This window comes from Strix uralensis, chromosome Z (assembly GCF_047716275.1).
Source record: "Strix uralensis isolate ZFMK-TIS-50842 chromosome Z, bStrUra1, whole genome shotgun sequence".
NCBI lineage: Eukaryota > Metazoa > Chordata > Aves > Strigiformes > Strigidae > Strix > Strix uralensis.
This window is the reverse complement of record NC_134012.1, coordinates 75,558,541-76,098,663: the sequence shown is the minus strand read 5'-3', so window position 1 is coordinate 76,098,663 and position 540,123 is coordinate 75,558,541. Positions and strand designations below refer to the sequence as shown.

The 540,123-nt window shown below is 39.8% G+C and overlaps 6 protein-coding genes and 1 long non-coding RNA gene across 24 annotated transcripts; 2 read left to right on the top strand and 5 right to left on the bottom strand.

The window, feature by feature from the left end:
- Window positions 1-12,262: 12,262 nt before the first annotated feature.
- On the bottom strand, window positions 12,263-26,477 carry LOC141938134 (uncharacterized). Its single transcript, XR_012627177.1, has 4 exons — window positions 26,273-26,477; window positions 19,397-19,526; window positions 16,075-16,313; window positions 12,263-12,428 (listed from the first exon to the last, which is right to left on the bottom strand). It is a non-coding gene; the product is annotated as an uncharacterized LOC141938134 (long non-coding RNA).
- Window positions 26,478-26,863: 386 nt separating this feature from the next.
- Window positions 26,864-32,136, top strand: CTSL (cathepsin L). Its single transcript, XM_074856337.1, has 8 exons — window positions 26,864-26,895; window positions 27,379-27,514; window positions 27,847-27,969; window positions 28,049-28,204; window positions 28,559-28,783; window positions 30,318-30,486; window positions 30,824-30,941; window positions 31,727-32,136. The coding sequence occupies exons 2-8, from the start codon at window positions 27,389-27,391 to the stop codon at window positions 31,824-31,826; spliced, it is 1,017 nt and encodes a 338-aa protein (XP_074712438.1). The 5' UTR covers window positions 26,864-26,895; window positions 27,379-27,388; the 3' UTR covers window positions 31,827-32,136.
- A 10,941-nt stretch (window positions 32,137-43,077) lies between these two features.
- LOC141938087 (fructose-1,6-bisphosphatase isozyme 2) lies at window positions 43,078-65,863 on the bottom strand. The gene is made up of 7 exons (XM_074856586.1): window positions 65,303-65,863; window positions 62,497-62,659; window positions 61,470-61,562; window positions 55,394-55,534; window positions 54,072-54,209; window positions 47,126-47,245; window positions 43,078-43,909 (listed from the first exon to the last, which is right to left on the bottom strand). Exons 1-7 carry the CDS (start codon window positions 65,473-65,475, stop codon window positions 43,715-43,717), a joined length of 1,023 nt encoding a protein of 340 aa, XP_074712687.1. The 5' UTR covers window positions 65,476-65,863; the 3' UTR covers window positions 43,078-43,714.
- Window positions 65,864-71,233: 5,370 nt separating this feature from the next.
- On the bottom strand, window positions 71,234-81,208 carry LOC141937986 (fructose-1,6-bisphosphatase 1). The gene is made up of 7 exons (XM_074856395.1): window positions 81,000-81,208; window positions 78,274-78,436; window positions 76,505-76,597; window positions 75,351-75,494; window positions 73,982-74,119; window positions 72,656-72,775; window positions 71,234-71,653 (listed from the first exon to the last, which is right to left on the bottom strand). Exons 1-7 carry the CDS (start codon window positions 81,167-81,169, stop codon window positions 71,462-71,464), a joined length of 1,020 nt encoding a protein of 339 aa, XP_074712496.1. The 5' UTR covers window positions 81,170-81,208; the 3' UTR covers window positions 71,234-71,461.
- Window positions 81,209-116,761: 35,553 nt separating this feature from the next.
- Window positions 116,762-351,852, top strand: AOPEP (aminopeptidase O (putative)). Of its 13 annotated transcripts, XR_012627089.1 has the most exons (20): window positions 116,762-116,813; window positions 118,307-118,377; window positions 120,208-120,271; window positions 132,508-133,471; window positions 142,232-142,398; window positions 150,698-150,854; window positions 155,732-155,980; window positions 202,360-202,549; window positions 204,248-204,357; window positions 209,464-209,566; window positions 209,685-209,792; window positions 218,604-218,647; window positions 226,292-226,352; window positions 244,681-244,743; window positions 245,383-245,466; window positions 304,792-304,908; window positions 322,583-322,669; window positions 325,315-325,459; window positions 334,783-334,839; window positions 347,751-351,852. XR_012627089.1 is itself a non-coding variant. In XM_074856095.1 (19 exons), exons 4-18 carry the CDS (start codon window positions 132,666-132,668, stop codon window positions 325,453-325,455), a joined length of 2,487 nt encoding a protein of 828 aa, XP_074712196.1. In that variant the 5' UTR covers window positions 116,762-116,813; window positions 118,307-118,377; window positions 120,208-120,271; window positions 132,508-132,665; the 3' UTR covers window positions 325,456-325,459; window positions 347,751-351,852. The 13 variants fall into 13 exon arrangements, 11 of the variants coding, with proteins under 11 accessions (XP_074712196.1, XP_074712197.1, XP_074712191.1 ...); XM_074856095.1 differs by lacking the exon at window positions 334,783-334,839; XM_074856096.1 differs by lacking the exons at window positions 334,783-334,839; window positions 347,751-351,852 and adding an exon at window positions 328,366-329,187 and having other exon boundaries at window positions 204,251-204,357.
- On the bottom strand, window positions 342,064-431,067 carry FANCC (FA complementation group C). Of its 3 annotated transcripts, XM_074856103.1 has the most exons (17): window positions 429,049-429,176; window positions 425,800-425,895; window positions 422,387-422,491; window positions 420,163-420,336; window positions 418,501-418,585; window positions 412,796-412,890; window positions 376,804-376,923; window positions 375,940-376,004; window positions 371,931-372,095; window positions 368,920-369,076; window positions 362,992-363,044; window positions 359,972-360,071; window positions 351,960-352,035; window positions 351,063-351,144; window positions 347,162-347,333; window positions 344,253-344,453; window positions 342,064-342,475 (listed from the first exon to the last, which is right to left on the bottom strand). In XM_074856103.1, the coding sequence occupies exons 4-17, from the start codon at window positions 420,325-420,327 to the stop codon at window positions 342,332-342,334; spliced, it is 1,680 nt and encodes a 559-aa protein (XP_074712204.1). In that variant the 5' UTR covers window positions 420,328-420,336; window positions 422,387-422,491; window positions 425,800-425,895; window positions 429,049-429,176; the 3' UTR covers window positions 342,064-342,331. The 3 variants fall into 3 exon arrangements, with proteins under 3 accessions (XP_074712204.1, XP_074712206.1, XP_074712205.1); XM_074856105.1 differs by lacking the exons at window positions 425,800-425,895; window positions 429,049-429,176 and adding an exon at window positions 431,021-431,067; XM_074856104.1 differs by lacking the exons at window positions 342,064-342,475; window positions 344,253-344,453 and having other exon boundaries at window positions 346,497-347,333.
- A 31,151-nt stretch (window positions 431,068-462,218) lies between these two features.
- On the bottom strand, window positions 462,219-536,457 carry PTCH1 (patched 1). 4 transcript variants are annotated; one of them, XM_074855043.1, is made up of 24 exons: window positions 536,038-536,457; window positions 527,816-528,008; window positions 506,870-507,059; window positions 505,535-505,604; window positions 505,333-505,424; window positions 503,686-503,884; window positions 502,924-503,045; window positions 501,493-501,640; window positions 500,573-500,704; window positions 500,096-500,251; window positions 499,381-499,479; window positions 497,943-498,068; window positions 490,953-491,071; window positions 488,601-489,000; window positions 487,798-488,107; window positions 482,211-482,353; window positions 479,975-480,158; window positions 478,059-478,339; window positions 476,384-476,521; window positions 473,293-473,435; window positions 470,231-470,330; window positions 468,617-468,871; window positions 467,026-467,554; window positions 462,219-465,422 (listed from the first exon to the last, which is right to left on the bottom strand). In XM_074855043.1, the coding sequence occupies exons 1-23, from the start codon at window positions 536,038-536,040 to the stop codon at window positions 467,027-467,029; spliced, it is 4,131 nt and encodes a 1,376-aa protein (XP_074711144.1). In that variant the 5' UTR covers window positions 536,041-536,457; the 3' UTR covers window positions 462,219-465,422; window position 467,026. The 4 variants fall into 4 exon arrangements, 3 of the variants coding, with proteins under 3 accessions (XP_074711144.1, XP_074711143.1, XP_074711145.1); XM_074855042.1 differs by lacking the exon at window positions 536,038-536,457 and adding an exon at window positions 529,595-530,471; XM_074855044.1 differs by lacking the exons at window positions 527,816-528,008; window positions 536,038-536,457 and adding an exon at window positions 527,273-527,348.
- Between the last annotated feature and the right edge of the window lie 3,666 nt (window positions 536,458-540,123).

Sequence of the window (540,123 nt, the reverse complement as noted above, 5' to 3'; positions counted from 1 at the left end):
CTATCACACGAGGGTCTGCGCTGCTGCTGTTTATTTAAACTCTCAGCATCACTCACTAATAGCTGCACAGTCTCTGAATGGCACTCTGTGCAGGCAGCTCTGCACAATACCTCCTCCCTGTGTATGCTGCAAAGGAATTAAACGGGCTCTTCTTAAAATGCTAGTTGCCATTTCCCACTGCCTTTGTTTGTATATTTTACCCTTGCTTTATTAAATCCTTCCCCAGACATCCCTGGGCTCCTCTGTTAAATGTTTTTTAAAAGTCTAGTCCTCAGTGAGAAGTATGGTTCATGAGCAGTCCTACCTTGCGATGTCTGTGCTCTGATAATCTGACAAACTGAGTTCAGCACCTCCCACTACTGTTCAAAGTTGCTCAGTGAAGAGCCCAGCTTTCTGCAGCCCGTATTTGCCTATGTTATTACTTCATGGCCACCACCATTGCTTCATCTTCCAGCTGTGGACATTTTCAGCACCTTCTGTCAGATTCTGGTACGTGGAGGGGTCTTTCTCATCTCAAAAGACACTCTGGTTTTCTAACTGGTGTCTTTAGGCCTGTTCCTCAGGCATCAAACTTGGAGTTACCTTCACTGAGTCTGTCACTGCAGAGGAGTGGGACTTGGTATCACAAGTCCTGTGAGAGCAGAGACTACTGTGAGATGCTTTTCCAATGCAGAGCTGTCAGTGGTGTCTCTTAGTTTATGATTTAATTCACCACTGTACTGCTTGGTGGTGGTGGATTGGCAAGATTTTGAGCTCCTCCCCTGCCTGCCTCCCCAGATGCTTTATGCTTGCTCAAAATGCATGGCCAACTTAACCAATGTTGATGCAGTAGGCCTTTTTTATTTTTTCCCCTCCCAATAGCACGATCCTGACAATTCTCTGCTTCCACTTACTGTAAAATGCAACCCTGGGAGTATAAATTACTTAGCAGATGCTATGATGGATCTTTGGTGATCACAGCCTATTGCATAATTTACAGTTTTCATGTAATAGGTTCAGGAAAGTGAATCACAGTCACAGGATAGCTTTGGATGCTTTCCTATAAATCATGTGCCACTGACAAAAAAAAAAGTCCTAAATGACAATTTTGATCCTTTCGGTTGCTTCACTTCTATTGATTTCCTGGTTTGTATTGTGAATGCAGCTAGGAGCAGAGCTTCATTCCACAATTTTTAGAACTGTGTTTAAAATGTGCTGATCCTGCCTGACTCACTCCAGAAACGGAGGAAATGCAAGTCTTTGCAAGATCAAAAAAGTTTAGCCATAAATGTGAATTATGTATAGGTTGTGCAAGGAACATGCTAAGCTCAGCTGCTGCTGTGAAAGAAGTGAAGCTGCATGCTAACCATTAGAGCCTCTGTTCCTTGCACTTCTTTGTAGCTTCAGAGCAGAGCTTCTGAAACAATTCTGAGGATAAAGCAGATTAACCCAAATGTTCACTTTGTCTTCAAAATCCATCATATAGACAAACTCTCAACCTTGCAACACAGTTGCTTAAGGCCAAGATGCATTACAGATGATCTTGCAGGTCAGAAATGTATGTTGCTGACATCTGGACTTAAATTCTGAAGAAATTTTCTGAAGAAGATGGAGAGGATGCAAGTGTTTTGGTGCAAATTATTTTTCCAAGTTGAGGCATTTTTCCCTGGCATGTAGCAGCATGCACAGGATAGGAAAGTGCTTTGTATTGCTGCTTGTATTAGGTTTTACTGGTTTTACTCTCAGGGAGTTATGCTGCTGACCTGACTGGTGAGTTCGGAAAGCCACAGGAGATCAGTGGCTACATGCAAATGATTTTGAGGGTGGGACAAGAAGGGCATCCAGAGGTGACCCTGGGTGGAGATGGGTATATATGATTCTTCTTGCCTAAAGAGGATGTAAACTGGAGACAGCCACAGGTTTTAGGGTCCTTGTGATTCAAAGGATTGAGAAAGAGTTGTGAAACCAGGAGTTAGCAACTCCCAAGTGTCAAGAGATTGACAGAGCCAGGAGGCTTAGAAAGGAGCCAGAGCAGAGTTTCCTAAATGGTCAGGTCTCTAGAGAGTGCAACGGTGAAACTGTTAGAGCTGGCTGTGCTGGAGCCAGTTCCATGTCCTAAACTTGGGCTGGCTCTGTTGCCCACTCCAAGGAGAAGTTACCTGTTAGTTCATTGCAACTGTTGTATTGCAGAGATGCTGTGTTGCAGCATTGTCGTTTAAAACAGCTGCCTCAATTTGCATCACGATTTCAGCTTTGCCAGTGAAGTGAAGGAGTAATGCCCAGGTTGTAACTCCAAACAAAGTAAATAAAACATGCATTGCCTGAAACCTCTGTTTAGGTCAGAAGAGATGGAGCAGTGCAGTATCTTCTTTGAAGGTGGCCTGAAAGCACTATGTATAATATTAAAATTTATTTCTGTTTGAATTTTTGTTTGTTAAACTCAGTCCAGCAGGTCACAAAAAACATTAAACAGGACCACATATACCCTCCTGCATCTTTTCAGCCTTTGTCTCTCTTGGAAGGTGAGGTAGTGGGTAGAAAAGGAAAAAAATCAGTTTTTAACAATGCCTGAAGTACTTAGTTTCCAAAAGGCTTACAGCAAAGCCACTCAGACTTTGCAGGTAGAAGTGTTTGGCTCTCCAAGAGTCAGATGAGCTGTATATAGAAGAGGACTGATGGTATTCCTCTGTGTGGCTACACTGTTTATTATAACAAGCTTTACAGGAACAGTGGGGCCAGCAGCTAATGCTGCCTCAAAGCCAGATGAGGATCTTGGTGGACCTGGTTCAGGTTTGCATGAAACAAATTGACCTAGTGTTTGTGCACCAGCCAGACTACCCTGGGTGAGGCGCAAATCCAAAATATACATATTTAAAGATCATCCTTCAGAATGCAACCACATTGCTCAGTCAGTATGTACCTTAAAAATACCAGTCCTGCCCTGAAACGGGGCGAACCTGGACTGTCTTGCCCAAACTCTGGGTCCTGCTGTCACTAAGCCTAGAATACCTACTCAACTAATATGCACTCATATCTTCTAGGCAGAGAAGAAGACGAGGAAGAATCCTGTGCAGGGTGACAAGGGGTCTTGAACAGGAGTAAGTGCTTAGGCATGCTGCATCTTACTCACATGGGTTTGCTGGCAAAGAGATGTTGTCAGCCTGGGCCCATACTTCCTCCTGCTGAAACGTCATTGTAGCACTTCCCTGCAATCGTTCAGGCATTTCTAGTGGCTCTGTGTCCAGATTCAGGAATATTCAGTCTCATACTGGCACAGGATCCAAAGAGCGCAGCTCAGTGAGGCATCTTCCCTGTGGACTTGGACATTGTCACAGCAGAGTGTAACTGACCTTGAGAAGCTTTGGGCCATATGAGTTGGAAGCACAGTCAGGATGCTTCTGCTGTATCTCAGCAGTTGAGGCTGAGGTGGGGGGGGGGCTACCTGGCAAAAGGGGTGGAATTTGCATAGGTGAGTAAGGGCTGGCTGAGACACCAGCATGTGGTGCATGGGGAGGGGAGAATGAAGTTGTGCTTTTCAAAACTGTTGTCAGGGAAATGGGAGAGAATGGAGTACTCTTGCTTTAGGGGGGTGTTACACTGCTGATGCTGTTAAAGGATTGTATATGTATGCATCTTTGAGTCACTGTGCACTTCACTTTTTGAACTGCTTACTGCATTACAAAATCTGCTGGTTTAGCGTGGCCACAAAGTATAATTTGATCATTGTAGTCTGTTTCCCTCTAGAGATGAATCAGTCTCACTTGCATACCCCCTACACAGGACTGCTTACAAGCCAAAACTTATGTCACAGGGTGAATCAACTAAGCAGAGGGAGTGCAGAGAGAAAGATCATCTGCTGGGACCATTGGAATAACATCAGCAAATCCTGTTATCACTGAATTTACCTACAAAGCACTACAACTTCATAGTATTGGCATCTTTTTTAGTTCTCTCTATTGGTTGCAAATGGGGAAAAAAAAATATTCTGCTGAGTGCAAACAACTATGGCTAAGCCAAAGCTTTTATTACTGTGGAAAACAAGAGTGTGCAGATCTTGGAAGTTTGTGCTGAAGGCAGTGTGTCTGCACATGAAAGTCTGTGCCAAAGCCAGGTGAGTTGCAGGACGGAAGCAGATCCCTACTTTCCTAAACCTATAGTGTGGATTATTTCATCATTCCTAAAGTACATAACTGCAGAAGAAGCAGGAAGGAGATTATTTTGGGGGCATTTCCACCCGTTAAAGGCTTTGATAGCTAGGACTAGATTCTTTGATTTGATTATACATAAGGCATTAAACACCATCCTCTACAACTAGAAGGCTTTGAATCAAAATTTTCTACAGACTCCTGGGGACTGTGTTGGCAGCTGGAGAATGTTGTACTAATTAGCTGGGAAACTGTGGAAGGGGGTGAGTCACTGTAACCAAATTAGCATCAGATAGGATGGGCTAAATTTCCTTGGTCAGAAGGAAATATTGCTTGCAGCTGTTAGACCTGGCACTCAAGTGCTGGTAAGGGTTTCAAAGGAAGCTTGAGGCAGTGATCTGCTGTATCAGCCTGCTTATAGAGGTTCAGAAAGGAGCTGTGGGAATGTTTAAACTGATGGATTAACTCAGTTTCCATGTGTGCTTCAGGAACTGAATCAAGGCCCAGAGCTTGGAAATGCTATTGGGAAGTGAAGGATTTCCAGAGCTTTCTATCCCAGGTAATACTACCTGGCAGAGAAGTGCTTTAAAAAGTGGTTGTTGCTGCCTTCTCAGGAAAATATGGAAAGGAACCTAATCTGCTGGTGTCAGTTTGGGTGTACAAGACAGGTGTAAAGAATGAACACAAAAGCCACCACATGACCTTCCCATTTGGCATTCATTTTCTAAGGCCCAGTGTTTGTACTTAACAAAACAGGGAGAGTATCTTTCAGCAGAAGGTTGAGTGTTACAGGAAGAACCACTTCCTTAGCTGTGACTTAGCACCATGGAGTTATCCTATTTCTTACTGTCCTGGCTAGGAAAGCTCTGTAAGAACTCCCACAGCCACTGAAGAAAAGCGTGTGAGTGAGGAAGAAATTCTGGCTTGCTCTATGCATTATTCTTCAGTAAAGATACTCAGTTATTTAAATGTTCCAGTCTTCCATGCTAGTGCAGTAGTTTCACAATTCCCCTACCGGACCTGCCTTCCTGATGTAAATTACTCACCATGGGAAAGAGTGCTGTGTCACTCATGAGAAATGCCGTCTGCAGCACCAGGTGAGTCAGGTGTTGCACAGAGGAAGAGCAAAGGTCAGAGTGAATGGATGTGGTAGCTGCTGTCGCTGGTCAGATTAATCCAATGGTCCCAGGGCCTCTCTCTACTGTCAGTTCAACTACACCCCTGACTCCAGCACAATTCAGCTGTGCAGTATGGATGTGATCTCTATGAATTTCCCATGGCTTTAGCTGCAAATCCATTGAGGAGAACAGAGGGGTGACTGTCTTATGCTTTTCTTTGTGGTGTGATTGACTTGAAGCATCTTTCACATTCTACCAGTGAGCTCAGGAACAGACTTTGTAAGCACAAAAAGATACTGCAAGTTTTCCCTAACAGAGAAACAACCATTAGCAGCAATTCTCTACTCGTATGAGCTACTAATAGAGACTGCCACTGACTGTCACTTTGACTGGTAAGTGAAGTAATATGCAAATTGTTTCTGTCATTAGAAGAATTAGTTTCAAAAGCTGATAGAAGAACCTCCTTTAATCCACTATCAGTGTGGAGCCACAAATCCTCATTATACATAGTAACTACTACAGGAGAGTCATAATTTCTGTATGCCTCTACATCATAGATAGAAATGAATGAAGACTACCTTCCCTAACAGGTATTGTAGATCCATGCATACACAATAGGCATGAAGCTCGTGGTTCCTTCTACAGGTGGTTAGACCTACAAGGATCACTTGTGCCACTACGTAATTCTTGATGTCCACCAGGCCCAGAGCCATATTTTGCATAAGCTGAAGCCAAGACTTCCATTTGCAGCTTGGAAGAACTGACCTGCAGACCTGGTCTCAGTCCTACTCAAGGGCTTACATTTCTCTGCCTGTCCTTTTACTCCTGTTATCTGCCCACAGCAGCACACATTTATCCAGCTGAGGTGAGCCTCAAAAGTAAAGTGAGCAAATAGTGCTAATGATGATTTTGAGAAGCTGTGAGATCAGATGCAAGTAAGGTCATTTCAGTTGCAACAACAAGCTGGTTCTATTCTTTCTGCAACTTCCAGTTTTAAAAAAATAATCTGCCAAGTAAACAAGTAACCTCATTTGTCTTTTCCAAATCTAGGAAATGAAACAAAGTCTGGAAAGCTTGTAGTATAAGTGATTTGGGCTATATTCTGAAATACAACTATTAAGAAATTGGGCTGGAATTGCTCATTGGAAACATTGTCCAAGAGTACTGTCTCTCAGGCCAAGCAAGTGTCTGACTTCTCTCTCCTCTGCTTGGTAGAAATGCTTCCTGCCATTGCCCAGTGGAAGACATTCTACTGTGGACTATAGGGTGCTTCCCAACGCTTACAAATCCCAACTGATGTACTGCGTAGGTATGTATTTCAGTAATTCAGACAAGGCCTCCATTAGCACTGCAAACAACAGAGACTTCTTGATGTGCTCTGTTGCCATCAGGCAGGGTGTGGTGCTAGGTTATTAAAGTGCCTCTGTCGCTTAGTTTTCATCTGACACATACTTAATTGTGAGGATGTCCTTCCTCTTGTTAATGTTTGAATTGGTCCAACTGTTGATGAGAGATGTTGTCCAAATGATGTTGCAGTAAAAATTATTTACAGCCATAGATGTAGCATTATGGTACAGCCAAGTTCAGACTCTTGACACGTCTCCTCACATTTCCCAGCATTAGCCAGGAATGGCACCATATTATTTCTGACAGGCAGAGATGCGGTAGTTGATGTGGCCAAGGGACTGTCTTGGACTTCCCTGTGGAGAGACGAGGACTGCAGTGTAAGCCATAAGTGAGAGAGAGAGACTTTATTGAATGTTCTCTGTCATCTCTGCCTATTTCTATTAGTTATATGAAAGGAGGCTGGTGATGAAAGTGGAATGGGAATGTGAAAAATAAGAAAATGTGTGAAATCAGTGACTTCTCAACCTCGTCAAATGGTTGGGGATGTTATGTACTAATAGCTGTTGGTCAAAGGTGCAGTGTTCAGATGCCAGAGACTGAAATTAGAGTCTAGGCTTCAAAAAAGGTTGGTGTTCATGCACAAGTAACAGATTTCACAAGCTTTCTGGTTTTACTATATCACAAATACCTATAGTCCTTCCTTCCAACTTTTAGTCAATTGGGGCACCAAATTTCAGAGACAGTTTCAAATCTGGGAAGCCAGATGTGCTCCTCCTAACCTGAAGCCTATCTATGATCACCAGCTCCAAGGAGCTGAGTAAATAAAACATTTTGGGGAGTGGGAATGGAATAATTAAGTGTTAAAATAGCCAGACTAGAAAACTTATTGATGGCATTCACCTTTGCAAAACATCTCTGCTTCTTTCCAGAGACAGTTTTAAATGGCAGCAGGAAGCAGTGACAAATCCTCTGCGTTACTCCCTGTGATGCAGCCAGGGTCTTGGGAGGGGGAACACCCTGGTTCATCCATAGTCCTGGTAACCAAGATACCTGAGAAAAAAGATTAACCACTCTTTCTAAAGCCTACCCGTGTTCTGGTATGGTTCCTGGAGAGCCCCATACATCCAGTTGTGGAATAGCCCTTTTACATTGATTGCAACAGGGAGTCCAATTCTGCCAACTTTGTAAATGCAATGTTCAGCTTCCTCTAAACTCTCTTGGAAAAGCACAGTAGAGGTTAGTGGGAAGCCGTAAACAAAATTAAGCATGTAGCAGCTAACGTAACTACATGTTTGGGGCAGAGAGAAAGGAGCAGGTGCTCTTCTGGCCAATAGCCACAGTTAAAAGCTTTTGTCCATATATTTTGGTCAGGAGACTGCTGGCAACTAGTCAGCAGATCTATCCGAGGCTCTTATTTGCAGGATAGTGTGTGTGTGTGGGTGCATGTGTGTTTGTAACTACACTCAGGACAGCTGACAGGGGTTACATACCCTGTTGCAGCAACTTCTGTGTTTCTGACATTTTGCTTTTTCTTCTTTTTAATCCAGAATATTTCCACAACAATGGAGAGAGATAAACAGAGAGTTTGTATATGTAAGGGTAGGTGAATTTGATGCTGGCTGGCCTGAATCCGACACAGAAGTGACTTTAACCAATTTCTGCCATATCTTAGGTCAGCACTCTGGTCTCAGGTCTCAGCGCTTATTTGATGGTCCATTTTCCTGAGTATTTTAAACTAATCTAAAGGTGTGTTGCACTGAAAGGGGATGTCCTGTCCTCTCCACCCTTGCTTTGCAGTCTTTTGGGCTCACACTAGTACCTGGCATGCTCAGCCATTCCAGCTCACTGATCCAGCAGGAAGCTATCATGTTGTTTTGAAGGCTCTGTCTGCAGCCTGATCAGCTTGCTGCTACAGCTTAGAGCAGGAATGAGAAGTCACAGGAGAAGGAAGGGCCAGAATGCCTTTTTTCAGCAGTACTGCTGGTTCAAATCAGCCTAAGCAGCTTGGTAAACCACACCCATAAATAGTTTCAAGCCCTGTAAAGGTTTGACTTCAATATTTATTTTGGCTAAAAGCATTTCCACAAGCTCTGGTAAAACTCTGTCTAGAAGTCAGTGGCCCTTAGCAGAAAAGACACTTAAAAGAGATCACAGTAACCTAAAAAAGTCCTCTACCCCCTCCTAGGGAACAAGGAACTATCTCAAATCCAGAAGGAGTAGCAAATGTGAGATGGTAGAGCCTGTACCCTGGGGGATGTTTAACCAGGAAAGCCAGCCCTGAGTACCAATTACATCTGCTCTGCTGTGGAGGGGAGGGCAGCATGGCAAATACACCGCTGTGCGATTGAACTCTCCTGACTCAAAGCCATCCCTGAAGTACTAGGCATTGCAATTTGTTTTACTCCTGTTAACAAATGAAGAGTGGCATCCATAACCCTTTCCTGCTCTCCTTAAGCTCTCTCTGGGTACAGCTAATTCTAGTCCATCTGGTGATGAAGGCAAGGTTAGTACTGAAGCAAGGAAAAAGGAGTTTGCTGTGCTCCTGCCTGCACCACAGGATTCCTGTGGCATTGCCGAAGTCACAGAGTCCATCCTTGACTCAGCCCTCTGTGGTGTGCAAGCAGATAATGGTACTGCCCTGCCTGCAAGGGCTGGGCTGAGGCTCAGCACTGGAAATGTTTCTAGAACTGGTTCAAGTCTCAGTGCTGCAGGAGTTCTATGCCTTCAGATGACTATTGCTTTTGCTAAACTCCTTAGAGCTGTACAGGGCATGCTGTGGTCCTACTGCACTGCCACAAAGATGCAGACATGGGCCATACCACCTAGCTCAATAGGACCCGGGCTTTACATGCTGCAAGAAAAAAAAACACTAGGAGGAGAGAGACTAGGTGGAGATGTGGACGGAAAGACACAACATGAAGAAGAAATACGGTACTACTTACCATTAAACATTTCTGAGTAAAACTCATCTGTGTGTCATCTGGCCCCTTTCATTTCTTTCATTATACCTGGCAGATATTTTTAGTCTATTGGTATTTGTTGCTCTCCTTTCAGTCAGAAAAGAAGGGGAAAAAAACCCTGATTTTACAGATATGCAGCAGTTGCTGTAAATTCTGCTTCTTAAACCAACATAATAAGCAAATTGAACTAAAAATCAAAGTACTGTTACAAAGCAAGGCTCAATCTTCCATTTCTTGCCCACCAAATGTTATTGGTGGTTTCAAGACCTGAGTCTAGATCACTCTGCCTGGGAAAGCATTAAAAAAACAAGACAACAAACCACGCTGATTCTGTAAGTGAATCGGAAAGCACTTTCCCTAGTATTTTAGCAAACCCTGATGAATTTAAAGGGTGCTTTGTGACCCTGCTTATGAAGAATCTTGTTCATTCAGTCTGTCCATTCTTCATCCTCAGAGCAGCAGGGACTGCCACACTGTGGCTGACACAGGTCCTGATCATCTGCAGGGGCCACGTTCCAGGATCAGCCTTCCCAGGAAGGCACCACCTCGAGAGCTAGAGCAGACAACTCAGTCCCCGATGCCAGGTCAACTGTGACCAAGGATCAGGGTACTGCTTTTGGATGGTGGGTTTCCCAGGTATTGCAGCTGGATACCAGACTCTGGACAGTATCACAGCTAAACCGTAACCATAGATCAGGGTGAACTTTTTGATGGGTGGTCCATGTTTTCTCACTAAAGATGTTACAGCACCTCTCTTCTTACCCCTCGACCCTGCTTGCAGGGAAGAGGGTGTTTCTTGTGTAACAGCATCAGCTGCAGACATACCAATGATGTAGCCTCCTCACACTTCTTCCTGTCCTGTGATGCTTTCTGCATTGGGTCTAGCTGATAGCTGATGGGGAAGATTTGCAGATTGGGAAGATCACGCTGCATCTGAATAGTGAGGCTGTCTCTTTGTGCAACTTCCAGAGTCTCTGTGTCTCTGTATATGTAATAAAAGGGAGTACAGAAAGGTATTTTTAGTTATGTTTACCTGTAGGTTTTGTCTTCTATTTACTATGTATGGAAAACCCCATTAATTTAGCAGGGTTTTGATAATCTGTATTTGTGATTATTTCCCTCTTCACATATAAAGCAAATGTAAGGACCCATCAAAATAAATGACTAGGAAAGACTGGGTTGTGCTGTGGGGAAAAGCTGTCAAGTTTAGGGTATGTTTTTGCTTCAGGTGTGGATAACACTGGCTTTCACACACCTGCTTCCAAAGTGCAGAGGTACAACTTTTACCTTTCCAGGAGTAAAAACAAAATGCACTGGCTAGGATCTGAGATACATTTGTAGTGACTTAGAAGATAGAAAGTCATCTTCCTTGTCTGAAATGGAAATTAAAAGAAACAAAAATTCCTTCAAGTGAAGAATTAAAGACTGGTGAGAATGACAAGCTATCAGCAAGGACAGTTTTTCCCCCGGGAAGCAGTTCTGTCAGGCTTTTGGGTAGGCATTTGTCTATTTGAATAAACTGCTTTCTTCCTTTTCTTTTTTTCCCTTAAGTGTTTAAGGGTGTTTTGTTTAAACTGTTCAAAACTAGCTCCAGTGGTTGAGTACAGGGAAAAAACAACAAAAGAACATGTGTAGTGCGAAGCAGAGGAGTCATCCAACCAGCTTGTGTGAAGATTTTTCACTGCACTTTCAAGTATTTTAAGCAAAAAAAATACTGAATATCCTTGAGGACTGAACTGAGAAGTCCATATGCTGGAAGCAAATATCTTCTTGGAGGAAATAATCTGCAGACACTTCCTTTCCTGATCTCATTTTACCCTGGTAAGGTAGGCAGTAAGCCAGGCATTTTCACTAAGTGGATATAGGGCAGGAGTGGGAGTGCAATCCTGTATTCTGAAGCTTCTGTGCTGCATTTCTGTAAAGAAACAGGAGGCTGACACTTTGATTCCCCCTGAAGAGCTGTCTTTCCAGTGTTACCGTGTGTGGCTCCCACAGGTGCCCACTGGAATTTGGTGAGTTTCTAAAAGATACCCAAGCTGCCTTCTGACAGCATCAACAACCAGGCATACAAAGCAGTGACTATCTCTCACCTCTTCCTGGCTGTAGCAGTTTGCTTATCAGTAGCGCTGAGAGAATAACATGCATGTCTCTCTCTAAGGAAGCTGCCAGTAGGTGCCTGGAGCCTACAGACACAGAGGCAGAGGCAGACGCTGTCGCCGACAGTCTAGCATAGACACAGATAAGAAAGTTCAGCCTTGTCATCAAGGAGGAGCCCGAGATGGCGTAAGGGACTTTCTGAGGGCATCCTCGAAGAGCCCTATTGTGGTATGATACATGCCAGCTAAGGGTTCCCTGTCATAGCAGTTACCGCATAAAAGAGAAGAGAACTGCAAGTGAATACAGAGAGATATGCAACTGTGTGAACACCTGTTTGTTGTGAGTCAATTACAAGCAAGCTGCACCTTGCAGTGGAAAGATGCTCCAGCCACTTCTGACACAAGCCCTGCTCTAAGTTAATGTAGTCCTAGAGCCAAGAGCAGCCTTGATGTTTGCTTTCTCATTCTCAAATATTGGAACAGTGTTTGCTGCTGCTTCTATCCTAAAAGTAATCCAGACTAAAACTGCAGGTGCTGCACTTGTATGAATCATAGCGTAAACATCACCACAGTCACTGCTTGTCACAAACAGGTTTATTTCAAAATGACCATTGCAACATTCCTCCTGTTTGGCTGTTTTACAATCCTTCCTTGATTTCTGTCAGCACACTTGACGTTGGGAGGTGAGAGAGATGGTCTCATTTTGCCCCCCCGTCACCTTTGGAGGCACCATCTGTTCAATTCACCTGTGAAAGGAGGTGAGGGGTCTCTCATCTGACCATTCTGTAAGATAAACAAATGTGGTGATTTCACACAGTCAGGGTTTTTTCCAACATAACCACATATCTATTACATCCGATTTCCTGAACAACCTGTATGCGATGCATTCTGTAAAATTCAGGGGAGGTGTCTGGTGCAAGGAGACACTCTAATGCATTGCTGCACTGGCTTAAGTTTCTGCCTGGGGACACTGTATTGCACAATCACCAAACCGCAGAGCACAACATGCCCTGACCCCGTCTCCTCCCTTCACTCACCTCCTGTCCATCTGTGGGATGCCGGTGGAGGTACAGAGGACACTGAAGGGGTAGCTCTCTGCCTGAACAGGAGAGCCACATCTTCCATCACCTATAGCCATCCCACTGCCCCTTTGCAACATCGTACCTTCAGGCTGTCTGTCAGCCAGGGTAAGAATTAGGTAAACAAGAGCACAAATCAAAAAACAATGTTGTGACCTATTTAATGGGAAAAAGACTGTGGCGACCCAAGCTACTGGCAAAACTTGTTTAATTGCTATAGCTGCTAGCCAAGTAAGTCATGTGTGGACATACGTGTTTGAAGTCACCGTGCTAGCAGGGCCCCTGCTCAACACACTTAAACATCTCTGTAAATGCTTGGCTGGATGGGAATGTATCTAGCCTCATGCTGCTTCTACAGCAGCAGAAAGAGTCTGGGAGCTGTCTTGTCTTGTCTTTCAAAGGGAAAGCATAATGCCTTTCTTTGTCCAGTGCTCTGGGTGCCGCATCCATCCATGTTAGTGGGCGTGAATCTACCCTGTTCTGTTCAGGCTTCATACTGAAGGTGGCCCCATAGAGGAGGCTGTCCACCACACCATTTTCTGCCTCATGCTGTCCTGTCAGTTACTCTCTCCATGTAATACATAGTTGGGCTTTTCTGTCAGGGGAAACAACTTGAGAAGAAGGAAAGCAAGAGTTTGCAGGGATGTTTACCACACAGGGGATGGCTTTTTTAGTCAAAGAGGGGGAAAAATACCAAACATATACATCTATTCCAGCCTGAGGAATCTCAGAATAAATCAAGTTTTTCAAGTGACTAAAGAAAACTACAGAAGCTGTAGGACAAGAAAGTATATAAAGCAAGGCTCAAAGACAAATGAAAAAAAAAAAAGGCTGTAACAAGGTCAATGTAAAACAGGAGCTCTGATCTTCTGCTCTCACCCTGCCAGTTTCCATGTACATGTAATGTGAGTGACTGCTAATCTCATCTGTGAGTGGCGTTGCTTCATTAACTCTACCTAAAGAAAATGCTCAGTTCATGTTGCTCAGAGCCTTCTCCCCACATAAGTGCAAATAATCTCTAAGGGAAGAAAACCAGGAGGGTTTGGAAAAGAGTGAGAGACATCCCTCTAGCATGAAACGCATTGTGCACAAACAGCAACACCACCACCATCAATTCACCATATTCAAGCACTCAGTTTGGACTCTTTGAACGCTGGATGTATATAACTTGTACAGGTTGGAGCAAAACACTAATGATCTGCATTGCAGAGAGCTAAGACCTGCAAAAAGTGCTGCACGAGCTTCACAGCAGCTTTGGGGCGGGGGAGAAAATGTCTTCTCACCAGTTCCACTTGGCCTCCATAGCATACAATTTGCTTACACAACTCTTAGAAAGTTGCTAGTTTCTCAAGTCAGGTGTTTGCACAACAAAAATGTCAGGTTACTCTCCATTTAGTCCTCTGAGAAATACCATCTTAATTATACACTCTTCAAAACACACTTTCTTCAGTAAGACTACCTATGTGTGCTGTATAATTATTTTTTATTTTACAGTCTTCATGAAAGTTAGTGCTACAGTGCTAAAAAACACCTGAGGCAGTGCATTACAAGTGGATAAAAAAGTGTTATCAGTTATTCCCTGACCAAAAATAATTAATTCTGCCATCCCACTGAAGTAGACAGCTTAGGTGCTTAGGGCTTGGCCCTGCAAACACTCAAAAGAGTGTGTGTAGTTTATTCATGTGAGTGAATTCACAGAATTATATGAAATCATGTCTGTGGATAATATTACAGGGCATAGTTTTTCACTGTCTTCAGAACTGGGCTGGCTGGAGGTTCCTGCCAAGTGTTTCAGAATTGGCATCTATAGAAATGGGAAAGTGTTCTATTTTTTAAATTCATATTAAATAATGGATTCCTCATGCAAAATGTTGAGCTTTAGTGCTCATGCATTCAGTCTCACTGCTTTTTTAAGATGTTTGGTTAGAAAAATTATTGATGTTTATTATCATTGTTGGTCTCTGCTACTGATGAGGTACATTGTCACATCATACTTGGCAGTCGCAGAGTGTTCAATCTTTACAGTGATTTCTCTTACACAAGAAGACTTCACATAATCAAAAACAGTCAAATGGAAAAGCAAAACTCATCCTGCCTTTGTTTCCTCCTTTGTCTGCAGTCTGCCTGCTTGCAGTGCAAAGGCTTGATCTTCCTAGACAAGGATACTGCACTGCCCTTTTGCTTCAACACACTTCAGTTTCTTTACAAAAGAAGCACATGGCTACAATTCATTGTTTCAAGAATCTGTCTGTCTTCAGTAGTGACACAGAGGTAGCTATAGGATCTTCTGCAAGTAAATGAGAGAACCAGTTGTGGAGACAGCTGGGCAACATGGATGACAGAAGAAAGCGGTGGGAGGGCAGAACTGGTGAATTCTCAGCCTTGTTGGATCTCTATTTTGTCTCCTGTTGTTCCTTTCCTCTCTGTATCTCTTTCCATCCCCACTGAGCAAGAGAGAGTTGTGCCACAGATAGTCTGGAGCCATACATGCTCAAACAGGGGAGCACCACCAGCTGCAGAGCACTATTTTGTGGCAGCTGTGGTCTGCCTGGATTTCCCCCAGCAGAGGCTCTGCTTTTCTTCTCTCCTGCCTTCCAGGCAAGTTGGAGACTTCTTCTCCCTTTCACACCTGATTTATGATGCCCAATGTGCTCAAAAGATACAGGAGGAGGGAAATAGACACATGGACGATGTGATGCCCTAGGTCTCAGATTCTTAGGGAAAAAAAAAATGGAAGGTATTGATGGTCTGACCAAGGGAGCAGGAGCAGGGCAAGCATGAATCTCACCATTTATTCTGCATTGCCTACCTACCAAAACTCTTACTGCCGCTTTTGACCTCTGCCTACATAAGGATGCAGGATAAGGCACTGTGTGCTCGGCTGTGATGCACATGAAACTTGAGTATTTTCTTGTCTTTACAAAACAGGAAAATGGAAAAAATTAGTTGTGCTGAATTTCAGCTTGCACTCACTATTTATAAGAAGCTCCTGTTCCGTGGCACACTCAGCAATTTAGTGAGAAAAAACACTGTGGTTAGTAACTTCAAAAAGCTGTTTGAGGAATGTGAAGTAACCCTGGCTGTTCCCAGAACCAGTAGAGGGCAAGGAACAGAACGGAAACACAGAGGAAAACAACAGGCAGCATGCAGGTGAATTACGCAGGTACACAATTGCAAGTACATAACCGAAGGTGAGGAGAAGGTTGTCCAGGGACTCGAGGATAAAGCTGTTCTCTTATGAGGTATCTCACCTACTTAGCATTCATAAAGAGCCACCCACAGCCCCACTATCTGCAGTCTTATCAGAAAAAACAACACTGCACACTGCAGCTGGGTTTCTGTGAATTTACCTTTGCTGTAGTATGTAAGAACAAGTAATCAGCATCCTCCTCAATTCCTCTGCTTGAAGAGGACAGCGGCAACAACTCAGCCAAGACCTCACTAGACTGTGATGTTTCCAGTCTGTTTCTCCTCCAGGCCTGTAGTGGATGCAGGATGCAGAATTACATCTGAGCTGATGAGTTACAAAGCCAGCTGATGAATTCTTGTGGTATTTCCAGTGTTTTGCATGAAGCAAATGGTTCTGGGCCTTATTCAAAGAAAAGAAAAAAATAGAAAAATCATCTTCTACCCCTAAAGTTTAGGCAACTCTACAGTGACATGTATGCTAATTTGTCAGCTCGAGGAATTTGTCTCTGCAGCCAGGCTTTAGCTAGGAAAATATATAGGAAATAGTCCTGACAGCTGTATGGAGATTTTATAAATACACCAGTCGCAAATTATTTTCTGGATTGATACCCCACTCCTCACAGGACTCAATTAACAAGCATCCTTAAGTAATGTTCAAGGAAGAGGAAGGCATTCAGTCAATGCAAAGCATTACATTTAGTACTGATACAATTACAGTGAGGTATTTTATTATCTCCTTTTTATTTTGTTCTGCTTATCTTCAATCAAGATTTAGCCGAAAACATACAATGAGCATTAACACAGCATCAAGGGTGGCTGCTGCCCTCTGCTTCTCTCAAAAGGATAGTGATATGGTAAGGCTGACACTTAATGAAACTGAATTGTACAGAATGAATGGTCTTGCTGATAAAGGTTGGGGGCAGGAGGGAGGAAGAGCTTTTTTTTGCTCTTTTTTGCTTTGAAGAAGTTGAGGCATAAAAGAGCACTATAAAGGACTATGAACTGACCTGATGGGTGGAAGAGAAAAAGACAGGGAAAATGTTAAGAAATCCCATGTATTCTACTTAAGCCAACTATCAGTTGCTTCTGGCCACTCTGTCCTTTGTTTGTCTTTATTTTCACTCTGCATGTGGAGCCATCAGCATGCAACCTTTGTCACATGAGGAAAGGTTAAGAGACAGATCACTGGTGGCAGAGGGGCCCACAGCTGAGGAAGTGGACTTCTACCTCGCTGAGGTTACCACAGGAGGAGCAAACAACCTCAGTGTACGGGATCACCTGCAAGGCACAAGATTCTCCCCAAGTCTGGGTGAAAAGGGCACATTATGGCCAGAGATGAAACATACAGACATATCAGTGCTAGCCATTCTGGTATCGTTTAAAAACATGCGCATATCCATTCCTGTTTAAAAGCAAACATGGAAAGCCAGCCAGTTATCTGAGTCTGAATTTTCTAAACTATTTTTTAAAGAAAATCTGTACCTACCAGCCTTTGATAGTTCTTTAGAAGTTGATTTAATGTTTTCAGTCCCCTTCAGACAAACCAGCCAACTGCAAATTTGAATACTGGGAAATGGGCAATGTTTTATATGTAGTTTTCAAATGTAGCCAAATACAGAAAGAAGTAAAGACTAGTCTCAGCTGGATTTTACCACTTGTGCTTGGCTTGTCTTTCAGTGAGAAGTAAAGAAGATGGGAAAGCAGTTTTCTATGTGGAATTAGAAATCTTTCTAGTCATCTCAACCAAGTCTAATCCAGTATTTGATCAGAGAATTCTGTAGTTTTAGTTTCAACTACTGTTTCAAGGGGAGAAATTTTTAATACTATTATGAAGGAGCATTTTCATTTATATGACCATAGTATACTAAATGCAGAACATCACTAAAGCATTTTTTTCCACTAATAGTGCACCCCTCTTTCTAGGCATTTTCATGTACATTCCGTGAACGATTTAGGACAGTAGCAATTCAGCCCATGGAACAATACATGAAGCAATGTGTGTGATGTCATATTTGAGTTACAGATATGTTATTTCATAAAACAATTATTGGTATTGCAAAAAAAAACCCCAAACCCAAAACAAAACCAATTCCAAAAATATTCTTCTTGCTAGAAAAAAAAAGAATAATTAGGAAAGTATTTAACATTTACATTTATATTTATCACTGTATGTATACTCAAAATAAGTCACAAAACAAGATACTATAGGTAAACTCTAGACTGCCAATGTGTTGAATCTTTTGTATGTTTCTTCCTTTCTTTCTCCCTTCCTTCCTTTCTGTCTGTCTCCATTGAAGTATTTGGGGATTAACCTTTTGTAGCCAGACTGTGAGTGTACCTAATTTTAGATCTGAGTGTCAGGACTGATGGCCTGTGTAAATTTGCATTGAAACCTGCAGCAAGGAAAGCCTCTGTCAGCAGAGATGAGAGCTGGAGCAGCCTGCATTCACCCAGACAAACTAATTCCCATGGCACAGAGGGACACATCAGTGGCTCCTGTGGCCCCCCAGCTTGGCTGCCCCAGCCTTTGCCAACTAAGGAAAGCTGAAAGGAGCCCAAACTGTTCTCCCTTAAACACAGCCTGTGTTTTGAACAATTATTTGTCTAGCAAACACAAAATCCTTAAAAAAAAAGTTAACTGAGAGGAAACAGCCAGTGCTGTGTTTGGATTGCAGTGTGTGCTCAGCTGTCTGCCCTTCATGCTAATGGAAGGCATTTAGGACCGCTACCAGGGAGCAGGGGAGCAGAACGCAACCCAGCATCAGGACAGCCCCTGGGCAAAGGGTTTTCATCACCACCCTTCCAGCAATGGACAAAGGTCAATTTTTTGCATGAAATCATCGGTATTGTAGGTAATGAATTGGTTGCAAGCCAGTGTGTAAAATAGCTCACTTGGCTGATAACCCAAGTTTCTGACTTCCAGCAATACTGCTCAGGGAGGGAGGAATCTGCAAGTAAAGGACGCTGACATGTTAATGGTGAGGCTTGCACTTGAGCAGGCCCACATTTTAGGCAGCTGGGCCACACTCCAGCACAGATGTATGCTACCATAGGCACCACAGCGATCACCCCATGCCAGACCACTTTTCTAGCACTGCATGATCAGACACCAAAAGATCACCTACCTTAGAGCATAGGAAGACTCTGGTGACGGGGATGAGAAGTGATCATATGAATGTTGTGTCAGTCACTCACTGTGCTCTTCTGCAAGCCTAAGGGTAAGGAGGTCTAGCAAAATCCCTGTGGATGTTCCCATATGGAACAAGAGGAAATTGCATAAGCTTACAGCCACTCATGCGACGAGTCAGAGAAATATTGCTCAGCTCTCAGCTCTGCGGCTGCTGCACTATGTATGGCCTTGTCATGGAGTCATCAAGACACTGCAATGTGAAACAATTTCCCAAAACGTCTTGTTTCATGCTGGCTACTAGCTAAACCAGCTTCATCACGCATACAGATGAATGCCCCCTTGTGCACACTTACTTTCAGTGCCCCATGAGGAACCAGTGTCCTTTTCCTTCTGCTGTGCTGTCCTGTAGCTTCCGGGTGTACATTTAGAATGCCCCACAGGTTGAGGGTGATCAAAGAGGGAGAGATCACAAGAAACTCTGGTCTATGGATAGTGAGAAGATTCCAATCAGGCAGGTCCTTTGTGGCCAGAAAGGTCCTATAAAAGACCTTGTGTAGTGTGTGTCTGCCACAGTGATTAAAGAGTTATTAAAATATTTGAAATTATTATGTAAATCCGAAAACAGTTACCAGCATCCTGGTGTTCAGTGGGCTGAGTGTGCTTCAACTGGCTTTCAGACACAGGCAAGGCAATGTGTATTGCACTGATTTATATCACATCTGTTTGCATTCCCAAAACAAGCTAACACTTGCATTTATTTTGATTAGCAGAAGAGAGAAAAAAGATACATTATGATTTACCATGACTAAACTCTGTATTGAAGAGCATAGAGTGATCCATCCACAGGTCATTCATTTGATTTCAGTGGCCGCAACAGCACGGTACTGTTTCTTTTTGCCTCAGTCTTCCCATTTGTAAAGCGGGAATAACAGCAGTTGAGTCACCACTGCTCTCACCCAAAAAGCACATGCACTGGTCTCTTTCTCCTCTTACCTGATTTTCAGGAAAACAAATTTTAAACCAGTATCTGACTATTTCAATTGCCTCTCTCCTCTTCTGCAAGCAGCTTTTGTTTAACCTTCCCTCACATGATCTGTTAATGAAGCCCAGCCTGTAACTTTTAAGTTTAAAAATAATTCCTCACATCACTCACAGTCTCTAACCTTATCATGGGAAATGCTTTCCAGCATGTCAGCTTGCACTTTAGACACCACTGCTCCAAGAGCAACAGGAGACAGACAAACAGATTTTTCTTTCATGCTGTTTACAACAGTTTACAGTGGCACAAACATTGCACTCAAGCACTTAAAGATTTATACTTCTCTGAACTTTATTACTGCTTCCATTTCAAAACAGAAATATTGGATCATTTGTTTAAATCAAAATGTGATTTCAAATATTAAATAGTATATTAAATACTCCCCAAAGCCTTCTTTGAATTCTGTTAAAATGCCGTCACTGAGATCTCCAGAGTAGATATGGGGAGTGAAAAACTGGTCTTGGGCAGAGGAACTTTACAATACAGACTGGATTTGCAATTTCCAACTTGTTAACAATAAACTTTTAAATTAAGAGAGTCAGGAAATAGTAACTAGTTTTGTGTAAAAATTGAAAAATATTTAGTATGAGGGAAAAAAACACCAATGTCCTTTAAATTTTGGAGAAACATCAATACAATGTGGAAATTATTCTATCTTTGTGAACTTCTACATCAGCAATTTAATATGATACATCCCCACATCCTCCCACTATTTCCCCAGGTTAGCTTTTAAAAACACAAATCTCCCAAAACTCAGAAATTACTATCCATCAGAAATCTGGAGGAGACACTGAGTAAAGAATGAGGAATCAATCAAATTGAGGTTTGAAATTTTAAGTACGTGTTTAAGTTACACCATGTTCAAAGCTGACTTCAAGTATGACTCAGTATTTAGCCTCTCTAAAAAGTCACAAGGTAAGGTAAAATAAAAAAGAAACCAAAACAACTAATTTTTTTCCACAGATACAAAATAACTTCATCAGAAAACCTCACAGGAAAATAATATTGCTTTTGGGAAATGCTAACCCTGAAGTAGTGGCGATACTAGGACCCCCACCCGGTTTTTCTTGCAAGGCAAGCAATCCCTTGCATCATTCCCCGACTCCTGTGACCAGGTAAGACATTGAGATGTAAACGAAGTCGCCTTTGCCTTGTGGGCCAGCAGAGAAGCTGGAATGCAGTTTCTTATCTGGCACTTGGGTGAGGAAATAATGGTTCTCGGAGATCACAAGACTGCTGAAAACAAAGAGGTGTTTCAGAAGGGTTGTGTCACTGGTCCCCAGCCATCTCCCAAGTCTTCAGAAAACTCCCAGAACCCTATATATATATTCCCTTGAAGCAGATGCTGCTTCCTTTTCTAACGTAGTAACGATGCAACTGACTTCATTATGGGTCCTCCAGCTGAAGCACAGTTTGAATCTGATTTTTTACTAGGGAGAATCCAAAACAAAGATTCTTAAGTCGGTCCTTATGAACACTGTTAATGCCAGAGGGACATTATAAACTCCAGAGTCACCTCAGATCTTGGTGAGGAATGTCCCGGTCAGAGAGGAAGGCTGGTTACTTTTCATAGATCTGCAAGGAAGAAGAGAAACTGCTCATGCTTTTTTGGTAGCCTTTTTACCAGCCATGTTTAAGTTAGGTAAAAAGTATCTGCAGTTCCTAAAACTTTTCTGAAACTGGCACTATAAATAAAAATAAGTATTAAAGTGAGTAGAATTTCTTAAGTTGGCATAAGGGTATCCATTCTATAATTGTCTTCTCATATCCTCCTAGCTTTCTGAAACAGTCACTCTGGTGTTGGAAATTTACTGTTCTTTTTTTCTGTAAGAAGAATCTTTACCGTAAAATAGAATAAAAACATTATTCTTCTGAAGAGAAAGTTAATTGTTTTTTTAAAGTTTCGTTTTCCTAAACACAAATATGACTCTGGCATTTCTTATGCATAAACCAGACTTTGGCATGTAAAACCAACGCAGTGCTCTCTGCAATAGACATGTACTTTTCTAAACCGGATCAATGTTTGGCTGAACAGAAGTACATATCTGACTGGAAAACTTCGGGGGTTTTTTTGGGTAGCATTTAAGAAAAGTTGGTCAGTGAAAGATTGCTATGAAATACAGTAATTTGCATCTGAGGTTAGATAACACTTTAAGAAACACCTTGACTAAGATAGAAGTCCATTCTCAAGTCATGGTGTAGTAAGGTAAAATGATAGAAACCAGATTTAAGCCCGAGGACTTTAACCTGGTATAAATAAACATGTTCACAGTCACAGCTTTTTAAGGAAGCCAGTTCAGGTTTTTTTTGTTCCAGGAATAAAGATCCTGAATTTTGTCTTCATAGTAATGCAAAAATCAGTGTTTGCCTAAATAAAATGCACTTCCTTTGCTGTTTGGATAAATGGCACCCAAACAAACTACTTGTTTTAACTTCAGTAAGGATCGTGGCAGAGTTACCTTGAGATACCTGGTCTTTGGGAGCTGCTTGTGCACACACTCTTGTTACAGTTAAGTGTGACATAGCTTACTCTGTTTACATTGCACAGATGTTTTTGATACATTGCCAGCCTGCTGTAGCTTTGCAGGTCAACTACGATTACAAGGGAGCTTTGCTTTTCTGATTTCTGGGTCTTTTTCTGGCAGATACAGGTTGACTGTTTCCTCTGCACATATGTACCAGCGGAACAAATAAGAAAAAGGATTTAAAAGTACAAAACAAGTTTCATAAATCCTGGATAGAAATAAGTAGAGTGGTTCCAGAGGGGGAGGATTGTGCTGCACACCTGGGATGTGCAGTGGCAGCTGAGTTTCACGTTGATGAGATGTTTCCCTGGAGATCAATGCTGAGTTCACCTCTCCAATCGCAGAGGCAACACACCGCTACACAAATTCCTGGTACTGCTGAGAAATGGCATGGCCTCTGTCGTCCAATAGATTGTAGGGCCAGATAGCTACAGGGTGGTTGGCAACTTTTTGGCTGCCACAATGAAAACATGACTAGTTATTAAAACGTGCTGTTCCTGAGTCTTAGAAGAGTGATATGCCTTTGGCATAATAGTTGGAGTTTTGCATGTATAGAGTTCCTCAAAAGCTGGTTTTTTTCAAAGCAAATTGGAAAGTTACCTTCCAAAAAGGAGAGATTCAAATTAATAGACAAAGATCTTTTTCCTTCAAAATTTTGATCTTTAGGTTATTGCAGAAAGGACTGTGGCTGCTGTGGTTAGCATGGCTACCCAGGTCTCTGGACTGGATGGCATGGCTTCAGTTGAGCTTTTAAGCAGAGGAACTAAAGGAGCTCTTGATTTCACGCCTCTCTCAACTAACCTAGAAGGAGTGCTTTGCAGACATGACCTGCAGGTGGTTGCTAGTCCCCACAGAGATGTTTGTAACAGAGCAAAGACTGGTGTGGCTGGTGTGTCTGCAGCAAGGTGTCACAAGGTTGCACAGCTTGATGGATAATTATTTCTAGCAGTATCTGCCCACTTACTACCTCTAACTGGTGCCACTGACCTGTTCACTTCAGCCATGCTGGGCTTGGAGTTTGGCATGTGAACACATCAGAAGCAGTAGGAGCAGTGCTAGGACAGAGGGTTTAGTAGCTGTGCTGTGTGGCATTTTTCCTTTAGATGAAGTTGTGAACAGTCTCTGCAGCATGGACGGCAGTCTTCACACTGATGACAATATAATACAACTCTCGGAAAAGAAATGTTTGTCTACAAGTTGGAGGTAGTCCTAGGCCAGCTTCCTATCACAGATTTCTAAACGATAGTCTTGTGATGACCAGGTTCTGACCTTAGCTGTTGCTGTGCCGATTTCCCTTGCCTGTGCTTATGTTTCTGCACCTGGCTTCCCAGGCTGCCTTCCCAAAATACCCGGGGAACTGATATGTCCACACAACAGTTATGACTCAATGCAAGCTGAAGTCAATGTGCTGAAGGTGAAAGTATTCCTGTCTCCTTCAAGAATTTCTGCAAATTCTCAGTTTAGTTTTCCCAATGTATGGTAATTAAATAAACTTGTAGATTGAACTTCTCTTCACAGTAAAAATGGTATCTGGCATTTGTGTGTGTGTGTGTGTGTATGTGCACTAAGAGTATTCACAAGGAGAGGTAGCACAGTGGTATCACATGCTAGCTGACTATATGTAACTTCCCCAAAGAGACAGGACCTCATACCATCTGGAAAAGCACCAGTTTGTCTTGGTGCATCTCAGGGTGCATTACAGAGCAGTGGACATGTGATTTATGGTGCAAGACCGTTTGTAATTTTGACCTTATCTCCTGTCATGCCAGCTAAACCCCTTGCTCTTTGAGAAAAGTCCTTGTCCATAGTTCATTGAGAACTTCATTGTGGCCTGTCAATGCTCAGTTGGTATCAGATACCATTGCAGAAACAAAGCTAACCTAAATAGGACTGCGAAGTCCCAGTGCATAGAAAATATCAGCAAAAAGCTGTTAAGTAAAAACTTTTCAAATCCTGCACAACTCAGTAAAAAAAAACCACAAAAAACCTAACTATGAGTTAGTCAAACTCTATGAAGTTCATCTAAGTCTCCTGAGGTATTTACACGTGAATTGGTTAGGTAGTAAAAAGTTTCATGCTGGAAAGATACAAACGCATAGTCTTAGTGCGTGCATTTTCATTTTCCTTTACAAATAAGGAAATGGGTCATTTTCCTTTAAAGAGGCTCGTCTTGAAACTGTTGTTTGACAACTGGAAATACATATGGTTGAACAGAAAGCACAAGGATATCTAGCTTAATTTTTCAAAGCTACACACACTACTAATTATTCAAATTTGTGCAAGCAAACAATGGTGTTTGTTGCAGCATATGTCACACACTTTTTCTTCCTTTCAGAAGATGTTTCCGTGATGTCTGTATAGTCAGTCAGCCACTAGCTGTCTAACAAGGCAAAACAAGAACTTTCAGAAATTTCAGCCACAAAGACCGCTAGAAATTTGGTAACACAGCTTTGTAAAGCAAGTAAATATTAAAATGATGGGCACGTAATTCCTAAAACTTGTAATGCATCCAGTGTGCTTTTGCTGTTGTCCTACTTTGAAGAAGTCCATTCCATGTTTTATATTCCTGCTCAAAGTGACATGGCTGCATATGTATAAATGATAGATCAGTCCTGAGTGTTCATATGCAAGCTTTCACTTTATTTAGTAGTTTAGCTTTAAAATACCTTTTCTCAGAGGTTTTACAAAGCTTGCTTATGATTACTTACTAATCAAGGAGCACCGTTGTTGGGTGTACCTACACATTTTTTGTGGAATCAGTACACTAGTTCAGTGGCAAGAGACTTGCATGGGTACTTTGAAAACACAAGGCAACCCCTCCAACTTCTATGTATTTGACTCTCTGGTGCTTCCTTGGGTCAAAGATTTCTCCTGGCATAATCTGCATAAGGAAACATGTGTTGCTTAACACACAGTGTGTCGTTAAAACATCAAAAAAGGGAGAAGCATGTATCATGTGATTTCTTCCTTTTTGCTGTTGTGCAAGTCTACAAACCCTGATTTTTACTCTAAATACATGCTTTCAAGTTTGCAAGCTAAAGCCAGCAGCAATGCCAGCTTTACAAGAACTTAAAGGGGAATCTCGAATAGCTCTTGCAGTTAATTCTACTTCTGGAGACGAGTTCCCTGTTAAAAATGAAAGCCTGCCTACTCCTGTTTAGATGCAGACCAAGTCCATGTGCTAACCTTTTAACATCTCACCTGTGCTGCAACTCACGGTGTCACAGTGTTTTCCAGCAGATGTTACTGGATGCTACACATATAAACCCTAGTCACACTGGTGGCAAAACACCTGACTCGAGGCTTGGGTCCAGAGTCAGGAAAAAGCAGTTTTCAGATATTAAATTATGGGGGAATAAAAAGGACCTTCCTGGAAATGCTTCTCGTATCAGTGTGACTGCCATGCCACTAGGACCCTGTCCAGTGGGAGATGCTCCCTCGCACCTGCCCGCTGCCGGTGTCGGGGGAGTAGCCTGGCCCATGGTCTTTCTCAAACCCTGTATAGCGCAGCTTTGGTGGCAGCAGCTCTCCCGGGCAGGAGCGGGCTGCAGCATGGCCTGCCGCCCCCCGAGCGGGCATGGGGTGCCGAGGCCTGCAAGCCTGCCCGGCCTCGCCACAGCCGGCGACCACGGGCACAGCATTGGGAGCCGCCTCGCCGACCTCACCTGAGCAAGAGCCATCAGTGGGAACACGGGGACGGCGCAGGGTCTGCCACTGCAAACGCCTCACCATTTTTGTTTTTCTCCAGATTTTGTTTTTCTATCGTCTGCCAGCTGCCAGCTTTAAAGTCTCCCTAGGTTAAATTCCAGCTGCCTTCGCGTGCTGCCACTATCTCCAGCCTGCCGGCACTCGTAATAAATATTTAGACAAACACTGCCCAACGTAACGGCGTCCGCGGTGCGGGATGCCCCCAGAGCGGCCCCACATCGTCATCAGGAGCTCCGGCCACCGGGGCTGCCCCGGTTTGATCGCCTGGCGGCGGGGCCGACACCCCTCGGGTGACGGCGGGCAGCCCCGGGGGGGGCCACCCCGGAGCGGGGGGGGGCGACGACGACGGGTGGGGGGTAGGCAGCCCCGGTAAGGCCTCTCGCCCCGGCGCAGCCCCTCGGCCGCGGCCCCTGCCCTGGCCCCGGCGGCAGGCGCGGCGCTGCCCGGCGGGGCGAGGCCCGGCGCGGCCGCCAATCGGCGCGGCGGGGCGGGCATGGCCGCGGCGGGTATAAGAAGGGCCGCGGCGGCCGGACGCCGCCGGGCGCGGGAGCTGGGAGCATCGCGACGGGGAACGATTGAGGTGGGCGGGGCGGGGGCTCTGCGGCCCGGGCCGGCTGGCCGCGGCTCTGCCCTTGTTCTGCGGCGGGGCGGCTGCCGCCGGGAAGGAGCCGCCATTCTGGGCGCTTCCCTGGGAGGCTGGCGGCCACCCGCCCCGCGACCTGGCCCCGCCGCCCGAGCTTGTTTACAGTGGCGGCAGAGGCCTCCGCTCCCTGGAGGGGGACGGGCAGAGGCCGAATCAGTTCATGAGGCCTCCGGGAAAGGCTCGGTGGGGGTGGGGGCGGCCAGTCTCCCTGCGCGTCTGTCCCGGACGGCTTCGTTTGGAGTGTGCGGTTTGCTTTTCTCCCCTGTGATCGGCTTACGAAGGGAGTGGGGGGACACGTTGTGTGTCGGCCAACAGGCTGGTTTCAGACCGGGCATCCCCCTCCGTTCTGCGGGCTGTGAAGCAAAGGGCGACTGGCCTGCCTACAGCTGCCTCTGACCGCTGTCCCTCCGTTCCCGGCAGATCTGCCAGCATGAATCTGTGCCTAACCGCGCTCAGCCTCTGCTTGGGACTGGCCTTCGGTGCTCCCAGAGCAGACCCCGATCTGGACGGTCACTGGCAGCTGTGGAAGTCGTGGCATAACAAGGACTACCATGAGGTGAGCGCCCGGGGATACGCGCTCAGCTGGGCCCTGCCAGCTGAGTCATGTCTGCTTTGTTTTAACGCTGGCTGTGGTCTGCGCTTGGGAAGGATAATCCCCCTCTTCCTAGGTCTCTTTCTTGTGTTTGTGCATCGACTCAACTGTACTGTACTCATTTTTTTTTGTTGTTACAAGGGTGGCAAAAAGACTATCTCTCAAACAGTGTTCAGACTTTCCATTGAAGTAGTCTACATTTGCCTGAGTATACAAGCCATAACGAAGCACATTATCGTTCGAGTGAACTTTGTCTGAACTGCCTCCTTGAAGTATGTTGTTTTCTGGCCCCTCAGAGAGAGGAAAACTGGAGAAGAGTGGTGTGGGAGAAGAATCTGAAAATGATTGAACTCCATAATCTGGATCACTCATTAGGAAGACACAGCTACAAGTTGGGAATGAATCAGTTTGGTGACATGGTATGTATAAAAGTATGAAACACAGTGCTAAACAGCAGTGTGTAATAGATGGTGACTGCATGTCTTGAATTTTCTTCAGACAGCTGAGGAGTTCAGACAGCTGATGAATGGCTATGCCCACAAGAAGTCAGAAAGGAAGTACAGAGGATCCCAGTTTCTTGAGCCCAGCTTCCTGCAAGTACCACGATCAGTAGACTGGAGAGAGAAGGGATATGTAACTCCAGTTAAAGACCAGGTATTCTCCGATGGTGGATTTTTAACCAGTTACAGATTCAGCTTCCTGAATGCTACCTCTGCTTCCACAGAAGAAAAGCCACTGTGGATTTGTTTAATGAAGGCCAGTGCAAGCTTACTAAATTAAGTGCCATTTTGATAAAACTGCTGTACCCCTTTAGTATTTTTCAGGAGTTCTGTACTAAATGTCTAGGAACTGAAAAGTCTGTCACATCTTCACTTGCACATGCTAGGAGTGTGAAACTGAAGTTTGTCTTGTGGCTTTTGTGTTTTTCATGTTTAGATCAGTGGTAAGGGAACTGTAATTGCCTAATCTGTCTGGATTTGTAACTTGTGATTTCATTTCTTGCTTCAGGGTCAGTGTGGCTCTTGCTGGGCTTTCAGCACAACAGGAGCTCTTGAAGGACAGCACTTCAGAAAAACTGGCAAACTTGTTTCTCTGAGTGAACAAAATCTGGTGGACTGCTCTCGCCCTGAAGGGAATCAAGGCTGCAATGGTGGTCTCATGGACCAGGCTTTCCAGTATGTGCAGGATAATGGGGGAATTGATTCAGAGGAATCTTACCCGTACACTGCAAAGGTAAGTGTAATAGCTGAACTTGTATTGTAGGTGTCACATCCTTTGTGTGGACAAACTATGTTGGGAAACTTGTACCTAGAAAGGAAAATGTCTTAAGTAGTAATCGGTACATCTGTTCTTCCTGTTGCATCTTTCCCAGGAAAACTAGAATGACTGCTAGCCCCAGTAGGAATCACATGCTTCACTGGTCTTTGAGTTCAAAATCTTACCAGACCAGTTGGAAGGACTAGAGCGAATATTTTTATTCCTCCCCCTCGTTGTTGTTGTCCTATCAGATGTTGTGCCTTATCTTGGTTGACACACCAGACCTGGACCCAGCCCTTGTCAACAGTGCTACTTAGTTGTGGAGGTGCAATTCAGCTTCCCATGACTGAGCTATTGTGGAGTTGCTACCCATAGACCAGCTAATTCTTGCAGCTAGTATGATTTGTTTTTTAACAATGGCTGTTGGCAGTGCTGGACTAAATGTGCATAATGTAGACAATGGGCAGACTCTTAAAATACCCCTAATGATCTACCAAAAGTTAAACAGACATGAAAGGAAAAAAGAGCAGTAGAATTGTGGTATCACTCGAGAGCCCATGGTTTGGGCTTTTTACCACTTGGAGTTCCACTTGCTATAGAGTATCTTTCCTTGCGGCTTATGCTGTATTGATGGAATATGCAATAGCAATGCTGCTTGTTGTGAGCAACACAAAGCCTTAGGATTTGGGTTCCTGTTCACCTGCATCCCTGTAATCTCAATTTTTTCCTAATCTTGGCTCTTGCAGAGATCCCAGTTGGTTATAGGAACTGCCTAACTTGCTGAGTACAAAAAGAAAGCAATTGAGGTGTACTCCGTGTTCCTTTGGTTGCCGGGAGGCAATTTAAGTACTAATTTTACCACACAACTAAGGGAGGGATGTGCTTGCTTTAGTTTCTTTGTTTCGCATGGCCTAACTTGCAAACTAGGCCTCTCCTGATGTAAATACCTGTGGCACCAACAATCCAGGCTTCATTGTAAGAAAGATAATGTGAAGAAACAGCATAAAATACATGAATGCTGTATCTAAGGTCATATAATGCAAATGACTAACTTCTAAATCATTCTGTACAGTTTTTCCAACCATGACAGTCTAAAATGGTGGATTTTAAGTGCTTGCTCAACGAGCAGTTTCTGGATTGCTTTGTAATTAATGAATACTTGGCTTTCTTCCATTGCCCATTAATGCATTCTGGGCTTCTTTCCTCCCTGAAAAGACATTTGTCCTGCCCACCAAAGAAGGGAGGGTTCCAGGATGTAATGGTACTTTGCATCCCAGTAAAGCTTTCCTTTTGAGCCCTGCTGTCCTTCGGTTTTTCTGTACCTTTGAGAAGCTCAGAAGCAGCTTCTGTGCTTTTCCTGTGCAATTCTTTCAAAGCACTGGTGAAGCAATTGGATCCTCTTCAGTCCCTTGTTTGCAAGGCAGCAAGGTCACAGAATGTCTGGTAGTTCCTGTGCTCACCTGTGTGTTATGTGCAGAACTATGTAATAACTAGGGCTTTCTTTATTTAGGATGATGAAGACTGTCGCTACAAGGCAGAGTACAATGCTGCTAATGACACTGGCTTTGTTGACATCCCTCAAGGACACGAAAGAGCTCTCATGAAAGCAGTAGCAGCTGTGGGTCCAGTGTCTGTTGCTATTGATGCAGGCCACTCTTCATTCCAGTTCTATCAGTCAGGTGGGGTTTTGTTAACAACTTGCATGCAAAGAACTCTCTTTTTTTTTTTGAGTATTTGGTATTAATTGCCTTTCAGTTTAATAGCTAAAAAAACAACTATGATCTTGACATAGGACATAATCAGGAGTCCTTTTAATTCTAGTCCAGGTTCTCCACACTCTGTAGTTCCCTTGCATATGTGTGTACTTGTTCCTCAGTTTCTGCTGTGATATACTTATGACTTCTTTCTCTCTCAAGAGACTGTGCACCATGTAATTTGAAATACAGCAAGCTTCTACTGAGGGAGAAGGATTTCCTGCAGATGGGCGTGTTCACATGTGAATTTATGCCTCTGCAGGTATCTACTATGAACCAGACTGCAGCAGTGAAGATCTGGACCATGGTGTTTTGGTTGTAGGTTATGGCTTTGAGGGGGAAGACGTAGATGGGAAAAAATACTGGATTGTTAAGAACAGGTAAGATCTCTCTCTGTGCCTTTGTACCCTTTGGAGGTAGGGGAGAAGGGAAGGTAGTTCGTCACCTGTAGTGGGGCGTGGGGAGACACCAGTAGTTAAAATCTGCATGTGGAAAATCTGGAGACCGTTCTCGTATTGTATGACAGAAGTTAAACCTGACTCATGCTGCTGGCAGCCTAATAAAGTAGGCCCAAAGCAGCAAGCTCATTCTTCTACTACTTCAGTTAACTCAAGGGTCCTCAGTACTGGAACAGCCCGTGGAGCTAGTAGATCTTAAAGTGGTAGAGCAGAGCAGGAGGAAACCAGGTTGTGGGAGTGTAATGGTGTTTTTTGGAAGCAGACTGCTGCTCACTTGGGTGAAGTAGTGTCACACTTGAACTTTAAAGGTGGAGTTGTCTCCTATGTTGGAGGGAAAACAATAAAGTAATGCTAGAGGGCACATCACATGAGCTTGTCTCATGCTCTCAGCATTACTGGGGCCTCAGATGCTGCTTGCAGTCTTGGCCTTCCCTTAAAGTTGGCTGGGAGCAGTGTCTGAGCAATCCAGGATTGCACATCAAGATCTTCATCTAGTGAGAGGATGGCTGCAGCCTTTATTTCTGTGAGCTTGGGGTGCCTTTCCTGTAACATGCATTTTAATTGCTGGAAAATGCTTTAGTTTGGTTGCAGCTATTTTGATTTTTCTCCACAAATGTGGAAGGCAGCAGTTTTCAATTCAGACATTTATGGGGGAATAGTTAAGTCTCTTCTGAATATGAAAACAAACCCTTTACTTCTGTTTTCAGCTGGGGTGAGAAGTGGGGTGACAAAGGATATATCTACATGGCCAAGGACAGGAAGAACCACTGTGGAATAGCAACAGCTGCTAGCTATCCACTTGTATAATTTGAAGACTGAACATTTCAGTGCAAGAGGGGTTTTAAACTGAATGACCAAACCCGTGTTCACACATGTGGTAGACTTGTATCCTTCAAAAGTCAACTTGATTTTTTTTTCAACTTTTGAATTATGTTTTACATGTTGGTGACATGCCACTTGTTTTAAATTAATGTAAATGTTGGTATGTAAACAGCTTGTAATATTGCTGGCTTTTGACTGCTTAATCTTCTTTGTATTGTTTCCTTTTTTTAAAATTGCAATGTGCCCAAAAGTTTACTTTTTGAATAAACACTTAAATTCCAGTGTGTACAGATGACTTAGCTTTTTGGTCTGTGTTTTTTCTACTTGGGACTCATCAAACAGGTACCCTAAATTGTGTTACTAACTGAAGCCTATATGCATGCCTCTTTTCATCAGTTACTAAAATGCAACCCTATCTGGGAATGGCTAACAGCAGTGTACTATTTGTGACACAACTTATTTAAAATGGGAAGTGGAAAAATCTTTTTATCAACTAAAGTGCCTGAAAATCTGACTCATTCTTTGAAACTGCTTGCTCCCCAGAATGTGTCTGTAAGTGAATTTTGGCTTAGTCCTGTGACCCAGAGGTGATACTATCTATGGTTCTTTGTACTTCATAACAATGATCTTCAGTCTTTTCATGTTCCACATGCAGCATCTGATCTTCACTTAGCTTTAATACCACCAGTGTTTTCTTCTGCCACCTCAAAGTACCACACTTTGCGGTCAGACCAGTTGCCTCTTTTTGAGCATTATAAGATATAGCAGGAACACCCAAAGCACCTGGGCTGTTTAAAGCAAAAGATTGTTTCTTGAGATATGTAGGACCCTTAATACTGTCTTCCCCCTATATGAGCTTTGGCTGGGCAAAGAAGCAGGGAGGGGAAGGAATGCTGTTCCTATGGAAAGTGAAGTTGGGCCACTTTGTTAATCCCTGGATCCTTGATGGCTGACTGCACTCTGGTGACTTGTACTGTGTCCTGTACCTCTTCTTTTGGGAGGACTTTTCTACTCTGCAGGGATCTGTGCTGATGAAACATGATTAGTGATTGTTATATACTGTTGTTTAGATATGTTTTGCGTACCAGTAGTTTCTGCAGAGGAGGGTGAATTGGTAATACCAAAAACAGCTTGGGGGGGATACTTGCCTTGTTTTTTGGGTGCTGACTCACCCCCTTCTGCATTTGGGCTGGAGGGGAAATAGTCTAGTTCTGCAGCTCAACCGGCACCAGTTCAGAGTTTATGGACCCATAGGTTTTTATGCACAGTATCTTTTCTGAGTGATAGACATGCACTGAAGGGAACGCTTGGACTACAAGTTATGGAAGGTGAATTTCCTTACTGTAGATAAAGTAAGTCTTAAGCTTGCATTTCATAAACACTTCTTAAAAAAGATAAACAAAGTGAGGTATCTAGAAAAATCAAAACTTAACTACTTTTCCGTTGTGAATCTGTCCATGTGCTGCTTTTAGATGAATTCTTCCAACCTGAATCTCCCTACAAGCCTTTTTTTTTTTTTTAAAGAGCCTCCCTCAGCCCAGTGGCTATTTAACATGCCACAGAGCAGAAATACCAGTTAGAATATAGCTATGATACTTGCTAAGCCGGTTATGGAGAGCATCTACATTGCTTGGTGGAAGCTATGGAGGAAACAAATACAGAGCCAACGGGTGGTCCTCTAAAGCCTTATGTTCAGAAGGAAAGGGCAATGGTCTGTACATTCAAAATGGGAGGCAAGAGCTAAATGCTGCCAGGGAAGTGACTCTGTAAGCTCCTTTTGCAGTAGCTGCTCCAGAATTGGGGGTGGATGGAGACCTGTCTCTGAACAATTTTTTGATCCTGGAAGCTGACATTACTATGAGCTTAGCACTGAAGGTGCTGCTGGTTTTCTATACTGATTAAAACAAGACAGAATATCCAGTGCAGGGTGAAACCAGTATGAACTGCTTGACTTGAACTGCTGCAAAAAATGGGTAGCAGGTAAAGGTGTTCTGTTATAAAGGCCAAGGTTAATAAAAGTTGCTGGGAAAAGAAGGTATTTTTTTATGAACAGATGGGAAATTAAAAGGAAGTAACTTTCCAAAGCGTATGCACATGAATGGGAAAGTAGCTCACAAAACAGGCATCAGTCTCTGACTTTTTTTAAAAATAAAATGTGATAATACAGCTATTTCTATGCATTAAAACTTGCTGACTGTTTTGGCTGAACATCCTTTCTTCTGAGTGGAATAATCAAGAAGGGGACAGGGTAAGTCAGGTCATTCAGATAACTCAATATTTACACAGTCTTCTTAAGTAACAGCTTCACCCAGAATTACCTTACATGCATCTTGTGTAAGTTGCAGTTAAGCACACTGGTAGAAATTTTAAACCTGTTACATTTCAACAATTACATTAAATCTGGTTTTCTGATTCCGCTACAGTGGCCCTATCTTCTGTAAAGCTATTTCATTTACTTTAGAAATACTATTGTAAAGTAGCAAATGATTCCATAATGGTGTATATCCTGCTGGGGAAAATGTAATCTCTTCAAAGTTGTTCCCTGTTGAAGAATGCATGTTACTCATTCACACAGAAAGTTGTTCACAGAAGAGCTATGGGTATTTAAAGCTGCTGATGGCTGTGTTTCAATATGCTTTTTTTTCAGGCTTTCTTTGGTTTTATATTCCTGCTGATAGCTGAAGTTGCATTTATTACAGGATGTATTATTTTTAAAGATACTGGTGTACATGTATTATCAGTAAAGCATCCTATCTAGACTGCTCTGTTTAGGCCCTGTCTAAATTACCGCTATTGCTGTTAGTGTGGTCTTATGTGTATCTAAATATGTGATTTGGGCAATATGTTACATGCATGGTGGGTGGCAGTTCTGCACAGTGATAAAGCTCTGCGGTCATTGCTTGCTTCCATCTTCATTGTGAAAATGAACTGTTTTATTTAAATTTGGGAAGAAAAAAGGCTTTGCATTTGATTTCTGTTTGCTGGTGCTTCTTAGACTGTGCTTACCCTAAAGGTCTCATAAGAATAACAGTTTCTCTGATCTGCCTGCTGAATGACTGTATTTATTAGTAGTTGGTCATGAGTTTCCAAAGACAAGTACTCTTGAGGCAAGGAAATCCATGAAAAGAAATTATTCTACTTACACATGAAGTGCTTATTCTTTAAACTCCAGTAAGAAATTAATTTAATTGTCATGTAGAAACTTTATTTTCCCTTTAAAAACAGTAATTTTCACATCCTATCTGTCATTGCTAAGTAGAATGGAATTTTGTGAGGTTTTTTTAATACGCGTTGTTTTTCATCTTTGCTAATGTTAAATCAATTTCTGAACATTAACAGTGGAATAAATAAGCTTATTATCCCCCTAGCGAATCCATGCAGGAAAGTAATTTTCAAAATATTTTGAAGGACTACAGTGCATCTCACTGTGTTGAAACCTTGCAGGGAAGCTAAACATCATGAGTTGTATCGGTGAAGTTTTACTATAGTGAATAATAAGTCTGGTGATCTGCATAAGGGCACTCAGCAAACACATCATTCTGAGACAGAGGTATAGGAAAATGGGAATATCCACTTCAAAAAACAAGAAGACGAAAAATCTAGCTTCTGAACATCAGTTACGCAGTATTTGCTCTTTAATTAATCTTCGTGTAATAAAAAGTCCTGCCATGTGTCCATATCCTGGCTGCCTCAAGAGAAGCATGACCAGCAGGTCCAGGGAGGTGATTCTCCCCCTCTACTCCGCTCTCTCAGGACCCCACCTCGAGTACTGTGTCCAGCTCTGGGGCCCCCAGTATAAGAAGGACAAAGACCTGCTCAAACAGATCCAGAGGAGGGTCACGAAGATGATCATGGGGCTGGAGCACCTCCACTATGAGGACAGACTGAGAGAGTTGGGGTTGTTCACCCAAGAGAAGAGAAGGCTCTGGGGAGGCCTTATAGCGGTGTTCCAGTACTTAAAGGGGGTCCACAGGAAAGATGGGGAGGAATCCTTTATCAGGGATTGTAGGGATAGAATGAGGGGTAACAGTTTTAAACTGAAAGAGGGGTGATTTAGGTTAGATAAAAGGAAGAAATCCTTTCCTGTGAGGGTGGTGAGACACTGGCACAGGTTGCCCAGAGAAGCTGTGGCTGCCCCCTCCCTGGCAGTGTTCAAGGCCAGGTTGGACGGGGCTTTGAGCAACCTGGTCTAGTGGAAGGTGTCCCTGCCCATGGCAGAGGGGATGGAGCTAGATGATCTTTAAGGTCCCTTCCAATCCAAACCATCCTATGATTCTATGACCTCTTAAGCTTAATACCAATTAATCAGTTTTTACATATTAGAGATTAACTGCAGTTTTGGGCTATTAACCAAGCAATAGAGCATACCCTGATGGCTGTGATAATGTAGGCTGATGCTTCTGCTTTCTGGCTCTCTTTCCACTTTATTAAGTATACGACAGATTAAGAGTCCATTTTTAATTGCAGTCTATCCCAATACCCTTCACTCTTGTTGGGAAGTCATAGCAGGAAATGCTAAGGCTTAACTAATACAGTATTTTGAAGAAAGAATTAAGATGAAATCACTGATGGGGGTGTTTTCTGTCATTCTGTAATCAGAGCTTTATCAAATCATCAATGAAATTTCATGTAAGTGTAGGGCCAGCTAAAGCAGTTGGAAAAAGGCTATCATCAGACACAAAATTCATCAGTAAAGATTCAACCTGAAACTTCACTTTGGGGAGAAGGAGGGTTGGCCACATGGTGGACACCTGATCCATAGATTGATTAGCTTAGATACATTATGGGCTTTGGAAGAAGCCACCTTTGCTTGTGTTCACAGAGAACATGGCTGCTTTATTTCTTTTTTTCACGCTAAGTTGCATGAGGATTTATTTTCCAGTGGTCTTAAGATCTGATTTTTGCAGCAGTTTTTGTTTCCATCATGCTAGTGTCTGTTGAAGAGCTACTGCCAAACTTTGTGAGTAAAGGGGCAAAGAAACCATTAAGACAGGCATTTATAAAATACATACTGGGTTCTTTTAAAATGCTTCTACCTTGTTTTGTTCACTTAAGTTCTCACCACCTCCAGGAGATCCAAACCCTACTTCTGAGTGAAATCTAACAGCCTTTCCCAATAAAGTGATGCTGGGAAACATGTTTTAGAAATACCGATGTATGTTGTGAGGTGTGGTGCTGCAGCTCTGATATGTGCTACCTTACCTTTTGCAGTCCTGGTTTGGGAAGAAGTGATCAATGATGGAGCAAAGTCAGAGAGTGAGCTATTCACCTCCCCAGGCACCTTCATAAGACAGTTCTGGGTAAGGCTGGCTTTGTGAAGGCCTCCAGGGAAAGATTGTGGTTGGGCTGTGATCTGAGCAAGGAAAAGATGATTTTCCAGCCTGGTAAGGCTTGTCCATGTGCTTAGTGGCATCTGATCCACTTTGGACATTCATCTGGAATTAACTTAGTGTTCAAAGTTCTTTGTCTATGTTAATGTGTGTTCCACCAGGGTGAGAGTGGTTTAGGTGTGCTCTCCTGGGGTGCCACTGAGGGCCCTCTGAAACTATTACAGCTGTTATTTTATGCTTCTACTATGGAAAATCACAGTCTCAAGAACAGCTGTGGAAATATTGTAAGTTCTGGTTTTAATTATTAAGTTGATTTTTTGTAATTACTAGTGAAAGCTTCCTGCACAGCATGCATGCAGTGGCATAAAACTGTAATTTTTAAAATAAGTGCAGGGCTGTTTGATACTCAAACCAGCTTAGGGTTTCTGGGAAGTTGATGCTGAAACGGAATGTTGAGAACTCCTTCAGGCTGTAGCACGCATCTTGGAACATGCTTACTTTTGTTTAAAGTACAGAAGTCAATGAAATAAAGGTAATTTCAGAGCTGCCAAATCACAGGTGGGTTTTCCCACTTGCAAAGCAAGTGTATCTCTAAATGTATCTCTGTAATGTATTAGTTTATGAGGCTAGTAACAAGTCAGGAAAAAACCTAGATAGGGCTGCCCACAGACCTCTCAAAACTGTGTCTGCAGATGCCCAGTTTTGCTAGATATGGGTCTGGCCAAGTGCATACCACAATCTTTTACCATAATAGCACAACAATGCAAGAATTGTGAATGCAAGTTTTTCGCAGTAGCCCTCTTAACATTCCTTCTGCTCAGCCATGTTTACTAATATTGCAGTTTGCTTTCCTCATTCAAGCATGAAGCACTGGCTGACAGCAGGGTTTTTTTGGAATAAGAAATATATATTGAAAACATCAGCTGTGATGTGAAATTGCACTGGCTTTTGGAGATTTATGATAATATTCTCCTGCAAGAAAGAAACTTCTCTCTGTGTTTATACAGAAATTACAATGCCTTGTGCAAATGTTAAGAATTAATACTGCTGCCATTTTGCTATTAGTTGCTTGCTAGTCACAGGAAGAATTGGAGGGGACTTGTGTTTTCTGATTCAGTGCTATTACGAGGTTTGATCACATTTCTCTCACAATATAATAGAGCATTTCAGAAGCAAACCTGTAGTCATATGAAGCCCATCAGGAATTGTTATGAAGTGTTATTTCAGTTGCAGTATCTCCAGACATTTCAACAAACTTCATAGGCCCATTTTGTTAGGCACTCTCTAAACCAAAAAGCAAGAGAATCTCCCTCCCCACCAAGTTTTTAATCTAAACTGACACACAGCTGAGGACTGTGAAAGGAAAACTGCCAAAAGCAGTGAGGCTGCCTGCCAGGGGCCCTGCAGCTGATTAGCAGCTGTGTGTGTACATTTGAGAGAAGGCTAGCCTTCTCCTTTGGCTTTGTTTTCTCCCAGTCTTCTTTCTCCCAGCTCTTCAATAGAGCTAAAAGGTAAACACCCCTGTTCTTTTACTGAGTTTAAATTTCAGATCTACATTTGCCTGTGTGACTCTTTCCCTTCCATTTATCCTCCCTGCTTTCAGTTGTGCAGTCTTCTTTTTTGCTTCCTGTGCTGGAACAATAAATCACGCTGAGTTGTTAAAAAAGGGAGAAAGTTGTCCATGCAGGAACAAAACAGGAAACCAGGGAATCAAAAGGGCAAAACACAGATAGCCCGTCACCTGGTAAGTAAGTGGCAGGCACGCCAGTGTCTCAGAGTTAGGCTTTTCTCAGCACATGATCATGAGGCCAGTGCTGCAGCCTCTGGGCGTGGGGGAAGCTGACTTCTTTCTTTCCCGGGCATCTGCTGACAGTGCATCTGAACATAACGCTGAATTGATGAGACATCGGGAAGGGTTCTGCCCCGGGCTGGGATTAGGCCGGCATGAGCACAGCTGACTGGGTAATTGAGCCGGTGTATTATCTCCTCCATGGAGGTGTCTCTTCAAAAGTGATAAAACATTCATCAGGTGATCTGCTCAAGCAGCTGACAAGAATGCTTAGGATGAGCTATATTTATCGATGTGTGAGTACATAGCTGTCCTGGCCAACACCCTCTGCAAGCTGGCTTACCAAACTCCCTTCATTGATCGTAGTGGCTAGAACTGCAAAAGCTGCTACCAGGAATCTGCTCAGCTCCTGCTGAGTAGGATCCTGCAAAACCATGATGCAAATCATTGCATCAGGTGAGAGCAACCCCCAGGGCGGATCTCAGTGGGAAAACTGATCTGTCACCTATCTCCATGAAGTATTAAAATCAGTTCAGTAGTATCAGATCGCATGCTTGGTTTGAGGTTTTTACTCTGTTTTCTGAAACCACATCTGTATTTGCAGAAAGTGACAAACAAAACCTGGAAGTGTTTTCAGTAGCAAAGCATGGGGTTTGTGAGTATTACCCCTGATGACATGAAGCCTGAATGGTAGCAACTCTCTCCTCAAAACTTCTGGGATTCTGTACCTCTGGGTAACTGTGTGCAGATCCTCTATCTCTGTGTTGATTTTGTTCCCTTGTCCCTACTTCACCCACACTTGGGCCTTGGACGTGTCTGGAAAATAGATACTTTTATCTTTGCAGTCTTGCGGGAGTTAATGATTTTATCATCTTTCCTCTTATTAGTGCCTTTCTTCTCTTCCATAGGTACCAACCACCCTTTTCTCACAGTGAGCCTAAATGGGTAGTATAATTTATGTAAACTAAGAGGTCTTTCTTGTCCTGTCTGTAATTAGCCAAAGTATACTGCTTCCATTTTATAAATGAAGAAAAGTCTTGCCTGATTTTTCCAGAAATATCAGTTGGCTTTATTAAAAAACCCACAAAACTCCCTGTGTGTATGTTTTGTAGAAAACAGAATAAAGTACCAACTTTTGATACAAATGCTCAAAGACACGTGTGGTGCAACATTTCAAACAGCATCTCCATTTCAGCTGCCTTGCTTCCTCAGGGAAGGGTGAGCTCCTGCTGCAGAGGGTCCAGGATCAGCTGCCTGCAGTGCTAGGCAGGCAGGGCAGCAGCACAGGTAGGCTGGGTGCTGCGAGGCTGGTGGGAAGCCTGCCAGCCCCCACCTGTTCTCTGATGCCCCATCTTGTGATTGCAGTCACAAGACCAGCTCTCTGCAGCTGACTGTTCAGACTAACTTAATTTCCAGTCAAAGTAATTTGCGAAAACTGCTCGTTTGTTAGAGATGGGTGGGGTTTCTGTGTTTTCTTGTGTTGTTGGATACTACCAGGTTTAGGCAGTTTGCTTTTATTTTACTTCTGAAGGTGCAAAGATGCCCTGAAATTGGAAATAAGAATTAAGTTTGGCAACAAGTCGGAAGCCAGAAACCAGTGCTTTAAGCACCGTCATGTTTGTTATATACCTGGTACAATACAATCCTTTCCCCATCTTCCTCCAAAAGTCATACGAAATCAAGCTGATGTTGGTTTATATATAATCTTATATCAAGAAACCATTAAATGCTGATACAAAGGCACACATGTGAACTAATACTTAAATGCATGTCAGTTCGTTCATGTACTTGACGTTTCCATGTATTTTCAACTTTGTATCATGCTGATGAGTATCTAAGGAATAATATCAGGCATCACCTTTTTCTGTAAGCATAGGCAGAGTCAGAGAACCTTCGTTGTGAGCACTGGTCCATGTCAACTTCCCTGCTTCTCCTGGTGGTGTTGATGACAGGTCGTGGTCTGTCCCGTTTCTCACTGATCCAACCACTAAATATGGTCTCTGGATTCTTTAAAAAAACCCAAAACCAAATGCTATGTCTTGTTTTCTCAGCTGTCTGAATGCCCTCAGACACCGTGGCAGCTGACCATGAAGGGAAGTCGTGGCCCAATATCGCAAGGGCTTCCTAGGTGGTAACCTCCCACCACAGACATCCCGCATTTGTGTCAGAGCTCTGACAAAATGGTCTGAACTGGTATCACATTGGGAAGGGAAACTTTAAACTCCTTCCTGAGGGTTTAAGAAGGACTCTGTAGAGTGGTCTGGTTGCAGGGTTGTGCTAGATGTAGCAGAGAACATAAAAGTACTTAGGAAAACAGTGTAGGTGTGGTAGGTCGAAGTGGGACTCTGACAAAGAAAATCCACAGCTCACACTGAAGAAAGTCACTGCTTTCTTAATCTGCATTTGTGGTTTGCATGTGTTGTTTATACAGGGAAGATACTGATCTCTTTGCAGATACCAGCCCGCCAGCAGCCCACAATGAGTGTTATAATGTAAGCATCAGCCAACCAAACTGCAGTTGTTTCTCAGATCAGTGACCCTGCGCTAGCTCCTTCACTAACAGATGCTTCTGGTGCAAATTTAGGGGGAAAAAAATCATGGGAAGGCTAGCAGCTGAGATTATATGCAGGTTTTGCTGTGAAATCGTACTTAAATGAAGGCAACTCAGGGACTGTTACACTGGCACTAGGGCACTAAATGACTATGTTGCAGTACGCAAATAGATAAACTGCCAGCCCAGGAACGGAGATCTTAGTCACTAGAGCGTGTATAGCCACTGCAATACAACTTTCTTTCAGGATTTCCCTAAAAAGTGGTTGCTTTTAGAGGCCCTGTGGTCACGCTGGGGACTACCAAGTCCCAGTTCCTGCTCTGTCCTTAATCATGTCTCTTGGCCCCTTGGAAACAGGACCAGGAGCTTTCTTCTGATGCAGTACTGGTATTGTTATCTTACTACACGAGCCTCAAATTCTACTTGGTTTTAGGTTTCTGATTTAAAAAATGCAATAGAGTTTTTCAACAAATTGGCAACATCAATAACTATTTGTATTCTTATATGGAGTCAGGGGGAGAGAGAGAGAGGGTGACTATATGTATAAAATATATGTATAAACATATATATATATATGTTGTGCATGTTTTGTTTGCAGGAAAACTGATTTACTATCTTTCAGAGTCAGAGTGCACAGTTGCATTCTCCAGTAATGTTGGCTATTACCTAAACCCTCACAGATTTTTCTGCTTCCTCCTCATTCTCCAGGATTTAAGTGTTGCTTGTGTTTTGCTGTTGGTAGCAGAGATTTAGGAAGCACATGACGGGGAACAGAATAAACAAGTACGTGTTGTACTTGCTGATCCTGGGCAGTTGTCACTGTTAAAGCTTTAAAGAGTGACAGATAAAGACCTGCAGAAAGAGTGCTTTGATACCTGAAGCAGTACTGAAACCACATCCTCACCCCTGGGATAACAATACCTAAGTGTAAATACCTGTTCTGTATAATTTTTTGTCTGCCTTTATTCGCCTGCCTCTTCTTTATGAATAATAGAACATAGTTGTAAGTTTAAAAATAACCATTAGAGTTTATTGGAAGGAGTATTTTTAACTCCTATCTATGTCCTAATGTAATTCACAGAATTTTTAAAATAAAGTCTTGTAGGGGCATGGAGCAGGGGTGAAAATGAGCAGATGAGGCAGAAGTTGCTTACGGCAGGATGGTGACCAAAAGAAATGTCCATATAATGAGACAGAAGGATTATAAAGGTATCAGGATGTCTAATACTCAAAGTGACATGAAGCCCAGTTTTCACAGTCTTATCACTTAACAGAAGCACACATTTCTTTTAATTAATAATTTTCTCTCATTGGTCAATGAATGCCTGCTAGTTTCAGACCTGATTCCTTAGGTGGTGTCAGGTCTGAGATATGGCACTAGGGCACCAACAGGACAAGTGTGCTGGACGTGGCTAGGAACACCAGTATAACGTGTATAACAGGTCAAGCTTCAATCTGAAATGAGAACCTTTCAAAGTAAAAGAAAAGGGAAGTGTAACAGTTGCTTTGTGGAAATAGCTCATCTTCTGTTACAGAGAACAATGGATAAACAGGGAATAGTCATGATTTGAGCGTCACATCTGTAGCAATGGTTTATTGTAATTTGTGCTGTTGAAGGTTGCCTGTCTGTAAATAACACAAAGCATTTTCCTGTTCTTATGAGAACTGAAATACGCTGGCAACATTGCAGCCTTTTCATCTTTATTAATTACCCAAGACATACATAATTTGGAGCTTAAAAACACTGTTTCAGACATCACGAGGCTTTTGGTCTTCTCAGGGCTGTCAAGATAAAAAGCACTTGTGACAAAACCTCTAACAGAAAATCTAGATAATGGCATTGTGAACGTTGATGTGAAAATTCTGTCTGAAACAACGCCAACCAGGTAATGTCAGATGTAAAGCTTCAGATCAAATTGGGGTACTAACACAATTGTTAATATTATATAAATTAAGTCACTTCTGTTTAATAATCAGACTTGTCTCTACATTTGTACTACATAAATCAGAGTTAAAGGATTTTTACACATGTCTGCAAGGAGAAATGAAATTTTTGTTTTTCTCATCAGCCATTCTCACTATTTTTCTTGTTCTCATAATGTGGGATTTTCACTGAGAGATGAATGCTAATTGCTAGAATCCACCATCTTGGCTTTTTCTGTAAACTGAAGATGGATGAGCAAGGTCTGATGTGAAAAAGCCTTTAGCTGCTCTTCTGGTGTTTCTGTACACAAGCAAGATATTCTTGCACATCATCTGGAGAACCGAGGATAAGAGGGACTCTCTGGTGAATACTCTCAGGTTTCACATCCAACACTGCCCCAGTCCCTGTAGTCGCCATCCCACCTGCCTGCTCGATGATGAAAGCCATAGGGTTGCACTCATAGAGCAGTCGGAGCTAGAAAGAAAGAGGAAACACATGATTGCCTTTGGGGGAAATTACACCAAAGGACTTACCAGAATCTAACCTTCCTTTTGTGATTTTGCAAAATTTTATACCAAACATCAACTGACCTAAGTAGCAATGTCTGTCAATCAGCCCTAGCTCCTTCCCTCTCCTCCTCTCACCTCCCTTAATACCTTTTGTTTTGAGGAAGAGTGTACTGACCCGGCATGCAAGAATCACCACCATCGTTTCTAAGCTGATATACTGATGTGCAGCACCGGTGAAGCTATATTTTGTCAAAAATGTCAAAAGAGGCTGTTGAGCCCACAGACATCAGCAAAACAGTTAAGCCAACTAAGTTAACAATACCAGGAAAGAAAAGCCAAAATCTCTTCTCATGTACAGGCTTTATGTGTTACCTCAAAGCTTGGGGTAATAGCGTTGTGTTTGGTCAGGATATTTTGGAGTTTGAAACTTGATGCTCCCAGTTTCAAATTTCAGGATTTGATTGCCACTCTTCAGAAATATGAATAGATATTAGTGGCCTGAACTCATCCAGATAGTGAGTCTGTTTTCAGAAGTAACTGCTATAATTATTAAAAGCAAGTTGTCCTTTTTGGTATGGAGGCACTTTTGGTTTGGACCCTGATACCTGTTCACATCTTCAAAAATGTTACCTCAGGTATGCCCGTGTTCTGGTGGAATGCAAAGTTATCTGGGACATATGCCAAAAGTTTCTGTGTTTAAAATATGTGATAGCTGGTTACCTTTTAACAGACATTATTTCTGTAGGTTTAATTGAATCTTTGACGATCTATGAAACACCCATGCATGACAATGTTAGCGCATATTATGTTTAAAGGACTTTTCATATGTGCAAAAGAGAGAATGTTTTCTGGGGAGAAGGAAGCATAACAGGATGCAACCACATATAGAGACGAAGAAATGGGTTGGACACAGGACTTTACGACCCATCATTCCTTTATCACACATGTTTGTAATAAAACCATGTAACAACCTTAAATAGTGCATATTACCTTCATTCTTATCTTTAACACTGAAGTGCTACTTCTGGTACAAGGGCTCCATCTGACAGGCAACATAGGACTGATAACCTTCATTGTTCTCCTTAGTGCATGGCCAACTTTTGGAAGATCATGAGCCAGTAAACAGCAGTGGCGCCAATGTGGAACCATGTGTTGAGTTTCTTGTTGCTTAACTGTGACTACATGGCTTAAGGAAAGCACTTTTCCTTCAGGTAGTAGTGCAGTTGCTCTTAGGAGTCTTCAGATGGTCTCTGTCTTCAGATAGGTTTAACATCTTTCAACTAATAGAGAACTATATGCCTTACGTTCATAAAAAATATTATTTAACATATCTGATTTGAAAAGAGGATTTATTTGTTGGCTAGTTCTTAACTGGTTGTTGTGCATTTTGTTCTCACTCTTTATTTAACTTAAAGAAGGAGCTCTGTATGCAAGGGCCTACATGCATGTAATTTACATTTGCTCTAAAGCCTTTGTATAAATTTCAGTGACATTTGGTTCCTCTCAGCTCTCTATCCAAGTGCATAGACTATCTTTCAGGGGGATGATGATCAGGGCACCTGCCACAAAGACATTATCTCTTCAACAAGGAGAGATTTTTTTGAAAAGAACTGTATACACCTGCAGTCTGAGAAGGGAACAAGAAAACTTTTATTTGTAACGATAGTACAGTTTTTGCCTCTTTCATTACTCTCTCTACTATGGCAGTACAAGCCAGATCAATGCAGTAGTCAATATACTCTAACTCATGCAGAAATCTTGATTTCTATAAAATTATGTAAGTACTTTGTACATTTGTTCTTTTGTCCTGTTTGTCATCTTTTCTCTTCAACAATGGTTTAACACAGATTTCAAAACAAAAGTTTAATTTGAAGAAGCTAGTCAGCAAAGCCACTTCTCTCACACACAGGAAATTGCTTTTTTGTCTCTTGCTCTGATACACAAATAGATCCACACTGTTTAATGTGTTGGGGTTTTTTTTGTTTGGTTTGGTTTTTTGTTTGGGTGTTGTTTGTTTTTTTTTTTTTTCTGGAATGCTGTATCAAATATTTAAATCAAATTTGCCTGGACAAACATGCAGACATTTTCTGTTGTATATTCTGAAGAGTTCTTTTTCTATTCTTCTCGTTTCGCAGGCCACTTGGATCTGCTGTTATTATGATAAATATGTGTTCTCTGTCCCTAAAGAACTGTGGACATCAGAATGTTCTGATACCAGTGTGGGAAATGGGGCAAGTAGCTTCATGAGGGCAAATTTCTGCACATACCAGCCAAGGATCCAAAAACATTTGAATGGAAGGTTTTAAGTATGGTATTGATCAGGAAAGAAGAAGGTCTTGGAGTCAGAACACCATGACCAATCTATTATGCGTTGAGCCAATCATTGCCTAAGGATGACCTGCAGGTTACTGGTGGTTCACAGATCAGCTGTATAACCAGATCTCTTTTAAAGCATATTTGTTTAGAAGTTTAGTAATAAGGGTATCTGGTGCTGCAGGACAAAACTTGAGGTTGGCTATGGTCTATGGCCCAGTAGATTCAGGGAGTCACTGCATTGCATTGCACTGCATTAAGTCATGGTGTGTTTTGTACAGGTATCCAAATGGGAAATCATCTTTTCCCAGAATACTGATTTCAGCATGCATGAAACTCACCTTCCACTGACAGAGTTTTTCAGGTAAGTTAGTAGAAGCTTGAGTTTGCAGGGCTGGTGAGAGTAAGATCAGTACCCTTTGGAAACATTAGGTAGCCAAACTGTGTTGTCTAACATTGGACTATCTGGAGTTCAGCATATCCCACCCGGACTGTCATTGCCAGTATAAAGTGCAGAGGTCTTCCTTAGGACCGTGTTGTATCTGCTAGCTGTGCATAGGTATCTCAGTGGGGTTATATGGTACTGAAATATTTCTCTTTAGAAAAGTGAATAAAGCCCTTAGTTGTAGTGAAAACCATTTCAGTAGTTTGTAATAGAAAAACACACAGGAAGATTTCTGGCCCACATTGGGAATTGCCTGTATTTCTTTCCTAAATTCAACTGCTGGCTATCATATCCATGAATAATTTTCTCCAGGAGTGGAAAATTATTATCTGTTTATATATCTGAACTATTTCTTTACATCTCCAGGAAAACCAAAGGTATTAGGTTGACTAAGTTCACCAAAGAGTAAGTCAAACTATTTACCTTTCCTTTAGGACTCTTCTGATTAGCAGGATACATGAAGATCCCACCATACATCAATGTACGGTGAACATCAGCTACCATGGAGCCCACATACCTGGCACCATATGGGGAACTGCCATCCTGAAAAACATAAGAGTAAAACATTATATCTACCAGGCTAGACAGTTAGTAGCACTGCAAAATGTAATTTTGTTATAAAACAGGAATCAAAGCTACTTAAATAAATGGCTGCTTATGAACACTGCAAATACGTAAACCAGCCTGAACCTTAGCCTTTTGTAAGACGTAGTGATCATCTATGGGGTTCTAAAATAAGCACTTTAAAGAGATGCATTCACAGTATGGAAACCAGAGTGCCTGTAATGTGAGTGCACAATTTGGTATCACCCCCAGCCTGTGAAAAAGCGAGGGCTGCAAACAGTGAGTGAAAACTTCTCCACATTATAATAACAAGGTACCCATTTGATTGCCAGTTCTTCACTGGTTCCCAAGCTAGGCCATGAGGAGGGACATCATTTTTCACTACACATCTATATGGTTCCTAGAGGGCTCCAGCTTTTTCCTTCTAGCTTATTTATCAGGTTGTGAAATTGATGATAGCATTCATTCTGCAGCTTAGTTTGGGACATAGCAATTTATTTATGAATGTCATTTTCCTTGCTCTCACCTTAGAAATGAATGTTGAAGGAGAGGTCATTTTAGTAAGATCAGTCAGGGAAGTATTCATATCAGTCTCAGGTTTGCTGATCATAAAATTGATAAGGTAGGAAATGCAGAAGAGAAGCACAGTGTCTTGCACAAATAGAAGTTATATACACCAAATAAGGTCCACCCGAGAAAAGCACCAGGTCACCGTACTTTTATGAAGGGGAAATATACAATACAAATGTAAACCAAAGGAAAGCTTTTTGAAAGCTACTATGTCAAGAAGTCTGTTGGTCTTTTGATGTCTCCCACTCTGTCTTGAATGAAGCATAGGAGGAATTTGCGCCTCTCCAGAAAATTACTAGAGACTAAGACTTCATGCACATTTGATATATTTATATATGTGTGTATTGCAATGCTAAAAGTTTGAAAAAACCTTTGCATGTTTTTTTTTCTGTCTCAGTCAGTTGTCTAATAAAAAATCTTAGTGCTTTCTACAAAGCTTGCCTTGTGCTGATACTAGATCCAGAAAAATACATAGAGAATTTGTTCAGTGCCAGTTCCAAGATCTTCAGACATCACAGGTTAGTCACCCTTCCCAGCAAAATCATGAGGTTAGCTGGGAGAAAAAGAAACACAAGTAGGAGGAAAAAACACAGATAGAGAAGAACTAATAATTCTATTTTGAAATCACTTCTTCAAACTGTTCTGTGCAACTGCAAAGTTTTGATATCTACTCTCTTTTAAAATGGGAAATGATTCTCATGAAATTACACAATATAATGCCACACAGCACTAGGAAGTTGAGTCCTAATCCACTAAATATAAGACTTGGATATTTGATACAGCTGGTACTAAAAGTGGAACAGAGAACTGTTCCAGCCTAGGTAATAACCCTGTTCAATAACCCAGTACTTGTGCTGTTTTCTACAATTCTTCCTTCTTGTACACGTTAGGAAAACTACTAAAAATTCAGACAAAAACAATACAAAGTATGAAAGACATGATGGATAAGACACAGCCTGGACCTTTTATATTTAGTTTTATTTAAACCTTTCCTTATCACTTCCAGGCACAACTGAACAATACATTTAAGTAGTTGATCCCTTATTTTTCATGGCTTACTCTCAAATAATATATTTAGACTTCAAATGGTAGTTTCTCCATCTCACAGATGTTTTCACTTGTGACTGCAACTGTAAAAATCTGAGGTCAGAAAAAACACCTTAAGAGGTCTTAAAGAGAGACCAAAGCAAATCTGCAGTTTAAGAAGGGACAATTTTCAGGGGAAAATGTCATTACAGTCTAAAGTTACCTTTAAAAATACAGTCAAAGGAAGACCTCTCTTTTCTGGTTTCAGAAGGTGATGAAGCAAGCCTTAGGAAAGGTTTGTTAAACATTAAGAAAAGTCACAACGTATCAAACATAAGCAGGCCCAGAAACAGACTACTAAGGACTGCTTCTATGACATTATCCAATAAGGAATCTGCAACCCACATGTGTAAAATTTACTGACCATGAACTGCACAGCTGAGCCACCTGTGTTCAAATTATGAGATATGTTTGGGATGTGCTGGATTTCTTATATGCATGCAGGTCATTTACACAATTTATGTGTACGTGGGCAGTGTTATGTGAAGCTGATGAGATGCCACTGACAATTTTAATTGCTTCTTACCCTAATAGAAATTCATCTGCTAGAAACACAATGCTGAGAATAATACAGAAGAGAAATTCCTTCATTCTGGTATGGTTATCATCTGAACCACAGACTGAAATAAAATTTTCACTTCCCTTAACATCCAGCTACCTGCATGGTATAAATGGCCCTTTGGTTACTAGAAGTGTTACTTCTTGTTTCTCCAGTTAGGTCACTCGTGCATTTTTCTTACAGATGGGAAAGTTAATAGGTGTTGCATGCATGTTGGTGTATTGCCCAAGCTATCTTCTCAACCAAAATAACAGCACATGAATTCTAGGGAGATTCATCCTGAGTTCTGGGTAATGCCAAGCTGTGTGTTTGCCCAGTGAGCACTTCGCACTGGTTCAGCTGATGCTAATGAAAGACTTGGAGAACGTTGATGTTCCCTTGGTCAGCATCCATGGCATTTGAGTAAACTTGTTATTACTCTTAGTTTCATCCTTTCCACTGCTTTTCTTTGCTTAACCCAGAGTAACAAAGATGGCTCCTAACAGATAGGTCCTGTGATTTTTTTCTTCACAGTGTGATGGAAGTAACTTTTTCACTTCTTTATTCTACTCATTTCTGACAGTTATGTTCCTCCACAGCAGAACAAGACCAAGTTTTTCTTGCATAACTGTGATGACTAGGAGAGCGGGGTGAAAAAAGTATTTTCTACAGGCTACAGCAGCAACACCCTGCATCCCTCACTCCACATACAGATATGGTGACAAAAGCAGTGTTTTTATTATTTTTTTATGTCACTTGGGCACAGCTGGGCTGGCTGGCAGAAGAATGCTTCATGCTGAAATGTGGTGTTGATGATTTGTTTTTGATGGCATTACTAAGAGAAATCCTTAATCAGGGAGTCTCCATTGCATGTCTCTGAATCAGCAAGCCATGATGAGACTCAACTTCTCTTGTGACTGTAGGAAGCGAAGATAAAAATGTGTGGAATAGCAAAGTACAATAATGCCCACAGCATGTCTCTGAGTTCTACCATCAGTGAACCAATGCCAGCTAGAGGCTAGGGCCCTGCAAGCATTACTGGAAGAAGAACCCACTTTGGGAAGGAGTTAGAGTGAAAATTGTGCAGAAACAGTTTCTGGACCAGCAGTGTCCATTTGATACAAGGAAATGATCACCTGCTTTGCAACTTATTTACTTATAGCAACTTCTAATGATTCCTGAATATTGCTTAATAATCCTGCTTGCCCTGACTGTTCTGTGGAAGCTTACCAAGGGCTACTGCTACTGCATTCATCAAAACAAAGCAGTTTGCTGTGGAAATTTACCAAGAATTACTATGGTCGGCAAAAATGTTTCTTGTCCTTGGAAAGCAGATGTGCTCTAACTAGTTTAGTCTCGATAATGAGTAAAGATAGCCATATATGGAGGGTAGAAGTTCCACTGGTACTTTTAGATAAGATAGAATGAGTAAACCGGCTGAAAATACTCTTGTTATTCAAGAAACTGGCCAAGAGAATCTGCGCATGCTCCGGGGAAAAGTACAAGGTGAGAAAGACTACGAGCCTTCCTCCCAAAGACCCCTGAAGACGCCCCCCAGGAGGCAGCGTGCAGGTGCAAAGAGAACATAAACTGCTGACACCAGCCTTTCGAACTAACCCAGCCTTACTTATGCGTATGTATGTTTGTGGTATGTAATCCAATGGATATGTATATCCACCCTCTATAAGTTTTTGGTAAAATGTGCTGTGGGTGTGCAAGCTTTGTGGAGAAATCCCCTTGCACCCCAGTGCCGGAGTAAACATACCTGCTTTATAACTCTCTCTGAGCTGTGGAGTCTGTTTTCCGCAAATCACATTATACAGTGCAGACTGGAGTAAACATGTTGCATTACAGACAGCCTTGCAAATAGCAGCTTGCTTTTCAAGCTGGTTAAGCAGCAGGAGATTTTGTGATGCTTGACAAAAAATTAGCTTTACTCTGGAGTCTTGTTCCAGAAGAGATGTGTCTAGATAAATATTTCCTACTAAGATCTGCATGACAATGGTAGGAGGTTTACAGGTGACCTGCAGAACAACAGCACTTTTCCAGTGCTTTAATTCAGAATATATGCCTTAGGTGAATGGTGACAAGAAACTTTGAGGGTCAACATGGCTTTGTAGTGCAAACTGTCTGATCTAGGACACTGTTGTTAGTAAGGGAAAATCTCTTCTCTCCACATAAACAGTTGATTTGTAATGTTTGGTTGCCAATGACAGTGATACAGAACACAACACACGTTGTGGACAACATCTGACTTTTTTGGCCTGTTTTATTTTTAACATTTTTGTTTTCTGTGGCAATGTTAGAAAGTCATCTGAACAGTATATTGACCAAGAACCAAGGTAGGATAAAAGGGAAAAAAGGGATAAGAAAGTGACAAGTAGCTGAAATTAATGCATATTCTCTTGGCTTCTAGTGGCCAGAAGGCCATAGGGTGAGTGGTCTGCCTGAGTAAGAAGAGGTCCCCCATGCCCCACATGTCAGTTCCTCCTCAAATCAGAGGCAGGGGGTATCTAGCAGATACCCCCCACTGCCCTTCTGCATGCTGAAGAGAGGAAGACAAAGACCAAAGCTGTGCAATGCTCCAGCCAGGTGCTGCAAGGAAGGTAGGAGCATCATCAATGTAGCTGTAGCTGGTAAGGTTTACAGATGGTGCCAGGAAGCAGGCTTTATGCTATGGAAGAGTGGCAACACCTTCTCTCTCTTGTCCACCCACAATGCAAATATAATATTCTTTTTAAATCATGGAACTGAGTTATGCTGTTTCCAAAATTTAGGTTCATAACAAGCTCTCAGATGGGCATGGCACTTCCTTGTGCTTTGTGGCCATAACATTGGTGCCTTGGCCCTTCTCACACAGACAACCCTACGTCTCAGAGCAGCAAAGAAATGTGCTTGCTCAGCACCCTTGAAAAGGCTTCCCCTGCCCCAAATAACCCATGCACTACTGTGCTGCTTGTTTTAAAGTAACAAAAACACTTTCTGCCAACTTCTGTTGCATTAGAGCAATGACACTTTCAACAGGTTTTTGTCAAATGAAGCACAGATTTGAGATAAAATAGTGTTTGCAAATGAGGTTTTTCCTGTATGTCCTAACCTAAGGATTTAGTGAATCACATGATAGAGCCATCCTTACTGAGCCTGTGGTGATATATCTCTGTCTGGTCTTTCTACTGAGTTTGAAATCTCTTCAGTCTTTTTATAGTTGGCTGTGGTTGACTATTTGTTTAAGAGTTTTTGTAAAGAACACTTGGGTGATTTGCAAAAACACAAATTAATAAATCTAGTGTTAGTGCATTATACTGAATACATAGCTCAGCATAACTTGAGCAGAATGAGAAGCACAGAGCCCCTTCTCTTTCCCAGCTGGATTAGTTTTCAGGAAGTATGAAAGTTGTGCTGTAAGCTTCTGCTTCTTTCACAGCTGGACTGAAAGCAGATTTTGAAGTTTCAAAATAACCTCAAATATTCAAAACGAACATGTTTAAAATGCTGTCATGTGACACCCTCTGTAGCTACAATCTGGGTAATATGGAAAAGAGGTTTTGATAAGAGGTCAACATTGAAGCTGTATCCAATGCAGTAAATTCAGATTTTCAGCTCAGAAGGAGCTTTTCACAGGACTATGGTTTAAATTCCTATTCAGTACATTTCCCTTGTACAGCACCCTGAAGTTTTCTACTGGATACATTGATTTTTACATGAACCCTGTGTAAGTATTCTCAACAACTAATATCTTAAAAAAATAATCCTATGGTTTGTTTGGGGTTTTTGTTTGTTTGTTTATTTTTAACAGCAAGAGCACTAGAACCAGTTTCCAGGCCAAATTCAGTGTTCCACATCACAATATTTTGTTATGACTTAGTGGTCACATAGCCACACTTTCTAGAGGGCTTCCAGCTTTCCACATTGAGAGCTTGTGTTTTGTCCTCCTAGCATGAATTAGAGGCCATATAGAGCTGTTCATCAGGCATGGAACACGAGGAAGTTCATCAGACATGGGATGTCCTCAGCTTTACGTCTCTGAGGGGTAACATATAATCCTCTTAACAACAGAATGTAGTGAAATTGTGCCTCACACAATTTTTTTTTTCAACCTATGGGTTTTTTGCTCCATATGATGAAAGTAGACAGTGCAAGAGTGATACTGCATTTCTCAGATTCAAGTGAATACGAGAAGGAGACAGTGATGTCACCCAGATCCCTGCAAACACCTTTTGGGCAGTAGGTTTAATCTGCCCAAATGCTCAGCTGCACATATGACTGAGCTGCATAGTCAGATAAGCTAGAAAACAAGGGTACCCCCACATTTTGCTGGCACATTTTCAGAGCTTTGTTGAAAAACGTGGTCCTTCATGTACAGCACATTTTGCTCCACACAGTGATGAACAAGCTATGAATTTACTTACTGAAGTCTAAGCTATAGAAGATGTTAGGGCACCAGAAAAAAACACATGAGATACATACCCAAAATGGACCTGATGGCCTGAAAGGGTTACATGGGACTAAACTCATGGAGGCCTTCAAATCCTTTCCCATCCACCAGGACTTCATGGAATGCAGTGCTTGCCAGCACACAGTACATTGGGTACAGTGCTAATACTTTCTTACCTCAGGGAATTTCTTCTTTTGTAAATATTCTGTCATTGCAGGATCAAAATACTTCGCGTACCCTTCATTGAGACTGTATATCTTTCCTTTCTTCTTGATTTTAACATCTCTGTCCACCAAAATAAATTCACCAAGACCCTACAGAAGAACAGGACAGACCAGCTATTAGCAAGCAGCAGAAAATTTTGTTGACTTTCTGTAGCAGTTGTCACACTAGAGATGGGAGAAATGCTAATACAGCTTGGTCTTTTCAACACCAGTCTTGTGTATAACTTCACAGTATTAAAAACAGAGCAGAAAGTACAGACTCTGTGTTATGTTCATGAAAATTTGTCACATTGGTACTGTAAACAAAAAGCAATTCTACTGTAATAGTTAATATAGCAGAAGAACACCCGTCATACCTGGAAGCAGATGGATCGTGAATCTCTGTCCACAAATAATAAGGTTACAAATTAAGCAATTACACTGCTTTCTGATTTTTGAACTCTTCTTGCCTGTCTTGTCTAAATATCTTAAAGTGGATGTGGTCAGCTACCTCAGGTGTTGCTGTCTGAAGTTTGAGTACAACTTCCACCTTCTCTTCGTCTAACCAGAGCAGTTCAGGTCCCAGTTCTTTCCACTTGGAATGAGCCTATTTATAAAGCTTAAAGGAGTTTTGATAATAATGCATCCTTTTACTAAAAAACCCTCCTATGTTATTGCCCTCATCTAATGCTGGTTTCTCAAATGATCAGTGTCCTTCCTCCAGGAACACTTGTTGGGCTCCTGGGCTCAACACTGAGGGGTAACACATGTCCAACTGTATGGGTATGATTCTGCTTTTACAAATAGTTGGATATGTAGCTTAGAGGACTTAGAGATAAAACTAAATTGCACTCAAGGAATCAGATATCACTTTGTATGAACTGTATCAAAAAACAGTCCTTGCCCCAGGCTAAACACTGAACATGCTGAGGGTCTACAGACAGAAAAAGCAAGAACAAGAAAGAAGTTGGAGTCCTTCAAGTGGAGGCAAAGACACTGTTCAGAGTATATTTTCTTAAGTGTTTGTGCTAACTAGCAGTCTGGATTAAACGAACAGGGATTCAAACACTTAAACTCTCTTTCACTGAGCAGAAAAAATAGAGGTATTGGTACCAATATACTCATGTATTATTGAATACTTGTAAGGCAGACGTGGGGTGCTCCAGGATGTGGGTGAAAAAAAAGAATCGTGTAGATTGCCTAGATTACAGAGACAAGGAGTAGCAAAAATGAGCAAACCCAAGCATGGAAAGGTCTAAAAGGTAGTGACAATGTGATTAACACGATGACTGTACCGGATCGAGCATGAAGCAGTCCACTCCTTGCCCGGTGGAGAGAGCAACCAGTGTAGCACTGCCGTACAAGGCATAGCCTGCGGCAACAATATTGCGTCCAGGCTGCAAAGCATCTTTTTCAGAAGGCTCATCATCTGTTTCCTGAGGAAGAATAACCATTGGACTGAAGGTTAAATTTTTATGTGAAACAATAAAAACAACACTTACATAATAATGCGAGGCAGATTTCCTTTTTGTGTCTACACAGGCCTTTGAAACAACCAGAAGAGAGATTGTTCCCACTAGTTAAGGGCAAGTTTGGTACAAGTACATGTGCATGCTGGGACAGGATGTTGAGACTTTGTTATTTTATACATGTCATGCAATCAGTACAATACCTGCAACAAAGCTGATACCTTAGCATTACAGCCCAGCCTATTAATTCAAGATCATCAGAAATCTGAGAACAGAGGTACTAATTTTCTGTAAATGTAAACATAAACTATCATACTGACAACCCTCAGAGGGAGTAACTGTGAGGTGAATGCAGTAATTAACATTACAGACAAGCTGCTTCCAGTAATGCAGAATAAAAGAGTAGATAGTGCAACATGATGGAACGGAGATTGTGCATTGGTCTCTGCTGGTGAAGAGATGGGTAACTGAAGTGCTATAAATGTTCATATTATATATAAAATAACAAATGCATTTGCTTCGCATATGTAATGTGTGCTTGTGCACAGGTATGCATCTATAACTCCACATAGAACATTCACATGGCATTTTACTTCAGGCTTTTAATCAATTTCCAATACTTGTATTTTGATTTGGCACTTTGGTTATCACTGAAAAACAATAGCCCAAGCAGACCTGGTGCAAATATTTCCAGCCAGCTCTGGGGGTGCGCCTCAGCCACGGCTTACAAAAGTTTGACTGGTGGAATAAGAAAGGAGAACAGCCAAGCGTACTTGGGAAGGCTGACTCCAGCCTTTACCTCCTGGGACTACAAAATGGGTAGGGAATGATTGATATTAACGTTTCTTTAAAAGCTTGTCAGTTGTTGTGGGTCTTCAGTGGATGTTTTGCTGGTGGTTCACAAGGAATTGAAATGAGAACCCCCTCAGATCCTTTCTTCAGGCCCTGGTTTAGCATTTTATTTTTCCAAACTCAGACAGTTTCTCAGTGATTGCATGGGCCTAATTAGATTGAGTAGTGTCCTGGTTTAGCCAGGATAGGGTTAAGTTTCCCCAGCAGTGGGGGAAGCTCTAGCTGGGTTATTCATATGCCATGCTGACGTCACATCCTGGCGCGAGCGCGGGAAGGATCGGTGATCACGTGGGTTGGCGCAGCCGGTTCTCTCACTGCTGTATCGGTATATACTTTGCTCTGTTCATTGTTATCACTGTTATTCTTATTGTTATTGTTTGTTGTGTTGCTGTTGCTCTGTTGTATTAAACCTCTCCTTATCTCAGTCTCGGGGCTTTGTATTTCACTCCCTTTGGGGAGGGGCAGTGGCCGCGTGGTCTCAGACCCCGTCAGGGGCTAAACCAACACAAGTAGCAGATAAATAGAAATAGCAGCTCTAGCCCAAAATATCTAGTTAAAAAAATAAAACCCATTGGAGACTGGTTTGTGTAGAAAATAAAATATTTGATGAATATTGAGTAAATTCTTTAAAAAATCAAGAATGCCTTCCACAGATATTTTCCAAAGGAAAACACCTCTCCTCCAACAGAGAAATTCTCTGCTGTGCCCCATGGCAAGGAGCTCTCAGGTTAAACATCAGGGTCCTAGTAAAGTGGAAATCTAAGCATAATCTGGGGATCCCATTCATGGTTGTATGCCAATATCTAGAGGAAAACAGATGCAGGACACCAAAACGACATCTTTCTTGGCATATGGAGACAGTAATTCCACATCAAAATGTTTTCATGTTCAGATGAAAGATTCTGTTACTTTTGTTACTTTCGTTTACAGTTTTTAGCTGTATTTTGCTCAAAACTTTTAATTATTATTATTTTTCCAAGCTCTTCTGTGGCAAAAAAAATCCAGTTGGCAACCAGCTCTTTATGGGAGCTGAAATATAACATGTGCAAATATATCTGGTACACAGTCCCTTGGAATACTCTATGTCAAGCTCCTTATTCAGAGAGGTTATAATGCACATAATGAAGGAAGACTAGTTAAAACCCCTGTTTGTGTATTCCAGAGCTTTGAATACTGACTATTAGTGCCTAATCCTTTGCTAAAACAATCTTTTACAGAACCAACTATTATACCCTACATAGCATCTTCTCTTTCAAAAATTAATCCCCATGGCACGTACATCTCATCATCAAAAGCAATGGTTGTCAATAGTAGACTTATTATCAGCAACATTAAATGCAGAATTAAACATACATTTACACAACTAGTTGCAAACATATTATGATTCTACTAGCTCTTTATATGTTTTCCTCATTAAATAAAAAGTAATTTAGTATAAATACAGTAAAGAGGTTTGTTTTGTAGAACATGGTATATACAGTATACGTAGCTGCTGGTTACGCATGGTATTGATTTAAAATATATTTTTCAGAGATGAGCTTTTCAGTCCTATCTCTTAAATGCATTTTCCATGTTTATATGGTTGAGAAACCACTTATTTGTTGACTATGCTGAAAAAACAGAGGAAAACCTTCCTCGGGAGGTGGACAGTTGGGTAGAATTCACTTGTTTTTCCATCTTTATTCAGAACTGTGTTTCCGAGAGCCAGCTTCCAAAAGGAAGGAAAAAAGACCAGTCTCAAACAAATATTTTGCAGAGCTCGTCAGAATGTAAAAAAGCTAGAGATCAGCTGATATTTCATTGTTAGGACTGCAGGAGTTTCATCCTGCCAAGTACCATGTACTGTGAAACAAACCAGGGAATTAAGCTAGCTGGTAGGCTCTGATAGCTGCTGAATATTTTCACTTCTTTCTGGTGCACAGATGGATTTCCTTTCTATTCTATTTTGACTATGAGATGGCGGTAGTGAAATCTCTTTAGAGGTCTTCATGCAAAGCGCTGAAATAGACAGAGGGACTGCAGAGAAGCTCTGACAAGTGTTCATTGACAGAGTCACTTTTGCTTGTTGTTGATGTGAAGCAGGTGAAACAAGGTATACCGAGTCTGGCTACAGGGGTACCCTTGGGTGATATCCAGGGTTGAAAATTTTTGCATGTATGATTTGCCCATATCACATAAGAGAGTTCTCATCAGCAGTGGGAGCAGCTCTGGAAGGACGTAGTTTCCAGATCTTTGTTGGTATTACATGTCTCATGAGTATCCTTTGCATTTGCCCTGAATTCTTACACCTTCTCTGTGAAGGACCACATGGAGGGGAGGAGATTGTCCTCATGACAATGAAGGGGAGGAAATAAAATACATCTAAGGCATTGGGCAAAGTTACAAATTAAAACCAAAATGAAACAAAGCAGCAGAATTTCATAGCGTATACGTGCAGTATGAATTGAGAGTTGTAGATTCAGCTCAGTGAAAAATTGGGAAGACTCCAAGCAAAAAATACTTATTGTCACAACATCCTGACACTCCAGCAGCTGAGAGACCCTCAGAAGCAGTGACTGTCAAGGTCGTATCCCCTGCTCTGGCTTTTGCTGATTCAACAAGGGTCCTCCCTCAGCCCCACTTTTCTGACATTTCTGGTCTTTTTAACAAATGCTACCCATGCTTCAGAAAGTAGAAGCTAGGTGGCAAATTAAATAAAAGTAAGATGTCATTTATTTCTCAGTGGTTTTCTCTAAGAAACTGATGCAGCGCATTTCTGGCAGGAGGCAATGGTATCTGCCACCATGGTGGTGGCTCTGGATTGGGAGCAGCCAGAGGAACCATTTTCAGGTTTGAATTGTATTGGCCAAGTCTGGCCTTTATAGAAAAGTGTTGATTATATTTTTTTCCTAAAATGAGGCAAACATTTCATTTCTGGAGGGTGTGGCTTTGGAAATGAAGTTAAGGTGCTGACATGGTGAGAAAATCAGTAACGCAATCATTTGAGAATTGGAAGGTACTAAATATCAGACAGGTGTTAAGAATCATCCTTCAGAATTACAATTGTTCTAGCTTTTCCAGAATGATGTTAATGAACCTTAAATGGCTTGAAAATGTGTTTTGTTTCTTAAGTGATTCTCACCCACTGGGTAAACATATCACTTTTATTTCCTTCATGATGCCCTTCAGTAACAATCAATAAAGCACTTATTATTATTTCATTATTTCAAGGGGTTTGAAGTTAATAGTGTTTTAAAGTTAATAGTGTTGCTACAAAATTGTCTTGTCTGAGAGGAAAGCACATTATTTAACATGTACTTTGGAATTAGCATTTTAATGGCAAGAATTATGCAAGAAAAAGTCTGTAAATGCAACATTTTTTCTAACTTTCCAGGGAAAATTGTTAAGTTGTTCTTGTAATTGACAAACTGTGCTTCATCCTAGCAGAAGGGTTTTCGTATGGATATCTGTACAAAGCAGTGTAATCTTTTTATGAAGCGCTGGAGGTACTCACCCACATGAAAACCAGTAACTTAGAAACAGTATTTACAACAAAAAAGTTAATATATATTAGAAAACCACAACTATGGGAGGATCATAAAATGAATTGAAAACTTGAGCATTTGGGAATGACATGAGTTCTTTGGGAAATGTTTCTATTCCGAGGAAGAATCCTAGGGAAAACTGATAAGTCCGTAGTCTTTACAGACATTAGCTGGTGAGTTAAAGATGGTAGAGAAATATAGTCTGTATTTCAACCTGAGCACTTGCCTTTATACAGAGTAACTGAGCACAGCATTTCTGAAGAGAAAGCTAACCACCTGTAAATGTTGGGAGGTGCTGTATAGTTTTAGGCTACCTTTAGAGAGATAAATAGAAAGGGTGGGGTTCCCTTTGCATACCACAGGGGCATGTGACATAGATTGCATCCATACAGTTAAGCTCTCTTCCCCGAAAAAGCAAGGTGGTAAGGTAATACTGGAGGTAGTCCCTGGGCTGCTCTTTCCACAAGCCGTACCCAGGCATCATCTCTGTGTTGTTTGGCCTGGGCTGCATCTATGATGGGGGTTTGCACTAACCATTAACAGTGTGGACAGCCATGTGCCAGTACTTGGCTTGTGCCATGACCTTGTTGAGACTGTGCCATAACTATTTGATTTACTAGTAGATGCATATTCTCAACAGTGATTAGCATATTGCCTACCAGAAGTGTGAAAAATGAGGACCAACCCGTTGAAAACTATGAGTTAAAAGGCAAGGGCAGACTTTAAAAATGTACGCTCATATGAAGTGTTCGAAGTATAGCATATGAGTCTGCAAAGACTTCTTTGCAGTCACAAGTACTGTAGATGTTACTTCACAATAGTAATGGCTGAAGGTCTCCCATAGTCATATGACTGTGAGTTCAGGCTTTAGGAAAAACACCAACTGCTGGGAGATTAGCAATCAAATCACAAGACTTGGCATGACTCTAACTATTAATGTTTGTTAATTGGCTGCACAGTTGCTGTGCAGCCCCATGGCAGCAAACATGCTGGCAGGGCCCCAGTGGCTGTAGGTGACTGCTTCCTTCAGCCTCAGGTGGCCGCCATCGTTAGCATGCTTATAAACTCCCATCCATAACAGGCACAGCAACTCCCACTGAGAGGCCACCACACTGCTAACTGTGATATGATCCAGACAGTGACTGTCCGCCCTTCCCAGTCTATCCAGGAAGACAAATGCTGAGTTGTGAGCACCACCACACCCCTTAGCTTCCCTGCAGGGAGTAAAGCATCACTGAAGGAACTAACCAGCTGCCTGATGGTGAGAGGGTTTTAAGCTCCTTTGTGTCCGGAGAGGGGAAGTGCTGCCACCTAACAATTTCATGGGGCTGATTGTCCCCTTCCTGGGAATTCAGGCAGCATTTTAGCACATGTGAATCTCAAGTGTTACTTCTTATACTCTAAGACTCTGTTGATCCCAAAGACACCTAAAGGACCTAGGAAAGAATCTAAGCAAGTTGATATACCCATGACATTTTGCTTTTACCAAGTGAATCATGCCATGTGTGCTTCATTCATCCTCTTACCTTTTTGTAGATAGCAAATATTGTTCCTATTGGTGCCAAGCAGTCTATATTGGATGAGCCATCGAGAGGATCAAAGCACACCACGTATTTACCCTAAAACAGAAGTGGCAAGGGAAGCATTAAATGATATGTAGTCTTGCACTATTATTTCCTTTTACTTGACAAAACCCATGGTTTTTAGACTGCATTTAGCCCTTCAAGTGTGCCTGACATGACTTGTCAGAGAAAGCTGCACTGTTGACCCAGCTGGCCCTGCAGCACAACACCCACTCCCTGCAGGGCCTGCCAGAGAAATAGGAGAGGGCATGTTTCTGCTCAGACAGCCCAAAATCTCATGATAAAAAGGAGCAGTCCTCTGCTGCCAAGCAATGCAAGAAATCACTTGAAAGCAAAAAGACTGACTCATTCTGGGAGTGAGCATCTTCCTCAAGTAAACATGTTTTGTTTTGTTACGTTTTGTTCTGAACAAAAGGACTTGCCTGTGATGTGAGGTTTGAGGGTAAGAAGGCAGAAAGAAAACATCTTGGGGAAAGGGTGGATTACATCAGCGTGAGCAGTATCTTGCTGCAATAGGATCCCCTCCTGGGGGAAGCCTGATGAACAAGTCAGGTGTTTCCTCTGGACATGTAACATAAAACCCAGTTCTGCCAGCCTCTCATCTCATTTTATCTTGCCTAAATATTAACGTAGTCCAAAACTGTTACACCAGCGGTCAGGGAATTTAATAATATACTTACACCTGGGATCTGGGGTGTGTTAACAAGCTCCAAAATAATGTTTCTCCCTCCTTCACAAAACTTTAATAATAATTTTACCCTCCACAGCTCCTTTAGCTGTTGAAACCATGCCATCCACCACAGTTATTAATCAAAACAATGCAGTAATGGTGCAAAATTTCTGAATTCCCCCGGGAAGGTGGGGGGGGGGGGCGACGGTGTGTGTCAGGCCCAAGTTTCATACTTGAAACAAGAGTGCCACCTGCTGCTTCCTGAGCCAATAAACCCCTGAAGGCAGGAGCTGCACAGACCCGCTTGTCTTTCGGGGTGAGGATGGCTTCCTTGTTCTCCTCCGTTACCAGGACGCAGGTGCTGTAGGAGGACTGCAGCATATTAATCACCAGAGAGTTGGATAATACATCCAGCTTCTTCACTTCATCACCGGTCACGTTCACGGTGCCAGCTATACCAAACCTACAGAAAAGTAAATCAGGAAATCTGAGGGAGGACAACGTTACAGGTTTTTAGAAAAAAAACCAAGTCAGGGTGACTCCTTCCTCTCATCTTCCCACATCTCTAACCTTTGGATTAAACTGATGAGGTGCATTAGGAGATGGTTGCTGCTGCTGGAAAATAAAAGGGTGCATGAGAAAGATGAAGGGCGATGGTTTGGGAGCTTTACCTGTGTCTTTTTGCTTCTGCTTGGATGTTCTCCAGGCCAGAGGCAGAGCCCGCTGCCCGGCTGGAGCATGCCAGGCTTCCCTAAGAGCCCCACGAAGCAGCTGGCAGCAGCGTTGAGGACTGAGAGGGCAGTTAGCACCTGCATTATTTTCTGCTGCTGGCTGCTCAGAGCTCTATGACGGTCCTTTAACCCACATCCACTCAGTCCCCAGCCACCCCAAAATCAGAAGCTTTAAATGCACCCCCAGATAATTCCCTAGGGATCAAGGCTGGTTTTATACGGTGATCCTCAGCTGAGTTAGGAATGATGCTTCCGTTCCCTATCCTGATTTTAACACTATACTTATGATGTAGCATACATATTTATGAGATTACCAGTTGAGAAAGCGCTGTTTAGACCTAATGTGCATGGTCTGGGTATCTTAGAAGTATAAGGACTCAGATAGGGAATAGATACAGCATTTTTATTCATTATGAAAAAAAAAAAAAAAAAAAAGGAAGGGGAAAGGGACAACTAATTAGTCCCTAGGATGTTGGTCAGCAGCAGACCTTAGTTGCAGGCAGGGTAGGTCTTTTGTGTTACTCAAAGCTCAAAGTTGCCTGAGCTTTTCAGAAGTATTGAGCATTTTGGGCACTCTGTTTTGGAGTGCCAAGTTTGAGATACTGTAAAGGACCATGATTTTTCAGGCAGTGCTAAGCATCCATTCTCCTGTTAGTGTGTTTTCAGGCACATTCCCAGCTGCAGTCTATGGCTTGGAAAAAGTCCTCCTTTACTCTTGAATGGCAAATTTGTTAAAAATTCATGCTGAACTCTTTAACATTAAAGGAGTCACTTCACAGTCTCATGTTTGGAGAGGCTAGAAACATCAGACCTCTCTAACTTCACAAATGCAGATGGATGCAAGCCAGTCACTGTGATTGAAAGTTTGCCATGGGAATTTCTGAAATGTCATGGTTAGTTGCAGTAATTTGAATGGTTACTCATTTGTGTGTTTGGATACTTTAGATATTTCTGGTACATCACCTGAAGCTTTTGTTTAAAGAAAGAGACATTTGCTCCTTAACATAATAGCTGTTTTATTTCTGAAGGGAAGATTCATCTAGCACAGTGTCCCCTGAAAGCTAGGTGTCTGTTCCACCTGTAATGGAGGTTCTCCCCACTTTTAAATACTTCAGAGGTTGCATATTGAAAGTTAAAAATGAGACAAAAGCAACTGTTCCTTTAAGTCAGGTAGGCAAAACAACTTAGCTTCACCTACTAAGTACAGAAACAAAGTATGGTTTAACAGTTAGGGCATAAGAACCTGACACTGCTGAGTATGTCCCATGTCCGCTCTACATATTATGGTCTATGCCTGTAAAGTGAGGGTGATAGTGCTGAGACCTTGAATTCATGATTTGGAAATATTATTGAGGACTTTGACCAAATAATCAACAGAAGTACAAAAAAACCCAGAGTGTCATACATTTTGGTGTTTCCACGGGGTGGGGGGGTGGGGGGGGGGGGCGTGGGGGGGGGGGGAGAAAAAAAAAAAGGAAAAAAAAAAGAAAGAACAAGTCACAAATGTTGTCTTTCTTACACAAATATATTCCCTGTCTTTTTTATGCATGCATGCATATGTACATACACAGGCATGTACAGAAATGTATCTTTCAATACATAATAAAATCTGTATATTTTAAATGCATAATTTTATTAGGATGTTGCAGCTCTCTGAACCACTTCATATAGATCACCATTAAAACAATGACCTGATGTCTATTTCACCTGTCTGTGTGAGGAAGAGCTTGGTTCATTCCAGGCTTTGCTGAAGCAATTCTTTATTCCATTTGCTAAACCAGTAGATGTCAAATTGTTATGTTTGTTTTTCATATAGAGCCTTTTAAGACTCCTCACCTGTAACCCTGATACTGCTTGAAGAAGGAAGGGGAAATGCAGTCATGCATGGGAGCTTATGGCATTTCTCAAAGGGCAGTTGCTTTAGACCATTACTTATACTGCAGTCAGGCAGAGCATCAGCTTCCCAAGATAAACCAAGCCCTTATTTACACAGCTCAGCACCAGACTTGGATGTTAGCAGAAAAAATCACAGTGTGATATTCTACAAATCCACAGTAGTTTTAGAAATAGATCAATATCAACATTTACAAGGGATATTGAGGTGAGCAGTGCACTGAAGTTCTGACTTACATTTTTAGAGTAAAATATTACAGAACAGCGGTTAGCTTAAATGTCTATCTTGCGCCCAATATTAAAATGCTCCAGAAAGAGAGATCTCCCACTTCCCACTCTTGGTAATCCAGGCTTAGAGTCACTCATCTTAAAAAAAGACACTTCCAACGTATTTATGAATCCCTGCCCATTCCCCAGCCTTGCTGTGCAAGTAGCTGTCTTTCTACCTCCTCTTCCTCCCCATATTGCTAGGTAGGACTCACATGTGGGCAAGGCCTGCCTTTCTGACTGCAGAGGAAATGGCCTTTATGGCAGTCAGCATGGAGTTGAGCAGCTGTGTCAGCTCCCCTGTTGCTCCTTTAACGCGGCGTCCCTTCTCCATAACGAATCGTGTGAGTGTCAGCATATCCGTTTCGAAGGGGGTTTTGTCGGACATTTTTGCTGGGTACCAGAGTTCTTATCTTCTCAGCAGGATGAGACACTTTCTTGCCGCGTTGAGATCCTGGGTAGCTGTTTTATTTTGAGGCGAAGCTGTCAGCTGCGTTGCTGGTCAGAGTTTATTAAAATGTTTCTGAGACCATGTGATTAAGTGCTCAGAATAACTGCATGCCAGGCTGGCTCCATGGCACCTCCAGGGTGCAGAGAAGAAGCCTAAGACAGGACTAAAGCTGAGCAACCACTGTTAATATTCGGCTTCCCTTCCCACGCACTGAAATTAGCAATGTGCAGATCTAATAACATATTCTAATTGTGCGTTAGACTGCTTATAATGTAAAACTCTCACTGGTTGCTTAGGTGGAAACTGCTTGCCTGTAGCTTCTGCTCAGCCATGAGCTCAGCATAGCCAAGACAAAGCACACAATTTGCAAGGCACCAGAAATGAAGGCATAGGGCACCAGTGACATGCGTGCCATAGTGCCCCACAGCAGAGCACCCACCACGCTGTGACTCTGGACAGTGAAGTTCCCTTCCCATATCACCTTGACACCTGCTTGTTCACCCCCTTTTGGCCTCCTCCATAGAGGAGGGTTTCAAAGGTGTATGGCACATCCCACGGGAATCAACAGGAGATGCAGGGTGCATCTAGACATGCATTTATTAAAGATGTTTTCTGTTGCTTGTTGGTCTGCTGCAATCCCATTTTAAGGACTTCATTCCTAGTCTGGGCAACTTGTAATATTACAAGGCTTGCACGAATGATAAGTGCTGGTGAGCTGTAGCTTGATTGGTTACAGAGTAATTATGTCTTCAATAATTTACAAATGAAGTTTATCAGATTTAAGCATGTCTGTGTCATAATCCACAAAATGAAATTTTACATCAGTTTTGGTATTGTAGTGCACCATGTAAATATAGGCATGTCCAAGTTTGCAATTACACGGCCGATAACTCCTTACAAGCAATAGACTTGGGTGACATGATGCTAATGTAAAGGTAGACAGGAATATCAGTGAGTGAGGTACATGCTATCTGGAACATTGGAATTACGGATTTTAATTACAGCACTATCTTCCCACTCAGATGAGGCAGTAAGAACAATTATATGTCATAGCCTTCATTTTACTTATTAGCAGCACTCTTATTTTTAAGATCTGGAAAGCCTACAAGCAAACCAAGAAAATCTGGAGTTAAAGACATAAAGTTTCATGGAGTTTCATTGTTATCATTCATTCAGCCCAAATTACTGCACTAAAATCATGAGAAGAAGACAGAAACAAAATTCAGTAACAAAGTATATACCTAGCTTTGTTTTTGTTAATAGGAACTGTAGCTGTAGGCAATGAGTTTTTATTTCTCTTTGCATGTCTTTTTTAATCTTTAGCATTTCTTTGGATTTTCCTAAAAGCATCTCTTCACCTATGAACAATACATTACTTGGAGAGTTGTAAAGGGATTTGAATGATAAAGTTTTCTACTTTGACACCTGTCTCAAGGAAAGGCCTTAGAAACTGACAGCACTGAACACTAGCTACCAGTAGAAAGACACAGTTCAGTGCTACTTGCATCCTGTGTGCTTAGCTTTGGGGATGTTCTTCAAGTCTCATTCTAAGGAGGAGGAAGGACTGGTGAGCAGAGCTCCTCTGGTGGAGCAATAGGCAGATTTTGCACTACATCCTCTAAGGCAATGATGGAAGAAAAAAGTTATCTTGAACATGTCTTTTTCTCTTTTCTACCTCTATAATCTAGTTAAAAGTATATGATAGCATTTACATCACAGGACAAATACTCCAGAGCTCTTTTTTCCAGGCTAGGAGACTTTCTTTTTTCAATCAGACTTTGTACAAAACTGAAAAATAACATCTTAAGGAGCTCTGGGATAGCACAGGGTGCTATTAATAAAAGAAGGGGACAGGTTTCACATTATACATGCAACATATCTGCTAGCTTAAAGTACAGTCATTACATTCTGCACATTATCTGGTCATCATGGCAGTTGACAGCCTGACCAGTACTAAAATGCTTTTAATGTAGAATCTCTCTGCTGTGTAGCTAGAGTACCATCAGGATACCCAATCAATTTAGTAAATAAGAAATGGGGTGGGAGTTGGCCTACGGCTTCTAACATTTATCAAAACATCACATGCAGATGTGATTCTTTACTGTTGATTCCAAGTGATCTTTTTACACTGATCAAAAAGACGAAGTTCAGATCATCTTCTAACAGAAAGTTTGTTTTGGAGTTAGTAGTTCAAAGGGTATTCTCAGAGTTAATAAGCCCATTATTTGCATCTCTCTTTTTTTTTTTTTTCTAACTGAAAAAGCTCCAAATGCTTTTTACAGGTACTGGATACTTTTTAGTATGTATAAAGCATAATGCTTTGAGCTACTGCTCAGATAACACTCCTTCAACAAGAACTTAATTTACACTAATATGTAAAGAACACAGACTCTACACCCAAGCTTTCCAGAGGTATTGCAGCCAACAGTGGAGCAAGAAGAGAAATAAAATAATAAAACTTGGATAACGGCACAAGTCTGGGTTGCATAAAAACTTTACCCTATTTTGGTAAATAATCTCATCCCACTGAATGATAAAAACCTGAATGATTAAACTGATTGATTAATTACCATTTAATGGGGGGGAGAAATCAGATTGTTTCAAAAGTGCGTGATGATTCTTTATAAGCCTGAGAACTGCTCAGTGAGATGGGTTCGAAAAGCATAGAAAGGTTAAAAAAATAAACAAACATCTCAATTTGACAGATCCATGGAAGGTTTGCCCTCTAATATACAGATTACACAAGAGCTCTCAGGGATGATTCACAATTCCACTGGCATATAGTCTAGCCCTGTGCCTTAAAGGTGACACCTTTTCTAACTGATTTGAAATGTTAGTCACTTGGATGGTGCCGGCTAAAATTGGAGCCAGCGACCTTTCGCCAAATGCCACAGTTCAGCCTCTGAGTGGGGCAGTGGGTAGTGCTGCAGCGAGGCTGAAGGCAGACGCTGTGACACACCAACCCTCCTGCCCCACGTTGACGTGCAGGGTGAGTTCTGGAAAGGGGGCTTTGGAAGGAGATTACTGAAGAGTTCTCCCCACTGGTGGCTACATGGAGGTGCTGTTCAAAAGTAATACAGGCTTATTAATACAGATAGAAATAAAACCCCTATCTCACAATATGAAAATGCTAACTAAAAAAACCAGGCAAAACCAGAACACTGGAAACTGAGCTAGCAAACAAGGGCAGTATTGCCTTTCCTTCTATAACCTTTACCTACTGCCAGGATGATGTCTTAAAAATAGATATCTGCAACCCAGGGATTCCCGAAGAGGTTGAGGGCAGAATGCAACTGAGGAATTACTACAACTAGACAAAAATGACTGCTGTGGATGCTGTCTGTCAAGTTGTGCCAACAGACTAGTGAGGCACTGTAGTCCAAACTCATATAGAAAAAGTCAGAAAAAAGCTGTAAGGACTTCCAACTATCCTCTGCTTAGTGTATTTAAATGAAAAATTGCAACCAACTATGGCTCTGGGGATAGGTCAAATTGAGAACTTAAGGATCCAAAAAAGTTGTGCGTGACAACAGTCAGGCACTTTCATCCAGAACCTCAGAGAGGCTTAGAGTCCATCTCAGCATGCTGCCTGCTGTAGCTGATTTAGTGAGCTTGGAGTCTTTTAAAGTGCTATGGGGCATGTGCCAGAGCCAGCAAGTAAGGAAATGCTCGAGATGACAGGAACATGCAACTCCTTTGGGAAGTGTTTCAACATGCAAGGTAGGAATGTCCAGCCACTCTAACACCTTCACTCCTCATCAAAACTGAGAGACACTTGCTGTTTCTTTTGAAATCACAATGAAAAGACAAACAGCTGCAAGTATTGCATTTTTTTTTTCTTTTACAAAAGCGAGAGCACAGCCATATCTCAGTTGTAGGCTGCTCACTTGAACAGGCAGAGGAAGCAGCATTGGTCCTAGCACAAGGAAGAGCAGCCTGTGAAGAAAAACCCGGGCCACAGGAGCTCCCCAGCACACGGCTGTCCCGCTCGCTGCCTGGTCACATGAAGTCCTCTCCCACATCATGGCACAGGGCTCATAGGTCAGGGTAGTAAACTTCCTCCTTCCAGGCTGGTCCCCTAACTGGCAACAAGGGCACCTCACTGGGAGATATGTGTTTGAGCCTTCTCCCAGAGGAGAAATAATCAGAAATTAGACAACATAACGCATGGTCATTGTTTGTGGGGTGCCTGATTTTGCAGGTGCATGTCAGGCTAAGTATGTAAGCCATGATCTGCTCATTCTCCAGAGCAGAGTTTGGCCTACAGAGGAGTCAGATCCTGTGCAGGGGCAGACTTGGGCCTTCACAGTGTAAAAAGCAAGAGCACAGGCAGAGCGAAAGCTCGGTGGAGATTTCCAGGACTGTTCCAATCCTTTAAAGGCTCAGGTACCTGAAAGCCCTGTCTTCACTAACAAAGCCTTATCAGAAACGGCAGTTTCAGCAGAAACTAGGCAATTCAGTTCCTTCCAGGAATGTCTTGTCTTCTACCACTTTGGAGAACAGATGCATGTATGCACCCATCCAAGGTTTACCAATATACCTCCAAATGCCCCAAATGCAACCTGCATCAGAACAAGGGTCCCTCAGACCTTTTTGTGTGAGCCCTCATAGCGCATGCCTTCGCGCCATGGCCTTAGGTCCCCCCCCACACTCTTGTCTTCTTGTTTTACCAGAAGAACCAAGCTCATACAGGCTATTTGCACTGATGTATGCATAATCCTTAGACAGGCAGGTTTATAGCTCATTGCACCCATAGACATGGGCTCCTAGACTGTGGCTTGAGTGAATGTTCAGTGGCAGTCTACCCAACAGCAACATCCACATGTCCCTTAGTTTGAGTTTGGCAGTGTGAAATGTAAAAGATTTGCAGATTTAGACTGATTAAAAAACCTTGTGGGCCATAAACTGTGCCCAGACAGGTGGGCAGCCCATCTAGCTCCCCAGCACTAACATCGTGTTCCCAGCAGCATGCTCTGAATCAGCATATTAAATGTCAGTATACTTTGTGGGGATCTTCGCAACTTACTTCTGCTTGCGCAGCAGAATCCTTTTCCATAGTAATGCACACTCCCAAAATAACACAAAGAACACCTGGTGGGGGTTGCTAGCAACACACAGGTTCATTTTTTTTATCAAGCAAACAGGTTAATTTCTGGCATATCTTTGCCAGAATTAATAATAATAATAATAATCTTAGCCATCTTATCACAACAGATTGGTACCAAGCTGTCTATACATGCTCCTTATCCAATTCAAAATCCACCTCCAAAATATAATTTTCTTTCCTTGTGTAACTGGATCTGACAGAGTGCCAGCTGGCAATATTAACACAATGTGTCAGAATTAACATACACTAATGTATGTGTTTCACAAATGTTAATTCTCTGTCAGAATAAGCCCAGACTGAAGTACAGTGAGTAACTTTTGGGGCCCAGAAACAATGTGTGAAGGCATACACATTAGCGTTTGTATTTATTGCCAAAGAAGTAAAGACTGGTCTAGGAAAGTTCACTCACTATAAGAGGCTGTGGAATCTTCCCTGCAAGATTTTTAGAAGAGGACAGAGTCAGATATTCTGGTGATAGTTTGTAGTTTGTCTGAGAAAGTTGAGCCTTCCCCTAGTTATTGAACACAGTATGTCCTTATAAAACAGTGGCTTTTGTGTAATCACAAATGATAAATGAAAAAGCAAATGTATTTTTCCCTTGCTTTTACTTTTAATGCTTCCTTTAATGCAATCTTCTAATGCTTTTCGTTGTACAATGCAATTGCACAAGATTTCACTTTTAAAAAAAATCTTATGAAAATATGGCTATCTTGCTACAGAGGTCAGACCATTCAGTCTTGCAGCACTGCAGTGTGTTCTTTGGTTCAGCTGTAAGGCATTTCTTCCCACCAGCACAGTGACTCCAGCAAATTTTCTTTACTTAGCTGAATGCTTCTTGACTATTTCAAGGTACTCCTTCACATCATCAGGAGATCCCAAGACAACAGGCACTCTTTGGTGGATATCCTCAGGCACTATATCTAGTATTGCTTGATGCCCAGTTGTTGCTATTCCCCCAGCCTTCTCAATAACAAAAGCCATAGGATTGCATTCATAGAGCAGTCTCAGCTAGAAGAGAAAAATCAAAATAGCAAAGGTCAACCCAGGCAATGCTGAGAATCATGAAATGTAAATATATTTAGTGTTTGATTTAAAACCAATCAACACTCAAAGTACTCCATATTTTATATAAACTTTGACTCAAGAATGAAATTTGGTGGACTTTTCTTTCAAACAAAACACAGTGACTGCTGGATTTGCCCAAATTGAGTGCTTTCTCCATAGCTCATGTTTGCATTGTGCTCTTTACACAGAGATAAAGCTTGTATGTAAGACACAACCTTTAACAAGGCAGCAGACCACGTAGGCCTGTGTGAAAAGAAAGAAAAACACTGGCCCTGAGTGTGTCATTAGGTTTCTCTAATGAATAACTGCATCTTATCTGCAACCTGAAGCAATAATTTACAGACAATTACAAAACAGATGAAAGGTCTTTGCTGAATAAACAGTCCCCTTGTCAGCCTGTAACTGTGTTATCTTCCCTGACTGGCCATCGTCCTGGCAGAGGCAGCCAGGCATCGTTCCTCCAGATGAGGCAGTGTTAACAAGTACAAGATGCAGATGTTTTTACTTTGGCACAGCTTCTTGTAAGGGACGCACTAAATTTAGGCTTCTTACATACTAGCTTGTAATAGGAGTGTCAGGGTAATGTGGGTGGTTTATTTTGCTTTGTAATGTTTTTCTTGGTTGGGACCAGCATGGTTTGGGCTAAGATGGTACAGAGAAGCCTGTCTGAACAGCACACCTCTTGGTATGCTCCATAATCTGAATGGACCTGGGGTTAAAGAGAAGTCAATGCAGCTGAAACAGTTTAGAAGCAGCCCTAAAACAGACGTCTGACAACAGGTTGCTGTCACTCATGACAGGGTGCAAGGAGTGGCCATACCCACATACCAGAGGTGCAAGGTACCAAGTTATAAAACTCATGTTCTGCAGCCAAAATACTGATCTATGGTAGTGAAATATCTAGATAATGTAACATTTTCTGTAATTGGGCTTATTCAGATTTACCTTTCCTTTGGGACTTTTGGAGTTTGCAGGATACAGAAAGATTCCTCCATACACCAGTGTGCGATGTACATCAGCCACCATAGATCCTATGTACCTCCCACCATATGGTGAAGTGCCATCCTACAGAAAGACATTTAAATAAATGTAACTTTCAATTACATCAGGTTAATATTTTTTTTTCTTCTTCCCTTCTCTAACTCCTCCATATTGTGATTCATTGATAATATTCAAAACAGTTTTGGAGAAAATTTCAATTTCCTCCTCATTTTCTAAAATCCAAGGAAGAGGACTGACAGAAGATTTCAGGATAGATGAATAGCAGTGCCAACAACAGAAAACGCACATATGCTCTCCATCAGTGCTCTAACCCTTTGGAATATACTGCATTTCTAGTAGTAAAAAGATCCAGTGCTAGGAATTGATGTTGGGTTTTTTTGTTTTGTAGCAGTAAAAAATATCAAGGACTAGAAGTAGTGATCTTTCCTACTTCTTCTACCCATTTTTGCCAGCTTTTTTGGTAAGAAAAAGTTAATAGTTGACTACTGATATTACTTCCTTATTATACTCCAGAGAGTATGTTTTAACATCTAAATAAACAACACCTTAAGCCTGGCAAGATGCCAGGTGAAAGCACCGGTCTTTGTTCAGAGCAAGATCAGGAAGTCAAGAAGGGACACAAAGACTTAACAATAGCAAATGCTTACACTTCATTGTGAATGTAATAACTTCAGTGATGACAGATGTAAGGTGTGAGAACAGGCATGACTTTTATGGGCACTCCTTAGAGCTTCAGGCCTCCTGACACCAGCACCACAAAGTGAACCCTGAAACTACACTAGCTTTTCAAGTGAGAGGCCTCTTCAGGATCTAGCTTGTGTGAGCACTGAGCAATGACCCACTGCCATCCCCCCTTGGCTCTCCATCTACTCAGACACTACAGTGAGGAAGCAGCAATCTAACACACATGCCAATCAAATTTCTTCATCACCAGATGAGACCTCCTCTCTAGTTGACTACCAAATTCCCAGTTTTGCCTCCAGCACCATTACTCAGGTGCCCAGACAGGAAGGAAGATTAAAAAGAAAAAAGAAAGAAAGGGGAACAAAAAAAAGAAAAAAAAAGAGGTGCAATGCCGTACTGAAGGATGGTGAAATATCTGGTCACATCGACCGTTGCTCTAACTATCAGTCCTACATGAAGATACATTTTAAATACACAAGAAAGGAAAACAAACTCTGAACAGTGCATGAGACAGTGATTGATCATAGAGTTGGAAATTGAGTGTTTCTTGTCATCTGAAAGTTTCTCTGAAACAGGTTCTTTTACCTCAGGGAACTTCTTCTTTTTAAGATACTCTGTGACTGCAGAATCGAAGTATTTAGCATAGCCTTCATTAAGACTGTAGATATTTCCCTTCTTTTTGATTTTCACATCCCTATCCACCAAAATGAATTCTCCAATTGCCTAACAGTAAGAAAGAAAAACAATTTGTGAACGTTAATTGCTCATTTATTTACAAACCAGGGCAAAAACCAATCATACACACAATTTATGAGAAATTTACTACTGCTGCCACTTTCTTTAATAACTCAGTAGCTACAAAAAAAGTGGAATTTGCAATTTAGATGCGAAGTGTTTTGCTTATCCATAAAACACAGACAGAGCATGAATCCTGGGGTCATGCAAGCTTCTTCATACTACCATTGCCAGCTCTCTATCACTTTTTCATGCAAAAAAATGCTGTTGCCTGTAGATTTATTTAGCTCTCCACTCTTTTGCTAGACTTACAATGAAAGTACAGCTCTGACGAGTTTGGAACTGAGAGTGCTGGTTGAAGCAATGCATAATCATGTTCAAGTAGCTGTAGATATTCCAGTTCATCTTAGCTTGGGCTAACTGGATGCCTGAAGTCAAGAGAGTCAATCTCTATAAGGAAGGGCTGGTCTGTTTAGTTTTCACTAAAGTAAATTTCCAAGTTAGTGCTAAAAATAAACAAAATATCATGTGTGCTCAAAGTTAAATCTGCTATCTAAATATAGACAAAAATACATGCAGCTACTTAAGCTGTTACTTATAGGGAGCACACAGTTATATTACCTGCTGCTTGATGACTGCAGCTTCTAAAAATTTAACACTGGCAAGTGACACAGCCTGACTAACTGATAACAAAAAAAGGATCACTAAAGCAAACTACTTTCTGCTATGGTCAATATGACTTCTATTTTAAAACTCATATGGCCAACGCATGCTAAAACGTCAAATGCACCCAAACATGTCACTTACTCTTTTACACATCATGGTGGGATCTGAAAACACAGAAGAAGGTTAAATATTTCTGCTTCTCTGGTTTACTAAGGTCCTATCATTAAGGAAAAGAAAAGTCTTAAAGGGCATTCTGCATTGCAGAAAACAGCACATTTTAAATATCAGATGACTTGGCAATTTGGCACATTCTGTATATTTGCTTCACTGACTCGGCTGTCTTCCCATTGTTGAATCACACATAGCACTGCTGCAGTGGGCAGACAGAATGTAAGAATCTCTTGACCTTATTTCCAATGGGTTATAAAGTGTATTTCTTTTATCCACGTTAGCTTGAAAATCACTCCTTTGTTTGATTTTTCTGCGGACAAACAGTACTTAGAGACAGTATCTTGTTATCCTTAACGAACAAAGAAACAGAACACATTCTCACCGGATCCAGCATGAAACAGTTGACACCTCCAGCGGAAGTAGCCAGTACCAACATTGTGGCACTCCCATAGAGAGCATAACCCGCTGCCACAAGATTACGCCCAGGTTGTAAAGCATCTTTACCAGAAGGTTCGTCAGGGGACATCTAGAATAAGAAGGAACATAGTCAGCTTTGCTTATTTCTGTAGCTGATACATAACTGGGGTCTCTGTGAAAGCAACAGTCTTCTACTCCATATCCATGCATGAGGTGGCACAAATGCTTCCATGATCCACAACTGAGATTCTTACTGGATGCACTAATACAAATTATATGGAGGAGACAAACACACTGATCTAGAAATGGTCTTGTATAAACCTAGTTGGAATGCAGGAAACAGGAAAGGATTAAGGAGATAATAGAGAGCTGTGTACCTCCTTGTACACAGGTGATGATGAACACAGCTCGGAGGAAAACTCCAAGGCACAGTTGAAAAGCAAACAATGAAAATGACTCACGGCATTCACAGCTGATCAAAAGTACTTCGGATTATTTTTTCTTTTGCTTCATACAAAAATGAAGTTGAAAATAGTTATTTTGGCATGTATGACAACATACAAAAGATTATTAAAATGGACAGCTGGGTGTGTTTTATCTGACTTACTTTTTCCTACATCTTGTGACATGTAAGTCTGGTATTTCAAGCTCCTTCAGACAAGGTTTCTGCCTTTCACAGTGAATTAAACACTTCAAATGCACATGCCATGTTTCAGCTCAGGTTTGTGTTTGAAGCCTGTCCTCAGGCTAACAGGACTATTAGTACAGAGAACAACAAAACTAAAAGCAATTCCCCAGGTTGTTGACAGCCACGTGGTATTTGTCTCAACACAAATATTCATGAAATCTAAGACATGATTTGTTTGTAAGGGGTAGTTCCTTTAGCTGGCTAAATATCAGTCAGGCGTGCACATATAGGTATCTCATTTTCTATGAGACTAGTGCAAATCCCTCACAAATGTTTTATACGGGTGTCTGTAAAATAGTAGATTTAACTTAAAGCTGGTTCTGAAAGACTCTTTCAGTTTAGTTACATTTTATTAAGTCTTCACATGCAATTATAATTCATCAAATTGTGCACAACGATAGCTTTTCCTGTCCTACATGAAGGCATTTTACCTTTCTATAGATGGCAAAGATGGTCCCAATGGAAACAAGACAGTCAATGTTTGATGAGCCATCTAGAGGGTCTATGCAGACTATGTATTTACCCTAGAAAATATAAAAGAGGGAGCAACTAGATTAGTGACCCACTTCCCCCAAATAAAAGTACCTCAGTAGGTAAATTTTCTTACAGACTTTCAAAGCAATATAAACTTTTATAGCTTATGAAGGAAGTGAATTCAAATGTTAGAAATGCTTTCGCCCAGATTTCATTCTTGATTACAACTGTGTGATCTGTGCCACAGTAGAAGTTGGGAAAGTAAGTAACAGATGATGACATGGGAAAGGTGAAGTTTTCCTACACAATTTTTAATTAAATATATATATATACACATTTTAATTATTAGTTTAACTTCATCTACTGAATTAAGGCTGATCCTGTAATATCTACCATTTAGGTTACACTTTCTCGTCTCTAACAAAATGGCTTTCTGAATTATAAGGAAAAAAACAAATTAAGAAGATCAACCCTTTTCATGCAGAGGTAAAATTAGAGACACTAAAAAGGCCTTTAACACCTGACATTCATAAACTACACATTTCACTTTATCTGTGCTCTGAATGAACAGATGGTCAGAAATTACCTTAGCAAGTCTGTGGTCTTATCCTGGTTTTTGGGATTTTCCCCACCCAGAAAAAGTATGGTCCCTGCCTATTGTCATATTAAGGATTCCTGTAGGTACAGGAAATTGCCAGTACTGGGGAAACAGCTGAATCAACTGTACCTTCTAAATAGCTAGGCTTCCCCTTATGTTATCCACAGTCATTTTAACACATAACAACAGTAAGTGTTTATTCACTTTTTGTTTGATTTCACCCTGCATGCCAGAAACTTATTTAAGTCGAACAGTGCTCTACTCTGCAGGTAGGAATTCTGGGTAGGAATTCTGATAAAAACACCATATTAGCTCACATTTACTTTAGAAAAGCATCCCATCACTGAGCCTCCCTCAGTGATCTTTGAGGATCTAAAACTATAATTATATTTGTTCAGGTCTAAAGCAATCTTTGTTCACCCAATGCCTGTAAAATCAGTTTTCAAGATTTCTCATCAGGGAGAGAAAGAGAGAACTGCTTTGACAAAGCAAACATTATTATACTTTCTGAATTATGTTTTAGTTGTTTGTTTTTGCTAAATTTTTACTCAGATTTTTATATGATCACACCAAAATATTACCTAGGAAAAAGGAATGATCACTCAACAAGTGCATGCAGACTTCTGAATATAAATAATAATAAGTAATAAATGAGTAAATTTTTTTTTATTATTGTTGCTAAAGCCTCTCATGGGCTTCAAGGACAATTTACATGAACGAAAGAATTTGAGATTTGGTCTGCACAGAAGAGCTCCTCAGTGTCCTCCTGAGAAAGATACTTTATGAAAGGGCTTGACTGACTCAGAGCATAGTTCCAGAGATCAGATAGGATAAACAAGAAATTAGTTTCCTTCACAATTAGGAAAAGCTGGGAAAAACAGAATGTGGGGAGGAACAATAGAGGAAAAAAACACAAAAAACAAGCGTCAGTCTCAAGAGCAGAAATAACAGAAAGGACAAATGTTGACTGACACTCTCTTCACCTGAGCCTTACCCCTTCATTCACCAGTATAGAAAAGTACATGTTTTCTGAAATTTTTAGCTCAGTTTCAGTTTCTCAAATCTGAAGCAATACACCTGTAAAGGCTGATTTGAAACCAAGCGGGGAGAACCTTTAAAGCTACTAACCTGTTTTTCAGCTTCCACTATCACAGCATCTTTGTTTTCTTCCGACACGATAACACATGTGCTGAAGGATGACTTGAGCATGTTAATCACCAGGTCATTGGACAGGATGTCCAACTTCTTTACTTGATCTCCTGTCACATTGGTAGACCCAGCAATTCCATAGCTAGAGCAATGGCAAGAGAGAGCATTTCATGAGAACGGGGCACTACATCTTCTGAAGTGCCCTGTTTCTGGCAACCTTGTGCTTGTAAAGCATGTTGTAAGACAAACAGCACTTTCTGATGATATCTCAGCTCTCTTAAGCCTGGGTTTTATTTACTGTCCAGTGGATTCTTGGTGAGACCTGCTAACATTAGATGTGGTGGCAAATCTAGAAGACACTGAACATGAGGAACACAAACCAAGGAATCGCCTTTCAATGGTCCTTAAACTATAGCAAACATAGACAGAGCAGGCTGTGAAGGCTGAATTACAATAATTTGGTTATTTAATCAGCTCTTAACTTTAAGACCTGAATACTGACCTGAATCCTAGGTTCCAATATTATAGCTGCATACCCTAAAAGCTGAGACTTCAATAGAAACTCATACCTAAAAAGTAACAACAAACTAATGACACTAGTTACACTATAACTTCTGTATGTAATTTGCTACTGGTTAGCAACATGATATACAAATTGCACTAGAAACACTTTGCTCACAGGTAAATCAACATTTTTATGGTTCAATGTTTTCAGTTTTGACTTTAGGTAGTAAACATCTCCTTGGGAATAAAACTCAGAAATATAAATACAGAATACAAATAATACCCTGTGAGCTAATCAGAATCAAACCATCTGGCATCAGGAAGTACCAGGAGACTTTGCGATAGGTGATTTCGAAAACATTCAAAACAGAGAGGGGAAGTTTAGCTCTTAGAAGAGAAAAACAATAGCCAGCTCTGCACATATTCAGATGACTCTTGCATACTTCAACTACGATTCATTGATTAGGCTGAATACTGGTGTTTCAATTTTTTTGTAACAACACTGAACACACTACTTTAGGAATGTACTGCATTTCTTCAGTTTAATGCATGAGACAAAGAAAAACATCTGGCATAATTCTCTGTCTTTCTCTTTCTCCCTGTTACAGTGGCCTGAATATTTTTCTGGAAGTGTGGAAGTGCTTTTAGAAAACAATGTACTTTGAACAGTGCACTTCCAAGCAGAGGCACAAGTCCTCATCCTCAGAGCAATAACTCCATATGGCCAGCAGCTACAGCTCTCACACCTCGTCTGTTGGGGACTTCTCGGAGGGGACGGCAGAGTGCCCTGCGCAGAGCCCGCAGCTGGGAAGGGAGTGGCCTCCCCAACTGTTCTGCACCTTCACTGCTGGGAAGCACTGAGCATACAGCTGAGCCTGAGGATGACCCTCAGAAATGGGCCCCAGCGATCCCTACTTGTTCACATTCCCTGATAGCCCAGCAAAATCCCACCACTGGTTACAAAATGCAGTCCCACAATGGGAGATGCACTGCTCAAGGAGGCTCACAAGTCTGAAGCTGGCTACCCCAGCACTGGTGGAGAGTCAAACCATTGTAGGGGAGCATAAGGTAAGGCTATCAGCACAGGTATTGAACCTGTGGGCAGCTGTCAATAGACATACATGCCTACATAAGGAATGGGGCCTTAGGCTGTTGCAAATCAGGTCACTGATGGGAAACCCTGATTTTTACTGATAGACATAGGAGGCACATGAAAGGCCTAGCACATAGTGATTAAAAAACTACCACAGTTATATAAAGTCTGAAGTCAAAACAGAGAAGAGTATTTCAAACATACAGGAAGTGGAGGATTTTTATTCTCTATTGCAGTTGCCTCTGCTTATTAACTACAGTCACCACATTTTTCAGCTCTCTGATACATTTTGTAATAAATGTTACCCTGTATTGCCAAATGTCTTTTGCTTTTTTCTGTTTTCTGCTACATGGTTTGTAGAGGCACATTTTCTGCTACATTTTCCATTAAGTAATGAAGCAGCCCATGTCTAAAGCCCTGATCAGAACTCAATTTGGCTCATCCACAATACGTAAAATACTTTAGGGGATTAGTTACCTACAACCGGTTTCAGTTATTTAACATTTCAAGAGCTCTAATTTCCTTCTGGTGCATCTCCAGAGCAACTCCCCACTGACTACAGACACCACTGTTCCTAACCAGTGCCCTTTCTAAAAGTCTTAACCATCCAAAGCTTCACAGAGAAACTCAAGTTGCTATGATGCAATATGAAGAAAACCACACTGAATTTGATTAAAAGCCTCATAACGTAAAACGGTGCTTTGATATTAAGATACTGACTACAATGAGCAATAATTCAGCCATCGCTTGACAGGCTTTGTCTTTCAGTCTGTTTGTTTGGACTTCTAGTCCATGGCACACAAACCTGCTGAAGGTTTGCATGAAGGTCTATCAGCTGCAGACATCTGTCAAAGACTGCATGCCTTATATTATTAAAAAGTCATAGGACCCATTTCACCTGAGAAAATCAAGAGTCCAAGGTGCTAAAGGAGTGAGTTACAGCTCTGTGCAAGGGGAGGGGGTGTGGATGCAATCCACCCGCAGGCCTTTGGGGTGACACCCCCCACCCCCACCACCGCGGAGGCGGCAGGGTCCCCTGGACGCGCAGGGATGCGTGGAGGCGCGGATGGTACCGGCGCTCCCCCCGCCCCGCCACCCCGGGACTCACAGGTTGGCGATGCCCGCCTTCCGGACGGCGGTGGAGATGGCTTTGATGGCCGTGCAGAGGGAGTTGAGGAGCTGCGTGAACTCCCCGGTGCCTTTCGCCCGCCTGCCTTCCTCCATCACGAAGCGGGTCATGGTGATGACATTGGTGTCGAAGGCGGAGCGGTCCGTCATGTTGGCGGCGACGGGAGAGTGGAGCGCCCGCCGCCGCCGCCGCCGTCACTAGTCCGGGATGAAGGGGTGGGGGGGTGGGGGGGGGCGGGGGGCGTGTCCGGGGGCGTGTCCGAGGGCGGTGAGAGTCCGGAGCGGAGGGTACCCCGCTCTCGCCCCCTCCCCCCGCCGGGCTGGGGGAAGGCGGGGATGGGGATGGGGATGAGGGTGAGGGTGAGGGTGAGGGTGAGGATGAGGATGAGGATGAGGATGAGGATGAGGATGAGGGTGAGGGTGAGGGTAAGGGTGAGGGTGAGGGTAAGGGTGAGGGTGAGGGTGAGGGTGAGGGTGAGGATGAAGGTAAGGGTGAGGGTGAGTGTGAGGATGAAGGTGAGGATGAAGATGAGAATGAAGATGAGGATGAGAGGAGCCCCGCCCCCCCTTCCCCCTGCCCCCCCTAAAATAACTGCAGCGTGGAAACCCCAGAAGCATCCTTTTTTTGACCAAAGAGAGTCTCATTCCTACACACTGCAGGGGACAGATGCTTGAGGCATCTGGTATGTGAATGGCACAGAAAGAGAATCAACACACGGGTCCTGCAGCTCGTAGGGTTGGCAACACTCACACTTCAATGGTCATGGCCCTGAAAGCACGACCAAAAATGCAGAAGTCTGCTTCGTTTCACTGCTTGATTGCAAAACTCCGAGTGTGATATGTGGGTTATGGTGAACTGCACACAATCTACAGAGCAAGGTTAGTATCTTCTGCCTCACAGGAATGCTGTTATCCTGACCCAGCAGTACAGGAAAAACACACATTTAGTAATCGATTCCATCAAGTATTAACTTCTGTTTAAAGAGATCATGCTAAACCCATGTGCACCAATGTATTCAACACCATAAAAAAGCTTCAAGGAAACAGCCACTGGCAGCTGGGCCCAACAATGAGATTTTTGTAATAAACTCTCCAACCTGTTCAATAGAAAGATATAGGTCAAGTCCCACTCCAAAAGCTAGAAACTAATGCACCTCATAGAAATACTGCTAGAAACATAGACCATCCTGAACCTCACTGCTTTTGACACCAGCCTTTCTGGTTGTGCAGCAAAATCAAGCAATATGTTTTGCTGCTAATGTTTGATTAGAAAAATGCAGGCACTAGTAAGTGAAACCAGGTTCACCCAACACCTGACCCTAGATACACACTTTCACACAATAATCTGACAAGTACAAATCTGGATATGGATGATCTACTCTATACGGTGTACATTTGTTGTACTACCTATCAATTTATCTTTGTATTATCTAAGGAGATAAATCCCAGAAATTCTGACTACTTTTCAATAGAATACATCTGTGAGTTGGATAAGTACAGTCTCAAATCCTAAAATTGAAACCACAAACTGAAATAATTCCTGGTGGTGTGAAATGCAGGGCACAAATCTTTTAATATGTGCAACTCTTTGCACAGATATGTTCTTTCTTCATGCAAAGCACATGGCATATAGACGTTACATACTTCAAAGGTATGCATAAATGTCTTCTCCTGCAAGTGCATACAACTTTGGCCTAATTTAGCCATGCCCAGGATTACAGACAGTCCTGAAGATATAAGTAGCTGTAATGCTCTTCTGAATGGATATTTCAGTCTTTGGCAAGTGGTTACCAGCCCAGCATCACAAAAATGTTCTTGGAGTGGCAGGTAGATTTTTAAAAATTTACAAAACATTGAAACTGGCTCTTTCTTTAAGGGTAAACAATGTTTTATCAACCACCTATAGCAACTACTCCAGTCTTCATAGTTGACAACAATTAATAGCAAAGATCACATAAAATTTTGGATGAGTGCACTTAAACTGAATAGAAACAAGTATGCTAGAACAACCTGGGAATATGGGTGTGGGAGTTATGGTAATAAACCCCAGAGTTGCTGATTTGGGACAATTTACCTTATTTGTGAAGACCCTGACAAATACATCAGTAACCTGCAGGAAGAGCTGTACTTCAGTGTAAAGATGAGTTCAAAATGGTCACAACCTGAGGTTTTGGTATCCAGGTCTGAGGGTAACTCACCTCTTCCACTTTAGTCACAGGTCTACACATATTCTACTCAAGTTCTGAGCTGAAACCCATGCCCTTTTGGAGTTGGTGGGGTGAGTGGGACAAGAGTTTTACTTCACCATTCCTACCATGGAAGCCAGGTAGAAACAAGCAAGCTGTGAACAGAAGTAGCAATCATTTGAAAGGATGCTGGTTTCACACTGGTCCATCCTGATATGCAAGTAGTGTAATTATTCTTAGCAGATATAGCGTGTTCATAATCTTCTGCAGTCAGGACAACTCAATATACTATAGATTAACCCATTTCCACACCCCTGGCCTTAGAATATGTGCATACATTTGTCTTTTCTGGGATTCCACTATAGTGTAGAAAGTTGACTTGACATTAAATAATTAAGATCTAATGGTAGAGGGTGGACAAGTTGTGAGAACATAAAGCTTAGTGCCATAAATTGCCTGATACCTACCCAACTTTTCAGCCAGAATCTCAACCTGCAGTGAGTTTCCTGATGTGACAGTTGGCTATTTAGCAGGCTATCTAGCTAAGCTTATCTATACTAGCCAGAGACTGCAGTGTAGGTATACCCTGAGATTATTCCGATCAATTCTCAAGCATGCATTTGTTAAGAGAAAAGATAACCAGCTTAGCCAGTGTTATAATATGGGCTTATTTTTTTCCTCTTTGTCAGTATTTTCACATCTCTTAGGACAATACAGGAAGATGTCAGAAGCAAAATGAAAAAGGAGATATCACCAGTGTCAAAAGATATTTGAAATACAGATGAAAAATTTCAACATACTAAAACACATATGCAGTCCTACAGCCACCATGTTGTGTGGTAACTATAAAATCACTGTAAGATTAAAAGTAGGTTCTACATGCTGTGAACCTTTCCCTTTAGAAATCAGTAGTTAAACATTTATTGAAAATGAATTTGTGGCATTTGAGAAGAAAGGTCAGTGCCGGTTGACTAAACATTGCTGAAACAGCTCACTTCCATATAGAAGAAAACAGTCTTGTTTGTGAACAAATGACGTTCAACATGGTTCACAGCTATTTTAGAACTGTAAGTATCCAAAACCACATAACTTCTTTGAAACAAACTTTTCTCCCAGCACATAAAATCCCAAATGTGTAATTATTTTGAAAATAAGACACATGCTGATGAGAAAACCCCAGGTATTTTGTCATTAAGCTTGCCTCCTGTAGGTTCAAATGACAGCCAAAAAGACAATGGGAGTGAAATCCCTTCAAAAAGACCTTCTTCTACTGGAGTAAGAGTGCCCATGTGGGAAAGACAGCTCTAGGTCCCACTTTTGCTGAGTAAAAATTTTCTTTGTGCAAAAGTGTCACAGCTGCAGAAGTTTTGTGCTAGGTGGGTGGATGGAGAGTACAATCCAGCAAGTCAAACTAAGATCACTCGCAAGGCAGTGTCACGCCACCAGTGCTGATGACCTCTACCTTGCTATGGCATGATGTTTAGGGCTGGGGCAGTGTGAAGAGGATTACTGAGGCTGGTCCTTGCTGCTGCAGGAGATGGATCAGAAAGAGCTGCAGTAGCTTGTGCAGAGCTTCAGTCAGGGAAGAGTAGCATGTGGGAAATTGCCAGGCTGATTTCTACCTCGACAAACAATCTTCCGACTTTGATTCAGAAAGGGCTTCATTTTGCCTACATGCATTTCCTATGCTGGGACAGCATCCCAGAATATTCATTTATGACTGTGATAGCAGAGTGCTTCACATCTCAGGACACGGGTGAATGATACCAGAAAGCATACACTTACGTAAAAATTTATGTAATTATGAGTACAAATTGGCTAAAAGTTTCTTAGTATAGTAGCTGTAAAATGGGATTCATTTAACATTATGCATTAAATTACTCTGACAATTTGTACAGATTTCCCTATGATTAATAAGCAGAATTAAACTATAAGGTTAATATTAATTAAAATCTAGTGTGAAGGGATTTTCGTGTACCGTGCCCGCCTACTGCCCTCTCGTGGGAGTATGAACATTGTCAGCATTTTAGTGTGAGACTGGCTCTTGTGAGAGTACTTTTGCAGTTTTCTGTAGGGTGACACAGCACCTAACGTGCAGACAGTAGATCCTGGAAAGAAAGTCTACACGCCTCTGAAATACAAATATTGAACTGTAATTTTTAAATCTCTGTATTTGTTACTTATCCACAAGATTCTACCAGGCAAGCAGACCAAATAATATGTTACCTGAATTTTACATTTGCTATAATTTCTTATCTTGTAAAGTGTATAAACTAAAAGACTGTTAAGTAATCATTCCAAGTCTACATCAACAAAACTAAAAAAAAAAAAAAAAGGTGCTAAAAACGTGTAGAGATTTTAGTACACTCAATACTAGGCTAAGGTAATCAAAGTATAATTATAATTTTTAACAGTTCACTTTGCAGAAATAAATAATTTTTGTCAATATAGAGTGCTGTAATGTCATGATTACATGATACAAATTGTCAGTGTAACAACCAAATGGAAATAAGATTGCTTTTGTACATTTGAAGTGGGAGTCTACAAAATTCAAGACTCCCAGAGAAAGAACACGTGGTATAAAAGGTCAAACTCTGTTCTCAAACCCTGATCCTAGGTTAGATTGCTGGGACAGGTCTCCCATTAACGCCCTTGCGGATTTAGTTGCTGGCTCAAATACTTAGTAATATTGTTGTATTTCAAAGTACAATCTGTTCAGGTTTTTCAGATCCTGTTGTTTGGGATGAGTTACATGGACAGTGTTGCAGAGGTTCAGCTGTGAAGGTCTAACTTAAGCATTTTTTCAGCTCTGGTAATTTCAATTTTACATAATCCAATTCAGAATTTCTAGATAATCTCAAATGTTTATCAGCACGATCAAAAGTATTTTTTTCCATAAAGGTACAGAAGAAAGAGTGGTTGGCTTTTCCAGCTTTATTGGCAGTGTGAGGAAGGTCTGACCTGGAATTCTTCTGTTAGTGAGATACATACTACAGGTCATGATGCAGAAATGCAGCATAGTATCCACAAAAGACTACTTTTGTGTAAGCGTCTAAAAAATATGTCCAACAAAGGAGTGTGAATGATATATGGTTATTTCCTGTTGTTCTTTACCATATGTATTCTGTTTGATGCCAGAAGCATGGGAAATAAAAAACTCTGAATTGACTGATAACTATTACATTTAAAAATTAATTTAATCCATAGTTTGCAGAGTTTGCCACAGCTTCTAAATTCTGAATTAGCATCAGCTAATCAATATTATGGCCTTGTGATGCAGGTAGGCAAGTAAAGAAAATCAAAGAAAAAACTTTATCCTGGGTCATAGAGAAAATTTGTGCCAGAATGAAAAGCTGGCTGATTACTTTGGGAATTCATGCAGTTTGAGATAGAGTGAAAGAAAATGGGAAAAGGAAGCACTTAACAATACAAAATTACATTTCTGTGTCTTTCCTTTTGCTCAACTAACTTGATATTTCTTTGGTAATAAAATTGCAGACAGTACAGAAGAAAGTAGAGAATGGACATGTCAAGCACATACTGAGTCAGCTCTGGAGAAAGAGCAAGAAAGTTCAGCCCATAGAGTTAGGACACCACTGCAAGATGGTATGACTTTAAAAACAGGAGTGAGAGGTGGGTAGAAACAAACCTATACTTGAGATTGCTATAAAGTCGATTTGATTGTAATAGGATTATTAAGCAGTAGCTCAAAACCCTTTTCCACTAAGTAGTTATTAGCTATAAAATCCTGTTCTAAAGTCAGATTTTATCTTACAACTTCCCATCATTGCTGCAAGTAGGCTTACTTTACTGATGGCAGTAGTAGCAAAACATTTCCTTTGATAATAACAGTATCACACGTGTATAGCCATTTAGTGCTTTCTTTGTACAGCCTGTAGCATGCAAGGGATCTAGTCTGCATCAGGATCTTGCAGGTGGTAGTGCAATACAGAAAAGGCACTGTCATCAGTCTTGCTTGAGATGCATACTGAGCAACTTTGTCTTAACATTGTATGATTTTCATAGAATTGTAGAATCATTCAGGTTGGAAAAGACCCTTGGGATCATCAAGTCCAACCATCGGCCCTACTCTACAAAGTTCTCCCCTACACCATATCCCCCAGCATCTCATCCAAACGACCCTTAAACACATCCAGGGATGGTGACTCCACCACCTCCCTGGGCAGCCTATTCCACTGTCTGACCACTCTGTCTGTGAAAACTTGTTTCCTAATGTCCAGTCTGAACCTCCCCTGTTGCAGTTTAAAGCCATTCCCTCTTGTTCTGTTGCTAATTGCCTGTGAGAAGAGACCAGCACCAACCTCTCTACAATGTCCTTTCAGGTAGGTGTAGAGAGTGATGAAGTCTCCCCTCAGCCTTCTCCTCCTCAAACTAAACAGTCCCAGCTCCTTTCAATTGCTCCTCATAGGATTTGTTCTCCAGGCCCTTCACCAGCTTTGTCGCCCTCCTCTGCACTCGCTCCAGCACCTTGATATCTCTCTCATATTGAGGTGCCCAAAACTGGACACAATACTCCAGGTGTGGCCTCACCAGTGCAGAGTACAGGGGGACTATCACCTCCCTACTTCTGCTGGTCACACTATTTCTAATACAAGCCAGGGTGCCGGTGGCTTTCTTGTCCACCTGGGCACACTGCCGGCTCATGTTCAGCTGCTTGTCAATTAGAACCCCCAGATCCTTCTCTTCCAGACAGCTCTCCAGCCACACCTCCCCAAGCCTGTAGCGATGCATGGGGTTGTTGTGGCCCAAGTGCAGGACCTGGCACTTGGCCTTGTTGAAGCTCATCCCGTTAACATTGGCCCACCGATCCAATCTATCCAAGTCTCTCTGTAGAGCCTCCCTATCCTCATGCAGATCGACACTCCCACTTAACTTGGTGTCATCTGCAAATTTACTGATAATGCACTCTATGTCCTTATCAAGATCATCAATAAAGATGTTAAACAGAAATGGTCCCAACAACCGAGCCCTGAGGAACACCACTTGTGACTGGCCACCAGCTGGATTTAACTCCATTGACCACCACTCTCTGGGACCGTTCATCCAGCCAGTGCTTGACCCAGCAGGCCGTACACTCATCCAGGCCATGAGCAGCCAGTTTTTCTGTGAGAATTCTATGGGGAACTGCACCAAATGTTTTTCGAAAATCCAGGTAGATAATATCCACAGCTTTTCCCTTGTCCAACAGTCAGGTCATCTTGTTATAGAAGGAGATCAGGTTTGTCAGGCAGGACCTGCCTTTCATAACCCCATGCTGACTCGGCCTGATCCCCTGGTTGTCCATTATATGACTTGTAATGGCACTCACGATGACCTGCTCCATGACCTTCCCTGGCACCGAGGTCAGACTGACAGGTCTATAGTTTCCTGGATCCTCCTTCCTGCCTCTCTTGTAGATGGGTGTCACACTTGCCACACTCCAGTCCAATGGGACCTCCCCAGTTAGCCATGACTTCCGGTAAATCATGGAAAGCGGCTTGGTGAGCACATCTGCCAACTCCCTCAGCACCCTTGGGTGTAACCCATCCGGTCCCACAGACTTGTGTGCATCCAAGCGGTGTAGCAGGTCTCTGACCACTTCCTCTTCAACTGTGCTGACATCAATTTGCTTCCCCTCCCAATCTCCCAGTTCATGAGGCTGGGTGTCCAGGGAACAGCCAGTTCTACTGCTAAAGACTGAGGCAAAGTAGGCGTTGAGCACCTCAGCCTTTTCCTCATCCTTAGTTACCATGTTTCCCTCTGCATCCAATAAAGGAGGGAGATTTTCCCTAATCCTCCTTTTGCTGTTAACAAATTTACAGAAACATTTTTTATTATCCTTAACAGCTGTAGCCAGGTTGAGCTCTAGCTGTGCTTTGGCTCTCCTGATGTTCTCCCTGCATAGCTTCACTACATCTTTATAGTCTTCATGAGAGACCTGCCCCCTCTTCCAAAGGTCATAGATTCTCTTTTTGTTCTTGAGATCCAGCCAAAGGTCCCTGTTTAGCCAGGCCGGTCTCCTTCCCCTCCTGCTTGTTTTTCAGCACACAGGAACAGCCTGCTCCTGTGCTTTTAAGACTTCTCTCTTGAAGTATGTCCAGCCTTCCTGGACTCCCATATCCTTCAGGGCAGCCTCCCAAGGGATTTTGTCAATCAGTCTTTTGAACAGGTCAAAGTTTGCCCTCCGGAAGTCCAAGGTGGCAGTTTTACTAACCCCTCTCTTTGTTTCTCCAAGGATGGAAAACTCAATCATCTCATGATCACTGCACCCTAGACGACTTCCAACCTTTACTTCCCCCACAAGCTCTTCCCTGTTCACAAGAAGCAGGTCCAGGAGGGCACCTCCCCTGGTCGGCTCAGTCACCAGCTGTGTGAGGAAGTTATCCTCCACACATTCCAGGAATGCCCTGGATTGTTCCCTCTCTGCTGTGTTGTGTTCCCAGCAGATACCCGGGAGGTTAAAGTTCCCCACAAGAACAACAGCAAGTGACCGCGAGATTTCTCCCAACTGTTTATAGAAAGCTTCATCCACCTCACTGCTTTGGTTGGGAGGTCTATAGCAGACTCCCACAGCAAGATCTGATTTACTGGTCCTTAACCTAATCCAAACACTCTCAATTTGTTCTGATCAAACAATCTATTGTAAAAGTAAATTCACCTGTGCATGAGTACACATGTAGGGTTAAAATGAAAAGGATAATTTTAAGACTGCTTGAGAATTTAGTTTCATGACTCATATAGGTATGAATGGGTTAAACTCCAGCCCTTGCTTTGCAAATGTGCTAGTACAGTTCCGGATGCCTGTTTATCACACAACACAACGCTGATATCCAAAACACTCTATGTATCAAAACAGGGAGAAAACAGTGTAGATGACAATGTCAGAATCAGACTTTTGATCACTGGGAAATATATTTCAATTTGTTCAACTACCAGTATCGAGGCATACTGGTTCCCAGCTGATTTCAGAACATAGGTAAGAGAGCCCAGGGATGTATCTAGACCAGGGTCCAGGTCCCACAGTAGGAGACAGAGGTGCTGTTTAGGAGATCATGTAAGCCTGGCCATTCCTGCACTCCTTTCCCCTCCTACTCTCTCCATATGTAACTGGACCAGGGATGCTAGAAGGTGCACCCCTGTCTGTTGCTTTAGTGTTCCTGTCCAGGTATTTTTGTCATAGATAATATAATAGAAAACCACAACCCAAACCCTAGTGCATTGCAACATATGGCCCTGCCACCCCAGGAGCCTGATAACAAAGGCAGATGTTTCTTGTTGAACTCATTTCTGTGAGTCTGAGGAAAGTATCATGAACACATGGAAAAAGCAACAGCTGCCAAAGCACTTTTTTAGTGTGACTCTGAGGAAATAGTAAGATGTATTTTTATATGTGTGCTGGCTGAGAGAGATCTGAACAACAAGCAAAGAAACTGTTTCACAGTCTCTTTCCTGTTCTTGAAGGATTCAGAATGCTACTGCATGCTTTTTATAAGGAAACAGGTAGTAATCAGTGCTGGAAGAAGAGGAAAAAACATGGATGCAGCTCAAGCTCTGCAGGAGCTGTAAGCCCCTGCTTCTCTGAGTCTATCAGAGGTGTCTTGACTGGCTCCTGGCTCCTGTTGCACCCAGCAAGAGACATAGAGAGAGCTAAGATCTAGATTCCACATGAGGTGTTGTCTCCAGCTGAGCTGGGAACTCAGCACTGGTGCTTAGAGAGGATCTGTTCCTTTTTATGGAGGTGGTACCTTTCCACTGTGAGTACCAGTGTTTCCCTGCTTCTTTTAAGCTCAAGATTTAGTGAGAGGTGTAAGTTAGGTGTCCTTATTCCCTGAGACAAGATGCTGATGATCAGGGGAGAAGCAGTGGCTCCCAAGACAAAGGCCTCATGGTACAGCAGGAACTTGGTACTGCATGTGGTGGCCATTGTCAGTGTGACACACTTATTTTCTAGATGAAATGTGTGGGTACAAATATAACACCATGACCTTGTAGGTATCACAGAAACACTTGGTTCCCCCCAGTTCTTCTGTCCCTAGAAACAACTTACAAAAATTAACCAACTGTCCAAGCTAGCATCTAAAGAAATGATGGGGTGATACTTGTAGAGTCCATAGCACTAGATAGAAATTTTGTGATGGAAGAGGTATTTGAGACTGCTCAGTGTTGCCCATGGGGGATTCAGCATTGACTGGAGAGAATGAAAAGGGATGCCAGGCCATTAACTTGGAATGTAGACACATCATAATTTTTCCAGTGCACACTAACTCCACAAGGGATATTTGGCTGTCACATCATCCACCTCAGTAAAATATATCACTTTCGATAACATGTTTGCAGTGGTTCCTCCAAACCCTTTCTTAAAAGAGCAAGTACAAATGATTAGAAGGAGAGACTACAAATGATCAGAACTGCTGTGGCACTGAAAGAAGTCTTCCACTAGGGCCAGATGCTGCCACTCTGTGAGTGGGGCCAGGGCAGTGCAGCTGCAGAGCTGACACTGAAGCATGTGTGCATGCGTACACGCATGAGCACGTGTGCACATACTCACACAAACACACGCTCTTCTAGCAGGGCTGGTATGACTGGTAGCCTATTAATTTTTTGTGTTGATGAAAACCAGACTTGTTGAGGCAGCGATATGTGATGTCTGCCCAGTCACAGAGCATCTGGAAGCTCATGAAAAGTGTATTATATTGCAAGAAACATAAAGGAAGCCTGATCTCTGATCACAGATGAGAGACAGAAGGTGAAGGAGCAGAAATTGGCTCAGAAGGCCGAAGTCTGAGAACGTGCTGCCAGATGATGGCAGCTGTCAGCTGGTTCAGTGGGAAATCTGCAAAGGAGTGTAGGTGGAAACAGTTAGCGTGATAACTACCCTCATGAACACTGGAAGAGAGAAAAGAAATCCCTTCCGGGTAAAGACACCTTGACAGAGTAACACACAGATGACAATATCTGTGTTCACTATTGAGGCAAAAGGTTGCTAACTTCATGCATCTGCCAGGAAGAATATCCTTTTAATATGTGGGAAGAATTAAGACTTCAACACAGAACACTCTTTGGTCTGTTCATGCCCACAATGATCAGGATAGGGATCTAGGACAGCACCATGTCTGCAGATACAAATCAGCATAGAGATCTGGAACTGCTTTTGGCATGGCAAGATCACTTTAAGAATAACCTTTCATGTTAATCCCATCTGCTCTCCATTACCATGAAGAACACAAAGCTGCTTAAGCCATCTGTGTAGACCAGAAGTTAACTTTTTCCCTGACGAAAGTGGTATTTCATGTCTTTATTTCATCCTGTTCAGCAACTGATTATCTCACACTTATGAAATACCTGCAGCTAGTGCTGGCCTAAGGTCTAGGGCACATCAAGGTGTCCCAATTCTTAAACCATTGTTCACTCCTTTTTCGAATAGCACTAGCTGAGAAAACTCATTGCAAACTGCAGTTAGGTGACCGTTTCCTGGGCATGTTAGAGATGACACTGTTCTGTATTTTCACACAGGCTGAGACTAAGATAAAAAATCAGGGTGGGGAGAGAAAAGATCACACTCACAGCTTCCAACAAATGGGATAATGATGTTGGTATGGGTAATGACTCTGCAAGCAAGTAACCCATACACATCTGTATCATTCGAGACTGTGCTTTACCCACAGACATTTTACTAGTGACAGAAAGAGTAACAGCAATTAAATCATTCTGTATGGTGGAAAAGATATATTCTCTATTTTTTCCTTTCTTCTGTAATACTGCTTGAGGTTTATGAACTAGGAGGTGTAGTTTCCTTGCTTGAAACCTCTTTTGAAAGGTTACATAATAATAAATGAATATTAACTGTATTCTCGACAGGCAGTCTTTTCTGTGATGTTGTTAGGAGAGGATAACTACAGATCAGTAGGGCTAAAAACTTGAAGCTCAAGTTCCTAGTGTTTAAGGAGACAAAAAAGCATGTGGAAGTTCAAACCAATAAATGGGTCTGAAATTTCATTAATTTTAATGGCAGAGTTCTTTGTTATTAATTAAGGCTAAGATTTTATTAGTGAGATTGCTCATAAATTCAGATGACTGATTCCCTGGTTTGTTCCCATCTTCATGTGACATGCTGGTAAGAGGAAGGTTCAGTTTGTAGCATGCTGCAACAGGTATGTTCCAGAGTAATGGTGGTGGAAAACTTTGGTGTTTTGAGTACAGCTTATAATGAAGATACATTTTTTTTTTGTATGCAAGGCTGGATTGGATGTATTCAAACACAGTATTCAAAGTTCTGTCTTGCCAGTAGGTGCTCAGTCTGTTTCTCCTGTTTTGTATTATTTCAGTTGCACTGCTCATTGACTATGATAACAATTGCAGACTGGTCTCTGTGAAACAGAAGCACCTCAGAAAACCTGGGGAAGAAGTCATGCATTTCACTAATGAAATGAGATAAATAGTGGGGAACAACTTACAAAACCAAGCAAGATAGCAGCCAAGATCTAGTAGAGCTGTTGTGCTCTAGAGGAAATACTCAGATACAGTACTTAGGGGCAGACTGGAGTAGTCTGAGGAAAAAAGTTTGTTGAACATATCTGGATCCTATCTCCACTTAAGTCATACGTTTGTGTGTATGAGTAAGAACAGAAATCCTACACCTCCGTTTTCACTCTCTGGAAAGCCATTAGTAAAGAATATGGTACAGCATGAGTTAGACATGAGCAGATATCCAGCACTTACAGATAGCACTGTTCCCATCTAAATGTAATATCTTTTTACAAAGGTGAGACAGTACTTTCCAGGTGACAAATTCAGTGAGAGCTCTTATAACAGTAAATCCATGCATGACAAAAGGATAGTAAACCCAAGGATCATATTTTTAAAGGGTCAAGTGACTGAGGTATGTTCCAATTTTCAAAGGACTGTGGGTTTTGTGTATGTGCATCTGCACTACCATACAGAAATATATATGCATTCTTTTTAGACTTGCTATGTTAAACCTTGCTAGCAGCACGGAGCTCTGCATGAGCTAATTAACAGTGTTTTCCAGGCTTCTGGAAAAATAATCTCAATACCTCATTTCTTCCCAGGAGGAAATAGGTAAGGTACAAAGTTGTGAGAACCATCTTCCAAATCAAGGAAGTGAAAAGATACATGCCAGAAAAGTTGAATTATTTGCCTGGTTTTTGCTGTTGCTTTAAGAGAAAAGCAACACATGAGAGTTGCCTCACTTATAGGATAGGTTGTGAAGATAATCAGTTAGTAAAGCACTTTGATATGCTAGCACAGAATATGATATAGAATTGCAAGCTACTTATTTTTCTCTTCCTAAACTAAATTAGTAGTAATCAATCTTTTTCCTTTTTCCAGGTCCTAAATCCACCGTTATTTTGATCTGGCTCCATTTAACAGTAGCACCAAGACCATCCGTATGTCTTTTTTGATGATAATTGACCTGTAAGTGGGAGCAGAATTCTGAATGGAAGGGCAGGCTTCCTGTGCCAAGCAGTAAGCCTGGCAGCATTCGAAAATCAACTTTACAGTGGTGAGGCTAAGACACAGTTATACAGACCACTGTCAGAAGCGCATGGCAGAAAATGAAACCACCACTCTTGACAGCTGAAATACACTACTAAGGTCTTTATAAGCAGCATCTGTCCAAGCACAAGACACACTGCCACCTGAAACAATAGCATTGCACTTGGTAAATGCCAAACATCGAAAATTACAGCACATGTGCTCAGAGAGGTATCACTGCCTACCACCCTGTGCTTGTCTGAATGGCTGTGAGCGACACCACAGAAGGCCCAGAGAAGGAAAAAGCAAAAGCAGAGCAAAAGTTTCCAGCATCTTGTCTCTAAGGAAAAGCTAGAAACACAGTGGTCATTGATGAAAAGGGTTTTGAACTTTGTAAACATTAAAGCGATCCCTTTCCTGCTGTTTAAACCCTGCTTAGTTCAGGAAAACAGGATTTTCATCATGAGAAACCATAAAATGGTGTCAGAAAAAATGAAATCTGGTGTTTAGCCATAGACACTTCCTTAGAGAAAAAGCCACTTGCTTTAACGTCAACTTTCCACTGTCAGGGAACTGCTGTGCAGTTCCACGGCTCCGACATCAGATGGCAATGCTTATTTATGCCAAACTACTGCAAAACTAGAGCTGCTCCCCGGAGGCGGAGGCTGGTCTGGGCAGCCTCATGTGTCTCTCCCTTCAAAAGAGGTTGTGAAGCTCTTAGCACCGATGGTGACTAAGTAAACAGGGGGGAACAGAAGGCTGGCTCTCTTCTATACCTATAGAGAAGAGATTGACACTGTATTTCGAACCTACTGCTAATACAAAATTATAATTTAAATCCTACCGGAAATGGTGTAATGACTGCCCCGAGGTCTCTGCTCCTGCTCACTGAATACTTCTCAGGCTCTCACAGCTGTGTCAGTCCTCCCAGCCTGGTTCCTTCCAGGCAGTTTCCAGTGGTGAGGGATATACTGTTTTAGCAGTACAGGATTAGACCTTGTGCATTTGACATCCCGAAGTACTGCTGTTGTGATGGCTGTGCTAATTATTTTTAGTCCAGTTGTTTATAGGCATAATTTTGTTTCAATAAAAGGCATAATTTTGTATCAATAACAGTAATTATTGCTACCATACAGACAGAACACAAAAACACAGTCCTTGCCCTACACAGTCCACAGTCAGAAATCAGACAAAAACAGACATATGAGGATATGCCTGGTTTTACAGATGAGCTGCTGCTATGTTTGTGTGGACAAAATTGCCACTTCCATTCAAAACTTCACTGTCAGCTGTTCACCTTTCCCTCTTTTCATTCTGCAGTCTACGTGTCATTCTGCAAATGGCATTTTGCTAGTGTGTGCTGAATATATTACCTTCATAAGAAAAAAAAGAGAAAAAAATCCATGGGAATTGAAAAGAAAAAGTAACCTGTAAGAATAACATATATTGAGTTGGAAAAGATAATTTTCAATGCTCAAATTGGGTGAGCTTGCAAAGTAACACATCCCTAACTCTTCCAGTTTACGTAAAGAAAAGATGACAAACTGTCCTTGCACATTCAGTGCTTCCTTCTGATTTTAAGACCAGATCACAGGTTCAGCCATTTATAGGCTGAATATCAAAAACAACTAAATAGGTCCCATGTATGTTCTGTGATATGAAATCCTTATGAGACAGCAGAAGACAAAACGTCCTGCCCTCAACTTCCACTGTGTCTTAATTGCAAAGGATGAGCAAGCACTGCACAACCAGGCACAACTGGAAGTTGATATAGTCTGTTTTTATAGGGGAAAGAAGATACTTCTTTTTATAATGGCTGATAGGATTTATCTTTCATTCCACAGATACAGGCCTAAGTAGAGGAATATATGTATATTTTATTCATTGCAGATGTAATAGCTACATAGTGTTCAAGGTGAACTAGATGCTCTAGAGCAGCAGTCTCTAAACTTTCTTTCATCTCACACTGTTATGAGTAAAAAATGGACTCCAATATATGTATATTTATTTATAAATTATGTGCATGTACTACTGTACTAATGTTATGTACACAATAAAATATACACAAAACAGACATTTAAAAAGGATTACATAAACACTATTTTAAAATTTTATTTTTTAATGGTAAAAAAAATACTTTCTTCATGTACCTCAGTGGATTGTCTTGTGTACAGCCCAGAGTGCTGGAACCCCAGTTTGGAGACCACTGCTCTATATAAAAAATCTGTGAGCTGTGACATCCGTTGTTCCCTAGCTGACCAAAAGGATGTGTCTGTTCTAATTTACACAGGATATGAGGTATCTCCTCAGTATCCATTTAACCTGCTGTATGTATGTGGATGGCTGGAAGCAAAAGGTGTTCATAGCTGAACAGGACTTAAAGAGCTATTGCAAGACTGGCATCTAAAGATTAATAAACTCCTGGGATCTCACACAGCAAACAGTACAGGTTTTGAGGGACAAAAAGATGCAAAGTGTGTAGCTTCTTTTTTATGAGGTATCGATGCATTACAACTGTTTCATGCATATGTTTTTTAATTGCATTTTCAGGAATGTTTCAAATTGAAATTTAATGGGGAAGTGCTTTTAAAAACAAAACAATGAGATGAAATAAAAATAGATATTGAGAAAGGGAAAAGAGAAAAGGGAAGGGATGAAGACAGGCTAACAGGAGACAAGACAGGAAGAAAAATGTTACATTAGCTCTTTAGAGAAGGAACCAGAGCTGCTTTATGAAAGCAAATGTTCACAATAACTGTGAAAATCTCAAGGCAGAAATATATAGATAATTTCTCCAATGCTAACACTGTCTTTTAAAATATTTTTTGCAACCCTGTATGAGAACTGTACTTTTCCTGATTTTTAAACAGCACTTTTATGTAATACAATCTTCAGCTCCTAAACTTGAAAACATTAATATTTAACCATAATTTATCTAACTATAGTATATTATTACCTTAGTAATACCAGGGCAATATCAAGGTAATAATATAGTATAATTAGAATGAAAAAATACTCTTTCTGATAAACTGCTGAGACATTCTTACTGTTTGACTTTCTGAAAAATCAGAAACGATTGATTAAGTTCATTTAAGAAGTCCCTGCCGCTCTTCCCATTTTTTGTCACGCAGAAAGAACTTTCCATAGAAAATGTCTCCCTGGGGTCAAATTCTAATTGACTCACAAAAATCGTACGTGGATTTTTCAGTCAGGGCTTTGAGCATTCAAGGTGAAAGACTATGAGTTCCCAGGCCCACTTCAACTTAGTCTAACTCTCATGTTAACATTTATGCACTGATACCTGTAAGCCCCACATTTAAAACTAGCTGTGACACACTTGCTAGCATCTGCCGTGGCATCACATGTGAACCATTTTGGTCCAGCCACATAAGCCTAGCTGAACAGTTAGAACAGGTATGAGACATAACACCGCTCTCATTTCAGGTTTTAACAGTCTTAAGGCTTTTCAACTACAAACCTAAGGCTACTCAAGCAGCCCTTAACTGTCTAGGAGTAACTCCAGTTTATCAGCACTTGTCTGAAGCTTTTTGGATCACAGTTCTGAAAGTAACTTGAAGGCTTCAGTGAGCACCAAATCTTAACCCAAATCTTAGCCCAGCCAATAGCCTCTGCATTGCTTAGATCATAGCATAGTTGTTTGGCTCGTAACCCAAATCTGACATTTATGCAGTGTTAAGTGATTCCTTTATACAGAAGCATAAAGGATTGCCATCTGGGCCCTATTATCACCAGTCTTACATTAGACTCAGGACCCCCTTCCAGATGCAGCACTATTCATAGTTAATCGTTCCCCTTGGGCTCCAAATTTAGATTAAAAGTTAAATTTAGCCAGCTCTTTATTTACCTAGAAGCCACTTCTGCCCTACCTAGTTTGTCAGCCTTCTTTATGACAAACCTTAGTCTCAAACCTAAACTCAATTTTAGTCATAGCCCTAGACCCACTAACCATGTGGAAGGTCTTATCACAGAGTAGTGTACATTCAGCCTTAAACTCAGCTTCTTGCCAGGCCAAATCCTAAACCGTATATTAACCATAGTCTCAGGCATCCTGGCTGCTGCTAGGTGAAAATTCAAATGTAGTTACCCCTAAACCAGGATCAAGTGGTCCTTTGTTTACTAAACTGTAATTGAGGCTTGCAGGTCACCTATTCGTCCTACTCCAAATCCCAGACTTTGCCTAGTGATCACTGACATCCCCCAAACTATTCTAAGCACTACATCCCCTGCAAAGCCCAGAGCTAATCTTAGCTGACTGGATCATTCCTGTCCAGTCCTAAATATAACCCACTTTCTAGCACTCTCCTAAAACTTGGACCTGTGGTGCTTCCACACCATACTGCAGTCTAGCTCAGCAGTCCCTGCCGCTGTCAGAAAGAATTACAGCCCTTTGGCCAACGATAGACCATTCATACCCTAATCCCAACTGCAGTTGTAACTTCAGAGGTTGAGCGTACCCATTTCTCAGCCTCTCCCTCACAGAGGAAGGCAGCTGCAATGTTCATACATTTAGGTGTGAATTTGGGCTGCCATTACACTGTCTGTGGCACAAGAACTTACGTCTGTTGACCTAAAATGCTAATGAAGTTGTCATTGTTTGTGTAACAAGCACTCAGGTCTGTTGACCTAACATGATGTTCCTCCCTAGTGCTGCGCACACACTGTGTGGGTGTGTGGTACATTCTCAGCAGCTTGTCTCATTCTTTGACCAGAATCAGAAGGGCCCTTTTGCATGGCCCATACATGTTCTTAAAACATGTGGCCATCTTATTCTAGATACTTTCTGAATTTGCAGAAGCTGTGTGTTGCTGCAGAAATTCAGACTTTCAAAGGGATAAAAAAAATGGTTATTGCAAAAAAAGTTTGAAAATATTATCTGAACATAGGGAGCCACTTTCCTGAAATGTGCACAAAGCTTAAAACAATGATAGTATGAGGCTTGGAACAGGCTTAAGAAGTATTTTTGAATATTGCACTAATCAACATGTGGTAACTGAAGGACTGTAAACACCATTAGGGAATGTGATAGATGGACTCCGGCAAATCTTGCTGTGGCAGTTTACAGGATCACTGGCCCTTGCTGTTTCCTTTCCCCTTCTGCCTGAGGTTAGTCCCCCAAGCAGCCTGAGCACCTGGCTGCACCAGCTCACTTTGTCATCTTTCAAAGGCCTGAATTCAACTCTTTCAGAGGTCAGCAGGTCACATCAAACCCCATGTTTTATCAAGGAAAGCAAGGCATAAACCCGAACAAAGAACCGTCCGCTACAGGAACTTCATAGGCGACTGTTACATGCATTTATATAGTAGATTATTAGGAGTCTAGCCAAATTATTTAAGATCATAAGGACTAATCCAGAGCAATTTTTTGGGTGTATGATTGGATGAATCACAGTTGATGCTAAAAAGGAAAAGAGTGTTAAGTGACAGATAAACTCTTCTTACGGACAAAAGCTGCAAATATAGACTGCAGTGACAATGGAAAACTCCACTGAGTGCTTTTTTGGCAAGTTGCCATTCTATGAATGCTTAATGATATATTTAAAGTAAAAAAACCACCTGTTCCCACATTTAGCCCAATTTTTCATTCACTAATTTAGCCTTTTCTTGTCTACAATCCAAAGCAAGTAGTTTTGGACTCGGAAAAGGCCTGTGCTGTTCCACATTGTTTTTCACCAATAGTCTCTTCATTTTCAACTAATGACATGCATTTAAATTAATTTTAAATATTAACATTAGTGCCAGAAAGTTCAAGTTCAGTACACAAAGACCTGTCTGAATAAGTACAAAATTTCTAAGTGGGTATGAGCTATGGTTATTTTGCTTCAAATAAATGAATCTTGCTGCAGGTATACCTTATTGGTAGAGATTATATCCTCTACTGGAAGATAAATCAGCTTGTCAGCAAATTTGGGTGTCCTGATTTTACATTAATCACACAAATATATATTTAGCAAGTGTATTCTTGCTTCCCACTGAACTCATTTTGTTTGAATGCTTTTTATAAAAGCTTTGCTACCTAAAATGGCTTGGGAAATGTATGGCATTACAGAACTCTTTTTAATGAAAAGATAGATTGGGAAATCTAAAGGGAGAACTTAAACTGGTGTTTCAAATTCTAATGCCACCTTTGATGCTGGACTCATGGAGACAGAACAAAAACAGTCTTACAAAGTTGACTAGTGCTTGATGGACAAAACTGTGGCAGGAGAATGCAGGGTGTCTGCACACCACCATGCACACTTCTTTAGCCCGTGTTGCCCGAGCTACTGATCTTCAGACCCTGGTCACAATTGCCCTGTCTTTCTTGAAACCATGCTGGGAATGGTTCATAGAGGCAGACAGAACTTGAAAAACAAAGTACTGACATGCCGGCACAGCATCACAACAGGGAAAAGGCAAAGGGTTCAGTTGCCTGATGGTCTGAAGGAAAAGATGATCTGAAGAGATGTGAAGTAAAAAAGAAGGATCTATGAAGACAAGAAAAAAATAACATGTTTCTCTAAAATAAGGACAGTGTTTGAATCCAGAACATAATTCAGTGGAACATCAGGAATCTCACTCTCACTGAGTGTCAGGCCACCTCTGTACTAGAATGAATTTAAAAATCTGATTTTGGACACTTGTTTTGGAAATGTAACTCTGTTTTCTAGATATGAGTTTGGACAGCAGGAAAACATGCACTGCAACCATTAGGATGATTCTTACTAATTTTTTGAATGTGTTTCAGTGTGTTGCCAGCAGAATAGCACTTGTGTAATACATACTCTCTGCTCTTTCTGCTCTGACAAGACAGTCTGGTAGGCTAATGTCTTTGCCTTTGACACGCTGTAATTTTGTATGGTCAGTGAAGAGCTTGCTGTTAAATTTGCCGCAGATGACAACTGTCTTGGAAATTGTCACTGCTGCTCAGTTTTTACTTTGGGTTCTGTTTCAGATTATTTTTGGTTTTTTGCTTACACTGCCAGCCCTGTAAACTCAGTCTGCTGCCTAAGCCATGTTCTTACTGGGTCTGCATCACAACTAAAAAGGAAGACTCCATATCTCAGATTTTGTTAACACCTCTGTAAACTGGGAAAACAAGATAGGATGCTTGGTCTTCCCCTTAGGTCTCAACCTCCTCTGTAGGTCTAAGAGTAAAAAGCTGGGAAAGATAATTTTACCTACAAAAGTAAGCAGGTGGGCTCTTATAGAAAAAAGGAAAGTAAAACCTTGGACAAATGAGTAGTTACTGCTTTCTCATTTTCCTTTTTTTGAAACTTGTAATTCTGTTTTCAGTCTATTAATTTCAGTCTGTGCAACAAAATAAAAGCAGAAGACTGCTGGAAACACTTTGCTGGCTTTGAAGAAACAGTAGAGTTACAGTCAAGATAAATGTGCTTTACTGAACAAGTGGAGTAAGTGCTATCTGGTGGCTACAATCAACCCATGAACTGAAGTAAATAGTGGCACATTTTAAGTTCTACCACCCTGTAGGAATTTCAGGACTTTTTATGTATGAACATGAAAAAAAAAATAATGTTTTTATGTAAAGCCACAGGCCTTGAAGAGAGGTATTATAATGCTTCATAAATCAGGGACTCATGGTTACCATGAATAGTAGTGGTGTAAGAACCAGGATATTGGAATGAATTAGTGGCCAGGTATCTACAAATGTTATATTGTTTCTGTGTATTCAGTGAAAGTCAAAAGAGTAAATTATCAGCAGAAAGCTCTACACTCTACAGTAACTGAAAAGCCAAAGGCCACTGCATGATTGACTGCTAGGAATATCCCCTGAGCAGTTAGTTTCACATTTAATCTTCCAGTGGAATTAAAAATGAAGAATAATGGAAGTAACACTTAAGTAAAACATGCCAATCTGCTATGTTATTACAATTTTTCTTTATTCTTACACAGTTATAACAGTCAAAAGGTCAGGCTACGAAATGCCAAGAACATCCCCATGGCTGATCTGTTAATCCTGGAAATGCATAACAAGGACTGCATGGGCAGTCATAAAATTTTAAAGAGCTACAGTAAATCTCTTTCCAAATACTGCCTTCATTTTTACAGTAAAGCAGTTAAGTGAAATAGAAAGAGGTCACTCATCTCCAGTGAGGAACCCATTTAGGCCATAACAGTACACCTAATTTTAATCCTTCTCTCCCAATGCCTTTTGTCTTCCCAGTGGTATTTCTGAAAGAAAAAAACATAAGGGTTAAGAATTGATATTGTCAACCATTAACTAAGTTTTGTTCACATCAGCTTTGTACATTGCAAGAGTAATTTAATTGTTTTCTTGTTGAAATGTTTATCTGCAGTTTTCTGGCACAGCTGCTTAACATGACAGTTTGACATTGTTCAGAGGCCTCTTCCTAAAACTTAGCTCCGTCTCTTCTGCAGTTGATCAAAACCAATATTTATATGCTAAGCAAGAAGGATAGTTCCTATATGGCATGAAATAGCGAAATGAAAACTAAGAGAAATAATTTAATTATTTTATTAGAAAGAATTTAATTATTTTTCCCTGAATTATAACCAACAGATCTCACATGCAAACTAACAATTACATTTACAAGAATAGGCAAAGGATGTTTGTCTACTGAAAAAGTCCTTTTAAGCTCCATTCTCTTCTTGGTTAAACTTTCAAGAATAAATCTATATGAATTACATTCCACAAAATTGCCATCTGCTTTTACTTTTTCCTTCCTATTAGAAAAATACAAATGCATAACATAAAGGTTTCTTCTTGAGCTTTCATTGATTTCTCAGGTTATTTTGGAGTTCCAGTTCTCTCCCCAGCATTAGTGATATTTATTTACATAGGTACACGACAGAACTGAGACAAGGTGGTTCCCTTTTCCTTAACATTTACAGTCTGTGTCACTTGTCCTGCAGTCAGATCCATAGCAACTGATTTTTATACAGAAGTGTAATTCAAATTCTGTCAGCATGGCTGTGCACTAATCTAAAAAACCAACCGTTTTTGTATCAGATTATAGGCCCTGGGTGTGAGTGAAAACCCAAGGTAAAGTAGTTCACCACCTAGAATTTAATACTGGAAAGGACTCTGCCTGAGTGATCAAATTCAGTTTCCTCATAGCTACACACCACAGACAGTAGTTATCAAATGCAGAACCATCTATAACTACCTGCTCTGACATCAACCTACATGCTCATTTCCAGCTTTCAGTGTTCAACACAAAGGTGATGTTGGCAATTGGCACAGACAATGTGCTAGCTGCACACAGCAGCAGAGGTCTGGGTAGGCAAAAACACTCACCTGGCCTCACAATGCAGACCATACCTCGTGCTGTGGAGGGGTACAAGGCAGCGCATCTGACTCCCACTGAGAGATGTGGACAGCAGAGAAAGGAGTGGATGAGAGAAAGATAAAAAACTCTAAACTTAATGTCACATGATTGAACAAGGAAAATTCATGAGCATAAATGCAACAGAGATGCAGTCTCACTAATTGCCTCCTGTATCAAAGAATGTATCTTATGAAGTACACTAAGCAGTGGAAAAACATGGGCAGGAAGTGGCGTGAGGTACTGATGTTGTGTATGAACCCAATGCATTAACTTCAGCGTTCGTAACACTGAAACGGCCACTCAGTGGGTTGCAGGAGATGGAATGGCCTGTCAGAGTTCAGAGAAGAGGAACTGTATGGGCTTTAAATACATGACGCCCTGTGAATGCATCTATCATCCAACAGCAGGGAGAGGCTAGCAGAGGGCAGACCCGTAACAACCTCCCTTTCACAGCATTGCTTCTCTCTGGAAAGGAGACAGTGATGTGCAGACCCGGTGTGGGGATGTGACAGAGGTATAGCAAGAGTCTTTAAAAAGGAAACTGTTCACTACCTGTGGAAACATCATAGTGACCCCCATTTTGAAGCAGGCATACAATTCCCTTGGCTTAGTAAAAACCAGACTTCAGCTCATGAATCACAATAGGAATTTTACTGACTGAAGAGTATGAACATGAAAGCCCAGTAACTCCAAATAATTATCCTATTCAGACTTAGCTCCTTCTGTTGGATAGCTAGCTAGTCCCCAGGAGACAAGGAGTACAGAGTATCCTTCTTCGCAGTCCAAGTCTAAAATCCACAGCCTCTACCTGCTCTTTTATCCAATTAGAGCAGAAGAAGATGTTTAGCAAGGCTAACCTTGGTAATATCTTCTTCCATCCCTTGGATTAGCTTCCCAGTCGATAAATTCTGTCACCCACTCTGTTCCTGTCCTGCTTGAAAATGTCATCTCCATTCTTTATCTTCCTTCAGGTTCCCATCCCATTAAAACCAAGAGAAAGCTATGAGAGGAAACATCAGTGAAACTCTTTATAGCTTTTCCAGTGACTTTTTCTTTCCAAATGAAAGAAAAGACCAGGCCCCCAGAAGCCCGCTTCTGAATTCAAGGCGTTGCCCAATTCTAGAGAAGACAGATCCTTTTTTGTGCTAGAGAAACATGGGGGTGCTCATCAGAGAGATGTGAACTCTAACACAGAAGGAAATCCATGCAATGCTATGGGACACTTCGTAAAACTTTTGTATTTTGTCTGTAGGCACCAAGTTTTGAATTTTTTTTTCAAAATCCTTTATTCAATTCACATCCATTAATGAAAGAATTGTCCCACACACATCAGTGGTGCTTATTTTATAAAAAAATTCAATGCACAGAAAAGATAAAGGGAAGGAGGAAATGAAGACATTATTGAAGTGTCATTATTTATGGAAAGTGAATATACATTATGGCAATAAAGCACTGAAAAAACTGAAGCAAACACTTCAGTTTTGAATTATTATGACACACATTTATTTTGTGGATATTTCTGTGTTATGGCAGATGTGGGATTCCATGCTGAACTAATGGTACAATGGTAAGTTCCCAGGATGTGACAGTTGTTATTTGCTAAGGTAACATATAAGCAACAGAACAAATTCATCACAGATGTAAACAGACATTTAGAGCTGTAAAACTCAGTTTTCTAGAGCTGTGACTTACTATATCAGTACTTAATTTTGACACAACCAAGTGATTATAACTCCTGCTGGAATAAATATGTAGAAACTTTGCATAAGCTAAACCTGATTTTGAAGCTTTGCTCTCTTATCTTTTCACAATACCTGCAGTACAGTAATACTGTTTTAGTGCAAAATATATTTTATTTTAACCTATTTGTTTATATCTTTACTCTTGAAACAATTTAAAATCAGTTCAACACTGGCATTATATTCATGCAGCATTTGTGTGCCCTCTGTCCCCCTGGAAGGTAAACATCTAGACACATCTGGAAAGGCAGTGTCTTTCCATTGTCGTAGTCACTGTATGCCCCTGCAATATAAACATTTAATAATAAATTAGAAGTTACAGAGTTGCCATGACATCCATTGCCTATTTCCAGCAGCTAGCATGGGATCTGTAGCTATTAATATGTACCCAGGACATAGTACTGCTTGTAGCTTTGTGAAGATTGTTATTTGAAGTAAAGCATTACAGTATAAGGCAATTTCCTCTCTCAGTGGTAATGGAGTATATTAGTTAGCTCATGGTTAGTTAGCATGACCTTTGCTGTACAGTTCTAATAGTTTAAGAGAATGTTGTAAACTAGCTTGAGTTATTTTAGGATTTGTAAGTTTTAAGTTTTACTTCATTATATATACTATAAATATACATGCTTTATATTTAAAAGAGCAATGAATTGTGTGTGTAATATAAACAAGGTTTCTATAGATAGGGGATTAACTTGAAAATAGAGAAGGATGGGAAACTAATTTAGCAGATATTATGATATAATAATGAGGCAATGCCACTGGATTTATGATTAGTATGTGAAAATTAAACCATGAGTGACCTACACAGTGGTCCTCAGTAAATTAAATTATCAGCACTGTTTTGCTTCATTGTGTATTTTATTTATATCAAATAAAATCTTACATTCTGGTGCCTTTTGCCTTTTTACTAGATTTTTTTTCTAGATCCTGGGGCAGCTCAGTTTAATATAATAAAAACTGCTTGATTACTCTGACAGATTCAAGTCAAAATGACAGTTCTTTTATATCAGGGTAGATTTGAATCGTGTAAACATTTGTTATAGTTAACTACAGAAGGAATAAGTGCTATAAACTCTGAGGTCATGCAGCTGCACAAACCATTACACCAGTGTAAACTTTTACTTGGAAGGTTGTGCACTTTTGTCTTTAATCCCGTATTTTATCTGGCGACTGTTTAATGTAAAACATAGAAAGAGACTTGAAGGGAGTAGGAGAGGGAACTAAGGACTCCCTCTTACAAAGCAAATATCCTGCTTGTGAGCAGGCATGCAGCTTGGGAGCTTTCAAGTAAGCCTGCAAGGGGCCTTTGGGATTTAAGCAGCACCTGGGCAAGATTCTTCAGGTTCATTGTTTTGAATTTGCATACCGGAACTCTGCCTGACTTCCCTTTTCAGTGTGTTGACTCCGCACAATACTGTGCAAAGATCCTCAAGCTAGTGACACGTGACCTGATGTCTTTATCTTTCTATACAATCTCAAGGATATGGCAAGCTCAGCATCTCTAACCCTATGCAGTGTATTGGGCTGTAAACACATAGCCTAAAATCTTTATTGAATTTTGCTTGCGTTAGCTGAACAGCAAAAACTCAAGGACTTACCAAGATTCATTTTCTCAAAGATTTAACATCCCCACAGATAATATATATGCAAAAATAGTCCCCTTCTTTCCCACTGAGGGTTTTTCAAAAGTTGCTATTGATCGTGGCTGCAAACCTGAACATATTCAACTGCCTATTTGCCTGTGATCTAGAAATATTGTCTGTGATGTCATTTCCTAGTGCCAAATTTTAAAATCAACCCATCAATGCCACATAGTGAGCTAAGTCACCTTTTCCCTTGAAAATCCTGATTCCAGCAGGATCCAACAGCACAAACTGGCAGCAACAAACCACTGCTCAGAGAAGATGAGTCTGTTTCCCCAACACCTCCTCACTCACACCATTCCCATAAGCAGCAGTTTCTCTGTGAGCTCTGACAAATGAAACATGTCTGTTAAGTGCCTATGAAAAATATGAAATTCTCAAGGATCATTTTCGCATGTATTCAGATCATAAAAAAGCTAAAAAAAACCTCTTACATGCAGCTGCATCTACTGCATTACATTCAAATATGACTGCACCAATTTGCTTAAGGCAAGCTGTGTTGGGTTTGTGTGTGGTGGGATTTTTGGTAGCAGTAGAAGGGGTTGCAAAGGTGGCCCCTGTGAGAAGCTTCTCAAAGCTCCCCTGGCTCCAAGTCAGACCTGCCTCTAGCCAAGACTGAGCCAATTAGTGATGGTGTCTGCACCTCTACAATAACATATTTAAGAAGGGGAATCTGGGAGTAGGTGTGGAACTTGTGAGGAGGAGTTGTGAGGGAGACACCTCTGCAAACACCAAGGTCAGTGGAAGAAAGGAGGATAAGAGGAAGGAGGTGTGCTGCAGCAGACACCCACCTGTAACCCCTGGTGACAAGGCAAGGCTGCCTCCCTGAAGCCCATGGAGGTCACCTGTGGAGTAGATGCCCACCTGCAGCCCATGGAGGACCCACACCAGAGCAGGTGGCTGTATCCGAAGAAGGCCATGGGAAGAAGCCCCCACTATTGTAGTTCGGCACTGGGAAGACTGCAACACATGGGAGGGACCCATGATGGAGCAGTTCGGGAAGAGCTGCAGCCCATGGGAAGGACTCATGTTGGAGAAAGTTTGTAGAGGACTGTCTCCTGTGAGAGGGAAACCACACTGCAGCAGGAGAAGAGTGTGACGAGTCCTCCCCCTGAGGAGGAAGAAGCAGCGGGACCACAACCTCCATTCCCTGACCTCTGCACTGCTGGGGGGAAGGAGGTAGAGAAATCGGGAGCAAAGCTGAGCCCTGGAGGAAGGGAGGGGTGGTGGAAGGTGTTTTTAAGATGTGGTAATGCTTCTTACTGTCCTACTCTGTCTGTTGTTGTTGATGTTTGAATTAAATCGATGTTCTTTTTCTTCCCCTAATGAGTCTGTCTTTTGCATGTGACCATAATGGGTGAGTCCTCCCTCTCTGTCCTTATCTGGATTCTTGAATCTTTTGGTTTATTTTTTCCTTCCCATTCCAGAAGCAGTGAGCGAGCAGCTGTGTGGTGCTCAGTTGACCTCTGGGCTCAAACCACGACACAAGCAGATGCGTTGCAGGGATTTCTCAAAGCATCCCGGATTCCCTATAAAATATGCTTGTATAGCCTACTTCGTTGACTGAGTCCTTAAAATGGAGCTTGTGGGAATAACAGAAGACTTGCCACAAGCTAGAATTATATCACTGGGACTGCTCACCTATTCAAATACCTTGGGGCACTGGGTTTTATCTACCACCTATAAAGATGGTCCCCACCCTACACGAGCAGTGAAGTCCAAGGGGGAATATCTACTGTTCTTGAGAAGAGAGTTAACCATGTCCTCTACCAAAAAGCCAAATTGTCAAATATTGTTGAAGAATATCACAGACTGAAAGAAGCCTGTGTGTCAAGCAGATTTACCGAATGACACCCACTTTGCAGTTTTCTTTCTTTTGGTAAGATTGCTGAAAGCTCGAACTCTTGCAGTATCACCATAATCAGAGAATTTTTTCATCGTTAATGTATGGGTTTCAGAGAGTCATTATGGTCACTTTTTCCCTCCCAAAATTTTCGTCTTCCAAGTTACCACCATCCTACACTTACATATGATTGACAGTCTCTTCTCAACTGTGAACACCAGAGAGGTTGTGAATTGCAAACTAGTTTTGGGACAGAGATCCAGGTCTTTTGTCTGCCTCACCAAACTTAGCCACAGAAACTCATATCAAAGAAGCACAAGGCCTGTAACATGAGCCAGGCAGTGATAATTCCAATTACGCTTATTGCTCTCAAAGGTAAAACAAAGAGTCGTAAAGAATCTGATAAATCACACAACAATTAATTAAATTTTATTAGCAAGGGCTGAATGGTTGCAGTTAGTCTTAATGCTATTCCCAAAGCATATTTATTAAGGATAGTATAATTTTCCTTCTTTCTTTCAAATATGCGACACTTCAAAATGCCAATGTAGGTGGTGAATCAGGTTTAGAATTCAAACAGTTCCTCTTAATTGATGTTCTTCTTATAATTTTAGTGTAATTCTGGAAAATCTCTCCAAACTTGCAACATATAAAATTTAAATGTTTTATATATATAAAAAATATATATAAAACTGTATGTTTTACATATGTTATATGTGTTATACATATATATATACACATATACACATACACATATAACAAATGCATTTGTTTTGTGTATATTATTTCTTTGTAGATTATGAATACATTATAAGAGTCTAACTCATGAGAATAAACCCTATAATTCATTGATGAGTTGAGGAAAATTATTGTTCAATATTTACAGCTGTTAGTAGTAAGAGAATCAGTTAGGTCATTTAAGGCATGTAATGCATATATTATGGAATAATGTGTTGAGCAGCATGTCCTCTTCTGGAAGCTGCAATGTACATTTTTTGGAAAAAGTATCATTTTATTGCTCTTGTGAATACAGTGATTAGTACATAAACTGAAGAGCTTTTCAAGACATTGTTTTCCACATGATATACTTCCAAACAGTATAATTTTTTTGTTTTTAAATTCCTTGGCCTATGTGATGCAGAAGATTCAGGTTAAATGTTAATTAACCCTCCTTGCATTCAAGACTATAGTTTACTAGAGACATACTAAATTAGGACAAAACTTGCTCTCGAGTCCTGTAAAAGCAATGCTGAATTTTCCTCTTTAATCTAGGTACTTTGGAGTTCCCCCCATCTTGCACACTGGTGCTGACGTGATGAACTGATTGCCCAGAGCAGGCAGAGAGTGTAATGGAGATCCAGCGCGTGCTCCGTCAACCTCCCCAAAGACAGTCCTCCAAGTGCTTATGAAAGGATTTTCACAAACAGTTGATCCAAAATGCCACTTTGAGTTCAAAAAGGCAACAACTTTATCTTGGTTAAAAATACACATATATTTCCATCATTAAGGCTGGCACAGTGGTTCTTATATTTCACAGAAATATATATGTCACCCATCACCCCGGTATCTCAACATCTCTAAAATGTTTTGAAATAGAAATTCTATCTCCACTATATCTATTCTATTCCCTTACAAAACATGGAGTAAGTAGCTTGACTAGTGAGAATAAAGAGCTTGACTAGTTCACAGCTCAGTTCCTAAGTGTGAAAAATGTGGTGAACGTGCTGAAGAAAGCTGAGACAAAGAATTAAGCTTGTTTCTTAAAATTAATTCTCAGTGCAATCACCTTGATTTTGAAATTAAATTACCTTTTATGATATTCTCAGCCCAGTTCTGAGTTCTTGGTTCCCAGATTCAGTAACTGAAGGGCAGTTAAGAACGGGGGAGACAACTGTGTCACACTTTCATGTTAAGTTACTTTACATTCAGTTTCAATCTGTGCCTTCTCAAACAGGTGTGTATGTCACCTAAATACTGAGATAGTGCTTACTGACCTAAAACAGAGAGAGAGTTTTACATAAATTTTTCTGGTAGGCTCTCCTGTTTATGTCCTCACCATCCCTGCATAAGGTTTCTTTTGAATTTTGAATCAAATTATGTAGGGAGCTGAACTTCATGCAACTGCAGATGTGAGCTCTCTGTCATATTTATTTTTGGTGTTGTCTGGAAAAATTGCACAGGCTGCAGCAAAAGATTTCAGTGTATTCCTGTGGCTTCTTTTGGATGTGACAGATGCAGCTGGTGACATGCAGGGGCGCAGCTGGCAGGAGGTTGAAGGCTGCCAACAGAGCTGAAGGACCAGCAGCCACCCAGGTGGCCCCAGAGGCTGACAGCTGGCAGCTGGCTTTGAAAACAGGACTCTGTCAGCTTTCTTCCTCTTCTTGCTTAGAAAAAGGAGGATGCATACTGCATGCTCAAGAGGTCTCCAGGTAATGACTGAAACTCGTTTTGGCACTGAGCAACCCATATACTTCAGGATGGCAATTGTATTTCTTTCTGACACACATGGATCTGGGGAAGTTACAGCACCACAGGTCATTCCCTGCAGCTGTTCTCCAGTTCTGTGTCAGAAATTTTTCAGCCCATCTTTCATATCACAAAATATTCTCTAGACCCTCATTTGCTTATATTTAGTCCTACCCTGCAGCATTTCCTGTGTTCCTGAACTCTTTCAGTTTGCTAGTGGCAAGCCACTTCATGTTATTAACAGTCATAGGCCTGGAGGAAAATATTAAATTATGCATATGTTTACTTACATTCTTCATTTACATTACATTTGGAGACCAGAGAGTAAACAGGAGGTTTTTATGATGACTCATTCCATTCAAATTCCCTTTGGTGTCCTAGCTGGAACGGTTCACAATGAGCTGACCTCTCCACTGAGCATAATGAAACCCACGCTCTCAGGGGCAACAAATACTTTTCTTGTGTCGATTGAGAAAGGTTTCCTGAAAGCAAGACTTTTCAGTCTCTTTATCCCATATTTGAATGACTGTATTAGGATTTTACCAAGCCAAATTGGTATGAAAGCATGAGGTCAAATTACAACCATTGGTGTTCATGTGGAGGGGTATTTTTCTGCACTGGATGATAAGAATCACTGCAGCTGAAATAAAAGACTGGATAAAAGACATAATCCTTTTAGGTTAAATTACATCACGACACTCCTGATGCGAGAGTAAAGCCATAGAAGAACATTCACAGTTAGCAATTATATCAATGACTAATTCTTACAAGTGATGAGCTGGTAGCAATAGCCACTGAAGACACATAAAATTTGATCCTAAGATCAGGTGTCCATTTTTATCTTTATATTTGCTTCCAAAGGTAACTTCATGTGAGAGATACCTTTGGAAACCCAAAAGTGGAAATGCTATATGTGCCTAGCTAAGATAAAACACAGCTTCTGAAGTTCATTTTTACCTTCTTCGGTGTCTTTTAATATTCCTTTGTAGTATTGTGTAACCAATGAAAGATTACCAGGCAAGGTATAATTTCTTTCCTACCTCTCCTGGAGCTTCAGGGATGTCTCCACATCCAATTTGCTTCACAGGCTTCCTCATATAGTATACTTAACACATTGATTTTGAAAATTTCAGAAACCACTTGCAGATGAGTCTTCCCTTATATTAATCAAAATAATGACAAAGTAGGACAGTAGCTGTTAGGTGCAGAAGCAACTAAAGCAGAAGGGACTTCCCTGGAAGAGGATAAAGCTAGGCAGCAGCAGGGTCGCCCCATCACTCTGAACTCTGTGGGAAAAATCTCCAGTTTTAGCATCAAGCAGTGTACCAGGTGATACTTCTGTCAGCTTTTTCCCAAACAATGTGTGGTACTGGGAAAAAAACCAGAAAGCCAAGAATTTGCTGGTAAGAGCACCTAGGAAAGCCGTCAAAATAAATAAAAAAAGACTGAGGTATGACAGCTTCCCAAGCTTTTAAATTTAGTTTCATGCATACCTGCATTTATACCACCTCCTGCACAATACTTCTTTACTCATCCTCAGTTTTATTTCCTTTTATAACATATATAAATGTTTATAACATTTATTACTTACATACTACTGCTACCAGAGTGGAGGTGTGTGGGAGATCCTTCCTGCCATCACACCATTCATGCTGCCTCTCTGCTAAACCCTTTTCCCTTATTCTGTGTTTGTTTCTTTAGACGATAACTCTCTGGAATACAGGATGCCTCTTCCTCTGCGTTGGTACAGCTTTTAGCTCAAGAGGTTTTAAGCACTATTGTCACAAACATAATAATTAACAGTGCAAGGCAAGCCATATGTTCAAAGGAGTTTCAAAGGAGCCAACATCAAGTTTCAAAATATGCCCAAAATTGTGTACACCCTCAATCAAATCCATCTTCAACTAACATTTAACAGCTTAATTTGCTGTGACATGAAGTTCCATACTCACATGTTGTGTTGCTTTTTGTGGATCTAAAGAAGAGGTAATTTTTTAACATTGGCTCATACTGTTCTTGAACAGGGCAACCTCATAGTGTAATTGAAAAAGAGAATCTATGCACAAGCTTTAATCTGCTTAGACTCCGCAGGATAGAGAAAATACTAGTTACCAGATAATGCTAGTTACTAGATAATTGGCACAGTAATTGGTGTATTAACTATGTTAGTTAATGGCAGTACTACTCATTCCAGAATGCAACCATCATGTCTTTTATTTCTGTGTGGTCAGCATATTGTGATCAATTTAAAGGTGATTTGTAATTACAGTTTGAATTGTAAGCAGTCTAGACTCAACATGTTTGCCCTCTTCTTCATGTTTCAAGTACTCCTTCTATAGACCAATTGCTCCAAATAATTGCCAATGCTGTCATGTTTGGCACCAAAATAAAGTTGATGTGGTACTAGTGACAAAATTTTAAAAAAAGTATTAAGCAGTTACTTTCAGTACTTTTGAATTTTGGAACTTGTGTTAAGCCTGATTGTTAAAGGTGTAAAATATTAAAACTACTGAAATATTCCCAAATAAGCTGTTACAAAAACACCCCTTTATGCAATCTTTAGATTTTTTGGTGAAAGTTACAGTAATATTTTTACACTAAGCTTTTCTTTTTAATGGCAAATAAACTTCACTACTGGAATCACAACCAGGTAACTACTTTGCTCATGTTTAAGGCCAAATAAAGCAAGCCTCCAATATTCATATACATCAGGCTATCCACTGTTCACTTGACAATAGCAATCCAGAGTGTTTTATTGTAAATGGAAAGGATGATGATTCTGTGCCATGCTATATGCACTTGGACAGGAATAGGAAATGCTATTTGTCAGAGAATACCTCTTCTTTCAAGAAATAAATAGACTTGAGGTAAATATGGAGCAAGAAAGAGATTGATTTACAGTCATGATGAGGTTCTGGTTTGTTTTTTTTTTAAGCTAGACCAATGCATTCTCTCAGTCATTGGAAAAGGCTGCCACATGTTCAAGTAAAAGCAAGACAACAGTGCTGACGATTCACTGGTCTTTAACAAAGCACAATTGATTTCAAGAGCTCTGTATTTCGTTACTGCATCAGCAGGAAACTTGACCCATGTTGTGCACTGAAAAAATAAGCCATTGATTACAGTGTGGTCCTCAGAAACAGGACCCTGTACTGGATCTGCCTGGGTCAGAGATATTTTCTATTATCTTCCTACCAGGGCTAGTATGTTCCAATTATTTTAGAAAGACTGAGATTTCTAGTAGTTTCTGTCACTTTAAAAACCATCTCAGTCAGACCTGCTCTGAAAAAGTTTGCATTTCACAATGGCAAGTAAGTATCCCAATATCATATAGGCTCCCAAGTCCAATGTTTTTAAGCCTCCAAAACCTTAAAGTTTCTGGTCAATTGTGATCTGTGCTCCCAGCTACCTAAATTGCTACAAGGTAGACTTTAAGACATCTTTTGAGTAGGTTTACCCTGCAACTGATGCAGAGGTCCTTAACCATGAAACACATGGGTTAGGTTTGGAACCACGCCTTTACAGCTGACTGCAAGGTGAAGACTAAGCTACTTCATCCTGGCACTGAAGTAATTTAAGGCAGATATATCGCTTTAATGGTCCAAAATTCATTGCCGCACTGCTTTGTGTAGATATGCCTACATTTTCTGCTAGCAGGCATTCACAAAACTAAATCAAATCCTTCTCCTCAGAAGGATTCTCAAACTATATTCCCAAATTCCCTGCTTAGCATACCCTGTCCAAGGCAGACTAGAGGCCTGCACAATAGGTGATCTCTGTGTTTCTTTCCCTATAATCCAAGGATAAGGGCATCTGTTTGGGGGGAGGGAGCTTTGTTTGCAAATTTCACTGGTTATCAAGGATCTGAATCCAAATTTCCCACCTCCTTTGAAAGTGCCCTAGAAAATGCAATTGGGAGTTCTAGGACTCTCCCAATTTTCCCTCTCAGTGTTTTTTCATTTTGCATAAATAATTAAATGTTCATGGGGTTAAGGAGAAGGAGAAAGTGACTTTGCCAAGCTGTGGTTAAGCTACTTGCATTGGAAAGCCAGGTTTGAATCCCTATTCTAATGAATATTTAATTATCCTTCTCATACGAGCCAAGCTGTGGAGGCATTTCCATTCCATCCTCCCCCACTCCTTATGCTAGTCTCGTCAAGAAGCCTGGGCACCTCTGGACAGAGAATTTAGTTAAGTGGCAAGACTCAACTGCAAAACTAAACTAGGTGTTTCAAAGACCTTTCTCCTGGTCCCCATTTTAACAGCCAGTGGCCTGCCTACCACTCCTAGACGGCTGCAGGGTTGACTCAATGCTAGCAACCGTTGGGTATTTTTAGTGGCTATTCCGTTTGTTGAGAGAAGTAACGGAACAATTTGCCAGTGAGAAGCATCCTTGGCTTGCCTGGGAGCCAGCAGGTATCTCCAGCACCCAGCCAGCTCTGAGACAGAGAAGCAGTGGGGCTGTGCCAGCAGCTGATGAGCGACGAATCGCCCCAAGAGCTTGACCATTCACTGCCAATCTAAACGACAGAATGATGTATCTAATTAAGTCTGTGATGTAAAAAGAAATGCTTTTATTTATATCCTAAGCTGAGGTCAGTGAGATTTTGTCTGCCTTGCATACCAATGGCAGGGCTCCACCTTACTGAGCAAAAACCAGTCCGTTTCTCCATCCCGTGATCTTAACCTGCCTGCAAAGGCTGGTACAAGCAGCCAAGCGATTCTGACGCAGGAAACTACCACCCGTTATCAGAGGGCCGGTTTCTGCCCTTGTCCCCCATCCCTCGCTCCCTGGGAGTGGGAAGCTCAACCGCAAGACGAGGCCAGGTCCGTCGGTAAGAGGTGTGTTGGCCTCACTCAGCCCCACCGCGCCTCGCGGGAGGGTGCCCCGGGCGGCCGCAGTGACCAGCGCCGCCAGCCCCCGCGACGAACCGCCGGCCAGGGCAGCCCGATACCAGCCGCCTGCCCGCCGCTGAGGAGCCTGCGCGCGTCCCACCGCGGTGGGCGGGGCGGGGCGAGTAGGGGCGGTGCCGGGTGTCTGAGGTCATCAAAAGGCGCCGCGGCGGGGCTGGAAGGTGGAGGCGGCTTGGCGTGAGCCTCCCGGCAGGTAATGGCCGTGGCTTTTGGGCGCTCGGAAGGGAGGGGGTCGGTAGCAGCTGTTCGTCCCACTCGTCCCGTTTGCCCTCACGCGCCTCCGCATGCACCGTGTGGCCCCAGGAGCTGGCACGCTGGAGGTGAAGCAGCCACCGCCGATGTTGGCTGCCGTGGTACGCGCTCCATCTCCTGCCTTCCCCCCAGCCCCGTCCTTCTGGCCTGGCGTGGCGCAGGGGGCGTGAGGTGCAGCCGGGTGCCCCGTAAGGGCTGAGCCGTGGGCAGCTGAGCGTGCCGGCTTCTCTTGTCCCGCAGCGTTTCCCACCTCCCGTGTTGGGCCGATCCGCCAAGCCTCCTGCGAGACCCTTCTGGAAGTTACAAAGTTACCGCCCCTGCCTTCTTTTATAAACTGAGCTGCTGCAGCTGGAGGGGAGTAAGCAGTAGAGTGATCAGAATGCAAAATAGTAGGGGTCGTGCCGCCAGCAATACCTGTCGTCTTTTTTCACACTACACAGCTTGAATCAGTGCCCTGCTTGTAGGACTCTAGTTTTAAGTATAATTTCCTGAAAGAACGATAAATGTAGTTCTGTGCAAGCTTCTCAAAGCTGATTGGCAAGCTTTTCCACTTGCTGGCCTCTGGCACTTGGAAACCTATATGTGAAAGTCAGCTTAATGAATGGCATTTTGTAATTCATCTGCGGATTTCAGTTTTGTTGTGTGTTAGGTGCTTTACTTGTCCCTCACAACTCAGGACAGTGCTTAGTTTTACAAAGGTCAATTTGAGTGACTGAGGTGGCTTCCCAATGTCAACATTGTAAAGAGAAGACTTTTTCTGATTCCAGCCTTAAGGAAATAGTTCTTTCACATTGTAGGTAGTATTTATAAATGACAGCTGCATTGAGGTGAAAACAATCATTCAGTTTCAGCACAGATTTGATTTGGACACTTCCTAAGTGTGAATATTTTCACTTTCATGTTCCATCTCCTTAAAAGAAGACACACACATCCTTTCCTTGTGTATTTTGAGTGGAAATAAAATCCAAGGTAATTTTGCCCCTCTAATGCTGTTCAGCTCTCCCCAGAATCACTGAGGTTGAAGGGGACTGCTAAAGATCATCTAGTCCAATGTCCTCACTCAAGCAGGGTTAGATATAGCTGGCTGCCCAGGACCGTGTCCACCTTGGAATCATTTTGCAAAATAAAAAAATTGAAAATTCCATCCTTACACAAATGGGTAAGGACAACTGTGGGTAGAGACTTGTAAAATGTTTAGGTGCATGTATTTGGGCTCTGTTTAATGATTTTAGCTACTTGGTCACTACTGTAATACAAAGAACTGCCAATGGACTAAAGAGAGTTTATTTGGAATATCAGGATGCTCTTCTAGCTCATTTACTGATAGTAAGTTATGTTTCTGTCTCAACTTTTGGTTAATTATGTGTTTTTCTTCAGGAATGGGTATTTGGAGTTGAGAGGGGACTTTGAATTTTGGTCTTTCCCTTATTTCAGCTGAAAGAAAGGAGTTTCCTACCTTGACTTGTAACACACGGGAAGCAACTTCCACTGCTGCTAACTTCTTGGTAAAGAAGGTCTTCCATTATACTCATTATTTCTGTAGTTTTGAGACTTAAAAGGAGGCTTCTGGGAAGGTACCAATTGCTTTGGCAAGGGATATTACTAATTGAATTAACTTTCACATCAAAGCCTCATTACAATCTGTGTTGGTTTTCTTGTGATGCAGAATGAGGTCTACAAACTCTTTTGTATGGATTGGTTTACAGTAGTTTAACAGCAGCAAATGTTTCTGTTCGTTTGTTTAAGCCTTACTTTCATCTATAGAAGAACTCATTCCTGTCTTAAAAAGGCTTAAGATGGTTTAGCTATTTGTGTTAGCTATGTGGAATAAAAATAAGTTTGTAATTACCAAAAATTATGTATGCATGTTACTTGATATTTAAAAAGTTACTGTTGATGCTGATGCTCAAAACTGACTTCTTGGTAAGATCTGTGTCTTATATTGTGTGAAAAAATTTATAAAACTTGATTTGGAAGAAGCTTCCTTGAAAGCAGTTTAAAGGAAATTAGTTATAAACCTCTTATAATTATTAAAGAGAGTGTTTATCCAGAAATCTCCTTTTCTTTTTCATTTTTTAATTTCTTTAAATGCTAAGTGGAGAGCATTGTAGGTTATAATTCTAACACCTGCATGTTGAAAGCAACTGAGTTAGCTTTTATGTATGGACAAAGGAAATTATGCTTAACTGAAGGTGAAGAGAAACCAAATGGCTTTATTTTGCGCTGTCTTTAACATGGGGTTAAAAAGCTGGTGGTGTGTAAATGTGTAGCATCTGGATATTGGCCAGTGACATGTTGGGAAAGTGTGTGGTGCTGAAATACTTCTACACCTTTTGAAGAATATAATGAGTGCATAATAAAACAAGTTGGTGTCTGTGCTTCAGACATCCTTGTTTGCAGCCCAGAATATTAGCTTAAATTACCAGTTTGGCAGCATGTACCAGGCTATGGGCTAGAGTGACTGTGCGTCTCTGTTGACTGTTGTTCAAAGAGGGGTGATTCTGGCAGAACCAGCAGCTGGGAGAAATGTGTTCAAACAGACCTAGCATAACTTCGTACGGTTTGTCTGACTGTCCTTAGTTTTCTAGGAAACTGTATTTGCGTAAATATCTATTTAATTGCTTTAATTAGCTATTATTTCAGAGAATGAGTTTGTGTACTGTCTGAAAAACAGAAAAGCTGAGATAGAAATGGCCTCTGTCTTGGGGATTGATTCCTGCTACTTTGTCAGTATTTGTGCATGAATAAGTTTGTGCAACTCTGATTTTGCACAATAAAAAATATTGGTAGAGTTTTAAAGGCATTAACCAGTTAATGTATTCAAATTTTTGGAACAGCTTTTAAGTTGGGAGTTTTCTGGGGCTTGGCAGATGTCAAATACAGAGCTGTAACTGCCTGGTCTGGTTGGAGATCAGTTTTCTTGATCTTCTCTCATACAGTCCTCTCTTTCATTCATTTTTGTTTTCTGAGATTTTGGAAACGCATGAAAAGAAACAGCTACAGTGTGCTCTGAAATAAGAGGTATTTTGTGTACGCTTACAAAAGAACATGTTTGGCATAGTCCTACATTTTACCATGAAGACCTATCTTAGACGATTGCATTTTGCACCTACCTTTCATTGTTGTGTATTAACAATGTAAGACAGTTTGTCACTGGCTGATCTGTCAGGAGTGCAATGAAATAAAGCATGTGCTTGGAAAGGAAATGGGTGAGTCAGGGCATTCTGGATAGTACATTTCTAGCTTGTGACACTATATTATGGAGTCATCTATAATGACCATGTATCTTCTCTGTTTTTCAAGTTTTGGTTTTTTTTTTTTTTTTTTTTTTTTAGGTTTGTAAGCCTTTCATTTGCTTCCACCTAGCAGTGCCTGTGCTGGACCTCCCAACAAGTTCAGGTGGTTTTCTGATTTTCTCATGTGGATTATTAGTGTTAGAAAAGAATTAGACTGGAATAGTTAGTTGTTAGCAATTGAAAATAACAGCTTCCTGGAGTAATGGAACATAAGTATCAAGCAGCAAAATTGATCATTCTATTTTTAATAGGCTATTTATAGGTTTAACTAGACTGCTTTGCATAACAGTTGTTGTTCTCGCTTTCTTAATTTACTGTTTGTAATGGGTATTTTCCCAGAGTAGTTCAGTTCTTTTCCACTTTCACTGTAGGATGGGATTATGTTTTCAAATTCTTCCCTTCTCCTGTCTCTTTAATTCACTTTCCTTTTAACTGTAACAACCAAAACTGCATTACTGTGTATTTTTTACCACAGAGAAACATTTTTTGCTATAGATATTTTAGGAAGTTTATTCTCTAATCTTATCTACTTTGCAGCAGTGTTTTATTTTGCCTGGAAGGTCTTTTCTCGGGTTTGCTTTCAGAGACATATGATTCTAATTCAGGCTGATGCTTTCTGGATTAAGTGGAGAAGCAATGTTATACAAATATCATTCCATGAAGGATCGCTTCTCCCCTGTTTCCCATTCTTTGTGCCTTTTATGCAACCCTGTTATGCACAGATGATCAAGAGTGACTCTATTCATGTTGGCCACCATCTGCTATTATTGTTTTTTCTTTTGCAAACATCTATCTTCTAAAATATTAAAACATATAACCAATTAGCTTTCCTTATATTTTTATGAGTTATGAAGGTGCATTGAATGTGACATCTGTTTTTAAAATGTACTAGTAATTTGCTACATCTTTGTGTATAGAAGAGCGACAGGAAACAGTGTTTGTAAAATGATCATCAAGAGTAACCACAGGTAGTGTTACAGTACCTAATTTGTTTTCATGCTTAGAATTCAGCTAGTGAACTCCTTTTCTAAAGGTGATATGCATTACTTTCAAAAAAATGAAAGCCAGATAATCATATTATGGACACAATATAGCAAAAAATATTACAAAAGACAATGTTATGTAAGAGAAGTATCTCAAAAATATGTCAAATAATGTCTCTAGTGTCTTCTCTATGATGACAGTATCTTGATATGTGCATAAGGTAGTGAGGAACTTGTCATATCAAATCCAAGGAATACTGACTCAGAACAGTGTATTCAGGAAAGACTAGTAAAAGATGTACTGTTTGCATATATGAAGCTTGGATATGTATGGAGAATTCCAAGGTGTACAGCAAGGATATTGCTTCAGCAGTTGAGGTAGTATGTTTCTTGTATTATATGAACACCACAAGGACAATTTATTCTTTTAACCTGTTAAGGGAGAATGAAAGGAAATGCAGAATGAATAGAAGTTTAGTTATAAGAGTGTATTAGATAGCTGGATCACAAAATAAAGCAAATGATACCTGTGTGCTTTGACATTTGTATGGCAAAATGCATACCAATGGCTTTTGATTGTCTGGAAAACACTTCAGAGGTATTTAAACCACTTTAGTAACAACCCAACATACATTACATCAGTGTTCAAGAAATACATGAGGTATGAATATATAGGCAAGACTATATCTTTCATATTCCACCTCCTTCCCCTGTGAAAATGAGGAAAATGTTGAATGACAAATGCTAGTCTGAATTAGTTCCATGATCATACATGGTTTGGGAGTCAAGTTAGTTATACTTGATCTGAATCTGTATTCAATTAGTCAGAAAAAAGTAGGGGAGAATCCTGCCTTTGTGTACCTAGGCTTGACTTGCAGATGCGCATAATGTTGCAGGTCCTATTGATTTCCTTAGGATTTTGATAAGCTGTATTTTAGTACTTGCGGTAGAAAAGATGTTGGTGGGATAATTATGATTTTTGTACATTTTTGGGAATACTTGATTGAAGAAAAGATAAAAGTTGCATTTAATCAAGTTCAGTTAGAATCAAGTGGTAAATTAAATTATTATATACAGCCTGTTCTATTAAACTCCCCATATTATCACATATTTATGAAAAGACATCACAGTTCAAATAAAGAGAACATGGAGATTACAAAGCATGTTTGATTGTTGCACAGCTACACTTTTTCCCCCTCTTTTTCCTTCTCACCTGTCTCTTGCACCTGTCAGTACAACTTTTGACTTCTGTGAGTGCTCACATTCTCTCTGTCTCATCTTGCTGACATAGGCATGTTGGACCAATGAGGGACAGTCTATGTGTAGATGTTAAACTAGAAACAAAGTATCATCATGTTTTTTACAATATTGTTGAAATAGCAGTACTGATTGAAAGCAAAGGTAGAGATGCCTAGCATTTAAATATATGCAACTATATATATATGTATATCTTTTTGTCCTGTTCAGTTATGGGTTTTCACAATGGTCCCTTTAAGCAATTTTTAAAATAATTACCTTTTTGCTCTGATATTGCATTCTGCAGTAATTTTTGAAGTAAATCCTTCCTTTATCAATTTTTGTCTTTTTTTTCACTCAGTTTGATTTCTGGTTTGATGTGATACCTGTGTCATCTGTTTCATTGCTACAGAGTTTGGGTGTATAGTCACTAATTGCCTTGACCTTTTACTTTTTTTCTTGGTACTAAAAAGGCGCTCTGTTTAAGTGGCCAAATAAACATTTCATTCTTGTCTTTTCTTCTTGGATTAAAACTGAGACATTAAACTGAGACGTTCTTCCAGGGTGGTTGGGATCCAATATTTGATAAGCCAAGCACAGCCTGAAGGAGGAGCAGATATCCATCTTGTCTGGAATGCAACCATTTATCCATGTATTTTAACGTCATAAAATTAACAGTGCTGTTGATGACAATGCATCTGTTCATCTCATGTCAAGTTAATTCTTATGTAACATGGCTTTGGGCCCAAATGAAACATTTAAATTATCTTTCTATCTTTTAATCAGGTGACTATCATATATATGCCTTAAAATATTTCTATGAGATTGTTCTAAATTCTGAGTAGCCTTATACTGTTTTTCTGTATTGCAAATGGTGTGCGCTTTCCAAAAATGCATCATTTTACCATTAAATTTCTTGTTAATAAAACAGGTATAAATAAAATAGGATTAAAATGTATAACTGTTTTGCAGCTCTATTAATACTTGTTTTTTAAAAAAATCTGGAAAATACATTGTGTTAGCACTGATTATATTTATTTTCTATAAATTTTGGTCTGATGTGAGTCTGAAGTTGTAAGAAGAATAGTTTAAAGACAGTGTGTGTTGTTTGTATTTTATAATCACTTATAATTTTACAGAGGGAATTTTATTGCATATGTACCCAGTTGATTTAATGTGTAGTGGTGTAACATTACCCCTACATAAGAGGGCACACTAAGTCCTCTGGAATAGAATTACAGAAAACCTTTTCAGTTAGGGTAAATTAATATCTGCAAAGAAAATAATAAAAGCACACATTGATTATGGTACTATATATAATTTAAAAAAATGTTTTGTATGAATATTTTATATATGTTCCAGAAAACGTTAACTAATCTTACCTTAAAGTCCTTTTGATTTAGTTCAGTGAATATTGTGAAGTACTGTAACTGAAGATTGCATTGTTGTTGAAGCTGGTTTAAAGAAAAGTAGAAAGTAATCTAACACTCATGTCATCATTTCTTTCTTACCATAGTGTGTTATAGTGGAAAGATTATAAATGCAGGAGTTCCCATAGTGAAGTGAAGTTCCAGGACTCTTATACAAACATGTAATGATCTGAAAAGCTTTTAAAAATTCTTATTAACTTTTGATAAAGTTCTTTCCTGTTCACATTGCAGGTTTTATTTTGTGTTCTCTCTTTGAAACAAGCACAATGCTTCTCTGCTTCCATCCCTAAAATTTATGTATGGGAAGAAATTTTTTAAAGATATATTAGTGTCACTTGAATATTTTTTTTGTCCTTGAGCTTCATCTTAATTTATTACTGAAGTAACAATTGATTTAAGTTTTAAGGACCATTTTCCCCATGGTCTTTTCTGTATTACTGTTAGCTTTGTAATTCTGTTTCAGAGCTTTTTAGTATTGTTAGAGGAAGTAAATAATTAGACTTCACTATGCATTTGGGCTTCTGTTCATCTCCCAATTCCCATCCCCCTCTTCCTAAGAAGACATCTAATGGCCCAGTCTCTTAAAATTAAAAGTATGAAGTACTATCTCTGTAGATCTGTATCTCTGGAAATCTGTCATATATTTTGCAGAAGATGTCTTAAGATGCCTTTAAAAAGATTCTTAAGGAATTTTCTTTCTAAAACCAATCAATGCAGCCAGTGTTGTCTAGGCATCTTCATTTTTACAAACAATTAATGTTTTTAAGTAGCCACTCTGTATACTGTGTGGAAGATCACCCTAATACTATAGCAGTGAAATACACACTAAAGCTAAATTCTATGTGGAAAATAAACTGCTGACTTTAGAAACAGAGATGTAGTCTGGCTACTTCACATATAATCTGTTTTGCGGATTTCTGGTTAACTTGACCCTGGAGCAGAAGAGTAATACTTTGTTTGTCCTCTTGTTATTTCAGCTACATTCTAGACTTCTACTGAAATCCTGGGAGTGTATTTTGGTATACTCATTCTTTAAATGATGTATTTCTATTCTTATTCTTTATTTGCTCCTTAGCTTTTCATTTACTGTTTCAGTTCAGCAACAACAACTAAGCAGCTCTGAAGAATATAAAAATTACCATTTTTTGTATTTTTAAAAAAGTTAGCTCTATGTAAAGTAGTATGATATGGAATGTACTTGTATTTGCAAGGCAGCCTATTATCTTTTTGCTTGTCTTTTCTCTTTGCCTCTCTAAGAAGTGTCTGGCTTCATTTTCTGTACACACCCCTTTAGGTACTGGGATATAGCAGGTAATCTAACTGCCTCATCTCAAGGCTGACGAGACCCAGTGCCATCAGCCTCTCCTCCTACATTTGTGTGCTTCAGTCCTTTAGTCATGTTAGGGGCTCTGCTAGGCCTATTTGGTCAATGAAATTGCAGTTTTTCAGTATGCTTATTATAAACTTAGTTTCTTTCCAGAGGATTAAGTGAATTGTTAGGCAATCAGTTTATGAATATTTAGTGGAAAAAAACATGCGGTAGAGGCTTGTCAGAAGTTAAAGTTGTTTAAAAATAATCTGATTGGTTTCTCTTACTAAACAACTGAGCTATTAGATAATGAAGAAATAGTCTTGCTTTGCCTTTGAAAGGACTGGTTTGTCCTATATAAACTTTCTTTAATTTGCTTTTGAATTTAATTTTTAATTTTTTTTTGCTTGTAATTTCAAAACCCAGCAAATAAAACTCTCAAGACCATTTTCAGCATTCACCAGTGATTTCATTTTTAACTCTGAGGGCATTTTAAATTTATTTCAACATACTTAAATGTAGTTGAGTCTGTGCTGGCTTTTGATAAATTTGGATATGGCCTCATGCTGGGTTTAAGTCTGACCCAGTCTGAACTTCTTCCCAAAGGGTGATCATATTGTGTCCACAGCTGTGTGTTCCTGCCTCTTCCCTTGAGTTGTCCTCTGCATTTGTAGCTTCATAGGAAGGAAGGCTGTGCAGAGATCTGAGGAATAAAGACACATTTCCTATCGTGGCATCTCAGGCTAGGATTGATTTAGTTTTGTTGTGAACACACATGCTTGTGTTTTATGCTTGCATTAGTCAAGTGACTGGATGGGGTCAATCTGAAGAGGTCACAAGCACTTTGGAATTCACAATATAAGTAATTTTTAAAAATGAATTGAAAACATTAAGTTGAAATTCAATAGCTGTAAGTACAAATTATTGCAGAAAGAGAAGTTCAGTGTGCAAATAAAAAAATAGGGATAAGCTCAGGGAATTGTTTTGTGGTTATTAGCAATATCAGTTCAAGTTTAATAGCGCAAACACTGAGATTTAGAGGCTGAGGTTGCAAAGAAACACCACTTCAAGCTTAGCAATACAAGTATTTATTGTCTTTCTTGTTGGGGCTCTGCTGCCTCTGTGGATCTGTCGCGTGACCATGCTATGTAAATGGTCTTAATTTATCATGGGCAAAATGAGCTATTTTGACTTGGAGCACAATTTAAACTTTCTTTTAATAATCTGCCTTTTCTGAGCTGGTGTGTTGAGTGATTGGAGAGATGGAAGAGTGACCTCCAAGTGGAGGTGGGGGTCAGAAGGGGTGAGGAGCAAATAAGTGCTTCCACGGTATAACTAGGTTCTCTTTATACAAAACTTCAGGGAACATGAATTTACTGAAGCTTAGGAAAAAAAAAATGTTTACAGGAAAGAATGTTTAATTAAATATTATAAAAAAATGGATCATGGTAACTAGTGAAACTGAGCAATTCCCTTCTGCAGAGGTATTTAAAGACAATAGAGGAGTGTTTCACATACTTCTGTCTCATCTCAAGGGAAAGAACAAGATTCTTCCAGTGAGGACTCTTCCAGACAATATAATTAATCTGTCAGATATGAGGTATGTATACAGTAGTAGAGGCGCAAAATAAATAGACCAAACAAATAAACTGGATATACCTTGAGAATATTTAAAATAAATCTAGAGTTTGGATGACATGGGTGAGAAAGGCCAGATGTGGTAGAAACAACACAGTTGGCTGATGAAAATACATTTGGATATGAATGAAAGGTAACCTGACAAAATTCTTTTTTCACACATACAGGGCACATTTTAAATAGCTCCCTGCGTGTATTTGAAAATTATGGCTTTTAATGAGTATTGGGTATGTATTTCAAGCAGTGCAGATATTTAGAGTCAGGTTATGAACTTTCTAAATATTTTAAAGGAAGCAAAGTAGACTAGGGTGCACAGTTAATTGGGGCAAATATGAATAGGAGCGGGCAAGAGCTCAGTGTCCCATGCCTTATCAATACTGTGGAACCTCAGAGAGTGATGTAGCAGGAGTGTTCTACTAATAGCTAGCATTATTTTGTACGACTAAATATTTCCATATACAGAGCTCTGTACATTTTTTAATGTCTCATTGCTTGCCCATAAAGCAGAGAATGCTGTGGTAGTGTGCTAACCACATACTCTTTGCAAATTCATCATAATAGCTTCTAATGAAATTATCAAACCATTCTTCAAAACCACCTGATTTTCAACTTTTACAACCTGACATGCATATTTATATTCTCTGAAATTTCTAATCTGATACTTTTATTGAAGTTTTAACACTTAAGAAGTGTCAGCAGTTGAAAAATCTAATAGGGATGAAGGAAGCACCTAATTACCATTATAAAGCTAGCATTATTTGTGGCAGTTTCTTTACAGGGCTATAGTGCTAGACAGAGTTGTGACTAAGCATTTTTTTAGGACTTTTTTCTTCTAAAATCTGAACCTAGATACAGTGTTAAGAAATGTTTTTATCAGTTTTCTTATTTTATACAATTTTATATTGCAGAGAGTTAGGCTTCTGCTTTTCAGCAGGTAGAAGAAAATCTCTGTTTCTGCTAACAAGCCTTGCTAATGAATAATTATATACTTCTCAGCAAAGGGCTTTATCTCTGCAGTTGCACACGCATATTCCCAGTGGGTTTTTGAATTTCTAGAAGAGTTTTTCATTATCACATTGATAAGGAAATCATGGCAATAATGAATGTAGAGTCCCTGCCTCCAGAGAATGGTAGTATATAGTGGAGACACAAAATGAAGGAGAGAGCTTATGTAATAAATGATCAAAGCAATGACACTCATAGCAGCTTCTTTCCAATTTGTCTTAAGTGTGGTGGTTTTCTATATGCTATGTGTGCACTATTGCTACTGGGAGAAGGGTGTTGAATTGTGCTGTAGCAGAACTTTTGTGAATGAGTTCTTCACTAAGTTAAGAACTGTCCAGTGCAAGAATGTTAGTGGACAATTTCTTTACAGCAGAATTAACAGACAAGTAACAGCATGTGAAGCATCTCTGATGCTTATTTAGAGTTCCAAGGTTGACTTTTAAGATTCTTTTACTGCTTTTTAGCATTTACTTTAGGCCACTTATTTATATTACAGAAATAGATATGTCTAAATTACTGTAATTGAAATTATACAGCTATGACCAAAAATAGTTTTAAACTTAACTCTAAAATTGAATTATTTTAATTTTTTTTGTTTTATAGTATGTTTCTGATATTTCTTAATCTGTACAACTGCACAGTAGTATAAACTGCCTAAAACAAACATTGCTGCTGTGCATGATCATGAAACACTAGAGAAGAGGGAAAGAAAGTAATTTAATTTATAATTTCTATTCTGTTAACTGGATTTTTGGCATGTTATTTAGTGAGCAGTAATTCTTTGGAGGCTCCAGGCGTAGACCAGATAGTATAGAAGTGACATTTTAAAAAAAAAAGTCAGGTTTTTTGCTTTTATACATTTTTTTTCCTCCTCTGAATTCAGTGTATGTATGTTTGCAGCTGGATATTGAAAAACCAGTGCTGAAGCTCTTATCAAATATGTTTGGTTTAGCTAGAAGCAGGTACACTATGAACTATCAGAACTTCAATTAACATCATATAGACAGAAATTCATACTGGGGATGTGTATCCCAAGATTGACAAGTGAGTTCATGGTCATATATTTCCTTGGTTTTCTTCAGTGTTCTTTTTAATATAATTTTCCACCTGTTGTTGCACATTATACCATCTGAAGTCTTTATACTCCACAGTTGAGTAGTGGAGTTTGCTGTGCCTTCATAATGTAACTCCTACTTTTAAAAAGCTAAAATTGGTGAAATTATTACAAAACATTTAAATGAAAAGGATGCGCGATTACCCTGTCTTAAAACTGTGGTGTGTAAATTCAGTTTCTTTCGTGCTTAGGAAAGCTCTAAATAGGACTAACTCAAATTGCTTGAGACACCACCTCACTTCATAGGATGCAACTTCCAGTGTGAGGCTTTAGTGGAGAAGTAAAATTATCATTTGTAACAGAAGTATGCTTTGAACAGAAGACAGAGCTTTTTGCTAATTCAATATCAATATGATATTATCAAAATACAGTACAAAAATACAAAGATAATTGAATAAGTTCCCAACACTGTCAGAATAGAATAGTGTACTGACGACTTTGTTGCACAGTTCTGTTCTGTAGACTCCTTAAAAATATTTCATTAAAAAATTCTTCGGAGTTTCAGGAGCCGAGACACCTGAAAACAGCCATTTAAATTCACTTATTAGTGCTTGGAGATAGAGAGGCTACCTACAGTTTTTGAAAGCTGAGATATCTAAAGTTAAGGTGATTTTGAAACAGAATTAAACAGACACAGTGTTATATCTGAATTAACATTCAGTGTCAGAGGGTATGCAGTAATAGTTGTTACTTGTCTACAAGTGTGTTCCTCTTGTCTGTTGCTCTGTTTGTAAACATGATCTGTTGTGTCATCTCTGCTAAACAGAAGTGTTGATCTGAAACTTTCAACTGTAGAAAATTAATGTCTGTTCTGTGTAGTTTTTAGCTTCATTGGCTTTTGTTTTCAATTGTCTCTCAAATATCACAGGTTTCATGTTTTGTTATTAATAGTTTTAAGAGGATTTATATTTATATAATTTAATTTTTTGGTAATGCTTCAACTGATTGTGGTTTTTTTTTTTTTAATTTGGAGGGAGTTTACTTGTCTGGCACTATTTGTCACCTCTTAATCTGCCCTGTTAAGTAATGTTAAATAAATCTAAATACAAACTAAATGCAGCTTTGTAGGCATTGAACTGCAGCTTTACTGTTTATTTTAAGGTGTTCAGAGATGCTTCTTAACATGGTAGCTGAGAATGTAATGTAAATTAGTGTAATTATCTTAATACTTTTGAGGTGAGAAATTGATCACATCTTCAAATTGGAAAACAGAAAACCAGATATAAACACTTATAAGCAGTATAACACAAATATTTACTGTTAGTATAGTACTCACATTTTATAAAATATATCAGTATTATATTATACTTGGTTTTCAAATGAGAAAATCTAAGTATTTGTGCAAATCAGGGATTCTTGAATGCTAGTTCAGTGTTGGGTTTTTTCTCCATCAAGTCACTTTATTTCTTTTTTCTACCACCAATATTAGCTAACTTGTCAGAAGTCATGAGGTTTTGGTGGTCAGAAAAAAATCCAGATAATATCAAGTTGACATCACAGATGTATTGCTCATGTTGCAGCATCTAGAACCTCTGGTTGCTTTGCTGATATTCCCCGTTAGGTGTCAAAATGACACGACTGTAATGGCCATATGCTATTTATAGACAGTGCTGATTCACCAAGCTGAGATTTCTTGAATCTTCCCTCAGCCTTTCTTACAGGTCTTCCTAAATGCTTTAGTTCCACTTCTCTACTATTTTCCGGACTTCCTTAAATTAAGTAGAAAGCAATCACTATGATGATATTAGGTATCAATATCCATTTCAGGGTACTTAATTCGTCACCTTCCTCTGTTGTTTTTTTTTTTTTTAAGTCAAACTGGCAAAACACAGATCAGTGTTGCACATATATCTGCAAAGATAAGTAATCTTTGGAAAGTCACACTGAAATCACTGGGACTCTGCAGAAGCTCATGAATCTATTTTTGGATCCTGATACAAGGTTGAATTCTGAAAGTAAACAAATGTACACATCAGTTACAGCAGTGCAAGATGCAAAGTGTTTTCTTGCAAATATGTGAAGTTTGAAAGCACTCAAAATAGTAATCTGTTACAATGAACAAGAAGATGATTAAATTCGGAGAAGTTTGGGAAAACTCAGAGAATAAAGTATCTACTGGAAGCAGTTCGAAAGATGCAATGAGTGTCTCTTGCAGGCAATCTTCAAATTATTCTGAATTTACTGGGATATTTCAGTGAAAGAGGGCCTTCTGAAGTGAGCTTCGTGCTCTGTACATTTGCAAAAGTGCAGGAGGATTAATACAAATGTGAAAGAAGGATTCTTCTCAGCTTGTCTTCAAAGCCATCCCTGTAAGAGCTGTTTCTGACTGGTAGAAAGCCATCAAAGAAGGGAAATGTTTTGCTATGTTTTGTGTGCTTTGTGTGAAGCTAGTTCAGGGAACAGTATAGATAATTTCTTGGCCTGAGTCTTTCACTTACTGATGCTAGCTTGATAGCATGCCCTGGATTCCAACAAAAGAAATAGCAAGTCTTGGGGGAGTCTGGGTTCTCCTTGTGCTGACTTTGAGAACACAAAAACTGACTTTGGACACTGAAGTCTATGATGAGGCTGTGAAACTGAAACAATGTCACAAGGGAGTATTTGTTCACTCAAGGCACTTAAAAACAGGCTTGGCTGCCTATCATGAAAGTGTCACTGAACTGGCTGGGAGAGAACTGCACATTTAACAGTTGCTTCTTCCTCTGATTTCTGTTTCTAGTCTAGAAAGTAGACAAAAAGGACTTAAGTGAGCTAAAAGTGCATAACTTTAGCTCAATGGTCATAACAAAGCAGAGAATGCATGACAGTTAAACTTCTGTGATGAACTTCTGCCTCTTGTTGCAACAAATGTTGATACATTTTAATATTTTCTTGCTTTTATAGGTATTTGCATATTTTCCATTGAGAAGACCTTTTGTTTTCTGTAAGATGCTATTATCCTGAGTTTCCAGCTATTAAGATGTAATCATATACCTTAAGTATTTTAACTATAAATTTGAAAATTCTTCATAAGCAATCTCAAAGGAATACTTGAAATGCACTCACAGTAAATTGTCTCATTTTCTTGTAATTTACTAGAAGTGCTGATATGAGAGCAGTTGTAATGTGGAAAGTATATTAATTCACGGAGATGCATTTTATATATGAAACTATTACTTTAAAACTTTAAGACATATGAGGTGATTTAGGCTTACTCTTGTTAACTTAGAATCACAGTAGTAAAATGATCCCTATGATTTGAGGTAATTCATTTGAAATAAATACAGCAACCTTTAAAACAGACAGTGCAGTAATTAAATTAGGTGTTCATAATCATGTATATTTTCTAAAGGATTATTGTGAGTGAAGAGGGTCAACAGGAGGCCTATAGTGAAGTTTGTTTCTTTCAGTTTATAAAAGGTGTCTAGAAATACTTTCACTTGAGATCTTCTCTGAAGTATAAAGTCAGTGGTTCTTGACAGCAAATCCTGCAGCAACTAGCTTGATGCCATTCTGTAGAGACACAGTCACCCTTTGGCTATACCATTTTTAATACAGGCAACTGGACTTTAAATAACTTCTAGATTTCAGAAGCGGTTGTGAAACGATTATCTGATTTCTTTTTGTTTTGTTTTGTTTTAATAGAATGTGAGAAGTGGAGGAACTGCAGTTAATTTCAATACTGTAATATTAATCAGAATTATTTTTGGCACTGGAAGGCTGAATATCCTTGCTGTTTATGGAGACATCATATGTAAGAAATGTCTAAGGCTTTGTAAAACTGTTGCCCAATAGACTGGAACATGGAGGCACAGTTAGACCCGATGAAGGATGACTTGCCCTTAATGGCCAACACTAGCTACATGCTTGTAAAGCACTATATATTGGACTTGGATGTGGATTTTCAAAGTAAAGTTATTGAAGGCATCATAGTTTTATTCTTTGAAACTGGGAGCCGGTACAGGAAAACCAGCAGTACTGGCAAAGAAGTCTGCCAGTCACAGTTCGATGAAACCTGTAAAATAAGGGCATCTGAACCCTGCCATGTTCCTGTGACAAAAGTGAGTGCCTGTTCATCTAAAACAGAATATAATGATTTTGCTATCTGTGGTAAAGGTGAAGAAGATACTTCTGATAAAAATGGTAACCACAGCAACAAGGAACAGGCTTCTGGGATTTCTAGTTCAAAGGACTGCTGTGACATAGTGAATCATGGGAAAAAGGATTTTCTGCTGGTATTGGACTGCTGTGATTTATCCGTGCTAAAGGTTGAGGAGGTAGATGTTGCTGCTGTGTCAGGCATTGAAAAATTCACAAGGTCTGCCAAGCTAACTGATGTTTCAAAGGAGCTGGAAAATCTCAGGAATCAGATCGTACATGAACTTGTGACTTTACCTGCAGATCGCTGGAAGGAACAGCTATACTATTTTACTTGCTGCAGCCAGGCGCCTAGCTGTGGAGAGCTTCTGTTTACTACTGGCACCTGGAGCTTGGAGATAAGGAAACCAGGAATTAAGACTCCAACAGACTTTCCTCATGCAATAAGAATATGGTACAAAACCAAACCAGAGGGAAGGTCTGTTACATGGACTACAGACCAGAGTGGCAGGTATGTAACTATTATCTGAAAGCTTTGCACACATTAATTTTAAACATAGGTGCAAGAATGTAGACTCATGTAATGCCGAGCAACTGTGAAGATGATGAGCATTCTCTTTCATTGTTTTCATCCTTGGTTTGAATCCTGTTGCTGTCCTGTAGGAGGACAGACAAACTGTCTGCTCAAGAAATCCCAATGGGCTTGCAGACCTCAGGCCTGTCTAAATGGTCTAAAATGATTGCGTTTGCTCATTCTGAATGGGAGTAAATAATGGGAGTTGAAAAAAAATGGAGTAAATGTGTGCAGGGAATAGGGGATTGTCACTTAGGGGGAGAGAAGGTATGCATGACAGGTTATTTTCACTTTAATACTTTGTGTTCTTTTTCCTTCCTGGCTTACACAACTGATCATACAGCATACAGATCAGTATACATAATATTTAATAGAATTGCTTCACAACTAGTCTTTTATCAATACTGTAGTAAGTTTAGAGATGCAGTATTTTCCTATTTGGTCTCTCATAATCCGCTTTTAAAATCTCCTTCATTTATTATGTAAAGTGTGTTGATGATAGCAAATGAACTGCAAACTGAAACTGCAAGAAGAATTGGCATTTTATCTAGTGTTTGTGAAAGTACACAGTGCTGTACAGAAATCTTCCAGATAAGCTCTTCATAGGAGGGAAACTACAATCCACGCTTGACTTCTACAGCTGTTGTTGTTTTACTGTAATGTTCAAAGCTGGTTTTTAATGGCTGTTAGTTCTTTATACCTAAAAAACAGGAACAAAGTTGAAACATGAGGAAGAAATTGGTCTGACTGAATACTTGCTTTTCATTCCCAATCTAGAGATACATGGTTACCTTTCATTTCAGTTATGCTAATAGAAATTAAGAGTCTTCTCCCTGGCATCCAGATTAGGGAGGAAAATGAGGCCTTTTAATGGTACATCTGGTAGTTAGGTAATTCTACAGCTAAACTATAAGCAGCATCGAGCCCAGGAATGTCTCAGTCATGTTCATTACCTCTTCTCCTTCCCCCTCCCTTCCTCACTTCCCAAGGAGTTATTTTTGGTATGAGTTTAGGAAATTCAACTCTATACAGTATTTTTAGTTATGAAAAGTCTTAGTTTTGACTGCATGCAAAGGTAGGGCAATTGCCTGTGATCACACAACATGTCCATGTCTACTTGCCCCTTACTAAAGTCTTTGAGACTAATGTTAGCAACACTCAACTGGTATGGAACTCCTCTATGTGTTGTCTTTGTGTGTTGTTTTTGAGCATTGGAAGATTTCTTTTAAGCATCTAACATCTTTTAGTTTTGACTTTTTCCCTTTCACTGCAAAGCATCGTTCTTACTTTAGAGACATTTAATGGTAGTTGTACACAAACACATGGAATTCTATGAATCAGTAATGAAGCAGGAAAAGATGGCTTGATGTGGGTCAGGCAATCTGATGGTAGCAAATAGTCTCAAACTGATTTATTTTCAGTCTTTTGTAGGGTATTCCAGAAACTAATGCCTGTCAGAAAGTAAGTTTTCATATCACAGTCATCAGATTCTTCCTTGCTACATTTTAAAAATTGAATTCTGTATGTGATGAACCCATAAATGTAGTGGTAAAGCTCATTGTTCAAAATGCTGAAATACCTTTCCTTCCATTTCTAAAGATAAAGCCCATTTATAATGTATCAGGGAAGTACTATTACATTATATTCTCATAGGGGAATTCTTTAAATTGTTCCAAGTTATGCATATGGTGCTTTTTTAGGCAAGTGTCAAATCCTTTCCCAGAGGAGTCTATAATCTATGGTTCTAACCCCAAAGAAAAGTGAAGCAAATAACAAAGTACAGGCATTGTGTGGCCACTTCCAATATGTTTCCTTTAATTTAACACTAGTACAATGTTTTGGAATTTAACCTATGCACTATTTTATAAAGACTTCCATTTTATTTGTTTTAAACAATGATGTATTATAGTACCAAAAAACCCCCTGTTAAAACAAAGCTTTGTGGGTTGAGTTTAGGCAAGTTAAGATATGTGTATGCAAACCTGATGTTAGCACAGCAGGGCACAATTCAGTTTCAGTAGAGGAACTGAACACATGGAATTTCAGCATATCCCTGTTTGGGCTGTTGATACTAGAAAATACATTAATGATCAAGAAGGAATGTTTTCTTTAGCCTTAGAACCTGTTTTTTTGTAATAACATGGTTTTTGGGGTCTTTATGCAGAAGTACTAGAAAGGAGGCAAAATAGAGCAATAGAGTAGGTGTGTGAGAATATGTTGGTATGCACATACATATATGTATAAATATACACACTTTTTTGTCTATACAAAAGTTATACTTATGAGGACTGTACCAGTTCTTAAAATTGGCAGGTAACTTTTAACAGTGATCAATAACATAATTATTAAAATAGAAAAAAAAGTGTTGATTATAAAGTTTGTAATATATTTATCATGAACAAAGAACAGTTCTGTTTCAAAGTTTTTCAATTGTTTACTAGCACAATATACTACCGGGGTTTCAAACTAAGAAGGTAATGTTGCAATTTTAACAAAATTATACATTTGTTTGAAGTATTTTACTAAGTATTATAAGATTATTTAAAATAACTTGTTTTAGACACTATAATAACCACGTTGTGGAGGGAATAATGTGTATAAAACATCTTTCATTACTGGAAAGGAGAAACTTTTTGTCAGCTCATCATGGTGTTTAAGCAGTTTTGCCTAACTCTTAGGAGTATGTAGTAGTGTTGAGTCAGCATGGCTACCAGCATATTTGAATTAAATGCTTTCTCATGATCATTGTTAAGAATCCTTATTTGTTAAAATATCCTGGGGTCCCATCTCTTTACTGTTTAAGAAAAGGATTAAACAGATTGGGGTTAAAATTAAAGAGGTAGTTTTCCTAGCAGACAGCCTTGTGAATTCACCTCTAATGGGAGATTCCTCCCACCTTTTTTCTACCCCTCTTATTGCCACTTCTAGTTTGGTCATAAATTAGTTAATGGTTTTGTTGATATTAATGAGTGACTGGAATGGAACTAATTTCCTCATTGTGGTATTAGGAATGAAAGAGTATCTTTCATATGAATGACATCAATGAAAGACATTCCATGACACTGAAACCTTTCAGTACTGGCTCCTAATCCTGTAAACTACCTGTGCATTATTTGCCTTGGCGTACATGAATAGGTACATGAATTGGTCAAGCACACACATTTATTTTTTCAGGTTTAGCCCTAGATATCAGATATACAGAAAAAAAGAAATTCTGGGAAGTAAAGGGGATGGGTTGAATTACTCCAAGTGTATTATTTCCATGAGAATGCTATCGAAAAAGTGTGGTTTTAGAAGCTATTAAAGAATGATTGGCAGTTTTGGGGAAACACTCTAGAAAGAGTTAACCTTGTGCTAAGTTTCCAAAGGGGGAAATACTGTAACACATGAAATGATCTCTTTAAAAAAATTATTATCATATCTTGATATTTATTTGGCCAGTTTAAGTGTCTTACCTTTTAAAAATATTTTGTACCTGTCTAGTTGATCATCTCTATGATATCTTAGATTAAAATATCGATGTATTTTTAAAGAATTCAGGAAATATTTTTACCTTTATGAAAGCTATAAAGGTGAATACAGCAAGCATAAATGTACAATTTGGTAGAAGTGCTAATGCTAGCATATGTAATTAAATGCTTCTTTTCAGATGCAGTGTTCAATTGTATCACAGACATCACTGAAGTGCATGGTTCCTCGTTTGATATAAATAATCTTGCGTTTCTGTAATGTGCAGTTGAAGCACCTAAGGTAGATAGTGATCTCCTGTTTTCTCGCCCAATAGTCAATTATTTCCAATCTGTACTACCATTTAAACAGGAGCTATGGCTATGAAATTAAATTTTGTTTAAACACAGTCTGGCGGTACTTCCTAAGGTGTTAAAGAAGCAGTATTAAAAGATGTACAAGGAATGAAATACCTAAGGGAGTGGTCAGATGTGTGACTTCAAATTTAGGTAACTTTCTCATAACATTGAAGAAACTGTTAAGGGTATTGCATTTGCCAAAAATACAGGTCAAAACAAGTGAAAAAATCTTTATTGTTAGAGGAAGAGTGGAACTTCAGTTGAGCAGTATTAAATTGATTTACTTTGGATGAAAAAGGTATGTCCTGTCTTAACCTTATTATCCTTGGTTCCCAGTGTTGGCTGTACCAAAAGATAAAACTTTTGAAGAGGAGAATGTGCATGTACTATGTCTAGAAGAAGCAGGATTGATATACCTGATGTGGACCACAAATTAGCGGTCAAAAGTAAAAAACAATTACAGTGAAGTATCAGTTTAGAAATGTAGCTATATAGGTGTTCGAAAACCAGCGTAAGAGTAACAGAGATTACTGGAAGAGTCAGTGGAATCGCTTTTTTATTTATATAAATTTTATTTATATAAATAAATCATATTTAATACTTTTAAATTGGAGCGTGTTTGAAAAAGGCATGGGTAGTTATTGACTGGTGTTTTATACAAACAAGAATACCTGCTCTTTTGCAGTCTGATGACAATCACTGACACCTTGCAGATATATAAATTGATAAGGCAGAACAAAAAAGTTGGTGTGATTTTTAGGTGCCAGGAAATCCTGCTGTTTTGTGGAAATGACACTGTAATTTAGAGTAAAAAACAGCTGCAAACAGCAGTGATTTTACAGGGAGTGGCTTTGTAGTTGCAGGAGGTTGCCACCTTACATCCTTACATGGAGACAGCCCTTGAAGAAATAGGGAACTTATTTTTTTCAAATAGAGGAAAGGACTAGAGTTGCTGAGCTGGGCATTTTCCTCAAGCAGACACTAAAGAAAACAGGTTGACATGGCTGAGCCTTAGGACACAATTCAGGTGTTTGATGGCAGGTATATCAAAGAAGACCTGCAAGTTCCTGTTTGGAGAACAGAGTATCAACTGAGCATTTATTATTAGCTTTAAGGTAGTAGCTTAATTTGTTATTGTAGTTGATATGCTTACATGGGAGAGGGAAATCTGCCAAGAGCTGGTTTGAACTGGTTTTCTTGTTATGAAAATATATGGAATACTGGTGAGTTAGGATTGCATGAATCAAATTTTCCTCAGAATCCTTGACTCTGGGAGACTACTGAACAACAGACATCCTCAAGTCTCCCCCTGGAGCAAAACCAAACAGTACCACAACTAGTGCTTGATTTCTCCAGTAGCTTGGATTGTTGGTCACTGGGAATTACTAGCCATAAAGTTGGCCAGATGAGTGACTGGAGACATATTTTGTGTTTTGTGGGTGCTTGTTTTTCCAGTGTAGCAAGTAATTAGGCAAATAGTCTGAGTTCTCTGCTTATCTTACTTTTGCTGTATTCAATTTCTTTATGTCTTCCAACCTATGGTGACAAAGATGATGGCTGGCATAAACAATGTGTTACCTTAATAGATGATTTGAACGTTACAAGGCCATTAAATGCGAAAGAAGAGAGATGGAAAGGGTAGATAGTAGGAAAAAGGAAAAGAAATGTGAAGTTTCTTGCTAGCCATGGTAGGGATAAATCAGAAAAAAGGCAAATTTTGTATCAATTAACAAAAGCAGTCCAAAAGTAATTATTTGTCATTGCTATTCTCTGATGTACCTTGGTTAGCTAGCAATTTTTCTTTTTCTCAATCAGGTGAAAAATCTCATCCATATCAGAATAAGGATTATGCTTCTGGTCCTCTGGAATTGTGCTGCCTGACCCAGAACAAATAAAACTGTCGGCTGCAATGGGTGTCCTAAAGTAACACTGCACTATTACCAATGTTGTAAAAAGAAATTACAACTGTAAATGAGTATAAAAAATTAGAAAAGTAAAACATGATTTGTCACGGGAAGCAAAAGAAATCTGTGGAGGTATATTTTAGGATGAGAAGGAAATAGATTAAAAATTCCAGTGAAAGAAGAAAAGATGAAAAAATCATTATTTCACCTTATAAACACTCCTCTCTAAAGCAGAACAGGAGACTCTTCAATGTTAGCTGACATCTCAGTTGATGGTGTGGTGTCAGTGAAGCCTACAGGTGACCTTGTATTGAATGTATGAATATCTAATTAAAAGCTGATGTAATTGTTGTTCTGATAGTTTCCTCTCAAAATTTAGAACCTGTATGTTTCATTACTATTTTCTTAGTGACTTTGACATATTTTAATACATTTTGGTTTGAAATAATGGAGTTAATAAGTATACCTGGACAAAAATGGTATTAAAACAGGTGAGGAGTGGAAAGGAGGTTTAGTTTTAAAGAAAAGATTATGTACTTGACCAGTCTTTCTCCACTTTTCTAAATCTCTTTCTACTTGGGCCTTAATTGTAAAGACATGTGACCTGCCTGTATATGTATTTTAGCATTGAAATGTTTTGGGAAAAAAAGTTACTTATGTAATGAGAGGTTTCCTAGTGCAATGTGAAAGCTATTGGACTGCTTGAAACTAAGCTTATAGACATAGTTTGAACACTAGCACTAAGCAAATCTGTTCATTGTGTTTCATTTTCCCCATCTGCAAATTGTATTGATATTATTTGTAAAACACTTTATGGTCTGCAGGTAAAAAGTGCTCTCTGAGAGTGAAATAACATTAATGGTCGCCATTGCATCTGTTCTGTGTTATGTTTGTAGTGTGTTTGACACAGTGTTGAAACATTCTGCTTAGTGCTTGTTCTACCATCCCTTTTTCTCAGTCACTGTGGCATTTTCCTCCAAAATTTCTTCAGGATGCGAAAATCTCTTATATTGCTCTTAAGACTGAGTGGTACCAATGGCATCCAGCAAAACAGTTTTCACGAATGAGGAACTGTCCTTTCCTCCCCATCCCCTCCGAGCACACATATGTTTCAGGGTAAATAATATGTCCAGTATCTCTTGGCTAGCATTATAAGGAGAAAGCAGAGCCTCCTAGGAGATGAAAAAGCAAGCTCTTCCTTTTTGTTGTGAACTCACTGCCATGCACTGTTTCTTTTTCTGGGAGCAAATCCAATAATTTTTATGTCGATCAGAGTTGTTTACAGATTCAGTTTTAGGAGATTAATTCCAAAGAAATTAAAGCTAATTAAAGATTTATACAGATTAATGGTGTTTTGCATTTAGCTGTACATTGTGTTTTATGGGGTAAAACATAACCAGTAGACTTCCTTGCCACTGTCGTTACCTATTGAGCTTTACTGGATATTTATGTCGTACTCTATTCACTCTGATACATGGCAGAGGGAGCCAGATTATTTTCTTTTTCTGTTTGTGTACATTAACAATAGGCCTGCTTAAACTGCAGTTTACCTCCCTGTTTTAGTGAAAAATCAGCAGGCCTGCATTAGTTAGGCCACAGTAACTGGATTGTGCCGTGGATAGCTCTCAATCCGATAGCACAGATAGCACTTTTGACAAGAGGACAAAAATAACTTCAGAATATTTTTCGTCCATGTCTGTTAGTGTCTCCGAGTTCTTCCTCTCTATGTAGTTTAGAGTTGGCTTTAGGGAAGAAGTAATTTGAATGGATGAGTTGTTCGGAGGGGAGTAAACAAAATGCTCATATCTTAGCCACTGCAAAATAAGTTTTGCCCTAACAACTTGTCTCCTATTTTCCAAAGTGTTTTGATGATGTTTAAACTCAAGTTATGAAAGATACAGATCAGAATATTTTTAGCCTCAAATATTCACAAAATAATATGTTGTGCTCCTAGAATATTGGCTTTAAATACCATAAGTTTTTAAAAACTCACTGCAGTGAAGTGATGCTTTCAAGATTTTCTTTCTTTAGCTGGAGAAATCTATTGACTGTATTTGTTTTATATAACATATTTGAAAACTTAGCCTTTTTAAGCTAAAGGGTGGTGTTATGTACGTACTGGGAATTAAGATAAAACTACAAAATGCAACAAAAAAAGGAAAACAAGAATTATTACATCTGTGTACCAGCAATAGCAAGCTAGGAGTTAATGAAAGGCCTTGTTACCTTCCCATCTGTGGCTAAGCTGGTCATAAGAAACTGTCATGAAATATTGCAGTTGAAATTGGAAAGGGGCAGTACATGAAGAGGCTGCCTAGGAGGGGGTTAGAGAAACTGCAAAAAGAGCAATACTGCAAGGAAGATTACTATGTGAAAAGCAAGAAGGAGGCTGATAGGGAAGAAATACTTCTCATTATATGCCCTGTGGTTGAAATTCTGAAAGGCAGGTAAACTATCGTGCATTACCTTACTGCAAGAAGAAATGTAAAAATGTCAAGATTTATTGAGGCTTGGACTAAGAAGGACTCAAAGCTAGATCTACTGCTCTGAGTTTGGATGAGCCTCCAGGTTGTACAGAGAGATGGGATTAATGTTAATGAAAGCACAACAGGCTGTGCTGAAAACACGAAGTGTCACAGGTGTTGGGGAAGCCCTGCAATGGCATCTTCAGAAGACATTCAGAAGCTTTCTTTGGCTTATGTGTTCAGCTAAGAGCTATTGTATGAGGCTGGAAGGAAATCTCATGAAGAAGCAGGAGAGGGAACTCTTTTCTAGTTTATGTAAAAATTATTGTGGTAATGTTGCTTTTCTTTATCCTGACTTAAATGATTTAGATCATGCTTTGATTGGTTCATACTGGTTTGAAACCTACATAGCTGAGGTTAAAAAAACCCCTCAGTACAACAGTAGGTTTGACTTTTGTCAGAAAACTTAATTCAGTCTTTCTTATTGTAACTCCAACTTCAATCTCTTTTCCTTCCATCTAGACCATGTGTTTATACGATGGGATCACCAATAAACAACAGAGCCCTTTTCCCATGCCAAGAACCACCTGTTGCCTTGTCAACATGGCAAGCCTCAGTCCGAACAGCTGCAGGCTTTGTTGTGTTAATGAGTGGTGAAAACTCAGCAGAACCAGTCCAGCTTCGAGAAGGTGAAACATATTTTCTATAACAAATTTTCAGTAATGTTACATTAGAAATATAGCTTAATAGATAAATGATTTTTGAAAGAATAAAGTTCCTAATCTTAAAAGCACTTACATGTCTTTGTGTATTCTCCATGTCATTCTGTGGAAAAGTTACCTGCTAAAGGCCTTAGGATAACTTTGTAAGAATTCAAGGCATTTACATTTCACTGTGTTACTTCTACTTTTCTATGTGTTTTTATTTGTTTTACTTTTTCCAAACCTAGTCTTCACTTGTCATAAATTGGCCTTGTTTAATCACTCAGCAGTTGAATGTTTCTTAGGTGAAGTACCATATCAGCGTCTTGACAGCTTCAGGCCTTGATAGATAATTAACTTTCAGTTTTAGTTCTTCAGTCCAAGTGTAGCTCAGCATGCCAATGATTAGAAGTGGTCACTGTGTCATATCTGTTTGCTGAAATATATGGAATAGATGAAGAATATCAGGTCAGTGCCCTGAAAATCTGGTCTTTGTGGTTTTTTTGGCATTGGTAGATCATACCTTGTGCAACAGTAAGCAAGCAAGTATTTTTCTTCTGTGATGGTTATACTTTATTCTCTAAACCTCTGTTAACACAGAGGAGGAAGTTTTTAAGGCAGTTCTACACATAATAATTCAAAGTATGTCATGCTTCCCTTAGTTTGGAGATAATCTGTCAAACGGGGTCAGTATTTTTTAGTGCAAGTAGTTCTAATGAGAAGTAGCATATAGGAAAAGGTTAGAATTAGGTATTTCTGGGAAAGAAAAAAAATCTTCTGTTCCCCTTTAAAAAGGGAAGTTTATTCTTGAGGTGAAAAGAAGAATGAAAAGTCTCCTTGATTTGAGAACCATCAGTTAATCCATTTGCATGGCATTGTCTGGTTATTTTTGGACATCTGTGAAGCCTGTTTCAAGCCTTATCTCTACTATTGAAATATGGAATACTGCCATGATGAGCTGCTCAGCTCACTTGGACAATAATACTTTTCTGTCTCAGCATCAAGAAAGCAAGAGTGCTCTTGACTTCAGACTAGAAGAACAGCTCTGCCATCATTGTTTAATTAATTTAATCCACACTTATGCCTTGCTAATGAGTTGTTGCCTGTCTGTCCCTCAGTGGTGGCTATGTGGTCTGAAATACTAAGAGGAAGAATAATGCTTGTGTGAATTTCTAGAAATAGAAACCTTGGAAAAAATTTCAGGCAGTATGTCATAAGTCAGTTAAAACTGATACTCTCTTAGACCAAATAGCTACTTAAAAAGGCTGTATTGTGATAGAATTATTTCCTCATTAACATTGTTTTGTCATTTAGTTTAAAAAACCCGTTAAAATTTATACTTGAATAAAGAAAAAAACTAGTTTTGAGGAAAACCATTTTTAAAATGCTGTTGATGGAGTGTTGAGAATGATATCAGTGTACTGTATTTTAATGATAGCACTGGGGCTTAGTCACCCAAAGACAGCTTTGTCAACCTGTGGAAGACAGAAGGAGCTTTTGTGTAGATCCTTGTAGTTGTTGCAGTGGGTCAGTTTATGTTGGTAATTCATGTGTCAGCTTAAAGATTTTTTTGTTTTGGGTTTGTTGGTTTGGGTTTTTTTTTTTTTTTTTTTTAAATTGTCCAGAGACTAACTCAGTATATTTCCTTTCCCAAAAACTCTGTGAAAGCAAGAAATATTGTAAGAAGTCTTTAATGGAAAGGCCAGTAGAGAAGAAATTACTCATTTTAGCTTCACTGTGCTAATGAAATGCTGAGTGAAAAGTCTGAACCGAAAAGAACCAAATGTAACAGTAAATCTGGCTCCTTTAGGAGCCATGTGACAATGGCAAACTTTTGTTTACTGAAGAGAAGCAGCAGGAGCACCTACTGCATTTCTGTCCTTACAGTTTTCCTTCCGCCTCTCCTCAAGATGGAATTCCCAAGAGTGTGGAAGGTTTTGCTTACAGATCTATGTGACACACACAACTATTTATGCTAACTTTGATGTCATGATGCAAGGGTTGCTGGCTTTCTTTAGAGGTAGAAAGCATTGTGCTCCAGTAGCTCTCAAAGTCTCAATCATGAATGAGACCCTTATTATCTTTGTGCTTATATACAGTTGGAAATGACAAATCAGTGTTAGAGAGCTGTTTGGAATTGTAAAATTTACAGAACAGATACAGAGGAAAGAAGTGAAAGGAGATATTGTGAGGAATGTTTTAAAAAACAAACCAATCCAAGGCTCAAGTGCTAATCTGAAGCCTTGAATAAATTCTTAATGAATTTAGGAATAAAAATTCATTAGTTTAATTAGTAGGACTTCTAAGAGTTAAAAAGTTCAGAATGGTCTGTAGTGTTAAATAACCTGTCCCACATAGATCTTGTTGTTAGGCAATTATGCAGAGCATAAAAAAATCTATCCAACTTCAAATTTTGTCTTTACATTTATAAAACACACCTAAAAGCCTTTCAGAGTGGCTTCAATTAAAATAACTTTTCTCTGCCAAATCATTTACATACAGTATGATATTTCTGTGCTGCATATCTATAAAAATCATACATAACTGGCAGAACACAAAAATACATTTTAAAAAATGCTATTTCTTGGAAAGAATAAGCATTCTGGCAAGCAGTTGTGAATGAATTTATTCTGAATAGAATTATGAGTTAGCTGAATATTTTTCCTTTAAAAGTCATATTTATAACAAGTGTGCAAGCAGACAATAAGAGAACAGCAAGCAAGGATGATACCTTCATGCTTTTAAACAGATATCTGCATTCTGCTTCACAGACCTGCATCTCTAGATGCACAGATGCTGTGATCCAGTGCATAGCTAGACTAGGTGTACTGTCATGCACAGATTCCTCATTTGCCACTTGTATTTACAGGTTTTGGTAATAGTGTACAATAAGTACAAATGGTAACTATTCAAGTATGACTTAAAAGTGCTTGAAAATACCGTGCATTCTTTATGGAGTACTTAGAGAAGAAAAATTTGTCAGAAAAATGCAATTGACAGTGCCTTTGGGAGAAAGCTTTACAGGGAGCACTGTGTGTGTGTGTAATGTGAGCCATTTAACCATTGGATTTATTTTTCAACACTTCACAGTTTTCCTTTCCTTCAGCATATTACTGTAACACATAGAAGGTGCAAATATATTTAGTCACAAACACCTTTACTTTAGTTTTGATTCATGTTCAAGAAGTAGTCAATTGGAGTATGAAATGGACTAGCTTGCTTTTTGTATCGTTACTCTCCCATTATCACAGAATCACACAGAATCACAGAATCATTCAGGTTGGAAAAGACCCTTGGGATCATTGAGTCCAACCATCAGCCCTACTCTACAAAGTTCTCCTCTACACCATATCCCCCAGCATCTCATCCAAATGACCCTTAAACACATCCAGGGATGGTGACTCCACCACCTCCCTGGGCAGCCTATTCCACTGTCTGACCACTCTCTCTGTGAAAATTTTTTTCTTAATGTCCAGTCTGAACCTCCCCTGTTGCAGTTTAAAGCCATTCCCTCTTGTTCTGTCACTAATTACCTGTGAGAAGAGACCAGCACCAACCTCTCTACAATGTCCTTTCAGGTAGTTGTAGAGAGTGATGAGGTCTCCCCTCAGCCTTCTCCTCCTCAAACTAAACAGTCCCAGCTCCTTCAATCGCTCCTCATGGGATTTGTTCTCCAGGCCCTTCACCAGCTTTGTCGCCCTCCTCTGCACTCGCTCCAGCACCTCGATATCTCTCTTGTATTGAGGTGCCCAAAACTGGACACAATACTCCAGGTGTGGCCTCACCAGTGCAGAGTACAGGGGGACTATCACCTCCCTACTTCTGCTGGTCACACTATTTCTAATACAAGCCAGGCTGCCGTTGGCTTTCTTGGCCACCTGGGCCAAGAATGTAGTAGTTTATATATACACATAATATACATATATACATAATGTAATAGCCATTATATTATAAACAATATATATAATACACAGATACTATATATAATATTGTATACAAAATATACAATATACATAATGTAATAGCCATTATCACAGAATCGTCTAGGTTGGAAAAGACCTTGAAGATCATCCAGTCCAACCATTGACCTAGCACTGACAGTTCCCAACTACAGCATATCTCTAAGCGCTGGGTCAACCTTACCCTTAAACACCTCCAGGGATGGGGACTCCACCACCTCCCTGGGCAGACCATTCCAACACCTAACAACCTGTTCTGTAAAGAAATGCTTCCTAATATCCAGTCTAAACCTTCCCTGCCACAACTTGAGGCCATTACCTCTTGTCCTATCACTTGTTACTTGGTTAAAGAGACTCATCCCCAGCTCTCTGCAGCCTCCTTTCAGGTAGTTGTAGAGGGTGATGAGGTCTCCCCTCAGCCTCCTCTTCTCCAGACTAAACAACCCCAGTTCCCTCAGCCGCTCCTCGTAAGACCTGTGCTCCAGACCCTTCACCAGCTTCGTTGCCCTTCTTTGGACACGCTCGAGTAATTCAATGTCCTTTTTGTAGTGAGGGGCCCAAAACTGAACACAGTCATCGAGGTGCGGCCTCACCAGTGCCGAGTACAGGGGTAAGATCACTTCCCTGTCCCTGCTGGCCACGCTATTTCTGATGCAAGCCAGGATGCCATTGGCCTTCTTGGCCACCTGGGCACACTGCTGGCTCCTGTTCAGCCAGCTGTCAGTCAACACCCCCAGGTCCCTCTCTGACTGGCAGCTCTCCAGCCACTCCTCCCCAAGCCTGTAGCGCTGCTGGGGGTTGTTGTGGCCCAAGTGCAGCACCCGGCATTTGGCCATATTGAAACTCCTACAGTTGGCCTTAGCCCATCGCTCCAGCCTGTCCACATCTCTCTGCAGAGCCTCCCTACCCTCGAGCAGATCAACACTCCCACCCAACTTGGTGTCATCTGCAAACTTACTGAGGGTGCACTCGATCCCCTCATCTAGATCATCAATAAAGATGTTAAACAGGAGTGGCCCCAAAACCGACCCCTGGGGGACACCACTCGTGACCGGCCGCCAACTGGACTTAACTCCATTAACCACAACTCTTTGGGCCCGGCCATCCAGCCAGTTTTTTACCCAGCGAAGTGTGTGCCCATCCAAGCCGCGATTTTTATGTAGTCCTTGATCTTGTTTTGACATATCTGATTCCAGTGAGAAGGTATACTCTGTTACTGAGAGGAAATACAGTGCTAGAGAAGCCGCTGCTACTGCTCTGGAGCTAGCAGCAACAACAGTTGTTTGTGCTCCTCTCACTTTTCACAAGGCAAAACAAAAGAGTCCAGTAGTTGTGTTGATTGATCTCCAACATTTATCAGGAACTACAGCATGGGAGTTGACAGCTCATCACATGCTACTCATCCCTCTGAGACAGTGTTGAACTAATGCTCTGGCATGAATGTGAGGGTGTTCTGTGGGAAATTCTGGGTTTCAGATGAGATCAAAGATCTCTACAATTTACAAAGTTTCAGAAAGCTAGAGGGTTCTTAAACCTGGTGCTCCAGCCAAATAGTAGTTTTGACAAGTAGTTTGTTTAGTGGTAGTTTTATGTATTAGTGCTAGCTTTTACTTTGTATATCAGGGGCCTAGAGGTAGCTGAGTTTTGTGGGTTTTAGTAAATCATGGACATCATCTGTATTTTCTGGTGTTTGTGTTAGTGCAAACTATCTGAGGGAAAATATACTAAGTAAAAATACTCTTAATGTTCTGGCATCTGGCATTAACAGATACTGACTCTCATCTCTTTCTTCAGTTATAATGGACTTCATAGGACTCAAATAATTTTAATGGTTTCAAAGATAGCTAAATGCATTAAAAATTCAAGGAAGTAATTACATAATACATTATTATTATTATTTCAAGTAGAAGAAATAAACAGCCTTTAAATTCTTCTTTTGCACAATTATAAATAGCTTATAATTTCTTACCCTTGATAAACATAGTCCTAAATTTTGCATGGGATGTTTTCAGTTATACCTCATAGAATCATAGAATTGTTTGGGTTGGAAGGGACCTTAAAGATCATCTACTTCCACCTCCCCTGCCATGGTCAGGGACACCTTCCACTAGACCAGGTTGCTCAAAGCCCCGTCCAACCTGGCCTTGAACACTGCCAGGGAGGGGGCAGCCACAGCTTCTCTGGGAAACCTGTTCCAGTGCCTCACCACCCTCCCAGGAAAGAATTTCTTCCTTATATCTAACATAAATCGACCCTCTTTCAGTTTAAAACTGTTACCCCTCGTCCTATCCCTACACTCCTTCATAAAGAGTCCCTCCTTACCTTTCCTGTAGGGCCATGTAAATACTGGAAGGCCGCTGTAAGGTCTCCCCGCAGCCTTCTCCTCTCTAGGCTGAACAACCCCAACTCTCTCAGCCTCTCCTCATAAGGGAGGTGCTCCAGCCCCATGATCATCTCTGTGGCCCTCCTCTGCACCTGCTTGAGCAGGTCTTTGTCCTTCTAATACTGGGGGCCCCAGAGCCGGACACAGTACTCCAGGTACTCCATGTAACTACATGGAGCATTTTGTAATGCTTTGTATATAACAGATGCTACATAAAGTGAAGTATTGTAGACTACCTCTGGACCTTCTCTTATGCACATTTAAGTCAATGGTAAAGCTGCTTTAACTTCAGTGTGTGCAGGCTTATGCCTCTAGCACAGTTTATATCAATGAAACTTTCTACATCAGGAGTTTAGTATTTCAGAATACTAAGTGGTTGCTGCCCTGGCTGACCTCTTTCTCTCAAGGTGGCATTTGCTTGCCTTGGCTCATTTGTAGCTTTGGTAAGTTAATTAAAGAAAAAAGCAAGAGGGAATTTGGCAAAACAGTTATCCTCTTTGTTCCTAATGTATTTGGAGCAAGTAAGTTCCTTCTGCTCACATACTGATAGGAGCTTAGGAAAATTACAGGGGTAGTGTATGTTCACCTGACAATACAGGCAAAATGTTTTTGATGGTAGTGGTGAATATTGCCAAAAGTGGAATGGAGTGAGGGGCTGTAAGTGATTGCTAGTACATATAAGAGGCAGAGGCTTTGTATGCCTCTTACAGGACTTCACAAACAGTATTGTTTTGTCATACTAAATAGTAGGTGGAAAATTTGTTGATTTTTTTGCTAGTCCTTCCTTTGGGTAGCTGACCTTCTGTGGCCATTAAGGTAGGAAACCCAGAGATGCTTTGCTACAGTTGTTTATTTGCTTTCCTTTATGTCTTGTGGCCTCCACTGGATTGGTTTTTTTAATTTTGATAGCGTTCCATAGCCCTGGTCAGAATACTATTGCTAAAGAACTATTGATGTTTTCTTAAAATAACTGAAGTTTATATGTTTCCACAGTTGCTACAGCTACAGTTATTTGCACATGATTCAGCAGGTTGTAACTCATGGTAGGCTCTTTCCAAGAGTAATTAACCTAAAGTATTGTGTAGTAAGTCTATTTGTGACCATAAATGAGTACTTGAATGTGACCCTTAAACTATACCCTTTGTAAAGGGACAAACAGAAAACCCAAGCAACATTTAGATTAATGAAAAGTATGCTGCCGTAAAACATCCTCCAGTTTATCCATGTTCATAGATATAGTCATCCTATACTGTACTCCTTGTCTTCCAGCACTGTGTTCCCATAATGGTAAGACTTACCATCTTTTTACCTTCTAATAGACTCTCTAATCTTGTTTTAGCAGCTCCTGGATGATCATGACCAAATCACTGATTTAGGCAATATCCCATATGGTTCTAAGCTTTGATTTCTCACTGCCTGGTTGGCACATCATGTATCTCAGATTGCCAGGTCCAGTTCACAAGCACTAGTGTTGTTTGTTAGAATTTACCTATCAGTTTGGCACTGTCTGGTGAGATAATACAGTTAAGATAAAACCATAGGGTGGTTGATACAAGTTGATCTTGAAAGAGTTAAATTTTAATATTTTTGTGTCTATATATCAAAAGGTGCTATTAGATTTCATGTCTGATGCAGTTGTTGGTCAGTAACAGTACAGTCATGTTAAATTGCATTAATAGCATCCCATTTATGCATGATTTAGGTAGACAGATAAAGACATCAGCAGATAGAGGAACATTGCAGGTGTAAGTAAACAGTACCGAATCCAGAGTGATTACATGTGACTGCTCTTACATGTCTCAGTGAAATTATTTTTCTTTCCTCAACAAAAATACCAGGATGTAAGGTGAGAGGTTTGGCCCAAAATCTCAAGTGCATAAAAATGTCGAGTACTGAATCTGTGCTGTGACTGATGAGTCTGTACAAATGTTCTTTTCACTTACAGGTATCTTGAGTTGGTACTACTATGTGACTATGCCAATGCCAGCATCCACCTTCACTATTGCTGTGGGGTGCTGGCAAGAAGTTAAACAGCAGTCCTTCACAGCTGCTATGCAGACAAACATTGAGTTTTCCTTGCCATCTTCACAAGCTGATTTCAGGTTTGTGTTTAGAATACTGTTGAAAAATGAGATATATGGGTATCATTTTCATTTACTCTGTGGAATGTGAACATGAGTCATATTAATACAGGAATAAAAATGGAACTTGTTTAGTTTGAACAGAAAAATCTTGACAGGAAAATAATTCCAAAGGCATTATTTCATGGGTAAGGGTGTGGTTCTTTTTATGTGAAAACAAGCTGCTTAGTGAGCAATAGGGTTAATAAATCCCAGTGTGCTCTGGATTTGCATCCTACATCCTGTGTCTCTTAAATGCCCTGCCCAGCAATACCAGGTCCTCCCTTGTTTCTTACATGCCTGGCTGTAAGACCTTTCATGTTGCTAGACTCGGTCCATTCTGGGTACCTAATGCCCCCTACTATGGTATTGCCTACTCGCTTTTTCCTTCCTGTCCAGTCCCATCCCAGAGTTAGAGCTGACCTTGCAGTGATTTGCCTGGGGTGATTGTGTGCTGACTGAGTACATGAAAGACCTGTTGCAGACATCCTGTAAAGTAAAGTTGGACCAATGATTCTTTTCAATAAAATATACCCTGTTGTCTAGCACTTGCAGTAGCTACTTACCTGTAGAAATGTAATTATTTTGGATACATCTATTCCTCCTTCCAATCTAGTCAAAACTGCTCATTGAGTTTAAATTATTACAGAGTGATGGATGAACAGAACAATACTATATAGGCCTGCAAATGAGTTTTTAAGCTAAAAATTAAGTCTTTGGAGAAATACCACTTGTTTCCACATGTATTCCACTTAGCAGAAGTCTCACATGTGGCACTTGATTTCCTCACATATTACTCTCAGCCTTTTGAATTCATAGAGTCATAGAATCACAGAAGAGCGCAGGTTGGAAGGGACCTTGAAAGATCATCTGGTACAATCTTTTGTGGGGAGGGGAGCTTAGATGAGGTTATCTAGCACCCAGTGCCCTTTGTCTTCTCCATGTGGCTTCTTGTGAAGACAGAGCCTCTGTGCCCTTTGTAGATATCCCTTAAGTACTGGAATACTGAGATGAGGTCCCTCTCCCTCCCTCTCCCTCCCCCTCCCTCTCCCTCCCCTCTCCAGAAAGGCCTACTTCCTTCCCTCACAGGGCAGGTTCTCTAGCCCTCTGTTCCTTTTTGTGGCCCTCCTTTGGACCCTCTCCAATCTGTTTATGTCTTCCTTGAATTGTGGGGACCACAACTGGACACAATACTCCAGGTGCAGCCTGACAAGCACTGAATAGAGTGGGGTGATCATGAATCTTATCTCTGCTACTAATCCTGTGGATGCAGCCCAGGATCTGATTTCCCTTTGTTGCTGCAGTGGCGCACTGATGACTCATGTTCAGCTTGTTGTCCACCAGGAATCCTGGGTCCCTTTCATCAAGGCTGCTCCCCAGACACACAGATCCTAGCCTGTGCTGGGCTATGTCATTCCAGGTGCAGGACTTTGCACTTGTCTTTGCAGAACTTCACACTGTTCCTGCTAGCCCACTCTTCCAGCCTGTCCAGGTCTCTCTGTAAGATGGCTGTCCCTTCTGACGTGTTCACCTCACTACCCAGTTTAGTGTCATCATCAAACCTGGTGAGGGTGCTTCCAGTCCCATCATCCAGGACATTTATGAAGATGTTGAACAGTGTGGGGCCCAGTATTGGTCCTTGGGGGACTTCTGATAGGCTGCCAACCTAAGTAAAACCCTTTGATCATCATTCTCTGAGTGTGACCCTGTGAGTCAATTTCCTATGCATCTTGCAAACCATCCGTCCAGTCCACATCTTGCCAGATTGTCCAGGAGAACACTGTGGGAAACTGTGATGAATGTTTTGCTGAGGTCCAGGCAAATAATATCCACTGGTCTCCCCATGTCAACAGAAAATGTTGTTTTGTTGTAGAAGGAGATCAGGTTAGTCAGGCTCTAAGTATTTTTTTCTGTTATGCCATTAGAAACTTAGCTGAAACAATACTTGCCTTTTACATAGCTGTTTTGGGCTAATACTGTGTTAACATTAAGACAATGGAAGTCCTTACTATTTTGGTAAAGATAGTGAGATTTGGAACTTGAGGACCTGATAGAGAGTTGGAATTTAAAATGAAAGGATTCTGATGACTTGCAGCCTCACAAATTTTAGTTTAAATAAATTCTAATAAATCTTGAAAATAGGAATTTTTGTGTTTTACCTAAGATCAGTAAGACATGCCTATTCAATCTTTAAAATAGTTTATAGGTTTGATAAGCTTCCAGAAATTGTTTTGTGTTTATTCCTCTACTATTTATATGTTTATAATATGACTGGCTCTACAGAAATACACTGTAGATATTCACTATATATTCCTCTCTAATGTACAGCACATTTAGTAATAGGAATTATTATTGATTTGATGGAAAAGATTATTCTGACAGAGTGTTGATATAATAAATGATAGTTTCCATTTTTTGTAAAACTTCTGAAAAAAAGCAAAATATTTTTGTAGCTTTTTGTAGCAAAAATTAGTGCAAGTTTTAATCAGTGTGGTGGTCATTTTATGAGTCTGTCTGTGTGATGGTCATCGGATGAGTTAATTGGCACAGGTAGCATGATGTATCTGCAGCAGTTGAGTTAGTGACAGTGGAAGAAACAGAACTTCTGTGTTTCAGAAAAAGATGGACCAAAAAATAATCAAAAAATCTTCTGCAAGTGTGGTGTCTATTATGCATAGACAAAAAAGGAGATCCTAAGTGTACAAGGTTGTTTTGCAGTTAATTAGAACATAAAAATCTATGTTCTTAAAAATCTGCTCTTACAGTTATATCCAGTTAACCTTTATTTGTGAGTTAGCAAACAGCTACTTATTTTAGTCATTAAGACTAGGTAACCAACATTATGCACAGCAGCAGTCATTTCTAGAAAGGGTGTGAAATGGTGTCCTGGTTTCGACTGAGATAAAGTTAATTTTTCTTCTTAGTAGCTAGAATGCTGTGTTTTGAATTCAGTGTGGGATTTGGTATGAGAAGAATGCTGCTGGTACACTGACATTTATGGTTGTTGCTAAGAGATCAAGGACTGTCTAACTCCCCATGTCCTGCCCATGTGCAGGTGTACAAGAAACTGTGAGAGGGCACAGCCAGAGCACCGGACACAAATTAGCCAATTAAATATTCCATATCATGTAACGTCATACTCAGTATACAAAGGAGGGTTGGCCAGGAAGGACGGGCTTTGCTCTCGCTTCTGGCATTCTGATTCTTGCTTTCTGGGATCTTGGTTCTTTCGGAATCACTAGGCAGTAATGGGCTGGGTATCAGTCAGCGGCTGGTGAGCAGTCACATTGTGCATTACCCATTTGTACTCTCTATTATTGTTTTATTTTATTACAATTATTAACTGTTTTTACCTCAGCCTATGAGTCTCCCTTTACCCCTCCCATTCCCTGTGCCATCCCCTGGGCAGGGGGAGGGTCAGCAAGCAGCTGCATGGTGTTTGGCTGCTGGCCAGGTTCAAACTACAGATGGATAGAGAAGCAAATGTTTAGGTAGTGTCTCAGATAAGATAATGGAGATAAACTCTTGGGCAGCAGGAAAAGGAACGATTTCTGAAAGAAGTTCTTGAAATGTATGATGTAATTTATGTCCAGGTACCAGTGAGTTTGACATAAGGAAACTGTATCAAAGAAAATGTTAAATGGAACTAGGGTGTTAAATAATTTTCCTATCTCCTTGTGGTCATTAAGCAATTGGCAACTTCTACAAGAGACAGTATGCTAACTTTCATGTTCTTGCCTAACCTCAACTCTGATAATTAAATACAAAGTGACATTGTTTTAGAGCACAAATATTCTGGGTTAGACCATCCTTGGAAAAAAATTGTATAATGATGGATGTAGTTTCTTTGCATACATAATCAATGAAATGGCTTAGAGTCCACTTCTTTCACAGAAAGAGTTATGTAGGGTGTTAAAGTGTTGGCACTTCAGCAAAATGTAGGCCTTTTCTAGGTGTTATCATTTTGTTTTCTGTGTCAGCACTCAACCTGGAGCATGATCTTTCAAATATAAATACTTTGGGTGATGCCAGATGCAATAACAATAAGCACTGCCTGTCCAGGCAGAGTAAAACCAGCTTCCTTAAGTTGAAGGCTCAAACCAAGGAGAGGCTCTGTGCTGTATGGAAGACAGGCTATCAGGTGAAAATATGAAGCTGATTTCTGCTTACATATGAGTCTATTTGGGCAGATAAATTATTGTGAAGGTATATGACTCAGTGTTTAGGAAGGATTTGATTTACCCCTTCATCCTTCCAGTTACAGCTCTGAATATCCTGTAAAAGTAATGTAAAATAAGCTTGATCCTAATGTGATATTTTCAAATGTCTATGGTGATAAGCCTGAATCGATATCTACTGTTGTTTTTCACTTAAGAAAAAAAAATCTGTAAAAGTTCCTAGAGAATTTTAGTAAGAACAACAGAAAAAAGCCCACTTGGAATTTCATTTTAATTGCACTTAATACGTGTGTGTTAATATATACAAAATTTTATTTTTGTAGTCAAGTTTGAATAGGAATTCTCTGAATAAATAAGTATTTTTGTATTGTTACTTAGTTTTCTTTATGCACATTTTGAGCACTTTTGATACATATCTATTATAAAAAAAAAGTTTGACTAGGTTTTTTTTGTTATGATTAACTTTATCAGTTCTACTCAGACATATAATAACGAGTGTTTTCACAGTGCTGCACATGTGTGAACAGTGTGAGACTACAAATTAGTTGGATTTATGCAAACTAACTCTGCCATTCTGATATCTAGAGAATATCCTTGTCTTAGCATGCTCAATTGTGCACATTTCTGGTATTACATTAAACTATTTTTTCTCCCTTTTTTTTTTTTCTTTGTTATTGTCAGGTGGCATGAAGAAATCTGTGGTCATGTGGAATATCCCTGCCGTTTCCAAAATCCTGCTGCCAGGTTGCAGGCAGTCATTCCTTATAGAGTCTTTGCTCCCTGCTGCCTTATGGAACACTGCAAAGAACATTTGCTTCAGTTAATTCCTCAGTGCCTCTCAGCTGCTTACACCACACTGGGTACTCACCCCTTTTCCAGGCTTGATGTTTTGATAGTTCCTTCCAACTTTTCCAGCCTGGGAATGGCCAGGTAAAGAAACTTCTTAGTGTCTATCTCCTGTGTTTTGTTCGACTCCTTTTTGTCAGGTAGTTAACAGTGTCAAATTGCTATCAATATAAAGTTGCTGTGCTATTTTTTGTAAACCAAACTTAGAACTCTAGTTCTGGCTTCATGTGGGTAGATTTGTTTGCATCCTTTGTGCTATGATCTTTAATTTTAGTTTTAATGACTCAGAGAAGGAAAATACAAGCCCATTAAACATGTGGGTCTGAATTTCCTCATTTGCCAAACTGAAGTTCTTTTCTTGGTTCTATTCATTTAAATAATTGATGCTGCTAACATTTTGTCATGTTTTCTTCTGGAGTTGATTTTACCATTATGTCTTGACAGAACAAGAGCATGTTAAAATCCAGATCTAGAGTTTATTCATAAACCTTTTGTGATTTACAAGTTTCTAGTCAAACACTGGTCTTTGGAAGCTGAGTAAGGCAAACTGTAAGAATTACATTATCAAGTTTTCATGGAATTGTGGAGAATAAAAAGCTTAATTAAATATTTTTGGTTTTACAGTATAATTTCCAGTTGTGCAGTGACAGTAGAATTTTAGCTTTATTAGTTGTAAGACAATGCCTAGCAATTGAAATTCCCTATTTTCTTTTTATTTTTCTTAAAAATATACATATTTTTAAGTTGGTAATAAGATAACATTTGTTAATAACAGATGATGAAACCCTATTTTTATTCACTGTTTGCCTAGTGCTAACAGTAGAGTGGATTCATTTAGGCAGATGAACAAAACATCCTAGGGAAGAATTAAAAGCAAAGCTCTGTTAGAAGGATGAGGACTGAAAGGCATGGTGTATTCCCGGACTGTTGGTTTTGTATTTTGGAGCTCTTGGGGCAGTTGTCGAGTAGGTTTGATATCTGAAGCAACTCCAACAAATTGCACAAATTGCCAGTCCAAGTGCTTAGATGAATCAGAATTTTATTTCTTTTTACAAACTGTATAATTAATGAAATAAGAAACCATGTTTTGTTTCTTATTTACATAGATCTTTTTCTACACCTTTCCTCTTGCAGTCCTCCATAGGGATAAAAGTATAAAATTATGCTGACATGTAATAATATTGTATAGTTTTTAGTGTAAGTTTACTTTGTTTTGTTTTTATGAAGATCTATAATATTTAAAACTTAGCATTCAGTGACCCTCCTCTGTCATATAAGCCTCATTGCTTTGTGGATACCTTGTACTGGTTACTGAGTTTTCAGTGATCGTTTTTTGCTCAGTGAACTCTTAAATGAAAGCATCAAGAAATTTACACCAGTCCTGGTTGCTTTGGGCACCTACCATAGACTATATTCTCTGATTCTTTGCATAGTGGTTTGGAGGTGTGATGTTCTGTACCATGTTTTTGAAGCCATATGAAATTGGTAGAGCTGCTTAGCAATTTTCTCTGTCTTCAAAGGCACGGTACTGAAAGGTTGACACAGGTCCTTATGGATCATCACTGTAATTGAGGAAGAAACTTGCCGTTTTACTTAGCTGTGTGATAAGAGCAGTGATCAGTGGAACCATGAAGGGCAAGATGCACAAATAGTACAAAATGAAAGAGAAAGGGGAGAGAGATGTCTAGGCCAAAATGACGGCACACAGTAGGAAAAATCTTCAAGATTCAGTTGTTTATATGCTGCTGCTATTTGGGAAATTGTCAGAGCTTCCCCTGCATGTACCTTTCCCAGAATTTATAGGGAGAAGATGCCTGCAGGGTATTCTGTTGCAAAACCATCTGTGGTTATCTGAGTCCAGGTTGCGTGTTCAGAATATTGTAATTGTGCTTTCTTTGTGAAGGAGATGAGAAAAACATATGCTTTCATTTCCCTATACTTCTAACCACTGTCAGTTCCAAGTGATCCATATCATTCAATGTAAGTAAAGGACGAAAGAAAGGGCATGCATACTTCCTGATGCTTTTCATTCAACAGTTCATAAAGCCAAGCACATTGAAATTTTTCAAAATTGAAATAAAGGAACAATTTAAGCTGTTTAAATGTCAAGCTGTATTTGGACAGCAAAGGAAATTATTAAGTGACTCATAATAGCTCGTTTGTTCTTGTTTTGTGTGATTTTTCAAACAGTCTTCTATGTGTATAGCAAGTTACTTAAATGGTTAATTCCTGTGCATGCAATGATAATTACCTAAATTACTTCAGTTAAGAATAAGCTATGTGTGAAACCATGTCCAAACCCACATTAAAAAAAAAGTTAGCTATTATCTTGGGTTAAAAAGGGTGCTGTAGTATTTATTTTTTAATCTTCTAGTCTATCTGTAGCAGTATAAACATAACACAGCATGCCAGCACAAAGGGGCTGTTGTTTTGAGAATTCTAATTGTATTCCTAATTGTCTGCCAGGGACGGAAGCAGTCATAAATTTTAGTCATTATCTGAAGTATCGGGTCTTTACAGAGTTTGGCACATTTCTTTGTCTGTTCCTCATTAGCCAATACTTACTGTGTTTTTTATATCCCAAAATACTTCCCTTTACTTAAGAGGGATGTTTCTCCAACATCTTAGACTGGTATGAAATGATGACAGTTCTTGCATAGCGTGACCTAATTAGGCATTTTAAGCTGTCTATTCCAGTAGCCACTACTGGACGTCAGCTGCATTTCTCTTGAAGCCTGACGGATGCTTTATAAGAAAAACTCTAGTTGAAAGTATATTCTTTTAACTTGTGTTTTCTGTACATCTCATACTGGTTTTTAATTTGCTATGGACCACTGTATGGGAATGGGATCTTGACTGTATATAATAATTGCAATCATCCCCTTTTGCTTCCTGCAGATCTTTGAAGCTAGAGTATTTAATTTTGCACTCTCTCTTCATTTTACACTATTTTAGTTCAAGTGATTCAGTATAGCTTCTCCCAAATTCATGCCTGTAAAAGAAGAACTTGGCGTACATGTCTTTGTTGGTGATGTTATGTTCAACTGTACATAAATTAATGGGATAAGGCATTGTGAACCAAATTTGAATAGCTTACAAGCCAGAGATTCAGTGCTTTCTGTAGAATTTTGAGAGTCTCATAAACACCTAACAGCACTTAATAATCAGATTTTAAGTTCTCTCACTAACAGAAGGGAGTGAATTGGAAGGAAAGGAGTAGGGAAGTGTGTCAGACTGCAAAGTCTATAGACCTCCTAATTAGATTGTTCATGGAAGAGATCCCTGACCTCACACTGCACTGAATGGTGCACATCATTCATGTACTCAGACAGCTAAGACATTAAAAGCAGGAGATTAGAAGTAGTACCATATTTTGGTACTGTTGATGATGAAGAATTGTCAACTCCATTGGCATTTAAATAGCAGAGTTACTTCACAGTGGCAAATGCTCTCATGTGAGCCGGTAGTTGCTCACCTGAAAAAAGCTGGCCGAAAGACTTCAAATAAAGAATAAGGTCTGTGTGTTCCCTGGTTGTTCACGCTCTTCAAATCAGTTCATTCCCAGTCCAGTTTTGTTGATTACATTTGAAAACCTAGTGTTTCAAAATGTCTTCCCACTGACCTACAACTCAGCTTCCTTTCCTTTTGTGGAGGCTCTGAATTCCTTGTTCTTGTTCTTTTTCATTCCCCAAGAAAAAACATTCTTTCAAATACAGAGACTCTTAACTTTTTGTACTACCTGCACCTGTGCTTGAAACCTTGACTTTTCTTGCAGTATTTAATTGCATGTCCTCTTTTTTTTATTTTGTCCATGGAAGTAATTTTTTCCTTGATAACCACTAAGCGTCTTTCACAGTCACAGCAATTTCTTGTGTTTCTATGGCTTTAGAAACTGCTTACCATCTTTATGCTTCTTCACAGCAAATGTTCTGGTGTTTATTTTACTCACCTGGGGCTTGTAAACCTGGGTTTGCATTGAGTTAAAACTTTTTTAAAAACAATGGTCTTCAAAGATTTTTGTTTCCAGCATGCAGTTTAAATAACATAAGATTACTTCTGTTTCTGTTTGAATGAATGTACTTTAGATGTACTAGTTTTGTAGTAAGTACTAGCACAACGAAAAATTCTTTGCCAAGCTCTATATGTCAATAACTTTACTAGTCACATCACATGTTGCTGGGAGCTGGAAGAGTATGATGAGAAAAGTGTCACTTGGTATGTACCATGCTCTTAGTTTTTCCTTAAACACTTAGTACTAGTAACTGCTGAAAACGGCATGACGGATAGATGGACCTCTGGTTTTACCTAGTTTGGCTGTTCCTGCAAGCAATTTTGCCCAGCAGAGCTATCAAGTAAGGGGAACCAAAGAACTTCTGAGCAAGATACTGACATTTTCAAAACAGGATCCCTATGTTAGGTTGTTTGAATCCTATTTAGGCTCTAAAATCAGTGGCCTCATTTTCAAATGTGCTGGACACCCTTGAAACCCAAATGGTGTTTGATAAAAGAAACATAGAGGATGCTTGGCATATTTGTAAATCAGGTCAACTTGTATAGTTGGCTAAATAAGGATTTAGCAACCCAGCTTTCAATTCCTATTTATAAAGGTCTTAGTCACTCTTTCTCCTCTCATGTAAATGGTCTTTGGTATTTTAAGAGGAAAGAATATCCCTTTCTTCAAAACATGGTATATCAGCAGAATTCTTGAGTCTATCCAGGCCATGTCACTAAGGTTGTTAACTTTTAAAATTGAAAAGGGAGAAGAGAAGAAAAAAAACCCTGACCCAAAAACTAAAGGGGGGTGGGGGAGGAAGCTCAAGCAGCCTCTTTGATCTGTGCTTCTGTAGCCAACTGCAGTGTTCCAACAACAACTGCTATGTCTATAGTAAAATCAGCCAGAACTATTGGAAAACATCCAAGTGTCAAACCTAAATGTGAGTCTTTTGTATTGTTCAGTCTTGCAGAACTGTGATTGACTGTTTGCCTTGGCTGTAGAAGCCTTTTGTCAGGGTATACATTTGTATAAACTTTTTTGCACAACATTTTCAGTTGTGTTAATTTGACTTGCAAGAGTAATACTTAATCATGAACTCTCCATAGTCTACTTTTTACATATCACTAGTTGGTTATCCAGACAGAAATAACCATCTACAAAAATTAAATTGAAAAGTAAAAGTATAATGTCTGGAGAAAGAAAAATTTAATTTGCTTTTTTACCTGTTTCTTTTATTCATGTGTAGTGGAGAATCTTAAATTGAATTTTGCGTACTTGTTTGCTTGTGTGTGTGGTAGTTTTTTCTTTTGATTTTTTTTTTTATATGAGAGACTGCAAATTTCCTGAGATTTTAATTCCTGATTCTGCAAATGGTTTTGCATACCCTGAAATTTACATACAAATGTCCATTTCTTTTCATTCAGAAACCATACTTGTGTCTTAGTATATTTGTTGGCAGGATCATGACTTGGTTAAACATAAGTGAAATTTGATTTAATGATGCAAGTATCTTTAATGTGATTTCAATTTAAAGAAAAAGGAAAAGCTATTGCAGTTAGACTTCCTGGAAATATTTGCAAGTAGTGGTGCTGTGATATACAGCCAATGTTTTTTTCTAAATAGAATTTGGAGCTTGAAATCCATAGTGGAGTCCACCTAGGAGGAAACTGTATCTGTCTTTCTTGTGCTTCTAAGTTAAAGACTCAAGCAGGACGTTTGCCTGAAAATACAAGGAAATCCATTCATCAATGCAAAGAGAAGTGCTAAAACAGGATTGAGTACAAACCATTTTTTTAACCCTAGCTTCTGTTTTTCATCCTGTTTTAGATGAGCACCTATGCTGAGTATGCTTAAGAAAGGATGCAAATTACCAATGTTTTTTCGAGAGGCAGTTTTTCCAGTTGGCATTTTTTTTGTTTGGAAAGTTACGTATTTTGTAAATCACACACAAATAAGTAAATATTGTTTATTTTAGTATTGTGGAAATTACCTATGAAATCCATGTTGTCTATTGTACAAAGACTGTCATAGAGAGTTATAAATACAGAGATTCACTCTGATTTACATGGGATTCCTTTTGAATAGTAACTGTTCTGGTAGATATTTGGTGTGTTTGCTAGTCTCACACACTCTGTTGCAATGCTGCTGTAAATAACAATTCAATATATGTATGTTTAGCAAAGGGGCTCCAGAGATTTGCCTTGAGGAATGCAGAGGGGAAAATGTGATACTAGTTGGGGAGATTTTTTGAAAGAGAGAAAAAGTTGGGTATCTATTTGAAATGTTTTTGTTTTTAATACCAGAAAGATGGTCAGTCCTGGATGTCATAATATTCAAAATTCACTGCAGGCTATACAGGCTATAGCCTACAGTCAGTTTTGATTTCAAAGAGATCTTGGATCTGTCTTCCAGCCACTTAAACATCTAGTTCATTATATTTTACTTCAGTCTTTCCTTCCTCAAATTTAGATACAGTTTTTAGTGCTATAGAATTTAATTACAATTTTAATGAAACTAATATTAATCTGCTGACAGGTAGCAATTTAATAATTTTTACTTTTGCTGAAGCACTGCTTTACTATTTCAAGAAAATAAAGCTATTCAAAATTCATCCGGGTTGCAGTTTTAGCTGTGATAGCAGTAATTCAGAGTATGTGGCTGTACAACCCATGCATATGAATTTGGTGGTATTTAAGAGATTGAGAACATTTTCTGACTCTTATCTGGACCCTGAACTGTAATTTGCTGCCACTACAATCACAGTCCTTCATTTGGTTGTCATTTTGGGATCAAAACAGGATTTGGAGTACTTAGGACACAATGTATTTCCTTACTAATGGGCTGAGCTGCCTTGTTGGTGTATTAGCTCTTAACAGATATTCCTTTGAATGTAACCCTGCAAAGAAAATAAAACAAGTTCGTTTCTTGTTGGAAGGCAAAATTTGTTTTTTATCATTTCATAAAATGGGTACAGTAGGAGGAATATTATTACTTTAAGCAAATATCAGAAATAAGACTGATTATTCATAAGAGCATATCCTTTTTCCCCTTCAGAATTATATTTAAAAGATTAATAAAGCAAAGAGATTTCTTACCTTCAATACCTCTTTTTTTCTCTTTAGTTTCTTGAAAATAAGTACTTACAAAATAGAGTTCTTTAATTATAGCTTGGCAAATAGACCATCATGTGCTTTGAATAGCACTGGAAAATAAAATGGCTGCTTCTTTTTAAGAAACATTTCAAGTTTTTTATAAGGTAGCTTCTTAAGCCAGATACTGTCTGGTTTTATATTGGTATCTTCACTGACACCAGTTATGTTTGACTGCTGTAGTGCACTGAGAAAAGGGAGAATAAAGGTTAAGCACTTTGACTGTGACAAAGTAGGATGTAAAAGTTACCTGCTACAAGTAATTTTTTTGTTATTATTGACTATTTATCTTCTCCCACCACCTAACAGCCAAATTGTTTTGCACTATGTCTTATGACACCATAAAAATAAAAGGCAGTTGATGTTCTGGCAACTACATATTTTAAGTATAAGACATGAGACTATGATAGGGGAAGCTTTGATTCTTTAATCTGTGGGATATATACGTATTTTAAATATGGTGGTTTGTTGGGGTTTTTTTGTTTTTGTTTTTCCCCAGTGACTAAACACCCAGCCATCTGCAAACCATGCACTTCTTTTTTTTTGTGCTTGAATGTGCAAAAAATGATATGCACTAATACACAGTTAAACCCTTGCTTTTGAATTTGTTTTTCATCTTAGGCTTGTGTTTCACAATCTGACAGGTTCATGAAATAGCATTTCAGGCTATGAAGAATAAAAATTGACTTTGGCTTTTTTCACCATCCTTTTTACACAGCAATAGCTGCTTTTATACTTAATCCCTAAAGGGAGATTATTCAAATGGCTTGTCTAACCACCACAGTTCAGATGACGTGTCCTTTTCCTTTAGTGTGATATCTCAGTGTAACATCTGTGCAAGAGTGTATATTGTTTTCCTTCCAGTAGCAACAGCATAAACCAGAAAACAAATTAGTAGTCTACTAAAACTGTGGAAGCAAGTACTGCAGCTTAAGGTAGATTGAAAAGGCTCTACAGTAACGTAAATTCCATGCTCTGAAACTGAATTTTGAATTGAAACCAGCAGTCTGTGCTAGACCACTCATAGACCTCAGAGACATTCATCAAGACCCAATTAGATCCATGTATGATCTTGTTGCCTATGTATTATATCAATCTGTCAGTCTTGACTTGCTTTCAGTTACAAGATTGCTGCCTTTTCATGGATGCAGAGTGTAGAAGCTGAATTCACAGTATTGCATCAGAGCTGTCTCTGATGCGACATCTGTTGCTTCAGTCATGCATTTGCTGTGCTATCTGGCAGAAAGACTAACATTGCTAATCTAGAAAGCGGCTATCTCCAAATTTTAGTAGGTAAACTGAGAACAGTACTATTTGCTCCTCTTTTTTTATAAAATATAATAAAATGGTAAAAAAATGATAAAAGTGGTGAAACAGTGGTAAAACTGTCTTGCTTGAGTATCATTGATGATGGTAAGGATGATGATAAGTCTCTGAAACCCATTGTCCTGCCTTTGGGCCACCTTAGAGGACACAAATCATCAAGCTTTGCATGTGCAAACTACATCTGTGTTTCAAAACAGAAACGACTCACTCTCCAACCCCTGCGACTAACCCCCAGTCTCATCTGGAGTTCTGAAACCTGTCCTTCCTCATAATAAACACCTAAAGTGAGCCTATGCTATGGAATATGTTAATAAACAAGCCAGATGTGTATTCTACTGTATCAGGGGGGTTTCATTGGCATTTCTGGTAGTTTTCCATAGAGCTTTCTTAGTTCTTTTAGAAGACAAAGTACAATATTTACCTGTCTTAAGATGCTTCACTTGGATAGTACCACAGGAAGATAACATCTCAGTCACAGATTACTGACCAAAATGAAAACAAAAGGGATGTTTTAGAACATGTGAATTTACTTGTGCTTCAAATACGCAACTTTAAATAGTTACCATTTGTAATTTTATGAGATGAATAAGGAATATCGTTTTAGGAGTTCAAAAATCATTTGCTTCTTTTGCTGTATGGCACATGAATTGTTAAAAGGTCTTTTGACCAGTGAAACTTGTATCTGAGTTTATTGAAGAAGTAGGACCTCCACTGTGGTTAGCAAAGCACTCAAAAATATGTGTCTTTATTTATTAAATAAGCATTCTTAAAATTGGCTCTATACAGAAATTCACTTACTTCAAATGAGCAAAATAAACATTACATTGTCTAGAATAAACCTTGTAAAATGTCCCATTTGGAACATGAGGCAATTCCCTCTTCTTTCCCTCCCCTTTCTTGGCTTTAGCTACCAAAAAATGTCATTTCTTCTTGTAGTAACTGAAGAGTAAATGGGGCTTTTTTGATGCTACTGTAGATTAGTAATGGCATGTTATTAAATTCTAGGATTGGAATTATTGCAGAGCCTACTGGCATCATTATAGTTAAGGATGCCTAAACATTTCCAATATAAACTTGTATTTCAGTGGTTTATAACTGTCTGTAAAGACTTGTTCCCAGTTTAAAGCTGGCATAAGATGGTTTGGCTCAGGAAAAGCATGTGTGTGTGTATGTATTGTACACACATATATGAGAGGCAGGCATATGTTTATGCGTATTATATTTGTTATAAATTACACAGATTATATATATGTATGCCTAATCATATATATCCATGCTTGCCCTTCATATATGTGCATGTATATATATGTGTGGGTAATACTAATGACTTACTTTGTTGTGAGTTGCAAGGCATTTAGAAAGTAAGAGTATTCTTCTCCCTCAAAAGTGACCTGTGTATACAGAGATGAATATGCAGAGATGAAAACAGTAATTAATTGTCATTATTGAACTCTGGTTTTGAGATTTTGAAACTAATTTTCAGAATGAGTTCTGCTCTCTGTATCCTACTTTATCTCTACTCAACTTTTTTCTCCTACCAATAGAGCTGCACAAGATGATGGAAAAAGATTTTTTTTGTTGCAGATCAGTAATAAAATAGTCTACTATTGTATTCACAATTAATATTGTATTCACAATCAGTGGTATTACAATGTTTCATTTGGGTTTCTGAGTCATATAAATAGATTTTGCATTGTATTTGCTATAATTGATAAGAAAGAAGATACTTTATTGTGGCCAATTGTTTTGAAGCCCTAAGCTTAATTTGAAAAGGGCCTAAAGAAAGGCAGTGTTCAAAGCAGCCACAGACTTCTGTCATGCGATTATCTCTGATCTGACTTGCCACACCAGGTACGTGAAGTTTTCTTAGTCTGTTTATCATAACCCCTAGTAGTTGGAAATTTACCAGCCCCACCTGGGAAGAACCTGAATCAGGTAATAGATTTTAGATTTTAAATGCAGACTGCAAGACCAATGATGCTCAAAGTAAAGGAAAGTGAATAGAAATTATTAAATCTGTGCATGCTGCTTTATTTTAGCACCAGTTGCCAGGTTCTAGTGTCAGTTTTTTCACTGCAACCTTTGTTTCAAGTTTAAACAAAAAAGCACCAAAATTATGCAAACAAACGGATGGCTCCGTTTTCCTTTCCTTTTCTTTGTTTTTGATAAAGGGAGAGGAAAATGAAAGATAGTCTTAAAGATAAGGATTTGATATAGGAAGGAATGTGTCAGAAAAGTTGTAGATTGGAAGAGAAGAATAGAATTGGAAGATAACATAGAATTTTATTAGGTGGTCCCAGTGCTACATCATGTTCATCTGTACGGAAATTTCCATACGAGACTGATTTAAGGATCCATAAGCCTTTTCTCATATGAGTAATAGTTTGAGTACTTGCTGGTGACTACATCAGAGAAGACTGAGAAAATTCATGTTTCTACAAAACAGTGATGTTACTGAGCAAAAACTCTACCAAATCCAGTCATTGAGAGAAGAGCGATCATCCTAAACTCAATCTTTTGCTTCTGGCCAGGGAACCTTTTTGGATAGTCACAGACAGTTGAGTAGATAATTTTGGTTTGCTTCTGCTCCACTCACCCACCCACTCCTAGCCTAGGGCAACAGTCTTCTCTACACTTGGGACATGACACTGTGCCCAGTTTTGGGCTGCCTATCATGACAGAGATACTGACAAACTGGATAGAGTCCATCAGGCACCCACTAAGATTATTAGCAGGTAGGAACATATGTTGTATGAGAAGAGGCTGATAGTGCTAGATTTGCTTAGCCTGGGAAATGACAAGACTAAATAAGACTCTTAATTGCTATCTCCTACTACCTGAAGGAGTGGTCATAGAAAAGACAAAGTCATGGTCCTCTCAGAGATGCATTGGGAAAATATGTGACGCAACATTCACAAGTTGCAGTGAGGAAATTCAGACTAGTTGTAAGGAAAAGAGTTTTCACAATGATCATGGTGAAGCACTGAAACAGGTAGTTCAGGGAGCTTGTGGAACCTCTGTCCTAGGAGGTGGTGAAAAGAGGTCTCTTCAAACTTGACTCTTTTTCTGAGATTCCAAGCCTTTGTTGCTTTTACCTGTGCTACTGCTTTGGTTTTTATGTTCAGTGACAAATGACACCTCCCCCTCTATGTTACCTGTATGATTCATTTATGTTGCCATGGTATTTTGAGAGCCTTTCAACAATTAAAATATTTTGTTTTCAGAAAATCCTGGGAAGCAGTAGGAATGTATTCTTATTTTAAATAGCTTTTTGGGGTCTGTAAGATATATTACAGGGGCATCTTTCAAAGCAACATACAATTTCCTAATTCCCTTTTCCTCTCTCATCCCATGCCAGGCTTAAGTAAGGAACTGAGTCCATGTCATTTGGACCCAAGCCCAGTGTTCTAACATTGCGTCAGCCTTTTCAACCATTTCTTGTTTGTAATAGTAAGTACTAGCTATCTGCCAAGTTTGAAATGCGTACTCCAAACTTCTGGGCTGCTAGTACTAACAAAAATCAGTCTTTAATTGAAATAATGTATAGTGCTTCCTTTTTTTTAACTCTTTTTTTTAAAAAAAACCACCAGAAGCATTTTCATTATTACCTCTAATCCTGGAAAATGCAAATTCCACATGTAGAAGTTTAAGTACATTAAAAATAATTGGGGGTAGGAGATGGGATCTTTAGTGACAGAGGATCTAGTATTAATCTTATCACCTGTGGTGTCATCTTATATGGAATGTTTTTTCAGTATGGCAATTGATTTATTTATCATACTTGTTTAGAAATTGTTTCAGAATGTGGTTAAGCTTTTGGAAATGATTTTTGGTGCCAACAAAGTTCTCCTGCAGCATGATTAGTTCAAATAAATTTTGCGTATCAGCCATTGTGAGTGGGGCTAGTAGTTGTTTTTTTCCTAGGTTAAGTAGTACTAGTTTTTCTCATCTAACGTTGATTTTACTGGTTGGTTTGGTTGAATGAAGAGATGTATTCTTCAACTTATTTTTTGGTTTCCTGTTCCACTGAGAAATCATTGCAGGTGCAGTAGAATTATGGTATTGGACATTTCATTATTGACTAGGTCTAAAGGTGTCTATCATATCTATTTTTCTAAGTCTTTTTATCTTTCTGGTGATGTAAGCTGATCTCCGACTGAACCAGCAGTATAGTCTTAGACAAGAAAAATAGCTTTAATTTCTTCCGTTCTGCCTCTACCCCTCCTTCTCCCTCAAAAAATTAAAAACCAACCAAAACGATCCTCCCCACTCTCCCTTCTCCAGTTGTACAATGAGTGTTCATGTGTAGTGCTGGAAGAAAAATGAAGCCATTAGCCAAAGACCAGTTATCTATTTTAGAACATGTAATTATTTGGCAATAATGTAAAAGTAGTTTAATTCACCAGTATTTTACAACTGTTCATTGCTAAACAAGTGCAAATTCTGTTCCTTCCCCATACCCATGACGTTGTTTATTGTTTAATCTATTTTAAATCTGTGCTGATATTTTTGATTCAGTTTTCCAAATAATGTGTTCAAGGAAGCAGTTTGCTTTTGCTATTACAATTACAACCTCAGCAACCAGGTAATATATGCAGCTGATGATTTTCTTATTTTGAATGTACCACAGTGAATGTTATGGTCCCTGTAATGCTGGTGTAATTCCATGAAGTTCTGGGTAGATCTGTCCCATGTGCATGAGATCATAATTTGTCTATGAAACTTAAAATTTTACGGCTAAATCCTAAAAAACATAGATGTAGGTACTCTTGTAAATATTTGGGCTTTTTAGCTGTTGATGAAGATGAGGTATTAAATGCAGTTCCTAATTTTTATGAGGTATATTGTGATATTGTTGACAATAGGACATCTTGTGCAAATCAAGATTACTTACCTGAGAGTTTAGAGCTCAGTACACAAAAATCAGACTCTGGAAGGGGAAGAAATTCACTCTTTTATCTATGCTTTAGACAGTTTTAGTCTGTGTTGGGCCAGTAGTCAGTTGTGCACAAAGTCACTTTCCATGAACACAGCAATTAAACTTCTTTTCCTTGAGCACTTTTTGTCTATCAAATAAAAACAGGGAACAGAAATGGGATTTTCTACTACATCTGTCAGTTACAGGCATCCTTAGGACAGGGGCAGGGGAATGAAAGGCTATGTTGAGACTGCCTGCCCATTTGTACTGCAAGGCTAGTAATTTGTTGCACTGCTTTTCATCCATGGAAGAAAAGATGGGGGGTGGGGGGGGGTGGGGGGAAAGGTAGAGATTATCCTTTTACTGCTTCTCCTTATCTTGACTGCAGTGTATGTTGTGCTAAGTGTGTCTCACTGCTTTCTGGCTGAGAAGAGCAGGGAGACTTGGCATGTGATGTCAGTCCTAACAAGCGCAGACTGGCTCCAGTACTCATAGTAGCTATGTACATCTATACTGGCCTTCTGCCAGGCAGTTCTGTGCATAAAGACTGTGTTCTGAGTGCATTTTATTTAATGATCTGACAGAGGCCAAATTGATGGCTTTCTCTGGTTTTCAGCTGCAGGTGTATAGAAACTACCAGGAGGCTTTGTGAAGAAAGGTATAGGCATAGTTGTGAAATAAATATGTTGGGAAGAACAGATAGATGATTAGCTGAGCAGTGATAACATGAAGGAAAATAAATAGAAATGAGAAATGACATAGGAACCAGTGAAGGAACAAACTAGAAAATGTTGTAGCTAGTGAACATATTCCAAGCACAACTGTATCAGTAGATGTGTTTTGCATGGCTTAATGAAAAATAGCAAATTTCTTTCTGGGCTCTCAAACTGTATTTGACACCAGTGAAGGATAAACGTTGCTGCAGTACCACTTCGTGAATATTATTTCTGCTATTATTGTTTTAATTTTGTGTAGTGACCAAAAGCCACAGTAAAGCAGAAGGTCTTCCAAAAGTACCTAATTAGGGCAGGGACCACATAGTCCTGCCAGACAATTCCTGTGGAGTGCTTTTCCTTTTGGCTTTACAAAGCGAAGACCACAGCTATACTTGTTTTCTGTAAGTATATAATATCTGTAGAATTCAAGGTTGAGCTAGTACCCTGTTTAAGGATTCTTTTGGCCTTTATTGGGAAATGTTTGCATCTGAGGATTGCTGTTTAGGGATCTGAAGGTCCTTGGTGGCATTCTGAAGTGTCAGAAGTAAGTGGTGGACAAGGGAGATGAGCATGTTCAGAGCCCATTGCAGGAAACCCAGTACTGTGTTGACTGCTTTTGCTATTTGTTGGAATCTTTTATTATTGTTATCAGTAATAGTTTGTGTCCTGTTTTCTGGGTGCTTTTAAACAAACTGACCTAAAAGTTCTTTTAATTAAGAATAAAAACAAAAATCTGCCTAAAACTATGAAACAAGTCTTTCAAAGTCCTTGTATGTATTTTTGCACTGTTTCAATGTTTGTTCTCACTTCTGCTAGAAGGGCTTGTTTGAATGGATTTCCTATGAACTGGTGCTAAAGGGGCCTATTTTACATATTATTCCTTTTTCTTCTGCAAAGTAAAATTGAGAATAGAAGCTTTGATATCAGGAAATCCAAGTCTAAAACTTGATTGTGAAGCAAGTGGAAGGACCACAGAATGTTTACAAACAGAACTCCATGTAAGATTTCTGTTTCTCCTAGTCTGTGGGTTGAACAATTTCTGCTGATTTTGGTGTTTTTCCAGAAGTGTGATTGTCAGGTAATTTAAAATGAGCAACACAGAGAAGCTTTTAGATCTTTTGAAATACAAATAGGGAATTGTTTACTCTGGGATAGATATTCAAGATTATTTTTTTCTCCTTCCAGAAAGCTTGGGAAAAAAAGAAAAATTAAAAGAAAAAATAGCATAAGCTCAAAATAATGCAGACAGAACATTTAGAACATAGACTATGAAGTGATGAAGATTAGGTCTTTCTCTGCAATGAATCATTTTTTTTGTAACCATGTGTTCCTTCCACATTTCTTCACAAGCCTTCCGAAATACATACTTTGGCTTGTCTGTAGTACCAGTATTAATATTGACACATCCTTGGCAGGAAGGAAACATCATCGCAGCCATCTTCTATAATTAGTGGAATCATTTATTGGTCATTAAGTATAATTCCTCTTCCATGGTCACCAACAGAACTTGTAAGATCATTGTTACGATCTTACTATTTTTTTCTCATTGAGTACTAAGTGGTTGGATATGCGTTAGATGAGGCCTTCACCACTACACTCCTTTGCAGTGAGGATATGGATCTCATGCTTTTATAGTGCTTTAGGGCTGTTTCTGTTCCTCAAAATATGCAATTTCTCCAGTAAACTCTTACATAAACAAAATCTGGTGGTAAAAGCTCTGTCTGTATATGAATTTGGAGGCAGGAATGCCTTTCTCATCACAGTTGGGGTTTTATTTATGTTTGTTCATTTTTTTAACTTTGAGACCCTCTGCAAATACTTTATGATATGCTTATTGCCTCTGACCAAGGTAACTTTATCTTCCTAGACCTCAATTTAGCTTTCGATCTTATTTATCCTTGTCCTCTTTGAAAATTTATCTCAAGGTATCTTTTTTAATAGCATTGGTACTCGGGATTTTTTTCCCCAATTCTTTCAGCTGCTGCAAGTCTATTTTTTCACTTTCATAACATTCACCCCCTCTAACTCTATGCTGTTGTATAGTTAAGTCTCTTTTCCTCATGTATTTGTAATTCAGTACTAGCATTGATCATGACCATTCAGTTAAGTCTTCCTTTGCTTAATGGCTTGGATCCTATACTTCCTGTATTTGCTATTCTTATTTCTTTGCTGTCATAATATTCTGTCGGTTGGAAGACTTCGTTCCCGAAGGACAGCTTTATCAAATTCATAGTGTTCAGCAGCTTATTTCACCTTAGAGTGATCCTTTTCATTTTGACATTTTGTTCATCTGTTTCTCTCTCTGCTCAGCCCCCACATCTGCTAGCATGGAGCTTCCCAAGGGCCTAGGTCAAATTTCAGTTACTCTTGATGAGAGAGAATAGCCAAAACTTTCTTTAGTGTCTCATAAACCCTTAGCAGGGCTTATTGACAGGACTTTAAACTAGATATGAGGGGAGACAGGGAGATAACTGGGCCTGTTAGGAACAAGGTCAAGGGAAGCATGCCAAAGCTTGAAGGATGGTGGACTGGTGAGGGGTCTCCCTCTGCCACTTCATTTGAGAGAAGGGATAGATGTTTAGGAACCATGGAAGCACCTGAGAAGGGTCTGGTAGGAAATGGGGCCCACACTCACAAAAAGGTGTTGGATTCATTAGCTCATCTCAAGTGCATCTATACCAATGCATGCAGTATGAGCAACAAACAGGGGGAGCTTGAAGCCATGATGCAGCACAAGAACTATGACATAGTAGCTATAACAGAAACGTGGTGGGATGCCTCACACGACTGGAGTGCCACAATCGATGTCTCCAAGCTCTTCAGGAGGGATAGACAGGGAAGGAGAGGCAGTGGAGTGGCCCTGTGTGTTAGAGAATGCTATGAGAGCTCAGAAATCAAGTATAGTGATAACGGGGTTGAGAGTGTTTGGAGTAGGTTAAGGGCCAATAAAGCAGATCTTGCTGTAGGAGTCTGCTATAGACCTCCCAACCAAAGCAGTGAGGTGGATGAAACTTTCTATAAACAGTTGGGAGAAATCTCGCGGTCACTTGCTGTTGTTCTTGTGGGGGACTTTAACCTCCCGGGTATCTGCTGGGAACACAACACAGCAGAGAGGGAACAATCCAGGAGGTTCCTGGAATGTGTGGAGGATAACTTCCTCACACAGCTGGTGACTGAGCCGACCAGGGGAGGTGCCCTCCTGGACCTGCTTCTTGTGAACAGGGAAGAGCTTGTGGGGGAAGTAAAGGTTGGAGGTCGTCTAGGGTGCAGTGATCATGAGATGATTGAGTTTTCCATCCTTGGAGAAACAAAGAGAGGGGTTAGTAAAACTGCCACCTTAGACTTCCAGAGGGCAAACTTTGACCTGTTCAAAAGACTGATTGACAAAATCCCTTGGGAGGCTGCCCTGAAGGATATGGGAGTCCAGGAAGGCTGGACATACTTCAAGAGAGAAGTCTTAAAGGCACAGGAGCAGGCTGTTCCTGTGTGCTGAAAAACAAGCAGGAGGGGAAGGAGACCGGCCTGGCTAAACAGGGACCTTTGGCTGGATCTCAAGAACAAAAGGAGAATCAATTGCCTTTGGAAGAGGGGGCAGGTCTCTCATGAAGACTATAAAGATGTAGTGAAGCTATGCAGGGAGAACATCAGGAGAGCCAAAGCACAGCTAGAGCTCAACCTGGCTACAGCTGTTAAGGATAATAAAAAACGTTTCTATAAATTCGTTAACAGCAAAAGGAGGATTAGGGAAAATCTCCCTCCTTTATTGGATGCAGAGGGAAACATGTAACTAAGGACTAGGAAAAGGCTGAGGTGCTCGACACCTACTTTGCCTCAGTCTTTAGCAGTAGAACTGGCTGTTCCCTGGACACCCAGCCTCATGAACTGGGAGATTGGGAGGGGAAGCAAATTGATGTCAGCACAGTTGAAGAGGAAGTGGTCAGAGACCTGCTACACCGCTTGGATGCACACAAGTCTGTGGGACCGGATGGGTTACACCCAAGGGTGCTGAGGGAGTTGGCAGATGTGATCACCAAGCCGCTTTCCATGATTTACCTGAAGTCATGGCTAACTGGGGAGGTCCCATTGGACTGGAGGGTGGCAAATGTGACAGCCATCTACAAGAGAGGCAGAAAGGAGGATCCAGGAAACTATAGACCTGTCAGTCTGACCTCGGTGCCAGGGAAGGTCATGGAGCAGGTCATTGTGAGTGCCATTACAAGTCATATAATGGACAACCAGGGGATCAGGCCTAGTCAGCATGGGGTTATGAAAGGCAGGTCCTGCCTGACAAACCTGATCTCCTTCTATGACAGGGCAACCTGCTTATTGGATGCAGGAAAGGCTGTGGATGTTGTTTACCTTGACTTTAGTAAGGCCTTTGACACCGTTTCCCACAGCATTCTCCTGGCAAAACTGGCTGCTTGTGTCTTGGATGGGCACACACTTCACTGGGTAAAAAACTGGCTGGATGGCTGGGCCCAAAGAGTTGTGGTTAATGGAGTTAAGTCCAGTTGGTGGCCGGTCACGAGTGGTGTCCCCCAGGGGTCGGTTTTGGGGCCACTCCTGTTTAATATCTTTATTGATGATCTGGACGAGGGGATCGAGTGCACCCTCAGTAAGTTTGCAGATGACACCAAGTTGGGTGGGAGTGTTGATCTGCTCGAGGGTAGGGAGGCTCTGCAGAGAGATCTGGACAGGCTGGAGCGATGGGCTAAGGCCAACTGTAGGAGTTTCAATAAGGCCAAATGCCGGGTGCTGCACTTGGGCCACAACAACCCCCAGCAGCGCTACAGGCTTGGGGAGGAGTGGCTGGAGAGCTGCCAGTCAGAGAGGGACCTGGGGGTGTTGATTGACAGCCGGCTGAACAGGAGCCAGCAGTGTGCCCAGGTGGCCAAGAAGGCCAATGGCATCCTGGCTTGTATCAGAAATAGCATGGCCAGCAGGGACAGGGAAGTGATCTTACCCCTGTACTCGGCACTGGTGAGGCCGCACCTCAATGACTGTGTTCAGTTTTGGGCCCCTCACTACAAAAAGGACATTGAATTACTCGAGCGTGTCCAGAGAAGGGCAATGAAGCTGGTGAAGGGTCTGGAGCACAGGTCTTACAAGGAGCGGCTGAGGGAACTGGGGTTGTTTAGTCTGAAGAAGAGGAGGCTGAGGGGAGACCTCATCATCCTCTACAACTACCTGAAAGGAGGTTGCAGAGAGCTGGGGATGAGTCTCTTTAACCAAGTAATAAGTGATAGGACAAGAGGGAATGGCCTCAAGTTGCGGCAGGGAAGGTTTAGACTGGATATTAGGAAGTATTTCTTTACAGAACAGGTTGTTAGGTGTTGGAATGGTCTGCCCAGGGAGGTGGTGGAGTCCCCATCCCTGGAGGTGTTTAAGGGTAAGGTTGACATAGCGCTGAGGGATATGGTGTAGTTGGGAACTGTCAGTGTTAGGTTAATGGTTGGACTGGATGATCTTCAAGGCCTTTTCCAGCCTAGACAATTCTATGATTCTGTGATATGATCCATTGTTAGTATTCTAAGCAAAGCTCTGACGTTCCCTTGCTATGTTAGGTCTGAGGTTTTCCCCTGTTTCAGCAGCAACGGGCTGCAAGCTGGTCAAGGTGGCCTTTGCAGTTCTGAGTTTGGACCATGATCTTTGGGAGACTCCAGCATGAGTCAAAAGGTGTCATTTTCATCTGTCACATGTTCTGTGCTTTTAGAATAGTTAATCCAGTCTGCTTGGCTAGTGTTACTCTTCTGACATTTCAATGCTGATTAGTTAAATTTGCTGCTGAATCCACTGGTGAGCTGTGATTATGACCTTCAATAAGCTGTTGCTGCTGTTTGACTAAGAATGCAGAACTCTTTTTTTTCAACACTGCCACCATCAGATGCTGGCAGCTTTGACCCCATTTTGCCAAAGAACATAATTTCCTTTTTCTTTCTGGCTTCCTTCCACTGTGTATCACTTCCAGCTACTTTACACACCACTGTAGTATCATATAATGTTTCTTTCTTTAAAATTAAATAGCTGCTTTGGTTTGGGCAAGAATGTTTGGAAGTGAGTGTTCAGGTGGCTTACCACACCTTCCGTAAGAAAGTTTTGTATTTTTAGATGAAGAATTCTGGTTGTTTACCAGGTCTGATGTATGGCAGAACCGCTAAGAACAGCTTAGGTGGTTACATTTTCAGCAAAGTACACATTTTTGGTAGATACTATAGGAAACACTGGGTCCAGCAACTATGGAAAGATCTTGTGATCTGTCACTGTTATTTCTGGAATGTGTGTGTGTGTTGAGGGGATTGGCTGGCCTTCTCTTGGTTTTTTGCTTGTAATAAGCCGGGAAGGGATGTGGTTAATAGTGCCTTGAACCTTTTGCTTGAAATGAACTCCATGGATACTGACTTAAGTCACAGTTGTTTTGTCATGGAGGTCTGTAAACCTGAGAAATTTAGTTGAGCAAAGTGAGTTCACATAATTGGTTTCTTTAAGTCAGTCCAGATATGAGGTAGTAAGTACATCATGTCCCTGTTCTGCATTGAAAGCAGACTCAAAAGCTAAATGTAATAAACAAGTTTACAATGACACAGTGCTGAGACATTTTCTAGGTTAGATACCAGCATTCTCAGAGATACAAGACAATAACTCTACAAATGCTTCTGGATGTGTATTTGTATTTCTGCTTGAAAGAAAAAATCAAGCAAACTAAAAATTAGACAAAAAATAGTCTTAAAACCCCCACACTATTATTGACATTCACTGTGTTAACAAGTAATATAATGCCATTATAGTGGATGAATATGTTGAAATAGTATGGAGACCCTTACATCTAGAGTTCGTACAGTTGGAGTGATGTACTTTATTTAGTCTGGTCCCCTGAGCTAAATATTAACTTCCTAAGCATTGAAGCTGTTCAGAGGACTGCTTATTTTTTCATACCCTTATGTTCCTTTTGGGGTGAAGTGGTGCACAACTGGAATTCCTCTCTACCTAGAGAATTTCTCTCTATTCTCATATTCTGGCTGGAATTCTCTAGCTTCCTCTAGAAATAATCCAAGTTGCCTGCACCAAAATCTTCATGAGAGCTGACCAGTTTGGAAATGTATGTGAATGACAGGGGGGGTTTGCTTTTAAAATATACTCTTGGTCCAAATGAAAACACTAATGTAGGTATAACCATTACCTCCCTGCAGCAGTAAACTGTATCAAACTGCACTAAGTAGTTTGTATATAAACTATGTGGAATAGTGTTTAACTTGTACTATTGTACATAGTAACATAGCAAATAATACCCATGGAGAGATCTTCTAGGTGGGAAGGGCGATTTTATCTAAAATAAAGTAGGTTTCACTCACTCACTGTCACACCTGAGCACCAGAATGAGTGCAGTGTCCAAGCAGTCTGTCCAACAGTCTGACACCACGATATTTCAGTGCAGATGTTAGGCTCTGGATCAGTTACCAGGACGTGAAGGACATGTTTCAAGTCCTTACGTCTCTTGGATTCTTCTTAGTTTGGCAACCATATGCAGGTTTTGGATATACCTTTTTGGATATGCCTTTTTGTACCCTTTTGGAGCTAACAGTGATGATTGTTTCGATTTTTTTCCCCACTGTGAGTGGTCACCTCTCTTGGTCTCCCAATCTTGATGTCTTTTTGAAGCTTAGGTGGGCTGAGGTCTTGACGACCTGCTAATCTGCATGCCATTAACACAGGACATTCTGAGAGCCTTGGCCTTGCTGTGTGTTCCTCTGGGTGCCACCATGCCCAGACATTCCCATTCATTCTTTGTTCATGCATACTGTTGCAGTTCTCTGCAATACTCCTGCCAAAAAATCAGACATTAATGAGGTTTTATCTTCTGTGGCTTAGTTTTTGCTCTCTCTCAATGACATTTTTTCGCAAAAGTTTTGTTAAACAGTAAACTCTCAGGACAACTTGGGGCTGTGGTGTTAAACTTGGACTAGGTTGTGATTGGAAACCAGGAGAGTTTTCAGCAGGACATGTATGCCAATATCGATCCTGTAAGCTACAGTTATATAAGGCATGTGTCCTAGACATGGAGGAGGTACAGAGCCATTCTGAATCCTGTGCCTTTGTCTCAGTAAAATAAAGATGCTGATCAACAGAGTCCACAGACTTCCTGCCTGGAGAACATACCAGTAAATCAAAGAGGAGCCTGTGTGGCCCTAGAAGCTCCAGGCAATCCAGAAAGAACCATAATGAAACATGTGACTAAATACTAGCAGAACAACCTGGATGAGATGAGCCAGTAATACTTGCGAAGCCTCTTGCTTGACAGCAGTCAAGTCAGTTCTGGTCACCACAAGAATTAACTACATTTACCTCCAACTAACTGGAACTCTTGCAGAGGTCAGTGTGTAGCTGTAATCCATAGGCAAAAGGTGTTGAACCAGAAACTTAACAAAAACCTACATGTTGATATAATCCCCATGTCTAAGGAGCATGGAATGATTATACTAAGAAACGCTTTTGCCATGATAGCAGGAAGAAGCAGAATTAGATTTGTAAAACTCTGGAGCAGTGTCTGTTCCCTGAGGGCAGCTTGGTACGCTAAAACTTTCTTTGTGTTCAGATCAGCACATTAGAATGAGCAAGACAATTCACATATATCTGGGCCTTTGAGCCAAGTTACCTCAATTTGAGAAACTGGTAACGTAGATTTTTGCCCTAGTATCAGTTAGAGGATAGAAATGCTGTAAAAATGAGCTCCAAGAAGCTGGTAAACCAGAGCTGCTGAGTTTTCTTTGCTCAGGTCCAGCACGCACAAAGTAGTGTCTCAGTTTCTTCCCAACTCCCCCTTTGTGCTTACTAATATGGTTTACCAAAACAGTCATGGGTACCATATCATAACCTTCATAAACTGTTTTTTTTGGATGAGAGTAGCTGGTGCTCTGACAACAGCTATTAGAAGCAGCTTTAAGCTATGTGTGGCAGACTTTGGAAAGTTTGGAGTAGGACAGCCATTCCTTTTTGTACACATCTTTGCTGTCACTTTGTTCTTTAGCTCATTATTCCTTGATGCTGTGTTGTCTGCTGGAAAGCATTTTCCATCGAGGCTGGAATCATTTCTTGGCTGGCCTGGAGACTCCATCCTATCCTGACAGGCGAAGGCTGGGTTTCAACTATTCACATCTGTGTGACCTCCTGGCTGGACAGTGCAATGTACATGCACACCAAACATTCAGTATGTAGGAAATTGTGTACAACAGGGAGCTTAGTGCATGTCCTTGAGCAAGAGAATCTGTTTTGGTAATGTATCAAACCTTTGCTTTTCAGATTATCTTTCCCCAGAATTTAGATTAAATTTCAAGGCTTTGAGTATCTTAACACTCTGTCATATGGGCACAAAAACCTAAAAGACCATGGTGAAACCTGTGGTGATCTGCAACACAGGGGAAAACTGAAGAAAACTGAGGTTTATTGGTAACTCAGTAGTATAACAAGAGAAGAGCCTAGAAAGTGACTTTAATGGTAGATTGTTCTTTTTACTGTTTAGTTGCACAACATAAGTTAATAAAATGAAATCAGTAAGGAGTGTCCTAAGGTAACTCTGTATTGTACTGGATTTATACACATGCCTACCAGGCATTAGGTATGCAGTAAATTAATAATAGGTATAAGCTATTGAATACATTGTGTATTTGGTGTGAAACTGTATCACGCAAGCTTGTGTAATACATTTTGGACACCTTGAAATTATTCTTTTAATGAAAAGTAATTTTATGTTCAGTTAAAATCTGGGAAAGTAGGCGGCAACATTTTGTAGAAAGGAGGATAGAAATGTACAGAGAACTTTTCAACTGATCAATAGCAGTGATAACATTTTACTTAGTGCTAAGGACATATTTCCCTTTTCTGAGGTATTTTTCAGTTGTTTGACACTACGGGCAGAGTATGGGTGCTATTTTTAAATAGAATTCAGTAAATAAATACTTTATGCTTAAAAACTTCTAGCATCTCATGGCATAAGAACTTTTAATAAACATCTGCATAACAAGACTGAAACGCGCTAAGTTTGTTGTATTTGCATTCTAAATTGCTGATTAATGCAGTATTTAAGGAGGGTAAAGCAGGAATTATGAATACTTTTCTCCATCTCAAAGTGAATTGTTTTTTTACTTGTGTCTTTCTCTTTAGTCTTACATTGTCTTAAGTATGATCATTTGTGAAGGCAAAGAAGGAAGTTCTTATTTTCTGGCAGCTGCATTTGTTTATGAGCTTTTACTTGTGGGTTGTTGTAGTAATTTGACCTAAAATGGACAGATGTTTGAACTCCTATATAAAACCATATTCTAAACAGTGTAGCTTACCGCTCAACAAGAATGCTGAATGTGTCAAAACAGAAATACCTTTCCAATAATAGCAAACTTGAAAGCAGAAGAGAACAGAGCTGTCAATTCTGTGAGCTGATCTAGATGAAGGTACAAACTTCAGTCATTAAATTTTCTCTCTACTTATAATTAATATCATACATAAATCACATTATCATGATAGCAGACCATTAAAAACTGTGCAAACGGAAAGATTAGAAGAGTTGTAATTTTCTTTTTTTTTCTATGTGATTTACTGCTACTTAGAATGAATTTTAACATAGATTAATTTTAAGTGAAATGGACATTGTACACACTAAAAGTGACACAAAAATCTTATACTTGCATTATAGTAAAGAGAACTACTGGAGGTCAGAACATTTGTATGGTGCACTGCCTCTTCTCTGTCTACTCACATTTAGTCATCATTATGTCTGTTCCCACAGTTTTCCTCAGAGTTGCCATAACTTCTCAGTCTCATGAAAAAGTCAACATTCTCCACATTTTTCATTCTTCACATAGTGAGTAATATATTTGGTAGTTTTTGAAAGTATTACCACCTGAATGTCTGGCTGAGGCCTGACAGCTTTGTTGCGTGCCCTCAGCTTTCATTGGGAGCCGAATGTGTTCACTGTTTTTCAGAAAGTGCTCAGCTATCCTCATATCACTGCCCTTGCTTTGCCAGCTAGGAAATTTCATAACTATAACTGGCCTAAAAAACTTTGATTTGATATAATACATCCTGCTCTTTTGAAACACCTGCATAAATCTTATTAATGCTAATGGGCATTGCATGCTCAAAAAGAGGGTGAAGGATAACTGTCTGAGATTTACATAGTCTTTGTGATGTTATTTTTAAAGACTTCTGTGTTGTATTCAGGCATAAGGTTTTCTTCACAGGGTTCCTACTGACGTCAGTAGGAGGTATGCTTTTATATCTGGATAGCATAGTAATTTGTTTTTAACTGCATAACATACGGATCAGTGCTTAGATACCAAGATTATAGGAGCCAGAGAAATACCTAAATAGAGAGACACAGGTGGAATGGCTACAAACATACATATAGTTTTAGATATTTTAATTTATTATAGTATGTCTGAAAATGCAAGTCATTCTTAAGATGTTGATCTTGGCACTTAAAAAAATGAGATTAATCTGTGATCATTCCCATTCAGTTAATAAATTTAAGTTTCCTTTGGATAAAAAATTAACTAAAATCAAACATGAATTAGACTAGTCTTAGTTGATGGATAGATGTGCTAGAAAGCTTGCCCTCTACCTTATATCTTTTGCATAGACAGATGTAGTCAAGCACAGATTATCCCTATCTGAATGTAATATTGTTGCACTGTAATCTTGTTGTGAAGGTAATGATACAGTATCACATTAAAAAATGGCTGTTATTACATTAAGGGTTTTTTTAGCCTTCCAGTTTGTTCCTTTTCATTCTGATTAGATTTTGCTTTTACCATTCCAAATTGATGAAAGAATAAATCCTTCCTGCTTATAAACTGTTATCACACTGATCTTCTTCTGTTCTTGAATTGACTAAAAATGTGAGATGTTTTATAAATCATAGCTAGCCAGTTTCTCACATAATTTTAGCATTCTGTTTTTCACATCTGTATGGTACTTTGCCCTGTAATTTTTTGAGTAGTCAATTTCATGCCTTTTAATGTTGCTTGAAAATGAATTTGTGTTTTGGAATATGCACTGTGCCTACATGTGTGTATGTTTTTGCATGTAATATCAGTATAGTTACCACTAATACTGCACGTACAGTGAAAAAGAGTACATTACATACGCAGTGTGTTCTTAAGTTGGGGCTAAACCAGATGATCACTTTCTTCCTCCAAAGGTATCAGTGCTTTTAGTAGCTGGACATTTGGAATAAGTTAAAACTCTAATAGAGAGGTATTTTTCATTGTTGTTTGGTTTGATATAATTTTAAAAGTATTTTTCTACACATGGCCATTGTGGTCCAAATTATCTGCTTGTGTTAATAGGTATGAGACTATATTACTGATAACCTAGCTGAAGAAATCAGATGGCTAAATTCAAATCTGTTACGTTTACCTACAGAGATTCTCATTTCTGAATGAATCAAGAAAAGTGTGGATGAGAGAATTTAGTTGTGGTCTTTGTGCTTTGGTATCAGGTGTAGGACCAAGACTTTTTAATCTTGTGTGCCAGTTCCTGTCATGAGACTAAACTAGCAATTTTTGATGTTGCAATTGCTTCGTAGCACCCAAGCTTTTCACCTGCACTGATTAAGTACTAGTCTGACAGTACAGGAGTTACTTAAGGTGTTTGCTCTGGATGACTACAGTATCTGTGCTGCTGTCAAGCTGCTGTCATCTGTAAATAACCTTAGGATCTCCTAGACACTGTGACAACTGTGAGACTCAGTACTTTGCCACAACAACAGTTAGCTGTCTTTGGACTCCTAAATGAGAGACTGGAAAGGAGGTGGTAACATCCATGCTTTTCTCATGTAATATCTGACTTCTTAGGGTTCAGGTTAGAGGCCATATGTGTTTGAAATAGGTTACATGGAGTGCCTCTTGTGAGTGGCTGTCAAGATACATGTTCCACTTCAGGGTGTACTTGCACATGTGCATGTGAGCTGATACAGCTTTTTCTAGACAAAAGAATCTGTACCTCGTACAAACCTAGCATTTCTCTGTGCTCTGCACTGAACGTGTGGAAGGCAATGCACATCTTCCATTCTTTAGTGCCTCTCAGTTCTGGCTTTTGTTTGGGTAAAGCATTCTGCGGCTTCTAGTGCATAGTTTTGTCTCTTCTAAGCTTCTGAAATAAATTTTTTTAAAAATTAAAAGTTTGTAAAAATTTGCAAATTACAAATAACTAGTGATCCTTATTTTGTGTGGTACTTTTAAATAAACTAAGTTTGCAAAAACTGTAAATCTGAATAGTATACAAATGCATTTGCATTACTTAAAAACTAAGTGATTGTGCTCCTGGAAACAATTTTTTGTGTTTGGTTTATGATTCTCTTTTGCTCTTTCTGCAGTAATTAGACAAATAGAAATGTGTGTTATATGCAGCATTTTAAAGCCCAACTGCCTTTTCCCAAGTGCATAATTCATAGGAAGAATTAACCAGTGTTCAGATAGAAAGAACTGTGCTAATATAGGCTGCTGTTACTGTTCTGCAGTTATGCCATAGAGAGACAAGGAGCCTCAAGATCATTTCCTTTCCTTGGTCATAGATTCGCTGAGGGCATTGCTACCTGTGAACTGAAATGAATCTGTTGACACTTATGGCTAGGAGAAACTAATGTGAGAGATATGGATCTGACACTGACAGGCTCATTAGAACTTTCCAGTGGATTGAAGAGTGTCATGTATTCTCTTTTACAAATAGGCTGTTTTTTTCTGGTTATTTAACCAGAACATGTCGGTGTTCACAACTTAGTGAAAAATATCTGCTCTCTTATTTTGTGTACAAAAGTAAGAAAGGCACAGTGAAGCAGCTCTGCCAAAGGCCAGCACCTGATTATTTCCTACCACATGATGTTTAAATTGTATGTGACCTGGAGCATTCATTGGACAAGGAATTTGCAAATAAAGAGTCTGGGGTTTTCTTTTCAGGGTACTAATTGCAGAGAGCAGTGTGCTGCACCAGAAGCCTTTGATGAAGCTCTGTGCAGTAGTTGCACATATTCCTTTATGAGATCCTAGAGAATGAGGTTGTTGTGTGCTTATTATTCCTGGGGTCTGTTTTGTAATGTGTTTTGCAAAGATGTCTTCTGGCAGTTTGTGTAATGTTCATGTGGGGCCAGTGAGGGAGCCTTTGAGATGGTCTGTGCTTCTGTGCCGTCAGTATGCTGAAGATACCCATCTCCCTTTCATCATACCCAGATGGTGCAGGCTCCACTTTCCCACTGTCTGTTTGATTCATAGGCTTACATAAGGAGAAGTTGGCTGAGTTTCGACTAGAGGTAATGCTCATAGGAAGAAAGGAAAAAAATAGTGGTGCTCTGTCTGATTCCACTGTTGAGAAAGAATGCTCGCCCTCTTTCAAGAAGTCTCATCTTCTACTGATTTATTAGATTCTGCTAATTCTATGGAATCATTGTTGGATACAGCTTTTTTTGTAAGAAGCACGTTTTTACTGAGTAACTAATTGGTGGCGAGAATTATTGGTCAATGAGTGGATCTTCTTCATTTGGCTCAATTTAGATCCTCCTGTTTTAGTCTGGGATGTGGATAGTCATCTTGTGTGGATATTGGTGGTCTGCTGTCAGTCATTGCCAGACAGTTGTTATTTTTTTTTAAACTTCAGTTATAAACTTGCCCAAAGCTTTATGTGTTGAAATGTTTTCATACATGTGAATATTAGGATAAAATTCTAGTCTGAGATACATGCATGTCTCTCTCCCATTGAAATAACAAGAGTCATATGCATCTGAAGAACTGAACTTGGCTTTAAGCATTTTTTCAGATATGAAATATGAACATAACTTGCTTTCATTTCTCTGTATGGGGATCCCTAAAAGGGCTCAGAACAGTCAGCGCAGAGAAATACTGTGTTTATTGCAAGTGTTCACCTTCTATGTTGCATTTCTTGCTTTACTTTTTTTTCTTTTTCAGCTATCTCTGAAGTTACCTATTTCTGATTTGTATGCAGAATATACTTTATGACTGTGAGGGACCCAAAGCTGATGACCCGTTTTGTGTCTGATCAGAATCTTGCCTCTGCACAATAACATAAGCATCACACCTCTGATGCAGCCAGTCCTTGTACCTCTAGGGAGCAACAGTCAGTTAGCAGCTTTGCTTATGTTTCCTGCGTTTACAGCACATTTATACTGCTGTTTCTGCTTTGGTAATATGACCAGCTTAAATTTCATTCTAACTATGTCAAATTATCAAATAAAGCTACAGCACTGCAGTGGCCAGGAAAATGAGAGACTGGCAGTAACATATTTATGATTTAAATTATTCCTGTTTTTCAATTCTAAGGTTGCTGTCATTTTTCCATTTTACCCATCCAATGTATGTGTTCAAGACTTGCCTGCAGATGTCTACATTAATGGAAGAACTCCTTCTTTACATATTTGTTGGTTTGTTTGGGGTTTTTTAATTGAAGGAAAATCCTTCCGAACAAATAAGCATAGCTGATAAAGTTTGGGAGTTGGTAAGCTGAGTGATTCTTGACATGAGTAGTGGGCTATGTTATTTGGGTGGTAGCTTAATTCAACTCTTCTGCACATCACTGTGTGATCTTTACATAGGAAGGAAGATACATACCTTTGGAAAGTTTCAGCTTAAAAATAGTACAGTATGGAATTCATTGAAGAAAAGTGTATTCTACATATTCTGAATAAATCAGCATTACAGATTGGAGGTTCTCCTTTGCTGGCCTATTTTATGCCTATATCCAGATTTCTCTTACATATATGACTCAGTGATCCGGGCATCATATACAGAATATGTATATGGGGGAGCATTATAGCTGTCCAGAAACATTATATTGCTAGTTCTTGACCCAACTCTGTGTGTGCTCCTGTGTGTATATGCTTAAACAGTATGTTCAGTTTTGGAGTGGAATACCACATGATCTTCCTGAGAGGATTTTGAGAAATGATAGTTGATGGAGAGGAAACTTGTCCTCTTTCTGAGGTGTGGTTTAAGGTTCCATAAGGAAATCTAAGATTTTGATCTGTCTCCTAAGAACTTTGTGTTTGCAGATGTAAACACAAACACAGACACTTCCAAAGCTTACCAGTGTCTTGGATTAGTTCCTTCTTGTTAACATAGTAGAATTAAACTGCAGTGACAATGTTATTAAGAATTTGAAAGAAGCAGCTGTTAGTTACGGATCTTACTGAGTGGTTACCACCACTTACTTTGTGGTCATGTGTATTACTTTTGGCCGCCATCTGATGCTTGTAACAAAGATGAAGGAGGAATTACAGGGGATCTGTAAGATGCTTTGAGATTTGTCTCTTCTGGAAAAGACTATGGGACCATGCAATCTATTATTAACTTAAGAGAATTAGATGTTTTAGCCCTTTTGTCATTGGGATTTAAAAAGAAGAAAGTTTTAACCCTGCTTGAAGATGCTAAGCTTTCTAGCAGATTCAGTTTCAGTATAAATGTAAAATGTCGTTGGAAAGTCCTGTGCTGCCCCTTGCCACAGTTGTCACACACTGGCAACTTTTTATTTTTGTTTTTACTGCTTAAAAAAAGGTAGAAAAGTGTTGGTGATGCACCAAAATACTATGGTACAAAAGGATTCCCTACCCCCTCACTCTGATGCTTAGGTGAATTGCTTAGCATTTACTAGTTAGGCTTGAAAGCACTTTGAGAACATAAAGACACCCATGCTGACACTGTAGTTCTTACAAAGTGTCAATGAGCTGGTTCATTTCTGTTAATTCTGTTAATGACCTTGTTTCATCTTGCTATCTTTAGCTTTGTTATCTTAAGCCATGGGAAAAGGTGTTACTGTGATGACTGTGAGCATAGCCCTATGCCTGTTGATCGAATGGGAATGATAGCAGGGGTCTGCTCCTTTATATGTAATTCTTTGTATGTTTTTCAACCTTTCTGTTTTAAACTTGTCCTTTGTTTATTATCTGCCTGGAAACCACTCTCTTGATCACGTAAGTTCTAGGCTTTTGACATCTGAATGGGATGCATTCATACAATTTGTAATGGTGGAAGATTTTAATTTTCACAGTGACAATAAATCCAGAAAATCCCTCAAGCATTGATGGGAATTTCTTGATGTTTTGATCCCTTTCTGCTTACTGCAGAGGTTGCTTGATTTAAAAATGTAGGGCTGGTGTCTATTGTTGTTACTAATGCTGAACTGTCAAAGCAGGTATTCCAACAAACTTTACTTAGATCATTATAATCTGCTTATTCTAGGCTTTAACCAGTGTGAGTTGGGTCTCTTTGGCAGTAGATTATTTCTCTTTCATGAGGTGTAGGAAATCATTCTCATTTTTGTTGTTTTCCTCCTTGACATGTAAGTACAAGTAGAGAAGACTGCTTGGATAGAACTGACTTGATACAGTGTTCTCTCATGACATGACTGTCCACATGCTTGTTTTGGAAATGTTCAGTGTTATACCTAAGAACATGCATTAAATAACAGTGAAAAATATGTTGAAAGGAGAGGGAACATTATAGGATGCATAGGGAGGAATCTGGGCAGTGGTGATATTAATGCCTTGGTTTATCCCTGATCTGAGACTTTTGCAGTGAATGCACTGATAAAGCTAATAAAATGAGGGATGGTTATTATAATTCTTTTACACCAAACATCTGAAAAAATTCTTTGCTAGCTTTTGTACTTTCTCTGTCAAATTTTTCAGGTTTTTATGTTGCATACAGAGCAGATTCCTCTGATGTGTTGGTCATCTCCAGATTATTCTGCATCCTTGTGTTTATTCATTGATGTGTGAGGGAAGGAATGAAAAACAGACTTCTGGATTCTGAAAACAATCTTGTAGCCCTTGTGTCTGTTCCACTATATTTAAAGTAAAAATGATAATTCTTCTCTTCAAAAGTGGAATAACACGTATAGTTCATTTCTCATAGGAAAGAATATTCTTTGAATGGTACAAGCAGATTTCATACCTGTATGAGTCAAGTATTTATTTAGAACTCTTAATATATATTACACTGTATCAGTTGCTCTTTCATAACAATTTCATCAGAAGTCTCCTTCCATCTGTTCCATCCAAATAATTGCAACATTGTTTAATTTTTAGAAGAAAAATATTAATTAAAACCCCTCACACTTTCCAAAATGTGTTGATACTACCATCAAACCCTAAACATTTAGTGGGGTTAAAGAGATTTTGCTGCCTTATTTTACACTTCAGTGATTGAATTTCTGACAGATTTCTTCTGATCATGCTCACTAAGGAAAAATTGGGGTTTTTTTGAGAAAAGCTGAACAGTGGACCTGCAGAATTTTTCAGACTACTGTCAGAATATTGTATCTTGTCCTATAAAAGTTAGCACCTATTGGATTGTGGATCATTATATTTGACTGGAAATTTGAAACATTATTTTTCATTGATATGTGATACATTGCAGTCTGCATCTTGTCTTACAGATTTTCTCTGCACAGATGCATGCTTCCCACCAACAGATTTTCTCTGCACAGACGCATGGTTCCCACCAACTTGTTCCTGTTGGAGATTTGCTTTGGGATGACTAGCAGGGATCTTGTGCTATAGACTGAGAGTTGAACTGTTGACATTGGTGGAGGAAAGCATGTAAGAACGTTTTGTCCTTAGGAAGATTAGAAGGACAGGTAGACTGCTGACAGTGCTTCCAAGGAAGAGAGAAGGGTGCTGTGTGTTTCCTTTTTCTGTGAGGGAATTGGGTCTGTGATGGATTTGGGGGAAATTGAGATGTGTGGGTTTGAGAATATGAAAAATTTGCTTGGAGATTGTGGTTTATGAATAAAACACCTCTTCTGTTTTCTGGAATGGTTTTTGGTTTTCCTTTGTCTGTGGTAGCATGAAGGAAATCGATGGTTTCATTCCTTTCAATTTAAAGGCCAGTCTGTTTTCTTGACGGATGGCAGTCATTTGGTGTGTGATGACTGCCTGCTCTTTCCACAATATTGCATATATTATGTCTCTGCTTAACAAAGGAGGTTACTATGTGCTTTGGTATGACAAGTTCATAATAATTTTGACTTCTAAGTCTACATTTAAATGTTGAAATAGAACAGTGAAGTCATAGTCATTTGATGATCTGCCTTATTCGTTGTATAATGCTGCACTGATATTTATAAAGGTTCATTTCCCTTAGAGGATAAGATTAGAGCATAATTTTAGAATTTCAAGCATCTTTAAGATTACTTGGAAAATTGTTACCTTCTGCTTAAATTGTTTGAGGATGAAATTTAAGGTAGTGTTTTGAACTGTAAAGAGCCAGTACAGTATTTGCTGGAGTACTCTTTCTCATTTGTTGTATACAAAGCTATTTTGTCAAATAAACATCAGAGTGTTCACTGTCAGGAATACACTTTTCATATGATCACCAGCTTGGTAGTGATAGATACTGAGTTAAAGCTATGATGTAATTCTGAATAGCCTTGTTAGTCTTCTTGAAGATAACTTGTAGACCATCAAAAGTAAGGTGCCTATGGCTTGGTCACCCAGCGAATTTTTCAGAGGCCTGAATTAAACCTTAGCATGATGAAGTGAGGAAGGAGACTTGCTTGTCCGTGATTGAAATGGCTTTGCTACTATCTTGTATACCTTACATATATATCTTATGAGATTTCAAAGGTTTCTGTCTTTGTACATAAAATTTTGTGGACTTCGCAGTGCTAGCTGAAGCACCACTGAATTTTACTTACACTACAGTGCTCCAGACAAAAATGCAGCATATTGAAGACAAGATCATTAGTTTGGAGAGAACATGAAGTTATTTCTAAGTAACTGTAACATGATTTTGAGCTTTTTGGGGAAATTTTTCTCTTCCCCACTGCCTTCAGTAGCATAAGGTAAAATCTTTAGGGTCAGTGCTGCTTTTCTGATTTTGATTTTGTGTGATATATTTGTAATGCTAAACATTACATATTAATTTTACATAGTATATATGTAAAAGCAGTATGTGCATGTCTTGGAACAAACAGATTTAGAGATGAACTCCTCTTTCTGAATCCCATGACTTAAGTTTGGGTTATCACATTTCCTCTGCAACACTGTGATAGGCTAGAGACGTGTTAAAACAGTGCAGAGAGAACTGCTCTTATTCACTCACTTTTCCAGAGCAATTGGAACACTATATTAATTTAGTGGCATGAAGATGCCTGATTTAAGAAAACTATCTGCTTTTACCACAAGAAAAGAGAAAGGGATAAAATGAAGCTGTACTATAGGTCTACAGTCTATGTAAAGCCTTAGCTTCACATAATTTTCGAAAAAAGAGCTATTGGCAGAGAAGGTAGGATTTACCAAATTCTGTTTATGGACTAAGCAACTTCTGTTTCTTAAAAACCACACTGGGCACATCCTTGTAAATTCAAACCATTCTGCCGTTATGGCCAGTATAAACCAACAGTCTCTACTTACTGCTGTTTACTTTTTTCTTAAAATATTTGAGAAACAGGCCTCTGATTTTGAACAGATCCTGGAGTTATTGTGCTGTCTGGTAGTGCCAGATTAGATATGTTATTTGCCTCTTGAAGCTTAATTTCTGTTTTTGCTTGGCCAATTGATTTGAGTCAATACAACAGTGCATATGTACAAATGCAAATTCTTTAAGCTCCCAGAAGGAAAAAAAAAAAAAAAAGCACTGCAGTAATAGGGGTATTTCTAGTGCTTTCTGAAAAGGAACAGCTACATCCAAGTTGCTTATGTAACTGTAATATTTGTGGTGAATTCTTGGTTAACTAAATTTAAACCTCTTGGAGGTATAGCTGTAGAGTGATAGCTGTCAGCAGGGGTGAGGTACATATTGCTGTCACCGAAGAGCTCTTCTCTCCAGAACTTGGAACTGAGCCCAGCAGAAACACTCTGGCAGACACTGTACCATCCCTTCTTGTGTCAGGCGATGGAGAGGGTAACAGCTTCTTGTTTCTACCTGTGACTTTGCTAGCAGGTGGTGAGGACAGTATGATAGACCTAGAGGCTTAAATCTAGAATATGACCTCAGTATGGAATTTAGCTTAAGTGTTTCCTACTCTAAAAGCGACTTGAAACTGCTATACTAAAGTTTAAACTGCAGTCAAGCAAGTATGTACATCAGCGACACACTGTCTGATAGCTGAAGCAAGTCTCAGGGAATGTTCTTCCACTTGATATTAAATTTTGCCAAAACTAAAAATGTAAAGTAATTACACTGTTTGTGGAGATTAACTAGATTTACAGCAGAGTGACTGGGTATGGCTGTAAAACTGTTAGCTATTTGGAAACTTCAATATGTACTTCCTGAAAAATGATACAATTTATACAACTTTTGGTCATCAGGTTCATAAATCTAAACTGATACAAATGCCAAATACCATTTGATGTTTAAAAAATAATAATTTGATCAATACTGACAATACAGAATATATAGAAACAAAATTTAACCATTTGAAAAGATACAGACCCAACTGAGTCTGCAAGGAAGTATCCAACAGGAACTACTGGTTATCCAACTAGCATTAACTACATTTTAACTGGAAATCTGATTCTGTTTGGTCTTGGTAGAAATTTTGGAATATGTTTGCTTCCTATGAGTGGTCAATATCCAAATACACGTGCTTGTGTATGGTCTGACAAAAAGAGATAGGTTGTATTGGCAGAACTGTTGTCAGGAGAGTACATGGGGAGCAAACAAAAATTTTCTACTTTTAAAAAATTTTAAATCCTTGGTGATTTAAAACCACAAACAAACAAACAAACAAAAAACAAACCAAACCAAAACCACCTCCAAATGGATATCTTTTGACCCATGGTATTTTATTTGCTGTGGTCTTGCAAGGCAGGAAACCACCTCACTCCCTCCGCTTGGACTTGGAAAAATACTCACTAATATAATCTGTGTTAGCCTTAGCATTTTGCCAAATACAGAATTTGGCATTCTCAGTTTAACAGCTTCAAAAATTCCTTTCTGTTTTCAAGGTTTGTTTGATGAATTCACAGAGCACAAGTTATCAAGCCACTGTTGGAAATCTCCAGAAGAAATGTTGGATGCAGTAGATGTTTCTAGAATATAATGGTGTTTGCTTCTTTTTGGCGTCTTTGAAAAGAATAGGTAAATGTATTCTGTGACAATGTCCTGGACAACAAAAATATTTGTTTAGTCCTTATGATGCACTGAAACAAATTTTGAGGTGTATGAAAAGGTAAATTGATAGAAGATGCAACAGAATAAAAGTTCATTAGTAGATGATACTTAATATTGTAAGACATTAACACAGTTCTCAGTTATGCTAGCTATTTCCAGTTAAACTGTCCCTTGCTATGTGATTCAGTAATAATAGCTGGATGTCTTTGTATGATGAATAAAGTAATTCACATGCACACTAGCTACTTCCAGCTAAACTGTCCCTTTGCTATATGATTCAACAATAATAGCTGGACGTCCTGTATAATAAAGTAATTCTCAGGCACACTGAAGCTCCTCTATCACTGGGTATGATGTAATTTTATCTTATTTTTCCACCAGCACAATAAATGTGACTGTGTGTGAAAGAGAATCTATGTTTATGTGTAAGATTTTACTTAGAAATAATCTTCCAAAAAGGAGGAAAATGAATGCATTGCGAAGAGTTTGATGTTTGCAAAAGATTTTCTTTACAGTTTTGTTGAACTATTAAGCATTTATTGTAAGGAGAGTGGATTGTTCTAGTTTTAATAATTATAATGCTGTTCTGTTTTAATATTGCATGATCTGTGGGCTGCTGTAGAGTTGTTACAAATTGAAGGGCTGATATAACATGAAATGAGGCACCTCTTCTGAATGTTGCTTTTGTTCTGTATTTAACAAATTAGTATGTTGACATTTGTCACTGATGGATTTCATTATTTGCTGAAAGGGGTTTAGAAGGTTTGACAGCATGAACGGTTTGTCCCACAGACTTTTGAGAACTGATAAAGGCATCTTTGTTCTTTGTGCAAAAGCACAACAGATATCTTATTGACTGACGCATACAAAAAAGAAGGCTTGTATAGCTGCTGCGCAGAATAAACTAAGAAAATAATTTTGAATCCATTACGTATTCTTCTATGTTGTTCTCTCCTTTTCTTGCTAACAACATCTGTCTCGTTAATCAATGTAACAAGAAGCATTGGATCCTCATTCAGTAAAATGAAAGCATGCATTTTATATCAGTTTACATACTGTTTATAGATGACAAAACTAAGAAAAACAGGTAATGGATGATAGTAGGACTAGCTAGTTAGATATTGCCTGAACCATTTTTAAGACTAGTGTGCAGAGTATTGTAGCATTTGTGTATACAGAAGATAGTAGAAATAATTAATTTTAGCAGGCATGTTGAAAATCAGAATAGACTTGACAGTGTTGGATTTGCACCTATTCCTTTAAGTTAAATGAAAGGTTTCAGAAAATGGATTTCTAGGTACCAGTTCTTAAAAGCAAGAATTGTAGGTGATACTGCATATGGGCAAAAATTAGATCACATGCAAATTGGATAATTATCTTAATCTCATTGTTTGCTCCCACATTTGTAGTTGGCACAAGAAACAAGATTGTATTAGATATGAACTGAAAATTTAGAAGAATTGGATCTGTGCCTCTTCTGTGATTTGAGAAGTTCTGATCTTTCTGTTTTAAACCTCTGAGCTTTACCTTTCTATTTTTTCTTAGAAACGTCAGGGATTTGTAGCGCTCTCTCCTCCAGTAATGTTTGGGATTTCCTGAATGATTCAGGGATATATCTGGAGTTTTCTCAGTCTGCAGGTGAAGTATTTGTGATAGGAATCCTTAAAAAACAAGAGAATACCTCAGGTTTGGTTTGGTTTGTGATGCTACTCTAACTGTAGTTTGTAGAGATGTAATAAGAACCACTTCTGCCTTCAAGCATATTTAATTTCTTTACTGCTTTTAGAGCAGTGATACCACGAGTTTTACATTGAGAAAAGAATCCTGAAAAACTTGAAGAACAAGAAATCTCTTTTCCTTTTTTCTTGTGGGTTGGGCTTTTTTTTGTTGGTTGTTGTTGTTTTGTTCTGGTACGTGTGAGTAAAAGCTTTCTTCTATATATTAAATGAAGAAAAAACCGAGCCATTCTTTATTTTATTTTGTCTTGTCCCTGTCACCTTTATGAGACCACTAATGTATAGGCTGTTAACTTGAGTGAATTTTCACTGAATATGGAGAAGCAGACACATTTGCTTTTTCTGTCTAACTATTTATCATAGTTGGTTATTTGCACTTTGGCTCTCAGCTGTGTTAATATCTGCCAGAAACTTCATGATGTAGTAAAAGGAAATCCAGCTCTTCCAGTAGTAGCAATGATAGGAAAGCTACAAATAATGAAATCCATCCCATATCAAATAATATCATCCATCATTGACAAATGTCATCATTTAGACTGGAATGTTGTTGTGAGGAATGTTGTTAAGAGACTGTTCATCATATTAATCATTTTAGCAAGAATACAAAGAATAATTTGAAAAGGCTCTGAAATAAATGCTATGTGCATTTCTAATATAAAACAAGAGATTCTATTTTTTTAGTCTTCCCTTTGGTATATGAGAAAGAAACCTAAAAAAAAATTATTAATATCACACAAAACCATTTTGTATTTATAAAATGAGAAGTGTGACTGCTTGTATCTGTAACAATGGACGGATCAATGTCCGTCCGTTGCTATTTTCTGTTCACTTTTTTATTTCAGCAAGTGCTTAAGGTTAATTTTGTGGTGTTAAATCTTACAAACCAGTTTTAAATGAGAGAAAATAAATATAAATGCATGGTTCTAATAGAGACTTTCCACACTATTATTTGTTATTAACCATTTTCACATGGTTAGAGCATAACTTTTTTTTATATCTTTTCCTCCTTTGGCCATTTTCTAATAGTTGGAAGCATTCAGAGAAATCTGGAAAAAGTTTCCTATGAAACCTGGAATTTAGCAAATCCAGAATGTAAACCAAATACTGCATTTATATATTTATATAAAGTTCTTACTGAAATTAGTGGGAACATGGTATTTCCTCTGGCTCCTCAGACATGAACAAAATTTTCCCTTCAGCCTCTGAACCTCTTTTGTGATGCTATCTATGTCAGCAAAAGTAGAGATGTTTTATCATTGTTGTGATCTTTACATCAGCTCTCTTACGTCAAACAAAAGAAGATACTTCTATGAAAAACTCCATATCCTAAAATACTATTCACAGAACAATCTGAACTGGAAATATTTTTATTTCCTTGATCTTGTTTTTTTTGCTCTTTAACTGAGGTACTCTAGATTGACTTCCAATCTGTTTTTTAAGAAAAAAAGAAAGAAGCTAATTGAGTTGTGTAGCTTGTAAGACTTGTTTGGAATCATCTGCCATGAAACAATGCAGTTTTGTACTATGTAATTTTACTGCTTCGTAAGGGATCTGGAAATTGCTGTCACTGATTCACAAATTATTTTCACTGTTAGCAGTGTCAGTACTTTTTGAGGAGCAATTTGCAAAGAGTGAAAGGTTAAAAATTGAGCTCCATAAACTATACAGAGAGGGTTTTTTTTGAGTGAAACAGGTGCTTGCATTTATTGAAGCCACTTGCACTTACTCCTAGATCAGTTAACTATATCAGATAAATATGAAAAATTCATTCTGTGATAGACAGCATGAAAAGCTTTAGTCCTCAAGGTGTTTCTCTTTGAAAGCTAAGATTTTTTACAGTATTGAAGCCATCTGTTACTAGGAGGTATTGTGTAATTGATTTTTTTACTATGTAATTGATTTTTCTTTAAATCTTACTGATTTTTGCATTACTTTGGTTTTTTTGGGGCATGAGATTTCAAACAAATCTGGATAAAAAATCTTGATTGGAGCTGAGGTTTTGAATCTGTAATTCCTTCTTTTCCACCCGTAATCTTCTATGTTTTCTTTTCTTTCTGTAAAACAGCAGGCAATTTGCTGCCTGTCACAAATCCTGGGAGTATGGAAGTTTCTAACTAAATAGATATTGTTGGGCTTACATAAGAAATTAGGAGACAAAAACTGGATAGCTCAAAAAAAGGTTCATGCCCTGCAAGTTTCTCTTTGTGATACAGGATGTGTAAGATGAAAGGAAGTGAGCTAGAGCTGCTGTTAGTCATCCTGGTGGCATCAGAGGTCAACTGATGAATAACTCTTCAACTCCACAGTTCTTACTTGGGTTGACTGCTGGTTGATCTTGTCACCTCTAGTTCCTGATGATCTTATTACAATGTTGGGTTAGCTCACTAGCAATACTTGGATCCCAGACATTGGACTGAAGTCTGCATGTAAAATACAATGTACTTTCTTTCCTTCTTTCCTTTACATCCCAAGTCAGAGCATTTGAAGCAGGTTGGATTTATTACCATGATATGACTGCAGCAGGGTATCAGCCACAGAGAAGTTGTTGCATGAATTTTTGTAAAACCCCAATTAAAGTTTTTATGTCTTAGCACTGTCAATGTGTGTGCTCTGTGTGTGTTGGAAAGAGGATGAGACAGCATTGTTTAAAGAAATTAGTTGCATTATAACCAGATTGTTCATCTTGTGGTATGTTCCTGTTCTTGAGAGTTGGATCTAGGGAAATTCTTGTAACCCTTCTGTGGGAAGTGATAGTTTCAGTCCACCATTTTAACATTGTGTATTTTGGTTAGATGATAGAGGACAGAGGAGCTGAGCCCCAGTGGAAAGTTAGAACTTTAAAACAGAGCATGCTTGAGGAAAAATAAGAAGAGAATAAGGCACATTTTTGGCAAGACTGGTGCAAAAATTAAAACCTTCAAAATGTTTCCTGTCTGCTAGATGTGCATTTTGTTGGGCAAATAAATATCTTGTTTTAGCAGGTACAGTTCTGCATTTTATACTTGAAGTCCCCCAAGATAGAAATATGAATCCCACTTTTAGCATTAACTGTCCTTTGGTATTCAAAGAAGAAGTTAATAGACGATATCAACCCATATATGGTTAGTTCCCATTGATCTAATTTTAAAAGGAAAAATAAATTCTTCAGTAGTTTAGTTTGTTTCTTGACTTCTATTAATTTTTTATTGTTTAAAAAAATCTAAAAATAATGGAGACTTTTTAATATTTTGACCTTTTACTCATGTAAAAGTTTCAGAGTAAGTTATGATTGAAATTTTGAGGAAATTATGCAAATATATACATGATACAGGATGTAAGGGTATAGCATATCTTCTTATTTGTGAACATAAAGTTAGGAGAATTGAGTTATGGGGAATGAGATGGGTTGATACAATTTCCTTTGGGCTGATCTTGTATTAGCTGGGAGTGCATCAAATTATTTGTTTACTTTTTGAAGCACATCAAACCTGTATCCTTTTTGTTCATGTCAGTATGATCGGTCCTTTTGCAGTAGCAAAGTAAGGTCTCCTAGCATATAAAAATTGTATTTGTCTCTTGTCAATATTTTCAATGTGGTTTAGCTTATTTTTGTTCATCATAAAGTTCCAGAGTTATTTTGGTATCTGAAGAAAATTTATAAAATTTCCTCTGTGAATAATGTCTGGACAAATCAAATAAATACTTGGCTTCCAAAGACATTGGAAGGTGGCGTATGTCACCGTTGTAGGTGATAAATGCATCCTGTATTTTATGCAGGTTTTTACTTCAAAGCTGTTCAATTTGTGTAATATGGGATTGGAGATAATGAGAAATATCAATATTTGTTACAAACCCAGTTGTTTATGTAGCAGTTGTCTGAGCTTGGGCTCATGTTATCTTTTTCCTTTCACTGTATGACTTCTTCAGTTTTATGCCAAGTACCAGATTAACTGTTGAACAGTAATAAAGAGCTTGTCCTGAGAGGATTTCACCCTAGTTTATACACATCCTGACTAATCTGGTTTGGTGTGGTGAAATAAGTAAGACTGAAGTGATTGTCTGCCAGTTCATGGAGCAGCTGCTACTTAGGTGTTCAGATCATTAATTAGGTGCTTGACTGAAATTTGAAGTTTGGATGTTGAATTGCTGTACTGAGCTGGCTGATACCATCCTCCTTCCGATACAAAAGTGTTGGTCTTCTTTCCCTATTGCCTACCCTACTGTATTTTATTGCATGATTTATGGAGTAAAAAGTTAGTTATCTGCTGTAGAATGCCTTCCAGCTGTAACTTCCAGTAATTTGTTGGTTTCCCACTATGATGTTAGGAAGGGAGCCTTTACGAAGTTTCCATTATTTCTGGAACAATGCTCAGAGTATTCTAATTACCACATCCTTGTCTCTACAACTGCAGCTGCATGTATATTTGAGTTTCTGGTATGCTATTAACCTAAAAGATTAAAAAGGCTGTTTGTAATTCTCTCAGTACTGGATTATAACATACACCAGAATGCTGGAGATTATAGAGGTATGTAAGTGAATGTTGCATGTTCCTGTGTCTGCATTCCAATGGCACGAGTGACCTCAAAGATAAATTAAGCTAACATTCAAAGTCTGATGTAGATACCGCAGACAATATGCTAATACTGTTCTTTGTATCACTGGAATAATGTAGGTTGAAGGCAGCTGATGAGAGATTGCACAAACTATATGTAAAGACATTTAATTGTCTAACTTTCTCAAATTCCAGTAATCTTGAAATGTATATCTTAATTTTAATGTGTTCCTATGAAAATATTTTTAGAGAGATTTCCCCTGCTCCCTTCTACATGTTTAAGAAGGGATTTTCTAGAAGTACTGTAACTGTCTAACCCATTTAATATCTGAGTATCTTTTTCTAAATAGGAAAAGATAAGCAATATGTGGAATACTATCAAAATGAAAAATATTTTTTTTATTATATACCTTCCATCTGTAATAGTGATTTTGGGTGCGACTTTTAACTTCAGAAGCATGATTTTCCAGCTGATATGGTCTTGGCTCTGTTATTTCAATAAATACAGAAGAAAATGGATCTGCAAATCCCTGTGTGTTAAGAGGGAAAGACTTCTACTTTAAAAGGAATGGAACAAGTCTGTTAGAAATGAGCTTTGTGTTCCTAGCTTCAATGTGTACTTAAGTTCTTGCACATACATTTGGCTAGAGTTTGTGCTGTGTCTCATCTGATTATGTGTGATCAGCCAAAGAGAGCACACTGCTGCAGCCTGTGTGCAAAGTGGCACCTGCATCTAAGTCTGGAGAAAAAGTTTTTCAAAATTGCTTTCAGAGATTTGGCCTCTCAACTGGTCAGATTACTGTTCAGAGCTCTAGGACTCATCGGAAACCTTTTATTTGTTAAAGAGATCATTTATTAAGAAATCTACATGGGTGGATTTGGATGATTGGAACATTAGGACCCTTCAGCCTTTCACACCAAAAATTTCTTTCCCTTTGGGGCTCAATTTTGCCTTCGTATGTGTTCATACCCTAGTTACAGCTTTGAGACTTCCCTTAGCTGCAGTTTAACAGGGAGAGGGAAGTTGCTCCTTCTTTCAGTCAAACAATGCAAAGATCTAAGTTATGAGGTTGTGATTCTGGTCAGAATAATAACCTTCTGCTATAAAGTGTAACCAAGTGTATACTTGTTGAAAATAAGTCATTAACTTCTTTTTCTGTAAGAGCCATTGGGAACTTGTCCAGCTTCCTGGGAAGGGCTGGTGGGGTTTTCATTTTTTTGTTAACTGGGAGAGGTTTCCCATCTTCCTCACCACATCCAGCTAGCCTGTTCTGGCCTGCTTTAGAAACCTGGGCCAGACTTGAAGAGACATTAGCTAGAGGCATTTATAAGCTCTGCATACTTTGTCAGCTCTTGATATAATTGCTGAGATGAATCACCTTCATCCATTCCTAGTGTATGAAGGGATTTCTTCCCTTTTTCATTTCACTGAAAGTAATGGATATCAAGCCTTATAATTTGTTCCTAGTAAATCGAATGGATGGTAGGAGAACCAAATTCCTATTCCGGCAACAAAGTTTTTGGCTATTGCAATTTAATCATCATTCTGATTATCTTATTTTTCACATAGACACTTTCTTGAATTATTGAGTGGTTTAGGAACAACACTGATAGTAACAATGTGCAATGAATAACATTGCACATCCTATATGATGTAAAAAAATGTAGATTTGCTTGGTATCAGTAGGGGTGGAGCAGAATTTCTGGACTTCAAACGTATTGGAAATAGAGAATCTATCTGTATTTTAAAATACATAGAATCAAACTTTTCCCCAAACTAAGAGATGCTGAACGTATTATAGAAACATGTTCAGTCTTTGATAAAATTACTCTTAAGATAAATGGGAACTTTGCACTGCTCTGTAGTGATAATTTTTGTTATATGAGGCTCTGAATTGGAGATATAGCTGCTTGTTAAGGGCAAACAAAATAAAAAGAATCATTTAAGGTGTTCTCAGGAAAGGAAGTTGCTGGCTGTACTCAGACTCTAAATTCTGCTGCAGGACATAATCTTATTTTTGGCCTTGTAGGAAGTTGTATTTTTTGGTCAAAATTTAACTCATATACATTTTTCTCACTGAAGTGGTTTGTAGTCCTTCTATAAAGGAGAAGATTGTCCAGATGTGGCATTTCTGTTATTTGATTGGAAAAAGCAGGAAACAAAATCTTTACTTTTGTTGTGTATTTACCTACAGTAGACTTAAAATACAAACCATTCTGTGAGCCTGTTTATAAGGCTTGAAGTTACATTTCTTTTGCTTAACCAAATGGCCAAAATGCTGCCAGCAGTATGTCTGGAATGTTATTTACTTGGCCGATTTCCGTGGTTTTTCTTTGTAGTGCCATACACATGCCACAGTTAGGGGTCATTTACTTACAACTGACCAAAGTAGTACCCCCAAAGCTGTGGTTATTCTTCTCATCAGTGGCTTTATAATAAAAGGTTCATCATGTTCTGCAGCTTCTGTGCTCACACTTTCCCCCCCATCTCTCCCTCCCTCCCTTCTCTTGCTTTTGGTGAAGATTTGGAGAGCTGCCGGTTTTTTTTGTTTTGTTCTCTGTGACTTGACTCCCCTATTAGTGCTTTAATTTTTTACATAGTGTCTTACAGTGCCGACATACTGAAATGTATTAACTTGCTTTGCGGGATGGCTATCATTTTTTTATAAGAAGATGGTTATTGAGTATGTTTTTCCATTTAACTGTGTATCCTATTTTATTGTCTCAGTTCCAGACATTCAACTGGTTGCAAGAAAACTATGTGTTTTAACATTTCCAACAGAAGGGTAGGATGGGTGGGGAAGCTGTTTGGAATGCTGACGAATAATATTTGACTCTTGGAAATGTCCTAAGGCCATATGCTCCCCTCCCCTGCTTGGAAGGCTAGACTTAGTTTTTAAAGACCTGTGGTCTTGAAGGTATTACCATTGTGCTTTATTTCCTTTCTAACTGGCTGGATTTGAGGAAACAGTTGAAATGGATGCTAAAGGTTAGTGCAGGAACATACTGCAGATGGTGGTCTTGGTTTGTGCCCTTGCTACTCCCATCTGTGGCACTGTACTTCATTAATCCCTTGCATGTTGGTCAGAGGGCTTAATTCTGCTACTTTCTTTCCTAGATGTACTAATTTTAAAAATTATGTAACTTTTGGTTTTTGTTAATGTCTGTGATTTCTATAAGCATAGCAGAAATTGCTTTATAGCAGAACATGAATTAGGAACTGCAGTAACTTGCCATTCAGTCTAAGTGTTTTCAATAGCAGAACAACAATTCATAACAATTTTTTTCCCCAATTTCTTATTATAGTACTTGAGTCCAGAACAGAGTAGATGTAGATTTGGTTGTCCTCCCCTGTTGTGAAAACCAGATATTTAGTGACTATTGAGTCTCCTCCTCACTTCCATGCTTGTGGTGAAGGATGATCTCCTTCCTCTGCATCTGCAGAAATGATCAGCTCTTACAATCAGATGGTATCCTTCTAGCTTCAATTCACAAGTGCATGTGCTTTACTATACATGACTCTTGTTGCTTTTGGATAGTGATTTGTTTTCTTTATAAAATGCTTCTGCTTTATTAATTTCCAGCTTTGATCATTTAACTGATAAATACTTGCTGCCTATATTCACACCTGCTCATCTTTTATTATCCTGGCTTATACAAATGCTTCTATTGAAATAAATCAGTCTTATAATTTGAAAAATACAAAACTCTGGTTTAAGTTACTTCTTACAGCTAATAGCTGTTTGATGGTTGAATACAAAACAACTGCTTGGCAGAATTTTAGTTTGATTCTCAGCCAACCAACAATTAAAGTACAACCTAGTTCCTAAAAATGCCTGAGCTATAAACTATCAGTCATGACCTAGCATGCATATAGTAATAAGAGGCTGACAAGGCTAATAAAGCCTATATATTATTATGACCAGGCAATGCATGTTATAATAGGTCAATAATGTATTTTGTCATTCATTCCTATTGTGCAGCCCACACATCATCTTCCTGTCACAGAGTGTACTACCGGGAGGGGGCCATCTCTGTGGAACACGCCTGTGCCATGAAATTGCTCATGCTTGGTTTGGACTGGCCATTGGTGCTTGTGATTGGACTGAAGAATGGTTAAGTGAAGGGTTTGCCACTTATTTAGAAGATGTATTTTGGGCTAAGGCACAACAGGTAAGGTGATGATGCATCACTTCTCAGTTGAATTATGTGGAAATCTAGATTCTATTCCCTGCTGTGAATTAGATATAAATTAAACCTCCTGTGTTATGAAGATAAGTCTTTTAAAGTAATGTTGGAATTTGCATGCTAACTTGATTAAAAAAAAATCAACATTGATTTGATTAAAAAAAAAAATCAACATAAAAAATCCTTCCTGATCCACAATGAACACTAATCTTTGCAGAGATAGAGGTCAGTGCCAATGAGAATGGAAACATCTGTTTGTCAGTGATTACCTTCCCACAAATGTGCTACTCAGTTATGAAAATTCAGCTATCAAACAGTTGCTCTGCATTCTTTCCACTTTTATTGTGTTCCTGAAATTGAAACAATCAGCAGAGTCTTACTGAATATTGTAATATTTCAGGTACCTAATGAAAATGGTCTGGGTTTGTCCAGTGGATAGCCAAGAAGTATACCTCAAAACAAAATGGAAGCTGATGAAATATGGCACCAGCACTTACATTTTTTTGTCTTACACTGCTCAGAAAGAGCTACCCTCATGTCAGAGGCTTAGAAATCATCGTCTGCCTTAAAGTGAAAAGCTCATAAATTGCACGTCAGCTAGTAAAGTGGTTTTCTGATCCAATTCTTATTTTTGTTGTACCTCTGCTACTTCAAGCACTTTGTGTGTTAGTCGTTTCTTACTGTGCTTATGTCAGACCCTGGTTCTACCCCTTAAGTCTGCAGAGCTCCATCTGTGGATGAGCAGGTGGGACTGGGAATTGACATCATACACTCTTCCAAGCCTCCTTTTTATTAAGTATCAGGCATATTTATAGCAACGAACAAAATAGAACTCCTTGCCACTTACCATGTTTCTGGAACAAGAAAGAGAGGAAGGCTGCCCAGACACTTCGCTTTTCCCTTCTGGTCCTAAAACTCATTTCTGCCCTTACATTGAGCATCACTCCTCTGCTGTGAGCTGTTCACATTAATTCTGTGCTTTTGTGAGACACTTGAAAGCTTTTCCTACAATTGTAGGATTATGAGTATATTCCATACTGCCTGACAGTAATTCCAGTGGCAACTGAAATATTGGTGTAATGCAGGATAATGTTAGCTGCTTTTGCTTTCTCCCATCTCCCATCTTTTTTTATAATAGAGAAGCATAAATTAGTTCTTATTTTTAAGATGACAACCTGGCATTTATTTCATGAGCATGCATCTCTGTTAATATTATGTAAATGGGGGAAAATACAACATGGAACTTTCACGAGTATTGCAGAAGTTGTAGGCAAGAGAAGTGAAGTCAGGTCACAAAACAGCTCTTTGCTTTCAAGCTAGGAAGAGTAAAGATGCAACCAAAACTGATATGCCAGGTATCTGTCCTGTACATTCAGTTCACTTATTGCTAGCCCCTAAAGGGAAAACAGCATGCCCATCTCTCTCCTCAGGTACAAATATTTAACCAACTATTCATTTCATGTGCCCAGTGAGGTTTCTGTTTTCCTTAGTGCTGCTATTAACTCTTATAGCACCAACTGTTATTTTGGTTTTTTGGTTTTTGGTTTTTTAAATCATGGATATTGGTACTGTTTCCTGCATCTTCTGCAGGTTAAAGGGAAATAAACCAAGTTTCTCTTTCTGATAATTATTACTGTCTGTTGGGAAAGAGCAGTCAGTCATCTGTGGTTTTTGTATACTAAGCAGCTGTCACATGATGAAGTAAAAGCGCAGCAGGAATTGAAAGCTTTACTTCGCTGGCGTCGACTCAGAGACGAGGTGCAGAACTCTGAAGAAGAGCTGCAAGTTTTAAGGTAACAATATGACAGTGTAATCTTTGGTTTCGCATGTTCTCTCTCTCCTGTTTTCCACCATTTTCTTCCTTCAAAGGATATACATCCAAATTATTTGATTAAATCAACTGCATTTCCTTATTTCCTTCTGAAGAAAAAAAAAGAAAAGTAAAATTAAATTGACTAGGTTATTCATCTTCTGTATAATGCAATTGCTTTTCTCTTTGTTATAGGAAGCTTTCAAGAACCATGGGATTTAGTTTGATATAAAATGTCTCTAAGCAGTTTAGAAGAGCCTCTATTCAGGGAAAAAAAAAGTCCATTTCCTGAACAAAGTTCACTGTTTGAGGATGTAACAGATTCATTTTCCATGGCTGAAGACAAGCACATACAGGAGTATGGTTATCTAACTGCCAATCTGAATGAAGCTTTAAAAAAAACAAAGGAAAAAGCATAATGAACTATATAAAGCTACCTTCTCTTTAGCAATTACTAATAATGTTATTTTCGGTCTTTAGGTACCAGATGCTAGGCTCAAGGCTTCTTATTACATAGGTGAAGACATTAGGTCAAAAAAAGATTATTGCTTTGCTAATGATTAATAATTTGGGCTATTCTGATTGGTATCTTGGGAATTTGCCATAGCCCTTTACCTTGAGTGGCTGCCTAACATCTCCAATGCTTGTCTCCCCACAGTGTTTGACCAAGAAAAACAAGTTTAGTAATCCTAGCTCAAATTAGCCTTGCATTGACCAAATCACAGAAGTACAGGGACAGATTTCAAGCTATTATGTAGACCATACTCCTACCCTGAAACACAGGCAGTATACACAGACCATTTTAAGCAGGTTTTTACTAACATGTTCTTAGAAACCTCCAATTAAAAAGTTTCCATGGTACCTAGATAAGCTGTTTTAGTGTTAACAGTTAAAAAATGCTTCCTGAGGCACAGTTGAAATATTATTTCAAACAATATAGATACTTCTTTTCTTTCACCAAGTGGAAGTATAGAACAAATTGATCCACATCTTCTATATAATAATCTTTTAAATGTTTTTGGAAGACTGTTGCTATTCCATTCATTTTGACGTCTTCCCTTTTGTTTGTGCTTTCCCAGTAGAATCTAAAAGCTTTTTATATTCGGGCACTAGATACTGTTCACCAACACAGAAATTCCTCTTTGTGGCCTCGTGTAATCTGAAAAGAATGTCACCAACTGTATAACTGTAGTCTTTCATTGATCTGTTTTACTTTATGTTTATTGATGAATTGTGTATCCTACATGTAAGCAGAGCCAGTGAAGTTATACATTTGCAAGCATGCAATCTGATGACAGGTATAAATACAAAAGCAAGCCTTATCGCTAGCTGTCATACAGCTGCTGCCAACACAACTCCTGATAGACGCTGGGGGTTTTGTTTATTTTAAAAAACATTATTTTTAGGAACATTAGTTCTTGTCATATAAGGCTTATCTGGATGTATGTTTTCCGTTTTAAACACTATGGATAACATTTGTCATCTTTTGTGTTAATGATGTAGTTGTTACTTTTAATAAAATGTGTATGTTTTTATCCCTTGTAGTTTGAAACTCAGGAATGATTGATTTATCTTGTAATTGAAACTTAATCTTTCTATTGACTTCCACAGTTAGTAGACATAAATCTCTGCAATAAGCATGCTTTTGAATAGTGGTATTCTCAATGCTAATGCAAAAGAATGACAAATCATTTCTCATTTGAAAAATATGCCTCTAGTATACACTTCAGGAGAGGAACATGATGCCTGCTTGGGATTCTGGCAAACTCTTCTTCTCTGATGTCTCTAGTTTCTGTGGTTGCATTTAAGGACTTTCCACTAGTTTCAGTCAGGTATAAATATTCTCTACTATTTTTGTGTCATGGACTGGAATAGGTTCTCTCTTTGCGTATTTACTTTCTTTTTACTTTTCTTCTTCCATCTGAAAGCATGTCCATGTGCTTTCTAGAGTTGGTATGTAAGAGAGAAAATGTCAGTCTTGGCATTGCACTGGGTTTTGAGTCTGTACTGAGGCTTATGCTGATTCAAGCTTGTGTTTTTATAGAAGGATATTAGAAGTAAATGATAACTGCTTGTTATTTCTTGACAGTTATGTTGGGAAGAAAAAAATCAGCCAACCCACTCTTCCCAAGCATAACCTTATTCTTCAACTACTTTTTTGTTCCCTGTTGGGCAATCATATGATTTTCTGTGCTTTCTCATGACAGCAAGAAAACCCTCCCCAAAACTTGTCAGCTGATCCTATAAACTTTTGATCCAGCAAATGAATACATGTTCAGACTAGGTGAAAGACGCTCAGCACACTGATCATCAGCATGATGTTTCTTCATATTATGGATATTTGATATTATGTTATAGTAGCATCTCATAACTTACCTGCAAAAAGAAGAAGTCAGGTATGAAAGAAATAGATAAATGTCTTTTCAGCAGGCAGCAGTTCTAAAAGACAGTACCAGCAAATCTTAGTATTGAAGAAAGAATTTGAGGCACTGTAATGCTCATGCAAGCTAAGATTTCAGACAGAATCCTGTGTATTTTCTCACAGAGTTTGAAGCAAACCTGCACGGATAAAAGCACCTGTGAAATATGTCCTGGCACTCCTTCTGCCAGCAAGCATCAACACCAGCACTCTCATGCAGTCTCTCATGTTACAGAAGCAAAGAAGACTAGAGAACTCCATTTCTTTCCGTGGAATAAAGCTGGTGCTGAGATTGTTTCATGTCCTGGCCCTTATGACTGAACTCCAGCTTGTGATTCTTCATTAAGACAAACCAGTGTTGATATTTAACTCCCAAATTTGTCTCTGAGTTCCACTTGAGTCAAGTCTATTTCCGTCTTAAAGCAATGCTCTCTGACTGCTCTGTAGGTGTTCAAAGAGTTTTATTCTATCACACTGATAGGAAACGTGCCTTTCAGATGGTCTCTGCATAGGTTTTCATGACTACTTAAGCATATAAGAGCATTTAATTACCAAGGACTTCCTGGTGAATTGTACTTTTACTTTGTACAATGTACTCTCCACCCGGCAAAAAAAAACCCAGTATCTTTTGCTTCCTTCAGAAATTTGCCAGTAACTAAATTGTGCCAGGTAGCTGAACACCTTGAATCAGCTTGCCTTTAGCATTATGTCTAGCTTCATCTACTAGGTTAAATGCCAGGTTTTGGAGGTCAGTGTAACAAACTTTCAGTCTCTGTACCTTCAATGTGTTGTAAATATACTAAGCATTGCTTTAAAATAATGTGCTGAAGTACTGACAGCAGAGGACAGGGTAACTTTCTGGATATTTACACTCTTTTGCAGACATTATCAGGGGTATATATACATCCTTTGCAGAAGGAAATTCCTCAGTACCATCATCCAGATGTGATATTTGTTTCTGGTCACCTACTAGGATCTACACAGGCACAAAGTTGGAGGAGGAAGGAAGGATGTATGGTTGCCTAATTTAGAATAATTGTGATTATGGGAGGTGTGTCAGTTTAGTGTGGATCCTGTAGCCTGTGCTCAAACTCCATTTTACAAAGTCTATAAACTGGGCTATTTATTATGAGATGAATTAAGCATTTTTGGCTTTTTATATATGCAGAAAACAATGAAAAGTTGCATTTGGAATGGCAGCAGGCCTTACTTCCAGGAGACTGATCCAGAATGGAAGTAGGTGGACCTCTGCTTTCCTACAGTGGGTCTGCAATGATTACATTGTCTTGAAGAACTGGTGTTACATAGGATAAGAAATCAGTTATTGATCTCCTTTCAATGCTGAAGGAAGATCTTCCTTGAAAGAAAATATGAACTATAGCATGGTAAAGGACTGTGTTAGGAACAGTGTAAAATTGCATTTGTTTTTCTATTTTATCTCAAAAAGTTCTATTTTATTAAGATTTTACTGTGTGAAGTGGATTTCACGTGCACAGGTCCTAAATATAGCGCACAAAGGGTGAAAAAAAACAGCTTAGCACTCTGGACAAAACTCTGATAAACCACTGCATAGATATGAAAGATGAAGAAATGTTTTCTTCAAAGCAAACATAGATAGGAAGGTAATTTGATCACAGGGATTGGCTCATGAGAAGTGTAACAGTGATGTGGTTTGAAGAATACTGCACTGATGTGGCCTATGTTGCCCCTATTCTGTAGAAGTGGAGGGAAAGATGTTTGGTTACCAAGACTGGCCGTTTCAAGATCCATGCCTAGAATTGGAGAGGTTGTTTCACAGGGTTAGGCTCCTAAAACAGACATCTGTTCTCAGACCACTGTTAGCTGAGATGTTTTCTGAATGGAAGAAAAAAAGCTAGAGGGCTCTTCTGTACCATGCCTGTGGAGGCAATGCTTACAAATGAAGAAAAAATGTTAGTATAGCTTCTCTTTAGTTTTTACTCTGTGCTCACAAGAGCCTAGAAGTCCTGCACGCTTTACTGATGTAGATTTGTGGCATACCAGATGCTGTATTACATTTTAAAATCAGGCAATGACGACGTAGGTTTGTTCTAGACATTATTGTCTGTAAACCCCGAACCTGTGTGTGTGAAAGGCTTCCTGGTTTAAAACTTTGACTATTTTTCTTGCAACCCCAAATGGCAAAATGAAAAACAGAACATTATTTCTTCTGCATTGTATTGCATGCAAATGGAAGAGGTTATTCTTGCAAGTATATAGACATGTAAGCTGTTAAGCGAATATTCAGGTATAAGAGAAAACTCTAGTTGAACATAATTATTTCAATATCCTTCCCTTCCCAAGAAAAGATCTTCTTTTGTTTGTTTCTCTTTGTTTATAATGTGTCTTCACTGTAGAATGGCATGCAACGTACGTCATGCTGGCAGTGAAAAAAGTACACCAAGTTAGTGATGCCTTTCAGTTGAACCCCAGCTGTCTGGTCAGCTATGTACAAAATTGCATTAGAAGTATGAAATTCATTTGTTTCTCTGTCTAAGCCAAGTTAATTACTTAGGATAAAGAAAAAGATTGAAGTAGTCACAGGTGTCTAACATTACTATGCCATTCATTATGCTTTCAACTATGAGGATGTATAATGTATGAGTTCTTTACTTACTTATCCAAGACTTAATTAGTGTGTTACCATTTTAGGCCCAAAAAGGAGAGCACAGGAGAATTAAGTGAGTCTGGAGCATCCATTATCAAACATGGTCTTAAAGCAGAAAAAATCTTCATGCAGGTTCACTATTTGAAGGTGAGCATTGTCAGCTGATTTTTTATTGAAATTGTTGTACTAATATGATAAAGAATTCTTTCTTCTAGGCATCAGAAATTCATAGCATCCTATTTGTTTCTGGCTTAATTTCCGGCAGGGTTATTTCCTTTTGCGGTCTCTGGCAAGGACAACAGGAGAGGCTTCATACCTTGCATCTTTACGAAAATTTGTCCATAAGTTCCATGGGCAGCTTGTCCTTTCTCAGGTACTGTGCTTGGGATTGTTCCTTATTTTCTGAAAAAACAAATGACCTGAACTTTCTGTTTGAATGTCTAAATCACTACTTCTGCTTGTGGTGAAGAGAAAGAGGCAATTGTAACCTGGCAATGTTGGTGAAATTCCTACCTGCTAGAGGGCAGAACATTTTTTTTCAGGGTGATACATAAATAGGACACCCTGGTAGTATCTGATAATGTAAACAATGGGGTGATTTTTTTTTTTTTTTTAAATTTGATGCTCTGAGAAGTCAATGTTCATAGGTGCCGATGTTCTCAAAGATAGGGTCATTTACTGTACTGGAATTGTCTCCTGCAGTCTTTTTGCTCATGGTTTTTGGTTGTGATCAGTCAGTCCTTTCCCTGGTACCTCTCTGTTTCTGATAGAGAAGAAACACAAAGTAGGAATGTAACTGAAAAACTTCTATAAATTGTAACAGTGCGTGCATGTTATATTTCTGACTTTATTTCCTTCCTCTCTGCATGCTGTTTCATTCAATGCTTATAATTTCACAGTCTTTTTTATGAGGACGGTCTCTTTCTCACCAAGTCAGAGAGTGATGTCCCCCTCTATTACAGCCTCTGGATAGGTTTCCTCATCATGGTCCATACTCCCATGCTTTCTAAAGCATTCTGTCACTGAAGTATTAATCTACAAGGGATGTTTAAGATGTGCTGCTTCTTTCTTTCCATACTGTCTCCTTGCAACACAGAGTAAGGGCCTTTGATTTTGAGGGAACGGGGTCTAACACTTTCCTGTTTATTCCAGCCACGGTGATTCTTTGCTCATGTACTTGCTGTTCCGAATCTCACTCTTATGGGTACACCCATGTATCTTACATATAGCTCACAGATCTATAGATTCTTTCATATGTCAAGTCACCCAGAAGTTAGGCATAGTAGCTCTACTGCAGCAGCTCTGCCCCGTGGAACATTTGAGGTGTTAAGGGAGTTAATGTTTCTTTCCACTGCTGCAGCTGTTTTCTGTGCCATGTTACTGAGACCTTGAGAAGTTATGTTTGGCATAGTGTGGAAAATACCAGTGACTATATGAGCCTTGTCTACATTGTGGTGTCCAAAATCATAAATATGACGCCTTGCTATTACACAGATGGAAACTTTCTGATAATTACATAAATCATGAAACTGCTAAAACCAAGAAGCAGACCAGTGTTTTTACCCTGGTGGTAAGAAAGGTGCTCGCATTTTGGTGAGAAAAAGCTAGCTTGTTGCTCCTGGTTGATGTGAGATGAGGTGTGTCAGTAGACTGTTTAAATGCTGCAAAACATCCCAGCACATTATACTGTTAGTCACGATAACTAGATTGCATTGCAATTGAACTACCCATCTACTAGAGACTTCTCCCTTTGTCCAGCACTCTTCTATGAAATGTCAATTTGTAGCTTATCTAACTCCAGTCTTATAAGATGAACTACTATATGTTGTCTCTGCACCCAGAAACAACCATTTTGGTATTGGATAAAAAAATTGTTCAGTGTTTTTAATTATTAAAGCAAGAGTGATGCTTTTATTTCAGATTTCTTACGCTGCTTTTTATTTGAATATGTGCAATATGTCCATAGCTATGTGCTTAATGTAGGTTAAAAAAAAAGATACTTCCCTTCATTTGAAGATACTTGATTTGGTGGAGAAAGATCTGTGTACTATGTAAACTTTTATTGTGTGCTTCTTGTGCTTTTACCTTGTTTCATAGCAGCCTAAATCCAGCTCCTGTTGAAGTTGCTGGGAAGAGAATTTTAACATCATCCCATTGTTTGGTCACTATGTTAAAAATGCAGAGGGGATAGGCTATATCCAGTTGTAAATACATTTACTTTCTTTGTAAGAAATCTTAAAGATTGTATTTATGTCGGTGTCTGGTATAGGTAAATAAGCAATCACATCAGGACTTGCAAATGAAGAAGCAATGAAGTCAAGTCAGTACAAAGTTTATTATTCAAGTTCCTTCTTGAACAAACATGCTGTCAGTGTTTAAATGAAATAGAGGTCTAAAAAAATAAATAGAGGTCCAAATGGTAAGTTTAAATATCATAGTGTTGTACTTTCACCTTGTCCAAAATAATTGTAAAAGTTCCCAGCTTTAGGAATTGTGGGGACAAGGGAGAGCAAAAACAGTGAAAATAATTGCCCATGTTCTGAATACTAGTCTTGTTTTCAGTGGTGTTTGTAGTATTTTTGCCTAGATGAGAGCTGCAGGTGCAAGGAAATGACTTCAGATGTGAAACATTAATCAGTTTGCCTTTTTCCTTCATTTTGATTGCGTGCTCAGTATGTTTTTAGTAGTAGTTTTTGTTTATTTTAGTCAAGTTAGCAACAGACGAGTAAAGCAAGTCTGGAATCTTTGAGAAAGATTAAAAAAAAATTCCAATTTTCTTTTTGTGAGGGAATTCACTTACTGCTTTGAATGAACTTTTTAAATAATGAATGGAGTGTTACTGACTATAAATAAATAGAAAGGAGTGCAAATTGCTGATATTCCTAACACAGTTAAAGCTGTAGTTCAGTTTAATATTGAAATAGGAATACTTTGGGAATTGGAATTGCTTGCAGACTTTAATTTTCATGTATTTCTGACTGCTATAATAATAACCTAGGGTCTATAGTGTTCATCCATCTGACAGTTATAATTTGCTATGGTAAAATGACAGTCAAGAAGGTAGTGCTTAAAAAAAATAATAATTTATGCTATTCTTAAAAGTTTTAAAGGCAGATGTATGGATCCAAGCCCACTGTGTATGTATGTATATCAACATGTTCCTGCACACCGAATTTGCATGGGCACATACCATTATTGTCATTTTATAAATTGGTGTCTGCACACACAAACTGCCATTCAACTATTTGCTTGTAGAACTCTTGTAACTAGAATTGGAAGTATAAGCATGCAGTGTGCATGTATTTGATGTTTCAACCTCTAGAATCTTTTATTTAGGTACAAGTTTAATGAAAACTTTGTGTCTGCAGTTTGGCCCCAGCTGTTCCATGCTTTACTGACCTGTGAGCTTGAGTGAACTGTTGACATCAGTGACACATGGTGTGGACTCTGCGGCTGTCCCATCCACAGCAGCCTCTGCAACAGGGGTCTTTGCTTTCTACACCCTCATGTGCTTGGAAAACAGAAATAGATGGGTCTGATTTACTCAGATTGAGTTAGTTTCCTGTTCCAATACTTGCACAAATGAACATACTCCTACTGCTGTGCACCATAGATCTTCATTCACTTTCCTTATATGTATGAATTATGAAACAAACTACTACATGATCACAGTCCTTTTTTTTCTTTTTCCAGAGACCTTTGCCTCATTTATTTAGAATATGTGTTGCTCTCATATGAAGCAGCTGCTTGGCATTTTGTTCATTTTTCATAGGCACTTTATTTACCATGCAGTATGCTTTTCTTTTTGTTCAACTTTTTAAGTTTTAACAAGTGTAAGGCAATAAAAAAGACTGCTTCACTAGGTCAGACATTATAACCTGAGATTAACTGTGTTTAAAATGCTTATGTATGTGATAATTGATTAATATATGGATCAGTTGAGTACACTGTACATTTTGGGAACCCATTGTTTTCACATATAAAAATCTGACTAGATTTAGCACATATTTCTATTTCAGTACAAGTATCTTGAAAGAAGGAACGTATAAAATATTGTGCTAAAGTATAATAAAGACTAGATTAGTAGAAGTCATTAACATGGTATAAGGCAAGATTTTTTTGGTGAGAAAGTTTTCTTTTTTTTTTTCTAGTATACTTTTTTCATAATGATGTAAGATAAACTGTATTTTAAAGGACAGAGAGATCAGAATGAAGTAGGGCTAGAAATGGAACTGGAGAAGAAAGCAGAGAGTAGCAAAGCTAAGAGGAGCCCAGATGTTTTATAATCATGTATAATACAGATGAGTAATTAAAAAGTCAGTTAATGTGTCACACATTTTAATGTCCAACAGTACAGTTGTATAAAAAAAACAAGTATCTTTTGTTATCATGTATCTCAAATACAAAGATCTTAAAAGAAGCAGTAAGTTTTACACATATAATTGTCTTCTATCAGGGACGTGACTCATATATCTGAAAATGTTTTGGACTTTTACACAAATCCTTCCCATAGCTGCTGAACCTAATAAGTCTTGAGCCTTAGTATTCAGCTGTGGAGTATCTTTTTGCATTTCCACTTCTGTTACAGTAGTTTCTCACTCCTCTTCTGACCTAAAGTTTTTGTATTTGCTTAGCTTTCATTTAGCATCTTTCAAGGTTAAAATTATGTAATAGCTTGTTACGCAATATCATTTGATAAGAAAAAAGATAAATTATTTAATTTTGACCAGAACAAACTGACAAGGGAGCACTCCCAAAGCATGTGAGTTTTATTAGTGCTGAATTACAGCTCCAGCTTTTGTTTGATTTAGTGAGATACATTTTAAATAATCAGAGTCAAGTGCATCTTACATGATTTTCTGCTGGAGAGTCTTAAAGAGAGGTCCAAAGAACAATTGAGGGCTCTATGTAGAACTGTTGATACATAACAGATCTAGTTCCTCATCTTTTTGTTGTGTAAAATAAAAGGCATCTATGTTTAATTTGAAATTTTAGGCAGTAGTATAGTATTTCTAGTGGGCAGTGACAATTTGAGTAACTTCAGAAGAAAATAAAACATTTCAATTGAGTTTGAGACAACAGAGGCTCTGGTGTCAAAGCGTTAGAAGGTGTGTTCAAGCTGCATGCCTTCACTTCCTTGCCTGGGGTCTAGTTTGAACCTGCCCATCAATACGGTAAGGAGGAATGCCAGTTCAGTTCAGTGAACTAAGTGACAGTCAACATACTTTTTCCAACTTATCTGGTCCATGAATGGACTTACCTTGTTCTGAGGTGTTTTGATGAGTACAAAGATGTTTGTTGTGAATGATCTGGGGCTCTGACAGAAGCCCGTTTGCTAATATAGCTGGGGTGATTTAAGACTTACTTGTCTTAGTTATTCATGATGTACCTGAGAGGACAAATTCAGTCTTGTTAGTACAGACGGTTTACTAAGACTGGTTTGTGTGAAAGCGCTGGACTGTAAATTTGGGTGGCTCAGGCAGGCATACCTTCTGGTGCTGTGCTGTGCTACACAGGGACAATAACTCCAGTCAGAGAAATGCCGAGGAAGGGCCATCCAGGGGACTGATATCACCTTAAATATCCACAAGAAAATTTACCAGAAATCCTTGACAGATCCCCGTATGTGCTATGTTTTCTTGTTTGCCACAGTAGTTGGTCATTTTTCTTTAGGGAATTTCTAGTGATCTGAAAGCAGTTCAATGGCATGGGGTAAATGGGCAACAAATTCTGCTTTTGACTGGAGCTAGTCAGTGTCTCTGCTGCCTGGGGCTTAAGCTGTTAAACAGTCTGACTAATGATTGCTGCCTGATAATAGGACATATAGTTGGGGAGTCATGCTTACTCTTGGTAGGAAGTTGTCATCTTTGGCGGGGCATTCTGGGCTTGTTATTAAAACCCCAAGAGAAGGATTTCAACATGTTGCTGATTTTGTTAAACAAAAGCCAGGAATATGGGGGGGTAGGGGTGAGGATTCCAAACAAACAGGATCCTAGGAAGGATGCTCATTATTTATTTTTCTACCCAAAAGGGACAAAGAAATGTTTACCATTTAGTTATGTAATTTACAAACTGCATAACTAATAGAGATAGTTTAACTTTGAGTGGGTAACTTCCATAAGGAGTTGGATGTAAGTGCATTTGGAGGAATGTCTTTTTAGATGTATCACTTTTAGTCACAAAATCGCCATTGCTCTTATACATCCCATTTATATTTCAGTTAGAGAATTTAACTGAAAGTATCTGTTGGTCATAGAGTACTTGAAATATCTAGATTTGAGTTTTTCATAAAGGGGATATAATTTCTCGTTTAATATGTCCTTTACTGTAAGAGATACCTGTCCAGTGCCTCAAAACGGTTCAAGAGTAGAAACATGCTGGTCGTTGCTCAAGACAAGCATTGGAGTAATAATACAGCATCTTTAGTCATGAAATAAAAGGTCTTCTAGACCCAGATCTGTCTAGTTCAAGTTAACTCCATTCTTAAGGTTCTCAAAATTACTTCTATCAACCTACTTGTCAGTCATTGGGTCTCCACTTTTCTTTGCCTTTGACTCAGACGTGGTACATGCATTAACAGTGCAAAGAAAACTTCTTCTTGATCTCAGTTCTCAGTCTGTATCCAGATTTGATCTGCTCAGCAGCAGGCCAAAGTTGCAGTTGTGATTAAAATTGTTGGCTTCAGTCTGGACTATGGTGAGAGCAGACAAGAGTCTTTAGGGAATTTAATTATGAGGGTCTAGCAAATCCTTAGCAAACGTGTGTGAACTCATTTTTCAAAGGCTTTTTCAGTTTGGCTAAATGTCAGCAAAATTCCACAATCTGCAGAATAACAGTTTCTTTATATAGGGAAAAGTTGTTTTCCAGCCTCTGGGTTTCCAGCCAGGGAACAACAGGAGTATGTAGGGAAGTGAGATTATTTAACCATATGTATATAAGCCGGTTTGTTAATAATGCATTACTGCGGTGGCATGTGATTTCAAACTCATATTTTCTTTCTCACTTCATTGAATTACTTGCAACAAAGACAGAAAACAAACTAAAATTTAAGAGCTGACTCAGCATTTATTTATGATTACCCTGGTCATTCACAAGTCTTTGCTTCAAAGTGTAAGGTCACTGGAACCTTTTAAGAAATGGCGTCAAAGCTTAAACAAAGCCACGTTATCACGTAACTTTTCTCTCGGACACTTCCCTTGGACACTTCTGAACCATTTCATCTGGTGAGGAAGAAACAAGTATCCTGAGGATAAAATTTCACACCAGATGGTTGAAGTTTGGCAAAATTACAAGCAACTGAAAAGTCAGACCTATAATGGGATGTGTCATGCAGACTTGATACTAAGCAAATGTTAAAAGTCATGCAAATATGAGGTAAGTGGTAGTTTGTTTTCCTACTCTGTTTTAGAGCATCAAAATAGAAGCAGTTAAAATAAGATAGAATAGATTAATTCTAAGAAGGTGTGTAGAATGATGGTTACCGCCTTATTCTTAATAGATAAAATTCAAAAATGAAAAATGAAGACAGCTTTAATCACAAAGGAGATGTTTAATTTCATAGTATAATATACAGGATATAACCCCCCCCTTCAAATACCAGAGGTATCTTCAAGTACTATGGGATTGATTATAAAAAGTTGATGCAATCCAATCAGGGAATTCAGCTGCATTAATGTATACAGAGATGATGCAAACAGCATCAAGGATGACCACTTCAGTATTATTTTTCCACATTTTTTAAAACAACTCTAATGATGGTCTTTTCATATTCTTTATTTCCATGTAAGCTTACTCTGTACCTGCAGCAAAGCTTTCACAAGTGGAAGGTGACAGTAATTCTCCATTTACATACAGAATAATGGTACAAAACTGCAAGTAGTAGTATGAAATAAGGGGATTTCACACTTTATCATCATGTCAGCAATACACTGTAGTTAGGACAGAATAACTCCGGCAGTTCATGATGGCATTCTTGCCACAGCAACACTGACCCCAGTGCTGTGTAATTTACCTTCTGGTGTAAGCAAATTTTGTGACCACTGCAACACAGAATGAATCTCACTTGTAATCTAAAGGAGGAAGGCTTAACCGTGTTACCAGTAGTTTCAGTTGTGCAATCATTCTTTCTTTGTCTCCCTAACAATGCCATAATCAGACAAAGAAACAGCATCTTTTGTTGCATGCTGTGGCAGAGTCCCTAAATAAAAGTTTTCTGCCTTTTAGGAAACATTCTTCAAGACCTTAGATAGCAAGTACTTGCAATCAGAAATCAGCCTGCACTCATATATTGCAGTGAGGAACATCATTAACCTCTGAAACTTGTCTCCACAAAGATTAGTATTAATAAAGTGGATGTATTGTTTATGAAATAGCATATAAATGGATAATTCATATTAATAAATCCTCTTCTTATGAGATTGTTCAGAGGAGTGCCTTGTGTCAAAGAGATCGTCATTAAAATTAGATCATGTATAGCGTGCGGTGCCAGAGAATCTTTGAGTGATGTCAGGTGTAACTTTCTAAAGAGAGCTTATCACACTGTTGTGATAATGTTGTGATAATATTGAGAGGATGATAGTAATGCTGTTACATTGCCATTGCACCTTTCTAAATCCATGAAGGGAATTCTAGTTACCTTTTCTTTGAAGAATTTACTCCTTAGTTGGTCTGGTTGGCAGCAACATTCTGAATTTTGTCATAGAATGAGGAGTAGGTGTGATCTTCCAGTCAGGTATGTGCATTAAGGAAAAAAAAGCCTTATGTGATTATATGATTAAAGACAGTGTGATAACATAAGCACAATGGAGAGAGCATAAACACCCTTAATTCTGGTGTTTCTTAGCCTTTGAGTATGTGCATCTGCAGCCTTTGACAGTTTTAAATATAGTTTGTGTGTGTTATAGATCAAATAAAAATGGGAGTGTGGATTGTGTTAAAATAGTCAGCAGGCTTTTCAAGCCCATTTTCTTTCAATATTGACACTTTTGCTTGAGCAGGTTGGAAAACTGACAAACATAACGTATGTTGTATAAATAACTGAGCAGTGTATCACCATAGTGGATATATAAACTTTCTTATCATTCTGTAATCTGCAGTCTTTAGAAATCCATTGCTCACTAGCAATGCAGACACAGAGTTATGTTTTCATAAACATATTAACTGTGGTGCTTTGTTCATTTTCCAGGATTTTCTTTGCATGCTGTTGGAAGACATCCCTGAACAAAAAGAGTAAGTGAGAACCAGGCTAGAAAAGTCAAAGAAGAAAGTAGAAATCAGATTGAAATATCGGCTGTGCTAGATGACAATAGTAGGATTTTGTTTGGTATTGTTCTGCTTGTTTTTTTCAAGTGTGAGTGTGTAGCTTTCTCTGAAAATTCTCACGCATATATACACAAAAAATATGAGACTTGCTGTGTTACTGCTGTGCCATGCTCCCCGCAAGCAGTGCCTTTAACTTGCATGTTAGGGCAGCATTGAGGTCCTGTGTTCACTGGGCAATCTGAAGTGCCAGGCCCAGCTGCCTGCTCAAACCAATCTGTGATCCTCCTGCCAGCTGCTTTTGGCACATGGCACCCTAGAGCAAGGAGGCCAGAGCTTTGCTGTGGATCTGGGAAACCAGAGAAGACGGATTTTTCTCAAGCAGTAGTCTGGTACCATCCTCTCCCTGTCATACAGTGTGCCAAATGGGGAAGGATGGAAAATGCTAACGGAAATCCAGCATTAATTGCCTGACACGTCTTTCAAAATCCTCCTACATGTACCTGTGACTGGCTGAAGATGATACAGCTAGTCTTTTTCAGAGCTTTGAATCCATCCCTGCTTATCCATTGGTTTGTTCTGTGTTACTACAGACTGTGCTACAATTACAGGTTGTTTTGTAGTGGAGCTTTACATATTATAGTTTTTAAAAATAATGTATTCACTTGAAAAATGGAATTTTGGGGAGCAGGATTCCAAGTCTTCATAAATCTGGGTGAGTAGTTTGGGAAAAAAAGAGATATTCATAGATGTCAAATGTATTGAGTTTTTTAGTGAAACACTTCTTAGAGGGTGAAGGACAAAGAAGCTGCTTATCATTGAGATAATGTATTTTGTGGCATCATGAGTTTAGTTTGGGTGGTGTTATGTTTTCCAGTGATATAGTGTAGGATGATATTTTGTTTGTATCATCGGATATGAGTTTCCAGCCCAAATATATGCAGCAATATTAAATGGCATAAATGGGAAAGTGGATTACTTAATGGCATAATTATATGTTGATTTGTTAATAAAATCTGTTTTCCTTCCTTTTTCCACTTGTGTTTCTTTGAAGTCCAAACCCAGTGCAAAACGTTATTTGAATAAACATCTGATTTTCTGCCTAGAAACATGCCAAAATATTTAAACTTTCAATGAGACTAATGCAAAAGAAGTATGTCTCCATTTGCTTGTCATCACACTCCAGAGTGTATGAACAAAATTTCAGATCTATGGTAATTCATTTTACAATCAGACATATAGCATATTTGAATTTATCTACAGCCAAAATTACCTTGTGTGCAGATATCAACAGAATGCCAAGAGTGATAGAACATCCGGATATACAGAAGACCTTTATTTCTTATCTGCTACAAAGATGTTTTTTCATTCTTGAATGTATTCTGTTGCTAGTACAGAAATACAAGCCTGAGGTAAAAGCAAAGGAAGGAAATCTAAAAATTAAATATTTTTAGATATCATCTGCTGATGAGTGCTTTTTTGCACAAAGTTTCAGTCGTAGGAATGAAACGCATTTCAAGATTAGAGCAACAAAATTCTTTGTAGCACACAAAACCTCCCAGACTTGTGCAATTCTACCAAGTAAAATTTTAATGTTTAAACTAGATGCTTCTTACTTGAAAAATACTAAGCACTCTCATATACAGAAGTTCATAATGGAGGCTGGACTTAATCATTAAAAAAAAGAAGACAAAGTAGTAGTAGGGAATCAAGCCAAATCCTGCCCTCAGCTGTGGCAATAGAGGCAAACTAGTGCAGCTAGGAGTAGAATTTGGCTTATGGGAGACTTTTGTAATGAAAATAGGATTAACATTGGGAGAAAGCAATCATACAACAGTATGGTAATGTTCTGTAATTATTACGTTGAAGTAATGCAATATTAGCTTTCTGCTATTGGATACAGCAGACTATAGCTAAAAGATTCTCACTCTTCCAGTACTTAGTGCCTTTAGTTTTCACTTACAGGAGATTTTTTTCTTACATTCCCAGAGATGAGCAGCTCCAAGATACAGATGTAACTTCTTAAGTGGCAGTCACTGATTTTTGCTGCCTTCTGTACTCAGAGGAGGATGATTATATGCCTAGTTTATAGGGCTACTTCACTTCCTGCTCTGACTCAATTTTAATGGCATGTTAGCTGTAGGAATCCATTCTGCAAGGCAGAATCCTTCTGTTTCTGGACTGCGGCTGAATGCTGCCATCAGACAGGCCTAGCACTACCTTCTGGTCCTTTAGAATTTCCTAACTTGCCCTTAAGGCAGATTATTTCTGTGAGTGAAGGGCTAATGGCAAGAAGGACAAATAAATATCTATCATTATCCTTCTCTGTTTTCAAAGCCTTTAAAAAAATAACATGCACCGGCTATAGTCTCACATTATCTTGGCCTTTCGGTAGAAAATCTACAGTATTTCCCACCTGTAACTGAAGCATCTTATTTCCTCATATTTACTTCGAAACTTTACTACATTAAAAAAGAACAGCAAACTCAACCAAACAACAACAAAGACCCTCTTATGTGTCTGTATATCACAGTGCACTAGATTTGATAAAACTCCCAGTGGCTCTGTTCTCCCCAAGGCTTACACCCATAGTCTTTGCTGTAAATTGATCCTCTTCACATCTGCCCAACATGTGAGCTGTGCAAAGACTCAGTGTTTTTAAGGCCCTGTAGCAGAGGGTGAGTTTCACCAGCCTCAGATAAATCAGTCTTAGCTCTTGCACTCTGTACAACTGCAGATTTTTTTGAGCAGGTCAGTTCTGTTCTCTGGGGTTTTCTGGTGGTATTTTTTAATTTAATTTTACTAAATAAAATAAGTATACTAATAAAGCTATGGTTTTAATAATGCATGATAGACAAAGGAGAGCTTGTGTTACAGCTCTGCTATTTGTACAGACTTATTAACCCCATTCCATGGATGTCTTCATAAATTGTCAGTTAAGTATTAAATTAATGTTAAAATGATGCTGCAATTTCAAACTACTCAGATACAGAGGTATGTGTCTCTTTCTTTCATATGTGCTTCCTTTGATACTCACATTGTCATGAATCTGGTGATTTTGATTGAGACGAACAGCTGGTAGGCACCTAACTCCCGAAGCAAATCATTGGGAAAGATTTTTCCCAGTGTTTTTGATTCCTCCATTTTTTTGGTGAGCCAAAATATATATATGCTGGACGAAACCCAAATGAAATCTCATCTGCAGGAAGCTATAGCTAGTTGACAGAATCACTAAGCAGTCACTAGTCTTTGATTTGCACTAACTCCATATTAACTGGAATAGCTTACTTCGAAAATGATTGATGCGTATGAATGTATATAATACAGATGAAGCAAATATGCCTGTTGAAGTATTTTTAGTTGGATATGGCAGACATTTTATGTTCCTTTGCAAAAAAAAAAAGGTTGCACACTTTCATGTGCACTGTTCATTTGCTGCAACACCTTATTCTGAAAGTGGTTTCTTTTTGATTGAGGAATTAGGTGGGTTTATGATAAAGTTTGTAGTGTGCTGTGGGGCCTTGTGCAATGAAAACTTGATATATTGGCATCTTTTATAACGCTAATTTTCAGATTATCATTAATGTTAGTATTTTACAGAGCTTTCTCTGAAGCGTTGAATCTGGCCGTGAACAGTATGTATGCAAATTAGATCATTCCTAGGCTGACTGCTTTATCATCTAAACAAATAGACAAGGGATGAGATGATGGATGTAATAGTATTCTCATTTTACAGCAGGGAACTGTAGTACAAAGCAATTGAAGAACCTGCCCAGCCTTGTAAAAGGCTGTTATAGTGCCTATCAGTTGAACCCAGATCACACAGTCCAATACAGTATCTTAACTAGAAGGCCATTCAGGAAATCACACACACCAGACTGAAGTTCTTACAGATGCTTAACTGCAACATAAGCAGGTTGTAAGCGCCCTTTCTGAATATGGATGCTTTACCGAACTGCAGCCTCAATAAGTATTAGGCCCTGTGTCCTTTCTCTAGGACATTTGTCTTGAAATAGCAGTCTGTAATCTACTTTTTGGGCCTGATCTGAAGCCCAAGTTAGTGGAAACCTTTCCAAGGACTTCACAGTTCTTCAGTATCCACTTTCAACACATTCAGAGTAGATCTTTGCAATACTCAGCACATTACTAATATATTTGGGAAAAAATAGTGAATGCCTGTAAACTGCTAAAACAAGTTGCTTTTTCTGATGGGTGCCACAAAGATTGTCCTACGTTGGAATAAAAAAAGGCGTGTACAAGTACAAACCAGACTGCATATGGTCATATGACAGGTGTTTAGCAGAAACTGAGGGTGCTGCAGGCAGAGAAACAGAGTAGCATTGTTGTCTTTGCCCTTGAGAAAAATGTCAAAGTTTCAGGAGAGGCTGAGCAACTTATTAGTGGTGTTTCTGCCTGGATTAGTGGGGTGTTAGAATAGCGCAACTCCCCTCAGTGTCAGAAGCTCATTTCAAAGACAGTGTTTTGAATTGAGCTGTTGTTGGCTTTAAAAGAAATAGAGGGTATATTAAAGGCGCTACATAGCAAATGTAGCATAGATTATTTTGCATAGCTTTTTTATTTCTGAGGAAATCTCACACTTTAGTTTCTAGGGGGAAAAAAAAGGACAAACTGGCATTGTGAGGCTGTGTTTCTTATTCATAGATAAGACAGAGAAGAGTATTTTCCCCTAGCTGCTAGCTCTGCTTCAGCATTGGAACACTTAAGATGTTTTTGATTCATGCAGTAACAAATTAAAAATTGTTATTCTGATTATGCTGCTTGAGACAGAATAAATGGTACGATCCACCTGATCTACCTTTGACTATATAAAATTTGAGTGTCCAGTTTTAAGCTCTCTGTAGTAAACAGAAATAAGAACTCAAGAAAAAACATCATCTTATCCCAAGGAAGGTGAATTGACTGACTGAAATACTTCTCTTTCCATTCCCCATGGAAGGGACTCAGCTAACTAACTTAGACTAGACACCAATTTTTAGAGCACTGTGGTAAGGTGAAGCCTGAAGGATATAAGAATTACAGCCTGAAGGATATAGCAGTCAAATGCTCTAAATTTAATAATTTTGCACAAATAACAAGGTACTACTAAAAACTGACCAAATCTGGATGTTTAGAAATTAATTTGATTAATGTGAATGTAGAACACTACCAGTGGTGTATATGTTCAGTTATATGCGGAAAATTGATTTCCATAGTGATCAGACATGCAGAATGACAATTTCCTGAAAATTCATAATCCTGGTCATGTAGAAATGCTTCTGTTTCACTGCTGCAATTATTTGAACCACATGATCAGAGAGAAATTTTTGTTCATCTGTGACAGTCTACAGTCTCCTAATGTTACAAGAGATAGTTTGACATTTCAGATTTAGTGATTGGGAAGATTTCTTTGTCTCTGTGGGAATTATTCTCCCTTCTGGGTCTTTTAAAGTCATCTCAGCCAGGCTGATATGTCATCTCTTATTTGTAAAGACATAGCTGAAGTAAAGTTTGGACCTAAATTACATTAAAATTAAGCCTCTTTGGCCTGCACCTTAAGATGACTGATCAAAAACTGAAGAAAACTATTAATAGAAAATGAAAGCATGTATATATGGCTTTATTGTCATTGTAATCTGTTCTTTTCCTTTAATCTCTCACTTTTGATTTTCATTATGATGCTGTAGCCCATGTATGCAAGCATATTTTAGTAGCTGAATGACATAGGGCAGCATTTGTAAGACAAGATTTTATTATGTTTAAGGCACTTGGTGTCTGGTTTTTGCCTTTCTTACAAAATTCCTGTGTAAATTGGACGAGCTTATAAAACCAGATTGCTTATTTTTGCATATACTGTTGAACAATTACTCAATGAGAAGCCAGCTGACTCTCTATTTTGATCAGATTCTCCCACCCCTAATTCACATTGGCAGAATTTTATTCTGTTAGGGTAGACCTGCTCATTTTAATGGACCTCCTTCAGAATACTGCTCAGTATGAATAGGGATGGCAGATCTCCCACCACAATGGTGTAGAGTAGAGATTGTAGCTGTTAATTCTACCTCAAAGGAATGCTAACACATAGTTCTGCTTGGAGATGAAGGGTAAATTTTTCATCTTGGATTCAACAAGGATAAGAATATCTAACTCAGAATATAAGCCATGTCTGGGAAGTGCTGTTGTTACACCTGTTAATATCAGTAATTTAAATCTGATAATTCCAAATAAAACTAGCCAAGTTAGAAAAAGTCATAACTATAAACAGTAAACACAGAGAAATTTTTCATCTATGAGTGTGTTCAAGAGTCATCCACTAACATATTGCTTGACCGCTTTTGAGACTCCATAAGCTCTCTAAGCCTTAGTTTTCCCATTTGCATGTCATTGGCATAGCAAAAGTTAATACTTAAAGGTGTTTAAAAATCATTCAGTAAAAATGATTGATTCATTTATTCATTAGAAGTCCTTCTTAGTCACTGATACAGTCCATAAATAAACGTCCTTTAGGGTCAGAATTTTGAGCACAGCCATGTCAGATATTGGCGGAAAAAAAACCCCCAACTTCTTTGTCATGTAATTCAAATCAAAATAGTATTGGGTTGCTTGCCTTCCTGTTTCAGAGCTCCGAAATGGCTGGGTTTTTTATGAATGCTTTGTTGGTTATGGGTCTACATTACATATGTGAATGTAGCTGCAAGTATTAGAACAAGTCTAGCCAAGGCATTACCATGCACAGGACTATGCACATCTATTCTGCTTCTCAGAATATTTAGAGGCCTCACTCAAATTCCTTTTATCAGTACTGGCATACTGCATGGACAATGCAATTTTAAATTTTTTTTTTAATTTAACTTGGCTTCCCTGCAAGTTAGGAAGTCTTCAACCAGAAGTTGAATGCAACAGAAGTTACTTACAAAAATAGAAAGGGAAATAGAATTTCCGAATTTGCAAATACTTATGCATGTGGTTATTTTAGTCTCACACAGCTGGATCATGACAAACTATTTCCTTTTGTTGGGGCTCCAGACTATTCTGTGACTTCACTGTGAATGTTACCAGGATATAAACAAACTGCAGAAAAGATGTAACTAAAGTATATTAGATACTTGATAACTTTGAGCATTAATATCCATCAGTGCTTTTTAAACCCCAAAAGTTTAAGGCAGTTTGTATTTAATTTCATTTTCTTTAGTGTTTTATCCTTACATTTAGGCTGCTTCTGTAACAAAATACTGATTTTGAATGTCTTCAGCTAAATTTACTTGCCTGTGATTATTTTTTTCAGTAAAAGAAACAAAAATCCACTCAACAAGAAGCAGAGCACCTGTTCATACTTTACATGAATGCAGTTTACCATCTTACACTTTCTCTGTCCATCCTCATAAGCACTGAATTTATCATTTGAGTTTTAAGCTCACAAAATCTGATCTGTCTTCAATTTGCTTATATCATCCTCTGATGATATTATACATTAAAAAACCAAGAATGTAGAACCGCGGTGGTACAACCAATACTTGGAATTCAGGGTTTTTCTCCACTTCTAAAGGGTTAATCTTCATGTGGAAAAATTGGTATCTCTGTGTGTATCTTTTAATTTTTTTAATTTTTTTTTTTAAGGTCTGGGTTAACTGTAGAAAGTATCTTCCAGAATTGGCTTGACACTTCCGGAATACCAAAGGTAAATACAAAATACAAAATACCAGTTACCAGTTATTTCTGGAGTCTTGTATTTCTCATTACATGTTATTTAAATCATTACCTGAACTTATAACAGGTATGGTTTTAAATAAACAGTTTTGATGATGACTGCTTTCCACATCTTCATATGTGTTTAGCTTTTATCAGTTGTAGGTTTTTGCTTCTACCATCATCTCAACAAACCTGCCAAAGGGCAAATCTTACAAAACTTATCCTGTTGTTTAATACTGTAGTCACATGGAAGTATGCTTTACAGTATAGTTGTGGACTCTACTAAATGTAAGGAGCATTGTTCACATCTGTCAGTATATTAATTACTTGAAAGCCATACTGACAGCAGCAACTAAATGTTAAATTATTTGTACTTTGATATTTTGTGAATACTGTGACTTGCTCATGAATCTGCTGCGTGGGTAACATATTTCACTGGTGTTCTCTATTGCAGTTGAGACTGAGCACTATTTTCTGCTGTTAAATATTAAAAGCTTTTAATATTAATCTTTTAAATTCTGTGAACTGAAAATGCTTAGTTGTGTCTGTGCGATGTGAAGGCTCTGATTATTTGTTTTGGTCCAAAACCACTGTTGCTAATTGGCTCAGCTTTGGCCACAGGTGAGTCTGACTTGGAGCCGGGGGAGCTTTGAAAAGCTTCTCACCAGGGCCACTGTTGTAGCTCCTTCCCCCACTACCAAAAACCCCCACCAAACAAACCCAGCACAGAACATCAGCATGCTGACCTCTTCCCTCTCTCTCATCCCTCAGTAACCTTTTTGATGATTTACCCTTGTTGCCTTCAGCACTTCTCAGGCTCTCGTGGGAACTAGTTTCCACTTTATTGAAAGCACTGGAGGAGTTGTCATTCAGTGAATAGGAAACCTGGTTTCCTTTGTGCTTTATTAAATCATTTGGGGAGCCCTTATTCCTGAAATCAAGACTGTAGATGTTACTTAGTAGCTCTCAATACATTAGTATCCATAATCTAAATATGACTCTATTTACTGACTACAGAAATATAAATCTACTCGTGCCATAGAGGAGCTGGTATTGAAACCTCTTTAAAAAGTATTTAGATTATCTAAATATGATGAATCTATTCGAAGGCACGTAGACCACCTTCTTACATGCAGGTGATCTACCTGCACCATAAACAGCAGCCCAGGAATGCCACAGAACTGACTTACTCTCTCTCATATGGGTTGCCAGGTGAGTGGACTACGGTGTGCGTAGAGGAAGGTTTCTGTTGGCTCCTTTGGGCAAAGTCTTATGGCTGAGTCAGACAGTCAAGCAGTGCGAGCAGTATGAGGTACAGAGCATCCATTGCAGGTGACTTTCTTTCCTGAGTACTGACACAACTGAAAAGCAGATGGTGAACCTCTGCTCCAAAGATGTCCCAAAGACAGAGAAGCAGCATCCTGCATCCTACACAGGATTCAGCAACTTTTTGCTTATCACCCTTATTTTGCTGACTGTGCTACAGAGTTCTGTAGTATGATAGTTAAAGTCACTCTTAATCTTGCAGCACCTGTTCTTAGCGGGACAGAACGTATTTCTTAGTGGTTTAGTAGATACCTATGAGAAATTACTTGATTGAGAATTTAAACTTTTTAAATGTACGAATATTATCTAAGACTTCACTGCATTTGGAGAGGAAACTTCATTACTGAAGAGGTGATCCTCTGTAATGGGGTTGGGAAATATGCATCATGCTGTCCATTCTGGAAATCAAGTCAGAACATGGTTCCTTTATATCTCTCCCATATGAGAATTTTTATATTTTATAGTGGCTGTGGTTATTTCTGTGGCATCTTTTATTTCTGTGTTTTGGTGGGTTTTGCTAAGGAAATTCATGTCATCCATTGACTACAAAGAAAATTCACCACTTGTGGTTCATTTACAGCATTAGCTACCATAGTGTTTTTAAGAATTTTCTTCCATGGTTATATCCAAATCTATCACCTGTACACAACTGTTACTCTCTAAAATTTGATAACAACATGGTCACTTAAAAACAGAGTTGTTAGCCCATCCCACAGTTCACTGTCTTCACAACAGTGTCTAGCTAAAGGACATGGGAAGGGTACTTGTGCAAAAGATGGATGAGGGTGTCCTGGTTTCGACCAGGATGGGGGCTTGCATGCGCGCCATCTGCTCGTCGGGTCGTGTTGTTGCTGGGGGGGGGGGGGGGGTGGTCACCGCACTCGGTAAGCCACTGCTGCATTTTACCCATTTTCTTTTTGGACTCACTATTGTTACTGTTGTTCTCTTGGTCTGGCTGCCGGCTGAGTTCAAACCTCCACAGTTTTTGGCGCCCAACGTGGGGCTCGAGGTTTTTCTTTTTGTTTGAGGTAACAACAAAATGGGTAAAATCTGGATTGCTTGGCTCCTTAAGATCTTATCACCTCATTTGCAATATGTGTTTCCCATGCTGTTGCTCGCCTTCCATGAGAGTTGGGTTAAGGTTTTGTTTCTGTTGTACTATGTGATGCTCATCTATGATAGCGTGCAGTCATCGGTCCTGGGGCTATTTACAGTCTGTTTGAGAAATTTGGTGCGTTCAAATATCTTTGGATTGTTGACATAAACATGGTTGCTGTGATGTTAGGAGCTAGTGTTTCCCTGCATGTGGTTCAGGTTTTGTTTATGGTTAAGCTACTATTTAAGAGTAACCAAGTAACAGAAACTGCAGCCACTACAAAGCCGAGGACGGCGCTGCAGCTGAACCAGAGAACCAACCCATGACAGTGTCAGTTGCTCCCACAGAGAAGAAGAAATACACAAAAAAATCCCCTTGCAGTGTACAGGGTGATGATGAACCAGGCCCATCATGAGAACAGGAGGAGGCAGAGCCAGTGATAGTCACCCAATCCTTGTCCTTGAGTGAGTTGCGAGACATAAGAAAAGATTTCAGCTGCCATCCAGGTGGGCAACTCATTACCTGGCTGCTCCGATGCTGGGATAGCGGGGCCAGCAGCGTGGAATTAGAGGGCAGGGAGGCCAGGCAGCTGGGATCCCTGTCTAAGGAAGCGGGCAGTGACAAAGCCATTGGAAAGGAGACACAAAAATCTCAGTCTCTGGAAGCGACTTCTGTGAAGTGTGAGGGAGAGGTAACCCTTCAAGGACAACTTTACATGTCGACCAAGTAAGTGGACCACTATGGAAAGAGGCATTCAATACTTGAGGGAGCTAGCTGTGCAGGAGGTAGTTTACTATGACCCAGATAATGCACAGCTACCCACAGATCCAGATGAAGTCTGATGCACCCGGCCCATGTGGAGGACTTTTGTACGGAGCACACCCTCATCATATGCCAGTGCATTAGCAGTAATGGACTGGAGAGACAAAGAGGGACCAACAGTGAATGAACTGGCTCACCGACTACGACAATATGAAGAAAGTGTCTCTTCCCCCATCATCGTGGCTGTGAACAAATTATCTCAGATGTCCAGCAACTTAAGGAGAACATGTCCTACTCCCCACCTGCACGGGCTAGAATCTCGGCTATTAGGAGCAATCACAGAATTATCTAGGTTGGAAAGGACCTTGAAGATCATCAAGTCCAACCATTAACCTAACACTGACAGTTCCCAACTACACCATATCCCTCAGCGCTATGTCAACCCGACTCTTAAACACCTCCAGGGATGGGGACTCTACCACCTCCCTGGGCAGCCCATTCCAACGCCTAACAACCCGTTCTGTAAAGAAATGTTTCCTAATATCCAGTCTAAACCTTCCCTGGCGCAACTTGAGGCCATTCCCTCTTGTCCTGTCGCTCATTACTCGGTTAAAGAGACTCATCCCCAGCTCTCTGCAACCTCCTTTCAGGTAGTTGTAGAGGGCGATGAGGTCTCCCCTCAGCCTCCTCTTCTTCAGACTAAACAACCCCAGTTCCCTCAGCCGCTCCTCATAAGACCTGTGCTCCAGACCCTTCACCAGCTTCATTGCCCTTCTCTGGACACGCTCAAGTAATTCAATGTCCTTTTTGTAGTGAGGGGCCCAAAACTGAACACAGTCATCGAGGTGCGGCCTCACCAGTGCCGAGTACAGGGGTAAGATCACTTCCCTGTCCCTGCTGGCCACGCTATTTCTGATACAAGCCAGGATACCATTGGCCTTCTTGGCCACCTGGGCACACTGCTGGCTCCTGTTCAGCTGGCTGTCAATCAACACCCCCAGGTCCCTCTCTGACTGGCAGCTCTCCGGCCACTCCTCCCCAAGCCTGTAGCGCTGCTGAGGGTTGTTGTGGCCCAAGTGCAGCACCCGGCATTTGGCCTTATTGAAACACCTACAGTTGGCCTTAGCCCATCGCTTCAGCCTGTCCAGGTCTCTCTGCAGAGCCTCCCTACCCTCGAGCAGATCAACACTCCCACCCAAATGGGGTAATACAGCAGAAGAATTTTTTGAGGAAGGGGAGAAAATAATCCAAATCCTCTGAGAGCCAGTTTTGCCATAAAGCGTAGTAAAGTCAAGGGACCTGCACAAGAGATCCAGTTTTTAGGAGTAAAATGGCAAGATGGACGTCGTCAGATTCCAATGGAGGTGATTAATAAAAGAACAGCGATGTCTCCACTGACTAACAGAAAGGAAACACAAGCTTCCTTGGGTGTTGTGGGTTTCTGGAGACTGCACATTCCAAATTACAGTCAGATTGTCAGCCCTCTCTATCAAGTGACTCGGAAAATAATGATTTTGTATGGGGCCTGGAGCAGCGACAGGCTTTTGAGCAAATTAAACAGGAAATAGTTCATGCAGTAGCCCTCAGGCCAGTTCGGACAGGGCAAGATGTTAAAAATGTGCTCTACACTGCAGCCAGGAAGAATGGCCCTACCTGGAGTCTCTGGCAGAGAGCACCAAGGGAGACTCGGGGCTGTCCCCTGGGGTTTTGGAGTCGGGGATACAGAGGGTCAGAAGACTGCTATACTCTGACCGAAAAGGAGATACTGGCAGCATATGAAGGGGTCCGAGCTGCTTCAGAGGTGATCGGGACTGAAGCACAGCTCCTCCTGGCTCCCCGACTGCCGGTGCTGGGCTGGGTGTTCAAAGGAGTGTCCCCTCTACACACCATGCAACTGATGCCACGTGGAGTAAATGGGTTGCATTAAACACACAACGGGCTCGAATAAGCAGCCCCAGACATCCAGGAATACTGGAAGTGATCACAAATTGGCCAGAAGGCAAAGATTTTGGAATGGCACCAGAGGAAGAGGTAGCACGTGCTGAAGAGGCCCCACCATATAATGAACTACTGGATAATGAGAAGCGAAATGCCCTGTTTACTGACGGGTCCTGTCGCATTGTGGCGAAACATCAAAGGTGGAAGGCAGCTCTGTGGAGCCCCACATGACGGGTTGCTGAAGCTGCTGAAGGAGAAGGTGAATCGAGTCAGTTCGCAGAGGTGAAAGCCATCCAGCTGGCCTTGGATATCACTGAGCGAGAAAAGTGGCCAGTGCTCTACCTCTATACTGACTCATGGATGGTGGCAAATGCTCTGTGGGGGTGGTTACAGCAGTGGAAACGGAGCAACTGGCAGCACAAAGGCAAACCCGTCTGGACTGCTGAATTATGGCAAGATATTGCTGCTCAGGTAGAGAATCTGGTTGTGAAAGTACGCCGTGTAGATGCTCGTGTACCCAAGAGCCGGGCCACTGAAGAGCATCAGAACAACCAACAGACGGATCAAGCTGCCAAGATTAAAGTGGCTCAAGTAGATCTGGACAGGCAACATAAGGGTGAACAATTTGTGGCTCGCTGGGCCCATGACTCCTCAGGCCATCAGGGAAGAGATGCAACATGTAGATGGGCTCGTGACCAAGGAGTGGACTTAAACATGGATGTTACTGCACAGGTAATCCATGAATGTGAGACATGTGCTACGATCAAGCAAGCCAAACTGTTAAAGCCCATTTGGTATGGAGGACGATGGTTAAAATATAAATATGGGGAGGCCTGGCAGATTGATTATATCCCACTCCCACAAACTCAGCATGGCAAACACTATGTGCTTACAATGGTGGAAGCAGCTACTGGTTGGTTGGAAACTTATGCCGTGCCCCATGCCACTACCCAGAACACCATTTTAGGCCTTGAGGAGAAAGTCTTATGGCGGCATGGCACACCAGAAAGAACTGAGTCAGATAATGGGACACATTTCCGAAACAACCTCATAGACGCCTGGGTCAAAGAACATGGCATTAAGGGGATATATCACATTCCCTACCATGCACCAGCCTCTGGGAAAATTGAGCAATACAATGGATTGCTGAAAACTACACTGAGGGCAATGGGTGGTGGAACTTTCAAACACTGGGATGTGCATTTAGCAAAAGCCACCTGGTTAGTCAATACCAGCAGATCTGCCAAACAGGCTAGCCCTGCTCAATCAAACCTCCTACATACCGTGGATGGGGATAAAGCCCCCCTAGTGCGCATTAAAAACATGCTGGGGAAGACCATCTGGATTACTCCTGCATTGGGTAAAGGTAAATCCATGCGTTGGATTACTTTTGTCCAAGGACCTGGGTGCACTTGGTGGGTAATGCAGAAGGATGGAGAAGTCCAATGCGTGCCTCAGGGAGATTTGATTTTAGGTGAAAATAGCGAATGAATCGAACTGTCAAATAACCCTGTTATTGCAATTGGTGCCCTGCAACATCCTCCTGCCACATCCAAAGCCTCCTGCTCCACCAACTGAGCCAACTCCACCTCACTCCTCCAGCCTTAAAGACTGTCATGACAGATGGAACCCGAAGTTATGGTCTAAATGAACTCAGCAAACATTGTGGAAGGATGGCCCATAGACTAAGGGAATGGTATCTGTGACACCCAGGAAAAAAGGGGGTGGTGATTGCTTAAGATGTATTTGGAAACCTGATCATAACGTCAATGGTATGGAATAAGGGGTGAAGACTGTCCTGGTTGCGACCAGGATGGAGTTAATTTTCATTGGAGTATTTCATACCATGTGATGTCATGCCCAGGGACTTAGGGGGGTGGGCGCTCGCGCACTCTCTCTCTCTCTCTCTCCCTCCCTCCCTCAGAGCTTTTCACCTGGGGCTTGCACGCCCGCTGTCTCCTCGCCGGGTCTTGTTGTTGCTGGGGTGCGGGCGGTCGCTGTGCTCGGTAAGCCACTGCTGCATTTTACCCGTTTCTTTTTGGACTCACTATTGTTACTGTTGTTCTCTTGTTATATTTAGTAAATTCTTTCTTTCTTTTTATTCAACCTACGAACTCCCTTTTTTTTTGTCCCTCCCCTATTTCACCAGAGAGGGGAGGGGGGAGGTGAATGGCCGGCCACGTGGCGTCTGGCTGCTGGCTGAGTTCGGACCTCCACAGAGGGTAAATACTTTCCACTCCCCAGTCTGCTGAAGCGTTACTTACCATCTTCCTTCCCATAGAGTAATTAGCATTTTGTATTCTTTACAGTTATATGTCATGGCAATTGTCTAACTGAAGATCCTGTATTCCTTTACCCGTGCTTTGTTACATTTGCCATTCTGACTCTGTCCAGGGAACTGCATATATATATACCACTTTATACTTGCAACTTATAACTACTGAAACTTTAATGTTTGTCAATTTCTATTACCATTTCACTCTTGGAAAAGTCATTTGGTCTTTTCTAAATATTGGGCCAGTTTCGGGGCTTGTGCATGTAACAGCAGTAATAAAGAATAACAACGTAAGGGAGTCATACTGATAAATAAAGCCAGAATTTGGCCTGTGGCTATGAAAAAATAGTTCTGCGTGCCAAGTTACATTTCCAAATTTCGTATTTTCCAAAGCATTAAAGGTTAATGTTATAAAAAAGGGTGTGTGGTAATGCCAGGCCAATTCTTTCTTACATGGAAGAGTGCCATAGCACAGTGGTTGTCTTCAGGCTTGCTGTGCAGGAAGGCTTTCTCACACACAAAATAAGGAGAATAAGAGATGAAAAGCAAGCATTTCTGAAATAAAAGCTTTCATGAGAATATTTTTCTGGGAACACATCATGGTGGTGTTGAATAAAGCGAAGCATATTGTGTTGTTGAAAATGCCTTTTATCAAATCAAGCAACCTTCAGCATGTACTTCTGTCTCAGAGGTGACTCACTAGGGGATTATAACAATTTTTCATCATGTGCAAGTAGTAATGACTTAACACCACTAACTTTGGTCAATGAGTTAACCTGGCAAGGAGTAGAATCAGAATAAAATGGCATTTAGAGCTGGAAAACACCTGTGAAACCGCTTAAATCCACTTCATCCCTGCTGATGATAATTTGTTCTCTTAAAGTACAGTTTCTGTTGTGTCTTTCAGTCTGTGTAATGTTCAATTAGCGTTTAAGACTAGAAGACCATATGCTTCTTGAGGAAGATTTTCTCAGTTCTGCACACACTTGTCTTTGTGATATATTGCCCAGTCACTCTTACCTGAATTTCTTATTCTACTTTAGATAATTAACCTTTTAAAAATATGCTTAAAATCTTTCCCCATTTTGAACTCTGTTGTACACTGTTTAATTGAGAAGTAGACCAAGATTACATAGTTTCTGCATCTCATGAACTCCTACATGTAGTTTTTTTAACTCATTCCAGTTTCACCACCTTTTCTTTTGCTTCTGAAACTGCAGTTTCATAACATACTCTTATTTACTGGTAAACTGTCTATCTTCAATGTTCCTTGGGTGTTCATTTGGTACCTTGTGTTATGAAAATGATCTTCTCCAGATTCATTCTTCAGTTAAAAAAAAAAGGGGGGGGGGGGGGGGGAAGGAGTAGTTGGCCTGCTCCTTTATCATTTTTAGTTTCCAACATATCCTACAGTGTAATCTACAAGTCTTATGTGATCGCATAGCTGCAGGCACTAGGATAAACACACCAAACATCCCGTCAAAATTATGAAAAAATTGCAAAAGGTGATAGGGCTGCTGTATCCTTCTCCTAGTCCCTTTGGCTAGTTTAACATCCTGTTAAAGCTTCATTCTTATCTACTGTTCTATCTTAAGCAGTATTTCCTGATTAAAGTAGGTACTGCCAAGAGATATTTAAGGGTATGTACAGCTCATAGTATATATTGTGAGAATACTAATCCATGGTTTCTAATTCTGAATGAACATTGGAATACAGCCTCCTGTTACAGTACTAAGAATTTTGCCATTTAAAAATAATTCATATTTATTCCTGTCACTGCTTTTTGTTACTGTGGTAAAGCAGTATTTTAAGCTCCATCTACTGATGTTATTTGTAAATCATCTACATTTCTGGAAGTACACAGTCAAAAAGAAATTCCAGTGGTGCATCTTCATTTATTCATAGTATTTCTGCGTTTTGGATTGTCCTGCTTGAAGGAGAAATGGATTGGAAAGGAAACTCATAGCAAAACTGTTAAAAACTTTGAACTGAAATACAATTTGTAAAGGGTTCTAAATCAATGCAACTAACATATTTCTGTGGTTTCCTAAATTTTAGGAGGATGTTACAGCAGCAGCTCATGTACTTAAAATGATTTATGATAAAGCAGTTTGTTGGTAATAAGGTTTCTGGCTTTTGCCCCAGTTATAAGCATTCTAGATTTCCTGTTTCCTTTTACTAAGACAAAAATGCAGATAGCTCTACAAGAGAATGCATCACAGAGTAGTGGTCAGAGTATGGTCAATTACTAACCAACTGCATTCAAATATTTTTTAAAAGAATGCCCTTACTAATCTTCTGAATTACCTTTAGAAGTTGTTCATCCAAGTTTTAAAGAGGGTACTAGAAAACTTTTCCAGCAGAAAAACCACTCTTACTGAATCACAGTGTAACTTAAGGCTTGGGTTTATTAACACTTGATATTTCTTGTCGTTGCTAGTCATGCCTTATCTTGCAATTTTTCTGTCTGGATGTACATAATAACTGCATACTGGTGAATGGCAACATGGAGACAGTAAACAAGCTAAATCCTTATTGTTTGTTGAGATAGAGTAAATTTGTAGTAGACTTGGCATTGAGAATGACCTGTTGAGTAGGAAAATCTCATTCTTTTCTTCGTTATTTAATAAAGTTTAACAGTGACTCTCTTAGGTTAATTTCAAAGTTGGTATTAAGTATTAGTCACAAGAATAACATGCTGCTGTGGAAATACTGAAGTTTGGTACTTACCCTTTGATTTTTTTTTTATCTGAAGATGGAGACTTTTGTGTGTATTTTAACATCAGTGCAGAGAATATAACTGATTTGATAGTTGAATTCTAATGAGTTGATATTTGAGAAATAATCTGAAGAAAGTGTAACTGCTACTTTAAGTACTTATTCTTGTATGTGGAAAGCATACTTTGAAGAAAAGACACTTCCCCTCAAGAAAAATTGTATTGTTTTGATATTAGCAAGCATGCAGATTAGAAGATGAAAAGATCTTTCCAACGTCCTCAAATTTAAATGAGCATAGGTCAACAATATAAATTGATTAATGTCTTCTCTAATGATAACAAATCACAATAAGAAAAAAGTTTTTGAATACGAATCATTAGTGTTGTGTTTTTTCAGAAATTAGGAGCTGTACTGTCAACATTGTATCCCATTTCCTTAGGAGAGAAGATGGGATTTTGGAAAATATAAAAATGTAATGAAGCAATGCGTAGTGTGCACACTGTAGTGTGCATAAATGTCAAATTAATCATGACAAGAAACAAGTCAAGACAGATTGCACAGACAGACTTTTTCTCTGTTAACTCTTTGAAAGATGTTTTAGAAAAAGACTATCCATCTGGAAGTCTTTCTAGATAGACCATATTATACAGAGAATTTGATATTTTGTTTGTAGCAAACTATCAAATAAGCTGTAAGGTCTGTTATTATTTAAATAGATCCTGTATTGATCTAAAGAAGGTTATTGGCATAAAATGGCTTTGTTTTAGGCATTCCTATTTAGCCTTTCCTATAAATTGTACTTGAGATACTGCTAAACAAGACACAACAGTGGTATATTTTTGTTTGTTGAATAGTTCAAAAATTCAAGAAAATCACTTATATAAAACGATACATCTTTAAATGTCAGTAAGGACCCAAATTTATTTCAGAGCTTTTCAAGTTCAGGCATGGCTTAGAGTATTGTTATAGTTTTGGAGGGTTTGGGGTAACTTTCTTTCACATTGCATGTGATTGCTGATTTTAGGAGAAAAAGACATTCAAGATCAGAATAGCATTGTTATGAATTATTGTGTGATCACATTCTAAAATTGGAAAACGTGCTGCCTCAGGTTAGACACCCACATAGCTCTGAGTAACCTGGTGTCTAAGTTGAATGTAGATGTTCATTTTTAAATGCTAGATTTGAAATATTGGCCATAACATTTCAGTGCCTCTGTTCTAATCTCTGAAAGTGAAGTTTAAAGCAGAGTTTTAGGAGTCTTAATTTAGCCATTAACTGAATAATTGAGAAAAAAATGCTTTTTGAGATTTTCAACTGGGACTGTGAGTCTGCATTAAGGCTGAGGAGGATACTTCACTGGATTTAGTTTAATGACCTGGTAAAACATTGGCTTGTCTCTCCAGTCAAAAGCCAGATTTTCACAAACGACTTTCTGTTTTTCTTCAGGCTACCTCTCAGTATTGTACGTATCCAGCTCAGAGGTACAGTAGTAGTATAGTAAATCTGCACAAGTAATAGCTTGTTCAAGAAGTTGAAGTGCATTTGAAAAAATGTTCCACTTCTGAAATAATTGTGGACTGGATTCCACACGTTTATTCATTAGAATGTCTTTTAAGTTTAATAAATCTCAAGCAGTCGTTCTCGTTCCCTTTTCCTATTAATTGTGTTGCTGAACACAAAAGCTGTGTTATGTGCAGAATGACTGAGCTTATCCCTACTAGAAAGGAGTTATGTTTGGTATCTAAAGAACAATAACAGTTTGCTGCCTGGCTGACCAATACTGGATCAAGTGCACATTCCCAAGCTCCCACTCGCCCACCTACATGTGCGGGGGTTGAAACATAGCAAAGAGAGGGAGGACAGGTCCTCTTTTACACAGAAATGTTGAACTGAGACTTGCCTAATAAGGACACAGCTGGGCTTGCATAGCAATAAACACTGATTTTAATCCATTGCTTGTAAAAACATCCAAAGAAAAGCATAGAAGTTAGCAATCAATTAATTTTTAGCCTGCCCATTGTTTTCTCTACCCAGTGGAAACAATCCATAAAGGTTTAAAACATTTTTTGTGCTACCTTGCAAGAAAACAGCTTTTCTATATTAACTGGGAGGGAGGAGCCTTCAAAATGGCTGAAATCTCTCCAGTTTGGAATCCCTTATAAGTAGTTTCAGTGCATTGGACACAGGATATGCAATAATGAGAAATCAAATGCTACTTTAGGAAATAAAGTCTTTTTAGTGCAGGAGGATAGATAGTTGGGCATGAAGCTGACATAAAAATGTTATGTGACAGGAACAAGTTGTCACCTTCCCTCCCCAGTGGTCTAGGGTTTTTAAAAGAAACACATTTTACTTCCTGGAAAATTTCCATTTTCTAGGCTTTTAGAAAGACATCTTTCTGATTGGAAGGAATGAATATGTGGGGAAGATGTATTTCATGCATATTACACATACCATGTAGCTGAAGTCCTGTAGCCCTCTGTAATGCTGACCCAAAAATCTGTGACCTGCTGATTCATGCAGTGGTCCAGTCAGAAACTCAAAGTGATCCCGAGGATTTAGATCCTGTTATTGTGTTCCCAGCTGGCTAGAGTTGGGGATGGAAGCTCTTGCTTTTGAGCCCAACAGTTTTTTCACGCATTCTACAAAACCACTGACCTGCTGAAGTACTTCTAGAGAGCAGATGGTAACAGAGTTTGTGTAATGGTCTTCCTTCCATCTCCATCAGTTCTCTTTCACAAAAGTTGATAGGAGCAATGTCAAGATCTTTCCCAGTTCATATTACCTTCAGTCATTCCCTTTTAATTTAGCATAGCAGTCATTCCCTTTTAATTTAGCATAGTCAGACTAAAGATATAGCTGATGATCACCTTCTGTTTAATTGTGGAGGAAGTAAGTGATTCTTCTAAAAGTCATTAAGAAAGGGATGTTTTTCCAGGATGCTTCAACTAATCTGCATACTCCCTTCTAAGCCTACAGTGAAATTTCAATACCGAAATGAAGGTGTCTGGAGAAAGATAGGTTTGAAAAGTCTATTGGCTGACAAAGCTATTGGTCAACACAAAAATGAGCAGTAAAGCTCATGATTCAGCTTATGGTTATTATCCTTAGCATATGGGCTAATAGTATTTCATGGTCAGAGGGCTAATGGACTTTTGCCTTGAATATATTTCTTTACTAGAGCTGTTGGACGGGTTTTTGATTGCTTCAAGGGATCAGTAAGACTCAGCGGTCAGTACCTCTGAAAGATGTATTTGATTTCTTCCACAATAAATGAAGTCTGTCTCATTTTCTTTGAGTCTCTTTGCACTGGAAAAGGAAGAAAAACACTGCTTGTCACATTAGTAGTGCAGGACTGTCCAGGATCCATGTTCAGACGTGGTTTTCTTTGTTTTTCTCTGTAATTTGCAAAAAACAATGCAACAAAAAACCCACAACAAAGGGCTTTCAAAGCCCTGTGTAGTTTGGGCAGCCAGTGACTATCCACTGCTTACCAAGATCTTGGTGTTGGGTGGAGCCAAAGTGAATTTTATAGAGGATTCTCTTATTTCAAAGAAACTTGAGCCCTAGTCATTGTCCTCTGGGTTCAAAATGTCTGGATTCAAATTACTTTTAAACTGACAGAGTACAGGGCAAACCTGAAATCTGAGGTCTTATTTCCATGCATGATTGTATTAAAAAGTGTTGTATCTTTTAAATATCTGGCTAATTATAGAGGAAGGTGCTGTAATATGCAGTGTGGTCTGTGTTGAAAGTTTGCAGTGCATGGGAATACTTCTCAAGCAGAAAAGCCTAAATATAAAAACAATAATCTACTTTCCCAGTTGCTTCAGAGAGGCGCCCGTGTAGTAGTGAGAGCACCTGGTGAAATAAGGAGAGAAAAAAAATTAGCATTTTAGCATACTCTAAAAATATTATTACAATATAGATAACATAATGCAATGATACATAAATTATATATCATTACATATTACATACTATTATTTAGTAATAAGTAATAAGCATATTATTTAGAGATGTGGTCATGTGGTCAGAGATACTTTATCAGATTATGAATCTGATCTTGAAATGAATAGGTGGTACAGTGATTCTTCTTTACCTAGGAACTTTCTCCACAAAGCAGGGTTGCTAATGTGGATATGAAGGATGTATTTCCGATTTGTATTTTAGAGCTTTGAAAAAAATATTCCTGCCACAGTATGTGAAAATCATGTTGCAGTGTACTGAAGGTACATCCTCAAAGTTATTGTTTCAACAGGTTTTTGTCTCCCGGAGGCAGAGATATTTTTAGGAAGGTAAAGTTTGACTTGAACATAATATCTCTGTAGGGGTGTTACATTGAAGAGTATCAGATACAGCATGCTGATCTGAAAAGAGCATGTTTACACCACCACAGAGACCGTTGGAGGAATTAGAACATTTAGATTTATAGCATCAATATAAATGACCATCTTTGCTAAAATACAGATAATGTCAGAACAACTTAACTTTACATTTCAGTGAATAAAGGTGTACCCATGAGAACTGCACAAAATCAGTTGGAGGACTTACTGTTCTTACAGAAGCACATTCTGGGCTGGATTTCTTGTTCAGTAATTTTGATCTGCCACTGATATACTGCTTCTTGCAATGTGGATGCACCAGTCATCTTGCCACTCTCAGTTGTAGCCCACAGCTTCCTTAATTTCTCTACCAAATTTTGATAACAGTAGTGGTTTAAAATCCTGGCAGTTGTTGCCCTTGGGGAATACAGTCAAATGTTTCAAGCCATCTTGTGAGCTCATCTAGTGAGCTACTGGATAAAATACTTCTCTATATTTTCATTTTCTGAACCTTTTTACAAAAGATTGGAAGCCAGGTCTCTTGTGCTGAAGCAGTTTTCAGGTCACATGGACTGTTCTGAAGGCACACAACTGGGAATACATCAGTTTCCAAGTTAATTTTCCAACTTAAATGAGTGTTCTTTTTTTCTATAAATCTTCTGTGTGGTAAGAAAACAGTTATGTATCTTGAATTTTATTGTAGTTCCTTTAATTTTTCCTTTAGTGGTATCACAGAGGTGATGGCATCAGCCTTAAAAAACAGGCAGTATCACTCTAGTATCAGAGAATGAAGCTAGGAGGGAGTCCATTTTTTGGTTTATGTTACATAGGAAGGTGTAGAAAGCTACAAAATTGCAATTTGTAGACTGGTAAAAGTTAACTACATCCTCTAGGAGAAAACATGACATAATGGTAAAATCTTTAGACTTTTCTGTGCCCTTGCTGGTGCTCACATAGATCTGAATATATAAATGTAAGTGTGTATACATGGTGTAAAATTCACTAATTGTGAGGAAAAATAAAATCTCTACAAATGAGAGGCTGGAAAATTACTTGACTGTGTTGGTTATCAATTTCCTCTGGTTTGCAGAAGCTCTTCTGAAATTCATTTACAGTAAATATTTTCATTCCTCCATTTTCAATTTTTTCTTTTTGCTTTCCAGTATCTGAGGACTGCTGGCAAGCCAACAAAACGTCACTGATTCAGTGTTCACCTTAGATAAACCAACCTTCTTAGTTTATCTATATTGAATGTTGAGTAGCATTAGAGTAGCACAGACCAGATATAGTTATAGACAACTTACGCAAAGGAAAAGTGCATGATTATAATTTTTCATTGAGTTATGAAATATCATTAGTAGCCATCACAGCCTGAACAATCTAAAATCAGTTTCTGTTTCAATTTAAAATGACACAGTTGTCTGTTGCACAAATATCCTATTGTTTTCTAGGCTATGTACAACCCTGAAAGTTCATTGTATGCTCAGGATCTGGTCTGACTTGAAGAATAGCTGGTGTAAATCATTGCCTAAGTTATTTACCAGGATACTGGGCCTGTCTTCACCCAATTGGCCTGTCCTCCCCCTATTTCAAAATTCAGTTATATTTAATCCTGCTGCTGCAAGAATGGAGGATCCTAGCATGCTTTGACATGTATAAATGCTTGTTCCCGAATCAAAGTGTTCATAGGACAGCTCTGTGAGCAATCTCTGAAAATCCTGCCAAGTAAAAGAGGACATGGAGGATAACAATTCCTGTTGAGTTTCCTTCACTGTTGTGCAGCTACTAAGTGGAAAACAGGAGCTACATCTGAGTTTTAACACATGGTGTGCTTGCATATTCAGGAATTTTCATCAGTCTCAGGGTCTGGAGGTCTGAAAATCAATGTCTCATGTAACTTTTTTTCCCTTGTTTTCTCCAAACATTTGACAGGAGAGGCAGTGTAATTCTTTAAAGGATTTGAAGTATATATCTGTTTCATTCTTTGTATGACCCACTGTTTGCTGTAACTTCTTCTGTGGGAATGCACAATCTAATCTGTTAATTGACCCAAAGGGATACTGTTTACACAGTTGCATTTATTTGTGTTTGCCACTGACATAAATTTTGTTCATATTGTTGTTCAGTCTCTTTGAACTATGCTGCTCTTCTTCCTTCATTCAAATGCACACAGTTCAAGACTCAATTTATAGGAGCTTTCAGAATTACCATTTAGTAGAAAATCTGTTGTGGTTTTACAAAATAAAAAATACGTTGTTGATACCAGTTTCAAGTAGACCTGTTGTGAGTGTGAAATAAAAATCTATAGTAAGATTTTCTACTGTGATATCTCTATTAAAAAGTTCTTCTTTGTGTAATGCTTCATAGTGAAGTTGCTTCTATTTAAAGCACTGAGTTTGATCCCGGCTTTGATCTAAAGCTTTTGATCTTGAAAGAAGGATGTTGTGGCAGTGAAACAAAAAGGGTAGAAGAGAGGGTTTTTTTCTTTTTTTTTAAGTGATAAAGTTAAAGGGATACTGTCAAGATTTAGTACGCATTAATTGGACCTACCTTTGTTTACTTGACTCTTTGCAAAGTCCATCTAATTCTATATATGGGAGGGTTTGCTCAAATACATGCTTTAATGAGCGTTACTCTTTTACAAAAGCACAGATTGTCTCTTGAAGCTTTCATGGAATTGTCATATATAGCACAGAGTATAAATTATTTTTAAAATACTGAAAATACCTTACTAGCATCATTTTAACTATGCCAAGCGTGATGCAGTCTACCCTTTATTGTCTCTCATTTTAAATGCTAAATACAAAGCGCTTAATAAAATCCTAATGTATAAAAGAATTTATAACACTCAGATTTTGCATGGCTGACATTCCTTGGGTCTCTCCCATCATGGTTGGAGTTTGAATATCCTCTTCAAGGGGCACAGAAGCATCTATTGAAGTCCCATGCCTAAATTTAATCACCTGCTTGCAGTCTCTTGTTGAATAAAGCATTTAACTGAGGCCTCAGTAAAGGGCTTGCTGTGCTGTAACATGAATAAAAAGCTGTTTGGTTCTTGCTTTTGAGATGCATTTCAGACTCACCAAGGTAATTTAATAGTTGGATTCTTTAGATGTCAAGCAAGTACTGGGGGAAATATGTTAATGGTGATGATAGTTTCTCTCTTCAGCGTGCCCCAGCGGGCCATTCCTCCGTCTGTAGAGACCTGTGACAGAAGGTGTTTATAGGAAGGTGGATATAGGGAGGCGGCTTCCATAGTACGGGACTTAACGAGAGAGCGTTTCTCTGGAAATCAGCCTGTAGACCCGTGACCAGCCCGCATGCAGCGGATGGGAAGGGCCGCCTCGTCGGCGAGGGCGTCGGAGGCAGCGCGGCTGGGCTGGGCTCCACTCCGCGCCTCCGGGGCGCGGAAGGCCGCGCCGGGCCTGCAGCCTGTGCCCGCCGCGGGGCTGCCAGGATCGGCACCGCTGGCGGCGTTTCGGGCGCCGCGCTCCGGCCGGGCCGGGCTGGGGGAGGCGCGGAAACTCCGGCGGGGCCGCCCCGGAGCCGGCCGGCCCTTACGTCCTTAAGGCAGGCTCCTCCTCCCCGCGGGGCTCCGGGGGCCGGAGCGCGGGGGCGGGGGACCCGCGGAGGTGTTTCATTTCCTACCGAGGGCTGCGGTGTGCCGCCATCGAGGCCGGGAATCACGGGGCGGGACGGGGCGGGCGCGGCTCCGGGTGACGGTGGGGCCAGGCCGGGGGGCGGCGGAGGGCTTCCCCCTGCGCCTTCTGTCCCGTCCCGTCCCGTCCCGTCCCGGGGCCCCCGGGGGAGCGGAGCGGAACGCATCGGGGATCCTCTGCGGGCGAGCCTGCCTCAACGTGCGCTTTCTCCCCCGTGCAGCCTTTGCTGGAGGAGGGTGAGACTTGGAAGGAGTGTCAGCTCGTCCAGCAAGTGAGCGGCGAGGTGAGAAGAAAACCTTTCGTAGCTGTTACCTTGCCCCCCGCTCCTTTCCTTTCCAAATCTGCATCTTGAGTTTTCCACCTGCCACCCCCTCCCCACCCCCGCCACGCTTTCACTTTAAGAAAATAACTGCTTTTGTATTTGCATTAAAACTATTTGTATGGGGAGAAAAAAACCCAAGTGTTATTACTTTATTAAATAATAAACATCCCACCATCTAAATTTGGCGTTGCTAGTCTGGAACAAAATTTGAGTGGGTGGCTGGAATTAAACCTCTTACTTGAAATAGAAGGTGTAAGGGATAAAGCGCAGAGATTTTCCCCAGGATTTTTGCACACTGCAACGATAACTTTCCATTTGGCAACCTGGTCTGGCATCAAACACGTTCTTGGTGCAAAAAAACCCCCTTAAACTGAAAGGTCTAACATGAAGAATCACCACCTCACACTTTGACCATGCTCAAAGTACCTAACCAGATTTCCTAAGACCATGTTATTCTAGATGGGGAAAGTGCTTTTCCTTTTTCAAGTGAAGCAATGGAAAAGATTGTCTTGAGTCTGTTTATAGCTTCTTACTAATGCTGAATAGCTGCACTCAGGTCGCATCTTCTTCCTAAAAAAGCGCTATGGTTTTGAACTCCAGGTCACAAAATGGATTCAGACAAACCAGAGGATCAGAAAAAGCAGCAAAAAGAAAAGAAAGCAGGATGAAGTCATTTTCCAAAAGGTAAGGGTTCATGATGTGCACTTGTGTAATGGGACAAGCAGGTCTGAAATGCTTAAACTCTGCCTTACAACTCTATAGAGACGTTATTCAGCATCTTCGACAAAGTGATAGTAAAAGTTTCAGCATCGCTATGTAGTTATGATGGAAAGAAATTAGTAATCTTTTCAGATGTTCGTAATTTTGGAGACAAAATCTGCCTATATTTGTATTTAACTGAAACATTCTGAGGAAGAAAGAGTGCTTTCATCAGAGAAATCAGTAGCACTTGAGAGCTTTTGACAAGACCTGCACCGCTATTTGCAAATTTTCAGATACTGGTAGCTGAGAAACAGTTTTCATGGTGAATATTGGGACAATAATAGATGTGATACATACGTTGAAACAAACGTTCTGGCTATGCTGTTGGCTCTTCATTCAGAGTGTGAGTTTGAAAATCATCTGTTTGCAATATAGATTTTAATTAATGCAAATGTGTCCAGATGGTTATTTTTAAAATTACTACAGATGATTTTTAAAACTGAATACAACCTAAATTAAACTATTTTTAAACCAGTGATTTTTGATTTAGCTGTTGGGAAACATTTGTTCTATAATGTTGAGTTGACCATTTAAATCACGGTATAGAGAGGTAATTGGCGGACACTTTTACTAAATAGCTATTTTCTGTCCTCTGAAGAAAAAAAATTTTAATAAAGATGCATTTTCAAATATGTTATTAGAACTTGGGGGTTTTGCTTCCTTTGGTTTTACAGACAAATTTATAATTATTCTTTTAAGCCCTTGTTACCTTTAAAGGATTAAAATAGCAGTGTGTTGTTTTGCTGTTTCGACAGTGCTTCTAGAATGCATGATGAATCATTGCTGTTTCTGTAGCCAAATTCTTGCTGATAGCATGGCTGCCAACTCCTGGGATGTGTTGCCTTAGTATGGGCATTGCAGTATATGACAAATGTCTACAAAGTGCATTGTTGTGTGTGGGTGATTTACCAGCTCCATGGTGAGTTAAAAAAACACCAAATAGCATCCTTTAATTCACTACTACTATTATTTTGTAACTGGAATACATCGTTTAGGAGAGATGTTCTGTGTTGTGCTTCAGAATGACATGATCTGATCAGCAATATCATAGACTGCTGCACCAAATAATTCCATTTCTGTACGTTTCCGTACGTGAATGTTTGTGTGTATGTGTAACATTTGTATTTGCAGTTGTTTTATGTTAAGACAAAGAAGAATTTTTTTAAGTTAAAAAAATACATCATCATATGAATTTATGAGCAAAATGCATTGATGGTACAAATAGCCCTAGTACAAACTACAGTCTGCATATATTTTGAAGTAATTTTTATATGGTCCAAAGTAGGTCCCCTACAACATCTTAACAGTAGGCTTAAAGGTACCTTGTGCTGTTATACCCCTCCTCATTTCTTCTTATAAGAGAAAGTTTTCTCAGTGCAAAACCTGTGCAATTCCTTTTCTACTGGGGGTGTGGGTGTGGTGTTCTCCTCCTGCTGCTCCAAGGTTTGTGAGGGAGAACTTCAGTATGTAGGTTTGCCGTGTAAGAAATTCAAAACCTCATGTGTAAACCTAAGATATACTCACAGTTTTTTTAAAACAGTAATTCTTGAGTAAGGTCTGTGAGCAGAAATGTGAATTAAAATTGAAGGCAAGAATGCACATTGTCTTCTAGTATCCGTAAGTATTAATAATTCTTGGAGATTCAGTGCAGATTCACAGCACTGCATCGGCAGGGTATTTAACTGCAGGGGAAGGAACAGGCATAACAGTAACCTTACGTTTGGTGGGCACTGAGGGTGGAATTCTTCATATTCCTTAGAAGTTTGGTTATTGCAATAGTGACTTTTCCGATACTGTTAGGGATGAGAGAAGAGAAAAAGGATGAGGGACCTCCTTGGTCCTGGCAGAGCTTTATTGTATTATTTGGTTTCAGAGATAGGTTTCTACATGGACTTGCCAGCCAGTGTGGTGCCCAGTCAGCGCGGGTGGTGCTAACCTCTGTTTCACTAGAATTCTTGATTTTTAGCTGTGTTCATATGGGCTTGTAATGGCATCATACTGGAGTTTAAGTACTTCTTTGGGGATAACCAAGAGAACAAGAAAGAAAAAAGCATGTAATGGAAAAGTAAGGCACTCTTGAAGAAAGTAGCAAAGGTAGGAATAAAACCATAGAGTGAGAAGGGGAGGTGAGAAGCAGGGCAGTGTAAACAGAGAAGTCAGAGAGCTAGTACCAGCTCATATCAAAAGTGTAATTAAAATAAGGGTACTGATGTATTTTGCTACATCTAGAAAACTGAGCTTTGCTTTGAGCTTGCTTATCCTTTGAAAACAAGCACTAACCTACTAAATGTGGCTTCTAAACTTTCATATGCCTGTGCTGTCCGATTTTCCTCTATCATTTTTTTTCTTTGTGATAGGAAGTCCTATTTCTAATACAAGATGGATGACTTTGCTATACTGAGACACCGCCAAATCAAAGCAACTGCTTCTGCATCCAAGTACAAAATCTAGGACAGAGAGATAACTCTGTATGGAATAAATGAAAGAGAATTGTGGAGGAAAGGTTGCTGACAACTGCCGGGGAATTGCTTCTTGAAAAAGTTGCCTTCTAAACAGTTAAGTTTGTAGGAGCTGACTTTGCATACACATACATGTATTTAAAGAACATTTGAAGATACCATGTGCTGGATAAGAACTGTGTAACTAGTAGTGTTAACTGTGCTCAAGGGGCATATTGAACCAGTGGGGAAGCTCATGTAGAAAGGTGTGGTGTTGCTCTCCAGTATGGACCCACACGTGGTGGATTACAGCAGTGTAACAAATTCTATGGGTGAGAAAGACTTTCTAGTCAAGTAACTAAGGGTTCTTGTTCTTTTGCTCTTCTCTATCTCTTTTTTTTTTGTTTTCTTGAGCTGTTTTTTATTTCAAGCTTTTTTGCTGGTCTGTTTCTGAAGTATTGTTCTTAGCAGCTTTTATTACAATCTTTCCTTTCCTGCTTCTTTTTCATTCCTCTTTCTCTGTTCTCCTTTGTCTCCTCCAGTCACCTTCAATACTGTTCATTACTTTCTGTTTACTTTCAATCATCTTTCCTGTTTCATAAGTTATCTTCTGCTCACCTTGTTTTCTATTTATAGTTCTCTGTAGAAACTCTTCTTATGATGTGTGCGTGCACATACGCAAGTTTAAACACACTCACCCCTTGCATTTCTGCTTTTGTCATCCCTCCTATTCTTGTACATTCTTTACTCCTCATTTAATCTTATGCTGTCTCTTCATCTTGTCATTTAGCTGGTGAACACATCTAGCAATCAGTATGTGTATCAATACAGAATGTTGTTTATGTGTGAAAATTAGAGAAGGCAGAACAGAGCTTGGAAAGAACTGGTTGGTTAAAATTAGTGTTGTTTTATAATGAAGAGTGTGATAGAAATGCTAAGTGTTACTTTTGTTGTTATACTGGACTGTGCATGCTTGAAAAAAGATTCCATTATCCATGCCAGTGCTGAGTATTAGGCAGAAGAAAACAGTCTTTCAATCAGACTAGTGGAATTGTAGCATGCAATCTGTATCCACTGTGGGATTTGAGGGGAAACATATCTTTTTATTAGGAGATTAATTTACTTTGACATGAAGTTCAATGTTAAAACATAAAAGCTGCTTTGAAAGTATTTCAGTGGTAGAAAAAGTGTCAAAGGATGAGATGCCAAGGGTACACAGTAGTGGGGAGAGCATTGAAATATGTATGTGTATATATATATACTAGGCAAAGAAGATGATTCATGCAGATTATGAAAATTGCATTTGTCTGTTTCAGTTTTAGTTTGATTCTATACTGAAACTTTGAGGAGTAATTTAACTTTTCCAGAATAATTTCTGCTACTTTCTTAGAAATATTGTTTTCATGTGTTTAAGGTTTATCTACTAGTTTACTGAAAATGTGATTTTCTGATTTTTTTTCCTATCGGTTGTTGCTATTGATTATTCTTCTCACTCCAGAGATTTACGATTGTCAGTATTTAAGCTCTGTTAATAACCTGAGCAAAAATGATTTTGTTGAAATAGCTGTTAAGTTTCTAATAAAAAAATAAAAAACCAAAACAGTTGTGATATGTATGACTAAGCTAAATGCTATAACTCTTTTGTCCTTTAACAAGTTCATCAGTGTAACTGAAACACAAGAAACAAATCTTGTCATTCATTAAAGTGGTGTTATACTTCAAGTAGAAAATGTTTTGAAGTCTCAGAAAAAAATTGGGAGAAGAAAATACAATGTGGTAAAAGAGCTTTTATTTAACTAGGGAATTTATTCAGGATTGTGTTCTTTGCTAATTCAGGTAAAGGAATATTAACATAAAATTCATTAAAATTACTTCAAAACTTTTAAATACCATGTATTTTTTGTTTCTCAAAATTAGTGGTTTTACTTGAATCCACCAAACTGAGAGTCAAAGCAGGGATCAAATCAAATATATTGCTTGAGCTTGTATACTGTATAGCGCTTAACAACAAAAAGAAACATGGTAAGAAGTCCTAAAGCATTCTTCAGTGGAGTCATTTGCTGTACCTTACTTTCCAAATTCTGTTAATGTCAGAGAAATTTCTAGGAACCCTGTAAATGTTATTTGCTGGCCTTCATTGATTACAGGTAACATTTAATTCCTTTGGAAAATAGGGATTTGGATGGAAAATTTTATACCTACCTCATGCACAAGAGCTGAATGGCAGTAAATGTTAAGCTATCTGAGAAACAGAGCCTGTCATTTTAAAAACTTCTCCTGAATGTATATGAATATAATTTCAGACCATTAAAACTAAACATTTTCAGCATTTAGTTTTTCATCCCTGTAGAAATACCTGTATTAGTGGATTGTTTGGAAACTGTAATTGTACAGCTCAAAAAACCTGTTTTTTTTTTTAGTGCTGCTTCAAAGTTCGCCTAAGAAACATTTAATAGAACAAGAAAATACTATGTGTAAGAAATGTAAAAATTTGAGTGGAATTTTTGGTTTAGCTACAATAATAATTTTTAAAAAATTAGTCCAGTTCTGACCCCAGTATCGGTTGTATCTTATTTGCAGTAGTGTTGTGTCAGGATCTTAGTTTCCTTTTTAATAGAACCCATCTCTCTTAGCAAGGAAGTGGTGGTGTGTAGGGTGGCAAGGAAGTGTTGTTGCATTGCGTGTTTCACATTGAGTGTCCCAGATGGATATTGTTACTATGTTGTCAAAGGGTGAATGTTCCTACTAGGCCACATTCAGGGCACATTTTTAAATCAATGAAACAACTTATCAGATGATGATGCACGAGCTTCCTTTCAGACTCTGAGATGACCATTTATAAATTAGGAGAACGCAGGCCAGCATGGCCATGTATTGAAATAGTTTAGTTTGCAGATAATTACATCACTATTAATGATAGCAGTCCAAGCCAGCAGCCATCCTATGCAGTGAGAGATTAAGGACACTTTAATGTAAAACACAAGGTCTGTTCAGGAAAGAAGAACGCAGTTTTTTAGTGGAGGGGTTTTTCCTTTTGATTTGTAGGAAGAATTAGTTACACACCTGTGGTGGAGCACTATTGGGAGTCAGCCTCATTGGGGGCATTTTAATGAGGTGATGTTTGTGCATGTTATCATATGATGCTAACAAGATGAATTACATTACTGGGATCTACTAATGCCCCTAACTTTTCAGTCTGCTGCTGTTTCTAGTTATAAAGCCCTATCTTTGGTGGTTGAAATGTGCTCCCTTGTACCTTAGCTTACAAATACCTTTTATGTTTAATAAAGCAGGAAATGGAAAATGTGAGAATAGTTTTGTGCTTTCCAAAATAATGGAAAAACAAAAAGCATTTGAGCATTTTTAATACTTCTTAAATGTCAGCCCCCACCAGTGTTTATGCAGTGAGTTCTGAGCAGTAATGTAGTGAGTTTTGGGAGCGGTAAGAAGGCTGTCCTTTTCAGGGCATTTGCAACTGGAGCAACTTACTACATTTGGAAAAAAGTGGTATGCTGCATTCAAACACTCCATAAGTTTTCTTCTACAGAATTTCCTATGGATTTTTTATTAGTTGAGAATATACACTTGTGCACAGCAGATGAATAACCCACTTGATTTAAATGTCCCCAAGTTCTTTTTGATGTGATTGACTGTTGTGACTCCAAAGAAGGCTTAGTGGTCTGCTGGCTCAAATGTGTGCTTTATTTCAACCTTGCATGTGTTTTATTTCAGTCTTACATTATGCATTGTCAGAAACAGGCTTAACAATTTTTTTGGTGACCAGTCTTAGCTTTTGTCCTCATTCTATGTCTTTTTTCATTATTCTCACATACTGTATAGTAAAAGCACACATACAGGAGACAGACTGTAAGTGTGGACATTGTTGTTTAAAGACATTTATAATCACAGAAGGGAAAGGCTAGACCTTTTACAAAATCAGTTAAAAAGGTTTTGGTAGTTCTTAATCTGTTTTTTGATGGCCATAGTACTAACGGTAGTCATGGGTACAACTTACAGTACTGTCCTCTCTTTCCCTTCCAGCCCCTCAAGAAGCTCTTTTAGAGCAGGAAGGTAGCTAGCTCACTATTGAAAGCAAATACATGCTTTGTTGCTTTAATTAAATGGACAGAATTGAATTCTTAAATGTGTGTAAATTGGACTATACTCATTTGGTCTGTGCTGCGTATATTTTCTTGTGTTCCTTTTCTTGTGGGCACAAATTGAGTGACTACTCACAGTTGTCTAGTTTCTCTCATCAGATGCTTTGCGTACAGGTTTTGTGAAACCTGTACCAACATTTGAAACTAGCCTACAGTATCTCAGCATTAGCATGGATATTTATGTTATATAAATAGGTATCTGTATATATGCTATATAAATATAGAAAATATTTTTGATCTGGTGAGATGTAAGACACAAGCTGTCTAATATCTGTCAGTTTATTGGGACTGCAGTCTCACTATGGATGAGTGAACAGAAAATATTTTTGTTTTCTCTTTGTACTGTTAAGCTAAGTTCTTATCCTATATTGAGCTCTACCCAGGCAGTCGCCATATCTGAACAGCATTCTTGAAGCACATGGAATTGATACTTTAATTTTCCATAGTTTTGAGTCACAAATGATTGCCAGTGACAATTCGCTTAATGAAGCAAGTACAAGAAATTTGTTGTCCTCCTGTGTTACAACTGTGTTCTAGTTAGCAATCATTTTTCAAGAAAAGTTTTAATTTTTATCCAGGAAAAATGCAGATGGAAAAGAAGCTTAGGTATTCTGTTGTTCTGTATGTGTCTTTTCCCCTTGTCCGCCTTTAATTTAGGCATCCATTGGGCATTTTCAATGAAACTTGTTAGTGCTCTAAAGCTGCCTTATTCCTTAAGGGATGTTGTGAGGAAAGCCCACATAAAGGCAAGGCAGAATTGTGAGCTTCATCATTTCTGGGAATCCTAACGGACGTATGAGGGGGAAGATGTTAATAACTGTCCCAACCACAGGAAACATTTTTGTTGACTCTTTTTTGTTTGGTCATGAGACAGAAGATCCTAAGAAATTGGATTTCATTACTTTTGCTTCTTACAGAATTTAATGTTTTGGTTTTGTGAACTATATCCTATGTACTTTTCAGTTTCCAAATGTGGTGAATACCTATGTAATGAATTTGCCTGACAGCTGTTTTTCTTCTCCACTCCTAACACAAATACCTGAGAAAAAAGGGGCTTGGAAGACTGATGACTGTCTTGCTTATGTTCTCTCATCCATATTGCAAAAGAAAATGAAATAAAGCCAGAGAGTATTAAATGTTTCCATGCTTAAGATCCTGTTTATTTCAAAGAAAAGATGACCAGCTCAGTGCCAGTTCTGCAGTGACTATGGTTGTCCTGTTTTTTTTTTTAATTTTGAGAGATTTCTCTGTGTTTTGGCTGTAGTTCTGATGATTTCAGTGAAGCAACCCGTATTTAAATGTTTTGCTGAACCAGGCCTTAGTTCAAGATCTTTCCAAGTGACCACTTTTCTGATTGAAGAGGAAATTTGACAGCAGATATCTCTGCCCTCATCTCTCCTCTTCTGCTCCCTCTCCCTCCTTCTCTCTCTTCTTCTAGCTCTCCCATTTTCTTTTGCTCTCCATGCTATTGTCCGGCTCCCTCTCCTTCCTTTTTTTTCATCCTCTGTCTCTCTCCTGCAGCCTAGCGCTGTTTTGCTGTTTTTTTCCTTTTCCAGTTCTTTGTCCGGATCGGCATCAGTCCCTTTTCCCCCACAACTTCTCTGGCCTGTTCCCACGCGTTCTTTTCTTCTCTGTACCTGCACGTGCCACTCTGTGTCCTTGACTTCCTATCTCCCTCCCTCCTTCTCTACCTCTCTCTACCTCTTTGTGTCACTCACTGATGCCCACCCCCCTCATTCTGTATCTAGCTGTCCCTGTCCTGTCTTGACTCCTCCAATTGTCTGGAGTGATTTTTACTGGGAGATGTAGTGTGAATTTTTTTTAATATATCTTACAGCATAGATGAAACCATTGTAGCTCAACAAATATTTGAGGGAAGATTATTGTAGAATTAATTTGTTTTAGGCTTAATTTTCTTCTACGTCCTGCAAATTTCCTCTCCCTTCTTTTGCTTGTTAAAGCAAAAGTAGGTGCCTTTTTCAGCGTATGCTAGTTTAGTGTGAGAAATCCACGAGGTGGAATTCTAAGTTTATGAGCCAAATTCACCTTCATTGTGGCTTGATAAATATGGCCTGGTTTTTGACACAGGGGTTACCCTGAGTAAGCCTCTTAGGTTTTCAAATGTTTATTAAGCATAGAAGAAAGTAAAAAAAAAAAAAATTAATTTTACCTTTTGTGGAACACAAGCAACACAGGCATTCATATTTAGGAACAGTGATTGCTTGAAAAGACTAGGAAGCATTTCAGTGATTCCAGCTTACCTGGTTTTATAGATGCAGATATGTGAACAGAAGGTGTGTTTTAAAACTTCTTCCAGTCTAAGTAATTATATACCATACTTTTGTTCTAATACATCCTCTTATTTTGTAACATCTACAGTATTTTCCAAGTAATTAAACATTTGCTCTTCTTTGAAAAACTACCATGCTTGTTTATCAGCACAGGAGAGGAAACATACATGACAACAAAATGCTTTCCTCTATTACATGCATTGCGTCTAATTTTACAGCAGCTCGAAGTTGCAGGATTGAGTTGTATAAAAGTAGCTGAGGGATTCTAGACATCTCAGAACATACTGCCTAGTAGTGTGAAGATGCAGTTGTAATGCAACTGTGTGTTTACAAAGTGTCATCCTACTAAATGGTTGCGAAGTGGGTTGTTTTATGCAAGGACCTCATTACCACTGCATGACATACCTCAAAAAGATATGACACCTCTCTTTAAAATTCTCTGTTCTCCAGAATTGAAATTAGAATGTTTATCTTGATTTTACAGATTGTAAACCAAGGCATAGAGATGATAGGTAGCTTGTCCAAAGATACATAAGAAAGTTGGGCAGGGCAAGGAAATGGACCGAAGTCTTGTGTCCTAACACAAACCTTCACCTGAGGGCTCTCTGTGTTACAAATACCAAAGATTTAAGCCACACAATTTTGCATGAAGCAGTTAGTGCTCTATGCACCAAAGTGAGGACAGGTTGGTGATATTTTAACCAGCAGCAGAGATGGGAACAGAAGCTAGTGCTGTGAGTTCATGTCCCCAGTAATACTATGAAAGGCCCAGTGCATATAGCAGTGTAACTGAAAAGATGAACTTCAGCATGGGAGGTTTCGTTTTATCAATATTTATATTGCAACAGACATACTTTCTAGTAATGAATTAAGACTATGGTTAGTGGTTTCTGTTTATGATATCAAATACAAGTGTTGGCTTTGTAGTTTAAAGGATAATAATTTAATGGACAGCTATTTACTTTTTTGCCTTTGACTGTCTAAATGAGTGTATGCAGTCCTGTAACTTCTCACACAAAGGGAAAGTAGAATAATTAATAAAAGCTTGCTAAATCTGTTTTTTCAGTGCAAATAGTTTTGATTGTAAAACTTTCAGGCATGGTATGATAGGGTGTTGGAGGCATGATGCTTAGTTTAGAAGCCAGAAATGTGCCTCTGTGTAGTGTCTGCACAACATAGAGAGAGGTATGACAGACAAGTCTGCTTCTGTCTTATTAAGCTGAAGGTAGGCCAGAACTGGAATCTATGATAAAAAATTACTGCAATCATATTTCTTTCCTATAGAGGTATACTTGTTCTAATGATGTATATTTCTTTGCAACTGTTCAAGACAGAAATACAGACTAAAGTGTCTTGTGTGAATGTCCTGTCTAGTGATCTAGCCTTCTGGTATAAAGTGTCATGTAAGTAAATAATTAATGAATTATATTTAATTAAATGTATCTTGTCAGACTATCATATTCTCTTATGGTCTGTCAGGGACACAGGCACTTTTTCTGAAAAGATGCCATTTTGTATGCCATATCTTGCACTTAATCAGTTAAAGCCTGTGAATGTCCTGTATATGAATTTGTTCAAAGTGTTTTTAAAAAGGGAGGTTGTGTAATACTGATGACCTAGATGGCATGTAGACACTAAGTCTTTGCATTTGTTTTCTCTTGTCCAGATTATTGAGACAGGAAGCATTCTTAGAATTATTTTTAGATTTTTAAGTGTCAACCTTGATTTCCTCATGTAACAGTAATCCCTTGGCTAGGCCTGAAAGCAATATTGTTTGCTCTTCCATAGTGCCATATGCTTACAATTTTTTGCTTTATTTTGGGTGCCTGTGTTTTTTTAAAAGAAAGTGCCCAGAAACTTCAATTTATAGTGGTTTGTCATACTTGAACAGTTTGGGTATAGAAGAAAGTGCTCCCCAATGTATCCATGATTGTTCTCATTGTGGGTCTAAATCACAGTAAGTGGTTTGATTTATTGTAGTCTAGTGAGACGATCATGTCTAAAAGATCACTTTCTTGCTCCATAATTGTGTTGTCTTTAAGACATCACATTTGTTGTGACAGAAAGATGGCTGAGCAATTAGAGTGAGGAATTCTGGTTTCCTTCTTAGCTTATAACCTACTTATTTCCCACCTGAGCATTCAGCTGAGAAGTGAGCTATAGGTCCCAATACACCTAGGTCATGGCGCTGCTGCTGCTTTAGTTGATGTGTCCCTCTTCTTAAACTAAAGAGAAATTGAGTGCATCAGTGTGTTTCTGTAACCCCTGCTGTTGCTCCTCATTCCATTTCCAGTGTTAAAATCTGGGAAGCTTCTACAGAGATGTTGTCTTAAACATGAATAGGCTGCAGAATTACTGAAACTTACTGTACTTTCTTCTACCACACAAATGAGCTGTGCTATGTAGAGAGGGTAAGCATCTTCGTAATGTAAAAATAGCTAAGTGTTTTGTAACTTGTGATGCCAAGTTAGTATTTGAAAAACATACTGAGATTTAGTAGATTTAGAGATTTAGTAGTCTGTTAAAGTTCAGGGAGTTCCTGTTTGTTGTTTCTGGTGTCAGAGCAATGACAGACGATTTCAAGTAAGGGAATTGAAATGTTAATTGTTCTTTGTGCTAGATATCAGCTTTTCAGTGTTTTACCCATATTTGTCTTTGCAATACAGCTTGATGTTTCCAAATGACATGCTAGCTGGTGTTTGACTGTTCTTTCATCAATAAAAAGCTAGTATTTTTCAGTTTATCTCTTTCTGAGTCATCTTCATCTGAATGCTTTTATTACCCTCAAACCTAAGAATAAGCCAAATAATTAAAATGTTGTAAAAATGTCTTTTTGTGATAGAATAAAAATCCCTTATGACTTAACAAATCTGCTATGGATGAGTTACTTTTGAAGACTGTTATGTGAGTTTTACTTGGCCATAACCTTGTGAATATCTGTTAAAGTTAAGAAAACCTGATTATGGACACAGAAATATGAACTCTGGATTACTCACCTACAGATATAAAAAGAAAGCCTAAATAGCTCAATATTGATTACACAGAGGAAAAACTGGAACGTGAGAGAAGTTGGGTAAATATGCTGTTACTTTCATTATTGTGGTTCTAATTATATTTACAATTTTTATAAATTTTTAAGTCACAAAATGGGAAGTGACCAAGCCATGAAGTGTTATTAACACAATTAATATCCTTGAGATTTTGTAATGCTCATTGCTACTCACATGTTCAATGAGATCTAAGTAGGCATAGGAAGAGAACTGTAGAAGGAAGACCAAAGCTCAATGTGCTCCCCCTCCCCAGCCAGTACCTGCATTTTTCACTGGGAAGGCTTCTGTTCTCCTCTGGGAATATTACAAATAGCCTCACTTTTTGCCTGTAAAACACTCCAAAACTGGACATAGAAGTAAAGTTGCTTTAAATTACAGGTAAAGAGAATTTGAGTACTTATGTTGCATTTGCTTTTAATGTTAGGATGGGGGATGGGAATGAAAAGAAACATGGAGGGAATGTCAAGTTAAAGATGCCCTTACAAGGATATCCTTCATATTCTGGAAGCTAGCTTATAGTGTAAGTGGCTTTTTTTCCAGTTTATTAAATTTATTGCCATCTTGGCTTAGTTAAGAGTGAACTGGGTGGGTGTTTTGCAATGTGGACACTTCCCAAAGCACTGGCAAAGATTTAACAGTAAATCCAGCTGAGTCTCCCTGAGGGTTTGAGCTGAAATTCTGACTTTCATATTAAATTAGGCATGGTTATAAGACAAGAATTATTGGAAGTTTTTATGAAGCATGTGGTGGATGATGTGGCGGTCGGAGGATGACTAGGGCACAGCGATCATGAAATAATAGAGTTCTCTATTCTTAGAGAGGCCAGGAGAGGGCTAAGCAGAACTGACATCCTGGACTTCAGAGGGGCTGACTTTGTCTTGTTTAGGCACCTGCTTGAAAGGATCCCTTGGGAGATGATCCTGAAGGGTACAGAGGTCCAGGAAGGCCAGACACTCTTTAAGAAGGAAGTGTTAATGGCTCAGGAGCAGGCTGTCCCCAGGTGCTGTGAGAAAAGCCGGCGACAGAGAAGACCACCCTGGCTAAACAGGGAGCTTTGGCTGCAACTCAGGGAGGAAAGGAAAGTTTGCAGCCTTTGGAAGAAGGGGCTAGCCACTCACAGTGATTACAAAGATGCTATGAGGCTATGCAGGGTGGAAATCAGGAGGTCTAAAGCACAGCTGGAAATTAATCTGGCTTCAGCAGTAAAGAACAAGAAATGTTTCTATAAGTATGTCAGTAGCAAAAGAAAGACCAGGGAGAGCCTCCATCCCCTGCTAGACGTGGGAGGAAACATGGTAGCAAGCGATGAGGAGAAAGCTGAGGTGCTTAATGCCTTCTTTGCCTCAGTCTTTAATAACAAGACTAGTTGTACTGAGGGAATCCAGCCTCCTCAGCCAGAAGACAGAGACTGGGAGAACGACCCCCCCACAATCCAGGAGGAGACAGTAAGTGACCTACTGCATCCCGTAGACACACACCAGTCTATGGGACCAGATGGGATACACCCGAGGGTGCTGAAGGAGCTGGCTGGGGTGCTCACCAAGCAGCTTTCCATCATTTACCATCAGTCCTGGCTGACCGGGGAGGTCCCGACAGATGGGAAATTGGCCAATGTGACACCCATCTATAAGAAGGGTCGGAAGGATGATCCGGGAAATTACAGGCCTGTCAGCTTGACTTCGGTGCCCGGGAAGCTGATGGAGCAGCTCATCCTAAGTACCATCACACAACACATGCAGGACAACCAGATGATCAGGCCCAGTCAGCATGGGTTTATGAAAGGCAGGTCCTGCTTGACAAACCTGATCTCCTTCTACGACAGGGCCACCTGCTTATTGGATGAGGGAAAGGCTGCGGATGTTGTTTACCTTGACTTTAGTAAGGCCTTTAACATCATTTCCCACAGCATTCTCCTGGAAAAACTGGCTGCTTGTGTCTTGGATGGGCACACGCTTGGCTGGGTAAAAAACTGGCTGGATGGCCGGGCCCAAAGTGTTGTGGTGAATGGAGTTAAATCCAGTTGGTGACTGGTCATGAGTGGTGTCCCGCAGGGCTTCAGTTTTGGGGCCACTCCTGTTTAACATCTTTATTGATGATCTAGACGAGGGGATCGAGTGCACTCTCAGTAAGTTTGCAGATGACACCAAGTTGGGTGGGAGTGTCGATCTGCTCGAGGGTAGGGAGGCTCTGCAGAGAGATCTGGACAGGCTGGAGCGATGGGCTAAGGCCAACTGTAGGAGTTTCAATACGGCCAAATGCCGGGTGTTGCACTTGGGCCACAACAACCCCCAGCAGCGCTACAGGCTTGGGGAGGAGTGGCTGGAGAGCTGCCAGTCAGAGAGGGACCTGGGGGTGTTGATTGACAGCCGGCTGAACAGGAGCCAGCAGTGTGCCCAGGTGGCCAAGAAGGCCAATGGCATCCTGGCTTGTATCAGAAATAGCGTGGCCAGCAGGGACAGGGAAGTGATCTTACCCCTGTACTCGGCACTGGTGAGGCCGCACCTCAATGACTGTGTTCAGTTTTGGGCCCCTCACTCCAAAAAGGACACTGAATTACTCGAGCGTGTCCAGAGAAGGGCAACGAAGCTGGTGAAGGGTCTGGAGCACAGGTCTTATGAGGAGCGGCTGAGGGAACTGGGGTTGTTTAGTCTGAAGAAGAGGAGGCTGAGGGGAGACCTCATCACCCTCTACAACTACCTGAAAGGAGGTTGCAGACAGCTGGGGATGAGTCTCTTTAACCAAGTAATAAGAGATAGGACAAGAGGGAATGGCCTCAAGTTGTGCCAGGGAAGGTTTAGACTGGATATTAGGAAGCATTTCTTTACAGAACGGGTTGTTAGGCGTTGGAATGGGCTGCCCAGGGAGGTGGTGGAGTCCCCATCCCTGGAGGTGTTCAAGAGTCAGGTCGACATAGCGCTGAGGGATATGGTGTAGTTGGGAACTGTCAGTGTTAGGTTAATGGTTGGACTGGATGATCTTCAAGGTCTTTTCCAACCTAGATGATTCTGTGATTCTACGTGACTGACAACAGGCAACTGGGATGCAAATCGTTTTCATATATGTTTTCTTTGTTGGGTCAACAATATATTCAGGATACAAAAGGTTCTTATTTATGGGTTTTGAAGGGACATAGATAAAATGTTTTTAAATCTTAAAAATAAAAACCAACCCCCTCAAACTTCTCTGCCCAATTTTCCTTTGTTTCCTCCCACCCCCGGAAGAAAAAGGGCTTCCTCCTTTTCTTGTAAACACCTGAAACTTCAAACAACTATTCCATGTATTTCAACTAGACAGTGTTTTGGGCTTTGTTGTTTTGGTTTTTTTTTTCCTATTTAGACTTCAGTAGTATTTTTTAAATACTTCAGCAAATGTATTCTGTGATGTAGCAATGGCCAAATGGACTTTCCATTTGTTTTATTGGCCTGCTTTATGTCTATATTGCTATCATTGTTTCTGGCACGGTGCTGCAGCTATTCCTGCCAGTATTTCAGGTTATACTATGAATAAGAATCATGAAATGAATGTTGTCCCTTCCCACTTCAGGCACAAATTTCTATTAAACTTTGAAATGACCCATCGCCACACCACATTTTTTTTTAAACTCAAAATTGTGGTGTGTTTTGGAAATAAACGTGTATTTGACAAGTTTAGATTGATGTGTGATTAGAGAAAACAGTGTTAAAAATTCTAGCAGCCAGTGACCTGTCTATACTTGAGTCTTCTCCATGTTTACTGCTGCATTAGTCCCTTGCCAGCATCAGGGTTAGCAGTGCTGGGTGCGTAGAAGGAAATGAAAGGTAGAGTGACACAATCATTAAGTCAGTCTCTCCACAGTACCACATAGCAAATGCAGTCCTTTTATTTTCATTTCCTGTCTTGCAGCATATTCCATCTGCCTGTGTTTTCACATTGGTTTCTTACCATCTTCCCTACCCTTATTTTCCTCAGTACTTTGTAGAAAAGACTTGCATTTCAGCAACCTCTTTATTTCCTCCTGTTGCAAAAAAGGCTATCGTGAGGGCGAAAATCCATTTCTAACCAGAGAATGTTTGTAGATACACTACTGTAATGAATACCTGCCCTTTACCTGATTTAAATCTCTATTAAGCTCATCTTTTTCTGGTTTGCCTATGAAAAAAAAGGGAGAAAAATGTCTGCTTGTTTTGTTCTTTTTAATTGGATCAGTGGGAAGCAGTTCCATATTTCTGTATGGAGCAACTCCATGCTACTACTGATACACTTGTCGTTTCTTTTCTTTTTGTTCCATTGCGCATCTCTTCTTATTGAAGATAATGTTGTTATACATTATAAACTACAGAGAACCAATTCTTCATGAACGTGCCTGTGTTGATTTTATGAAGGATTTTAGGCATTTTTAGATGCACAGAAAATGCTGAAACATAAAAACTGAAATTGTGTTAAGAATATGATGGTTTCATTTTAGCTCAAATACAAATGCCATCTCATGAAGGCATCTTCACCTAACCTGCAATAAAAACAGGATCATACTTTGGAATTGGGGTTTACATGTGGCCAAGAAAACAGTACATGCTTTGGCTCCATCCAGTAGCTCTCCCAGTCATTTTAGATGCTAAAGGAAGGTGCAGTCATCTGCTGAGGACTAGTGCTTTTGAAGTAGGCCTTTCTGTTACAAAGTAGGGTGTTCCAGAATCACAGATTCATCTAGGTTGGAAAAGACCTTGAAGATCATCCAGTCCAACCATTAACCTAACATTGACAGTTCCCAACCACTCCATATCCCTCAGCGCTGTGTCAACCTGACTCTTAAACACCTCCAGGGATGGGGACTCCACCACCTCCCTGGGCAGCCCATTCCAACACCTAACAACCCGTTCTGTAAAGAAATGCTTCCTAATATCCAGTCTAAACCTTTCCTGGCGCAACTTGAGGCCATTCCATCTTGTCCTATCGCTTGTTACTTGGTTAAAGAGACTCATCCCCAGCTGTCTGCAACCTCCTTTCAGGTAGTTGTAGAGGGTGATGAGGTCTCCCCTCAGCCTCCTCTTCTCCAGACTAAACAACCCCAGTTCCCTCAGCCACTCCTCATAAGACCTGTGCTCCAGACCCTTCACCAGCTTCGTTGCCCTTCTCTGGACACGCTCGAGTAATTCAATGTCCTTTTTGGAGTGAGGGGCCCAAAACTGAACACAGTCATCGAGGTGCGGCCTCACCAGTGCCGAGTACAGGGGTAAGATCACTTCCCTGTCCCTGCTGGCCACGCTATTTCTGATACAAGCCAGGGCATTACCCAAATGGTAATAGAACAACTCTTATATGTTTACCCAGATTAAATGTTTTTACAGTATGCTGACAGTTTTGATAACTGGACTGGGTTTCCTGGGGGGAACGGTGGCTATATAGAGCATTTTGTTTCTTGATTTACATATGGACAAGATTGGCAATAGCTAAAAATTAGCTGTATCTAAAGGTTGCTGAGTGTTTTGGGTGAGGTAAGCCATTCCTTATTCCTTCCCAGTAGGAATGGCTCCTAAAACAGCTAACTAGAGTTGGTATTGCTTAAAATCTTTTTTAGATTGTTTCAGCAAAAGCCAAGGATAGGATAGATTTGAAGAGATGTATCAACATCTGAGGCTCTGAGTTGATGCTAGTTCTTTGAGTTTTATATCTTTTGCAGGCTTTAAAGGTATTCTCCCTGGAAAGAAAAAAGATGAAGTTTTCCACTATTTACTCTGGTTTTTTTGTTTCAGTTACTTAATTTGCTTAATGTGTAGCATTCATTCTCAAAATCTGCAGCCCATACAGGGAGAGAAGATATGTTTGAACTGAGCAGGGTTTAAGGACTGAATATGTTGTGTATAAGCCAGTCAGTGTGAATGCTCGCTCAAAAAACTCTTTTAAAATTAAAACCTTTGGCAGGTCAATTGACATGATGGCTGGTAAACTGGGAGAGGGCAAGAGACAGCTGATTGCCTTTCAACAGGAGCTGCTGAGCTTGAAGTGTAAGAGGGAGCATCCACTAAGTAGTGAAACAATATTTACAGTCCCACTATAAGTAGTTGGGAGAGGGCAGAAACAGATGTCTGGTTATTACCACAAAGAGAAGGAAAAAATAATTTAAGAAAAGTGAGTGTGGGAGCTGAAACTGAGTTTAGGTGGGATCCATACTGTAAGTTTTCAGGGAAGTAGTACCTATCTTTGTTAAGAAAGGCTTTGTCCAAAATGGGAATATCTGTCTCCCAGTGGTTGTTGAGGGTGTGCAGCAGTTCCCAACCTTCACAGCCTTCTGGCTAGTTCACTATTAGGAAATTTCTGCATAAAATATTTTGAGTTTTGTATTCTTTCTGATGTCTTGGCTCCCATACAGAAGCCACATGTTCCAATCTTCTTTGACTACACTGCTTTAAGATTAGATAACAGGGGGACCCTTTTGAAGTCTTTATGAAAACCTCTGTCTGAACAGACTGGAAAGCTCCTCAAATGCAGGAGTGGGGAGCTTGGAGGGAAAAGACACCTGAAAACTGACAGTGAGACACAGAATCACTGGGATCGTTGATAAAGTGTTTTTGGATTAACAAGCTGCAGGATAAATGATAACAAAAAGCAAACTGGCTAAACTGGGAGTTCCCGTTATTAACATCATAAAAGTATTAAAAATAGAACTCACAGCAAACAGGATGTCTGGTCATAACTGTGCAGTTTCAGTTGCCTGATATTTATGCAGCTGACCTTCTGTGCTGAGATGAGAGAGCAGTGAGGAGCCTCGTGACTGTGAATAAAAATCCCATTTAATCTGACCACACCAACATGGCAGCTCCTGGAAGGAGTGGGCTAGCATTTAAGGGTAATGTGGAGAAATGAATTAGTACCTCCAGGGAACAGCATATATGCTACTTCTGCTCTGGGAGTGACACATCCTTTCTGAAAAGCTGTAGTTCTAGCTGGATTTGTGACCAGTGGAACTATGCATTTTCTTTTTAATAATAGTGTTAAAATTCTTTTTTTTTCTTCTCTGATATTAAATTTGGAAGTAGACTGTAGGGAGTATAGAGACTTTAGTCCAAGTTCCTGAACTTGTGGTACCAAATGAATTAACAAACCAATAGTTTTGGGAGATGGGCTGTGCTGCCCAGCCAAAAGGACACAGTGAGTACTCAGTGCATCATGGGAAGCATCCCCCATTGATCATTTAAAGTAGCACTATTAAGAAGATTCTTCCACCTGACAGACAAACAGGCATGCCTGCAGCTTTAAGTCTGGACCAGACAGCACTGACATTTTAGCACGGAGAACAATTTGCGTTTGCAATCCCTGCCCATTGTGTGATGGCAGATGTTAGAGTCGGACTGGCTCCTGAGGGCTGGTGCATGCAGGGCTGTGCTTACTGCTATATGCAGATACATTTATTTGGTTTATTCATGTTGTTGTGAAATGTGGTCAGCTGTTACAACAGCAGTTAGCTGAAATTAACCTTCTCTATTGTGTGCTTTTCTGTTGTTTTGAAAATTTCCACCTCTTTCAACAGAAAGCGGGCTGCCTTAAGTTTTAAGGAACAAATCCATGAATGTAACAAAAGACAAGGTACAAAGTATCTGAAATATTACTTTTAAGAGTTGATAGCAAATGTTGAAATTTGTTGAAAACACTGATAGCATGTTGCATAAAAAGGAGGCTTAAGAATCAATGTCAAAAGCCCTAAAAATAAGGCTATCCTTTTTAAGTGTTTGGAAGAAACAGGCTGTTTCAAAGTCGGCATATCTCGGTATATAAACATTTTTTCTTAATGTTCAGCTGACTTCTTCTGATCAATCCATGTGGTATTATTTTAAGAACTCCTGAAACTGCACTTAGTGTCTGTGAATGTGTATGCAGTTTCTATGAATCAGTTTTACAGAAAATTCTTTTCCAGATAACTGTACCTTGGTAAATAAATAATAATAGAATTGATAGAGGCTCAGAAATTTCCCCAGGCATGTGCTATGGAACAGTTGCATGTCAGTAGGAGACAAGACATGTCTTGAAGGATGAATATGGCTGCTACAAATAGGTCTCCTGGAGAGAAAAAAAAAGGTGGGGGGAGGGGAAGGCATTTCTGATACTTTGTATTGATCTGGGTCTGAATTCTGTGATGATTCCCTGAGGTTAGTAAAGCTGTACATATAGATCTTCATTTTAGCTGCCAAGTACTTAGGTTTTAGTAGTGCCCTGCTTTTTGATTCTTCTTCCTTCTCCTTTCGAAGGAAGACGTTGGCTTACAGCATCAGAAATTCTGATATCAACAGATACGCATATCAACATATGTATTAATGGCATACTTGAAATAAAAGTTATTTGAAATAGATATTCCTAGCTTATTTCTCAGTCTTTTTGCCAAGCTATTTGTTTACTGAACCATTGAAAAGAGAGATATAATTTTCAATTAACTGAAGGAATGTACCACATTCAAATACCACACCCAGCCTGCTTAGCAGGACAGTATTTTTTTTTTTGTGCCTACATGCCATTGAATAGTTAAGGGGCAGGTTTTGGGTTGATGTCAGTTTATAGTGGAAAATACGACTCTGAAGCTATTGCTTGAGAAGGCAAAATGTGTAGGTGAAAGAAAATGCTGGAAGAACATATGGTACAAGAAGTATAGTCTTCTTAAAGAAATGTAACCGTATTAGTGGAATGGGATTGACGAAGAGCTCTAGTAAGTTTTGATCTTCTCTCAGACTGGGGGAAGCTTTTTCTAAAATCTTAGTTATCTTCTTAAAGAAGGCACTATATATATAATATGATTTGGCTTTCCCCCTTCTCCTCCCCCAAAACTGAAAAGAAACACTGAGTTTTAAGAAATGTGGTTATCAAATTTTAATTGGTTTCATTATAACTTTTTTTTTTTTAGTTTTAAAGAGGTGTTTTTTAAAAGAAATTTGCTAATACTGCTTTTCTGACCTTGTTGGGAAAACATGATTAATCCCTTTTACATCCTTGCTTGGTCCTCTGCATGTCTTTTCCTGTGCCATCTATGTTTCACCAAAGTAACCAGGCTTGAGGAAGACCACACATACATTTGGGTCTATGACAGTAGAGAATGTGGATTTAATTCTGAAAAGGTGGGTTGGTCTGTAGCAAATGTACTCAACACCCACCTCCCCACCTGATGACCTTGCCAACTGTCCCTGCTTACTGCTTGTGGAGGTTCACGTGGCCGGGTGTGGGCAGAGCTCCACTTACAACATGAATGCTCTTTCTCAGAAGGTATGCTAGGGGTGCAGCAAACTTTCCTCGGGAGTGTGGGGAGACATCCAGGATTATCCCACAGCTCAGCTGGTTTGAAGGTTAATCATCAAGTGTACAAGTCCAGGTCCTTAGGTGCAGTAGGCTATGTGGAGGGTGTGGGCAGGTCTGCTTTTCTCCCTGCTGACTCTGAAAACATCCAAGAGGCAGCCTGTTGTAACCACCTCGCCTGGCCCCTTCTGCAGTGAAGCAGCCAAGTAGTTCTTGAGAGGATGCTCTGCCAGTACCATGCGAGCATGAAGTGTGTTGCAGCTCCTCACTGTGACTAATGCTACAGACTGGAGCTGGAAGCCTTTAAATATTTTTTTGAGCCCCTCTGTTACCAATTTATACGCTCTGAAGTGGTCTTGCTGACAAATTGCATGACTTCAGGGAGAAAACTGAAAGATAAATACCAGAAAAAAATGCCAGATTTGCTTTTCCCTAGGTTCTGGCCCTAACCTGTTACTGTTTTCCCTTATCTCTTGGAAGTCATGAAACTGAAGCTTTTTATATTTTGTGCATGTATCCACAGGACAATGAAAATCCACAAATACTGCATTGTCAATCAGCAATACACATTATTAATGCTAGGTTTTCATAGAATAGATCATTAGCAGGCACTCCTCCAACGTGGACTGATAGTAACTTGGTTATATTTTAATGGGCCACTTGGCCTGAATTAAATCCTTCTGCTTAAATGTCAGTAGATACTTATTTTTGGTTTTAAATCGTGACCTTTATGAAAAGAAGAAAAAGAGGGTAGATGAAATAATAAAACGTAATCTCATTCAACATTTACCAAATCGTGCTTTTTGAGTCAGAAGCTCAATCTTCACTTTTCATTTTTGTTTGTACCAGGGGTTTATATATAGGAGCACAAGGCAAAGGCTGTTGCATGCTGTTCTGTGAAGCAGAGTGCCTAAAAGAGTAAAAGCAGCCTTTTCAGCCTAAACCTGATTTTGTCTTTTGTTGCTCAGTCAGAGATTTTAATAATGGGCCAGTTTCAAATCTCAGCAACATAGTTCTGTAGTAATGTACTATTAATAGGGTTTCAGTCCTTAAGCAAGCTCGTCGCAGGCATGTGATGCCCATGTCCACTGTAGTCCCCATTTAGTATATCCCAGTGGAAGGACTGGCATTTTTTCAAGTGGGCTGAAAGACAGAAGGATTGTAGAGCTCAGGTTTAGCTGGAATTAGTGCAAGTTTTTACAGAAGTGGTATGTGCACATTTACTGTTCTGGGAATGCAGCCACTGGATTAATGTTTGCAGATCTAGTCCTTTAAATTATTTTTTTTTGTTTTAAGTTTACTTTTGAGTTCGGAGTTTAAATGTGAGGACTTGAATAAAGCTTGTCTTGGACATGGAGAGGTACTATCTGTTTTGAATGAGGTGGTTTTGTTTAGTCCCATGTCACCTTTGGTTTCAGTGATTCCATGCTTTATTATCCAGGTAGTGGAAGCATTTTGTGTAAATTAGAATACAGTATTCCATGTAACAAAAAGCCACTTGTACTCTTGAAATAAACCTATGCTAGTTTAAAGCAAATGCCACTATGTGCATTTTCTCTTATGAAACTGTGAACTGTTACAAACTCTGTGTAACCTAGAGAGTGCTATGGCACTGAGTGTAAAACAATATAGAACTTGGCACTCTACATCAGTTTACAGAGAAGCTGAATAGTTTTTTGATTGTTTTAGTTCACCTAAAATGTTCACCTATCACGTAAAAATGTTCATACTGCCATATTTTGGCAGTGGCATGACAAATAATTTTCTGTCTTAAAAGGTCAGAGAAGAGTAATTTAAATGTCCAAATACATTAGCTATTGTTTTATTTTTTAATTCTCTCCCTTCTTGAAAATATTGAGAAATTCAGTTGCATAAACAGGAAAGTGACTGAGCTCTCCGAGTTCAGGTTCAGTATTTGTGCCTTTCAAATTACAGTGGCTAGAAGTATGCAGTGTAAATTGTTCTGAGACCCATACAGCATGTATAGGTAGAATGGCTGTACCCAGCAGTTTCTTGATCTTCTTCCACAGTGCAGAAATTCCACATCATATAGCAATGTTAGAAAGATCAGTTTAGAGAGATTAGTGTGCGATAACAGAGGGGGGTTTGTCCAGCACATTACAATAGCATGTCTGCAGGAATAGGTACATTAGTGACTTGGATTGCTTTTCATAGTTTTTTACAGATATGGTCAGTACTTTGCTTTCATAGAAAAACTGTTTCACATCTGTAACAATGAAGACAAAACGATGAGTTAACTGCAAAGGTTTGGCCCAGCGTGTACCCGATCAGACATCTGTGTGCCAGATATGCATGCTTCTGGGAGTGTTTCTGCTCAGTGGTCTGCACAAGATACTCTTCTTTATTTAAGCCAGCTTTAGATGAGTTTCTATGAAAGATGAAGGTTATGGTTTAGACAAACCATTTTTCCTTCTTAACAATTCCTCCATGTCATCTGTCTTTCCTCATTTTTAACAAGTTTTCTCATGCTGACTGTTGCTGAGACAGTGGCACTGAATTCTTCTACCATTGTATTTGTTTTGCCATGGTGATTGTTAGTTACAGTGAAGGAACTTTCCTGGGTGTCCTGGAGGTTCCCCTGCACTTCATGTTTTCCAGATGAAACAATGCAGCTCTGTGTAAGCTCTGGAGGGACAATTATGGAGCTTCTGCATCCTTAGGGGGATGATGGTCCTCAGTGAAGTAGGTGGAGTCCTGTGAGGATTCCCTTCCCCTGAGTGGAAGACTTGTGTGTATGGTCTCACAGATCCCCTCAGCAAATATCTCTGTTCACTGATGGTTCCACACTGGCCTTTAATGAAGATACTTTACACAGCTCTTACAGAAGGAAATCAGATTCATCTAAAAGGACCTACTTCCCCTAAAACTGTAATGCACACTAGCATTAGTAATATTTTTTTTTTCTGAACTAGCAGAATCCTATTTGTTTATTACCAGTGGGTAGGTTTCAGGGTTTTTGGTTGGGTTTTTTTGTTTGTTTGTTTTTACTTAATATTAGAAAAGTTTGCATTAGTTCACAGAATCACAGAATCATCTAGGTTGGAAAAGACCTTGAAGATCATCAAGTCCAACCATTAACCTAACACTGACAGTTCCCAACTACACCATATCTCTCAGCGCTGTGTCAACCCGACTCTTAAACACCTCCAGGGATGGGGACTCCACCACCTCCCTGGGCAGCCCATTCCAACGCCTAACAACCCGTTCTGTAAAGAAATGCTTCCTAATATCCAGTCTAAACCTTCCCTGGCGCAACTTGAGGCCATTCCCTCTTGTCCTATCGCTTGTTACTTGGTTAAAGAGACTCATCCCCAGCTCTCTGCAACCTCCTTTCAGGTAGTTGTAGAGGGTGATGAGGTCTCCCCTCAGCCTCCTCTTCTCCAGACTAAACAACCCCAGTTCCCTCAGCCACTCCTCATAAGACCTGTGCTCCAGACCCTTCACCAGCTTCATTGCCCTTCTCTGGACACGCTCGAGTAATTCAATGTCCTTTTTGGAGTGAGAGGCCCAAAACTGAACACAGTCATCGAGGTGCGGCCTCACCGGTGCTGAGTACAGGGGTAAGATGACTTCCCTGTCCCTGCTGGCCACGCTATTTCTGATGCAAGCCAGGATGCCATTGGCCTTCTTGGCCACCTGGGCACACTGCTGGCTCCTGTTCAGCCGGCTGTCAATCAACACCCCCAGGTCCCTCTCTGACTGGCAGCTCTCCAGCCACTCCTCCCCAGGCCTGTAGCGCTGCTGGGGGTTGTTGTGGCCCAAGTGCAGCACCCGGCATTTGGCCTTATTGAAACTCCTACAGTTGGCCTTAGTCCATCGCTCCAGCCTGTCCAGATCTCTCTGCAGAGCCTCCCTACCCTCGAGCAGATCAACACTCCCACCCAACTTGGTGTCATCTGCAAACTTACTGAGGGTGCACTCGATCCCCTTGTCTAGATCATCAATAAAGATGTTAAACAGGAGTGGCCCCAAAACTGAGCCCTGGGGGACACCACTTGTGACCAGCCACCAACTGGATTTAACTCCATTCACCACAACTCTTTGGGCCCGGCCATCCAGCCAGTTTTTTACCCAGCCAAGCATGTGCCCATCCAAGCCTCGAGCAGCCAGTTTTGCCAGGAGAATGCTGTGGGAAATGGTGTCAAAGGCCTTACTATATTCAAGGTAGACAACATCCACAGCCTTTCCCTCATTCAATAAGCAGGTTGCTCTGTCATAGAAGGTCAGGTTTGTCAAGCAGGACCTGCCTTTCATAAACCCATGCTGACTGGGCCTGATCATCTGGTTGTCCTGCATGTGTTGTGTGATGGTACTTAGGATGAGCTGCTCCATCAGCTTCCCAGGCACCGAAGTCAAGCTGACAGGCCTGTAATTTCCCGGATCATCCTTCCGACCCTTCTTATAGATGGGTGTCACATTGGCCAATTTCCCATCTGTCGGGACCTCCCCGGTCAGCCAGGACTGATGGTAAATGATGGAAAGCTGCTTGGCGAGCACCCCAGCCAGCTCCTTCAGCACCCTCGGGTGTATCCCATCTGGTCCCATAGACTGGTGTGTGTCTACGGGATGCAGTAGGTCACTTACTGTCTCCTCCTGGATTGTGGGGGGGTCGTTCTCCCAGTCTCTGTCTTCTGGCTGAGGAGGCTGGATTCCCTCAGTACAACTAGTCTTGTTATTAAAGACTGAGGCAAAGAAGGCATTAAGCACCTCAGCCTTTTCCTCATCGCTTGCTACCATGTTTCCTCCCACGTCTAGCAGGGGATGGAGGCTCTCCCTGGTCTTTCTTTTGCTACTGACATACTTATAGAAACATTTCTTGTTCTTGACTGCTGAAGCCAGATTAATTTCTAGCTGTGCTTTAGACCTCCTGATTTCCACCCTGCATAGCCTCACAGCCTCTTTGTAATCACTGTGAGTTGCTAGTCCCTTCTTCCAAAGGCTATAAACTCTCCTTTCCTCCCTGAGTTGCAGCCAAAGCTTCCTGTTTAGCCAGGGTGGTCTTCTCTGTCGCTGGCTTCTCTTACAGCACCTGGGGACAGCCTGCTCCTGAGCCATTAACACTTCCTTCTTAAAGAGTGTCTGGCCTTCCTGGACCCCTATACCCTTCAGGACTGTCTCTCAAGGGATCCTTTCAAGCAGGTGCCTAAACAAGACAAAGTCAGCCCCTCTGAAGTCCAGGATGTCAGTTCTGCTTAGCCCTCTCCTGGCCTCTCTAAGAATAGAGAACTCTCTTATTTCATGATCACTGTGCCCAAGTCGTCCTCCGACCGCCACATCATCCACCAGTCCTTCTCTGTTCACAAAGAGGAGATCCAGCAGGGCACCTTCTCTGGTTGGTTCACTCACCAGCTGCGTCAGGAAGTTATCTCCCAGACATTCCAGAAATCTCCATGGCTGGTCCCACTCTGCTGTGTTCCATTCCCAGCACATGTCTGGGAAGTTAAAGTCTCTCACAAGAACAAGGGCAAGCGATCATGAGATTTCTCCTAAATGCCTATAGAATATTTCATCCACCTCTCTGTCCTGGGTGGGTGGCCTACAGTAGACTCCTACTACAACATCTGCCCTGTTGGCCTTCCCCCTTGTGATGGTTTAGCCCCTACCGGGGTCTGAGACCACGCGGCCGCTGCCCCTCCCCCACAAAGGGGGTGAAATACAAAGCCCCGGGGCTGAGATAAGGAGAGGTTTAATACAGCAGTGCAACAGCAACGCAGCAAACATCAATAATAACAATAACAGTAATAGTGATAACAATGAACAGAGCAAAGTATATACTGATACAGCAGTGAGAGAACCGGCTGCGCCAACCACGCGATCACCGATTCTTCCCGCGCTGGCGCCAGGATGTGACGTCAGCATGATATATGAATAACCCGGCTAGAGCTTCCCCCACTGCTGGGGAAACTTAACCCTATCCTGGCTAAACCAGGACACCCCTGATTCTAACGCAAAGACACTCCACCCTGTCTTCACTACACTTGTACCCAAAGCAATCGTAACAGTCCCTAACATACAGCGCCACCCCACCACCTCTCCTTCCTTGTCTATCCCTCCTAAAGAGCTTGTAGCCATCAACTGGCGCACTCCAGTCATGGGAGACATCCCGCCATGTTTCTGTGATAGCCACTACATCATAATTTTCCTGTTTCGTCATGGCTTCAAGCTCCTGCTGTTTGTAACCCATGCAGTGTGCATTGGTATACATGCACTTCAGATGCAGTATTCTTGTTATTCTACCTGGCTTACTCCAGTTTTCTTCTTCTGAGCTGCTGAATACCAACTACCAAATAATTATCCACATTCCATATTCTGCTTTTTTCAGGGAGGATGGTATTGAATGTACAATATAGGATGTTTTGGCATGATCTTATAGCCCCTGGAGTTGCTGTCTGTGTTCAGGCCAGGCTGGATTCTTCAGCCTTAAGATCCTCTGAGGTGTAGAACTGTGAATAGCTGGTAGCTTCTGCCTCAGCTGACTTGAGAAGTTACCCTAGTCCCATGCAGGTTTTTCTCTCCTTTCTGCTAAAGTCCAGGCACTGGTCTACCTCATGCTTCTCCTGCACTGCTATCCGAGAAGAGATTAGATCTGAAAACTGAGGAGTCTGCTGCTACATCGCTTTGAATGGCAATCACAAGCTCGCTTAGACTGAGTGTTTTATCTAAATTACCTAAGTCATTCTTTCTTCCCCTTTGCCTTTTTCCTTAATTGTTTCCTACAACAAAATATTTGCTTCAAGAACATTCCCATCTGATTTTAGAGGAGAGGAGGAAAGCTGATCAGCTCCCAGGAAATTCCTTTGGTAGTTGCAGGGGCTGGGCTTGTGATATTGTGGTATTAATAGCTGCTGTTCAGAGATTTTATGGATGCTGTGTTTCACCTCCTAAAAGGATCAGAGATTATTTTTGTCCTGTTTTCTATCACATATGCTCACATAAAGCTAATTTCAGTGTATATTTGTTTATCCATATGTTTTTCTCTAGTAACCTGGCTTGTTTAAATCAAGTATGACAGAAAGGCAGATGTCAAAGACAATTAATACAGTAAACACTAGCCAAATAAAGGAAGGAGCGTCAGTAAATAATGCCATTGAAAGAGAGATTTTGATTTGTTAGACAGAGGAAATCTCTCTGTAGCCCTAGAAGTGCTTGAATAAACTTCAGGTGAGCTAACAGTCAACCACAGGACACACATCCAGGCAAAACCTGGGCTTCATGGATTCTTATGCCTCTGGAACAACACAGTTTTGGTACATGATGCTCCATTGTGATGATGTGCAAGTCTTTCTCGTGCAACCTTATCTTTCTTCTATAGTAGTGTCAAAGGGATAGGTAGGATGTCGGGTGCACCTGCAACTAGGAATCAGGATGTGCAAGTCTATTTCTCCTTTTGATGCTGATGAACTGAATGCCTTTAGGCAAACTAATTCACCTTAGGTTTTCTACAAATGACTTAACATAATAATTCTGTTCACTACAGATGTCTGTAGTAGCTATTTCAATGGGTATCACAAACAACACAGTGTGGTGATTCCCAGTGTATGATCCGTAGACCTCTGCTCCTGAATGGGCTGGTTGGCCATACATTACTGGCTTTATCTTCCAGCTTCAGAGACTCACTATCCATCCTTTCCTGTACTTCATAGTACTTTTTCAGGAATGATACACATGAGCACAAAAATAAAGAACTCTGAAAAAAGATGAATGTTGGAGATCATTCAAAACTGCTTGATGTTTTTGCTACTGCAAAAATTGTATTGTATTGTATTGTATTGCACCAGTGCCTTACGTAGTATGCAATTACTGCATATAAAGCTGCATAAGGGGAAAATATTTTGTTTTATTTGTTGTGATATTAGCAACTCAGTGCTCATTTCACTTCAGTGTTTCATGAACAAGACTTCCTGACCACTATTTTGCTTTTTCATACCCTCAGTTAGGATAACATAATGTGATCAGGCAAAGCTGTGTATGATAGGACAAATGCCAAGGTGGTGATTACATTCTGATGAAGTCCTTAGATTAATTTAGGATCGAGGGCTAACTGTTGAAATATCTTGCAAGGGGATTGAAGGGAATGCAAAATCTTCTAGTATTATATTTTTAAGTTTTTATTTCTGAATAAAATTTGAAGAAAAGTCAGATCAGGGTTGGGGGACGGTGCTTTTTCAGCATTGTGAAAAAGGGTATTTGAGTCTGGGGGTTTTGTCTTTTGTTTTCCCAAAAGTTAATTTACACTGAATGTGGATTAATTTGGACAGAATCAGTGTTGAGCTCCACCCAAGTTGTCCAGTCATTATAAAAGTCACACTGTCTCCAATGCTGGACTAAGACTTCTGAGCCAGTTTCAAAGCACGCTGCTTGGCCTCTCCCGCAGAATGCATGTGAAGAATAATATTAGCGAGACAAAAGTATGTTTCAGACTATTACACACTAATTTAAAATACAGGTGAAAACTCCTCCCAGCTTGTTTAGGTACATTACTTCTCTCATAGTCCGGTAGTTCACAGTAGTCAATTAAGTGTGCTGTGTGTGCATCATAAGTAACAGAAATAATTTAATTTTTAATTTATTCTTGATTCATCTGGTTTGCTGCCGTGTAGCTAACAATGCTGTGATAAGGGTAGCTTGTTTTACTTAATTTCCTCTTCAGGGAAAGCCTGATCAGGCAGGGCTTTTACTACATTAATCTTACTAAATTTTACCAGTCATCTGTTTCCCTGCCGTGAACTTTTGCATATGATGGAAAAGAGACAGAGATAAGGTAACATTCCTAGTGACTTTGGGTAAAACAACTGGCAGCCCATCATAGCAGGAACGTAGAAGTCTTATATTGTCTTCGTGGATGGAGCAAGTGTGCCAGTCCCTCTTGTTCCACCTGAAACAACCGTGGCCTTTGAAGCAGGTTCTGTCTAACATTGTGCACAACCTTAAACAACAGAAAAATCTTAATTCTCATGCTTGGTAAGTGCATTAACTCTGTTGAAGGATTTTTAGTGTGCTGATTGACATCTTTCTGTGGCATCATATGGGTGAGGAAGAAAATATTGTTTCTCTTGAAGTATTTTGTTGTAAGATATGTAGGTGCATATGGGTGGTATGTGATTACAATGCATCACAACTGTGAAAGTTTTTACTGTGGATTTTCAGGAGGCCCATCTCTGGCTGTCAGGGGCTGCTGCAGCTGTCAGGAAGAGATCAGTGACCATTTAAGCCAGTTGAGATCCCTCCATTTTCTTCTTTCCCCCCAGTATTTTCCATGTTAGCAAGCTTTCTGAAATTGTCAGAACTTACAGGCTGTTCTTTTGTGAGTATGCATCGTCCTTCCAAGCTTCCTTATAGAACTTGGAGGAGCTTCCCCCAGACCTCACTGTGGTTTTCCATGGTATGAATCATTAAACTCATTAAACTAATAGCAAAGAATGGCAAAGAACAAGATCAGAAGGAGGATGTTATGCCTGTTCTTATCCAATCCTTTCATTCTCTGAGGATCTGATAGGCACAAGGAACTTAACAAATATTTGGGGTTTACAGTCACCATCTGTCCCTCCGTTTGCCCTCTGTTGGCCTTTTTCTTTTGTTCTCTTTCTTACTTTTTTTGTCTCTCTGCCTCTCTTTCTCAGCTGGGTGGGAGAGCCGTCTTGTAATATGCACATAAGATGTAAAGAACAACTGCTTTAAATCAATCCTTACATTCATCACAGAAGCACCCTGTAGTTATGTCAGCTGGCAGATTCTGAGTGCAATATGTTTTATTGCTTTGCAGGCCAAGAGGTCATGCAATGATGGTGATCTTTCTTATTTTCCACCCAGTGTACAGCATCAACTGGCTTCTAGCTGATGAAGGCAAGTCCTTCAAAGACCAGGTTCAGCTTTCTAAAATCAGTGGGAGAAAAAAAAAAAAAAGAGGCTCCCTTTCTTGCAAATAAGGGAATATAGTGTTTCTGCAGGAGTATGGGGAGAACCTTAGTAATGCTTGGTGCTGTTGTACAGAGTAGTTGCATCTGTTGTAGAGAGCTGTTGCATGTAGTAGTACAATACATCATGCATTGGAAGATTACCAGCTTTGACTGTGCAGTTTGGCAATATTTTTCATGTCAGAAAGAATGATGTGTAATAGCCTCTGAAAGTAAAATACACAAAAGAAATTCAATCTTTAACCTAAATTTTAAAATAACCAGATATGCTTACTCAATTCCTGTCGAATCTGATTAAGTGACTGTCTGAAGGATAGCGTTTGATCTCTGGTGTGGATTGTGAGACAAGACCCATCTAGCTGAGAGAACCCTTGGGTAAATGCAAAGTATAGCAAATAGCTTTTTATTTGGTGTCTGTAAAATGCTATGATCAGACATTAGTTTGTTTAAAAGTGAGACTGTGCCAGTGTGTGTGCTGTTGAGAAGTATATGCCCTTCCTAACTCTGCTTTGCTGAGCAGTGCTGAAAATTTGTATTGATCAGATCTGATGATTTTTTTCCTTCAAAGTATTGCATCTGATATGAAAGAGTCTGTCTTGTGTAAATTTCTTTATGATTTCAGAGTTTTAGGATAGGATATGTTGTTATAGTCCTTTCTTCTTTTCTGAAAAATTTCAGCATGAAAAATTACAGTGCCCATCAAGACTTTTCATGACACACACACTTATGCAATGAACCCCGTTCACTACATCGGATTGATGACAACTTTATAACCTGACTTACAAATGTATATACTGGGTAAAATTGCTCAGCCTGACAGCAGTAGCAGTGGTATCAATGCCTCCCTTTTGTTTTCAGGTAATCCAAAGTCTTTCACATACTGAGCATCTGTGCAGTGTTCTTAATTCTCATGTTGGTAGGAGCTGAAGGCAATATAGAACTGAGCCTATAGAGTACCTCAGTACAGCATAAAATTTGCCACTGCAAAACAGTGGTTTTGTAAGAAGGAAGAGAAGGCAGAAAATACAGATGTCCATTGATTTATTAATAGTGCTTCAAAAAGTGTTTGCTGTATCCATTTTCCAAGGAACATTGATTTCGGCACTGGAAGGATTGGGGGGTTAGGTGGAAATAAAGTACAGCCCTGAGCATTTTAACAGAGAAAATGATTAATTTCAGGAAGACAGGTAAATATTTATATATACTCAATGTTCACACCATCTCTTAAGCTCAGGCACTTAATATTTTGAAATATAATGTGCTGCTTAGAAATTGCATGGTCTTGTCATTATCCCTTTGTCCCTGCTGCAAAGAACAATCATTGTTAATTTTTAGTTTCTTTCATGATTCTTTGGCTTCCCTGGCAACTTTTTTGACATCTAAGCTAACTTGTTATTTGCTATGTATAAAGATCCAGAATCTGACTAAAGAGGCTGTTTGTGTTGTGGTCTGAAGGTTAGCTGATGCATTTAGACAACAATAACTCTTTATTTTACCCTTAAGCAGTGCTTTAGTTGTGTACCAAAACTTCACAGTCCAGTTGCAAGATCTCAGTGTCTTTGATGTTCATAAGAAAAAACTTACTTCAGACACCTCTTCAATTGTAACTGACAGCCATCTCTGTGGTAGAATTTGGCAAGTGCATAGCCGAATGGCACCACTGCGGCATGTGGAAAATGTGTGTCAGCAATGTCCACCCTTTAAGTTGGGACATAAATAAAACTCTACCTAATTTATACTGTAGTGGGGATTTAGAACAACAGTATGGTGCTACTCTGCTCAGTTAAGGTCAGCATATGTTTTGAGTAGTAAAGCTGGGAGCAGAAACCTGTGGGGAAAATGCCAAAACTTTTGCTAAATAAGTTGTATTAGGACTTGTGATTTTAGACAGAACTGACTGGGTAGGGTGGCTGGCTGGGTGAATGAATGACAGGAAGTGGGAAAACTCATGAAAAATATGACATTTTGATGCAATGTGCTGGTGGTCTCAGACAGGATGAGACAACAGCTCTCCCCTGGCCTCAGTGAATGCCTGAACTAAAGTGAAGCGTTGATGTTCACAGCAGTGGTGTCCAGGGAAACTGTGGGGAATATGTGTCCCCACAGCATGGTTTGGGGACATTCTTCTGGGAGGTGCACATTGCAACCAGGCAGAAGATTTGATGAAATCTGTTTCCCCTGTGCTTAGGTGAGGGTTCATGGCAGCAGCACCGTATCAAGCAGCAGCACCACTTGGGGAGGAGTGGCTGGAGAGCTGCCAGTCAGAGAGGGACCTGGGGGTGTTGATTGACAGCCAGCTGAACAGGAGCCAGCAGTGTGCCCAGGTGGCCAAGAAGGCCAATGGCATCCTGGCTTGCATCAGAAATAGCGTGGCCAGCAGGGACAGGGAAGTGATCTTACCCCTGTACTTGACACTGGTGAGGCTGCACCTCGATGACTGTGTTCAGTTTTGGGCCCCTCACTCCAAAAAGGACATTGAATTACTCGAGTGTGTCCAAAGAAGGGCAACGAAGCTGGTGAAGGGTCTGGAGCACATGTCATACAAGGAGCAGCTGAGGGAACTGGGGTTGTTTAGTCTGGAGAAGAGGAGGCTGAGGGGAGACCTCATTGCCCTCTACAACTACCTGAAAGGAGGTTGCAGAGAGCTGGGGATGAGTCTCTTTAACCAAGTAATGAGTGATAAGACAAGAGGTAATGGCCTCAAGTTGTGCCAGGGAAGGTTTAGACTAGATATTAGGAAGCATTTCTTTACAGAACGGGTTGTTAGGTGTTGGAATGGGCTGCCCAGGGAGGTGGTGGAGTCCCCATCCCTGGAGGTGTTTAAGAGTTGGGTTGACATAGCGCTGAGGGATATGGAGTGGTTGGGAACTGTCAGTGTTAGGTTAATGGTTGGACTAGATGATCTTCAAGGTCCTTTCCAACCTAGATGATTCTGTGATTCTGTGTAATCACCACTCTCCCTATTCGTTTTTTCAGTTGGTTTCACTAAAACAAGGGAAACCAGAAAGGAAGACTGTATTTGTTTGGAAGTGAAATTTTGGAAGAAGGGTTTTGTTATCTTACCTAAAAATGTAGCAAGACAGCAATATTTTCTCTTTTCTTTTTTTAACCCCAACTGTTAAACTACCTCTAATAGTGCATTTTGATCTTAATGTCAGAGCACTCTGGTCATTGCAGCACAAGGGATCTGTGCTGAAGCAGTGAGTTCAGTCCTGATCAAAGATTGTTCAACAGGTTACTTTAATTCACTCATTTTTGGTGTACAGTTCTGCCATGGCAAAACATACCAGACCCTCTGTGGAATGGGGAGTCAGTGAGTAGTGATGCCATCCAGAAATGGATCTTAATTGTAGGTGAACCGTTTGTGAGATTTTTCCATGAGATAATGTTGTGTGAAGATGAAAGGAAAAAAATGTAGTTTTATTACTGATCACTTTACAGGTATGGATCTAGAATTTTTTTAAAAAAGCCTAAGGTTTTTTATATTTTAATTGTTCGTGTGAGAACAGATACTGCGTTTTCATGGCTTGTGTTCCTTTGCCCCACAGACTGAACAGTGCGATACTACCTGCTGTATTCTACGGCTGTTTCTTTCCCCTATGTAATATGTTATGGCTTGGCTAGTATGTATTATTTCAAACCTCTTTTTGCATAGAGAATGTCTGTAAAAGAGGGTGTGAAAAGTGTGCTTTGGATACTAACACTTGATGTCCAGAGCTTGACTGTTAAGCAATGTTTCATAGTTACAGCTCTGTTTTGATATCAAAGCATAAAGACCAGTTCCTGAATTATTTCTTTGTTTCTTCTTGTGCTATGGACACAAAATGAAGTTTTATGTCAATGGCCCTAGTATCAGCAATGACGCTGGGATACAGCTTTCAATTTATTAGATACTTTGAAGTTCTTGCTCCAAATGTAGGAATCCCCTCGGTTTGATCTCTTTCACCTCTGTCAAAAAAACCTGAAAACTCCTTCTGTATCTTTTAGTGTTGTTTGGGCTAATGGAAACCACCAGAGTTTTCCTCATCCATTGTAGTCTTTCTTTATTAATGGAGGGATTTTTTTGTGCTGAAGCTGATCACAATGGAATCTGAGGATAGAAATCTAAATCATTCTCTGTCCTCTTCAGCTGACACCTTAAAGTGTTTAATTGTGACTATTCCAGTGTCAGGTAAATGGAACTTCTGTAAAATGGCTTTCTGCTTGAAAATAGGGTTTTGGTTTTGATTTTGATGGGGCGGAATGTTGCATCTGAAATTCTACCTCATGAAGAGAGAGGTGGCTCAAGAGAGTTTGGCAGTGGAGCCTGTTGGATCTGGAGTGGTTAGTTGATTCCAGGTTGATACTGGAAATTGCTGTCTTTTTGTTCTTGAAGATGCTTTGTTAAATGAGCTTTATGCACATTTCACTGCATTATGCATCAAAACTTGCTGGTTTTAAATGAAATATAGTGCCTGGATTATGCCCAGTTGTTCAAACCAGACTTATTTCTTGTTGGTTTTGCTGCTGTGTCCTGTTCGGAGTGTGACGAGAGGAGAGCATGGTTTTACTTTGTGTACGAATCTTCTTATTCTAGTTTCAAAGTCTGAAATTGGTATAAACTTAGAACTTGTTGATTTTGGTGCTCTAAGTATGCTACCTTATCTGAGTCATCATGTCTAAGCAGTGTTTTGCTGTAAAACTGAAAAGTTATCAGGAGGAGCCTTCTGCTTTGCTAGATAATTGAGTAGGACAACTCTGAATACTGTAATTTCACTTTGTTCTAGAAACGAAGAGGAGGGATCTGTGTTTATCAGCATTCAAAGATACTAGTTTTTTGCTTTGGAAAGATGTGAATTCTTTACTTCTAAATTAAAGTTCATCTGTGTTCTTCCTAAACTCTTGATCCTTTACATACATAGAAAATCATGCATCAAAACAAAACTCCTGCTGTGTTTCAGTTGCATTAGCAGATACTCATTTTTACATGAAACCAGCTGTTACAGGGTACGCAAACTCCACCATGTACTGTGACCATTTTCAGAAGGAAAGAGACAGCATTTGTAGCAGATGCTGCTGTGGAGTTGGTTCTTGTGCCCACCCAGAACCTCGAGAGCTTTCGATGACCCTCTGCTTGTATGGTTGTCACTGAAAGACAGCGATTAGGACAGCGATTGTTTCTTTCATAATGTATACTTCTAATCTTTGGCTTACAGTACAGAGCTTGGAGTTATAAATACAGTGCTAATTAAGTTTCAACCTTATATGGTCCTTTAGGACGTAAGAGTGTCCCTGCTACCTATGCTTGAGTTTTATCTGTTTGCTGCCAGGTTGTGACTTAACAGGCTTAATGAACTGTTATTACCCATTTGTGTGGCCAGAGCAGGCAGAAGCAGCCACAGGCTTTAATTTCTGTGGTGATCTGGTGACACTTAGCTTTGGTTTTAAACTTACAACTACTACTAACACTTTGCCCAAAATGTCAATAGCATGTACTAGATCTGTGCCTCTTGGAGGGAGATCCCTTGTGGGCTGTGGGTGGAGATGCAGGCTGCGCAGGTCTGTACCAGCTCTCCTGGAAATAGGCTCCTGAGAGCAGAAGCCCTTCCATTCACCAGCATAATACAGTGCAAGAAAAAGGTCTTATGATATGTTTACATCTTGTAGAAGGTTTCTGCAGCTCCTTGTTGTTAATGAAATAAAATGCTTTCACTGTGACATAAAGCAACATGACAGTGCTTTCCTTTGAGCAAATGTTAGGACTGTCAGGGCTTACTTTCCTGAGAAGGAAATTTCTGTTTACTTCAGGTGTTACAGAGCCTGATACAGCTTTGATGTTGAGAGAAGGCAGTGGCCATGGAAGCAGTAGTCCACTTTTATAGGCACAGCATGTAATGTCACCCCAGTTGGGGCTGCCTTTATATAGTTCCTTTGATCTTGTCTGTGTTTTGGACTGGCCACAAACATTACATTTACAGTCATGGCCACATGAATGATCTGAAAGATGATGTGATTGTCATGGGATTAAACTGCACACTGAGATTAGCAATGAATGAATTTTGGATATGTCGCTTGCAAATAAAGGTTTTTCTCTGAAAATACACTTGAAAGCATAGAGGATATGATGGTTTTACCTCAGTAGCATGAATTTGGATAGCTGTCTTAATTGGAGATAAGGAATTGTTGGGGTTGGGGATCTGTGAATGCCTCTGTGAAAACACAGTGTCCAGTTCTGTCTTGTTGATCATTTCTTTGTGCTAATAACATTATCTGCACCAAGACCGATGTTCATTTTTCTTGATAAATAGGAAGAATGTACTATTTCCAGGAAGGCACAGGTTAAAAAGGTACTTGGATCTCTTGTTTACTGTGTAATAAACAGAGGAAATCATTTTATTCCATTTCACTTGCAGAAGTATTTTCCATGAATGAATATATTCTCTGAATTTTCAGACATTAGGTAATAGTATCTTTTCCTGTTTGTTTTGGGGGCTTTTAAGGTATAATTTACAGGGAGATGACAGGTTTTACTGAAACTTTGGGTTTTTTATTTCTAGGAGTGCAGCCAGCTTCATCTAACAATATTTCCTGAACTGTGTGTTGAATTTTTGTTTTAGAGAAAGCTGTGAAAAAAATGAGGTGGGGGGTTTCCTTGTCATTCATAGGTAGCAGCCTGTGAGTTTAAATGAAAAATCAGCAGGGAGAACCTTGTCATATCAGCTAGGAATAGCAAGCAATTCAATTGAAGATGTTGATTGTGGTGATGATACTTGGGCGTTCCCCATGGCTGTTCATGTCAAAGTGATTACTGGAAACATCTAGGCTGTTTTTTTTTTTTAAATGCTGACAATGCTAGCACACCATGAATTTTTGCATAAGGACAAAGTATCTCCTTATATCATGCTAGCAGTCTGTCTGCTTAGGGATTACCTCATGATACTTGCCCTCATGTATATAGGAGTGGCATGGAAAGAGGAACTGGCTTGACCCTCTGAACTGAGTTCTTCATCTATTTAGACATAATTTGAACAGTGATTTTGGCTGTCTTAATTCATTGTCTTCATTTGGTTGTCAGTATTTACCTTTCAGTTTGAAAGGGACAGTGGGAGAAAAGTCCTAGAGTTAGGAAACTTCACAGAGAGTCAAATGTGTTGATTTTCTAATTTACTTCATGGAATCCTTCATGTAATTATGGAAGACTCGAATGGAAGAATTGTCTTTATTCAAAACCTATTTTGCAAGTCTCTGAAAAACAATGGGAGATTTCAGTTTGTCTTCATAGACATTTTGATATTTTTGATCATAGTTTTTGTCCTGCCTATCATTATTCACCAAAATGATGTCTTACATGCACAGGATGAATTACCAACCACAACTTTTTAAATTAAAAAGTAGTCCTGGATGCAAAGTATACTGAATAATTATTATTATGTATTATTATTATTAACTACAGAACAAGAAAGCAAACAATAATGGGAAAGCAGATCACATCAGATTTCTCAGTGTTGGGGTGCATTAATGACATAGTCTCATCAGTGTGGGGAATATGCCAGAGTTTTTCTCACAGCTGGTAATTTAGCACGCAAGAGGATCTGAATACTTCTGCTTTTCAGTCTCTAGGCAATCTCTGCAAGTCTAAAAACTGAATGTAACGGGATAACAATGTAATAGTATAAGTCTCGTATAGTGGTAGCTAAAGCAAACAAATTTTCAGTATAACCAGACTGTGTAGCAAATGTGGCTGTTGAACTAGGAACTGTAGTTGTGAGCCACTGGATACTTCATCTCTCTGTAACAGTGTTCAGGAACAGCTAAATTAATTTAAGCTTCCTGAGTGGAAACAAAATAATGTTTAAATCAGATTAGCAGGAGCCTGCAATGAGAGTTCCTATCGCAAATGTCTATTGCGAATAGACATTTATCTTAAATTACTCTTTCAAAGAGAGATTTTTTTTAAAAATTGTATTTAGCTCCCTTGAATACTGTCATACTGAGAGAGCTGCAGTCTGAAGGATTGTGTCCATGGAATAGATGCATCATGGACAGGAGTGCTGCCGACTTCTGACACACTCCAGTACACTGCTCCATAAGGACCACCTACAGGGAGAGAGGGTGTAACTCAATTTCCACGCTCATTCAATCCCCATGTCCATCAAGGTTGCCAGTTATGAGGGCAGCTTTTCTGATATGGATGGGTTTTTTAGTAGACACTGAACTGAGGCAACTAAGCTCATTTCATCTAGCTACCTTTTTTTTTTTTTTTTAATGCTGCGTTTCTTCAGAAAGGAAGTTTATCTAGAAAAGAGTATTTAAGCTCCACTGTAAATGTTTAAGCCTCTCTTTTCCATTTGGTAATTTTTTTTTGCTTACAGTACCATATGCCAAAAGTACACTCACCCTTTTACAAACTTGGAAGTACACAGACACTGTGGACATATTTCCTGTAGCTCAGAAGCCAGGATTCACACAGCTTACAAGGGCTTGTGAACATCTAAGTCTGATTTAGCTCCTAATTCCAATACGGAATAATACAAAAATTGGAGAAAAAGATCCCATTCTGCCACTACTGTACAAGCAAAAGCATTGGAAGTATGGCTGTGTAAAGGTGTCAGGATTGGCTTCACAGGTGTGTATAAATATAATTCCCTAATTTTCTCATGCAATGAATTATTGTAACAGTACGGTACATTCTGGTTTCATAGCTGAGATGTAAATTGTAAGCCTTCCATCCCAGGGCCTTTCAAAGTTCCCATTTTCACTGTTTGCTCATGCAAAACACCCTGTTTCCAGTTGCAAAAGTCAAGGCTTAGCATTTGTCTATTTGCCTACATGGCCACAAATTGTTTCTGTAAAGTATTTAGAGACATCTAAAAATCAACTTCCTGGAACAAGTTTTTGGACAGATCTCCAATGACCAAAGTGTATGTCAGAAGATGCCTTGATAATACATACTTCTTATGCATTGGTTATATGCTTTTTTTGGGTTAGATTCTATACTAGCTTGCTGCTAGTTTCTAAAAACTATGAGTGTTATGAGTTGGAAAATACACCTGTACTGAATTTTAACATTTATAAGTGTGTAGCTTAGCATGATTTTATACTGCTCCACACATGTATATTATTTTGAAACTTTTTTTTTCTACATTAAATTAATCTGACGCATATCAGTATAGATTACATCCCTAAATAAGAGTGGACACAATGTGCAGATGTCCTCAATAATAAAAGATGTGAACAAGGTGGTTAGGTGTACGTTACGTGTTGACTGCAACCGCTGCTAGATTTGAGCAAGGCGTTTGCCTGCAGCACTTTGTTCTATATTATGCTCTTTAATGTTTACATGTTTCAGCTTTGCACTGAAAGTTTAAAGCTAACCAAAGAATATAAAACGTCAAAATAAATTTAAATTATCATAGTGTATGTATGTTAAAATGATTACTCAGGAGCTGTGTGCCCCACCCTACAATCCTTATGCAGATGAGTTTCACTGAAATCTATAGGATTTTGTCTGAACAAGTACTGCTGAAAAATCAAGTTTGTTTTAAATGCTTAACATATAAATCTGTTGCAAAGCAGTTGCAGCTCAGATTCCCTAATTTCAAAAAAGTGTGTGCAAGTCTCTTTTTGATCAGTAGCTAGCCCACATAGCATAGCGAAAAATACAGTGACTATTAATGTCCACTACGCAAACTTGTCTGATTTTAAGATTGTCAGGAATAACTTGTGTCTCCTCTTTTTGTTATTTTTGTTTCTTTACACTGTTGTTACAAGATGGTTCTCTGAAATCCTTTTCAAAAGTTTTAGCATTAAATCAGTTCAGGCAGATCTGTTATGTCAGTGTTCATAAACTGTTGCAAGTATCCATTCAATGTATTATGTTCTAAATGTTGTATTGCTTGTTTTTAAAGGATTTGTATGAAATTTATATTTTTCCCAGTAATGGCATATTATTATATGCACACCTGTCAGAAAAGCAGTGCAAAACTGTATCTGCATTTTACATCAGGAACTACTAATTTGCTCTGCAAAGCACAGTTTTGTTTGCAAGTTGTGATGAAGGTGCAAATATGCAAAACTGTACATAACATTTATCTAAACAGTATCTTCTCTCATTGCTCCGTACAAGTTGTAATAAAATCTGTATTTAAAAATGTGCTGCAGATTAGTTTTTCCATATACTTGCTGATTTGTATAATTGGGAAAAATTGATTTATCATTCACAGTAGGACTTTTTTCACAGTAGCGGTGTATCAGGAACATGCAACTAATTTTAAATATACAGCTGAGCTCTCTTGTGGTAAACTAAAGTGCCTGTGATATGGTAAACTAAAGTGCCTGTGATATTTACCTAATGTTTATTGAAGTGTCACATTATATAATTCAATTATGAAAATCTATGTGGTAATTTAATATAGCTGGAAAATTAACATCAAATTTCATGTGGAAAAATACAGATCCTTGATTTGAGCCTGATGTCTCCATGCTTGACTATCCTAGTATTTTTTTCTTTTTACTTTTCATTGAATAGTAATTCCACTTCAGTCAAGACTATTTCTATCTGCCTTTCATAATAAAGTACTTGTAAGCACAGCTTTGAGCATTCTTTCAAATAGGAGCTAATTGTGGAGTAATGAAGATATTTTGTGTAAGAAATAGAAATATGTGGATTTTTCATAGTAATTGCACAAAATACAACAGTTTTTAGTTCTGTTTATAGTCATTTAATTACTTTTATATTTGCTTTGTATTAAAACTTAGAAATGAAAATGTGGTAGAAAATGAGTAAAAGCAAAATGGGGTTTGACAAAATCCTTCTGTAGGTGCTAGGTAGCATCATGTAGTGTGTGATTATTTTGCCATGAATTGTGTGATACTGAATTTAGTTTTTCCAACCACAAATAGCAAAAATTTATTTGTAGCGTTTCCTGGTTTCCAGGTGTGTTTGGCTCCCTCCCTTAGATAAACAGCACCACTGGAAGCCTTTAGATGGAACTCAGTAGAGGTGCACAGAAGTCACTTAGAAGTAGAAACGTTTTCTGCACCTGAAGCGCCAAGCGGCAGCACGTCCCACGTGTCCCTCATGCTGCCTGCACCCAGGGAAGGTGGCCTCGCGCGCGCACAGGTAGCCACTTCAAGGCTGCGGTTTGTTCTGCAGTGTTTCAGCTCAGCCCTCACCTCCACGCACTGAATTCTGGAGATAGTCTGCTTGGGGAAGTGCACAGTCCTAATGAAGTGTAAAATACAGAAAATGTGGGAAAATGAGAAGCAAGAAAGAGTTTCAGCTTCAGTTATATAGAAATAGTGGAAAAAAATATGGGGGCTTTGAGAAGTGGTGAAAGGGTGGAATGTGTAAAGTCTCTGTGGGAAGAAAATGTCATTCTATCAATGGATTTTTTTTTTCCAGCATTTTTTTGCCTTCTGTTGAATTTCATAATACAAGCACGCTTCTTTGTTTCCCTCCATTCCCTGTCAAAGCCCTCTCTTTTGATCGAGCAAAATATGTTCATGTTCCTTTTTGTTTTTTAAACGCTGAATCTGAAATCTCGTCAGCTTCAAAATGTTAGTTAAAAATATGTAAGGTCTCCCCCTGCTTTGTCACTCTGCCACATTTTGTAGTTTTACAATCCAGTTTCCTGGAGAGGGTTTTTGAAAATTATTATTGGGGTTTTTTCTCTTCCACGTTGCTGTGTGAGTAATGTAAAAAAAAACAAAGCTGGAGAAACTGACTGTCTGGAGGAAACATTACGATGTCAAATATTAAGTAAACATTCCAAAAAGAGAGGAAAATCCAATCACCAAGAACTGAAAAACAACAACGTATATACGATAAATAAAAAATTAAAAAGAAAGATATTAGTGTAGAGGAGCTTACATTTTTCTGTTACAGGTAACCTGCAACCCATTTTTAAAAAACAGACAATAATATTTGATTTACTGCTCTAAGCAGTAGCAGGTATAAGTGGAAAGGGAGAGAGGTATTCAAGAAATAACTGGCTAAAAGCCAGCAGTATGTTTTCCCATGATTTTGAGGTCTCAGCAGCCTGACTTGCCAGCTTGCATTCTGTCTTTTGCAATTTTATGTCTCCAAAATCTAGATTAAACTTAACTTCTATTGCTGTCTGCCCCTGCAGTTTAGAGCCATGCCAGCATGTATGTGTATCACCACAGAACCACTGGCCTATGCAGAGCACACTTATAAAGGAAGGAGGTATTGTGTAAGTTGAGAGGCCCTTAATTTGGTTGCCTTATTGTGTGCAGCAAATGCTGTCATTTGCAGGGTTGCTAAGCATAAGTCAATTTTTAGTATTGAGGCCAATAAGCTCTAATTGCCCTGGCAATATAAATTTAGCCATGTAAATGCTGAAAATGCCAGACAAGACAGTTTGGGTTTTTGTCTTCCTCTACCCTCACTCCCCACCCCACCCACTTTACTTTCCAAGTCAGTTCAAACTGTATGGTCAAGAATACAAAGGGGATTGAAAAAAGGGAAAACATGTCTTCGAGAGAGAATCAGTCCTCAGCACTGTATGGAACTTGGGCAGCTTTGAGAAAAAAATTGCTTGCTGTTATATTACAACATGTCTTTGTTGTCACTTTCCTGATCTTTCCCTTGAGATAGCTCTCAGAAAGGTATGGATCATTATTATTTTGCTTCATGCAGATACGTTCAAAACTAATCAGCATTGTAAACACTTTGTTTCTATTTGCACAAACTACTTTTTGACCACAAAGATTAAAATAGAAGGGCAGTACGTAATGGAAAGGCTGCTTATTTACACTGGCTTTGTTAATGATACAGACCTGCTGAAGTACCACTGCTTTGTTTATTCCAGCCAGACTCCCTATGAGCTGAGATTGGTGTTGTGAAATCAGGCAGACCAGCACTTATGATTTACTGTAAGCATGCTAATTATATAACATTAATAATTAACAGAAAATACTGTTTCAATAGACTGTTACTTTTTCCTTTTATTGCTTTTATTTATATTAAAATGGCATATAAAATAAGGTGCAGTTATTCTGAAGATTAAAAAATACATGCTGCCGTTGGCAAGCCTTGGTGCACCTACTCGGTATTTCAACTATTAAAGCAAAAGGATATGTTTATTGCTTGTATTTCCTTGAAGTCAGTGCACTAGCACCTGAAATTACCAGAGCTCCTATGTGAATTGAGGCTCTGATCTTGTTTACAGAAGATAACATGTCTTCTTCTGTTTTTGTCTGTTAGAAATTCATATATGTTCAGAGGCAGATGAAAAAGGCCTTTGCTTTTATGTTGTTATTGCCCCTGGAATTGTACGATTTGTCAAAACTAGTTTCATGTAGTTTAAATGCCAAAATTAAAATTTCTAATTAATGTGATTATTAGATGAGAGATAATGCTCCCAGAAGAGCACTGAATAAAAAGGGCTACAATACGGAAAAGGAGGAGGGAAGGAAAAAGGTGGAATGTGATCACCGAGAGCAGTATGTAACTGCAAGGGTGGAGCATGTCCAAGACTGGTTTGTGATTGGATTTAGATTAAGAAGAAGAGCTTGTGTATTTAGTCTGAAGAGAACACGAATATCATAGAGGCACCACAGTAAAGGTTTAATCAGGTTAAAGGACTTTGTGCTCTTGTCAACTGAGTGGAACTGAAATTGCATTTGCAGTAAGTATATACCCTTGCCTTTTGGCCTTTTCACAATAATACTGCATTTCGTTTGTCATGTGCCTTACCAATTCTTGGAGTAATTCAGCTTTTAGGAGTTACAGTGCTTGTTTTGAGTATCAGTGAAATTACTTTCATATCACCTTCTTGCCTCTATTGTCCATTTGCAATTAGTAGTGGTTAAAAACTTAGATTTATTATGAATCAGTTGCTTTAGAGGTGTTTATGAAAGAAAATTGCTGAGTGTTGCAGAGTTCAATCATAACGTTAAAGCAGTAGTACTCAGCTACGAGTGTTTTACCTGACAGTGCCAGACTGGGCATTTACAGCACAGCTGGTATCTATTCCATAACTTTAGAGGTGTATGAAATTCAGGCAACTTCTTTAGGAACAGTTTACAGGGGGAAAATATGTATCTAATACCCATGTAATCAGCTTCCTGTTCGGATGTTTTTTCAAGGTTAATTTTTTTAATGGTGAAATCTAAGGCTGTTTAAAAAGTTTTTCCTTCTTTAAAGTGGATCTTTTGGCTTCTCTGGAATTTAGACAAAGATAATTGGCAAAACGAAGACAGATACGCTGATTCATAGCTAAACTGATTATGGGCAGTTCACCCTCTTAACAATATATGGTGCAATAACTATAAAGAGAAACAGGAGATCTCAGTTTATAGTGCTTTCTTTGCTTGGGCCACTATAATGTACGCACTATGGTTGTGAGGTCCTTGATTTCCAGGGGTGCTCAGTGCATTCAGTTGCCAGCTTTCTAGGACTTGTAGGTATGTACACATCTAAAAGTCAGTGCTGCAACAGCTTCCCAGGCTGAAGTCAGTGGTGCACAGAAACTTTTAAAACCTGAGATCTTGTTGTAGCTAAGGCGTCTGTGTTTAAAAATAAGGGGTTAGAAAGAGGAGTTAGATTTCCAATAATATGCTGTTTATTTCAGTGTATTTTCAGACTGGACTGGCTAAAGTTGTGTACAAATTAATGAGTTTATTACATTCTGAACAGAATAAGGAGCATATAATAGAAATTGCTCTACAGGTCTGTATAATATAATATAGAATCCCCATTAATTTGAGCTAGTTTGAAAAAATAATAACCATACTGTTGCTGCAGAATTCTATGGTGTGACTTTGCTATTCATTTATTAAACCCTGTGATGTCCTTTTAAGAGACAATCAAGAGAGCCCAATGCTGTAAACTTGTCAGCATGTGTAGGCTGCTGTTCCTGTCAGTGGAGGTACTCATGCACGCAAAGTTAATGACACCTAAGAGTTTGCAGCCTTGTGCCCATAAACTGTGGTTGTCTTGGGGTTTTGTTGGGGTAGCTGATGATGTGGTTGGGATTTTCAGAGACATATTCTGAAGATTACTTTTAGGCATAGGGGAAAAAAACACACAGCAAACTAAATCTGTACTGCCTAGTTTTAAAGAAAAGAAAAAAGTGCTATCATTTTCTTTTATGTTATTTAAGATGGAACTATGAAGGGTTGATTTTGCCAGTGGAAAACATTTACTCCTCAAAGTAGCCATAGCTATTTACTGTTTGTTACCATAGCTGCCCTGATTTCAAAAAATTGCAAATGACATTAGACTCATCCTAGAGCAATCGTTTTCATTTCTAAAAAGTAGGAGTTTGGTGATAGACATGTCTTCAATCAGTAAACTGCCTTGGACATTTTATCTGGAAAAATAACAGTGAAAGTAATCTTTTAAAAATCTGTTACAGGCTGATAACTTAATGACAAGTTTCTTGCTGGAGGGAATTTTTATAGTTAAGATATAAACACCTGAAAGTTGTAGTTTATAATGGAAACTTCAGGTCCATTTTAGCCACCGTAGCATACACATATATAAAATGAAACTTCTAGAGATTGCTTTCACCAGACGGAAAGAGCTGATGGAGTGAGCACTTGCCTTTGCTTCTTAAGAGCAAGACCCATCCTAAGCAGATGTTTTGCTTGACTGTGGAATGGGTTGGATTTCAGTGTTCAAAAACATTCATTACTTACCTTAGATTAGGTTTAACTGATCATGTTACCAAGCAATTTCTTGAATTAGTTGTGGGATTGCGCTGTTCAAGCTTTCCATGTAAATAACTTGGTTCTGTCGCTGTGCACAGTACTGTAGGTTCTCGCTAAAGCTTTCAGTCAAATATTTGCGTTAGTAGATAAGATTATGAATGACTGTTGAAGCACTGTACTTAGTGGTTATCCAGCCCACCATTTGTATATAAATAATATTCTCCTGCTGCACAGTCAGTCCACTGCTCCCTGGAATTGTCTCTTTGATTGTTTTCACATTTGTATGTAACTTCAGTGATTAAGTGCTGGTCTTGTTCTGCTTATGTGACTAAATATTCCCTTGAAGTTAGTGGGAGCTCTCCTTCCATGGAATGAGGCCATAGGTCAGCAAATTTTCCACATATCCTTCCTAGAGATCAATATTTTTTCCTGTCCCTCCTTTCCTGATGATGAAGTTAAGTAGCATGCAGCCTTGAAATAAATAAATAAATGCTATTTTGTAGAGCATAGGCTCCCCTGCTATTGATTGCAGTGATTTACTTGATGCCTGCTTACCAGGAAGTCCTACTGTGGCCTGCAGTGGTTCCTCCAGGTACATGTAAAAAGGTCTGAGTTAAACAGGACATAAACTGTCTGGAATGGAACTGAAAAGTGCACAGGTCAGGAGTGGGATATGGGGCACTCACTGCTTTACACACGTTAGATCCTTTTGCTAAAGGGAAAATAGTATGGAAATAAATGGTAGTAAATTATCATTTCTCTACATGTTTATAGAATAAAAATAAATAACTTAAGAGTGGGGCTTTTGGTTTAGGATTTATTTTTATTTTTCTATAATAACTGCTTTACCCTTTGTTTTCTTAGTTATTTGTGAAGCATTGGAAATTTTCAAATGTCTTTAAAAGTTGAGGTTGTAGGAAATGATTGATGGAAAACATCATTAAAAAATCTCTGTTTGAAAATAGAGAACCTAGAACCCTCTTCCATTTCAGCAAGAAGGCTTGTCTTTGTGACTGCTTCTGGAAATAAAGTTGCAAGTACCTGCATTTTATATAAATACATTAAGGGATTCCAGGTACTCTGGAATGTGATGCATAAACCTAATCGGGGGGGGGGGCAGGAATGAAATTAAGGTCTTTTAAGCAGTTGAATCTTCCTTACAGATATATTAAAAAAACAAAACAAAACCACCCCATTAAAAAAAAAAAAAAAAAGGGACTTAATAATAAGAAAATAGGGGTTTGGAGAGAGGTAAAAACTTTCCAGAGTTATTATGTGAGCATATCTTTGCATGCTTATGTGCATATACCAGTATTACAAATGAGCATCATAAGTTACATTTATCCCTATTTTACAAGGAAATTAATACATTTAAAGCTTCTACTTTTATCCCAGCTGTGAATTTATAAGGGAGTTTGTGCCTTAAATGTCATGTATTTTGTTCATACCCTTGAGCAACTTAGTAGTTGCTTGATATGTGTAAAATATTTTTTCTGAGTTTCTGTCACTTGTGTTGTCATAAAACTAGCACACGTTTCTATAATCACAAGAAAGTAATAATTTTTGTTTTTTCAAGAGAGCTGTTCAGAAGCTAGTGCTTTGATGTAATTCTATTAAATTGAATACCGTCATTTCCACAAAAAGCTGTAGTTATAAGTCAAGAAATAAATCCATTATCTGGATCAAAAAGTAATTATTAATATTGTGTGTAGATGTGGAAGTACTGGTCAATACACGTGATAAAGTAACTCCTGCTCCCTTTTAATAGTTCACGTATCTTCCTTGGCATTGCAGGAAGTCTTATCTGAGAAACATGAACAGAATGTAGCACTTTTATCACATTTTATCTGATCATTACTTCTGAAAACATTAGTATTTCAACTAACCTTTAGGGTTTGGTTTGCTGGTTTGTTTGGGTTTTTTTAAAAAGAAATCCTGCTCCTATGCCTGCTAATGGTGTGCAAATCCTGTCTCAATCCACTCAATTTCTTGCACTGCTTCAAGCTGAAAATCTGTAAGTCAAATTGCAGTTTGGAAAAGTTCATGTCCAGCAAGTTTCTGCTTGGATTTATTTTTATGGCTAGTTTTAATGCTCCTTTGTAGGATTTTGAAAGAGAAAATCTGGCAGCCACATCCTTGCTAATAACTATAGCATCTTTTTCAATAGCACTGGGCATAAGAAAGGTGTCATGCAACACTCATCCACTTGTCCTCAGATCTTTTAAAGACTTGATTTTTTTTCTCCAATGATGATTGTCTTCCACAAGTTTTAAATAAAATCTTATCCATCTTTTTTAAATCAGGACTAAAAAGTAATGGGATACGCTTGTTCTGTTCCATACCACACTCATTGCCATAGGATCTGAGTAGCTTCCACAAGTACATTAAGCAATGAGCTAACATCTGTCATGTGCTGTTTATTGTCTTATTCTCTCCCCATGGAGAGCACTGTATGCAGTGGAGTGTTTTGTTTCAGAAAGGGCTTCTTGGGAGGGAGAAAGAGTTGGATTTTTTTCTTCTGCCCCCTTAAGTACATGCTGCTATGTATTTGTACTAGAGCAGACAAAACTGAGAAACTTGCCATGCATCTGGAGTGGAAGGTGGTGGGTGCTTGTGGCCAGCCCTTAGTTCACAGTGCAAGTTTTACATCAACCCATTAAAAAGCTGAGGCTCCCTTTCAGAAAGTCTGCGCGCTTTGAGTGGGGAATTGAGGAGGAAGAGCCCGGGTGTCTCCTGTGATCCTCAGTCAGCAGTCAGAGGTGGTCACCTCCGTGTCACTGGTGCAGGCTGCAGTGGCTGGGTTAGAGGGAATTCTGGTGGGAACCAGTGTAAAACCTAGAAGACCAATATGACAGGCATGTCGTAACCTGTGTTGCTAGAGTCACAGTGCCATGTTCGTACCAGTTATCTTCTGAAGTGCCAGAGGCTTCATTTTGAGACACTGAGGTAGTTGGGCTGAGAAGTGACAGCGACTGTGAAACTGGATCACTTTCAACCACAGTGGAAGAGTTCTTCCAGACAACTGAAGATTTTTAGTCATGGCCATGGTGAATCTTAGTTTAAAAAAAAAATCCAAGAAGCCAATGGTGGTGGATTGGCATCTCTGTGTCTTCAGTCAATGGAGAATGTTTCATGACTGCAAACTTTACATACTGCTCTTCTAAGTTCCCAGCATCACCTATGTAGTCTTGAGTTTGGATCTTATCTATTACATCTATTGTAAGGTCATCTGTGATTAAGGCTTGCTTGGAGGTATGTGTATATTTCTGAAACTTGAGTCTACTCAATCTGGTCAGTTGTATTCTTAACAATTTTTTTAAAATCATCCAACAAAACCCCCGTAACAAAGGATCAGATGGACATGTGTGTTGCAAGAACTGTTGTGAGAATGCACAGGCTATGTTGGACACACAGTGCATCAGAGCCAGATTCCAGGTTAGAAGAAAATATTGCTAGCTGAGGTCTGGAAATGCAGTTGACCTACAAATGTTAAAAGACAACTGACATAATTATATATGAAATCACTCATCACCTGTTCTGAAATCAAAAAGGGTAGGGAAGAGAGTTGATTATTGTGGATTCCAGGAGTAAAGGATCAAGTGATGGAAGTACAGTTTCCCATCTGTGCTTTAGTCCTTTCCTCCAGCAAGGTTTGTGACATTATTAGTGCCTTATGGTGAACCTTGGCCAGCCCTTCTGGTGAAGTGGTGCTGTATCCTGCAGCCATGAGCTAAATGGAATTGATATGACTTTCTTCAGCAGCAGCCAGGCTGATGTGGTTAGAAGACAAAGTAAGTTCTTGCCTCTGTCCTTCAGGTTCCAGCTGTTTGGGGCAGATGTAGTACTTCTATGGCTGACTTATCAGAAAGGAACATGTTCCGGTGAACAAGTCATTATTTCCCTGAGACCTGACCACGCCATAAGAAAACTCTTGGTGAATTCCCATGATCCTTGAAGATCAAACTCCTAGATGAACTCTGGACTGGGTCCTGCATTGGTAGGTGTAGGTAGAACAGATTTCTGTTCCAGAAATTTCCATATATGTGCCAATTTCTCAAGGAAGAACACATGTCTTCAAGCTAGCCCTTGTTCGGTTCTGTTGCAAGGATTTTGGACTGAAGAGGTAGCTTAACTGCCCAGTGTAATTTCTAGAGATAGGATTCAGCACTTTCAGTGCTGGGTGATGAGGTTACTTTGCCAGTAACTTGCAATTTAGCAAAGCTTAGAAAAATTCATTAATTTTCTGTGGCTCTCGGGTTTTTGTCCCTCTTTCTTCTCCTAGTACATGCAGTCAGAAAAATAAAGGAAATCTGCCTGAGAGCACTCTCACTGATGGTTGCGGCTAGTGTACAGTGATAATGATTCTTCAGCTCTTCATTTCACAGTTGGTAGATTGGCCACTGGAAGACTGGTTTTCAGTGTCTGCTGTAGCCTACAACTTTATTTTAATGTCTCAGAGGACACTCACTGGTCTGTTTGTTTTCAGAGGGTCTGGACAACGGACATTCAAGGTGAGATGCTTTCTACTGTCGTAGATCTCAGCATCAGCACATAGTTTGGAGCAGCTGAGAGCTAGAGTTTTTTGGGTGGACAAATGAGGCAGATGCTTGCACTTTGGCATCTGCTATGATGTGGGTTTGAAATCTTTTCACCAGTTGCTAAGACTTGTTGGTCTTCTGTATGAATCCTTTAATTTATAGTAGTCTAAGAGTCTGGAAAATAAAACCAGAGTTCTGCTTGGCTTTGTTTTTTGTAGTTAGATGAACAATTTGCTGAACCTGAAGTGCCTCTGTTGGGTCTGCTGTTAGATGAGAAGGTGGTCTTAGTGTCAGCTGCTTTCACATGGTTGGAGAGCACTAACCGCAGGGCTGACATTCTGATCACCTCTCCAGTGCTGAGGACTTCTGAGATTGAGTGAAGGGGTAACTGAAGATCTTGCTGTTGCTAGCTTCAGCTTTAGTTTGTATCCAAGCAATGCTGTCTGTTCCCAGTGTGTCTAAGTAATGGCCCCCTGCAGTATGATTTCAGGTGTGGAATCTGGCTTCTTGTGTCCACTTCTCTCTTGTCATGGCCATTTCATCTGAAACCAGGAGCAGCACGTGCTGGAAGCATGGTAGTAAGTGGCAGAGATGATATCTGCATAGAATAGACAATGCATAGCCTATTATGCTTATAGGGAATTATTATGCTTGAGGGTAAAGTTACAGTGAAACTTTTCTCTGAGAAAACTAGGGTTGAGGGAAAGCACTGTATAACATGACTGAACGTGTAGTGAAAGCCACCTGGTTTTGATTTTGCTGGCTCAGCAGGATGTTAGATCATAAAGGTTTAATAATTTTTGACATTTCAGTGCACTTATATTAGATGGCGGATGTTGAATTTCTTCATAAGTGGATCTTCTCTCCATTAAGTAAATTATGGGAAAATATTTTGTACAATAGTGTAAGAAAAAAAAAATTCAGTTTATGGACCGGTAGCAATGGCTGGTCTTTTAAAAACATTACTGGTAACACATAACCAGAATATCAGACACGGAATGTGAAACAGCTTTAAACTTTCATTTATACAGCTGATTCCCACATTGAAAGTCAGCTTAAAATATTGATAAAATTAAATCCTGACATTCTCATCTCACAGCATTGTAACGTATATATCCACAGTTTCCCTCTCTGCTTTTGCTTTCATGTTATCTTACAAATATTTTTTAGTGTTAAGAAAATCAAACGCTAAGTTTGATCTATAAGTACAAAATGCTTTGGTGCGAGTAATACAATGTGATTTGTACAATGATTTGTACAGTGTCAGAACTGCATTTAAATGCAACAGGACAAAAAACCTGTATGAATATCACAAAGTTTAAGCATGTAACTAGTCCCAAGAGCCTTCCTGAATTGGATGTCTGTAACATATAGGGAAGTACAGCATTGGTTATGCAAACATTACTTGACAAATCAGTGTTAATTTAGGACAGGTTTTGAGGAGGACATCTCAAAGAAGCAGCCACATTTCGTAAAGTGCTTGCCCATCAGAATCTCCTCTTTCAAAAATGCTGAATACATTGCTCAGTTAGAAAAAGTGTCCCAAGTTTTGTTGCTTCATGGACATGTTACTGTTGCACGTATCAGGTTAAGTTATAATTAAAATCAAACACATGCAAAAGACCTTTTCTCAACCTTCCAGAAGTCCACCTTAAATTGTAACTGTGTCATAACATACATTTCTTTCATATTGACAGTTGCTATTTTTGTTCTTGTATTTGAAAAGGAGTGTTAAAAGTCAGTGGAGATCAGGTCATTTGACTTGTGTGCATACTTAAGTTTGTGCGGTTCTTCGGGATTTGTGTCCTTCATCCAGCAATGCTTTCATATGTGTGGCCAGAATAAATCAAACCTTTATATTTGACCAGGTAGTGGCCTTAAAATGGTTTCTGACATAGATTATCTGCTTCCAAAAATAAATCCATAATTTTGGTGTTATAAAGAGGAAAGTAACTGGGAACTAAATGCAAGTGCAGTTGTTTATTAAGCAAATTGCTCTCAGTGTCAATTTTATGTCCTGCTAGTATGAAGCAAGTGACACCACCCGTAAATGTCCCAGAAACAACATTTTGAAGTGTAACAGAAATCAAATACTGATGAACTTGTTGTGATGATTCCTCCTTGAAGTAAGACTTTTTGAAGCAAAATTCATAGTAATTTCTTTTCCATGAGTTGCCAAGCACAGAAAGAACCATCTGAGCAGACTGGTAAAAATTGCACACAGTGGGAACACATGTCACAGAAATGTAGCTTATAGCTAGATGAGAATGTTACAGACAGAGATATTTATTTTGCTTTTAAATATAGTGAGGTCTAGTTATCTTTCATAAATGTTCGAAGGGGAGCTGATTTTTCAGCAAGAGGGAAGTCATAAACAAACTGACCCAAATAAAGTTAAACAAAACAGTCTGCTTCACTACACACTTCTGAAATTTTGTCAGCCTCTGGCATAAATGGGTTTTATTTTGTGAACCAGTTCAAAGCATTTTTTTGTCAGCTGCAGGTTACTTTTTTTTTCCCTGAATATTAATCAAACTGCAGACTAGTTCTTTCAGAGTTAGACTCTCTTAAGTAGTGTATCACACTATGGTAGTTAACAGCTGTTAATGTGGACATTTTTATTGAATTCATATGTTACTTGATATGAGTACATTTTAGGCCCCGGGGGGGGTGGGGGGGGTGGGGGGGTGGAGAAGCCTTGTTTTCATTTAAAAGAAGTCACTGTGCAGATGTAAACAGCATCTGAAGAATATTGTTTGAAGTAAACAATGACAAAGACTGTCTAAAAATGTTGAGTAAATAGTGTTTTCTTGAATTTTCAAGCTAACAATTTTCTGGAGAGTTTGGGAAAGGGGGAGATTTGTTTTACAAGGGTTTTCTGTTTAATTGCAGCCTGCAGAAAACAGCCCTCAAGGCAAATTGTCTATGTGGAGAGTTTATAATGTGAGATTTATTCAGGGATTTGTTTGATCAGTTAAGAGTATAGGTGCAGAGATGGCCTGGCCCTATAAATCCTCTCTCCTGGACTAGTAGCAGTACTTTCTTATCTGCAATTAATGAGGAAATTCTGTCTGAAGGGAACCATTGTCTACTGAACTTCAGAGTGGGGTTTTTCCCTTTCTTTCTTAAAAGAAGGGTGGGAAGGAATTTAGTTTGACTTTGGAAAATCTTGTAAAAATGTAAGTAAAAAGACATTTCATGTTTTGGGGGCATGACGAGACTACCTTCTCCCAAAGAAATACAGGAAAAATATGTTGTGCTTTAGAAACATGAAACTTTTCCGTATAATTTTCAAAGGTCAAATTGCTTTAATTCTGTTTTGGGCCTTGTTTGTGTTGTATTTCAGCCATCATTTTCCAGTGCACAGTAGTGACTTTTTTTTTCCTTTCTCCCCTGTTTTTGCTCAGTATAAACAGTTCCTTGCTGTGGTTACAGACAAATATAGCAGAGAACCCTTTTCTGAGAGAAGAGTCTCCCCGTGCATTTCTTAACCATTTTTGGGAAGAATCAATCTATCTGTGCACGCAAGAGAGGGAGGCAATAGCTGTAAATTGAAGTGACATCATATATATTACTCCCATTGATCTGCTTTTAGACTAGAGCCAGGATAAAAGGAAATGGCATCAGGGAGGAAGTATGCTCGTTTAGGCACAGATCCCAGTGTGATAATGGAGTAATAATAGAAATCACGCCACTGTCAATTGGTTGCTGCATTAGTCTGAGGCAGATTTCCCCTCCAAGGAGGCTTTCAATGACTTCATTCAAGTGCAGGCAGGAGCAAATGGGATATTCAGCATACCAGATGTACTACTTTAGTGATTTGTGTCCTGGCTTAGGGGTGCAGTGCAAGCGCTGGTGCTGTGGATGCTCAAGTAGATATATCTGTGTCACATTTCATGGCAGTGAAAGGTCAGTAGTCAAATGTTTCAGTGGCATTTTTTCTAGTATAAAGGGTGAATCTGGCATTTATTGCATTTGTTAATGTAGGAATTGATAAATACGCTCCTTTGCGTGGGTGGTCTTCTGGGATGTGAGGTCGATGACCTCTGTATCTGCCATACCAGATCTTTGAAGAGGCAAGATGTATTTTCTTTGTACTTTTTACAGGTTAGGAGTAGGATTCAGCAAACTCAGTTTGGTTGCAAGATTATTTGTAGAAACCCTTTCAAGCCTACTAATGTCTTGAGATATTCTTGTAACACAGTATAGTGGCTTAAGTGTCTTGTGTACTGATATGAATAAAATACAAAGTATGCTTTCTTTTTAGTTCCCAGATATTTAGTATACATTAAATCTCTGCCCCAGTAAGCTGCTTCAGTAATAGTCTGAATTATATTTTCAATTTGGTTACATTTTCTTTAATTCTTTTATCTTGCCTTTTTTCAAACACAGACCTAGTTTTGAGACTCCCTATCATTTGTAGTTTTGTTTTAGAGGTAGCAGCCTCATTATTCAACCTTTAAAACCACAACATCAGGTAAGATAGAGGAAGCAGGGGACAAATGGCTATTTAGTGGCAGGACAAAGTGAACTCTTTCAAAATGCTGAAGAGTTGCAGGAGAGGTTTTGCAGTCTTAAGGGCAAGATAACGTATATAGTGCTGGGATACAGCTTTATAGTGTGGATGATGTTTAGTGATATGGGACATGACAGAAAACCTCTGGTGTGCTTGATCGCAACAGACTGATTTATTTCCTCTTTGTAGTGTCAGTACTTGGAGCTGGAGGGAGGGGGAGGGGGAATCCTGGGAAAAGTGGTATGATTTCCATGCGGCAGGCATAGGCTGGGACAGGAGCTATCTTCGATATCAATAGATGCTGTTGCAGCAATCATTGCTGGAATGAAGACAGTTTCTTGATACTCGCCACATTTCCTGATTGCAGCAATCTACTTTATATTTGAGCATTTTGATTGAGCATGCTCCAATACAATTCAGAGTGTGATTTTTTGATTTTTCTTTTTTTTTTTTTTTTATAACAGGAAACTGAAGTTTTGTGTTTGGGGTGCTATGGTTGTTTTCTGAACATTTTCAACATGGAGACACACATTGACACAGTGAAGTTTATCCTGCTGTGTTTTGCTGCAGCTGTGTTGTGTGGTTTTTTATGTATGTTAGATATTCAGTATGCATTCACAGTTGTAAAGGAAAATGGCATCACAATACTTGAAAAGAATTTTACTTTTTGTTTCTCCAGCATTTATGGTTTGGTAGCACTTAAAAGCAAGGGCCCCTTTGTATTAATCATAAGGCAAACAAAATGGAAAATCGACAGTGTGCACCTCAAACAATTCTCATGGTGTGAAAGATGAGAAATAACAGGTGGGTGGAACAAATAAGGACAGTCGTGGGGAAAATTAAAAATAACAGTGTGGATTTTTTGACTGAAAATTCAAGTGCAATTTTGTGAAGTTTATTTATAACTGTTAAAAAGCTTCTTTGGAGATAGCATTATTCATATTGCTGTGTTTGGGGAAAAGAAGATTTCTAAACCCCTGAAGGAATTCTATAGCAGTCTCTGTAGTCATGAAACTTCGGCAGAGCTTTCTGTCTCTGCTTAGGATAGGTTTTTCTCTTAGGCAGGGTCTGTGTTATTAAAAGGAAAGGGTAAGAAGTGAAAGAGAATGTTTCTCCTTTTATCTGTGTTGGAAGTAAGCGGGAGAACACAATGTAATAGCTGCGCCCACTAGTGCCACTTTGGTTATAGGTCTGTCAGCATTTCTTCTGCTGGTGCTCTCACCCTCTCAGCCAGTGTTTGCTAGCTCCTACCTTGGACTTTAATTAAAGCATGAGCTGGAAACTGGTATGTAAAGTCTAATCTTGGGCAGCTGGAACGTGGGAAAATAACAGAAGTAATGGTCTCAGATTTTTTTTTCTCTGCAGTCTTAAATGTAAAGTAAGAATTTAAGCTGTAATTCTAAAAACTCTTCACCCATAATGCAGCACTAGGCAGAGGTAAATTAAGGACATGGCTGTTGCTCTGCTGCTGTGCTTTTGTTGGCTTCAGTGAGATTCTGTAATGTTATCTTAAACAATAGCTTTCTGTGGGTGAATCTGTATAGCAATTATACTGGAGGTATAAAATAACAACTCAGCTGTTCTGTACCTATGTATTCAAACAGTTTCTACAAAGTAAGTATTATTTTGCTGTCTTTGTAGTTAGCAGGGAAAGCTTTCTAAATCAGAAGTTACCTTTCTGTGCATGGTGGTCTGCAACATTTCAGATTTTATTAGTGTTCAGAATGAATTCAGTTTCCAAACAGAGCCACTTCCCAGAAGCCTTCCCTGTTCTATTTTTTAGAGTGTCTCACCATCCCCCAGGCAGCTGCTGTTGGACTGTGCAATAAACATTCAAGTTGGCATTTTAGTAGTTGTCCTGAAATTGAAATACTCAATTTTCTTAAAATGAATATTTTTCACAACTCCGTTTTGTTGGCAGGCTTTGGTATCACTTAGAAAATGTTCCAGTAAGATGTGAGGTTTTTTTCAGTCTTCAAGAATACAGCTTGAATAATAAAAAACGGAAGGAAATCAAAATTCAAGGAAACCAAAGCAATAAAATCCTCGAGATCTCTTTCTCTTCATTCTGATTTAGATACTGATGCTAAATTATGTCTGGCTAAAAGGGAAGGAAATGTCGTGTTGCTTAGTTAGTTGTTAATGGTGATATTTTACAGATTAAGACCTATCAGAAGATCCTTGATGCCTTCCTGGACTTGGTGTTGAAGGTCAGGGGTCCAGATTTGTCAGTCCACATAAACAGCTCTGGCTGTGGGGTACGTTGTTGGAAGAGGCATTTCCTATAGCCAACTTCATTTTGTACCTGCCTAATGCATTGATGCAGCAGAGGGGGACATGGGCAGCAAGGCGGGAGCAGAGAATCACCAAATGTCATAAAAGCTGGAAGTAGTGTTAAAGTAACAGGATATCTTTTTTGCTTAATGTGTCTGAAGAATATTAGAAGTGAGCAGTACTGGTTTCTTTTTGGTGTGCAAAAACTTAAATTCACATTCTTCCTCCCTTCCCCCTTTCTCTTTTGGCACCCTGCAATGATGAATAGTGGGGAAAGCTTTGGGGCGTATAACAAATTTCTGACTGATGGCCCCAAACCCTGAATTTCCAATAGATCTTTCCTGGCAGCTGGTGTAATTTCTCTTTGAGCTCTGTCTGAATTATTTATTTGTTCATCCAATAAGCCTATTAAACAGAGCACTTAAGCACTTGCTACATCAGACTTCTTGCGGTTTTTCTTTTTAGGTTACATTAGGTTCAACTTCAAAATGATAGGTTCTGGAGTCAGGCAACTAACTATTAAATGTATATATGTGTATAGATAGATACATACTATGTGTGCCACAAACATAACATTCATGCATCTTTACCATGTAGTGATGAATGGCTTGTGCTTCAGAATGTCATTATGACACTTGTTTTGTGGGTCACTTATTTGTGTTGTGTTCCTTTGTTCACTGTAAGAATATTGTGCAATTGCTCATATAACAGATAAAAATGCCACTCTTAAAAATTATGCATTCATATGTCTGGTTGATTCCTGAAATTATGCACTGTGAATTATCTTTTTTTATCCCTTCCCAGCCCAAACAAAGTGGAATTACTCAGCATATGTATTCCATAAAAATCTTACTTGATAAGCTATGATTATGTTTCAATAAGGTAAGCATGGTTTAGATCTGATCTAACTATAGTAGTGAAAACCATGGAAAATTGGGCTCCGGCACAGAGTCTTTCAGAACACAAGACAGTAAACCCTGAGGTTTTCCAGAAGGCAGCTAAAAGTTCTTGTTGTATTTCAAGCACGTGCTGGAAGTACACTGGTTATCACAGTCTAGTCCCCTTTGGTTTGTTTCCATTTAATTGCTCAGTCAGTAGAGATCTTTATTCATGCGTAGCATTTATTTTCCTCTTAGCTTCTACCTGACCAGCTGGTCTTACTTCTGGAGACTCTCTTGGAGGAGAAGACACTATGTCCTAGAATACTGCAGTCCTTAGAGAAAACGTACCAGCTCCGGGAGCAAGATGCTGAGGTAATTCACTTTAAAAAAATCTGCCCAACCTATGCCATTGCATTGTTGACTAGGAGTGGTAGCGTTCTACTAGGATCTAGGCTCATTCAAGTTCTTTTTGTGTCTAAATCTGAAATTGAAAGTTCTTAACTCCAGTATTGTTGCAACTTCAGATGTCTTTAATTACTCAGCATTTCTGTGTGTTTTGTGTGTTTTGTGTAGGTCCAGCTGTGTTTGTGTACCGTAGTAGCAGGAGCCTAGATGTCGTTAACTATTGAACATGTACTTTGGGCAGCACAATTGCTCAAGTTTTGAATTTCTCCCTATGTCATGGTGGCTGTGTGTTAGAGCCTGGTTCATTTTAGTTGTGTGTATTGTTTCCAAATGCAATCATGCCTGCTATGGTCTAAAATTATTCTTCCCCATGGTCAGCCCATATTGTTCCTCTTTGAGTGCTCCGAAGTCTCACTTGGGATTTAGAAAAGTTTGCTTTCCGGAGAGACTACAGTATGTTCTGGTTTGGGGCATGAGTTTAAGGGGGAATCAGTTCTTTACAGTTGTTTCTAGTAAGTGCCAGGGATGTTAACAATCCCTGAGGAAAACACTGTTTTATATGATATTGTAAATGTGTCTTCCCCATCACAGGCACATACAAGGCTAGCATCCCTGCTCCAAAGAATTTAATGTCTTTGGGGGGAAAACCAGTAAATCCTTATTACCACATGCAGCACCGGCTATTTTGTAGAGTTCCATGGATTTCTTGGGCTGGGAGAGTTGTGACAGTTAAGGCAGCAGAAGTTGTGGCTGAAAGCACCCTTGCAATGAGTCTTTGCTTTGAGTACATAGTATTCAGGAGGGGAGGTAAGAAGATGGAATCAGTCATGAAAATAAAGGATGTGTAGATTTATATATAAACGAGGGTTAGTTGTGAAGTGGCATATAATCAAACTAATGTGCAGTGAGGGAGCACGGTAAACTTAACATGACATTTGATTCTTGTTTAATTAAAAACTACTGTGAAGGCTGCAGAAAGTCAGTGTGCATGACTTACCCTGTTATAATTGGAACTTTATATTAATAATTAAAATTGAAGGAGAGAGCAAAATCTCTCTTGTTAATCTTACGCTGAAGTTGTAGGGTGAATGCTTGTAAACACTTGGGAATCCAAACATTAATGTAAGGAGTGATAGAACAGAGATCTAGCTTTTTTCTCATTAAAAAATGGACAACATTTTGACTGGTGCCGTTTACTGCACTTTTTACTTTTTGTTGATACAGGCTTCCAAATGCCAGATTTGTTTTTAATTAGTACTTGAACCAACATTTCTATTTATAGGTATTAGAATATATTTTAATCGCATCTGAATACCAGTGAAATGTCAGAGGTTCTATAATGGGAAGAGGAATTAATAGGGAGATAGATCAAAGCAATAGCTGTGGTGTTGCTGCTTCATGCCTGTGAATTGTAACTACCAGGCCACCGGCTTGGTTTCTCAGGGTTTTTCTTTCTCTCCACTTTCATGCTTGCTTTTTCCCTTGCACTGTCATATAAAAGTACACAGGCAATCTGTCTGAATTTTTTATTTTTTAAAAAAACCAAACCCACAAAATTACAGCCTCAGTGAAAGGAGCATAATCTCCATTTTATTTTACAAGGTGAAACCAAGGGCTTAGCAGACTTTGAGAAGTACAACTAAGATAGCATTACCATTAGCATTTTACCAGTCATCAGACCCCAGATACCTACAGCCCTTTAAAGGGAATGTTAGCTTACATGCCCTCACATACCTGCAGGAAGAACTTTTCATGGCTCTTTCTCCAGTATGTGCACAGGGGATTTTTCTTGTTGTGACCCAGGGACAAAGAACTGCAGTCCAAGCCTATAGCAGAGCTGTTCTTTTCTAGATTTAATTTGTGAAGATATTACTCACTACAGGGATCCTGTTGTGTTACTGGAGTTCAAATGTTCTCAGTAACTAAACATCAGAAATGGATCATTAAAAATTCAAGCATGAAAAATTGTAGGTAGGCCAATAAAGAAAGAAAACTGTCAATGTCAGAGGTTTTATTCAGGGAATTTTGTAAGTAAGGTTGTCAGCTGTGTTCCATCCAGCAGCAGAAAGTTAAGAAGTAAGAACTTGTTCTCTTATTTTTGACAAGTAGTGTTTAAATTCGCATTAATCTTCCAGTAGGGATTAGCAGTGATACGTCCAGTAGTATGTGAGAGTGGTACACAAAGAAGTATGTTTCTTTGTGTTTTAAACAAAGTTTGGTCTTAAAAATTGTACGTAAAATGTTGTCTGCCACTCAGGAGTTGGAAGGCTTTCACTGTATGTATTGTAGGTAACTAAAAGGCCTTCTTACACCATCAGAGGGTATATAAAAAATAGCGTGTATATGTACTGCTGAGTACTCTTGTGAGTGCAAGAATGTTCCACACTTTGTAGTACTTATGTGTAAAAAGTAAAGGATTTGAATAATCACACCTTGTCAGGTAAGTGTTGGGAGGGTAAAGGGGACAGCTGTCTGTGGATTTTACTGCTGGAATGAGATCAGTAGAGAACTACCATCCTCTCTCTGCCCATTTTAAAGGACCTGAATGTTCTGTATGGACAGTTCAGTGCTGTAGCATGCTGGCATTGAAGGACCACACTGAAGTTAGCAGTGGTGAAGTACTAGGGAAAAGTTGCCCAAGGTTGCTTAAGCCTGGCTGGCTGGAAACGGGCTACATGTGCATTGGGCTTGTTTTGTCTTTGAGTTACTCACTTCACTTACTCAGTTCACTCATTGAGAAGCCTGTGTAACACAGCTCACTAACTCAAATTTCACAAATGCTGCAAGAGAGCTTGTTAATTGGGGGTCATTTTGTTCTACACAGGTACAGCATGGGAAGTCCTGGTTCATGTTTCTTAAAGTTTTTATATCTGTATTTCTGAAGCATCTTCATTTCAACTTTAAAGTTCATTGCACTTGTTATAAAACGGAGTGTACCTGGCAGTATCTGCACTTGCCCACGGCAACATGAAAGTCTGTCCTTAGCCAGTGAAGGTTGCCAACAGCACTATTTGGTATTTCTAACCACTTGTTACCACACGCATGTACGGTCTTACTAACATGAGGGCACACCTTCAGAAAGGAGATGAGTGTTTCCAGCAGCTTATCTGACTTGGTTTGATTCCTTCATAGCAGCAGGAGAGGAGAGAGGTATGAGTTAGCCTTTGCCTGAAATTGAACTGTTGATCCCTCTTCAAGGAGTGCTCAGGCTGTGTCCTTCCTGGGATCTCCTCAGCAACTCAACATAATTCCTGTCCTCTCTCAAATGAGGTCTCACCACAGATATGTACCTTCAGAAGAGGGTAGGAGGTCAGTTGTAGCCTCTCCCTTCTAAGGCAAACATTGTTTTGAATGCTTCAGCTAAAAAAAAAAATAAAAATCAGAGGTTAGGTAACATATTTCTGATTCATAATGCATAACACATCTCTGATAGCAACCTTTGAGCTGCAAGAGCCAAAAGTAAGGTACTGATGGCTTAATCACTTTCAAACTGATCTGCCCCCAGTCTTGGATGCTACAAGAGGCTTGTTAGGGCATCTGCCTAATTGCAGAATTTGTGATTCCTTCCTATTTTTTTCAGTCTACTTCTATAACAAATCATGATTTTGTTTTCTGTTTACCGTTTAACCTTGGAACTTCTGAGAAGGCACAGAAGTACAACTTTGTTTTCCACAGATTAAATTCACTGCTGTGAATTATTTGAATTGAGCATATTCAATACATCTTTAAGCAACGTTTTGAGAGCAGTGAAGGTTTCAAAGTTTAAAGCCATTTTTTTCATCACCTCTCAGTGCCTTGAGCTCAGACCTCGTCAGACACGTGGGAGGCAATTGCGTGGAAGAATAATTGTGTTGTCGGTTTTCTCTTCCTATTCCCTATTTTCTTGCTGTGCTGCTTCCTGCTACATAGTAAGATAGATCATAGACAGGCTACATCTCCATGATGTACCACGTTCCTGTGTCTGAGGGAAGCCTTACAGAAACTGACTGCAGTTTGAAGATGACAAAGTCCAGCTGGAAGCTCAGCTGACTGAGGAGAACTGGGATATGTTATAAAGCAGCTACAGTTGCCATCAGACAGCGCAGTAGGTTTATAGAATTGAAGGTGGGTCTGGGCTTGCTTTTGTTTTGTTGTTTTCTGAGGTGACCATTTTATGCAGATATTTAATTTCTTCAATATCTAGTGTCTGGCAGAATGTGGAAAGTTGGTCTACATAGAAAGTTTCTGGTTGCTAGCATTTTTTTAAGTCTACCTAACCTTGATGACACCTCTTTTGATATGACTATGCAAGCTTATCTTGTTTGAGCATAAGCTGTTGAGGACTTTCACTTAAAAAAACTGGAATCAGCTAGTTAGAAAGATCTAAAGACAACACTGGGGACTCTGGATAACAGTGAATCTGTTGACTAGAAGAACTCTGTGATTATTTCCATTATTTCTGTTTTATCATCTTCATTTGGTCAGGGAGAGGCCTGTAATGTGTGTGTACACAAGATCACAGGATGGCTGAGTAGTCTGCAGAATAGTAAAAAAGGCGACAAGAAAAGGATCACTAAGGGTGTAGAAGAAGGACGGTGGGTGTGTGCGACACTTTTAGTCTTATTTAAGACTTGACAATATTTCTGCAAGTGTGTTTTACTTGTTGCTGAAGTATCTAAGACCTGGTGATAAAAAAATACAGAATATGGGTGAAGCAGAAAGATTTATGGTGTATTTCCCCAGACTTCTGACCGTAGAGTTAGCTTTTCTTTCTTTCCTACTGCAGGCATCACTTTTTTATAAAATACCTTGCCTGAATACCATATGGAAAGTAACTTTGTTAGTTTTCGTTGTCTCAGCAAGTTGGCTGAAATGATCTTCACTTACATAAGGCTTTCCCTGTGTTCAGGATCATAATGTAGTATATTTTAGGGAGAGAGGAGAGACTGTAAGTGTTTCTGCAGAAAATGTGAGTAAAATGAATTAAGATCATAATATCATCAGTCATGTGGGTGGCATAAAGTCATTCTCACACAACTACTTCATTGTGCACAAGGTCTGCCTATGAGACTAAGGCTATAACGTGGTGGCATCTTATTTCACTGACAGAAATCCAGTCATGCTAAAACAAACCATATAAGGTGCTTGGCATCCTAAAAGTGGTGAGAATTGTGTTTAGGACAAAATAACTTTGATTCATTGATCTTTCCTAGCCTGGCCGACATGGAAGTACGTATCTGTCTTGCCACTTCCCATCTGATGGCGAATGCATTGAACTGAGCACATTCTTGCAGTGCATTATTCAGCTGTCTGGCCAGTTGTGGCTGGGCATTGTTGGAAGGCACCCTTATGGAACAGAGCTCTGTAGGGCACAGTGTGAAACTGGGTGGGAAAAGGGAACTGGTCAGGAAAGGTCAGTCCATGCTCAAAGGCAGACAAGGCAGTCAGTGAGCTTTCCTTTCAGCACAGCCACTGGGCTAGTCCTCCCTTGGGGCAGGGGCTTGGGAAGAGTCTCTAGCTTTTGAATAAAATTAGCAAATACCTCCACAGGCTCGCCAGTCCTCCTTGACTGGACTGTGGAGCAACAGATCGGGACGTTTCAGATAGTGGTGGTGTAACCAAAGAGATACATCATCCTTTTCATTAACCTATGTCATTGTTGGTATGAACCAGCAATTCAATAGATGAAAAAGGTAACAGCTTGAGCTGATGACCATATTAAGGACATTACTTTCTTCAGAAGATAAGTGAATACAGTATTTTTTTTATTTCTGCAAAAGTAAAAATACTTTCTGTACTTACTCCCTGTTTAAACATCAGCTTATTACTCAATTTCAACTCAAGTCAGGAGGAGATGGCTTATTTTGTATATGAGGGCATGTGTTGCAGCTGCTGTGAAAATTTATCATGGTTGCAAAATAAATTTCACCTGCCTTTTCCTTTCTTAACATTATATTCAGAGCATTATTGTGATACTAAAGATAGGTAAGATTACATAGAAGAATTTTCTTTTATTTGCAATTGAATTGCAATTAACAATTGAGTATTAAGGAATTAGGAACTTCGAAAAAGCTCTGTAAAGCAGTCAGCTTGCATGCCAGATTTGTTCTGGAATAAATCAGATTTGAGATTTGTATTACTTAGGTGGTATGTTCCTTAAAGACAGAAGAAAGAAGAGAGAAGAAATGCCAGTTTTTACAAAGTGAAATCTCTGTACTATTACCAGTCTGATGCTTTTCACACTCATCCTTACAGAAATATTAATTTTTTTCCCTGGTCTTCTCCTGATACTTATCCTGGAAAATACTAATAAAGAATATCTCACTGTCATAGAAAATTTTTCCCATTTTCACTAGTAAAGAGGCTAATTTCAGAGTACAGTAGACTATCCCCATCTCCTAAAAAGGAAATGCATTGGCCGGACTAGCAGCCACTTGTCAAAAGGTCCTCTGTGATCATGATACATTTCAAGTCTTCACCCTGTTTCATGTTCTTGTGTTGCATCTAAATGCAGTTTGCAGGCTCTTTGGCACAGAAGATACTGGTAAGGATAGTTTTTCACAAGTGTGCATTTGCAGGAGTTGGATTTTTTTTCCCAATGAAAGGAACTTTGAAAGGGTAGCTTCTAGGAATATGGCACTTGCTTCCCAAAGATGAGGCCCAGAATTCAATGTGAGGCTAAGAAAATTGGAACAGGATGAGGGAAAAATGCTTCCAGTAGCAGCAGTGGGGGTTAGCCCCTGGGACTGACTCTGGCTCCTGTGCCCATCGTAACTACGTGGATTTATTGGGATGAATTTGTAAGGCTGACCAAAAGATAATAATCTCAAGTAGCTATAATTCTGGTTTGTTTTGTTGCTACATGCAAAGTATGGGGACTTTTCCAGCCACTTGAGAAGAACAGAAAATCCCTCCATCAGCATTAGCTCTCTGAAGGGCATGATCAGAGCTCAAGATTTATGGAGCACTGGAAATAACTTTGCAGCAGTCAGCACACTCGATCCCATACCCCTCCAGGAGCCAACAGCAACACATTTTATCCATGTGATCTCACTCACTGCTGGGTGGCATTAACAGGAGTTTCCAAGCCCCTCACTGGTGCCATTACCAGCACTGTTCACTTATTGCCCCTCATTTTTCTAACTGGTTTTGGGGCTTAATTTCCTCCTTATCTGGCAGCCCAAGAACTTAGCAAGACTTGGAGAGTGGGGGAGCTGATGATAAGAGGAAACCAAATATGGAATTGGGTTGGTTTGGGGTGTTTTTACTATTTATCCAAAGAATCCATGGAGGAAGGGATTGGAGATAGTTCCTGCTTTTGTATGTCCTATTGTCCAGAAAGGAAAAGGAAGGGGTGGAGTCCTCTTGGCTTCTGAAATCATCTCAAAGGTGTTCTGAATTGGGTGCAACTGCTTTATATAAAATTTTACACAAACCTAGCAACTGTAATACAAACCACCTGGCCTTGTCATGAAATTTAAAAGGTTACTCTGTTTGCATATATATGACAGCACTGACATAGCAGCCAGAATGTCAAGAAGAATGTAGTTTTAAAAATACAAACCAAAGCTCCTAGCTATCAGCAGTAGTTTTTTTGTTTCATTATGAAGCTGTGTGCATTTTTGTGCTTGTGTGGTGCATTCTCTTTGGATTTTTTTGGTTTTGGCTTTTTTCAATTCTGAAAAAAAAAAAAAATCTGAAGATACATTTTATTTAAAACAAACTGATTTTAAGGCTACATCCAAACAGCTCATTTACTACTTCTCTCTTATTCCTGTTTAAAGGCTGACTGCAGATGCAGGTTATGCCTGGATAGGACCACAAGTTGGAAAAAATCTGCTATGCCGTAAGCCTGTGAGGTCTAAATAGTTCAGGAAACAGGACAATTTAAAACTGCTAACTGTAGCTGGTTCTGACGTCATTACCTTAGCCACACGGATCTGGTCCCACCGCTGAGTCACTGACTTAATAATGTGTGGGTGGAAGTCTGCTGTCCTTTCAATTCCATGCCATTTAAATACCTTTTGGGTTGCAGTGTCCTGGAGAGGAATTTTGTTGTGTTCCACATGGGGTAAGCATTATCCTAAGCAGCAAGGGTCACTGTGATCTTGCATGCAGGGAATAAAAGAGGAAAAGTTGACTCAAAAATCTGAAACATGGAGTAAAATCTCATTTCAGGATGAGCATGTTTCTTGTGAGTTTATAAAATCAATATGTATATTTCACCTAAGAGTTTTCGCTGGGGGTTGGGGAAAGGGCTGTGTGTGAGAGTGATGTGAAAGATCTTTGTCTTTAGAGTCAAATTCTCATGTTTCATTGTTTTGAAAATTGGAAGCAAGGTTTTAAACTATGCAAAATTGGAAGGATGTGAGCATGGGCTGGGTAGGCTGGCTGTGACCTAAGATGTGGAAAAGCCAGGCAGCCACATTGTTCATTGCCTGGAATGTGAGTCTCATTCTCATATGGAGTTCCAGATTCTGTCTATGACAGTAATCTTGCCTGGAAATCACAAATGTTTGGACCGCAGTCTCTGTGGGACACCAGAGATAAAAGGAAGGCTCTTTTTTTTTGCCTCTAGTTACAAGAGTGAGGAGGCAGAAATAGAGGAATGGAGAGAGCGTTATATGCAAAAGGGATAGCTTACTGTTGCCTTGATACTTGCAGCAGCCTTTCCTTTTCCTGAACAGGAGTCATAATTTAATAATAATTGGTAACGGATGGTGTGCTTGATCTCAAACTCTTCGGAGTTGGATTTCTGCTTCAGATATATGGATGTTTATGTTCTTTTTCCCACTACAACGTTTGGTTTTGTAAGTTCAGCATGCTTTTATGTGCGTGTATAAATAGCTTGTGTTGAAATACATATACAAACACTGTATGGGTAAAAATGTTAGGCAGACTTGGTCTGGAGTCAGCTGGCAGTGGCAGTGATGATGGGAAGTATTCGAATCACTTGCAATGTCAATATAAAAAAAAAATGCAGTTACACCAGTGATACTATACCCATTATTGTAGATAGGTGTTTCAGTAGGGTGTCAGAGGAATGTGGATGGGGTTGTATATGAGATGGAGAGACAGTTGTGGTGATGCATGTTGGAAAAAGGTGTCACTTCGGATGTATACATATGCCCAAGATAGTCTTACCTTGCTGAAGGTATGGGGCTTTTCCCTGCAGTACTTCTTGGTGGAGGCTGCAGTGTGAGGTTTGTTGTACCTGGGGCTGGGACCTGGTCTTCCTTCCCCTCCCTCAGATGTACAGGATCTCCTGGCCTCTCAGCACCATGTCCTTACTCACCTACAGCATGTACCTTCATGCCTGCAGCCATCCTCACCGCAGGACTCAGCTAGGAGAAAGGACAAGCAGGGGCAGAGGGCAGGTGGGAGTAAAGACCTGGGAGCACCCCAGTGGCCCTCCAGTGGGGACGGGGAAGGCGCGGGGTGCTGTAGGATCGGGTGCAGGGCCTGTAAGGTCGGGTGCAGGTGCAGGGCTAGCGCTGCGAGCAGCGGGGCTGGGAGCCACCCTGTTCTGGTGCAGAGTCCTGCTGGGACACCAGCACGTCTCCCAGTGGGGGCGGGGGGGCAGGGAGGCTTGTGGGGAGGCACAAGCCTTTCTTCTGCCACTGGCCAGAAAGCAGCCCTGCTCCTGAGAGCCAGCATCACCACAGCAAAGAGAAGCTCAGCACACATCTCCAGTGAAATTGTTCAAAAAGGCAGCCGATGACATCTTTTCTGCCATCTCCATCTTGCTGCAAGCTGTGAACAGTCCTAACACTCCAGCAAGCTGAACAGGCGACGCTAAAAAGGCAGGGAAGGGGGAAGCGTTTGGTTCCAGTATAAGTAATGTATTTATGTTTTTAATTAAGGCTTATTTTTAAAAACCTTTGTTTTTCAAAGTGAGTTCACATGCTGTGTTAAACATTTTCTTACCTCACATACACTATGATATAGGAGCTGCTCCCCCTGATGTGGAGATGGCAGCAGCGCAAATGGGAATGTGTGGAGAAAAGCCGTCAGGCACAGGGGGGGATGTACTCTGCCAGCAGACGTTGTTGAAGCTGTCACGCTACCTTGATTCTGGTGGCCCTCTTCTCATCTAACCATGCTGTAGGTCACTGTCCTATCATCGCTTTGTTGGCCTGCTGTAAAAGAAGAATTAAAACTGGAGGCCAGATCCTGTTGTGTATCTTGCTCCTGTTAGACAGGGCAAGGAGGGGCAGGCTGAGGAGCATTGAGATTCCAGAATTAGGCGTCCTAACTGAGTCACTTATTCACAGTGACAACTTTGACACCAGAGAAGAGACACCGCCTGCACCACCTTTGAAGAAGCATTAGATATGACTTCTTAGTCTCCTGCTTTTTCTGACTTCTTTTGGAAAACTTTCTTCTGCCAATGCAGATATCATTGATCTCAGATGGGAGATCTCCCACATAAGGAGAAAAGTGTCTGGTCTCTAACTGGGAGCTCTGTGGTTTTGAACCTGAGGTGGGGAAAAAAAGGGCATTTGTCTTTTGCAAACAAGTCCTCCGTGTGTACTTCATTGCCAGAAATTAGTCTCGTCCTGAAATGCTGCCCTTTGGTTGCTGTGCCTTTCTGATCACAGAGAGCAGCAGGGATGCCCCCTGCTCTGCTTGGACTTTCCTGAGCAGCATGCTTGGTGATTCCTGGGCTTCTGTACACTTATGTAGGAAAGAGCCTCCATGCTGGCTGTGGAGAAGCACGTGTTTTAGCTAGAGCTGGAAGTGGAGTCATGTTTACAGTCTGTGGGAGCTGAAGAGGGGTCTGATCAGGTTGCTCTTAAGCAAGGTTGTGGTAATACAGAAACTTTTTAACAGTAAGGTTCAATTGCATCATGTAGAACTGAGTGAATACTAAATCAGGAGCATGCGGTTGGAGGGGAGGGGAAAGGATGGGAAGGAAATATATGCCCATAAATGACATTTATAAAGGTGAGAAGGTGCAAGCCTGAACTTACTGTGCTTTGAGACTTGCACAACTATGGGAGTGCACTGCCTGACCTGGTGGCACACTTGCTGTGGTGGTTTAGCCCCTGCCGGGGTCTGAGACCACGCGGCCGCTGCCCCTCCCCCACAAAGGGAGTGAAATACAAAGCCCCAAGACTGAAATAAGGAAAGGTTTAATACAACAGTGCAATAGCAACACAACAAATAACAACAATAACAATAACAGTAATAGTGATAGCAATGAACAGAGCAAAATAGCTACCAAATACAGCAGTTTGAAGCACGATGTACAAAACCACGAGTGCACCGCGCTCCGCGCCAGGAAAATGTCACCTGCCAGGATGTGACGTCCCCATGGTATCTGAATAACCCGGCTAGAGCTCCCCCCACTGCTGGGGAAACTTAACCCTATCCTGGTTAAACCAGGACACTTGCACAGTTGCAGGTTCAAATGCTGCCAGTTGTCCCACAGTCTGCCGTTGACCAAACAACAGAATTTGTTTTTTAAAAGCTTGATTGCACAACATCTCTCTTTCCTGTTATTAAATGGAGGCAGTCACTGCATGAGCTCTACCCACAGCCCTCCATCAGTGCTGTTGAGTGGAGGAAGGAAAGATAGCGTTTGCAACTCCCTTTTCCCCTGTTGCCAGCACCCCTGATAGTGTGCAATTGCTTGATCTATGCAAAAATACGAATCAGAAGGAATAAAATGAATTAAGGAAGTAGGATATTGCTACCAATATTTCCAAAAGCTAAAGCCTGGTATTCTGCTAAAATTAGATTTTAAGTTGCTTTTTAATGACCAGATCATACTGGAGATTTTTAAGTATTTAGACCTCTATATAGTTCTCCTCAAAATGACAGCTAGCTCCTGACAAAAATTATTTTGATTAGCCAGCCCATTATTACCAGGGTTATTATCAGGGTTTCCTGAATGACCATGCTACATTTTGCTGGGTTGTCAGTGGGCTAAGATACTCACACTGCGGGATGCACGGAGGGAGAGGTTTTCTGATGTGGCAAGAATTGGCCTGGGGCTTCCTGTACAATTAATGATGTCCAACACAGGTCTCAGGAGAAAAGGTTGCAATCAAAGATGCCTGCTGCTGTGATGCTGTATCTGGCCCATGGGTTCTTTGGCCCTGCAGTGTTGTCAGAGAGAGTGCTATGAGACCTGAGAGATGACTTGGGCTATGAAAAGTCTGGGAGTTTTTGGTCCAAAATACAAGCTCATTTAAGCTGTTAGACAGCTTTGCTCAGCCTCCTGACAAACCCTTGGCATACACATTAATCACAGTTACAGAATCCTTGTCAGAATGATGAATCTATTCTGCTTGGATCCAGTAGGTTTTTGGCTACTGAGTACGTTTTTTCAGATTGCCAAACTAATACTCTGTCAGCACAGTTGTAACACACATGGCTGTTTCATTGCTCCTTCTGAGCTGCTTCAGCATCCCTGATCATCTTACTTGGGTAAATGTTAATGAAACTAAATTTGCAAGCTAAAGCATGCATATACTGTGGCATAAAAGATAGGAATGCCCATTGGAAATTCACACTATATAGAATGAAAAGTTGCTGATGCAGCCTAGCTGGTGTATTAAAGAGTAACTAGTTCACCTAAGATGGAGGGAGAAAATTAAATCATTAAATGCACTGTAAAATTGGCAATTCTTAAACTGTAATTCTTCCATGTTAAGCAATTGTAAAGCCTGTTTTTTTAGTCCAAATATTGCCCTGTAGTATGTGGCATTGTTCCTTAATTATCTAGGAAAATTATATAATATTTGAATCCAATTTATGTCTAGATAGGAAGAGACTGGAGATTAAATGCTTTCAGATGGAACAGAACAACATTCCAGTGCTCTGGAGATACCAGCTTCCTTCTTGTTAATGAAAACTAATCTGTATAGCATAGCTTGATTATTTGAAAAAGTTTCTTTGTCTTTTTTCCTCTACAAATTAGACTAGAGTCTGGCCTCTGAGACTCTTTAATTAATATTTAAAATTCAAGTTGTTCAAATAATTTTTTTTCAATGGAGTCTGAACCTGTGTTTTATAAAGATCACATATGCCTCCTACCTTTAATAAAGGTTACATTTTGTTGGACAGTAGGTCTTACTGTATTTCAAATTACCCCATTTTCTAAGATCTCTAAATATGTTGCTTTTATTCAGTGGTTTAGATTTGTTGTCTCATGGCGCCTTTTAAATTGGATCCAGCTATTAGCAAAATGTACTCATTTTCCCTGAAGCCAGTCTTCCATTCTGCAGACCAAAGGCTTAGTAAACTGTAGCTTTTTTTCTCCCTTTAATAAAGGCATGGTTTAAATTACTTGCTTTCTAAATCTTATTTGTAGACCTCAGAAGTAAAATATTTATTTTTTACTTGTATACATACAATTGAGAACATTAGCAAACTAGATCATTACAATATAACATATAAAGCTTTCTGTGAGGATGTTTGTTTTAGGCTTGTCTGATCGTTTGTGTGGGGCAGGGGAGAATAATACAGATTAGGCAAAGTAATTTATCACCTGGGTCAGAAAAAACCAAAAATTTTCACTTTAATTTAAAACGTGTTTGAAACAGTTTAAAAATACTGTTTCTCAGGTGTGTCATTGCGAGCTCTTCTTTTGAAAGTCAAGCCATGCATTTGATGCCTTAGATGGGTGTAGTCAGTCAGCTTCAAGCATCATTTCCCAAAAAGTCCTGTTCCAGACTGCTAAAACAAATGTCTTAGAGCTGGATTATTAGTATATTTTATATAAGTATTTATTTCAGTTAAATAATCTCACGCAACAGCTTGGATACTCTGAAAACAGACTAGGCAATGAGGATCCATTCATGAGGAACTTGAGGTACCAGCAGACCTCCATCAACCCCCAGCCACCTCTCCCCATCCTCAGGAGTACCAGCCGTTAGCCACGGGCTCGGAAGGACAGCTCTCAGCCCGGTGTTGGAGACTGAGAAAATAAAGTGTGTTTCCAAGCTTGGGTTCTGCAGCTGCCAAACCAGTAAGAGCGTGTGTGGGAGGGTGGGCAGCTACAGGTTTTGCTTCACATCCAGACAAAGTCGTATGTGCTTTCTGCCAGCCGTAGCAGGAGTGATTGATGTAAATTACTCTTCAGGTTTAGTTTATATTGTTTATGGTGTAACCAGCCAAAACGACATGTGGTGTGCATCTCTGAATCATGCAGAAGAGCACAGAGGAATGTGCGGAGAGAAAACTGGAAGAGGACTATAATGAATTCTTATTTTTGCCACTGAGTATTTGCTCCTGGGAGGAACAGAAAATACAAGAAGAGCAGACACAGGATGCGGTATGGTTAGCTCAGTCCTACCACAAGCTACTTAGTTTTCAAAATTTCCTTTCAAGATTCCTTTGTTAAAAGTGCCTGTTCACATGACTTATACATTAGGCTGTGAAGCTGTGGGGCCTGTTTTAGTTTTCCTGATCTAAGCATTGGATGAGACACTGGGAACTAATTTTTTTTTTTTCCGTCCTTCTCTTATGTGAATAAAATTCTCATGCTTGTGGTACCAGCCTAGGGCATGGATTGTACTAGAAAAAATTACTTCTTTATAGTGCATGTATCTGAGAAATGACTGCGTTTGCTTTAGCTGCAGTTCGTGTTACATGGCCATCTACACGGCCCGGGGGGCAGGAGAGTAACCAATATATATATTCAGTCCAAGCAGTAGTGAAGATTTTAGTGACAGTGTTGTTCAGATCACCTCCTGCCCCTCTTGCACTGTGAGCCAGTCTTGGTTTCAGTGCTTGGCTTACTGGGGTCCCGTATGAGACACAGGAGAGCTGGCGGGGTCAACTGCACTGCTGCTTTCACAGGCGCTTCAGCAGCGATGGGTTCTCCTGCAGTTTTCTCTGCCACAAGAGCATCTGGGCCTTTTTGGAAAACAGGAGGCAAACATGTAATCTGAGGATAACAGACATGCAGCTTCTGCCCCAACTGGCAAAGCGCCAGCACTTCAGATCTGGAAAGGTGCCAGGATTTCTATTCGCCCTGGGAAAGAAAGTGAAAAAAGTGAAAGAGAGAAAGAAAAGTGTGTGCTGTCCCAGATTTCACTCAACAAATGAATATTTTCCTTTTAAACTATTTGAAAGGAGATCGGTTGCCAAGAACAGGAACCCTGCGGAGGAACGAACAATTAAGGGGGAATAGGCACAGTTTAATTGTTCCATGTTTTCCAAAGCCATTGGGATTCAGATGATCAGGCCATGCTACAAATGTGAGGCAGACATACACGACATTAGTATGTGAAGAAGAAGGAACGCTTTCACAGGGAGAAGTTCTGTTCTGCTCTCTATGCAGCTATTATGGTTGCACCAGGGAAGGAGTGTTGGGGACAAGCTGGCTTGTGCACTGCACGAGCCAGGTCCCTGCTTCTTCCTGAATGCACTCAGAAATTTAGACCCTAAAGTCTTGTGACCTTCTCCTTTAGGATCAATAAATATTTTAATAACTGCAGGGAAAAAAAACAGCTTCACCAGAAGGTATGAAGAGAGCCCCATCCCAGAATACTTTATAATCTGCTGTGGAAATATTCTCACTGAAGGCACAGTTTGAGATCTTGAGCAGATGCAAAAACTCGACTTGATTGCTTACCTTCTGGGTAAGTGCTGTAACTGCTGGACCATGAGATGTAGAAGACCAGTGATCACAGGAGAGGACCACAGTCCCTTTCCCCCCGCTTATATTTCTCATATATGCTATAAGAATACATAAGAATTTTTTTTCTTTTAATATAAGACAGAAGGTGTAGAATAAAGTGTATCAGATAAAACTACACAACCTTTGTTTCTATTCTGTTTGGTTAACTCACCCTACAGATGAGGTGTATGCTTAATTTTTGAGTCTTAAAGGTTTGGTCCAGGCATGGAGCTGCTTGGTGCTATGAGAAACTCCCTGTACAAAGCTGGATTGCCTGGGAAGATTTACTGGTGAAATGCTTAGTGTCTCCAGGGAGAAGCAGCAGCTGGGTAGGGTTATGAAGGTCTGTATTACAGATATGGGTATCTACAGCAAAGTGGGCTGAATCGTGGAAGGCTGTTTACTTTTGTAGATTTAGCTCTGGTTCCACTTGCAGGAATCTTAACAGCTGTTATTTTGTCAGCAAAAAGCTTTAGGAGACAGCTTTCATTCCCTTCCATGCACTGCACTGTAACTGTTCAGTATCTTACATGCTGTGAGTGCAAACTCCACTCAGCCACAAAACCCCTCAGCATTTTATTTCATTCATAACCTGTGTTCAAACTATTTTGTATAAGAAGTCAGCTGGAAAGAGGTATCAGGTACCTAAAAAGGACTCTTCCAGGACCTGTGAGCATTTATCAGTTGTTTATTATGCTAACAGGATTAACATCTAATTACATAAATCTGTGAAATTTTTCCTGAGTTGCACAGTTGTCGCGGTCTAGGACAAAAAGGAGAGTATTTCCGAATACCTTATTTCCAAAAGCAACAGTATACATAAGTGTGACATTTTTCCCCTCCCTTTCTGGCTTCCTTCCATTCTCGATGTCAGTAAAACTATCATTCAGAAAAAGGTTTGTGTTCAGTTACTTGATATAAGCACAATTTGGACTCAGTTTTGAAAAATACTAGAACTGCTAACATTTTACTCTTACTATGAAGGTTGCTATTAGGTGCCCTGTCTTTTGAAAAATGGCAAGAAGAAAGTCTGAAACAGGATTGGGAGGGCGGGAAGATTTTATTGCACTTAACTGTTTTACTTTAGGACCAGTGCTGAGCCACTAATGAAATATAAAATGTTAGCGTGATCACTGCCTACAGCCGAGGAAGCCTTGCAGGAGAGTAAGATGATACTTATGCCACAAGAGTGGTTAAGAGCATAGTCAGACATTTAAAGACAAAAAAAAGAAACCACAACCAAAGCCAAAAAAAGTGTAATTCATGTTCACACTGCTTAAATAAAAATATTTTTCAGTTGTGATTTGCTTGAAAATTTCCATACTTTTCATTACAGTATGTTGTTAACTGTTTTTGTCAATGTCCATTTGGTAGAACAGCCCAGCTTTTTAAGTGTAGACGGAGTTTAAATGCTTTGCAAGGTGCTTAAAATCTATTGCTGGCAAAGATACAGTGGCAGAACTGTTTCATTGAATTGAAAGGTCCCTATTTCATGGTTTTATATCTAACTCTTATCCTTTTGGCATGGATTTAATATTGGCACAGAATTATATTTAAGCCTTTCTATCACTTGGTTTATACACTTAAGTAGGGGAAATTATCAGTTGTATCTTCTGGCTCTTCCAGATATTTGCAGTGCTAATCTTCTCCCCGCTTCTAACAGTAGAAAAGAAATAACCTCTAGCCTAACTTAAAGGAAAAAAGTCAAGACTGGAAACAGTGAAGATGCTGCAGATCTGTGCCCAGATCTGGGTTAGTTTACTAACGTGGAACCAGGAGTTTGTCTTCGGGTGTTCTGGGTTTCCAAAGCCTAAGCCCCAGATGCAGAGAGCCCAGCTTACCCAGCCAGTGTTGAGAGGCGGCTGCCTGGCTGCTGGGGAAAAAAAAACCACAACCCACCAAAAAATCCAAACCCAACAAAAACCACAAAACCAAACTGGTTAGAGATGTATTGTTTATCAACACTGCCACAGATACAATGCAGTTTATTTCCCCCCCGCCCCCTAATATTTTTTTTTCTTCCCAAAGGTTCGTCATCGGTGGTGTGAACTTGTTGTTAAACAAAAGTATGTGCCTGCGTATGGAGATGTTGAGAAATTTCTCAGAGAAGATCAGGTCAGTTACATTTAATTAGCATTTAAAAAAAATATATCAACTTTTTGACACCCTTAGTGTAAAACTAAAAAATTTTAATATATTTTCTTGCTGGACTTTTTCAAAAACTTGAATGTGTATTCAGTTTTTGCCTCTTTTGCCCTTAAACATTGTAGTTTAAGGAAGCCACCTAGGCTTGCTGATCTTCTGGTAAGTGATGAAATAGGATATATTCCCTCCTCTCCTTCCATTTTATGCAAGCCAGAGTTAGGAATGATGCTAGGAAGATGATTCTCAGCATTGGTTCCTTTTGGAGGATGACAAAGGCAAGTCTAGCTATATGAATGTTAATGCATGTAGATGTGAGCTAGGTGCAAAGCAGTCAGTGCTGCGGTGACTTCAGTTTTCAAGACAACATCCAAAAGAAGCATAGCGCAGGGATATACATGCAGAAAATGCAGGCCTCTCTACGGTTAGGGAAATGCCACCAGATTTTGAAGATCTTAAAGGCTGGCCATACATAATGTCTTTATTATGTTTTTTTTATTTTGGTCATTATGAACTTAAAATTCTAATTGTACCTCTCCCTTGTTCTTTCAATTTCACTTTTATTTATTTTTATTCACTATGAACTCCATACAATCAAGACATTCACTGCCTAGGATGACTTACATATTTAAAATGTAGGCAAAAAATAGAAAATGTTGCGACAAAGTCTAGGCCAGATATTAATGTCTTTGCCTTTTATGTTGACAATGAACAAAGACATTTACACCCAATGAGGTTTTTCTGCTCTCAGGCAAATACATTTTGTCAAAACAGCACAATAAAATTATTGCAGTCTCTCGTGTTAGTTCTTCCAGCTCTGAAGTATACCTTCTATTCATATCTCAGCCAATAAACAGGCCCCAGATTTCCTGGCAAAGTCTCTATTAAAAACAAACGAACAAAACAACCATAAACAATATTATTTATTAAAATAAGGAGTTATATATATTGTGTGTATTTTAATCCTATGAAAGGCTGGAGATAACCACCAGCAGAAACCGGGGGCAGCACGAAATCCTTGAGTTCATAAAACCGTACATATTGAATTGAATTATATTTGGAACAAGTATTATGCCAAATAAAGACTAACATTTTCTGCAGTGCAGGGGAATAATTTTTGCAACTTTTTTTAATGTAATCTTCAATATCTTTCATTTCATTTACTCCAGCAGTGCATACAGTTTATGACACAACCAGCTTCTAGAGTGATTACAACTCAGAGCAGTTGCATGTCCTTACTGATCATGAAAGACTTGGCTTTTTTAAAGTCTGGGAAAAACGCAAATGTGACTAAAGCCTTTTTCAGGTCTACAAAAACCCAGTGTGTTTACTACATGTTAATGTTTAGGCATGGGGGAAAATTATTAATACTGCGTAGAGAAGGTAATTCCTATTCGTAACAAAATTCCAACATTTTGAAATTCTCTATGAAAGCAAGTGGAGCCCAGCTCTAAGACTGTGTGCGTTCCTGGTACAGCTGCAAACCCTAGAAATGTGAGGTGTTGGGTCTCTGGATGGCAGAGAGCATGCTTAGAGAATTGGCAAGGAGTCTGGCAAGGTTTCTGCCACTCTGGAGATTTTTCCTTTAATTTCAGTCCCCTTTTTGCTGAAGCTGATTTGCTTTAAGACTTACCAGCCAATGCTAGAAATTGTGAGGAATAGTATTAAAAATTGTGAGGAATAGTATTAAAAATTGTGTTTTTTCAACGCTATCCAAATTTTTCCTCTCCTGCAACTGTCCAAACATTAAGTACAACCGTAAAAGTCAGTGTGCTAAGATGCTAATATTTTGTCATGGGTATAATCCTATTTTGATAAGTGCAGTTTAACACTTACTGAATTCCTGTAATTAGGTGAAAAATCGTATCATCAGAAAAAAATTACAATCCCCGATATGCTTCCTGTTAAGGTAGCCAGTGCTTTGCTACCTGCTGCCGAAGGGGTCCAAATCTCACCCCCAGGTGCCCCATTACCTTTCTTGATAGCTGCTGTGTCCAGACTGAGTAGTTAGGAAAAGTCTGCCTTCTTACCAAACCAGAATTGGTGCATGTTCAGCCATATCTCAGATGTAAAGAGGAGTCTGAAACAGAGATCTTTCTGCCTTCAGTTGATGTCCAGTTACAGGATTGCCAAACAGGAATTTTAGAGTGGACTGTTTTGGCTTATGTCCCCTCTATTTCCATGTGTGTGTGTGTAAACATCCCAATTGGAAAGAAAATGTGTATTCCATTAGAGGGACAAGCTGTTTTCTTAGGGGGCATTTGGAAATATTTCAGGTAGTGGATAAAAGAAAACAGATTTCAGCTTGAAAAGTGGAAAGAAAAATGGAATGAGAAAGCATTTTCTTGTCACGACATAACATACACCTCTTATTAATTTCTGTTCTTACACACACAATACAACATATAAACAACCATCCTTAGGCTAAAGAGATCCAGAAAAAACTACTCTGTTGGGGAAAGGGTAAGTGTGATAGAGTGTATGGTATTTTCTGTGTTTGGGATTGTCTGTTTTGTTTTGGTTTTAATTAAATGAGTACTAGGAAGTCAATGGAAGGAAAACCAGTTAACTTGTCATTACTGGTGATAGGATGGCTGTGTGTTGCGTTCCTCTTTCAGGCAATGGGGGTGTACCTCTATGGAGAATTAATGGTGAATGAAGATGCAAAACAACAAGAACTTGCACATAAATGCTTTGCTGCAGCACGAGAACATATGGATGTGTCCTCAGCCAGCGTGGTGGCAGAGATGTTATTCTGAAGAGGTGATTTTTCTTTTTAAATTAAATACCCTGATTTTGCCTCATACAGAAAGAATATGCAGAGCTCATTAAGCATAGTAAACTTCGGCATACCACACAGCTTGTGCCTGCTTAGCTCAAGAAGTAACTCTTGTTAATTTTTTACGTCCATCTGCTGGAGCAGTGAGTTAGATACCTGTAGGCACTAGTTGGAGAGTAAGAAGTATGGCTTTGTTGTACTTTATAATGGACTGTACAAGAGGCAACTCTAAGTCCAAATGGCCAGAGAAGGCCAGGCTCCACCTGCAGTTGTTTCCCACTCTGAATTCGTAACTCCGCTTACAGAAACTGCAATTGTGCAAGGAGCATTTCTGTTTAACAAAGCTGCATGTTGACTTGATAGGCAGCACAGTCTTTGAAAAGAATCTGAGCCCACAGTGGAAGTACCAAACTGTGCACTTGGAAGAAAATCTGAATCATGTGAGAACAAGCTGATAATTTAAATGTTTTTGTGTTAAGTGTAGTGGGACCTTTGAAGACTGATTATGAGGTACTAAGAGTAGTCTTAACATGAAGAAGGTTCTTAATATCATACATAATCTAGCTTGCTTCTGAAGTTAATGGGGAGGAATCACCAGACAAAAAGCAGAATTGCAAGAAATATTAATGAAATAAAGATTGCTGCAGGCTATAAACTGGCAATTTGCAAAGATATTCTCCATTTTTCAGTCTATTTGAGTAGCTGGAGGTAACCTTACAGTGTCTGTACATGCGTGTTTAAAATATAGCCAATTACTATTGGTATGAAGGTCTCTTCCAGTACAGCGTACCTCAGATTTTTGCTTAATGATATAACTCATCTGACAGACTGATTGCCTTGGTTGTTCACGTAACTTTACAGTTGATTTGTGGTATCAAAATTCAGGCATTTAATTTAGCAAAATCATCATTTTCTAATTGGTACCGAGCAGAAATCTTCATTTTCTCCTGTTCAAGCCTGTACATGTAGCAGTACTTGATAGAGAGTTCCAGCTGAATTTGTGGTGTTTACTTTATTTGAAATACAGCAGATGATAGATACCATGAAAGCAAGTTTGTTTATGAACAGCCAGGTTGTTCTTCTGTATAGACAAGAATTGTGCCTGCCAAGAAAACTTTGGAAAAGGTGGATCAGACTGTAGAGTGCTAAGATATCAGTTATGGAGTAGGAGGGTCATCTTCTAAAACACATAGGGCTAAGAGACTTGCTTGTGTGCTCCCAGTTACTAAGGACCCACAGGAATATGATTTACTTTCAACAATTTTTAATCTGGTAGATGCCTTCTGGTGTCTGAAGGCCAGAAACATGAAGATGCAGTTTGTTTTGGTAGTACTGTACTAGGAACTGTCTTCCTATAGTTCCTTCAATAATAAAATAAAAATAAAAATTTTTACAAGCTTCTGGTGGTTAAGTATCTAGCACAGAAAAATTACATGGTATGTATGTGTTAGCGATAGTCTAGAATTGCTTCTTTGATGTTTCAGACAGACTAGGAGTGCACAGTGAGCTGTAACATAAAATCTAAAGATACTGTTATGAGAACAACACTCTGTGTGACTGCACAGCTTTTTTTTAATGTTGTGGCTGTTTGGGTTCCTGGCATGATGATTTGTGACTTAAGATTAAAATCACATTGCCAGGGATTACCACGCAGCCATGACCGCAGCTGCTAGTATGAAACTCACCATAACTATCCAATCTGTGCACAGCGTGGAGTCCTCTCCGTCCATTAAAGCATTAAAAAGAGGAAGGCAGCAGACGCATCACAGAAGAACCTCATCTGATAATTAGCTATACGGAGATGGAGACCTCTCTGGTGAGGTGCAGAGCTTAGCTGATTGGTGAACAGTGATTGTTTCCCTCTTTGTTCACAGTGGCTAAGTTCTGCACCTGAAGAGAAGGGGAGAGGAGACTTTGCCTAATACCAGCCTGTGCAGGGCAGAAAGAATTTGCTGGCTGAGATACCCTGCTGCTGAATGGACAGATTTACAATGAATCCATCCATGTGTGTGAGATGCAGTATACCGAGGCTGAGAGGCAGAGGTGACCTGGGGAGGACCAAAGACTCTTGGTTTTAATTGAGAATAAACAGCACTCCTTAAATTCTCAGTCTGACTGCAAACATAAGGCATCGCCTACAGTAATTTGGTTACCATGCTCTTCTGACGCTCAGAGGAAATAAATTACTTTAAACCAGAATTGTCTATAAAGATTTGCTTCATAGTCTTTCTCTTTAATGGATGCTGTCATGATCTTTCTGCAGTTGTAGCTCAGCACTGTGTATCATTTGCAGGAAATGGTTGTTCCCGACTGGAGCTGCTGCTGTTGTTCCAGGCTGTTAATGGACCCGTCCTCCAGTGCCTACTGAGCTGATATCAGTTCTCATTTTACACACTGGCTCAGTTCAGCAGGAACAGGAGTCGAGCCCTAGCGCAAAAAAAGATGTTGCTTTTCTAAGAGCCTTTGAGAAATATTGTTACTGTTTTCTCTCAAAACCTGAATTAGTATATATTATGATGTCCTGATGTTAAACATTAAATGGCCTAAGGTGGAAAAGCTGTTTAGAGAACTGTTGGTTTAAGATGGGAAGGTATGTAGATATGTAGCACATCACACGGTGTTGCTCTGGTAACTGACTTCCAGCATTATTTTCAGAGTAACCTGCTAATAACCCAGAGAATGTGCTTGCACTGTGGATCTTCCCCATCTTCTCCAGACCTTGTTGTGGTAGCTCTAGAAATCAAGAGATCATCGTTAACTCTGTAACCACAGTTATGCTCTACTGGTAACCTAAAAAATAACTCTATTTGGAAAGCTGGGACAGTCAAGAATGCACAGATACTCCTTTACCATGACAGAGTAATAACTTTTACTGCTGTTTCCATTGCAGGAAAGATCACAGAGAAAATCTTTTAATATATCTTCTACTAAACCTCGATGGTACTAGGATTTCACTGACCCAAGACATCAAAGGAAGGATTATGTGACTGCTAAAACAATCAGCTGACAGAACATTTACCTCTCAGTATTTATGTCTTCCAGAGGCTCACTGTAACCAAGAACACACATGCACAAACCAAACTACACACACACACACACACACGTTACTGTGGCTTTAGGTAGTTCTTTAATACAAGAGATTGGGAGTTTATCCTTGGTCTTTGGTGATATAACCATTCCAGTTTGCAGATGCCAAGGACTCTCGATTTGAGCTGTTTTATGCACTCCAGTAATTTGGCCAGCATTAGTAATCTCTGAAATTCAATGAAACTCTATTCTGTACTTAAAATTTTGTTTGTAACTTCTATGCCAAATTAAAAAGCCAATATAAAATTGGGGCTGGGGACGTTAATCGGAAATGGAAATAATCTGTGAAAAGTGACCAATCATCCTGGTGAGAGGACAGGACTTACGGAAAAACAAAGATCAGCATTCTCTCTCTGTCTTGTTTAGATTAACTTTTACCAGAAACGTCAGACCTTCCATTTTCTGAAAATGTCTTCCATACCTTCTGCTGCTCCTTTTGCACAGTGACATGTCAAGTGTAGCTCTTCTTTCCTAGGAATATACTGCTCCACTGATCAGACAACATCTTAATTGTTCCTTTTAGAGAGTAAGAATTTAAAACACAAAAATCTGTGAGCATATTTACTTTGTACACTATTGTTTTACATCAAATACTCTTGCAAAAATAAATACTTTTTTTCAAGTATGTGTAGTCTTTCCAGTGCACAGTGGTCCAATGTTAATTTACAAAATTAGCAAAAAGAATGACCCCTTTCCTGCTGTTGCAGTAGGAGAGAAGCAGCTGAAAGTTACTAGTTAATGGATATTACCAAGAAAAATTAAACATGGTAATTATTTTTTCTAAAGTTCTTGTGCTCAGAATCTAAAGTAAGAGCCTGCCTCAGCAGTGACTTCAGTCCAAAGAGTACAGTTCCTCTTTACCTCACTACATTTTCCGCTCTCCCCCCTTCCAGGCACACAGTGTCAATACCTGAATTATGGGACACAGCAACTTCTTCTAAATGCAGCAAGAGTTAGGAAATTGTCCAAGAATGCACTCAGATACCACAGTGATTTCTAATGTAGTTACACTCACAGATGTAGTTGTTAAGAGGTCCTGTGCATAAAAGAGTTAAGGTTCATTTCACAGGGTTTTCTGCAAAGGCCAGCAAAGGAAACCAGCTTGCTTTTTGCCTTTTCCACTGTGTGAGGGAATGAAACCAGATCTGGATAAGGTGTTTGCTCAAGACACCCAGAAATTAAATGTGTTTAAGCCTGTTCAGAGCCAGTACTGTTAAAACTACATGGTAGGTAAGACATTCCACACATTCGCAGATATCACCAAATTTTTGTTCCTTAAAAACAATTTACTTTTCCTACCTTTTTAAAAATATTGAGCACAGCAGTAGTTTATTTTGCTTGCTACAGCTGTTCCAGTCTGTCTCAGCATTATTAACATGAACATTGATTTCCCTCACGGCAACTTTGTGACCCATCATGCATTGTAGCAACTGAGAAAATGAACCGGAAAAACCCACCAACACCAAACAACCTACAAAAATGGCAAAGAGGTGGCAGCCTTGCCCTGTATTTGGGTTTGTATGGCCTTGTGTTGCTACTGCAAGCATTGCTAAATAGAGTGAGGCTCCAGATTAAGGAAGCTAAAGGTCACCGTAACTCATCAGAAGTAAGAAAGGAGACTCCTGTATGTATTGTGTGGTAGCTTCATTAACACGATAAGCATTACCATTAGTTTAAAATCCTTCTGAATCATGTAAAAAGTTCTGGGAGTGAACTGTATGAAGTATCATTTAATTATTTAAGATTTTAGTAGGCCCTACTGAAAGCTCAGCAGGAAAAAATAGTGTTACTGTTCATTTTACTCAAGATTCTTCCAAGGTGGGTGTTTCCATATTAATTTCCTGAGAGGAGGAAGTTGTAGATTCTAATTATAGTAAATAAAAGCAAACAAAAGAATCCTTTTCCAAACTTATTGTAATTAAAATCATTACTGGAAGTGATGTTTTATCAAATGATACCTCTATCCAGACTTGATTGTCAACATATAAAAAAACAGTGAAGCTGCCCATTTGTTAAGTTGTTTGTTCTTAAGCATAGTCAGGCATTTGGGAAAGTGGCAGAAATGCTATGACATTAAATCTCTCTTCCAAGGTGAAAGCTAAGACTTCATGGCTAACATACATTTACATATCAATGTACGTGGCTGTGATAAGTACAGGCCTTCACATAGATGTGTCCTTGCCCCGCTTAGGTTTCATTCTACTTCTATTTCGTAGTCAGCCCCCTCTGAATAAAATAAAGCATTTTGCTTGTTTTCTTCTCCCATCCCTAGTTCAGTCCTTTCTAGAGTGGTATATTTTACTTTGGATTACATTAGAAAGCCCAATGCAGAAGGCTGGATTGTCTCCCACTTACTTCATTAGGCCAGCAGCTGGCTAGGATCTCACTGATTCTTTCCTGGATGTAACTTTTAACTGTAAAAATTAATCTCAGATTCAGCTAAAACTGTATCTGTATGGTTCAGCAAGGATCAGCATCTATTTTCCTATGCCGCTTACTGGGTCACTTCTTCAGAGTAAAGGTAGACCATAACGGGAGGGTGATCTTGCCCCCTCAGAGGAGATGCATTCCTGGTCATACACTTGCTGCTACAAACACAGAGTAAAACATACTGTTTTGCTGACAGCAGGTCCTCCGCTTTGTCTTCTGTCTTCAGCTTTGCTGGGAGGTGTTTGCAGTTGCTGCTGGCTCTGTGCTTTCTCCTTTAGGAGGGAATTAGCTGTACCCTACTGCCCATTCCTCACACGTAAGAGGGAAGGAAAAACGTCTAGCCTGGAAACAACAGGTCTAGCCAGAAATGCAGTCTGAGCAAGCAGGCGGGTTGAGGAAACAAGTAGGACTCAAGTCATAAGGAGCCTATAGGGATTTCTGACACATAACAAGCACTATGAAAAAAGATGTTACAAAAACAAAACAGAAGTTCTATAGATCTAGGCCATGATAATGTATCATGCAGAACACTGCAGCTAGCGTTTATCTCCACAGCTGATGAAATTCTTGAGAACTAGTATTTTTATTACAGAAAATTTTAGCTGTTCTGTTAAGAGTTTGCAGGTGTAGGCTCCTCTGCATACATAAGGATGCGGGAAGAAACCATTACACCTTTGTAAAAATGAACAAGCAGCTAAGTTACAGTGTGCCATTATGTGCCAAAGGCTTTACTGCTTCCGAGTTGATTCTTCCCATGCAGAAACTGGACTGGAAATATCTGGAAACCCCACACCTTTCAGGACTGATCACCCCCAGGCCCCCCTATGCCGCAGGCAGGTGGTGGTGGGCAGTGGTGGGTCCTGCACATGCTGCAATGCTGGTGCACAAACGCAGTGAGTCGCATGTTACAGACTGTTGTGCTGTATGGCACTCCTGTCTTGGCTTTTGTGCCTGAACAGGGAGACGTTTCCATGCCTTCACAGGTTTGTCTTTCCATACTCATAATTTAAGAGTCAGGAGTAGTTGTATATGAATTACCTAGGAACATTCAAATTTTACATCCGCAACTTAATGGTATTTTCCTCTGACCAAAGCATACTCTCATAATATGTACAATATACTCTCATAATAAGGTACTTTTATAGCAAGGCTACCATTTGACATAAACCCACATACTGAGCACAAAACCTTAGTCTAATTCACTGCAAACCTTGTTCCAGGACACTAATTCTAAATATCTAAAAATTAAATCAATACATTTTGTGATCTTTTAAAACTATAAAATACCTATTTTGGTGCTACAATTCCTGGTATTCGTGAGTCTGGTTTGATGTCTTCTACAATGGGCAAAGATTTTAACAGACATGTAAGTGCATTTCTGTTCTTGGCCCCAATCTTTGACGGCCAGACTAGTAGTCAAAAAGAAAAAGTTAATTACAAGAAAGGACAAGGAAGCAACCAAAAAGAGAAGCCTGACTCATCTAGTACTTCACCACAAGTAGACTGAGTTTAGGCACATACAAATACTGAAGTGAATGTATACACTAACATGGATATGTTCCCTTGTTTCTGTGGGCACAACATATTGCAAAAATTATTTCAAAAATTTACCTTGCTGTCAGGGTGACATTTTCTGCCATGAAATATGCCAGTGAATAAAGAAATTGAGACATTTCCACAGTGCTTGGGAGATAAACTGCATTTGTCCATTTACTGTGAGTAAAACTGAGTGCGTATGTTCTGCACAAAATTCAGGGCCTGATTCATGCTGCTTATCACTGCCAGAAGAACAGGCATTTGTTATAACTGTTATTTAAAGGCATGCAGAAATTGCAGTTGTGTAAAGATTTGCTTTTTCATGATAATGTATGCATCACAAAACGGAACTTAATTTTCAGCTGAGCATCACTTTGTATTAGCACAGTACCCCAGCAGTAATGCCCACAGTATTACCATGCAAAAGCCTGGTTTTGCTTATTGCCCCCCCTTGTAGAGATGACCACTCTGCTGTCCTCTCTCATGCCTCTGAGCAGCTAGACATCATTGTAACCCTTGGTTAAGGTAGCTCACTTCACTCATCTCTGAAAAAAGCTGTTTCTCCTACTACTTCCAGGCTTTTCCTCTGGGCTTGCAGTATCTGAGCATTGGGACTCTCTCCTGAAACTCACTCTGGGACGTTTTATTCATGAGCCAATGGTGTCTGTTTTGCCACTAGCATCATCCCCAGCCATCTTGACTAGATGTTGCTAGATCTAAACAGGCTAGTTTGAGAAGCTGGTGCTTGGCACCATCTTTAATTCTGAAAGGACAGTGGTCATCATCCACTACACAGAAACAAGTGTGCGGGTTTTTTTTTAACCTCATGTTAACTGTACGTTGTTACATCATAGTATCATCTAACTTTGTTCTTCAGTTGTTTTTATATTTGGTAGTAATAGCTATCTGCTTTACAACTGTACCCCCTTACAGTCCACACTTGCAAACACAAAACTAAATTAAAAATTACAGTGTGTCAGCAGCCATTCTGCATCTATCTCTCAGAATCATAGAATCATTTAGGTTGGAAAAGACCTTTAAGATCATCAAGTCCAACTGTTAACCTAACACTGCCAAGTCCACCACTAAACCATGTTCCTAAGTGCCACATCTACACATCTTTTAAATATCTCCAGGGATGATGACTTAACCACTTCCCTGGGCAGCCTGCTGCAATGTTTGACAACCCTTTCAGTGAAGAAGTATTTCCTAATACCCAATCTAAATCTCGCCTGGTGCAGCTTGAGGCCATTTCCTTTTGTCCATTGCTTGTTACCTGGGACCAACACCCACCTCACTACAACCTCCTTTCAGGTAGTTGTAGAGAGTGATGAGGTCTCCCCTCAGCCTTTTCTTCAGGCTAAACCACTCCAGTTCCCTCAGCCACTCCACATAACACTTGTGCTCAAGACTCTTCACCAGCTTTGTTGCTCTTCTTTGGACATGCTCCAGCACCTCAGTGTCTCTCTTGTAGTGAGGGGCCCAAAACTGAACACAGTATTCAATGTGCGGCCTCACCAGTGCTGAGTACAGGGGGACAATCACTTCCCTAGTGCCACTGGCCACACTATTTCTGACACAAGCCAGGATACCGCTGGCCTTCTTGGCCACCTGGGCACACTGCTGGCTCGTGTTCAGCCGGCTGTCAATCAACACCCCCGGTCCTTTTCCGCTGGGCAGCTTTCCAGCCACTCCTCCCCAAGCCTGTAGCGTTGCATGGGGTTGTTGTGACCCAAGTGCAGGACCCGGCACTGAGACTTGTTGAACCTCATACAACTGGCCTCAGCTCATCAATACAGCCTGTCCAGATGCCTCTTGGTGTACCTGAAACACCTGCCAAGCATAATCAATTAAAATTTCATTCCAATTTACTCAATTTTACATCTGAAAAATGCTAGTCCTTTTTCTTGTTCCCTAATGTAAAATGTGAGACCCTTCCTCCCTCATTCTGCCTTTCACATGCCCCTTCCCTACAGCCATGGCATCATCATTCATTTTGAACTCTCTCTTGTTCCCTTCAGTAATACAGCAATATTATTCTGCAATACTGATGTTAAGATGTTGTCATTAGCACCACTTGTGCTGAAACTGCCCTTAAGCTCATTATCATCTCCTGTTCCTTTTGACCCCAGGAAGGCTTTTTAGTTAAGCTCCCAATTTTAGTTGAGGCAAAAAATTGTCCCTGTTTGCTTGAATATTAAAAAAATGCACCTACATCACATAAATGCTGAACTTTTTTTTTTTTTTTTAACAGAGATGAAGTGTCAGATGAATAATCACTCACAAGGTTGTACATTTTATGCAAAAACAAGTAAGCCCATCTACTGATACTTTATGGTTTCTATACGCACCTTCTACCTTAGCACTTGCCTCTCCTTTTCTTCAGTCAAATCACAGGAATGCATGGGTTTCCCACGTGATAGCTGGAAGGGAAGAGTGGAAATTAGGAAGCAGTCATACTAAGAAAACAGTAGGACCAAAGTCTTACTTACATCTTAAGCTAGCTGATTCTCTTTTACCAACATCTAGTAATGCCAGCATCAGCTGTAGGATAGATGTGATGCTGACAAAAGCAATTGCTCTACACCACAGAACGAAGGTCAGTGCTAAAAGTTGGTGTATTTTTAGCATTGAGCATCCAGCACCAAAACCAAAGGTTTATAATAAGTAAGAAACAAACTCACCAAAAATTATTCCCCTCTCTGTCTTGAAACACAGCTAGTAAAGACTGGGGTTGAAACACAGCTAGTAAAGACTGTTTTAGAGGTGGTGAGGACCTGCTGCTGCCAGTGTAGTCAGGAAGGCAGAGCTTACTCTGTGAAATGTCTGAAAAATCAGAGCTGAACTTTCAGATTCACAAAAGAAAACTGAATTGATAGGAAAATTATAAAAGTGGCACCACAACAGGATGTCATGTGGCAATCCTTATCATATTTTCTTTAAATACATATGGAGTGCCAGACTCTGCAATATATTTGAATAACTGTCCCAAAGTAGAGTTACTGTTGAAGTGGCATACAATTACTGGGCTGTTCAAATGCCTGATTTTTGAAACAGAGGGGAGACAACATGGCTATAATACCAAACTCTCTTCCTTTTTCAATATTCTATGACCATTAAGTTTGTCAAGTCTGAAGAAATCAGGGCAGGGAACAGCTGACTTAGAGACTGCTGTGTGGTTAGACAGAAGTATGTATGTGAAGGATCTCAGTAGAAAAAACAGATATTCAGCTCATAAGTGATCTTATATGCAAGTTCTTCAACTTCATTCTATGACATTTGCATAACTTTGGGGTATTCGATCTTAAAAATAAAATTAAAAAAATAAAGTGACTGGATCTACCATTCGTACAGCCTGTCTACCGACACAGAAGAGGTAAAAGAGGAAATACTGTCTCCAGCTCAGCTGCTGGAAAGGCAGAACAGATCATCAGAACAAAGTGAATCTTACTAAAAATAAACTAACTTTATGGGTGCAAATTAACAGTAATCAACATACTAAAATATGTACTAGGGTAGTGCCTGGAAGCAGAGCTGGCATCACACACATAGGGACACACAGGGGCTGACAGGTATCTTCATCTTCCCTGACAGGTACACTGGATGACTTGCACCATTACCTAACTTAGCCTAGCAAAAACCAGCTGGTTTTGGTTGCTTGACTCATTTTCTCCTAGAAACCCATTATGGATCATACCTACATTCATCTTGGATCTGGGGTAGAAAGGTAGAGAGGGGGAAGAGAAAGAAAAGGCAATGCTTCTGCCCAAAGAGTAACTGCATCTGAGAGCTGGCTCTGCCAATACAGCAAGCAGAAGCAGAACTACTGAAAAGATGATTACAAAAGCTATGATGAAAAAGTCAACAGCTGTTATCTGAAACCTTTAAATCCCAACAGAATTGTCTTTCCAAGAGGGATGTTATAGCTTAATTGCAAGGTTTAGGCTTGACATTTGCTCAGTATCCTTTCATGGCCTATGTCAAGCAGGCCAAGGCAAGCAACTACAGCAATTCAGTCTGGCCCTAAAAGTATGCTATACAGTGTACTGCTCAACACTGATAATTTGTGTTTTAGCAAAGAAGCAAACCCACAAGAAAAAGAAGTTGAAACATAATAGTGGTTTTTGCAATATGAAGAAGAAATTTAGTGGTCTATGGAGACATGTATTTTTGTCATGTCTCCAGAAAAGGTGGTAATGATCCTGCCTACTAGAAACTCACAGATAATGCCTGAATTCACAGACACACATACCATTAATTTCCATCTTAAGAATTAATTCTGTAGCAAATTTCAGGGCTTCTCTCCTCTTCAGTGGAATTTGATACTGGCTTTTCTCTCTCTATTTGCAGACATCTCAAGTTGATATGGAAGCGCAGCACAATCATGAGATTAAAAGCACTTAAACACTTACTGGTAGGCTCTACAGGGAATGATAATACAGATGGGAAATTCATACCTTCCCCTACCATTAGAAATTATTTTGGAATAATAAAAGGAAGTTCTACCTTTAGACAACTTATATGCAGTAGAAATTACTGCATCATTAGAACAAAGCTGCTTTCTCATATGTGAAATATTAAGGGAATGTTTAACAGTAGCATGCAAATAACATTGCATGCACCTGTTTTGGGAGCCTCAAAATAAACCCACAAGCTAAGAAATAAAGTCAAAACGGCAAGTGACTAAACTGTACACACAGGCTGATTTGGCACATACACGTGGGAAATCTCAAGGACAGCGTAATTCAGAAAGTCAATAACTAAGAGGAACTCTTCATTATGGTCAAGAGTATGTAAAAATGTGATCTTTTCAAGATGACAGTATGCATCTGCAAAAGTTCATGGGCCTAACATTTTTATTCAGAATAATAGCAGAGAGGGTCATTGTTACTGAGGGACCGCTTTTTTATGAAATGAGTCCATCATCTAACATAATACAGAAGTTATGAAACATGCATTTAAAGTAGCAAGATTTGTTGAGATGGAAAGTTAGTTAAATGTACAGACCTATTAAAGACCTAGTATTGCTGGATTTTTTTCTGCTACTTGTTGATGTTCAGGTTGACTGTCTTCTACGGAATTGTTATTTCCTAATCCTGTCAGTACTGCAATTAAATTGAATATAAAAATCACAGCTAAATTTCTGCAACAGAGTTTTAACGTGTTTGGTTTTTTCTTCCTTCTCACTCTCTCTCCCTTCACACACATGCAAGAATATAAAATGCAAACTAAGGTACAATCAATGCCTATTAAGTATATTGCTACAACTCAGCTACAGCCAGCTGACATTTCACATTTTTGTTTCAGTGGCTGATGGCAATCCAATGCCTATCCTTAGCTGGTTCCTGGCCACTAAAAGGACCCAGTCACTGTGAGCACACTTAAGCTATCAGAAGTGGCTCCTGAGGTTTATTCCCTCCCAGCAGCCAGACAGCTGGTTAAAGGAAGATGGCCAATGCAAGCAAGGGAAACGCTTTTCTGGCATTCACTAGTGAACAGACCACCTAACAGCAAATTCCCAGAATAAGCTACTCTTGCTAAGGCAGCAAATGAAATCGCTACCACAAGCATATCTTTTAAATCCAGGCAAGCATTTAAGGAAAAATTGTATCACGAGTAGGAACAACTTGCCAGAGAGGTAGGTGGACTTAAACAAGCCTACATGAGAATACTGCTATGAATTAAGTGCTAGAGCGCTGCCTCTAGCACCAGCTAATTCAGCTGTGTGGTTTAACTTCTGGTGTTGCCCAGCAAAACATGCTGATTGCATAACAAAGCCACTGCAGACTGTCTGAAAAGTACGAAAACATGGATTCAAAAACATGCTCTGGTGGAGGACTCCTCCCATAATATTCCAGGGTCATAATTTCTCACCTTCCTACACCCTTCTTATATCACAAGAAAAACTAGATTTTAATTAGCATGACATTATTCACTCACAAAGAACATTAGCATTTTATTCTGTCATTGGATAATACTGCAAAGAAATGGAGTAAACCTGTTTTAGTAGTGTTCAGTTTAATAATTGCAAGTCATTTTTGCTAGACTTTTCATCCTAAACTTGTATAATACTTCAGAATTTTTGGGGATTGTATCCCCCTAAAACCAACCCCAAGCCAAACATATACCACCATGGCATGAATTCTAACTTACCAAAACTAATATTAACTCACTTGCATCTTCAGACTGACTTTCTATTAACACCTCTTTGCATTTACAATGCTGTGGGTATGCAAACTTATCACAAATCCCATAAGTAACAGATGAACATGTTACTACTAGTTAGCTAAACTGCAATACCTGGTAACATACCTGTTCCTACCATACCTCACAAAATAAATGTATTCTGCTTTGTATATGCACTGTACTAAGATCTTGGTTGAATGGAAGCTACAGAAGTGGCTTTTTTCTGAAGAAAATTCACAGAAACCACCCAGCCCCATGCTGGAAAGCTTGCAGAATTAGAAAAGCTGTAATTTAGCAATCTTAGAGTGGAAAGAAGCATCGTCAACAAATTAAGTCAAATTTACTGTTTGTATTCTCACTCAAAACAACTCCTTGAAGCAGAAAAATTTTGAAAAGCTATCTATATTCAGTATAATGTCCAGGATTAGGGTGTGTGCTGACGTGGAGATTGGAGGGGAGGAAACAAGCTATTTCAAGCCTGATTTCAGGACTCATCAGCTGGTTCTGCATGAAAGTACAGGCCTGAAGGCTCCAAAGAACTTTTCCAGAAAGCAGTGATTACAGAGAAGACGCATGTTAGCTGGATAATGCAGTAGTCACCACATGAGAAATCTTCCATTACTCGTATCTACCAACTCACACTGCTGCCTTCCACTGGCAAACTGACAAAAGTAGCTTCAACATGCCACAAAATCATGGTTTATATCTAAATTAGATCATAACTCAAGCACTGTGAAAGAGCAAGGAAAAAGAAGTACAAAGATTTTAACAACTGTGCTAAATAAAGCAAAAAGAACACCAGTACAGATGTATCTTTTTAAAGTTACAGATAACATCAATTAAGTCTCTTCCTTAAAGCCTCCTGAAACAAGCAAACCCTCCTTGTAATATTTAAATCATGCAGTACTTCTTAGTAGAAGCCAAACACAGGCAAAAGAATGTACCAATTCACTACTAATTTTTGTTCTTTCTGCCTTCACTGCACACTTCCTTCCTGCTTTGAACTGACTTATCAGTATTTAACAGGATATTGAGTTTAAGAAAGTTAGAAAAATTTTTATGCACTTTGTTGGTGGGGAAAAAAAAAAGGCTGCACTGTGCAAGGATGATTACAAATTCATCTCCAACAACTGCAATATACATATAAATATAATACCCATATAATTCACCTAAGAAATCTGCAAGAATCATATATTGCAACTCTTTGCCATTTTTTTTTTTTAAGTAGTTAAAATTACAAATAGTTGTAATATGGGGAGAATTTAAGGACAGCCACAGAATCTCACATCCAACAACTGGATTAGAAATTAAAGCAAAAAAAAAATCATTCTTCCTTTGGAGACAAATTTTAGATTATTTGTCATTCTAGGTAGAGCACTCCACATGTGTTCCCACTAGACAAATACCTCAGTTTGTGATCAACAAATAATTTAGTTTAATCCCATGCTTTTCAGTATGATAGTGAGGGAATAGGAAACTGTGTTGCTTGATATGTCTTCTTCAGAAATGTGTGGCTATCAACAACTGAAAAATTGCAACATCTCTTTCTGATTTTTCATTCAGAAATATTTTTAATCCAAAAAGAGAAAAAAAAACCTTTCTTGACAGACATACATTACTATTTCTTCATATGCTGGAATCAAATATTACAAACATTAACAAAGTGACCGAGAGGACATGTAACTTCTGTAATTTGGACCAGTATGACTCACTGGGAACAAAATTGTAAGAAATCAGTCAACAGCATTACAGAAAATATCTTTCCACTTCTCACAGCCAAGAGACACTAAGTACATTGTTTTCCTTTTCCCTTGCTCAAAAACAAGTGCTACCTTCAGAAAGCTGTGTAAATTTAAGATACATGCCTCTGATTTTATATGCAAGAAGAGTATTCCAAGTAGCATCTTTGAACATAGCACAAGTGTTGACATTAAAGCCAGGTAATGCATGAAAACTTGTTACTGAAAAGACTCTTGTGGTTTAAACCCAGCCATCAGCCAAACACCACACAGCCGCTTGCTCACCCTCCCCCACTCCCAGGGATGGGGGAGAGAATTGGGGGAGGTAAGGGTAAGGAGACTCGTAGGTTGAAATAAAAACAAATTAATAATTGAAATAAAATAAAATAATAATTATAATAATAATAGAATATAGAAACAAGTAATGCACAATGAAATTGCTCACCACCTGCCAACTGCTGCCCAGCCCGTTCCCAGCTAGTGATCCCAGAGGAGAGAAAATGCCAAAACCATGATCCTGGAAGAGAGAGACAGCTTCCCGGCCAACCTTCATTTATATATTGAGCATGATGCTGTATGATATGGAATATTCCATTGGTCAATTTGGGTGTGTTGCTCTGGCTGTGCTCCCTCCCAGCTTGTAGTGCACCTGCGCACTAGCAAGACATGGGAAGTTGAAAAGTCCTTGATTTCTTAGCAACAGCTAAAAACATCAGTGCCTTATCAACATTTTTCTCATACCAAATCCCATACTGAAATCGAAAACACAGCACTATTCTATCTACTAAGAAGAAAAACTAGCTCTATCCCAGCTGAAACCAAGACAGAGTTAAGATCCTCTGTCATTACTTTTCTCTATGCTTTTTTTCCTAGTTAAGCTAAAAAAAGTTTCACAAAACTTCCTGAGACAAATACTTTCCTAAGGGTAAAACAGTAGGCCATTGCTCCTTGTCCATGCTCTTTGCATGAGACAAAAGACCTAAACAAAGAAGTAAGCAAACTGCTTCTGGACACAAAAAGGAAGGAGATGAGTTGTAACCATACGCTCTCTAGGAAATTTGTCCCTCAAACTGGAAGGTTTCCTTACGCCTATGTTGTGCTTACCATTTTGTCTGAATGAAAAAAAAGATTTCTTAAACAAATAAACAATAGCATCAGTCATGGCACATTGAAAATAGGCTCTACTGAAAGCAACCTTCAACCCACAGTATCTGTTGAGAGAGACTAGCTGTTGGTATAGTACTTTGCAGAGAACACTGTCCTGTGAAAGCTGCAGTACTGAAAAAAATAATTTAGCAAATCTGAGAGGAGTTTCACTTTGGAAACATTTTCAAAAAGAACTGAAGAATTCAGGAAACACTGTTGATTTCCTGAGAACAAAAAGTGCATTCACCATGAATCACTAACTCTCACTTGAGATCATCATTAGTTTCATAAAAGCAGAATTATAGAACAAAACATTTTAGGAACAACTTACCAACCAAGCTATTGAATATCATTTGCTAACAGAATCATGTGTAATTTGGGAGAAAAACTGATCCTCAGCCAGATAAACAAGGAGATGAGTGAACTGATTTAAATGAGGTCTCTTGTTAAAGAAGGTGCTCAGAAAAAATTTGCAACCATCTTTAATATTTACTGTTATGTTCTAGAGGGTTAACATTTTATTTACTGTTACTGTTATGTTCTAGAAGGTTAACATTTCCAAACAAAGGACTATCTTCAAATATCTAGGAAGGAGGAAATACAAAGTTGCAGGATATGCTTAAGTAGTTGTTTTTCTACCCTTGGTAACTTGCAGTGCAAGACATTAATGAAAGTCTGACATCTAGATAGAGATCTGATTTGTTGGCTTGATAAATAGACAACATTAAAAATCTAAACTTTCAATGTTAGTTTTTGAAGAAGTTCATTCAGCAGCTTCACAGTACTTTGATCTTCTTCTCCAATACGGTTAATTCTGTATGCAGTACGGATAAGAATGCTACAAACTTCTTTGCTTGTATCAGTTGTCTCAGTAATCTGAAGGGAAACAGAGAAGATTGGAAATAATGCAATTATGTTGCTAAGTACTAAGAATTTTCTATTAATATTTGCATCAAAACCACAGATTTGTCCATCACTCCTGAACACCTGAGATGGTCAGGTTCAAAAGCAACTTCTGTCCAAGGCATCTGTTTCCATACATCTTGGTGGAGCTGAGAAACTGAGATTTCTACTGTTCTCTCAAATTTAAGTGAAACAGATCAAGGGGTCAAAAAGTTTTTAAAAGAAACACAAATGGACAGACAGTGTAACCATTTAGAAGTCATCTCCTTAGAAAACAACTAAAAACACATGAAGGTTTTGGGTGAGAAGACCCGAAATTGCAATTTTGCAGGTCAGGAGGGACTTTACACCACATTATCTGCTGTGTTAATCCCAAAGTTTACCATGCTAACAAAAACCACTGCCATGCATCCCAATTTGGTTCCGCATCATTCTCCCTTTCATATATTGTGTTCAGGCCTTTTCAAATCACATGGAAGGCCTAGCTACACATTAATGATTACACAGAAAGACAAAATTAATCAGACCAACATACTCTGGCCTACAACAGTTCATGACCACCCTGCACTGGGGAATACTCAGATTTTTGAAAGTAGTTACGCTGTTTTCTAGAAAGAAACAAGAAACGGCCTTCGGTCTTCCTGAAGAGGTTTAAAGAGCAGACTAGTATATTACAGCATCACTGCTCAACAGCCACACTCCTCAAAAGAGAAACTAAAAACAGCAGACTGTGAAAATACATACAACCCTCCTAATTTTATCATTACGTTCTTATGCTACGAAGAAATTGATCTTTTGTGAATTTACACCTAAAATGCTAGAAATATCATAGCCCTTCTTAAACAGAAAAATGTGATGTCTGTTTAGTCAGCCAGGAGGAATAACCACCAAAATAGGTTTCCAGTTTCTTGGGTCATAAAATCACACTCCTTACACATGCCATATACCCTATACAGATGGAAGAGCACACTGTTGCTGAAAGGAAAAACTTTTTAAGTGCTAAAACCACACACTGGCCCTAGACCTGCTTGCACAGGAGGCTTCTACTTCTTAGAAGAGTATGGTCTTAGAGAGGAACAAATTCCTAATGTCATACTGAGATAGCACTATTTATCTTGAGAGACATAGACACATTTTATTGTTTGCACAAATTTACCTGAGGGCTGTCATCAACAATAGCAAGATACTGTGGCATGCTTCCCACATTTTATTCCTCTTCAGATTTTTTCACACCCTAAGTTATAGTCTCTCAGTCTTCCTTCTTTTTTTCCTCTCAATTATCACACCGTTTTCCCCTCTGGCTTTGCTAAAGCACCAAGCTTCTGCCTCAGCAATGCTAACACTTAGTAACTAGCTGTTTTACATAATGGAAAACAGAGAGAAGACGGTTCCATCATCTCTGCAGCAACTGGATAATGGAGTGATTTATAACTGGGAAAAGCAAAATGTTTCCACATGCTCTCTGTGCCAGCTGCAAATGAACTGTAGGTATCCCTTAACTGCAAGCTACTCCAACTATTTCTGCAGCTGTATAGTTAGGATACTAACCTTTTCAGTGAGATCTTGTCAAGAAAGAAAATACTTTGACTGTAGCTTAAATAGGTATATAGCAGGTTAGGTATAGTTGTAGTCATGATCTTCTTTAATTCTCTGTTATGTGTTTTCTTTATTAAGAGTTAGGAACTTAAATTCAAAATAGAAAAAAAAAATCTATTTTACTTAAGCTGAAAAAAAAGGAAGGAACACTTACACGGTAAATAAATTCCTGGGCAATCGTATGTCCACCAGAAGAAAAGAGCAAAAAGTTGGTAAGAAGATGTACTATAAGATGCTGGTTAGAACACTGCTCTACATCCATTATACTGTGTACAGCAGCCTCCAGATCTTTGACAGAAAGGACTGTACAGCTGAAGAGCATCATTAGATGACTGTAGACTGATTGAGCTTCTACCTGTAGAAAACAATTTCAACAAATGCAGGATCAGAGAAGAGTAAAGCTCATAGCTATCATATTTTTCCTTTGGATTTATTCACTAAAGAAAATTGAATTCTTGGCAGAAACTACCCAAACATGAAAACAGATTGAATTTAAGCAGCAGGAAGAACAGGGAAGGAAGGGCTGTACACATTTCTCTTATACTGATTCACACACACACAGAGGTGGACAGAATGGATTTTTTAACTTTCTTTGGTCTCGTAAATTAAGCAGGCAGGGCATCAAGCCAGGATTTGACCTTTTTCAATAATAAAAGGAAATGGAGAAAGTCCCTCAGCAGAACATGGTCAGATTTTTGCATTGTGGGAACAAGAACAGAGGTTCCTCAAGGGCTCATTTCAGTATTACTGCTACAAATCAATTAAATCCCCATGTAACCTGACCTTGGCTGATAAAATGTTCTGGTAAGAATACAGTTTTTTCCTTCTTCCTGTGTTGTTTGCAACTTATGTTTTTACCTTTTGAGTTAGCCAATAAAAACTAATTTTTACTGGGAGTAGAAACCAGAAGATTTTGGCACCTACACAATGGAAAAAGAACTATAAGCAACTAAATCCCAACAATTCTGTTCTCTATGTTAAAAATAAACCAAACAAACTGGTAGAAAAAAACCAAATGAGTAAGTGCAGGAACAATGGAAAAATATACCACTGCAGACCCAAAGGAAAAGGACACCTGTTTCTCAACCATATTCATTAGGACAGTTTGTTTCAGTCATTTACCTAACCTTGCTTTTCTCATCCCTGCCCTATTAACAATTTCATATAAAATAGTCTGAAAAAGCTGTTATTCTTGAATCACGCCCACAATTACATGTGAGGCAACAAATGATACCAGAACCTAACAAAAGGTAACAGGAATTTTTCAAGATGCTTCATCCTTCTGTGCATCCTACTCTTGGTGTGCCTCCATCCCATTTGCCAGAGACTGAAGATTGATAGTAGTATACTCTGCTCCATGAGCTCACATACCCTAGCAGACTCATTCTTAGTGCCAAGTTACTATGACCAACCTCCAAATTTTGTTCCTCCGGTGTTTGAGTCTAGAGGTATGAAAGGACTCCACCAAATGAATAAATATTGAGAAGCAGAATATTCAGTCAGTCCTGCATGAGTGAAGTCTAGTGAACAGCAAAAGTAGACTTTTTCATCTTTAAATAATTTTAACCCTATGTTTTTCACTCTTGCTGATATATAAACTGCAACCTAAAGTAAGTAGCAGGAAGACAAAATCTTAAGTCATGAGTGCACACCTTTCCCCACAAAAATATGCTGAATGCAAAGTCCTCCATCTTTGCCTTCATTCTGGCATCAGCCAGAAGTTCCCATCCCATCTTAATCCTTAACTGGTGAAGGGTGTGGAGGACAAAACCACTCCATTTTAAAGAGCTGAGAGCTAACCTGCCAAAGTACAACTTAAAAGAAAAACAAATATCTAACTAAAAGCAGAAGCTTTGCATGAACTGTGGGAATGCTTCTGAAGTAGCATGACCTGTGGGGAAAAAAAAGAAGTCTTACTTGAAGTAACTAAAGAAAAAAAATCATAATGAACTGAAATATTAGACCTCTGGGAACAGATGAGTAACTACATGGGTTGTCAGTGGAAAAGCTTTTTTCTCACTGAAGTTTGTCTTACATTATGACAGAATAACAAACTGATAGAATAGGGGGGACACAAAGGGAAATGATTTGGATATGGGACAATGTGATTTCATTTTATGGTGCTGGAGTTAGAACAATGTTCCTTACATAGATCTGCACTTAACAGTCCTTCAGTTTCATTCACTCATGCTTATTGCTTAGGTATTGCCTTCTTTCCCAAAACTGCATTCTAAAACCAGCCCTGGTTTCTTTATCCCACTGTAGCTCCAACCTAACTTTGCTCAGCCAACATTCCACCCCCACTCCTAGATTATAAGAAATTCAAGAGAAAAAAAAATTAAAACTGATTGGGATGTGCGCTTGCATTTGTAGTGCCATCTGGGTGGCGGGAGGGGGAAGGAATGAAATAAAATATTGCAGAACACTGCAGATCAGACTGCTTGGGCTAGTTCAAACTTGCATAACAGGTCTAAATTAAAGGCTTTCATGCATACACAGACATCTTCATGCAATACAGTGTGTGAGGACATAACACTGCTTCCTTCTGTTAGAAATCTAGCATATGGGAATAAAACATACTTGCTACAATCTCATACATGCCAAAAAAATCTGTAAACATACATAAGAGAAACCAGAATAGATGAGCAAGGTTAGGATTCAGAGTGCTTCAACTGCTGTTGTGATTTCTCTTGCGTTTCCTTCTCAGAAGATGCCATAACACAGGAATGCTGAATTCTGCCACACAGTCATTTAAGAAATACCATTCCTAGAGCAGTTTTACTTCTGATTAAAAGTGCTCAAGTTATCCAAAAGAAAGCCAAGAAGGTGCTAATCTATATAATATACTTTAAAAAGAGGAAAAATGTTTTCTAAATGTCATTAAGAAAATAAACAAAAATCCTCTTTCAACTTTGCCACTGCAACAAAATTCCCAGGAGACCTTGTAAAGCCAATACCTTCTCCAGTGTAGACCCTTCATTTATCTGGTGTGCAGTATTTGTTTTATAGCAATGAGATATGAACAGACTGCTTATTGCTGCTTACTATCACTGCATTACCCACCATTGTTTGAGTCCTTTGTTGATTTTCATTCTGAGGACAGTAGTAAAATGCCAGCAGCCACAGCAAAGCATCTGGTTCTACAGCAGCCTTCAGTAATTGTTCTGCTGCAATATCCAGCCATTCTCCGAAACAAGCAACCAAAAACCAAATTTCAAAAAGGTCAGCAGGAGAACTGGAAAATAACAATACAATTAAGTATTTCTTGTTATTTAACATTTTAAAATGTCTTAGTTAACTACAAAGAGTGCTGGCATGACAACAAAAATCCTTAAATTACTCTTCAACAGATAATGCCCTACCTGCTAAGTATACAGCCATGTACTACTGTTATCTGCAGTCACAATCAAATGAGACACACCCAGTGCTACTACCAGATTAACTTCATCAGTAGAACAGACTGTTCGTAACACCAGTTTCTAATAAACTGTGACAAAATACTATGAATTAAAACATACATCATAAAGTTACATCCTGTCATTTATACTCTCCCACTGATGGATTTTCAAAACTTTAAATCATATCTCGAGTGTTGTATTCTAACATACTGTTGCCTTATACTGTCTTCTAATTTCTCGCTATTGCTTTCCAGGGTTATTTTATCGTCTTTCATGATTCATGAGGCACATGTTTTTTGGTAATTCATGACGAATTACATTTAGATGGATATAAAGTTTTTAAGGATATTAATCTCCTGACTCTTAAAATTCAGGTCCTCTTTACTGAAAATTTTGAAGGTATTTACAACTGGGTTACTGTAGTAAGAAAAAGAAAGGTGAGAATGGACTACAGCTCATCACTTTGTCACATGTACTCTTCTAAAGTCAATACTAAAGAAAAGAGAAGTAATGAGAAGATGCAACCTAACGGTACGCACCTCCAAAGTAAAAAGTCTACTGAGTGTGGAAGAAGGACAGACAGAAGGACATCTGGAAGGAGATTAAGAACCAGGAACAATTATTCCTATCAAGTTTGGCAAAAGTTTGAAAAATTAGAGGTTTTTCTTATGTTTTATTCCTGGGGACTCCAAGAGCTCCTGTGCCACCTCTCCCAGGAAACTCCAAGAGATCTTCGAAATTTCAGGAGTTGATGAAGTTGTCTGATACCATCACATCATCTGGGGAATGTGACAAAGTCCTAGTTGGAATAAACTGCTTTATCTTTAAGACTTTCTGAAGAGGTGGGAGGCACAGTTTTATTCGTGAAGGTGTGGTGTGTGCAGTGTTCTATCTCTGGATTATACTGGTGACTGATGATGTCTCCAGGTGTCCCAGAAATTGTTGATCCTGTAAATGACACTCTCTATATGCCACAGAATCTCAGGGCCTCAAAATCCTATTCCTAGGACACAAATCCACCACATCAGTATTTCTGGATAAGCATGATCACTGACATCAGACATAAGGATGACATAAGAGTCATTGAAATAAAACAGAGTACTGAAGTGATGGCTGTAAAAGTCATCATTGTTGATATTCCACTGCTTTTGGAGGGGCAGCAGCATGGGTCAGACTGCAGGGAACTAAAGCTGTGTAACAAAATCTGAGACTAAAATTCCTTAGCTAAAGGAACAGGATCATCACTGGTGAAGTCTTTGAAGATACTAGAATCTGGAAAGGCAACATTAAAAACCTTTGAAAAACAAACAAATGTGATAGTGGTCTAGGACAACAGCCCTCCCATCAGCAAAATAATCTATTTCTCTGTCCATAATTCAATGCTGTGACAATGTAAGTGGATAGTCTAGCTTTGAAACCCAGTGATTTACAACCAAAGATGAAATTTAATTAAAAGTTAATTACTGAGACCAGATAACTATACTTAGTGTAATATTGACAGCATTTATGAATGGAAGTGTTCATAGCTCAAAGGGTAAATACAAGTCCTTAAACTTTAAGCATTAAACTAATTTTAACAGGTACTTAGCAGAATAGAATTTAGTCCTTGCCTAGAGAGCCTAGGCACCACTGCACTTACAACTCACCATAACTTTCCTGTACCATTGCAGAGCCTGATTTGGAGTTGTGTACCCTCCACTTCTCACTGCTGTTTCTGCCCGCTCTATAGTGGCACCTACATCAACGGCTTCACTGTCATTGCCAAAAGTGTCCCTTCATTTTTTCTGGCACTTCCCCCCACAGAATATACATCAGTTGATTTCTGGTTTAAAATGTCACATAACATTTACTGTTCACTGAGATGACTACATATAAGAATAAATAATGGCACAGAAACAATCTATTGCTTAGAAGTACACTTCTGTGTACTTCTTACAGTACACTTACAGCACCATGCTGTAAGATTTACATTTGGTGTAAAATAAAACCACTGAAAAACAAGTTATATAAACAGAGAGCATTGACTATAGGAAGTAAGAGGATATGCCGCATAGTAGTATTTTTTGCTCCTCTGTTAATCTTATTAAATAGAAAGGATGCAGAATCAGGAATAAAGCAATAAAAGAAAATTGAATACAGTTTCCTCATGGATAGTAGTATATAAAAACTTAAGCCAGATAATTTTCTTTGTAATTGAGAGGCGTTTGGTAGAAAACATAATTGTTGCATGAGTTCTAAAGGAAGTAAGAGGATATTCTGGCAAGTACAATACTATTCAAGCTAGTGTACTATCAAAGCAAAGGGGGAAAAAGACAATATAAGCCAAGAAGGGGCTAGGCAACAAAAGGAGAACAGACATGCTTCTATTATTGTAATACATATGATGGATAATATTTGTTTTATTTGCTTGTTCTAAGTTTGAGTTATGTGTTTCTTTAAGAAGCCAGGGTCAGCTACTGGTCACACTCCAAGGGCGGAACAGTTTGACAGACTTCAGGGACAAACAGGCGAGACATAGCACTGAACTGCAGCTCATACAGAATGTGAGAAGCTGCCAGCAGACAGCCTGGCCTCAGAGAGAACAGCAAAAAGCTTTTTTCTGCTACTCAATAACAAAAATAAAAGCCTCCGTGAGTTAATTGAAACCAAGCATAGATGCAAATATCTGTCTTCCAAGACACAGGGGGACAGTTGGGTATCTTGCTTTGCAAGTCTATCTGCCCTAGGCGTTCTAAGTTTCTATTTAAACATTTCAGGTTTTAAATCAAAATTAAATTGGTTTCTTTGAATTTAAAAGCTGTTCAACATTCTTTGGAAAGCTCACTCTTGGGGCAGATCTAAGCAGACTCATATCCTAACTCTAGCCAAGTCAGGTCTCATCACACACCTGTTAACAAAGAATTACAGGGCATCAACAGATGTATCTTTTTTCATTCTTTTCATATAATGCTAGAGCATCTACTACCAAAGCAGAATTCATGTAGATAAACACTATCATTCATTACAGCAACTATTTGGACAAAAAAAGCTACGGGCAATAAGTCAGAAACATGGGGTGCCAGCTCAAAGAGTAATACAACAAACAACGATACTGCAGTCTAGCAGTTGTATCTTTATCAAAAAAATCAAGAAGTCTGAAATTTTGATGTTTGCACAAGCCTGCAGAAAGCCAATACAAGTTCCTTCATAAACAGTACAGCTCACAACAGGATCTTTCCAATACTAGCTACTTTTCAGGTTGGAAGAGTTCTCTTGTTATTCAATCCAAAATCAGTTTTAAAAGTTTTGGGGGAGAAATTGGAGAGTAGGCAGGTAAGCCTTTCTGTTATACAGCTAGCTATTTGCTGAAATGAAAAGAACAAGATTTTGTTTACTCAGAGGCTTATTGGTCAGGTTTATAGCTGCTACAAAGCTCAGGTTTAGTAAGTAATCTAAGTACTATTCGTTAAAAGAAAGAGAGGATAAGAAAATTATGAAATGTAGCCAGCAAAGACTTCAAATGACGTGATTTTTCACTAAGTAACATATGCAAAGGACAAAAAGTTAGAAAATATAACACTGTTTACCTAATGTTTGTATCTTCTACAAATGCTTTAAGCGTATCTGAAATGTGTTTCAAGTGTTGAGACCAGTGTGTAGTTGGCAGTCCTGAGGAGAGAGGATGAAAATAAAACTCTTAAAATTCTAGTCTGTCCAACTAGAACAGAACACTGAAATTAGCCATATTAACCTAGCATTAAAATTTGTGCAACTAGATTTAGCTATCACAAAGCATTTAAAAATTCGTTTTAAAATTTCCCAATTTTTAACAATACCTATTACTGTGTTTCTTCGAACAATTCATTAACAAAGCCATATAAGTACATCAAAGAATATTCAAACGAGGCTGATGTACCCTTGTGTAAATGCTACCTCAATATTAAGATATAATCAGTAGCGTAACATTCTCAGAGGCTCTTGTACTGAGCTGAAATTATTGCTCATGAAAAACTGTACCATACTGCACAGTGGTTTCTTGACCTATGAAAATGGGAAACCTGAAAAAAAATACTAGGTTTGCAATCTAAAACATCAGCAGAATTCAAGATTCAGAGACAAACAGCAAGGCTATTTCTGGTAATATACATATGAAAATGTTCATAATGACAGTTTCTAATATTATAAGATAAGAGTATTTAGTATTTTTACTATGCCAGTAACTTGTCTTTATTCCTGCAAAATTATGCACTCTGTTATTCACTTCTGGTTTAATTTTCTTTAAAGTTACATCTGTATTATTGTTACACAAGAATTAAATGTTGCTGCAAAAAATACATTAAAAGAATATTATTAAAATTGCTAAGTCAACACACCCTATTTAGGAAATGGCAAAATTTTGTCTTCATCCCTTTTAAAGTTATTTTAAGTCATTTACAGATCATGCAGGTTAGCTAATGCTGCAAATATTTCATGAAGAAACTTACCAAAAGGACATCTGAGTAAAGCTGTTACAAGAGGCTGGTGATGGTAAGGGAAGTAGGCCTTCAGTGGAAATTTATGCTAAGATACAAAATCATTAATTCAAGAGCTTTCTGGTCAGTTTTCAGAACAAACCCACAGTGAACAATATCATCTAAGGTAGTAATTAACAATACAGACTGAAGCAAGAGAACAGAAAAGTAACTCTACACTTAATTTTAGGATTTTGAATAATGAAAGAAGAGGAATATTTAGGAAAAGCTTGCTTAGAAAAAGTAATTATTTATTATTTTTAAAATACATGCATTAAAAAGGACTCAGTCTGTGAAGAAAATTACATCTTAATATTCTTAGGCTTTTTCCCTTCACTCTTAATATGCAGAGGTTAAAAGAGACATAATTAGTTTAATTTCATTTTCCAGTGTAAACAGGTTCACAGATCATACCAAACTAATAACATCTACAAAATCTGAAGGTGTGATGTAGATTAATACTTTCTGTTCAAAAACGTAAACCTAAAATTCTGAGGATCTGATTCAGCACAAGGTAGGGTAGTCGCAGATAACAGACTTGTCCTCTATTTACCTGGGTACATGTGATTTGTGTACTGTGAACATTGCTGCTTGTGTAATTGAGACTAGCAGCAGCATACATGTTCTGCAAGCATTTACTACAGGCACATCTGATATGTCGCATGCATGTGCAAGTGCAATATGAACTCCCTTTGAGGTGTGCTGAAAACTGGCTGAATGGTCAGGCCCAGAGTGTGGTGATCACTGACACAAAGTCTAGCTGGAGGCCAGTAACTAGCAGTGTACCTCAGGGGTCAACACTGGGTCCCGTCCTATTCAACATCTTCATTAATGATCTGGATGATGAAGCAGGTGTTACCTCAGCAAGTTTGCTGATGACATAAAACTGAGAGTAGTGACTGAGAAGCCAGTGAGTCATGCTGCCATCCACAGGGGCCTTGACAGGCTGGAGAAATGGGCTAACAGGAACCTCATGAAGTTCAACAAGGAGAAAGTATAAAGTTCTGCAACAGTACACAATGGGAGCCAATCAGCTGGAAAACTGTTTTGCAGAAAAGGACCTGGGGGTCCTGCTGGACACCAAGTTGAATGTCACCCAGCAACGTGCCCTTGTCACAAAGGCAGTGGTGAATGGTATCTTGAGCTGCATTAGGCAAAGGATCACCAGCAGGTCGAGGGAGTGATCCTTCCCCTCTCCTCAGCACTGGTGAGGAGCCACTGCAGCAGCCAAATCTGGAATACTATGTCCAGTTCTAGGCTCCTTAGTACATGACATACTGGAGTGTTCGACAAAGGGCCACAAGGATGCTTAAGAGACTGGAGCATCTTTCCTATGAAGAAAGGCTGAGAGCCTGGAAAAGAGAAGGCTCAAGTGGGATCTTATCAATGTATAAGGGAGGGTGCAAAGAAGATGGAGCTAGGCTCTCTTCAGTGGCGCCCAGTAACAGGAACAGAGGCAAAGGGCACAAGCTGAACCACTGGAGGTTCCATCTGAATATCAGATCTTTTTTTACTGTGAGGGTCACCAAGCACTGGCACAGGTTGCCCAGACAGGTTGTAGAGTCTCAGTCCTTGGAGATACTCAAAGGCTGACTGAACATGGTCCTGGGTGTCCTGGTGTCAGCTGGGACATAGATAATTTTTCTTCTTAGTAGCTAGAATAGTGCTGTGTTTTGGATTCAGTATGGGACTTGGTATAAGAACAATGCTGATAATATACTTATGTTTTCATTTGTTGCTAAGGTATCAAGGCCTTGGGACTGAGTTCCAGCAAGTTTGTCAGCAACTTTGCTGGCAACACCAAACTGTGTGGTGCAGTCGAGACACTGGAAGGAAGGGATGCTATTCAAATGGACCTTGACAGGCTTGAGGGTGGCCCTGTGCAAACCTCATGAAGTTCAACAAGATGAAGTGCAAGGTCCTGCACATGGATCAAGGCAATCCCAAGCACAAATACAGGCTGGGCGATGAGTGGATTGAGAGCAGCCCTGGAGAGAAGGTCTTGGGGGTATTAGTGGGTGGAAAACGGAATACGAGTCAGCAATGTGTGCTTGCAGCCTAGAAAGCAAACTATATCCTGGGCTGCCTCAAGAGAAGTGTGGCCAGCAGGCCGAGGGAGGGTATTCTCGCCCTCTGCTCCACTCTGGTGAGATGCCACCAGGAGTACTGTGTCCAGCTCTGGAGCCCCCAACATAAGAAGGACATGGACCTGCTCAAGCAGGTCCAGAGGAGGGCCATGAAGATGATCAGGGGCTGGAGCACCTCCCTTATGAGGACAGGCTGAGAGTTGGGGTTGTTCACCCAAGAGAAGGGAAGGCTCTGGAAAGACCTTATAGTGGCCTTCCAGTACTTAAAGAGGGACTGTGATTCTGTGACTTTTCAATTTCCCATGTCCTGCTAGTGCACAGGTACCCAAGAAGCTGGGAGGGAGCATAGCTAGAGCAATGAACAGCACAGAGGTAAACCTATCTGGGCTCCTGAATTATGGCAAGATGTTGCTGCTCAGGTAGAGAACCTGGTTGTGAAAGCTGATCACATAGATCCTCATGTACCCAAGAGCCAGGCCACTGAAGAACATCAAAGCAACGAACAGATGGATCAAGCTGCTAAGATTAAGGTGGCTTAAGTAGATGTGGACTGGCAACATCAGGGTGAACAATTTATGGCTTGCTGGGCCCATGACTCCTCAGGCTATCAGGGAAGAGATGCAACATACAGATGGGCTCATGACTGAGGGGTGGACTTAACCATGGACACTATTGCACAGGTTACTCATGAATGTGAAACATGTGCTGTGATCAAGCCAGCTGAACAGTTAAAACCTCTTCGGTATGGAGGATAACGGTTAAAATATGGGGAGGCTTGGCAGATTGTCGTGGTTTGAGCCCAGAGGGCAACTGAGCACCTCGAAGCTGTTCACTCACACCTTCCCCCTCAGGAATGGGGAGAAAATAACACAAAAGGCTCAGAATTGAGATAAGGACAGGGAGGGGTGACTTACGAGTTATGGTCAGGGGGAAAAGACAGACTCATTAGGGGAAGAAAATGAACTCAATTTAATTCAAACACTAACAACAACGACACTTAACAGACAGAGTGGCACAATAAGAATTGTTACCACATCTTAAAAAAATGTCCCCCCACCCCTCCTGGCTCAATTTTGTTCTCTTTCTACCTCCTCCTCCCCAGCCGTGCAAGAGTCAGGGAATGGGGGTTACGGTCAGTCCACCACTCTTTCCTCCTTGGAGGGGCGGGGTGGGGGGGAACTCCATGAACTCTCTTTGGCGTGATTCCTTCCCATGGGCTGCAGTCATTGCCATGCTGCTTCGGCATGGATCACCCCTGAGTGTTTGCGATCCTCCCAGCACCAAACTACAACAGTGAGAGCTTCTTCTTCCCACAGAGTCCTGGCCTTCTTTGGGTGCAGCTGCCTGCAATGTGGGGTCCTCCACAGTCTGCAAGTGGATCTCTGCACCATCATGGGCCTCTATGGGGGGGGGGGGGGGGGGGGGGGTGGCCTGCCCTCTCGTCATGGGATAGAGGGGAGGGGGGTCTCCGCTCTGGTGTACCTCCCCCCCTTCCTTCTCCTTTCTTACACTGGCCTCGGTGTTCACATAGGTGTCCTTCTTGTAACTCCTTCTCACAACTCCTGCTCTTCCTCCCAGGTTTCCCTTTTTAAATATGCTATCACAGAGGTGCAGCCACTGTCGCTAATTTGCCCAGCCTTGAACAGAGGTAGGTCTGAGTTGCTGCCAGGGGAGCTTCAAGAAGCTTCTCAAGGGGGTCACGGCTGTAGCCCCTCCCCTGCTACCAAAAACCCCACCACACAAACCCTGCACACAGATTGATTGTATCACGCTCCCACACACCTGGCATGTCAAACGCTATGTAGTCACAATGGTGGAAGTAACCACCAGATGGCTGGAAACGTATCCTGCACCCCATGCCACCACTCAGAACACTCTCCTGGCCCTTGAAAAGCAAGTAGTGTGGCAACATGGCACCCCAGAAAGAACTGAGTCAGATAATGAGACCCACTTTTGAAACAATCTCATAGACACTTGGGCCAAAGAACATGACATTGGGTGCGTATATCATATCCTCTATCATGCACCAGCCTCTGGTAAAATTGAGTAGTACAATGGGTTGCTAAAAACTGCACTGACAGCAATGGGTGATGGAACTTTCAAACACTGGGATACAGATTTAGCAAAAGCCACATGGTTAGTCAACACTGGGAGATCTGTCAGTCAAGCTGGCCCTGCCCAATCAAACCTTCTACATACTGTAGATGTGGATAAAGTCCCTGTATGGACATTAAAAATATGCTAGGGAAGACAGTCTGGGTTATTGCTGCCTTGGGTGAAGGTAAACTCAAGTGTGGGATTACTTGTGCCCAGGGACCTGGGTACACTTGGTGGGTGATGCAGAAGGATGGGGAAGTCTGATGTGTGCTTCAAAGGGATTTGATTTTGGGTGAAAATAGCTGATAAATTGAATTGTATTGTATTAATTACTAAATAACCCTGTCATTGCATATCATCATTGCTATGGTTGATACATATTATACTAATGGCATCATATTAAGAATCACCCAGATTAATGAAAAAGGAACTGATGAAGTCAGGACTAGCTTCAACAACTGGCACCCAGCAACTTCCTCGAGATCGACATCTTCAACCTGCAGACCGTGAGCACAGGCCACACCAGATACACCAGCTACAAGCTCCAGATGTAGCATAAACCAGAGACTATACACCATCCTCCTGCTGTGTCCAATGAAACCCACTCCACTGACTGAGCCAACTCCACCTCATGCCTCCTGCCTTGAAAGACTGTCATGACAGATGAAACACAAAGTTATGGACTAAATGAACTCACTACATATTTTGAAGGGAGCCACAGACTAAGAGAACAGTATCTGTGTCCATATATCAAAAAACAGGGAAAATTATGGTGATTAATTAGACTGTATTGGAAAACATAGAATCTGAGCGTAAATAAGAAGTATGGAATAAGGGGTGGATACTGTCCTGGTTTCGACTGAGATAGAGCTAATTTTTCTTCTTAGTAATTAGAATAGTGCTGCATTTTAGATTCATTATAGGATTTGGTATGAGAAGAATGTTGATAATATACTGATGGTTTTAGTTGTTGCTAAGAAATCAAGGACTAATATATACAGTATTCTCAGACAGTCTATGTATCACTGGTATGGTAAGACTATAAAAGTCTACTTGTCAAGTGGAATTAGGTTAATTAAAAATTAATAATCCCTATACTAAAGTATGCATGTAGCCAATTAGTCTGAACCAAAAATCCCCATGAAAAAGCAGCCCTTAACACAGTTAGTAGTAGCCAAGACAACCCACAGCATGAGTTACATATGAAAACAGTAAAGTAAGTGAAAATCAGTTTTCAGCATACTGTTTAAGCAAAGTAAAAAATGTTTGCTTCCTATCATACAAATACAGTATTTTAGGCAGTTCTTTCCTTACATAAGCCATCACAAAGTGCAAAACAAGGTACAAAGAGACAGAACGAGTTTGGATGTGGCTGGTTATAATAATTGCCATGATGTATAACTGGAAATAAAATTTGAACATTGGCATAAAATAATTATCCAGCTATTTAAAACAAAATTTCAGATGAAAACCACTGACAATTTTGAAATGATCAAGGTGTTACCATAAAAGCCAGCAGAGGAACTCTCTAAGACTTGTTTTGGAGTTTTAGAAAGCAGGCATTCTTTACTGCAGCGCTGGGCACACACATAAATAGCATCGCAAAGGTAAGCGTGCTCCCGTATCTATAAGTGGCAGCTAATATACAGTAACATTATACATATTCATAAAATAATCCTGAAGGAAATTATAATTTCCATCAAATAAAAACATGAAGTTCATAAATTTACAAGCAACATGACCAAAATATCCTTAGTCAACTTTCACAAACTTGAAAATTTGCTTGTACAAAACATGGAAAGGATTATCCCAACAGTGATCTCAGTACAACCATTTTAAAATTTCTTATTCAATAACTACATAAATGGTCTTTTTTCTTAAGTAGGTTTAAACCTCATGTTCCATTTACACCCTTTCCAGTCTCCCAAAAGGAAACAAGACTATTTCTAAACCCTGTAGCACTGTATTTTCACGCTCTTCAGCTTTTTTTCTGCCAAACCTTGTTCTCTCTAAATGGTCTACAAGTTATTAGAAAAGACAGCTATTTCTGACAGCTGCCACACTGAAATAGAGAATCGTTCACCTTGTAAACCTGTGCAAGACATGACCTTGTTCTCTTGAAAATTTTGTGGGCGTATCTGTTTGCCTAGCCTTTTTTTCAATTAACTGTACTATAAATTCCTAAGGTCTCAGATGACCCAGCTAGAAGCCTCTCTGTCCTCTGTCATTAATGGTTTTACTATTCCTCTGTGAAATGCTAATGAAGCACATTATGTCCTGTCAAAGGCATCCAGATACCACACAGATGGGTGCCTTATGAATATATGTAATACTGGTATGACAAAAAAAATTATCTGACTGATTTAAACAAAGTTTAGGAGACACTCTCTCCCTGAATTTTTGTATGCCAACTGTTAGTCAATGTTATGGTTGAATTCATAAACTGTGAAACAAGGGATTTTAAATTCTAATAGTGAAAGCAATACCTTAATTAGAGCCCCATGAATTAAACTATATACAAGTTAAATAGAGCAAACTTAACATTTAAAACCACTTCAAAAAAGTGGGCAATAGTCCATGTCAAAATGCCAGCAGGTGAAGGACTTTCACCCTGAAGCAAATGTATCACCTGCACAACAGGATTAGCTCTTGGGTGTCTGATGGGTGTGGAATTTTTACTCTTCTCCACCCAGTCACCCCCACCTGGGGCTACACAGTGTACTGCTGACATGCAGTCAGGGTGCCATAAAATTAACATGCACAGCACCTATATATTAAGCAAGACAGCTGCAGTTTCATCCTTAATTCATATTGCCTGAAGCTAGAAGACAGATTCAATCACACTGCTAATTAAAGGCCAGTATGTCACAAGTTCCAAGAAGTCCCAAAATTTTCTTAACTACCACCTCCCCAAAAAGACGCAAAAATCAAAGGAACTGGAAGTTTTCTCAAGTCTAAAGTGACAGCCATTAAATGATAGGATACTTTCCAAGCTTACATCATATGAATTGTAGTTAAAACAACCAAACAAAATGGTCAGGATGTGAAATGACAACGTGATTTGGGAACCTGAAAAGAAGTTTGCAACCTATAAACAAGACAAGGCTTTTTCATATCTCCATTTTGAAATTTAAAAACTCGAAACTGATTCTGCTCTTGTTTAAACACATACAAAAGTAATTCTACTTGATTCAGTTCAGTAAAACCTGTATAAAAATCTGGGCAGAAGAAGAGACACTAAATTTGAAGCTTTAGACTGAGGAAAAATTTCTAGGAGGCCACTGTTGAAGACCAGAAACTGAAACCAGTATGTATTCTGTCTTTTACCTTCTGAACAGGCAAGTCTGGCTATTCGGTATCCTACTTACAATTATCTGCGAGAATGGCATTGGGGTTATTATCTCCATTTCACTTATTATCAGAAACCCTGCTACTACAGAAGAAAAACACATCTAAAGTTTTTCATCCTTTCTATCAAAGATGGATGATCATGACCATGTTCACTATACAGGCAGAAACTTCAGCACCAAGGGAACTGCCCCTTTGAAAATCACAGTTTAGGTTGCAGAATTACTCAGGGTAAAGTCAGGTAAATTGCTCTTACATATTGGTTTCACACTATAATTTTGTTTACAGGTGAAAATGTTTGAACTGAACTGGATACACATTTATATACAGCTGTAGAGACATGCTGTTATTTAGCTCATTATATTCAGTCACCATTCTTAGCAGCTGAATTGTTCTCGTTAACATTTCATATCTTCTCACTGAAAAGAAACATTAAGATAGATCTTGACTAACCTGCTTGTTCTCATTCTGATGAGCCTGAAGGAAGAGCTGTATAAACATCTGTATTATGGTCATAATTTCTGGAGTTCCACTAGTTTCCCGCAGTGCATTCCTAAGCATTGAAAAATTAGATTACGACAGATCAGATAATTAGTCTGCCCGTCACACCACTGTTAATTGAAATGAGGAAAAAAGAGATACATCCTTTGTATGCTGTAGATTCAAGCTGTGTCTAAGCTCATTATGGCAGTGTGGAAACAGATGGATATACTAACTTTGCAGGCTTTTTTCATTTTACTTTTACTTTAAAAAAATGCAACTCCTACAAATAAACTAGATTTAGTAAATATGTACAATATACATGCAGACACTCATAATTTACACTACCAACAGGGGGAAAAAAAGTGTAACATTAAAAGAGACTACCACAACTTTGTTAGGCAAATCAGGCATCTGAACAGTCTTACTGGGTTCAAAGCAACTATTCCCATGCCTGCAGTTAAGCATACTTTAGTGCTTTGTGGGACTGCATCCCATAGGCCATCTCAAATTAGAATGTGAAATCTAGTAAAATCTCCTGGGGTGTGGTACCTGGAGGAAAAAAAAAAATCTGGACTGAAACTGTTAAATATAACATTTTTCACGGAGCCAGGGAAACAAATAAACAAAAGCTGCTGATCAAATTTAGAAATTACAAATTTAAAAAACTACACAAGGAGACTGAACTTAAATATTAAATAATACAGCTGCTCTTCAATTGCTGTGACTCCTTCGTGATCATTAAGCAATGAATCAGCAGAACAAACAGAAATGAGTACTTTAGGTCTGTAACTGCTACAGATTTAATTAGGGACCAATGAATTTCAATGTGCTTTCAGTGATGAAATCATAAAATCCACTCTGGAGGCTCAGGAAAGTGAATGCTTTAACTGGCCTTCCATAAGGCATAATGTAACCTTGAGCAAATGGAACAGAAAATCAACATGGGCAGTAAAGTGTAATTTTCATTCTCTTATTTGAAAGACATGTAATACTAAGGAGAAAAAATGTTCAAAAGCTGTCTCTGAGATGTAAGCTTTTTATTAGAGAATTATTTCATTCTTCCTGTAATGATCTAAAAGATAAGAATAGCTAACACATTACTGTAACAGAGAAACTTTGCAAAACTACAGGCAAATATAATCACTAATATAGACCCAAGAAATAGTACACAGAAAGTCAAGACAGTCTAGGTGTATGGACTTCTATACAGCCACACATAGCAACAAAATAAGCTTCTACTTGGGAAGTAAAAACACAAGTTAACATCCCTGAGATAAAACAATTTAGCACAATCAACCTCAATAAAAAGCATGCAAATAGCAGGAAAAGTTATTCCTGAAAGAGACACAATGCTTAGATCTGTACTTCTAACAGAATATTAACTTCCAAAATAAAAGGAGTTTTGTGCCAGCTGTTAGAAGCATAACACAGTTTACAAGCAATGAAGTACAAGTTTTTTATCAGCAGCTCTCATGTGTCTAAATCCGAGGTATTATTTTAACATCTGCACACCGCTTGATTATAGTGGGAAGGATGTCACAGAAATACAACAAAAATGAACACAAAGCTGCAGAAACCAACTGGTTTGCAAAAGCCAGCTAACCTGCATAGCTTCACATAATACCAAGAGGACCTAAAACATAGTATTTTAAAAATATATTAAGGCTTTAATACCAACAATGTAGAGGAACAAGCATACTAAGCAGTATGAAGGAAGCAAAGGAGCAGAGATGTAGGCTGAGCAACAGGATAACACAATTTCTAAGATGGTTTGGAACATTAATACAAGTGCAAAGTTTTATTAGGAAATACTTTGCTGGACAAAGTCCTGAATTATCTGGAGAAACTGCATCTCATCCATTTCTACTGTTTACCAAATGGAAAGGGTGCAGAAGAGTCTTGTGTTATTTTTAGAAAATATTTTATATACTATGACCCTAAATAAGACAAGAACCTTGAACAAATTTTGTCTCCTCATACCATCACAATATACAGCCTCTAGCCTAAGAAATGGAGGTCTGTTGAGACCTCCTGATAACAGGTCTGTTGAAGTCACATCCATTTTCAAGTGCATTTTGCTTTGCAGAAGTGACTGGTCTCAACTATTCAGAAAATGCCAGCTGTGCTCAGACACTGGACCACAGCAACAGAAAGGACTGTCATAGCAATAGCTCTCAAGTGGTTCCACTCTCACAACACAGCAGCCTACAGTTTCTACAGCAGAAAATCTTCTGTTAGTGCCAGCACAAACCTAAACATGCACAGAGACACACAAATGCCCCCAAACATGTGCACCTGGGAGCCCTTTCTTCTTAAGAAGGAAAACACTTGAACAAAGAATATCAGTCACTAAATACATTACTGTTGTATCAAAATTGTAATACTGATAACCCTGGCAGTAGATCCGCTTAAAAAGAATGATAAAATAGTAAGTGAAGAGAAAGAGCCACTGAGAACTGAGTATGAAGGACTAGAAGCCCCCATGTGGTAAACAATATATATTGCTTTAAAATAATAATGCATTCAAAGCCAAACTCAGGCAGATCAATAGTTTCATGTCATTAAGAGCACATCTGACATAAATCCTGAAGACTATTAACATTATGTTAAGCTACACTGTTAAGTGCAAATGTTTTAGCTAAATTCCATCTTCATGCTGGCAGGGGCCAAGTCATTTCAGCATTTATACTATTCACCTCAAAATCACATTTCAACCACAAATCTCTACTGAAGTACAAAATATATTATAAATTTTAAAGGCTAAACACAATATAGTCAACTGTATCAATGATTATTATAATGTAACTTTTATGCAAAGTTCACAAGATTTTTAACATTTTTCATTATTTGCAGTATATTACACAGAAAAGGACACTAAGGCATACAGGTAAAGAAAAAGACATCCTGAAATTATAATACATCCCAGTTTATAATACTCCTCCTTTAAACTGATCACTTGAAACACTTCCCACTATAATTTCAAAACTTACTTGAAAATTTCATTGACAATTCTGAAAATGGCAGGATGGATTGCTGCTTGTGGCTGTTGATAAATGAAAGAAAATTAGTCATTAATAAGAAGCAACTCAAACAACTGCCACGGTATAATTTACAGTTTAACTCATGGATGCTACTACACTGCAATTATTAAACTGTAAACCTCAGATAAACTCTTACTAAACTCTCAGATTTCCTCAGGATTAGATTCTTCAAAATCACTATAACAAAGTCATGGAAGGAGATTCACAGACATACCAAGAATGCTAAACGGCTGATAAATGCAAATACCTGGGATCCCAACCTGTTAATGGAAACACCGCTAAAAACACTAAAAGGTGGCAGCTAGAAAGAACAGATTGTTGCATGCAATTACTAGAGTAAGACAGAGAGCAGATTTACAAAAAGCTTTTCTCTCCACTTCACAGACAATCCCTTTTGGATGTACTTTGAGATTCTTGCTACATCTTCAAAATTAAATTCCAGAAATTAAATTTGTTTTATCGCCTTTGTCTTTAATACTACCACACACAAGACATGTCTTGGTCCAAGACATTTTTTCAGAGTATTACCTTCTGTGAATTTCAGAGTTGCTAGTCCAAGCTAACATCTCAGTGCATCAAAATGTGGCTTTTTTCAAACTAGTGAAGCTTTTTATCATGCTACCACACAAAAGACTGTTTTAAGAAAGTTGTTATAGTAAACATGCACTAGTAAACACACTATTTTCTAATCCCATACTCTTAAATTCTAAGATTTATTAGGCTTTTCTAGAGCACCAAGAATAAAACACTACTTACACATTCCCCAATGTATATTTGCCTAAGTTAAAAAACAAATTCACGCTGTTTCTGAAGTTAGCACATGAAGATTTGATAAGAATATAGTTTTTGAACAATATAGAGTAATGCATGTTTAATCAAATGCATTCTATAAACTTCAGGATGCATGAAAGGAATAGCTCTTATTAATGGCATTTATTGTAACAGCTTGAAGCGCCTGATGCATTATTCCAAAGAAAACTTTTATGCATTTGTTTCAAGCTAAAAAGTACCAAGTAGAATAGAATTTTTTTTCTTTTTAATTGCTCACAGGCAGAATGAGGACTTTATCTCATCCCCATATGATAATATCAGAAAATAAAGAGACAACCTTTAATACAAACTGTCTAGAAAAGCTCCTTGTTTCTCACAGTTGTCTTTGCCATACTGGAAATATTAAGTGGCACCTCATTTCCATGTTTTACCACACTTTCTTTGTCACACGGCTGTAGCTAAGTTGTCCTATTGAACGCGTGCCATCTAGTGTTCGACAGTATTTACAGCCGGTTGTTTGGACGTGTGAAGAACAGCATGCAGCTTGTTGCAAGGCTGATCTCCAAACTTCCACTGCTGGAAGGAGAAAAAAAAAATGGCTGGATGAAGCAAACCAGAGATACGTTCATCCCCCCCTTTTTTTTTTCTCCAAAGGAAAACTTGGACTAGACTATCTCCTGAGGTGCCTTCCAACCCCAAACATTCTGCAATTCTGTGAAAACAGTGCAAAGCAAGAAGTATGTTTTCCAGTCCCATGGGCTGAATGGTTGAATTCAGCCATTTCTCCACTGTCTTTTCACTTTACCTACCCTTACACACATGCTTCTGTGATGACATACCAACCCACTGTTGCTTCAGACTGGTTGAATATGAACTAGAAAGGGTCCACCAGCACACTGCCACACATATCAAGATTAAATCATAGTTCTTTTGAACAAGACCAAAATCAATGTGCTGTATGCAACAACGAAAAACTCTCCACCCTTTCCTGCCAGACAGCAGCAATCTACGGTACTTACTAAAGAAACCACAGTTAATAGCTCCTAGTATTTAATCTACACTACTGAAATCAATATGAATTTCATCACTGGTATCAAAAGGGGGGGGGGGAAAAAAAAGCAACAACCCCAAACCCCACCGTTGGATATCTAATTCCACAAGACTTTGATCAATGGACTGCATGGATTTAATTTGCAAGCACTCAAAGTAAGAATGCTCTCATATTGCAAAAGTCTCCAAGGCAATTTGAAGATCTGCCTGCTGTGTAGCAAGACTAGCACAGGCAGCACAATTCTGCTGTGGCCAGCAGCAATTCTGGAGTTTGGGAGGGATTATCAATTTCAGGAGGGATTCTCACAGGGTTTTCATGCTGTTGTCATTATCTCCTTATTTTTTCAGAATAAAAGGGCATTTTACATTTTAATAATATCATCTGCAACTATGCAATATTTTTCACAGATAGTTCAGAAAATCAAACATACTGTCTACCAGGAGCTTGCTCCATCACTTTTAAAACATGCACAATACATATAGCATTACACATACTAAAGCAAAAAGATCTAAACACAGGGAATTGGAGCTGCATGTGTGATACTATGATTATATATTTTAAGAATATATGGCTCTTCAGGAAAAAAAACAGAAAAACACTGTGATTTTTGAAAGAAATAGAATAGGAAAATAACATAAAGCATTAGATACACAAGTTCTGTAGAACTACACTAACTTTTGTATTTGTATTATCAGAAAGAAGAATCCTAAACAACTAATTTATAATACAAATCCAGAATTGAATACAGAAATAAGAAAAATACATTTGTAACTACAGGAAGCAAGTAAATGGCACAAAGAGGAACAGACTAATAATCATATACTGCGTTTTATTCACATCATAGAATGCTCTGTAACAACTGCAAGTAAGAGTAAACATAAGGAAACAAGTTGTGCCCAAGATCACACAGCAACAGATTTGAGGTGGTATCACCAAAAATACCAGTTCTCTTGACTTCCAGACTCACATGCAATTCATTGGACATCACATCTCTACAGTTAAACACATCTAGCTTTATGAAAGTACTACGCTGCTGTATTTCAAATGTTTGTCTGTATTTCCAAACTGTGTATTTATCTGTATTCCTGAATGTTATATTTAAATTAAAAATAAGAAATGTCACTTTTTTTTTTCCTTCTACCAAGTGCCATGGTTTTTTTTTTTTTTTTTTTGAAGCATACACTTATTTTAAAAGCACAAACATCTTCTTACAGAGGTTTAAAAAGCTCCTGAATTCATCAACATTGTGAATATATTAGTGTGCACTATTTCAAAAATTTTACAACACAAGTTTTGAAAACAGGCAATCTGTGGGAACTAATTGTAACTTAACTGGAACGTATTACAAGAAGAAAAAAAGCTTCTCATTTTCTTTGCCTACCCTTCCTCCTTTCTCCCTCATTAATGCCTGTTTCATTGGCACAGATCCCCGTGAAAGGTGAGTGTGGATCCAGCTAGGCTCGAAACCTGGGGATAAGGCACAGCAAGAGGGCAGTGCAAGGGCATGGGAACCAGAGCAGTCTCCAACTTGGTATCCTGTCAGGCAATACAAGCAAGAGTCACCATATCACCCACTAAAACTGTATTTGCTCTGAAGCAAAACTAACAGCAAGGGAGACCCCACAGCTAGAGCTTTAACTGCAGAGCACAACAGAATTTCGATGCTGGGCTAGACTTGGGAAAGCTGACAAGGTAGAAAAACAAAAATGCAGCAGTAACAGATGGTTTATAAAAGGGAAGCCAACAAATTTTAAGCCCTCTCCACCTATTGCACTTTTCTTGCAACATAACTTCAAAAGAAATACTTTGGAAAGCTAAGAACTGAACACAAACTATAATTGACACCGATTCATTCACATCTCTTTTTACATACATGTGCTTTAAAACTCTGTTTATATACATATCTATGCATTTCTGGTAAAGCATGGAATTCTAAAATGTGTATTTATTTAAATTTTAGTTGCTAACGCACACATACAAACCTAAAAGTTGCTTCAGAAAGGAAGACATCCACTCACCTACCAAATTCTGAAAAAGCTAAAAAACCACTTGTGATAGTCACTTGACTTGTTTTTATTACTCTTGAATAACTATAGAATTTCCAAAATTAATTCCAGTTTAATCCCCAAACCACAAACCTAATAGCATACCATATAAAACACAAGTTAGTGGACCACCACATTACAATTACTCTTGGAATTAAAATATGGGAGTATTGCATATCAAGTTTCTTTCATAACAGAAGTATGGTGGTTTACAACTATCTGGGTACCAAAGATCTCTATGAGGTTTATGTACAGTTTGGTTACTGTATCAAGATATTTTATTTAGGTAAATTGAAATTTCCTTCTTATCATATACTATAATCAAATCACTAACATATTTCTGCTTATTTGTACTCTAGAGGTTTTCTTCCAAATAGAAAAAATGTGTAAATCAAGCTTTGTCTTATGATTCAACTCTTTATTACCATATCCATAAGGCAAACAGAGGTCACATTCTACAAATATGATAATCCAACTGCCAAAAAATGCATACCCACATTCCTAAAGAAATATTCAAGTATCTTGCAGGCAGGCTAAGTTAATCATACTGTTGGATTCAAAGTGCTGACTGATCTAAGGTCCCACAAGTAAATTTATATTACCATGTACAAGTTGTACAAAAGATCATTAAGTATTTTAGAACACAATTTCTGGATCAAATCTTTTCCTTCTGTACTGCCTCTCTGAAGCTTCTCATCCTGTTGTTTGGTATGCCATCTCCCATCTATGCACCCTCCCTCTTATCAATGCCTATCGATCAACAATATCCATCTTCCAACTGCCCTCTTCTTTCTCCCTCCATTCATTCCACTCCTTGTCCACAGGATGTCCTCTCTAAACCAGCATTCAAAGCTGCTGCGCTCGTCTTTCCACTCTGTGAATATCTTATTTCAAAAGCATGAAGTCTTTAAAGCAGAGGCAAGTAAGGACAACCTAAGTGTGCTAGCACAGTAATGTTCCATTCTTTTCAGACATCAGGATGTGAAGACAAGGTAAATATGACAACAATAAACCAATAATTAAAATGAAATTTTACTTCTTTTTATATGTAACCTAGATATTTTTATTTTTTTCTTCAGCAATGTGTGGTACCATATACTGTATTCAACTCACAATGTATCTGAGAAAGAAAAATTAGGCACAGGCCTTGTATATAGCCTTGTCTTCTGAAATATCTAGATCCCCAGATGACATACGAAGTGCTGTTGATGCCAAGCATTTACAAGATTTGCAAGTATTATAATGGATCCCTGAAATAGAAATTTGCAGATTCAATTAACAAGGAAGAATATTTAAAGGTATCGTTCATTTCCCATCTAGAATACATACTCTGTAACCAGTTTCATAGGCTGAAAATAAGATACCATATGCCATTTTTTATTTCTATAGATTTTATGAAATATATAATTTAAGTACATAGCACACATGCTATTTCACACTGTAATTACAACTAAATTTACATTTAGTGTTGCAAACTGGATCATTATTTTGGAAAAGGTATTGTGTCATGTTTTCTCATAGGAAAGAATTTTGGTGTACTGTGTAACACAGCACTTGAAAACTAACTTTAATTACAGTTTAGCAAATGTTTTGTATTAAGAATTTTATTCAGGTTTGCAAACAAAACCAAGTAACTAAGCAGCCCATAATAAAATAATCTATAAGGAATTTCAATTGTTTAAACTGCTAAACTCCCAAGGGCCCAGAGATTGAAGTAAAACCAGATTCAAATCCTCCCTGGCCAAGGTTTATAATTTTTTTAAGACAGAGGGAAGGTACTCAGCACCCCCACCAGTCAGATTCTCATCTTTTCATCTATTCTTCATGAGTGTAAAATTCAGTGTAAAAACTAAAAATTTGGTGACATTTGTAAGACTCAGGATTTGTCCTTGCATTTGCAAGTTATATGCCATATGACAGCCATTTCCCTCAAGTATGCTGATGTATTTGGAAACTGTCACTTCTGAAGCATGAAAGAGCAGTATCAGATGTACTACATGTTGCACATACCAGTAACGACTCTTTTATGACACAAGCCACTTCTTCCAGTGAGTTCAACTGAATGGAAACCAGCTGGTCTAAAAGATATAATGTAGCTTTTTCAAGGCTTGGTGGATGACGCAGCCAGAGGTTGAAGACAGCTGATTCAGGGAGGGAGATCTTCTTCCTGGTTTAGAGAGAAAAATACTGTTTTCCCTGAGAAACTGGAAGGAAGACAAAAATGTACTTTTTTTTTATAAAAGCACATTGAGGAAAAAGAAGACACAAAGATCAACCTGCAGCAAGAGAGAGAAAATCTTGCTTACAGTACTCTGTTCAACACCAAATAATAATGGCAAAGAATAGCAGGGAATCACCATCATCTACAATCAAAACCTTACCATATGTCTTTACAAACCTAAAAATTTGGGTATGATGGAACCCGGCAAATGGAAATGGAAGGTTTAAGTCTGGAGTTCCCTTCCTCTCTAAAGAAAGGTCCTGCCCCACTCTCGCGCTCTTTCAAACCCAGGCAGCTTCCTGCAGACCCATCTGCTCAGAAAGTGTCAGTAGCTGACAGATAAGCAGGAAGGTCCCGGATGATATTACTGCTGGCTAAATCAAAGCACTATCTGTCTTTGCAGAGAAATAAGTTAAAAAAAACCCCAAACAACAAATGATGTAGAGGTAGGTAAGTCTTCAGCCCACCAACACTCACCAGGGCCTTTTAAAAGATAGTTATCTCTTCACCTAAAGCCTTCAGCTATAGCTCAGCTAAAGTATACTGTTGTATCACTAGGAAACAAAAGGCACAGTTTATTTTGAGAAAACACTGTAATTTTTTGTGGACCAACACAAATCAATATATACTGAAGTAACTGGCCAAGAAGAGATATCACAGCACAAAACATCCTGGAATATTTTTGCAGCTACCATGATAGTTGTAAATTAAAAGGTTAAAAACAAAAAAAAAAAAATTACATAAATAACAAGAATGTGGCCTGGTCTTAAATCAAGTAAAGATTAAAAAAACTAAAATTGGGCTGGAGAGTAAATGCATACTAGCTACTGATAAAAAAGAAAAATACCACCAGAAAGAAGATTTAACATCATTTTAGGATCTATTTTCAATGTATGTATTTTACCATACATTCATCTAAATATGAACCTTCAGAATTCTGATTTCCATAGAAAAGCTGTATTTTTTCCATTCAAAACTGTAATAGCTTAATTTAAAAGTGTACATCTGTAGACAAGAAATTTATTGAAGTACATAGACTTTCAAAATTGTAAAGCAATGCTCAATTTCACTATGCTGTTAAGTATCACTATTAAAGCACATATGCACATCAGAGTAAATTAAGAATGCCAAGAGATTATTTAATTTTGCCACAGTCCTCTTTTTTTGTTGTTTTTGTGGTAGCATGGTAAATATTATAGATATTATGCCAGGAAGAGAAATCCAATAAGCTTACATGGAGGTGTTCAAACCCTGAGATTTAAAAACCATATAGGAAGTAAACTGTAGTCATTATCCTTCTGTGACTGAACTTGCAGATCGTCCCACTGGGACAATGCTGAGTTCTGTGGAGCACTACAAGTCCCAGTAATTAGTAACCCTATTTCTTGGAGCAGGCTTCATCCGTGTTCAGAAGGAAAACAAGTGTACAGAACACCACAGAGTTAGGGAACACAGAATTCAATTGTTAAAAGGGGGGGGAAAAAAATACAAGCACATTCATGTTAAGATCGGTGGGCTTCAGTGACAGGCCAGGAGTACACCATGCAAAGCACGTATGAATCTACATCTGCTCTCAGGAAAACCATACACTTTTGTCAAGGGCCCTGTAAGAGTCACTTAATCAAAAGCCATATGAACTGAATTATTTCTCCTCACTGTGATAAACAAGTAGCTCAAAAGTTAAGTGAACGGATGTTTATTTCAGTCAGAAGAACCTTTTATGACCACCTAAAGGATTCAGACTCACATTATGAAATGGCAAAAGTATGTCATAATGGACTGCTCATCGGCTTACTGACATCAGTACAGACCATCCATGCTGAACCTGTGAACTTGCTGGGAAAGTTTTCCAAACTGCATTACTGCTTGTGGAACACGTCCAGTCTGAAGCCATGGAAGATGGACAAGCGAAAGGTAGCTGTCTCTTTTTTTGGGACACGTACTTCACTATGGACCTTCACATTCCTTTTCCACTTGTTTCTCCTCAGCTTTTAATAATGTGTATAAATTAGTAATTGGGCTTTTCCAGTACTTATTTATTTTTGCCAGCGCCCTCAATGGAGCAATATAACAATCTTCATTGAAACATCTCAGAAATTACCATGTTGAGTACAGAGGAAGCAATTAAAACTTTGATTAAAAAAAGAGACAAATGGATAACTGAGGTAAAGTGTTCACAAAGGAACTGTTCCAGTATTAAAAAAAATGTTTATAATACAGGTCCTCAGCTACAACTTGAATTAAGCAACTCTCAACTAAAGTACTGTGCTTTCCCTGATGTCTTTCCTCCCCTGGCGTAGCCAATCTTGCTGATGTTCAGTTTCACTCAGCTGGTTTTCATCCATAGACTGATTTTATCAAACCAGTGGTTTTAGTCACGGCAAAACAAGCAAAGTTATATTTCACAAACTGCTCCTCTCAGACTCATTAAAAATAAAATGCCAAGTTAAGAATGTTGATACACTTACGTGAAAGGTAAATAACATTTTTATGAAAAGTGCTAATCTTTCACAAAATCTCTAGAAATCTATTGAAGATTTTAATCTCCATTTTAGAGAAAAGGTGGGACCAGGTTTCAGTCAATATTTAAAGCTGTTATGCCACAATTTGTACATAAGCAATATAAAATTCTGCTTTGGCCTACAACCTGAGCTCTGCTATTCAATTGCAAGGGAAATATTTTACTAGAATGCAGAAGGTGTATAGTGCATTCAGCATGCAAACCCAGAGAAAAGAGATCTAATTGAATTAATAATCTTTATGAAAAGAGCATAAAAATCATACAGACCATGCCACTTACTTTAAAAAGGCCTCATTCACAGTCTCCAGAAACTCTGAACTGAGAATTTCTTTTGATGCACCTCCATGGTAAAGAAGGAGAGTTTCCAGCAATGAAGTTAGATCGGGCAAAGTAATGAGAGGGAGACAGAAAAGGGACACAGCATTCACACGACTGGCTGAAACTCTGAAGGAAAAATAAACACAATTCATATTACAGAAAAGTCAAAAGTTTAATTTCTAAACTGATACAGTAAAAGAAGATTAAATTAATTACAGATGGTTAAATGTAAGAGATGCATACCTAACTGCAGCAAACATTTATTGGAATGACTGTTTATATGTCATTACATATTGTCTGAAAAATCTTAAGGAGAAGTCAGATAAAATTTTGATATTTTAGTGCTCAAGGCAAACCACATAAAGGATATCAACCCAATTCTGGAATGCAGCCAGTTGTGCTCGCTCAGTAATCACACCCTTCCTAGCAGGGAATGTTTTGTCTTTCCCTGGATCAGCAAAGCACAGGTAAGGAAAACTACAGATTCACAGCTCCCATGAAGGTTTGCTAGACCCTCACAAGAGACCACCTAATTGCTTTTAAGGCCTCCTGTTGTTTCCTTGACCTCTCTCCTCTCAACAGAGAAAACTTCTATGAACCAAACAATATGAATCCTGCTGTCTTCAAGTCCTCAGTTGAAAAATTTTTGTCTTTCAAATCTACAATTGAAGGAATATGTAACACTTTTAGATCTTATACAAACCACTCACTTGACCTGCTTGCTAAAGCTAGATACTTAGAAATTATTAAAGACAGTGGAACTTGGAACATAAACAAAACATGAAACCTTTGGAACATAAACAAAAGAGAAAATGGCACACAATATAAGAGATAGCATTTGCAAAAGGAAATCACAAGTTTCCTGGCGTATATATAGTTCCTAGCAGATGAAACTGCAGATTTTTTTAGATGCAGTTTGGACAGTAATACATTTATGAAGACTAAGAAATCAGAAATATTGAATTCTAGAAAATGTAAAAGTGCTAGGTTGTTTTAAAAGGCTTCCTTGAGTTGCTGAAGGTTCTCCTGATTGCACTGATCACTAAAAGGGGTGCATTCTTTGCAAGAACCCAAAACTGTTTTTTTGGAGAGCCACTAATACAGTCTATGAAGAGCTGAGACGGAATTACACTACAGGCTGCTCTGAGTAAGAGCTATCTGTATTGCCCTGCAGGTATTAAAACTACTCCCAAACAGATCTTGCCTATTGGTCACTGGCACATGTTGTGATAGAAGTGCTATGATTTGTGGACACAGAGTACCATTGTGGTTTCCACAGTGACAGAAATAAAACATGACACATTTTCAAAGACTCAAATTTCTAAGTACCTAACCAAATATGCGTTTAAGGTTTCTTACACTGAAATAATTTGAGATGCAGTTTTTCTATGAGAAGTGTTTCTGTAGGAATGGTAATTATTGGGCTGATATTTATTGTGCAGTAGTGTTCTCCAGGATATATATGTAATTTTCACAAATCTAAGACTCTTCAAATCAGTCCCCTGTACATAATTCTGTTTCTAATTCCTTATCCAGGATTAGCAAACTGTAGCAGTTCACTTTACTCTTAACTTCGGAAGAAAAACACTGCAAAGGCAATTTTCTTCTTTTTCTACATAAACTTCAAAATATGTTCCAGGAGAATACTGAACAGTGCATTCCACTGTTTGCAATGAATTTGCACATTGTCATCTATGTTGCTGTAAGCATCACTGAACAGAGAAACGAGACAATGTACACCTCTAACTGCAAACTACATTTGCCTCTGCAACTTGAATAAACAAACATATTGCAATTTCTATGCTCAAAAATCCACCTGAGTTCGAAGTTTTCCTTTTCTCGTGGTAGAAATCAGGTATTTCTCTTTCCAACAGTCTCACTAGCTCTTCAGCTAAGTCTGCTTCACCCTACTTTATAAAATGTGGGTGTTTGTTTTCTACATTGAACAAAACTTTGTGATGCTCCTCATTAACTGTGTCCATGATGTCAATACTAAATTCAGCTCTAAATGAATTCAGCTCATTTATTCTTCCTTACACAAAGACCTAAGTGCAAGAAGACACAGAGAAAAATAGCCAAGCTATTGGCTCATGATACAAAGAAGATATTTCAATCAGCCTTCTCTTTGCTGAAACTTTACAGGCTATGTGGTGTTAAATAGGTCATAAAACTCATTTCGTCACATCAGCAGCTTTGACTCTGAAGACCAAGAGAATATCCACAGGAGAGTCATACATTTAAAACAAAAGACACAATTTGAATATATCCTTACTTTTGCTTTTGTTTTTTAGCTGGAATACACTTACTATGCATGCAATCAGAAGGTTCTACTACATACTCAAATACAGTAATTTTTAAAGTATTGACAAAAGACTATGATCTGCATTTCAAGGTCAGTGGAAAGGCACAAATTACTCAGTGAAAAGGCATGATCATGTCAAAAATAGTGACAACAGTAGCATTAGGCAAATGTATTCCTTTTTTTATGGTCACAGATTTTGGCTTAATTGACTGTATTTATTTATGTGGATGAAAAGATGATTATTCTCACTGACTACACATAGACATGTAGAAACACCCCACAGAATGTTGCAGGATCATTATTAGCATTTTATTATCTGGACTGGAAATCTGGCCAGAGCACATCGCAATTTCCTTCCCACCCACTTTCTCAGACTTTCATCCTTAGAAAACCAGGCCAAGGAAGCAGTTAAAGGGTGTTCTTGTGTACATTTAAAATAGTAGTGTATGAAACACACAGTACTGCCACAGTACTGTCTGGTACCAGATCAAGGATCTAAAGGAAGGAAAATTAAAGGTTCTTTAAATAAGCATGGACTAATTTTATCATTAATAACAAATGCAAAGTAACTACCATTCTGTCATATTAAGCTATCACTCACACAAACAGGGAAAAAAAGTTCCTTCGGAAATTTTTTTTTGCTTTTTCTCATAGTAACTGCTAGCTAACTTTGGTTATAAGGATGCATATAGCAGCCAACATTATGATCATGAAGTTCATGAGGTTCAACAAGGCCAAGTACAAGGTCCTGAACCTTGGTCAGGGCAATCCCCAGTATCAGTACAGACTGGGGGATAAAGGGATTGAGGGCAGCCCTGTGGAGAAAGACTTGGGGACGAAAAACTGGACACAGGCTGGCAATATGCACTCACAGCCCAGAAGACACCCATACCCTGGGCTGCATTGCAAGAAGCATGGCCAGCAGGTCGAGGAAGGTGATTCTGCCCCTCTACTCTGCTGTCATGAGACCCCACCTGGAGTTCTGCATCCAGCTCTGGAGTCCTCAGCATAGGAAAGACATGGACCTGCTTGAGTGGGTTCAGAGGAGGGACACAAAAATGATCAGAGGGATGGAACACCTCTCCTGTGAAGAAAGGCTGAGACAGTTGGGGTTGTTCAGTCTAGACAAGAGAAGGCTCCAGGGAGAAATTATTGTGGCCTTTCAGTACTTAGAGGGATCTCAGAAGAAAGACAGAGTTTTTACCAGGGCCCGTAGTGACAGGACATGGGGCAATGGTTTTAAACTTAAAGAGGGTAGACTTAGATTAGATATAAGAAAAAATTCTTTCCTGTGAGGGTGGTGAGGCACTGGAACAGGTTGCTCAGAGAAGCTGTGGCTGCCCCCTCCCTGCAAGAGTTCAAGGTCAGGTTGGACGGGATTTTGATTAACTTGGTCTAGTGGAAGGTGTCCTTGTCCATGGCAGGGGGGTTGGACTAGATGATCTTTGAAAGATCCTTCCAACCCAAACCATTCCATGACTCTTAGGTTAAGTATAAACTCTTATGTGAAGCACAAATTAACAAGCTTGTCCACACCTGAAATTATCTACATATACATCCAAAACTTTCCAACTGAAGCCTAAATTGCCCAAGAATGTAAAGAGGTCCTCACCGAACTGTAACAATCCAAACTAGAACATATCAAAATGATGTTTAGGTAATACCTACCTCCCCTGAATGTTAAGCCCATTGAACTGATTTCCTTTGAGTTCTGTTACTAATGAAAAGACCATCTGTTAAATAAAATACAATAATATTAAAATAAAATATATTACACATACTGCAAATAAGCAGACGTTAGTTGCATGATTCTCTGTGTGACTGACATACTGAAGAGGTTAGTAACTTTCTCTGACCACTCAGTTTCATTTTTTTTAATTTATTATTGGTGCCAAATTAAATCTGTCCGGATCACTAAATAAACTATGTTGCAAAACATTTTTTGAACATACATTATATACCTTCCACATTTGAAAACTATGAAGCTATTTATTTTAGTTCTGCTTACCTAAGAGTTGAGGTAAAACTTTCAGAAGTGCACTGCTAAGAATTTGTTCTGCTTTATCTAATTTAAGTCATCATATTATTAAATATTATTACCATTATTTTTATATATTAAATGTAAAAGACACTTTTCCTAAGATTTAGGGCTCATCTACCATTTTCAATGCAGTGCATACAGTCAAAGAAAACATTCCAAAATTACATTCTAATACACAAAATAATATATATAATTTAAACTTAACAGAGAAAAAAATTAATGATAGCAAAGACTTTTTTTTGCTGTAACACAACAGCAACAGAAATTTTGTTTTTATGAACATCTATGACAGTATAATCTAACAAAAACTTTCTCATTTGTCCAGAGATTTCCCACTTCATTTTCTCCCTTAAAAGGCTGTAAAAGTAACTGATGTAAGAAAAGATAAACAAAGTTCAGTCCATGTTCCTTATCACAATGACAGCTCCATGTACGTTCTTATAAACTGGTGATTTATTATTTACAAAATCTCAATTGCACAAAATACTTACATTTTTAACTAAGTGACAATAATAATCTGCTGATGTGTAGCCAAGAGTTGATGTGAATGTACTGCTTTCATCATCATTACTTTCCCACTTAGAAGAAGAAAGGAGATGGCACAGCAAACTCTGAGACATCAACAGAAGGACAATAAAAAAAAGTATTAGGCTACAACATGCTGTGTAAAAAGAACTGACTGCTATTGAACTATACCTGGGGTAAGTAAGACCTTTTGATCAGTTGTGGCCATTTTACACCATTGACACAGAAGAGCAGGCAGCTCCCATCAACCATACGGAAAATGCTGCAGCTGCTAGTATCTAACATGGGTTCACACACCACACGATTTCAGCAGTTCCGCAACAGCAGTGGAGGCCATCCATGTCAAAACCAGACAGACCTTAGGTAGGTTTCAGTTCTCTGAGAGCCGTTTCAGTCCAGTATCATCTGGATAGCAGCAGTCATGTTGCTACCCAGCAAAAAAAATCACCTGTAGTCTTGATCAGTACTGTGATCAAGAAGAGAAAGCTCGAAGTTAACATTTACCTTTCCGTATCACTCCTTCAAGAGGCCCCAGTATTTTTGATGAGATTCAGGGGCTGGTCTCAATTTAATCTGCTTAATTTCCTCATTATCTTGAAAAGACAGTGATAACATTTTAGTCTGACATTTACTTCTCTACCAATTTCACTATGGAATGATTTCAGTCACATTTAATAAAACCTTTTTAATACATCATATAACAATCCTTTGATGGCAGATTCAGAGTAAATTCACATTAACACATTTGATACACTGGTTCTGCAGGTGCATACAGAGGACTCTGAACATAGTACTCCGGTTTCATGTTCCCTGTTCTTCAGTGCTATACTACAGCTCTACTGTCTTTTGTATAGATCTTAAAGCACCTTCGCAACTCAACACATTTATGAAAACTGTTGTGTGAAATCTTGAGCAGGTTTTTGCATCCTGCTTCATAAATTAGCAGAGGTAGTTTTATGTTGCTTATTAAATCATCTGCTCTGAATTTGTTAAGTGTTCTTTCTGTCCCCTATTGCTACATGCTGATATAACAACAGCCACATTCCCTTTCCAGAGGTTCATTTCAGGTCTTTATATATCACTGACACTTAAAGTTTAAATTAAATTACACTTCGTGTGGCAATAAGTATAAAATCCTTTGTAACAAGAGGGTCAGGATTAGAAAACACTGAGGAGAGGGGCTCCAAAGAGGAGTACAGCGGCGAGGGACCCTTCTGAAAGCATCAAAAACACTCGGCAAAACTGCAACCAAGAAGGCAGAAGCCCAGGGAAGAGGGAGAGCCTCAGGTCGCCTCCCCCCTGAGCGGGAAGAGCGAGCTGTGACCGAAAGCAGCGGGGACTCAGGGCAGGCGGAGACTGGAGTGACGACGCCCAACACCCTCATGTACAAGAGCAGCCCTCAGGGCCGCGGCGAACAGGGCGGGCGAACAGGGCGTGGCGCGGCAGTTGGTGCAGGCAGGGTGAGTGGAGAGGGCACAGTCCCTCTCCTGGCTCTAGAGCTCATCTGAAATAGTTGTCATCTTACCGTCCTCCACGAGTAGACTGAACCATGGTCTCCACTCACATCAAAACCACCACCAGAAACAACGTGGTGACCCAAACGGAGCTGCCAGGCAAACATGCAGCGGTCCGGGTCCTGGGCTGCAGGGAGTGCCTAAGCCCGTCAGTCCTGCCGGAGGGCAGCAGTGACAGCACCCGTGTGCGCTGCGATCAGCTGGTTGACCTGCTCAGCCTGGTGGCGGAACTCAGAGAAGAGGTTGAAAGATTAAGAAGTATTAGGGAGTGCGAAAGGAAAACAGATTGGTGGAGTAGCACCTTATCAACCCTGAAGCAACAGGAGCAAATGGAGGCTCCAAAATAGGCAGGCAATCACCAGGCAGAAGGAGGGGACCTAAGAGATGGGGAGATTGGAAACAGGTCCCTGCTCAGGGAGGCAGGAAAATCCACTCCTGACCTCCCTCACCTTCCATGGTGTCCCTTCACAACAGATACAGGGCCCTGGAACTTTTGAATGAAACAGAGAAGGATGAAGAAAATGAGTAAAACAAGGAGGAAGACCAAGGTCCACCAAGGCTGGGTCACTGTAGACCAAGTATTAAAACCAGTTCTAAAAATAACCCCAGAAGAGTCATTGTAGTGGGTGACTCTATTCTGATGGGTGTCAAAAGCCCAATATGCAGACCAGAACCACTTCATAGGGAAGTCTGCTGCCTCCCTGGGGCCTGGGTCAAGGACCTCACGGCAAAACTCCCCGCTCTAGTGAGACCCAAGAACTATTACCCTCTTTTAGTTTTTCAAGTAGGTAGGGACAATATTACCAAAAGTCCAAAATCAATGAAGAGAAATTTCAGGGCCTTGGGGAAACTGGTTAAGGGTTCGGGGGCACAAATAGTGTTCTCGTCCATCCCTTCAGTTGTGGGGATGGATGAGGAAGATTACAGGACAACTCAACAGATGAACCTGTGGCTCCGAAACTGGTGTTAAGGGCAGTGCTTTGGATTTTTCACTCATGGGTTAGTATACAGGACGCCAGACCTTTTGACATTAGATGGGATGCACCTGTCCCAGAGGGGGAAAAGGATCTTGGGGCTGGAGTTAGATGGGCTCATTGAGAGAGCTTTAAACTAGATTTGAAGGGGGAAGGGGACAAAACTGGAACTCCCAGACATAAGCCCCAGGGTAGATTACCAGAGCTTGTGGGGTGTTGTGCCAGCAATGACCCTCGCCCTGCCACCTCAGTGGAGACAAGGGATGGAGACATGCAGCACAACAAAGATGCAAGGGATATTGATGGATCAGTAACTGTAGTAACACCTGTGAAAGCTCAAGCCAGACTTAGGACCTCTAAATGCAAAAAGGTGCAGGGGACATCAGCCCATCTGAAGTGTGTGTATACCAACGCACACAGCATGGGTAACAAACAGGAGGAGCTTGAAGCCATGACGAAACAGGAAAATTATGATGTAGTGGCTATTACAGAAACATGGTGGGATGTCTCCCATGACTGGTGTGCGCCAGTTGATGGCTACAAGCTCTTTAGGAGGGATAGACAAGGAAGGAGAGGCGGTGGGGTGGCGCTGTATGTTAGGAACTGTTATGATTGCTTTGAGCACAAGTGTAGTGAAGACAGGGTGGAGTGTCTTTGCGTTAGAATCAGGGGGAAGGCCAACAGGGCAGATGTTGTAGTAGGAGTCTACTGTAGGCCACCCAACCAGGACAGAGAGGTGGATGAAATATTCTATAGGCATTCAGGAGAAATCTCACGATTGCTTGCCCTTGTTCTTGTGAGAGACTTTAACTTCCCACACATCTGCTGGAAATAGAACACAGCAGAGTGGGACCAGTCCCGGAGATTCCTGGAATGTGTGGCAGATAACTTCCTGACACAGATGGTGAGGGAACCAACCAGAGAAGGTGCCCTGCTGGACCTCCTCTTTGTGAACAGAGAATGACTGGTGGATGATGTGGCAGTTGGAGGCTGACTAGGGCACAGCGATCATGAAATAATAGAGTTCTCTATTCTTAGAGAAGCCAGGAGAGGGCTAAGCAGAACTGATATCCTGGACTTCCAAAGGGCTGACTTTGTCTTGTTTAGGCACCTGCTTGACAGAAACCCTTGGGAGACGGTCCTGAAAGGTATTGGGGTCAAAGAAGGCTGGACACTCTTTAAAAAGGAAGTCTTAATGGCTCAGGAGCAGGCTGTCCCCAGGTGCTGTAAGAGAAGCCAGCGACAGACAAGACCACCCTGGCTAAACAGGGAGCTCTGGCTGCAACTCAGGGAGAAAAGGAGAGGTTACAGCCTTTGGAAGAAGGGGCTAGCCACTCACAGTGATTACAAAGATGCTGTGAGGCTATGCAGGGTGGAAATCAGGAGGTCTAAAGCCCAGCTAGAAATTAATCTGGCTTCAGCAATCAAGGACAACAAGAAATGTTTCTATAAGTATGTCAGCAGCAAAAGAAAGACCAGGAAAAGCCTCCATCCCCTGCTAGACGCTGGAGGAAACATGGCAACGAGTGATGAGGAAAAGGCTGAGGTGCTTAATGCCTTCTTTGCCTCAGTCTTTAATAACAAGACTAGTTGTACTGAGGGAATCCAGCTCCTCAGCCAGAAGACAGAGACTGGGAGAATGACCCCCCCCGCAATCCAGGAGGAGATAGTCAGTGACCTACTGCATCCCGTAGACATACACCAGTCTATGAGACCAGATGGGATACACCCGAGGGTGCTGAAGGAGCTGGCTGAGGTGCTCGCCAAGCCGCTTTCCATCATTTACCAGCAGTCCTGGCTGACCAGGGAGGTCCCGACAGATTGGAAATTGGCCAATGTGACACCCATCTATAAGAAGGGTCGGAAGGATGATCCGGGAAATTACAGGCCTGTCAGCTTGACTTCGGTGCCCGGGAAGCTGATGGAGCAGCTCATCCTGAGTACCATCACACAACACATGTGGGACAACCAGATATCAGGCCCAGTCAGCATGGGTTTATGAAAGGCAGGTTCTGCTTGACAAACCTGATCTCCTTCTACGACAGGGCGACCTGCTTATTGGATGAGGGAAAGGCTGTGGATGTTGTCTACCTTGACTTTAGTAAAGCCTTTGACACCATTTCCCACAGCATTCTCCTGGAAAAACTGGCTGCTCGTGGCTTGGATGAGCACACGCTTGGCTGGGTGAAAAACTGGCTGGATGGCTGGGCCCAAAGAGTTGTGGTGAATGGAGTTAAATCCAGTTGGTGACTGTTCACGAGTGGTGTCCCCCAGGGCTCGGTTTTGGGGCCACTCCTGTTAACATCTTACTTGATGATCTAGACGAGGGGATCGAGTGCACCCTCAGTAAGTTTGCAGATGACACCAAGTTGGGTGGGAGTGTTGATCGGCTCGAGGGGAGGGAGGCTCTGCAGAGAGATGTGGACAGGCTGGAGCGATGGGCTAAGGCCAACTGGATGAGGTTCAATAAGGCCAAATGCCGGGTGCTGCACTTGGGCCACAACAACCCCCAGCAGCGCTACAGGCTTGGGGAGGAGTGGCTGGAGAGCTGCCAGTCAGAGAGGGACCTGGGGGTGTTGATTGACAGCCAGCTGAACAGGAGCCAGCAGTGTGCCCAGGTGGCCAAGAAGGCCAATGGTATCCTGGCTTGTACCAGAAATAGCGTGGCCAGCAGGGACAGGAAAGTGATCTTACCCCTGTACTCAGCACTGGTGAGGCCGCACCTCGATGACAATGTTCAGTTTTGGGCCCCTCACTACAAAAAGGACATTGAATTACTCGAGCATGTCCAGAGAAGGGCAATAAAGCTGGTGAAGGCTCTGGAGCACAGGTCTTATGAGGAGTGGCTGAGGGAACTGGGGTTGTTTAGTCTGGAGAAGAGGAGGCTGAGGGGAGACCTCATCACCCTCTACAACTACCTGAAAGGAGGTTGCAGAGAGCCGGGGATGAGTCTCTTTAACCAAGTAACAAGTGATAGGATAAGAGGGAATGGCCTCAAGTTGCGCCAGGGAAGGTTTAGACTGGATATTAGGAAGCATTTCTTTACAGAACGGGTTGTTAGGTGTTGGAATGGGCTGCCCAGGGCAGTGGTGGAGTCCCCATCCCTGGAGGTGTTTAAGAGTTGGGTTGACATAGCGCTGAGGGACATGATGTAATTGGGAACTGTCAAGTGTTACGTTAATGGTTGGACTGGATGATCTTCGAGGTCTCTTCCAACCTTGATGATTCTCTGTTTCTATAAAAAAACCCTTCATTTTGAAAAGATGTAACTAAAAGGAAAGTTCAGATGAAAGCTTTGTGACTTCCATGGTCTTAGGGTGTTTCACTCTACATATTCTTTTTAAAAGAGGGACCTGATGAAAGAATCAAGACTAAAAAAACTAAAAATCAGTTAGCTCATTTTCTGCTTTCAGAAATCCAAATCAAATATTTATGCATGCTTTTGTTGAACATCCCTAAACAACTTTGGAAATCCTGGAATTAGATGTATTCCATGTTTGATTAATGTGAGAGAGAAGATAGAATCCGCATAAGCGCACCAGAGGTCTAAGAGAATTCATCACTATCAAAACAAGTAACAAGCATTTGGGACCCCTTATTTATTGTACTATTGTGTAGGATTATTTTACTACCTTGCAGACTTATGCTAAATGTCTGAATATCCTTCTCTTCCACTGCAAACCTTTTTTCCTAAATAGTCCTCAACAGGAAAAACTGCTGTTTCACCACCATCCAGTGACTTCCCTAAAACTAAGGAGGAAGGAAAATGCTGTGGCAACAGAGTTTCAAAAAAGTAATTTACATGCAACTTTTGCATTCTTAAGAAAAAGACACAAAAAAGTGGATTTCAAAATGTACAAGCACCTAAAAATGTCAAAAGTGAAGGCTAAAATCTATTAAACTATACAATCTCCAAACACTCCTTAATCAATTTATTATTATGGAACCATATATATTTTTATTGTCCTTTGCAAGTATTACTAAAGTTAAAATTTGTTTTCAGAACAGTATCAAGTGTTCAGACAAGTAGTTCCTACAAAATAGGATAAGTAGAATGAGATAAAGGATCAAACTGCAAGTTCAAAACAAAATAAAGGAGGAGTTAGCAGCAACAGACCTGGGGTGCCATTTTTGCTAGCAGTAAGGAGGGAGCTTGAAAAGTCTGAAGTTTGTTGGATTGCTCAGTGAAGACTTGCAAAAAGCTTCACTGATGAGAACAGACATAAAAAGCTCTGAAAAGGATTTGACAGGTTGACATGGCAGCTAATGACAGCTAAATGAGGGAGTATCTTAAAAACCCATATAGTCACCTGTAACACTATAAAATATATTATCTAGTGACTCTTTTTGCAACCAGAATTTTCCTAAGGATAAAACTAATCAAAGTAATTTAAAAATTATGTTCCCCCTATCTTTGTGTAACAGTCCTTGTTAACCAATCAATAGAGGAAAAGACAAGACAAAATTACTAGACGTCATCACAGTCTGCATACAGCCTGCAACACCTTCCAGGGGGCTTTTTGTTTCGTTGGTTGGTGTTTTGTTTGTTTTTCCTTTTCTGAGCACTTTACTACACCCATGCTAGCATTTTACAGATTTTTACAGATCACTTCAGTTATTTTTTAGGAATACATAAAACCTTCGCTGCCAGAAGGGGGCAAGGGAAACAGGAGTAAGAAGATACTGTAGTCAAGATGAAACGAGGTATTAGGTACATATAAAAGAAAGGTATGTATTAAAGGTGAAAAACATTTAGAATTCAGCTCTGTCTTATATATTTCATTTTACAGATGCTATCGCCAGTGCAAAGCCCAAGACATACCTAGATGCAACAAAGATATGAAATTGGTAACCATAATTTAAAGCATCTAGCTTTTAAGTTTTAAATGCTTTCTTTGGTCCAAAACATGTCCAGAGAATTCTCCTTCTCTCTAGAAAATGTAGCTCATTTACTGCACATAATTCTGGTTGTAAAAGCTTTTACTACTATATATTGCGTTATCAGAGAGCTGTCTGAAAGAAAAGTAAATATTGTCAATTCACTCTTACATTTGATGAACGGACTGTTGGATGAATAAGGAATTCACTAGATGGCTGTGTCCAAAGAGTTAGTCAGTAGCTCAATGTCCAAGTGGAAACCAATAATGAATGGTGTCCCTCAAGGGTCCGTTCTGGGATAAATTTAGTATCTTCATCAATGAGATGGGATTGAATGGGACAGTGGGATTGAGTGCACCCTCAGCAAGTTTGCTGATAACACGCAGCTACGTGGCGCAGTTGATTCACTTGAGGGAAGGGATGCCATCCAGAGGAACCTTGACAGGTTTGAGGAGTGGGCCTGTACGAAGGTTGCAAAGTTCAGCAAGGCCAAGTGCAAAGTCCTGCATCTGGGTCAGGGCAATCCTCAATGTCGGTGCAGACTAGAGGATGAATGGATTGAGAGCAGCTCTGCAATGAAGGACTTGGGGATACTAGTGGATAAAAAATTGGACATGAGCTGGCAATGTGCACCTGCAGCCCAGAAAGCCAAAAACGCTGGAACAGGTTGCCCAGAGAAGTTGTGGATGCCTCATCCTCTGTTCTGAGGGGTACGGAGGGGCCCATATGCCGACCAGACCCATACTATAGGGAGGTCTGTTGCTTCCCTGGGGCTCAGGTTAGAGATATTAAAAGGAAGCTCACTGCTCTGGTGCAGCCCTCTGATCACTACCCTTTGTTGGTTATCCAGGCAGGTAATGATGAGGTGGTAGAGAGAAGTCTAAAGTCACTCAAAAAGGACTTCAAGGCACTGGGGTGGCTAGTTGAAGGCTCAGGAGCTCAGGTGGTGTTTTCATCAATCCCTCAAGTCGAAGGGAAAAACACTGAAAGAGGGTGGAAAACACATCTGATTAACATGTGGCTCAGAGACTGGTGCCACCGTCAGAATTTTGGGTTCTTTGATCATGGCGAAGTTTATAAGGCATTTGGTATGCTGGTGACAAACAAAATAGGTGGGATGCAGCTGTCCCAGAGGGGGAAAAGGATTCTGGGGCAGCAGTTAGCAGGGCTTATTGACAGGGCTTTGACACTAGATATGAGGGGGGACGGGGAGATAACTGGGCCTGTTAGGAACAAGGTCAAGGGAAGCATGCCAAGGCTTGAAGGATGGTGGACTGGTGAGGGGTCTCCCTCTGCCACTTCATTTAAGAGAAAGGAAAGATGTTTAGGAACCGTGGAAGCACCTGAGAAGGGTCTGGTAGGGAATGGGGCCCACACTCACAAAAAGGTGTTGGATTCATTAGCTCATCTCAAGTGCATCTATACCAATGCACACAGTATGAGCAACAAACAGGGGGAGCTTGAAGCCATGATGCAACACGAGAACTATGACATAGTAGGTATCACAGAAACGTGGTGGGATGCCTCACACGACTGGAGTGCCACAATCGATGGCTGCAAGCTCTTCAGGAGGGATAGACAGGGAAGGAGAGGCGGTGGAGTGGCCCTGTGTGTTAGAGAATACTATGAGAGCTCAGAAATCAAATATAGTGATAACGGGGTTGAGAGTGTTTGGAGTAGGTTAAGGGCCAATAAAGCGGATCTTGCTGTAGGAGTCTGCTATAGACCTCCCAACCAAAGCAGTGAGGTGGATGAAGCTTTCTATAAACAGTTGGGAGAAATCTCGCAGTCACTTGCCATTGTTCTTGTGGGGGACTTTAACCTCCTGGGTATCTGCTGGGATCACAGCACAGCAGAGAGGGAACAATCCAGGAGGTTCCTGGAATGTGTGGAGGATAACTTCCTCACACAGCTGGTGACTGAGCCGACCAGGGGAGGTGCCTTCCTGGACCTGCTTCTTGTGAACAGGGAAGAGCTTGTGGGGGAAGTAAAGGTTGGAGGCTGTCTAGGGTGCAGTGATCATGAGATGATTGAGTTTTCCATCCTTGGAGAAACAAAGAGAGGGGTTAGTAAAACTGCCACCTTGGACTTCCGGAGGGCAAACTTTGACCTGTTCAAAAGACTGATTGACAAAATCCCTTGGGAGGCTGCCCTGAAGGATATGGGAGTCCAGGAAGGCTGGACATACTTCAAGAGAGAAGTCTTAAAGGCACAGGAGTAGGCTGTTCCCATGTGCCAAGAAACAAGCAGGAGGGGAAGGAGACCGGCCTGGCTAAACAGGGACCTTTGGCTGGATCTCAAGAACAAAAGGAGAATCTATGACCTTTGGAAGAGGGGGCAGGTCTCTCATGAAGACTATAAAGATGTAGTTAGTGAAGCTATGCAGGGAGAACATCAGGAGAGCCAAAGGGCAGCTAGAGCTCAACCTGGCTACAGCTGTTAAAGATAATAAAAAATGTTTCTATAAATTCATTAACAACAAAAGGAGGATTAGGGAAAATCTCCCTCCTTTACTGGATGCAGAGGGAAACAGAGTAACAAAGGACTAGGAAAAGGCTGAGATGCTCGACACCTACTCTGCCTCAGTGTTTAGCAGTGGAACCAGCTGTTCCCTGGACACCCAGCCTCATGAGCTGGGAGATGGGGATGGGAAGCAGAATGAGCTCAGCACAATTAAAGAGGAAGTGGTCAGAGACCTGCTACACCACTTGGATGCACACAAGTCTGGGGGACTGGATGGGTTACACCCAAGGGTGCTGAAGGAGTTGGCAGATGTGCTCACCAAGCCGCTTTCCATGATTTACCTGAAGTCATGGCTAACTGGGGAGGTCCCACTGGACTGGAGGGTGGCAAATGTGACACCCATCTACAAGAGAGGCAGAAAGGAGGATCCAGGAAACTATAGACCTGTCAGTCTGACCTCGGTGCCAGGGAAGGTCATGGTGCAGATTATCTTGAGTGCCATTACAAGTCATATAATGGACAACCAGGGGATCAGGCCTAGTCAGCATGGGGTTATGAAAGGCAGGTCCTGCCTGACAAACCTGATCTCTTTCTATGACAAGATGACCCGACTATTGGACGAGGGGAAAGGCTGTGGATATTGTCTACCTGGATTTCTGAAAAGCATTTGACACAATTCCCCATAGAATTCTCACAGAAAAACAGGCTGCTCATGGCCTGGATGAGTGTACGGCCTGCTGGGTCAAGCACTGGCTGGATGGACGGTCCCAGAGAGTGGTGGTCAGTGGAGTTAAATCCAGCTGGTGGCCGGTCACAAGTGGTGTTCCTCAGGGCTCGGTTGTTGGGACCATTTCTGTTTAACATCTTTATTGATGATCTTGATAAGGACATAGAGTGTATCATCAGTAAGTTTGCAGATGACACCAAGTTAAGCGGGAGTGTCGATCTGCATGAGGATAGGGAGGCTCTACAGAGAGACTTGGATAGATTGGATCGGTGGGCCAACGTTAACGGGATGAGCTTCAACAAGGCCAAGTGCCAGGTTCTGCACTTGGGCCACAACAACCCCATGCATCACTAGAGGCTTGGGGAGGTGTGGCTGGAGAGCTGTCTGGAAGAGAAGGATCTGGGGGTTCTAATTGACAAGCAGCTGAACATGAGCCAGCAGTGTGCCCAGGTGGACAAGAAAGCCAACGGCAGCCTGGCTTGTATTAGAAATAGTGTGACCAGCAGAAGTAGGGAGGTGATGGTCCCCCTGTACTCTGCACAGGTGAGACCACACCTGGAATATTGTGTCCAGTTTTGGGCACCTCAATACAAGAGAGATATCAAGGTGCTGGAGTGAGTGCAGAGGAGGGCAACAAAGCTGGTGAAGGGCCTGGAGAACAAATCCTATGAGGAGCAACTGAAGGAGCTGAGACTGTTTACCTTGAGGAGAAGAAGGCTGAGGGAAGACCTCATCACTCTCTACACCTACCTGAAAGGACATTGGAGAGAGGTTGGTGCTGGTCTCTTCTCACAGGTAATTAGCGATAGAACAAGAGGGAATGGCTTTAAACTGCAACAGGGGAGGTTCAGACTGGACATTAGGAAACAAGTTTTCACAGACAGAGTGGTCAGACAGTGGAATAGGCTGCCCAGGGAGGTGGTGGAGTCACCATCCCTGGATGTGTTTAAGGGTCATTTGGATGAGATGTTGGGGGATATGGTGTAGGGGAGAACTTTGTAGAGTAGGGCTGATGGTTGGACTTGATGATCCCAAGGGTCTTTTCCAACCTGAATGAGTCTATGATTCTGTGTTCCTTGGAAGTGCTCAAGGCCAGGCTGGACAGGGCTTTGACCAACCTGATGTAGTGGAAGGTGTCCCTGCCCACAGCAGAGGGGTTGGAGTAGATGATAGTTGAAGGTCCCTTCCAACCCACACCACTCCATGATTCTACAATATATGTAAGGTGAGCTGTTTCTTGAAAACAAGATGCTTTCAGCTGTTCTATCGCATAATCTCTTGCAACAGTACACTTCTGTGTAAGTACACAAATGGTGTGGAAGCAGTAGTATAATGGCCAGAAATAAAGTTTACATCTAATAACCTCCAATAAAGACAATTATTTTTTTCATATGATTTTTCCAGCCACTTAGCATGTAAGCTGGATAAGGCAAACTCAGTACTTGTGAGAAAAGCAATTTTCCAGTTAGAACATGGAAAGATAAAACAAGCATACCATTCCAAGAGACAATCTCTAAAGAGAAAAACTGACCAAGAACAAAAAGGTCATCAGGTAATTATTTTCTTACGCTATTTTTCCATCCTCTTTCATCCTATACATCATTAACTTGATTATCAAAAACACAGTGTAAACCAGGAATGGCTAGTTTTTAAATAATGACAGTGAAAACCTGTTGATTTTACCTCAAGCTTCAACATTCACAATGTTTAAATTCCAGTAATTCTCAGCTCTGATATCAGTTATTTCACATTGTACTGCAGAACTTGTTAGAACCAGCTCCTAGACCAAGTGTAAACCAATGTTTTCTTACATATAAGTTTCTCCTTTCACTTTTGAAATCAACTCTTTCAGAAAATCCTATAGAGAAGTGTAGAAGGTTTCAGGAGATTTTCTCATAGAGGTTCTTATAGGATGCTACAGAAATATTCAAAACTAGTTATAGGTTCCTTTACTGTATTATGTACGAAACCCCCATAAAGCATTTGATAAAGAAAAAACAGTAACATTTTATATAGCCACAGTTTGGATTCCTGGGGTCAGAGAGATCAGTAATTTCAGAGTAACGACTTTTAAGGAATAATTTCAAACCCAATGAAAGGTATTCAAGTACATGACAGGAAAGTTGTCAATACTAAATGCATTCCTGTATTGATGAATTCAGTCATGAATCCTAGTCTACTTCAGTAAAGTAGAAATTTGAGATCTACTTAATTGTCAGTTATTTCTGGCAATAAATCAATTACCACTCACAGTCTAATCCGCTAATGCCATATTCTTCAAGCCAAAAAAATGGATGAGTTTGTGGCAGAAATGCTCCATTCAGAAAGAAAAATAACAAGGAGTCATGATTCTGGAAAATGAACAGCAGTCAGGCATACTGTGATACCAGAAATTATTTGTTTCTTCATTTCCCTCACCACTGATTAAGTAGGAAGCAGGAAGGAAACCAGCTTGGTTCTAGTTGCAAGAGAATACATCCATCCCCATGGCCTTGGATTAAAATTCTGCAACATAATCCCTTTCAGCCTGAAACTGAATTAATGAATTTTCGTTAAGTCCTCACAATGACCAGCTTCTTTGAACAACTTTGCCAGTGGCTTTATTTTATTGATGCAATTTGTATTGAGTAATATTCTAGCTAACTCAATTTTAACATCCACTGCTGCACAGAGATTTCCAGTGTCTTTAACACACAGACAATCCTAGGAGCATTTGCATGAGACATAAAATCATTTACTTTATCAGTGTAAACACAGTATGTAAAAGGAACAAGCTTTAGAAAACTCTTTTCTCTTATGATATTATTAATAGCAGGAATAATTAATAAATAGATATTGTTTTAGAGGTTTAATTAATAGAGCACAGGTGCTCTAGGAACAATACTGAGTTTAAGCAATTTAGAAAGGCTAGGTAATGAAGAGCTAGACATAGATTGAGTATATGTTAAACAGAACATTTTGAGTCTTTTCTCAGAAGTCTAAAAGTGAATTATGATGAAGATTGTTCAGAAGATAAATAACCATGATGACGTAAGACTGCATCAGTGAATAGTGGTGTCCGAAGAGGAATTGGAACAATAAGAACTAGTTGAAACTGTGGAATACAATGGACTTTTGAAATTGATGATGAATTGAGAACTATAAGTTCCTGGAAAATCACCAAAGATTCTTTGTATTGTATTGCATGTTATGAAGAATCATATATACAGAAGGTGCTTTTTGTTAGCTGTTGCTACTCACTGAGGTGATGGCCCAACCCTGAGTTGTTAATAAAGCAAGCCCAGAGGTACCCACAGTCGGGTGAAATCCTTTAACACATATCTACCAGGTTCTGTAGTGGAGGAAGCCTGATTTAACATTTACTCCTCTCATTTATAGATTGGCTATAAGGCTGTCCCTTATTAAGTCACCCTGGGAAAGTGGAGGGAATGAGAACAGACTTGAAACTAAAGACTTCGGAGAATACACATGGAGAAAACAAGTCACTATGTTCCCTGGTTATCGTCCACCTGTATCTAAAGAAGAAAAAGCAACTGAAAAACATTTCCTACGTGCCACTTTTCAATTAAGCTAATCCAAATCTTTTGATACTCCTCTTGAAGTAAAGAAGGCTGATTTCCATGTGCTACAAGGGATTTGTTGAGTTACCCCATGAAGGTTGATCTCAGAGACAACCATCTCTTGGAGCACATGCAACTGTTGAAATTATTTTCCTGGAGCAGAATTTGCCCCTTCACTGAGATAAGCAGCACAGCACTGGGCAGGTACCATCTCAGCTAGTATCTACAACTTCAGAAAGGGGGAGGAGGTGCTTTAGTCTCCTGATACTACCTTTTCTAAGCAGGGATCCAAAAGCTCTTAGAAGCCTTTTCCCCCTTCTTTCTGTAATGGGAAGTATCTTCCTGCTCACGTTGATGGTGAAAAATATAGAAGCCTGAAGTAAAGGCACAATTACCTCTGAAATTAGACATCAACACAGAAATAGCACTTGATTTTTATTACAGGACCACATGACAAGTTTTATGCTAGTAACTGTATTTGTGTAGCAACTGTCTGGAATTTATGACAGTTTCAAAGACATTCCAGGGGAACCAGATAAACCAGTTTGTTTCTGAAAACTTCTCAACACACTATCTCCAAAGTATTTATGATTCTGAATGTCCTCAGAAGCAGATGTGAAAATCAACACAGGCAATATATTTTTGAGAGAAGAGATGGATGGTTTCACTGGGATGAGCCATTCAAACCTGATACTGATTAGGACTTCCTAGTGACACTACTGGGCTCTTTTTGCCAACTTGGATGAGTCTGTCAAAGTGACAGATAGAGCAGGATGGGACAGAAGGATCTATCATTTACCATAAAGGATACTTCTCTTTAGTATATTCTCCCTGATAACACTGAGTGCCATTATTTTTTGAGCAGAGATCATTAATGTCATTTTGCTGAAATTACGATATATGTGAATTTGTTGGAGTAAGTACAACATGGATACCCAAGGGTAAATTTCTGAAAACTGGTCAAGTAACAGGTTTATTTCTGACCATTCCATCTGCTTCAACAGGAACCAGATTTCCTCAGCACTGCTAAGAAAAAGCAGGTATAGTAAGAAAAACTAACTTATTCAGAGGAAGCATTAGAAGTAAGTGCTATTTCCTCTTTGCATTTTATCAGATTTTGGAGTTAATATTTCTTGCATGGCAATGATTTCAACTGTGTGTACATTCATTTTGTTCTTAGCTGTTCCCTGTACAGTCAGATGGCCCATTGCTTTCATGCTTTCAACACAGGTCTAGAAAACAAGAGATCAAACTGTATTTCCAACCTGGCTTTAAAAATACTTCCAAATTTTGTAATCAATCACAACATTAATGACAGATCAGAAAAGATTTCCAATCATTATTTAAAAAAATAAAAATGCTATACAATAGGTACTATTTCTTTCTTTAAATATGTAAGATTCTAACATCCCAAATTACTTCCTAAATTATTTCCTAAATTATTTAAACAGAGTCCTCAGGAAGCAAGGTATAGACATTCGTGTGATGAAATTTAAATGTAAATTAATTTGTTTGCTAGCTTTCAGCAGCTCAGTCCAAACTAAATTCCTGCAGATATTTTTAGTAATATTTTCTTAAAAATCCTGCCTGAAGTCTTAAGAACTGTGTCCCATACCCTCTAGATTAAATGACCAACAATAAAATACAAACAGGTCTAATATTTTTAGAACCTTTTTACTATGAAATAAACAGCCAGTTCTGGAGAATCATAATGGCTGTCTGTAAATGACAAGACAGCATGCTCATTCAGAGACTGCCTCAACACCAACTGTTTAAAAAACCAGTTCTGTGAGTAGCATGCTGACGTAACACAATTCATATTATTTCCACACACATATCCATTCATAACAAAGTCTGTGACTTAATTCTGCTTACAAGACCTCTTGCTCACTTGTTCCTTAGTTCCAGAAGACAGAAAACTAGTTTTCCACAAACCAAAATGTAAAAGAAAATAAGATAGTAAAACATCATACAGATTTAAACATAATGCAGCTTTCAAAGTACTGATCACGCAATTTTGTTTTCTCAACATTTTATAAAAATTTCCATCTATAAAATTAGGGGCAGTTATACGGTGTATATTTGCTAACACCTTAATTATTATCAGTATGTGAGAGTGTATTTTATAAGCTAGTAAAAAACATTTCTTTAACTACTTACCATCTATAACCTAACAAGAAAACTCAAATTTCTGCTTTAAAATTAAACTTGGTTAAAACATATTTCAAACAGATGAAATGTTATACTACGCACACACATATATTTCAATTAGCCAGTCAACACAACCTCCCACTTTACCAAATTGAGTCTATTCCAGTAACCGCTCAGAGGTTTTGCACAAAGAAATCACTTCAGTTTCAATTTAACTTTAAGAAAGATTAGAATATTCTTCAGTAGTTTACTGGATCAGGGCCAAATTGCCTAAATACAGGGTGGGGAGGGGTTTTCTTCCTACATTTCTTTCTGACATTCACTGTCAGAAAGTTTTTTTGTTTCAGCACAGTTTATGGATACATGTATTTATGGGATGGTTTTCATTAGCTAAATTCTATACCAGCACACTAAATAAAATTGTTGGCCACAGTACATGTTTAGGATTTATGGAAGCTTCTCCTTTTTCTCCTTATGCACTTGGAATGACAATCTGACATCTGCCCACATCTAAATCTCCATTGATAGCCATGAAAGAGTAGTTGATCATAAACAAATTACTCTGTTAAACACTACAGAGACAAGGGTCTTGCCATTTAAGCATGTGATCAAGTTACTGAACATCTATAAATAAATGACTAGACTGAGTTAATATTAGAGTTAAAAAAAAAAAATCCAGGAATAGTATTATTCTTCACAAAATTAATGTTGCCAGACTTCATTGCTTTTCACATATTCCCAGACAGGAAAACACTGATTCTATGAAGTTCTCCACACTGTGCTTGTTGCAACAGAGGCCTTCACCCTGCTCTGTCCCTGAAGCATGTAAGCAGGCTCACCTTAAATCAGCGTTTGCAGTAAAACTGCTCAAGTGCTCTTACAATAGGCCAATTTCCTTAACTTTGCTTCAACAACCTTAACTGCAATTTGCTTTTTAAAAAAAGTAATAATAGCAAAAATACACAAAAGGAGCATAAAAACCTACAAGAAAAAAATCAAAAACCCAGATATGCTTTTTCTTTAGAAATTAATGTATGCTACGAATTGTGTTAATCTTACTGATACCTCTAGCTTATTAAAATGACTAGGTTCATATTCCACCTCTGTTTCTTAAAATGGAGGAAAAACATTACACACTTCCATACAATTCAAAATGGACCTGATCCTAATTTCCAAACGATATGCAGGAAAGAAAGTTATGGGAAGAGAGGGGAAGGGGAAGCTGCATTGTTGTTTCCTCACCAATTAAAGCTCAGTTAACTTCTGTGAAACTGGTATAGGAAAAACATCTTGCACTACTACTGTGGCTAAGACCACACAACTTCTTAATGGATGAGTTCCAAAGCCTAAGCTCCATCTGCAAATCACTAACAAAACCCTCGGAAATCGTTAAGAAAGAAGCTAAAGAACTGTGGGGCTGGCAAGCTTTGAGTCTGCTCTTGGCCTCAGACAGGAAAAGCAGTTTCAAATCTCCTTTTCTTTTCTTTCTCTTTAAGAAACACCCACCTAGAAAATGCTATTACTCTTTGTATTAAAAAAGGGGAGACTTTTGCTGCTGAAATAAAACACACACTTACACTAACTTACAAAAGAAAATTCAATAGTTTTACCAGAATCAACCATAAATCTGTTTTTTTAAGCCCTCTGTTTTAACTAGCCACAGATTTAGAATTAATTTCCCTCTTCCCTCCACAATTTTCAAAAGCCAAATTGCAAGCTTCCCACAGAAGAATTCCTTAAATCCACGAAAAAAAAATGTGGAAAAGTGGAATGAATATATCTAAGTTTAGAAAGAGTGGATGCATCATACAATTGTTTTAGTTTAAATCAGTGAGTTCAATAATTTCTAGAAAAAATATAATCCCAAATTTACACTTTTTTCAATAAATGTGTTTGCCCAGTGTCAGATTCTTACACTTCCAATAGGTACACATTGCAAATACCCACCTAGCCTAGGATGATATTCAGGAAAAATTACTTATAAGTGCTTGGTTTTGACTTCATAAGTATCAAGCTGCTAAAAGTTTAAGGACAGAAAAATGTTCACTGAACCTTTTAGCAAAAATGTACCAAATACTCCTATAATGGTGATGCAACAACTTCTGGATACTAATTATATTAGGTTGAGCAGAAATATCTAATGCCAGTAGAATTTCTTCACATAGAGACCTCTTTTTGTTAGGAAAAAATCCTTATTGTTTACTAGAGCCACCTGGCACTACTGAAGTGCTCTGAGAAATGCCAGCTGGCTAGCAAATTGTGACACTTGCTGTTAAAGCTCAAGCAGCCTTGCAGGAAAGCAGAATCCTTAGTTTCTCATTTTGTTCTTTGAGATACTTGGCTTTTGTTTATTTTGGCTCAGAAGCCAAGAAGTTATTTATATTCATGTTAGCTTGGCATTATTAAAGAATTATCTACTTGAAAAAAAGAAGAGAGGTCTGTTTTACCCCAGACTATTCATATTATCATTCTATTTTTAAGCAGAACAATATGTTAATACTTGCAAATTTGCAAACACTCCAAATTCTCTTGCATCCTACCAATGCAATTTTCTATAGGTGACTAGAGAAGGTCCAAATCAGCTTAGAAAGTTGATTCACAAAGGGGTTAGTGAGAAGGCTAGCTAACAATTTAGATGTATAATCATCAGTAGGTTAGAAACAATCAAGAACTCCCTCTGGTTGACTTTCCAAAAACTGGAATTATGGTTGGAGAAAAAGTTCTGTACTAATGGCTAGAGCAACAATAAAACTTTTAGAGAAACAGTAAAACAACACTGAGCATCAAAGCAAAAAATACCATCAGTGAAGTCAGTAAAACTTCAGGACAATAAGCATCAGAAATTGGTTATGTGCTGTGTATGAAAACCCATCTTCATGCTTAAATGTTCTCTTACATTAAAAAGAGCCAGCCTCAATCTCTTCTTGCATGCATGTCTCAACATCTTCAATAACCCTCCTGTCCTTTATGAATAAAACTACAACATAGTCTATAAGAATTCTTTAATGTATATCACTGTATCCACTACTTAACTCGTCTTTGATTCATCCGTCAATTCCAATTTTCACTGCAATCTTCCCTATCCCCCAGAAGTGACCCACCCTAACCATACCTAAGAATCTTGCGTTTTAACCCCTAGAGGCAGAACTGTATATAGCAAGTTTAAGAGGCAGATATGTCAAATCTTAAGCAAGTATTGCTGGGAGAAGTGGGTTTCCCTAGGTGTGTACCCAGTGTAGTCACACACACTTCAACAGCTGATGCACAAAAACAGCTGATGAACAAAAGTGTTAAACAATGGTTCTGAAATCTCTGGCCCACATATGTTGTGTATGCACAGGACATACACACCAGGGACAGGAATAGAGGGCCAGCAGCTCTGAGGAGCCCCTTTCCCTTTCCAGGTTGATCTGGGACACAGATTGCACAAAGGACTGAGAAAAGTGCCTTTATCACTCATGACTGCCTTGGGACACACTGCAAATCAAGCAGATTTGGTTCTCACAACTGAATTTTAACCAGTAATTTAAAAGTTGAATGGTCCCATGTCACATCAGGAGTTCATTAAGTCATTGGACTCTAATTAATGATGTCAAATCTTAAAAGTGTGCATATATCTCATTTAACAGTCCTTTCCTTTATGTTTTGATTCAAAGGAAAATTGACTTTCAATTGTCAGTTACCCAGTGAAAGTTAAGACACTTCTTTCAAGCTGATTTACATACTTAATTTCACATATGCCTAAAAACAATGTAAAAACTCATCTATCAAAATGTATCCTTTCATGACCATACATTTATATAATAGAATTACAGTATCTGTCCTGAACTGCAGCTGATTTACATACTCCAAAAAGGCTTGTAAATGCTGTATAAGTATTTGCACAACACCAAGTTTAGCTATTTAACTCTATTTCATGAAACTCAAGATTCCAGACGAGTTAACAAACATTGAGGAGTTATCAAACATTAAGGAGATGAAATCAGCTTCCAAAGCAGTAAACTGGCTGCCAGGTAGAAAAAAAAAAAAATGTTCCTCTTCATTATGGTTGGAGAAAAAGTTCTGTACTAATGGCTAGAGCAACAATAAAACTTTTAGAGAAACAGTAAAACAACACTGAGCATCAAAGCAAAAAAAAAAAAACCTGGGAAAATGAAACCAATGAAGAGGAAAGACTTAAAAAAGGATTAAACATTATACAGCATTTAATAGAAGTGCAGAGCTTACTTCTTATTGCCAAAATCCAACAAAAAAACATTCAGGTTTTAAAGTAACATCTATTTTAACAAAAAACCAAACCAAAACAAACAACTTTTCAATTTGAAGAGTGTATATATATATTACATTATATGCTATTTACTTCAAGCAGAACTGATTTGGTAGGAAGCATGACCTGTATGGTTACAGCTGACAGAAGCAAGCAGCCAAAAGGAAGGGCGAAGGGAAGCTATACTTTCTCAAAATTAAAAACCCCTAAAAGTCCGTGGAATGCTGTTTACTTCAGCTCTGTTTTACAACCACTGCTGCACGGAGAAGGGATTGAGTGAAATGTCTACAGCCTGTGGCCACCCACACTATGGGAAGCACTATGATTAAAGAGAATGCTGTGTTCTTGTATCTGCCAGCAAAGTCTGCTCTATGCTGTAATTATTATACTTGCAGTCTTCTTATAATCTATTGCATCTGTTGCGGCAAGTCCAACATTGTCCAACAAGAAAACCATTGAACATTAATAGCAAGTTATTTTTAATGTGCATAAATGGATCAAAACCTGGACACTTTAAATAATTCTAAGTTTATGAAAACATTTTGCCTTATAGCATAGCCAGTCCCATAGTGAAAGAAGATCTACCAATGAAACACTCACTTTAACCTACTTACCGAAGGATATAGCCTGACACACCACCCCTTCACCCCACATCTTTATAATGATCTGTTGTTCCTTCAGATCTTTAAAGCATAAAAACTACGTGAATTGTGGATTAGACATATATCTTGAGAGCACTAAACTATTACAATCCCATCTGTCACTTTGTTAAGTGATTACACACATTGAACACTTCCGATGACCCTATGATTTAATGCATTATAACTTCTCCCTTTCTCTTTAAGAATGTTTAATATTTCATAGCAACAGTAACTTTGAAAACAGGGTTTTTTTTGAAAACAGTAACTTTGAAAAGTCCTAAACATCAAAATAAGTAGCAGTTCTCTTAGCAAAAAATTTTGTTTTGAATTCTTATCTCTCCAATAAGTAGTAGAAAAGTTCAAAACTTACATTCCATGCATTCTCCTGATACTGTTTTGTGCTTTAGCACACAAAATTAAGCAGTACAATGCTGTTGTTGGAAGCACAACACATAGCTGTTATTGCACCCTTCCCTACCAAATTTATGAGGCAGTCTGTACCATTTCAACAATTTTGCTCAGATACTCCTGTGAAAAGCACAGATTGTCTACTGGCTATAAAGTGTTACACTAACCAAGCAAAGAGGGAAGAAGGATGTACCAAAAGCAAGGCTGAATGAAAAAAAATCAAGGACTGGGTAAAAGCCCATTTGTCTCCACCCACTCCAGACCTCTTCCTGAGGAAATGTCTTTAGACGTTCTTTGATATAAATTTTGATTAGAGGCAAGTGTAAATTCCACAGAGTGACTGAGTGCCACAAAGATTCTTAAAGAACCAGGGAAAGTATAAACAAGATACATACTTTAATCACCATCAGATGTCTTTCATCTGAAGGAATACACTGCAGTCTTTGCAGTGATCAAAGTTCCTGATGATTATTTGCACAGGTTAGAGGAGGAATGACAACTCCTCTTTTCCAAACATACCAAAAAAGCCGTAATATCCCTAAAACCACAAGAGTGAGTCTCAGAAAGTGATTAAGTAACTTTGAACTACCTTAGCCTCCAGAAGACTTAACATTTTCCATTTCTCTCTTGGATGCATGCCCCCTGGAACACAGACCTCTCTCTTCCACCAGCTGCTAGGGAAAACCAGGTCCCCTGCTCCACGCCTCCCTTTCCCTCTTAAACTGGCATTCCCTTCTGATTATTTTGTATTTCAACTATGGTAAAATATTATAGTGATACTATCAAAAGATAAGAAATAGTCTAAATCAATTGGTTATTTATCTTAGTTTGAATATTACAAAAATTAGTGTTCTCCCCATAGAAGGGAAAAACAACAAAAAGTTTCAGATGTTGTATTGGTAATAAAAGCATGCTAAAACCTATACTCTATGCCACAGATTCCTTCTCCTCTAACTTTCTCAATAATAAATAGCAGGTGAAGTATGTTCATAATTTTAACTCAAATCTCTCAGTTCAGCTCTTGATATCCCTCTTTCAAAACCGGCTGGATAAGAAGGAAAAACATGTTTCTCAGTATGACCTCTAGCAATTCATAAGCCTTTTATTAGATGCATTACCCATATATGTCATTAATATAGTATTCTTATCTCGTAGAGACATCATTTATTGTAAATACAACATTATTTTCATATTTTTCTGCATCAAATGGTCTTAGGGCCCATTTGCCCTTGTGGAATGACAAATGACAAACAATTTAGGCTCTTCCTAACTTAATAAAGCAGAATAAAGAACAGACCTTGAGGTCTACTATGATTTGTGCACTAAGTATCTTCTTTATGTTACCTTAAATTCCCATCTCCTAGAAAAATGTGAGCTTGTAGATTTGCTTTTATAAAGACAGAAGAATATTTAAAAAAAAAAAGAGAAAAGCTTTTTATATTATATTTGCATTATTCTTAGCATATCATGTTCATCCCTAACAACATTTTCTGAGGTGTTAACTATCTGACAAAGCATGCATATAAATAAAAACAACATGTAGTGAGTTTTATTAAAAGATGAAGAGTATATTGGCCACAAAATCAAATCAACACTCTTCACCTAAGAGGAGACTATCATAATTTCAGTGTACAACCTACATCTTCATGTATAAATTAATGCATCTGTATTAAAGTTGGTAGTATTATAGAGAATGAAGAGATGGAACGCTGTCTTCTTAAATAATAATGATCTAATTTATATTAAACAAAGCTTACAAGTAACAATGGTAAAAACAAGCCAAAAAATGTTCTTTTATGATGGACACACTCTCAATTAATGTAATTTCTTGTCTTCTAAAAAATATAGAATACAGTACAGTTGCAGTTTTCTGAGATGTGCTCACATGCTGATATCTATTGCATCAAGAAGGCATTCAAAGAAAAGGGAATGTTTTGCAAAAAGAGCATATCAGACCCTGCCCTAACAGAAAACAGCTCTTCAGGTTGTAAAGACAAAACCTTTCTCACTTTTGAGTACCTACCTGAATGCAAATTCATACTGTGGGAAACTTCAGTCTGGTAGAGAATCTTAGAAAAAGACATTCTGCCAAGAGTGGTACTGTTTCAGGAAGCCTCCAAGATGACCTACCATTTGTTGAAGGTACAAACAGAACTTCAAGTCATCATCCCACACGTACTGGAAGGAGGCCTAACTTCTGAATACTTCAATTCAATACACTTGAATACTTTTGGACTCTTAGAGTATATCCTAACAGAACTCACTATCTTTATGGACATTTTTTTCATATAAGCACTATGTCGTGTTTATTTCAGTAACTAAAATAAAACAAATAGGGAGAATAACAGAAGTGTTTCTTTTTTTCAAAACCTAAATGTGAAGAAATATTAAACATGAGTTTTGGAGAAGAAAACAGCCAAGTGAAACTGAGCCAAATATACAGACAGGAACTACAGCTGGGCCCAGAGACTAAGATATGCAAACACTAAACAACCACCGACCCTGGGGGAAAAAAGAGGGGAGTGGAGGAAAAGGCATATGTGACCAATGGATCAGGACAGGAACAGTAAAAAAACAAGATATGGAGATGTTCTGGGCAAAAGGATCTCTTGTTCGTTACTGGTTCACATCAGGAAACCCAAATTCTGGCTCTCCAGCTCATAATCTTGTATCATAAAGATACCTTCATAAAATCAAGGTCAAATGACAGACAATTGGGTTTGATGATACACAGTATGAACTACTGCCCAGCTCAGAGAAGATGATGTTTTATCATTCTTTTTACGTAGGCAAAATACTTAAAAATGTTACCCACTATCATCTGTTTAGGATGATCAGCAGACAGGGATTACAACAGCCTTGAACTATCAAATGTTAATATGCAAACTTTCCTTGACAGGAGAACAAAAACATTAAAACTGTTCACTGACTGTGAAATTGTCTCTCTGCCCAAAACTAAGTTGCTATAGCAATCATCCAGACTAAAGAGGCAAAAAGTGAAACCAGCTCCCTTGACAGATGTTAAAAGGATTCACCATCACAGGAGAAAGGATATTGCTGGACACAGAAAAACTGAGTGGATTAGATATTGAGAAATCAATTGTATATTTGAAGCTTAAAAGACTCCAGTGTGAAGTACGAAGTAAAGGCATTTGACTCAAACTTTCAGGTGACATTCTAGTCTGACAGCACAGGCTTAAGTCCCTCCTAGTGGGACAGCAGTCATGAAATAACTATGCTAATGAAGACCAAGTAATTCCTAAAGGCCCCCCATTACTTCAGTTGAGTGTATCAAAGGAGAATATATTTTTCACTGTTCACCTGCAGAACTATGATGATCAAAATGTGTGATGTGTATGTGAACCTGAGCTCCTGTGGCACTTTCAAATAGCAAGTTGTCTTGATGGAAGAGAATAAACCTCCTCAGATACCCACTGACAGGAGGAAGACTCACAAACACCACTGGTGCTAAGGAAAGCCAAATATCTGATCATAGGCGTGAGCTATTATGAAGCACTGGTACTTATAGCAAGAGAGTGTCCCTTACAACAAGGGAATTTGAGATTAGACTTTGAAATTCTATGTGGCAGAAAAAACTACTCCATTACAAAATATATTAGTCAACCTCTCTCTTATTTACTGTAACGGCCTGTAATGGCTACAAATTACCCCACTAAACAGATTAAATAAAGTCATCTAGAGTCCCTGTGTGGACCTACTTACCAATTAGACCAAATAGAGAATGCTTGGATGAAAAATGCTGTCTGGGATTTCACCTTCAAAGGATTAGGAAAGCGTCTGTAGAGTAGGTAAAGCACTTCACTGTCACACACTTTTCACACCATAAGATGCTCCTTTCATCTACCAGAATACTTCCAGTTCCAGCAAGCTTATATTAGATCACAACATTCCACCATCAGTTTATTTGTCTCTAACAAATACACTCACCTTTGTGTTTCAGACATTAAATCAACAAGCTTTGCTTTGCCCATCTGGGAGAAACAAACCATGACCCCTGGGCAGAAGAAATTCACACGTAATAATCTGTCCCACTTCCCCACTAAAAGTCCTTTCTATCACCATCTATAGAGCTGTTCTCACAGTGCACACATTGTCTGTTACCTCATACAAGCACAACTGAAAGATATATGAAAATTAGCTTAACTGCCTAAGCCTTCCTAGGACTTATGCAAAGTTTTAGAAACTGTATCCTAGGTCTTCTAATACACATCTGCAGAAACCTCACATTGCATTACCTAAAAATAATTCAAGGCAAAAGTGAGACTGAAAGACATCTCAATCAGAAAACAAAGCAAAAGAAAATAAAAATTCACTAGTGTGGCAAACCTCAAAACTAGTCTACTTATTTGAGGCCTACTAGTATACTATATAGAAGAGTAATTCAAGCAATACACATATACTGCATATACTATGGCTATTAAAATAAGTGAATAGGGAAAAAAAACTTTATTAAATATAGTATCTTATAGGGTGGATATCTCTGGGAAACAGAGTAATAATCAAAGTACTTTTATTTTTCTAAAAAGTAAGTAAATCTATGCCCACCCAGCTTTAGTGGAGTGTCACTTGACTTGGCCTGCAATTTGAACTTCGGACAGATTTAAAAGAGAAATAACAGATTTCTTTGTATCATATTAATTTGAGACCAGTCTAAAACATCTCTGTCAAAACTAAGAATTCTTAAATTAGTGAATAAGCTTTATTCTTCTCTTTTAATATATTTTTTCCAGTGTCTTAAAGGAACCATCATGACAAGTCTTAAAGAAACCATCAGAGTACTGCAATACCCTTTGACCTCTCAAATTGACAGCAATAATCAGAACTATGTTGTTGTGACCCTCTGAACTAGTATTCTTAAATTATATTTTTGTCCTTTTAAATTACATTCCCTAATGATACCTCTAACAATTACTACACATGGTATGTTTGAAAGGATACAAGTTTAATTACACAGCAACAGAAATACCATAAAAACCTTTCTTTCTAGCTAGCATCCTGTCTCTTGACAACAGTCAAATGCACAAAGCTTAAGAAAACTTGTACAAACACAGCAGGCATATAGTTCTATCTTCCTTATTCCTGCTTCCTAGGGGTTTGGCTGCCCATGCTCAAGGCCAGCTGCCATACAGTGCTGTGTGAGCAAGAGTTGTAAGAAGCTGGGTCCTTCCGGCTTCACTTGGGAACTGCATTAAAACACAGGCAAACAAGGCTTTTGGTCCTTGCCTGAGCTACGCTGCAGTCATGTCTGCAGCTAGCTAGGCACCTTGCTGATCTGGAGCCTGCTTATGGCCATGACTTGCTGGCTTGACCTTGGACCTGCCTGATCACCGTGAATCTGGTCTGGTGATCACTGGACTCACAGCTGACCCTGGTGATTGTCACTGGACTTGCTCTGCTCTTCTTGTGCAACTGTGCCATTTCTGTGTGAAACCACAGCCGCACCTGCCTTCTAGTCACCTGCGGATCCTGGCTCACCTTCCCCTGTGAAGCAGACAACCCTTGGCTCTCCCTCACACCAAGTGTGTCAGTGTCCATTTACCTACACTCAACTTCCTCTGTCTTGCAATGGCCTCACAAGGTGCGACTAACAAGTCTTTTCAGTTAGCCCCTGCATTGAATACTCTCAGATCTTACACAAATTAGAAGTCGATTACACCCAAGTTTTGCTTCACTGAGGTTTTTCCAAATGCTTACTAGATTTTCCAGTGAACAGCAATTCTGTCCAAGGTCTGAATTTACCTTTTCAAATGCTGTACTTAGAGGTGAAAAGTATTTGATTACTAAATTTATCCTCAGACCTTTTTCTTGAGTGGCCACAATTCGTTTATTATCATATCAGCTGAAGCTCAACTTCCACCAAAAAAATCCCCCAAAGATTCTTCTGCATGAACTGAGGCCTGTAAAAGAGTAGGAATTCTTACTCTTGCTTTTGTTGGGTCCATGATACAAACAGCAGTATTTTCCCATGTTAACTGACATGACAGAAGTGATACCACCAATTATTTTATCTCAAATAATTACAAAGAGGAAAGCTACCTTCTGACTTTTCTGGGTTTTAATATCATTGCCTTGGACAAAATGGCACACCCGAGTCTTCAGTATGTCCTTTCAGCTATACAGGGGGGTGGAGTGTTGGCATTTAACCTGTTCTATCCACAGTTGGAATAGTTTTTAAATTTTTGTTAGTATATGTAACTGAAAAACCACTCTAGAATAAAATGCCCTTCAGATACTTGTTTCATTCTGCTCCTGAAATCTAGTCCAAGAGTGTGCATATGCAGTGTGTATCAAGAGAGGTGGACTAGGGGAGGAAAACACAATTTTATAGTCCCTGCCATTATTATATATTTCAACTTCCTTGTGCAACATAATGGACTGAGAGTCACCCAGAGGCTAGGGTGGTGATAATGCTTCTGATCCCTTATTGCTTAAATAAAAAATGGGAAAAACTGTCAGTTTAACTGTTGTGACAATTACATTCACTCAGGTATGTTTGCTGTTCTTTAATCAACTTCATTATTAAATGGATAGATCAACTTTAAAACAAAAAAACTCCTGTATATTTAGCTTCATACATAAAAAATAAAACTACGTAAACAGAATTTTAAACACAGAATTGAGAAGCAGTATCTTTTCTGTTTTCCCCTTGTATCTGGGAAACATTTTTAAATCAGCTTTTTCTATTCAGAAAGCTAATATGCTTCCTCATTTTCCTTGACTCACAAGTCAAATACAACATTCAGGTTTCCTGGATGCAACTTTGATGGCTTGTCGACTTAAAAATGCCATGAAAATCTGCATTTCCTAATCTGTCCAACAGGATATGAACCTATGTGGGATTTAAAATTGTTTTTAAATTTTCGTGAATTATGAGAACATATTGTTATTGCATAACAATAAAATTGCTAAAATTACATTAAGTTCCAAGTGCCTCACTGCTCTGACCAATCACAAACTATAAGAATAATCTCAAACTCTCCAAACATAAACAACACAATATCATAAAAGGGATCACTAGCCTGCAATTATCCAGAAACTCTTGCATGTTTCACAAAAGCCTCCAGAACAGGCAACCATTAGCAGCAGGATATTTGGTAGACTGCTTTTGTCTGTTTCCATTTTTTGAGGCATATTTATTTAATAATTGCTCTTAGTTTTAACTAAGAGTGGAAAACTTTTGTAACACAGAACAGTTTGAGTGAAAGTGTAATGCACAACATCTACTTTTATTTCTTGTTACCAACTTTAGTGAATGGCCTGTTCATGCTTACTCTGTAACAACATTATTTTATGCCCATTAATTTGGTTGCAGAAGTCAAGTTCAACTTGGTTCTTCCTTAGAGGAAGCGCTCGTCTTTATTTGTCATCCTCATGACAAATTGAAGGCAGCTACTGCACAACACTGCCTTTCTAACAAAACACATTCAGATGGAACCAGGGAAAGCTGCAATATTATTACCATTAGTTTAATCCCTAACAACATCTAAATTACCCTTCTCTTGAAAAACGGTGTGCATGTTAGTGCGATGTACATACTGGCAACCACTTAATAGAGAGAGTGCCATCTGCTGGTACTTAGTGGTATACCTTTTCGCAGCTTCCTAGGGTTCCTGTGCTAAAGCACTGCAAAAGGCTTACTCTTAACAAGGTACCAGAAACAAAAGAATGGATGCTTTGTTGTACCCGACATTGCGGGGAGAATCTCACGTCTACAGCAAATGAACACTTGAAAGAAGCAGCAGTGAAAAAGGTGACAGAATAAATTAAAACATGGGAGAAGCAAACCAACTATTATGATGACGTACTAAAAACATTGCGGAACACAGATGACTTGTCCTTAAAAATACAGTGCATGACAATACATCAATGGGTCACCATGAAATCGTATAATAAGATTTGCCTAAGGAAAAACAGAAGAGGGGAAATACAAAAAGCCTGCATTGGTCACAATACTATTTGTAATTTTATAACAGTGAGGGAAGGAGGCAGCTGGAGGAACGGAATAGTTGTTTCTTTTTGGTTCTTTTTTTCTAAATCTATTTGCATGATGAGTCTTTCATTGTAACCACTTCAGAACCAAGAATGTTTTCTAAACTGTCCATGTACAGTGTTTAACACAACAGATCCCCTAAGTACTAAAGAAAATATAAACATGAAGAACTAGTCATTATCATAGCAACAAATGAAAACACAGGTAGAATTCTGCCACATCTCTGGAATAATTATGGGCAAGAAAGACAAAAGCAGCTCAACTGCACACAGTGTCCATACAGGAAAGAAGATCATTAAATTAATTTTCCTGTTACTGACTATCCTGAATTGTTGCCCGAAATTTCAGGAATCTTAACACAGAACTCCTACTACTGCAAGCATCATTACACAGCTAAGACTCAAAATAATGCTGCACAGTCTGGGCAGCAGTGAAGATGGCTTCTAATCTAGAGACTATTATTAAAAGAAAATGTTCATCTTCCCTTAGAAGAATATGTATTAGAATGCTGTGAAATGGAAAGCTGTGTACTTACTAATATAAAACAAACATATGTGTACCTGTATGTAATACGAAGAATGCCATCTACTGGTATGTAAGAATAAACACCACTGTTCATAAGTTAGTAAATAGCTATCACGATGAGCAATAAAGTTGTCATTACTATGTACTGCAGACAACTGTGTCCAGTTCCAAACTTTTCCTCACATACTTGGCATACTGCATTTTAACAAATACGTACAACCCATATATCCGGCAAAATAAGCTTCTTCTGGCAAAACAGACACAGAAAGAAAATACAGTTCTCTTATTCTAAGGTCTTCAGACCTTATTGTGGCCTTTCAATACTTAAAGGGAGCTTATAAGAAAGATGGGAACAAACTCTTTAGTAGGGCCTGTAGCAATAGGACAAGGGGTTATGGTTTTAAACTAAAAGATTTAGACTAGATAAAAGGAAGAGTTTATTTATGGTGAGGGTGGTGAAACACTGGAACAGGTTGCCCAGAGAGGTGGTAGATGTCCCATCCCTGGAAACATTCAAGGTCCGGTTGGACGGGGCTCTGAGCAACTTGAGCTACATGAACATGTCCCTGCTCATTGCTATTCTGGATACTGTATAAAGATATGATGAGAATCCCTGTATTTCTCAAAGATAATCTAGTCCCTCTCAGTTCCTTCATGATTTACTGTGATGCCTTAATATCCTCCTTGTGATACAAATACTGAAAATGCTTTGGTAACTCATTCCAAATAGAAGCCAAAATACCTGAAAACATGCACACACTCGTTTCACACTCTCTGACCTTTTCTTAACGTGACTTCTTTCTAGTTTTTTCTCAGCTATTCTCCACAACTTTCTCATAGTTCCATCAATGTCTAATTTCTAACATCTTTCTTGTAAATACTTCAATTTGTATGAGACGTCCTCAGAAGTAACTAAATAATCTTGCAAAGTCCCAGTAAATCAGTGAGCAGCTCTTCCCTGACAGACAAAACAGTAAATCCACTTAAATCCCAAAATTTTAAGAAATTTCATTTTGCTCAACTTTTGTTTTTTGTAGCAGTGTTGTTTTTCTTCTATTCCTGAATATTGTTGCCTAACCAAAACATATGCCAATGAATAAATCTATTAAGAGTGACAAATATGGTAGTAACACATATCAGACAGCTGAGTGATCCAAGATAAGAATGAAGAAGCACTTGACACCTAAAGAGGAAAGGAAAACCACACACAAGTGCAAGTTTACAGTGAGAAGTGACTAAGCATTTCAGTGCAGGTGCATCTATCCTAAGAAGTAAATCACAAACATTTCCATTTTGAACCATCACTGAGAGACCATCCTTTCAATGTTACTTCATTAAAGCCTTAGATATATTGCCACATAGAAAGCCAAGGTCTTAAAAACCCATTTTGCTGATAATTCTGGCACAGATTCGGAAGTAGGGGTGAAAAGCCAGTGCTTCATTAACTGAACCAACTCAATTAAAGTTGTGGTTTAATTAAAAAGTCAAGATGATCATAAAAAAAAACAGGTCATCCAGAGAACATCACTAAAAATCTCAAACATCCTGTGCTTAATTGGCAGTAAATTTCTTTATCTGGCCTATTTGCAATCCACTGCAAAACACTTTAATACAATTTAATACACTAGACAGAATTCCATCAAATTTAGTCTAAACAAATACAGCTTCAACGTACATCAAAAGATTTGCATGTAGAGGACAGGTATATGCCTTCCATTCTTCTGGAAAACAAGACTTCCATTCAGATGCTTTAATGTGTCCACCACAGGAGGCAGGTGTAACAATAAACAATACTACAGGGGAAGACTCCACACAGAAGGCCTTGACATTATATTTTCAGATTTATAACTCACATTTTAAAAAACAAAACAACAAAAACCTCCGCAAAACCCTTTTTACCAGAAACATTTGAGCACTGCTGTATAAGCAAGGGTTCTACTAAACGTGTATCATATTAAACTAATGGTTTCCAAACATGCTTCCATGTTTGCTATTCAAAAAATAACAAGATGATGTTGAAGTTCCAGTATACCTCTTATTTCCCCCAAAAGCAGAGAAACTCCAGCAAACAAACACTGCCAACACTAAATTTGGCAAAATGGAAATCCTTTACCTAAAAAGACTACGAGTGCATTCCCAAAGAGGTACTCTCCAATGGTGAGCTTTGTTCACTGAGTGCTGACAGTGTCCAAAGAAAATAATACAGTCTCTGCTTTCCATTGTATACATTTGGAAATAAGTGGTGTCCACCACCTTTCCACCAATATTGCTTAGCTCAGCAGAAAACTGAGAAGTTAAACTCAAAGAGAGGGAGGCAAGCACTGCAGACCATAAGTCAAAACCTTGATCTTACAGCACAAATATCTCAGCAACATTCACAAATGATTAATAGGTGAATCAGAGTTTTAGAGGCTTTTTAAAATTTTTAATTATTTTTAGTATTTTCATAGGAACATTATTTTTATACAGTTCTGTTGAGGAACTAGAAACTCACTGACACAATAAATTTTCTAAATCTATTTGCATGATGAGTCTTTCATTGTAACCACTTCAGAACCAAGAATGTTTTCTAAACTGTCCATGCACAGTGTTTAACACAACAGATCCCCATCATACCATCTTCAGTTCAAAAATTACCCAGAATAACACTGGTAAGAGAAAACATGTACGGAATCTTATGAAAGATAAACCACACAAGTTTCATTATGTATTTTTGGACAATATAACAAAAATAATTTTATAATGCCAGTGCCATTAAAAATTACTCTTACAAAGAACACCAATTACCTTTGCAGTCATTAATCTAATGTGGTCTTCCACAGGATAGATACCCAAAAGAACTACACATTTCCAGAAAGGAAAATTTGGCCAAGCCCAAAAACCACCTCTAAAAACACATGCCACATTCACAAAGGACTGTGAAGGTCACATCCACAGAAGATGAACAGCAGTTCCTATATGTAAACCCCTTTTCCATGCCTCCTGTGTCAGTGTGTACGGACGTGAGACAGAGCCACATTCTGTGTGGTCATGGATGGCTTTTCATCCATACCCTCTAGTGAAAGCTTAAATACCTTAGATAATCTATAATTTCATTCCAAGTACAGGCAAGTTTTCCATATTACTAAAACCCTGTTAAGTAGCATTCAAATTTCAAAGCTTTATTTAGAATTAACTTCTGGATTTCAATTTCCTTTACATCATGTAGCCACAAAATGACCTTCCTCCCCACCCCCAAGAATGTTTCAACTATATATTTTAGACTTTTGGCCATTTTTTCCATAGTGTACCACAGTGTGTGTGGCATCTTCTCCAGAGTGAATAACTCTGCTGTAAAGAGCTCCCACCATATTATAAAAAAGGCTGAGGTCAGATCAAACCACAGCAGAGGCTGGTCATCCAGTCAATATGAAAACAGCTGATGGAAACCTCAAATTATGGCTCTCATAGCCAATGTGTCTTGATCCCTTTCTGTGACAAACTTTTGAGACACATATAATCTGGAAAATAAAGCAGCTCAGGAAGAAAGAATGTTAAGTATGCACCAGGTGGGTCAACAGACTTACTGTATTTTCTTTTGAAAATATGTATCGTTATCACACAAGGCAAAAGAAACCCTTCAAGAGTTGCAAAATATTTAACTTAGGTTCTTCTGTACAAAGCATGATAGTCATTATACCACGATTGCTGGTGACTAGAATTACAACACTGATTAGGAAAAGAAAATAAAACCACTTTCTTCAAAAAGCTTTGTGATGATGCACACTGGACAGTAAGAAACCGAAAAGAAATTCTAATGACTGTAGAAAACAATTTAATAATACCCTTTCCTTTAATCTCAACTTTTGTATCCTTAAACTGTGCATTTTGCAACCTCCCTTACCTTACCTATCCTTAGTTTTTTTCAGTTAGAAGTTTTTCAAGAGTTCTTTCTTTCCCTCCAATCAAAACATGAACATGTTACATTTCAGATCATATATAATGCTACACCCACTTCAGGCAACTAGGAAAGTGCTGAATGATAAAAATAGTTCATAAGACATGTTTGTGCTTTGAACTCCCCCATGTTCTCTTCCCTATTGCTTTTAGTTTAACTCTTGACCCATCAAGTCATAATGACTATTAAGGTTGATTCAGACACACAGAGTGGGTGGAAATATTTCTGCAGACTACAGTGAGGCTTGAATCAAATGCTTACATGTTAGTCCCAATCTAAAACAGCTTCAGGTGGCAGTGCTGCCAAAAGCAGCAGTCCCACCTTCATTCATCCCCAACTGTTCTTGTTTACTTGATAATTCTTCTTATATCAGCAACACCACCAGTTCAGTTACATCAATCAGATAAGGCAACTGATCTAGATCAAAACCAACTGGTTTTTACCCTCCCAGAAATGGAAGCTAATTGTAGAATATTATCTGGGTACACCTCTCCCTCACCACTTAACATCATTAATGCATCTATTGCTGCTAATAACAAATAAAATTACAAATTTTGCTCTGTTTGATAACTAAGTGCATGCTATTGAGCATCTGCTATGTCACTATGAAGAATATACCCAACCAGCAAGACTACATTAGAAAAGGCAGAATTTTTTTTGCATCACTTTACTTTGGTATTCAAGCACTGCCACACTGTGAATTCCAAGTATAACAACCTCAGGAAAAGCCTCTTGGGAAAGGTTAAAGACAGGAAGAAAGTAAGGGTGATTTTAGTTAGTATTAAGTTGTTGAGAATTTCATGGCAGGTAGTATAACCCACCAAATAGGTACATACAGGAACCCAAGTGCATCTGAAAGTTTGTGAGAACTTACTGCTGAGATTACTGCACCTAAAGCAACTACATGGTGACATACAGTTACTTACCAACATAAACATCTGCAGTATCATTACCTATTTCATAATAATTTGTACAACCTGTATTACATGCATACTAGATAAACTGACATGTACAAAGTCAACTAGTAAGAAATGAACTGCTTGGAGAAGTCCAGAAGTATCTTCAGTTTCAGCAGATGTACATAAATAATGACCAGGCTGCTACAATCTCAACGAGTTGTGAGGATTATAAGATATAAAAATATACATTAACAATTCCATTAATATTTTTAACCATATTTTGATTTGGACTATTGGAGAATGCAAGGACATAAAATCAACAACACTGCACCCTCAAATTGCTATTCAGCAACATAAAGCATTAAGCATCAATGTGCTGCAAGTTATTTACACGCTGATGTGCTTTGCTAGTTCAGTGTGGAAATATACAAAATATGAACAGATGTGCCATGCAAAGCCCTAGATTTGGGATTAAATATAAGGATTCATTATTCCATAAGTCACTAACTATAAATCCATACACAAGCACTACCCCTCCCCTCTCTGACTGCCTTTGAAGAAAGTTTGGATACAATTAAATTCTTCACAGGCAGAAGATTAAACAAAAGCAAAAAAGAATAAAATTAAAGAACAAATATAAGCTGTTTTCAAAACAAACTATGGCATTTATCCAGGTTATTTATTTTATCCTAATTGAAAGGTTGGGTTTTTTTAATAACACTTTCTTCCCTTCTGATTTGTGGTCGTTGCTCACTATTCACAGTTGGTGAATTTACTAGGTTAAAAGCCATCAAAACTACCCACTTTAAAATGCCACATCTTTTTAATATTTAAAATGACAGACTAGCACTGACTGTGTTATAATTAGAGTGATATATATGTCAACACAGTATGTATGCAAGTTGTGTTTGGTGCAGTTTCTTCAGTGACAGTGTCTCTATGCTCTAGATGTAGCACCTTTAAATAATTTAATTCAAAGCACTCCTGGGAAGGATTCACTCACCCGTACCCAGCTGTTGGCCTTCAATTCCACAGGGTTCTGTGGTTCACTGCTGTATAGACAACATAAGCACCACATCAGAGTCTTCTGGCTTTCATCTCCAGGGAAAAAAGCAAATAAGGATACATTGTGGGGGGGTAGAAACATCAAAACACAGAATTTACACAGAACAATCCCTATCCATCCACAAAACTAAAGCCCTAGATATTAGTCTCAACTCATAATGCTTCTATTCTACCAGATTCATACCACACATTTAATGTCATTCATATGTAGTTCTTGTGAAATCATTTCCTTCAATAGCAGATTAAAAGGTATCAAAGACTTCAAAATCTATACAATACCTAGATGGTCTTAAGAAACATGCATAACCTAGTGATTCATTTACAGAAATAATACTTGAAGCTATCACCAAGGAACTTTCAATTCAGCACCTAAATAGTATCATTAACAACAAACAATAATCTCAACAGTGTGATTTGGCCACATCACACTGTGGCGAAAGCATGCACAACTAAACAATGCTCACATCTGAAAAAGTTAAGTTCACGAAGTATGAAATCTTCACAACAAGAATGCAAAGCATTGTGTTTTCCGTAAGAATATATTAAGATTCTCCATGCTACAGGAAAATTACATTTCTGCAGGCAGCAGAATAGCTAAATATTGATGGAAAATAATCCTGTTGTGATTTCCTGTTCAGGATCAGATCACATTTTACTTAATTCTAACCCACTGTTGGAAATGAGTTGCCTTCTCTAAAAACTTACTATACTGAGCAATACCGTCACTGCTCAGAAGCACGGATATTATTATAGAGGAGCTGATTATTTGGAGTAAGCGGTTGAAGAACCATCTAACTCATGATTATTTCCTAGAACTTTGTTTTCAATAGGGTTTTTTTTTTTTAAAATGTTCTTTGGCAGATACCAAGAGTCTCTACACTGAATTTCATGCCAGAATAAAATTGCACGATTGTAATAAAAATTATGAAAACTGGATGTAGTATTGTAGCTCTGATACTCACTTAGTAAGCAATATTATTCTTGTTAAAAATAATACAAATGAGTAATACCACATGAGTTTTAGAAATTATATTAGGAGACAATTTGATTATCAAGCTCAGCAAGTGATTTCTTTTGTTTTCTGTGTATTTGTTATCCAGGATGTAATAAACACTATTATTTAGAAGTGCTTTGTTGGCAAAGCCTGAACAAAAAATAAAAGTTCCATTAAGTAATGCCTCTATTTTCACCAGGTGATCAGAGAAGTTAATATTGATTTAAACCAGTATTTCTCAATAAATGTCCAACAAGCCTGCAGGCCATTACTGACCTCCCACTGACTAACATCTCTGCACAGAAATGGTTTCTCAAACATACACATTTTGGGGTATTCTGCCATTGTGTGTTTGGGGATTTTTTTTTAATATGGATTTTTACAAGGCTAACAATTTCCTAGGTTGTTTAAGATTGGAGTTAAAGGAAACATCTTGCATACTGCTCAGCAGAAATTCAAAGTATTCTTATACTCTGATTGTAACTATATCCAACCAGCATTCAGACACCAGCACTAAGAGGCAACCTCCTTCAAATCTCATTCAGAAAACATTCCACCTAAACTCTGATATGAAATTCATGGGAGGAGAAATACACAAATACTGTTTTATTTGTTTAAACAACTAATAGCCATTTGCTTCTTGGGAAATGAAGATTTTAAACATTATTAATTATTAATACTAAAATGTTGTCTGTTTATAAAGTCTGGCTTTTGAGATAATTTTCATTTATATTAATGATATTTTTTAAAAAGTCAAACTATATAGAGACAGGGGGAATCAAGTCCAAACAGCCTATCCCAAAAAAGTATACGTAGTTCAAGTGTTCCTTCTTTTGACTCATCCTATTTATACTATATATCTACAGTATGCCATTAAGTAATTTTATTTAAGTTCTAGTTTTCTCTTAACCTAAAAAAATAAAGAGGTAAAAAAAAATGCAATGTAACTGCTTAATTAGACTTCTGGATGATAAGACTTTTTGCTACACGGGATGACTTGCTGCATACTATAAAGTAAATTGCAAATATTGTTTGCCTGTCACAAATGTAAATCAGTATGATGAAAGATAAAATGATGAAAACAAAGCTTAGATAAATGATACACTGTTGCACTCTGACAGCATAATGAGTTTACACAGATTTAGCTAGATACAGTCAAACCTCAACCTAAGTGAAACCAACTTATATTGGGTGTCATAGCTATGCCAAAAGTTCCCAAAAAATAAGGGACTCACACAGCTTCACACTCTTCCCAGCCAAAATTACTTTTTGGCTACAACCAAAACCAAAGTAGCCTCCCATAGATCTGTGAAAAGTAGGAAAAGGGACCATACAGTCCTCTCACTGAAGTACCCAATGACACTCTGAGGGCCATGCTCAGGTTCACTGTTTTCATAGCTGCTTTGGAACTGGGGATGAAAGATGGGAAAATTAAGAATAAGCAGGGACAGATCTTAATTATGGCAGCTGCAAAAGATAATCACATCAAAAGACCAAACACAGAGAGCCACAGAAAACGTACTGGTGGGTTTTTTTCCTCCCAGTTTTCTAGTAACTGTGATCCCTGTGGAAATCATACCATCATGGTATGCACTGAAAACCATTATCAGGATATGAACAAAGGCATTTGATCTTATTATGGCATGAAAGAATAAATAAAAAGCCAAAACAAATACCCAAATAAATACCTAATTAATACATCCAGAGGAACAAAATTAATAATTCAACAGTGGAAATTATATTGCAAAAAAGGTCACCAACTATCTACTGGATTTCTTCAGTAGGTTAATGTTGTAACTCCAACTAATGGAATGAAAATTTTCTGTAGGAAATTTAAGACAGCTTGGAAGCTGTTTCGTAGAAAATAAAAAAACAACAAAAAAGTCAGTCAAACAAAAGGCCAAACCTTTATGATGAATCAGATTATACTTCTTCCCTGTCAGTCTCACAACAAAAATTTTTTAAAAAAGAAAAAAAAAAAAAAGGCAATGTTCTTCCCATAACACAGTGTGGTCTCAGTCTCCTTATGATACAGTCAGTTTATAAATACCCTGTCATGAATGGGGCCAGATGCAAGGATCTAGTAAGAAAACCCTATTCTTACAGCAGAAATATTCTTTTTAGAGTTTGTTGTAAAATTTTATTAAAATACATCAGAAAATGTTGATTAGCTAAAACTGAACTTCCTGAGGAAATAAATGCATACATAAGCATGCACACTGACACACATATACTGACATACAGAGCCACCAAGAAATTCCCCAGCATTTATAGTATTAGTTTGGGATTCAAGACATTTGGGCTCAAAACTCAAACCAGGAGGGTCCTACTGAGAAGATAATCCCCCAGCCCACAGAAAAAACATTGGAATTCCTTACCAAGACTGAATTCCTCATGTATCCCTTGTGGTTTAGGACCACAAGTACAGCCATGAGATTTTCTTTGGTCATGCTTCCTTCACATTAGCATTCTAAATCAGGCTAACTTGGTCACCTCCTGCTCAGGAGTGTTTATGAGGAGATTATTTTCCCTTGAAGAACACACTTTCTGTACTGAGTGGTCAGCCATGTCAGCTTCCAGCACCAACAGACATTCACCTATGGTGATATGTATTGTGGTTTGGACATGATGCAGAGGCATAATGTTTTTCCTCCTCCATTTATTAGTATGAAAGACTGCATTGAACAAAATTAGATCCTTCTACTGTGAGGGTGGCCTGGTCTCGGACACATGCCTGAATGAGCTATTTATCCAAATGAGAAATTACATGAAACCCACTTGAAAGTCAGCATCTGCTATAGCCAGTACTATCTTAAAGAGTATCTTCAGAACTAGTGCCAAACAAAATGAAAATATGCTGAATCTAAAATGCCAGCAGTCCAAAGAGCGCTCAGGTGGCTCTAAAAAGAGGAAGTGGTGGGAATGTATAAGCAGATATCTTCAGGTCTATTATGTTAGAAAATCTCCTTCATTCATCTTTAAGCATTAAAGCGAAGGATTCCATGTTGAGCAAGTGAAGTTCTCTGAATTGGCTTGCTTGCAATTTTGAGACCAAAAAAACCCGGTAGTAAAACCCCATTCCCTTGCAATCTTCAGAGGTAATGATCAACTTGCAGAAAAAGAGCTCTTCTTGCTTTAGAAAATGCTGAAGGATCCCAAAGAAGAGGAATGAAGTAGAGAAAACCAAGAACGTATTGCTGGGATTGTTGTGAAAAGGAGTCAAAAGCAGGAACTGATAGCTTTCAACTTTGATGAAAAATATAGATGAAGCTCCTTTCTACACCACAATGTCTTGTCAGAAAAACTGATGGTCTAAAGACTTGTATATTCCAACCAAAAACTTAGAAGTATGGATGTAATCACAAACATCAACAGTTATCAAGACGTTCAGAAACTGAAATGATGATTAAAATGGGAACCTCTCCATTGTAAAAATAAGTCAATAAAGTATGAAATGGCTTTTCTTAAAATGTGCCACAAAAGCATGCATTTGCTGCTCTGGGAAAGAGATCTATGTTTAAATCTATGGTTCCTATCCAAATTTTTGTTTCAGGGGGGGAAGTGCTGACATAACACACAACTACCATGTGTTCTGCAGACAAGTTCATTCTGCCTGTGCTTGGAGCTGACTAGAAGAAGATAAAGCCAAACCAGAAGACATATGATCACTTTAGCCTAATGCTGTGCTTGACCTGGTAAGCCCCTGCAGGCGAACACAAAAATTGTCCTTCCCTGTGTTTCCACAAAAAGAAGCATAAAAAAGATAAATTGCCACTTTTTTTTTTTTCTGTAGTTGTAGTAATAGCAGAAGACCGGCAAAAGATAAGGGGCTCACAGAGAAGCTCAGATTCAGTTTTCTGCTTAAAAGTAGATCCCAAGTAATTTATCAACATATCAACATCTCAGGTTCTGAAAAATGCACTGGAACTGCTGGTGAGGTAGCACAAGCAATGTCTCCTCCCTCCCAATAGCTTTCCTATCCCCAATTTCTTTTATCTTCTTTATTCTCACCTACACACATACACACTACCAGTATGAGGCTTTTGGTTTTTCATACACTTTTTTTTCCTATGTAACCACTTTACTGTTTTGCTTTTGATTCTGTGTGCATTTTCACACATTCAGAAAAAACTCAATAAAAACAAACACAATCATAACTTAACAGAGCTTTACACTAATAAAAAAAGCGACCAACTATCAGAAAAATTAATTCTTCTATATTAGTATATGTAACAGAATATTATGATGTATAACTGGGAGAAACTTCTGTTGAAAGTAGTATGAAACACTAGACTATTTTGTACATTTTGAGAACCTAACAAAAATGTAATTAATACATCAAGAAAATAAGAAAAATAGAAATCATGACACACATAAACACTTACTGAGTGTAAAACCTAATGCTTCCAAGTCAGGATTCTGCAACTAATCCATGGAATTAATTAGCTCCAAAAGTAAATTTAAGATTTCTCAATGCCACATATTTTAAATAACCTGGATAACCTTTTCATCTCAAAATTTTACTGAAGTAAAAAAGAATGCTGTGTTTTTATGGAAAAAAATCAAACTATATAACAAGTTGTATTTTCCTAATTCCTACAGAATAAAGTTTATGGAACTGCTGCAGAAGTATCATTACACATTCTTACCATATCCTATAACAAAAGGATTCCAACAAAGCCTTCCTAGAAGCTGGCCAATTAAAGGGAACTGCTGGATTGCTACAATTGAATCCTGTTAAAACGTAAAAACAAACAAAAAGATAGTAAGTATACTGCACATCAAAAGTAGCTTAGGAGAACTGTTAATGACACAGATTGTTGTAAATCACAATCTCAATGGTTTTGCTGTGAAGTACTCTGGAAGCAAAACACCTGCAGGTATGTAATAAAATCAGAACTTCCTGAAATTCACTATAATGTCATAATTCAAATAAATTAAAGCTTAAGTAAGTAATTTCCTCACCTCATACTTAATTATAGTAGAAAATTTGTTCATTTGCCTCACATCCAGTAACCAGAAAACAGTAACCAAGATCTCATGATAATAAAAGCACAATTAAACTGTATTTTTGTTGATCCTCATTGCTGTAATATACTCTCTCACAGAGATTCTGAATAAATTAATACCTACTATGGCATAAAAGTAAGTATCCTTCTGTAACTTTCTCTTGCTTTTTTTAAATTAATTTATATAATGACTAGCCAGTAACAAACTGCAATTTAACTTTTAACCAAACAGAAAGCAGTTTCACTATAAAAGTAATAAACAATGTAGTTTATATACAATCCTGTGTAATCAGTCTTATTTTTCCATTTTTGTAGCTTTACTATCTAATAAATGAAAGCTTTTAAAAATGGTGCTATGCTGAGATAACATGCAAGTAGCAGGAACGATAACCATCTCCTGCTGCTGCAATAAATTCCTTACATTTGTCTCACTTTTGGGGTTAGCCCTAGACTTTCTGGGGCCATATTCACAAGGTCCACTTCAGGCCAAGCCTCAGATTACCTGAAGTAGCAACATTAAAAATAAATTATTTTTTCCCCTCTTAAGAAAAAGACATAAATAAATATGGGAAGAATCACCACTCCCCAAAAATATTTTGTTTGAAAGTTAAATTCAGTTCAAGAAAAAAATAAGAACTCTGTAGTCTTCAGATAAGAATAACATTTAAAAAGAAGTACTTCCAGAAGAAGTCAATCTCATGCCATAATGCAGTATTTCTGAAGTTAATTGTACTGAATACATATACTGAAAATGCCATGCTCAGAAAAAATATATACACAACATATAAAAAACTAAATTTACTTTTTAAAACAAGCACTCTAGTGAGTGCAGACAATAATTAAATTACTAAACAGAACAGCCAGCAGCATATGCCAATGATCTGACCAGGCTGCTAGAATTCACTATGTATGCCACAACGCTGGGGTTAATGTGTCAACAGACTCTCTAAGATTTAAAGGATCGGTTACAGTTTTGCATGTTAAGGCCTTTAAATAATCCAATTTATGACCTGAAAACCAGAATCAAATTCTTGTTTATTTTAAAGAGTTTTTTAAAGAGGCTAAAGCATTGGCTGGGAAATTTCACGTGACAACAACCAATCAAGAAGAAAAAGCTGCTTTCACAATAAATCAGGGAAACAGGAAGCACATTCCTGTTTGCATTACCTGTGGCTGTTTCCCCAATTTGCCTCTCTGATCCAGCAATACATTAGGTCAATAACACAAACCTCTTTGCTACTGTTAGCTTCTGGTCTGAGCGTGCCTTCAAAACAGGTCACTCTTCCTTTTAAAGTCACTTACCATATGTTTTAAAGTTTCATAAGTCTGATGTAGGAACTCTTGGAGCTGGGGCAAGTGAAGGCACATATCCTTCTGGGATTCCAGTGTGGTGGCTTGCCCCCATTCAATAGCTTTATCCAACCAATATTCAAAGTTCAGTTTGGGCACTGTAGTGTGCTGGGCCATTCCACAGTCCTGAAAAAAAGATTATAACTCTACATCATGCAGCACTAAACACTGGCTTCAAACCAAGAATGAAAATGGAAAGAAGGATTTCTGCTAACTTTTTTTGTGTTCACATGTGAAGGGGGGTGTGGAAGGTGTCTGTGTTTACATCTCATAAGGGTGACAACTTTCTTCGTAGTAGTAAGATTTCACTCGAAGAATATTAGAATAATGTGAGTGTGCATTTGTTTAGAATGCTTTGCATGATGAAAAACTGAAAATGTCCTTTTCAAGATCAACGAAAGCATTAAAATAAGGCTCAATCAAAGCAGAAGGGGTTAGGGAGACTTTGCTCATTGTAATTTCTAATTGATCATTAGGTTTTAAGCGCAAAAAGAGTATTCTCCTTAAAGGAAACTAATAAATTTAGTATTTCAGCTCTGTTTTTCTTTGTATTATTATACAAAGGAGAAGGGGAAAAAATACAACCACATGCAGCTTTACATGTAACTCAGTTCTGAATAAAAGCTGTACCGTATATAATCTACGTCCAATGACATACTTCTCTGTATAAACTGGGTCTTTAAGAGATGAGCATTATTGCCAAGCCAGAATGCTAAAATCTGACCAAATTGCCCCAGTAAAAGACACCCAAAAAAACCCCACCCATTTTTTTCTGCTTTGCTATTACATTTTTCGTTGGCAGAAGGACAGAGAATAGCACAGCAGGCACTACAACAACCTTTAAATCTCTCTGAAAGAAACTCGTCATAGGCTGAAAGAGCAAGCGACCTCTTGCAGCCATTCAATCATTGTTCTTTCCATCAGGACTGTAAAGACAACTCCCAATTAACACAAATGTGGTGGCAGTTTTCAGAAATGAACTGTTGCCCACTTGGAGACAAATTCAGACACTCATAGGTGTAACAGAAATCAATGAATATTTATTTATCTTTGTAAACTACAGACCAAAAAAATAAACCTGAACCTGAGCAGCACCCCTGCAAATCAAGCTTGCTTTATATAACTGACCCTTATAATCACATCACTTATATCGCATGCTAATCTGAGCCAGCTAAAAATCTGAAGATCATTAATAAACTTAATTTCTGTGAGTAATAAATAAATAAATAAATACCCCATAGTGAATCACAACTATTATTTGACTTTAGATCCTGTCCAGCAAATAAAAAGTAAGGTAGAACTGCTGGCTTGCCAGAGTTCAATGTGTGTTTGCCCTAAACATGTTCAAAGCAAGGTAAGCAAAGCCAATGCTTTTGTGTTCTTTATTGCACTCCCGTTTCTACCTGCAACTTGCTGTCAGCAGAACTCTTAATGGACCTGTGCAGTGCCATGATCTTACTGATCTTCTGTGAGTATCAAAAACAGGCTACCAGACTTCATCACCATAGCTCACTGAAGTGACATAGGTCAAACACCTGCTCCTAACTGCAAGTCTGCATTTTTCAGTTTCTGATAGTTAATTCCCTGAAGATACCTGTCCTGAGTATCTTGGATATGAGCAAATTTGACTTGTCATACTGTCAAGTATATTCCTAAAGTCTCTTTCAGGTTCATTTCCACTCTCTTCAGTTAGTTGGGACTCCTTTTATTTCAGCTGCCAAAAATAAAAACCTGCTTCTTATTTATGACTATTTACTCCACAATATCAGAAATTCAGAGGCTGGATTTACTGTGAATTGCCTTAAAACAGCCTTTACTTCTAGAAAGAAGGGGAAGAGATAGTCTTTAGTCCACCTCTCTCAGAAACCCCAGTCAAACCCTCCTGGTCTTGTACTTTCAAGGACAGGGAACCCTGTGGAGCTCAGGCATGAGGGTGCTTGTTCTACCTTTCAGAAGCTGAAGGCAGCATTTCTAACAAGAAATGGATTAGCTTTATTGTGTCAAGTGAGCCATCTGGATTAGTGTCTGAAATGTAACACTTTAGTCAGCAACTTTTGTTAGCAGATCTTGAGGCAAAGCCCTACAGTATACCAGGGCACTCATACTTAACAGTTAGTGCTACATCCTCCCAATCCCACATACAAATACTGTCACAGTCTTCCACGTTCACACATACCTGATCACTATTCCTCTGTGACAGACAGCGATCTATTTGCAAGGGTTGAAGAGACACCAACAAAGTTTTCAGAGAACTTCTCACAACTATCTTCTTATTTATAGTCTGAAAATGAAGCATTTGTGCATTCAGCATGTAAGATAGTCAAAGAATGAAGATTTCTTTTCTCTAGAACTGTAGAAATAAAATCTTTTTAAGTAAAACCATAAAAAGGGAAAAATTAAGTGAAAGCAAGTAACTTCTTCACTATTACAAATTCTGAAACTCAGGACTCAGATATAATAAAAAGGGAATATATATTGCTAAAATACATTTTGCTAAAATATTACAGCTCCTCAGAAAGAATTTCTGTCAGTCATAGAAAATTCAGTAAAAAACCTTCATAGCTTTTAGTGTCTCCAAATCCAGCTTTAATAGATTGTCAAAAATTACGACTAAACTTTTATTACTTAGTTTGGCTTTAATCTTGTAAATTCAGCTGTTGTTTTTAAACAAATAGCATTTCAAGTACAAGGATCTTTGAGATGCCATTAAGGTACAATACTGCCTTATGTCACAGCATTCCAAATAAATGTGACAAAAACTTGCATTTGAGGTATAAAGCTCTCAATTGCGTACTTTTCCTTGGACCAGTGATAAGTAGCCCCAGACTCCAAATGAACACTTCACTTTCCATTACTCCATCTCCTCTCTCAAATCGTGCCCATCAGCAACCTCAGCTTGTGAGGCAAAAACAAAACAAGAAAACAGTTGAAACACTTATATGACATCAGGGTCCAAAGGCCCCAGGCATAACAGTTCACCACTGAGCTAACAGAACACATAAACATACATTCCAAGATCCAAATTATTTTTAGGGTTGTTAACACTTGCAAAAGCAGTAGAACAGTCTTTTTATGCATATTTATTACTCTAATAGATATTTAGGAGACTAACACTAGGAATTAGGAGGTTAGGTATTAGATAAGCACTTCAGTATATTATATAATCAAAAGATACCATGATTTTGACTCCTTGGTTAATCACCCTTAACTTGATTACGATACATCATGGTTGATACACTAACAGAGCAGAAAACTATTAACATACTGTTTCGATGTTTCAGAGATTATGATAATCATGTCACAAATTTACTATCTAATGGATGATATTTTGAGGTTATGTCAAAAGAAAAAAAAAGTAGCAGTTATCCAAAACATAGATACTATTTTCTCATTCATTATTTCTCTACCTAAAATGTCTATCTGGTTCTTCCACCTTGTTCCCACAAGTATATTTTTCATTTTCACATTGACAACTCTCCTTTTACTTGCCAAGAACAAAATTACAATGTAATACATACTTAGATAGGCAGTAAGATCAAACATGATTTATCTCCTACTTTAAAGAAAACCTATTACTAGCCCCCCCCAATAAATTCAGAAAAAGTTTATTAGGGAAAAAAAGTGAATAATTTTTTAGAAACTTAGAAAGGGACTATGAGAAAACTAAAAATATGTATTATTTATTCCTGTCATCTTACTTTTCACAGCGCTTCACCTAATTGTTGAGAAATTAGGTTCACAGCCTGCTTTATACATTGGTATTAAATTTAATCTACACTCACTGGCAGTCCAGCAGTCAAGAAGAATCTAAAGAACAACTTCCATCTTGATTCTGGACAGCATGCTTACATCCTGTGTTGACTAGTGTTGATTTTTTAATTAATAACTTTTCAGATAAGAGCAAGTTTGCCTATTCCTCTTCGTGTCTATATCCACTGATATTTCACCGCAAGAACAAACCACTATTATAGAGAACTGCCTGTATATGCAGACTTTCCAAATTAAGACAAATTGCATGCAAATATATCTTCCTCTGAAAATAAAACCAGAGTTTTGCCAAAAGAAAGGAACCAACATTGGCTAAGCAGCATACAAAATCTGGTAAACTAAACATCTGTCAAGCAGATGGTTGGCATTATCATTCAACATTTAGACTAACAGTTCTCCTAAAGAAAGTAATTAACTCCTCTATTTTGCCCCTCTGTATTTGCTTCCTCTATTTACTCCAATCATTAGTATTTTAACAGTTGTCAGATCTGCCTTCTGAATTACATTATCAGATCTCATTGGAAAAAGAGCCCAATTTTCATCTTTAAGGGACTTTGGCCACTAACAAGGCTACTTTCATGGACAGCATATGTATTAAACCTCTTCTACAGGTTTAATCTGAGTAACATTGCAAACAGCAAAACAATGTTTCCAGTTGCATTCTGTTGCCCTTCAGGACTGAAGACTTTATGCCCTGAGGAAAAATGCATTGCTGGGATTCATGCATGTCACTATCAGTGGACATTGCCCTCACTAACATACTTTAACTTGGTCAGCCCTGAACTGGTCGGGCAGTTGGACCAGATGATCATTGCAGATCCCTTCCAACCAAAATAGTCTATTTATTCTATTCTGATCTGAAGATAAACAAAACCAATCATCCAAGCTTCCCTCATCGTTCAGCCTCTTCTCCAATTAACTTGCATTGTACACTGCTTGAGTGGAATACAGAAAAATTTATTTCCTTAAAATTCAGTTCCTCTGAAAAAAAATCATAACTAGAGATTAATTCAAAGTTTCACCATGAAATAAACAGTGTTCCTCTTTCCAGAGTTGCAATACTTTGAGATACCAGTGAGGGGGGATGCATATATACCAATCCTTGGAACTTTTTTTTTTCTTTTTCAGATATTTCACTTTATGTTCTGCAATTAACAAATATGTAGTAATTCCCTAGTTTCCAAGCATAAGTAGAAGAACATGTATTAAACTGTACACAGGAAGTCAGAACATTAGTCCTCTCTTCAGAGGACATTACATGTAATGTAACAGAAAAAAGTGTATTCCTCTGCATTAGTATATCAAGGAATAGCATTCACTTCTATCTGTACATGCTAAAGTTACAAGGAGGTGGTGGAGAAGCCTAAAAAAGTTCCTCCAACTAAGCTGTGGAGAAGATTCTGCAAATGGGCAGCTCTGAAAATACCTTTGTTTCACCACTAAAAAAAAAAGGGGGGGGAGGGGGCATGGACAGGGACACAATCTATTTCAATGTAGAGAAGAATGACTAGCCTTGCTTTCTTCAATTAAATTGTAAGTTATCTCTAAAGGGCTTTGTATTTCCAACAATAGCCATCCAACTTTGTTAAATTCAAGCTTTACCCCTGACTTACACAGATGTAAGAAAGGAAGACACATAGCCCAAACTCTTTATCGCAAGTATTTGAACATCAGTTAAAATACTGTCTATGGTATTGATATCCAGAGCTATTCATACAGCGTACAGAGTTGTCTTACTTTATAGTAAGTGAAAAATCTCTGAAAATCTCTAGAACTGTTTTTAAGAACCTCTAATATTTACTATAGTAATGAAGCACATACCTTTTATTGAAATTCTTCAGTTCTACAGAGATAAAGCATTTCTACACGAGTGTAAGGAAACAGAAGCACAAGCAGAAAATGACTTGTCCAAAGTCACTGAAGAAACAAATGACAGAAAGAGATAAAAGATACAAATCTCATGTGTTCTAACCTATTAGACAACACTGCTTCTCAAGGATTTCCTCAAAGATAGCCTATTATTCAACCTAAGCTCCTCAAGCATGACACAATGGTTTATGCAATGGTGAAGGGCAATATTCCACCAAAAAGAAAATGACCACACAACAATCATGGGAAAGTATTTTCTTTCCAGTTTTTATTATACTTACTTACTTTTGTATGAACTCTAGTGACAGCATAATAAGTGCAAGTAAAAATTATACTTACTTATTCTCATATCAGTTGAGGCTATTGAAATTATGTGAAAAGCATTCACATAGTCCACATACAATGAAAGCAAGTTTGCAAACAAAAGAATGCATTTCTCTTTGGCATAAAAAAAAACCCTTACCAAAGAGTCTCCTACTTTTCTCCCTTCTCTCCCTGACTACTCACACACAGAAATAGCCACAGAATAAAATGTTCTGAATAAAGATGTATTTATGGCACTAAGTACACCTGACTGACAGAAAAAGAAAAATGTATTCTTCAGAAGAATAAAAATAACTTAATGACATGCATATCAACATTTACACCTTTTTGTTGTACATTATTTTAACACGCTCCCACAGACACTTGTCCCTGGAGTCCATTGACAAGGTTTCATGCTATTCACAGGCATTAAATCAGGCTATTCATTCTTTGCAAACAAGAAGAAGTAAGTTTCCTCAGAAACATCTAAAGCAAAGGCTTTCAGTGATTCACCCAAACTCATACTGCAGCAACAATTAGCTATGTGGGCATTTAGACTGGAAACAGGGCACTGACATTCAAAGCAATGAGGCATTGATTTGGGGAATTTTCAATTATTCCCGCCTATTCTGTGCACATGTACTTTTTAATGTGCTAATAGTGGATCCTGTGACTTGCCAGTAAGATTTCTGTCGCATCTGTTCATGAAAAACTCACAATTTAGCAATACCACCCTTGGCATGAAATTAAAGCTATATAGTTCTGGTATTCTGTGGAAAGAGAGTTCCTTATGAGTTTGGGTCAGTTGATAACAGATGAGAACTTTTAATGTACAACTAGGAAAAAAGTATTAGCTAGCGGTAAATCTCTTGGCCTCTTCTCCTTGGACACTCATGTCAATGTAGTTGTATATTATGATACTTTATTACAGACACTGGAATATTTCAATACTGTCACATAGTTAATCAAGATTTATAAAATAAATATGTCCAGTAATTCTACTAGTAGGGAGGAAGGACAGCCTCACAGTTTGGCTCCAGCAGTCAGAAGCCCGAGTCTGATTCTCACTTCTGGCACATCTCACACATGAGACTACAGAAGTCATTTAAATTTCCACTTTCCTACTTTACCTCTACAGCAGCCTGATTAGTACTGCTCTAATTTTAAAGTTTCATAGTAAGAGTACTTTTTTACTTTTTTTAAAAATCAAAAATACGTGTCTGACATCAATTTGCTCCATTTGCAAGTAAAAATAATTTATTCTTCTCAAAGATTTACAAAGTTCCTTGTGTACTGCAGTAACCTCACAGACTTTATTTCACCAGATTACCATAACTGATGCTGTGCAGATTACATTTGAGCAAGTTATCTGTCTTTAGATTATGTCCAATAATATCTGTATAATTCATGACTCGTAAGTTTATGAAAATATAACTCATGGCACTGCTTACCTATAGAATTTCTATTAAAAGTTAAAAATGCATGCAGAAGTTCTATGTCAGAACCCTGCAACCATATGTAAGGCTGAGAGTTAAAAAACTCTCAGAAATAACAGAAACCTCTCGCAAATAGCAGAAGTCTGATATGAGTCCATCCTTTACCATTAGAGTAAAAGCATTCTTGAAAAGATGATAAACATGTAACTAAAAATTTTGAAATTAAATTATATTTGTTAAATTAATATAGATTTCTATGATTTATGATTAATTTGTGTTTAATTAGTTTATGATTAATATAATACTAATAGCATAATTTTGTATTGGGGGTAGAGCGTTCAACTCCAAATTATCACACGCCATTTGTCATAGCCATCTAAAATCTGTATTATTTCTATAGAGAAATGCATAACTAAGTCTTACTAATTTTTAAATACTTTTGCAATACCCAGAAAGTTATTGGCCCTCACCAAGGAGAAAATATTTAACATATTCTACATTCCTGTAACTTACAAAGTAGACTAATTATGTGGTCCTAAGGTGGTCTCAGAAGTTGGTGGGATGTGCCACCAAGCTTCAAGACACAAAGGATTTTTTAATTTCAAAGCTCCATGAAAGAAAATACAGATTTTTAATGAGCATTACCACTGCATTCATTTTAGCAACATTAAGAATAATGACAGTCATTTATAAGAACATTAACCACAAAATTTGGTCTGGGAATACCCTTTTTGATGAAAGTTGTTTAATTCAAGATTTGACTTGATTTTTAAGATCTGTTCTACTGTCTATACCTGTAATAATATCTTTACAGCCTGGCATACTTTCACATATTTTTTAGATAAGGTTGGCACAAAATATATTGTATTCATTTAAAAAAAAAAAATCAAACTGATATATCAAAAGCTGAAGATTTTATTTGGGATAAGTCTCATGCAATATATGCATCTTTTTGTAAATGTGAAAAATTATTCCACGTATATCAGAGGACTCTAACGTTTTCTGAATTATTGGTTCAGGAAAAAAATGTTTCACCCATCCTTCACCCTTCACAAGATCCTTCACCTGTCTTTTGAAAGACATCTTTGTCAAAAACAGCACCTTCACAACTGTAGTTTAGTATTAGTATACTGAAACATATGGCTTAGGGAAAAAGAAATTATGGTTTAAAAGTACACAAGAGTGCACTAGGCTGCTGCATTACTAGGAGAACAACTGTGTCTAGTACCTCCAAATGGGTATCCTCTGTTGCTTTAACTCTCCACATCACCACCCTTAAAACTCTAACTCCCATTGACGTCCCTTATGACACCTTCACCCACGGTATCCGATGGCTAGTTTCATGTGTATACCATCCAGCTGGCCCATATGCATGTGCTGACTAGACAGAGGCCTATGGCCAAATTTCCTGAGGAAACTAAGATAAAAAGCACAGAAATTATTATCAAAACTTGATCCATACCTCTAAGTGAAAAGATAACCTTCGGGATCTGTTCCCAGCTCATGCTTTTCCACTGCCATATTCTCTAGAGACAAGTTTCACCGAGGGACAAGTACAGCAGCGTTTATATTCTCTTTACAAACTAAACCACTGGTGGACAACCATCACAAATGTTCAGCAGGCCTGCTTCCATCCAAGAGATGGCAGTAATGAACAAACATCCACAAAGAAAGGAAGAGAGCCTGCAGCGGGGGCAGGGAACGATAAACAGGTAAGAGGGCTTTCCAGCAACAGACAGAAGATTTTCAGAGACTTGTCAGTAGCGCACAATACTTTGATAAATTTCTCAATTTCTGCTTCAAATACCGTATGATGATGCATTCTTATGACACAGTTTTTGAACCTTCAGCAAAGATGGGAAGATGAACATAAAACCAAATAACACAGCAAGTAATCCATGCAACTCAGAAATTAAGTTGAATGATTCTTGGTTTAATGGCTGCAGACAAGCAAGAAGCTTTCGTTTTGCAAAAAATAGTAATACAGTTTGCGGGGGGGGGGAGGGGGGGGGGGGAGGGGCGCAATACAATGACCTTCAGAAGCTTCTAATGACATACTGAGAAAATGTCCCAAATTCTTAAGATTCTCCTGGATTTCAGAGACCCATCACTAGAATGTTATGTCCCACAAATTTCATTAAAGAATTCTTCACTGTGATACAGAGCAGCGACCATTAGCCCATTTTAGTTATTCTTCCACATTAAAAACAGCTATTTGGAAAATTTTTGAGAGGAGTGGAAGTGGTTTAATTACCTACATTTGTGAACCAAACCAAAAATAGAAACGGCAACTTCTCCCAATAATTATGAGGCATTGGTCTTCCCGAATCTTTACTTTAAGTAACAGGCCTGCTTCACTGTCTGACAGTATTCTGTAGAAGCATACTGTGCTTGGGGTTCCTCCACTAGAGCACATGTCTGCGAGTGTCAGATTGCAAAAGTTGGCACATCTGGTATACCAGAAGCAAAGCTGTAAACATTTTACTCCCTCCCTCTGTAAACCATTTAGGAAGGTATCTACGTAGTACAGTTGCAGTGATCTTGCACACGTATCACAAAATGTCGTTTTATCACTTGGTTTCCAGAGTTCCTAGACCGAGGAGGAAGAGCCAGATGCAAACAGCACAGATATGGAAGTCTCCCTCGTTTCAAACGTTTTCAGTACCTGACGATACTGACCAAGTACTCGCTGTTAACTCGGACGTGCATGCGGCCCCACGTATTTCCTTCACCACAAGCCATTCCCGTCTCTGGCAGCCCATGGCCGAACCGGCATTCTCACTAAAACGCTCAACCCGTGTTTGGGGAAGTGTAACACGACCACCTTCCCCCGCGTTAAGGCACGAACGAGGCCCACTGGCAGCAAGGCATTAAATACCAAAAAAACAGGACCTCACAAGCGAGGCAGCAGTAGCTCGGGAAGCAGCCGGGAGAAGTCCCGGGGCGAGACGCTCGGCGTGCAGCTCGCAGGACGTACAACCGGGGGGCAACGCCGGCCTTAACGCCTCAGCCACCTTCCTCCGCCACGGCAGAAAGCTCTGGGGAGGGACGGGGGGCGCTCGCCCCAACCACTCGGTGCCGATGTCGGGCCCTCCCCAGCCGGCTACTCGCCACAAGCCCCCGCACCGGGACACCAGCCCGGCTAAGGATCCGCACTAGCGCGCCCCCCGCCCCGCCCCCGCGGGCGCATCCGCGCATGCGCGGGCCCTCGCGGCCGCGACCACCGCGGCGAGGCCACTGGGGCGGGGCGGGCGAGGCGCGCCGCTCCCCTTTCAGGCCGTGGGAAGGTCCCCGCTGCCGCGGCGGAGTCCGCGGCCGCCCCCGAGCCCCTCCGGCTCGGAGAGGAGGGGTAGGACGAGCCGCACCCCCTCCCCCGACGCCGTTCCGCCTCGGTGCGCGCGGCCCCTGGCCCCGCCCCCTCCCCCGCGGCTTACCCCGCGGACCGGCTCGCGCCGCCGGTTTGGAATTTTCGCGCGCTCATCCGCTGCGCCCGCGGGCGGTGCGCCTGCGCGGGGGGCGGAGCTGGCGCGGGGCGGTGGCGCGTGGGGCGGCTCGCGGTGTTGGAGTGGCCCCGCGCAGCGGCGGGAGGCGCACGTCCTGGTCCTGGTCCTCCTCTTCCTCGTCCTCTTCCTCGTCCTCTTCCTCGTCCTCTTCCTCGTCCTCTTCCTCGTCCTCTTCCTCGTCCTCTTCCTCGTCCTCTTCCTCGTCCTCTTCCTCGTCCTCTTCCTCCTCCTCCTCCTCCCGGCCCAACGGCTGGAGCCTCCCCACCCGCTTTGAGCTTCCCGACTCGAACACGGGACCCCGGCGTGAGCTGAAGCTGGAACAAAAGCCTCGTCAGCCTTCGCGGCTGGTGGGCTGAAAGGACTCCTAATGACTGGAAACCGAGATGCTTGTGTTACCTACGTATCCAAAAATTTACTAGGTGAAACAGAGCGAGATGGGTGGAGCCGCATTTTGTGCTGTGTCTACAGCTAAGGCAACAACGGCACGGGAAAATCAACACGATGGGGATGTTATATGCCCCGCGAATGTTGTGTGTCTGCCGGGGGCCCTTTGGTGGTGGGGGTGAGCTGAAGGTAACCTGCCCATGACCCACCATCCTGGTCTCTGACCATGAATTAATAAAATGCTTTGGTTTCTCCCCTTCTAGTAAGACTAAGCACAAAACCTGTTAAACTTTTGCTTGTTTTCAGTCTTGACAACATCAACAGGCCTTTTCACCCATGTGAAAAAAAAACAGTATGAGTAGGCATACAGTAGATAAGAAACTTAGCTTTGAATAATTCAGGCTTTGAAAAAACACTGATTAACTTAAATTTGTACTGGTGCTAAAATGAGAAACACACACATGCTGAACCTTACTAATCCTCAATTTGTTTAAAAGCATCAGTAGTAAAACTACAAAGACCCATATTCTGTCACTTAACTGCTGTTGAATGATGTTGGTCCTCAAGGAAATCCTGCTGAAAATACCAACACTACATAATCTGACTACTTAGTGCAGTTTTGCATCACTTCCTAGCCCACTTACACGGTCATACTTTATTGACCTTTGTTTAATTCTTCCTGTTTCACTGATCTACGCAACTCCTCCTGTGCACCCTGGTAGTTTTTCGACTCCTGACTGGTTTTACCTCCACGTTCACTACTGGCAATGAAGAGCTGGTGGGAAATTGCTATTATTTCCACCTTTCTGAGAAGCCATCAGCACTTCAAATTTCTTTCTTTCCTAGCATCCTCCTCCTCCCGACTGTGGATGTTTACAGCATTATGTCTTTATTTCCTCCTTGAAAAAAATGTGGATAGTGAGGCGCTCATTGCGATCTCATGTGGTTTGAACACAGCCGGTATAAAATTGCCATGTGGCCAGTTGTTTACTTCCCTCCCCCCCCCCCCCCCTCCCCCCCCCCGCCGTGAAATAGGGCAGGGACAAAAGAAGACATTTGTAGGTTGAATAAAAAAAAAATTTAGTAATAGTAACAAAACCAACCGTCCCAAATGGGCAAAAATGCAGCAGTGGCTTACTGAGCGCAGCGACAGGTACACAGCCTGCCCCACCCCCCCAGCAGCGATCCGACCACACCAGAAAATCCCGCCACGCTGACCCAGAAACTGAAACAGGCATGAGAGAGCCCATGTCCGTCTATATACTGAGCATGACATCACCTGGTATGGAATACTCCAGTGATCATCCAGACCCAGCCCTCTAGCTGTGCTCCCTCTCAGCCCAAGGAGAGTTAACTCTATCCTGGTCGCAACCAGGACAGTCTCCAACCCTTATTCCATACCATTGATGTTATGCTCAGGTGCCAAATACATTCTAAGGAATCACCACCCCTTTCCAGGGTCTCACAGATATCATTCCCTTAGTCTATGGGCCATCCTTCCAAAATGTCTGCTGAGTTCATTTAGTCCATAACTTTGGGTTCCATCTGTCATGACAGTCTTTAAGGCTGGAGGAGTGAGGTGGAGTTGGCTCAGTTGGTGGAGCAGGAGGCTTTGGATGTGGCAGGAGGATGTTGCGGGGCACCAATTGCAATAACAGGGTTATTTGACAGTTCGATTCATTCGCTATTTTCACCTAAAATCAAATCTCCCTGAGGCACGCATTGGACTTCTCCATCCTTCTGCATTACCCACCAAGTGCACCCAGGTCCTTGGACAAAAGTAATCCAACGCATGGATTTACCTTTACCCAATGCAGGAGTAATCCAGATGGTCTTCCCCAGCATGTTTTTAATGCGCACTAGGGGGGCTTTATCCCCATCCACGGTATGTAGGAGGTTTGATTGAGCAGGGCCAGGTTGCTTGGCAGATCCCCTGGTATTGACTAACCAGGTGGCTTTTGCTAAATGCACGTCCCAGTGTTTGAAAGTTCCACCACCCATTGCCCTCAGTGTAGTTTTCAGCAATCCATTGTATCGCTCAATTTTCCCAGAGGCTGGTGCATGGTAGGGAATGTGATATATCCCCTTAATGCCATGTTCTTTGACCCAGGCGTCTATGAGGTTGTTTCGGAAATGTGTCCCATTATCTGACTCAGTTCTTTCTGGTGTGCCATGCCACCATAAGACTTTCTCCTCAAGGCCTACGATGGTGTTCTGGGCAGTGGCACGGGTCACGGCGTGAGCTTCCAACCAACACGTGGCTGCTTCTACCATTGTAAGCACATAGTGCTTGCCGAGTTTGTGGGAGCGTGATATAATCAATCTGCCAGGCCTCCACATATTTATATTTTGACCATCATCCTCCATACCAAATGGGCTTTAACCATTTGTCTTACTTGATTGTAGCACATGTCTCACATTCATGGATTACCTGTGCAATGGCATCCATGGTTAAGTCCACCCCTCGGTCACGAGCCCATCTACATGTTGCATGTCGTCCCTGATAGCCTGAGGAGTCATGGGCCCAGCGAGCCACAAATTGTTCACCCTTATGTTGCCTGTCCAGATCTACTTGAGCCACTTTAATCTTGGCAGCCTGATCCGCCTGTTGGTTGTTCTGATGCTCTTCAGTGGCCCGGCTCTTGGGTACGTGAGCGTCTACATGGTGTACTTTCACAACCAGATTCTCTACCCGAGCAGCAATATCTTGCCATAATTTAGCAGCCCAGACGGGTTTGCCTCTGCACTGCCAGTTGCTCCATTTCCACTGCTGTAACCACCCCCACAGAGCATTTGCCACCATCCATGAGTCAGTATAGAGGTAGAGCACTGGCCACTTTTCTCGCTCAGCAATATCCAAAGCCAACTGGATGGCTTTCACCTCTGCGAACTGACTTGATTCACCTTCTCCTTCAGTAGCTTCAGCAACCCATCGTGTGGGGCTACACACAGCTGCTTTCCACCTGTGATATTTCCCCACAATGCAACAGGACCCGTCAGTAAACAGGGCATTTCGCTTCTCATTATCTGGTAGCTCAGTATATGGTGGGGCCTCTTCAGCACGTGCTACCTCTTCCTCTGGCGCCATTCCAAAATCTTTGCCTTCTGGCCAATTTGTGATCACTTCCAGTATTCCTGGATGGCTGGGGCTGCTTATTCGAGCCCGTTGTGTGATTAATGCAACCCATTTACTCCACGTGGCATCAGTTGCATGGTGTGTAGAGGGGACACTCCCTTTGAACACCCAGCCCAGCACCGGCAGTCGGGGAGCCAGGAGGAGCTGTGCTTCAGTCCCAATCACCTCTGAAGCAGCTCGGACCCCTTCATATGCTGCCAGTATCTCCTTTTCGGTCAGAGTATAGCAGTCTTCTGACCCTCTGTATCCCCGACTCCAAAACCCCAGGGGTCGACCCCGAGTCTCCCTTGGTGCTCTCTGCCAGAGACTCCAGGTAGGGCCATTCTTCCTGGCTGCAGTGTAGAGCACATTTTTAACATCTTGCCCTGTCCGAACTGGCCCAAGGGCTACAGCGTGAACTATTGCCTGTTTAATTTGCTCAAAAGCTTGTCGTTGCTCCAGGCCCCATATAAAACCATTCATTTTCCAGGTCACTTGATAGAGAGGGCTGGCAATCTGACTGTAATTTGGAATGTGCAGTCTCCAGAAACCCACAACACCCAAGGAAGCTTGTGTTTCCTTTCTGCTAGTCGGTGGGGACATCACTGTTATTTTATTAATCACTTCCATTGGAATCTGACGACGTCCATCTTGCCATTTTACTCCTAAAAACTGAATCTCTTGTGCAGGTCCCTTGACCTTACTACACTTTATGGCAAAACTGGCTCTCAGAAGGATTTGGATTATTTTCTCCCCTTTCTCAAAAACTTCTTCTGCTGTTTTACCCCATATAATGATGTCATCAATGTACTGTAGGTGTTCTGGGGCTTCACCCTGTTCCAGTGCAGCCTGGATCAGTCCATGGCAAATGCTGGGGCTGTGTTTCCACCCCTGGGGCAGTCGATTCCAGGTGTATTGGACACCCCTCCAGGTAAAAGCAAACTGTGGCCTGCATTCTGCTGCCAGAGGGATGGAGAAAAATGTGTTAGCAATATCAATTGTGGTGTACCACTTGGCTGCCTTCAACTCTAGTTCATAGTGAAGTTCTAGCATGTCTGGCATGGCAGCACTCAGCGGTATGGTGACTTCATTCAGACCACGATAGTCTGCTGTCGATCTCTACTCTCCATTAGACTTTCACACTGTCCATATGGGGCTGTTAAAAGGGGAGCGTGTCTTGCTGATGACTCCTTGGCTCTCTAGTTGACAAATCAGTTTATGGATAGGGATGACAGCATCTCGATTGGTGCGATATTGCCGTCGGTGCACTGTTGTAGTGGCAACTGGCTCCCGTTGTTCTTCAACCCTCAGCAATCCCACAACAGAAGGATCCTCTGAGAGACCAGGTAACACAGACAGCTGTTTAATTCCTTCTGTTTCCAAGGCAGCAATACCAAAAGCCCACTGATATCCTTTTGGGTCCTTAAAATACCCTCTTCTGAGATAATCTATGCCAAGAATTCATGGATCGTCTGGGCCAGTCACAATGGGGTGTTTTTCCCACTCTTTTCCACTTAGGCTCACCTCAGCCTCCAATAGTGTCAGCTGTTGAGACCCCCCTGTCACTCTTGAAATACAAACAGGTTCTGCTCCTTTAAAATTTGATGGCATTAGGGTGCATTGAGCACCAGTGTCCACTAGAGCCTTATACTGCTGGGGGTCAGATGTGCCAGCCCATCGAATCCACATGGGCCAGTAAACTTGATTGTCCCTGTCCTCCCCCTGGCTGGAGGCAGGGCCCCTCTGATGTTGGTCATAATACCCGCTAATGGCAAATGGGTTAGTGTGGTGTGCACGGGTTTCAGTCTCACGTTGATCACTCACTTCTTGTGAATGCAAATCAGAAGTTCTTCTCATAGGATCATGAGCAAAGTCGACCTTTCTGCTCTGTTTGGGCACTTGATTACTGGAAACTGGAGCAGCATTTCTCCTAAAAAAGCCCTGTTTTGTAGTTGTTCTTCCTTCCAACTCACATACCCACTCTTCTAGGAGGTAGGTAGGTTTTCCATCCCATTTCTTCATGTCTTCCCCATAGTCACGCAGGCGATGCCACAGGTTTCCTCATGGTGTATACCAGTTCGCTCAAGTAAGGAAATGGCTGCTCCTAATAGCCGAGATCCTAGCCTGTGCATGTGCGGAGTAGGACATGTCCTCTTTAAATTTTTGGAATTCTTGAGATAATTCCTTCACAGCCACAAGGAGGGGGGAAGAGACACTTTCTTCATACTATTGTAGTCGGCGAGCCAATTCTTCCACTGTTGGTCCCTCTTCATGTCTCCAGTCCATTAGTGCTAATGCACTGGCATATGGTGATGGTGTGCTCTGTACAAACTTCCTCCACATGGGCCGGGTGCATTGGACTTCATCTGGATCTGTGGGTAGCTGTGCATTATCCGGGTCATAGTAAACCATTTCCTGTACAGCTAGCTTCCTCAAGTATTGAATGCCTCTCTCCATAGTGGTCCACTTACTTGGATGACATACAAAATCTTCCTTGAAGGGTTACCTCTCCCTCACACTTGACAGGAGTCGCCTCCAGAGACTGAGATTTTGTGTCTCCTTTCCAATGGCTTTGTCTATGCCCCCTTCCCTAGACAGGGATCCCAGCTGTCTTGCCTCCCTGCCCTCTAGTTCCACACTACTGGCCCCGCTATCCCAGCACCGGAGCAGCCAGGTAATGAGTTGCTCATCTGGATGGGGGCTGAAATCTTTTTGCATATCTCACAACTCACTCAAGGACAAGGATTGGGTGACTATCACTGGCTCTGCCTCCTCCTGTTCTCATGATGGGCCTGGTTCATCATCACCCTGTAGACTGCGAGGGGATTTTTTTGTGTATTTCTTCTTCTGTGTGGGAGCAACTGACACTGTCATGGGTTGGTTCTCTGGTTCAGCTGCAGCGCCCGTCCTCGGCTTTGTAGTGGCTGCAGTTTCTGTTACTTGGTTACCAGGGGCAGAGCCCTTCTCTTCCTCTTGAGGGTGCTGAACAGTGTTTAATAGCACTCAATAAGCATGGGCTGTGCCCCAGCATGTTGCAGTGAGCTGTGCCTCTCTGGAATTACCTGGCTGACAACACACTTTTTCCAAATACTCTACTAGTTCTTCAGGATTCTGCACCTGTTCGGGAGTGAAGTTCCAATACACCAGAGGTGCCCACTGTTCTAGGTACTTGCCCATGCTGCTCCAGACCCGCAGCCACTCCTAATTCTCCAACCTTGGGGTAGATCTCCAGGTGATACTCTTAAATAGTTTCTTAACCCTGAACAAAACCTGAACCACATGCAGGAACGCACTGGCTCCTAGCAGTAAGACGACCATGTTAATGTCAACATTCCAAGGATATCTGAAATTCCCAAATTTCTCAAACACAATTGTAAATAGCCCCAGGACCAATGACTGCACTGTATCATAGATGAGCATCACATAGTACAGCAAAAACAAAATCTTAACCCAACTCTCACGGACTGTGAGCAACAGCATGGGGAATACATATTGAAAATGAGGTGATAGAATCTTAAGGAGCCAGGCACTCAACATTATTACCTGTTTTGTTGTTATCTCAAAACCTCAGCTCCATGTTAGGTGCCAAAACCTGTTGTGGTTTGAACTCAGCTGGTAGTCAATCGCCATGTGGCAGATTGTTTACTCCCCTCCCCCCCGCCCCCCCCCCCCCCCCCCCCAAACGCCGTTGAAATAGGGGCGGGACAAAAGAAGAAATTCATAGGTTAAATAAAAAAAAAATTAGTAATAGTAACAAAACCAGTACCAATAGTAAGTCCAAAACAAGTAAAATGCAGCAGTGGCTTACCAAGCGCGGCGACAGGTACGCAGAACCCGCGCCCCCCCCAGCAGCGATCCGACCACACCAGAAAATCCCGCCACGCTGACCCAGAAACCGAAACAGGCGTGAGAAAGCATGTGTCCGCCTATATACTGAGCATGACATCACCTGGTATGGAATACTCCAGTGATCATCCAGACCTGACCCTCTAGCTGTGCTCCCTCTCAGCCCAAGGAAAGTTAGCTGTATCCTGGCCGAAACCAGGACATGATTCTACCTGAAGAAAAACAAAACAAATTATTTGAAAGAACAAAGTTACTACAGGAAAATGCTCTATCTTGAACCTAGGTTGGAATGTATCTTTTAGCGTGGATTTTAAATTAAATCCCACTGACATAATCAGTCTGAATTAAGAGGCTAGTTTGTATTAGATTTGTACTCTGCATGGATGTAGGACTACCACTGCTGCTAAAGCTGAAGTTGCTGGTTTTCTCTTTACAATTTGCCCAGTCCAGCTGATGTCCATACTCCTTATTGGCATTCAGCTTTCATATTCGTCTATTCATATTTGGTGCAGTGTGCCATCTTTTCTGATCACCACTGCATTCAGTTTTCTGTAACATGAGACAAAATCCCCTTCAGTACAAAGGCAAATTCACAGAATCACAGAATCACAGAATCGTCTAGGTTGGAAAAGACCTTGAAGATCATCCAGTCGATCCATCAACCCAACATTGACAGTTCCCAAATCCACCATATCCCTCAGCGCTGTGTCAACCCAACTCTTAAACACCTCCAGGGATGGGGACTCCACCACCTCCCTGGGCAGCCCATTCCAACACCTAACAACCCGTTCTGTAAAGAAATGCTTCCTAATATCTAGTCTAAATTCAACCAATGCATGAATTCTTACATTACTTTTTTTCATTTCATCATATCAGACTAGCAACACCTGATGAATTAAACGCTTGTCTGTGGAAGTTTCAAAGTACTTTCTTGGGAAACAGCAATTACTTATCAGGCAACCCACCAAGACAAACCAGCAGGGATGTTTCCCACACATCCAGCACATCTGCAGAGCACAACTTGGAGCTTTGGATGTAATGCCTACATTCACATTGTGAGTCCAGTTCATAACTCATGCAAGTCTTTAATCATTCTACTTCTTCTCTTTCTTGTCAAATGAAAACATGGGATAATTTATATTGTTTTCTACCATCAGTTGTGTTAATGGCTCCTTAGATGTCAGCATTATTAATTATTTCATTGCTGAAATGTGTAACTGTTCTGGTACAGTGGAAGAAGCTTGAGTAGAAGAAATCTGATAACATCCTTTTTCATGCTTCTGACTGAACATATTCCATTGTTGTCCAATATCTATTTCAGTCCCATAGTCACAGAGTGGCAAAAAGCTGCCTTTGTTAATCAGCTTGACATCTATACCATCAGCAGAGCAAATTTTCTTCTTGCTATGCAAGAAGCCATATCCCAGTTCTCATGCACGCTTGGACATATGGTCAAAGATCATTGTAATATACCAGAAGCTGTGAAAAATAAACCCAGGAATTTTTTAAAAAAGACATTTAATAAAGTAATGGGAAAAGGTACAGTAGACAGATGTATAAAAATAGGAATAAATATAATAGCAAAGATGAAAGCAAATTACTAATATGCATAAACTCCAGTGGGTGGAGAGAACACTTGGTAATATTACCGTCAAATGACCCTCATTTTAAATAGTCACAAAATAAGTGGCAATGATATGACTAATGAATTAGGTAGTACAAATCAAGTGAATGCCAATACAAACGTTATGTTACTTCAGACATTCTGTATGCAGTTTGCCACTCTCCTGCATTTAATATATGCAAAATATTTGTGTGTTAAAAAAATGTTATTTCAACTATTTTTTGTAGCCTTGATCTTTAATAGCAGGTACTATTACACACAGAGCTAATCCAGCTGCCTAGTCTCAAACAGAGAATTACTAATAGTAAATCTTTGAAACTTCAAAAAAGTATTTGAAACTATTAACAGTCACCAGAAATAGTACTGCTTTAGATAAGAATGCCATGACTTCAAAACCTAAATATTTAGGAAAGGGTCTTCCAAATACTGGAGAATTGCTGGCTGCTCCCTGGGAACCCGAGCAACCTCCTCTTTCCCAAGGTATGTTGTAAAAGCCCCTTGTTAAGGTGTGCACTTTGATGAGATACAGCAGATACTACACTGGTTCAGGGCAAAATATAACCATTTTGTCTTTTGGCCAGTATTAATTTGGTAGGAAAAAAATCCTCTGTTGGGCGAAAAGAAGGAAATATATCTTTGACAGGTTTGGGGGGTAAAAAGAAAAAGAAGAAAAAATGTCCCAGCTGTTTGAAGCTGCTCAGAGGTTTGGAATGTTAGAATAAATACTGGGCGAGATAGATTGATGGGACAAACTGCAGGTGAGGCACACAAAGGTGCATGGTAAATATAATTTATCAGTGCACATGACCACCACATATGTAATATATTTTATACACATTATAGTGATTAGCTAAAGAACACATACTGCTTTAAGCAACACAAGAGCTTCTGCTTAAACAGACAAACACACAGTACCAAGCAAAATGGCCTCAGATCCCTTAGCTGCGGTGAACATAATATATACCTTCATACAGGTCTGTGGCTAGTTCAAAATGTTTGCTACAAGACAACAAGGAGCTAATGTAGCCACTGTGTACATATTGTTGTCCTTTATGAATGAAATTGGAACCGCCCAAGTATTAGAGTGGCAAGCAAACTCTCAGTAATATTCAACAGGTTTCCTGCCTTTCCAGAGAAGACCACAGTGTGTAACAAGTCACCACTGCATTTCAGTTTACTGCTGTTTGCTAGCCACTTTAGGGGATTTCTGAATAGGCAGATGTGTCATTCCTAGCTGGTGAGGATGTCTTTGAAAATTTGCCCCTAAAATACTGTGGTTTGGGCACCTGTTAACATAATAGCTAGGCATACTAACATTCCCTGAGTTTCAGGTGTTCCTTCTCTCCCATTCACTTTCCAGTATAACTTCATGGTTCAGCATTGCTTATGCTTTCTGTGCTGCTCTAGGAAAGAAACACAAAACCATCTTTGGTAAGGAGAAGTGTTGTTTCTTTGAGGCTCTGCAAATCTGGTTGATGGTCTTTGTGAGAAGTGTGTGTCACACAGTCTTTACGTTGACACTGAAATAATTTTTCCTCTCCTTTTGATTGCTGATTTGCTTGTTACTGCTTTTGATTTGACAGCCCGGGGAGGTTTACTTGCTCCTAAGGAGTGCAGGAATATTTGCTGTGTTCTGTGTCCCAAGTGATAGATGAATATGTTTGGTTTCTTTTTAACACAAATACTATCAAATCTTCTCTGTGGGGGTTCTAAAAAATTGGCCCTGAATAGGCTAATGATATTTAATGCTCCTTAAACCAGACCTTAGGAGATGTCTCAGTATCTTTTAAAGATCTGCCCTTGATATTTCTCAGACTTGTACAAAACATACGTTCACAAGGATAAAATTTGGAAATTACACAATATATCAATCAATTAGCTAATCTTGACACAGTGAAGATTTTCATAATTTGCCTTACTGCGTATCTTTCCAGAGAAGAAATATATGTGCATTATTAGAGAAACTGAAGTATTTAGCTTGGTGATTGATTATGTTTCTACCTATAATTTATAAACTTCCCATGGAAAACAATCCTGAAAATAATTCCTTTCCCTGTACCTGTCTGCACTCTCAGCAGGTGCTATAGAAAAAAATGTGAGTCGAATCAATCAGTCGTTCCCAAGACACTGAGACAGGAAAGATACAAAAATCTTCCATGATGTCCTGCTGCTGTTGTGTGGTGGTTGGACACTTGACGAATACTGGAGAGCATTTCTGAAGATTGGTCTGCACGAACTAAGCACAGTGCATAGGAGCAGAGAGCCTACTCATTTCTACGGTATTCCCTGTTGATACTCTGAAAAGTTTCAATGGCATATACGGAAGGAGGACAAAATACTTGCTATGGAATGGAAAGTTAATGACTTTGCCTTGACCTGTTCTCTTACTGACAGCAGTTAACAATATGAAATACTTTAGTGAGAATTTCAGTTTCATGTGTGTGACTATATTCCTTCTTGCTTTGTATAAAATACTGTCCTTAACTAGAAGAGGTATTCACACATTCTAGAACCTGAAAAGTTTTAAAAAATTTAAGGTAATAAAAAGGGAAATACTTATTTTACTGGCAGCAAGGAGAAGCCAAAATAACAAATCAACAAAATGTGATAAAGGTCATGGTTGAACCATGTGAAACACAGGTTTGGAGATGTGGGGAACTGCCTGTTGGGAATCAGAATGCAGCTACAACTCTTTCATGACTTACATCATTATTCAAACTCATGTCAAGTTATGAAGCATTAAATCTTAGAAAATGAAGTTACCATCATAAAGTACATCAGTGAACTCAAAGACATCACACATTGAAAGTCTTCAGGTATTTTCTTTTGCAAACTTCATTATTATAAGTGAGATTTTCAATTTAAGAAATTAAATCTCAATAAATTCCTTTTTCTTCACAGTTTAAAAGTATGACAAAGCTGATTAGTACTTGAAAATGAAATTTCAAACAAGCCCACAACACTGTAAAATGTTGTAAAACAGTTTATAAGTTCTTATTTCATTAAATACAGAAATTTTGAAATAAAACAAAAAGAAAAATTCACATACAGAAAAGGTGTGCCTCAGCTTTTCATGACGTGTTACAAATCATAAACTGAGGTAAAAACAGAATGTTGCCTTATAACATCCCACCGTACTAAAAACGCAGCAAAACAGAGTCACTGTCCACGGAGAAGAAGAAAGTAGGAGAATACAAGGAGAAGTGGATAAATTTCTCTCCTAACTGCCTCTTATCATCTGGATTAAATGTTTTTATTAAAAATGGAAGCACAGTTGCCAAAGACATAGTTTTGTTTGAAACATGAGATTGCCTTTTCATCTATAAGCCTTCCCAAGCATGTGTCTCCATCAAAACCAAACAAATCCACAGTGTAAACATAAATACTACACAGCAGATGAAAAATGAAGAAATGACCAATATTTACTCAATGCACAAATTTCCACCTATTAACCACAGTATTCCTAAAGCTGATTTCTATTTAAAAAAAAAAAAAAAGTAATATTAAAATATTGAAAGGCCATAGAACACAGGAAAAGAAGACTAGATGAAGAAGCAGTGGGATACCTCTCTGTTTTTAACCCAATCTCATGCAGGCATTTTTAGCTAATCAGTTTGAGAAATCATCTCCATGGTCTGCATTTTCCAACATTTGCTGAACGTTGTGTATAATCCTATGTTCACAGTAAGATAGGCCAGTCTGCTAGTGGGACCTTCATGCCTTTGCTAATTATATATTCTTTCAGTGTTGCAGACCCCTACCTCACAAAAAAGTCCCTAAGTAGGGATTTCATTCAAAATGGAAAAGATCTCCACTTACCAAGTGATAAAGTAGCTACCAAAATAGTATCTAGCAAGTCTGTAGAATCACAGTCATTCCAGCATTAGTCAAAAGGAGGCTGAAACAATACAGCTCTGTGACAGAAAACAAGAACTGCAATTCGTGGATTGCCAACTTTGCCCCCACATTCTCTAGACATTAACCGAAAACCTCGTATTTCTCATTCCTTCATTTAGTTTATTGGACACTACAATATGGTGTTTCTTTGACCTCCCAAAGGAAATACAGCTCCAATATTCCAGTGCCTTCACTGCTTCTTTTAACAGTTTGTCACCCACACTCCTTTGCCTGCAATACTCATAGCTGCAAATCTGTGGAATGCACCCTTTCATAGATCTCCTCTCAGTTGTTTTAGCAATCTTTCTTCCTTTATTGGTATTAACCTTTCTTTAACCTTGTCTATCTTCAGATTTAGTCCCTTCCTTGTGATATCACAGACAAAATATCAATTTGTTTTCCATCATTCTCTCATTAAAACAGTGTTCCTTTGTTTCCTTAATTTCCTTGCTGCATTAACTGAATATTTACATTGGATCACCTTTAAATGGTCTATATATGGTGAATCTGATTCACAACTGATAATCATTTACATGCATATAATGTACACAGTTCAAAAGTGCTTTATACAGCTTTGTACAGACCATGTAAAGCCTGGCTTAAAGGCATTGTTTCAGATATCTATATAAATGGAAGATGTATATGCGAATACTCATTACATAATAAAATAGCAAAGACAAATATTGTATTAGATGGAGATAAGGTTGAGAATATGTATCTGTAAATTACAAATAAATAAATTCAACACAAATTGTGCTGAATTAACCCAAATCTGAGCATCACAATGCCAAGTTACTAAGATCACATATAAAATAAACCTAAATGTATTAAGAAACACAAAGTAAGAGCCCAAAATTCTGTAAAGCTGTTCGTGCAATAATCACAAGTTTAAGGCTTTGTTGCTGTGTACAAGATTTTATTAATTTTGGAAATAGTTGCTTACTCCCTGCTTTTCTTTTACCCACAATGTCACACCCCTTGTTTTCTCTCAGCGGTGTCCCTGGAAGCTTGCTCAAGAACTTTAGCTCAAACCTAGATTTTAACTATGCATTTCCTTACATTTACATGCTTCTTTCATTTCATAGGACAAAAAATAACTCTGGGGGCAGCTACCATGTCATTAGAGGTTCTTTCGTACTTGATATTTTAAAATAGTTTTTGTCATGAAATAATATGATATCAAATAAGAATATGAAGCTGAATCCCCTCCCTATTAAGGGCTACCATGTAGAACTCAGAGTGACCTGAAAATAAGTGCACTGGTCTGGACAAAGCATCAAATAAAGAAATTGTACAGGCAGCCCTGTATACTAAGCCCTGCATATTAAGCTCTGGTGTGTCCATGCTTTAGGTGCTCCTCAGTTCTCTTGTGTCGGTCTGCCTGGCTGGGAGGGCAGGACTGTACAAGAGAGTGTTTCAGTTACTGATATCTGAACTGCCATAGAACCGCACAATCTTCAGTAAGCAATAAAGCTAGCGTAAACAATTCTGCACCCATGAATAACAGCTCAGAGTTATGTATCTATAGACTACTGCTGCAGACAGATAATCCAGTTTGCTATACCAGTGTCCTGATTCGCTGTGGTAATTTCTTTGATTCTAAACTACAGTTCATAGAAATGAGAACAGAAGAATAATATTTCCAGTTTTAAAACGTAAACGTTTGAAATACTAGCTATTCTTGATTCCCTAAATATCAAGAGTCCTAAAAATTTCTCAGTAACTGGGCTCTTACTTCAGATGATCGGATTGTACAAATTGACCAACGGCCAACAACATTTGGAAAAAGGTGGTAAGAAAACAGAGGTTATACCCTGTTCCTCTATGAGCTTCACCTATGCCTGAATGTAACATGTGTCCAGCCTGACCTCAACAAAATGATAATGACCTGAGCATCCGTTTCTATCCTATCTAGAAATGTCACTCTCTCTCCTTGAAGTCACAGTGCCTTATGTACAAGCATATCATAGGCAGAAAAATTATACTCAAAATGCACCTAGTGGGCACTGAATTTTGTGGAGAGTGCACTGGATAAACCATAAGGCTTCTGGGTGGCTGAAAGCACTTTATTTCCTTCCTCCAAGTGGCAATTTTTCCCCTTCTGGTAAATAAGCAAAATTATGCTGGCATTGTAAAATGCTCTAGGAATGAGGGCCAAGGAACACAAATCCAAAAGTAAGTCTAATAATTATTGTAGAGGAAAAAAGACATTCAAATGATAAGAGTCAAGAAGCCTGGTTTCTCAGAGTCTTCATTAATTGAATTTGTGGTTTCTAGGAAGTAATTTGCCTTTTCCATGCACTAACTAAATACTGTAAGGCCATAATTAAAAGTAAAAAAAAATAGTGGGAAAAATAAAGCGTCACTGGGAAAGTCTCTAGAATGCAAAAAGGCTTCTGAGTGCTTTCCCAGTGAGTGTATTTACTGGAAACATATGGATACAGCAGTGAAATGTTGTAAACGTGATAATACGTAGCTGTACATTACAGCATATGAAATGCTTCAAACAAGTAACTAAAATAGGGAGACTTTATCTATCTTCAGTGGTTCCAACTTCTTCAATATCCAAAACCTATATAGGGGCTGCAGCATTGTCACCTCCCAAAAACCCTTTTCCATGCCACAAGGTGAGAGCAAAGCTGTTTATGGGAACAGATGGCCAAAAGGACAGGGAGACTGGGAGCTTGACCCCCATCTGGAATTTTTCTCAGGCTGTAACAAGGGTGGAGAAAAAACTCCATCAGCAAGACCTTGCCTCTGCTGTCAGAGCTGCCCTTATGCTGCTGCTGGCATCTTGATGATTCACACTTTGCCAGGCACTTTGTTCAGTGATGGCTGCTCTGTAGCTCCGAGAGGAATCAAAAATGGAACATGATTAAATGCTACTTTGTGTTGTGTCAGTACATTAATGGGAATGGGAAAGAGATGCAAAGACTGATCTGTAACTGGATAATGGTGTGATACCCATTTGTCATGGAATAAAGAGCGCCTAATTAAGAAACAGCAGGGAGAAAACACAAGAGGTCTGTTCTTTTAAGAAAGTCTGGAACCACTGGAAAAAGGTTGTAAAATGTCACTTTGCTAGCTTCAGCAGCACTCTATTTAAAATTACAGTAAAATCTATCAGTTTGGAGAACTTGTAACCACATTAGAGCTAGAGAAGTCATAGTAGGCCAGTTACAAATAATGATATAATTTAAAAGATCACTGCTGTGATATACTCTCTATCTGAAAATCACTATTATTCTATTAGCTGTGGATTTGAGATTGTGAATCTCTAGTAGCTTTATCCTCACCACCACTTTTCATGCATATCCACATGGTAAGATTCCTTAACCAACATGTGTCAAAAGTAGTTTATCGTATTATATTTAGCACTGTTGCAAATCTGTAGTATCAGTCTCCACTCATTCATAATTTTAAAACAGACAGGTTTAACAGTGGCTTGTTATGAACTCGTTTCAGGCTCCAGAAACTCTGTGTTTCTGTATAGCACAGCTGCATGCCTAGTAAAGCCTTCTGTACAGCCTTTGCTGGTAGCCTGGCAAAGCCTTTGGTCCTGTGCTTAAGGTTAGGCAGAGTATTGTGGCAAGTGACAGTGCAACTGATGTGCACGCTGTTAAACACAAGCTTACACAGTTTCTCAGCATCAGGGCTAACTTCCTCAGCACTTCACTAATGCTTGTGGTTGAATGGGAAATGGTGGCCTGAATGGGCCCCCTTTGAGCACACTGGTGGCACACAGTAAGCCAGAAAATCTGGCTTTCAGCAACATGATTCCTCTGGTTTATCAGTCACTGAGTCTGTCTCTTCACCCTTCTGGTTACTAATGTCTCTGTGGATGTTCCTGAAGACATGGCAGAAATCAAGACTTCTTTTGCCTGGGTCATTGCTTTCAGTAATCAAATGTCCTCCTCCTAAGTCCCCTGCAGCACACAGCCATTGCAGATAAAGCTATACTGCCTTGGTTGTTGTACCTATACAATAAGTCTTAACCACAAACTACTTCTATGAGCATAATTTTTCTTTGTCATGTTGGAGCTCTGGTGGCAGACATTTGCAGACTTTTGAGATGTTTCCCCAGAAGACTGGTAAATGCCACAAAATTCCACAACAGCCTGGCCGACAGCCAGGGCTAGAAGAGGGTAATACTAATGCTTCTCTAGCCTGTAGCCAGAAACACCAGCAGTAGGCAATGAGACAACCCTAAGGGTGTCTCAGACACATACTGAGAATATGCATCTTCTTAGCCCTGTCTGTTATGAAATAGGTTATTTTCCCAGCAACAAAACTTTTTTTCAGAACCCTTGGCTTGTAAATATTTTGGAGTCTTTTCTGAAGGAAGGTATTGTGTGCATTGAACAATAATAATATTTTCTCTGCTAACAGCTATTTACAGTCTAGGTTGTCATGCCATTAAGCAGTAACAATCAAGGAACAGAGCATTTCCTAGGAATTAATGGCTGGCTGGGCAGAGTTTAAAGCCTGAGGTACAGCCAGAGGCTATTAACTCCAGCTGGTCATTAAAAATCCTTCGGAAATACCTTGCTCTAAGGTCAGTATTACTGTTAAAACAAATGTAGGCAGATGGATTTTTTTCATGGGTTGCCTTTTCAGTTGTTATGCACAGGGCTTTTCTGGTGAATTTACACCTTCTTAACATTAACCAGCCAATTACTTGAGTCACCTCTCAGCATTCCAGTCATATAGTTTTAATTATACTTATTATAAAAAAATGGAAGCAGATCACTCCGGCAACTTTCAGATCAGTTTATCTGATTATCATTTCAGATCTACTGGCAGACATAGGATGTTTTTAGCCTACCAAACAATGAAACAAAAACCCTGAAATGTGCATATATTCACCAAGAAGTACTCCATCTTCTTCTCTTCATTATCTAGTATATTTGCACAAAGACATGACAATTCAGAATACTAGCTGACCAACAGGCCAAAATGAAAATTTAACACATGCAGGATTTTATAGGTTTTAACAAGAGCCTATAAATAATAAAAAATTCCATTTAAAACATCTTCTGGGAAGACTGTAGTAGCAAATGAAGAATTCAAGAAAATACATTTGGAATCGATTTGCTGGAACAGAAAAGGAGCATTCAGTGGAAGTATTCCCACTCATAGGTGGAGATGGGCATGGTTCAGAATAAAACAGGGATTGATTTAAGATCTACAAACTACAGAATACATCTTGAAATGTATGTGTCTAATAGGTCAGTTATCTTTCAGAACAGCCATCCACATATAGCTTTATATTTTTGTAATATTCTGATTTCAAAAAACAAAACCAAAGCACTGTCATTGAAATATTGCTATTGCTGCTGGGGGGGGGGGGGGGGGGGGGGGGAGGAAATTCTGGAAGTTTAGTAGAAAACATTATTTTTTACTGTTTTATGTGTTTGTACTGTGATAACACAAATAAGCCCACACTGGGATAAAGCTGAAGCCTCTCACGCTACCAATTCTATAATATCTGAGTGTTTTATCGCACTAGTGATTTTCAGACTAAAAGGCAGGTGACTTACCTGAAGCTTCTGAGCTTGATCAGTGTATAAAACCAGTACTGATCTTGTCAAATGACAGATTTTTATTTCACTGGAATTTAAGTCCCTGGGTGATTACCTTTAGGGGGAGGTGGCAGGGCTTTGGGATTTGACTTCACCACTTCTAATAAGATGAAAGTAAGTATCAACACATCCCTCTCAGCTACTGTTAGAATCACCATCAGTAAATGGGGAAGTTTCTACAGCCTGTGATCCTGCTGGGCAAACTATGTTTCAGCAGTGAAAGTAATTATTTTCTTAAGCTACTCAGAACTGTAGAGCAAAAGATGATGCCAGCAATCCTGTCAATGTCCTGCTGCACTACAAAATCCTGTATCACTTCTGCTGAAATACTCTTGTAGCTATTTGCTTGCTTTCTGTACACATACACACCCTGATACCTGTTCCATCCTATTTTAAGGTTATTTCCACTGGCCTATGGGTTTCTTCTATTTTCCTTTCAAACATGTTTCAACACCTCAGTAATGTGCATATGCATCACCTTAAGGCTTCTAAATATTCCAAACCCCACCTCCATTGAGCTTGGTAGGATACAGAGCAAGTCCTAAGGCACAACTCCTGCAAACAGTTACACTTCTGCTTAATCTTACAGACCTAGGAGTCCTCTGACAGCTAAGCACTTATTAAACATTTGCAGGATTGAAGCTTAAGTATTTTTATTGTAATATATTATTATACCTGTAAAAGTATGCTTATGTCCCATGAATGTACTAACTGTTCAAATGTAAATTTTTCACTCTCAGCCATCAACCTCTGATAGCGATAGTCGAATACAATCTATGATGTCACACTCCCAACCTGAATTTAAGGCAGTCTAAGAAATGCAGGTTTCTGCATCAAAAAAAGGTGCTTTCCCCATTTAGGCTGAAATAGTTGTAAATGCTGCCTGCGTCTGGGCATGAATTATGGACTTTTATACACTGTTTGAAAATCTGTGCTTTTAGTAAGAGACAGTGTGTATTAAACCAAATTTTGTCCTTCTAAATGTGCTTTCAAGATGAAACATCCACCCCTCCAACATCAACTGGATAAGTTGCAGCAGTTAAAGTGAAAGGATGCCAAGACTGAATTATTTACTTAGAGGATTCCAATTTGTCCAAGCACAAATGGTTTAAGTCTCTCAACCAGACAATTAATAATAAAACCAGCATTCCAAAACACAATTTAGCACCCCAGATATATACTCAAGTTTAGCAGTATCTGATTGTCCAACATATTGCACATTGCTCTGAACAAAAATTTCTCACCAAATGGATAGCTTCAATCCTGAAATCTCTATCAGACATTCAGGAGGTATACTGGCAAAGATTTAAATGCCTCTAGGTTTGAAACTGCAGTTATCTTCCTGTGGACAAATACTTGAAAAAAAAAAATTGGAATTATATTTGTTTTCACTGGGGATTCCAAGAATTAACACTTTTCCATATTCATCATGTTTTAGGCAGGCTTCTTTCCTTGTGAGGGTAGCTACATGTCACTCAGCTGGGTAGAAAGTGCATTTTTCCTGAACAGAATAGGTTGTCTCAAAATAAAAGGAAACCTTGTGACATTACACCTTATCATTTCCATGTTACCTGACACATATTTAGAGGGTCAAACTCAGGTGTCTGGTTTTTATGTGGACTAAAGGGCGAAATCGAGCCAAACACGAGTAAAAATCCAAGTGAAAAACATAAGTGAACATATATAAGCAATATGGAGGTCCAAACCAGAATGCTGGAAACCAGAAGCAAACACAAATTTATGTATTTTGATAAAAGAGATACAGCCACTGCAGCAACTTTCAGAAGTCACAGACCCTAGTAAGCAATATCGACTGAATTCTGTTCACAATTCTGAAGTCAAGCCAATCAAAACGGTAGATGTTCACATGATAATGCAGTTAGATTCCATGAAGGATTGAGCTAATCCACACCTGAAGTCCCTAGATTTTACTGCAATGCCAGAACCACTAACAATGCCCAGAATAGCAATTTGGATGCACACCTACTAGAAAGATGAGTTATTGAAGGTAGTATACACATCTTGGAGTCACAGCATTTTATGGGGAAAGCAGCGCATCCTCTATAATAGGATTCCAGGTATACTTTTATTTATGCTCAGGGTCTTCCTCAGATCCATCATTATTTGATCTTATGTACTGTAAAGATAGAGAGAAGCTAACAGAGATGCTTTTGTATAGACTCCTTGAATGTGTATAAATTGTTATATATAGCAGCATACAAAGTTGTACATTTCATAGAGGCAATGTCTTCTTTCAGCAGCTTGCAAACAACATGCAATTTCAAATTTCGTATGCTCTGGAGCATTGCACATCATTGTCCCCTGGCTATGACAATAAACTGCTTAAGTGGGTATGTACCTATACATACCATTTTTTTCAGAGGGCATGGGAAGGAGGACCAGTATTGTGGCTATGTTTCTGCTGACCCAGAGAACACCCTTCTTTCAGCAACACATTCTGCAAAAGATATGAAGCTCAAGAAGTAAATATCTGACCAGACTACATGATCTAAAGACTTTGCATTAGCATAAGTCCTGCTATCAGATTTGCGCATTCACTTCATCTCATCTCAACTAGTTACAGAAGAATCCTTCCTTAGTGCGTCCTCCTGAGCTACTAAACATGGAATAGCCCAAGAGAATTAAAACCCTGATAAAGATATGGAAGAGAGTGCAAATCAAATTTAATTGTATGAAGCTGGGAGTCACACATTTTTTTATTAGTCTAAAAGATTACAGTGCTGGTCCATCTATTGATTTCCTACTTACAGGACCACTCGAAATCCATTCATATTAAACAAGCAATAAGCCATTTAGAAAAATGTAATGATAACGGGTTGATCTCTGAAAGCACTGAGGTAACTAATCCAATAATGATAGTATAATTTTTTGTTTAGTATCCTGCAAGGGACAGATCACAAATCTATGTTTTCCATTAGAATGGCAGAACAGATCTTAATAAAAGGGCCTCCTCATCATGAAATATGCTTCAGCTCAAAGCTCTGAAGAAAATGCTCTGACCTTATAGTGCTGTTTAAGAAGATCATATTGGATCAAAGGCCCACTGGGATATGGAATGTCTGTGGTGGGTGGAAGGCTTAGATTTTATCAGTTATTGTAAGATATAATCATAAAAGAATGGGAAGGGATTCATGGTACACAATAAATAAGATGTGTGGCCACTTTTAATTTTAAAACAGAGATTAAAGAACTCTTCAATATCAGTATTTTCTGTAAATTACTATTATCCATTATGATTTTCATATATTTTCAAGTGACGATACAGATACCTCTGTTCTCCCGACAACGCAGCACTGGGTGAGAGTTGAAAACACAGAGCAGCAGTTGAACAGATGAACAAGTATCGAATTTATGCCATGATTTACAATGTGAATGTTTCCAGAACTCACTTCCTTTGGAACAAAGTATAGCAAGAAAAAAATACAGAAAAAAGCTTTGATAGTTCTTTCTTACCTCTGTAGGGTAGAACAAAGGGACCAGCATCCAACAGAGAAACCACAGCTGAGTTCTCAGCACTCCTGAAAATTTGGTGACTGTTTTGATGCCTAAATAAAATTGTACGATCCCAGAGAGGGCCACAGGCTAAACCAAAGCCAGAAGGGACTTGTAGGAAGGCAGAATTCCCTATCTGCTTGTCCCAGTTCCACAGTGCCACTTCTTTCTATTGTGGCTCTTTCCTGCTTGTTTTTAAGTGGTGTTTAGCTCTCAAAGCTTTAGAGAAAGAAATGTGGGAGATACTAACTCAGTGAGAAGTGTTCTTTGACTGTAGATGTGCATCTATTCATTTGCAAGCAGAATTTCTGAAGTTGAAGAATATCTTTAATTGTCTGGATATTCTTTGCAAGATTATACTCTTACTGACAAAATCCCATTTACCTTTTAAGTCCTTCTTCATAAAAAAAACTTAAAAATTATTAATTTCATCTTGAAAAAAGAACCTGCTTGTAGCCAAAACAGGAAAAAAATACAAAATGCATTCTTCCCTGTTGATTGTTTTCGTGTAGCAGAAAAGGATCTAGGACAACATTGGGCCCTCTTATATTTTGAGGTTTTTTGTGTCATTGAGAATTATGAAAAAAATGACAGCAAAATGGGCAAAGCATCAACTGAAGTATATTTATAGCCTCCAGTTTGCCAACACAAGATTCCTTCTCTCAGTTCTATGAACTGCAGGTGCATTACTTACCCCTGTGATGGTGGTGCCTCCAAACAATGTCCTAATCTTGTGTAATATTTATTATTATTCTAAGGTAGGTAGGACTCTTAAATATAATATTTGGATTGAACAGATCATAACTATGACATGCATTTAATGAGTATTTTACAAGGACTGATATCTTGTGATGAAAAGATAATTTTTATTATTATAAAAGATTATAATTTTTATTATATTTTAATTACAATTGCATTGTTTTCTGTCTGTTTTGTGCAGTATTTCATTGGTCTGTCACAAAGTTCTATGAATATTTTCAGTTTTGGAATATTTTAAAGTGCAGAAACTGGATTTATTCCTCAGATGTGTGGATTTCATTCACTTTTCTGTACTGATCCCAACTTTTTGCTCACTCCAAGCCACCAGTCCATGCTGCCATCTCAGAAGTCCCCTACTCCTTCTAACCCATCCTCTCCTGGCTCAAGCCCCTTTTACCCTTCCCCAGTCAAATCCCCAGCTTCCCAATGCCTCACAAATCTTCCTTGTCACTGCCTGAACACAAATATGGGCTTTCTTTCCCAGCTCCTGCGGCTCTTCAAGGGAATACTGCTGCTGCTGTCCACAATACAGACCCAGACAATGTCCTTTCTGGCATTTCTCTTCCCATCTGCCTGCCACCCTCTTACTGGCTTTCATGGCTAGCCAAATCCATTTGCTCTTTTTATTTCTTTTTGACCAGAGTGCAGGGATTGAAAAATGCACACCAAGACGCACATATCACAAATCCCCACAGAAAAGCCAGGAAGAGCCAGCGCGACAGCCAAACTCCCAGGTGTCCCATAAGCGATGGCTTCCTATATACCCCTACTGCAATGCTTCTTCACAAGGGTTTCCAGAGTCTTTGCTTTTTCACATACTTAGCCCATTAGGTGGCATGTGAGGAATAATATGGTGGTTATTAGGGGGATGTGTGTTCTCTGGAACAGGAAAAAAGAGTCTGCTGGGCCACAGCCCACTTAAGACCTTAAAGGGAGAGGTACTCTGAGGCCAGAGAAAATAATTTTAAATGACACATTGGAGTGTCTTCAATTCAAAACCTTTTTCTTCTATAACATACACATTAAGGAAGCTAACAAGACCATTTCCAGTAAGTCAGTACTCTTCCATTCTGCTTAATCCTACTTGTACTCTGAAGAAATGAATCAAAACAACAGCAGTGTGGAAAGGAGGTCTAGAGACTCCCATAGTGTGTAGGACAGCGCAGAAAAAAAATTTTTAGAAAGAGTCAATGAAGCTAGCCCCCAGACCAAGAAAAAACACTTGTCTGGAGCCTCTTCTTCTAAGCTTCCCTTCAGGACTTTGCCAAACACCACAAATTAAAGCAGAAACAGAAAATGAAGTGATGTGCAGCAGGAATGTCAGCCCCAAGAAAATTGTGAAACCCCAGGTGCAACTTCCTGCATTTTGGAAGACTTTTAAAACATTTCAGGACAAAAAAGCACATGCAAAAATATGAGCCTACCTGGTATTTATCTTGGACTTGATGCTAGAATAACTTGCCAGTAGCAAATTCTACACACTGAAACCACAGTTCTTACTACACACTCGCATGTTTCCCATCACACACACTCACACACACATAGACACACACACGTTGCATAGAAAAACATTCAAAAAGCCAGCATCAACATTATAAAAAATATCCCCCAAAGCAAGTTATCACCTCCCCTATGAGTAGGAACACTAGGCTCTTATGCTCAGCATCCAGGCACAGCCAAGCCTCCCTTGTCCAGCAAAATCACACCCCTAGTCATTTTACACAAACTTCAAATGCACCTTTTAAAGAAACTTTTGTGAGTCCTCCCATAGGGGCTCAGGTATAGTTCTCATTTCTTTTTCTGCTGTTTCCTGTCACTTTCTACTGTATGGCTCACTGCTGATTTTGCTTCTCTGTGTCTCAGCATCCCTTCATCCTGCAACTACAAAGGCAAAAAGCACCGCAGCGAGTGTGTGTGTACTACTGCATGTAGAATATCCAAGTCCCATGTTGCCAAGCTGAACCAAGTCTCATCATCATTAGTAGTAAAACTCAAACTTTTTTATATATGTTTTTATCAGTTGCAGTACTCACATCCCATTTCTGCAACTGCTTTAGTACTTAATTTTTCCGGTTTGAATAGTCCCAGCTACTCACTGTGACTGTGAAACAAAGGACTCAAATGTTAAAAGGATTGAAGCCCATATCACTTTTTGTTAGGAGAATCTTTTCTGTAATAGTATTTTTTTCTGATAAATTTATATCTGTCTGATATAAATTACTTTGCTTTCAAAAATGTAAAACTCTCCATTAGACTCATACAAAACCTGAATCATAAAACAATTTGTGAAACATATGCACAGAGCAGAGAGTGAAAAGAAAGCAAAAAAAACCACAGGTAGTAATTTCACAGGGAACATATTCTGAGAGGCTTCTTAGAAAAACTTATTTTCTGGGAGTCCTCAGGCCTGCCCAGCCCCAAATTTGTACTGTCTTATTGGTGCACAAGTGATCTTGTGCTTCTGCACCAGCTCTTTTCATTGGCTTTTTGGAATAACTCCATTCAAACCACATCCCACAGATATCTCTGGGCATAGCTGCATTCACCAGCTAACCATGAGCCATGCTGGATGCCACACTGACATCCCCATGAGGATATGCAAGGGGGAAAGCAAGGAAGAGGAAGGGCAAAGAGAGAAAGAAGTGTTGTAGTTGCAAATAAAATAATATTTAAATGGAAAAAAATAAAATAAGGAGCTATTTACCTGCAGAGATCCAGTTCCGCAGAGGTAAAGGGTGCAACGTAAGTCATTGCACTTAGGTTACAGCAATTTTCTTAAAAAGTTTTGTAAGATTTAAACAAAAGGAAAATAAAAAGGTGATAATTCAATACAGAATGGCCAAAACACAACAGAATTATAAAATATCACAATAATGGAAGAAAGACTGGATCTCATGGCAGTGACCTGGAGGTCTAGGATTAATGTTCACAAGTATGTTCCAGCATAGCTCTTCTGCACGTCTCAGATGGGTGTGAGACAGGTCACTTCCACAAACAAAACCCTCTGCTTGTTGGTTTGCCCTATGCAACTTTCTGTTTCAGACACAGCTCAAAAAGGCTCCTGAAGTATGCAAATCAGTTCAAGAAGTCCCAGCGTACCATTGACAAAATTATGATTTACAGTCTGAGTGGGAAGAAACCCTCAGGTTTTGGGGCTTGATTCTCATGCCCAGCTATGCGCAGCTAGCTCAAGTATGAGCTGGAGTCTCTTCAGTCAGAAATCTGTGTACCTTTTGTAGTCAATGATAGCAGAGGGACACCTCCACAGGGATGACTCACTGTGCCCAAGTTACACACTGCGGATTAAAGGAAGGGTATGAATAGCATAACCAGGACCACACTTTTCACTATACCAAACCATGCAAATATTAAAAAAAAATGGAGATTCACCTGTGAGTAATCCCACCAAAGACAATTTAAAAGCAGTATTTGCTTAAGGCTCTTTAGCACCCTTGCTGACTCATGGCTTATTCCCATCAGATTTGGCAGGAATTTTCATGCTCCATGTATGCTTATTTCAATAACTGAATGTTTTCATGTTTAGAATAGAATAGAATAGAATAGAATAGAATAGAATAGAATAGAATAGAATAGAATAGAATAGAATAGAATAGAATAGAATAGAATAGAATAGGAGAATAGAATAGTTCAGTTGAAAGGGACCCACAACAATCATCTAGTCCAACTGCCCGACCACATCAGGGCTGACCGAAAGTTAAAGCATGTTATTAGGGCATTGTCCAAATGCCTCTTGAACACTGACAGGCATGGGGCATCAACCACCTCTCTGGGAAGCCTGTTCCAGTGTTTGACCACCTCTCAGTAAAGAAATGCTTCCTAATGTCCAGTCTAAACCTCCCCTGGTGCAGCTTTGAACCACGCATCCTATCACTGGTTCCCAAGAAGAAGAGATCAGCACCTCCCTCTCCACCTCACCTCCTCAGGAAGCTGTAGAGGGCAATGAGGTCACCCCTCAGCCTCCTTCTCTCCAAACTAGACAAACCCAGAGTCCTCAGCCACTCCTCACAGGACATGCCTTCCTGCCCTTCCAGCTTTGTTCCCTTCTCTGGATGCATTCAAGGACCTTCGCATCCTTCTTAAATCGTGGGGTTCCTAAGGAACCATAACCAAGTAATGCATAAATCCTCGTTAGTTCATGGGCTACTGATTCAATGGACTGTAATGGTTACTTTGGACCATTACAGTCTATTGCATTAGAGAACACCCATTTAAATTGATTTAAATCCATGTACTGTCTAATTATTTGGGAGACCTATTTATGAATGAGATTAAAGCTTTCACAGACAATGTACTTAAAAGCACTTTTTGCCCCCATACATAGACTCTTCCTCAAAATTATGCTGAAATACCTGACAACAGCATAGAGATGCAGAGTGAAGGCTTAAATTAACTAAATGGAGCAATGTTAAATAACTTAAACAGAGGAGCTGAACACCCCAGCTTACGTACTGGTTAGTATTTTCACCAGTTATATGCTTAATAATTAGTTATATTCATATACAGATCTTTTTAGGGGGTAATAACAACTCAATTTCTATTTCTGTTTCCTCAGTTGATTTAATATGGGCCAGACTGAATGAAACTATAAATGCACGGCATTCACAGAGTTCATGCCATGGATACTTTTGTTCCATCAATTTAGTTTCACAAGAACTTCATTGACATTTTTTTAGAAGTTTTGAGAAGATAGAAGTGCACAAAAAGAGCCTCTCTCTGCCGTTTGCCAGGTAGAAAGCTCTGCACTACTAACACAAAGTGAAAAGTTTTAGCTGTCTTTTAGATGTCACCTGACAGTTTACCTAAGTGCTACACTAAGGTGAGTGCTGCTGTACAGTTACACCCTCCCTTGCTCTTTACAACCATTTAAAGTTGAACCTGTTAGTCTTCTAAAATGTTGCAAAATGGAACTACCAAAGTAAATGTTCTTAAGTTAAAATAAATAGCCTACTTAAAATGATTGCATAATAGGGAAGCAATAAAGTGAAACAGGGTTTGAATTCTCTTACAGCAAATGCTAGTTATTTGGGGTTAAAGTTGTGAGTTTCCTATTTACTCCACTTATTCTACTGAAATAAGGTACTCAAATCTTTTACCTTTAGTAGTCTTAACAACTAATAAATAATCTGGTCCCTTGTTTAATGAGAAGAAATAACCCATTTGGCTCAGAGAGGTAAACTGTAATTACAGATGGGTTATATGTTTGGTAACTAGGAAAGGGTAAATTGGCATTTTAACCTCAAGATTATCAGTTTAAATCCAGCCATCTCAAAGGTCACGTCACCCATGTTTGGTGACTTACAGAGTCACATATACTTTCAATAAAGCCACCTTAGTGCAGGAGCAGCACTCTGTGGTGACAGGCTCTTCTAAAGGAAATTCCCCACTTAAAAGCCCTGCTAAGATCTGGCAGATCAGAGGTGAAACCTCTTCTTGTGGGCAAGACAAAATCTGTCACAAGGGAGAGAAAGAGGGAAGATTGCCCTTCATCAAAGTAACAAAAGCTGGAAAAATAAGCATAATAATACTCTTCTACTTTGAGTCCTTTCTAGTTACCAAATAATTATTTTTTACTTTTCCCTTCCCCTCTCTTTCAAAAGGTGAGCCAGACATTCTTCCCTACAAGGCTATTCCCCAACACAAACCTCAGAACTAAAAAGCCAGCGTTGCTAAACTGGACGCAACCTGGAACAGAAAAATCAGTCTTACCTAGGCTTTGAAATACATTTGCAATACCATTTTGGGTCTCCTAAATCAGATGGTGGAGCTGTCCCTCTTCCAGAGTACCCAGGGTCTCTCACTTCTGCTATAAATCACTTTGCAAACACTTCAGTGGTCTTTTCCCCTCAACAGATGGGGAAACCCACCTAATTCACTCACCCGTGAATGAAGCCTGGCCCCTGCTTCCCAGCCCTTCCTCTTCAACCGAGGCAGAGCCCTCCCTTGCCTGGGAAGCAGTTTCCAGCCTCCAGATTCCAACCCTCCCCCTTCCCGACTGCCCTGGCTTACAGCCTCGCTCCCCAGATGGTTTCACAAGGCTGTGGTTGTCTGTAGGCAACTGGGGACCTGCAAAGTCAGCCCTACTGCAAAGGTTTGAGCTCGAGGGATGGAAAGACTGGACAGAAAAGCCACAGCTGTTTGTGCTCCATTGTGCAAAAGCGTACTTCACCTTCACTGTGTGAACATGAGGTGTTAATTCAAATTAGCTGATTCAAAGGTCCAGCACCTCCTAACTGGCAGCTTGAGTCAAGCCTGGAGAAGAGCCTGGGAGGATGCTCCGATTAGTGCAACAAATTAAAATGCATGCTGCCTTGTGTTTGGTGCTTCTCAGAGCAAGCTGAGTTATAGCACGTTCACTAACCTACGGGAGATACAATCTTCTCCATTGCAGCCTTACATCAATTGCAAGCAGGTATAGCTGCCGCAGCAGCATAAACACTACTGACACGTGCAGTTACAGCTGTTAAAATGAGGGTGGAAATGTTCTTAAGAAAAGCTGTTGTAGGGTGGGTGGTAAGTGGCCTGGATGCCATCGCAGACAACCAAAAATCAGAGGTAGAGATTTCCTTATGTAGTATCCACAGGGGCAGAATGGTTCCTGCAGTACTAAATATGCCAGGATAGATGTTAAAACTTTTTTTGTCAAAGCAGCAGTAATGCTTCATTTTTGTGTTTAATTAGCTGCAATTAACAATGTAAAGTTAAACTAGGCATGTATTTTTTTAAGCTGCTCAGGCTGGGTAGTGCAGTTTCATGGCATCCATCCTGTTCTAGCAGTAAGGTTCAACATGTCTGCAACAAAAAGAATGAGAATGATTAAATGGAGTAGGGAAGTAGTAATTGTTCTCATTACTTGCAGCAGCCATTAAAAGTAATTACAATTTGGCAATGGTGGTTTCAGATATAAACAGTCGGTGTCTCAGATGCTCATTGGGAGTGAAAGTTAACAAAAATGAAACACCTGTTCATACATCAGTGCTGCTGCAGTTTAGCAGCATGCAGCATTCCTGAAGCTGTTAAATACATGCATTATGCCAACAAAAATCTGGCCACGTTTACTTAGGGTCTGAACAAATATGGCCAATCTCTGACAAAAATCTGATTAAGGTCTTACCTGGGCTTAATAAAACTGACAGCAAGAAGAGCCATTTATAAGAAATCTAAACAAGTAATGTAAGGTAAATAGCTGTATTTGATGCAAAACACAATTTTAAAAGAAAAATCCTGTGTTCTGACTGGCAGAATGTATTGATTTATTCATATGGTTTCCAGTCCTGTGAATGGAGCGGCTCCTGTGAATGGCTGGGACACAAAAGGCAAAGTCAGTGAGTTGAGCTAATGCAAGACTTCAGTGGCCACTGTTCTCACAGGCTGTAGCCCCCTTAAGGCCCAATCTGCAACCTGACTCAGTCCCGAGGATCTGAGGACAGCATTCTGAGTAATAAAAAAATATGTGCAGGAGTTTTGTAGTTCAAGTCCTTTAACTGATTTTTTTTCTGGTTAATATTCCAGAAAACATAAAATAAAAAGTTGTTGGTGTATTTCCTCTGACCATGAAAAGTAGAGGCTGAACTACAAATTATCCCAAGACATGTTTGGGCTTTTTGTTTCTGAGAAGTTTAGAAGACTCATGAAAAAAATCACCAAAGGGTTATAGGATAAAGTGAAGGATTGCTGGCTCTGTGGCACTTTGGTGGATGCTCAGCAGAGTATGTTTGCACAGGATAAACCACACTGAGGTTTATGATGCACGTGACTTCAGACATACGTTGCTACTTATAACCTTCACCCTACTGCCCACAGTAGTCTCCCCTCCTTCCCAAGCGGTGCTTGCACAGGGCACAGGGACCTGGACCCTGGCTTGCAGTCACTAGCACACCTCCTGGGAGGAGTTTTGTCAATTTTCCCTTCTTATGGAGTACTGTAGTTTTCAGAACTCCATGTTTATTTATTTTTTTGTTCCACAAAGTGGGAAAATTAGACTAATTCTCTAATCCAATTTAGGGAGCAACCAGAGAGATGGAAAAAAACCAAAGAATTTCCTCCCACTTCTAAGCAGGAATAACTTGTACATAAACTGCATTACCCAAGGGTTCAAAGTCTACACAAAATTATTGGTTCAGACTTAGAATGAAAGGTATAATCCAATCCTAAACCCACACCCTGAGACATAACAAGGGTAGCAGAATCAACAGACAGACATACACCAGCGTGTTACAATTTACAGAGGATTTTAGAATTGGCTCCTGCTCCAAAATGGGCAAATCTGAATCTCCCAAACATCCCGAATACTAAACCATCCCAAATTCATGCTCCGAATCAGAATGATTGCATGATTGTACTTGCACAGCTTAGTAGTACATAAAGAAGCATTCTATAAACAACCAAATCCGTAACCAATAAGTTATAATATTTTTTATTCATGTTAGCATTTCTATCAGTGTTTGAACATTAATATTTAGAGAGTTTGTACAATTTCCATTCAAAGTTAAAAATGAGAACCACACTAGATCACAAATGGTAACTAAAACACAGTTCAGAATTGTATGAATATTCACACTCTCTTTGTCTCTTAACACTGTTAAACACTTTCTTTTCTGCCAGGGGGTTTACAAGGAAAAGTGTGCACCGTAATTGTATCTCAGCAGTGTTCCAAAACATAATGGTATCATCATTACATATAAACTCTTTAAAAATATACTTCTGTCAAAAGACTTGATGACTACTATGTACACTACAAAAATAAATTTTCATATAAATAAGTTATATGGCATAATTTTATCTTTGTAACTGAAATGACACAAACCCACTCCTACCAAAACAGGCAGGAAATGAGACCCAGTTTGAATATTTTTTCCTTTTAACTCCTTATGCTGAAAGCTACGAGTCCTTAATGTAAATGTTATATACTCTTTCCTATTTAACATTAGTAAGCACTCTATACAAATAAAAATCCATTAAACAGTAAAAACATAGCTGTAATAGTGTTTCCAATAGAAATAAAATCCCTGCATCGTTTGTTATAAACTGGCATGACAAATACTGTAAGAAAACATTCTTATGATACAAAAATATAAATATCACCCATGATTAAAAAAGTCAAAAAACAAAACCAAAACAAAATAGATGTTGCCAGCCACTGAGTTCTCCCCTTGCCAATGTGACTATCGGAGAAGGTGGTCTACACTGTGCACGAAGCAGCAGACAGCTCACCCACACACAAGCACACAGGAGGACTTGGGCAGGGGCAGGCGGGAGGCAGCGCAGCTTGCCCTGGCCCCCTTCCCTCCTGAGGAAGAGGAGGGAGCGAGGCAGCCCGCGGCAGCGGTGGTGTCAGTGGGAGCCCTGCCGACCTCTGACATGGGAGCGCACACGCTTGGCAGCTGAAGGCAGCTTCCAATTAGTATCATACAGTTTTGTTGCAGAGTTTGTATGATCTGAGGTCACTATGCTGCTACTGCTAAACTGGGGCCCCTTGTCTTTTTGTCATTAGGAGTTTTCATGTTAGACAGTGAACTGGACCAGTAGGCAGTTGCAACATTAACCCTTAGTGTGCACTGAAACAGTAGCTTATGTATCACGGGACTGACACCAGGCTCTCACCACCTGCTCTTTGAGCTTTCACATTGGAGATCTGTAAACAAGTGCCTCATATCAAAGTGTTTTCAAGTGAGCAAAAAAGACATGGAAATTTGTGCATTTTAATTATCCCCATTCATTATGCTGGCAAGGTCTGTGGGCAAAGATAGACTCCCTGAAGCCACTGGAGAAAAACACTTTTCCATCAAAGAATTGGCCACTGCTGTTCAGACACTGTACTTAAAGAAAAGCCCTACCACTGCTGTGTTTAGAAACTGAATATTGGTTGTGTGTGTTTGGCTCTGAATACACAATTGAACATCTACCTGCTCTAAAAAACAGCTTGGAGAGGGCAGAAAAAAGATGAAGAGGAAGACAGAGATAATGAAAACTTTTGTTCTATTATTTAAAATTAAGATTCTCCATTCTTAGGGTTTGTTTCCAATGGAAACAGAGATTGTAGTAGTGTTTTTTCAGACCCTTCACCTGCAGATATCCCCTTTAAAAATAATAATACAAAAAGCTAAATTAGTTTCGCAAAGAGATCCCAGTTTAGCTGTTTTAATTAAAAGTGCCAATGCAGCATGGGAAAACACAAACAATAGAGAAAAGAACACCCCAGGCCTTACCTGTCATTACAGGCCTTATGTGTCATTACAGTCCTGGACCCATCAGAAAGCCATTTATATTTAAAAAGTGAAAATAGATTTTTTTTAATCCTTCCATTTGACTTTTATCACTTACAATTAACTTCCTTCCTGACATGAAAATAAGGTGACCAAAGATACTGCTTTCAATGCTGTAAGGACACAGCTGAGCTGTGGCTCACCATCAAACAACTCAATTATCCAGCTTCTAATGCCACTCATAGTATCAATATCAAAATAAGGCATATGCTCATTGAATTTCTATAACCACCAGCACCTCTCAATATCCAGCACCTTTGGAAGTGAAAAAATAATGGTTATAGTGTTTGCACTTACCTGGCACCTTTTGCAAAAAAAAAGATCAAAGCACTACAAGAACAGTAATTAAGCCTCACAAGATTCCTGGGAGGTAGGTAAGTGTAATTATACCCATTTTACAGAATGAGAAACTGAGGCATGGGACAGTTAAGTGACTTGACCAAACACATGTGAACCAAGTCATTAAGAGTGTGGGAAACTGAACCACAACCCCAAATCTCAACTCCCTGTCTTCAATTCTATTTCAGTTGGGCCTTTGATGATGACAGTCTGTGGTATATGTTGGTAAACACCAACACAATTTTCACTAGTGCCTACTAGCAGGGAAAGCCAGACTCACATCAGCATCAGTGGGTTTATAAGCCCACTAAGTGTTACCATACAGTAAAAGAGAAACTACAGTACACCAGGAACATACACACAAAAGCATGCACACGTCCAGATGCACACATGGATACACCCAGCAAAACAAAACCTGCACATAGCTAAATCTATTTAAGCCTCCCAGATTAACTTGCTTTTCTTCACATCTGCTTATTTTAAAAATTATCACGCATAGCGTGTTTGAAAGTTAATAGTAACATTTCATACTACCACAGGGTTGTGATATGCAGATTTAAAATATTTTAAACAGACATGTACCTTTTAAAAAAAATCCTATTACATAAGCAATATTTGCATAGAATTATACAAGTAAATTGTACAATATTTAAGCAGCAGCAACTTATGCTGAAATTTAGAACTAGATTAAGCTTAGTTGTGGCACAGAGATCAGTGTACAAAAAGTACAAAGCACACACAATATTGTCCCCATTCTATTGCCCAGAGGCAAATGACTCCAGATTATACTACTTTACATTGTTCTTTTGTATATTACATATGTGTACATCTTTTAAATATTTAAAGAAATATTTAACAAAATAATACAATAGGTTACAGTAACAGCGAACTGTTGTCCTGATGCAGCATGTCCTTTTCTACAACTTCTCTTCAAGCAGTTCTGGAAATACAGTTTTCCATCTTTGGCCTCTTCTTTGCTTCAGTTATTACCCTTTACAAATAAAGAGATAAGAAAAACAAATGTTCATTAAAGTTCAAGAAAAACAAACAAATCAAGCTAATCCAAACTCATTTCATTATTCTTGTGGTTACAGTTTGCAGTCAGGAAATGTGGGCTCTGCTTTCATCTCAGTCATGAATTTCCCAGTAAAGAAATACTGATGCCAATCAAAAAAATGCATATGCTTTGATTTCTAAGTTTCCACCTTTAGATACCTGTGACAAATTCAGTCAAAACCAATGAACACTTCAAGGAGAAATATGCTACATCAAATACCACGCACAGTTTAGAATCTCGTACTACCATGCAGTTCACCTTGAAAAAGCTGAGTCCAAGTATTTCCTTATTCTGAGGATACTATTACTTGGCATATTTCTAGGCTGCAAGGCTAAAGGCATTCTGGCTATTTGCACTTTGAGATGTTTGGAGAGATGTTTTATAAATCAGAAGGCAATTTTTTATGAGTCATCAAAAAATTACCATCAAAACTCCCCATGTGTGTATGCTTGTGCACGCATGTACACATAGAACAGTTCTACAACCAAAATAAAATGGCTTGCTCTGGTGAAACTAGTGTCTGTTACTGAAAAGCTCTGAAAAGGAAAGAGAAAACAGGGATCCAGAGTGAAGTAACTATTTTAACACTTCCACTTTTCCTCAAAAGAAAAAACCAGAGTTGAATAGTGAAAAATGGTTTTTCAGGCACAAACCCCAAAATTGGTTTCTCCCCTTCAAAGTATTCCCTATAAAATTAATTGAAAATTTTCAGAAAAACAAACAGCTTTACCCTCCTCAAACATCTGCTAAAATATCCTGTCTGTTCTAAACAGCACTGTTTCCTGTAACTTTCTCTTGTCAGCCTAAAGACAGACAATGATCTAGGTATCAAGTCTCACAAGTTCTTGGGTGTATCTATTGTTTCACAGGAACATATTAAATGCCCTGCTAGGTCAGCTCCACCCTATGCAAACTTGCAGTAGACACTGCAGCTGCCCCCAACAAGGGAAAGATTGGCCCAAGGACTCCTCCAGTGTGTGAGTTTGCTGGGTGGGTCTCTGACCGCCCCTCCAAAGCGCAGGGGACACCCCGCCGCACAGCAGTGCACCACGCATGGTGGGGCCTGCCCACCTCTCACTCAGCCCATCTTCCAGAGGGAGACAATCCTTACTACGGACTTAAATTCTTTCACAGAATTTTATTCAAGAGAGGACAAGTCTTAAAAGTCTCTGGCAATTTTATGCTCTCCTAGGCAATGTCATTACACAAAGACATTACAAAACACATCTGCTTCATTTTCCTGATCCAGGAAACTGGGACTGTACAATATATTTACCCACTTTGCAAGACTCTTGGAAGTAGTTCATGTCTGAATCCCCTATAACTTCTCAGTGTTGGAAAGTACTATCTTATCCAAACTGATTTCTAGTGCAAAATGTACTATATTCATGGTCAACAGATTTAAGATGATCAGGGACCAGTGAGTACACCTACCTGAAGGAAAGGTACCTCAGAGAAGTTTTAATCTTTCCTCTTTCTTTCGATCACACCATTGCCTTACATAGGCAAAGCTTGCAGCTACAGGAGACAGACCTACCTCACTGTGAGCTGTTGCCAGGTATCCTTTCCTCACATTCAACATCTTGCAGTTCTATAACTTCTACTTTAGAATTTCTTCTTTCACACCGCACATTAAAAGGCACATGGGGGTCCTCAAATGGCCCATGGTCAGCTTCATGGTATCCCTCATAGGATGGAAAGCTCCCACCCCGGGAGCTATGGCTATGCACCGCAGGGTGGACAGCAACAGTCACTGAAGCTGAGGCAGTCACAGTAGTGATAGGCTGGCAGTACGCTGGTCCTGTGGCGCCCATGGCACCGAATGCCGGGCTTCTCATGTTATGAGAATGAGCCCTGTGGCCCAAGCGATCCCTATTGCTAGGTCCTGAATGCCCTTCAGTAGAAATTTCAAAAGCATCCCTGCGAGGGCAGTAAGGAGGTGGTCGCAGCCCTTCCCTCGCTTCCCGTTTGGGTTGTCTGCCCTGACGCCATGCCTGCTGCATGCCGGACTCTGGATTCGATTGTAATCTGGGACTTGATTGATGTCTCGTCTCTGGCTGAACCACCTGAAAGAGAGGTGCACAGTTATGCCTCTGACAAAGTGAGGCAAATAAATGCTATGCTCGCTTATATTTTACGCTGCGAACAATTATAATAATGCTGTCCTGGCTCTAACTCTGCAAAGGTAATGTTCTGGAGTCTGATAATTGTTGATTTTTCCATATAGTTTTTGTCTGAAGTTAATAAAACCTAGAAAGCATACCTTTGGAAAAACACAGGATGACAGCTGTAAACATTATTGTAAGCTTCCTACATATTGGTCCTTCTTTTCAAAGGAATGGGTGACAAGCACTTGATCTTAACTCGTTCGGCAAGCAGAACTGCAGGCATTTGAAAAAGGCTCTATTCCATGCAGGGTACATACACAGGATGTTAGCAGCCTAGTTTGTATAGACTGTAGGAATCTGTTTTCTGATTTCTGTAAAAAGCGTGAAGCACAGCGGCCACATCAGTCAATAAACCGTGACCAACTTCAAATGTGGCTGTGCTTGTACCTATTTCTAGGCCTCTGCTGAACAAAAACAGATCCGCATTGCAGCTCAGCATGCAGCATCAGCAGGGGTAGGAGACAGAGCTTTTTCATTTTCCTTTGAAATTGCAGTTATGCAAACCCAGTAGCAAGATACAACAGGCCCAAGATTTGGTACAATCCTGGAACTGTTTTCTTTAGGCTCTATCACTCTTTCTCCACAAAATGTGCTGTCAGAGTGAGGTATATGAGATGCTGATCCACAAGGAGCTATGTGGAAGAGGTCTGGATCTTTTAATCTCTTCCCTGTTCTCTCTCTGAAAACAGTCATCAAACAGACGGAGAGCTCTCTCTTGTGGCGGGTGCCAATATGATGTAACAACAATTACACGTGACAAAGACCTCTGTTTTCATATACCATCAATTTACCCACAACTTGATTCTAAAGGAATCCCTGCTTACAAGTTTTGGCATAAAGTCACAAAGCATAATCAGCCAGAAATATGAAAGAGCTTTCCACAAAAATAAATAGATTTAAATTAAAAAAATCCTAAATACTCTTCTTGCCTTGCTGCCAGTCAATAAGCAAGCTACTTACAGTGGATCTCGCGAAGACAGGATTCTCAGTGGCTTCCACAATTACTTGATGGACTGGTGCCCCAGGGCCTTGGGTGGCCTCATACTGATGAAGCTCTTCACTGATGCCGGACACTGTGGTTTGAGAGCTGTACTCTGAATCAGAGGAATCTGACGCATTATTTATGTGCCCGGGTGGCAGTGCAAACCTCACAATGCTTGGGGGTGGCTCAGGAGACGGTGTGGGCAATCTGTTTCGTCCATTGGATGGAGAAACCTGATAATGCCAAAGCATTCAGTAACATTCAGTTAGCATTGACACAAATGTTCTTCTCCCAAATATACCTTCCCATGCCACGAGAACCTTAGCACTAGTTTTCTGACGAACACTTATATTGAACTAAAAAAATTAATGAAAGAAAAAGAGACATGTTCTCCATCTGTGGATATGTATGTAAACAGGATTAACACAGATTCTTCTGGGTATCATTGTCTCGGGAAGTGCATGTATGTGTGTGCATGCATGCACTTATAAATACAAAAATAATACATGGACTTCCCTCCCCCTTCACCACACATTAACAGCGATTTCATAAAATCACATCAAATGTTTATGTGAAGTATGGGGCAGTGTCTATTTGCAAAGAGAGATGGACAAACACGTAACAGTAACATATGTGGTAATAACATATGCACCGATATATACTGCTTGAGTAAGGGACAAGTCATGTATACTGTTAGAAATAGAAGAGATTACACACTGTTGTCAAAACTGTTCTATTGATACTAAAAAAATTCTGAAATATTACTAGTGCTGTATACATACCTTGTGTTTTATTCTTGTACACTCACATACATACATACAGACACATGAAGCACAGCACACTGATTCTACTAGTATGTGATAAAGATAGCCCTATATAATGCAGTAATTGTATTAACTATAGAGTAGGTAATGAATAATCAACAACCAAATACAAATTCGGTATCTATGAATCTTTTTTTGCTGGACTTGGGCTTTATACTCTAGAGTCATCAGCATCTAAGTGAAGCCTTCCACCTATCAAAAATGTTGCTTAAACCAAGAGCGTACTGCAGGGAGGGGCAGCTGGACAGAAGGGACCTTCTGGCAGACTGGTCATGGTTATCAAGGTGTGGTCTGTGGACCACCACTGGTGTATGTTGGTCCACACAGGCCTTCCTGGTGGTCTGATGAGTTAAGTATTTTGAGGAAAGCAGTAGAAGCAGTGAGGTAGGAAAGAAGAAGGTACATGTACAAAACGAACCGTCTTTTGCAAAATACTGGGGAAAATCCTTATTTTACAAACTAGATTGCATGTCACATTATGCTTTTAAAAGCATAATCCTACACTTGTATCAAGCTTGCTGACTGCAACCTCTAAAACAGTACTTATTAAAAAACTTTAAAAATATAAGTAGAAGAATATCAACTAAATAACAAATAGCACTTTTAATAAGGTTAAAAAACCCACAACCCTAGAGCAAGAAACTTAAAAACTAAAAAATCCAAGAGAATTTAAAAAATGAAAGTTTCTAAAATGGGAGGGGTGATCAGGGAGGAGGCAGGGGTGCAGGCATAGTATTATTTCTTCTGTACACTATTAATTTTACTGACCTCAGGGTATGGTCCAAAGAACGAAAGAAGAACAGGAAGCAGTACCAATCCATTGAGAACTCCCAGAATGGTTAAGATTGCCAAAACAGCAAAGAAATACCTGAAGTAGGGTTTAAGGTGTTTGGAGGAGAGAATAGCCACAAATATTCTTAGAAATAAGGGATTACAAATTACTTCTACATATGTTAAAATAATACACATACTAAATTAAATCTAAAATATTACTAATGTTGTACTAAATAATTATACCACTTTTCATATACAGATATAGGGGTTTTTTACCTTCTGATTTAGAGAAGCTACATTCCACAACCCAAAGTGTTAGTTGATAAAGGAAAGAAAAAAAAATACATTTGTTAATTTCCCAGAATCTGGAAGCATGTAATGTTATTTATGAATGTGTTACACAAACACAAAAATATGGCATGTGCAGTGAATAGCTGAATGGATTGAAAGCACAAATACAATGAAAAGGGGCCCCCATTAGTGAAAACCCAGCAGAAGCAAACAAATGAAGTGAAGGGTGTAGAATTTAAACAATTTAGCCTAGAAGGAAAAGAAGCCCTCTTCTCCCAGCAGCTAATCCACTGTGAAATGCTTCTGCATCTTACAGCAGAATCTCTAATTAAACCTCCAGTGTATCAGGTAAGGGTTTCCCTTGCTGTTCGCTAATCACAACTTTCTGCCTAGAATTTTGTGAGTTCCAGTTTTACCAAACAGCTCGAATTGCAACCTTTTTACAACACAGAAACTCGCTTTCTGCAAAGAAAATGCTGCCCATTCTAGAGTAAGCTTCAGCATTGTACTGAGTAAGAGCACTCCACAATGGCAGAGCTGCATTGCAGGCTAATCTTTTGTTGAACAATTTAGCATCTCTGAATACTCTTGTTTTGCGTCAGCCAATTCAAACATAAAGACTGAAGTACTATGGAAGAAGAGGAAAGTGCACAAGTGGTTGTCCTTTCCCACCACTGAGGGCTAAGGTCTGGGATCCTTCATAAATACCAAGGTAAACCTGTCAGCAAAAGGAAAGCCTTGCTAGTTGGTATTCGGCACAGCTGGGGCTCAGACTAAATTTAAGGCTGCGTTGTAACTAATGATTTCAAGGACTCAGTCTTGGTAAATTCTTGGAGGAGAAGGCAAAGGAGATGAACGGAGGGCAAGTTTGCTACTAATGGGTCTGCTGATTACATTGTCTATCTGGCAACAAACTTTACTGCCTCCCTGTTTCCACATTTGATCAAATATATCAGACTTCTGTAAAACTACAAATATCCTGCTATTGTAAACATTTGGAAATTTCTGATCTGCATTAGCAAAAATCAGCAAGCCAATCTACTTTAGTAACATAAACCACCAGAACTTTATACTGGGACAGACATCAACAACAGGCATTAAAAACATTTACATCTCATCCATCTAACACTAGGATAAACAGGAGGATTATAGCTCTGACCACTTGGTGTATACAATGTCTGTTAATTTACTTAATCTTCCACACTGCCGGAGTAATCTATCGCCTTCCGGAAGTTTGGGATCTTCCTCACCCTCTATAACAATGCTCAGGCTCCCATAGTTTATTTTATTTTATTTTTTAAACAAGGCAAACTAAAGTCAGATTGTGCTAGAAAATGAGAAACTGATGGCCAAAAAAAGTAAAATAACTTAAGTTGAAAAGTTGAAAAGCTCATTTTATAAACTGAGAGAATATCCAATCCAAATTTGGTGTGAAGGGCTGCTACAATCTTTCATTTGCTACAACACAAAAATGTGCTTGCCAAAAATCTCATCTGTTCAGTAGGAAAGTAGCACACCAAATGCACCCCTGTAAATTTAGGTTAAATCTGTAAGTAACCTATATGCCAAAGTGTTCCAACCCTTACAAGACCAGGCCCTAAAAGAATAATTCTCTCTTATTTCTTCAATAGCAATAAAATAAAGTAAAAAATACTGACTTGGGAAAAAAATACAAATTCTATTTCAGGACATGCAATACCTGCATAGTAAAAATACTCATGTAGGTTTCATGAGGTCTAACTGCAAACTGCCTGCTTTCTTCAGATCTCTTACATACATAAACAAAAAATCCTGATGAGATTTAGCAGCCATCCTCTCAGTTCCTGCCTCTGACATTTTGTTGTTCTTGTTGTCAAATGGATGTCAGCTAAGTCTGGTCATCTATCCAGCTTACCTAAGTAGTTAAGTCATCTTTAAGAGCATTTTTTTGGCCCAGTTCTACCTCAGTTCCATTTTAGGGTTTGGTTTTTTTTTTTTCATGCTGTAGTTTGCCACAAAGAACCTGTGTTACTTCTAAGATTAGCCATTTTGCAGCGCTCCACAGGTTATTTGGAATAGAATAGGATCTGTTTCATTGCACTTCTCAAATTCCCCTCAACGAAAAATTTGCCTTCCTCTCATAGCTGACAAATTCATTCTTAATTAAATTCACAAGAAACAGTCTGCCTGGAGTTCTAAACAGAAGGGCCTTCAGACTTTGCTTTACAAAATTTTAATATGAAGTTCTGTGTTCAAACTTATGATTCCCAAGCTTCCAAACAGGGCTCCCAAACAGGACCTATTATATATTGCTGTAAACCTCACATAATGATAGAAGGAGAAGGCCCAGAGAGAGAAACTTGCAGCACACTTGCATCATGTTTGTAGGTTCACGTGTCCTTCGCACGCAAATTGTTGTGCATAAAAGAAGTCTGGAGGACCTAAAGGTTAAAGGTCAAACTTAGCTAATACTGGACAATACTAGATGCTTTGAACTGACTCAAACCCAGAATTAGCTAACCTTGCTAAAGAGGCCCATTTTTGTGTTCTCTCATGCTGGGCATCAGATTTTCCTGGAAACAGATTTTAATACCAGCAACGGAAACACTACGATGTCTAGCATGTAACAAGGAGTAAGTAAACAGAGGGAAAGCAGGATCATGAGGTAAGCACGCTTGACACACCATGCACAGTAATAAAATGACAGATATGCTGAAGTGACTAAAAATTAAAAGCATGCTTATTTTTATTTTAAAAGAAAGTCAAGACTCACACAAATGCTTTACCTGACAATAAAATCAAACTCTGATCCTGCGAGCATTAACACTCCAAGCAGAGTGGACACAGCCCCATCCAGCACTGGTGCAAACATGTGTTCCAATGCAAGGACAGCCCTATGGTTCCTGTCTCCTATGGCAGTTAAAAATGCCTGTAAAACAATGAAATCCATTTCATTAGACAGATGCATACAACCTTCCAAACAGCCTCTCCATAGTATGCACAGTTTTTCGCCAGTTAATTACTTCAAACTATGGTTTGTGAAAGTATCTCTACAGCTGGCTAACCTTCAAGAGAAGGCCTGTTTCTGCAGTCATACCAGATAGCTGCTGCTGATGTCACATGACCAGAGTAAGCACCAATTACAGAATCAAGCCATAGTAATAATTCTGGAAACAATGCCTGCTTGCATCAGTAGGCTTTTGTTTCCAGTTTTGCTTATTTCTATCTACAAAGATACAAGTGTCAAAATTACAGGGGTACTCCTCTCACTCTCGTGGGGCCATGGCTTCCACAACTTTTTTTAACACTTTTATTTCATTCAAACTGTTTTTTCAACTTCTACTACTTCAAACCTAGCAGGCCTATACATATAAAATAGCCCGTGGAATAGCACTGAACACAGTGGTGCCTGAGCAGCAGTGACTAGTGAAATGTCTTTCTCCCTCCAACTCCTTAGTGAACAAGCTGTATCAAAAACACTCAAATGCTGTTGTTTCGTATGAATTTGTCTTGTTTGTGTATGACTTAAGGGTTTAAGAAGACAAGAACCTGGTTGATCTTATTCCTGTGATTTATAACGGAAATTCTCTACTGCCTATTAAGATATGAGCTCAAGCAGCTATCTTCTTCTTGGTCCTGGAATTTCAGTCTCTCTTCTCTATTTTCACTTATCTGACAAATCCGGGTTCAAATCAGTCAACACATTAAAAAGTTACTTGGTGGGACAAGCAGACCAAAAATGGGTACATGTAGAGTGAGATCCCCAACCCTCACTTCCGTAGGTAGCCAAACCATGTATTATTAATCTCTAGTATTGGATTAAAAGTGGTCTGTGGAAAACTAGTATCCAGGACATTTTACATTCGTATATACATAAATGCATAAAGAATACCTCTCAGTGCAAAGGCAGCTGTCAATGAGAGGACTCACATGAATGGGAGCAATGGGATCTGACCCACAAGTATATTAACAAGTTATATAAACATATGTATATGTGTGTAATTAAAGGATGCATAATACAAGAGTCTACTATTGATTCAGAATTTATTTGCAGAATTAAAAAAACTGAGGTCACAATTCACAGGCGATAGCAGAGAACTGAGCCACAAGTGGACTGTGAATCACTCTTAATCGAGTTCCATTAAGTTCTGTATCAACAGTGCCGGCATTGCCTTTTTTGTTTATGCAACAGTGGTTTGACTCTTTATATGAAGGAAGTTCTGTGAAGGTCAGGACTGCTGCTATCATTTGAGGTCTACTAGTCAATGTGTCAAAAAATGCAATTTTCAGTTTGCTTGGCATTTTACCTTCAGCCACAGGTAACTTGTATTTACATCTCTCTCTCTCTCTCCTGTAAATTAGGTTAGTTTTCTCCCATTCAGAAACAACTGTTTTGTCCTTTTTTATTACAGTTTTCCTGTTTTAAATCTTCAATTCTAAGAATCTGTCATTTCTTTCTTTCTCTTGTACACCATTAGTTTCTGACAATTCCCAAACTATTGCAAGTCCCAGCAAACAGGTTTACCTCCTAAAGCCTATTGATAGCAGTAGGGGAAAAAAGACTTCAGGGATCCAATTGCTCCTCTGTAACCCTACCCTACTTCCCCTATGAATTTCTTATTCTTTCCATCCTGCCACTTTATGTGCCCCAACTCTGTACATCATCTACAAAGTGTTCTGAGGTTTTGGCCATTTCCAGTGTGCTAAGATCCCCATTAGTACCTTCTCTCTTTTTCACTGTCACCAGATCCTCTCAGCAGCCTACCAGTGCTCCTTTTGAGTCTAGAAGGGCTGTTGCATTCCCATCCAACGTCACCACCACTTTCCAGCCCCCTCCCTTCAATTCTTTTTGGATTGCTACAGTACTAATATATTAGAGGTTATGGTAGACTACAAGCACCTCCTCCCTGAAATTATCTTAAATATATATACTCATCCTTTCCTACTTTTTAATATAGTAAAATTCAAATCCATGAAGACAATGATATCCTTAAACTATTCTGAAATATTGATTAGAATAGCCTTATAGGAAGACGACTTAAGATGAGTGTGCAGAATGTTGGAAAGATCAGTGCTGACACTGTCAAATGTGAACACAGAAAAATAGCGCTTTATTATTTGTCATCAAATAAAGCAAGATGAGTTCTGCATATCTTGAACAAGCAAAACTGCCCCCTTGCAAGTGCACTTGTCATTCCTACACATTTTTGCACATCAGGTTAGCTAAGCTGGGTGAGGAGGTGCACTCTAGATTTGGACACTTAATCTTGAAAACGTTGAGTATCCTTACATAAAACATACTTTTCCCCCCCTCTGCTCCTCTTCATTACACTGCAAAACTATTTTCCTACAGACTCTGTGGTTGTGCCCACTATTAATAGCTGATGGGTGGTGCAGATTTTTCAAGTGGAAAATGAGTCCAAATACATTCAAATTTTAGTGGTTCAGAGAGATCAAATGACACTATATGTGGTTTTGAAAAATCTCCTTTAAAGCCTTCTCTTTCACGAGATACAGAATCTACATGCAAGAGGGAACAAACAGCTACATCGCACTGAGGCAACAGTGAGGCTGTAGACAAGAACCAGAAGAGTCTGGACGGAAGTAAGGTACATTAAGAGTTCTGCTTTGTCTGTGCATTTGCATCACTCAGACAACTAGTTATCATAGGTAATGTATCGCCTCTTATCTCCTGGGAGACTGACTCAATAGTGAAGAACTATCTCATCAAGATCAACTCTGTTCTATCAAGACAAACTGAAACATGTACAAAACTGTTTGTGACCAATTTTCTTCTAAGAGACATGTCACTGATTTGTGATCCTAACATTGCCATCATTTTAAAGTATTTTGAAAATGCTTCCTGATTTTACGTACCAAAGCAACATGAACAGTGAATTCCACACCAATGCCAACAGAAGCAATCAGGATAACCACAGGCACTGCACTCAGCTTTATTCCAATTAGACCCATCATGCCAAACAGCTCCACAGTCATCAGAGCCAGCACGACCACCTAGATGATTTCAAACAGCTGTTAGTAACTTTGTACACTCCAGACAAATGAAAAGAAAGGTATTTCAAAACAACATGGTGACTATAAACCATACTCCTCAAAGCCATCCTATATTCCCAAAGACAAGCTGCTTTTCCTTGTTTTGTTGTGCTCAATGGCAATGACTTGCTAAGGAGACAGTTTAAATTACACTCCTGAGAACCGGTTAATGGTCCAAGCATCAATTTTGTATTGGTTACAATTTATCAGTGATCTGAAAAACAATTTATTCTTCCTTATCATGGATGCCCCCTCAAACATACATTTTTTCTTTTTCACCTGTTTCTTGGACAATCCTTCCAGAAAAAGTAACTTTCAACTACCTGTAGTAGAATTCTTTTTGTAGAACTGCAAATGTGAGTGAGAATGACATTTGAATAGGTTTAAAGCCCAGAAGAAAGTGAATGCCATAATCAGCTGATGCGTTTCGGGTTACAGAGGGGCTCTGAGCTTTTAAGATACTTGGAGGGATTGACACAGACAAAGCAAACAGTTAAATCTAAGGGAAAGCTTTTATTTTTCTTTCATCTACCTTGTAAAAAAAATTGAGGAAAAGGGAGGGGAGGAAACCTGTAGAACCAACTTTAAAAGTTGCTAAAGCCAAGCAGGAAAAAAAGATAGACATAAAAGCAATGGTGGACTCTGAAAATAAATGCCTTTTCCAAGGGAAAAAAGTATGCACTACAATAAATGATTTTATAAGCTAATGAATCAAGAGTAATAACATAAATTGCTTGATTAAGTGCTATGAAAAATATTCTAGACTAAACATTTACCTTTTAACATACCTGTCGTATAAACGTACATTACAAAAACTAGTAACTGTTTTACACTTTTCTACTTTTGGCATTTTATAAACCATACGATAGTTTATGGAATTTAAACACAGGAACATTATCATTCAATTTAACTTGAATGTTTACTGAGAGGCTTATGGAGCCTTGCAGAAAGCATGGAGGAGTATTTTCTTCAGTTTATAATTTTATGTCTCTTTCTTCTCAATAGCTCAGTTACACTCTTTCCACAGTGTATACCATACAACATAACCATTTCAGTTTTTCCAGAAAGACTGCATTCAGAAATCAGTGGGAAAATTTACGGGCAAGATAGTCACAAGGTGCTGGCTTGAAAAATAACTATGTCTGATAAAAGGGGAGAAGGAATAAATAATTAGAAATAACTGTAGTATTTTAAAAAGCTCTTAATTTTCCTCTGTGTCTTTATTTTTCATGCTAGTGTGCATCTGAGCAAGGGCAAAAGTTTATGTACCTTTCTAAGAAACCTTTAAAGCTGCAAAAAAGGTGGCCAAAGGATTAAGGTTATTAAGGTTTGTACCTTTAGCATGAACCCTACCCCCTCAAGTTGAATAAATATATAATGAATGATGCAATATACATACTCCACCAGAGGCCCAGACATAAACAAAACCTTCCCGACTACAGCAAGAGCTATGCTGAAAGGAATTTGACTTCAACAAAGACCCTTATAATAAACTTACAATGATCCCAGCCGTCCAGGGGTTTAGGAGGAAGAGGGCACACACCAGAAACGTGCAAGCCAAAACCACGCTAATGGATAAGAGGAGCCAGTGACGAAGCCCAATGTACTGCTCCCAAAACAGAAACGGGTAACCGTTTGGGTAGCTGGCGATCCCCAGGCTACTGTAGTTACTACAGATAGCTCTCACTTTCTCGATAGCCTCCACAAAGTCAGAAGTTTCACGCAATCCATTGAGGTAGAAAGGAAACTGAGCATATTCTATGGGCTCAGCTGCTGGAACTAGGAAAAGGGTAACAGTGTTAAAACGTGTGTTTGGAAGGAAGAAGATACACAGAGAGAGCATGATTAACAAAACACTTTGCTCTCCACAGCATAATATTTAAAGGTGTTGAATTTAAATTTTGCTTCTTTGAAACAAGTGACATTTTAAAAATTCCCCAATAAATTGAAAGCTGAAGCAGTACAGGAGATTATTACATTTTGTCATGCAGTGCAATGGGATGAACACAGTCTACATAAGTCCCCAAACAATTTTATGTAATTTAACAGATACATTTCAATACATGTATTCAACCTTCATCAGTGTTACAATGATTCTTACTGAATACCTGGCCAAAAATCCCTAACTACAATATAAAGTAGAAGATCACATTACCCTAAACATTTTGTCCAAATACTCTTCTTTTACACCAGTGCAGCTCCTTTGAAATCAAAGGTCATTTCCCTAAGATTAATTGAGGTCCACTGACACAAAACTAGAGAATTATGCTCAATCAGGCTGGTTGGTTTTTAAGATTTCCACTGACCATTTTTAAAGTCAGATTCAGAAATCCATGTTCTGTTACTGATATTACTTTTTTTTGCCAGTCATTTGTATAAAAGTAGTGGTTTACTGAGGAAATCCATAACTTTTTATCCTTTAATAATGTGACAAACCAACACTCTCCATACTTCTTATTGAGCGTAATGCTAAGTCTACTGTATGACAAGAAAAAAAAACTTGCACAACAAGCATTTTGTTATTGCCGTTGTGTGTTCCAGACCCTGCAGGGTCATTCAGTTGACTTGCTAAACATGATTTGCCCTATTATAATCTCAACTATAAATTTTCATTAAGACAAGACTTGGCTGACTGCCACAAAGCTCTAGGGTTCAGATACACTGAAGCATGGCTAGCTGGTTACCCAATCACATTTCCAAGCACACCAGTCCTTCCCTACATGCCCTTCCCCACTGGTGTCCAACTAGCAATCCTCTCAATAAATTGAAAAGTGAAGCAAAGCAATGCCAACTGGCATTGGTGCTCAGAAGACAGTGAATGGCATGGAATGGGACTGCTCCCCTACCTAAGCAGCTCTTGTACCATACCAGTGTTGGTAGCTTAGCATATGAGCTAACTTGATAAAAATCCCTTAGGTACTAAGAATTGAGGATAAACATGATATAATCTCAGTGATGGAATTTCAGAATGACATAGGCAGGAATTTCAAGCCATCTCCAGGCGTCTGTGTCGACATAGCGCTTAGGGATATGGTGTAGTTGGGAAATGTCAGTGCCAGGTTAACAGTTGGACTGGATGATCTTCAAGGTCCTTTCCAACCTAGATGATTCTGTGATTCTGCGTGATTCTGTTTCTCCCAGACAGAACTATCAGGTGACACTAAAAAGCAATGCTTACTGGAAGTTTTTAGAGCTTTGAACTGTTATAAAACTAATTTTTCGAAACGATAAAGCCCTGCAGTGGTGCCATATTTGCAGTAGTGCATGGGTCTCCTAAGGCAGAGTAACACTATTGTCCTGTTTACACTTCTGAGCCCTGTGCAGCATCAGCCAACTATAGAGTTACTGGTTCTTGAAGGAAGGAGTGGGGGCACTTAGGTAAACTGTAAGACATTGAGATGAAATGCTACTTACTTCTTAGCCTTGTTTCTGGCATATAGTCTGCTTTGTCATGGACCCACTCCGGGCGGTGAGGCCGGATGTTGGCTTGTGAGGCAGCATAGGCCACAGGGTCATTGCTGACCCAGGCTGTCAGGTAGATGTAGAAAGCATTTGGGTTAATGATTCCATCTGCATCCACCAGACGCTGTTTAGTCAACTGCAAAAATGGAAAAAATTAGAAGTGTTTCAGAACGAGTTTTGCTTTCGGGGCTCTTGCTGTAAAACTTCCAACAAATGGCCTGGAGATGCAACACACATATAGGAAGGGAAAAGCAAAAGAGTATGAATCTTCACTTGAAGTGACTTATCAGTAAACTATTTTTTGGCAACAAAAAAAAAAATCTAAAAAACTACAATGTCAGTAGAAAGTGGTTATTTATAAATTAGTACTCATATAATATTTACAATAACCACTAAATCAGCAGATGGTTCTAGAATAGACTGAACCAATTAAATCCAAATTCTGAAAGCCTGCAGCCAAGAGTGAAAAACAACCAAGTTGGAGAAACATATTTAAAGACAGGGTAAGAAAACCTGGCAAGAGTCCCTATACACGTCTGTGTGCAGTTAACCTCTGTTGTTAACACTGAAGGAAATGCCACCCAGTAAATGGAGGAGAGCTATAAAAATAAAACAACATCTGTATAAATTTTGCTAACACTTGCCTCCTATGACCTACGTATTCAGAAAATGCCCAGCATCACGAAAGCAGATGAGTGCCCTGTGTTATTTGGGTCACTGTGGGCAAATGCATCTGTGGGGTAAACAGCAGTGGTACACTTCTAGGGTTCTGTAGCCAAATCCTGCACAGCTAGAGATCTGACAGAGGACTCTGTGGGTGAAAAGTATTACTGGGGTTTTTTGTTTTCTTTATTTAAAATTCTGGCTCAGCTCCAGTTTCAGGTCTTTTTAATGAAATGAAAAACAACAGTGACAGCAGTTTAAAAAAAAAAGCTGGATTCCAAGGATCTGGATTCAATTAGTCCACAGGATATGCAACAACTGTATGTCTTCAAGCTGTCTCTGGAACTGCACAGTACAGCGCTCAGCCCCTGTGGGTGCACCGCACTTTTCTCCCTCCCAGGCACAGGAAATTATATCAGCAGCTGCAGTCCAATCGCATTTGTTCTACGGTGTACCTGGTACACTCTGCTAAACAAAATCTCACTGAAGGTTTTCTCTTCAACTTCCCTTTCTTTGCTTAATTCATAGCTGAAGCTTCATTCAAACCCAACAGCATGCTGCATGTTGCTAAACAGCAGTGTGTTTTACACACCATAGCTTGAACAATGTACTCTGTAAACCTGCCACCTTTGATGCCAGAAAAAAAAGACAATAAGCAGATCTGCCAAGAAGGTCATTAAAAAGACTATTTTTCTGCCTGAAAGCACAGCAAGTCAATGATGACTCTAGAAGAGAAGTTAGGTTATTGCAGAATTTCTTCTTAGAGGTTTGAAATCTAATTTTAGTGTAAAGAGTCAAACCTAATGTATTTCCACTTACCTATGGCTACACCAAATGCAGTCATATGCTGTGACAACCTTGTAAAAGAACCTCAGACATATTTTATTTAGGCAGCTCAAACAACTGCCATTCTGAGTTCTACAACAGGTTAGCTGTATTTAGAGATGATTGTACAAGAATATGATACAGCATGTAATGATTTCAGTCCCCTTCCACTACCATTCACCAACAACTTTTTTTAAATGTTATGTTTTGCATAAATTGGTAGGAAGTAACCAAGTCATTGCAAATGCTAGATTCAAAGCCACAGCAGAAAGCTGAGCAGAGGTCAACCCTATAAGGCAATCTGATTCAGATCACAAACAATGCCACTTAGGCCAATAACGCTAACCTTGGCTCTGTCTGGCACAGGACCAGACTCCATCTACCTATGGATGCAGCAAAGCATTCTTCACAACAATTTCAGTGGAAACCGAGTGTATCTGACACAGGAGAAGCACTGTACACACGCCAACCAGTAATAATCAAGAGCAGGTATTCACAGTGTTGATTTTGAACACTTTGCAGCACAGGCCAGACTGCAGCTAACAAGTGGCTTCAGCAAAGTCAGTGATGCCATGTAGTAAGGTGTAACTCAGGCATTCAATTCATCAAGATGAAAAAAAAGGGACTACAACATGCTCTTTGCATCTTCCCCTACTCCTGATTACTAGTGTCTTCCTGTATATGGACTGTGATACAGTACCTGGCTGATGTCAATGGGTTTTGCTCGATTGCCTGTTTGTACCAAGAGTTTGTAAGCCAAAACAGCATCATCAGATCCATTTTTATAATTGTTGTAAGTGATCTTCCCAGTTTCCCAGTCGCTGTCAAATGCGTTCTGAAGTCCTGAAGAGTAAAGGGAGGCAAGGGGAAGACAGAACAATCAGGTAAGCAATCAATCTTAGAAATAAATTTCAGTAGGAAGAAAGAATAATGACTCTTTTTCATAGCAGAATCAGGAAGAAAATTACCCATCTTCTGCCTCCTAAATTTGGGGCTTCTCATTCACTGTCAGTATGTGGGAAGGTAAAAGTACCAGTTGCATGTCCAGTATTTTGCCCAAAGAAAGGAAGGGGAAGCAGGAAAGTGCAAGTGGGAAGCCTTAAGAGTCTTCCCACATTGTGCAGACCAGCAAAATTGAGCTAGCAAGCTGCAGATGCAACGTCCACTGGTGTAAACCATTTTCCCCTCAAGGCAAAGAGGAGATCTTAGATGGGATTAGGACCCTCTGGTCCCACATCCTTCTTAGAGCCGTTCAGAGCAACCTAGCACTCTGCCCGGAGAAGTATATGGGGAACAGTTAGGCCCATCTAAACTAAAAAGTGGTTTTCTTCATGAACCACAATTACAGAATCATAAAATTCAAAACTCCATAAGCATATTTGCATTTATCACCTCTTTCATACACACCCTCCTCAAAACAAAGCTGAAGTCTTGCCCTGACTTGGATGGTGCCAGAACAGAAAAGGGCTGAGTTCAGCCCTGATCCAACGTTACTGTCTACCATGGACTTTGAACCAGAGGAGGCACTTTAGTCCATTATCCAGAAGGGAAACACTCTCCATACTCCCCTCTGCCTCACCAAAACCCTGGCCAAGTGCACTAAGCCACAGAGGAGGACACACATCGCTCTCATTAACTGTTTTGGGCTACTGCAGAGCACTGAGGCAATAGCTTCTACGATATAACCAGAAATTCCACTACAAGAGGAAAAAAAAACACACTCAAACTTTCAACTTCAAACAGCAACTCAGCTGCTCCTCGAGCACAGCGTGAGTGAACACGATTTTGTCAATTTGTTCCATCTGTTCAACTTGTGCAGCTAATACAAGTTGTGGGATCTGCTGCCAGCACATGTAAAGATCACAGCCAACACCTATTCACTCTCAACTGTTATTTTCCTCCTTGCCACCCTTCAAGGGGGAGGGAATACCTCACAGCACAAATTTGGATCAGATTTAGTACAGGAAGCCACAGCCCAGTACAAGGAGGCTCTGTGCAAGCAGATGACAAACCGCATGTCCAGGGAAGGGAAGGAAAAGGCCAGGGAAGGAGGAGTGGTGGTGGAGGAAATCACCAACCCACCTCACAGCTGTGCTGAGGAGACATAATGAAAACCGTCATTACAGATTGGGTAGGTTAGCTAAAGCTATATGGAGATAAGAGCGCTGGAAGAGAAAATGCACCCAGTCGACACTGCTTCCGGGCCAGAGTACCTGTTCCCATTTACAAACTAATCACCTTTCCCTCAGAAAACTGCCTCCCATGTTGTTCTGACAAATCACACCCACTCACAAAGCCAGCAATGAAAGAAGCCTGCCAGATCTCCACATGCAGCCCTCCAGCACCTGCCCAGGAGAAGGACAATTTGCCATCAGGTTTTCTGGCATAACCAAAGGACTTTGAGGCCCCCTTTAAAAAAGCATCATTTGCTGGTGCCCTTGTAGAGGGTAAAACATTGCTTACGATGTGCAAAAATACCAATCCATCCCTCCTGTGCCAAAAAGCAGCTCTCTCACCCCTAGGTGAGAGCGTTTGTGCTATCCTACCAGTCATGTGAAAGACAACTTTGGAATTTAAGAGGAGGCTGTCTAAAAAGCTCATGGGAAAGGAGGCCACCAAAGAACAGCTTAACTTACAGTAAAAATGGCTCCCTTCAGCAGGAGGAGCACATAAATTGCTATGTTAGACAGCATGTGGGGGCAGAGCTTTCAGACTAACATCCAACCCTGTCAGGGGGCTCCACAGACACACAATAACAAATATATCCACTGGCATGTGACATTACCAATTTGTGGTTGCAAGGTAAGTCGAAAAAGGGCATGCACATTTAATGTTACTGCAGTGGGTGAAAACTCAGCTCTCTTGCATCTCCCCTGTTCTCACAAGTTTGGTCATCCCTCAAACCCTGCTCCCTTTTATATCTTTTATTTCTCAGCTGGCTTAATTACTTTACACTCTGGGTTATTTTATCACTAACCTTGCTGAAACTGAAAGTCTGCAGAAAGAACACCAAGAAAACCCTATGAGTTGTGGTTAATTTCTAAAGAATTTCAGAATTTCAATAATTAAAATTTCCCAACACTTTGAAACTAGAGTTGCTGCTTTCAAAGCAAATAGTACTTCCATTACTAACTGTTCATACCAATGATTTTAGGAGACATTTAATGTTTTATAAATGGGATTAATTAAATGTTTCTGGGCAGAAGGATAAAAGTAACTTGTTGACCTCTTTCTGCAGAAAAATTATAAAAATAAAGGGAATTTAAAAAAACTTACATATGGGATTTTTTTTTTTCATATCAGCAGTCACTTTTGCTTAGTTCTTCAGGAGAAAGTGAAATCCTCCAAAGTTATGTGGGAAGCAGGAGTGGGGGTAAGGAGAGAATTCCTACTGACTCATGTGAACAGCTCGCACCATGAAACACCAGATAAGATTACCCTTTGCAAAAACAAGCCTAATTACAAGCCATCAGGGAATTCAAGCTACCTCATTTACATTCAGCCACTTATAAAAATAATGTTAACATTTCCAGTTTCAATGAATGATTAGTGTTAGCTCTTCTGTTGCATTTTCAGTAACAGAAAGCATGCTAACGAGATGATACCAGAAAGCAAAATACAAGGGAATGTCTGAAAAAAGAAGTGCATTAGGTTGAAGGCACTCTACTGCTAGTAAATGAGGAGAAATGTACAGCTAAGACCAATGATGCCTTCTTGATAAAAAATGTTTTTGTTGTTGTTTCCCTCACTCTGCCAGACGAATCTGTGCATGTCAGAGGGCCATCAATACCCAGGCAGGAATTAGCTGTGAAGTTCAAAGTTGTCCCAACTCAATTATCCGCTCCTCCAGCATGAGGTTCCTTCCTGAATCCAGCCTAAAACTGTACCTTGTTTGTAAATTCTGCTTTCATCTTCCTTCCCCTTTATTACCTCAGCATCAGCCCCAGTTGGTAACAATCAGGTATTATTACTGTCTTCACCTTGAGATAACTCCCTAACTATGACAAGTGTGGCAGCTTTTAGTATAACAGTTTAGTTCCCCCCTGTTACATCAATGCCCTGTACCATTTTAAAACATAACTTCTTTCTACTGATACATCTCAGTATCCTTCTTTACAGCTTTGTGAATGCAGTATCACACTCTGTGAAGACAGCCCTCTACAAAGCAGCTGGTTTGTATTAATTATGCCCCTCTTGGGGAAGATGGGGAGGAGGGATAAGGACACAGACCTAAATGCTAATTAGTAATAATCATGATTAATTTGCAAGCTGTCTTCCGTCACAGCGCTGGCACACCCACTTGAACCACCACAGAAGTCTCCCTGACCAGCGTAATGCTTTTGCTCAATGCACCCTGTCTGTACACCCAGGGTACCAGGAATATTCACAGCTCCTCTAGTGGAAGAAAAGCAGAGGACAAGGAGGAAGGACAGGCAAACTAATGTGGACTGGAAGGGAAAATGAAGCTATGGGCAATGAGAACAGGAACACCCCTAAGAGAAGAGCAGATCTGGAAATGTCACATACGAGCATGGACATACAGCACAGAGAAGGAGACATGAAGGCCCCTGGCATTGTTCCAGGGCCACACAAACAGTCCTTAGCACAAGGAGGTGATTACAAGAGGACACATAGGCATCCAAAGTGGAAGAGGTGTGGGAAGGAACGTGGTGGGCCTGAGAGAGGGGCAATGGGAATACGAGCACCCCTGAGAGCAACACCAAGTGGGCTAACCTCCGGCATTTCACTCTTGAGAAGCCAGGAAAGGAGCAGACCCAACTCTTCCTGACTTTATTGTTGGCAGACTGTGCTGAGGCTCAGCGCTAATATGTAAAGATCCTGAACATGATCTCAGATTTCCATCTCCCTCCCATGTTTGGGGGTGGGGTGGAAGGGGGGACACCAGACACATTTTTTCCCTACTGTTTTGGAACAACAACAGAAAATACCCACAAAAGAAATAAAATAAACAGCAGAGGTACAAGAGAATTTAGAAAAGCATGTAGAAAGATGCTTGCTTAGAAATCTAGAAAGTATAGTAAGGTTCCAATCCAGCAAAACATCTAAAAGCTATGTTGAATTTTCTTCCTGCCAGTAATACCTTCCCTTACAGCTCAACATGCTTATGTGAGCAAATTATTTTAAGTAAAACTTCCAGTAAGTAGCCTGTAATGAATGGATCCAACTAAAAAACATTAAAAAAAACCCAAAGCTAACAGCTGAAACACAGCTTTGCATGTTTTATCAGTGCATTAAACACAGGGGAAACTTGATCATTTTGTTTAAATACATCACTTAGATGCACCCACTTTCCTAATGTTGCCCGACATATTTTCAGAAGAAGTAAAATACCCCAAATACTGTTAGTTACCTACATGTTGTCTAAGAATCATTGGCTGCACTGGTCATCTGTAAGCAGTTAAGGTTAAAATTTACAGTCCCACTAGGTCAGCACAGTTTATTTTTCTATTGGCAAAAGTTTCCTGGAGATTCTCCCAACAGAAAGACAGAGGTAGGACAGAAGTAGTCCTGGGCAGATAATATTTGCTGTTAAATTTGCTGAGATGTGACAGGACTATTTATTTTAAATACAGAACAGTTATTTGTCTCAATATGTGTAATTATAGTATCTTTAATAAGCTGACCTCAATATAATTATCATCGTAGTATCTGAAAGGCCATGCCTTCTCTTGTCTTCCCCTGTCCCATTACAGGTAAGCACAGAAAAAGCAGCACCACAGAAAGAGTGAGGATACTTGACTGGAAATCTAGAATGTATACTAAGTTCCCAATTCAATAAAACATGTAAGCCACACTGAATTTTCTTCATGCCAGCAGTCCCAGCTGAAGCCAACAGATCACTCATGCTGACGGTTAAGCCTGTGCCAAAATACATCGCCAAACAGGGACTTTTTATTTAATGATCTCAAAACACTCAGAAAACATTTATTTTCCCAAGACAGTGGGCCATATTTGGCCATTAATTATAAAGCAGAATTCCTCATTAGCTGCTTAGAAATTATTGGCATGAGATGGTCTCTCATGGATATAATCTCTTAAATGCTTCAAAGCTGTCTTACTAGGGAATAAACTTAGCCACAAAGAATTTAAGTGACCTGTTGGGAGAAACTGCGAGTCAACATGTGAGTTCGGATCAGCACCTACACATTCTCCCTCCTGCTCATAGTCTTTAATTGTGTGACTGTTTTCAAAGAGGGAAGCATTACTAGCATGAACAAGTGGTCACTACTGTAGAATTAAGAAAATTTCATGCAACTCTCTCTTACCTTGCAGCCAGTCTCGAAAGTAGTGCAACCACATTTTGGGAAGCTGCCTACCCTCTTCCAACAAAACATATGTCACGTTGCTGAAACTTCTGTGAAGTTCATAAAGTAAGTGCTGGACATTTGGGTAGTCTGTTTTCTGTGTCACAATATACATGTTGTAGAACGAAAAGTACTTGAACTGTGCAGCAATAAAGTCATATTCTCGTGTTTCCCGTGGTACAATGTCTGTGAGATCTAGTCCATCTCTCACTCGGGTAGTTCCATAAAGGCTGAGCCCAAGTAAACCCAGAAAAAGAAAAATAACCACAACCTGAAACAGAAAATGGAAATGCATTTGGTTTTAGGTTTCTAAAGAAAATAACAATTCATAATGGCACACTACAAAGCCAGGTCCAAAATTAACACCCATCAGTCTACTTAAAAGCTTTTATTTCTTCTTTGTTTTTTTTCCATACACACACATGCCACAATACTAAGCTAATTTTTGTTTTATTGAAGGTGCTCTGCATCATGGATGAGAAATTTTACTATAATAAAGTTTAGAAGTGGCTTTACTTTCACTATTCACAAGCTTATGTTACTGAAAGTCACCAAAACCCTCACTCATAACTTGTATTTGAAAAGTATGTCTCTACAGCACTCGCTAGATAAAACTTTTAAAGTATGAAATTAGGTATAAAATGATTAAGTTGTTATTCAATAAGAATTCTACTTAATCCTTATATTTAATACCACTGACATGATAATTTTATTACTGGGCAGAAGTCTATTTTTGAAAAAGAGGTAAACAGTTCCTGGATTACCTTAGCTTTTGGTTTTAGGAGGAATGGAGCGTAATGCTTTTCTGCAAAAGATGAGAGTGTCCACTTCGTACAGGGTGGCTCAAGGCAATGCATACTGGAGTCTGAGAATTGGGAAAGCAAATCCCTCGTCGAGCTTGTGCTTTCTGGGCTCTGGCAGCTAAGATTATCTTGCGTCACTGTCACTGGTTGCACAGATATTTCTGAGCGAGGCTCTGCTGTGGTGTAGTACACCTGCGTATGAGGATCGTATTCTGTGCGCAACTGCACTGTAGACTGCATTGTAATCTGAGTTTCATGTGCAAAACTGTGACTGCTGTATGGAGGTGGAGGACTGTAGCAAGTATTGTCATTTTCTGCATATGCTTGAGGCTCAATCTGAATCACTCTAGTGACACATGGACTGTAAGAGAAAAACATCCGTTTGCATTTAGATATATCTTTATTTTAATTAAAAGAGATAGGATAACCTGTTTCCATCTGAGACTGCTCCCACTACTATTAGATGGTTTATGTTAATTAAGTGTAATGCTTTGATGTAAATTTTATTGTGCACCTTTAGGAAACACTTCTCAGACATGGTTCCAAGTGCAGGCCTCTGAGAATACATGCACTTTTCTTGTGCTCAGGAAAGAAGGAACCAGCATCTGTCTGAAGACACTGACATCTACCCACACCACTCCATCGATTACACATGCTAATCGGATCAATACTCAGGTAGTTGCACGCAGTCTAAATGCACAATATGTGTGTGAGTTTGCATCTATGTGCCCATGCTGAGAATTAAGCTATTTAGATCAAAATGTAAACACATGACATACTGAGTTCTTCTGTTTAGAACTATTAAAGTAACTGTTAAATAATATTTGGGCCTTCTGGATAAGATCTCAGACTTTTGGGAGGCAGGTTGAAACCACTTGCCATACACTGACTGAATGTTTTAAAAACTAAGTAAACATATGCAAGGATTAATTCCTAGGAAGGATGTGCAACATGAAGAGACAAAATTACAGAAGTAATTGATGCATTCCCTTTATTATAGTCTATGCAAGACCTTAACAGATACTTGTTTATTTAAAAAACAATAAATTACTAGAGACAAACCTCTTGCTGTACATGAGAAATGACAAACTGATGATAGAGAACAGTATCAGAGATTTTTCACCAAGTAGACAAATCCTACAAAACCAAGAATTCAGAACGTTGCCTACCTAAAAAAAAGCAAGCTCTCAACTGCCTTTCTTCATATGTAAATGGACCCGAATTCTAATAAATGAAATAAATGGAAGGTCCAACTGCACTGTATTTCTGAGAATCAGGGTGCCAAAATTTAAGCACATTAGGCCATCCACTGAAACTATGACTGAATCAGAAACAGAAAGGAGTCTTGGCTTGGGATCAGCTCCCTGTTTTAATCACTCCCTCAAAAGCAAATTTAGGAAAGGGCTTTCCCTCTTTGACATCAAACTTAAAACGTCAAACTATGTCAGCTCCTGGGTGGGTGTAAAAGGCTAAGATTACACAAGGTGGGTTCCCCACATGCTGGTCATGACAGTAAGAGTGCACGTGTAGAAATGTAGCTGATCCTCCTCATTGTGGGCAAAACCAAAAACTAAGGTAGAAAACATGCTTAATTGATGACAGCAGACTGCTCCTAGAACCACTGTGCTCAGACCTGGCTGTGTATCAGGCAAGAGTCTGTGTATGCACTCTTTGGCATGGCACTATTACCATTCCAAATTACCTTTGCAGTCATAACAGAAACTTTATCATACATTATCCTGTAATGGTACTGATAATCCTGCATTCCTCATAGTCTTATGAAAAACTTGGTTAAGGGGAAGTCATTTTACAGTTCATACATTATGTATTTTAAGTTTAAAGGCATAAAAAGCATAAAAATTAGCACACAGTGATTAATTCTAAGTAAGGCTTGTCAGTACCCCGAGTTATGTACAGGACTCCAAGACTACCTAATACTAGCACTGGACACTGCAGTACCCCATAACATAAAAATACTTGAAGATATTCCAAAAGCATGGCTCTTTTATCTGCTTTCAAGAAGTTGTCTTCAACAACAATACTCAAAATGAACATACATATGAATGAAGCGAAAAGTCTGTGTCTGTGTGTGTGAGAGAGAGACAAAGAGACAGACAGACAGACAGACTGACCTATTTTAACTTTTCCCCTCAGTCAGGTAAAAACCAAGGTAGCAAATATAAATCAGTAACTAGCAATGAAATCATAACAATAACATATTGATCCCGCTGCAGTGAAAATTCCCACTCCTGACAAGGAATGGTGACCCCAAAAAGGACAGACTTCACACATCAATCTATGACACATTCTCACCTTGTAAAACAACAGAATATATCCAGTCTCCTGTCTTCCCGACGATAAAGGTCCATGCTCAGGATAGCAGGAAAAATCAGCAGAACCATAGCGAAGTTGAATACGACCACAACTGCTGCCTAGACATCAATCATAGCAGAAGTGATGTCGTTACTAAGCTTCATGTAGGGCATCAGCTTTACAACACATAAAACTTTCCCTTCATCCATTTATCATGTCAACCCATGAGATGCTTTCAAGCTTTTGTGTGAGGAAACTGGGAGATATACTTTTACACTCCCATTTCACTAGGGTGGGCCCACTGTAGTTAATTTACTTTAATAATAAACTTCATATTATTTTAATAAATCTGTGTCTGGAGATGTGGCAATGATTTTTTAAGTGGAAAAACAGGGTCAACAATAAATAATACCGTTGCATGAGATTCTGCCATATTTAGAGTCTCACAGTAAAAGTATGGAAACAAAAACAAACCTGGAACTAGAACTGAAGTTTTCACATTTAAGGGATCTGAAGTAATTTAAGCATCACAGTAACATTAAACCACATTATTCAATCAGAAATAAAATAAAGGTTTAAGTGGATTTTAATAAAACTATTCTATTTAGTAAAGTATTATGCACTTGATGTACTTACTTAAAAGTCTAGACAAAAAGAGTAACATTTTGTGTTTATCAGGGATTATTTTTAAAGGAGAATCAAAATTAATCCAAAACCACAAAGTAAATTTACATATTAATATGCTTGTGTTTAACAGAACTTGATTAATGAGCCAGTCTACCAAAATGAGTCTTAAATTGGAACAAGAATACATCTTAGATTGGAACAAGAATACTTGAATTTGTAAAGCGAACATTACGTAATGAAAAAAACCAACCTCCCCGCCCACCCCCTTTCAAACCGTACTTCAAATCCTTTCCCACACAGAGATTCCCAGAGAATCTCCATAAACATGTGGTGCAGCATCTATCATTATTATTAATAGCATTTATTTGTAATGCAGAATTGTTAAGAGCACTAGTCATCACAAAGCCTGGACACAGATGGGACTGGAAGATAGTTGTAAGAGTAGGAGAGACACTGGGAAAAATATGGTTGAGTCATCAACAGGTAAAAAAACTCCCTGAAATTCTTCTATTTTACCCATTAGATAAGCAGCAGCTATCTCAATAGTACCCTAGTTTCATGTTAAGGAAATCATACAAACTATCAAGTGCCTCCACCTGTAACTTCTGAAGTAACAACTGCTTGGGTTAAGAAAGTCATAAAAAAAGAACAGAAGTTGGGCTACAAAAATTTATTTCCAAAATAAACAAACGGCTGCTTTTGATCTTGAAAAATCAGACCTCAAACTGACAGCTCAAAAGATGTGATATCCAAAATCCATGTTTTAAAAATTTTTGACTTATATGTCAAACAAGTAATATAAATTGCCTAAACAATGCAAATCTCATTTTTGTGTCTCTTTATCTGTGAAAATCAAAGTACTAACTTACTGAATGATATTTAGGGTTCAGAAGCTGTCAGAGTATCATAAAAAGCCTAGATACTGGTTTTACTTTTCTGAGAATGACAGAACCAACTAGTTATGTAAGTATTTTCTAGTCATTTCAATCATAAATATATTGTATACAGAAGTGGTTTTTATTGGTGTTTCTCTTTTGTTATCTCCAGCCTGCTTGAAGTAAGAGTTTGGTCCTACTGGTTGTCTGTAGACATAACTACTAAAACAGAATTTACCTAGTACTTAAAGGAAATTAGAATTTAGCCATCTTTGAGAGAAAAGATCCAATGACTATTTAGTGATTTATAAATATCCACACAGAAAGGTATGTAAGGTCATAGTCAAGACTTTAAAATTAAGTTATTTCCTTTTGATCCTCTCTAGAATTAATTGAATCTGTCAGAAAAACAAATGACTGCTGTTGCAAACAAGGTGTTTGTTGGACCTAGTTCATACAACTGCTTTCTTTATTGCTGCTAAACCAGAGAAGGTTGAATCACCCATATAACATGAATAGTTAGTTGTGTCTAACCAAGATCTTCTATCAAGGATCAGCTAAGATTTATTGAGATTTGGAAAAAACAGCTGAGGCCTGATTCAGTAATTCTTACTCCTCCCAGCACAGCTGAAAAACTAACAGAAGTCCTCTGTTCCAGCTCCATAAACTTCAAATACTTCATGCCTTATCAGTTCTCTTTGTAGACCCCAGTATCCTTAAACCTCAAATGCCACTAAACCTGAAAACTAATCTTTAAGTGTATGGTAGAGATGCCATTAGTTATATTCACATTTGATTTTTTAAAGAAGTATCAAAACTAATCTAACAACACAGTAAATCTGCCTGTTAATACGGCATCTCTTTTTAGAACAACTAGATTTTCCATTGTGCCATTCCAGTGTTGATGTAATAACCCTGCAAGTAAAATACTTTTAAACAATCCTCTCTGTTCTGGTTTGTACTCACATAGATTCCTAGAGCTTAACACCACACTTTCTATATATTGCACACTGTCTCTCCTTCAGCCACTTCCCCAGCATTTCAAGGATGTAATAGTTTTCTGTTTTCACAAATACAGAAAATACTGTTCTTATATCAATTCTAATTTGTTGTCCCATCAAGGAAACACCCTGTGACTTGATAAGGAGAGGGAAGGAAAAGAACTGTTGAGGGGTGACTCAATCTCTGAGCTGATGCATCAGCCACCTCTTCCCTTCCCAATACCATTTAGACATCTGGTGGCTGGGAATGGGAATGTATGACAGATGTGACCGTGGCAATACCCACAACCTGTAACAATTACACTGATTGGAAAAGCACCAACAAAAGACTGTGGTAGCAGAGCTTGCCAGTACAAGCAACGTGTTAGCAGCACCCAAGCTGACAGCATGCTTAGGATTTTGGGGGACAGGGCATCTTTTCTCACCCCTTCACAGATGAATGGTCAAATGGGAGATGAAAGGGTCTCAGACCATTTCCTGGAGAAATCAACAAAGGTAAGATTAGTCCTAGAAGGGATAAAATGGGGCCTACTCAAGGGTGTAAAATGAAAGCATTCAGTGAAATGAGATCAGAGAGTAGTAAAAATACTCCATTAATCAGAAAAAAAACTGTTGATCACCTCCCGAGAAACATACTTTGCTTTTTGCATCTTTTCATAATGCACAGCCTAAAAATGTTATTGCTGCTGCAACTGTTAACAGACAGAAGAACAGCAGTCTGTGCTGTGGAGGCAGCAAGGGGAGACGCAAGCCAGGCTGGTAGGCTGGGGCCCCGCTGAAGGTATGTGCTGCTATGTGCCGCTATGTGCCATTCCTGGCAGCCCACCCAAGGAGAACGGGTGTGCTGCATAGCCAGAGGTGATGAACAGACGAGGAGGTCTGTCAGGGAAACTTCCACCCTAACTGCTGCCTATCTGCAACTCCCTCTGACAGCTACAGACTCAGATCCCCCTCTTCCCCCCCCGCCCCCACCTTTTCCCTTAGGCTTTAATTTTGCTTGTTAAATTCTTGTGTCAGGAGCAGGGAAAGGTAAATGACATGGGTAAAAGGAGGGGGACAAACCACTTCAGCAGAGTAAGACAATTGAATGAGCTTAGAAACTTAGATTCTTTCTTGCCACAAACTCACCACCACCACCTGGTAGTACACTTTTACATTTAGGAAAAAAACTTGTCATTCTTACAGTGAGGGAAAAAGTTACTGCTAAGACTTAATGGGAAAAGTTCCACCCCTACTTACTAGTGAATCCACAACCACTCCTCTGCTGTTAGGGGAGGAAGTTTCTGGTGTAAGCAAGAAGAGTTAGATGAATTTTTGTGAAGCTGTACTTTCCTGAGCAGAATTTATTTCCTAATGGTGTCCGAATAGTCCGTCCGAGGAAATTCAGCCCAGCAGTAGTGACACTCTGCCTTGCCTTACTTCATTTATACTCAAAACAAAGGGCTATGTTTAAGACACTCCTACTGCAAATTTCCAAAAACTTTCAGTGGATTTCTCTGATAACCTCCTCCTCCACCACCATTTTAAGAAATGAAACACATTTGAAAACTCAGGACCTACTCCTTCAAAGCCCTGAGCAGTCTTACAGGTGATTCTTGTGACTGAGCATTTGGGACATGTTCAGCGTCTCAAAGCCCTAAAAATGCTTAAATAAGGGGCTAATAAGCTCAACAAATGAAAAACATTAAAATGGTGAAAAAGCTAAACCAGTCCCTATCTGCATAATGGAACTGATTTTTAAAATCTCACTTTCAAAAGGACTGATTTCCATTTTTTTAAACTCAGCAAGAGCCAACCCTAGCAAACTCCTTAGACAGCATCAGAATTGCAGTGTTTGAGTTCCATAAAGTAAATGAACAACTCAGAGGTATCAATGAACTGCTTTAGCTGGCAGAACAGAAGCTGAGAAAGAAGAAAGCATTGATATGCAAAACGTGAGTTTCTAAGTAAAAGCTGGGCTTGCAGATGCAGGAAACCATTTATTCTCCCTCAGCAGCTGGGTTACTTTACAGATACGGGCCTCAAAAGTTATGGAAACTTTGACAATTATCTTGCAATGTCTTAAGAGAAATGAATGAAGAGCAAAACAAGGTCAAGAGCAATCCTTTTTTTAAGCCCATCTGTTAAAAATTCACTATCTAGATGAGAAGATGGCAGCATCTGAGAAAAGTAAATGCAGTATTTCATTGCTTTCTAAGTCTTGCTAGGAAGCTATCAAAGACAGCAAGGACTTCTTGTTTAAACAAGCCTGAGAAATAGAGAGAGGGAGGAAGAAGACTGTAAATAAAGTAATCCATATATAAATACAGACCACCCAACAAAATCTGCCATGGTTATCTAATTCTGAATGCTGTAATGAATGTATCACCTGATTTTGATTTTACCTGGTGAAGCTAGGCAAAGCAAGTAATAGATGTTCTTTTCTAAAAACAGTGGATGACATTTTAGTGGTTCCTAACTTATATACATATCAGTGATATACACTCCTCTAGCATCAATAAATCCTCATTGCAGGTCTCCAACTGCCCTTTTTTTGCATGTTTTTCCATCTCTCATATACATATAAAGGGTTACAATGTGCAAGCAAGGACAAATTACAGATGCATATGAGAAAAGATTGAGCAACTCAGACATTAATTTCTGGACACCCAAACGTTCCTACACATAGATTCCACATTAATCACTGCCTTAAAAAGGACTTTGATCATGATGTTTTCATTCTGAATAATATCAACATGTTCATACATGAATATGTTGAAATCTCGCTGGAAACTTTTTGTCATTTTGCTATGCAGACTTCATTTTCTGAAATTTCAGTGACTCAGTCTACCGCATGGCAGCAGGCAAAACTAAAAGACTTCAGGAATGGTATATTTAACTTACACTCATGTTACAGTAACAGTTACAGCTGTTGTCTCCACATATGTTCCAAAGGCAACCTATCATGTGCTCACGTGAAGAGAACAGAGCAAGGCTAAGCAAAATTTGATCAGGTAAGAAAGAATCAATTTTGGTGGCTCCACTCAACAGCTTAGCAGTGCAATTAGGACAAAATGGCCCATCTCTTTTAGTACGTCTTAGGAGATGGATCTAGGCTGAAGTAACTTCTGTAAAGCACAGGTACCACAAAGCCTGACAAAACAAGCCTTCTCCTGATTCCTAGTGAAGATCTCCAGTATGCTGTCAGCTGCTTAAGATATACATTGAATGTTTGAAATTGGGCCACAGCTTTAAGAGACATAAATAACTTCCTCCAGTAGAAGAAGTGATGCACTTTCAAAAATATTTTACACATTGACACTGGTCTTTGCCACAAAATAAAACAATTCACTGTCACATCACCTGTAAGAAAATACATCTAGGTTTTTGCAAATCAGCAGAGCTAAATACTGCTAACCATTCAGGATTTAGTTGCCACAGACATCTGCTTAACAATGCAAAAAACCAATGAGGCCTTGACTTTCTCTATTATTCACTACCAAATTGCCTATTGAGAAGGAAATGGTAAACAAATTATTAATGCTTATTGGTAATATAACTGCAATTGCAAACAGTTTACCATTTTACAGCTTAATGCAGGCAAACTTAAATCCCTGAAAACAGCAGTATTTGCCACATGTGTTAAGAAAAATTGTAGCCCTTACTTCCTGTGGGTAGCCAAGGGTTCAAGGAGAATGAACCAGGCTACAGCAGAAGAAAACTAACTACTGAAAAAGTACAGTTTGCCTGCTCTGCACCAAGGTCAGACAGTGCTATCAATTGCTTGTGCAGGGGAGAAACTCTCAAAACTTTCTTCAAAGAACCCTTCCTTTTAGAAGAAATCTCTTTCTGGCATCCTTAATATTTCATATTCCTGAAGGAATAGTATCACAAACAAATACAAGAAGACAAAGAGACAAGGGGAGAGTGAACAATACATGGTTCAGCACATAATATTGACATTTTCCTTCAAAACAGTTGGAATGTAAAATTCTTGAAGTTTTCTCCAAGTTTGCTAAAATTACATTGGGAGTAAGGCAGTACAAACCACTGCAGTAAAAATCAATATGTTAAATCCATATTCGCTGCTGTCACTGGACATTGGTTATAGTTTTTAAGAGCAGCAAATCGGACAAATGTGAATGAAAGGATTCAATTCCTACTGAGGAATGTTACACACTACAGTAGTTGACTGAAAAATACCAATCTTTCTAGAGACTTGTTTCTGTTTAGTTGCATATATCTTGGTTTTTGCACTCAACCCAGCTGTGATGGGGCAGGGTATTCTTTCACCTGCTAACAGGATGTGAGACTCCAGGCATGAGAAATGGGAGGAGCAGAATCAAGGGCAGACAGAAGTTGATATTACCCAGATCTATGGTAAACAGTGATCACATACCTGCAGCAGCACTGAACACAGACTTTAACACTAACACTAATCAGTATCATCACTGGCCTTCTGTGATGGGACCATGCGTAAGAGCTAATAAAATAGCATGTAAACTTACTTGGAGTGAAAATGCTCGTAAAGCAGGAATAGGGATTAAGGCAGCCATAAAGAAAGCAGTAACATTGCTGATAGATGTAAGGGCTACACTTGCTCCTGTTCGCTTCAAACATTCACCTGTTCTGTCCTGCAAAACAAATGATGTATCTTAAAAGTCAAGTGAATAAGCTCATGTCCTGCAAACGAAGGGGTCATCCTACAGATATAACAAGGTAACAGTGAAAGAATATTACAATGGAATTCTAAATACAAGTGTGCATTTGAGAGTATGGGAGAACAAACAATATACTAAGTATACTGTTCAGGAGAGAAGCAGATGACACATTAATTGCATATTTTTTGAGTGTAGAAAACATTATCAAAGCTGATTCTAGCTTCAGAACACAAAACTAAATGGGTACTGACATTATATCAAATACATCTGTAATTAAGTAGGATGTATTTTCTACCAGTGGAATCACTTGGTGTTCTCATTTTGCAAACAAAATAAGCATGTATGAGGAGCACAGGGGCATAACATAGCAACACATCTTCAAGAAGTATGTAACAAAACAAAAAACAACCCAAAACGCATGCACCACACACAAAAACCGCAGAGAAATCAAGAAAACACACGACCCTTTCCCAACCCAACAGGCTATTTTGAAGCATACGGAGGTTATAGTAGTGAGGTTGTAATGCCTGCATTCCAAACCAGATGGAGAGAGTACATGAAAGACATTACTTGTACAAAACAGAATGGGCATATATATACATTGCTTTTAAATCGTTTGTACTTTGGATATTAAACTTTGGACTGAGGGTAAAAAGGTCAATAAAAGGAGAGGATCATAAAAGTGACAACACCTTAGATTTCATAACATTAATATGTTACACTTTGAAATGTCATGGTCAATTATAAACATCAGAAAAGAAAAACAGAGAAAAATATACAAAATAACTGAAATTTAAAGCTGTAACAAATAAGTAAAGGTTGATACAAATAAAAATAAATGTTTGTTTTCTAAGCTGTCTTCCTTCTCTTTCTTTTCACCACTTTTGTGTTCTTCCATTAAAAGCATTCTATCATTTAATTGTCAGACATGTATTTTGAGTTTGTTCCTAAATTTACATCAACTTTTGCTGAAATTTTGGGCAGAATTTGGATGATGTAAATTAGCCTTTATGTGACAGCTCTAAATTAAAATTGCTAGATAAAATAAATCTAAGACACTATTAAAAAAAAAGACAAAAAGAATGTGAACATTCCAAAACATTCTAGACCAAACACATTGCCACTTCCTATTTTGACAGAAGAAAGAATTTCCAGATCCTAGGAATAGCTATTGAGAAAAAAACTGTTTTTTTCAAATCACTACTAATTAATACTGGATACAGTTCTCTTTTCCTATATGAAGTCTTTTGTTTTATCTTCCCACAAACCCCCATTTTGTCATTACCTCGAATGGAATTCTTTTATTCTGCCCTGTTTCGCTAAATGCATGTGCCAGAAGGAAAACATCATCTACACCAACTCCAAGAGCAAGAAAAGGCAAAACCTTGGTGGAGAAACAAAACAACAAAAACCAAGAAGGTTGTTTTATGATCTGCCATGCAGCTAGCCATTAAATGGCTAATTAAAGCAACTTTTACATTACACTGTACACAAATCCTAGGGTAAAATGAAAATCAAAAGGATGCAATACAGCTATTAACTTTTATTCTGGAATACTGCTAAGGAACTTGCAGTATACCATTTACAGGTACAGAATCCCTCCAGAGGTAATTCAGGTTCTGGGCAGACAAAGAATATCTGATAATAATTCAAGTTATATTCAAAATATTTTCAAAATTTGAACATCCTGATATATTCAGATGTAAAGACAAAACCTGCACCTTATGTAAAATTGATGCCTTCATTCATATTGAAACAAAGAAAATAACCCAGAGTCTAGTAATTATACACGCTACATGATAGCTGCCTTTTTCTTTAATATCATTTGGCAGCATGATCACTTAATTTCTCACAGCATAAGCTATGAGATAAGAGAAAGGCACAAGTAAAAACCTAGAGCCAAAACACTTTTGCAGATTTTCTTCCCTCAAAATTTCAGTTGTGTTCATTTACTAACAGAGTACTTGTAATTTAACAGCAGACTTGTGTCTCCTCAATACCTGAGTTGTGGCAGCATTAAAGGAAATTCCAATCAATGAGCACAGGCCCAATCCTGCAGCCACTGAAAGTGCAACCAGCAAGACTCCTGCCAGCCCCACGGCACCCTGAGACTTGGCACAGTCCCACCGCAGCATTGTTAAACAGGCGTAGGCAAGCTAAACCAAGTGGGGGGGGGGGGGGGGGGGAGGGGAGAAGGAGTTGGGGGGGAAAAAAGCAAAATATTAGAATGTATCCTCCTCTAACAGCCCTCTCTCCCCACCCAAAATACACATCCTTACAAACATTTTTAAACAGAATAGACACATCACAGATGTTACACAGAGGAACAGGTGACAAGCCTGAGGCAAAAGTTTACAAAGTGTAGCTTTTATTTTAAATACACCTAAAATGTACTGGACTACTCACTGCTAACAATAAAACAGATATTTAAGCCCTGCTCTACTATCAGAGAAAATTAAATAAATTTATTTTATTACCATTAGTAAGTAGCCACTAGCTACTCTGATAACACTGACATCAGAAAATGACTTTAGGATGTCATCCAGGGTGGTCGTAGTAAAGGAGAGCACCTTCTGAGTGGAGTTTTGTGCAACACTTTGATGAACAACCTATGAAAAGAAAAATAAAACTTGGTGTGACTAAAGAAAAAAATCATTACCATCTTCTACAGCACACATCTGAAATGAAGTGCTTCTGCCATAACATTCCTGCAAAAGCCCACACCCTACATAAAGATTATGCTGATGCTACACAACTGTGTTTGGTAACTATTTCTTGCAAGCTACTGATTATCAGACAAGAATTTGCATCCTTCAGGAAAGGCTACTGCATTCTCAGCCCATTCCAAGCATTCAAATTGAACCCTCTTCCCATAACTCCACCACAGATTTGTTGCAGGACAAGCTTTGCTTTTAACCCAAGGCTAGCAATCTGGGGTGCTCCTCTTTCCCCCTGCCTGGCCATTGGAAGAGGTCAGAAGCAGCACAGCAGAGGTCACAGTTTGGGACACAAAGGCCAGGCACTGTCACATAGCCTCCCCACCCAGGCTGCCGCTGGGACAGCAGTCCATGGCTGGCTAATGTTTTCCAGACACCTTGAGAATAACCATGCCAACCAAAAGCTTTTAAATTCCAGCTAGCTCTTTTGTTCCTTCTCAGCCCCAGCAAAGCAAAAATGTCCCAGACAGCAAAGAGCAAAACCTTCATGGTTTCTCATATGCAAATAACCAAGCATCTTAACTGGAAAAAAAAAATATATCAGCTTAATAACTGGGAGGCAATGACTCAGTTCTGGTTTAAGCACCTTCCTTGAAGAAATGCTGTAAAAAGCCGTGACAGAAACCAGCAGATCTTAGCAAGACTTTATAGTGTGATATGTAGGTTATTTTCAATTTTACCTCAACATACATCCTCTGCCAGGCTTCCAGAATTGCTGCTGCCTTATCCTCGTTCCAGTTGATATGTGAAACATATTCATACCCCTTGAAGTGCTCATACATTTGTTTAGGAGTCATTAACTGAAACATGGTTTGCAAAGCCTGGGCACTGTGACATGGAGAGAAGGGAGATGAACAAGAGGCATAAAATGAGCATTTTCAGGAAATTATTTTCATGGCATTGTCCCAAATGAGACCCTAACAGGAGCTTGTGTAAGTTCTTGATTTTATAGGGCACATGTTTGTATTAAAATTGAACATAGTATAATTATTCTACTGTGTGTCTGGTGCAGCTGTACTGGTCTATGCAGTATTGAGGCTAAAATCTGGTTTCATTGAAGTTAATGAGAGTTTTGCCATTATTTTCAATAGGATCAGTCACAGGAGCAAAGAATGTAACCCTACAAATCAGTTATAAAGATCACAGCTGATAGACAGATTACTGTGGGGATGTGCCACAGGAACAGTTATTTCTACACGATCTTGTCAATGCTGTTGGCAATTTGTCATTTGAAGACCTTGGACTTTTTCATCCTTTGGAGGGAAATGCCAGATTAAACTCCTCATGCCTGAGAAGCTGCGAGGAGTACACAATGGCACTAATTATACATCCTGAATTTCCACAGTATGCAACTGTACCCAACAATTTTAGAAGCTTAAGGAACTATTTCATTTTTCACTAAAAATATGTTCTTTGGCTACTTGTTGAAAGACTTATCGATGCTTAGTGTGAACGTAGAAAAGGTCAAAATTCATATTAAAAGTTCTAGTAAAAGTTCTCTGTATTAAATATGGAAGAAATATGCTTCATTTAGTTTAGTATGGCCTACATTTTTCAGAACAGTTCTATTTCACAGGTTTTTTCCTCCACTGAAGTCCAGTGTTCCACAACTTCTTCAAGAAGTCTGAGACAAAGGGGTTTGTTTTATCACTCAAAACTGTATTCGACATGTAGAGACACAGAAATAAGACTTTTCTCTGTATTGATCCTGAACAAACAGATCAGTGGAGATTTTGGAATTCTGAGAAAAGTCAAATGAGTGAGCACATTATCCAAATTTTTTTCCCTTTTTTCCTTTGATCTTATTTCAAAACATGTAGGTGTTCAGTGCTTTAAACACCGTTCAGTGCTATACATGCATTCTAAACAACAAAGTTGCCAGGAAAAAGGTTTCATTCTGAGGTTAGAAGCAGGAAGCAATGATGCCTCCTTAAATTTAAACAACTATCTAATCGCTCTCTTAAATTCTGTTCTCTTGAGGCACGGCCTCCTAAACTGAGATTCATAACACACATGAAGGGCAGTAGATTTTGCATGATCCTCCCCCTGTGCCCCAAAACCCAAACTCTAACAAAGAAAAACTTTGAGATTTTCTTCAAACATTTGTTTACCTGACAAGTTTACCAGAACTGTTCTTGACTGTACCACCTATAATCAACTCCTCCTGCCAATGCATGTATTTTCTTGACAGTCCATAGCATCCACCACTCAAAACAAGGGCTACATCAAGAGGCTGGAAAAGTTATAAAGAAGCAAAGAATCAGTTTCCTAACTTTAGACAAACTCATACCCTAATTCAACACCCAGTGTACTATAATAAGAGATATTAAAGACAATCTAGAAGGTCTACAAAAAGAAATGTGTTCAACAAAACAAGTTAAACAAAACAGATGGATTACCTGTTGACCAGACAGCAATTTCTCCAAAGCCTGATGGCATTGATAAAGGGATATATAAAATTTGGGCCCATGACTTCAAATTCTTCACAAAAATCAGCAAAAGTGGCGCTACTTGAAGGAAGGCTTTGCTGCATGGCATGAATGTACAGCAGTAGCTGTAGTCCAGTAGTGGCTATGTCCATCTGAGGCATCAGGTTTGCTGAAATGCCACATCACCACATTGCCACACCCAGCCACTAGCTGACAACTGTACTCTCACTCTGAATACGCATGATTAGACACTGCATCACAGAATGAGGTAAAGTTTGCAGCTGTGGGCTAACAGCATATAACAGGAACAGAAAAATGACATCACTCAAGAATACAAACTACATATTGCTTGGAAGACAATGGTACCAACTTCTCTCCTCTCTGATGTCCCCCCTCGACCCTGGCCTTCCTTGAAAAGATATGCACAAGGACAAGCAAACTTACTTTGGTGGAATTTTTATTAGGAGCTGTGACTGGGCAATCGGGATCAGCAGGATTCAGGCAGGGTCGATCCATATAACCATGACCAACCTCTGCTTTATTCAGCATTTCTTCCCAGCTCTCCACTTGGTAGTTTATTTTCTTTAACTCTTCCAAGAATTCTAAGGGGTCAAAGTTGATCCACTGCAAAGGAGGCTTCCCTCTGCAAGAGGAACCAGGAGAAAATAACACACACAAAAAAGACAAAGTAAGTACTGAAACAAACATACTTTCAAAATTCGTATTTGCACAAATAATTGAGTTATCTTCTGTTACAAGCTAAAACCTTTTCTGGTACAGTTGTTTCGTAAAATGTAAGACATGTTTTAATCAGATTTCTTTATATACTTTTCTTGCAGCCCAGTTGTAATTTTAACAAAAATACTCAGTTCTTACAAAGTTAATGTATAAAATGGAATATTCACAGGTTAAAAATACTTCCATTTACAAGCAAAGCAAAACAAACCATCAAGAACCTAAATAACAATAAAGCAGCCAACTGCTGCTTCAAAGAATTTGGGGGGGAAGGGAGAGGGAAAGAAGAGAGAGGGCTGAGGAAAGAAAGCCTGTCTCATAGTATCAGATTACTTCTTGCTAGTCTAATAATCATCTTGCAAATGTAATCAATCAATATAGCTGATCTTTGTTTATCTATAACAATACTGTGCTCCTTCAAATGCCCTGGCAGCTTGACTATCAACCATCAAGCTTTCCTTCCACCATGGCTGTCACCACTATCACTGTCACATCTCCCACCCCCATTTCTGAATTTGTGATGTTGACAGACTAGAAAGGCTTTTGGCTGCCTTATTCTGTGGTTCAAACCACACTGTATCTGCTTAACCAGGCTTAAGTCATTATTCCAAATCTCCCAACCAGAAAACACAAACCCCCTTATTTCCCCATCTAAAACTGTACACTAAAGGTTAGGAGATGGCCATTGCAAATTGCTTTTACAGAGACATGCAAACCAGGACAGAAACAATAACTCAAATGCTAACTCTTGCATAATTAACAGAAAATGCCTGCACAGATTAACAATTAACTCTTTAAAGGATTCAGAGCACATAATATCACACTTGTAAACTGTGAGAAACCGCCCATAAAAGATACTATATGGTTTCTTTAATGATCTCATAAGCAAAGGATTTGCTCTTTATTCCTTAGGAAGACTTGAGATTTAATCCAAGACATTTTCTTAGGAACAAAATTCCCAGCCAATGAATGTTTTTGTATGTTATGGGGGGGAAAAAAACCAATCAACCAAACAAAAAGGCTAACCAAACCCAAGTTTATTTCAGGGAAGAAAAAAAGAGAGACATAAAATTCTTAAAGCTTGAATTCAGAATTTACATTTTATTTTGCATGCTAGCAGAATGTGAAAAATAACACAGGATTTAAATAGATGCCTACAAATCACCTCCTAGAAACAGGAAAATCTTTGTTCAATAAAAAAAAATCCATGCAATTTTCTGTAGAGACACTAACTTTATCCTTCATTTTTCTGTTAAACCATAATCTGAATAAACAATGGGAATGCAACTGAAAAACCATACACAGTTATATGATTAAAACCAGTCAGACCAAAAAGTTATAAAAAAACATGCTTACAATAGATAGGCAGTTCCTGACTGTAGTTTTGCTCCCTCCCAAAAGCAGTCCAGAGGAGTGATAATTAAGCAAGGATAAAGATATTCTATGATCTGTCAAAATCAGAAAGGGGAAAAACAGTTATACTAGAATATAATCAAATCAGCACAAACTGAATCATGAGAATACACAAATCTTGTAACTAAATGCCTGCTACATGTACCTGATCCATGTAACCTGCTTCTGTGATGAGTTCTCCTGATTTATAACACAGATGTTCCAATTTCCACTGTCTGTAACAAATATAAACAACAAATATTTTTTCTTGTACAATTACTGAAAAGTTATTTTTAAAATGTAACAGATTTAAAATTGCAACTCATATACACAGTTTGGCCTCAAGTAGCAAATCACTGAGAAAGGCAAATATTATTCAGCATAGATATACTACACCTCACAAAAAAAGGCCGTTCTTTTTGTAGTTACAGACTAGACATTTGTTTCAGTTATTCTCACATTCTCTGTAAAACTCATTAAAAATAATGGAGCTGCTTTTGGGTATAGAGGCTAGTCAACACATGCTAAATAAAGGGACAGAAATCCATCTTTGTACAAATGAGTGACTTAAGATACCACTCAGTGACACAAGTGAGAGAGAAGTCAGCTCCAGCTCAGGGTACTAGAATATTCCCAGCTGACCCACACGTGCAGGAGAAAAGAAACCATTAGGATTTCTTGTTTCTTTTTCAGCTATGTTCCTACCTCCACTGCCATAACTTCTATCACCTTAGACAAGGGAGGAGCTGGGTAAAAGATGACTGGAGCCTTGGCACTAGTTCACTGAGGCATCAGCTGGATATGCTGAAAAGATGTGCTGACTTCATGTTTCACAGGCAGCACCCCTAGGCACACCATCATGTAAATAGCAACCCTGGAGGAACCACTTTTCAGGGAGACATCTCACTAGCACCTTTATAAGGTGCACCTTTATTTTTCTGTTGGACAACACACAACTCCCAACCTTCAGTATGTGCACACAGACACTCTGAAGGCCAACTCTATCATGTCTATGTTATTAAACAGCTATTATTCCACTTACTGCCATTTCTCACACATTGCATTCCCCTTTATATCCAAATTGTTGGAAAGACAGTAACCTGTGCGGCTGTTCACAGTCATTCTGCACCTCATGATGGTGTCAGCAAGTGAATTCAACTCTAATATGGAAGGATTTTCAATGTTAGCAATCCATCCATAAGGTCCTATGTTTAAAAGCACAGACATCACTCCTTTACCAAGACAAATGCTGGTTATTGTAGCACTGCTCACAGGGTTACACTCTCAGAATCTCTTCCAACACTTTATTTGTTAAAAGCCAACTTGTCACTATTATCATGCCATGACATCAAGTATCAGAAACCAGTGACATCCAAATCAAAAACACCGTCCTAAGGGGAAGGCTCTGAAGTGCCAACCACTTAAAAATACACGGAGGGAAGCATGCGCCCACTTTTCACCTGTTACAGATGATCAAAAAAACTTTTGCTTTTCCCCTTACCTGTTGTACATATAGACATGTACTCTGCTGGCCTGAAGTGCAGAGTCAAGGTGCTGTCGAAGCGCTTCTGTTGTTAGTACATTAGCACCATCTTCCTGTGGAGTCTGAATCATGAGCTGGGGGTTAAACATGGCTTCTTCTCCAATCTTCTGCCGTGTGTAATTTAACTCCTGACTCACTCGTCCACCAACTGATGGATAAATATCAACAGCTTTGTATTAGTCAGTAACTGCTTATTCTGGATTCACTTGATAAGCAGTCTCCTGTCAGAAAAACTTGACGAAGTGCATGGACTATCCTGTCTCAAATTGATCACAGTATAACTCTAAAACTAATAACAACTTTAGTAATCACTGAAACAAAACCCATATTCTTCATTAAAATAGCATTGTCTCTACTGCACTATACATTGATGTGTAAATTGGAGCCTCAGGCAGTTTTTTCTACATTATAACCATCTCCCATATGTAAAAATTAAAAAATGAAAGAAAAAAGAAAAACCTTTTCCTTGCAGAGCAGACCAAATACTATGTTACAATTTCTTACACTTGTATAAACAGTCTGCTCCAATGGCACACTTCAAGATAAATGGCTTTAATTTACACTCTTCTAAATAATTTGGCAAAGGCAGAAGGAGAATGTTTCTCTTCAATTAAAAAAAGGGATGAGGGAAAGAGTAAGTGAGCACGAGTGCTTCTTTCAGCCTAAATAAAAAAGAAAAAAATACCACGTTCACATAAGGAGATGCAGTTTTGAGTGTAGCAGACAGGACTGTCTATAGTTAATTTACCCCAGTGGTCCAGTACCTGCATAACACACTGTGATATAGATCATTCACACGCAACATCTGTTTTTAAACCCACATGCGCTGAACAGTGTGCTCCATATTAAAACATGGTGGGGGAAAAAAAGAGAAAAAGGCAGAATGAGGCTGCAAAGTCGACGGGCTCTAGAGGGAGCCATATTCAATTTGCCTTGCCAGAAAATATTATGTAAGAATGGAAAATTATCTTCCCTCTTACAAAAAAAGCATTCAGCTAGAGTTCATATACTTTATATAACCTCCCCTGTAGTCTCTCTAGCAAACGCATGTGGGAGGTGGGGTCAATTAATTCATCCCATTAGCTGAGTCAAGACCACATCGAGATGAGGAGGACAAGAATACCACCACCATGATTTCATCCCTTACAATTTATTACCTCTATTGCTCTGCTAAGTCCAAGCTACAAACCTGGTCTAATTTGTTACATCTTTTTCAGTCCTAGTCAGCTTGGCAGTGGCCATCTGAATTACTGCCAAAGTTCAGTTCTGCAACAGTGTGAACAGAAATTAGGCATATACATCTATCTCTTCCTAGGCTGTATCACGGAAGACTGACCTGTAACCAGTTGGCAGTATGGCAGATGACATTCCCAAGGCTGAACAGGGACATACTTTTTCAACCACTTGGGCCTTCAACACACCCGTAACCCCGCTGGGGCTAAAGGGACCACCAAGCAAGAAGCTAGGCCCCTGCATGGATAAAGCTGTCAGAATGAGACCCTCAACAATTAAACCATACAGTCATTCTGGCTCGAAGCATTGCTTAATTTCTAGTTCAAGAATTCTTTGAATAAAAGTTTCCACAACATGCTCAATTTTTTCAGCCTGTCATATATGGCATTACCTCCTTCATACCAAGTAACAGTGACCAGCTCACAGTAAGAAAAAAATCAAAGCACAACTTCCTTACCTATAGTCACTTTATAACTTAACGTTCCTCTTACTACAGTGAGAGAACATACAATCACTGAGACTGCATATGCATGGTAACAAAAAGCTATCATTAATTTGTATCAAGAATTAAATCCTAAAATACTTTCACTCATCAGGCTCATGTTTATGCTCACTGCTGTCTTTCTCCAACAACCAGCACTCTATGATATACTAATAAATTTTACTTCATCTTACAGGAATATGGGGTGAGGGTAAGGGAGCAGAGTTATCCTGACCTGTATGTCTTGGAATCAGAGCCTTCTTTTGCAGTCCTTTACACTGCAAGTGCTTCCAAAGACAAAATGTCTCTCTCCCTCTTTTGTGTCTCAATGCCAGGCAAAAAAATAAAGCCCAGATTTTAAGAGGACTGTGGAGTCTACCACTAACTTCTACTCCTGGTACTATATTCTCTCCCATTCCACCCACACTTTCCTTTGGAATTTTACCATGACTTGAAACAACAAATTGTACTTCATGCAAGACAAAGGGAGGCATTCCCATCTCTGCTGAAAGTGACCAACTGTTTACTATCAACAGAAATTATTCCTTCCTAATCAAGGTCCTGTCAAACCACATTAACTTCACAGAACAGGGCAGATTTAGCTAATCAAAATTGCATCACACAAGTCAGTCATCAGAACAGAAGCTGTTTTTTCCCCCTTTTAACATTCAAAACAGGAATAGCAAAGCCACCCAAGAAGGTGGGCACATGTTCCAGAACATGGCAGATCTTCTCTGCATCCTTCTTAAGGCATTACACCATTTAATTATTTCTTTGATGGGTCCCTTATGTACATTTCTTCAGCCACATAAAGGTAACCAAGGGCAAATGTAGATACTTTATACAATGTAACAAGCACAAAGAAATAAAGATTGAAAAGGAAGACTTCCAAAGTCAGAGTATGTGAAAACATAGGGATAGACCAGAAGGAAGTGGATACATCAGTGGCCTTTCAACATGTCAGAAGAGCAAAAGGGAAGGCAAAAAAAAAATTTTAAAAGTTTCTACCAGTTATGTTTTCATTCATTTTAACTGAAAGTTTGCAAAGATGACTGGAGGCTGCCATACCCAGAGATCTTAAGCCTCCACAATCAGCACAATCAGCTGAATATGCATGTTTTAAAAATCAAGCGCTCTTGTTGCCTTATATTTTTTTCTCCAGATGGTGCAAAAACCTAGGAGAGAAACTGCTAAAAATGTCACTGAAATGTACCTGAAGCCTCTGGCCTCACTGGGCTGAAAATACCCAATACTATGCTCAACACTTGCACACTCTGTTGAAAATAATTCCTTACACTTGAAAGAAAAAAACCCAAAGCATTGTAGCCACTATAGGACAAATCATGTAATGGAAAATATGACCAGTGAACAAAATGCTGGTGTTTTGTGGTTTTCCTTTATGGACTCTGTTTTCTTATATTTGGTGACAACATTTTACACTCAAAATCCTACTGACTTAAATTCTATGTATGCCATACAGTACCAATACTTCCCATTTTATTGCATATCAAAGACAGAACTATTTCATTTTAATATTCTGGTGACAAAATCCATACATCACTGTCCTTTTTCAATATCTCAAAAGCCACTTGACGGCATTCGAGTCCTTTATTACATGATTCCTTATGATTTAGTGCCTAGACAACACAGTTGGTGGCACAAATTCCCACAAGCCAAAGTGCTGACTTAAAATTAACAGATTGGTACATTGTCTCATGGCCAGTAGTAACACAATGCAGCAGTCTGTGCACTATCCTTCCAGCAACGTCATCAGATTCTGGGTGTCTGCCTACTAGAAATTACATACTATGCCATCTATACAATATTGCTAACAAGATAAAAAAAATCACAACCACCTAATAACACCTGTCCTGGCATAATTTCTCACTTAATATACCAGTTTTTAATTCTCAAGAATGTGTTTGAAGGCCAGTGTTCAACACAAGACAGTTTTACTGACAGCATCTTTGTTGCTGAGTATTAGTTCCTGTTAAAACACTTTTTTTTCCAGAGAAGAGGAAAGTCCCTTCCCCCACCCCCATCCCCAGTATCCACAGGCTTCCCTCTCAGCTCTTTGCCAGAACACGTGAGCTTTGCCTTGAGTAAGTCAGCATCCCACACGATGAAACACACTGATGCTCCTCCTGAACTTCCCCACTGACCTGGTCAAGGTATCAAATTCTTTGGTTTTCTGAAGGGCCTGAAGAGAGCAGTAATGGTCAGTATAGACATTGGGTTGCTAAGATCTATGTAAGGACCGCTGTGTCTCCCTCCCCCAAGTGCAAGGAGTGGCTGTCAGGTGGTAACAAGTTTTAGTCACCCTTAACTTGAGGCAGACCTGAACCCATGACCTATAGGGGTCACAGTCCCAGTGCTTCAGTCATCACACATTAAAATGCTTCAGTGCATCTTAGGTGAGAAGCACCCAGAAAAACAAAACTGCTTGCACCTAGTATACATCTGCACAACACTGATGCACCCTCCAATGACATAAGAGTAAAACCATACTTGTTTTCATTGGTGCAATTTCTGACAGATTTCCTACCACTGCCTTACTAACAATTTTGAAGTTACTGGCTCATTCAGCTCATGCGCTCATTTCCAGTGCGAATGTCACTGTCCTACCTACACTTTTCTCACAATTAGCATTCAAAATTTACATGGCATTACATTAACACGCTTGTAAAGAACTCTGGAATCCACCATGGGGAACTGCAGTCCCTTCCACACAGAGTAGTCTCAGGAGTGAATTTGACCTCTGCTACTCGAAGAGATCAATCCTAAATCAAGCACTGAGTGATACCCAAAAATCACTGCTTGTTAATTTACAGTCTGGTTGCTAAAAAGGCATGAAATAATTCTTTTTCAGAGTATTTTACAATGTTCCATTTCAGGTTGCTGGAACTGCATCACATAGTCTGAGGTTTTGGGTTTTTTCAGACATGAACACTACCTCTATTAACCATTCAGAAGTTACCTTGTGCACAACTGTGCACCGAACTTAGTAGAGAGCAAGTTCTCTCTAAAAAAGAACATTTCTGAGAGCCAAACACTTGGGATAAACATGTTTGCTTACCAATGTGGGAGACAGACTTTGGGAAACCAAAGCCAAGATTTCCAGAAATACCTACTGGTTTTGGAGCCTAAATTCTTCCGTCACAAACCTGAGGTGCGTAAACAGAGCAGTTTTCTGGAGAACCTCCCTTCTGAAGACTAGGAGCCTTAAGGTGAGCACTTGTAGGGGGGCAGACACACTTCTGTTTTGTTTGAGCAACACCATCTTTTTCATTACTGTAAATGTGTAGCATTAGTGCAATCCAGCCCAACCTTTTTACAGTGATAAAGCAATAAAATCATACCTCTAATAGTTATGGATACCTCACACAAACAGTGTTTTCACTTCATCCCTCCAAAAGATGCTGATCCTTTTTGATAAATCAGACATGTAGATTAGTACCCCTTAGAACACTTATATTATGGCCTGAGCAATAACCAACGCAGGCAACCTCTGCACGTGTTATCATCACAACAGGAACTGAAGACAAATAGAAAATAAAAACTCTTTGTGACTCAGTAACCATATAAAAACAAAGACTGAGAATAATATCCCAATGTGTTCACATGAGACTCGACCTTTTCCAGCAAACCCAAAAAGCAGCAACGTGCAGAGAAAGACAAGAACAGCCCCGAGTTGCAAGGAGACCAGACAGCCCCTTGCTACGCAATGCGCTCCACCCCGGGCAAGTGCCGATGAAAGCTGCAGGCACCTTGCCTTCTCACCCTTCAGCACCCTCTCCCGGCTGAGATGGGAACCAGGAAGGGTCTTTGTCTTAACACCTCTCTCCCTGGCATCCTACATAGCCTATCTCCCTAGGCTTTGACTGATGTTAAGGGCTTCCTCCTATTCCACTTCCTCATGTCGTCTCTCCTTGTGCTGTTCCCATGTGCATCCCTACATATACAGGTGTTACTCAAAAACTAGAAAATGAAACTACTTTTAGTCCATTACAATAGTATGCAGATAAACCAGCCAGCTACAGCTTTGCTTCCCTGTCCTAATTGCATACTGGGATTAGAAGTGTTCACACCCGCCACACAGCAGAAGACAGTACCTAATGACATCAATGGCAGTTTCCTTTTTTACTGATAAAGGAGCACAGATCTCATGAGAACAAAACACAGCAGCCAATTACTTCTCACACAGGATCGAAACCTCCTATAAAGAAACTGAGACTCAAGAGTTGAAGTTCTCTGGCAGATATGAAGATTGGGTACCCTTGTCTCTTATTGGGCACAGAAAAATAATGACCTTTTGATTTAAAGTTTCCTGTTGCTCTCTATAGAGCTCTGTCTTCGCATTCTTTCGGATGTTTCAGTTTGTCTGTGCTGCTCTTTGTCAGAATATAGTTTCTCTGTACACAGACAACATCAGTTAACATCCTGAAAGAAGAGCTTGGAAGACAGCAGATTCCTCAGAATTATCATTCTCTAGGCCTGACTGGCATAGTACAGGGTAAAACTGTTTGGTGGGAGTTAGTACAAAACACTTTCACTGAAATTTAAGTTTAGTCAGTACAAGAAATGGGACTGGTTGACAGGCCCACTTTTTAAAACTTTTATAATGTTGTCTACTTGTAGAGTCAGAACGGCTATTTGTTTATGGTTGATCTCTGAATTTAGTAACTACTGGCTGTAAGAGATTATCATGTATTACATGTATTCTAACAATGCTAAGGATGGCTCCCATAAACCCATCAGGATTACATTATAAGAAGGTTTTGGCTACTTGCAATGTTTTTTTTTTTCCCGCTCATTTATTTAACTATGTAAAATAAAGACTTCATAGGGAGTGACTGAAACTGAGCTACCAAAAAAAAAAAAAATCTGTTGAGAAATGATGAGCTTACAAGAGCTAGAACACGGTGGTAAGCAATCAGTGTCTTGAAGTGATTACATGGTTGTTCAGTGGACTGTACAAAAGCTCAATGAAAAATTATCATCTTTATCATGTAATTAGACATGATCTATGACAGCACTGGACTACAGGCAGCCAGGAATTCCATGCTGTGTCTACGTTTTCTCACACAGCATTTACTCTGCTGAATACATGTATCTGCGTTTGTACAGCTCACATAGATAGCAGCAGTTGTGTCTGCTCAGGTTAAGACAGCCTGTGACCTACCATCTCTCTTCCCAATGTCCAGGTGGACACTCTACACTTCTCCTTCTCCCCCATTATAATGTCCAACAAAAGGACACCGTCTGTCTAGAATATCATCACATCCTAATGTGAAGAAGATTTAACCATCTTCAATCTCTCTTTAGCACCGCTGACTTCTAGGAAAATCTAGAAGCAGTGTAGCCATCTCAAACATTTCTGTCAGAGTGAGGATTAGGTAACACCAAGTTCTTCTTTTTTTCTTAAAAAAAAAAAAAAAAATAAAAGATAAAAGACTGTGGCCTACAAATGCAAAAAAGTTTCACACATCCCACCCAACCAACAGTGCACTTCAAAAGGCTGCTTTTTATCTCCCAAGCCATCATATGATATGAGTTAAGTTACTCCTCACACATGCTGGGGATGACTCCAGTGTTGCTGTTACAAATTTCATTAATGCTGACACAATTATGAATAGTAAAAATAAAAACACACATCAAAGATGGCTTTTCATTCTGTCACAGTTTGACAAAGTTTAAAGCTGCGACAAGGACACAAAGCTGTCTGCATACTCAGGAAGACAGCTCAACAACAGCTGCCTCTGCTTGTAGTGGGAAACCTTCCCTGTAATTTTAGGAGCGAAAACCTTTTCTTTCTAAAAATCAAATAAAAGCTGATTTTACAGGTATGCATCTGTATTGCCCATAGGGAGAAAAATACTATTCTGATTGGGTAAAATAGATTGCTAAAAAAAAAAAAAAAACCCGACATTTTTTGATGTATTTCTTGCTTGGTACCCCTCTGGGTTGAGAAACTGGAAAAGTGCAGTAAAAAAACCCAACAAACCAAAATGAACTGAACAGTACAAACTGAAAAAAAACCCCAACCATGCAAGCAGCTTTGAAATGTACAGTAATATACATAACTAGGGCATGCAATTCAAACTGTCCAATTAAACACAAAATGCAGTAGCTGCTTACTGAGCAGCGACACATGTCCTTGGTAACAGGATATGGGCTGTTCACCTCTGGGTCACTGGTTCTAATCCAGCCAGGAACAATAGTGACCACAAGTTGTTTACCATCTGACAGCTGTTTGCTAGCTTATGTGAAATGACTTGGTGGTCTCAGTCCATTTCCTAGTGGGCAGGTGTCCATATTATAGAAAACCACCATCACAATGGGCATCCTTGTTGACCATCCCAACAAAGAGACTGAGGAATTAACAGGCATGGAGAGCAAACTATCCTTTCTTCCAAAGACATGGTCCCTTCAGGTCAGAGCTAAGCCACAGCTTTCGGTGGAGAAGCCCAACTACTGAATTTTCTGGCTGAAGTAGCAAAGGAATAAAGGACTCTAGACTGCATTTTCACAGAAATCAAGGAGATGGCCTATAGTCAAGATAGGCAGCTAATATGGACTATTGCAACTCTCCAACAGTTTATGGTCATGTAACAGTTTACACGCGCTGAGGAACAAAACTGAATTTTTATTTTTCTGTAGTTTAAGAAAACATTTCAGCATACTTCATAACAGGCCAAAATCCTCAACTGTACGTGAAAGTGACTAAGCTTCCAGGCGTTCTGCTGAGAAGGGTATGTAAGGGGCTTCAAGGTCTAAATCTAAGGATTTCAAAACAGCTAAATATAATTGTTTTAAGTTACTTTAACTCAAATAAGAGCTTCTGCTGGGTAATACGTTAAAAACAATTTGCTGTGTTGTTCCACAGCAGTCAGCTTTCCTCTAGGCCCAACTTTTCATTTAACCTCTCAGTGCCCTTCCCTCAAATATGTAATTGTTTTCCTGTGTGGTTAAAAGCAGCATTTTTAAGTCTTTTCATCTGTACTCCTGGGATAGCACAAATTTCATCTGTACATGGAGTGGCACAAAATTTGAATTCAATTTTTTTAAAGGAGCAGCAAACAGCAATGAAAAAACTCTTCATCCAGAACCTTTTAGGGGACACCACTTCCCAAATAGTGCTTTTAGGAGACAGCAAAAGTAACATACAGAAAAATGTAAGGAATGAACATGTTATGAAACAGGGTACAGTTTCTTTCAAGTATTCCCTGCCAGCTGCTTGTGTACCATCTGTTGTTGTCTAAGCAGCTTCCTTCTGAATGGCTTTGCACTGAAGCAGAACTGCTCTCACTGTTGGACACAATCAGCTCAGGTCAGCACTCCCCCCAGCACCAAACCTGCTGCCTGTCACAGCTCCCCCACCTCGATATTTCTTACTTGCCACCAGCTCCCAAGACAGTGCTGCATCTGTCAGGAGGCCCATTTTTCATAGTTTGTTTGCTATTCACACAGAGCAGTAAAGAGTGCATTTAATTTTGTGCAGGACGCAATCAGAGATTCCCATCAGACACTCCGAGAGCGTGACCATATGGCCGAGTTTATTCTGAAGCAGAAAGGGCTGGGAAAGAAAAAAGCTAAACAAATGACCAAGCACACCCCACAACACAACCTTTATTTTCTACTATGGCTGCTCTGATCATGCAGGTAATTTCCCTGCACTACCAAGCCCACCAGACTACAATGGTCTGTTCTCCCTCTGGACGAGCCATCCACGAGAAGCTGCAGGCAGGGAAGAGACACGCCCCTGCCGTGGGAATACCGGCACACGGAAGGTTTTAGGAGACGGTGCCGTTAGCCGGTATCTCCCCAAGCCCGCCCGGAGCCGCCGCCGGGCGCTCTCCACCAGCGCCCCCGGCCCCGCAACGAAGGGAAGCCCATCCTTCCCTCCCTCCCTTCCCTTCCTCCCCGCCTCGGCTCGGCCGCCGCGGTGCCGGGCGCCGCGGGCCGGTCCCTCCGCCGGGCCCCGAGGAAGGGCACGTAACGGCGCCGCGCCGAGACGCTGCCAACGCCGCTCCTTCCCGTCTGTGCAGGGAAACACACATCGCTGGGAGCCACTTTCATGATTTTGTTGCGAGCGGGATTAGCTGGATTAGGGGCTGATTCATAAGGACCCCCTGCGGCTGTGAGGAAGTTTCATCACAAGGTCAGTGTGGTGTGAACTATATTCTGTCAACACCACCACTCCTTATAGCAGACTACAAAAAATACAAAAGGGGGGGGAAAAATTGCAAGTGAAATATATGAATGAAGAGTTTACAGCAACAAAGAGATTTACAGATTTCCCCATCAGCTGCTTAAAAAGATGTGTGCCCTTCAACGCTGTGCTCCTTTAAAACAAGAAAACCGTATTAGTCATCTTTAATTTATAAAGAATTTAGTGGTTTAGGAGGTGGGAGGAACCTGGGGAATAAGTGTAGCGACCCACACACAAAACCACAGAGGAACTTTGGCACTTAGTCTAAAACCAGTCATGCAGCTCGAAGATTGTTGCACTGTTGAGATTTTATTACATATAATGCTGTCACCTTCAAGACTATTTAATTCCTAGCCCCCTAAGTGCAATAAGTAACAGAGACATTAAAAAAGAAAAAAAGTGGGTTGTAATGCAAAAAGAAGGTGAATTAAAGTTTTTTTGTTTGTTTTTGATCCTTAAAGCATAATTACCAACCTCATATTTCCCTCCAGCCCCAAGATTCCCCTCACCCCATCATGACATCGCTCAAAGACAGCAACACTTCTGTAGCCAGCATGATGCAAAGTAAAATCTATAGTGAAAGAGGGGGACTTTTGTTTTGTGTGTGTGTGCGTGTAGTTTTGGGGGGGGGTGTTCTGGGGTTTTTTTGTTTTTTAAGATCAGTCCCTCTTGCACAGGACCAGGCTGTTCAATCAAAGCCTTATCTGTTATATTTCTGTCTGTCTTTCTCTTCTGTTTAGCGCATTCACCAACAAGAGAAAAGGGGGTAAAGCAATGGAGGCTTTGACCTGCAGCTGTAACACAATACTTTCGCACAGCCCTGTCGACCCCTGACATAAATTTTACACCGCAGCTGGCATTTACACACTTAACATTACCATATGTATAGCCTACTCTGTGCTAATTATGCTAATCACCTGTCTAACTCTCTGCTGCGAAAAATGGTTGTATTTAGCAGTCCACTGCCTACCAATACAGCTTACTGTGTGGCTGAAATGTACATTCAGACGGCTCTGAATGGCAAGATTTTTCCACGTTGCTGGCTTCATTCAGACCACAGAAAAATTTATTCAAGTCAACTGGTTTCGGTCCGCAACAAAAAAGTTACGAGAAAAAAGTGAGTGTGTTCCTGCCCTAACATTCTAAGTCTGCTTGCAAGCAAAATGATAAATCAATTGGTGTGGGAAACAAAAAGGGAGAAAGATTTCTTTTGCAAGCCATGTGAAACTGTAGCCTATTTAAAAAAAAAAAAAAAAAAAAAAGGAGAAAAAAAAAAAGAAAAAAAAGAATAAATAAGGTCATCTATTTCCCCAAATCTCTAGAAAGAGCAGTTAATAGATGTTTACACCTGATCACAATTCTCTAAAGTTGATAGCTTTTATCTACAGTTGGAAGTCATTCTAAACATGTTTTAGTTTTGTTTCTTGATCTTAATAATCTGCACCAGAGTATCATATTTTCTATTATCTACCACTTAAATAGCATCAGCTTTTAAACAGCATGGGCTTCTTTCCTGAGTATGGGGAACCCTTCAAGAAGTCAGTGGAGTAAGACTGGTGTAGATGAAATCAGAATCAGGCCCATGTAGAGAGGCAAATAAGATAAATGCACAGGAAATACTCACCAGGAAAAGTGGTGCAAGAAAGTATCTTCTTTAAGTATAATTTTTTTACCATTACAGAAAAGTAACTCAGGAAGAAAAATTTGAAGTTGTAATGGATAGGAGGGGGTTTAATGTTATCATAGTGTCAGCAGGAAGGGAGGGAGAGGTTTAAATGAGTTCCTAAAGCTTATTTTTCTTCTGGGTATCTCACTGAGGAGATTACACTTGGATTACGTTCCTATAGCTATTTAAATACAGTTTATCACACACAAATAAATTCCTGTAACCCCTTTCCCCTCTTCACACACCCAAGGAAGCTATGGCAATTCAGAGATTTGTCAGATAACCCAAACGTAAATCTGATTACTGCCTCATCCTTGGTAGTTTCCTTTCAGGTTAGATTTGTGGAATCTCCTCTCAACTAGTTTTAAAAGTTATGAAATGACATGTTCATATACAAAATGAAAAAATGTGCACATAAACCTCCTATATCCACTACCACATCTGAAGAAGATAAGCACACTGGAAGGTAAGTCATTGTTAATATACAGCAAAAGGTACTTAATTAAAAACAAGAACAGCTCAACAGTGTTTATACTCGGAAGGTGCTGTAACATACCCAGTCTTTCCATTACACAGCATGAGGTCAAGAATAACCCTATGCCTCTGCCTTCCCTACTTCCCATCCTTTGTCCACTCTGTTTCCATGTGCACGAGACTGCTGTTCACAATAAGGTAAAGTAACAGGTTTTGTCTGTCAGCAATGGCCTTTACTTTAATATTTTACTTATTACATGCCTGTTTGACTAAATTAAGCAGCCTCAGCCAGGACACATCTTGCTTTCTAGCATCTCAATTTCAGTTATTATTATCTGCCAGTCCAAAGCACTGATTTATCTGTGTTCTTTCAGCTCCAAAATACCGGTTGTGCAGCCAAAAACACAAATAACACTACAACTACTGTGCTTATTTCAGAGCATGTGGATTTTTTCCTTTTCTTCTATTTTTTTTTTTTTTTTAAACTAGGAGATGGACCACCCTGCTCTCATGGCACAGAACACTATTTACATTGCAATACTTGACTGTGTAATACATCTGGCATTTTTGGGCAGGATTCCTGAGCTAGGGGCCAGAAGCCCTTAAGCAATGATTTAAGGGGGGGAAAAAAAATCATATAACTTAACAGTGCTCATTTCTAGTTTGCTGCACTTAGTTTTTGGTTACTGACCGAAAAGCAGAAATGCATCGGACTGGTAAACAAGAGAAGGCTGTTTCTTTTAATTTATCTCACTGTTAGTAAATGAAGACTGTATCACAGTTTAAGGGCTCAGTTCCAGCTTCAGGTACATGGGTGTACAACACTGCACATGTGCCCTAAAAACATCAGCTTTTTCTTGCACATGAGCATAACACAGATGTTTCACATATACAATGATTACTTGTATATTTGAAGCTGGAATTAAGTTCAGTACAATTCTCTAAAGGAGCAGCACCTTTTCAGAAAGAGTCAAGTTATGGCTCTGCTCATTCCCTTACCTCTTATATACTTTGCTTAAGCACTGAAACAACTAAGTTTTCCAAAACCAAGCAGAAGTTAAAGCCAAGACATTCATTCTAAAAACCAAAATTAAAATTCTCCATACATCAAAACATCTATATGGTCAGCAGTTTCCATAAAGGGCTTTTTACCTCGTGAAACTACTACTTCTGACAAATTCCGGATGTTTATAGCAATGGAGGTGATAATGAATGAAAATAACAGAGAAAAAAACAGCGAGTAGACTGTATTTACAGATATTCAACTAAGTTTACAAAGCAAAAAAGGAATTAACAAAAATAGATTTTATTTTTAAATTCTGAATTCATCGTTACTTCTTGCAACTTCACTCCATCTATTTCTAGTGCAATGTACAATGAAAAATTACTCTCCAAGTCAAAGTCACTCAATTAACAGCAAGGACGAACACAGCTTATCATATCTGGTTTTCATCAGTCACATTTAGCACACTGTAAGTGGATAATAAAATAACACAGATCGTGCAAAACAGGAGCAAAACATTTTCCTGTTCTCCTTCATTCATGGGCACAAAAATAAAGTGGCCATTATAAGATAGCGTGCAGAAATCATAGTTCAAAGCGCTGAGTTTTCTGTCACAAGGCACCATCTTGGGAATCTGTTGCTCCGGTAGAGCACTAACAGTAGAAACCACACAGTTTCTGTAAGTGATAATGAAAATTGTGTATCTTTATCTTTCTGAACTCTGATAGCGGCCTACACTTTTTATTGTAGAACTGTCAGTTAGCCCTTAAGCTAACTTCACCTTCAGGTTTTCCCAGGTAGAGTAACTCACAAACACAAATGGGGGAAGACCTCCTGCATAATACAAGGCAGGAGAAATTAGAGAATTAAAAGAACAAAAGGCGTACTGAAGATAAATAAGGATGATTGAGAAAATATATATCACTGTACAGTAGACACAAAGAGAATTAAATTCCTGGTAACCTTCTGCACTCCTGCTTCTGCTGAACTCCAAAAAGAGCACCTAGAACCGTGTATATCCACACCATCACCTGTAGACAGAAAAAGCACTGTGCAAAGGCTGGAAAACTGAATTTTACTCTATATACAGGAGAAAATGCCTGACAAGGAACAGCCCTACAATGTCTATAATCAAAATGCTCTTTTAACCAATCAGAATATTCTTAAAAAGTTAACTGTAGGGCAGAAAACTTTATAAGCACGGTTTTACCTGAGTGCTCACAGGTTGAAGCACGTAATTCACTCTTAAATTAAAAGGATTGCGCATAGAAGTCCATGAGTGTCAAAATGAGAACAGGTTCCATTAGACACAAAAAGGAAAGCAGTTGCAGACACATTAAAACTAGCATCCTAGTGGACACAGCTCCAACAGGTCATAGGGAGGTCAGCTTTGAAGAAGAAATCCAAATGAAATATAAACATGGCATCGTGGAAACCAGACAACTCTCTCATAGCTTTGTCCAGCCAGCACTAATCTAAGCATCAGCTGTGGTGCATAATCTAAACAAAGGGATCAGTTGGTTCATACATCTGGAAGCTGTCATATTTTGGAGCCTCCTAACAGTTATGTGTAACTGAAACATCCACTTGCATGCAACTTTAAATTTGTTGAGGAGTCAAGAACTGTTACATGCATATGCTATGTAGTGTTACTACTTTCTGGGGAACCCCCACAAATACTCTTTAATAACAGGGCTTGGACCTTCTCTTCCCACAGAAAAAAATAAATCATGAAAATGGATGGAGTCAGGGTGAGGAGCTAGAGTTTTCCTTAATGCATCCTCTGTTGAAAGCAAGTTTGAGTACCCACGGAATTTTGAGTTCATTCTTGTCTGAACCAAGTGTCTTCTGAGGAATAAGGAGAAAGGAAGGCCCGTTCTCCACAAAAAAAATTACAGTCCATTTAGCAGGTAACAGGAGTTGGTAGTAGACTTCACACCACTCACTACCACTTCCACATAGCACAACTTCAGGGGCATCCAGCCCTACAGCTGAGCTAGATCTTCTGCCTACCTACACTCCTCCTGCTCAGCAGCAGTGTCATGGAGACAAACAATAAAGCAATGTTGCTTTCAACTGTTCTGTTTGACTCCAGGATTTCTGTACCAGAACCTCCAAGCTCTCCAGAACTACAGAAATGCCTTCACACCCTGTTCATAAGCAACAAAATCTCCACAATGCAAGATGACACTCAAAGCTCAGAAGAGGAAAAGGGGAATGGTTCAGCCAAGGCACTGCCCTATTCAAATACACATTTCAACAGAGAAGGAAACAGACCCTTCCAAACAAGGATCTGTAGGGCACATTCTGGCACAGACACTGGTGACAGTGTGTTAAGTTTGGAAATAATAAGATTAATTTTCTGCAGCCTTGAGTAAATTAAATGCCTCTACAGTCTGAAAGGCAGAAGGAACCACGCAACCATGCACTTACAGCTTAGGGGCGTGCCAGTTCTACAGGAGGAGATCCTCCTCTTGCCCTTCCCAGAAGAGGCAGGGTGGGGCACGCTGTTAGTCTGCTGCTGCTTTGTACATGGGTAAAGGCCTGGCTACGCTACAGTCATTCCAAGTTCTGTCACCACATTTGGTGAGTTCAGGATTTCACCCTTCACCTTCCTAATATCCAAAGAATGGTCACATGTAATACCTTCATTATAACTCTTAAGAGATGAAAGAGGAATTTTAAACACTGAAGCTGGTTTGGGGTTTTTTTGAAGTATGAGCTTTTCAGCAAGGACCAACACTGATCATCATGTGGAAACACCACTGCTACTTTCCCATTGGAGAAACGACATAATAAATAATCAATTCAAATAAAACAGACTTGGAAATTTTCCAGATAAACACCTTTCAATACGCACTGAGGGACACAAAACAGTGCAAGACAGCATTCAGAGATAAGTAAGCTCTTATGTCACCCGATCCATATGAAACTAATGGATTTGGTGATGTGATCAGAGACGACCTCCCAGACTGCCACACAGCCTACCAACACGCCAGCTCAGATTCAGCAGCAGAGTAACTTCGGCTCTTCTGCCATCTACACTGTGCTGATGTGGTGATGCAGGTGCAAGCACATCTGAACAGTACTACTCCGCTGCTGTGCAGAAATGTGCGTGCTTGTGGGAGAATGGAATTATACCTGACTGGGTCAATTCCTGTTAACTATATTCAAACCAAACAAGTTACTCCAGCCCACTCACATAAATTTGTCTCCTTGAAACAACAAATTCACAAAGACCCATTCCTTTACGTTTTTGTTTCTCCAAAGAATACTAGTACAAAGTTAACTGAGGCCTTGGGCAGAACTTAAGAATAACTTTCCTCTCCACCTGCATTTGATCTTGCTGGGTTAAGCAAACTGAGAATCTATGGAAATAACACTGGTTCCTGCATCACTCCCAGGCTTTCCTCATTTGCACTTCATTCTTACGTTGCACAGGTAGATTAACGTATTTTAAGATGGGCCAGCCATAAATACTACAGTAGCATCAATTGATTTCTGCTCCTTCAGTGTGAAAAGAAACAACACTGCACATAGCTCAAATCCTCACTTAGAAAGTTTCTGCTGTGCACACTTGGTCCTAATTCACATACAATCAGAACACTTGTTCTAAGTGTTCTAACACTTTGTTCCAAGTACCAAAGCTGAACTACATGGCTACCGAGGCATTTTGTTTTCTCTGCAGGATGTCCTATCCCTACCTGTATCACCCACCCTCTTCCTTCAAACTGACTTACAGAAGGGGCTCTGCATGTTAGAGCTTGATTAGCTTTGTGAAGAGGGCTACTCAAAGAGGGAAAGGTTTGACTGAGCTGCAGCTAGTGCAAAAAGTAAGAACGGAAGGAAAGAACACCATGACCTTCAATCTCTTAAAGAAAAGTAATGAAGAAAGTAAGGGGGAAAAATCCCAAGACAATGATGACATGAAATTACTTATCAAAGAACAAGACCAGATCATCTCTCCCCTTATGAGCTGCTCCAGTTAATGCCACTGAAGGCACTGCAGTAGCCAAATTTCAACCTCCACCTAACAGAACCTTCTCAGGAGCCACAAAACTACCTTCTTTCAGAAGCAGAGGCTGTGAATTTATATGTGTGGCTGCTGTTCACACACAGGGTCTTAGAGTGCCTATTACAATGGTGGCAAAAAACATAACCAGTTACGGGCATGATTTCTTTTCCATCCAGAGTACTTTCTAGTTATGAATGGATGTTTCTAAAAGCACATTTGTGCCCAACAATATTCAGTCACAGAGGAAATCAATGCAAAGCCCTTTTTGTTCTCCCAAGGGCGTACAATGTGTAAAGATGCTAAACAGCCTCCACCAACTCCAGTATGCATGGACACCCACATATAGATGTTCAACTAAAGATGAATGGCTGTGGATAACAGAACTGCCATTAAATTTGTTTGCGCAAGAAAACTAAAACAAGCATCCTCCAGTAGCAAGGCACGCACACAGGGATGACAGGCCTGCTCGTGGGCTGAGGTGAAACAGGTATGTATCTCCATCAAAAACAACAGAGACAGGAGCATGGATTGGGAGCATACTGTGGGGCACAGTAATAACTGAAGTCCTCTGAACACCAGCCAGAGGATTGTGTTTTAAAAAAGAAAAAAAAAAAAATTAGAAAAGCTACTCTAGAACACTTAGTGCCAAGAAACAAGCTGAGAAGAGAGCCATTTTGGTACGAGGAGGCTCAGAGAAGACCAAGAGTGCTGGCACAAATTCTGAAGGAGGAAGACTACTACAGGAAAACTGAAAGAATGATGTTTTGGCGATCTGTTTTTCTTTTTCTCTCTTTGAAAGTTTGCCTACCAGGTGGTTTTCTAAACTTCTTATATAAATATTTCAGCCATAATAGCTTCAGGCCCAGACTACTAATCATTTACCTTGGAATGTGCATGGTCTTAAAAACTCATTCAAACTTCACTTCACTATTTTTAATTAATTGTGTTATGGTTTTAAAAGCAACCATTTACTTCCAGCTAACTTCAGTGCTATATTATGTTCCATGCTCCACAGTATTCAGAAATACACCGTACAATATCAGTCTCTTTATGTAAATACTGTCAATTTATTCAGCAGTAGTAACTGTAAAAAGCTTCAGTAGCAGACCAAAACTGTTACTTGAAATATTTTTCAAGTAATCTACTGTATTTGGTCAACCTTGACCAGTTCATTCAAACTTTTGGTAAATGAAAGGTAAAGGCAAAACAAGACAACTATTTTAATAAAGGGGACAATTCAGCCACTGCTTCTACTAAAAGAAACCTTGATCTAAAGGGCCCCTCAATATAATAAACTCCATGGAGTGTACTTTAAACCTGTTGGGACGAGGTGCATATAAGCGCAGAAAACTGAATTGGGTCACTGCCTTCCACTTCTGTATAGGAAGAACAGCATTTTCCATACTATCTCTTTCTATACCATCTCAAATCCTCACTCTGTCCTTCTGTCTGTAGTTTAGCAACAGAAATACGCAATTGCCATTTGTTAGGTTTATCTGTATAACACCCTGGTTCATGAGCAGAACATTTTTATAGAGCGTCTACCAAGAAAGCACATTTTAGCAAGCTCTTTTGTGTAGATGGTCACATAGCGCTAGAATGGGAAGACTAGAAGTTAATTTAAATTACATCAAGAATATTTTATTTCATCTTAATCAGCTACCCTTTTTTTGCCACCTAAAAATGCAAGGGTTTCTAAATGAAGAGTTTTAATACATTTTTTTACATTTAATTCTAACATGAAAACTAAACTCAACAGATGTGAAATTACACAGATCAACTCTGTACAACCAACTGCATTATGAATTCATATTGGCCATAAAAACCTCAGAGATCAATTTCAACTAGATTTTATATGAGGGACTTTCCTCTCTCCCTCCTCCATGAAGCAATATTGACATAAGAATAGTCAGTGCAGCAACTGAACTAGGTGGCTACTTTGTAAATCGCGTTTTTTGCTCGAGAATTGCATTTTTACTGCTGAGCCAGTCATACAGGCATCCTCATCAAGTAGTTTCTTGGTATTACATAGTTACAAAAAGCAGGTGGCATTAATGAGATGGGATCATCCTTCCAAGTAAGTGAACCCCAGTAATATCAGGACAATAAACCTCCCTGAAGCCTGCTGGGTGGAACTGCAATCACATATTGTTTATCAAACACTTACCAAAAAACAGAGACAAAACGCATATGACCAAAAATTGACAAAAGAACCTTTGCCACAACAACCTCACAAGGACTTAAAAAAAAAAGTGGAGGAAAAAAATGGATGTTCACAATCGTTTGCATTAGTATTTAAGGTACCCAGGACCTAGCAACCAGTGCAGACTCTGAATGCACATCTCTGCCTATGGACGGGATCCTGCACTGCCCACTCTGTTTCTCAGGGTTGTTGGCAGCAGACCTCATCATATGCTGGGCTCCTGGACTACACGGACAAAAAAAAAAAAAGTTCGGTCAGTAACACATTATTTTCCAAAACAGAAAAACCAATACTCGCTAAATAACCTGTGAACCTCATCCTGACCCCAATATGGCTGTCATCTGCAAGGACAGAATCTGGTCCTATATGCTCCAATTCATTCATAGGGTGGGACAGACCACCTTTATAACAGCTGCTAACTTTGTTTGCACTCAGCACTAGCTTTTCCACACACACACATACAGAGAGCTTATTTAGTAATGATTATTTATGCAGCCTTCCATATTAACTTTTATAAGCCAAATTCTGCTGCAAGCGACTTTGACATAAACCCAGAGTAACTACAGCAGTCAAGGAACTCTGTTTTCACGTCAACCCAGCTAGGAGGGGAACGTGATGCTAAGTCAACAATATTTTCCCTCAGAGAAAAAAAAACACCAAAAAGCCAAATCCAAAAACCCCGGCAGCCTGGAGCCGTGCCTCTCAGAGCGAAGCAACTCGCCCCGGCTGGCCACCCCACTCCCCCAGAGACACACGGGGCCTGCGAGGGGGGCGCTGGCGATACCACTCTGCCCAGCTCACCCCACCCCCCCGGTGTTTTTCTCCGGAGTGGGGGGTGTCTGTTTCGAAAGGCAGTCCGCGAAGCCCCGGCTCCCCGGTACCGCTCCTCTCCAAGCCTGCTTTCTACGCCGGCGCCTTCGGGCTGGGCCTGGAGGAAGCGTCCCCCAGCCCCGGGCACTGCCCGCGGCCACCCCGCTACCGCCGGCCAGGGCCGCCTAGGCCCCGCTTTGCCTCTGCAGCCTTCTTTTTTTTTTTTTTTAAGTCCTCTCCCTTTTTTCTTTCTTTCTTTTTTACCTTGAGACAAACGCTCCCCCCCACAGTTGAAAGCTGTCCAAAAAAACAGGACCACACACAGTCACCCGCCCCGCCGCGCTCCTCGCCGCCCGCCCCCTCCCCCCGCCGCGGGCGGACACACTCCCAAAATGGCGGAGGGGCGCCTGCCGACAGCGCGGCTGCCTCCCACCGCCGGTGAGGACGCAGAAACCCGTCGCCCGCAGCCTTCCCACACGGATCGATGGGCCACAGCCAGGGGCGCGGAGTGACTGCGGGCGGCCTGGCCCGGGGCCCCCCGCAGCGCGCTGCGGCCTCCTGCCGCGGCCCCCCCGCGGGGCGAAGAAGTGGTACGCGCCACCCGGGGCCGCGCGCCCCGGCCTAACGCTCGCCGCCCGCCTCGACAGCCGCCCGCCGAACCGCCCCGCCGGCGGCCCGGCCTCCGCCGGCGGCAGGCCTTCCCCGGCATGCGGAGCACGCACTCTAGCCTCCGCCGCCGGAGCCGATTTTACGCGGCCGGCCAGGTGGGGAGGGGCGGCAGCAGAACCAGGGGGGTCCCGGACTTACCTTCCACCCACAGCTCCTCCACGTTGGTTTCAAGATTAGCTGCCCTTAATCCTACAGCGAAAGCCCCAAATATCAGGAGGCCGACAACCAAAAACTTCCCGCAGTTTTTCTGAATGTAACAGCCCAGTTTAAATAACAGTCTCTGAAACTTTGCTCGCAGCCACAGCGGCGCTTTCCGTCCCGTCGCCTTCCCCTGCAAAGCAAGAAGAGGTCAGTAGTTGAGGGGCCGGGACAGGCCGCCAGACGCATCCCCCCTCACCCAGGGGCGAGCGGCGAGAGCCCTCTCCCCCGCCCCGGTCCTCCCGCGGGCAAGACCGCTCGTGCCCCTCGGGGCGCACTCACACGCAGCGTCCCTGGGAGTGAGGATGGCACACGGCCAGCAGGCTCCCGTCCAGCAGGGCCGTCGCCCCACGGCCCCGCCGAGCAGCCACTTTTGGGCACACGCGTAGGCCAAGATGTACCTGCTGGTTGCCATCCTCACCCCAGACCAACACGCAGGCTGGGGGTGACGCCACTGCATCAGACCCCTGCGCCCTCGCCTGTGCTGCCCACCATGCTCTTCTCGTGCCCAAGGCACCGCCAGCAGCTCAGGCTGAAAAGCATTTGCGCTGGCAAGACCTGCGGCTCCAGGGCAGAAGTACCCACTTCCGATGGACCTCAAGAGCCACAAGAAAAGAAAAAGTCCCTTTTCCTGTTCTCCTTTGACCTCTGAAAGGCTGGGAGAGGGGGGAGGGCACGGTGGTGACGGAAAGCTAGTCGGTAGCAGTTAGCTGCCGTTTCCCCCATTCCCAGCTCCTAGCAGGGGTTTGGTGCTGGGGCAGGACCCACGTGGTGAGCAGCACTGCAAGATCAGAAGTAATTCATTTCCATAGAGTTTGGGGACGCTGTGTGATCTGAATTAGGAAGTAGAGCAGCCATCTGTAAGTTACGACAATATTTGTGAACGGAAGAGGGCAGCCACATGGATTTTTTTTTTTTCTTCCCCCCCTCCTCCTTTCCCCCTTCTTACAAAGCCTAGAAAGCCGCTCCCTGAAGTGAAACCATCCCTGGAGCAAGGCAGCTTTCGGAGGTTGTTTACTTTGAACAATTTTTGGCCGGCGGAGATCGGCGGCCGGGCCGGGCTCGCGGGGCGCCCCGGCACCTCCAGCCCTTCTCCGCCAACAATACCGCCGCCGCGCCGCCGGGACCGGCACGACCTGCGCGGCAGAGTTAAGGTGGCAATTTGTTTACGGCCCTCGCTTTCCCTCCGACCGCCGGGGGAAGAAAACCGCTGCAAGCTTTCTCTGCTGGGGTACCCCACTCTCCGAGGGCAGTCGCCGTGTCGGCGCTCGGCGGAGAACTTCACAAAAGCACAACTTCTGCCAAGAAAGCGGCCGTCCGCTTTCTGCCCCGTCCCGGCCGGGTGCGGGTGTTGCCGAGGTCGCAGGGCGCTACGAGGGGACGGAGAGGCGGAAAGGAAGCGGAGGGGGAGCGGGCCGGGGGGAGGCCGGGGGCGAGCCGAGGCTGTCTCGGCAAATTTAACCGGAGGAGTGCTCCGCAGCGCAAGCACGCACCAGGGCCGGCACAGGCGAGAACGGAGGGAAGGAGGGCACTCTCTCCCGCACTGAAGAGTCACAGACGTCCCTCTCTTTTTCCCAGCATTTTATTGGTGGCTGTTTCATTTCCATCTCCTCCTTCCACCCCCGCGAGAAAACACACCACCCCCCTCCTCCCCCGCCGAAAAAACAGCACTAGCACTAGCGTGTATCTCCGGAAAAAAGAGTGAGAGAGTGAATGCACCTTTGAGATCTGCTCCAAGGCGAAAGCCGCATCGCAGTAGCTTGGCCGCTGCAGATACTCCCGGTCGGGCGCCGCGGCGCGCCGATTCCCTCCGGTCCTTCGCCGCCTCCCGCCGCCGCTTCTCGCCGCCCGGCCGGGGTGGCCGCCGCCGCCCGCACTGCTGCTGGTCTCCGGCTCCGACGCGTTACCGGCCGAGGCCATGTTGCCGCCGCCGGCGGGACGGGGGAGCTGCCGCTGGCGCTGCCGCCGCGGCGGGGCCCGGGGGCCCGGGGGCGCGGCGGGGCCGCGGGGGGCCGGCGGCGCTGCGGGCCGCGGGCTGCTGCTGCTGCGGGGGCTGCCGCCGCTGCTGCCGCCGCCGCCGCCGCTGCTGCTGCTGCTGCTGCTGGGTCTGGGGCTGCTGCGGCGCGGCCGCCTCACGCGGGGCGCGGGGCGGCGGCTGCCGCCGCGGCCGCTCCGGCCGAGTCGCTCCCCGCGCCTCCCATTGCCACATCGCGCGCGGACCCCGAGCTGCAGGCGGCCGCTCCCCGCGCCCGGCGAGGGCGGGCGGGCGGGCGCGACCCCCGGGCCCCCCCGGCTGCCGCCGCCGCGCTTTCCTCCGCTCCCGTTGAAATCGCCTCCGGCCGCCGCTGCCTCCGGGAAGCCGCTGTCCGCGGCGGCGCTCAGCGACGGCGGCGCGGCGGCGGCGCGGCGGGCCGCGGCGGCTGCTGCTGCTGCGCTGCCTCGCCGCGCTGCACCATCCTGCCTCAGCGCCGGGGTGCTTCCCGCGGGCCGCGGGGCCGGCGGGGCTCCGCGGTCGGCCCCGCCGCGGCGGCGGTCGGCTGGCTGCCTGGCGCTCTCCCCCGGCGTGTGTGCGGCAGCACCGAGCTGCAGCCCCTCGGCTCAAGAGATGAGATGAAGAAGAAAAAAAGGACTCTCTCCATTTGGATAAAGAGGAGGAGGGGTGGAAGGGGGGGGAGTATGAGGGGGGGGGGGAAGAGCTGAAAGCCCGCCCCCGGGGCTGTCAGATGGCTTGGGTTTCTGCGAGGCGATTGGCTCGGGGAGGGCAGAAATTACTCAGCAAACATGACTATTATTAGCTGCTTAGCAACAGCTCACCAAAGTAGAGAGACCACCCAGGCCGGCAACCCTTGTGTGTGCATCTCCAGCTTCAGGGGGAGCCTTAAAGAGATCCAGCCTTCTTTGCATGCAATACTTCCATTAAGGAATGCCTTTCCCCCCTTTCTTCTTCGTTTTCTTTTCAATAAAGTTTTCTCTCTTTTTTTTTTTTTTTTTTTTTTTTTTTTTCCGTCCGGGATGCTTGTAGACAAACACACGCACGGAACTTTCTCGCGATCAACATACAGAAATATATTTTTCCCTTTTAAAAAAGAGAGGGAAACGGGGGGAAAGCAGCATTAAACGATTTCTAAAGCCCTGAAAAGAAAATCCTTTTAGAGGCACCTTGGCCTCAAGCTGCAACAAATACTGGGAGGTCCGAGCTGAATTCCCAGGCTTGCAGAAATAATGACAGGGTGGTGGATACTGCGGTAGAAAGTGCCAGATTTTTCTCCCTCTCTCTTTCTTTTTTAACTAAAGAGGAGACTTAGTTCCTTGCAAGAAAACCACTCCGTCCAGTTAGAAAAACACAATGAAAACTTAACACTTGAGGGATTTAAAGCCGCGCGGTAGCTAGCCTGTTTCAATTTAGGGCTCATTCTTTAACTGAAACCTGAGGAAAGCCAATTTTAATATGTTTTTAGTGTAAAAGTCCATGAAACGCAGCCTGCCTGGCCGCGCTAAACACTTCTTGAACTATACGCGATTGTTTACTTTTTTGGCACCGCTTCTCCCCGTCTCTCTTCATTGAGAATCAGCCATTAATTGCTGCCGTTACAGCTGCGCGCATTCCCCCCAGCCCCGGGTCTGCGCACCCCGGCCCAGAGCGGGGCTCCCCGCGGAGGCTCCGCGCTTCGACGGACCTCCGTGCGCACTGGCGCGGAGGGCAGCGGGAAATCCGCCCCACCGCTCCGCGCCCGGCCCGGGCAGCCGCTGGGGGGGCGGGGGGGTGGGGTGCCCCCCAGCAGGGCGGCTGCTGCGCGCCCGCGGCGGAGCGGGGCTGTAGGGCGCGCCCGCTGTGCATTCATTGCGGGGGAGGGCAAAACAAAGAAAAAGAGGGGAGTGTGGGGAGCCGAGGTGCTAGCGGCAGCCCGGGCAGCCCCCTGCCCCCCAGGCCCGCGGGCACCCCGCACCTCTCCCTGCAGCCGTGCCACTCGTGTGCCCGCGGCAGCGGCCGTGGGCAAAACCCTTGAGCCCCCGGGCACTGCCAGCGCCGTCCTGCCCCCGGCGGAGTTGGCCTCCGCCGGCGGCTGCCAGACACACAGCCCCGGCGCCGGCCGCGGCGGGGGCAGCGGGCCGGGGCCGCCGGAGGGAGCCGGCTGCGCACCGCTCCGCCCGTGCGGAGGCTCTCGTGGTGAGACTACTTAGAAGCACCCACGGGCAGGGGCTTTCCAGGGTCAGAGCCGCCGGTTCCTTTCCTCTCCGTCCCACCTCCCTTTTTCCCACACTGGGAAACCTGTCTCCCTGAAGGCCTGGCCTTATGCTTCTCACGGGAGTGTCTCCAGGAAGGCTGCGAGGAGCAGCAAGCTGTCACGCACACACATGTAGGTGCATACATATGGAAGAAGGAAACCTAAAGGGGTTGGAGCTGAAGGCTGTTTTCTGTTGGAGGCTGAAACCTGCACCTGGGATGCAGTCGGCCACCTCCAATTCAAGTTTCTGCTTGAGAAAGTGACTGTCCATCTTGCTAGGAACTGATGTGTCCCTTGTCCTGCCCCCTCACAGGGTCTGATGAGGTGCTAGGACTAGGGGATAGAGAAAGGAGAAATGGGTGGAGAGGCGTTTTGATTCAGCCTCCCAGCAGGCTTCAAAACAGGGGAAGAGTGTCCCTTCAAGCACCTCGAGCCCCCAGAGCTGCCCTGCCTTCCTCCTGCCTGCTCAGCTTCACACAATAGCCCAGCGCCTGTCAGTTCCGTCTCCTGCTTCCAAAACTCAGTCTGAAGACTCAAATTTAACAAGCGCTATCTTAATCTCCCCTCTCTCCCTGTGGTCTGGAGACTTTTTTTTTTTTTTAAGGCATACACAAGAGATGAATTACTGCAGGGATCTAATTGGCCTTGTTTCTGTTGTGTGGGGTTTTTTTCCCCCTAAGGAAGAAGTGTCAGTGTAAAAGTCTCCACTTGGGTGGTCAGAGCAGTGCCTGCCCCCAGTTTGCCTCATAGCTGATGCCTGCATGCTACATTCCTGGCGATAATGTTGTTCCTAATCAATCTGCCCTTATTTACATTTGTAAGCACTGCTGACTGTGATATGCAGGCTCTGTGTGTGCAACTGCTCCACACCAAGGGCTTTTACCAACTCGCAACTCGAAGGGATCCCACAGATTTCTTATCTTGGACTTGCTCTGTGGTGAAGGCCTGGGAAGGTGTCTCCTTGTGTAGCGTTGGCTGCAGTCTGCAACCTTTTAAACCTCGTCCTCCTGATTCCTGGACAGCCATGGCTGGCGTAACAAGAATCTCAGGGTTTTGGTCATAGCAGCTTCATTTTGTAATGCTCTGCCTCTTATGTAGGTCACCTTTGTGCTCATAACCCCGAATACTGCAGTTTCACACTTTCTCCAGCCAGAGGAGGGATCAAATCCAGCACAGGTTAACAGTGGGTAACGGGTATTTACACTGATCTTCCTTTAACACATTTTTCCAGGTTACTCATCACCCGTGGACATAGCACAAAGAGCACAGCACTGCTGGAGTATCTTAAGATAGAAACAATGCAGAAATGAAGCACCGGCACTTTGGCTTCCTTTTGTAGGTTGGGGCTACAAGAGAGCTGACCCATGGCAGAAGAAGGACTTGCAAGAAAATAACCTGATTTTGTCTATTCCCTCAAATTTTTGTGTCACACACGTTGTCATCGCGCAGGGGCGCAGGTCTGCCTCGGCCCAGAGCTCCACACGCCGCCTGACACTGGCTTTGACAAATCAGGTGAGGCCACGGGGCAGCACCTTCACTGGGTTTTTCAGAGCAGCCTGAGCCTCTCGTTTCCACTCGCAGTGCCTCGCTTGCCACAGGGCCGGCGGGGGCTGCGCTCCGGGGGCGGCGGCGCGCAGCAGGCAGCCGCTCCGCAGGGCAGCGCGGCCGCGCAGCGCCCGCGCCTGGGGAAGGAGGTGGCGGCACGAAGCGAGCCCTCTCCCCTCCTCAGCCCTGGAAGAAAGGGAACTGCTCGAGCCAACTTGTCAAAATAATGCGGCTAATTACCCCTGATCTCCTTTAATAGAAAGCTGCTCTGCACGCCACAAAGGAGCAAATAAGGGATCTACAGCACCAACCCAGGAGCGCTGGCATTTTCTTCCGCGGAGGGCTGCGGGGAAATGTGCCTCCAGAGGAGCCTCCGAGGTTTCTGTGCTCCTCCCGCGGTGCAGCCGACTCTGAGGGAAGGACCAGGGGAGATGCAGAGGACAGCGGCGGGAGCAGCAGCCCTCTCCCTTCAACAGCTGGAGGACATCCCAGCCCTAGCAGACCTTGTCATATTCCGCGAAGGGCTTTAGCTCTATAAACCCAACTCGTCTTCAAAACAGATTCTTTTCCTGGCAAAATGCCCTGCCACTTGCAGGACTTTAAAGTGCATGAAGAGGGGAAAGTTACACTGAACAGTTTCTAGCCAGTCCGGACAACACCGGCTCTGTGTAAAGATATAGCTCAAGTCTTGCATTTGGCAGAAGGCAGGGCATTCATTTTCATGATCTCTGCCATCGGGTCTTGCAGGAAAAAAAGCTGAGCGACACGATCTCTTTGACCCACTGCTGGAGCAACAAATTTATTAGAGATATAGGCGTGAGAAATGAAAAGGAAGTAAAACAATTCAGGCTCATTGTATGTCTCTCTTTCATACTGCTAATCCGGTTTACACATCACGCCTACATATCTCAATAGGGCTTTATACACTGTGGCAAAGGCAGAACAAAATAAAAGGTGTGTGTGTGTGTGCGTGCGTGTGTGTGTGTGTGTGTGCGTGTGTGTGTGAAATAAGGATAAAAACAGAGAAGCCCAAGACATTTTAATTCAGAGTCAGCTGCCAGTTTTATATTTACCGGCTCTTGAAAGCAAAAAGATTTTAAAGCATTCCTCCTCCTCCCCCTCCCTCTTAGCCTTAACATTTCTCAACAATACTACGTCCTGTCCAGATACAGTGTTGGATTATAATCCAGACACACAATGACCCTAACAGCCCTAACCAGAAATTAGATACACCTATCAGACTGGTGCCGAAACGATGTGAGACCCTCTAACCAGAACTGGTAAACACTCTCTGGTTAGGAGCTGGCAGATACCAACCTTGGCTCCAACGTCCGTTAAATCCACCCGATGACACCAGACATCTCCCCCATTCCTCTCCCCTCTTTTACCCCCCCAGGTCTACATCCCATACCGGGACTAAGGCGGCGGCCAGGGGGAGATGTGTCACTGGACATCCTCTGGCCTCCAACCCCAGGGAGCAGTGGGACAACACACACGGGGCCGATGACAGCGAGTGCTGTACCGGTCCGGGTGGTGCCAGGTACCAACCACATGCAGGGTCCGATACTGGAGCCTGAAGCTACTATTCAACTTCACCTAAGGCACGCCACGTATTTCACTGCTGTAGCTAGAGGAGCCGACCTCCCTCTTTTTTCCGTGCAGCTGTATGTTTTCATCAGCTTCCACTGATTGTGGGCATTCAGCCTGCGTTGTAGAGAGAGGGAAAGGGCTCCTCAGCGCACCTCGTTTAAGAAGCACTATTTAGCTTTCCGGAGGAGAAAGACGATGCGAACTGCATCTTCCCCTGCGGCCTTTGTCCTACGCAGCCTGGCCCGAGAGGGGTTTCTGCTCCCCGCATGGCAGGTTGGTTGGACCAGAGCTCACACAGGTGCTGAGATGTTGAGACCAGGAACCCGTTTGCCGTCCTCTGCGGGACTACGCAGGGTCACCGCAGGAGCGACTTCCCACCAGCGGCGAGTCCCCCCCGCGCCTCCCTGCCGGGAGCTCCGAGCCACTGCACCGCCAAGGCGCGGGGAGACGGCCGGGCCAGCGGCAGAGCAGCGCCTGGCCCCGGGGAGCCCCGCCGCCCCCTGGCCCCCTGCCGCCGTGCCCCGCACGGAGCCCCCGCCCCCCCCGCCCGGCCGTGCCCCGCGCTGCCGCCCCCCCGGCAGGCGGTAGCCGCAGCCCCGGTCCCCCGGCGTACCCCGGCCTCCGACGGCTGTAGGGAAGCTCCGCCAGCCCCGGGCCCCGGCCGCCAGCGGCCCCGGCGAGGGCCCGCGCAGCCCCCCAACACCGACCCAGCCCCCGTCCCGCACCCGGGCCCTGTCCGCTGGGTCCCGCCGCCCCCGGACCTGCTGCCGCCCCGTCGTGGCCCCCCGGGGCTGCACCTACCATCGCTGCCCTTGCTGGAGCCGCGTGTGGGGAGCCGCGCTGGAGGGCTGGGTGCGCCCTCGCTCACTGTCACTGACGGCTTCAATGGGACATCAGTGTTTTCGTCCTCGGTCCTTCTTGTTTACTTTTCTCTTTTTTCCTCTTCTTTTTTCCTTTCCTTTCCTTTCCTTTCCTTTCCTTTCCTTTCCTTTCCTTTCCTTTCCTTTCCTTTCCTTTCCTTTCCTTTCCTTTCCTTTCCTTTCCTTTCCTTTCCTTTCCTTTCCTTTCCTTTCCTTTCCTTTCCTTTCCTTTCCTTTCCTTTCCTTTCCTTTCCTTTCCTTTCCTTTCCTTTCCTTTCCTTTCTTTCTTTCTTTCTTTCTTTCTTTCTTTCTTTCTTTCTTTCTTTCTTTCTTTCTTTCTTTCTTTCTTTCTTTCTTTCTTTCTTTCTTTCTTTCTTTCTTTCTTTCTTTCTTTCTTTCTTTCTTTCTTTCTTTCTTTCTTTCTTTCTTTCTTTCTTTCTTTCTTTCTTTCTTTCTTTCTTTCTTTCTTTCTTTCTTTCTTTCTTTCTTTCTTTCTTTCTTTCTTTCTTTCTTTCTTTCTTTCTCTTTCTCCTTTGCCTTCCTTCCTTCCTTCCTTCCTTCCTTCCTTCCTTCCTTCCTTCCTTCCTTCCTTCCTTCCTTCCTTCCTTCCTTCCTTCCTTCCTTCCTTCCTTCCTTCCTTCCTTCCTTCCTTCCTTCCCTCCTTCCCTTTCCTCCTCCTCTCTTTTTTTTTTTTTTACCCCAAAGGAACCGAAAGGGTAAAAAAAGAACCCTCCTAGGTTGCAGGCATTCTGCAGAGTGCTGGAAAGCCTCACAATTACATGCCTGTTTCTATTAAGCAGCTCCATCGTCCTCCATGTGGGTGGTCTGGCTCTCAATAGGCAGGACCTGTCAGGGTCACGTGACGAACCCGCAAACGTTACCCCTTTACAATAAACTTTAGGGGGGAAAAAGCGAAAGAAGGGAGAGTCCCGTGCCGCCGGCCCGCACCGCTGCCCTGGCCCCGGTCCCGCTGCTCCCCCCGCAGCACAGCACAGCGCGCAGGTCTCCTTCAACCTCTGCCTCTGCTCCCTTCTCCCACCTTGGGTTTCAAGAGGAGGGAGAGTCTGAAAGGGGCCGGGTGGTGGAATGCGGTTTCCTTGTCAAAAGAAATACATAGTTTGATGTGTAGGGATGGGAGAGAGAAGCAGAGTTTTCTTCTGGCTGCTGAGCGCCCCGCACTGCACCTGATTTAGTATGTTTCGTTCTGAAAGGTTTATGCCCGTCCTGCTCGTTTTTGCTAGAGGTCACTAGAAATTCAGCTTTCAGGTGGTGAAGCAGCACAATGCAAGGAAGTTAGCTCCAGTGAATAATACTTGAATGTTACCGGGGAAGAGCACAGTGATTTTCTTTCTTAAAAGCAACATTTTCTCAAATAGTTACAAACAGGATATAACCACTGCAGAAATTTACTACCACCATTTTATGATCTTATGGTGGCTGAGTATCATAGGATCTGAGAGAAGTGATGTCAAGTGTTGCTTCCAGATTAGGGTACATTGTAAAGAATAAATGGTGCGTCTTGGAAGACATGTCACCAGTTGTTTATGGAAGATCCTTTTCCTCTCGTCAGTCACATTGGATTTGCTATCAGATTTGGTATATCCACAACATATTTTGAGAATAACATATATTCCATATTGCCATAGTCTTGTCTCCAAATTGCCCAGATATTTCTGTTTGCAATACACTTAGAAAACGTGCTTCATGATTGGGTTCAGTCATGTCACATGACCTTTTTGGATGCTCTTTAGCTATGTTTTATCTATATTGCTCTTGTTAGAGAATTCCACTAATAGAAAATAACGTATATCTTATGGTCATATGTTCACTATCAAGAACACAAAAATATTATATAAGAAAAATTGTTAGGAAGCATCTCATGATTGGATTGCATTAAACAGCCTAACTCCATACATGTCCTTATCTGCATAAAACCAGGTTACACATCAAAATAATGAACAAGAAAGACATTTTTCCTACAAAACTGTTATTAGTTTTGTATGACAGAGGGGCTTGTGTCAATGATAAAGAGTTGAAAGAGCATGGGAAAAACCATTTTACAGGATTTTTAAAGAGAACATGAAAATTATACATAATTTTTTATGGCCGCATTGATCAATCACAGGGTTAGATTACTAAAGCAAAAGACAGACAGCAGGGGTGGAGGGCGCACAGATGTCATGGTTATAATCCTCCAGTCTGTCCTCCCACCCAATACATTCAATCTTAAATTTTCCAGAGCAACTCATCACAACTCCTGGCAATAAGTTCTAGCGGTTTCTGACTCTACATATTGGACAGGATAGCACCAACAGTGCCTAGCCTAACCATGCCATGTAGCCACAGTACTGTTGTTTAAGCTGATAGGAGGCAGAATAGCAGAATAGTCACATAAAGAATCAACAATTATCCCACTAGGGAAGAAAAGCGAGGCAAAGCAGTGCAATGTGTAAGTGTGCAGTTTTAGAAAGAGCTGTGCAGTACAGGCAAATAATTAGAAGCAATGAAAGAATTGGGATGTTAATGCAAGTTAGGAAGTATCAGAGAAAATGAGAAATCTAAGACTTCTCACTTGTTCAACATCAAAAGTGCATCAGTGGTAAATACCATAGCTTTCACTACCTCTTTCTTTTGCCAGTCTAATTCCTCCAGTTACTTCTGTACAACCCAGTAAACCTGAATCTTTGGCACCCCATGGCAATGAAGTTCCTAAGATGTTCAGAAAAAATAGCATAACTGGACATGAACTGTGCAGACATGTGACACAAAGGAAATAAAAAAGTAGACATGTATGGAGATCACCTAGAATATTTCAGAAGACGGCAGAAGTAACAGTGCCACCTTCTTAATTCTCTAATGCAGCTATTTGAATAAAGATGCTATGTATAGCTGGAAGATTAAACCAGGGAATAATTAATTCATAAACATTCTGTTTTGTACATTATTTCCCTAAGCACCTGCCTACTGTTGCAGGCAGAATGCTGGTCAGGCTGGGGCTTCTCATGACACACAGTGTTTTTATTTATGGTCTTATAAAACAAATATTTTGGTATTTTGTCTGTAACTTCACTACATTATTATTTACTAATAGTTGCTATTACTAAATGGTAGGTAGCCATTTACATCTGCATATGTATACCTAATGTAACTCCTGAAGAAAAAAAGGATCAGTTACTGTGCAGCCTATACTCTCAACTGATGTAATGATTATGGTCCATTGCCAGTAATCTTTGAAAACTATGGGCAGCAAAATTCACAGCCTGGCAAACATGAACCACCATGCTGTCCTGAATAAACAGAAATGACTGTGTGCACTTCCATTCGCAGATTTGATTGTCAGGAAGTGGTTACTCAAGCGTGAAAGCTCAGAGGTTTCTGGTAGCTAGCTCCCAACGGCATCTCTCACACAGCTTCCTAGCATACAGTGGCCAGTGCTGCCACATTTACTCTACTGATAATTACAAACAATAATCTGGAAGTTCATGCTGGTTCTGCTTGGATGTCAGTACCTTACAAGTAAAGGAAAGGAAAGCGAGAAAACTGAGCCACAGCTGACATTGCTGCTGAAAACCAGGCATCCTCTTTCTGCACCATACTGCAGGATCTTATCCTATTATATTCCTTTTTGCTCCTACACTAATAAAACCATATTTCAATCCAATTCTGTACTTTCCTTCTGAGGGTCTTCAGCTCAAGTTATCTTGGTTGTAACTACAGGTAGTGCTGCCAAGAAAACCATTCTGAACATGTGACAAGGCCACAATGTCAGTGACCATGTGTCACACCTCCATTGGGGACACTATTAAGGCAGAAAGCTAGCTAAGATTAAGAGAGCTGTCTCCTAGCTTTGCTAGGGTCAGGGCAGCCTCATGCCTGTGTGACTGAATCTGGTACCAAGTACCTGCAGGTCCAATGCTAGTGAAGCTTGTTTCCAATATTTTTTTTAATTAAAAAGGTCCCTTATTACTTCAGTGCTGACCCTCACTATAAGAAAATGAGTGTGGAGTCCTTATCACCCAGTACTTTA

Bases quoted from the DNA above. Each gene is read 5' to 3' on its own strand.
- CTSL (XM_074856337.1), top strand. From the start codon at position 27,389: ATGAATCTGTGCCTAACCGCGCTCAGCCTCTGCTTGGGACTGGCCTTC. The intron at 28,205-28,558 runs GTATTCTCCGAT...TTCTTGCTTCAG, and splicing joins TAACTCCAGTTAAAGACCAG to GGTCAGTGTGGCTCTTGCTG. The intron at 28,784-30,317 runs GTAAGTGTAATA...TTCTTTATTTAG, and splicing joins CTTACCCGTACACTGCAAAG to GATGATGAAGACTGTCGCTA.
- LOC141938087 (XM_074856586.1), bottom strand. From the start codon at position 65,475: ATGTCCGACAAAACCCCCTTCGAAACGGATATGCTGACACTCACACGA. The intron at 62,660-65,302 runs GTGAGTCCTACC...ACTTTTCTGTAG, and splicing joins AAGGCAGGCCTTGCCCACAT to GTTTGGTATAGCTGGCACCG. The intron at 54,210-55,393 runs GTACAGTCATCG...GTTCTTCTGTAG, and splicing joins ACTGCTTCATGCTCGATCCG to GGTCTTGGTGAATTTATTTT.
- LOC141937986 (XM_074856395.1), bottom strand. From the start codon at position 81,169: ATGACGGACCGCTCCGCCTTCGACACCAATGTCATCACCATGACCCGC. The intron at 76,598-78,273 runs GTTAGTAGCTTT...TATATTTTCTAG, and splicing joins TAGTGGAAGCTGAAAAACAG to GGTAAATACATAGTCTGCAT. The intron at 75,495-76,504 runs GTAAAATGCCTT...TTCTTATTCTAG, and splicing joins TCTTTGCCATCTATAGAAAG to ATGTCCCCTGACGAACCTTC.
- AOPEP (XM_074856095.1), top strand. From the start codon at position 132,666: ATGGAGGCACAGTTAGACCCGATGAAGGATGACTTGCCCTTAATGGCC. The intron at 209,567-209,684 runs GTGAGCATTGTC...AATTTCCGGCAG, and splicing joins TGCAGGTTCACTATTTGAAG to GGTTATTTCCTTTTGCGGTC. The intron at 209,793-218,603 runs GTACTGTGCTTG...TTCATTTTCCAG, and splicing joins GGCAGCTTGTCCTTTCTCAG to GATTTTCTTTGCATGCTGTT.
- FANCC (XM_074856105.1), bottom strand. From the start codon at position 420,327: ATGGCCCAGCACACTACAGTGCCCAAACTGAACTTTGAATATTGGTTG. The intron at 376,005-376,803 runs GTAAGTATTTTG...TTTATTTAACAG, and splicing joins ATTGTCACTTAGTTAAAAAT to ATGGTCTTTTCATTAGTAAC. The intron at 344,454-347,161 runs GTGGGTAATGCA...TGTTTTCTACAG, and splicing joins AACAAAGGACTCAAACAATG to GTAGAAGCTCAATCAGTCTA.
- PTCH1 (XM_074855042.1), bottom strand. From the start codon at position 529,795: ATGGCCTCGGCCGGTAACGCGTCGGAGCCGGAGACCAGCAGCAGTGCG. The intron at 482,354-487,797 runs GTAAGAGAGAGT...TTTACTCTTCAG, and splicing joins CTTTCGAGACTGGCTGCAAG to GACTTCAGAACGCATTTGAC. The intron at 468,872-470,230 runs GTCAGTAAAATT...TGGCATTATCAG, and splicing joins TCTTTGGACCATACCCTGAG to GTTTCTCCATCCAATGGACG.